A 548,389-nucleotide genomic window follows, 5' to 3' on the forward strand; every position below is an offset into this window, starting at 1 on the left:
GAACAGTGATCACAGACGATACTTGAAGGAAATCATTGTGTTTAACAGCATTGATGTCCAGACCATGTCTTAATTTCACAGCCCCCACTTGTTGGGAATTTTCAGATTTAATTACTTAATGCACTATGAGGTCTGAAGATGAAGTCAGAATTTCTAAGGGAGAGTGCAGTGTTGGAAGCACAGCACTTTTATTTAGCACTTGATTATTAAGCTGGGCACAGAGAAGCTTTTGAGATTGTTGCCATTAGAAACTGAGCCCTTGTCGCTTTGGTTGTGGTCAGGCTGCCATCTCCACCCCCACCTCCCTCCCCTGCCCTCCTCCTGTTCCACTAACTGACCTTGCCATGCTTGGCTGAGCTGAACCTTGAAGTGGTTTACGTTGTTGGGACACAACATTTAAGGTGCAAGCATACAAGGAGTGACGCCATCCTCAGGGACAGGAGTATTTTCCTTTGCTGGAAACCTGTCAGCCGTCACTTAAGATCACTGAATGTCATGTAACAAATATAAAAGCTACATGACAGTGAGAATGTCCCTTTTCCTACTGATCTAGGCTGGAGCACAGCAAAATTTCCCTTTACTTCTAGCTATTGTAAAAGAAAAGCTCTGTTGACCTATTTTGACATTCAGCCAGCGAGTTGACTACATCAGTCAGAATCTGACAATTTTGGTTTCCATACTTACCGAGCAGAATTTTAATACTACGATTTGTTTCAATCAGAAGGCTGTCATTTCCGTGCTTTTACTCACCATTGATCTCAGCATTATATATTTTACATGGTATTTTGGAGACATAACATTGGCCATCATTATAACATTCTCTGTCTAAAATTGTTGTTTGTGTAAGCCTGAAGAAAAATTCTGGTGAATTTTCACATTATGCAGTGGCACCGAATGATCTTTTGTGGAAATATGTCACAAGTTTGTTTGTTTATATCCTGTTCTTCCCAGAGTGAGTCTGATCCTTCACTGCACAGGGCATTTGAAGTACTGCAGGCCTTGATATCTCCCAATCTACCTGTCACTGAGCGTTTTCCAAGTTGGGAGCCAAGGGCATGCAGGAAACAGTAGGATCAGATCCAGAATCAATTTTCTTGGGAGTAATTGTTCCTCAAAATGATTTCCACAGGCACAGCTTCCAAAGGTGCCAAGTACTGGTGCACTGCAGCACAATAACAGCTTTGCAGACCAGCACAGGAGTGGTCGCTCTAAGCAACAAAGCATAGGAAAATGTTTTGTAGAGGGCAATGCATTAGCAGGACCTCATAGCTTTTAATCTGGATTGTCAATAGTTCAAACTGGATCATTGCTGGCACACTGAGAAGACTGCCCGAGTTTTCTATGGATCATTTCTACCAGACAGGATTCCTTCAGGTGGATGTAGCAGCCGTTTTGTTGTTGTTGGGAAACAAGAAATTTCAGCCAGGTTCTTGACAATATTGACAGCAGGGGATTGTTTTCCCAAAAGTTAGAACCATAATTTAGGCACTGAAGCTCCAGTCCCTATCAATCATTTGAAAATCTTCCTCTGCATGATGCTGCCTGGCCTCAGGGCTAGAGTAACAGTGGGGCATCGCCTTGTGCTTTGGTGGCACTGTGGTCTTAGTCCAGAAACCTCCACTGAGATTCTCTTCTCACTGAAGGAGCTCTTACACTTTCTGAGGACCATACCGTATTCAGTTTGAATCATAGAATCACCAGGTTGAATATGTAACTAAGCCTTAGATTAGAGGAGGGGCATAAACGTTGTGCCTAGATCCTTTTTTGAACACAAGTGAATGTCTCAACTTGCAATGGGGGAGCAGGACCTACAGTCTCTACCTACAGTACCTAGAAAAACACTGTTTGTGACTGATGCAGATGCGTGTTAAGAAATGAATGAAATATATATTTTAAGTTTAATCAGTTGTGGAGCAGTATGATATGAGAGTAACTATTTTTAGCATTACTAAAAGACCTAGATTTTAAAGAAAATGTAGCAGTTCAAATATATTTGACATTTCTGAAAGTCAAAAGAAATACTGCTGATTGACAAAACCGGAAGTTTTCCAAAATAATCTTCAAGCATAGTATCTAAAAAATTCTGTGATTATCTGAAATAAATCTAAGCAGAGAGATATAAAGACCGAAAAGAATTTTCATGGAGATGTGGTGAACATATCCACCGATGTAACTTCTGGTGAGATAAAAGATGATAAAAAGAATAAGAAAATGCTTACAATTTCAGTTGTCATTTTTCCTGTAGCAAACACACAATCTGTATATTGCCTTCTGCTTTCATGGTCAGAACTGGTATTTTTTCAAAAGAGCAAACACTATGTTTACATTAAATGTTTTCTACGCTATAATTGTAGCTGTTTGCAATGTGATTTCAAAGAAGTAAAACTTTTCCTGTGCTTTGATGTTTTGGCAGAGTGTGAAAGCCTGTGTGGTTAATTCCCTCCCCTTGTCTGAAGAAAACTGGGTTGGTAACAGACCAGCTGAAGCATAAGCAAAGCACACTAAAGTTCTGTCTGTCTTCTCCATAAGATTTGTCCTTGGCTATTTAGTAGACAATCTCTTGTATGTTGGAAATATCTCATACATATTAGGGAAAGCAACAGTATTATCAGAGTTGTGGTTCACAACAGTAGAAAAGCTTGGAACCCAATCTGTTAATTTTTTCAAAGAGAAGTGCATCATTACCACTTCAGATTGCTCTGTGATACTTTTAAGTGCAACCCTTTAAAAAAGAATCATACAATCATGGAATCATCAAGGTTAGAAAAGACCTCTAAAATCATCAAGTCCAACCATTGCCCAACAGCACTGTGCCTGTTAAACCATGTCTTGAAGTGCCACACCTACACATTTTTTGAGTACCTCCAGGGATGGTGACTCCAGCACTTCCCTGGACAGCCTCTTCCGGTGCTTCAGTGTTCTTTCAGTAAAGAAATCTAAACCTCCCCCAACACAACTTGAGTGTATTTCCCCAGGACTGACAGTTAAGCGTTTTAAGCTCCTAGGATGTCAATGCTTTTTTAATTCATACAGTAATGATCAACGTACCTCGTTTCAAGAGAATGTTTTCACTTAATGAACAAAAATTTGACTGGTGGAGAGAAATACAAATTTGTGTTTTCCTGGTAGCCTTATCTTTAGGACTTGTTAGGGCACTCAGACTGCTGGCAACTGGCACCTTTTTTGCCTTCACCATGAAACCAGGCGTTCTCACAGAATTAAACTCTCAGCTCTTCTTAGAGGCTTTGTCAGGCTGCTCACAGGGGCAACTGAACACCCTTCTGTCTTCAGGCTTATTTTCAATCTGCATTTGAGGAATCAGGCAACGAGAGACAGATTTGCGAGGTGCAAAATTGCTTGTTGAAAGCTACATTGTTGAGATACCTATTTAGATGTTTAACACAGAACTTTTCTTCCCTAGCTTACATATCTTCCAAACAGGATTTCTTGCTTAAAACCCTGTTGGAAGCCTTTCCAGAGCAGTGTACTTATGCACTATGACAAAAGCGGAAACAGGGAAGGCTAATGACCATACTTCTCCCTTTGAGTTGGCAGGGGTGGACAGCTACAAAAAGAGAGCTCCATCATCACAATTTTGTAGCATATATCAGCATGTGCCCACTCAATATTCAGGACAGCATTCTTCTTCAAGAGCTCCAGCTAGAATGACTCAATGCCCACTGCGATTTTGTGTCTCTCAAATGCAACTAACACTTCAGAAATCTGATTATGACAGTAACCAGGAAGTTGACAGGAAAGTAATGGAGCTTGCAAAGGTTAATTTGGATGAAAAAAGCTTTTCATGAATCCATGGAACAGAGCAATATTTTCTAATCTGTGAGACTCACTTATAGTGGGCGTGTGGTGGGAGGAAGGAGGCTAAGAAAGGATGTCTTTCAGGCTGACAGATTTGATCATGAGAAATCTTCAGCTCCAAGTTTGGGTTTTGTTTAAAATAAGTCTCGTTCTGGTGAGGCAGGTTTCACAAACGAGGGAGGGATTTTCAGACACCACACCAGTATAATTTTCTGACGGTAATGAATCTGCATCTCTAACGCATACACACTGCTCAAATTCTCCTTTACAGTATTCGAGATTAGGGCAAGCCCACTTAAATGAGCAGAATTTTTATGATTTCACTGGAATACGTGACAACAGAACTTGGCCAGCTTAGTTTCCTGTACCTGCATCTGTTAGTATATGCATAATATGTTTTCTGTCTCTGGAGAAAAGAACTGCTGTAACAGCCCCATACCTTGTGTTACAGAAGTTCTGAAAGTGCTTACGGGACATGATGGAAATTTCTTCATACAGTCCTAAGTTTCACATTATAGGAGCTTGTCTTTGATACCATCAGAAGGATGGACTAAAAGCCTGCAATAAATTATTAACCATGTTGATGAGTCAGGTTTTAGATAGCTTAGGTGGCATCACTGAAATAAACAGGGCTTCCTCTTCTGTAAGGGGAAACAGAGCTTTAAGTAAAGGTATCATAAGCAGTCCAAGGCTGTGTGATTTCTGGAGAGATATACTATAGAAAGCATCAGATATACTAGTGACACAAGATAAATCAATCAGGAGTCAAACTAGTTGGTTTTGTGCTGTTTTATTTTTTTTTTTAGTAGCAAGCAGTATTGAATATTAGTGTACACACTTACATAAACATTACATAATACAACAAACCATATAAAAAACCCTAAAGGTCTCCTGAAACTGAGATTTAGCTGAAGTGAAAGCTTCAGCTTCTGAAAACTATGGCAAGGTAACATTCGGGCCACTTAACTTACAACTGTGAGAGCTAGCTAGGCCCTTCCTAGGTATCAGTCACGTATCCTGTGCGATCAGCTTAGTGGCTTTCTATGATGGGGTAACTGCAGCAGTGGCCACGGGTAAACTGATGGATGTGATCTACCTAGACTTCTGTAAAGCCTTTGACATGATCCCCACAACATCCTTCTCTCTAAATTGGAGAGATATGGATTTGATTGGTGGACGGTACGGTGCATAAGAAATTGGTTGGATGGTCATATCCAAAGAGTAGTGGTCAATGGCTCAAAGTCCAGATGGAGATCTGTGACGAGTGATGTCCCCCAGGAGTCAAGCCATGTTTCTTTTGACGCAGGCCAGGAGACAGTTGGCCTTCTGGGCTGCATGCACACACTGCCGGCTCATGTCGAGCTTCTCATCAACCAGCACCCCCAAGTCCTTCTCTTCAGGGCTGCTCTCAATCACATCATCCCCCATTGTGTACTGAAACTGAGAATTGCCCCAACCCAGGTGTAGGACCTTGCACTTGGACTTGTAGAACCTCATGAGGTTTGCACAGGCCCACTTCTCCAGCTTTTCCAGGTCCTTCTGCATAAACGGAGGGTAGATTTCATGGGGATAGTGAAATATTCTTAGGGGAAAGTAGCTGGCTATCTTGTTGAAGCAAAAAGCAAGCAGAAGTACAGGCCAAGGAACTGGGCAGGTAACTGGAGGTTGACCAGATGTTGCAAGAGTTAAAGGGAGCCGAAAAAAGTAACTACAGACAAAGAAGGAAGTGAGAGACCAAAGCAGAGAGACAAGAAACACCAGCTTTTTTATGCCCTATGTCAGAATGAGATGTCTGAAGTAGAAGGAAAAACAAATACACTTAGATTTGGAGCAGAAAGTAAAAAACAATACGAGAAATTCATATCTGACCCATAAAATTTTGACTGACCCCTGAGAGAGAAAAAAAATGTGTTGTTTTTAGACTTGCACCACTTACCTGAAAGAAAAATATTTCTGAAAGATTAGTAAACAAATTATTGGAGTATGTAAGCAATCTTTGAAGAAGTCTTAAAAAATGTGTGTTCATTTCTCCTGCCACAGAGGCTATTACAGCATAGCAATACATATAGCGTTACAGAATCACACTATCACAGAAACACTAGGTTGGAAAAGACCCACTGGATCATCGAGTCTAACCATTCCTATCAAACACTAAACCATGCCCCTTAGCACCTTGTTCACCCATGCCTTAAACACCTCCAGGGAAGGTGACTCAACCACCTCCCTGGGAAGACTCTTCCAGTGCCCAATGACCCTTTCTGTGAAGAATTTTTTTCCTAATGTTCAGCCTGAACCTCCCCTGGTGGAGCTTGAGGCCATTCCCTCTCGTCCTGTCCCCTGTCACTTGGGAGAAGAGGCCAGCACCCTCCTCTCTACAACCTCCTTTCAGGTAGTTGTAGAGAGCAATAAGGTCTCCCCTCAGCCTCCTCTTCTCCAGGCTAAACAACGCCAGTTCCCTCAGCCACTCCTCATAAGACTTGTTCTCCAGGCCCTTCACCAGTTTTGTCACTCCTCTCTGGACTCGCTCCAGAGCCTCAACATCCTTCTTGTGGTGAGGGGCCCAGAACTGAACACAGTATTCGAGGAGCAGTCTCACCAGTGCCGAATACAGAGGGAGGATAACCTCCCTGGACCTGCTGGTCACACCGTTTCTGATACAAGCCAAGATGCCATTGGCCTTCTTGGCCACCTGGGCACACTGCTGGCTCATGTTCAGTCACTGTCAACCAACACCCCCAGGTCCTCCTCCTCCTTCCAGGCAGCTTTCTAGCCAGGCTTCTCCCAGTCTGTAGCACTGCATAGGGTTGTTGTGCCCCAACTGCAGGACCCAGCACTTGGCCTTGTTAAACCTCATGCCATTGGACTCTGCCCAGCGGTCCAGCCTGTCCAGATCCCTTTGCAGAGCCTCCCTACCCTCCAGCAGATCAACACTTCCACCCAGCTTAGTGTCTTCTGCAAACTTGCTAAGGGTGCACTCAATGCCTTCATCCAGGTCATTGATAAAGACATTGAACAGGGCTGGACCCAGCACTGAGCCCTGGGGAATCCCACTTGTAACTGGCCTCCAGCTGGATTTCACACCATTTCCCACCACTCTCTGGGCCCGGCCATCCAACCAGTTTTCCACCCAGGAGAGTGTGCGCCTGTCCAGGCCAGAGGCTGACAGTTTCTCAAGCAGAATGCTGTGAGAAACTGTGTCAAAGGCTTTACTGAACTCCAAGAAGACCACATCCACAGCCTTTCCCGCATCCAGTAGGTGGGTCACTTTGTCATAGAAGGCGGTGAGGTTAGTTTGGCAAGACCTGCCTTTCGTGAATCCATGTTGACTGAGCCTGATCACCCAGTTCTCTTGCATGTGCTGTATGTGTTGTATCCCTAGATATAGAGAAGAGAAACTTATATCCATATCCTTATTGCTAGTAAAAGCTTTTTTAGCCATTAGATTTTTAATCTCTCTGTAATGATCTATGTGTATCATCCTGTATCATCTTTAATGGCTCCAGTTATGTTGCTACAGCACTGTGTGTGAAATCAAACCAACTCTGATCTTGGGAGCCTTGGATGGACCTCGTCTCAGTACAAACTCTCCCCTTTGCAGAGTTTGTACCCATCTCTCAATGAACTTTCTTCCAGTAAGCCTCTCTGTAGCTGTTTCTTTAAGATTCTCAAACACTTACTGCTCTACAGTGAGCATTTCATTAGTTATCATCTTCCAGCTGTGGGGATATTTTCCTTTTCTCACTGGTGATAGTTAGACCATCTCCACAGCTGTATTTCAGCTTCCTTGTCTAGAAGTGAGGAGCACCAAGCTGCAGATAAGACTCTTGTTCATACCTTGAGATTAGACACCGGCTCCGAGTATATATCTACACACTGAAATGTAGATGTCATAATCCAGAGGTGAGTTCCAACAGTGCTAATTTCAATTTTACTCTATAGCCTCTGTTTTCCATTTCAATTGGTGCCTGCCAGCATTACTCAATTTTGAAGTGCTGATAATGCTAACAGCTCCTTAATGAAGTTCTTTGGCAAATGATGCTATGCTGATGCCCTATCATTTCCCCATGGTACCACAAAGGCTCAGATATCTGCTCACAGACCTGCTGAACTCAAGGTCTCAACAGCAATAGAGATCAGGGGATGGACGTGCTTAGGAAAAATTGTAGTAGTTTCCCTACAGGTGACATGAACAAGAGGAGGTAGATGAATTTTATTTTAGGCAGCTGGAGAAAGCCTCAAAGTCACAGACACTGGTGATCATAGGTTACTCTGACCACTCCAGAATCTGCTGGAAGGGCAATATGGCACAAACAATCCATGAGATTTCCAGGTTGTATAGAAAACTGTTTGTTTATGCAGGTGATGAATGAACCAATGAGCAGATGTTGGACCTGCTACTCAAAAAACAAGGAAGAACTGATTGAAGAGCTGAAGGTCGAGGCTACAGCAACTGTGAGTCTGTGGAGTTTAAGATCCAGAGAGAAGTAAGCAATGTAAACAGTAGAATTATAGTCCTAGAATTCAGAGGAGAAGATTTAGGTCTGTTCAGGAAAGGCTTTCATGGGAAACTACTGCAGGGCAAAAGGCCCCAGGAGAGCTGGCTGATCTTCAAGGACAGCCTCCTCAGAACACAAGAACAGAGCACAATGTTCAGAAAGTTGAGCAAGCGTGGCAGAAGGCCAGTATGGATGAACATGGAGCTCCTGCCTGATCTCAAAACACAAGATATGCACAGAAGGTGGATGCAGGGACAGACTACTTGGGAGGAATGAACTGATGTAGTTCAAGTGTGTAGGAATATGGTCAAGAAAAACAAAGTGCAGCTTGATTTGAAACAAGAAAGGGAGGCAAAGGGAAACAAGAAAGGTTTCTATAAGTACACCGGTAGCATAAACACTAATGAGAATGTGGGCTGGTTGCTTAGTGGAGCAGGGAATCTTGTGACAAGGGACGTGAAAAAGGCTCAGGGACACAATGTGGTTTTTTTCTTAGTTTCACTAGAAAAGTCTGCTCTCTGGCTTCCCGGGTCCCTGAGTTTCCTAGCAGTCTGCAGGTGTGGAGCAGTGCCCATGGAAGGGAAGATAGTATCAGGGAGTACTTAAGCCACTTAGACATCAACGTGAGACCAACTGGAATGCACCCGACGGTGCTGGAGGAGCTAGTGGATGTCATTATGACTCTGTTAACACTTTTGAAAGGTCATGGCAGTTTGAAAGCTGGGAGATTCCTGATGACCACAAAAAGGCAAGCATTGCACTCATCCTCATGAAGGGAAGAGGGAACATCTAGGTAACTGCAGGCTAGGTAGCCTTACACCAGTCCTTGAGACAGTTGTGGAGCAAGTCCTCCTGGAAGCCATTTCTAAACATATGAAGGACGAGAAGGTGATTGTGAGCAGCCAGTGTGGGTTTATCAAGGGCAAACTAAATTTTTTTATATTATGATATTGTGCACAAGGGGAGAGCAGTGTATGTTGTATACCTTGACTCTAATAAGCCTTTGACCCAATCTCCCATAATTTTCTTATCACCAAACTGGTGAGATATGGGCTAGATAAATGGACGATAAGGTGAGTGGAAAATTAACTGTGCTGTTGGGCTCAACCAGTTGTGATCAGTGATGCAGAATAAATTGTATGATGGCCAGTAATTAGTGGTGTCCCTTGGGGATCAGTTCTGGGATGAGCAGTGTTTAATCTGTTCTTTGATGACATGGCTGGTGGGACAGATTGCATTCTCAACAACTTTGCAGATAACACCAAACTGCAGGGGGAAAACAGTCGACACAACAGAGAGCAAGGCTCCTGTTCTGAAAGACTTTGATGGGCTGAAGAAATGGACTGTTGGGAATTTCATGAAGTTCAACAAAGGCAAATACAAAGTCTTGCATCTAGGACAGAATAAACTGATGCAACAATGCAGGCTGAGGGTCAGCTGTCAGGGGAACAACTTCTGAAAAGGGCCTGGCGATTCTGGAGAACAAGAAGTTGAACATGAGCCAGTAATGTGACCTTGTGGCTGGCAAAGCCAAAAACATCCCGGGCTATATTAGCAAAACTAGCCAGCACGTCTAGGAAGGTGATTGTCCTTCTCTGTTTAGCACTGCAAGGAATAGTGGGTCCAGTCTGGGTAGATGGAGGGCAGATGAAGATAGATGTACAACAGGAACATAAAATGACAGCATAGAAGTCAGCATAGATGGCTACACAGTATTATAAACAACAGTACTGTAGAAACAGATCCCAGGTAGTAGTAAAGGGAGTTCTCATAATGCCATGTAAATTTAACATTGTCCTGCAGTTCTCACAGTTGTGTCTATTCCCGGGATTGTTTTAGCAAACACCTGTGACCAATTACAGACCATATTTTTTTTCTGCGTAGCTGGAGGCTGAGATTCCAGTTTCAGCCTCTGAAATTTATTGGTACTGAACCAAAGAACAGGGATAGCCAACCTGTATGTGGCAAATATTCTTATTAATAATGGAACATGAAACTGAACTAAAATAATAACCATAACGATATGCTTGGTCAGTCAAGATATGCAGAATTTTTTGTGCCATCAGCAAGGTTTCAGCTGAAGTATGTAAAAGCAAAACAAAAAAGTGAAATGTATCATGAAACTGGGACATTCCTCACACAAGTATAACCCATCTGAAAAGAAATATCAACAATAAAATACTGGGAAAGGCGGAAAACTCATAACACTGTACACAGCGTATACGATGCATGCTAATTCAGTCGTCTGCGAACTGGCATTTCTAGCAAGGCTGTTCCAAAACATTATTAAGGGCACTGCAGCATATTGCAGAATGTGTTGGCAATGCCAAAAACAGAGGGAAATCAGGAACATGGCAAAAACATAAGACTGCTGTCAAACATTAATTTTCCTTTAAGGTGAGAAGCAAAGATACTGGTTTTTTTTAAAAGTGAGGAAAAATGTCTGAGTGTTTTTTGCATGTCTGTTCACAAGAGCTGAGGAGGCTAAACATAGTGGCTGAAATGGGTTTAGTGTATTCACGTTCAGTGCATAATTACACTTGGGGAAACACTTTTGACAGGAAACCAATAGCAATATATCAGTGCCTGTCTAGCAACATTTCAGTTGTTACCATGCAGAAGCTCACGAGTCATTGGATCTCCGGAGTGACTGTCAAGGGAACTTATACTTCTGTCCTGCAAAAGCACAAGTCCCTGCCTCCTGAAATAAATGAAAAAAAAAACCCACTATGAACTGCAAAATGTCAAAGGTAACTCAGAAAAATGGTAAGTCAAAGATTAGTTTCATTTTTACTATTGCATCATGATAGTTACCAAAAAAATTTTTCAGTGGATGCAGATGCTCTGAAGTGAAAAATGTGGGAACTGTATTTTAAAAGTTTCTTGATACATGATCCAGTTGGGTCACCAGTCACAGAGGATTATGGCAAGCACTGAATGGTTAAAACTCAGATGCTGAATGAAGGAGAACTCTGGCAAAGTATTTGGTACTGAGTAACCACTGAATCACACATGGTATCATCTAGAAAATGGACTAAAAAATCTCCAGAGGGAGAAAGGGACCAGCCATCAAAAAGTCCCACTGGAGTTAGAGCTCTGTGAATGTGGAATAAAGCTAGGAAAGATTTAAGTAGCTGTTCTCCACTGACAAGTAGTGTCTGAAAGAAAGAAGTGCCAGAAATTAACTTTACTTCTGACAGAATCATTCAGTGTTTTTAATTCATTCAATTAACATTAGCAGAGGAGGCTGACCATGAAAATACTGGAGAAATTTGAGGAAAATATTACTCCAAATAAAAATGAAACGTATTAGTGATATGTTTTTTAAACAGAGAATAAAGTCGAAAAATGAAGGTATAAGCACTCATGGCTGATTTAAGGGCTTCCATTCAGCTTCACCTAGCACACAGTTCAGGTGCTTTAAGAGGTTACTGCTTCCTAGCTGCTTGTTATGGTCACTTTGTAACAGGTTGTCACCCTTCAGCAGCATTGACAGGAGGAAATGTATGCCCCTGCACGATCTCCTTCAGCACAGGAATTTATCTTGCTCAAGCCCACCTTTGCTGGTGATTTAAGGCTGGCTGTCAGCCTTTGCATTAGCACAGCAGAGACAGGAGCACATATTCCCTTGTGCCAGTCCCACACTGGTGACAGTAATGAAGGCATAAGCAAACTTTCCAACAATTGCAGTAAGTTTTGCTGGATTTTATCCATCAAACTCTTAAACCCACCAAGACAGCCTGGCACTTTTAGAGGGTTTTTTTAATTTATTCATATGAGAAGGGAAGTTGAGGAGCTGTGCTACAGGGCTGAGGGGCTAATTGAAGGGGTAACTTAAATGAGCAACATGTAATTAGGATCATCATCCTAGAATCATCATAGAATGTTCTGTGTTGGAAGCAACCTACAAGGATCATCAAATCCAACTCCTGTACCTTCACAGGACAACCCCAACATTCACACTATGTGCATGAAGGCACTCCAGGACATGTTTGGCTTCTTGGTTTCCAGAGCACACTGTTGATTCATGTTCAACTTGCCACTGACCAGAACCCCCCGATACTTTTCCATAGGGCTGCTCTCCACCCTCTCGCTCCCAACTTCACATTCATACAGTGATGAGTTTGGAAAGAAAAGGACAAAACCATTGGAGTAAGTCTTCCAAGGACTTAGAAAATCTCAGTAGGTTTCAGGACACACATGAGAAACCCAGTGCCTTCCCTTAGCCGCTTTCCTATGCTCTCAGGTTGAAATTCCTGGGGGAACACATTTCATCCTGAAGCAGAAAGTGCTTTGCAACATAACGGTGTTACTGCTCTGCAGGAGGAAAGCAGGTGAAACATGGGTGCAACTTCCTGGCTAGAGAAGGAAGCACAGTGGAAAAAAGGGTGGAATTTTTCATTTCTCAATAGGTGCAAAAAAAATGAAACCTGTAAAGTGGCAGTATTTTCCACTACAGACTAAGGTATACATTTCTGTAGAGAAGAGTTGGAAATATTTTCTATACTTGATGTAAAAACTAGAATAGTAGTTTGACCATTTTGCTCCCTATTGGGAAACATTTCTGTTTGAGGATTACCGCGTGAGTTGCTTTTAAGAAAACTCTAACTCTACTCAGCGCTTGTTAGGCCACACCTGGAGTACTGTGTTGTTGGTCCCCACAATACAAAAAAGTTGCAGACAGACTGGAGGGGGTCCAGAGAAGGACCACCGAGATGATCAGAGGACTAGGAAACCTACTACACAAAGTAAGGCTGAAAGAACTGGGTTTGTTCAGTCATGAGAGGAGAAAGCTTAGGGGAGATCTTATTACCACGTACCAGTACAGAAAAGCTGTCTACAAAGAGGATGGAAATTCCCTTTTTACAAGGAGTTACATGGAAAAGACAAGGGCTAATGGATGTAAGTTGCTCCTGGGGAGATTCCGATTGGATTTTAGAAGAAAATTTTTCACCATGAGAACAGTTAAATATTGGAACAATCTCCCCAGGGAAGTGGTTAATTCTTCTGTGCTGGACACTTTTAAGGCTCAGCTCGTCACGGTGCTGGGCCATCTCGTTTAAACTATATATCACCTTAAAATGTTGGGCCAGGTGATCCTTGAGGCCCCTTCTAACCTGACATTCTATGATTCTATGGAATATTTCACATGAAAATACACCTTTCTGACAGCATAGATTTTGTTAGTATACATATATGAAATTTTGATGTGAGAAAAACAGTAGGTTGACGAGTGACTCCTGGCAGCTTTGAAGAGGTTTAGAATAAAGTAAACATAAACAAAAATGTAAAATTCATATGGTGGAAACAGTATACCTCATTTAAAAACTAACCCAACAATATATATAGGGAAATGCAACTGAGGCCATGACCTACCTGCATTAACAAGCCACAGAGTACTTCATGGGTTTTTTTCTAGTTTCCAATGACTGTGCTGTCAAAACTGGAGATGACTGCCTCAGAAAAGCTAACAAATGCACAATGGTGATGAAAACAAATAGAGAGACACTCTTTAGCTTTAGTAATTAGGTGTAGAAAGTTTTTGTCTTTATTATTGTGAACACTATTTACGAGGTGTGGATGGAAGCTAACCATAAACCACTTCTTGGCATTGCCAAAAGCACTTCCCAAACACCCTTTCTACATCTTGGAGAACAGATACTCCCTTTTTTTTCAGTTAAACATCTATGATTTCCGATTGAATTCACATCTGGGGAAAAATGTTTTGGTTGGTACATTCTCAATAGCAGGGCTCGGCAACTGGCAATTTAATCTGGCCCATTACTAAAATGCATTTACATGTTACCAGATATTTAGTCCTGTGAGCTGCTACCACATCCATAAGACACAGGAAAGTAAGTGTGAGAAAGAAAGCTATGGAGGTTTCCAGAGCATGTACCCCAAAACGACAGGCATGGAGGTTTGGCAAATGTACAACAGAGCAAAGTCTAAAGGCAGACTACATATCTGTTGACCTGATAAAGAAAAAATACTAATCTTCCTGATCTCAGATGCAATTTGGATTACTAGTGAGTGTGAGATACTCAGGAAAGAACTAGTAGTACTGCTGTTTTATGATATCTAAAATAGAAATAGAAAATAGTAATGATGTAATAATAGCATATTCCGTGCTGTTGCTGTGATCGATGCATGATCCTCACAATACTAGATAAGATTCTCTCTAAATATGCTAAAATAGCGTTTTCAGATGTTGCACAAAAACCATTTCAAAAGCTGCAAAAAGGGAACTTAGGTGTTGGAAATACAAGAAATGAAAAGGAAGTCTTTTTAAGTTTGTTGCTTGTGCCAATAATATGGGCCAAGTCAAATGAAAGAGCTCATATTGGCACCACAGAAGTTGTTGGAACCCTGGAGCAAAGTAGGCATAGGTTCGTTTATGCTGGCTGAAGAAGACTAATATTTGTCCTAGCTTGATATTTTCACTTTCTTATGATTGGTTTACTAGAAAATATTGAAACTAAGTAGGCAATTAGGGCAATTAGGCATAACAAAATATTTTCTGATGTAGAAAGAAAGAAATGCAAGCCACAAAAATTAGGAGATACAACTTAAAGATTTTTACGGGAGGTGGAATCATTTAACTGCCAGTCCTTGTTACCTCAAATCTAAAGTGTTGCTAGAGAACAGTAACAAAATAATAAAGCACTGGCAGAACTAGACTGATCTGTATTTAGATTAAATTACAGAAGGGCAGTGACTAAATTTAGGTGGTCATCCATTGACATTTTGCATGACAGGAGGCTGAAAACTACTAAAACCTGATGTCTACTCTATAAAAAAAGGAGTACAGCAAGATAAAAAGCTTGATGTGATCTCATCACCCAAGAGCTGCCATCACTTCATAAACTAATGCTATGCATAAGGGGATAATGGGATCAGAAGACAATGTCATGCTTGTATGAGAACATCACTCTTTATGTACACTGTGAAAAGATGAGCGAACTCTTTTCACAAATGGTAGTAAGAAATACAGATTAGCAATCTTGCCAGAAAATGCCGTTGTGCTGAGGACATTTTTCCTAAGGTCTCTGGCATAAACCAAAACAAATGTTAAATGCTGAGCCTTATGAAGCTGCCGTTCCGGCCTCAAAGGGCTTTATTGGCCTTGACCAGCTTTGCCTGGGGTCTCCCCCCAACCCTTGCCCATGGCCCAGGGTCCCCATTTCAGCTCAGTCCCATGTACTCAGCCTTGCCCTGAGAAACGCTGGAAGTGTCCCTCTCCCCAGATTGTTCCTTGAGTATTTTGGATTTCCTTGACACCTGGCCAGTGGCCTTGCATGTGCCTGATGGTTAGTGGACTGTCCTCTCAACCTAACACTGCTGATTAACATAAAGAAACCCTTCACGTTTCGGGTTCATTTCCCCACTGGAGACTGGCTGTACATGACAGGTATTTTTTAGTATTTTTATATTTCCAGGTCTCACTCTCATTCTGGTATCTTTGAATGGTTTGACTTCAAAAATTCCTATGAGTTAATGGATTTCAGCATCCAGCTGAGATACTCTAGCTGTGCCTCTGTAAGAAGTGTCCAAGTTGCCATATAACAGTCTGCTTATAAAGTTTTTCCCTTTCGCAGCTGAAAGAACTAAGGCCTTCTCACTATAGTCAGCTACCTCGTGCATGAAATTCATCAGTTATTAGAAGACACGGGAGCCTTTTCTTGAAGACCCCCAAACTGATGAAATTTCAGTCCTGTCACTTTTAATACTGACCATATCTCTGCCACTCCAGTGGAACAGAAAACCTTGCCCTTTTGAAATTAGTGAAAACAGCCCTTTTGAACCTTCAGAATGTCACACCTTTAGTTGTGTATTATATTGACTGGTCGCTTCCCTAATCCTTTAGTCTTCTACAGATTTAGGGGCAATATTTTTTTTTTCTTTAGGGGTCTGCGATAACAATTTCAATGGCATAGCAGCCAAAATAATCTAGGAATATACCTATTCAGTGAAGAATACTCTCTTACAGTTACTGTAAGCTGCCCAGGGAAGTGGTGTAGTCTCCACCCGTGGAAGCGTTCAAAAAGCAAGTAGACACGGCACTTCAGGATGTGGTTTAGTAGGCACAGTGGTGTTGGGCTGATGATTGGACTTGATAGTCTTAGAGGTGTTTTCCAACCTTAATGATTCTATGATTCTATTCTATTGGTCCCATGAAATAACCATGTTTCATATTGATTTTGAGTTGGGTTTGGTTCTCAGTCAGTGCTCTGTATTCCAGGTAATTACAATCCCAAAATGTTTTCAAATATAGTATTATACCAAAAAAATCTGCCACAAAATACAATAATTAAGCCCTCAGACAACAAAAATTAATTCACATGGTCAGAAATAATCCCAGTTTTACCAGTGAGAATTAAGTTTAATGGTAATGTTTTGCAGAGTCATGCAAGATTCTTTGAGCTGATTTTCAGTTCTTGTCTTTTGCTCATCCAGTTAGAAATAATAATAATAAAAAGACCACTGCATCATAATTTGCTCCCAAGGAAGAAATATTTCCTATTCTTCAGAGAATGTTTATTACAAACAGATAAACGTAGCACTGTTAGTCACCTGCCACTGCGCTGATGCAATACAGTCTGTTACCCATGGTGAAAGAAAAGGAGGGAAGACACAGAAAGAACTGGAAAGCACAGAGGAATGCATCTCACTTCAGCTCCTTAAAATCTTTTCATTGAAATGCATTATGCAGAATCAGTAAAATTAATTTAAATTTTGGTGAAAGAAAATGAGTTCTTTTTGTGCCTGTTTAGCATCAGCCATGAACATGGGCAGTTCCAGAAGAGCCAGCCACTGATCCAGAAGAAAAATCTTCAAAACAAGAGAATGATTAAACTCAACATGAGGAATCTCTCAATGATAGTGCTTTGATTTGAGAACCCTGTATTATAAGGTGCATCTGAGAAACATTTAGTGGCTTAGCTGGCCCTGGGGAAGCTGATAAATGAGTCACCAAATCTACAACATCTGTTATTTATGCTCTTAGTTCGTAGCCCAGCTGCAGGTAGAATAAAAAGGCTCAATTCCAGTTGCAAATGTGAAGTATTTAAACATCTACTTATATGTGTGTGAAATAGATCATATACAGTAATGAAACCTATTTATGTCTTTTTCAAAATATTTGGATACATTTAAAATTATAATTAATTCCTCTACATTATTGTCTCACTACATGACTTACAAACAAGTCTGAGTCAAGAAGTATTAACACTATAATGTTACTATATGCTGGAAAAGGATGATAGATTTTTATAAGTAATTAAAGTGAGAGAATCTATGGAATCTATGCTGGAAAAGTAGCATGGCAAGCTGTAGGCAGTCCGGGGCACTCCTGGAGAGCATTGAAAATAGTTTCTTAATCCAGCTAATAGAGACCCCCACCTGAGGGGTCCCCAGATGTAGGAAATCAGGCAGGAAAGGAAAGAGACCAGCGTGGCTGAGTCGAGACCTTCTGGTCAAACCCAAGAACAAGAGGGAACTGCACAAGCAGCGCAAGCAGGGACAGGGAACTCGAGATGTGTATAGGGATGCTACCTGTTTGTGTAGGGAGGGGTTCAGGATGGCCAAGGCACAGCTGGAGCTGAACTTGGCAAGGGAAGTGTAGAATAACAAGAAAGACTTCTACGGGTATGCCAATCAGAAAATGAAGGTTAAAGAGAACGTACCCCCACTGATGGTTGAAAACGGTGACCTCATATCAACAGATGAGAAGGCTGAGGTACTTAACAACTTTTTTTGCCTCAGCCTTCACTGACAACCTCTCTCCTTTCCCCTCCTGGGTCTTGGGACAACAAGATAGTGACTAGAGGGGTAAACTCCTTCCCACTGTAGAAGAGAATCAGGCTTGTGACCATCTGAGGAACCTGAACATTTATAAGTCTATGGGACCTGATGAGATGCATCCCAGAGTCCTGAGGGAATTAGCCGATGTGGTTGCAAAGACACTCTCCATGATATTTGAAAAGACATGGCAGTAAGGAGAAGTCCCTGGCCACTAGAAGGAGGGTAACATTTTTTTAAAAAAGATGACCCAGAGAACTACTGACCTGTCAGCTTCACCTCTGTGCCTGTGAAGATTGTGGAACAGACCCTCCTAGAAACTATGCTAAAGTACATGGAGGACATGGAGGTGATTAGTGGCAGCCAGCACGGCTTCACCAATGGAAAGTCCTGTGTGACCAGCCGAGTGGCTTTCTATCATGGGGTAACGGCAGCAGTGGACACAGGTAAACCAACGGATGTGATCTATCTAGACTTCTGTAAAGCCTTTGACACAGTCCCCTACAAAGTCCTTCTCGCTAAATTGAAGAGATATGGATTTGATTGGTGGCTCAAAGTCCAGATGGAGATCTGTGACTAGTAGTGTCCCTCAGGGGTCCGTACTGGGACCAGTGCTGTTTAATATCTTCATCAATGGTATTGACAGTGTGATTGAGTGCACCCTCAGCAAGTGGTGCAGTTGCCACACCAGAAGAATGGGATGCCATCCAGAGGGACCTGGACAAGCTGGAGAAGTGGGCCTGTGAAAAACTTATGAGGTTCAACAAGGCCAAGTGCAAGGTCCTACACCTGGGTCAGGGCAATCCCCAGTTTCAGTGCACGATAGGGGATGATGGGATTGAGAGCAGCCCTGCAACGAAGGACTTGGGGATGCTGGTCAATGAGAAGCTCAACATGAGCCGTCAAGGTGCGCTCGCAGCCCAGAAGGCCAACTGTGGCCATCAGGTCCAGGGATATGATTCTGCCCCTCTATTCCTCTCTTGCGAGACCTCATCTGGAGTATTGTATAGAGTTCTGGAATCCTGAACGTGTGAAGGATATGGAACTGTTGGAATGGGTCCAGAGGAGGGCTACAAAGACAATTAGAGGGCTGGAGCACCTCTGCTAGTAGGACAGGCTGAGAAAGTTGGGCTTGTTCAGCCCGGAGAAGAGGAGGTTCTGAGGAGACTTTATAGTGACCTGAAAGTGGCCTACAAGAAAGCTGTGGAGGGACTGTTCATAAAGGCTTGTAGTGAATGTATGAGGGGGAATGGGTATAAACTGGAGAGAGGCAGATTTAGACTAGATATAAGGAAGAATTTCTTCACCATCAGAGTGGTGAGGCACTGGCACAGGTTGCCAAGGGAAATTGTGGCTGCCCCATCTCTGGAGGTGTTCAAGGTCAGGTTGGATGTGGACTTGGGCAGCCTGATCTAGTAGGAGGTTTCCCTGCCCATGGCAGATATTTTTTAAGGTCCCTTCCAACCCAAACTATTCTATGATTCTACTGTTCTATGATTCTACGGTTCTATGATTCTATGGTTCTATGATTCTATGATAACATTTTAGATGTGTATAGAAGTTATTAAAATCCACGTGGCCATAGAGTTTGGAACTAGTTCATAGAATATAATAGAGAATTTTCTTTTTGGCAATGCTTGCTGCTTGGAGTAGAAACCATATACCTTTCTTTGTGTTGGCATTGCATCTATCATATTCTGGAATGTTAAAAGAAAATTAAAGAATGGTGCAACTGCCGTCTCCAGTAGTCAAAAAGGCTGTTTTCTCTGATGGCAAGAGGGTAAGATTTTCTGATCTGTTTCTCTATTTCTATAGAGGTGTTAAATGCTAAATGAGTTTTCCAGAAAGGCCTATTTTAATATCATAAAACCATGTCCAAAATTTTGCTGGCACATTTATTACAGAAATAAATATGGATAGGAGGCAGTTAAAACAATGGACAAGCCAACTCAGAAAAGCCTAAGCCATTGACTCCCTCTTAAAAATAACCTAAGTTTCAGATGCCTCTCACTTGTCCATCCCTTTCTATTTAACAAAAGGATAAATTTAAGCTACAGAGCTGGGCTGTATTCCATTTCTCCTCTATGGTTTTAAGTAAGATTCCCAAATTCTTTTCATTTGTCATGGAGCATTAAGGGCGTATTTTCATCGTGCATTATATGGTATCAATTGGTCATATGCCATGCCGTGAAGGAGCACAAAACATCATATAACCTGGAGCAAATTTCAGATGTATGGAAGAAGTTCTAGTTGAACAACAAACCATGAAAATCTCAGGGAAGTCAGGCCTCTTTGACTACAATTAAAGCATGCAGCAAATTTGTTCCACCAACAGGTTTTCCTGTGTTCTCTGATTGACAAGCTTTGTTCAGCTTCTGCAGCGCTGTGTGTACTGAAGTCTGTGCATGAAATTATTATCATGTATGGATCCTATGGATGTTCCACAAACTGAGAATACAAAAGCAATTAAGTAAATGAGGCAAAAGCCAAGGATATTGGCTACATCCCTTTATGTTTATACTTAGATTTGTCTCTTTAACAGGAGACAGTACTTTTTTTTAACCTCCAAATGAGTATTTTATTGAATGAATATAGTATTAGTGCCTATTTTAAGTCTGTGAGAAAAGTCTTGCTTTGACAATAGATGCACCGTCTTACACTGCCCCACAACCAGAAGCACTGCAGTATCCCTCACTTTTCCCTAGCTCAACACCAATATCGGTTTATTCTACTATGTTTTCAGTTCCTTCACCTTTTCTGAGGAACAAGAAAAGTCCCAAAGATGGCTGTGGTTTTATAATGAAGACTTTGATCCTTAAGGTTTTTGCTAAAACCACCAATTTACTTCAAATTGCCAATTAAATTAGATTCACTTTCTTGGTCAGATTGACTCAGGACAGACTCTCAATCAGCAGTCTCTGATGAAAGGTGAAATGTTATCACCAGCTCACTGGTAATCAGAACACCCAGGATACTGCTAAGTCACTTAACTCATGGTACTGTCTGTAATCATAGAATAACCAGGTTGGAAGAGACCCACGTAATGACACAAGAGTTTTAAAAACATGTATTGAAAGTAGTTGGTTTCTGAGTATTTTGTAGCAACCATCTTTTTCTCTCAGCAAGCTAAGTGCATCTAATACCCTAACAAAGCCATGTCTGGTGACTTTTACGCATCAATGCTGCAGTAGTTGGGATTGAGGGAACCGTAGGCCAGTTTCATGGCCAGATTAATTTTTATTGCAGCCTTGAATTTTTACTGGACTTTGATGATGGATGATCATAATAATCTGTCGCAAGTATCATCAGATGTCAGGATTGCTGTATGTAGAGCGTTTAATTGAATTTGTTATGGTGGCTGTTATTGTTACCATGAAACAAGCTTACTGCTTCATTATTAAGAAGCAAGAAAAGAGCAGCATGTGCCTAACCTTCGAATAGCATAAATGCTTTCAAAAGGCACATTCATTTCCAGATTTTCTTTAAGCTGGTCCCTTCATCCAGAGTACCTATTGGTAGTAATGGCTATTTTTAGACTTTGTTTTTTCGCCAAAAAGGATGAATACAGCATAAGCTACATACATAAAAAACTTGTAAGTTTTATTGGTAGCATGCAGCCAGCAGCACTGGTGCGGTGTGCCTGATGCCTATGCTCACAACATGCATCTTCTCCAAAAGTCCGAGACATTATGAACAATAACCACCATTCACTTCCTCACAGTACCCTGTCTGAGGCATTTTTGTAACAAGCTGTAAAATACCAGTAATGCACTAAGAGAATTAAGAGAATTCAGAGCCAAGTTTGCACAGTACTTTTAGTTTATCTGATATAATTCAGTTTTTTCAGACATCTTAGATATTTCCCTGCACTTCTCACTCCTGGCATCTCACATGCAGCTCCTCAGCAGACCAGCAGAATTCTTTTGAGATGCAGCTGCTGAGTGAGATATAGCAGGAGAAATTCAGTAACTGCAGCAGCTGTTTGAATAGTGATCTGGATAGGGCAATCTGAGCAAAGAAGGTGACTTAGTTAATGCATGAAAATCACCAGATTTTGTAATTATTTATCATCTAGAAACACTACAAGGTGTGACTGAGAAATGAATGACTAAAATTGTGGAATGAACATTGCAAAAAAGTGTTGTTTATGATAAGGATATGCCCTGACTTCTATTTTTGAGTCTATAAATGCCTTTTGAGTACTGCTATGGAGTTTTGTGAGCTTTAATGGGTTAGTGAGGTTATGTCACTAACATGAACACTCACTGCTCAGAGAAAGTAAGTAAAGCCTGTATCTTTAGAGAGACAGGACTGGAGAAAAAAATGTTATGTTTGGGATTTTTTTTTCCTTTGGTGTTTCCTGGGGGAGGTTTGGCAGATTAATACACTAGCAGTTATTCCCAAGGGGCAAGACTAGAGAAGAGCCTAGAGAAGAGAAGGCTGAGGGGAGGCTTTATTGCTCTCTACAACTACCTGAAAGGAGGTTGTAGAGAGAGGGGAGCTGGCCTCTTTTCCCAGTTGACAAGGGACAGGACAAGAGGGAATGGCCTCAAGCTCCACCAGGGGAGGTTCAGGCTGGACATCAGAAAGAAAATTTTCATGGAAAGGGTCATTGGGCACTGGAACAGGCTGCCCAGGGAGGTGTTGATTCACCATCCCTGGAGACGTTTAAAGGACGGGTGGATGAGGTGCTGAGGGGCATGGTTTAGTGTTTGATAGGAATGGTTGGACTCGATGATCCAGTGGGTCTTTTCCAAACTGGTGATTCTGTGTGATTCTGTGACTACAGCCTCATAAATCCCTATTCCAAATATCAGGATTACTGCTAGGAAAAAACTGTTTGCTATCCAAGCAATTACAGGGTGATTTTCTTATGACAAAAGAAAAGAAGAATGATGAGGTGCATCATGACAAAGTTGGCTCAGTAAAGAAAATACCACATTTTTTTTCTTTTGTGTGTTGAATGGCATGATTTATATATGAAGCAAAGAAGGAAAACTGACTACCAACATAAAGAGTGAGGTTAAACACTTGCTTTCGAACAGCCTGTCAAGCTGCTATACAGCTGAAAGCTTCTTTACAGTTTGTCACAATATAGCAATATGCCTTGAACACACTTCTCCCTCTATTTGACTAGCATGGGATTTGAATTGGTTCGCAAATGAATGTTCTGAATTCTGTAGGAGTTTGCTGGCTTGCTGTCTGATATTTCTGATTATTTAACATAGATGTATAAATCATTACTCTTTAAAGCCTCTTCTGAAATTTATTGAATTATAATTAAAAAGGATCAATTTATTAAAAGCAGGAACACTTTTAAAAACACATTAAACCTAACCAAAATTATTATGACATTTAAGAGCAAAGTGCAAGGTGCTTACTGTTCCAACATTAATCATGTGCCAGTATGGATGGGATTCATTTCACTTCACTACAGTCACATAAAAAAAATCATCACACCTCATCTACTCACCTAAATTCTTATTATATCAGTGGATAGAGACAGGAATCCCTGTGGGGCACACCAGCCCATCTCAGATAGGTGAGATAAACTGACACGTATTTCTTACCAGTAAATATAGAGGGAGCTAGATGATGTGAGATGGGAGCTTAATTTATTTGTCTACAGACAAGGATCTAGTGCTGCTGGAAATTATTTATGGCATCCAAGCTATCCATGTGGATGTGGCAGATGTGGCCCAGGACAGATCCACAGAAGACCCTGCCCCAGTGGCAGCTGGATGTTAGACAGGTAGGTAAAATTGTAGATAGCTTGCAGATAGTAAGGAAGGTTGTTCCCTGTGTGCACACACACAAGCCTATGGGGCCAGATGGGACCCACCCAAGAATATTGAAGGAGCTAGCAGACGTGCTTGCCAAAACCCCTTTCCATCATCTTCCAGCAGTCCTGACTGACTGGGGAAGTCCCACTGGACTGGAGGCTGGCTGATGTTGTGCCCATCTACAAGAAGGGTCGCAGGGAGGATCCAGGAAACTACAGGCCTGTCAGTCTGACCTCAGTGCCAGGGAAAGTCATGGAACAAATGATCTAGAGTGCTATCAAGAAGCACATGCAAGAGAAACGGGTGGTCAGGCCCAGTCAACACAGGTTCATGAAAAGCAGGTCTTGCCAAACTAACCTGATCACCTTCTATGACAAAGTGACCCACCTACTGGATGCGGGAAAGGCTGTGGATGTGGTCTTCCTGGACTTCAGCAAAGCCTTTGACACAGTTTCTCACAGCATTCTGCTTGAGAAACTGTCAGCCTCTGGCCTGGACAGGCGCACACTCTCCTGGGTGGAAAACTGGTTGGATGGCCGGGCCCAGAGAGTGGTGGGAAACGGAGTTAACTCCAGCTGGAGGCCAGTGACAAGTGGGGTTCCCCAGGGCTCAGTGCTGGGTCCAGCCCTGTTCAATGTCTTTATCAATGACCTGGATGAAGGCATTGAGTGCTCCCTTAGCAAGATTGCAGAAGACACTAAGCTGGGTGGAAGTGTTGATCTGCTGGAGGGTAGGGAGGCTCTGCAAAGGGATCTGAACAGGCTGGACCACTGGGCAGAGTCCAATGGCATGAGGTTTAACAAGGCCAAATGCCGGGTCCTGCAGTTGGGGCACAACAACCCTATGCAGTGCTACAGACTAGGAGAAGTCTGGCTAGAAAGCTGCCTGGAGGAGAGGGACCTGGGGGTGTTGGTTGGCAGTGACTGAACATAAGCCAGCAGTGTGCCCAGGTGGCCAAGAAGGCCAATGGCATCCTGGCTTGTATCAAAAATGGTGTGACCAGCAGGTCCAGGGAGGTTATTCTCCCTCTGTACTCGGCACTGGTGAGACTGCACCTTGAATCCTGTGTTCATTTCTGGGCCCCTCACCACAAGAAGGATGTTGAGGCTCTGGAGCGAGTCCAGAGAAGAGTGACAAAACTGGTGAAGGGGCTGGAGAACAAGTCTTATGAGGAGCAGATGAGGGAGCTGGCGTTGTTTCGCCTGGAGAAGAGAAGGCTGAGGGGAGACCTTATTGCTCTCTACAACTACCTGAAAGGAGGTTGTGGAGGGGAGGGAGCTGGCCTCTTCTCCCAAGTGACAGAGGAAAGGATAAGAGGGAATGGCCTCAAGCTCCACCTGGGGAGGTTCAGACTAGATATCATAAAGAAATTTTTCACAGAAAGGGTCATTGGGCACTGGAACAGGCTGCCCAGGGAGGTGGTTGAGTCACCATCCCTGGAGGTGTTTAAAAGACGGGTAGATGAGGTGCTGAGGGACATGGTTTAGGGGCAGATAGGAATGGTTGGACTTGATGATCCTGTGGGTCTTTTCCAACCTGGTGATTCCATGATTCTATGAAATTTCATTTTTACCCTCTGTATCATATTTTTCATATTTAGGTTGTCCACATCTGCCTTCCTTTCAGTTTCAGAATCTTTAAAGGCATATATGCATTAAATATGCCTTTATTTTTTGCTTTATCCTTACTAAAGCTATAAGTGGGAAAAAAAAGTTATTCTTGTTCATGTCCAAACCTCAAATATTGCTTATTAAACATATGCTGTGCCCCACTCTGGAGATAGTTGTGGTTCCCTCAGAGATTGAGTGACAGCTATTTGTACAATTGGGAGAACAAGTGCTGTACCTATGCTGTTCTGTTGTTATAAACTGTTAGCTTACGTGTGCTTTTTCTTTCATACTGTAGACTCATATATCAGTATTTGAAGTTGTAAAACAGTTCAGCATACATAAGAAGAAAAAAAATTGCCAGTATTACCTCCCCATCTGGTATTTGATTGTTGAAACAAAGAGGTGTAGTGGAATGTTTGGCTTTTAAAATTATGCTGTTATGTCCCACAGAAGCTTAGAGGTTGTGGCAGGGCAGTAATAGTATTTTGCCTGGGAGTTTTTTAAATTATCTGTGCACCAAAAAAAAAAAAAAGAAATTTTTTAAGTGGTGGATTCAGCTGGGGCTACACAGGTATGAGCAGTCTCTCTATGTTAGTGTTTATATCACAGCACTGCCGAGGGACATGGGCAGCAAGTAGGACCTGATTGTGCTTGGCACTGAACAAACAAGGTAGAGTTTGCCCCAAAGAGGTTATAACCTAAATACACGAGTACAGAGAAGCGAGGCGAGCAGCCCTGCATCCCACAGATTAGGCAAGAGTCACTTCTTCCAGAGCTGAACACCTCTAAACCAGACATCTTCTCTCCTGAAGCTCTTGCCTTCATGTCACAGGTGTCTGTCTAGCCAGCTAGGGTGGGTTTTGCTACAAAAACCTGTAATGTTCTGCCTGTGAGGCAGCCAATATTGATTTAAAAAAAACCCAAAAAAACAGAAAAAGAGCAAGAAGGGTCTGCTTAGCGCTGTCAAGGTTAAACTTTGAAATGATTAGTCACTTGCCATTGCAGTCAGTGCAAACTACCAGCATTTCTTAAACATTTCTTTAAGCAGTCACTTACTTGAATAATTAACTCGCTTGACCCTGCCTTGTCATTTACTGGTTAACATGGTCAAACACTATCATTAACTTTCAGCATTACATGTGCTTTCTCATTCTTTCCACCTGCTCATGCAAATGCTCAAGCTCAAAGCTCACATTTCTAAATGTAGAAGCGCAGCCTCCTCCTGCACAGGCAGTTGTCTCTAATGCTGTGTCTCCATGTTTTCCATGTCTTCTCAGGTCCCTTGTTTCTGGGCAGCCACAGAGGAAATGTGCTGGGAGAGAGCAGAGGTTTACCTCACGGTGGCCCTTTTTTATCAGCAAAGCCAGGAAGCTGCACAAATCCCTGGCACGCATCCACCTTCGGCTTTCTGAGAAGCAGATAGTGTGTTCCAGCTCATGCTTCATTTAAAGAGGCAGACCAGTTGGGTTGAATAGTTAAGAATATGGAGTGCTGGGGCATCATATCTGCATGGTTGGGGTTGGTTTTTTTTCCCCCATCCAGGGAAAAATGAGAACAAATCAATGGTGGTCCCCACCATTTGCAGCTGACTGTGGCTAGCAAAGTGGTAAGGGCTTCTCGGGGTGTTCCTGAGGACTTCCACTACTTAACGGGGGCCTACAGGAAAGCTGGAGAAGGGCTCTCTATCAAGAAGTGGACTGATATGATGGGGGGTAATGGTTTTAAGCTGAAAGAGGAGAGATTTAGATTAGATATTAGGAAGAAATTTTTTACTGTAAGGATGGTAAGGCACAGGAACACATTGCCTGGAGAAGTCATGGATGCCCCATCCCTGGAGGTGTTCAAGCCCAGGCTGGATGAAGCTTTGAGCAACCTGATCCAGTGGAAAATGTCCCCGCTCATGGCCAGGGGGCTTGAACTGGATGATCTTTAAAATCCCTTGCATCCCAAACCGTTCTATGGTTCTATGATTCTATTAACTTGATGGGAAATTTTGTCCTGGAGACAAATACAGGTTTTGATCCAAGTGTAAAGCTTTCATTTTGCACTCCTACTAGGAATAGGGTGGGAAATAGCAACACAGCAAGCTCCCTCCATCCTCTTGACGCACAGGTAAAATGTCATCAATCTCAAAGAAAGATTTATATTCTTGTCCTTTTAAATCCCTACCTTGCATCACACTGTTATCACAATACGTAAGGTAATAGCAAAAGTTGAACGAATCATGGGAGACTTTCACTTAGATTTAATCGAAACTTTAAAAGCTGCCTACTCTGCATTGCCACAATGTGGCATCTTTATAAACTCACAGAAATATGCTGCATCCAGCAACATCACATCATGAATTTTTGAATAATCTAGCCTGCAATCCCCAATGTCAGCACTGTAGGTGACAGGTAGGGTTAAAAACCAAAAACTCTGATTATTAATTTTGTCTGTCAGTAGCAAAGATAATTCTTTCATTATGGAGGTTATTATGGAGTTTGATTCAGGGACAAAAAAAAATTACTTTTAACTCATCGTAGTGGAAAATCTTTAACCTGCTCTTTGGTACGTTTAAGAATTCCTGTATTCCCTCTGGGAACAAAATCTAAAACAAAATCTAGCATGAAGGGAACAGGTTTGCTCTGATACCTGAAGTGCTCTAATTAATGTATCTGGTTTTCATGGTGATAAATGGGGTCTGTCAGAGGGTAATAATTAAATCTTCATAATGTGAACTTCTCAAGGTCATTTTGCCCTAAGGTTTTTAGTAGTTGTCCATAACCAAAACTGATACTGTAAATAAACAAATCTTGATTTGCTATCCATGTGGTAAAGTATGTGTTTGTATTAATGATCCTGGCTCCCCTCGGCAGCAGGCATTTCATTTTTGATGCTCTAGCCACCGCTTTCCCATCCTTCTTTTGTATTTACTTATCTGTCATGCAAATGGCCATGCTGGCTCATACTGTCACTGCAAAACTCCCCACCCTCTTCAGAGACAGGACTGATCCACAGTCTGGGTTTGATGACCCCAGCCATGGTGTGGGTGAAACGTGCCTGTTCTTCTGCTTTAATATTCTCATCTCTCTAAAATTAGGGTCTACTTTGTTGCTGGAAGGCCTGTGCCAGCAAAAAGGACTCAAAAGGTTAAAATGAGGGGGCCTTGTTTAAAAGCAATCCTAACAACAGGAATAAAAAAAGATTATTTTTTTTTTTTCCTAAAACACAATTTCGTTCTGCATCTCTCTACTCATTTATGCTCTCTAACACTGTTGGCTCCTCCATTCCCAACAGTTCTCTCTCAAGCACATGGAAAAACTGGGAAGGAAGAAGTCATTGAAAACATTCTTGGGGACTGAGGTTACCAAGGCTTGCTGCTGCACAATTACACAAGCAGATCCTTTTAAAAACAACTTTTAAGAAGGAAATAGGGAGCTTACAGTGAACAAGTGAGAACAGTGCTTATTGTAACCTTGTGCCTAGTGCTAACTTTCCAGCCTTACACTGTAGATTGGGCTGAGCTGAGGTGTGGCTGAAGGGCATGAAGTTGAAGAGAGAAAAAAAAAAAATCAGATAGCTATTTTTATGCTCATTTATCATTTTAGTCTTTTTTCTGTAATTTCAACTCTTAAGAAAGCAAGCACAGAATTCCATTAAATATGCCTTAATAGTAAAGAAAATGTAGCTATGTGACCATAGGTGGCAAATCCCAAACTTCCACTTGCTATTATGCAAGTCATTTTCCTGTAAACACTTTATGCTTTTTTGGTTTAGTTTTTGTTTTTAATACAGGTTTATTCTGAGGGTTATGGAATAGTGAACTCAAAGCTCAGCTAAGTAAACACAGTTATGGACCCTCAGTAATCTTTCATTGCCAATCAAAGTAATGACTTTCTTTCGCTTGCCCTTTTTCTTTCTCTCTCTCCCTTTGATTTATACCCTGGAGTTTTGCTCAGTGATTTTTCAGAAGCTTCAGAGAAGTTAAAATAAACATGCTTAGTGCTGAGCAAATTCATCTTCTCTTCGTGTTTTCCCTCCAGTCCTTTGCCATGTTCACAGAGCTGCCATGTGGAATCTCTACCTCTGGATGACAGCCCCTGCCATCCTCTGAAACCATGGCTGTCCCAAGCAGAGATGTCAGTGCAAGTTCCTCCTGTAGAAAGGAAGCAGTAATATGCCCTTAAAATTGTCTGCCCTCTGAAAATGGGTCTTATCTAGATCACTGGTCAAGTTATCGTATCTGTATGCGCAACCGTCTAGGCTTGTCTGAAAGTCTGCCAGGGCCAGCGGGAGGCTGGGCAGGGACAGAGTCCAGCTGCAAGGTCAGAGGCCGAGTTTGGGAAATGCCTCCGCTATTGACTCTGCACATCACAGATACACTTCAGGGGAAAAGGATATGAAATTGATAGTTTCTGGCTCTGCCATTTATTTATTAAATTCTCCTCTGCTATCCTTTCTGAAACTCCCTTTTTTTTGTTTCTTATTTAATCTGATCAACAAAAAATCACCAAGCTGGTTGAAAATAATAGTACACATGCTGGATCTTCAAATATATGTACAAGAGCACTGAAATTTTTAATTTAATAAGAACTATCTCATGTTTTCCACTAATTGCTACAAGTGCAACCCACCTTCTGTAATAAATAGATTTAAGTTAGGGGGATTACTGAGCATAAATGAGGGCAGAATTTTAAGATAAAAGCTTCAAATTATGACATATCTTTTTAAATGCTGTTATATTTGTTAAGTTATATTATGAAAATTTAAGGCTAATATTTAATAGAGGGTGCACACTGCAAGAGTGGAGCCATTATTATACTGTGTTTAGGCATTTCCCGGTAAATTGATTTTAGTTTAAGTTTATTTTTACAAAACCGCCACTACCGAAAACAGTACTTGAGGGGAATAAAAACCAAAACAAACAAACCAACGCAAACCCAAACCTCTCAGCCACTTGCAGTGGTACGGATGTCCCTAGCCAATGCTGCATTTACTCTAATGACTTTAGATACAACTACCTAGGAAACATACAATAACTGGGTAGCTGCCATGCACCCACTTCTGCGGATGACTCTTTCCTCATTTTGGTTTGTCTGGTTTACGTCTTCTCCGCATTGTTGCTCTTTGTCGTTAACAGACCAGTGGCACATTGCAGTCACACCTGGTACTATGCTTTCCTGTCTATATGCCTTCACATAAAAAAACCCTCTGAATCGATGCCTTGCCAACATGTCCAAAGGTTGAAAAATTAACTTAGAAAATGCTGACGTTATTTTTTTTCTCAAAACCAACCTTGTGCCTGTAATGTTAGAACCTCTAATTGCCTAAGAAATTTCTTCCTCTGACTGTGAAAGCTGACAATAAAAAGAAATCTTACAGGTAAGTCTTTTATTTTTTGCTTCTCACTAAATTATTTCACTATGGATCAATGTAATATCTAGAACTACAGAACAGCAAAGGGAGCTGAGGCTTTCATTCAGATCCTGTTTTGCCCTGAGACTACAGGACCTAGCCACCTCCCTGACATCTGGGATGTTCCCTTGGCTGCAGAGGCAGTGACAGCTCTGCCCTCAGCCAGGAGGAATCCCCAGGTTTGGCAAGGATAGGACACTGGCCTGACAAGGGTAGGATGGGAGAAGTTGTTGCAAGGGTAAGACAATGGTGCTGAGGTAAGAAGTGCCCAGAAGGCTTTGGAGAAGATGCCTCCTTCCTTTTCCACAGCAGATGTTGAGACTCGATGCCAAGAAATTATCGCTGCAATAGGAGAGCAGGGAGAAATAGAGACAACCTTTTGCCTCAAACACTATGTCACCTTGAATATGGGGTTCTGTTTTAGGCCCCTCAGTACAAGAAAGACATCAAGCTGCCAGAGTGTGTCCAGAGAAGGGCAACGAAGCTGCAGAAGGGCCTGGACTACAAATTTTATGAGGAGAGACTGAAGGAACTGGAGTTGTTTAGTCTGGAGAAGAGGAGGCTGAGGGGAGACCTTAACACTCTTTACAGCTCCCTAAAAAGACTGTAGCGATGGCGGTGTTGGTCTCTTCTCCCAAGTAACAAGTGACAAGACAAGAGGAAATGGCCTCAAGTTGTGTCAGGGAAGGCTTAGATTGTGTAGTAGGAAAAATTTACTTACTGAAAGAGTGGTGAACCACTAGAAGGGGCCGCCCAGGGAAGTGGCAGAGTCACTGTCTGTGGAAATGGTCAAAAGGTGTGTATATGTGGCACTTCGGGTCATGGTTTAGTAGGCACAGTGGTGTTGGGCTGACAGTTGGACCTGATGACCTTAGAGATCTTTTCCATCCTTAATGATTCTATGATTCTATGATTCATTTTAAAAAGGTAGTTAAAACCACCTTAACCTAATCCTCTTGCATCAATTAACCCTGCATTGCAATGAAATATATACAGGCTGTCCTAAGATAAAACAAACAAAAAAAACCAGTGAGTCTTAGAATGCTGTAACTTTTTGGATAGCGTCTGAGAAATATATATATTATGAAATGTATCCTGCAGTTTGAAAGCTGGGCACCAGGGCCCTTTCCCAGCAGCGTGGCTGTGCAGAAAGGGCCACACCACAGTAAGAGCCTGACTGTAAGGCATCTCTGGGCTTTGCGAGGAACAGAAGGGCCTGGCAGCAGAGGTATGGGCAGTGCTGCCACCCCAGCATTACCCCTGCCAGTGAACTGAACCCAGCATGGAAAATGTCCTAAATGCTCTGGGGGCTGGCACTATACAGTGTCCCTCTGTTCTGCAGGGCATTGCATCTGTACCAGCACTGGCTGGGCAGCTCAGGGCACCACAGAGAGCTGCCAGGTAGATCAGGGACTCAGCCTCAGTTGCTGGGTAATGATATCTCAGGGCAAAAAGTTATTGATATTTTATGTAAAGGTTACGTGACTTCTTGTGATTTTATCTGCACCTTTGCAGTGCAAGGTCTGGGGTGGAAGATGCTGTTATTGCTGGTACTTTTCCTTTAGGGACAAACATAAATCAAGGACTGAAAATTAGGAGGGAGACCCAAGGCTTCCTACTCACTTTGCAAAAATAGGGTGTAATGTGCTGAAGAGGGAGTGTCAGGCTTTGGCCTTCTTAAATTTCCTGGCTATTGTTGATTTATATCAGATCCTTAAAGCTATTTAAACACTGTTTTGCTGGTATTTCCTTATTATAAATGAGTGAAAGGCATGACATATTTCATGGAAGCTTATGTATGTGTTCTTCTCAGAAAGACCCGAAGGGTTCCTTTGGCTTTAGAACATCCATTAGGCAATTGTTGTTAAGATGCATAATACATACCAGGTAGACTTTGTGGCTCCTGGAGGTTTGTCATGCTGTCTTCCTTTAAACAAATGCCTATAGTATTTTGTGTATGGCATATCTACAAAATTATATGTATTTGTACTGCATACCAAACCACGCTCTAAAAAACTCTCCGCTCTCTCTTATAAAACACTTACTTAGAATTTGTGCCATATGTGGAAAAATTCAGTACCAAATTAGATTTTACAAGTTTTCATGCACGCTCATTTAGATGATTTATCAACTTCACTATCAGCATCTTTTAAGAAAAACAGATCTTTCAAAGCTACCAAAAGTAATCACATACCATATGATTACTACCAGTGCTTAGTTTTAATTAAAACTGCCCTGAAACAAAACAATAATAAAACATCTATGAAAATCAGTATCTTCACAGTTGTTACACTACTTATTGTATTTGTTTGTCCTTACTAGAGGCCAGTGACAATTCTGGGAGCAATTCGCAAGGACATGCCTTTTTATCAGTTCACACTTGGTCTCAACTAACAGTCTTCTATCTTTTTTTTCCCCAAAGTGGTGATAAAAATACCGAGAAGTGCAGGTGAGAGCTGAGTTCAAAGCTCTGCCTCACTTGCTGGATTCAGTAGAAGCCGGGCAGCAGCCCAGGCCCACGGGGTGTCCACTCTGCCACTGCCAGTGCCAGTGATGGTCCTCGTGCCACATCAGTTTGGCCAGGGCTCAGCCAGGAGCTTGGCCAGATAGCAGGAGCTCAAAAGCAGGGAGGGCAAATGATTGCTAGTGGCTTGGACAGACAGAAAATTCACCATAACAAGGCTTCCTTTGATCTCTGTCTCACTCACCTGCAAAACCGTCTTTTCCAGAAAATTCCCTGGGACTGCACCACATTGGCATCATTCTTTGAAGTCCTTGCTGGTCAATTCTCCCTTTGAAGAGCACTAGCTTTCAGCTTAGCTCTTCTTGATGTCCCCATCAAATTCCAAGCTCTTCTTGATGTCCCCGTCAAGTTCAAAGAAGCATTTACAAGGATGACAACGTGCAGATGTCATGCAGATTGTCCTCCCTGGCTGCCTCGAAGGATTGCAATGAAGACTGTAAATTCTGGGACTACTTCTGATTTCCAGACACACATCATGGCTTTATCATTTGCTGGTACCTTCATCAAGTCCCTAAACCCATGTTTTGCTGTATTTATTAAAACCGAGCCATGTGCAATCGCAAGTCAAAAAAATATTATTTGAATTATAGGAAAATATTGCTTTCATTTTAAAACACCTGCACAGACACACACACACACAAGTGGAGAGATAGGATTTTGTAAATGAGGAAGATTTGCCTTTTCCTACATTGAACAGTACAAATCCCCAATCATATGTCATAGCCTAAATCTCAAATAAAAATTGCATGGGTTAATGTGATAAGTTATTACATGTTAAATAACCAGAGAAGAATATTAGTCAAAAGCTTGCTCTGACCAAAGATTTGATATATAGTTTCTGAGAAAAGAAAAAAGAAACTGCTTAGTTCTAAAACAGGCCCTGGAGACATTCAGGTATTATTTCATAGGAATAGAGTTTTTCCGGGAACAGACCACAGTGCTGTGAGAGTGACTGAGCAGGATGAAAGACTCCAACAGCAGAAGCTCAAGGTGGTATCTATCACTCCAACCTTTTCATTTCCCAGCCAGACATATGGCTGAATCTTGTAATTTAAATGCAGATTATATGTCCCAGCAGGAGTGCCTGAACATCCTGGAACCAGTGTCATGTTTCAGTAAGGGTGTCAGTAACTGGTTGGTGTTGCATCGTTTCAATGTATTTTGTTCTCTGCTAAATTTAAATAATATTTTTCATGCTTTTAAAGGATGGATCTTCCTTCTACAGATGCTTTTTACTCTTTTATGGAGAAAAACATTTATTTCTGGTCTTCTGTTCTACCTGAAAGCTAGTTTGTCTCCTGTTTACACAGGAGGAATGAATCTCCCCATTTATGGTACCAGGGTGGCTGAACAGAGAGCTTGGCACCTCAGCCTGGGATGGAGCTGCAGCATACAATGCACAGTGGTGAGCTGTATGCCAAGGGCCTTTTGATGCACACATGTCATTTGGTTATGCCAATACAGGGGGTTCATTAAAAATTGGAGTCAGTAAGTATATGACTATAGGTATTAGAGGTATTAGCACACGCAATTTTTTTGCCAGATTATTTTGAGGAGGAACACATACACCTTTCAAAATTTTATTTGGACCTGGACAAAATCCATATGCCTAAATCCCAGGGATCAAGACTGCCTACTCTCCAGCACTATCTAACCCACTAGACATTTACCCTCCAGACACATCCTGGTCTGCTGTCAAATCCCTCAAAGAAATTTTTTGAGCTGTCTTATATGCAGCCTGGTGTTTTTAAACTAGGATCTGTTGTGCTCCGGACTGACCAGACAAGATGACTAACCTCTTCTGAAATTGCCAGGGGGAGCCTTAATGTGTTGGGCTCTGAGTTCAGCTTTCAGGATCTTTGGGGTCAGCCATTTCGTCTTGGAAACAGGACAGTTTTTGAACTGTCAGGGCTTTATGCTGCAGCTTCTGAACACAAGAAGAAAGCTTAAATTACAGTGCTGGGTATATTTGTAGAGGGAGTAAGCTCTGCTGCTGCTCAGATTAAGACACTGTGTAGGTGGCACAGGAAAGACCTGAAGGGCAGAAGGAGAGCAGGGAAGAGAAAGGCAGTCCACCACAGTAGCTGTAACAGAGTGGTGGAAGAGGGGAATGAGATGGACAATGTGGATGTGGGGCAGTGACTGCGCTCAGGGGTGGTATAGATGCTACAGGGAGCACAAAAGGCTGTGTTTATGCACTTGGATTTTGTTTGAGTCCAAATATAAAAGGCTTCTGATGTGGAGCTCACACAGAAAGACATGGGCATCCCGAAAGGCACAGTAATGGTATTGCCTGACAGGCACTTGTTCTCAACTCACATCCATGCCAGTAATTGGGCACAGATCCAAACACTAGGATGTGATTAGCCATGTAGCTAAATCATTAGTGTGGTCTTGGCAATTAAATCATTACTGTGGTCTTTTTGGCAACTGTCACCTGGGATAAGACCACATCAGGTCTGGGACTGATGTGAATAATACAGTTGCTGACATGTGAAGGACAACAAAGTCCCAGCTGCTAGGACTTATTTCCCAAATGAAGGAGAAAATACATTAAAAAACTAGTTTTCAAACTGGACATAGGCAGCAAATTACAATGCAGGACCCAGGAGAATTGCCTGGATATCACAGCAGAGTGACAGAACAAGATTCAACCTGAGCACTGTAGAGGAAGCCACACCACACACCCGACCTTATGAAATGGTGGACAGACAAGATAGATAGAAACACGCTCTGAGCTTATCTTCATAGAATACCATTACCTGGTATGTCTCGACAATGAAACTTCTGGTATAGCTCATGGACATTGAAATAATTAATTCAGATAGAACTGAATCAAATGAGACATAGCTCAGTATAAGAAATATTCAATCTCCATTAAATATATGTGCAGGGTAAAAGATATGATCCTCAGGAAGGTTTTTACTACATTTATAGATTAATATGTTTGGTGCTTGGGAGGGCTATTTTGAGTGTAAAGAATTTACATCCCTAAGAGGTACACAGAAATGACACACTGAGAAGACCATCAAAACTTATTCCAACCAGTTGTTGCAATGTCTGTGTTCTTACATTCTTCTTCTACTGCATGCTAGAAGAGCTAAATTTTTCCTAAAAACTTGCTTGCAGACTGATTAGTGTGCAAGACTGGAGACAAGGGCCAGAAAGGACAATGTAGGCTCTTCTTTTGTTTTGGCATTAGTGTTCTTCCCACTAAATCTCCACCTATCTCTTCAGTAAAATGTATTCGATAGATTAGGAATTGAGGACTGTTTCCACGTTTTCTGATGCTCATTAGCAATTGGTAGGAGGGAGAGTGAATTGACATTTCACAACCATAATCTTAAAATCTCTGTGTTTCAGAGAGAGATTTTGATGTCCTCATCCCCCAAACCCCTGGCTTTTAGGTTTGTCTTTGCATATTGCAGTTTAAAATCTCAACCAAGAAAATCACCAATTTCTGCGCCTTGTAGGCTTTGATCCTTTGAAAATCTGATTTAATTAAATCTGCCTTTGCCTCTCACCTAGATAAACAGTCTTTAAAAAAAAAATAATGCTGTCAACAACACTAACAAGTGTCCTGTTTCTGAGCACAACTAGTAAGAAAATAGCCTTAGTGGTGTTTAGCCTGCAGACACCCAGTGGAACTCCACAATCATAGATTCTAATTAAGGGATTGACTTTTCAGGAAAGATTAAAATAACAAAATGCATTTAGCTTTGCTAAACAATGACAGGGAGGGAATAGGAGAACTCTCAGCAACAATAAGAAGATTGTAAACACCAACAATGGACAAGAGCTGTCCAAAGGAAGAGAAAGAAGACTTTCTTAGGCACCAAGAATAATGAGTAATGGATGTGGAAAATAGAGTTAATAAATTCAATGTTGATTATTGGTATTTTTATTATATTTAACTTTTGAATGAACACAGGGTTGTTATTTGTCAAGGGTAGATTTATTCATGACTAAGGGAAATAGAAGGGCTCTGATTATCTTATTAGCACTGCAAGTAACATCTGCTTTCATGTGAGAGGCTGTACCACCGCATGTCTCCCTCATGATGAAAATGTTTGCATCAGGTCTGCTTTCTAGGAAGCTTTTGTGGTGATGTTCACCACAAATAACATTTAGAGAACTAAAAACACCCTTTACCTTTCAAAGGAGCAGTGGTGGAGCCACCACCTTTGCACTACAGAGAATGAGAAAGAGTGATTAGGAGTGCAGCAGGGGTCGTACAGCATGGTGTGCATATCATTTTGACACGGCATTCAGGAGCAAGAGGTGTTCTGTTCCTAGCAAGAAACTGAGCAGGTCCTTTGCTCCACTATAAGGATTGCTTTGTTAAATGTCTAACCAGCTTCATGGAGAAGCCTGAAATAAAAAGCTTGAGTCTTCACAGTGTGCTATGGCTATTCAACCTTACTGTAGAGATTTTTCCTACTTGCTTTGGAGAAAGACATATTTGGGGGTTAAAATAGCTCCAAGGCCTCTATAAAAGCATAGCTTTTAATTCACATTCAAAAGGACAAAATCAACATTGTAAAGAACTTTTAGGTTATCGAGATACTGACTCAGGCAGAAGCCTAGCTGCAGTAAATGCTAATGCTTGAAAACCCTCACTAAAGATGCTGTAGTGTAACCCTTTATGTTTTCTAGGTCTCAATAGAGGAAGTGTACGCTGAATTGCTGAGAGAAATAGGGTCTTTGAATTAACCTGGATTGTGTCCTTTAAAGCTCTTATAGAAAAGCACAACTTCCACTGAGGTCTCAGGATCCAGAGATGGATTTCAGAGACAATACAGTACTGCTCAGGCTGATGTGGATCCAGGAAGCCTCCAAGATTACTCTCTCCCTTGGTTACATGGAGACAGTTTCTGATGGCCCCTTGGAGTGATATTTTTCAAACAGCAAAATAATCACTTTTGCCCCTACTAACATTAAATGTCCTGCTCTTTCTCACTTTCCCACCATTCCAAAATGTGGACAGAGCTGGGGAAGTGTACTATTGTATATCACAGAATCAGAGAAACAGAAGGCTGAAAAAGACCCCCAGGATCATCAAGTCCAACCATTCCTATCTGCCACTGAATCATGTCCTAGAGCTCCTCATCCACTCATCTTTTAAACACCTCCACGGATGGTAACACAACCACCACCCTGGGCAGCTTGTTCCAGAGTCCAATGACCCTTTCTGTGAAAAATTTCTTTCTGATACCTAGTCTGAATCTCCCCTGGTGCAGCTTGAGGCCATTCCCTCTTATCCTTTCCCCTGTCACTTGGGAGAAGAGGCCAGCTCCCTCCTCTCCACAACCTCCTTTCAGCCAGTTGTAGAGAGCAATGAGATCTCCCCTCAGCCTCCTCTTCTCCAGGCTAAACAACGCCAGTTCCCTCAGCTGCTCCTCATAAGACTTGTTCTACAGCACCCTCACCAGTTTTGTGACTCTTCTCCGGACTCACTCCAGATCCTTCATATCCTTCTTGCCGTGAGAAGCCCAGAACTGAACACAGTATTCAAGGTGCAGCGGTCTCACCAGTGCCGAGTACAGAGGGAGAATAACCTCCCTGGACCTGCTGGTCACGCCGTTTCTGATACAAGCCAAGACGCTGTTGGCCTCCTTGGCCACCTGAGCACACTGCTGGCTCATGTTCAGTCGGCTGTCAACCAACACACCCAGGTCCCTCTCCTCCAGGCAGCTTTCTAGCCAGACTTCTCCTAGTCTGTAGCACTGCATAGGGTTGTTGTGCCCCAAGTGCAGGACCCGGCATTTGGCCTTGTTAAACCTCATGCCATTGGACTCTGTCCAGTGGTCCAGCCTGTTCAGATCCCTTTGCAGAGCCTCCCTACCCTCCAGCAGATCGACACTTCCACCCAGCTTAGTGTCATCTGCAAACTTGCTAAGGGTGCACTCGATGCCTTCATCCAGGCCATTGATAAAGACATTGAACAGGGCTGGACCCAGCACTGAGCCCTGGGGAACCCCACTTGTCACTGGCCTCCAGCTGGAGTTAACTCCATTTACCACCACTCTCTGGGCCCAGCCATCTGACTAGTTTTCCACCCAGGAGAGTGTCCGCCTGTCCAGGCCAGAGGCTGACAGTTTCTGAAGCAGAATGCTGTGAGAAACTGTGTCAAAGGCTTTACTGAAGACCAAGAAGACCACATCCACAGCCTTTCCCTCATCCAGTAAGTGGATCACCTTGTCCTAGAAGGCAATCAGGTTAGTTTTGGAGGACCTGCCTTTCATGAAATCATGTTGACTGAGCCTGATTCATTGTAACATAAGTTTTTTATCAATATTTGCCAGTAGCTATTCAAATAGAAAGGTATCTGGGGTTTTTTTTTTTTCCTTTCCACTGTAGAAGATGCACACAAGTGTAGCGTTACAGTGTCTACCATGCAATTGTGATGGCATGTGGTGGCAGTGCTTCCAAATAGTCTATCCCATGACAAAAGGTCAGCAAGTAACCACTCCGACATACACAATGACAGACTTCCTTTCTACCTGACATGCAATCTTCCCAGAAAATGAAGACAGAAATTACCGAGTACATTTGTAAAACATAGAATGAGAGGTGTGTGTACAAAACCAATTAAGGAAAAAATTGCTTTTTACTGCTTTTTTGCTGGTGCATTCTTTTGAAAATTTACCTCCATATATTGATTAACCTCTAGGTGACTTTACGTAAATTAGATTGCATTCTTTCCGGTATTGCTGTGGTAGTGTAAGTGATTTAAAGAGATACAAAGTGCTTTAAATGTAGCCAAAAAAAGTTTCCTTTTAATGTATTACACTTTAAAAATGTTGGAATGATCAGTCTGTCCTGGACGGAGAGACAGATGAGGAAAAGGAAGAGAAAAGGTGAAAAGTGATGTGAAAGATGCTGGGAAGATATACAGAATTCATGTGCCACATCCCCAGCCTCAAACATGCCCAGGACCACTAACACAATGCTCAAATTGACATCATCTCAGGATCTGGGCTCATACCTTGATAATAGGTATTAAAGATGTTAACTGGAGTCCTAGAGCCCTTGGCGGCCTTGGAGAAGTAATTGCAGTAGATAAGAGAGTATCACTTAGGAAGGCAGGTGACTGAGAGAAATATTAAAGGAAAATTTATATCACAAATTATATTATAATGGCATTAGACAACTTTGCATGATGTTGTTAGATGGAGGAGTGAGTTTTCAGTAAGATGGAGAGGCAGGCACAGTGACAGCCATGATGATGAAGGATTTCCTTCACAGGGCATCCTGATCATCAAAGTCTCCCCAGTTACTCCACTGAGAGAGCAACCTTCTTAACATCTCCCCTCCACTCACCCTTTTCCAAATAAATCTATTCCTGGGTGAAGTGGGGGCATAAAGTTCTGAAAGTCATCAAGGGAATTTCTAAAATGCTGTTTCCCTTTGCTACCTCCTTTTTGCCGAAAAGAAATGTTCAGTCTGCAGAACATTTGGCACAGCAGCACCGAAGCTGCCAGCAGGGCACTCGCCACAAGAGCCCCCCGCACCCCAATGCACTTACAAACCTTCACCCACTGCAGCTAGGATTTATTCATGTCTCGGTTGCAGAGGCAGGTTCCCCTCCTAGCTCCAGCATGTAAAATAGAGGAGTACAGGTCCCTGATGCTGGGACTGTGAGATGGTGATGACATGCAGTCAGCCCCAGCTCCTAACAGTTCTTTAAAAATGAAAAGAAAGCTTGTTCAGAGAAAAAAAAAATCCAGCAGACTTAAGGAAAAGGAGGGAACTGCCTTTTCTCTCTACCCCATGACTGGCCTCAAGCTCCGGTGTGTTTCCATGGAGGCTGTTGCTGTCACTGCATGGCTCACGCTAGAGTGTCACACTGGATGGGAGCCAGCTCAAAAAGAAAAAAAAAAAAGTGAGTTTTTAAGAGGTAATGTGGTAAATGTTCTTCTCAGTCTGGCTACCAATATGTGCTGTCTAGCCTGAGGCACACAGCACATATGGGTGAAGCTTCTGAAGTTTGGTACTTTTAACTTCTTGAGTCACTTTTTACAAAACCAAAGGAGACACATTAGACTAATTGAGGAGAAAAGAAAAATAGAAAAAAAAAAAAAGACAGGTAAGGAAAGGCAAGGCTGAGTGATCTGATTTCAGCAGACTGCCACCACCCACTTCTCAATTCTTATTCTGGGGTTTACAGACTTTTCTGCATACTGGGGGATTTTCACTGCTGACAGAGTGGGCAGCTGTTTGCAGCAGCAGACAGCTGGGGCAGCGCAGCACCCCAGCCATGCTGACAGTGCCCAGACAGGTGACAGTGTCCAGGGCAGCAGCAGATGCTGGCATTTGGACCACCTGCTTGGGGCAGCTGTAATGGTAGCTCTGCTTTCCCACCCTCCCAGCAGCTGCTGGAATAGGCATCCTGGCTTCAGCTCCTCCCTTCCTTCATGGAAAATTCAGTTTTACCACCACTTATCAGGCTTGAATGAGTGCTGGCTGCTCCACAGAGAATTTGGTCATCACATTTGGGGTTTTTTTTTAAATATAAGTGATGTCTGCTCTTTGGAAATCTGCTTCTCTCTCACTTACAGTCTTTCAAGATGCTTCAGCAGTCATTTTGCAGTGTGCCCCTGGGCTTCTGGGAGAGCATCAAAACCTCCTCCTCTTTTCCCCATCTGTCAGCTCAGTAGTGACAATAGGGCAGACTGGAGTTTCGTTCAAAAAATTCGATTTCTATGGTTAACATTTGCCAAGTGCTCAACCATTTGTAAAAATCATGTCATCGGTTGTCATTAGAAAGAGAATTGATAACTGGTATTTACTGAGCTATGCAGTCGCTCAAATGAACTAGTTCTCTTCAAAAAAACAAAAACCACAGAAACAAGCCCAGATATTAAGCAAGCAATTGCTACAATATGATGCTTAGGTTTTTTCAGCTATTAGATTGATACCCAGTGGCACAACTATGGCTAATAATCTGTGAAATTCCCCACTTTAAAAGCCTACAACTAATTAAAGAAAAAAATAATTTACTCATCTGAAATGCAATATGTACAACTGTGTCCAGATGAACCCTCTTAATGCTTGTGAACCATCATTCGATCCAGAAAACATGCAAGCCAGATGTCACCATGATCATGGATATATGCATGACAGGTGCAAGCTCAGGTATTTCAAGGCAACCTAATGAAATAACGGAAGTGTTGAAAATAAACATTTTCAATATGTCACATTTCCAGTCTGATTCTGAGTACTTTCCATTCTTAAGGCTGGATTCCTGAATCCAAGAGATTATGGTACCAGAAAAGCCAAGTTGTGTGGCCTTGAAATCAACCCAAAAATTATCAACATGATTGTCTTAATAATACAAGTAAGTATCTGGAAGATAGGGTAGAAGATAAGAGAGGAGGAATGTTCTCTGAGTAAAGAAAAAGCACAAAAGTGCTTATTTGCTTGGAGGTTTATTCTGTTGTAATTTATTTAACACTTCCATGGAGAACAAAGAACTTGGCTGAATTTAAAACAACTGGGAAGAAACAGAATTTCTTGAAAACACTTTTTATACCTAAGACCTGTTGAGAATATCATGAAAGACTGCTATGATAATAGTGCAAAGAAGACATTACCAGGTGTTTTGGCTACCTGCTACGTACAAAATCAGATCCATGCCCAGCTGTTTCTTTGTTAACCTTCCTGCAGGATACTTCTCTGTCCTACGCACAAAACCCAACCATTTCTGAAACTTTTCTTCTAGCTTTGAAACTGCTTCTCCAGGTCTTCTGTGTGCAGAACTTCTTTGGTAGTCTATGAAACCCATGCACAGGGAACAAACTAGATATCATCAATTTTAGAAAGACACTGTGGAGTGCCAAATAACCAGGAGCCGAACACAACATAGTGAGAGTCATAGAAAAAAATTGGAAAGATTGTCCCTCACTATGTCTCTATCTTACCAAAAGAGATGCATGTTCATATGAGAACACAGTACCCCTCTCTTCATAAAGCATTATTTAAGACATTCCTGGTTTTTGTCTCCTAAACAACCAAACACCACAGTATTCAATATGAGGAGCTAAGATAATGGAACATGGAACTTAAAATGATGTAAGAAATTTTCTTAGGGTGATGTTTAGGTCCATAAATTCAGCCACAAACTACAGAGTTTTGAAATGAAAGTCCAGAGCACACATTCCATTCCTGGACATCGAATTGACACAATGTCCAGAGCCAGGAAGTGCTTGTCTCCATTTTTTCATACAAAAGCATTAACCAAACATTGGAGAGATGCAAAACCCAAAACATCTTTCTTTCCCAGAGCATGTTCCTTGATGACTACCTACTCCTTATTAACTTTTACCAATGCTGGTTTATACTAAATAAGGAACTGTCCCCCCTGTTCTTCTGCCTTGCTAAATAAGACCGTAACCCTTCAAGGGCTCTTGCTATAAGAAGGAAAGTTTAAAAAACAGATTTAAAAAGTAGTTCACCATCTCAGTCCAAGGTAATAGAAAGGGCACAGAGCTTTCAGATCGAGGGAGTGACGTATAAGTACCGTGCAGCCCCACTTTCCTAGAATATGTGCCTTGGCAACATTGCTAGTCTAAATCTGGCAAATTGAATATTTTGATTTCTGTCCCTGGAGAAAAACATGCACCTATTATATTGGATTATAACTTTCCTCTTTTATGCAGTGTAACTGAATTATTCTTCATTATATATGTTATTATATCTGAGAGGCTACATTGTGTACACTAACACTGCCATTTATGTGCTGAGCTAGGTTGTTTTTGTTGTGGGTTTTTGTGGTGGTTTTTTTTTTAAAGGACAGTGAGCTGAAGGGAAGATTTTCTGATCATCTGTCTAAGAATGAAAAATTAGTTTATATAAAGGACAGAAAAAACCCCAAATGCGGTGTACAAAAGCCATAGTTTTCAAGCCCAAGGAGTATTACTGCTGATGCTTGAGTGAGTCACGTGAAATACAATAGCGCTAATTGTCCGTTGTACTTGCACGTTTCAGATTGACCATTTTGATTAATGGCCACATAGAAGTTGACTAAAAAGCCTAAAATTTGATGGTAAAGGGCTGTTGAAACACTTCATAAGTAGATTTAAAGACATAGAAGCTGACATCCTTGCCCCCTCAAAGTTTGCAGCCTCGTGGTTGACAGCAGCTGTATGCAAAGCTCACATATTCATGTTGAACTTAACACCAACTTGAGTGGAGAAGGAGCGAAGGAAGCACTTGGCAGATGATCAGAAGCTGGATTGAAAGACAACAATCATACCTGAAAGGCTGTATGTGCTGATATGGTCAATTCCTTGGCAAAAAAAAATTAAACCTTTTACATGCCTCTATCCAAAAGGAAGGCTTGTGAAAAGAATTAGTAACACAATCCCTCAACTGCAGGTATTTGAATTGATTATCTGTCAACCTAAAGGTTTCCCCAAGTTCAGCAAATGAACACAATCTGTCTTCTTAAATATATCATGTAATTTGTTAAAGCTTTTGTTTAACCATGCATCCCAAATAAAAACACATTTAGTTTTTGGGTTGGGTAGTAAGGGTTTTTTTTTTCCAGTTTATTTGAGTTGGAAAATTGAATACAAGCTGAAATGGAATAAACAATAGATAACTTAAGAGTGATTTTTTTTGTAACTGGTGTTAATTTAAATGACAAAATCTCTCAATATTCTGTATATTACTGATTTATTTCAGATGTATCTTTATGCATTTCAGGTTTGCATTGTTAAAATATGCCATTGATTTTCCGTTTTCTTTTGTTCTGAGGTTCCAACGAGCTCTCTGCTGGTGATGCTATTCCCCATTTTGAAAAATGATTGATTCCTTATGACTAAATTTAAAAAAATAACAACAAACAAGAGTTGAAATGTGTTTAAGTTAAAGGTAGTAGTCAATAAATTGCTTTCACAAGTTATTTATTTGCACATTTGCTGGATTAGGATCTAAGACAAAATGCAAATCAGGCAATAGATATTGGGGAAGAATGGTGAAGAAAATTCTGTTACCAGAGGAGGACAAACACAGGCGAGGTGAGAGGCTGAGAAACATTATATGGAGATTTTGTAGGACCTCCTTTTTAGCAAGTTTTAGGAAACTCCATTGTGAGAACAACAGCTACAGGAAGACAGGAAAGAGCCATCTGGGACTATAAACAATGGGACTTGATAAAAATGAATTGCTGGTACTGCTTTGTAGGCAAAATGGCAGAAGTGGAGGAGGATTATGGAAAAAGTCTAAAATATGCATGTAAACACACTTGTCGAGCTATGAAAAAGTTCTGTAGGGCAAATTTGTTCTCCTGGCTTCCAAAAGTATGGTTTCCTACTTTTTGAACTGGATATGCACTGTTGAGATTCCTGTTTCAAAACTTAACTGTTGGTTCTGAAAAAAATGGCACACCGAAAAGATTCATTGATTAATGGGAGATGTGATTAAAGTTCCTTCTTTCAAGAAAAAAAAAATGAAAAAAAGAGGGCTTTCTAAATCTTTAGAAATACTAAATATTTTTGAAGTAGCTCTGTGTTAAAATGTAAGCCAGAACATTTTCAAATAGACAGTGTATGCTCAGCTTTGTTAAGCAAGATGAGAATGGAAACAGAGGGGTCAGGTATATGGAGTGAGCCAAGACGATGATTTAGTAGGACAGTTTTTCCATAAAACTATGTGATTGAGAACTACATTTCTCTATAAATCTGTGTTATATATCAAATACTAATGCGTAATATCCCTACTTCTGTATCAATCTATTGATGTATAATCATGTAATATGTTTCTCCTGTGAATGCAGCTACATATTTTTTGCTTTAGATACTGCCCTGAAAATTCATGCATATGGGTAATAGTTCTCAGTAGCAGGCAATAGACCATGTAAACAGCCAACGTAGCACATAATGAAGCTCACAGAGAACAAATTTTATCACTAAATGTCAGTCTGCCAACCCCTCTTCTAGATGATTTCCTTAGATATATTAGATAAATGAATAAAATATTTCTAGGTATGATAAAAATAAATATTGAGGTTTTTAAATATTTTATCTGAAATTCAATGGAAATGAGTTTCATCTGCGTCTTGGTGCATGGCAACGTGTGTAACATGATGTTTCTCTGTTATGCACCTTATCACACTGTCTACATGCAGTCTTCTTCCCGCTATCACTATTCATTTTTCATGTGCCAAGTATTCATTAATCCTTTAACCTCAGTAGGTAGAAACCAGTTTCTCCCTGCAGAACACTCAGTGCTGGGAAACCGTTGCTCCATGTTCCAAATGGTTAAGAAAGATGAATATTAATACTTGTGTTTCTTATCGATGAATCTGAATATAAGCTACCAATCTACTCAGGGAATGTTTCCAGTGGTGTTCTATTGTAGCCAGCTTCCTAGGGCGATCACATATTTTATCTTTTGAAACAAGTGTTACAATGTTAACTTTTGACTTGGGTAAAATCTTCTGTAATCTAATGAATCACATATGTAATTTAGAGGGAGTTGTTGGAACTGGTTCTGGATCTAAAGTAATAATATAAGAAGTTATGTTGCCTGGATCATTGGACTATATTTTAACTCTATGCTTTCTTTTCTCCAAAGGAAATGATTACACTAGAGGCAAAATTATAATAGCAAAATCATGCCTAACCCCCTTTAGATCTTGTGGAGATACACAAATAGACTTCAAGGTAGACTTACATTTATATTAATTTTAACACTTCTTATTCTTATTTTGCCTTTTATTTATTTATTTATTTTTTTAAATCTTGTGGAGGTAAATGCAGGGACAAATAGTGAGGGGGTTATGTTACCTAAACCACTTATGTCAAAATGCAGCAGAGGACACATCACAGGGAGAACACACGAAAAGATGCATAGATCTATCTCAGGCGGTTGGCACGAAATCCTCTAAGGGAACAATCATTGGTTCTTGTCCATCTGGCTTCCCCAGTAAATATTGTGTAGAACAGTAAATATTAGTTTGTATTTACTGAAAGTAATAGCATTTTAGCAGTAATTATTTACCTGGGCTCAGCCTGGCTTTCTGTGTAAACACACCAGCTACAGAGGCTTTTACAAACACACTCACACAATGGGCCAACCTACTGAAGAGGGGATCCCTTTTTTTTTTTTTTCATTTTATTCACCAAATCATTGTTATGAGTAGGATTCTCTGGAGCTGTTGAGCTGAGCTTGAATTTGAGGAGGATGAGAGGTGGGGACTCAAAGAGCTTGCCATTTTCTACCTGTTCTGTCTACGGCTTTTGCCAGGGTCCAGCACGGCATCCTGGCTATTCACAGGGCCATTAGTCTTCCTTAAATTGAATCTTTCCCCCTCGAACATTGCCCAGAAATCACCACCTGAGCAGCCAGGGCTGGTCAAAGCTCACCTGCACTCTGGCCATGCCATGTTTACTTCAAGCAACAGGAACCATAGGGGAGGAGGCGGATAACGCCCACATCAGCTTTACTTTAACAAAAGGCTCTCCAAGGCAGGGGAATTTCTAGGTAACCTGTCAGGCCAGCTTAGTGGCTGTGACACTGGTCCAGCACGGGCTGGGGTCTTCCCACCAGAATATTTCGCTGTGGAAGCATGTATGTGTAAGAACGCTTTTGAAAAGGAATAGAAATTTGCTTCTTGAAGTTTAGCTCTCAGGATTTACATTTCCTAAGGTTTTAAAAGTTCTTCTTTTAAACCATCCATGTAATAAAAAGAGTTTATGTCATAAATGAACTTTAAGGTTGTGGAATCTTTTTTTTTTTTTCCTGTGTGTTGTTACTAAAGCCTTTACAACCCTTAGCTGCAGCCTTAAGGTGTGAAATACCTCCCCATAAAGCAAGTTCACACTTCGCAGATGCGAGACTCAGACTTACTCACCGACTTTCACGCAACACCCCCCCCCCACACACACCTTCCACGCTTCTCACAAGCGCAGAGTCTGTGTGGAAGAGAGAAAGAGAGATAGAGAGACAGGTTTAGAGACCCCGGTAGCTGCCAGGGACAGGCAGTGCAGGCACCTCAACACCCGGTCCTCCTCCCTCCCGGAGCGGCCCCGTGTCCGTCCCCAGTCAGTGCCACTTCCCCGGGGTCCCCTCAGCGTCCCCATCGCCTTGTCCCCACAAGGGATCCCCTCAGTGCCATCACCCCCCGAGCGCACCCATCACCTTGTCCCTTGTCCTCCCAGGGGATCTCCTTAGTGCCACCATCCCCGAGTGTCTCCATCGCCTTGTCCTTTGTCCCCCCAGGGATTCCCCTTAGTGCCACCACCCCCTGAAAGTCCCCATCGCCTTGTCTCCCCCCGGGGATCCCCTCTCAGCACCGCCAGCGCCCTGTGTCGTGCTCCCCACTGCGCCCCCATCGCCTTGTCCCCTCAGGGGCTCCCCTTAGTGCCACCACCCCCTGAGTGACCCCATCGCCTTGTCCCTTGTCCCCGCAGGGGCTTCCCTTAGTGCCACCACCCCCTCAGTGACCCCATTGCCTTCTCCCTTGTCCCCCCAGGTGACCCCCTTAGTGCCACCACCCCCCGGGTGTCCCCATCGCCTTGTCCCTTGTCCCCGCAGGGGGTCCCCTTAGTGCCACCACCCCCCGGGTGTCCCCATCGCCTTGTCCCCGCAGGGGATCCCCTTAGTGCCGCCATCCCCCAGGTGTCCCCATCGCCTTGTCCCTTGTCTTGCCCCCTGGGGATCCCCCCTCAGCACCGTAACCGCCCTGTGTCGTGCCCCACGCCCCCATCGCCTTGCCCCTTGTCCCCTCAGGGGCTCCCCTTACTGCCACCTCCTCCACCCCACCCCCCACGGCGTCATCGTCCCCGGGGCACCCCTCAGTACTGTCACCGCCCCCGTGTCGCTCTCCCCCCCGGGTCTCCCCTTAGTGCCTCCTCCCTCTGTGCGCGCGTCCCCCTCCCCACCCCGCCCCGTGTCCCCGCAGTGACCCCCCCCCCCGCCCCCCGCCATTCCCCGCCCCTCCCGGCCGGGCGCTCCCATCCCACCCCCGCGGGGCGGGGGCGCGGCACCCCCTCCTCCCCCCCCCCCCCCCCCATCCTCCGCCCGGTGTGGGCGGGGCCGCGCCGCGTGCCAGCGAGGCCACCGGCGCCCGCGGCGGCCGGAGCGAAGCGCGGGGGGCGGGGGGGGGGGGGGGGACGCGGGGACCGGGGTGAAGCGGGGCGGGGGGCGGCGGCGAGCGGCGGGGCCCGGACCCTTTGTGTGGGAGAGACCCCGGCGGGGCGGCGAGGCGGCGCCGGGAGCCTCCACCCCCGGCCCCATCATGTGATGCGGGTAAGTCGGCGGCGGAGCGGGTCCCCCGCGCTGCCCCCATTCATTGCGCGGCGGCCGGGGGCTCCGCCGTGAGTGTGAGTGTGAGTGAGGGAGTGCGAGGGAGTGTGAGTGACACTGCCCGGACAGACGGAGAGCGGGGACCCCGTGGCGGGGGGAGGAAACACTTTCTCCTGCTCTGCCGCTTCTGCTCAGGTCTGTGCCAATTCCCTTTCTTACCAGAATAAACGTCTATTTATTATTATTATAATAATTATCATTATTATTATTATTCCTTCTGCTGCTGTCCCAATCTCTTTAAAAAAAAAAAAACAACCCTCGCTCCAAATACTGAAGTTAAATAATTCCAAGGGGCAAGGCGCCCTCTCCCTTCCCCCAGCCTAAAGCCGGTGCCCCCCCCCCACCCCTTCCCCCCCGGCCCCGCTCTCCCTCCCGGTGCCCCGGCGTGTCCGTCTGTCTGTCTGTGCGTCCGTCTGTCTGTCTGTGCCGGGGGCCGCCCCCGCCGCCGGCTCCAACTTTTCCCTCAACTTTCCCGCAGAGGCTTTATTTGGGAAGGGGGGTGGTGGGGGTGGTGGGCATGGTGGAAAAAAAAAAAAGCGAAAAAAAAAGAAAAAAAAAAAAAGCGGAGGAGGGGGAATAAAAGATAAGGGAGGAGGGATGAGCAGGGAGCTCCCGGCCCTTTGTGCTGCCGTCCCCAGTGCCCCTGCGCCTTCGGGGGAGTGGGAAAAAAATTAATACCTCGAATGAATATAAAATAAATATAGCATACATAAAACCCTAGAGTGTAAAGCTATATGGGGAGGGGGAGCAGAGCGGAGTGTAATGCTATATAGGGGAAAAAACCAGAGTGCAATGCTATATTACCTTCTACAAAAATTAATTATCTTCTATAAAATAAATACTTGCTCTTCCAGAAGTCGTCCGGCGTTGCTTCAGAGGCAAAGCGCTGGTATTATGTTGGAAGCGTGTGGCTGTGGGAGATGCCCCATGGCATTGGCTTCATCACATGAAGCCCCCTGAAAGCAGACGGGTAAACACGCTGGTATGAAATTTGGGCTTCCATCCGACCATTAGGGTGGTGCGGGATTTTGGGGGAGGCGGATAGGAGCAGCCAGCTGGTTTTATTTTATGTTTCTGCCCCCCTCCGTGGTTTGCAGGGATGCGATGCTCCGCTCCAGTTTGGATCTTGGCGTGGCATTTGCTCCCGCAGAGGGGCTTGCACGGAAAATAGCTGTTCAGGCGCTTAGGGAGCAGGTACGAGCAGTTTGGTAGGAGGCACCAAAGAGAAGTTCACTTGCATCAGGGTTTATTTCAAGCTTGTAAAAATCATGCTAGCTTTTGGCAGTTCCCCTCCCCCTGAGTAAGTAAACCAATTTATTTTTTTTTAATTATCCACCATGAAATAATTTATATTCTTCTCCCCTGGTGTTTTTTTCTTTGCTTTTCCCTTTTTGTCTCGCCACGGCAGGTAGACGTTTGTAGCAACTTTGTGAGGCTGCTTTATATAGCGCTGGCATATGGGCTCCATTTTCTGCTTTCTGGTTGGTCTCCAAGTCTGAAATGTACAGGAACAGCAAAGTGGTCTTAGTGTGGGATTAGTAACTGTGCTGAATAGGTCACAGATGGGGCGATAGGAGCATTTTATTAATGACGTAAGGCTGCATAAACCCGGTCTGCTTCGTTTTTTTTTTTTTTTAATAATTATAAAATTTGTGCTGGGGGAGGGGGAGTATCTTTCTGATGGGACGTAATCAACTTCAAACCGCTGTCTGCGGGCTGGCATGTCACCTATCATCATCAACCGACCATGCATAGTGAAGGAAACATCGCATGCGGATTTTTTTCTATTTTTTTGAATGTTTTTTATTTTTTTTCTCCTCCTCATGCTGCCTGAAGCTTTGGCAGCCGCCGCGACACTGCTGCCGGCGGGTGCCCGAGCTAGAGCCTGGTGGGATGACATCACCCCCTCAGCACCCGGGGAACAGCACCCATGCGCACCCCTCCCCGCGCCAGCACCCCCACCTGCTTGCCCCTGACGCATCTGGAACAGCAGTGGTGGTATTTTCCTTCTTTTTTTCCCCCTTTTGTTATTTTTTTCCCTTTTTCTTTTCCTGTGACTGGTACCTGGAACAGTGCGGGAGGCAGCAGTCTGGGAAGTCCTTTTTTTTTTTTTTTTTTTTTGGCAAACCTTTTAATTAGGATTTACAGCTTTATGTGGTGACTTGGGATTTTTTTCCCCCTCTTTTTTTCTGAGTTATTTTCCAAATTTTTTCTGAGCAGTCAATAGCATTTAAAGAGAACTGAGAAATATCATATTTTCTATCATTCAGCTGTGGGGAAAAAGAGGCTTTTTGAGATGTGTTGCCATGGGGCACTGGATGAGTGATTGCATGTATGCAGGAGGGGCTTGAAGGAGTTTAGGATGTTGGAGATAACTGTTTGGTTTGTGCTTCTGATAGTGAGGGGATATCAAACATGAAGAAGTTGTGATGGGAAATAAGGTATTTTTCTTTTTTTTTTTTTTTTTTCCCCAGCAGTACTTGGTGGCAATATTTCTAGGCCCTCCTGCATTCTCTTGTAGAAAAACCTTTGCTGTTTTTTCCCCAAGAAAAGCCCAGGAAGACTCTGTATAACAACTTTAAAAATAAACTTTAAGATTCCGGGACAGGCTAGTCATGGAGTCCTCTGCCAGCTGTTTCTGTCGGGATGAGCCAGACCTGAACGTGAACAAGCAGAGTTTTACTTCAGACGAGAGGAGGGTGAAATAAGGTGGGGCTGAACCAGCTTATCTTCGCCCAGGAGGTGTGCGAGTGAGGTCAGCAAAGGTCTTGGGCTGAAGTGCCTTGTGGTAGTGACTGTTTTCCTCGTAAAATCGTAGAATGGTTTTGGTTGAAAGGGAAAGATCTCTCAGTTCCAACCCCCCTGCCATGGGCAGGGACACCTTCTACTAGATCAGGTTGCTTGTAGCTTCAAAGCTCTTCACCCAGACCAGAGTGATGCGTGATGGTACTTATCATAATTAAAAAGAAATGCAGACTGTATTTTTGAGGAAAGTGTGTGATGCCACTCCTGAGTGTTTGGGGGGGATCTCTGCCACACCACAGGGTCGTAGAAGGTGTGTCTGTAATTTGGTGCGGGCTTTGGCATTGAAAGGGTGTCCTGTTGTTAAGATTTTGAGTGGTTTATCAGATAAAGGGAAGGTGTATGCCTTTTATCATCCTTGTGTTTATAATGCCTGCTTATGCTAGACTTCCCAAAGTTGTGCGGTAGCCTCTGTCCTTCAGGCTGCTGGATCAACTCTGTGAGCCTTGTGTGGCTGCTGGCATCTCTTGTTGGGATGACCAACCTCCTTCCTTGTTCCTGCAGCAAGTGTCATTTGCGTTGTGTAACAGGTCTCATCAGTATGAGGTTGGCTTTGATGAGGTCTTTGTTTGAATCAATTAAAATATGAGACTGTGAATGAGGTGTTTGTTCATTGATAAAGCTGGGGAAATACTTTTATCAGTGTTTTGTTTATGGCTTTTGAAGAACTGTATCTTGATTTATTTTGTTGGAGGAGGATTGTAGTTTGCCTTTCCTTGATGTAACTACAAAACAAAACAAAAAATTAATTTATTGAAACGGAAATTTCATTTTTAGAAAAGCTGAAATGGATGCAGCACTGAGACTTTGACCTTCTCAGCTCTTGACTAGTGGTTGTTTACTACAGCTGCAGCTGTGTGTCTTTGAAAGAGGAGGAGTTGCAAACACAAGCATGCTCACTTTCCCCAGCAAGAGGAGAACAGATAACGAGCAGGCTGACTTGGAGTGAGATGTAAAGAGAGGTATTGAGCAGTCAGGTTGCAGCTTTTCCTTTCCTTTTGTGCAAGGTGCCCTGTGCTCTATCTGTAGTACAAGTTTTGAGTCCTGGAAGTAGAAGTACAAAAGCTTGAAATGACTACACTTGCTATGCAGTGATAAAGAAATTAATTATTATAAATTCATGCTTATGCCAGAACAGAGAAATGCTTTTGCACCATAGTATTAAGGACACATTGTTTGTCAGTGGAACAAGCTCCATGTAACCTCACCCTGTGTTCAACGTCTGAACTTTAGACCGACCTCTTGCTTCAATTGAATGATTTTTTTTTTAAAAGTTAGTTCCATATGCAAACAAACAAAAAAAAGAGCAACAAGAGGTTTCAATGTCAAAATTATTGTTTCAGTTTATAGCTGGGCATAGAGCTATGTTAACAAACTTGACTGGAGCCTTGACTAGACCTGATACATGTTTGTGCAAAAGTGGGTAAATCTGGACCAGTGTGAGGACAGTTGTGCAGTCTCTTTTGGTTTATATATCTAAGAAAAAAAAAACTTTGACACTGTGCTAGTGGTGCTGTGTTTGTGTTTGGAAGCTCTTTTCTGTGCAGAAGGTCTGCTTAGGCTTGGTGCCCTAAACACTGTGAACTTTCTCATACTTTTTTGTGACTGGTAGGTTTCAAGTTTATTTGAGTCTATGTTTGCTCCCAAACAATAACTGCAGTACAAAAAAGGTAGGGTATTCTTTATAACTTTATTTACCTTTTGTTGTCAGAGAATTCTTAAAGTAATACTGGGAGACAAAAGGAAGAGGAAAAGTGAAAACGGCCTTGCCAAGAAGTCGGTGTATCTACACTGTGTATAACACTGGGCTTGTGTGGACTTTGAGTTCAGCGTAAAATCTTGTGGTACTGATCAGAAAGCATCATCTAGTCTTTGGTCTAAACCAAAATCAAATTACAGTATACAAATATTTTATTTTTTTTTTTTGCATTTATGTCTACTGCAGAATGATGTGTTTTGGCGACGAGAACTTTAAATTGTGGTGTTCCTTGGTCCTATAACTCTTTCTGTCATTTCCTGCCTTTTGGGGAAGGGATGGTGGCATAAGCCACCGCAGTGTTTCTCAGCTGAAGTATATGGTAAAACTTGGGAATGAATATATGGAGTAATGTGAAATATGCTCAGGGATTGTATGCTTCATACTGACCTGCATTTCTTCCTGCACTCTCCATCTGTGCACATCAGCTCCTGTGTCAGAGGAGCCCCTTCAGGAGCAGGAACAAGGGTGGAATAGAATCATAGAATCCTTAAGGTTGGAAAAGACCTCGAAGGTCATCAAGTCCAAGCATCAGCTGAACACCCCTATGCCTACTAAACCATTTCATGATGTGCCACATCTACATGTTTTTATAACACCTCCTGGGATGTTGACTCCACTACTTCCCTGGGCAGCCTCTTCTAACGCATCACAACCCCTTTGCAGAAGAAATTTTTACTAGTATCCAATCTAAACCTCCCTTGGCGCAATTTGAGGCCGTTTCCTCTCATCCTACAACTCGTTACTTGGGAGATGAGACCAGCACCCACCTCACTACATCGTCCTTTCAGGCAGTTGTGAAGAGTGGTAAATTCTCCGCTCGGCCTGCTGTTCTTCAGGATAAACAGCCTCAGTTCCCTCAGCCGCTCCTAATAAGACTTGTTCTCCAGACCCTTCACCAGCTTAGTTGCCATTGTTTGGACATGCTCCAGCCCCTCAATGTCCTCCTTGTACTGAGGGGCCCAAAATGGAACACAGGACTTGAGGTGTGGCTTTAGGATAGACTTGTCTTCATGTTGGCTTGCTGATTATTCATTTTTAAAAATTTTTTTAAAGTTCATCACAAAGATGGAAAAGCTAAGATGTATCACAACTGAAGTTGTGTGGTAGGATCAGGGGAGATCCATGATTCAAGACTGTTAAACGTATATGTTCAGTGATACTGACAAGGTTTGCCAAGACTGATGCGCACTGGCATTTCCTACCCTCTGAATGTGAACCTAGACAGATCTGTATTTTTTTAATCTCCTGGTTTGTTTATTTGTTCATAGATTATTAGTATTTTTCTTGAAACAAATGTCCTCATGTGCAATGATGTTTATACTTTTGGGAGTCACTGGTAGTGCTAATGTAGACAGGCTTGAGAGTTGCAGCGCAGACCAGCACCGCTTTAGTTAAGGAATGTCTGGTTAGCAATAGCAAGCTTTTGTTCTCTCTGTGAACCAGCCTCCAGGATGGGCATGAAGCAAGTTTGCCCTTTGCTAATGGCTGGCACTGTTTGCTACATAGCAGAGTAATGGTGGGACTAGAAAGTCCCCAGCTTTGTTCCTGGCTGTAGGACGAGTGTGTTTCTATCATTTAAATGTGGAACAATCAAATGCGTGACCTTGGACATCAGTATCACAAAGTGGACAATTAATCAGATGATATATCATGTCGGGAGACCAGAGTTCCGGTCTTGGTTTTGTCAGTCATCACCTAGGACAACCACTTTGTTACCTTCACTGTAAGGTGGCAAGAAATGGCCCTCGTTCCTAATTAGTGTAGGCTGTTGTCCTATGGTCAGAGCTGTGAAGAGTTTGAGGTTGTGAATGCTGGCACTGATCCCCCTGCTGACTACTTAAGTAGTTTCCTTTTCTCTGTGTTGTCCAAAAACGGCTTTGCTGGTGGTGGTGTTGCATCTCTTTTCTGGAGAATCATAGCTCTCTGATTGGAATGTGGGAAGCACAGTGATGCTGGCTGGCCAGGTTGGTGCAAATGATGTGCAGAGCTCAGGCTGGCTGGAAATAAGTCCAGGCCCATTGGCAGAGATGCTACCAGCAAGCTCTGGAAACTTTCCTGAGCGTGGGTGAATTGTAATTCTTGGATATTTTGTTCAAGTTTCAACAGACCAGCATCACTGTGGGTAAAGGCAACTGTCTAATCCCAGCTATTTCTGTTGTCTTCTGGGGATCCCTGAGGGAGAATCTTTGCGAACAAAATATTATCATATATTTTTGTAGCTTCTTTTCCACTACCAAAATTGTCAGAAGTGACTGATGTGTTCTCAAAAACTTTAAAATCAGACTTTGCCGAAGGAGCCATTGAGCATTTCAGCTGAAGTGATTGAAGTTTGTTAAATGGAATAAAGCGATGTTAGGAATTTGTAACATGAATTTCGAAGAATAGCTGTGACTGTTGCCATTTACCATGGAGGTTACTCCTTTTTTTCCATGGCAATAGTGTTTTAAGATGGTCCACTAAAAATTGAGGACACCTTTTGTAGCAGATGTGGTAACACGTTGTTATCTGAAGTAGCCACTGAGATATGTAAGATTAATGGTATCAGTTGCCAGTTCTTCCGAGGGGAGGAAAAAAGAAAGATAGCAGCTCTGGGTGTTATGTAGTAATATGTGACGTGAATCTGGGCAGGACTTGACCTAAGATCAGAATAATATAGAATTTTTTTTTTTTTTTCTGATATCAGTCTTTATTTAGAGAGCACAATGCTGGAATAAAACATTTTTGAGTTAATCTGTGAATATGGGTTGGCCGTGCTGTAGAAGATCATGTAAAGAGCTGTGATTGATGACACTTTAAAATCTTTTTAAGTGTTGGACAGTAGTTGGAGATCTTCCAGCTCCTTTTTCAGAGAATCTTTCAGTTGCAAGAAAATTTGGGATTTGGGTTAAGTGGGAAATGAAAAGATTTCTCCTAAAAAATCCAAAAACAACAACAAAAAAAAAAGGTGGAGAAAATGTTCCTTTCCAGTTCTATAAATTGATGATAGTTAGAAGATGACTTAATTTTTCACTGGTTCCATCTAATCAAGGAAATGCTTTGTATAGACAGTGCCCTGCTGAATTTTGAAAGGAAAAAATGAGCAAAGAGGATTATTTTCCTGCTTTTGAAAGGGAGAACGTGCAAACTCAGTCTAGTTAGCAGGCAGATTTGGAGGCTGCTATTTCAGAAAGCATTGCCATTTCCACTTTTACTTTCTAGATCTGTATTCAGCTAAATCAACATTTTGGTAAAATGTCTTTGACATTTTTCTGAAGAGTGTGTATCAATAATTATGGACCTTCTAGTTTGAGAAGGGGACAGCTTTGTAAATTTTGATTTTGACTCTATTGCAATAAAGTTTTCAATAGTCACATTGAACAATTAAATAAAAACATAGCACAAACTGAAAAAATGTCATGAGACTTAGTGCACTTTTTCTTCTTTGCATCCCAGCCAGCATCCAAGATAGATTTATTTTGTGCTTGCTGGAGATGTGCTCTCCTTTAGGTTTGACATGTTGCTGGATTTAGGAAGACAGTATTTCTTTTTCATTGCAATGCTAAAGAAGCATGTGGACCAGGCAGGGATGGGAGGCTTGATTCAACACATGGCAATCACAGGCACTTGCCTAGGTCAGTTCTGGCAGACAGCTTGACTAAAACATGATCTTTTTCCAAAAAAGAGGTGCCTAGCTTATCCTTGTCTCAGAGGTATGTACTAAAAATCACAACACCAGAATCATTCTCATGGTCAAAATACCATTGGAAAACTCCTCTGTTGGCTGACAGCAGAGGAAGTCTCAGGTCTTTTGGCCCCCTTAGTAAAAGAAGGACATTGAGATGATGGAGCGTGTACAGAGAAGGTTAATGGAGCTGGAGCATGGGGTTTATGAGGAGTGGCTGAGGGATCTGGGGCGATTTAGCCTTGACAAGTGGAGACCTTATTGCCCTCTATGAGTACCTGAAGGGAGGTGGTTGTGAGGTGGGTGTTGGTCTCTTCTCCCAGGTAACAAGTGATAGGATGAGAGGAAATGGCCTCAAGTTGCACCAGGGGAAGTTTAGATTGGAAATGAGGGAAAAAGTCTTTACTGACAGGGTGGTGAAGTATTGGAAGAGGCTGCTTGGGGAAATGATGGAGTCTCCTTCCCTGAAGTGTTAAAAAAATGTGTAGATTTGGCACTTCATGATGTGGTTTATTAGGCACAGTGGTGTTGGGCTGATGGTTGGACTTGATAATCTTCAAGGTCTTCTCCAACCTTAATGATTCCATGGTTCTATGTTTAGCTCACACATAGATGCATGCACTGTATTTGTCTAAAGATAGGTGAGAAGAGGCCTCATCTGCTTAAATGCTTGAAGAAGCATTCCTGACCCTGCAGGATTTGTTGGTGAGGAGGAAGGAATAGTGGTTTCTGTTGACTGTTCTCATGACTTTTGTTATTTAGTGCTTAACTGATCCCATGTGTTGTGTGAGCATGCACTCCTGGCCAGGCTATGGTTTCTGTCAACTGGGACAGCACCAGGAGCTTAGCGGTTTGCTACCAGAATCCTCTTGTGGGCATACCCTGAAGTCCATCAGCAGAAATGAGAAATACTTGAACTTTCAGATCTCCCCTGAATACTACTGAAGTTCTGTTTATACATGTGGCTTTCATTGATGTGTCTTTCCCCTCTACTCAGAATAAAAGGAGCAGGGGCGTTGGGGTGGAGAAAAGTGCAGGGGAATTGGAAGGGGAAGAACAGGAAAGAAATAAAGGAAAGAAAATAAATTTAAAAAAAGAAGAATTAAAACTGATAGGGAAAAGTTTCTTTTAGTGATGATTTCTGACCGCAGTCAATGTACTGCACGCCCATCCATCAGTTCCCATCACTGTGTGTTTAGCTATGGCTCTGCCTTTTGCTTTTTACCAACGGTGCTGCCCTGCTTTTCTTCAGGTGGTGAGGAGTGCTCTTTGCTGACAACCCTTCCACTCATCGCCTGAGTGGAACAGTGTCTTGTCATTAAAAGGCTGCTTTGATTTTTATTGCCAGCCAGAGTTTCTGGATCCTGGATTATTTTAAATCCACCTTCATTTATGGAAGGTGTTACAACTTTAACTACTCTTTCCCCTCTGACCCCTCACTATGTGTTTTCTTAAGATTTTTTCTACTTGTACTGTTGTGCTTTCCACCTAAGAAGGCAGTGGTCCTCAATGCTACTTGTAGCATATATACATATGCTTAAAATTCCGGCTTGTTCTGCTTAAGAGATATTTTCTCAGTTGTTCAATGCCTAAGTTGCAAACCCTCTTTCTGTGGTGGGTTCTGCCCAGACAGGAAGTGGGGCAGGTGGGATAAGGATGCTCCCCTGTGTTTGGCTGTGGGTGTGAGAGCATCTTTTGCTGGTTCTAGAGCGAGCCGGAGTCAGTCCCACTTCCAGGCTGGCTCCTTGGATATTATTGTGATATAATAAATAGAGTGAGAGTAGCACGAAGTTGTCTTTTCATATAGATTAAACATTAGAAATAAGAAAATAGCGAGTGAATATGTTCTCCTTCTGTTATACAATGTTAAAACTAGTTCAGCAAACCTGAAAATAAAGTATCTGCATCAACGAATCTGCAATAGTAATTTTTACAGGAGAGAGCAGAAATGCGACACATGTTATGGCAATCATTTGATATGATCTAAAGCAGTAATTCCAGTCAAAGTTCATCAGACATTATAGTATTTTCAGTTTAGAAGTCGGAATGATTAGACCGCAGCTTTTGTGAAGCTTAAGGATGGGCAACTGTGTCAGGTGTGGGAATTGTGTCCTAAAAGCATCTTGCCAACACTGCAAATGCTGTAGCAATGAAGTCACATTTGACCAATGTGCTGAGCAAGTTTGAATTTAGCCTTAGCTACCAAATTCCATTTGTTCTCCCAGTTTTTAGTATGAACCCTGTTTTTGAAGACCCATCTAGTGCTGTATGTCTTGTAGGAGGCTTCTGACTTGGAACTGAACTCTTAGTTCTGGGTTTTAGGAGTACATCTAGGCTGCTTTGTTTTAAAACTACCTCCCTTGCTCTTGAAGCTGGCATGGGCTTTCCTAGCTCTCTGTACAGCGCATTACTACCTAAACACAAAGTCGTGCATTGACATGGCAGCTTAATTTCCTATCAAAGTTGCTCCTGTAAAGTAGCCTGGAAAATACATTGTAAGCCTGTAGTGACTTGGTGTAAAGACTTAGAAAAGTGTGTATTTGAGGTCTTAACTGAAGAGTAAAGCTGCATTTTGAGTTCGGTGTCATCCTGAAGGATGACTTTAGGTGCTGGCTGGATCTCTTCGAAGTCTTTAGTTGGTGGTGGACGTGTTGGCATTTAAGCAGATAGCAAAAGGAACTTACTGTAAAGTCAAATGAAGTTATACTCATTGGGAGCAGGACTTAGTGATGGGAAGAAATACAAGATCTCAACATGGATTTGAATTGTAGATTCATTGATTTGAAGATCAGAAAAGACTGTTATGATCATCTGCTTCAATTTAAATAATGCCATTATTACAGTATCACCTCGGCCTGCATGAAAGATGTGTGGTCTCCTGGAGCTGGAACATTTTGTGAATACATGGTTGGAAGGTGAAAAACCTTAATGTGATGGGGAATCAGCTGTTGTCTTCAGTATGCTGTTCCAGTGGTTATAACTACTCTAAGGTCTATGCATTATTTGTACCCTGAATTTATTCATATATCTGGCTTCCAACCACTTAACCTTGTTATACCTCTGTCTCTTAAGTGAGTGGTCAACCAATCTCCTGTCAATTCCTTCTCCATCTTCATTTTCAGAGTTTGCATAATTGAACAGTGTTTTAATTTGTGGCTGTTGGAGAGGGTGAATTGATTTAAATAATTTTGACTTTAAAGAAGTGGGCAGGAAAAATTGATTTAAACTATCAGTTTAAATCTTGCTTGGTTTCTGTAGTTCTTACTAATTTTCTGTTCCCTGTGACATCTGTCTGGGTAAGTGATGTTTAGTGTGCTGATTTGCAGCAGAAAAACTAATCTTCATGCAACGTGTACTTAGATTTTTAGCTGAGAGAATGCATTGTGTGCATACCTATATATTTAAAAAGTTTGTGGAGTGTATGTTCCTTTACTGAGTTCTGATGTTCAGTGTTAGAATATGACTAACGTGTTACTACATGGTTTAGTTTTACTATTGACTTTGTCACCTCTGCTTAAGAAATTGGAATTCATATAAACTGTAAAAAACATGGTTGAAATTATTTTCGTGGATATTGATTTATTTTTAATGTGCCAGTTTACTTTAAAAATCTTACTAAAAAGTGTATGTGTTTAACTTTTCTAGAATTCATAGAATAACCAGGTTGGAAGAGACCCACTGGATCATCGAGTCCAACCATAAACAAAGGGGTGGGTGTTTCCGCCCGGTTTCAAACCGGGGACCTTTCGCGTGTTAGGCGAATGTGATAACCACTACACTACGGAAACTGCCCTTAATATTAAATAAAGGAAAAATAATACTTGGCTATTAAGAGTAACTCATAATTTAAAATCTTGAGAGTTTTAGAGCTAGTAGGTATCACCCCTCAACATATTGTTTATATAAAAGACTGGAAGAGAGAACTGTGTTTACCTAGATTCTTTTGCTACTGGTAGATTTTTTTCAGCTTCTGAATGAGCTAGTTATTGGTCTGTGGTGGTTGAATAAGCTCTGAGAAGATATTCTACTATGCATCTGGTTATGGATTAATTTACTACATTTCTGTTCTGTTTAATCTATGGTATTTATCAGGTTAGTAGTTTCAAAGAAACTCTGACAGCACATGAATACTGCTTGAGCATTGATAAAAAAGGAATAAAAACCAGGTTCATAATTTCAAATGTAATTTTGTTGAATAATTTAAATGAGTCGGAATTTTTCATTAAAACATGTAAAGATGTTACAGAAAAAAATGCCATTTCATACCAGACAGGTTTTGAAGTATTGGTGCTTGACCTGCTTCTTGTAGGCATATTAAACGTTGTCAAAAGATAGGAGTAGCCATCACTTTTTATTTTGTGAAGATGCCTGTGGAAAGAACTTCCTCAAATATTTCAGTTAGTCTCAGCTGATGACACTGCCATGCCATTTCTCAGGTGGCTTTTTGGACATGTCTATTCAGTGTGTTCTATCTAAAGTATGGAATGGGATGCTCGTTGCCTAGAGGTACCAGCTGAGCAGGATCCCTCGGGCTCAGTGTTTGGTATGCTTACCTTGTGCTCCACTTCTCAGACTTTTCTGTTCACTTCTTGCTCACTCTGTTTTTTCTTCCTATGTTCTTTCAGAATGTTTTCAAATTTAATAATGCCATTACTCGGATATTCCTCTACTCCCCCACTCAGTAACTGCTGTTCACTAATCATACCAGTTTAAAAGACAGTAAGAACACCAGGTGGTTGAGCTCTGCTCTGCGTGGGGAAGTTGTGCTCTTTCACGGTGATGTTATTGTTGAGGTCCTACTGGTACCTGAACAAACTGGAGCTCTTTCCTGTAATTATTTCATTCTTTTTGGAGGCTTTCTTCCATTTTTGTTCAGGTGGCCAAGAAGTCCAACAGCATCCTGGCTTCTATAAGAAATGCTGTGGCCAGTAGGAGCAGGGAAGTGATCATCCCCCTGCACTCAGTACTGGTGAGGCTGCACCTTGAATACTGTGTTCAGTTTTGGGCCTCTCAGTACAAGGAGGACATTGAGATCATGGAGCATGTCCAGAGAAGGGCAATGAAGCTTGTGAAAGGTCTGGAAGTGTTACGATGAGCAGCTGAGGGAACTGAGTTGTCCAATCTGGAGAAGAGGAGCTTGAGGAGGACCTTATTGCCCTCCACAACTACCTGAAAGGAGGTTGTAGTGAGGTGGGTGCTGGTTTCCTCTCCCAAGGGATGAGAGGAAATGGCCTCAAGTTGCACCGGGGGAGGTTTGGATTGGAAATGAGGAAAAATTTCTTTACTGACAGAGTGGTGAAGCACTGGAAGACGCTGCACAGGAAAGTGATGGAGTCTCCTTCCGTGAAGCATTCAAAAACAGTGTAGATTTGGCACTTCATGACATGGTTTAGTAGGCATGGCAGTCTTGGGCTGACTTGGTGATCTTAGAGGCCTTTTCCAGCCTTAATGATTCTAGGATTTGTATCTACCACTCTTTTTTTTGAATCTTCTCAAGGAGATATAATTATGTAAATAAAGCTTAAATTCTACGTATATGGACTTATAAGCTGTGGTCACAGGTAACCTTATTTTATAGGAAACCAAACTAAAGGTGAGCCATTCTCCTGTTTTTTCTTTTTTTTTTTTCTCTGCCTTCTCCCTAACTTCTTGAAATAGAAACTAAAGGCCAAAGCAAGATTTATTTCCTTTTTGCTAGCTTTTTCTGCGCTGTTGTGTTCAGTGTGATAACTCCATTCCTGCTTGTATTTCTCATGGAGCCAGACAAAATGATGCAGGATGCAGAGTTATCAAACCCCAGTATGATTGGAAATGTATTTCCCTTCCTCCTTTTAACAGAGGGAAAAGGAAGTTTGTTGGCTGTCTCGCCTTCTTTTTGTGTGTTGTTGTAACCAGTGCAGATCCTGTGAGAAGGATCAGAGTTGGAACAAGGACCATTGTGCAGTGCAAGTACTGTACAGTGAGTCAGAAAACTGAGAAGTGGCAGTCAGAGGTAAGGTTTTATTAATGCCTCAAGCTGCCCGAGAGAAAAATGAAACCAGATAAAGAGCAGTAGAAATGTGTCCAAGCACGATGGGTACCCTCTGCAAAAGGAATATCACCTTATACTCTTGAGAGAAATCCAAATGGGTGTTTGTTTATCTGTATTTTAAAAAAGAAAAGTGAAATATAGTATAATTCTACACACATTTCCTACACTACTTCTGCAAAACTAATTGGACTGTAGGAAAACATCACCTTTCTAAAACCCAGCTGACCTCCTATTGCTTGTTACAGTCCCAGCATTTGCTCCAGTTCCTGCTCCTGACAAACTCTTACCCAGTGCACACTGCAGTGGTTTGGTTTAGACTTCCAGTGGGATGCTTGAAGTAGCTTTTTGCTTTCCTCCATTGGGCTTACTACTATTCATGATTTCTGTGTTCTTTATGAACCACCAGTTTATTAAGAAATAGCCCCTTACAGTCAAGTAGTGGCGTGTAGGCTTGTGAACGGCTCTCTGTGGAGCTTTTGAACTTTGTCTTCTGAGTACAGCTCTTCACATGGCAAAAAAGAAATGTGAGCCTAAAGCATTTGCAGTCATTAGCTTAAAATCCTTTCCCTGCAAAGGGTAATAAGGATTTCATTTTTTACTAAAGTGAAATTTTTCAATGTTTGTTGCTCTTCACCAGTAATGCTGTTCTTGTTCTCTTCCTGCAATATCTGCTAGAGTTTTTATCTTTTTTTTTTCCTAACTTTCAGGTTGTTTCTATTTTTTTTTTTTTAATGCAGAATTAGTTTCCATTGCACACAATTCTAAATGTGAAAACCAGCCATCCCTTAACTTATATTTTCATGTTACAGATGACATAGCGTCTTATAGGTCCCTGGAGCCCTGCATTCCTGATGAAGATTCATTGCAGCAGTTTCTGAACAGACTGTGGTGAAGCAGTAACCCCTTGATTTCTGGGTTGGTGCAGTGGGCAGCTGGAGCTGCACGTGGCATCTTGATACTTGTGTCTTATGTTACCTTTGGGAAACCTTGTGGCACCTCACAAGTTGCTAGGAGGGACAACTCCGTGTCTTTCTTTTAGGTCAGTCTGTCAGGCTCCTTTCGTCTTCTGCTCTTTTATATCTGGGACATTGGAGGTTCGAGATGACGATGACATCACTCGCAGCCTAGCAGAAGGGTCCCCTGGGCCTTTTCCTCTCCTTGCACTCTGGGTGAGGGCTGCATTTGGTATGTGTCCTCATATTTGTGCTCCAGGATCTTGGGAGAGTATTTCTGTTCTTTCCCATCTGTTTCCCAGTTGCGTTGTTGGACTCCATGTAAGTTACCCTTCTCTGGAATCACAGAATCACTTGGTTGAAAAAGACCTGAATGAAGGCAGATTGCAGGGGAGAGAAATACAGGGAGGATACAAATGGACTAAGAGTAGTAAATGTGCATGTTTTGTTGGTAAATGGTGGCAGAAAGATAGCCTGTTGTTGCTCAGTGTTGACTTAAGGTCTTTCAGAAGCTATTTGCAGGCATTTTGTTTTGAAGTTTTAATTGTTCACATTAATTTAAGTGGAATTCATAGATTTATTATTTCTACTTTATGTCAGGCTTTACTTTTTTCTCCTCTCCTGTTCAGATAGAGGTATCATGACATTGCTGCTTTGCTGATAATCTTGCTTTTTCCAAAGATCCCATCAGCAAAACAACTTCAAGTATACTTTGCGCTCCTCACCATTTGTTTTATGTCTGCAGGATGCAGTAAGTTATTCATGCCTTAAATCGATATAAATAGCTGTCAAATAAGAAAAATCATAGAAAAAAAATCAAGCAGCATTCCATTATAACATGCTACTATATCTCTAGATTTAGTCTCTTATCTTCATTAACATTTGAACTTTACCATAAGATGTTTAATACTTTTTTTAGTGAGGGTGGTGAGATATGTTCAGACCTCCACAGGTGGTGCACTCACAGATAATTTGGAAGTCATTTAAGAAGTATCTAATTTTTGCATGTGCAAAATTAATGTAGTGATGCTTACCCTGGATTCTTTAGATCTGCCATGGGGAAAATATGTAGAAGAGCTCAGTAGCCATAGAATTGTTTGGGTTGGAAGGAACCTAAAAGATCATCCAGTTCCAATCCCCCTGCAACAGACAGGGACACCTTCCACTAGATCAGGTTGCTCAAAGCCTCATCTAACCTGGCTTTGAACACCTGCAGAGATGGGGCATCCCATAACTTGCGTGGGCAGTCTGTGCCAGTGCCTCACCACCCTTGCAGTAAAAAGTTTCTTCCTAATATCTAACCTAAATCTCTCCTCTTTCAGCTTAAAACTGTTCCCCCTTGTCCCATCACTGCACTCCTTGATGAAAAGCCCCTCCTCAGCTTTCCTGTAGGCCTCCCTTAAGTACTGGAATGCTGATGTAGTGTGTCCCCAGAGCCTTCTCTTTTCAGTTGGGCTCGGTTGGGCTGACCTAGCCCAACTCTTTCAGCCTATGGGAAGTGCTCTGGCCCTGTGATCATCTTCATGGCCTCCTCTGGACCCACATTATCAGATCTCTGTACTTCCTATGCTGAGGATTCCCCAATACAAAGGTTATTATATGTGGGCTTCAGATCATAGAATCATAGAATAACCAGGTTGGAAGAGACCCACCGGATCATCGAGTCCAACCATTCCAATCAATCAAAAAACCATGCCCCTCAGCACCTCGTCCACCCGTGCCTCAAGCACCTCCAGGGAAGGTGACTCAACCACCTCCCTTGGCAGCCTGTTCCAGTGCCCGATGACCCTTTCTGTGAAGAATTTTTTCCTAATGTCCAGCCTAAACCTCCCCTGGCAGAGCTTGAGGCCATTCCCTCTTGTCCTGTCCCCTGTCACTTGGGAGAAGAGGCCAGCACCCTCCTCTCTACAACCTCCTTTCAGGTAGTTGTAGAGAGCAATGAGGTCTCCCCTCAGCCTCCTCTTCTCCAGGCTAAACAACCCCAGCTCTCTCAGTTGTTCCTCATAAGGCCTGTTCTCCAGCCCCTTCACCAGCTTTGTTGCTCTTCTCTGGACTCTCTCCAGAGCCTCAACATCCTTCTTGTGGTGAGGGGCCCAGAACTGAAAACAGTATTCAAGGAGTGGTGTGAAAATGATGACAAAGTCCACAGGGAATTCTGCAGATGCTTGCTACGTACGTTGCTTCAGTTGCTTCTGCAGGCTGATATATCTTTCAGAAGATGTAAGTGTAACTACTTTTTTCTTTTGTCAGACTGAGAATAACTTCTATGAGTCCTGTAGCCATGAGAAGTATATTGAAGGAGGCTGTTTGCAAGAGGTATTACCCACTTGGTTTCCTTGGAAACACGAAACATGATTTACAAATATTGACTTGAGAAAGCTGCAGCTTAGAGGAGATCCTACACTGTTGGTTCAGGCTTTTAAATTAATATCTCTGAAGAGTTTAGGCCTTATTGAAAGTTACTGCATGTCCATGAAATGATATTTATAATAACTTTAGTGTTTCTGTGTTCTCGGTGTAATATTTCATTCTGGATGCTGGAGGACTGATGAGAATCTGTGAGAATTTTACTGGATAAGGAGCACTGAACTGGGATCCTTGGCTCCAGTTTCACATGTGTTAACCCAGCTCTTGCTGGAATTAATAGATTAATTATCCTAAAAATCAGGCTGTTAGTGCCTTACTTGCCATTGATGGACTGCACCCTTGAATGTTTTCTTCTTGGTGGAGTAAGACACTGTAAATCATCATGTCTTCTAAATGTTTCTAAACTTCATGGAGAGTGGTTTGAATACTCTTTGTTTTGTTTATGCAGAGATTTTGTGATGAGACAACCTTAAAGATTCTGTGATTCTGCGTAAGAGGTGGGATGCAGGCGGGTGGCTGCATGGTTGCTTGTAGGGACCAGGTCCTAGATGTCCAGAGGCATTGATTGGGTAGGCAAGCAAGTATTGCTGAAACCTGTAGTTCAGTATGTCGTAGAAAAGACAGCTGTATCTTTTGGCTCTGTCTTGCCAGACTTAAGAGCAAATAGGAGACCACAAAAGCCTGCCATGCATGGGCTAAATGATGCTGCTTTTCTCGTCCAGCCAGTTTAACTGAGGAGAAAGACTTTGTTTAATGCTTCTGTAAATAATGATTAACATGCTGGATGTTGCAAGGATGTTTGTTTCTGTGGGTGCTAAGGGAGGATTCAGCTGTTTTGTTTTTCAGTCTCTGGTTCTAGCAGATGAAGGCAGCTTGCTCTTGACTTGCCACTTGCAACAGCTGTGGATTACAGTGGCAGAGGCTGTGAGATGGCAGAGATGTTAATGAATGGGAGGAGGGAATCGGGGACCTGTGGAAAGAGAGAAAGTGCATATGTAGAAAAGACATAGTGGAAAATGGCAGTGGTGCAGAATCCCATGGATGCTCCTGCTGTTGGCAACTTGTCTACAAGAAACATTAAGCTGGAAGGGAGGTGAGTAAATTAAAAGAAAAGATTTCTTGGTTGGTACCTGCACAAGGAAGACTGAGAAAGGGTGGGGTAGGTTTTTGTTTGCTTGCTTGTTTTAAAGTCTGCAGATAATGAAAGCAGAAGTTAGGGTTTTGTATGGCTGAAGGCAGAGCAGTAGCTATATGGAGTCAGTTGTTGAGGATCATGAATATGCATCAGAAAAAGCAAGTATGGCAGTTTAGGTTGCCAAACATAGATGCTAACAGAAAAGGAAGATAATTGTGTCAAATGAACTCTGGTACTTGATGTAGCCAAATAAACTGTATGATTTAGTGTAAAGTCTAGGTGAAAGCTGGAGAGAAGTCATTGTTCTTCACTTAAAGTTAGAAGGAAGAAGGGATGAAAATAAAAGATGGAAATGTATGAGATGAAAGTGTGATATTGCTTTTATTTGAAGAGAGGGGGATTATTTGGTATTCTTTGATTTCATAATTTGATGAATGTCTTCTGAATAGCACTCATTTCAAGTCATTGGAATAGCAGCCATGTAAGTAAGGTATGTAGCCTCTAGGGCAGCAATCTGGAAAAAATATACCCTTAGATCTATTCCTTTTTCCCAATTTCTTCTTATTTTCTAGAGTGTCACCAGTAAATTGGTAGTTGCAAAAAATCTGTCCAACAGAAACATCAGACGAACTCTAAATATTCAGTATTTTTTGGCAGAATATTGACATTTTCAGCTTTACACTCTGATTGTTTCTCACAGGTATAGGTAGATCTTAGAAATAGTTATGTGATATTTATTTACCTGTTGCTTGCGTGATACTGGAGGCTTAGAGCATCTCTCAGCTTTGTGGTGGCTCCAGAGCAGTTCCAATGGAACATCAGTGTGAATCCTCAGGTGTGTTGGCTCTTACCTTAGATTGTATTGACTTCTGGGAGTAAGGTGATGAAAGAAGTGAGAGATGACATTAGTAACAGGTAAAGAGAAATATCAATTCAAGTGGAAAGTAAATATCTCTCTTCTTACCTTCAGCCTGCAATGTATGTGAATCTCTGGCTATCAGCCAGTTCTTTGAGCAAGCAGGAGAGCTACAAGGTGTAAAAGCTTTCTGGACAGAGCACTTAAATTTTCTATAACCTGATGTGATGAAAAAAAGAACGAGCTATTTCAGCAACAGAAAAGATGGAGACTTCTGTTTTCAGCTGCAGGACAATACATTCATCACATTGATGCTGAAATCACCATTAGAAGTGTTCAAGGGTTTTGAGCAACCTAATTTAATGGAATATGTGCCTCCACAACAGGGGGTTGGACTCAATGATCTTCAAAGGTCCCTTCCAACCCAACACATTCTGTGATTCTAGATGAGATAAGTTAGCATGGAGGTAAGTTGGGTATGTTATCCCTTTGAATCACAGTCAGCTCTTTTATGTCTTGCAGTGTGTATCTGTTATGAACCTATCATTGCTGCAGGCGGCCTGGGAAGGTTAAGAGCCAGTGGGCAAACAACTTCCCCTAAGAAAAAGAGGAGAGGGGGATGAAGCCACGCTAATCAGAATTGAGCCTGGAAGTGGAACTCCAGTGCTGGAGAGATGGTGTGCTGGCAAGGACCACCAGAATATCACCACAGAGCGGGTAGGGGCGAGTACATCTGGTGATGGAAAGGGTGAAACTGGCACTGAGGGGTTAGATATTCCAAGGACCAGTCAATTGGGAATGAACACTTTCCTTTATGAGAGCCGAGGGTTCACCAGCCCAGCTGAAGTGCATTTACACCAATGCATGCAGCATGGGAAATAAGCAGGAAGAATTGAAAGTTATTGTAGGGCAAGGAGACTACAACATAGTTGCCATCACGGAAACGTGGTGGGACGACTCGTATAACTGGAGTGCAGCTATGAAGGGGTATAAACTCTTCAGGTAGGACAGGAAGGGTAGGAGAGGAGGCAGGGTAGCCCACTATGTTAGAGAGTGCTTTGATACCCTTGAGCTCGATTATGGTGATGATGGGATCGAGTGCCTGTGGGTTAAAATCAGAGGAGCCCACGAGAAGGTAGATATTGTGATGGAAGTCTGTAATAGACCACCCAGCCAGGAAGCAGCAGCTGATGAGCTCTTCTGTAAACAACTGGGAGTAGTCTCAAGATTGCTAGCTCTTGTCTTCATGGGAGACTTCAATCTTCCGGATGTCTGCTGGAAGTACAATACAGCAGAAAGGAAGCAGTCTGGGAGATTCCTGGAGTGCGTGAAAGACAACTTCCTCACACAGCTGGTGAGTGAACTGACAAGGGAACGTGCCCTCCTGGACCTGCTGTTTGTGAACAGAGAAGGCCTTGTGGGGGATGTGGTGGTTGGAGGACGCCTGAGACAAAGTGATCATGAGGTGGTAGAATTTTCAGTTCTAGGTGAGGTAAAGAGGAGAATTAGCAGAACAGTCACATTAAACTTCCAGAGGGCAGACTTTGGACTATTCAGAAGGCTAATTGGCGAAGTCCCATGGGAGATAGTCCGTAAGGGCAAGGGATCCCATGAGTGCTGGGAGCTCTTCAAAAAGGAAATCCTAGCAGCTCAGGAGGAAGCTGTCCCCATGTTCCGGAAAAGGAGCCAGTGGGGGAAAAAAAACAGCTTGGTTGAGCAGGGAGATGTGGACGGACATCAAAGAGAAGAGGAATGTCTATGAACTTTGGAAGAAGGGACAGGTGTCTTGGGTGGACTACAGGGAGGAAGTGAGATCGTGCAGGGAAAAAATCAGGAAGGCTAAAGCCCAACTAGAGCTGAGATTGGCCAAGTCTGTGAAAGGTAATAAAAATTCTTTCTATAAATACATTAACAATAAAAGGAGGACCAGGGAGAATATTCAGTCCCTATTGGATGCAAAGGGAACAATTGTGACAAAGGATGAGGACAAGGCTGAGGTACCTAATGCCTTCTTTGCCTCAGTCTGTAATAGTAAGGGAAGTTGTTCCCTCTGTGTACACACCCAGGAGTTAGAGGGGCAGAACAAGGCTTCCATGATCTAAGAGGAGGTGGTCAGAGACTTGCTTGCCCAGTTAGACACCCACAAGTCTATGGGGCCGGATGGGATCCACCCAAGAGTATTGAGAGAGCTGGTGGATGTGCTGGCCAAACCCCTTTCCATCATCTTCTAGTGGTCCTGGCTGACTGGGGGAGTTCCGCTTGATTCGAGGCTGGCTGATGTTGTGCCCATATACAAGAAGGGTCGCAGGGAGGACCCAGGAAACTACAGGCCTGTCAGTCTGACCTCATGGAAGGTCATGGAACAGGTGATCTTGAGTGCTATCAAGAAGCACATGCAAGAGAACCGGGTGATCAGGCCCAGTCAACATGGGTTCACAAAAGGCAGGTCTTGCCAGACTAACCTGATCGCCTTCTATGACAAAGCGACTCGGCTGCTGGAGAGGGAAAGGCTGTGGATGTGGTTTTCCTGGACTTCAGTAAAGCCTTTGACACAGTTTCTCACAGCATTCTGCTTGAGAAACTGTCAGCCTCTGGCCTGGACAGGCGCACACTCTCCTGGGTGGAAAACTGGTTGGATGGCCGGGCCCAGAGAGTGGTGGGAAATGGTGTGAAATCCAGCTGGAGGCCAGTGACAAGTGGGGTTCCCCAGGGCTCAGTGCTGGGTCCAGCCCTGTTCAATGTCTTTATCAATGACCTGGATGAAGGCATCGAGTGCACCCTTAGCAAGTTTGCAGACGACACTAAGCTGGGTGGAAGTGTGGATCTGCTGGAGGGTAGGGAGGCTCTGCAAAGGGATCTGGACAGGCTGGACCGCTGGGCAGAGTCCAATGGCATGAGGTTTAACAAGGCCAAATGCCGGGTCCTGCAGTTGGGGCACAACAACCCTATGCAGTGCTACAGACTAGGAGAAGTCTGTCTAGAAAGCTGCCTGGAGGAGAGGGACCTGGGTGTGTTGGTTGACAGCCAACTGAATATGAGCCAGCAGTGTGCCCAGGTGGCCAAGAAGACCAATGGCATCTTGGCTTGTATCAGAAACGGCGTGACCAGCAGGTCCAGGGAGGTTATTCTCCCTCTGTACTCGGCACTGGTGAGACCGCTCCTTGAATATGATGTTCGGTTCTGGGCCCCTCACCACAAGAAGGATGTTGGGGCTCTGGAGCATGTCCAGGGAAGGGCAACGAAGCTGGTGAAGGGGCCGGAGAACAAGTCTTATGAGGAATGGCTGAGAGAGCTGGGGTTGTTTAGCCTGGAGAAGAGGAGGCTGAGGGGAGACCTCATTGCTCTCTACAACTACCTGAAAGGAGGTTGTAGAGAGGAGGGAGCTGGCCTCTTCTCCCAAGTGACAGGGGACAGGACAAGAGAGAATGGCCTCAAGCTCTGCCAGGGGAGGTTTAGGCTGGACATCAGGAAAATAAATTCTTCACAGAAAGGGTCATTGGGCACTGGAAGAGGCTTCCCAGGGAGGTGGTTGAGTCACCATCTCCGGAGGTCTTTAAGGCACGGGTCGATGAGGTGCTGAGGGGCATGGTTTTTTGATTGATTGGAATGGTTGGACTTTATGATCCAGTGGGTCTTTTCCAACCTAGTGATTCTGTGGTGGGTGGAATTGGCAAGGCCCATGGGAGTCTTCCTCACTGACTGAAAGGAAGTAATTATTCTGGACTTGTGTGTCAGATTTACTTGTTCTGGATTCAAATGTGCAGCCTGTATGACTTGAAAATAAATTCAGTAAACAGCATTATAGTAGACTGGGCATACGTAAATGGTGAAGTTGCTGAGGGAATATGAAATACTAGGTTCAAGAGAAGAATGTTCATGTGGTAAGCAGAGTTATGTGGAAAAAGCCCTTTTTTAATGTACTGTAAAAAAATTAAATATCTGAGGTGCTTGCAGACATCCTCTTCAGTTAGTAAACTGCAGAATCACATCTGTGCAAAATGAGAAATGTGTTTGCTTGGCTAGGTTTTCTGAACTGAAACATTAAAGGTGTTGTGAAATACCGTAGAATGTACAAATGAACATGTTGTTAAGAAAATCACTTTGCAACACATGAGGGTTGTGTATAGAGTGGAGCTGGGTGGTCATATAAAAAGAAGAGTGAAGCTGATTTCCACGAAAGATGACTTTTCCTATATACATAAGACCTTACGTCATTCTCCAGGCTTGCTAGGGGCAGTTTATACACTGTGTCACACCTCACAGTCTTAGTGACAATCTCAAACATGTGAATGTTGAGATTTTGGGGAAAAGATTTACAAATGGGGTCAAGACTTAGGAATCTCGTCTGAATTGCATTATTATGAGTAGTTCTCTGTGTGTAGTGGGCTGAGATGGAGGTGGGAATGGAGAGGAGGGAGAGGGAGTATCTGCTTCTTACTGAGCTGAATTGTTTTGGTGTTTGTTTTATTCTGAACTGAAGAGCAAGTCCTTGGAAAGAGATTAGCAAGCAAGAAAGAAGAGCTGCAGGAACCAGTGAAGGACTAAAGGAATGGCTTTTGGTATGGGGCTAAATGGGATGTAGGGGTGGGCCATTATGTCTGGAGGCTTCCTAGTATGAGAACTGTTTGGGTTCCCACTTGCCAACAGGCTGTTCAGTAGAGCAAACAATAACAGAGAAGACTCAAGGACAGCAAGCACTCATTATAATACCAGGGAATGAGGGAATCAGGTTATTGCAAGTGCTGTGGTGACAGTGCCAGGGTCCCGCCTGCTTTCTATGCGCAGGGAACACTGAGAATATGCACCAATGGGTTTCGCAGTTCACAGCTGAAGAGCCTGTGCCTCTGCAGGGGGGTCCCTGTGCTGCTTGGGTTTAAGCACCAATTTGCCCATGCAGCATCTGGCCCTTCCTTCCTGGCTCCATCTCCCTTCCTGAAGAGTAGCAGAAGTAGTTCCATTCTTAGTGAGGTCTGGAGAGCATAACTCTATGAAACAGAGGTACTTGGATGTTGGAGTGCAGGTGCTGTACAAGTGGGCGAAAAAAAAATGTGCTGGCATTGAAAAAAATGCAAAACTAGTTCATTAATCTTTGATTTGCTGGAAGTTTAAACAGTGAAGCTCTCCCTGTTTACACAATAGATGGTGTTTCTTAAAGGAGATAAACTCCTGCATGTCAAAATCAAAAACAACCGCTGAGGGAGTGTTTTGAAACAACTGTGCTTTAAAAAAGTCAAGTTCTTTAATTTGCAAGCAACAGGGTCATTGAATAGTGGAGTTTTGCTCTCGATGGAAATGGATATCCACTTCTGTCACTGGGAGCTTTGTATGTGGAGGGTGTTCAGTCAGCATATCCTGAATGTCACTGTAGCTGAATTGAAGTTTTTTCTTCATAATTTCAACCTGTTGTTTGGATTCTTAATAGTTAAAAATCCTGTCCTGTAGGCTGTCTGAGGGCTGCCTTTTCTGACTTAGATACTTTAAAACTCCAAAGAAAAGTTACCTTTTAAAACATGGTGCTTATTAATCATAGAATGGTTTGGGTTGGAAGGGACCTTAATGGACATCCAGTTCCAATTCCCCCTTCCATGAGCAAGGACACCTTCCACTGGATCAAGTTGCTCAAAGCCTCATCCAACCTGGCCTTGAACACCTCCAGGAATGGGGGCATCTACAGCTTCTCTGGGCAACCTGTTCCAGTGCCTCACCACCTTCACAGTAAAAAATTTCTTCCTAATATTAATCTAAATCTCCCCTCTTTCGGTGTGAGACTGTTCCCCCTTGTCCTGCCCCTGCACTTCTTGATAAAAAGTGCCTCCCCAGCTTTCCTGTAGGTCCCTTTTAAGTAGTGGAAGGCTGCTATAAGGTCCCCTTGGAGCCTTCTCAGAGTAGGCTGAACAACCCCAGCTCTCAGCCTGTCCTCACAGGGGAGGTGCTCCGGCCCTGTGATCATCTTGACTCTGAGTGTGGTATAGATGGCTTAACATACACAAATTTCCATGATTTATCATTGTGTCTGGGCTTCAAGTTAAAACAAGTTGATTTTTTTTCTTTGCCGTATTTGAAAATTTTAGCTGAGACCACTTCCTCATTAACATGTGTAACTGTGTTGGCTTAAAAAATGCACATAATACCAAAGGAACAAAATAGACTGTGCTGCATTGTCTGCTTTCATTTCACTGTATAAAAGAATAGTTAACTTCAACAGGAAGGAAAAAAATCCTGTGAAACAGGGAATGTACAGGACCTCAATATTGTTTACTTGCCTGAGCATAATATGTAGAAGAAACTATTGATTCAAGCTTACACTTGAATGTTCATAACTTGTTGTTCATAAAGTTGCTTAGTTGCTTGTTGCGAGCTCCTCTTCCCTCTTAATTAGTCTCTGTGTGTAGAGAGTGTGGGTTTTTTTTAGCCTTGTTACACTGTCCTTACTTGTTTGGGGTTTGAAATGTGACCAGGGAATTGAGTAACAGCCTTCTCCAGCTTCACTTAACAGTAGCTGACTTCTCCTGTAGGCCCTCCTGCCCACTTCTGGTATCAATTAATGGTGCAGAGGAAGTTGAAGGCTGGGGAGAGTGGGAGTGTAGACAGGGGCTTTACCTTTCCATCCTGATGCAGGTTGTTTGAATTAATCTGGGAAATGTTCATTCAATCTGGGAAGTGTTCATTCTTCTCTTATTCAAATATTGATGATAATACTTCAGGGAGAAGAGTATTCCCTTAAAGGTTCTAAAACTGGAGGTTATATTGGATTAGCTTGAGAGATCTGGGTGTGGTCTGGAGGTGCAGAATTGTTTCACTGAATTACTGAAATAGTAGTGTTACCCTGTGGGTAAATTTTCAGGCTGAAGTTGGCTACTGAAAATGTGTGTCTGGTTTTGAAACAGTTCAGCTACTGTGTTAGTTTTGATGTCAAGACATTGAGAAATGGTGTGCATGTATTCTATATAACCATAGGAGAGTTATGAGAAACGTTCTTCATAGATGACTGCCCTTAACAGTTCTTGCATAAGTAATTGGAGACAATTATTACCCTTTCACTTCTGGGAGTGAACTGAGAGGAAATCAAAGAAATTATCAGCTTTCCATCCTTTGCCTTTTTGCTCATGGGTATAGAACTTGGTTTAATGTCATTGCCAAGAAGGCAGCAGTTATCCCTTTGCAAAAAGTGCTCCTGTTATCATCTGTAGAAACGGTGAGTGGTATGAGACATACCTCATGTCATGTCACTTTAAAGAATTAGGACTTTGATCTGGATAATGCTTTCAAACAGATGACAATGCGATTCAATTTTTAACTCTTGCAAATTGTAGCACTGCAGTGACAAGGAGCTGAAATCTCAGAGAGGCCAGCTTTGGGGAGTGTATGAATTCTGTCATTGACTCTACTAGAATGAAGGAAGGAAGACAATTTTGACTTTTCTCTCCAGATACCCAATATATGAACACTTACTGTATTTGTGCATCAGCACTCTTATTAAACTGAAATTAGACAAGTGAAGTTTTAAACTATTTTTTTTTCCTGTCTTTGTACTGAATTATGTCAGAGTTACAGTGCATCCAAATGGATTATTGTTGTTCAGTAGGTCATTCAGAAAGTGTATGAATACTGTCATCAACCTGTGTGGTGAGATCTTTTGGGCAAGTTTGTTATATTTAAATCAGTACCCAGAGCATACTTCAGTTTTGCTAACAGCAGTGCCTGGTCAGAAGGCCATGGAGAATAACACAGAGTACATGGGTGGTCCCTTCGAAGAGAAGCTGAGCTCCTCATTTGGGTCTTTCCAAAGACTCAGTGACTGTAAATTGTAAAATCTGTTTGAAGAGCACAAAAGCTATTCAATTATATTAATCAGTTATTCCCTATCATCACAGAGTTGAGCTGTGCTTTTCTTATTCTGTAGGAGAATTGTCCGTAAATACATCATAACTGTTTCATGCCCAAATAGTTTACTACTTTTACTTGTACAAGCCCTGGTCATATGTCAGGATCCTGTTAGGATAGGTGGTCCACAAACAAACTCCTAAGCGTGGTAAGAGAAAGACAGCTAGCAGTAGGTGGACTGAAGGAACACATGGGAGAGCAATAAAAGGGATACTTATCACAAAGAAAACAAAAAAACAAACGAAAGAAAAACTCTAAACAGATCAAAACAAGTGGAAAAATTACCCAGGTCTCAGCCCATCAACATTGTGGAAAAGAAAGTTTGAAGATGACCAGTCCCTCTCGGAAGTGACTGCAAAATACACCATATTGTGTGTGTGTGTAGAATTATCTATCTATTCTGTACAAGTTACACTTTTATATATATGTAAATACAGTCTTTTCTTTGTGCTTCCTCATCCTTCATTTGATTGTCTCTGTGTTGTACAGGAGAACTGCCTTGCTTTTCCCTGGGTGTTTGTCATGTTGGTACAACTGGTGCTTGCACAGCAAACGAGCCCATAGGAGTGATGGCTCACCGCCACTCAGAAAGCAACTCCTTGCATCAAATCTACCCGACATGCATCAATATTACTTTCCCATTACCTTGTAAAAACCATAAAGCCATAATGTTGGTATGTACCAGCCACCCTGTCTTGTCCTTGTGTTATGGCTATTCATTTTGCTCCTATTTCACCTTACTAGTTGGTATCCAGCCCAAAGGATATATGCATACATATCTGTCATCTTTGCTTAGACCTTTTGTTTTCATTGAGATAATTTTTTCGCTTATTGTGTGATATCTTCTGATCTCTTGTGTCTCTACTGTGCCTGTCTTTGTAGAGTTAGTCCTCCTGGTTAAGAATTTGATCTGGTGTCGGACTTAATGATGAGTGCTTGAAGAACAACCTCCCAGAAACTTGCTAACCACCCCATCAGTCAATGTTGGAAAATATTTAGGATTGCCAGAGGTTGGGTGAGGAGGAGAGGGATGAGAGGAGACATGAGGCACTGAGGTAAGGGCACTTGTCTCCCCATGTCCACTGAAAGTGGGAGAGGACATCAGCTATGCTGGTGGCAGGTGCTGTGCTTTTGCCATGTCTCATGCTGGGGCTGTAGCCTGCCCTGTAGACAGGGGGAATGCTTGGGGACAGGACTGGTCCTTCTGGGTTTGCAGCCCTGTGGGCAGGAGAGGAAGTGTGTGTGGGAAGTGTTTGGGGACGTGTGGCTGAAAGACTGGCAAGTGTGAAAGGACTTGGGGATGTCGGTTGGCAGCTGGCTGTATGTTAACCAGCAGTGTGCTTAGGTGGCCAAGAAGGCCAGCAGCATCCTGGCTTGGATCAGAAATGGTGTGGCCAGCAGGGAGGTGATTGCCCCCTGTACTCAGCACTGGTGAGGCTGCACTTTGAATCCAGTGATCAGTTTTGTGCTCCTCAGTACAAGAATGACATCGAGTTGTTGGAGTGTGTCCGGAGTATGTCAGGCAGAGCTGGTGAAGGGTCTGGAGCACAGGGGTTATGAGGAGCAGCTGAAGGAACTGGGATTGTTTATTCTTGTGAAGAGGAGGTTGAGGGGAGACCTTATCGCCCTCTACAGCTACCTGAAGAGAGGTTGTAGCGAGCTGAATGCTGGTTTCTTCTCCCAAGGGACAAGTGATATGATGAGAGGAAATAGCCTCAAGTTGCGCCAGGGGAGGTTTAGGCTGGATATTAGGAAAAATTCTTTACTGACAGAGTGGTGAAGCATTGGAAGAGACTGCCCAGGGAAGTGGTAGTCTCCCCTTCACTGGAGTTGTTTAAGAAGCATGTAGAAGTAGCACTTGGGAATGTGGTTTAGTAGGTATGGTGATGTGGGTCTAACAGTTGGACTAGATAATCTTTGTCTCTTCCAGCCTTTATGATTCTATGAGATGGAGGTTTTTGAGCAGCTGTGTCATGCGAAGGAGAAGGCTCCAGCACAGCAACAGCGAGAGTGGGAAAGGAGAAATGCCATGCTACCTGGCTGGCTACTGAGATTAACAAAAAATAAAAAAGGGAAAAAAAAAAAGAGAAAAGAGGTGAAGAAGCCAAGCCAGTATTAAGAGTTTAATGGAAGCTGGGAGGTTTTTGCAAAAGTCTGGGAAGTTTATGAGTTTATGATATTGTTAATACTTGCATGCAAATCCTCATGCTTCGGTAGACTATCAAGTGATTTTACTTACTGACACAGTGCTTAACTCTTAGACCGTAACACGTATAGCTGAACAACAAATATAAAAAGTAGACGTCTTTGATTCACATTTTTGGCTGAAAATGCCATCAGAGTTTAAATGCTTGGCTGTTTTTTTTTTTGTTTGGTTGGTTTTTTTGTCTACATTTCTGCATATGTTTGGATTTCTTCAGGCAAGATCAGCTTGCACAGGGCTGCTTCCATGTCTGAGGTGTTTTCTATGATGTGCTGTAATGATTTGGTCCCCGCAGTTCAGTGATGCTGGTTTTTTTGTGTGCTGAAGCTCCTGGTATCCTGCACGGCAGCCCCTCTATGGCCCTGCTTCAAAGCTTGCTCCTTCCCTTCTGATTCATGGAGCAGCTGGGGCACTGATATTGAATCCCACTAGATTGGAAGTTAAAAAGAAAGTTCAGTTGTGAGCTGTTTTTAGAGAAAACATCACAGACAAAGAATTTCCTCAAGGAGCCCTGAACAGGATTTTGTACTTCTGTGCATCTTTGAGGGACTGAGCGGGTGAAAGAGGGGAGGGAGCATCAGGAGTCGGAGGACCAGTATGTGTTTTGGGGATCACTTATATTTTTCACTGATGATAATGGATAGCTTTGTTTTTCAGTTGCATAATTTGAAAACAAGGCCAAGAAATTCCCCAAACTGCTCAGATAGTTTCAGAAGTGAAACCTGTTCTGGTGTAGGTGATAGCTTTGCATCTCTGACTTTCAACTGCATTTTTCTGTGCCATTCAGTTGTCTTGTGTGCATGTTACTTCAGTGGGAATTAGAAACCTGGAAAAGTTTAACTTTGAACTTTTTCAGAACATGAACTACACAGTCTCAGACACGAGCAGGCTCTGACTGATGGATGTCTTGGCAATTATATATGTTGAGTAGTAACAAACCTGTCAAGGTACTGAATAGATTTTAATGGTCACTTTGAATAAGTTGATAAAATGTGATGTAAAGAAGCCAGGGGAGCTTAATCAGGTGCAGCAAATCACTGTAATTTGAGTGTTGCTTATTAGCCTACTTCTCCTGTTTTCTACTCAAAAGTACCCCTGCCATGCTGCAGAAAAGTGTTAATACTTCGTGAGACCATTGGTATTTATTTCTTCTTTGCCTTCTTCTGTGCAGTCTCCAGCAATCCCCATGATCCTGTTACAATGAGTTTCTAGCAGCTGTCACTGAAGGCTTCGCATCTTCATTGGGCATCAGTCACAAACAAGTCCCCTGGTTCCTCTTGTGCAGACCACAGGAAGGTGCAGTGATGGTGGCAGGTGTCCCTCTGGGCAGGGAAACATCAGAAAACATGTTAAGTGCCAAGTGCGCTTCACCATGGAACCATCAAGCCTCTTTGGGAGTGGACCTTAGATGTAAATATTAAAGATCTTTCCACTGGAGGTCCTTGACCTATGTCTGCATCCCCCTTTTGGCACCTGAGGAATTCAAATGCTAAACGTTTTGTGCAAATTATTTTTCCTCTAGGTTGTTCTCTCCCAAGTGCCAAGTAGTTCTGTCATCTTTGGGGACTGCAAGGGTGAAAGTCATTTCCCCTGTGTTCAGTCCCTGCAGTCAGGGATCTGGTTTGCCAGGTTGCCTAGATGTCTTCTGTTGGCAGCGGTAGACAGAAACATCTCCAAAAGATGTTTCCTCCTGCCAATCACAGCAATAGATCTTAAAAGATGATAAATGGATGTCTGCAGTTTGTTGTCTTTCTCCTTGACTACAGAGGGAGCCTTGGACTGTTATGTTTAGTTAAAAGTGTTAAAATTAAATGTTAACGTATATTAAAAGTTAAACGTTTCATAGTTAATGTTAGCTAAGCTGGAACCTACCCTTAGTTTATAGCACAGATTGAGTAGTTGAGGTAGCCTTTTTTCTCCCTGCATTATCCTCCTCTTGGTTGTGGAGACAATGTAGAATTAAAAAAAAACAAAACTGAGAGTAGTATAGTTGTGGTCATAGGATCATAGAATGCTTTGGGTTGGAAAGGACCTTAAAGATCAACCAGTTCCAACCCCTCTGCCATGGGCAGGGACACCTTCCAGTAGATCAGGTTGCCCACAGCCTCATCCAACCTGGCCTTGAACACCTCCAAGAATGGGGCATCCATGACTTCTCTGGGCAACCTGTTCCAGTGCCTTGCCACCCTCACAGGAAAAAATTTCTTCCTAATGTCTTATCTAAATCTCCCCTTTCAGCTTAAAACTGTTCTCTCTCATCCTATCCCTGAACCTCCTGATAAAGAGCGCCTCCTCAGCTTTCCTATAGGCCCCCTTTAAGTACTAGAAGGCTGCTGTAATGTGTCCCTGGAGCCTTCTCTTGTCTAGGCTGAACGACCCCAGCTCTCTCAGCCTGTCCTGCAATGGGAGGTGATGTTTGATGTACTCTCACAATAAGGCCTGAGGAATGATACAGGTTTCTTGAAAACTCAATTCGCATACTACACAAGGGATGGTTATCAACTCATTCAGCCACTGAGGTAGTGGCATGTGAACATGCATGTGTAAATCTTTTTCGTCACCCTTTTCTTTCCTTTTGCTCTGATTTGTTGTCTTCCTGTTCCATGATTTAGTGGAGATATTCAGCAAAATACTTAATTGCTTTTTTCTTTCTTTTTCTCTGAATTTCTTCCCCACTATTTCTCATCCATCCCTTTCTAAATTAGGTTTGTTCCCGCATGTTTTCCGTTCACATCACCAATAAGTGTATTCAGTCTTGACTGGGAAACAGGCGTGAAATGGTCATCTTCCTCTCCTGCATCCAGAGGTTTATCTGGCAAATTCATGAATTTCTTTTATTCCCAAGAGCAGCTCATAAAGGATGGATTTCTTCTCCCATGTGCAGTGAATGTGAGGTGATTGCCAGAGCATTGTTCTTCTAAATAGCTTGTTTTTCTCTGTGGACTATTTTTAGAGCACTGATTAAGTGATAATTTGTGTTCAGAATTCCCTGAAGTAGCCAGTAAGGTAATCCAGTACCAATTGATTGGGTTTGGTATTGTGGGCAGAGCACCAACAAACTGAAGCACTGAAGCTCAGATGGAAAATGTAGCTTTTTTTTTTTTTCCTTAACCCTGGTACTGTTCTGAAAAGCCCTAGTCCATCCCTTCCTCCATGCAAAGTCACCAGTTTTCAGCTGGGCTGTTCTGTGTTGTGAGGAGATGGATCAGTATACATGGTTCACATGCAACTCCTGCGAGGCAGGTGCATTGTGTGTACAGAAGAAGCGCTGTGCTGGTACGGGGGGTTTGGGTGACTTGAGCACACACCCATAGGAGGCGACAAGCCCAACAGGCTCTGTCGAGTCTGCTCAGGGAAGTGGTTGCTGTCCCTGGAAGTGTTCAAAAACATGTAGAGGTAACGCGTTGTGACATGGATTAGTAGGCACAGTGACATTGGGCAGATGGTTGGACTGGATGATTTTCAAAGTCTTTCCCAACCTTAATGGTTCTATGAGAGATTATTTGGAAAATGACCTTTGTGGTACTGAGGTGGTAAATTTTAGTGCCTCACATTAATTCAGTTTAAACCTTTTTGCCTTATGAGACCACCTCTGGTATTGGCACCAATGACTGCTGCCAGAGCAGCTGTATCTGTGTCATGACCACACCTGGGCCATGGTTGAAATCTTAATCACATCTTCAGGAGTCTGATGACTTGGCTGGAGCCAAGTTTACCAAGTTTTCTCTTTTCCAGGTTTTCTTCATAACCTGTTGGATTTTTTTGTGTGCACCATAGCTCTTCTCATCTTTCTTGCTAGCCTGCCTCTCCAGAGTCTCCTTGCGTTACAGCGCAATAACAGCAGTGTGAAGTTTAGGCTTGTTTGTCAGATTTGGGGTTGTCCCCCAGGTTTTCTAGACAAGAATACGTTCGCTCTGAGGCAGTGTGGTGAGATACAACAGTGACACTAGGGTTTTTCTGTAGCTCATTGCCTCACTCAGCCTTCCTAACACAAGCAAGGTGATCTCTGCAGTCTTAACTTTTATATTTTCTGTTCTCTTATAGGGAAGAGCCTACAGGAAAACTGGGGAGGGACTCTTTATCTGGGAGTGCAGGGATAGAATCATAGAATAGTTAGAGTTGGAAGGGACCTTAAAGATCATCTAGTTCCAACCCCTGGCAGGGACACCCCACTAGATCAGGTTACCCAAGGACCCATCCAACCTGGCCTTAAACACCTCCAGGGATTGGGCAGCCACAACTTCCCTTGGCAACCTGTTCCAGTGTGTCACCACTCTCATGGTGAAGAAATTCTTCCTAATGTCTAGTCTAAATCTGCCCCTCTCCAGTTCCCCCTCGTCCTATCACCACAAGCTTTTATGAATAGTTCCTCTCCAGCTTTCTTGCAGGCTCCTTTCAGGTACTAGAAGGTCACTGTAAGATCTCCTCAGAGCCTTCTCTTCTCCAGGCTGAACAAACCCAACTCTCTCAGCCTGTCTTCATAGGGAAGGTGCTCCAGCCCTTGGGTCATCCTTGTAGCCCTCCTCTGGACCCGTTCCAACGGCTCCATATCCTTCTTACATTGAGGATTCCAGAACTGGACACAGTACTCCAGATGAGGTCTCACAAGAGAGGAACAGAGGGGCAGAATCACTTCCCTCTATAGGAAGAGGGGGAACATTTTTATGCTAAAAGAGGGTAAGTTTGGATTAGATATTAAGAAGAAATTTTTTACAGTGAGGATGGTGAGGCACTGGAGCAGGTTGCCCAGAGAAGTCATAGGTGGAGGTGTTCAAGGCCAGGCTGGATGAGTCTTCAGTCAACCTGATCAATCCAGTGGAAGGTGTCCCTGCCCATGGCAGGGGGCGTGGAACAGGTTGATCTTTAAGGTCCCTTCCTACCCAAACCATTCTATGATTCTGCAATTAGGTTCTGCAGAACCAGATGATGCTTGTGAAGGCTTCCTACTTGCTAGGCGTGGGAAGATGTTTAGAGTTTTAAGATTGTGTTCAAAAGAGACTTTTTTTCTATTTTTAACTGTAGTCAAAATGAAAGTGAACATTCAAACTTGAAGTGAGGAAATAATAAACCCACCCTTTTCTACCAGGGAGCAAACTGTTGCTTCTGCCAACTGGCTTCTTTGAGAGAGCTAGCAAAATTGTCAAGCCTGTCTATTTTCATCCACTGACACAGTGCACCAAGGCAGCTGGAGCTGCACAGCAAGTAAGTGAGAGAGGGAGAATTTTATTTTTCCTTCCTTTGCTCCCCCTGCAGCAGTAATCTTTTGGTGATTGACAGCATCACCATTTCAACTCTGAGATTTTTGTAGATGGAGTGATCTGAAGTGGCTGAAAACATCTCAGTCAGAAGTGTTAAAGGGGCACCTCAACATTTGTCATCTGAAGAAGCTGGTCTTCACGTGCATATGGTTTGGTGTCAAGGTGCTGTGATGCTACTATTGAACTGACCAGGTCACCATGGGTTGGAGAAATGGTGAACGTCACGGGCTGCAGGCAGGATCCTTGATTTAAACAATGAAATGGAACTTTTTTTGACCAAATAAAGGTCAGAAATGCCAAGGCTGTTATTAGCTGACTCAGTCTTGCAAGAAGTGATCAGAAAAGTGGTACTATCAAAGTAGGATATACAACATTTATAATTTATCAGTACATAGAAAAGCACATTTAATGTCTTGCTGTGCAATAAATGTATCCACTACAAGATCACCGAAGAGCGATAAGATGCTTTGCTTTTTTTTTAAATCATCTTTTTTCACCTAGGTAAAAAAAACAAATTGCTTTCTTCTTTACTATTCACTCAATCAAGAGCTTTATCTCCTGTGCTTGTATCTGCAGAGTTAAAAGTGTGAATGACACGTTGGAACCTGTCTTGAGGATTATATATTTGCCACCACAGCACATTTAAAGGTGCACTGTGAACTTCATATTGTGAGCAATTAATGAAAACTGTTATTTCTGAAACATGAAAATACTATTAACTCTGTGCAGCCTGAAGGAGTGTGCTGGCAGCTTCTCAGATGGATTAGGGAGGAGGCAGCCTGTTTTGGACGTAGGCACAGAAGCTCTGTCTCACTGTGACGTGTAGTTAATGGAACTAGACAGAGTTGTGGCATGACTGCGTTCAGGGGTCACGACGGTGAAGGATGCCATGATTCAACCTGATGTAGCAGGGGAGCCTTGGCAGGAAGCCCTCGTGTTTATAAGAAGCAGGGTAACCACAACTGCCAGCGGCTCTGAAAGATTCCACTGCGGCTTGCATTATGAATAGCAGGCATGGCTGCTGAAAACATGATTTAAAAAAAACTTAAGTAGCAGTAGGAGGCACCATGTGAAGGAGCCATGAGCTCTCTTTCCCAATAACAATAAAACAGTTCAGGTTGTGCATCTTTCATGGTTGTTGTAAAGCAGGAAAGGATCGAAGTTCAAATAATTCCAATTAATTTTTAATAATTAATATTTCTAATAACAATTTACATAATTTTTAATAATTCAAATTAATTTGGGAAAAGAAGGTGGCCACTGTTGTTTTGGTTTGTTTCAGCAGAAATGGACAGGATGGGCTTCTTGCAGCCTGCTGCTCTCTTTGTTGGGTTAAAAGACCTCCCTGATCAGTGGGTTTGTTCTTTTGCAGAAATCAACATAACAGGTTTTGTTTTAAAATGCTTTCTGAAAATGATAGGCTGCATTAGCCTGACTCTGTTGAAATAATGTCTCGTCTTAATAATTTGAATGCCATACAAATACATCTCACTTGCAGCCTGACCTGAAGTAGATGGAAACTGGTGAAGAAACTCCCAAGTTTTGAAGTAATTTTTATTTTGTACAAAGGATGCATTTTTCTAAGTGAAGGGAAATCCCTGGAATTTACACACTTCAGTCAAAGTTGGATCTATCCCAATGTGATGCTTGTGTAGTGTAGGTAGATTGTGTTTATGCGTAAAGCATCAGAAGTGAAATTCCCAGTCTTTGGCTATGATAACAAATGGGGCATATGAGCCAGGATTTTTGGCTGCCTTGTTATTATGAAACAGTGTCTGTCAGCTTGCCTTCTCAACATCATTTATGTGGAAATTGTTTAAATTGCTAAAGATAAATTAAGAATTTTTAGCCAGGCTTTTCTACTGCAAATCTGTTTGTGCCATGATGGAGGCATGGATCTTATATTTAACCTTCTACATAAGTGGTGTTATTAATCAGTTTTGAAAAGAAGGATTGTTTTCTTTGTTGGCTTTTTATTCTGCAGCCTATTAGTCTCTTTACTTTTTCTAGTTTGGGTATCCTTTTCTGGTGCATTACTATGATTGCTTAAAATGATGCCGAACCTTTGTTTTACCAAGCTCAGTCCTGCCTGTTGTTTTTCCATGTAATTACTGACATTTCTGAGATCTCTGCCATTTTGTAGCTCGGAGCTGGGCTTGCCTTGATCCTTGTAGGGCTGGGTACCTGCTGCCAAAACTCGGTGCCCTACCCTGCTGCTTCTTTGCCTGTAGCATTGCTCTTTGCTCTGCTCATCCCTCCCGGGGAGTTGGAAAGGGCAGCCTGTCCCTGCTGCCCTTTGCTAACCTGCCACAAGCTCAGCTGATGAATTGCATAAGCACCGTGTGTGAAATCAGTGCAGAAAGGAAGGCACAGGGGTGAGAGGGAGTGCAGGGGAGGGTGCCGCACGTTTATAGTTTGGTTCTTATGTGGTGCTTCTTGGCATCCTGTATTAGAGGAAAATTTAGCGGAACACAGCAGACAGTTAATTCTGAACTTGACTGATGTTATCTTCTTCCTCGGAGGTCAGGAAAGTGCAGACTTGAGCTCCTTTTGGTCACCGCTGGGATTGAATTACAAGTATGGCATGTGGGTTGGGAGGATGATAAACTCTCCAGCTGGGGAGGGAGGAACAAAGCTCCAGTCTGGCTGGTTTGCATTACCTTTTGTAACTGATGAGCTAGATCAGCTCAGTTTTGTATCGTACCTTGCTCTTGTGCAGCCTTTACATGTTGGGTGCAGTTACAGGTGGTCTAGATTCATATTGACTTAAATGTAGTGGTCACTTGATGGGTTATGGAGGTGATAACAGCAGACCCCTCTCCTGTGATGTCTGTGTAGAGAACATGGAATTCCTTTACATACATTTTTAATGTGGCTTTGTTTGGCATATCATATAATAAATCTCTTGGGGTAAATGTGCCTAAGAACCCCTTTCTCCTCCTCTTTGATACCTCTGCTGTTGTGATGAGAGATATTACTCCTGCTGAAGTCCTTGTTACATTTAAAGTCAGTTCTTAGCAACATGTTTTCACTAGGGAGCTTTGGATTTTGAACTTTGAATTTGCCCAGACTTCTGTTTACTGACAGGACAAGAGGGAATGGCCTCAAGCTCCGCTAGGGAAGATTCAGGCTGGACATAAGGAAAAAAATTTTCACAGAAAGAGTCATTGGACACTGGAACAGGCTGCCCAGGGAGGTGGTTGAGTCACCTTCCCTGGAGGTGTTTAAGGCACGGGTGGACGAGGTGCTGAGGGGCATGGTTTAGTGTTTGATAGGAATGGCTGGACTCGATGATCCGGTGGGTCTCTTCCAACCTGGTTATTCTATGATTCTATGACACAGCACCAACCTCGGCATGTCTGATGAACAGAGGGGATCACTGAGGGTAGTAATTTGTGTGCTATGAAATGAAGCTTGCAGCTGGATTGTTTTTTGTCTCAGTGTTCAGAGAACAGTTTCTGGCTGCCTTCTTGTGTTTGTAAATTTACCAGACGGGGGAAGTGCCTGAAACTGTGGGGTTTTTGTGTGTGGGTTTCCCCACGCCCCCACTGTGTTACAGACCTAAAGCTGCTGAGCTGGAAAACTTCGATATTGCAGAGCAATGCAAATCTGTTGGTGACTGTGATACCATTAAATCTGTTACAAAAATTTAGTCTTGTCATGTCTGTACAGGAGGATTGAAGTTCATACGGCCATTTTGCATTAGCACCCACACTTACTGAAAGCCGCAAGTCTTTTAGGTTTCTTGATTATGTGCTTCCCAGCTTTAAAGACAAGCTTTAAGACAGCAATAGCACATTTAAAAACTTGGCACTTTATGAGCTGGATGCTTCACTTCTGAGAAGCCCAACCTCCTCTGAAAACCCTGGCTGACAGTGCAGGTTTTGTTTTATTTTTCATGTGGTGTTTTTTTTGGGTTTTTTTTTTTTGTTTGTAGACTCTAGCAACTGACAAAGTTGAGTCCAGAGGATTTGTGGCAGCCCAAGAAAGCCCTGGGAGAGAGGCAGGGGTGCGCTGGGGATCGGACCCCCTTTCTTCTCCATTCCTATATCTCTTCCACCCCCAGCACCAGGGGTTTGATGGGAGCATTTTATGTGGGTGAAGCTTGTGTTGACTTTTTAGTTGCTGTGGCACGAGTCAGGCAACGCGTGGTTTAATCCAAAGACCTGGTGGCATTTGTTTGGATCGAGGAAGATAAGAAATCAGCAGGCCTTGGAGGATGGATCTGTTTGAGAGACAGGAGGTGTGGGAAACGTGGTGGGGAGGGACAGGCACACCATGTGGAGCGAGGGTCTTGCACCCTGTTACATTGCTAGATGTTCTCCAGTGGGAGGGAAGAGGTTTACAGTTCTCATGAGCTGCTGGTCCAATGGGAGCAGTCGATAGCTGCCTGTGAGAACCCAAGCCAATGTTTTTTGAAGTAGCAGACACCCATGAGAGGCTTTTCCTTCCTCCAAAGCAAAATATGTCAGATTCTCTGATACACTTCTCTTTTGACTTAGAGCTTCCTGTTTTGGTATTTGGCTTCAAAATGGTATTTGAGGGCAGTTTGGGCTTGGAGATCTACAACTTGAAAACAGACTGATTGACCAGAATAGGACTTGCTTTTTTTGAAAGGTCATAGTGACTTCTCCTACCTGCCCTAAAGTCTGAGGGCAGAAATATGCCACATATGAACAGAAAAGGTATAATCCATTTGCCAAATCAAAGACCAGGTGGCAGGAAGACAGACAAAAACAGAATCATAGAATCATTAAGCTTGGAAAAGACCTCTTTAACATCAAGTCCTACCATGTCCAACCAAGGTCTGGTAAGAAAAGATCTGGGATGTGAGCATAGTAATGAGAGAAGGTTTACTGGTGCAGATCACTATATTAAATGTGATTTTTAGAAGAAAAGCGATCTTTGAGAGTGTTGTGGTGACTGTCTGTGACAGTCATGATGGAGAAGAGGAATTCAGTTCTGGACATGGTTACCATTTTACTTCTTCCTTTGCTTCCAGAATGGGGAAAAGGCTGTAATTTTTGTCTTTTCAAACAAAATGTTGCTTTCCAGGCGCAGTTCAAGCATGGAAAATCTGATGCTGAACGATAGGAGCTTTGTCCTGGAAATTACTTTGACAGAGTTAGTGTGACAACGCTTGTGTGACCCTATTGTTAAGATTGTTTGGATCGACACCCTTTTGTGAGTTGTTTTTCCCTCTTTACTTTTTTTAGCGTCTCCTGTTCTGAAGATGGGGAGATTAAATTTAATATTACTTGGTGACCATAAATATCTCCTAAGTGTTTGGACCTGTAGTAGGATAGCCAGTCAATCATTGTGTTATTGTTAAATTACCTACTTTGCCTGGAAGACAAAAATGAAGCCTAAGTGATCTCCTTGGGAAGTGCTGGTGGTTGTTAGTAAATACGTTGAGGTTGTGTCTTCCTGTTCGGGACTGTTTCCTGTTTGAATGTGGTGGCATTGCAGCAAGAAACTTCTCCAACTTTTTCGTTGGTTCACAGATAGTGAAGAGTGAGTATTTTGGACTCTTTCAATAATGGCAAGAACATGGGAGGGAAGCAGAGCATTCTTTGTGCAGTACATGGAAAACAATTCAGAAGCTTTGAGCTGCATTTCCAGATACTCAGTTTGTGATTGCCTTAAAATACTGGTGAATAAAACAAGGGAAACTGCTTCTATGGCGAGAAATGCTTGAGATGAAAGGAGCATGGTCAGGAGACTGTACTTTGCCGACTTTAGAAACACTTGGATCTCCTTGTACACATTCCTTTTTCCTAGCCTTTTAGAATGTGCATGTGGTATGTGTTTAATTTTTATACAGCGAGACATCTTGAATAAGACGAGCTGTATTTTCTTTTCTCCTTCTTTTTTTTTACTTTCCTCTGTTTCTTAGAACCATAGAATGGTTTGAGTTGGAAGGGACCTTAAAGATCCTCCAGTTCCAACCCCCTCTGCCATGGGCAGGGACACTCCCAGTGGTTCAGGTTTCTCTAAGCCTCATACACCCTGGCCTTGAACACCTCCAGGGATAGGACATCCAAGACTTCTCTGGGCAACCTGTTCCAGTGTCCCACCACACTCACAGTAAAATTTTTTTTCTAATATCTAATCTACATCTCCCCTCTCTCAGCTGTAAACCATCCATTTCCTTAGTGATGCTCAGATTTTCTAAATCTTGCTGCTCCATCCCTCTTCCCCAAGGTCATTCTCTGATCATCTGTTTTCTCATGACTATGATTAAACAGATGTGCAGATGCATATGAGGAACAAAAAGCAGAATGAAATAACTCCAAATCCCCCAAACACTGTGGTGCACATGTGATTTCTCCTGGGAAAGGTTTGAGAGAGACTAAGCTTAAGATGACAGACGTTAGTTATGTTTCTTGTCGTCATTTTGGAAGTTGCTCAGATACTATGGAGCAAAGGACCTGAATTAATTTCATTTGTTTAAATATCCTCATACTTTTTACATTTTGCTTTCTTATGGTTGGCAGATTTGAGATTGTTTTATAACCGTATGATTGTTTATTCTGCCCAGGGCAAACGATTTAAATAAATTAATAATTCACATAATCCTTTTTGAGACTTACATGTTTTTTTTCTTGTCTAGAAAAAAAACATGCAAAAAAGGGCACTAGAATGTTATAAGAGGCTTTTCTTCTAGTACATTGATCTCTGCAGTTGTGAAAGAAACTCTTTACAAAATAATCACCTAAAATTTCTGTGACAAAGATTTCAGTTCTTGATGGCAAAGTATTTCCTCAATTTAGTTGTTAACTACTCTTTGTCAAGACAGTGGCATTTGTTTTGATTTCAAAGAAACTCAGTTTTCAGCTGTAAGAAGTCTGAAGTTGTATTTTTGATTCAGGACCAGAAGCTGGAAGGCTAGGGATGCTTTCTTCCTTCTGCAATAGGCTTTCTATAGGAAGCTACTGAACTGCTCAGCTCTTCTGCACCTCATTGTGTGCTTTAGTTATTAGAAATGTTAATGCTCTGGAAATTATTTCTTTGGAAATTTATTAGATTTGGAGATTATTCCATGAAGGCGGTTTTGTGCAGACTTCATATTTTTTTATATACACTTGTATAAAAACCCATATATTATTATGTAACAATGACATGGATATCAGACATAGATCTATTAGAACAAGCCCACAGGATGGCCATGAAGATGATCAGAGGACTGGAGCACCTCCCGTACAAGGACAGGCTGAGAGAGTTGGGCTTGTTCAGCCTGGAGAAAAGAAGGTTCCAGGGAGACCTTGTAGCAGCCCTCCAGTACTTAAAGGGGGCTAGTGCCAGTGCCTTGCCACACTCACAGTAAAAAGTTTCTTCCTAGTATCTTGTCTAAATCTCCCCTCTTTCATCTTAAAACCATTTGCACTTGTCCTGTCCCTGTACTCACTGATAAAGAACCCCTTCCTGGCTTCCCTGTGGGCCCTCTTTAAGTACTGGAAGGCTGCTCTAAGGTTGCCCCAGAGCCTTCTCTTCTCTAGGCTGAACAAGCCCAACTCTCTCAGCTTGTCTTATAGGCATTATAGACAACTTATAGGTTGTTGTCCTTTTAAGCAAGACAATTAAATCAATAAATCTATAGGAAACCAGTGCTTGTCAGTGTTGTAGCCATAAAGCAAATATTCTATTTAAGTATTAGTCCTGCAAGTGGGAAAAGTATCTCGCATAGTCTAATCCTGTACTCTTCATGGTGGTATTTGATGCCTGTACCAGGGCCACCTACCTGCGAAGAACTGACCTTAACTTTTCTTTTTGGAGCTAGTTCTTTTACCAAGCATGCTCAGAAAATTATTGTGAGATTTCTGCTCAGATCTAGAAGCCTCTCTTTTCCTGCTTTGAGTAAGGGGAGCCTTGAGTGATGGCTTCAGATGTGTTGCTGTCCAGGGGCAGCATGGATGAGATACCCGTGGTTTTGATCAGAGGATGTCCGAGGAGTCTAAGTGTCCTCCCAGGACATCTACCTTTACTTTCCATGGACAAAACTGCTGAATTCCTCAGCCTCACTACTTTAGCCTTTGGTTTCCTTTATAAGGATTTTGTAATTATTTGTAAACATACTTAAATGTTCTGCCCAGAGGGAAAATAGGGGGAGGTGGTTCAAAGAGACAGAAGGAGTCAAAAAGAGTATAAATATCCAAGAAATTCTCATTTGGTAATATTAGCAAAACATGTATTATGTCATTCAGTGGGAGTTAATAGAGGTAAGAAGGAGTTGCAGAATCTTAAAACTACCTGGTTCAGACTTGTTTCTCCTAACTATGTGCTGGAGGCCATGCCTACACGAGCAGGTCATCTGGAGCAGCAGAAGCAGGTAGAAACAATGAGAGCTGTTGTTATTGTGGACCCCTAGGACCCTGCTGGGGGTTGGAATGCCTTTGGTGTGCAGCTGGAGAAGGGGCTCTGGTTTAGCTTCCACCAAAAGTAACCTGGTTTGTGTGCACCGTGGCTGCCCTGGAACCACGGTAAGTTGATAGCCCAGCTAATATGCTGGTACAGAGGTGGCCTTCATGCTGTAGAGTCTGTCCAGAGAGGGACATATCTGCAGGAGCAGTTCAAGTCTTCTGTCTCTCTTAATTTGACTATATTTGAAGCTTAGGGTCACTGAACTCCTGATTAGTGTTACTTGGCATTTAGAGCTTATGTGGAATAAAGCTCAATTTAAAAGCTTTAGAAGTAGTAGAAGATGATTTCTTTTGTCACAGAGTTTGCGGTCCTGTTACAACTCTGTTCTCAGTTACTGCTTCAACCAGAGACTTGGTGCATGCTAAATTTTGTGACGTTTAGAGCAGACCCAAATTGACAGAAAAATGCATCTCCCCTTCTCAGAAAGGGAAGAGTTCTCATTTTATTTATTTGCTCTGCACTTGCTTTGTGGAGGGGTTGTGTAGCAATCTAGCATCCTCGTTTGGCCTGGCTATTCCTCAGGGCACAATGATGAATCATTCATCTCTGCACGGGGCAAGACTTCTTTTTTTAATGAATAATATTGTGGCAGAACTTGTGCTTTTTTGTTTTTTCCTTGGGAATAGCTGTTTCAGAGAAAATCAACCAAACAGGATATAGCTACCTACATGATGAAGTGCCCCTCGCTGTCTACTGGAGGATGTCACTGTGGGTGTTGCAGTGCAAGATGCCATGCAGATGCTGTTCATTTAGGATGGAACCATATAAAGGACCATTGTCCCAGGTCCCCCTGCTTGGGGCTTTGTCCCTTTGACACCTGGAAGGTTACTTAATTTCCTTCTTTAATTTTCCCATAGCCTGGAAGCAGGATGTGTTGCCTTCTAGTGAATCCCAAATAGATAAATAGGCTTTTAGATGTGTTTTATGATTTTTGTATCTGTTGATTGTGTCATGATCACTTAGTCTCCTTTCTTTTGCCAATCTGATAAATGAGCTATGGAATTCTGTAATTGTGGGCTTACACCATAATTTGTGTGTTATTTGTGACTCTGAACCAACGGGCTAGAGAAGGACAATTACAACAGTCATAGTATCATAGAATAGTTTGGACTGGAAGGGACGTTAAAGATAATCCAGTTTCGCCCCTCCTGCTAGGGGCATCTTCCACTGGATCAGGTTGCTCAAAGCCTCATCCACCCTGGCCTTGAACACCTCCAGGGATGGGACATTCACTACTTGTCTGGTCAGAGAGCTTGCAATAATTTAAGTCAAGCCCTAAAGAGATAATGCTCAAAGGGTACTAGAATAGGAATATTCTAGGTTTTTAAATGCATAAGCTTGCAACTTAGCTAGTTACCTGAAAATTTAGTTGCCTGTTACATGAATATTACTGGTTTTGCATGCTACGTGCCTTTTTTTTTTAGTGTGAAAGGGATTGTTTGCCAAAGTGGATTAATGCCTTTCACATCTGCAAGTCTTAGTTGAGATCGGAAGTGAAATAAGCCATGTGTGTTCAGAGCGAACATGTGCGTACATTATAAGTACTGTCACACAAGCTGGCCTGGCTTGCGAACCAAGAGCCCTTTTTCATAGGAGGGATTCCATGCTAAAATATTAGTTTTTCATAAGCACCACAGATTTAGCCTCTATTATTATTTTTTTAATTACTATTTCATTTAATCCCCAAATCATTCTCATTGGAAAAAATTCAAACTTATTTTTAAATGTATGTTACAATTTTAAAATTTTATAGCCATGGGATTTGAAGGACTGGAGTTGTTTGGCATTTTTCTGTCTACTACATCTGTCTTCAGAGGAACTGAGTAGATTGGTGAAGTCTGATGTGGGCTCCTTTTTTAAATCTATCTGTGAGAGAGCAGGGGAAATGGGCAGTAGCCATGGTGAAAGTTTTACTGTGTGAGTACTTTCTGCCTTCTCATCTCGAGCTCCCAAAATTCTCTCTTCTTGCAGGGTTTTCCATTTTTGTGCCAGGTTTCTGGAGAGCGTTCAGGTGCGGCAAGTCTGAGGTTGTTACTCTGCTGCTTACTTGGGAGCTGCTGGGGTAGCATGAGCTCCTGTTGCATCTTTCTCAGGTGTCAGTGCTGCTTGGAGATGGCCTTCTGCAAAAACGTGAGATACAGGCTTTGTTCTGAGGATCTCTGTCTACCAGAGGGGTCTTTGAGCATCTTCTGGGAAGGGAGGTGCAGCCTCCTCATCCTTTGGTCGTAAGGCAGGAGGGATGGTATTTCTGAGGCTTGATAAGAGCACTGGTGAGTGTGGGACAGGGGATTCCAGGTGCTTATTTGACATGGCTTACTTGTATGTATGGAGGAACAAATACAGAGATTCAGGTAAGCAGTGAGCTGCAGGTGTGGAACACAGGCAAGAAAAATCAATTTTTCACAAATGAAAGAGGAGGTAAAAATCAATAGAGAAAGGGCTGTTATTTTCAATTTAAAGCTGGAGGAGTTGTGGTTTGCTTTCTGAGTTCATACTTTCCTGTTCTCATTCACATGTTGCACGGCTCTGTTATTGGAGAACTGTAGACTGTGTCATATACAGATCATTATATATAAATGGCTGAAAGATTGTGAAATGCTCCCCATCCTTATTTATTTACTTGTCTTGCCTGCTTGCAGATACTTTTCCCTCTGTAGTTAGCTCCTGTGGATGCTAGTTCCCTGCATGGGAGTATTGGAGTGCATCAAGCTTTTGCTGTCAAGTCCACCAGCCTTTTCCTCCTGCATGTTTTGACAATATTTAAAGCACAGAAATCAGACTGTAGTTATTGATCTGTGTTTGTTTCTTTTCAACAGACTGTGATTCCATCTGGCTACCTGATGGTGAGAGTGGCCCACAAAAAGCACGACCAATATTTTAAGTAGAAATACAGAATTTGACTTTGCAGTACTATCTGCATGAGGTCTGGTAAATACAATGTGAACCAGGTGGGATGTGTAGGACCCTCTTGTCTCCTCAGTGCAGCCTGCTGTAAGGGCAGGACAGAGCGCTAGTATTTTTGGCCAATTCCTATTGCTAGATTCCATGTTGCCAAACATAAGTCTGTTAGTGTTAGCTGTGTGAGATCTTTGCTACCTTGCAAACCTGTTCATGGGGAGACTTAGCCTGGTAGGTAATAGGCAAAACTGTACCGATGCAAAGACTTTCTTTATTAAAGCTCCACATAAGTGGAGATTTGCCCACAAACAGGCACTTTCTAGGTCTTGGCTCTGTGGCATCTCAAGACAGCAAACAGATGTAATCAGTAGGAAGACACTGTCAAGAAGGAAAAAAAAAAAAAAATTTTCACAGAAAGGGTCATTGGGCACTGGAACAGGCTGCCCAGGGAGGTGGTTGAGTCACCTTCCCTGGAGGTGTTTAAGGCACGGGTGGACGAGGTGCTAAGGGGCATGGTTTAGTGTTTGATAGGAATGGTTGGACTCGATGATCCGGTGGGTCTCTTCCAACCTGGTTACTCTATGATTCTAAGTTCATGAACGATGTGCAAAACTACATGTCTTTATCATTCTTTTCAATCTATAGTAACTTCTCTTTCTAGTATATATTTTTTAACTTAATTGTGGATTAATTTCTCTGCTGTGTATGACTCTAGCTGTGCCAGTACAGAAGTGTGTTGGGAGATACACCCACACCCAGTAACAACTTAGGGGTTCTGTAAAGGTGGATGGGAGAAATAACAGTCTGTCCTGGCTTGGATCAGTTAATTTCTTTACAAGAGCAGCTTACTAAACAAGCCCAGCTGTCTCAGCCTGTCATCATATGGGAAGTGCTGCAGACCTCTGATCATCTTCATGGACTCCTCTGGACTTGCTGTAACATGTCCTTCCTGGGCTAAGGACTCCAGAACTGAATGCAGATCTCCAGGTGAGATCTCACAGGAGCAGACTAGAGGGGCAGAATCACCTCCCTTCACCTGATGGTCACACTTCTTTTGATGCAGCCCAGGGTGTGGTTGACTTTCTGGGTTGCATGTGCGCATTACTGGCTCATGTTGAGCTTCTCATCCACCAACACCCCCAAGTCTTTCTTGGCAGGGCTGCTCTCAATCCGTTCTTTGCCCAGCCTGTATTTGTGCTTGGAATTGCCCCAACCCAGGTGCAGGACCTTGTACTTGGCCTTGCTGAATCCTGTTAAAAATAAGTGCATCCTTATGTACTTCTGGAATTACTGCCTCAGCAGATGTTTTTGGTTCTCCAGAGAGTACTCCAGAGAAGGATTTGGTTTAATGGCAGAGAAAGGCAAGGCCATGTGATGTCTGCAAATGATGCTCACTTAAGGCTTGCATGGGGCTGGATCTGAATTAAGGGACTTCAGTGACTTTCTTCAGGGAGTATCCAAATGCATGAAACAGTTCTGGGAAGGTGCGAGCACCCTTGGTACAAGACTGGTCATGCCATCTCTTGCTTCTCACTGTGTTCTGGAGAGTAAACCTCTTGTTCATAGTTGGGAGAAGCTGAGCATGGATTTGGGTCCTGCTGATCCATGAAGAGAAGCTTAGTCCTCTCTGTGACTCTTGACCAGCGTGGAGAGTGGTGCTGACCCCCTATTGCTGCTGCTTCCTTATAGCCAAGAAGAGTGAAACATTGTTAGTTTTTCTCAAGCTGATTATGTTTCTTCTTCTCCAGATACAAAAGCTGCAGATCTGATACCTTATGCAGAGTGTCTGGGTTTAAGATCAGCCTTGTTTTGGTGCACTAGTGGTTTGCTAATTCTGGTCAGCTTTTAAAAGTGTGGGGGGAGGCTTTGATACCACTGTGAATTGCCTCTCTTTTCTCATGCACAGAGTCCCTGTCATGGGCTTCTGGGTACTGGAGCTTTAAGACCAGGTACCTCAAGCTTGGAGCTGCGGTGGGGTATGTGTGGAAACTGCCATGTACTGGATCTGATCTTCAGGTCTGTTTGTAGGTGCCAAATAACACTCAGCTTCCATAAACTAAGTACCTGTCCTTTTTAAACGTCAGTTTATGGTACCTTTTCTTTGTGGTTCTGATATGAGAAGGTAGTTGGGATTATGAATAGTTGGTGGTGACAAATCTTTAGGACAAAATCAAACAGTTTGTTCTGTAATTTGAAGGGTACTTTATTGCAAGATGTTTAGGGAAAGAAAGCACTTTTAAAATTAAAGCTCAGATAAGTACTATCAGTAAAAGGACCTTAAAAAGGTTGCTGCTGGCAGTCATAAAGATAGGACATGCATGGAAGTGATTGTAGATAATGTTCTACCTTGAACTGTCCATTTCTTTTTGTATTATTACAGTAAGGGTTTTTGATAATATTAATGGCTGAAAACCCATATTTCTTTTACCACCTTTAGTTTCACCTGGAAATCCATATCTTCAAGGGCTGCAAATTCTCAGCTGTAAAAATGTGTTCCGAGCAGAAACTTTGCATAGGATATCTCAACAAAAATAAAACCCAAGTCACTTCACGTATGAATTAGCTGCTGCCTATAGAAAACCAGTTAACAGGACGGCAGATGTTAGATTGTACTGTACTGTAGAGAATTCTGCAATACAATAGGAATGCCACATTGTCTAGAAAAGAAGGCTAATGTTCTGTGTATGACTAGAGTAAAGGTATTGCCCAGTAATAATAGTGGCTTTGAATTACCTGGGAGTGATCTGTTTTCTTAAATAAAGTCTTTAGAGACTGTGCTGAAGTATTCCTAGATGGGCATATGACTGTGTGCTCCATTGGCTTCGGAGCTGGGTCGGGGACTTTTCTCTTTTGCTGGACCTATGAGCAAATCTTGAAGGCTTTGTGGTTATTTTCTTTTGCCTCTATAAAACCATATGTATTTTAAATATGCCTTTTATACTGTCTACTGTAAGACACCGTGCAGGTAAAGTTTTGAACACGTTCACTCATATGGAAGCAAAGTACTGAAAGCCATTGCAGCGTATCCTACTTCTTGTCTTTGTTAAAGAGCCTATTGGCGTCATATCTGACAGTTAAAAAGCACTCATGGGTTAATTTAATTTTCTTTTGAAGTATGTCTGTAATGTTAAGAGAAGGAGCATTGAGAAATAAAAATACTCCTGTGGACTCTTCATCTCCTTTTTATAGAGAGTTTTCTTTATGTTTCGGGATTGCAGTTACGTTAAGGATTGATCCCAGTGAAGTTTAATGAGAAAATGTATAGCTCTGTCAACAGGAGACAAGTCCTGAGATGATTCCAGAATTACGGGAAAAATGAAATGATTAGAGTCACAGAACTTGATCCTACCAACTCTTGTGGATGAATTCCTGACATCTCTCTAGCTTGATACACCAAGCAGAAGTGTTGTTATGACTTAAAAATGCTCTGTAAAATTCATGCCATTACTGAAGAACGTAAAAATTCTAGAAAGTAGTTAGGTTCTGTAATAACAGCGGTTGGCATGTTGTCCCATTTGTCCTCCAGATACGGTTTTGATGAGACTGACTTTGCTCACCCTGCATCTCACTGTGCCAGAAGCAGTGGTCGCCATTTCCCCTTCTCCTTCTTTTTGTACTCTCTGCCATATGTTGCTCCCACTACTGATTTGGTGTCTGGGCAAGCAGATTCAGTTCACTAACGTGGCTGGAAATTAATTTTTTTTTAAAGGAATTTGTAGTTTTCACAGAATTGCAGAATCACTAGGTTGGAAAAGACCCACAGGATCATTGAATCAAACCGTTCCTATCAACCACTAAGCTGTGCCCCTCAGCACCTCATCCACCTGTCCCTTAAACACTTCCAGGAATGGTGACCCGACTACTTCCCTGGGCAGACTGTTTCAGTGCCCAATGACCCTTTCCTTGAAAATATTTTTTCTAATGTCCAGCCTAAACCTCCCCTGGTGGAGCCTGAGGCCATTCCATCTTGTCCTGTCCCCTGTCACTTGGGAGAAGAGGCCAGCTCCCTCCTCTCCACAACCTCCTTTCAGGTAGTTGTAGACAGCAATAAGGTCTCCCCTCAGCCTTCTCTTCTCCAGGCTAAACAACCCCAGCTCTCTCAGCCATTCCTCATAAGACCTGTTCTCCAGCCCCTTCACCAGCTTCGTTGCCCTTCCCTGGACTCGCTCCAGAGCCTCAACATCCTTCTTGTGGTGAGGGGCCCAGAACCGAACACAGTATTCAAGGAGCGGTCTCACCAGTGCTGAGTACAGAGGGAGAATAACCTCCCTGGACCTGCTGGTCACGCCGTTTCTGATCCAAGCCAAGATGCCATTGGCCTTCTTGGCCACCTGGGCACACTGCTGGCTCATGTTCAGTCGGCTGTCAACCAACACCCCCAGGTCCCTCTCCTCCAGGCAGCTTTCTAGCCAGACTTCTCCTAGTCTGTAGCACTGCACAGGGTTGTTGTGCCCCAAATGCAGGATGGGTCCCAGCATTTGGCCTTGTTAAACCTCATGCCATTGGTCTCAGCCCAGCGGTCCAGCCTGAGGACCTTAGTTCTCCAAAGAATTCAGGTGAACATCAGAGTTCGTGAACCTCTCAAACCAAGAGTCAGTGAGGTGAATTCACTCACCTCTGTGCCTAGGAAGATCATGGAACAGATCCTCCTAGAAGCTATGCTAAAGCACATGGAGGGTATGGAGGTGATTAATGGCAGCCAGCACAGCCTCAGCAGGGACAAATCCTGTTTGACCAACTTATTGGATTTCTATGATGGTGCAACCACAGCAACCGTCTCCTGGGCTGCATCAAAAGAAGCATGGCCAGCAAGGCAAGGGAGTTGATTCTGCCCCTCTGTTCCTCTCTTGTATGAGACGTCATCTGGAGTACTGTGTCCAGTTCTGGAAGCCTCAATGTATGAAGGATATGGAGCTGTTGGAACAGGTCCAGAGGAGGGTTACAAAGATGGTCCGAGGGCTGGAGCACCTTGCGTATGAGGACAGGCTGAGACTGTTGTGTTTGTTCAGCCTGGAGAAGAGAAGGCTCTGAGGAGACCTTATGGCAACCTTGCAGTACCTGAAAGGGGTCCGCAAGAAAGCTGGAGAAGGACTATTCATGAAAGCTTGTGATGATAGGACGAGGGGGAACAGATATAAACTGCAGAGGAGCAGATTTAGGTATGATATAAGGAAGAATTTCTTCACCATGAGAGTGGTGAGACACTGGAACAGGTTGCTCAAGGGAGTTTTGGATGTCCCCCATCTCTGGAGGTGTTTAAGGCCAGGTTGGATGGGGCCTTGGGCAGCTTGATCTAGTGGGATGTCCCTGCCTATGGCAGGGGGGTTGAGCTAGATGATTTTTAAGGTCCCTTCCAACTATTCTATGATTCTATGATTAAATGAGCAGAGGTGAGGTAGGAAAGAGCTGATGGCACCACAGTTTTAGGTGGATTTGTCTGTTTTGATTAACTATGCCTTCCACCAAGAAATGTGGTGATCTTCTGCTGGTAGAGTTGCTGTTCTGCTTTACAGCTGAGGAAGCCATGAATGGGGTGCACAAAGGGTTTCCTGGGTGGTAAAGGACAAAAATCAGGACTACAGTTGGGGTTGGCTTGTGCTGGGTCTGGATTATTCCTTGGTAGGACATGGCACTTCTGGCTGTGCTTTTGATTTTTAAATTGATAAAAAGAAATACGGTATTAAATTAAGCATGAAGTAAGCAATACAAGAGGCAAAATAAATAATTAAACCATAGATATTTTTCTGAAGTACAACTTTTATCTACTAAATATATCTCAGTCTATGTCAAGATCTAGAAAGTGTTACTACCACAGTCAAAACCTGTTTGGGTGTAAATTGAATGACAGCAATGATTTTAATAATTTTGATGCTTGGAGGCAGTGAGTAAACCTTTGTTGGGCTGTGAAACAACCCATGCTTCTTTCGTAAATGAATGTCCCTGGCATCTCACACAGTCTGTTCACATATTTGTGTACAGAAAAGGTAAACACTAGGTCTGTAGCATTCCTAATACATGGTCCTGAAGGATTTGCTGCAAATTTATGGTATTAAAAATTTGAGTTACACCAACATGGTGTTTTTTTCTTGCCTTCGAGCTAAATTTATACACTATAGTCATAATCAAAAGTGTCATAAATCTGTGGTTTTTCCTCTGATTTTCAGTGAAAGCTAATGTGTAAAACTGTGCTTGCCATACTTCTCTTAATACTTCTATGACTTGTCAATATAATAATTATATCCCCTATGTTTCCCCACTTCAAAATCCATGAGGTGAAACTGGCTCTGTGTTTTACCAATAACAGTGTGACAGTGAATCTGCATTGTTAAGCTTTCCTGGGCAACATGTATTTATCCTCCTTCCTTCCATCCCTACCCTGGAGAACATGGGTCAAAAAGTTAAAACAACCAGATCTTGTGACTATATTTTGAGAAAGAGGGTGCTTTGCTTTCATGGTTAGTGTTGGTTTGGGGTTTGTTTGTTTTGGCGTTTTTTTTTGGTTTTGTTTTTTTCCCCTCTGCAGCTGTATAGTGTGTGACTTGATAATTTAAAAGTCATAGAAACATACAACCATAGAACGGTTTGGGTTGGAAGGGACCTTGAAGATCATGCAGTTCCACCCACCCCAGCCATAAGCAGGGACACCTTCCAGTGGATCAAGTTGCCCAAAGCTTCATCTACCCTGGCCTTCAACACCTCCAGGGTTGGGTCATCCACGATTTCTCTGGGCAACCTGTGCCAGTGCTTCCCACCTTCACAGGAAAAAAAAAAATTCTTTCTAATATCTAATTTAAATCTGCCCTCTCTCAGCTTAAAACGGTTACCCCTTATCCTATTCCTGTGCTTCCTGATAAAAGACCCCCTCCCCAGTGTTCCTGTCGGCCCCCTTTAAGTAGTGGAAGGTCTCTATAAGGTCTCCCTGGAGCCTTCTCTTCTCCAGGCTGAACAACCCCAACTCTCAGCCTGTCCTGGCATGGGAGATGCTCCAGCCGTCTGATCATCTTTGTAGCTTACTCTGGACTCACTTAAACAATTGCGTGTCTTACGTGTGTTGTGAGCTCCAGAAGCGAACGCAGGGCTCCAGGTAATAATATGGTGCTTCTCTTTGAAATTACAGAAATTACAGTTGCATTGCAAAGATAGTTATGGGGCAGAGAGCTAGATATTTGGTTCGAACCGTTTGGTTTTGGTTTGTTTTTTTTTTTCTTACTATTCATTGAGTACTACTGCTAGTGGCTCGGTTGTTGCTTGCTTTCAGAAAAATGTGGAATGCTGTCTATCCTTAGTGTGATACAGCACAGGGAGGAAGGTCTGTTCACTTGCCCTTGGGCTTCTGCTGTGGATGCCTGATGGATGCAGTTCGTGGCATCCGTGGCTGAAGGCAGCGGAGGCTCTGGAGAGATGCCTGGAGCCATCGTGTGCATAGTGAGCCGGAGGAAGGCAGCGCTTTCTGCCCTCTTTCAGCTATTTCCCAAGGATAGATGTGTCCCATGGCCTGAAACCAAGCGTGACCTTCATGATTTATGGCTGAAATGCAGGCAGGATTTTCCACAGTCTGCTTTGTGTTCATTCTCTCTGCTTTTGTATTAAATCACTTACAGCATTGGGAAAAAAAGATTACAAATGTTGCTGAAAAACTCTGTTTCAGTGTGGCAACTGAGACATAACCTGGACAGTGTTATTTTTCTAAAAGGAAGGAACAATATTGTCTGAGGTTGCAACAGTTGAACTGAACATGTCCCCTGAGTCCTCAGTACTGAGAGCAGTCTAACTTTAGCATGAAAGTATAGTAATAATTGTGGATTCCATATGCAATGCTGCTGATGCAATCTGTGGAGTCCTGGGTGATTAATGTCATGTATGCATCCTGGTGCTTTGTTCACAGATGATAAGGAAATACAGAAATCTGTTCCTCCTTCTGTTTCATCATTGATTCATGTTCTTAGTTTGTACATAAAAATATGAAACTTGAAATTTCCTTTTGGAAGATATAAAATATCTCATATGGATTATAACGTGCTGACATAAACATATCGTGTGTGTGTAGAAGAAAAAAACCCAAACAGTTGGTGGAGTGTCACAGAATCGTAGAAAGGTTTGGATTGGTAGGGAGCTTAAAGATCATCCAGTTCCAGACCCCCTTCCATGGGCAGGGACACCTTTCACTAGATTAGGTTGCTCAAAGCCTCATCCAGCCTGGCCTTGAACTCCTCCAGTGACGGAGCATCCATGACTTCTCTGGGCAACCTGTTCCAGTGCCAGAGAAGAGCAGGCTCCGGGGAGACCTTACAGGAGCCTTCCAATACTTAAGGGGGACCTACAGGAAACCTGAGGAGGGGCTCTTTATCGGGAAGCGTAGGAGGAAGTGAAACAGGTTGCCCAGAGAAGTCATGGATGTCCCATCCCTGGAGGTGTTCAAGGCCAGGGTGGATGAGGCTTTGGGCAACCTGACCCGTGGAAGGTGTCCCTGCCCATGGCAGCGGTTTTGGAACTGCATGATTTTTAAGGTCCCTTCGAACCCAAACCATTCTGTGATTCTATGGTTTTATGACTCTAAGTAGGTGGCAAATATATTTTGAGGCCAGTGATCCTTCTGGCTTTTCACCTTCTCTGTAGTCCAGTAATTAGAGGTGAAGGACAATTTATCTGATGTACATAAGGAATCCTGTGAGTTTCATAGTAGTAATATTTCTTTTGTGGAAATCTTCCAGATATCTTTTTGGTATTGTTTGAGGAATGAGTTTATTCTGGCACCCTTTGGTTCCCTCTGTCTTTATGGGTTTTATTTCAATCATTCTGCTTCTGTCAATCATCTGCAAGGTACTCGTTCAGTTCATATTTTCATAGATCTATTTCCCCTGTATTTCACATGCAGAAACTTGCACGTGGGGTATTTATGAAAGGCAGTCCTGGCTGTTGAAGGTCATGTTTTTTTGCTTCCTTTTACTGATGCTTTGTCCTGTCCTTGCCTTGTTCCACCATATGTTGAGAGGTCTCCCTCTTTGCCATTGTCTCCTCTTTGTTTTACCCTAGATCACAGATTTAACCCTTTCTCTTTTAGACTGTATCTGTTATATGCTATTTTTGTTTTTCTCTTTAAATATGAACTAATACAAAAAATGTACATCTTCATCATGCTGCTACCTTTTACCTCTCCCTTGCACCATTTGTAGCTTTGGTGGCAGGACTTCCTGTCTGCATTTGAAAGAGAAGCTGACGCTTGAGCTTGTTCACACAGGAAGGAATTGCTAAAAATGGCAAAGCCAGGGCACTGGAGTGTGAGCAAGCAAGCAAAAATTCACAGATACACCTGCTTTAAAGTCAGTAGGAGGGCATGGTCATAAATTAGTGGTCAATTTCTGGACTTACCTGCTACTTCCCTGAAAAGAGTCTCATTAAAAAAAATTCAGACTTAGAGAAATGAATCTAGCCAAATAAATGGAAAGGATGCTTTTCCATTTGCTGTATTTTACAGAGTCGTTTAGTCTCTTTAAAGAGATACTGTGCGTAACCCCAGGTTTGCACTCTAGGGCTTGATAAGTTCTTTTGTGGTGGCAGTAAGCTAGACAGTCTTCACTATCATTAATGCTCTTCTGTTTCCATTTCTGAGAAGCAGAAAAAATGCAAATGCAGTAGCATGCATTGCAGTAAACCTGTATTCATTTCCCTTCTCTACTTTTCAGTGGCATTTGAGAGTTTTTCTTCTGGTTTCCTTCCTTCTGTTTCTTTTCCATTCCTGTTAGTTTGCCCTTGTCTTTAGCAATTTGAGTATTGATGTTTAACTGCTTTTATCAGCATTGTTTTCTTACGTGACTGTAGCATTAAGGGGAGAGTATATAAGTGTGTGTATTTAAATATATATAATGATCATGATCCTTATAGCTAAAACCATATTAATATTGTATGGTCAATTTATAATACTAAAAAAAGATTAGTTTGCGTGGTTTTGTATATTCAATAGAAAAAAATCCTGTTGTTATTTATGGTGGTTCTCTGGGTGTGACTAATCGGATGTAACCAAATCCCAAGAGATCAGAAGTACTTAGAAGGGTCTGTATAAAGTAATAACGCCTTCTGTACATGATTACCTTGAGGATATCTACATTTCCATGTATCCTTTTACTGTACTAAAAAGATTTTTATTTTAGTGGTGAGAACAGTGTTAGAATTCTGAGTGCATTCACTCCTGTTCTTTATTAACATATAGACCCTTTGCTGGTACAGATTTACACTTCATCTTTACGTAGCTTGAGTCAAGATGCATTGAAATAAAAAAAATAAAATATATGGACTAAGTACTTTATTTGTATTTCATTAGGGATCACAACCGATTAGATCATCATCTTCAAGGACTTTTTTAATGACCTAGATGTGCTGGTGTTACAGAGTTTAATGCTATTTGGACACTTCATCTGACTTGAGTAGCAACAGCCTTGCATCTTTCAGAAGATAAATGTAACCAGGGGAACACCAACATCTGCATGAAGGAACTGCCTTGTGCCACTCCCGTTATTGTTTCAGGGGGCACAGATCATAAAGCTTGTGTAGAAAATCAGGTTTTAAGAAATTGGAGGACTGATTGCTGTTGTGTGTCAATTGGGTTTTTTCCTGTTTGAGAGACTACTGTGTAGTTTCATATCAGACTGAGGAGTGAAAATGCCGTTTTCTTACATTCCCTCTTGCTCTTGACAGCTAAAACTTTGTGATAATAATTCATCTTGCTTTTCATCTTCAAAACATTTTGCAGGCATCATCTGTGATATTTGATCTGCAAAATATCCTTAGAAGGCACAGAGTTTATTAGAATTAGTCATATTTTGTGCGGAGGTTTAATCCTAATTTTCCATTGAAAAATGTTTACTTTATAGATGGCTATAGGAACAATTGAAGTAAATATCAGAGATCTTGGCAAGCTCCCAGCCTGCATACACAGACTATTTTTGTTCTGTTTGTGGTAAGTTGAAGCAGATGTTTTGTCTTCAAAGTGGATCAGGATGAATCTGGGTGCTACGGGCAGTTTTGCTTTGCAGGTTCAGTGATTCTATTCTTGAAGCTTGTCTATAATGGATGTAATGAAGATGTAATGATTTTTGAGGTAATCACAGTGGTGTGAATTGCTGTGGAGAGACTAGACGATCTCTTGAGGTTTCCTCTATCCTAGTTTTTACAATTTATGTGAATTCTCTGTTAACAGCTCTTTAGGTGGCAACAGTGAAAATGAAGCAGTGAAAGCAGAGGGAGGGCTTGATGATGAGGATGCTGATCTGGTACACCACTAACAGTAGTGGAGGAGGATTGTGGTTCTCCTGGCTACACTGCCTCCCTCTTGCTAAATTCCTTCAGTTAGAGAGCAGCTCAGAAGACATCAGTTGTGACTTATACAGAACGTCCTACTCTGCTGGACCTTGCCTTGGGGGTGGCTATGGCTTAAATTCCAGCTAATGTTCATTGGCTGCTTGAAGCTTAACTTAGTTTAATTTAGTGTTAATGCCTCTCACTTCTGTAGAGGAGATGTTTTTCTCAGTGTAGCTTGGAGGGCTGAAGGGAAAGCATGACTCTGTCAGGAAGCTGAGCCCCAGAGAGGCAGCGTGGCGCTACTCTCCCGCTGAGGTGCTTAGCAAACCTTCTCCAGCTCAGGGCACTATCCTGCTTTCCAAGGTGTGCAGGAGACTTTTATGATCCCTTTTTATGGAGGTTTATGTTGTCCCATCCTTCTTTCCACTTAATCACTCTAACTCAGTAACAGAACTTAACACAGCTACTTCTTATTTCTGTTGCGTCCTCAAGAGAGGGGAGGGCATTATGACTGCCTGTTCAGTCATTTCTGTTTAAAACTTTGTCTCTCCTGAACCCAGAACCTGTGCTCATATAAGTGTGCTGGATAGAAAGTGTGAAAAAGATGGGAAGACGCAGGTGGCACTGCTGTTACCATCGTAGGCATGCTAGTCTTCAGGAAACTGAAGGTACATTTAGATTAGATATTTGGAAGAATTTTTTTTACTGTGAGGATGATGAGGCATTAGAACAGGTTGTCCAGAGAAGTTGTGGATGCCCATTCGTGGAGGTGTTCCAGGCCAGAGTGGATAAGGCTTTGAGCAACCTGATCCAGTGGAAAGCGTCCCTGCCCACGACAGAGTGGTTGGAACTGGATGATCCTTAAGGCCCTTTTCAACCCAAGCCATTCTATGAAGCTTCAAAAGAGCAGCTTCTGCAAAACTTTTGCATCCGTGTTGTAGCCTAGAGACGTTTGTATTTTGCGGGCATTTACAGGATAGTAACAAGATGTTTGTGAGTGTCATCCCTGGATAGTAGTATAAACCTGCTTCTGAATTTAGATAACACACCCTTTCTGAATGTGTTCAATGTAAGGTTTCCTTGTGGACTTTTTTCAAACTGTGATAAGAAAAAAAATGCAAAACAAATGCAACATTATTTCTTTCAGAATATGTTTAAAAGAGTGTACATTGTATTTGCTGACAAACTGAGGGTTAAGATGTTTCCAGTTAAGCTTGTGGCTTTTTAGTGAATTTACTTGTTGGGAAGCCAGACCTTGTTGCTTTTTCTTTTTGAGATGATGCTGGCTTGTTCTAATCCTTCTCTGTGTGTCAAAGCCATTTAAAGCACTGGGCCTGGTCCATGAGGTTTTTCCATGCAAGAGGATGACTTGCCATATTTGATACCCTAAAGATTAGGGGCCTGTTGATATTTCCTGACTACTTGACGCTTGTATTTTAGCGTGACTGCTGTGAGTAGCGGGACGTGAAAATGGACAGGCAGATGAATCACCAGACCGATATCCTGTTACGGTCACTTGGCTTGTTGGTAAGGGAAAAAGACATGAGCAAAGTCTGCTTCAACTCTATGTTAGATTGGAAAATGCAGCTGGGAAAGCAGAATAATCTAATGAATTAGTGGGATTAAGAATGGAAGTGATGTAGCTAGTGAAAAAGGTCATCATTAGGATAATGATGTTGTTGCCTCTGGACTGCTTTCACTGCTTTGATTGTGTGTAGTGGTGTTATTTAATTGAAATTTGATCCTGTCATAATGCTTTTGTAATTGCTTCATCTTCAGTAACAAAACCTTTTCAACAGGAGAGCATCGTGTGAGACTGGTTCTGTTTTGGTGGCATCTTAGAGTAGGTAGCACCAGCAACCTATGCTGCTAGCAGTAAATTTAAAACATTGAAAAGCCAAAATATGGAGAACAGAGAATCATAGTTGCTCAGAGAAGTTGTGGATGCCCATTCTTGGAGGTGTTCCAGGCCAGGCTGGATGAGGCTTTGAGCAACATGATCCAGTGGAAGGTGTCTCTGCCCATGGCAGGGAGGTTGGAACTGGAAGGTCATTAATGTCCCTTCAAACCCGAACCATTTTATCATTCTATGATCTCCAGGCTGGGGCTTGGTGAAATGAGGTGTTGGCTTTTGCTGCCTGTGCCAGTGATGACGGACATCAACATAGTTTTTCTTCGTCATCAGAAGGTTGTTGTAAACTTACAGCTTCTTTAGCTTGTGGGAATAATTTTGTTTCCTCCTTTACAAGAAGATTAATGGGCACAACATATTCTGGTTTTGCTAATTCTTTAAGTGGCTTTGCTGGGAAAGTTGGCACATCATGCTTGACGCTGTGGTAAAGGGAAAGCCATGTGGTGTTTTGTCTGCTATGGGATGATGGTTAGTGCTATTCTCTAACTTCTTTACAACATCTTGCACAGCATAAGAACAGAAGACATGCCAGGGTTTATATAATCTACTAAATATAAACAGTGTTACATTTTTTCTTCATAGTCTGATTTTTCCATTGTCCTGGTGTTCCCTCTGAAAGCAACTCTGAGGAGCAGCATAAGGGTGGGTAGTATTTGCATCTGGGGCAGAATTAGTCTATTTGACGTTCGTGTGTTTCAGTCTTTCTTGCAGGCTAAATCTCTGGTACCTGTGCTCTGTTACCAAATCTGGGATGCTCACTGCAGCTGGGTTGACAGAAAGCGGATTTTGGCACGTGTCTGCAGTGAAGTTGTGCTCGTTCCTTAGGAGTTGTAGCATGGGGCCTTACATGTTCAGCTACCCTCCCTTAGATCAGGTAGTTGAGTGGTTGCTTACACCATGAGAAGTTTCATAGAATGGTTTGGATTGGAAGGGACCTAAATATCATAGAATCATAGAATAACCAGGTTGGAAGAGACCCACCGGATCATCGAGTCCAACCATTCCTATCAAACACTAAACCATGCCCCTTAGCACCTCGTCCACCCGTGCCTTAAACACCTCCAGGGAAGGTGACTCAACCACCTCCCTGGGCAGCCTGTTCCAGTGCCCAATGACCCTTTCTGTGAAGAATTTATTCCTAATGTCCAGCCTAAATCTCCCCTGGTGGAGCTTGAGGCCATTCCCTCTTGTCCTTGCACCCTTAGCAAGTTTGCGGACGACACTAAGCTGGGTGGAAGTGTCGATCTGCTGGAGGGTCGGGAGGCTCTGCAAAGGGATCTGAACAGGCTGGACCGCTGGGCAGAGTCCAATGGCATGAGGTTTAACAAGGCCAAATGCCGGGTCCTGCACTTGGGGCACAACAACCCTATGCAGTGCTACAGACTAGGAGAAGTCTGTCTAGAAAGCTGCCTGGAGGAGAGGGACCTGGGGGTGTTGGATGACAACTGACCGAACATGAGCCAGCAGTGTGCCCAGGTGGCCAAGAAGGCCAATGGCATCTTGGCTTGTATCAGAAACGGCGTGACCAGCAGGTCCAGGGAGGTTATCCTCCCTCTGTACTCGGCACTGGTGAGACCGCTCCTCGAATCCTGTGTTCCGTTCTGGGCCCCTCACCACAAGAAGGATGTTGAGGCTCTGGAGCGAGTCCAGAGAAGAGCAACAAAGCTGGTGAAAGGGCTGGAGAACAGGCCTTATGAGGAATGGCTGAGAGAGCTGGGGTTGTTTAGCCTGGAGAAGAGGAGGCTGAGGGGTGACCTCATTGCTCTCTACAACTGCCTGAAAGGACGTTGTAGAGAGGAGGGTGCTGGCCTCTTCTCCCAAGTGCAAGGGGACAGGACAAGAGGGAATGGCCTCAAGCTCTGCCAGGGGAGGTTTAGGCTAGACGTTAGGAAAAATTTCTTTACAGAAAGGGTCATTGGGCACTGGAACAGGCTGCACAGGGAGGTGGTTGAGTCACCTTCCCTGGAGGTGTTTAAGGCACGGGTGGACGAGGTGCTGAGGGATATGGTTTAGTGTTTGGTAGGAACGGTTGGACTCGGTGATCCGGTGGGTCTCTTCCAACCTGGTTATTCTGTGATTCTGTGATTCTGTCCTGTCCCCCATCACTTGGGAGAAGAAGCCAGCTCCCTCCTCTCTACAACCTCCTTTCAGGTAGTTGTAGAGAGCAATGAGGTCTCCCCTCAGCCTCCTCTTCTCTAGGCCAAACAACCCCAGCTCTCTCAGCCGCTCCTCATAAGGCCTGCTCTCCAGCCCCCTCACCAGCTTTGTTGCTCTTCTCTGGACTCGTTCCATATAATCCAGTTCCAACTCTCCTGCCACGAGCAGGGACACCTTCCAGTGGATCAGGTTGCTCAAAGCCTCATTCAGTCTGGCCTTGGACACCTCTAGGGATGGGGCATCCACAACTTCTCTGGGCAACCTGTTCCCATGCTTCACCATCCTGGCAGAAAAAATATTCTTGCTAATATCTAATCTAAATCTCCCGTCTTTCTGCTTAAACCATTCCCCCTCATCCCATCACTGCACCTGATAAAGAACGACTCATCTGATACATGGTCAGCATGGAACTGGTGCTCCACTGAATGTCTTAAGGAAACTGGAGACCTTGTCCTTTAGCTCTGGATGTTTCATTTATAACAGCATACTAGTGCAAGGATTGTTTGTTCTGCTGATGATCTCCTGGATTCAGCAGCCTCTTAACAGGAAATAAAGAAAACCCTTGCTTTATTTTTGAATGGGTTAGAATATAAATGGAGATGATCTTGCAACATTGAGAATAGAACCTAAGTACTGCTGCCTGTACTGCAAGTAGAGCTGGCTCTATTCTGAGCATTAACTTCTTCTGGGTAAAAGGATTAAATCAGAAGAGGGGGAGTGGATGATAGCATTGCATTTGATAATGCAAATCCTTATTAACAGGGCAAAAATAAGAATATGAAACCTATACAATTAAATCTTTTTCTGTACATCCTCTATGGTCTCTTGATGAAACATCTGCTGGAGAGGTTGGTGTTTATCCTTTCCCCGCACTGATGATATGGAAGAATCACTGGCAAGTCTCTTTCCTCTTATCCTAATTTAAACATGAGCAGTTTTCCTATGGGATAACTTCCTTTTGGATTTCACGCTTTGACTTAATATTTGGTACACTTAATCACATTTCTTTTGTCTGAAGTGCAAACAAAATGTAGAAACACAACATGCATGATTCCAACCTGAAATTAGGAATAACCGGTTTTTAAATATTGCTGGTCTATAGTTTCTTTCAGATGCTTATAAGCTTTTATAAGTAGAAATCTTACATCTTCATTATCTGGAGAGTAATATGTACGGTTTTGCTGAAGAAAGTCTGAAAATGAAGCTAGAAAGGAAGTTTGGAGATAAAGGGAAAGATAACTTTTTTCAAAATTCCATTTTTTTATGGATTCAGAAACATAGTTTCTTTCTACAGCTTGGCTGAAAATCCTGTGTTGTTTTGATGATAGATTAGAAAGTACACTTTTAGCAGATTCTGTAAGACAAAAAATTATTTACAAAGAATGTTTAATCGGTGCACCAAAAATTTATGACAATATGTGTACATGTTTTTTATTCATGTATATATGTATGTGTATGTATGTGTGTATTTGTGTGTGCAAATAAGTTGCACCAGGGCAGGTTGAGATTGGATATTAGAAAAAATACCTTTACTGAAAGAGTGGTGGGTACAGTGGTTTTAAACTGATGGTTGGACTTAAAGATCTTCGAGGTCTTTTCCAACATCAATGATCCTATGATTCTAAATATATATGTGTGTAAAGCTGTAATTCTTGTAATAAGAAAAGACTCACTAAGTCCTTTGAATTTGTGCACAGGCTGGTAAATAAAATTTTAACTCTCGTGTGGAGTTTGAACGGTGTGTGAGGGTAAGGTGGTGAACTAAGAGACCTTGTGCTAGGTGCGTGCACTGTAACATGAAAATTTCCTTGTGTCAGAGGAGCTGTCCCAAGTGATGTGGGACTGTGTTTATCAAAATCTTATTGTATTTAGATCTAACAAAACCCAATGTAATTCTGTTTAACCTAGAGTTGTGAAGGGAATATCAAGGTTTCAGAGCTATCCCTTCAAACAACTGAGAGTGTCAAAGATAACAGCTACTTTTAGAATAAAAATTCAAGGGGGATGTAGTATTTTGCTGCATTTTCCTCTGCTCCCTGCAATTTATTGCACTCTTCTAGACTGACCACTGATTATTACCTAAATCCAGGCATTTGAGGACTCTTCTCCAGATTTTAACTAACTCTTCTTTTACATTTACAACGTAACAGTGTGCACACACATTCTAATTACATTTTTGTACGTTGATACCATTGCAGGGTTTTTTAAATAGTACTCAAAGACATTGTCTTTCCCTGAGTAGTAATTCGCTGAAATTAAGAAATATAGCATATTTATATATAATTATTCTTCTCAAACCAGACCCTCAAGTTCAAGGGAGAAGGGAGAGTTCTTGAAATTAATCCATAAGTCCCAGAAAGTCTGGGACTTATCCTTGATGCTGTTCCATTCAAAATAATTCATTAATGTCATATAAAAGACCCTGTAAAGATTAATATTTACTTCACTAAGCCTCTACTGAAAGGCTGTGTAAGCACTCCTTGAAAGTTTAATCATTGAATAAACCTTGTAAAGGGAGGAGGTGGAGGAGCATCATGCGAAGGTTGTATGTTTGGGTAATGGATTGTTCATCCACATCTGGCTAGCTGCATGTTTTATTCTATGGAAACGTGTTCTTTGAATATAACTATTTGGGGAAAAACTCCAAGCAACAGAAAAATAACACAGGTGAGCGAAGGAGGCATTTTCTTGTTCTGTCAAGAGCCCAATGGCATTGAGATCATTCTGGTTTGGTGTAAAAGTGTTGGAGGCGTCACCCCATGAGACTCAGCTGAAATCAGGGTGGATGTTCAGGAGGAGCTGCATCATCACCACCCCCACCCCTCTATACCAGACTCCAGCCTCCTCGGCTTAGGAGCCCCAGGGACTGAGCTGGTGGCAGAGCTGCTGCTTCTTACTTTGCATCATGATGTACTTCAGTTAAGTGCGTGCCTCTGCTCTTTCTCTGTGCTAGATGTCATTCTTCGTGGGAGTCTGGATAAATATTTCAGTCTGTAGGAGTTCAGGAGAGCTAGGTATCGCCTAGCAACAAGCATCCCACTCTCTGCCTCCTGCATCTCTTTACTTTTATTAAAATACCAGTGAAAACCAGAAGTTGAAGCATTAAACTAATTTTCAGAAATATTTTGTGCGGCTTGAGATATTTTTGTTATGACACTGCGTCAGAGCAACAAAGATGTTGGCGGCGGGGGGCTCTCATCTTAAGGCAAGTAACCCTGTTTGAATAGAGATTGCAGTCAAAGACCATCAAAAACTTCAGCTATGTTCAAAATAAACTTTATGATCACAGTTGTTTAGTGAATTAGAAGAATGTATAGCAAGTGCTCCTTTGGTCCTATGAGGTCTGTAAAATATATAGCAGTTACCCTTAACCTAAACCAAATGTGTTTTAAGCTGCACTACACAGTTCAACTTGCTCTATCTGGTGTCTGCTGGAGGGACAGTGGCTTATGTTGGAATTTAAAGTTTTTTAACTTTTTTACAGGTAACTATCGAAGTATTTTGTCTCATTTCAGTTACAATGGTAAAGAACTTGGCTTACAAAGATCCTTGGGGCTAGACCCAAGGTAAGAAAACAGACTCTCAGAGTGCAGTTTAGGTAGAATTTTGGGTACACTGATTTAGTGCAGTGCTGCACTGAATTTCAGCCTCTCCTACCCTTTATTGATTCTAAACATTAAGGACTGTTGCAGACCTGTGGTGTGTGGTCAGTGTTGGTTTTTTATCTATAGCTTCTGCAGAATGTCAGCTTTATGGAGTTTCTGATTCTTGCAGGGAATATCATAAACATAGGAAAATGGGGCAAGTGTGTGGCTGCTCTTAATGAAAAGGTACCCATCCTCAACACTAGGTTAGCTCTTTCATGAGGAGGGCCTCTCTATGTGTTGTGGTAACACAAAATTAGCTGCGGCTGTGACACATTGGGTAGCAGCATGTTAGCAGTTTTGAAACATATACCCGTATTTGCCATTCTCGCAGTAACCTAACAGAACAGTGGTCATCCATAATTTGAAGCTAAGTTGTGTTGCAGGAGAAGAGTGAGTGTGCACCTGAGGAAGGAGTAATGGTGAGAAAACCTGGAGAACTGGAAACAGTTACAGGTCAAATTCTTGAATTCTCTGACAGAGGCCCATGAAGCTTGTGAATACGTTACATTTAATTTTAAAGAAATTGATGACTAAATTATTTCCTACTTGGGTTAAATAACCCTGTCTTCTAAGTCCAGGATATAAGAAAACTTGGTCCATTTGTCCCATTTTTGGACATTGGCACAGAGAAAGAGCAGCTAGAAACTTGAAGGTGTTTCTTCAAGTGGGCAATTAAAAAAAAAGGCTACTTCACGAAAAGGAAATTTTGAACCAATCCAGGTATTTCCAAGGTAGATTAAACAATGAAAAGGAAAGAGTCTACAAGGCGTATGAAAGATGGGGCAATTGGGAAAGGATGGGTCTGTAATAGTTAGCATGCTCTAAGCGCATGGTGTTTACTTACATTTACTTAGGTCAGTGTTTGTGATGATTTTGCAGCCTTTTATGATTCATATGAATATTTGGAATTTAATTGTATTTCTAAGAATATATTAAGGTTAATAAAACCAATTTAAGTTCATAGTGTTTAGCTTGTATAATAGTAGCACGTTATATGAATATTTACTGATTTTACATGCTGGGGGGAGCTTTTTGTCTTGTTTTCAGTGTAAAAGTTTGCTTACTGTTCGGAAACAGAATCACAGAATGACTTGAGTTGGAAGGGACCCATAAGGATCATCAAGTCCCTATCCCTGCACAGGACAACACCCAGATTTACATGCTAGCAATGCTGTCGTATATGCTGCAGTAAAGAAATACTGGGTTGTGGTTTAAAAAAAGGCAGGTGATGCTCCACTGGTTCTTGAAGTATGACCTTATTTTGAAAGATATGAAAATAATAGCAGATTGTTTATAACAACTCTGACAGCAGATTTAGATTCTTGACATCACACCATTTCCATTATTAACAGAGACATATGTAAGTAGCATTTGCTTCCAGATATATGCACATATTCTGGCAAGAGATTTAAGGCATACTGTCTGTTACATAAATTTTGGCCATCTGAAGCCTCCCTTCCTCAAAACTTTAAAAAAGTTTGACTACTGGTTTTATGTATTTTTCTTAAACCTGAAGGAGCCTCCAAAAAATCTAATATAGTATTTAAATCTTGTACATATATTTTTCTTGTATAGGTTCACATAGAAACATAACTAAAATAATCATTTATCCATAGGAAACCTTGCAAGAAATGCATATTCAAATTTTGTAATGGTCTTGCACAGTTATTTCCTATAGCTTGAATACTGACTGAGTTCACTAATAAATGTATTTTGGCTTTTAAATGCATTATAGTCCAAATCTCACATAGTATTTCTGGGAAACACATTTTGAAATACCAGTTAATAATATTTGCACTCAGTAACTGCTGGAAAGTTTACCTGTACACACGCAGAATACTGAAATATAATGGGCCCTGAAGACTAAAGCAGCTGGGATTTAGTGTGCTCAAATCACAACTCAGAAATTAAAGACATTGAGAGCATTGACTAAAATCATTAGTTCAGGGGGGACATAAGGCTTTCTCCAGTGTACTTTGTCGTATTTATCCAGTTTTAAGGTGCTTGTAAACTCGCTGTTCTTCTGACCTCCGTTTTACTTTGAAACACATGTTGGTTAGATATTTTATTTACATGTACAATAGCATTTGATAAATTAATGAACCTCTAAGAAAATACATCAATTAAATTATTTCATCTTTTCTTTTTCAGGATTGAAGTGGACCTAGGGATGAATGGATGACTGAATATTCATATGAAGAGGAAAGCCATAAAAGTTGGTGACATTTTTACAGCCATATGCATTATAGATATTACTGCTATTATGAAAAATTTATACTGTGTTACAAAGCAGAGTAGATTAAATAACTGGTCTGAGGTTCACATGCCGTATTGCCTTTCAGGCAGGAGAATACTATAGCTTAACACAGCTGTAGCTTGATGCAACAGCTTCTGACCAAACCTGAATGTTCAAAGAAAAGCCCACTAGTACATTAAAGAAGTAGGTAATTCCTTTGAAGCCAGGTTTCTGAATGGGCTGCTGCGTAGTGGTGTTCATTATTCTTATGTGCATGGATGAAGGGAGAGTGAAAGACACGTTATCTTCCATTACAGCTACTGGCTATGAAGCTTAATACATTGATGAGTGGCACTCAGAAGCCACATTGACAAATGCTGTTTAAGAAGACAAATTGGTTATGGTATCTTTGAAGGTATCCAGGTGCTTTGCCTTTTTGATATAGAGATGGCTGTCTGACAGCATGCGTTTTTGTGCTTATTAAAAAGGAAGAAGCTGTTAGTGGACCCCTGTGCTTTAGTGACTTTATTGTTATGCTCTGTAGGGTGATAAAATGCAGTGGGCCATGACATCTGTCAGTCTGACTTGTTGGTAACTGTGAACTATAGGCTTTAGCTGGGATGTTCCCCAGTTTTTGCCAAGGATGTTTAAACAAAGCTGACTGTGCCTGTGGGTTTGCACTGAAGCAAAAGAATTTTAATGACAGATGCAGTACATGGTACAGCAGGATGCAGGGTGTGGTCTGGTGGGATGCCGTGCAGTTAAATAAGGCATTCTGGGAACTCTGCTGGTCAAGAAGGGATTTCTTATGGTGGAAACCCTCTTTCCTAGAAAGCTTTCTTCATACCCTGAATCCCAGTTGGATGGGAACAATCAGTTCAATAGCAGAAATTTAAGTCAATAGTTCTATTAGCTTGAGCAAAGTCATGCAGGAGGGCAAAAATTCTTTTCTACCTCAGTGATAATTTTGTTTTATCCTAAAATCATAGATTGTTTTGGGTTGAAAAGGACCTTACAGATCACCTAGTTCCAAGTCCCCTGCATGGGCAGGGACACCTCCCACTGGTCAGGTTGCTCAAAGCCTCATCCAACCCAGCCTTGAATGCCTGAAGGGAGAGGGCATCCATGACTTCTCTGGGCAACATGTGCCAGTTCCTCCCCACCCTCATGGTAAAAAATTTCTTCCTAATATCTAATCTAAATCTGTCCATCAATATTTTAGTAGTTGAAATGTTTTACAATTTATCAACAGCTGTCTTAAATAGAGAAGAGTTTAATTCCTTCTTGGGTATGCTTTTTTGTGTTTATAAAAATAGTGGACATGCTGATCCTAGCTACCTCTGGATTCAAAAACAGTGTAAGACTTGAGGGAATTATCTCTCTCCATGAATCCAGTCTCCTGAAATACCAACCAGTGCAACAATCTTTAGCTCAGAAGCATGCATAGAATATCTGCTTCATATACCACAGGTCCCAGGAAACACCTCCGGCCTCCAGGAGACAAATTTAAACCCTAACAGGGACAGTCAGCGGTATTGGTAGCTCAGCAGTGATTGACACAATTTCTGTATGAGATCAGGGACCTGTGTGCTCAGATATGAACCAGCAGTTATTTTCTGCTAAAACCAGCACCCAAAGTCCTAAGGAATTTCTTCTTGGTTTGATTGTTGACTTGTTGGTGGCTGCTGTCCATACCAATAGCTGATGGACTAGCTCGGGATGGACTTCCATCATAGGAGAGCAAACACTTCCGCACTCAGACCTCCTAGCTATGAGTAACAGAGCAAAAAACTATCCAAAACCCTGCTTGCATCTTCAAGAGCTGCAGCAATACAGTCCTGCGCGTACAAACTCAGGGTGGCTCTATACTGGCAGAAAGCGTGAGAGGGTGCAAAGACCAAACTAATTATCTGTAAGTTATCTCTGGAGATCATCATGTTACAGGGGACTTGTGCTACCCAGAAGACTGTACAGCACAGTACTACCATAGCGTGGTAAAGCTTTGCATCCAATTGAAGAGAAACTCGGCCAGACTAGAGGAGCGTCTTAAGTAGTTGCCTTGTGACACATGCAAGGGCAGAAAGAGTTAAGGATTTGTCAGATCCTCGAAGGGCTGCCCCAACGACAGTCTGTGCAGAGCAGGAGGGATTCCAGATCAGGCAAACACAAAAGGCTCTTAGACTCACATGGCCTTTTCTCAAGTTTCTTGGGAAAGACTGTAATTTCATGAGAGATGTGGCACTGATAGTTCTGTGCTTCTGTTCCCCTCTCTCTGCTTTTACCTTTCTGGTTCAACGCAGTGTGGAGGCAGAAAGAAGGAAGAACAGGGGAACAGGGTGACCTTTTTCTTGTCAAACCATAGTTCCACTCTCCCATGCCCTTTGATGACATCCTGCAGTAACTGTGGGGAAGCCATGCAAAATATGTGCAGATAAGGAAGGGGATACAGGGTTATTTGTTTGCATGCTTTCTGTTTGACCGTCCATGGCTCTGAATCTAGCTATTAATCTTTTATACTGGGAAAATACCATGGTTAAATCATATAACTGGAGGAGAAAAAAAAAGTGCTTATATAGAGGAATTCAAAGTCTGAGGCTAAAAGTTCTTTTTCTGGGAAGACTGATTCTAGAAAACTTAAGCAGTAAAAATGGAGAGGGCTCCTCTATGGTATGGTGTGGTGAGTTGACCCTGACTGGATGCCACACGCTCACCAAGGCTGCTCTGTCCCTGCCCTTCCTCAGCTGGACAGGGGAGAGAAAATATAATGAAAGGCCCACGGGTCAAGATAAGGACAGGGTGAGATCACTCACCCATTACTGTCATGGCTAAAATGGGCTCGACTTGGGGAAAATTAGTTTAATTTATTACCAATCAAAATTGGATCAGGGTAATGAGAAATAAAACCAAATCTTAAAACACCTTCTCCACACCCCTCCCTTCCCTCCTGGCTCAGCTTTAATCCTGAATTCTCTGTGTCCTCCCCATGAGCAATGCAGGGCAACGGGTAATGGAGGTTGTGGTCAGTTCACCTCATGCTGTTTCTGCCACTGCTCCATCCTCAGGAAGAGGACTCCTCACTCTTTTCCCCTGCTCCAGCATGGGGTCCCTCCCATGGGAGACAGTCCTTCACAAACTTCTCCAATGTGAGTCCTTCCCATGAGCTGCAGTTCTTCACAAACCGCTCCAGTGTGGGTCCCTCACAGGGTAAGAAGACCTCCCAGCAAACCTGCTCCATTGTGGCTTCTTTCTTCATTGATCCACAGGTCCTGCCTGAAGCCTTCTCCAGTATGGGCTTCCCATAGGGTCACAGTCTCCTTCAGGCATCCACCTACTCCTGTGTAGGGTTCTCCACAGGCTGAAGGTGAATATCTCCTCCACCGTTAATCTCCATGGGCTGCAGGACATAGCCTGCCTTACATGGTCTGCACCATGGGCTGCAGGGGGCAAGCTTCTAGCACCTTCTCACAGAAACCACCCCTGTAGCTACCAATACAAAACGCAGCACTTTGAGGGCTGCTCTGGGGAAAACTAACTCCATCTCAGCCAGACCTGATGCGTGTGGTCATGATTAAGATAATTTGATAATGTTCTGGCTCGACTAGGAAGGAGATTGGATTTCACCCTGCACCCTGCCTCAGCCTTCCGCTTTATCGCTGTTTTTCTAACCAACTTTTGAAGGCTTGTCGTTGTGTCATTGGGGATGTAAACAACTTGGGTTTTATAATCTGTATGTTATATTGGTTTATTTTAGGTCTTTGTTGGTCTGCCTCAGACCATGTACCATTAAATATAAGTGTAACTTTATATAAGTAAGTAACATCTAAGTATATATGCAGCTAAGGAGGAGTATATGAACGTAAATTTTTCAGTTTCATAAAATGAAGTCAGATGAATCTTTCCCAGAAAAGTGAGAAATATGCAAAATAAACCTGATGATACTTATGTATATTGAATGCACGCAGTTTACAAGATTCAATTTTCTGTTGAATCGGACAGTTCAAGTTTACATTTTTCAGTCTACAGTGACTGAATGTGGCTGTATGGAGATGAGAGACCAGGGCAGAGAAGCTGGTAAGGAAGTGGGTAACCGACAGGGAGGAACTGTGGCTCAAAAAGTCCCAGGCAAAATAAAGATCAACACTTTAAACCAAAAACAAGTGGGGAGGACTGGCAAGCCCCTTGGTCATCTCCTCTGACTTTGGAGCTTCCCTGATTTTGGATGAAGTTAGGACTTATTGGACTTTCACTCTTTACTTTTTTTATGATCTTAAAGTTGGGTCATGATAAATTTTTTTTTTTAATGTATTTGAGGGCATTTCAAGGAAATGTTATGGTTTTATTTGCATAGTCATAATATTAGCAGCAATGTGGTAATATGTTTGGTTTTTGTTGTCAGCTGTCCCCTCCATATCTGTTACAAACAAGTACAGTTTTCCTAAAGAGAAAGTGACTGGTCTTAAGCAGTCTTTCACATCTAATGTAGTTCAGTGGATTCTTGGAGTATAATTATGACTAGAAACATCAACAGTGTACAATACATTAATATCAAGGGAATTATTTCACACTGTCCATCAATGTGTCCTTTCTGTCATGTGCTTTTCAGTTTAGATTACTCTCAGGCAAAGAGTCTATAGTTTGATGTTTTGTCTCAATTCATTATGATTATAAATATCTTGGATAAAACAATGTAACAAATGACCACTTAAAAATGACTGATGGCCCCTTTCAGCAAGGCAGAGGGAGACTGGGAAGTTCTTTTGATTTCATCTGTTGTCTTGCATTTATCAAAATGGGCCCCTCAACAGTTGGTTGGTAGTTGATATTTAATGACTATTTCACAGTATAAATAGATAGGAGGCAGTTTGTTGTCTGGAGCCTAGTCATATTCATAGGACAGAACTGCTTTTACTTACTGTCACTGAAAAATGGAAGTCCTTATGCTGAAACTGCAGGGTGGGAGGAAATCTTACCCTAAACCTTATATTTAGGAAAGGGAGGAGGAGCAGAGGTTTTCTTTCTTTGTGTGTTCCTTACATCGACTGTGACATATTGTGATGTCTCTTGCTCCTATCCTTTCCTGTTGGGCACCAGCGCAGCTAACAGGCTGCTGGAGAGCTGTGCGTGGGGAGTGGGGTAGCCCCCAGGTTTGCTTGCCACTGGCTGAGCCCTGCTGGGAATAGGGTGAGGTGGATTTGTAACTGATCTCTGTGGCTGAGAAATTGCCAGGGGCATTTCCAGCACTGATCTTTTCCAAGGAGAATAAAGCATTTATGAACCCCTTCAGCTTGATGTGTTTGTGCTCCATGTGAGCTTGTTCCTCTTCCTGTGCTTTTGTAAAATGAATGAATGATTTCTGGGAAGACCTTGACGTTCCTTGTAGCCTTTGCGAATGAACAGCAGTACAAAATTTGTTTTACACAATTTCTTTTTTCATTTCTGCTGGGCAGTTGCTTTCAGAGCCTAAATGGTTTCTTGTTTATGGGTCCCAGATCTTGGCTACCTTCCACTCATTTCTCAACTATTTTGGTGTGTTTACATAGTGTTCGTCAGCAGCTGGCTTGGGGCAGGTATCCAAAGCACACATGCACACACAAGATCAGCTCATCCAAGTTAGAGACAAACCTTATTTAGTGCTTGGCTTGTGATCTGACCTTGTTTAAATCAAGTTGGATTATTATTTTGAGGGTTTTGTCCTTTTATTTAATTCCTTCCAGTGTAGACCAGGAGGCAAACATCCTGGTTGTAACCATTGCTTTTAAGTTCATGGAATCATAGAATGGTTGGAAGGGACCTTAAAGATCATGCAGTTGCAATGCCCCTGCCATGGGAAGGGACACCTTCCACTAGACCAGGTTGCTCAAAGCCCTATCCAACCTGGCCTACAACACCACCAGGGAAGTTTAATATGTGAAAAATACAACATATTTTAGAAGTGTTATATCAGTGGGTGAAGACACCTGTGGTCTTTCTGCACCCTCAGACTTTGGAAGGGCAATGAAAGTAGCACGGGGGTGGGTTGGACTTCCCCTGTTAAAACCTGGTCTACTGCAAAAGCCTCAAGCTTTGCTTTAGAATCAATAAATAAAGAAATCTTTATATATAATAAATAAGGCTGCATTCTCAAGTTGTCAGCATAGAGCTGCCCAAGAAACTTTGCTGAGAATAATGAGAAACATCTCTGTCCCAGCAGCTGGGTTTGTTTGCAGGGTTTGCATCTTCCTGGCTGCACAGATTTCTGCTCTGCTTGGAGCCACTGTGGGATGTTTCAGGTTACAGTAGTTCTTGAATTAAAATTCTATTTATTCAACAGTTTTTTGAAACAGGAAGAATGGAGAATTGCATAAAAAAGGATGGCAGCAACCTTCATGTGAGGTGGTGTGTGGGGGAGTAAGGCAGCCCACACTGTAGTACAGCTCACAGTAATTAGTCTAGAATTGACAAAATGTGACAAAAATGTGGAGTATTTAAAGTACTAGAATTTTTGCCATGGTTCAGGTGATTAAAATTACTGAATATTTTTATAAAGCAAGGGTAGATCTTGCTGATGTTGCCTAGATAATTCATACCTACCTCCCTCTTCAAGGAGGATAACTTTGTGGCTAGTAAATTAGGGGTGTAGATGAAAGCTATGTTTAGACACCTGCTTCAGCACCTATTGACATAACTCAGTGCAGCAGAGTGCCTGTTAAATTACGAAGTTAATGGATTTCCTCTTACAATTTTAGTTAGTAAATCATAGAATCATTAAGGTTGGACAGACCTCTAAGATCATCCAGTCCAACACCACCATGCCTGCTAAATCATGTCTTGAAGTACCATGTCTACGTGGTGTTGGCATCTGTCATTTGTGTTACTGCTGTTGATTGTAAGGCTTGGTGCATGATTAATTAACTTTTTTTGATTGATTTAAGTCATACTGAGCTTCAACTCTTCTGGTGATTAGAGTCCTCCTGCAACTGTCACTTGTTTTTTTTTTAAATTTGGGAATTTTTGGGGCTTTGGAGTTTTTGTTGTTTTTTATTATTATTTAATTTTGGTAGTGAAAAGCAAAAAACTTCACCTTGAAAAGTTTTATCAAAGCTGAGAACAGAGATAGCAAAAACTAGCTTGTGAGCACAAAGTGACAAATTGCTTCATAATACAGGCACAAACACCCTTGGTTCCCATTTCTGGTATTTGGAATGCCTGATGTGTTGGTGTTTGTCTGCTGTGAGGGAGAGGAGATGTGCTAATGCAGAGTTCCTGCTTCTCAGGAGGAGCAGAAACAGATGCTGCTACCTCTTGTAATCTCCAAAATGCATGCTATAGGCTATATTCAATAAAATGATGGAAGCACTCCAAAGATCTGGGTGAGAAATGTTCACACGAGTGTTTCCTCATTTCTGCACTCAATATCTGAGGACTGCCAAGCTTGAACGTAGGACTTGCTGTATCTGCCTGGCCAAGTCCATCCACTTAAGGGAACAAACCATGGCTGTGGTACAGGTGATGCCAGGTTCCTGCATGCCCACTGGCCAGGGTTAGCTCCCTCCATGCTACACTTGCTGCAGATGTGCTACTGCCTTTTGGAGTCTGGATGTCCTCCCATAGCTTTGTGGTATTCTCATTGCTCCTTATTGTTGTTGGAGATAATTAGAGGCCTATCAATGTCATGTTCCCATGGCACAGAAATATCTGTTGTGTGTTGTGGGCTGTGGTGTGAAGCTAGGTGTAGAGGTCAAAGGGGGGAAACTTGGAGGGCTCAGTAGGACCAGTCAGATTGGAAGAGGTTTGTCCACACTGTTCCTCAAAAAAGCTTGGAAAGATCAGTCCTCCACACCACAGGCTGGTTTGGGTTTTGGAGGAAGCTGGCTGGAGTAGTCCAGACTAGAGCTGGGAAGTGAGCCAAATGTATAACTGGTTTAACTTAGATTGGGAAATGCTTCCATGCGTGTCCTGGCACGGTGTGCTTTGGTTCACCTTGTAGCATGGCCTTAGGCTGTGCAAGCTGGGTAGCTTTTGGAAGAAACCAAACCTGGACAGGGGTTGCTAAAAAGTTTACTTAAGATGCTGTGGTTTCTCATGGGCTGATGAAAGACACAGGCTGTAGATATCTTCAGCTAAAATGAGAATATCCCTTCCTCTTTCATCGGTGCTGCTTGTTGAAGGAGATGCAGGCTCACAGTTCTGCTAGATGAGTGATCAGGGTCCTCCCAGTTGAGATTGCGTTACCCCTCTTTGTTTAGTGATGCTTTCAAACCTATTTCTGTTTCAAACCAGCTTCTTCAGATCCTCTTTCAGACTTGACCCCTGGTGAAGACAAGTCTTAACTGAGAGAATATTACAGTCCACTGCTAAATCTCAAAAGCTTGGATCTGTTCCTCTCAACTGCAGTTATTTTGCTGAAGGCTCACCTCTTCCACTGCTCAGCATACAGCAGCAAGCATCTCCAGAGGGCAGTTCTTCCCATGAGATATCTGTGTCCTCCCTGGAAGAACAGACATGTCCTCTGCCTATAAGCCACGCTGGTGCAGACATGATGAGTACACCAGGATCCACTTAGCTAGACTCATCCTCCGGTCCTTGGGATTTCAAAGCATCTCTGAGGATCCCAGCTCTCGAAGCCCAGTTTCGCTGCTGTGGCAGGTTCTCATGGGAATGAAAGAGCAGTCACTGAGCTCATTTCACCTTTTATTCCTAGAACACCTAGAGAACAATTATACTAATTCTAATAATGACTAAATTTATATTACTCCAGAGAGGGGAGCACAAAGCATTTAGTTTCAGAAGTGTTTGACAAGACCATTTTGATGTGTATATTTTCAGAAGTATGACAGAAGTTTCCAGAGCACCTAATGGAAAGAAAAATGTTTAAATTCATACTTTCGTGTATATGGTTTCCAAGAAGTTGAATACTGGTCAGTTCTGCTGGACACGATCCATCAGACAAAACACGTTTAAACTAGAGATTTACAGGACTTACTAGTGCTGCATTTTCTTTAATGACCTGTTTCTGGGCATTAGTTATCAGTGTGTGTTTGCATATTAAAAAAGGATACTTTGATTGTGGGATGAATTCATAGAATCAGAGAATCACAGAATCATTAAGGTTAGCAAAGACCTTTAAAATCGTCAAGTCCAGCTGTCAGCCCAACACCACCACTGTGCCTACTAAACCATATCCTGAAGTACCATGTCTACACATTTTTGAACACCTCTATGGATGGAGACTCCGCCACTTTACTGGGCAGCCTGTTCCAATGCTTCACACTCGTTCAGTAAATAGATTTTCCCTAATATCCAATCTAAGCCTCCCCTGTTACAACTTGAGGCCATTTCCTCTTATTCTATCCCTTGTTACCTGGGAGAAGAGACCAGCACCCATGTCGCTAGAACCTCCTTTCAGGTAGTTGTAGAGGGCGATAAGGTCTCCCCTCAGCCTCCTCTTCTCCAGGCTCAGTTCATTAATCAATCTTTAGCATCATGAAGCAGCACAGTTAACTGCATTTTAGAGCTAATCTTTACTTCTCACCAAGAATGGAAACCTCCATGGTTCTTGGTCTGCACAGCAGTGCTGATTAAGAGTCATTGAACCAGAAACTGAAGTTCTAAACGTGCTTTGTTGTTTTCTTTTTCCTACATATCTGACAATAAACATTTAGTGCTAGAAATAAATGCATTTAGATTTTAGTATTTGTGACATGCTGTGGAGAGAATAATGTCAAACTATGGCAATTTGTCACTTCTTATATGAGGGTGTAGAAGAATGTGTTAGAATTCAGTAGCTAGCATGTAAGGAGAAGGCATTTATTTTAATACAGATATCCACTGCTAACAGACCTGAATAATGATTCCACTCAATACAATATTTCATATAGCCAAGGACATCTGTGTAAAAGAGAAGATAAGCTCCTAGTATTAAACTACAACTTGACCCCCTCTTGCACATTCCATGTGGTGTTTCCTTCTGATGATTCAGTAAGTTTCGGTGATGAGTCAGGAAAGGGCAAGTTTTCCTGCATTGAGGCTGTTGCCTTCTTTTGAACTTTGCCACTTACTGAGGTTTTTTTTGGTAGTTGTTTTGGTTCAGTCTGATAGCGGTCTGCTACAGTTGTGGTTACTGCCATCAGCTGCAAATGGACATGTGGGCATAGCTCAAGTGAGAACAGAAGCCTTGCCTTTCAAACAGTATAGGTAAACATGCACTGAGTTCCCACCATGACTTCTAAGTAATATAGAAGTGCTTCAGCATTTGTATTAGCAAACAAACTTCCCAAAATAAAAAAACAAACCAAAAAGATGGCCTTGAAATAGTGAGATTCAGAACATTATTTTTCCTTGGCTTTATTTTTCTTTATTTAGAGGAGACGACACCAAATCCTAAACATTTGGAATTAAGGCTGAGTTTCATTTAAATCTGTATGAGCTTGGGCTACGGTGGTTATGGAGAGAGATGACAGTGAGAATCTCTTGCAGATTAAGTAGTAAGGAGTTTCTGTTGGTCTTAGGAAGATGAAAATTCACTTAGATGTGCAGGCCGTCTTATTAAGTACAGTGGAACTGAGATGATACTTGCTGAACTACTCTTTGGAGATTTACATAATGGATGAGATACAGGAGCTTCCAAGCGGCATGACAGTGGAGTTTATTTTATTGCAGAATGTAAAACAAGTGAATTGCCTTAATAATCTCTGCAGAAAGTAAGGATAATCTCATTTTGTATGCAGAAGAGAGCCCAAGAGTTCATAGTACCCTGGCTATTCGTGTACAAGGAGCCAAACCTTTCTTATGAATAATCTGGATCCCTTTAACTCTCATACTGTCTTATTCTGGAATTTTAAAGCTCTCCAGGAATGACAAGCAACATGCATCTCTGAAAATATAGCTTTTATGCAGTAAAGATATACTATCTGCTCATAATTCATGGCTTGGTGAAAGAGGCTCTTAAGAGGCTGGGTAATTATCCTAACTGCTGCCTATTTAAATATATGGGAAGCATTTATAAACCAAGCTCACCTGCTATTTATTTCTATTGTGATAATAATAGTAATTTCAAAAGTTTTAGAACCTTCATAATTTGAAACTGGGTGTATGTTGGAAAGAAGTTTTTATATGAACATCAAGAGGTTTCAGGCTTTAATTTACTCAAACCAGTTCACCCACTTTGGTTGGTGTTAGTGTGGGTGTTTTTTCGACTTCAGCCGATGATGTCTCTCTGGCATGGAAAATGTAGAAAGAAACACTGGAAAAGTAGAATGGTTAAATGTAGACAGTAATAGAAAGTCCTGTTGTGTGTTTCTCAACCGTGTATTTGGCTTCAAGCAAGAGTTTGGTTATTACTTTACTCTGAATATAAATGTGCCATTACTCTTTGATCTGTAACAACAGTTTCTTATGATCAAGGCTACTTACCACTTCAGCCTGAAGGAAAAGATTTACTGTTGGGCATAGGAAGTTTCCAAAGAGTGAATGATGCCCTTAGTTTCTGGTTTCTATGAGCTATGTGCAGCTTAAGAATCCTTTTGTATTAACCTGATGTTAATTGCTACTTCTTTTAGAAATGGCTGGATAAGTAATTTATTGTACAGTATTGCATAGAAACACGGGTATTTATTTGCCTAATATGAAACCAGGATATTGTTAAAAAAAAGGATTATTTCATGAATGAACAAGGTTATTTTCTGCTTTTGTTCATGAAAAAGCTTAAAATATTTCCAATGATTTAAGTATTGATTGACAATACCTCATCGGTCTACGATATATGCTGTGTTCCGCTCTTAATTTCAAGATGCAAGCTGGGATTAGTTCTGTGAAATTTACTCAGGATACTGCGTAGTGATTATTATTTATCTGTTGATGTGCAAAGTCAATTTTTAATTTTTACTAGTTTCTTTTTCTGGCTGAGATTCTAGTAAACCAGTTATTTTTGTCTAGCCAGAAGTGTGTAACTGTTACAGTTCCTGCAGTATGCGAGGAAGGGCACCAAAGAAGTAACCTGTTTGCTTCTGTTTACTGCAGTCTGTCCATATCATGGCTTGGTAGGATGGTAACTGAAGAATGTTTTGTAAGGACAGAATTGTTTTCATCAGGAAGTGTTTTAAAACACTGAAATTCTTCCACTAGAGTGGCTCAGAACTTTCCCACATGGGGATCTTTAGAGTAAATAAATAAAAGATCACACCAGGCAAATGTGATTTAAAGTGTCTGTAACTGTTCCCCAAACAATGCTAAAAATCCTAAATAAGATATGAGCAAGGCAAGTGAAAGGAAAAGTTCATTTCAACCTCCAGACTTTCCAATGTGCTACGTAGCTACTTAGCTACCAGATTCTAAGGACACAGAAGAGGATCCTGAAGAGTCATGGTGTCCAAAGGAGCCCCATGGTTAGGACAGCTCCCTTGCATCTTGCTTTTCCACAGCTTGCCCTACTTCGGGATGCATGTACTTTTCATCTGGGAGAGAATCGTGTATCACAGAATCATAGAATGGTTTGGGTCAGAAGGGATCTTAAAGATCTTCCATTTTCACCCCCCCTGCCATGGGCAAGACACCTTCCACTGGATCAGGTTGCTCAAATCTTCAGTCTCTCATTTCTGATCCAAACATAAGTGACCTAAATGTATTTTTCTACATGCTTATCTAGTACATCAGGAAAAAAAGAAAAAAAACAACAATGTTTTTCCATGTGTGACTGAATTTACATTGCATTTGCAAAGGAACTTAAGTGCTAGCTAGCATGTCTGTGGTTGTTTTGTTAAACTGTTGTTCATTTAGTGCAAAATCTTGACGCTTTCAGTTGGAAAATTTTACAAGTTATAAAAATTTTGGGGGAGGAAAAGAGTAAATATCTACTGCTTCTTTTATTGTCATAGTGTAGATGTCTGCCACCCCCACTTCCTTCTGAGATGGCAGCTCAAGAATGCTTGTTACACTTAAACTTGCAAGTGAAGAGTGGAGGTGGGCATTTCCATCTGTTGGCTTGGACTGTTTCGAACCTTGGGGGATGTTCCAGGTAGCCAGTCAAGATTTTGCCTTGCAAGGTCACTTAACAACCTCTTGGTAGGCAATTCGACATGATGAGCAGAAATACTACTTAACTAGTATCCGCCTTGGAAAATTTCAACAAAAATAATCCAATCCAGGCATAAACCTTTACATCTCACCCTAAAGCAGTTGTATGGCAAAAATGCGAAGGATTATTGGGTAACCTATTTTGAAAGGCTTGCTTTGCCTGAGTAGGGTTCTGCAGGGCTTGATAATTAGGTAGAGTTGTAGCAGTAATAAGAGTGATCTCTTGAATTAGTTCAGTAGTTCCTCACAGTTGTTCAGTGGTATTACTTCTTTTTTAATTCTTCACGACTTTGATATATTCAAGTTAATACTTGATTTTTTGGTTTAGAATAATAAAAATAATCTATTGATCTTGTGGGCAAGTGTTCAAGGACAGGTTGGATGAGGCTTTGAGCAACCTGATCCAGTAGGAGGTGTCCCTGCCCATGGCAGGGGGGTTGCAACTGGATGATCTTTCAGGTCCCTTCCAACCCCAAATCATTCTATGATTCTTTGAAAATAAATTCAGAGCTCTGCTGTTATTCAGGCAAATGATCCCTCAGAGAGAGTTGTCATTACTTTAAAAAAACAAACAAACTGAAACTACCACCAGAAATCCCCCGTCAACTGAATGTTTTGGAGATGATTTTAAATGGTGGTGCACTTCCACAATTTCCACTTATGAGCTGATAATTTATTATTCCTGGCACCAAACAGCTGATAGAATTACTGTGCTTTTTTCTATAATTCTTAAAATGCAGAATTTATTAATGTCTTTAAACAGTATAAAGTATATTTCCACATAGAGAAGGCATACACATGCACACAAAAGTTGGATGGAGGCTATGTATTGTTTGCACTGAGCTGGTGAACGGACATCTGAAGAAAGAGCACAAACAATGACACGGATTTGATGCTTTTCATGAGCTGGATACCTGGCATTAATACTTTAATCCTGTGAGGAATGATTTTTAAGAAAAGATAGATTTTTCCATAAGAATTCTTAGAATTCTTTTTACTTTACATGTGAACTGCTGACTTGGCGTGAGCTTTCCATGTAAAAAGCATCTTCTGAATCATCTGTGTTCATCAGGGAATTACTCTCCAGATTTGTGCCAACATCATTCAGTGTCTGATAAACACTGCTCTTGAAACCACTGTGGCTTGTTATTTTAGTGGTTAGAATATTTTAGTAATGTTTATTGAATTTCAGCATCCAGAATGGTGATGGAGGCAGTTTGTCACGTTAATGTTAGTGGTCCATCTCTTCAGAAAGATACAGTACACATAACACTCCATGCCTGTGCAGAAATTGTTGCTTAAAAATACGATCAGCTTAACCCATCCAGTTCTTGTGGTGCAGAGTAAATCTAATAAAAGCATTTTATTCTATGTGAGACATAGCTACTGTGGACAGGAAATCGTTTTCATCATTTTACACAGTGTAACTAAGCCATGTGTTGGGAATAAATATGTGATTTATACAGGCACAATTTCTTATTATGTCCTAATGAGAAACGTTAAATATATTAGTATGACTCAGGACCTGACACACGCTATTAAAGCAATGTATGATGCCAAACAACCAATTATCTCAGTGCATTATTTCTTGAAAGCCTTGACATGGATAAGGTCGCTATACATTTTTAATGGGAGCGTGATGCTAGGTTATAAAAAGATAATACAAATAACAATACTTTGTTAGATCTTCCTGCTGTGCAGTGTATAATCAGGTGCACTGAGTTAAAGAACACTAATGAGGATTTAAAGACCCAGCAGGGGCACATTTAGCAGTCACACACAATTCTGTCAAACACTTTTGCTTAGGCACCTCTGATAAAAGGTAGAGTTCAATAGTAGGATTATGCAGTTTGATTGTATTGCTTGGTGTAATAATTCTATATATTTCAGTGAGAATAACAATAGCATGCAATGTTCTGGTGCTTTGTCAGGTATGATCGTTTGGCTGTGATTTGTACCATTCATGAAGTCAACCAGGAATGGTGGTTGTCTCACTTTACTCTGCGCAGGTGTGGTCCCCCCTTGACTATGGTGTGCAGTTTTGGGTGCCACAGTGTAAAAATGATATAAAGCTACTGGAGAGTGTCCAGAGGAGGGCCACAAAGCAGGTGAGGGCTTTAGAGGTGAAGCCGTATGAGGAGCAGCTCAAATGACTTGGTCAGCTTGGAGATGAGGGGTACACTGTGTGGAGACCATACCATGATCTACAGCTTCCTCACAAAGGAATGAGGAGGAGCAGATACTGATCTCTTCTCTCTGGTAACCAATGATAGATCCCAAGGGAATCGCAAGAGGATGTGCTGAGGGAGTTCAGATTGGGTATTAAGAAAAGGCTCTTCACCCAGAGGGTAGTGGAGCACTGGAACAGGCTCCCCAGGGAAGCAGTCATGGCGCCAAGCCTGACAATATTCAAGGAGCATTTGGACAACACCCTCAGACACATGGTGTGAATGTTGGGGTTGTCCTCTGCAGGGACAGATGTTGGACTAAATAATCCTTGTTAGTCCGTTCCAGCTCAGGACTTCCTATGATTCTGTGCATGGACAGACTGTATTGCTGTGGTTTTAGTGATTGAGTAGTGGCTGGGGGAAACAAAGGAAGAAGGCTCTGAAGGGGTCATTTGAAGCAGGTGCTGTGTGCTGACTGCCTTGTTTCCCTTTTGCAGGGAGTGAAATGCTGCAGAAGAATAGACAGTGGCCCACCTTGATTAATACCCCTTTTTGGCATTGATATGTACCAAGTACTTGGCAGAAGAATGTTAACTCATTGCTGAGTGTGAATCTTGAGACTGGAATCCTGTGTCTTAGAGTTGGTTTAGCTTTAATGTGCTGTACTTAAAGAAAAGACAACATATAAACGTAAAATAAATAAAACATAAATATAAACATGGACATTTTCTGTCACAGCAAAGGGCATCCATCTCTCGTTGATTGTTGTTAGAGGAAGGGAAAGGAGGTAGCCAGGCTGTGTGTAAACAATGGTATTGCCCCAGTACAGCTTCCAAGTTTGCAAATATCTAGGGGCACAAATACTTCCATAGCCAGAGATTGTATCTGTATTATTGTGCGTGATAACTTTTGGTAAACAAATTTGTAGAGAAGTCCATGGGACCCACCTGCTTGCCTGCATGGGCATTGAGATCCCTGGTTGATATCCTTGTGGCACCCTTCTCTAACATGCTTGAAAGGTGATGGAGACCATAGGATATCCCTGATAACTGGAAGAAAGTAAATAATCGAATCAGACTGGTTTGGGTTGGAAGGGACCTTAAAGATCATCTTGTTTCAACCCCCCTGCCATGGGGACGGACACCTTTCACTGGATCAGGCTGCTCAAAGCCTCATCCAATCTGATTTTGAATGCATCCCGGGATGAAACTTCCACAACTTCTCTGGGCAACCCCACCTTCACAGTAAAAAACTTCTTCCTAATATCTAACATGAATCTCCCTTCTTTCAGCTTAAAATTGTCCTATCACTGCACTCCCTGATAAAGAAACACTTTCCCATATTTCTTGTACGAGTAGTGCACTCCTGTTCATGTAAATCTGTTAAAGTAGTGCTATATGTGCTACTCACATATTTATTTTTCTGAAATTTTTATGGCTAGATCCATACTGAGAATCTGTGGGAAATGCATGTCGGCAACGTGAAATTAAAATTTTTGGGGTCTTGTTGATTAGAAATTGTTAGCGCTTAATTAGAATTGCCTTTAAAGTGGACCCTCATTCCATAGTAATTTAATGTTTGTGGAATCTAATTTGACAGTTTTGTACACACACATTTTGGTCATCGTGTCTTGGGTAAGGAAACACCTCATGTGAGCAGTCATGTATCTACTTCTGTCTAGCAGTTGATATGAGCAGTCTGAGAGCAAGACATTGTTTTAAACAATTTTGTTCACGTATTTGGTGGATAATTACAAATTCCATTAATTGAGGGGTTTTATAATTAATTCATTAAGTGAACAAAAGTCAGAATTTCCCTTTGTTTGAAATGGGCCGAGTGCTACTCAGCAGCTTTAATGTTCATATTTTCTCAGGAGTTTGCACTGAAGACTGTGGAGAGCAGGAAAGCCTCAAACTGATGTTCGGTATAACAGAGATTGGGTTGTGACAGGATGTTAAACATTTGTAGTTTTGGAGTTTCATCAGAGCATACAGCCTTTCTTTTGAAATGTCAGAATAAGCAGTTTGTTTGCTGCACAGCAAGAAGTGGATAAAGCAATTACTGTTCCTCCACGTGCGTGTAAAGTGCTGTGCAAAAGGTGCAAGGAAAGCTGATGGAGTGATGTGTAGCATGCAGTTTTTCAGCTATATTTAATTATTCCTTTGTTATTTGGGTATGTGCGTGAATCAAACACTTCTTACATGCAGTTTTGCAAATACTGACACTCTGGCAGTGCTTCTGCTCTGGTGGAGCTGCTGGGGTGAAGATTGTAGTTACAGCTCTTCCTAGCAGCTGGAATTAGGCCATTGGAAGAACATTTTTGGTTTCATCACTTATTGCCTATCTTTTAATAACTGAGGGAACAACCCACCTAATATTAGAGGTAAATTTTGAGTACTATATATTTTAACAAATTCAATCAATGTAATATTTATATGAAAACTCTTCTATATTTCCCATTGCCTTTTTTTTTTTTTTGAGGGTAGTGGTGATGTTTGTTTTTAATTTTAAGCCTTGTATTCTTAAAACTTTTCTCCAAACTCAAGGACAGTCACCATAAGATAGCAGAAAACTGCTTTGCAGATTGATTAGTAAGTTTTTAAAACAACTTGACATCTAACTGTCGTCAAGGAAAGGTGGCAAGCTAGGTCAATTACTAGTGGAGTTTTTTGTGAAAAAGCTGTGAATTTCCACTTGATAACAGTCTTCACTACTTGTCTGTGCTTAAAAAACCCAAAGGAAAGAGGTTTTTTTACTAATATGCATCATGAAGTGTTACGAAAAGGGCTTTCTAGAATTAGTTTTTGTGTACAGATAAACACAATGCGTGCTTTTTCCAGATTGACCCTTTCTTAAGTATATAGCTCTCCTAAGTGATGGCTCTTCTTTGTCTCTTTCTGTTGCTTGAGGGGGTGTATGTGTTTGGGTTTTTTTTGTTACACAGGACTTTTAAATGTAAGATAAAGAAAATCCACAAATACTTAATAAATCCATTGATGTTCACAGATATTTTATCAAATACTTTGTGATTGTTGTATTAGAAGGAAAACAACGAAGCCAATAATGTTGATAGAAGTTAAATATATGGTTCTGGTGTGATTACTGTTGTGAAATATTGTGTCTGAGTTACATACTACTGGAATGATTGGTAATTCTTCGTAGAGATAGCTAAAAGAGGCAGGAAAGCAGAGCTGACTTAAAGGAATTTTAAGCCATCTGAGCTGACAGGGTTGCCTGCTGAGTAAACCCATTGTCTTCAAAATTAGGTGTGGGAAACCTCGGCTGCTACGAGGGATCAGAATGCAAGCTTGACATTGGCCTTGAACAGATGCCCACTTATCCTTGATGAAGCTGGAAAGTGCTAAGAAGATCTAAGTAAACAAGATCAAGAAGCTGCCAGACCGCAGGTGGAATCATCCAATTATGAAGTTAGAACAGAGAAAGAGTCATCCAATTATGAACTGTTGGTCTTTGGCTAAACCAATCATATATGAACACACAGTCCCACAAAGGGTATAAAAAGTCTTGTAAAACCAATGAAGATGTCCTTTGCTTACAACTTCTATGTGTTGTTGGCCGCCCCAACTGTGACAATTAGGGTTGGTGGTTTTTTTTTTTTTTTTTTATTCTGAAGGAATCTTGGCACAGGAATAGGAATTGAAGAAGCTTGCATTTGTAGAATCGTAGAAGGTTGGGAAAGACCTCTAAGGTCATCCAGTCTACCTGTCAGGGCAGCATCACTGTGCCTACTAAACCATGTCACAAAGTGAATCATTTCATGTTGTATGTGTGTGTCTTTGTACTGGTAACAAGGGGATACAGGCGGACGTGGTCTGGTACATCCGATGAGGTTCTCAGAAGGGTAACATAAGCTGATGACTAGTCATTGCATGTGGTTCTCGGGCACTGGCAGCATTGAATCACAGCTGCTGTTGAAGTCTGGCAACTACATGGTTGTAGTAAGTCAACACACTCGGAGGCCTTCCAGGAAGACATGTTTACTAAGCCTAGAGTGATGATGACTCTGTGATCAGTGGAAGCCATCCAGGTGCATGTCTGAGATACCTATACCAGACTGCCTTCCTCCCGCAGTGTCCTGTGGCATGAGGTGATGTATGGGATTTCATACACTGTGTTTGCGTCTACCCTGAGCTCTGTTCGGGGCTAAGAGAAGACCAGAGGGATGTGTGTAGATCAGTGAAAAATAACCTTGCTATGAGCTTTAGTTAATTATTCTTCAGCAGATTTCCAGAAGTCCATTGGTGTGGTGTTTTTAAGATTTTGGTTTATAGATAAGACATAATCTGCAGCTTGTCCATTCACCCAGGCTTCTGCAAACTTTGTGTTATCCTCTCACTGAAGGAATTTCATTTTGAATTGGAACAAACTCACATCAGTCCCACCCAGTTTCACATTTATGTGAAGTTTAAGACTTCACTCTTTTTTTTTTTTCTTAAGAAATTGTTTTGGTTTTCCTTGAAGCATCAATAAACACAAATGATCCTTTTCTGGTAAATTTGACTGGAAAGTCAAGTTAAAAGTAAAATGCAGAACTACCAGTCTCTGCTTTCATTATGAACATTTCACACAGCTATAGACATAATTACATATGATGAAGATCTTATGGCAAGACATGGGCCGTTAACCTTGATTCCCTGGCAGAACTCCCAGTTGAGTGATTATTTTCTGGCCACATAAATTTCCTTTTATTTTCTATCCGATAGTTGTTTCCTTCTCTTTTAAAAATGAACTGCTCTTGCACATACTGTGGCAATGTTAACCGGTATCCTTAACCCTAGAGATAACTGTGTTTAAGTGACTAACAAATCTCATTGTATGGTATAAAAGGACATCCTTGGAGATGAAGGTTTTCGAGCGGTTGAGGTAGTAGAGAATTGTGTGATTCTATCCTGTGAGAATTTAGAAAGTCAAAATTCTCCTTGGCCTCTTCTTCCTATGGAGATAGTTATATTTGAGAAGAGATGGTAATCTTTCGTTCTTCTACTATCCCTTGAAACAAAGATAAAAAACAATTTCAAAGTTGGAAGTCTTATACAGTCATAAACTTAAAAAAGTCTGTTAGATCTTCAAAAGCTTTGCCTTGAGTGGATCACTTCAAAATTTTGCCTTGTGGTGTTATGCTTTCTGTTGCTTTTACTAGTGGATAACTTCACTACCGTAATGTAAGTTATGAGACTAATATAAATTAATGACCCTCCTGCGTCATGGGACGGCAAGATGGTGACCAGGGGGGTAAAGCGTCTCCCACTGTAGGGGGAGATCAGGTTCATGACCACCTGAGGAACCTGAACATTTATAAGTCTATGGGACCTGATGAGATGCATCCCAGAGTCCTGAGGGAATTGGCCAATGTGGTTGCAAAGCCACTCTCCATGATATTTGAAAAGTCATGGCGATCAGGAGAAGTCCCTGGTGACTGGAAGAAGGGTAACATTGTGCGTACTTTTAAAAATGGTAGAAAAGATGAACCTGGCAACTACCGACCTGTCAGCCTCACCTCTCTGCCTGCGAAGGTCATGAAACAGATCCTCCTAAAAGTTATGCTAAAGCACAGGGAGGACATGGAGGTGAATAATGGCAGCCAGCACAGCTTCACCAGGGGCAAATCCTGTATGACCAACTTAGTGGCTTTCTATGATGAGGTGACCACAGCAGTAGACATGGGCAAACCAATGGATGAGATCTATCTAGACTTCTGTAAAGCCTTTGACACAATCCTCTACAACATCCTTCTCTCTAAATTGGAGAGATATGGATTTGATGGGTGGACGGTACGATGGATAAGAAACTGGTTGGATGATTGTATTCGAAGAGTAGTGGTCAATGGCTCAAAGTCCAGATGGAGATCTGTGACAAGTGGTGTCCCCCGGGTGGGGGACAGTGCTGTTTACTATCTTCATCAATCATATTGACAGCGAGATTGAGTGTACCCTCAGGAAGTTGGCAGATGTCACCAAGCTATGTGGTGTCATTGGCACACTGGAAGACTGGGATGTCATCCAGAAGGACCTCGACAGGCTGGGGAAGTGGGCCTGTGAGAACTTCATGAGGTTTAATAAGGCCAAGTGCAAGGTCCTACACCTGGGTCGGGGCAATCTGCGATTTCAGTTCACGATGGAGGATGATGTGATTGAGAGCTGCCCTGCAGAGAAGGACTTGGGGGTGCTGGTTGATGAGAAGCATGACATGAGCTGGCAGTGTGCACTCGCAGCCCAGAAGGCCAACTGTATCCTGGGTTGTATCCAAAGAAGCGTGGTCATCAGGTTGAGGGAAGTGATTCTGCCCCTCTATTCCTCTCTCGTGAGACCTCATCTGGAGTATTGTGTCCAGTTCTGGAATCTTCAACATAAGAAGGATATGGAGCTGTTGGAATGGGTCCAGAGTTGGGCTACAGAAATGATATGAGGGTTGGAGCACCTTCCATATGAGGACAGGCTGAGAGAGTTGGGTTTGTTCAACCTGGAGAAGAGGAGCCTCTGAGGAGATCTTATAGTGACCTTCCAGTACCTGAAAGGGGCCTAGAAGAGGGGGGACCAGAAAGGGGCTGGAGAGGGACTATTCATAAAGGCTTGTGGTGATAGGATGAAGGGGAACAGGTATAAACTGGAGAGGGGCAGATTTAGGCTTGATATAAGGAAGAATTTTTTCACCATGAGAGTGGTGAGGCACCAGGGCAAGTTGCCTAGAGAAGTTGTGGCTGCCCCATCCTTGGAGGTGTTCAAGGCCAAGTTGGATGGGGCCTTGGGCAGCCTGATCTAGTGGGACGTGTTCCTCCCTGTGACAGGGGGGTTGGAACTAGATGGTTTTTAAGGTCCCTTCCAAGCCTAACTATTCTATGATTCTGAGGTATTCAACAAGATAATCTTACTGCTAGGGTAAATGAGTGACATAGGCTACTTTGCATTTCAGTAATATTTTTAAGATATCTGTATAAAAAAAGGAAAACAAAAAAATCTGTGTTTCTAAACTATCAAGAATGCTGATGGCAAAAATTATCAAAATTTAGAACCATAAAATGAGACTATAATGACTGCATGTGCAGAAAGTTATTTAAAATGGCTAGAGGATGAGGCAGGTCAAGTCAAAGCTTTACGACAGGATGACTGCGTAATGACTGTTCTCAGCTCTTAGCTATTCAAAAATACTACTCTCAAACCTGAAACTTTTTATGTAACTGTGATGTTGAATTTTAGACTGCTCTTCCCCTAACTGAGGCTTCATTCCTCAAAAATCTAAGTTTGTCTTTAGAAGTTAAATTTGTACAGAAAAGTAACGAAAGAGTTGGAATGAGGGAATAAAGTTGAATCTGGGAAGAAGGGAGGGGTGGAGGAGGTGTTTTAGTTTAATCTTTGTTTTTTACCATCCAACTTTATTTTAACTGGTAATAAATTAAATAATTGTGCCAACACTGAGTCTTTTATCAATGACATTACCTCATAAGTGCTGTCCCTATCTTTATCTCGACCCATGAGCTTCCTATCTTGTTTTCTTCCCTTTTCCTGTTGAGGAGGAGTAGTGTGAGAGTGTCTGGGTGGGCGTCTGCTGGCTCGCCAAGGTCAACTCACCGGAGTTAAAAGCATTGAATTTTCAGCTAAATATTTCTGGTGTCTCATGGAAAAGTTCCGAACCATCAGTAGCTTTGCCTGGTCAGTGTGCAGCTCTTCAGTGTGACTAAGTAGGCCAATTACCTTTGTTAATGACATCAGTAACTAGCATTGTCCACCTTGCTTCTGTATATCATCTCTTGCATTCATGTGATGAAACAAGAGGAGGAGACTGTCTTGTGCAGCAACATAAATGTTTGTTGTTCTGTGCAGGAAGTGCAAGAGCTGGGTTCTGGGTGCTTTGAGGCCTGAGTTCACTGGTTTATTCCTGAGATTGTGCAGAGTTGTGCCCATCACGATCTGGCTATGTCTGGGAGAGTATTTTTTTTGTTTCATATGCTTTACTGAGCCGCTAGACTTAAAAATCTTGGTCACTGGGAGAGATGACAGCTGTGGTATGGAGTGGGGATGGGCAGTTTCTGTCATCTTGTGCTTAGAAGAAATTATGGCAGAGGTTTAGGTGTGTCTTTGGTTGAGTCTCAGATAGGTTGGTTGTGGCACCAACTCATCTGTTGTTAAACAAGATTGCAGCATGATTCTCAAAGGTATGGCTTGGACAAAGTAAAACTTGGGCTACAAACCACAACCCTTCTCATGGAACGAGCCAAATTTCATTATAATTTAATTCATAACTCAATAAGCACTACAGGATGCCCTGAGGGGTTGTACCAGGATGAGATACGACATTTTGGTTTTGTTTTCCCTTCCTCTAAAGTAGCCAAAGATAATTTGATTAAAACTTGCAACAGAAGATCATCCTCATAAAGAAAACTTCAGTTTTAGTTGCAATGGTTCTGTACTGAAAATACAGACTCTTCTAGGAGGAGGAAGAGCCCAAAAACTTATCCATCTTCTGTAACAAGTGCTCTGATAGCTGTTGCCCATACGGACCTGCGTTTGATTTGTGGTTTATTTGGTCTTTCAAGGGAATAAATGGGCAGATAAGATTAGTGAAAGGCTCAAATGGATGGCTCTGAGAAATAGAGGTTAGTTCATTGATCCAAAAGAGCAGATGTTTTGATAAGGTCATGCAGAGTTACACTTGGCAATGTGCCCAGATTAGGATGTTCGTCTGCTATGCATTTTGCCTAGGTGGGTGATTGGAGTCCACAAGGTGGGTTGGAGTGAGAGGCAGGAGAATATAGAAGGGAGGGCTGTCACATGAGTTCAGATCACCTTTTCTACGTGGGCAGTCTTGGGAGCTGGAACTCAGCAGCCACAGTCAATGAAGAGAGTTGAGTGAGCCAGGAGGGGACTGCAGCATGAAAAATGCATCGACTCAAGACCTCATATGTACAGTCTTTGCTGGTGTGTCTTTTGGGTGTCAGCAGTTAATGTGGGGCACTGGAACAGCCCGGCCACCCTGGGGTGCAGATGCTCACTCTGCCTGGCCAACTGGAGAGGCTTCTGGGGGAACTCAGTTCTTGCTCCCGGCCCCCATGGGGGTGAGTCAAGCCTGTCTGCCTTAGATGACTGCCTACTGCATGTGAACCTCAGCAATTCCATCCTGTTAGCTGAATGACTTTGAACATATAGCCCAAACACTTGTTAGAGCATGAAAGTGCAGTTTGGAGAGATCAGCTCTCTGGATGGCTGTTGGTCTAAACATGTCATCCATATGTATAGCATACGGACTGGATCTACTCAGCTGTTACCAGGCAGAGCTTTCCCCTGTCCTGGATATGATGGGATACCCTATCCCTGGACATGTTCAAGGCCAAGCTGCGTGAGGCTATGAGCAACCTGACCCAGTGGAATGTGTACCTGCCCACAGCAGTGGGGTTGGAACTGGATGGTCATTGAGGTCCCTTCCAACCCAAACAATTCTGTGGTTCTATGATTATGTCACACAATGTCCTTTCAATTATGAATGCAGAGAGGGTCAAACAGTTTGGAAAGAATCCACTTCTGTGTTTATTGCTACTCTGAATTATAGATGGCCCAAAAGCCAGCTATTCACTGCATTCATTCTACAGACCAGCGCTCAAAAGGCAGAGTGCTGCTTTTAAGAAAGATGATTTTAGAGAACAAAAGGGGAAGTGAACACTATGAAAATTTAGTTAAATGTAAATGTGTTAAATGGTACATGAACTAGTCAGGTTTTCATGATTTATCAGTTTTAAACTTCAAAGGCTCTGGTTAGCTTGCATTTTTAAAACTAATGAGTTTATCACAGCCAGTGGGGAAAAATGGTTCAAGTATATCAGCTGTAAATTGGTACAAAGCACTAAAAGGGACATTAGCCTCTAATCAGATTCTAACAGTTCATTAAATCTCCCTTTCCTCGGTGGCACTTTGTCTTCCCCCCTCCTCCTGCTTGTGCCTCCTGCGCAAGCCAGCTTCATCCCTTCATTCAGGTGGGTAAGACCTCCTTAGGGACACCAAGCAATATCGGCTCATCCTTCTTTGTCTTCGAGCTAAACAGCCTAAGGGATGCTTGGTGATGTTCTGTTCCTGAGCTTGCTGTAAAACTCAACTGTGCTGCCTATAAATCAAGAAGGGAGAAGGACCTCTCTGCAGACCATGTGCTGAGGGAGCCAGGAATGCCAGTCTGACTCCTGCTCTTGCTCCAGCTCTAACCACATCCAAACTGCTGGAGCTCAGTGATACCCAAGAGCTGCTTCTGATAAGTAAGCAGTGCATTGCCCTTGCTGAGAAGAGGGACTTAACGCCTTGGAGCAATATCAGCCAGCTGTTTTGTGGCATCCGAGTTCCTCCTCTTTCCCCACATCATGCCATAAATGTTGAATCAAGGTGCATGAAATAAATCACTGAGTAGGCATAGGAAGAGTATTTTTTTCTCCCTTCTGTTATTTCAAGCCTGAAGTGCAGTAGATACACAGCAGTAGCATAGGATGGACTAGGGCATCTTAACATAACTCATCTTCATTCACATGTGTTTGAATATGGGGATGTTCTGCTGAAAACTACTAATTTGATCTGAAATTTTATAACAATATTTTAGAGCTTTTTATGAACTATCTAAGTCAACTTTTAAAGGAAAAAAATAGAGATTGCATTTGCTTGTCTGCTTCACTATCAAGTTCCTGCATGCCCTGTAGTATCAAACCACATGTGCTGCAACACATGATTTTCAAAGTGAGAGCGATGGGGATTTTAAGCAGGTCATTTGCCCTGCCTGTGGTACCGTGTTGGAGCATGGATGTATTGATTTCTCTACTTTTCAGTGTGTTATTTAAATTACAATAAAATAAAGGAGTATACAAAAAAAGCCCAGATGCTGCAATATTTATGTCCCTGAAAATGAAGATCCTGGGATGAGTGCATTAATTGGAAAAAAGAAAATGTTTAGAGTCCTTTATGTTTTTAAAATGTATTCTGGAAGTTCCATTAGGACAGACTATTTTTCTTAAAATTCCCTCAAAGCAGCCACGTAAGAAACAGATCTATGAACACATTCCTTATGAGTAACAGCACCAGGCAGCACTGAACAGATCGGCTGCGCATGAAATACAGGGAAAGTGTTTTCTCCATTGCAGTGTGGTTATTGAGGACTGTGAGGTAACAGTTATAGTGGAGGTGAGTTTCCTGTCATGAGTGTTGTTCCAGACAGGGCTGCAGATAAATAAATGGTTGTGAATGAATATCACTTATAAGTGATCTGTGCTCCAGTTTCACTATTTGAAAAGTAGCTGTGACGTCTTCGTATTTCTGTACTGCTGATGAAGGTGTCTGGATTTGTAAGGACTTTAGCTTGAGTGATAAAATGTCTTCTATCCTCTCTGTCTTGTCCAATCTAAATGGCAGCCGGAGGGGCTTTCAAACATCAGCCTTTAACCTTGACTGGAACAGAAATTGACTCAGGTTGAGGTAGTCGGGTTTGAATTGAAGGCACAAGAGGTTGTTTTGCACATCTCCATGAACTACTCCAGCAACAGAGGGATGAGACATTCCTAGCAGGGATGTTGATTCAGGGAAGCACAGTTCTGCAGATCTCACTTCAGACTGGAGCTCTCACCATATATTGCCTGTTACTACAAGGGCAATGCACGTTCTTAAGATGCTGATTTATTTCTTTTGTGTCAGAGTTGAGCATGTGAAAGTTCTTGTTGACAAATGGTGATAACTTCAGAAGACAATGAATGATGAAATCTGAGGGGTTGATGGGTGCTAATTTATGGGGTGTGCATGTACAGGACTTCAGTATAACTTCTGTGAATTCAAGTGTATGCTTTCTCTATATAACACAGAAGTACAAATGCTTTGATTGAAATCAAATATACTGAAGTATACTGCCAAACCCCTGAAGCTATTTGACATCACTGCTCTCCTTTCCAGTTCTAAAGCAAGGAATATATATATATGCACCTGCATGTTTAATTTCAAATCATAAAATAGTAATTGGAGATAATTTTCCCTTGTTGCTTATGAAGGCTTAGTTCTCTTTTAAGGATAATTGAAACTATAATTTACTATCTAACAGAGATATTGACTTAGTAGCTACTCCTTGAAATTAATATTATATTTTGTTAACTTCATTTGTGCTAAAATAAACTTGCTTAATTCCACAGTATCATAGAACTAAACCAGTGAGTTAAAGTGTTTTTTGTCATTTTTTTGATTAACCTTGTCCTTTTTTTGCCTTAGGACATCAGCGCCTTTGAGAACAGAATGTTAATGCTTGATGGGATGCCGGCAGTCAGAGTCAAAACAGAGCTGCTGGAATCCGAGCAAGGGGTAAGCAGAGGATTCTGTGCGACCTCACTCTGTAGCACACGAATGACCCTTCCCAAGCTTCTTTTTGGTCATCTGTCCCTCCCATTGTATTGTTGTTTTCCTTTCTACATTTTTCTTAATTTCTGCCATTTTTGAGCTAATTTTCTTGTGAGATGTACTAGTGAGCATCTGGTCTCCTCTGCTGGGATCATGGAACAAAAAATCTGTGGAAAACTTAATGCAGTTATCTGGGATAGCTGAGATGCTGTTGGTGTAATTTTACAATTATAAATAAAAATGCAGTTTAAAAAAAAAACAGGAAAGTATAATAGATTATGATAAAGAAGCCAAACTCGTGTCTAAGAAGTGCGAACATATCTTTGCTATTCTGCCTTCTTGGGATATTTGCCTTACTGTGGTTGTGTTGTTGTTTATATGTCCTGCTCAATTTTCAGTTTGTGCAAAAGTGCTCTCTTTTTGGTGGAATATGCTTGTTCTCCTTATGAGAAGAAAGCTAGAAGCTTTAGATGGTTAAAGCTGGTATCACAGAGATTACTGAATATAGGACAGAGATTTTGAATTTGGTGGCAAACCAGCGTTTGGCTTTGAAGTGGTAGATTTTAGGAGTGAAGACTCGGTTTTTGGACTTGTTAAGGGTATTTTCTTTACATATGTGGTAATAATTGCATCATAATTAATAATTAAATTGTGAATTTATTATGAGGGCATCTGTATTTAATGGACTTTGTGTTACTGTGAATCTTTATTTCTTTGTGTGGGTCTTAATATCCTAAACAATCCAACCCACCTCTCTGCTCTGAAGACAGATGCATCATAGAAGCAGCAATGGTATTTCCATGCAGGGATGGGCTTTTTCGTCTGCTAGTTGGCTTTTTTCCTTCCTGCTATTTTCTCAGTTATTTAATTGAGAATTTAAATGATAGTGGAAGAGAAGGAATTAACTTTCACAATGACTTAATTTGAAAGACTGAGAGATCAGTTATTCAGGATTTTTCTGATGCTTTAGATTTGAGAAAAAAAAAAAAAACTTGACAGTTATTAGACTTCTTGCCCATCTCTCTGCCTTCTTGAGAGCTGGTATCCTCAGAAAATTGTCCGATACAGTGCAGTTTGGTTGGACATAAAAGCCAGACTATTGTATGAGCCACAATGATGAAAAGGCAGATCCATTAGAGGTAATTTTTAATGCTTTCTGGTGGCTTTGCATTATGTCTTTGTAAGAACATAAACCTTTCTCTATATTGTTCAGAAGACAAATTTTTTTATTGGTATTTGCCTTTGTGTAGTTTAAAATAAATTCTATGCATGATGCATGTTGCTGGGTCCTTTATGAAGAATAATTCCTTTCGCAAAGTGTGATTTGATTCTGGAAGACCTATTTGGTGTCTTAGGGACTGGAAGGAAATGAACAGTTTATATAGTTTTTTAATTTCCTTGGTTTTTTAAATAAAATTTTATGGACTTATGTGTTAGCAGAAAATGATGTCACCTCTGTCTTTTCCAATGACTGAACCACTGGACAAAGAGCTCGTTTTGATTTGGGCTTTTATGCGCTTTGTTACTAATTAAGTAGTGTCTGGTCAAGAGTCTCTGGCACCTTTATGACTCTACATTAGGGAACAATCAATAAGTACAAAATGAATTCTCCAGTTCGCTAACAGAGGAGTGAGCCATTAGGATGGCAATTTTCCAACAAACAACTTAAACTCTAAAGAGAAAGGTGGTTGAAACAGATGTTTAGCATGTGCTTCAGAGACTGTTTTGAATATGTAGATGCTGGTAGACATAACAGGGACAAGTGTTTGAAGGGTGTGATTACTGAAGACAGCACATGGAGCTGTTTGGGAAGATGAATATCATAACTGGGAAGAACACAGTAGGAACTAAAGTGTGATCCAAGTAGTATGAATTTGAAATTGTGATGTTTATTTGTGTTATTATGATACCTAAAGCTCCTTCAGTTGCACCTCCAAGGCAGCATATGGGTATGCAGGGAGACATGTTTTTTACTTTGAAAATTCGCAGACTAAGTGGCATTTTGAGTCTTCTGAAGGCAGCAGCCAAAGCTTGATCACTTAGGATGCTGAACAACAGATAAGACTACACAAACTTTTCCAAACCCTATAGAAAGACATCTGGAGTTCTGCTGTTCCTGCTTGGTATGTGTTGTTGGTTCTAGGTTTGCTGCAAGAGCAAAGGTGAGATATGGCTTAAGGGTATTGAAAAGAAGATTTCGTCTCTGGTTAGAAAATGCTGAAGGCTGTGTTGGTTGTGGAAGAGTGAATCCAACAGAATCTGAGTCACCAGTGGCCCTCAAACAGGACAGTGAGTGCCAAGCAATCAAACCGGAGCGCTAAGCTGCCATTCCTTGTTAATGGAGCTTTGGAGGAGTTGGGAGAATACCCAGTCTTTTGTCTGAGAAGGGCTACAGGACCACTTTAAATTGTCTCTGGTTTAAGTTTGGGCCCACATTTCAAATGAAGATCTTGATTTTAAAACCGATTGCGGTGAAGAACTTCCCTCATCTTTACTGATAGTTACCCATTCTTCTTGTGAAAGCATGCACCTGATTTTTAATCTGAATTTATCTAGCATCAGCTTGCAGCCCTGTCCAATGGCAGCAGGCCCATGAGCAGAATTCCCTTGTGGTGCTGTGTGATGATCTCGCTTGGCCCTTTTGGAACTGGACTGTACAACGTGTGGTGAAGCAAGGAAGGTTGTTCCTCAGGTTGATTTTGTTGTGTTGGAGGCTGCCAGATGTAATAACTGAGGAGCCCAGTCTTGGTGGGTCCTCCGTGTTTTTGCTGTCTACAAGACAATTGGATGTCTACAACTGCAAAGCTTTATTGAAATTAATATTAAGTTAATTGAGAGTTCCAAGGATACTCCCTGTAGGGATACTGAACCCTTTCCCCCAGGACACCTGAATACATCAGCCAGAAGATGTGTTTTCCCAGTAGCTGTGCCTTGATTAGCTATCACTTGTGTTGTGTGACCACCAAGGTGAGATTCATAGAAAGGGCCTTGCTGGAGTAGTGTGGACGTTGTTTGGCCCCCCCACTGCCCAAACTCATTAAGTGTTGGCCTGATCAGAGACCGACCAGTAGAGGACAGTCTAATTCCTCTCTGGGCAGTTGTTGTGTGGAGGCAAGTGGCTCTTGGAAGGGCAGAAAACTGGCACTGGGTCAAATCCTGTTTAGGTGCCACCGTGCCTTGTTTCCGTTGTGTTCCCATGGCATCCTAAGTGTTATGTGATGTAGGTGAGGCTTTTCTCAGGAGTTGCTTGGGGGTAAGAAGGTACCCCTGTGATTCTGGGTTTGGCTCAAAGGCCCAGAAGAGCTGAGCAAAATGCTTATATCCTTGCTTCAAGTGGGAATTGTAATGTTATGTATACAGTATTGTTGCGGTGGATTACTTGAGCAGATGACATAACCACAGTGTCTGAATCCATCTTAATGGCAGGATTTTAATTTTGTTCATAATTTGATGTGTTTAATGATTAAACAATGTGTGTTTATCCTGGGACTTTATTAAAAGCCCTTCTTTTTTTTTCAATTTACTTGTCTCCTTATATCTGTGAACCAGTGACCCACCAATCTGTTGACTCAAACAGTAGAAAATACTGCTGCTTATCAATTGTGGTAGAATGAATGGAAACCACTGCAGTAACATGACAATATAAGCATAGAAAACTCAGAATGGAGTAACATTCCCTTTCCTTTTACAACTATTTCAGCAAAACAGAAACATAATAGGAGTTAAAAAACAAAACAAAAAAATACAAGGAGCATCAGCTCTTAACATGAAGTTGGTTCTTCATTTACCTTTTGTGTCTCTGGTGAAATAGGTACCATCTGGCTGTGTGCATTTCATTTATTTGAAATTATTCTTCTCCGTACTGCTCTGGGTAACCTGGTCTTCACCTGGTGCTATCTCTTAACTATATGCAGTGCTCAGGACAGAGCAAATGATTGAGTCAAGATGCTGTATTTGAATACCAAACCAGGCAATCAGTCCATTGTATTCCTGTGTGGCATTTGGTTTTCCCGTTATAGTCCTTGGGTTTTTTTGCAGGAGAAGCTTAGTATCACGTTCTTCTTTCCATCTGTGCATGACCTCCAAGATCTTGAACTTTTTTGTTAGATGTTTCATTTTTTTTCATGATTTTTCTGTCTGAAACCATGTTTGTGTGCTCTGTATCCAAATCTGGGCAGGTACCTCTGAAAGTGTTTAAGCATTCTTAAATAGCTTCTCAGACCTGACACTGTGTTACATATCTAGAGCAAGTGAAGGTAGATTTAAAATGCAATACAGCAGACAGAATAAGCAAACAAAGAACGTGTAGTCCAGATGAAATTTGAGGGTAGCCCTGGAGAATGAAACTGCGTGAGCTATTCCCACAACAAACCAGCCCAATCTCCAGCTGAGGCTGAAGGGGGATGGGAGCTGATACCTGTGTTTCAGCTGTGCCCCATTCACCAGTTCCTTCGAGCCTCTGACTAGAGGAGGGGTGGGCAGGACTCATGAGCTGCAACCTGTGTCAGTGCAGGGAAGACAAACTTTTACTAATGTGAGTTTAAAAGATGCTGAGTTTGAACTAGATGGTTGTGGGACAATGGGACTTAGTCAGCCAGTAAGGGGTAAATCCCGTATGAGATAGAGGTTACTGAACAAATTGGGAACAAAGAAATATTTACAAGGGAAATTAATTTTCTCTTTGCTTTGGAAAAAGTTAAATCAGTTCTGCCTTGTTTTATCGTCACCAATTTAGAATAGTTTAATGATTTTTAGAAGGCCATCAGCATTAGCAAGAACAGATGCTTTTTTTTCCAGTGAACTACTGTCCTTAATTTTGCATGGGAGACTTAATGCAGACTATTGTTTGAAGCTTCAATAAGATACAGTGCTGCTTTAATGACTTTATCACAAATGAAAAAGAGACATTACATAAAAGATATCGTATTGCCCTTTAACAAGGCTTCATTATTATCTCCCCTACTGTGGAACAGGAACTAGCATTGCTAATAAATGGTTAGAATTACTTTAGAAATGTGAGTTTGCTTATCATTTAGTTTCCTCTGGTGACCTACGGCTTTAGATTTTTGGGTCTGCAGTGCAACCTTTGTATGTCAGTAATCACCTTCAGAGAAGAACATGAAGGTGTTTCCTCCCCATGTAGATGAAGGTGGGGTGCTTCAGCAGGAAAAAAAAAAAAAAAATTCCATTCCTTGGTTGTGCCAAAAACTATTTTGGAAAGTGAACTAATGCTCCTTATTGTAAAAAAAGTGGGGAAGCTGCATTAATTCAAATGATAATACAGACTGGACAGTGAATTTATTAGCTGATGGCTACCATCAAGAAATTCAAATGGATAGCATTGGCTGGCTTCAGTGTGAAGTTAGAAAGTCTTGCTGGTCATTGCAAGATGAGGCCCAGTTTCTAAAGGCTGGTAAATGTGCTCGACTTGCTCAGTCACATAACCTTACACTTTCTCAACTATTTTCAGAGTCGTGCCTTAAGCTTTTGTTAAAAAGAAATATGAATGTGGGACTTAGGTTTCACAGTTGATGCTCAAATACAGAGAATAACGAACCTTTCATTCTCATCAGCCTTTTTGTTTCCAGATCTGCACTCTCATCCATTCCTGTGCCTGCATTTTGTCCCCTCAAATCATTATTTGAAGATTATATATCTTATTCTTAATTCACTTCCTAATTCTGCTTGATCCATCTCCATTCCTATGCCTTATCATGGCTGAATTATGAAAAGAATGACTAAAATGACAAAACCTTTTAACAATCCAGTGTTGTTACACAGATAAAGGACTTCTAGCTCAGCCTAGGTAATAGTGACAAAAATCTGTTTTATTTCCTAAGGTTTCCAGAAATACCTGTTGAAATTTAGTTGAGAATAGTCTCAATAGTAAAGCTTTCTCCTTGATTGTATGGGGAAATATTTTATGTTGACTTATTTGGCTTATGTACATTCTTTGTATTATTAGAAGAAAGCACAGTTCTAGTATTTTCTGTTGTAATTTGTGAATGAGGAGGCTGAGGGGAGACCTTGTCACTCTCTACAACTACCTGAAAGGAGGGTGTAGCGATGTGGGTGCCAGTCTCTTCGTAAGTAACAAGTGATAGGATGAGAAGAAATGGCCTCAAGTTGCACCAGGGGAGGTTTAGATTGGGTATTAGGAAAAACAAACTTTACTGAAAGAGTGGTGAAGCACTGGAAGAGGCTGCCCAGGAGAGTGGTGGAGTCCCCATCCTTGGATGTGTTCAGAAAATGTGTAGACGTGGCACTGTGGGATGTGGTTTAGTAGGCACAGTGGTGTTGGGCTGATGGTTGGACTTGATGATCTTGGAGGTCTTTTCCAACCTTAATGATTCTACGATTCTATGAATCTCTGCTTCATTCAGATATCTATTTTTCTTTCTTTCTGAAATGATCCTTCCTTTTTAGCCTGACTGTTTGGGGCAACAAATGGCATATGGACAGCATGTATGTTCCAGCCTCTTCTGCAACAAAACTAGCCATTCTTACTTTCTATTGTTTTTCTTTGTCTTGCAATAGATGATACTCGAGGAGTGTTACTGAAGTGTTAGAAACAGAGCCAATATGATTCATTAGTTGCTCTGTAGTGCCATAAATACATGACGTTCTTCAGAAAGTGACTGAGATGTGTTCCCAAAGATCTGTAAGGACATAGCTGCAGGGCCTCGTCAAAACCATTGAGACATACCTGAAGAAGTACAGGCATATCCTTCAGCAGTGCTTGGGGAATATGCTTGCAGCCCAGATGAGTGCAATATACGCCCTAGAAAGGTGCATCACGGCTACATAAATTGGATTAATTAAGCCAAATGAAGCATCACAAACCAATAAATTCTGGTAGTGCTATTTTGTGTTAAATGGAAGCTCATGTGAAGAATAAAAGGTAGCCTTCTCCTACATCTTTGCTCTTGACTTGGCATTCCTGCTGTGTCCATTGCCAGTGACTGGATGAAATGGAGAAGAGCTGAGTCAATCAATCATTGATCCAAAAAACCCCTACCTTACAGGAGAAAGGGAATGGCTGTATACCTCCTACAGTCATGCTGTGAGGAAATTATGGGTGTTTTATATCTTATGGAGAGAGAAGGGATGGGAAGAAAATTGTGGGTGCTGCTTTTGACGAAGACCTGTAGTTAGCACTGGTTAACTGTATCCAAAACTACATCCTGAGACAATGTTACTGCTTCTGGGCCCCAAACTAACTACTTTGGGACTTTCTCTGCACTGCTACTTTGCCAAATACTGAATATTTCCAGTGTTGCACAGGTTCCTTACTACTTTTGAAGTCAATTCTTGTATAGTATAAAGAGCTAAGGGGGTTTTGCACCATGGTTGTAGGTGTGATTTATTTATTTGGGATTTTTTCCCCAGGGATCAAGCAGAAAAGTGCAATAGAAAGGTAATAGATTTAAGACTAATAGGAAATGATAGCTTAACCAGCTCAGTCAGCACACTCACTTGTCACACTTGACAGGCAATCTTTTTGCCAAGTTCACTGAGTTTACAGATAGAAAATGCAGGTGGGGGTGTAAGATGTATGATACTGTCTGAAATTCTCACTAAGGGACGAATACCAGATCCTCTGAGACTTAATTTACTGACCATTGTCTGACATTGCTTCCCTTTCCTAGGCAGTTAAGTTGGCTGTTACAGAGCTCTTCAGGGAGTTTACTCCTTATTCTGTCTAGTATTGTTGTTGTATGTATGGTAGGAAGAGGGGGATTTTCTGTTGTGGGTGTGGACTTCACTGCACTAGGCATTATAGAAACAAAGGGCAATCCCTGGATATCCTGGGTTAATTGGTCAAAAAGCTGCGTTTAGACATCATTTTAATAGGCATCTTAAGGTAACAATGATCATGTGTATTGGGAAGGCAGTAGCATTACTAATTCCTTCTAAAAGAAGAGAGATCTCTGCTGCAAACAGCTCGTGTTTAGCCAACACTGCTATGCCGGGAGAATATTTCCAATATCTGTAATAGTACAGGGGCAGCAACACTATTTCACTTACTAAAAAATTAGATTTTATGAGAATGTATTTGTAGAGGAGAAGGCTAATATTTTATCTGCAGGACTGGAAAGAGTTTCAAAGAGAATGTGTGATATTACCCAGAAATTAACATAACTTAATTTTGTTAGTAAAATCATAGTTAAATACATGAATTGATAGGAGTTCTGTGTGCTTTTATGGACTGAAACAATAATAATGTTGGCTTTGGGAGAAGGAAAGTCAACTCTTCAATTTGAGCATAGTGCTGAAGTGCATTGTGAGATTATAGTTTGGTTGCCTTCTATCCCCAGTCAATTATTTTGTGAGCTCACCTTGAAGCCAGTCCACTTTTTTGATGATGTATGACCTCTCAGCTTGCTCTGCTACCAGGACTTATGATGGGAATCTCACAGAAGATTTACTGAGCTGAGAAATTTTAGCCATAAAGAAATACAAGCATGGTACCTGCAAGCTCAGTATCTATCAGTTACAGTGAATTTCTAAATGCACTTTTTGGGTTGAAAATTGTATGTTTTACAGAGATGTGAAAGGTCAACATTTCCTGTACTGCATTGAAAAATAGTTGAAAATGAAAAAGAGATGTGTAAACAGATTTTTCAGCCATCCAAATATCTACATTTTTGCCATTCTTGATAACCTCAATTCCAGTGACTGCTGTGTATGGTCCATATTATATTTCTTGTGGGAATCCAGTATCCACAACTTAACTATAATTTTGATTCAGTGCACAATCGTAATTGTGGAACCAGTGAGCTATGGATTTCTGCTCCTTGTACCCTGCCAGAAAGGTGTTAATGCTGTAGTCAAGGGAGTGCAGAGCATGCCATACCTGAGGTGGGGTACAGCACTCACATCAGTAAGAATCAGCAGCAGGGACCGTTAGGTCTGCAGCTGAGTGCTAGATCGAGGCAGACGGGTTGTTCCCTGAGTGAGGAAACCTCCAGAAGGGAGCAGAGGCAAGCTATGCTCCAGGCTAAAAACCCCAGTTCCCTCAGCTGCTCCACATAAGACTGGTTCTCCAGACCCTTCCCTCACTCCATTGCCCTCTTCTGGACATGCTCCAGCAACTCAACGTCTTTCCTGTAGTGAATGGGGCAAAACTTAACACAGTATTTGCTGTCCGGGCTCACTGGCGCTGAGTACGGGGGTACAGTCACTTCCCTACTCCTGCTGGCCATATCGTTTCTGATCCAAGCAAGGATGCTGTTGGCCTTCTTGGCCACCTGGACACACTGCTAGCTTATCTCAGCTGCTGTTGACCGATATTCCCAAGTCCTTTTCATTTTGCGTGAACCACAAAATATTTAAATCATTGCACCAGGAGAAAAGTTAATCATAGCGTTTCATCTTGTTCTGCTCACCGGTGAATTTGATGGATTATTTTTCTTTTTTATGCTCATTAGACTTGCCACTTCAATGGTCTGTATTTTGTTAACAGGGCATGTTCAGAGAAGTGGAAATGTCTAGACCCTCGTCCTTTCCCTTTGTTTTGGCTCAGGGTGAAGTGAAGTCTTTCCATATTCCTGGTTCTCACTTGGATAATTGCTATACTTTATTTCTTTAGGGTACTGACATACTTGAAGTGAGAAGTATTGTATAAGTATGTGTTGTTATTATATTTTTATTATATAATGTCTAGCTTAAGAAAAATAAGCATAAGCCAATATAACTCAATAAATTTCAGTATCACGGAACACTTCAGCAGCACTAGACAAATGCCACTATAATATGTTAGTACCAAAATTATTTTGATCTTTGTTGTTTGCAATGAGAAGGGTTTACTTCTAGTTCTTCACCTGTTTATTGAAGTTATCTAAACTCTTCTTTTCTTTTTGAGGTTGCCTTATAAAGTCTTTTAATGTATATTTTACTCCTGTTCTGAATCCTGCTGGGAAGTACTGAAAAACGTGTATATTTTCTAGCATTATTGGCTTTTTTTTTTTATTTCTCCCTATGGAGGTGAGCCCTTACATAAATTACTTTAAGGATTCTGTTTTCTGGATGTTTGGGTTTTTTTAATAATTCCCTTTCTTTACTCCCCCCGTTGCCTTGCTTTGTTTCATGCTGAGAGGGTATTTAATAAACTGATGATTTAATAAACTGATGAGTATTTAATAAACTGTTATTTAGGGGCATCTGCTTTCACATACATCCTTTTACAACTGTTATTGCTTTGTTGCATCACTTAAACACACCAGAAAATGGTAGGAACCCCAGGCAAAAAAGCCAACAGAAACAGAAGACGGCGTTTATCCTCCCCTGTCTGCACAGGTTGCCAGCTGTGCTTGCCCCTGCCCAAGGATGGAGTCCAGGCAGACAAGGATGGGAAGGCCCATGGCAGCTCCATGCAGGCCACCACTGCGCTGGAGCCTCAGCTCATTGGGCTGGGAGGGAGCGAGGGGCTGGCGAAGGAGGAGAGATGCTGCGGGTGCAATGGAGGGAGGCAGGCAGGTCTTGTTAAGAGAGGTTTGTTCAAGGAAAGGTATGTGTCAGATCAGCCTTCTCAGGCCTGTCTCCTCCAAATGCCTCTGCTTTCCTTGTTTGTTCGGGGGACAACCAGCCATGCGGGTATCACCTACATCCTGGCTCCTGAGGCTGCTTCAGTGACGTTTTTAGCCTGTTTCCTACTTTCATAATTTACACTACAGATCAGTATCGGTACTGAGGCGCTGACTTTGGCTTTGATCTTCATCTGTGTTGCTGTGTGTGGAGCTTATATCATTGCAGTAGGTGAGTTGCTGGAAATTCCTTAGTAGTCACATCACTTTGTCCTTGGAAGACAGCAGCATCACCCTCTCCTGTCTGGGTTACAGATATGCCCGGTTATGTTTTCAATACCGTAGGTGCCTTTCCACAACATTTACCACATTCTATGACAGCTTTATGCCAGCAGATGGTTTGGATAGAACTTGGTTATATTCTGTCCTGGTAGTTCTTAAGTACCAAGTGCCTCGTGGTTCCAAATGTTTTCTTATCCTCTTTGCTGTATTTCTCTGGTGGTTTTGCTCTTTTTACCTTTTTTTTTTTTGTGCACAGGGAGGTATAAACTGATAAAAGATCATTTATGGGCTTCTGTTTTGCACTGTGAAATGGAATTCATGTTGAGAAGGACAAATGTTGACTGAGGAAGGAAAGGTAGCATTGGGTACCATTAGGAATATCAAATGCTTCACCCTGGGTGGATCCATGCTGGCTGTTCCCAGACACCTTCTTCTCCTTTATGGTGCCCAAAAGTCTGTTCCCAGAGGACTCACTGTATGATTTTTCCATTGACCAAAGAGAGGTTGACTGGTTCACAGTGCTGCAGATTGCCCTTGAAGAGTACATGAAGAGTATTGCACCAGTCCTACAGGAAAGCTGGGGAGGGTCTTTTTACCAGGGAGTGCAGTGATAGGAAGAGAGGGAATGATTTTAAGGTGAAAGAGGGGAGATTCATATTAAATACTAGGAAGAAATTTTTTACTGTGAGGGTGGTGAGACACTGGAATGGGTTGCCCAGAGAAGTCATGGAAGCCCTATCCCGGGAGGTTTTCAAGGCCAGGTTGGATGAAGCTTTGAGCAACACGATCCAGTGGAAGGTGTCCCTGGCAATGGCATGGGGGGTGGAACAGGATGACCTTTAATGTCCCTTCCAATTCAAACCATTCTACAATTCTATGATTTGTTTTCTTCTAGTCATCAGAGATCTCTCCTAGTCTCCAGCACTTTTTAAGCACAGTAAAAAAGGGTGCTACAAGGACATTGGCCCACTGTTCCAACACCCTTGCATGCAGGCAGGTTGGTCCCGAGGGCTTCTTTGGTTGAGTACTCTCGGGTAATCGTTGAGACTTGGTTCTCATTCATGACTGGTGGTTCCTCACCTTGAATCCTGTTACCGAGTGCGAAGGCTGCGCTGGTGAAGGCTGGTGCAGAGAAGGCAATGAAGTACCTCAGTCATATCTTTGTTCACTGTCAATAGCTCGCTCACCTCATTCAGCCACCAATTCTTGTCCAGCCTTTTACTGCTGATGCAATGATAGAAGTTCTTGTTGTTGCCTCTGGTATTTCCTGTGAGTCTGAACTCCAGCTTTGGCTTTTCTGATGCCACCCTTGTATGCTTGTGTGTTATTTCTGTGTTTATCCTTTATAGCTCGTCCCTCCTTGTTCCTCCTGCTATACTGCCTTTTTGCATTGGAGCCCCATCATGTGCTCTACATTTGCCAAACTGGTCTCCTGATATTTGCTTTTCTGAGTATCACGATGCACTAATCTTGCACTTTGATGTTGTCTTTTAGGATCTTCCAGTTTTCCTGTACTCTTTGGCCCTTTCAAAGCTACCTCATATGGGATCTCACTTAGATCCCTGAAAAATTTTGCTTTCCTATGGTTGAGGATCTGGATTGATCTGGACTAGGTCTCTGTTACTGTCTTTTTCCTCACTCTCCTCAGAGTCTCAGACTGTTTCTTAAAGGTCGTTACACCAAAGCAACCGCTGACTACCACAGCTCCAAGCTGTTCTTCCTTCCATACAAACAGTTGTCATTTGGTTCTGTCCATGTGGAACTTTATGAAAGCATCAGAGGTGACCACAGTGAATCAGATGATCTTACCAATACAATGACAACTCATAGCACATGCCTACGAAACCGTGAGCACACAGCAAATACTGTCCTGGTATGCTCTCCAGTATCTGTCAGTGCACAGACTGGGGACCAGGTGAGCAGATACTGACCTTTCATATTGGAAGTTGTCACTGTTCTTTGACCTTCACAGAGATTTTCCTGATAATCCGAGGTTGTGGTGTTGGTTTTGACCTATAGAGCCTTGAACTATCTTGCACCTGCTTGCTGCCATCCTGAGAGTACGATAAAAGCTTAAGATTTAATAATACAGATGGCAGTGGCAAAGAGCATTTACTGTGATAGACTCTTATTTTCTCATTAGTTGTAGCAGAACAGAGTTGGGGATTTTTAGAGAGTTTGTGTGATGAGGTTTCTGGGCAGGGCAGAAGCTGTGGTATTGACAACATTGTGGCATGCAACAGATTTCTTTGTTCCTTTGGCTATTGAGTATTTTGGAAAAATCATAGAATCATAGAATGATTTGGGTTGGAAGGGACCTTAAAGGATAACGTCACGGGACTATAAACCTTATGTTTAATGAGGTACGTAAGGCTTGTATACTAATATGTTTTTATATTGTTGAATAAAAAGCATGTAAATACTAATGTCATGAATGTCTTTCAATACAAAAAAAACTCATCCTATGGAAGAAGCAGTGGTCTGGGCTGTGTTTTTTATGGCAGAACATTGGTTTGGGGTGCTCCTATCCGCTGTTAACTTTGCTGTGGTTGCGCCAGGTCATACAAGTGTAGGGATGTGCTTTGAACCAAAAAAAAAGAGGAAAAATACTATAACATCTTAAAGAATATTTCTTTCTACATTCAGGTTATTTCACAGATCCAGGTTAGGGTTTAGGTGTAAACCGATTAAATTGTTAGATCTGCAATGTCCACAGTTCTGTGTGTGCCACAAGTTCAAACATGCTGTGCCAACGTGACACAGAAAACATTACTGATTTTCATCATAGAGAACTTCAAAAATAGCAGGTAGAAACAGAATAGAAGCCAAAACTATTACAGCTGGCTTCTGAGTAGTATTCATCTTTACAGAATAAACTGAAAAAATACAGAGGGAAAGATAAGTCTTACTTACCTCTGCTCTTGGAAAACAGTTCATATGTTGGCTCATTGAAGCTCGAGTTTGTTTCAGTTGTTACTGTAGATGTTACTTTTCACTAATGAATTTAGGTAGAATGAGTTGTCTGCAACATGAAATAAACTTAACTTTGTTTTTTTCTCGAATAGCCACTTAGAGTATTGATTGGGGAAAGTGGCAATATAAGATAGTTGTTAGCATAAAATAAATGCATATGTTGCCAGTATAGGATACACAAGCATTTATTTTCCTGTTGTTTAAATTTCCATAGCCTGCCCAAGAGGAGTACTTGAGTTTCATTCCACTTTCACTGCCTGGATTGGGACATTACTGTTGTCAGGACAGGTTGAATATTTATCAAAGGCCTACAGCTGGCTGATTAGAAATTTGGTAGCTTTAAATGGGTTATGGAGAAACAATTACAGCTTCCTGTAAATTGATAGTTGCAAGTTCCTGTCTGCAAAACCCAAGTTAAAAAGAAAACAAGGTGCTAAAAATAAAATAAATCCAAGTTACCTATGCATTTAAGCGGATAAAAACCTTTAAAATAATTGGAAGAAATCGAATAGATTGAATTTCTTTGCTTTTAAGGCAGAGTAATGTCTTACATGTCAGGTGTGGTCCTTGTTCTTCATTTTGTTTAAACTCTACTGTTAGTACAGTTACTGTTTTAACTCTGCTTTTGGAGTTATAGGATGAGTTGTGATGGTTTTAAGCTTAAAGAGAGGAGTTTTAGGTATAGATATAAGGAAGAAATTTTTTCCTGTGGGGTGAGGAGGCAGTGGCACAAGTTGCCCTGGGAAATCATAGGTGCCCCATCCATGAAGGTGTTTAAGGCCGGGTTGGATGAGACTTTGAGCAATCTGATCCAGTGGAAGGTGACATGGCAGACAACATGACATGTGTTGGAGCTGAATGATCTTTAAGGTCCCTTCCAACCCAAAGTGATTCTGTGATTCTGTGACTTTCAATTAATCCAATTCCGATATATCCTGTGGCAAGAGATGCTTTTGTGAAGAAGTGAATTTTTAGTGTTCTTTATGGACTAGATCTGTTCATATTAAAAGGAGGGATGTGCAAAAAGGACATAGAGTGTGTCCAGGGGATGGCATTGAAGCTGGAGAAGGGTTGGGAGCACATGGGTTATGGGGAGCAACTGGGGCAACTGGGATTGTTTAACCTGCAGAAAGTGAGGCTGAAGGGAGAACTTATCGCCCTCTACAACTACCTGAAATTATGTCGTAGCAAGGTGGCTGCAGGTCTCTTCCCCAAATAACAAGTGATAGGATAAGAGGAAATGGCTTCAAATTGTGTCAGGTGAGGCTTAGATTGGATATTAGGAAAAATTTCTTTACTGACACAGTGATGAAGCATTGGAAGAGGCTGCACAGGGGAGCGGTGGACTCACCACCCCTGGAGGTGTTCAAAAAGTGTGTAGACTTGGCACTTTGGGACATGGTTTAGTAGACACAGTGGTGTTTGGGCTGAAGGTTTGACTTGAAGATCTTAGAGATCTTTTCCAACCTTAATGATTCTATGAGTATATGAAATGCCAAAGCAGACCTGAAGCAGAAGGAGTGTGCAAAGAACGGGAAGAGTGCCAATAAATGCTCAGATAGATGCTATCCTAATTCATGGGTCATGCTTTTAGTCATGTCATGTGGACGTTTAGGCTTCACCATCTCATTTGCAGGTGCCAAGTGACCGATCAAGACAGTCATCTTGACTTCAGCAAAGGACAGCTAGGTGATGTTGCGTGAAATAACAGCCGCATGACAGCACAGCCTGCCCTTGTTGGGATGATGTGGAGATTTCTCTGCACCTTGTTTGTCTGACAGAATCTGCTGCTGTTTTTTTGTTTTATTTTGTTTTTAAAGCTGGTTTTCTGAGCATGAGGGGTAATGGATGCAAAAGAGCAGCAATTTTGAAACACCGTGGAGAACTGTGTCTGAGGCTCATCCTGTTTAGTGCCTCTGTGTACCCTGTGCTGCTTCTGGTAATGGAATCCATCAGCCTTTTGAGCCACAGAAGGACTTGCAGGATCAAGGCCTTGATGAGGGCAATGTATCTGCATGCTGGATTTCTTGGGAGCAGGTCATGCAAGGGTGAGAGAGAAGTGCAGTGTCACAGATCTATTAAGATATATTGCATCATGTAAGGAACAGTAAGATCGTCCTGGCATGACTGAGCAAAAATAATGATGTGAGGGTATCATTACTTATTTTGACGCCCTGCTGATTACCCTGTAGGCATTTCCAGGAGCCAGGGCATCCTCAGCAATGAGGGCTATTGGTCTACATAATATTTCCTACTTCAGCGTATTCTGTAGATGGGATGTGTTTGTCCATGAGTTACTGACACACTGTAAGTGGGAACAGTTTCTCCTCCTGGCCGCTGTTTGCTCCTGTAAAACCTGACAGAAAAGCCCCTGAGCAGATGGTTTGCAAGTTTACACTGAAGAAACATAAGGTCTGATTCCTTTCATTACAGACCTGCAGGAAAACCATACTCCACATGGTATATTCCCTCTTTTTTGAGTATAACAAATGGGCAGTTACTGCTGTCTGCAGGAACAACAGGAGACTGAACAGTTCAAGGTCAATATACAACCCATTATGTAATTGTGTCTGTTCCACAGTCATGTGATTTTTTGGGGAAATCATCATTAATGAGTGCTAATGTAATCTGAATATGTACCTCAAGAAAGGAAGTTGAAATGAAAAAGCACTCCATTTTTGCATGAGCTGCTTCCTAAGCTAAAAGTGATGCACCAAACATGATACTGTGATTTTTAAGTTGGATTGAAACTGGTGCCAGTGGAGTGGCTTAAAATTGAGGCTCATCGGCTGATAGCAGGAGGTACTTGATCAGATCAGCTTTTAAAAATGAGTGATCAATATGGATAATACCATTATTGGTTGGAAACAATTACCGTTTCATATAACGTAAAGGTTTTAAAGCATTTGCTGCATACACAGTTTTCAGGATGAGCTTCTGTGTGCATAACTTTTCCTGTTAAGCATTCCTTGTTTTCAGTATTTTGTTTATCTGTAGAATGTTCTGGTGTTTTTCTATAGATGTTACTTAAAATTCACTTATCAATTTGCTCTAGGCAAAAAGTGTCTATCCTGAAGCTTTCAAAAAATGTCCTCTTTATATGAGATACAGATAAATGTGTTTATTATGGTCCAGCTTCAGTTAAAGGCTCAGTCTGGTTTTGATTTCAGAGCATGTCTCCTCCCCAGTAAACCATTTAGTTCGCTGCTACGCACCTCTTCAAGCCTGACCTTGAGGAAGTAAAAGAACTCATCATTCTCATAAGTTTAAAAGGGATAAAGAAAAAATAAAGTCTGGCTCTGCTAGGTCACAGAAAGCTCTCTTGTCACGAATGCCCTGAACTTCTTCATCTGGTCGGTTTTTAGCTGGAGAACCTTATCTGAGTTCAGTTGTCAGGGAAGAATGTATGGAGGAGAGTTTATCTGGGCTAACCAGCCTGTAAGTAAGTCAGTAAAGAATTCATAGATAGAAAAACAACTGCTTCCATAGCACTCTGATAAGAGCAAGAAGTCTGTGCCTTTTGCAAAATACAGGTATTTGTTTGTTGCTCTTTCTGGGGGTGAGTTGAGTACAGTACTAAATGGTGTTCAAATGAACTTTGTGTCTCTTAATAGGAAAAAACTAACTTCACATCTAATACATGCAGTCTCATCTTTAATGTGTGGTACTGACCCCTGTGTCATGTTTCTTAAGTCTAAAACTAAAAATGTATTCAAAATCTAACCTTCACCCCCGTGTATTTCACCGCAGTTCTTAAGTCCAAGTGCACCTCTTGTCTTAATACTTCAGCCCCAGGATAAATACTCAGTAGATCTGTTGATGCCTTGGGTAACTTCGCTAGCAGGGTGTTGGAAAGCCTCACTGGGAGGCAGTGGGACAAAATGGAGGGACTGAGGGAGTATCTTGGTCTCCAAAATTGCTGTTGTTGTGTGATAACTGCTGAATCCTCAGCCACTGAAAAAGCCTCACCTTCAGCCTGTGGCAGATGAGTGGTGTGAGCTTTGCCTTTGCAGTGCTGGAAGACTGGGAGAACAATTCAAACCAATTTTGAAGTAGGAAGCTGTTTCTTCACCTCATACTTCATTTATCATAGCTTTGTTGTTGGGAACATGATGGCATAGATGCTTCACAACCTGTTCATTGGGTTTGAATTCAAATGGCGTCTGACTGGGGACATGGCATGACAATTTAAGAGGTAATATCCACAAAGTAGATAAGCTGACATTTAACAAAAAAAAACCCCACAAAACAAAACAAATAAAAAAAACTTTTTTTCAGTGCTAACATATCTTTTTAAATAACAGATGCAGTATTCTTCTTCAGTAAGTTAGGTATTTAAATATTAAATAGCAGTGTCTGAGCTGATCATCCTTCATCTCTAGAACAGGCAAGATAAATTATGCTCTGGCGTTCTTATTATTCTCCGCTGGGTAGAATGGGTGCATGGATGACCAACACAGATTAAGGTGTCAAATGTGCATCTGAAGCTAGAGGAGGCGAGTCCCACGGGGGGAACCAGAGCTATGTGGTGCACGTTGGGTTTCTTCAGTTGTGTGGTGGTGTTTTCTGATTTACTCTCTCCCTGCATATTCATTACATGTGATAACATGCTCAAACATGATTGAGTTATTGTTCTCAGACAAGTGCTTGCAGTAGCTTCCAGGTCTCTTGAGACATTTGTTTGTAATTTGTTATAAATTCAAGATATGGATTTGCAATGAGTTTTCATATGTTAGGTTGTGGTTGACTTAAAACACAAATTTACCTAACCCCACCCCACCAGCCCCTGCCTGAAACACGTAGGTGATTTAACCGAAGTCCTCAATGTGAGTGAAATTAATTCTTGAAAGATAGGAGATCTTTACCTCTTTGCCCATGTCTATCTTCCAAACAGCATTTACGGAATGTGTAACACATCTTACTCCATAATCTGTTATCTTCTTTAAGGAAATGTCTTGTTTCCCATGAGAACAACTGTAATACAACCCATTACCGCTAGAACAGCTATATTTACATGTGCAGCTAGTTTACAGGTCATCATTGTGTATGCACGGTGAGGGTTAGTTTTCCCAGATGCATTCTATGTTATTGCCTTGCCACTCAGTATTGCAAGTTCATTCTGCAAATCTTTGTAGATGGAAATCTGATAAAATGACTATATGAAAAGTCTCTGAAATGTGACTTAAATATGGAATTACCATATGCTAAATGTTCTTTAAAGGCTCAAGAATACTGCGTGTTAAATAACATGATCTTCTGTGGCAATCTCTTGATTTAATTAGTGTCAGTCTTCTCACTTATGCAACTGTTGTATGTCAAGTGTTAAGTTCTTCCTCAGCACTGCGCTGCTGAGTGCGAAGCCCTCTTGCCTAGGAAACGATACTGTATTTGTGCACATCGTCCTTCAGCTGTTGCCCATTTACTCTTACCTCCCATATGAGGACAAGCTGAGAGACTTGGGATTGTTAAACCTAGAGAAGATAAGGCTACAGGGAGACCTTACATGAGCCTTTTAAAGGGGGCCTACAGGAAAGCTGAGGAGGGGCTCTTTATCAGGGAGTGCAGGGATAGGACAAGGGGTAAGATTTTTTAAGTGGAAAGAGGGGAGATTTTGATTAGATACAAGGAAGAAATTTTTTGCTGTGAGGCACTGGAATGGGCTGCCCAGAGAAGTTGTGGATGCCCCATCGCTGGAGGTGTTCAAGGCCAGGTTGGATGAGGCTTTGAGAAACCTGATCCAGTGGAAGGTGTGGCTGCCCAGGGCAGGGTGGTTGGAACTGGGTGATCTTTATGGTGTCCTCCAACCCAAACCATTCTATGCAACTGTGGTTCTGTGGTTTTTCATTTATTCAGGGTTTGATTAGATGGAGAGTATATTTTTTAAATAAATAATTTCTGTGGCTACTTTGACATGTAAAGCAAAACCTCAGGAATCACAGGATTATGTGTTTTATGTATTGAAAATGCTAGTGGGATTATTGGTTACTTCTTTAAATAGGAGCATTGTTCTTGGCAAATACATTGTTTACTAAGCCAGGAACACTACCAGAGATCATTTGCTGTACAACTAAACAATGCTAGATTGTTTGTTGTTATCTCATTGTTTTTAATTAGAATGGTATTGAACTTAGGATCTGCAGAGATCTTCATTTTTCTCTCTTAATTAAAAAATAATACTACTTTTTCTGATCTTATTTTGCCTGCTGTTCGTCAGGTATTGTCTGTATGTAATGCAGCTTAAATTAAGCCTTGTGATTGACTTTCTGCTATTATTCAGCTATTTGTCTTTAACTTCTTCGGCTTCTGATGTGTTGAGGGGAGGATGCTCAGTGCGTATCTGCATTGCCCTCCTTTTCTTCAATGGACAGTTTATCACTGGCTTTATCAGCCCATCTGCTTTGCAACCGTTTGGTTTGGTGAGTGTGTTTTTCTTGTCCATGGAGCCTCACCCTTGTGGCACTTCCACTTACGAGAGGACTTCTAGAGAGGAAGACTGGCAGCACAAATAGCACAGGTCTCCTGGACTCTGCCAAGAACAAAAGCGGAGCTCTTGAAGTCAGTCCTTCACGCTGCAGGGTCTCAGTTTCAAACAATGTGGAGGCCTGGCTGGTGGGTCTGTACAGCAGTGGGGAATTCAGTAAGTCTTGAACTCAGATTGTGTCTTCTAGGACACAAATGAGAAAGCTTTAATATTACTTAAAGTGGCCGAGTGGCATCTTCCAAATGAAACTAAGCATCAAGCACTCACTGGTAACAGCCCAATAACAAGTATGGTTTTGAGCAGAAAGGGGATATTTAGATTAGATATTAGGAAGAAAGTTTTTACTGTGAGAGTGGTGAAGCACTGGCACAGGTTGCCCAGAGAAGTCATGGATGCCCCATTCCTGGGGATGTTCAAGGCCAGGCTGGATGAGGCTTAAAGCAACGTGATCTAGTGGAAATTATTCCTGTCCATGGCAGAAGGATTGGATCTGGATGATCTTCCAACCCAAACCGTTCTATAATTTCTGTGGACTTTGTTCGAGTCAGCAATACAAAAATAGATCCTATATCATTGCTCATGTTTTGGACACAGTGATAAAAATATTTTTTTTCATTTTGCAATTGTAAGTTATTAGAAAGATATAGAATAAAAACTGCTATAGAAAACAATTTTGTCATGATTTACTTTATCTGAGCAACTCCACTAGCAGCCTTTTCGCTAGCAGATATAATTCATACTAGGTGAGCACCAGCAGCCTTAGCTTTGTGTTTCCTGGCATTCTCTTCGTGTCTGTTTTTTCTGGGTTTCAGCTTCTGTCATTGGATTCCTGCTTAAGTTGTTTGCTATGCTTCTTTAGACAGCGATCTTAATGATCATATTAAAAAGTCTATCATCAAATACTTGTTAAAAAATTTAGTGTCACAATTAAAGCCAGTAGGGAAAACTCTTCTGATTGATTTTCTGTTTAAAAGTCATTGACAATATGAAATATTGTCAGAGTAAGGAACACTTTCAATTATGTCCTATTTAATTTTAGAGAAGCAGTCAAAATGTCATAGTTAATTATGAACAATCTAATTTTCAAGCTTGGATCTCTCACTTTTCTCGAGACCAATGGTTCATATGTTACCAGAGGTTAATTTATTTTTTCATTTATAAGAAATAAGTAAATTGAATACCATAAACTTGACTATGTGGGTGTGTTTTGGATGAGATCTTAAAAACTGAGATCCTGTTTGTTCTATGTGATTGTTAAAGATCTCACTATTACACTATACACTGTTGGCAAGCCACTTAATACCATCTATCCTTTGATGTGACTACATTTCAGGAGCGTTGTGTGTACATAGTTGCATAAAAATGTTTTGATATCCTTCAAAGTGGAAGGTCCTGCATGTGAGCATGTCTGTTGTACACATTTATTGCACTTGTCACTATAGCATCCATGTCCGATTCCAATTTATTGTTGTTCCTAGAATCATCGTAGAATCATAGAACATTTTGTATGGGAGGGACCTTAACGATCATCCATGAGCAGGGGCACCTTCCCATGGCAGGTGGGAACATGGGCAGGGACACCTTCCACTAGAATTATTGTTTATTGTATTATTTATTATTGCCATATTAATGAGGTAGTCTAAAGAAGTAATTGCCTATTTAATATTTTCAGCTGGCATGACTTAAGTTTCATCCAAACTTCTACAACAGTGGAGAAAAACCCTAGTTGTGCAGTGCTCACTAGCCTTCAGAAAGTGCAGTGGTGGATGTGGGGCTCGGTTCCTTGCTGGGAGCCTTATCCCACCAGTTTCTGGTAGAAGCTGAAAATGTTCAGGACCTCATGGAATAAAATCCATGCAGCGTTAGACAAGTATTCAGTTTGTCTGGAAGTACAGGAATTTACCCTTTTCTGTAGCATTTGTGATTCCTTGTTCTTTGAAATCCCTCAAAGTAAATGTTATATTATTTATAATAATCCAATTGGGATGAGTTAGTCCATAATTTGTGCTAATACCCAAAGAAAAGCATAATAATAGGTTAATATGGAAGTAATGCATGGAGGTAAAGACAGTTTGGCCTGAAGATATTGCCATGGCAACAGAAGGGTCCCTACAGATGTCTTCCTTCTAAACTTGATGCTGTTTATTAAAGGCTGTCTGTAGTACAATCTGTAATTATCATTAGGTAGAGAAAGGTTGTGAATGTGGGTGGACTGCTTGGCTGATGCTCTCTGACTGATTGTTTAGCGCAGCTTTGAAATGCAGTTACAAAAGAATATTAAAAACCTGAGATCATTTAGCTGTTTCTTTCTGCAGGTAAGTTGAGACTTAATTTGAGATTGTTGGCTAGTAAGAGCAAAGTGTCTGAACAACAGTAAGCGGTGGTGTCACGGCCCACTTTAAAAAAGGGTGAGCTCTTTGTCCCAGCACGGCATCAGAGCGATCCAGAATCACTCAGGAGGAGGGTGTTAATGATACTTTTTACTAAACAAGGTGCATGCCCTTAAAACACTGGATTCAAACGATTAAACAACCTGTATGCAACAGAACACTGACAGAAAAACCGCAGAAGCCGAAGTTACCTGAACAGCCCATCACTCAGCTACGATTGGCAGCATTGTAGAAATCTGCTTAACTGAACCCTGGAAACAGCATGGAGAGCCCTAACGCTGCCTGGAGTCAAAACTGAAGTCAAAACAAAACTGCCTGCTACAGCTGCGTTTGTTGCAAGAGAAAAGGGAGAGAAAGAGAGAAAAGGGAGAAAGGAGAAAGGAGAAAAGGAAGAAAGGAGAAAAGAGAAGAAAGGAGAAAACAGGGAAATAGGAAAGATAAGAGATAGTCACCACCTTAGAGACTTCGCATGTAGCAAGATGTGTTTCTTTGTCTGGCAGGTCCAGAAGATGGTGAGTGTCCACACACAACACAACAAAACAGGACACTGACACAAGACACACAGTTGCAAGTTTTCACGGGGAATTTTAAGCTCTATGTCCCCGTCTCTTACTAGATCAGGTTGGGGACAGGTAACACGCTCTCATGCCCCCCACTATCCAGACATGCTCTCCAGCACTTCTGGTCTTGCCACTGGAGTTTGAGAGGCATCACCTGCTCTGAGCCATTAACCACACCATGCTGGGGGATAGGAAGAAATGTTTTTAAACTCTTTCAGGGCGGTGATTATTAAAGATAAAAGAACATGAAAAGGATGCTGGACAAATTAAAAAATGCTGAGCTACAGATAGTAAGGGAGGTAATATATAATAAAATAAAGTTTTGTAAATAACAAAAACCTTCTGTAAATAGAGGGATACAAAAGAAACTGCAAAACTGTTATCTAGAGGAGAAGATGAGAAAATAAGAAGTGACAGAAGAAGTTGGAATACAGATCAACGTTTCTTGCTTCTGTCTTTATGAAGAAGGTTAATTGGGATCAGCTGCTTAGCATGGTTGAAGCTAACAGAAAGGAACACAGGGCAGAAAAAGAGAAGAACAGGTTAAAGGACATTTTCATGAATTAGGTGTGTTCAAGTTTCTAGACATAGGATGGAATTTATTCTGGTCTACCCAAGCAACTAATTGATGCAGGTTCAAATATATGAGCAATTACCATGTAATATCGATAAAGGGCAGATGAGATCCCATAAGAGGGAACATAAAGAGGATGCTCTTAAAATAGAGAAAGAAGGAAGATTTTGGAATTGTGGACTGCTCAGCCAAATTTGGTACCATGAAAGATCTTCAAACACATAACTCATCAAAAGTAAATGACCATGAATAAGGGAAGACTGGAAGTTTTAAGATAATTTTGTAATAGAACACATATGTGATCCAGCACAAAAAAACCAAGATGAACCCTATAGGTCAGGAACCAAGTGTGGGAGGGGAGAAACGAAGAGATGGTTATAAGACATGTTTTAACCTGTCACAATGAGACAAGACTCAACTCAGTTGCTTCACTTAGTACAAGTGGATGCATGTACAAATATAGAAGTTTTCTTATGCTCGATTTGAAGATGTTGGTGTGTGCCAGCCCACAATGCTTTGTCTGTGAAGTAGTTTTTAGCTAATAACTACATCACTGTGCTTGACCACTCGCTCTGTTTGCCAGACCTGATTCCCTTTTCCCGAAGATCAAGTCAGTGCTCAAAGGAACCCATTTTTTGTTGGTATAAGATGTGAAAGCAAAAACAACAAAGATCCTCAATAGCCTTTTGGAAAATGATCTCCAGAATTGTTTGAATGTCGGCAGCACTGTATGCAGCTGTGTGTCATCTTAGAAGGGAACTATTTTGAAGGTGATTGTAGTTGATTTTCTTAGTTTGTTAAATAAAAAGAGTTACAAGCACTGTCTTGGGTTTTTTTTTGTGTTGGATCTTGTGCATTTCAAGTCTCCTAGTTATGGTACAGAGGGCAAAAGCAAGTGTAATGATGGAATATAGTGAGTTTATGAAGTGGATTTTATGAAATGATTGCTTCAGACAGTGACTTTGTGACCCTGAAGCTTAGCTGAAGTGGGGGATCTGTCTAAGTGTTCCTTCTTGACTTTAGGAAGGCTTTGGTTAAAGTCGTGTATGACATCTCAGTCATAATCGTACACACACTACATATCTCCAGATTGTTTCTATGTGGATGACTGCAAACATACGCAAGTGTGCTGTATGGATGACTGCAAACATAGAGAGTAATTGGTGATAGTATGCTGTCTGGCAGGAGTATATATCCAGCAGGGCTGTCCATTTGTGGATGGTAGGATGCACTTGAACAGAACCACAAGATCAGAGTGGCTGAACCAGGCAGGCACCTCTGGAGATCATCTGGGCCGGCCACTTGGTGAGGGAGGACCACTCAGAGTAGGTTGCACAAGGCTCTTTTGGGTCTATGTTTGTATATCTCTGGGGATGGAAGCTCCACAACCTCTCTGTGCAATTTGTTCCAGTGTTTGGTTCCAGTGTTTGAACATCCTCACAATACAGAAGTTTTTCTCTTATGTTTAAATGGAATTTTCTGTGTGTCAGTTTGTGCCATTACTTCTTATCTGCTCACTGGGCACCACTGAGAGGGGTCTGGCTCCACTTACTCTACTCCCCTCCTGTGAGATATTCATTATACACATTGATAAGATTCCCCCTGAGCACTCTCTACTTGTGGCTAAACAAAGCCTGTAAACTTTAAGATGGACAGGAAAGCTGGGGAGGGGCTCTTTATCAGGGAGTGCAGTCATTGGACAAGGGGTAATGGTTTTAAGCTGGAAGAGGGGAGATTTAGATTAGATATTAGAAAGACGCTTTTTCCATTTAGAACAGAAAATCAAGTTACTAAATGCATAGCGTGAAACAACAGAGTAGAAAAACCATTGATGGATTAACAGTTGTTTAGTCTAGAAAGGAGAAAACCTGATAATGTTCAGATTTTTTAAAAGATTCTTTATAGGCAGCACAATAAACATTTGTTCTTTATATTCTCTGGGGCTATGATGAGAAGGTTTAGTTTTCCAAGGGGAAAACATATACCTTTAATGATAGCTAAGCATTCTAACAGGCTGCCTCCTGAAGCTGTAAAACTCTAATTCTTAAAGCTTTAACTATAAATTGAACAAACATTTCTAAACCTATCTGGTTCAGTTTTTAGGTCGACAAAATTAATCTATTTCACCTTAATATCACGGTGCAACCTTACATTTCTGTGCTGATGTGGTCTTTTACAAAGGGATTTTTTGTTGTTGTGGGGGATGGAACATCCTTTGAATATGTTTTAGGATGCAGTCTGTCATCATTGCATCATTTAAGCTGAAAGAGGGGAGGTTTAGATTAGACATTAGGAAGAAATTTTTTCCTGTGGGGATGGTGAGGCACTGGAACGGGTTGTCCAGAGAAGTCATGGATGCCCCATCCCTGGAGATGTTCAAGGCCAGGTTGGATGATGCTTTGAGCAATCTGATCCAGTGGAAGGAGTCTTTGCCCATGGCAACACATTTGTGTTCTTTAAGGTCCCTTTTGACTCAAACCATTCTATGATTCTATGATCACTACCATAGAATATGTTTCTTCAATGTTTTGCCTGGTTTTCAGTTAAGTACAAATGTGAAAACCTGAATCAGCTGCTAGAATTAGGGTGATCCTGTAACTCCCTGTTGTGTGTGCACATCTGATTAGGGGCCAACTCTGTCATTACTAGAGGAAAAAAAATTAGCAGCAGTCCATTTTACACTGTTAATAAATTATGCCCTCATGAGTTTTGCTCACTTGTTTGCCTGGAGCTGACATTTTAAATTGTAGCTCAGTCAGAATATGTTAGTTGATATTCATGGTAAGGTTCAAGTCTGCATTTGAAATGTAGTGATTTCGGCAGCTAAGTAAACAGTGAGTAAGAGGGGAGGAGAAATGTAGCGAATAGATTTGTGAAATAATTTTTTGATAATATCTTTTATGAATAATATGGTACAGTGATTTTCTATTAATATTGGCAGTGAGGCATTTTGCATATTACTGTGTGGTACATGATCTCAGCTCAGACGGGAGCAAGAATACACCGGCTTAATAATAGAAAACTTGGTGAAAACAGAGGGAGGTCTCTGGGCACCTCAAGGCAAGAGCAAATCGACCTGTGATTTATTACTAGCCTGTCTCTGCAGAACCTTGCCAATACCTAATCAATGTCTGAAACTTGGCAGAAATTAGGGGAGGGGATTTTGCCTCTCTACTCTGCCCTAGTGAGACCTCATCTGGAGTTCTGCGTTCAGTTCTGGACTTCTCAACGCACAAAGGACATGGATCTGTTAGAGTGAGTCCACAGGAGGCCATGAAGATGATCCGAGGACTGGAGCACCTCCCGTATGAGGACAAGCTGAGATAGTTGATGTTGTTTAGCCTAGAGAAGAGGAGGCTCCAGGGAGACCTTCTAGCAGCCTTCCAGTACTTAAAGGAGACCTACAGGAAAGCTAGGGATGGGGTCTTTTATCAGGACAGGGGCTAATAGTTTTAAGCTGAAAGAGGGAAGATTTAGTTTATATATTAGGAAGAATTTTTTTCCTGTGAGCGTGGTGAGGTACTGGCATAGATTTCCCAGGGCACTTGTGGATGCCCTGTTCCTGGAGTTGTTCAAGGCCAGGTTGGATGAGGCTTTGAGCAAGATGATCTAGTAGAAGGGGTCCCTGCCCATGGCAGGGGGTTGGAATTGGATGATCTTTAATGTCCTTTCAAACTCAAACCATTCTGTAATTCTATAATTAAAAAGCAGTGTTTACTACTTCTACAGCATTTTAACTAAACCAAAGAGACACAGAAGACAGAAAGAAGCTTCATACAACTGAGCAATCTCCAGGAGCTAGTATCTCCTGAAGAAGAACTTTTTATTGTTTATAAAGTTAATCGCTAATTATATCTGTGCTAACGTCTGTGGTGAGAAGAGAATGGCAGTGGTCTTGCAAACAGGGCTGTTCCTTGAGCCATGTGAACTAGAGCATTATCTTTCACTTATTTGTCAGTAACTTACAACTATTCTGTAATTAACTGCAGCTTGCCATAACTGCAGGAAGGTTCCTGGGGGTGGCCTGTTTTATTTGAATTAGACAATGATAGTTGCTCAGTTCTTAGAAGTGAGAAAAGAGGGATCCTGAGGTACTTGTTCGAGGCTAGTAAGTCTTGGAGTTGAATGATAAGCTGAGGAACTTACATTTTGAGTATTTCATGCTGAATACACTTTGCTTTTATATATATGCAAAACTTTTCTTTATAAACTAGACAGAGAAGGAAGGAGGCACCTGCCTTAGCCTCTATGCTTTATGTAAGCGTTGAGTAGGTGACTGATGCTGCTGCAACCTCTGACATCTCTAGATGAGGTGAGTAATGTTGTGCAACCATATAGTCCTTCCTCCCTTAGCTGTGTTTACGATGAGAGTTTAGGTTTGTATTGTATTGGGATCTAGAAAATCCTGTCTCTGGACAGGAGCCTCTTCTTCTAGGAGCTGGTCCCTATTTCCAGCCAACATTACCCCATGGAAAAAAAAATGACTCAGTCATTTCTCCTTTAGATTAGTTGGTGCAAGAAAGAAGTATTTGTGTTTCAGAACACGGGATTTTAGTTTATCTTCCAAGTGTTCTTCTGCAAAAGAATGTCTGAATTTATATTTATTTAAACTCTTCATACCCTCTCCGCCACCATTGGGCAGAGAAGAGTTCATTAGAGCTTTGAAAGCTTTCCTGAAGGATTTTGATGTCTAGCAGTTGTGCATGACCAAAGCCACATGTGAAATAATGCCACATGTTGCATTGCTTACTCATTTGTACTCAGGTGCTAGAGAAATACACTTGTTTCTCATGTTCTGTGGATACATCTCAGTCATAATTATAATCAGAAAAAGAAGCACTGATATATTTGTTATGCTTGTTAATGTCTGTGCAGTCTGCATTTTCAGCTCTCTACGAGTTATGGATGTGTAGTGGTGTTACTGTTAGTCTTTTCTTAAATAGTCTTTGCAAACAAAAGTCTTGTGACAGGCTTCCTGTTTCACCGAACTTATCTGCTAATGGCTTTTAGATGCTTAAAGCGTTGTGATCACTGCTTGCAGCTCGAAAAGAACACATTTTTCTTTCAAGTGGTGTGTCTTGCCCTTGCTGTTTTGTGTTCTCTCTGCGCTGGCTGTGCATGCCCAGTTCAGAGAGATTTGGCTTGGCATTTTCCTCTTCACTGGGTCAGCTAAGGTAACTGCTCTGCTTCAAGTGTTACAAAGAAAATGAGCTTCATACTCACATTTAAAAGCTTATATAGTTTCAAAGCCTGTAGGAGACTAGCCTGATTTTAAGCAATCTTCCTGTAGCAGTCATTGTAATATGTTTCTGAACATGGTGTCAAGCTGCAGGACAGCTTTTACCTGAAAGAACTGTTTATTGTTGCTGGAAAGTAGTAGTGAAAAGAAGTTTAAAAGGAAAATACAGGCTTAGTCTGCAAAGGATCAGAATTGAATGTGTATGAACAGTGATTGATGCTCTGGAAAAATGGAATTTTTAAAGAGATACAAGGAGATAACACATCAGTGGGCTTTTCTGGAAAAATGCCTTTATTGAAAGAGTGGTGAAGCATTGGAGGAGGCTGTCCAGGGAACTGAGAGGTGATAAAATCACACACAGACATGGCACTTCAGGACATGGTTTAGTAGGCACAGTGTTGTTGGGCTAATGGTTGGACTTGATGATCCTAGAGTTCTTTTCCAACCTTAGTGATTCTATGATTCTATGGCAGTCTGAGTTCATAATCTAGTTTTTTGCAAGGATGCCAACCTTATGAAGAATGGGTTCCAAGTGTCAAAACTCAGATATATCTGTTTACAGGGTTGTAGCTGTACTATGATAAAAATTTAGCTTAACAGTAGTTTAAAAAAAAAAAGCCTAATGGAAGGTGTTAGGAAAATACTGAAGCGGTAGGTTTTGCTTGCAAAGACCCTCTATAAGTGTGCTGTGCTGTGTCAGGGAGGAAAAAAAAAGGGGGAAGCACTAGAAGAAGGAATCTGAGGAGCACATGTCGTAACACTGCTTTCTTTTTGAATGAAACTCTTTGTTACTACATACAGAGAATATGTCTGGGTTGTTGGGTTTGGTTTTTTTTTTTTCATTTGCTTACTTGCTTGTTTTTTTTCAAACTTTTATACATTCTTGAACATACTGTTACTGGAACACGTTCTCCCCTTTTTCTTTGCAGCACTTTTGACACGGGAAAGTTGTGAGAAACTAAAAAAGCATAATCCATGGAAGTTTTGGGGGGTTGGATTGTCTCTACAGACCAGCTTTTGGATTCTTGGTGCATAGATTTGGTTGGGTCCACTTACCACGACTCAGAGCGTATCTAAAGATATTTGCTATCGAATCTTCATTGCTTACATTGTTTACATTGTTTACATTGTTTACATTGTTTACATTTCTGACTTAAATATGGAAATTCATAATCCTCACCACCTGACCGTGACTGCAGATAGAACATTTGATTATGCATGAAAAACATCCGTCAAGAATGTCCTCTAGTTTTTGTAAAGTTTTCAGTTTCAAATAATAGTTCTTTTTCCTAGCTGTGACTGTAACCAAAATCAGAATAAACCCCTGTTGCCCACGGAGTGTTGGTAGTGATTAAAAACTGCTCCTAATTTAAAAAAATGGCTTCTCCTTGGCAGGGACATTCTGGTATCAAATTTAATCTCCCTCCAGTGGTTGGACTAGCATGTCTGGGAAGAAAGTCAAAGTAAGTCTTGGAAGACATTGCATAACAGCATAAACGAGTAATTCTGAAAGAGAAGGTAGTTTTAGTGGCAGCGAGTGTGGAACTGTCAAGAAGATGCTTTTATTATGGTTTGCTTAAGTATGGAATGCAAAGTAGACCATGGAAAGGTTGTGCCCCATGATCTCTGTGGGTGGCAGAAGATAATGTTTAGTGTGTGGGAATGGCCTTTAGGGACACCGTCTTTGTAATGCTATCTGATTTAACACTAAAAATAAAACTAAATGCAGCCCTTTAAGATATCTTGCAATACTGTGCCCTCAAGTCTACTGTAAGATCCACACGATGATGTCAGATAGAACAGGATTTAGCTGCTGTTGTAACTGCTAATGCCCTATCTGTTACTTATCTTAGGTTATCTTTCTTCTTTGACCTTTGTGTCCTCAAATGTCTCTCCTGTGCTATAAGTGCAGCTCCTGCCCCTCTGTTACTGCAGACCAGAAGGCAATGGCTGTTGTTCTCAGTGCTTCTTCCTGCTTATGGTGGGAAGATAGCGTGATAGTGTTCTCTCCAGAAACTTTGTTACATTTCCACAAAAAAATTAAATAGTTCAGTTACTTCTGGAACTTTTTCACTTGGCTTTTAATACCAAGTCCAGTAGCGGAGATGAAATATAAAGTCAGTAAAAACAGGCTGTCGCAGGAAAGGAGATACTTAAAACTAGTGAAGTTATATATGAAGAATGAAAGTAAAGACCAAGCTTCTTTCAGAATGACCTCGAGATGATTACATTGAAGTGACTGACAGTTCACTGGAGAACTAACGGTGGTCCCAGTGCTCCTCAGGCCTTTGCCAAGGGATATATCCTGTTGGACAAAAACTTGTACATGGGCTAACTCCTAGGAAAAAACATATGAACCTGAACTAATTACTGATACATTCTCTTTGAAGAATACTGAAATACCCAAAGGAGCAAACTGATGTAAAATGCATGCTGGAGTTTTCTTTAAATGGATCCTTTCGTAATAAGGATGTAAATTCAGTGACTTATGAATGTTCTGCATGGGGGAGGTGGCAATGTGGATACAGCCAAGATGAGGGCTAGTCCATGTCTCTTACAAGCCTCTTTGGCCAGTAACATCAAGGGGGCAGCACAGGAATAGTTAAGTCATGTTTGAGATTTTCGTAAGACCTCTGTATTTGTTAGTTTGATTATTTTTAGGAATGGTTTGGATTTATTGTCTTGAACTTGCACATTATGGAAAGAATGATTAATGAAATTTGCAAGTATAAAAAGCTTTTACAAACCAAAATGGTTTATTTCCAAGAGCTCTTTAGCTGCACTGATTTCAATATCTATATGAAGATTAAACTTATTTACTTTCTCTAGGGGATCAATCAATGACAGGATCAAAACACTGAAAACGGGATCAGGAACTGTTTGACCTGTCTTGAAGACTGAGACTAAACAAAGTTCTTAGATTTCTTTTGTTTGCATACATTTTCTCTATTTCTTTTTGGTGTACCCTTTAATTCTGATTTATCACCCTCTTAGCAGAAATTCTTATATTTTGAGTACCAACTTGCTCTAGAGGTTGGGAACTCAGACGTGTCCCATAAACCTAAGAATTTTCCCTGGGAATGGAAGCAATGGGTAGCCTTGGAAGATTTGTCTGGGGTGGACCTCATTTCAACACAGAAGCTTTGCAAAAATACATTGTGTTTTGTTTTCAGGTATTTCAAGCCTTTGAAGAGTCTTGGCAGTTCTGTGCCTCTGAGGTTAGCTGGGTCTGAGATGAGCTCATATTTGAGGAAATATGAAGAATGAAAAATGGGTTTGATGTGAGGGACAGACTGTTTCAGCCGACTATGATTTTCCTGAATTTTAAACAAACACTGAATTCACTGTGGATTGTAACCGTAGGTTCTGGCAAAGGCCGTTTTGCCCAAGTCAGTTCATTCACTCCCAGTGCAAAACACATGCAAAACATTTTCTGGGAAGTATGTGCCTCTGACTCTTTCCCCCCTCCAGTAATTTATGCTGCAGCAGTTGGGAGACTGGAACAGAATAACCTTCCCTGGTTAACTGACAGAGAAGAAAGAAATGGAAGGAGCCATTATTTTCCTGTCAAGATTTCCCTGAAACAAAGAGGTGCAGAATTATGCATGCTGAGGGGTGTCTTTGGTGCTTTGATTAACAGCGGAGGCCCAATTTCGCCTTCAAAAGCGTTCTTAATTATAAGCCATGCTGAAAAGACTGCCTTGAACGCTGTAGAAGTGATATTACAGGAGCTTGTCTGTCTTTGCTTCGTTGATCTGCAGGCATTTTGTGGGATTGTGTTATTAATATCATTGGAAATACATGGAGAATCCAAGAGGAATGAGAAATACCTGTTACTTGTTTCAGTTTAATCGTGGCAGAAGGCATTGCATGAGTGAGGAACTCAAATAGCTGGTCATGGCTTGTGGGTGAGAAAGCTTCCCGCTTTGCTACCTTAGCAAAGCCCGTGCAGCTGGTGACATAATGCGTATCACAAGTTCTTCCTCAAATAAAAGACATCCCTCTTGGTTATTTTACGAGTCTGCTGATTAAAGCGATTTTATTGTAATTACAATGACTAAAAGACTACAGCAGAAGATGGAAATGTTAATTTACAATCTGCTTGCTGACCAGGTGTCATGTGGTAACGGATTGGGACAGACTGGTTTGCAAATGGACCTGAATTTTTGGAGCCACTAATTTGAAGTGGCAGTTAAAAGTTACCAACATGTATGCTTCAAAAGGGATGCATTTCATTAACCAGCTACAGTGCAGCAGTGGTTGCTTGACAGATTGGTTCAGAAATGGTCACCTTTGGCTTTACACTGGTGGCAGTAATGTACAAGGAGGAGAGGGAAGTAGCAGAAAGACAGATGGACGGAGCTGGGAAGTAGATTTTTGCTTTGTAGTAAGCAGACTGTGCTGCAGACCCACCACGGGACTTATTTCCAGTTAAACAAAGGGGGGTTTATGTACCTAATTAGATATGTAGATCATGTCTTTAATTCTATCAGTCTCTTAAAGATGTGTGTACAGTCACAGATGCAGCTAATTTGTTTTTTCAAAAAGAAGTATTTTTTCAATAGTAGCACTGCCCCTGCTCTGTTTGCAGAGGCTCTAGAGCTCAGGATGCAAGTTGTCAGGAATCTTCACTCTGCTATGGTGCAAATGGATTTGAAGGAGCTTCATACATGTGAGCTCAGGTGTTTCAGACAACACTAGTGATGGGAGCCTGATAACATTTCAAAAGGGTTTTAAGGTTTCTATGGAAATTTTGAATTAGACTACTGTACAGCAGAGGGATAATCCTTTCTGACATCCCCCGTCCTACTAAAAAGATGATCCTAATCTGTAAACTCACAAAACAATTTCTGTGAGTTTTGGTTCTTGATGTATGCCACAGAAATCCTGTAGAGGTAAATTTATATACAGCACTGCTGAATCTTGTTGTGGGCTCATAGTAAATAACTGTGCTGTGTTGAACTAACAATAAAAAAAGAGAATATTTATTATTGACATTCTTTTTTTGGAAGGTGATGTTACTGAAAGAATCACAGATTCACATAATCACTAGGTTGGAAAAGACTCACTGGATCGTCGATCAATTCCTATCAATCACTAAACCATGCCCCTCAGCATCTCATCTGCCCATCTTTTAAACACCTCCAGGGAAGGTGACTCAACCACCTCCCTGGGAAGCCTGTTCCAGTGCCCAATGACCCTTTCTCTGAAAATTTTTTTTCCTGATGTCAAGCCTGAACCTCCCCTGGTGGAGCTTGAGGCCATTCCCTCTTGTCCTGTCCCCAAAAGACAGAAAGAGTAGTTTGCAGTGTGGAACAGCTGACTGCATTTGTGATGTGGCTTTGAAGTAAAGATTTTGTATTAGTGACTCTAAAAACATCGATGTATTCTTTAGCATCATAGGACTGCAGAATCACAGAACTGTTAGAGTTGGAAGGGACCCTAAAGATCATCCAGTTCTAACACCCCTGCCACGGGCAGGGACACCTTCCACTATATCAGGCTTCTCAAAGCTTCATCTGACCCAACCTTGAACACCTCCAGGGTTGGGGCATCCACATCTTCTCTGAACAACCTGTGGCAGTGCTTCACCACTTTCACAGTAAAAAATTTCTTCCTAATATCTCATTTAAATCTCCTCTCTTCCACTTTAAACCCATTCCACCTTGTCCTATCCCTGCACTCCCTTATAAAGAGCCTCTGCTCAGCTCTGCTGTAGGCCTCCTTTAGGTTCTGGAAGGCTGCTATTTGTTTGTTTTTTTAAAAAATAGTACTCTCATGTATGATAATTGAAAAGTAAGAATAGAGCTTAAATGCAGATTTGTTACAATGAGCAGATTTCTGGGTAGACATCATTGCTGCACAGAGTAGTGTATGACACATTGCTGTGATATCCTTTAAATTATACCTGAATTGCAAACAGCTGATAACAATTCCAGAGGTTACAGTGGAAATGAGGAACAGAAATAGCCTTTTGGCTTTAGGTCTGTTTTGTACACTGAAGGATTGCAGGTTGGAAGCAACAAGTGTATGTGCAGTGTATATTAAGCATCTGTTTCTGGGCAGGAGTCACCACATTGTATTGTATATAGACAACAAACCCATTCATTGCTAAATGTCGTGAGTGGGTGCTGAATTTCTGAAGAAGATATGAAAAATGAGAACCTAGAGCCATAAGAGGCATATTAGTGATTGGCCCCCAGTCAGCAGATTCATAAACACTGCTTTAAATCTAATGGAATTAGAGCTGATATTATTTGAATTCTTCTTTGATCTTTGAAGGGATGCTATGAGGGCTGTGCTGGTGTAAAACCGACTGTCAAAAGCAGAAATTAATTGGAAATTGTCAAACTAAAATGTTCATTACAATATTGAGGGAAACCTTAATAAAAAATAACTGGTTAATAAGGAAGAACTGGTGTTTTCCTTTTTTTTCCTAGTGGGCTTACAAAGGGGAAAAAGCAATGAGAAGAGATACTCTAGTGAAGTCAATGTCTTATACTGATTTTTCAGCTGTTCTGCAGGTCAGTGAGTAGAAGCTCAATGGTGAAAAAAATAGCCCTGGTCTGAAAAAAACATGTCTTCATAATGTATGTCTTTATAGTTATGTCTTTACATGTATAGGTAAATTAATTACTATATAATATGAATAAATACATAAACATATACTATCTAGACATGTAATTATCTATTTAAATACATAGTATATACACACATACATATAGCAAATATTTATTATCTATTTTATAGAATCATAGAACGATTTGTATTGGAAGACACCTTAAAGATCATCTGATTCCAATCCCCCTGACATGCGCAGGGACACCTTCTGCTGCATCAGGTTGCTCAGAGCCTCATCCAATCTGGCCTTGAATGCTTCCAGGGATGGGGCATCCACCACTTCTCTGGGCAACCTGTGCCAGTGCCTCACCACCCTTACAGGAAAAAGTTTCTTCCTCATATCTAATCTAAATCTCCCCTCTTTCAGCTTAAAGCCATTACCTGTCGTCCTCTCTTATAAAGAGCCCCTCCCCAGCTTTCCTGCAGGCCTCCTTTAAGTAGGAAGGCTGCTATGAGTATTTTATATATTTTTGTGTGTGTATCTATAACTAAATAATTATTAATATTACACTGTACTTAATGAATCCCAAAATGAATGGATGTGGGGTGGATATTGATATAATCAGATGCACTGTCTAGCTTGGGCTTATATAAGAAGCCTTGGCACTTGATGTAAATTAAAAGGCAGGATGATAAGGATGGGATAACTAGGTACTGCTGGCAAGGTGTTAGAATTATGTGATGCATGTTTTAGGGTGGCAAAAGGAAATCTTCTGCTGGATTTGTTGGGTATTCTGGATTCCAGCAAAATGAGTAGTAAAGGAAAAGAATTGGTCGGACCTGTTCACTGCCCTGAAGTGTGTTTGATGCATTCATTGACTTTGTCACATCTCCTAATACTGAGACAAAACTTCAGTGACTCTGTTACTGTTTAATTGGGATGTCATTAGCGACAGACCTGATATGCCATAGAAAGCAGTTACTGACCTGTATGTAACTATACTGCAACTCTGAGAGCTGCTGTGGTGGTAATTTGTGTTCAAGGGACCATGGAGGACGTACCAAAAGCTGGGTCAGACCTTGAACTAGTCCCAAACTTTACATGAGAGGCAATGGGAGGAGGACAAGTAAATCTTCACAACCTACAGCTGCTTCACCTCACTGTCATCTTTGTGGGCTTTGAAGGTAGCTGGAGTAAAATTTCTAGCCCATGATGACATCATGTAAGTCTCCTGGTCCTGGTCCCAGGCAGCCTATGGTGAGGTTGCCAAGGGCTTTGTGGAGAGTATATTTCAGAGAAATAGCTTAGCTGAGTGTATCAAAATGTTGTTTAGTCAGGTTTTTTTTTCCCAACTCTTACGAGTTAATTCAAGATTTTGACACAACTTGAAAGTATTATTGTTGTAGTGTGACATCATTTCAATGCAAGTGGACTACAGGGGACTGGATCCAGTTTTCACCTTTGGCACTGTTGATAATGCCTTGCCTGAATTCATTGAATCCTCACTCTTGTTTTCACTGTCTCTGAGAGAAAAGATGATCCCTACTGATCATAACAAACTCTGTGAGATCTCCAGACAAGGAGTCCTGCTTTCCCAGACCTCAGTGTGTGGCTGGCAAATGATCACAAAATAATGGAATCATAGAATGGTTTGGGTTGGAAGGGACCTTAAAGATCATCCAAGCCGTCTGCCATGGGCAGGGCCACCTTTCCACTGGATCACTTTGCTCAAAGCCTTATCCACTCTGGCCCTGAAAAACTCCAGGGATGGGGCATCCACGACTTCTCTGGTCAACATGTGCTGGTGCCTCCCTGCCCTCAGAGGGAAAAATTCCCCTCCCCAGCTTTCCTGTAGGCCCTCTTTAAGAACTGAAAGGCCGCTGTAAGGTCTCCCTGGAGCTTGCTCTTCTCTAGGCTGAGCAGCCCTAACTCGCTTAGCCTGTCCTCACAGGGGAGGTACTCCTGCTCTCTGGTCACCTTTGTGAATGATAGTGTGCAGATTTCACATAGGACCTTCAACCATTAGGTTTTCTGGTTTGTCCCAGTCTCTTGCCGTGGCTGTAGCCAAAAGCAGCGCTTGTTGCCCTGCCACCAGCTCCTCCAGAAACAAGGATCTTTTGCACAGTGAATTTACCGTCACCATGTGGCTGGTTTAAAAATAGTGATTCATCACCCAGAAATAAGTGCTGTGCTGATTGTAGCTGCCAAATACTCGCTCATCAGTTTCCTTCTTGTTAAGCATTTACCACCTTTTGGACTGTGGTGTAAGCAGATGTCGGGCAGAGGAAGAGTTAACCATTGATGAAGTTAGTCATTGCTGGAGCACAGTGGTGGTCTTGTCACTGCCCAAGGCATTAGGGACGTGTAAGGCCAGATCTGCAGTCCTTACAATAATGTCCATTCTTATATTGGTAGTAATATTGGTAGAATAAGTAAGCAAAAAGCTATAGCTTGTAGTCCTTGGAGATCGGTGGAATTTAGTCTCTACTACTAGAAAGTAAAATGTGGGTGTCCTGCTTGCAGTTGCCTTTATCAGAAGTTTTTACTCGGTAAGGTGAACCGTTTCTGTACATCAATCTCAGCTACAAACTGAACTTGGTCACAGGCACTTGCACCACTTAGTAACCACACAGGAGTTGTGTTTATATCTTTTCATTTGTATTATATGTGTGGTAATAGTAAATAAGTCACAAGTTTTATCAGGTAATACTGTGAATTCTGTAATACAGGCTTAGATTAAGTATCTTAATTTTCAATAGTTTTATGATACACTGTAAAACAGAAAAGACAGCAATTCACCTGTGCCATATTCATTCTAATCGCCACTGTATTGTTAATTTTCGTGTTCAAAAATGTCTCTGCCATGAATGCAAACAATGTATTTTGCTCCATTTTATCAAAGTCATTCATTACTATATAGATATTTTCATTGTGTTGGTCACTTCAGAGTTTTCTGTTGAGAATAAATTGAACCACTTAACTGTTTGCTAGTAATAAATGTCCCTAATACCTGTGGTTCCCTTGCTTGCCCTGAAAGCATTTATAACCTTCCTGGGGACCAGGCTGAAGTTGAATATGCAGTATTGTGGATGTTCTCTAAGTCTAGTGCTTTCTCAAAGCCTATAAATGGTGCCTCATTTAAAGAAGAAGGAGAAAAAAGTCTTTCTGGAGCATCTCATAGCCAGTTCTGGTTTAGTTTGGTGGAGTAATATCGTGCCTTTCCTGTTTCCTGCTATCCTCTCCATATTTTCACTTCAGCCACATTCTGACTGTGCCTACCTTTGGCTGAAGGTGCATTGGGACAAATCAAAGGGGATATTGGCAGATCAAGGAAATCAGAATTTCTCAACAATACTAGCCCTTTTATTGAGGCATCATGCTTCCCTTTTTCATTACTTACCCATTTTGCAGCTTGGGATCTACAGTTAGGAAACAGAAAGGGCTGGGTATACAGCTCTCCATCAGAACTCTTGATTATGCCTTTGTATGTTGTAATTATGGCAAGAGTGGCCTTTTTTCCATTATATGGGTAGAACAGCAGAAAAATGTGAGTGCTTTGTTTTCTTACCTTAGCTTTAGCCCATTTTGGTACACGTGTATCTAGGCTGGCGGTTAATAAGAGGAAGCTTTCTCACTGGAAGCCCAGAGCCTGGAGGGTTGATCTCATCCTTGGGGAGACAGCAGCTCCACTCAGCCCAGGAGCTCTCTGGCTTCTTTTGGCTATACTGACTATAACCAAGATTGAATTGCTATAGCTTATGTGCCAATATTTAGAATCATAGACTGTTGCAAGGAGAAACAGCCGTAGTCAAGAGACACACCCAATATGAGTTTAGAATCTTGCTCAGTTTATTACGAACCCTCCACCAACTTTTATACACCGTGTTACAGTCTACGCGTAAAGTGCTTATTGGTTAGTGTCCACTACTCACGCACTAATTGGTTAGCAGTTACTATGCACTAGGTGCCCATTGGTAGCAGATGCCAAGCATGCTCTGTTCTTGTTCCGCCTTGCATTCAGCTGTACTACTTACTACATTACCCACTTCGCCTTGCTACAAGCCAACTTCCTCTAAATGTCAAGGTTATTCTGAGATTGAGGTGCTGCCAAAATATCAAGCCTTAAAGAGCCAGCGTCCTGATGCCCTTTGCTTCTTAACCAATCCTCTACAATAGACATCCAAATACAGGTGTGGGGAATACTGTCCCTACCTGCAACCTGCCTCTGGCACGTCTTTATGACAGCCAGTGTCAGGGCTTTTTTAAAATAATCAAAGTACACTCTCTTCAAATATTCATAAAAGCTACTTAAGCCTAATGTACATTTTGTTTTATTGTCATAATAAAAGCAGTTTGATCTGTTTCTTTCACCATCATTACTTTTTCTGGATTTTATTCTGTGTAATGTATGTTGGTTCATTTCAGCTGTAGTGTTTTATCAAGTTTATTTGGTGGTTAAGTTGACCGAAAGTGAACTAAAAAGCAGCTCTCAAAACTGATACCAAGATTTCAAGAGGCATGTGGACCCATGAATAACATAAGCAGAATAATATTTGATAAAATGAGCCTCTCAAATTTCATAAGCTACTGATCTCTTAAGGAAGGGGGTTTGTATGGAGTATTTCATCAGTAGCAATAACGTATCAGAAGTATACTACATTGTGACATTTCAAACAGATGATGTATTCTGGGCTTTAAGCCGTTGTGTTCTAGTTTGGGAGAATTTGTGTTGCCTTATGTGCTTTTGTTTGTGGAAAGAAAGTTCAGTGCTAGGTTTTGAGACTATCTCACCCAGCAACGTTCTTCTTCTATTTATCTATATGCACGCATGCAGACTTCGGAAATTTATAGCAGAGGACTCACTTTTCCTAATTTTCTTTCTTAGATCCTCTAGTTATAATTAGATGCACTAAATGGGTTAATTTATTAACATTTCTATCAGTTTTGTGTCATTTTTGGTCGTTTTCTCTTTTTCCTTAATTTTTACAATGTTCTGTGTCATTACCAAAAATGTACATGGAGGGAAAATGAATGATGTATTTCTTACTATTTATATACCACAGATTTGGCCTTTCTGCCAGATCTGAAACACTGAAGGCAAGACACAAAGACATCTGTTCCCCAGGAGTGTTTGACTGCTTATTTGAGAAAAGCTGTACTAGTTCTTTTGCTGCATGAAGCTAATCTGTGAGGGGAATACACATTATTCACAACCTCTCAAGCAGGAGAGACTTATTGAACTCAATATGAACTTAACAATGCCTTTCCAAGAACCACCAGTTACTGTATTTGCCCTCTTCATTTTACACAATTGCTATTGCAAGTGTTGCATTACTGTTGTAACAGTTATTTCTGTATCTTGAAAGAGTTACGCAGTAAACTAATTTCCTACAGATAACTGGCTTAGGCTCACAATCATAAACATTCCTCTGTGAAAGTATTCTTTTACTTCAGGACATAAGGCAAGCATCATTTGAAATGTCATGATTACAGTGTGTAATCAATATTTCCAAGATCAACTGCATCATGTGCATTAATATTGTTCTGTATATACAGGTCTTTTTGAGGCAGGTAGGATGAAGGAAAAGCACGAATTAGTTTTCACTTGCCAAATTTCTCCTTTTTTCTACATTTATATCTTATATATATCTTATATAAATGAGGGGGCCTACAGGAAAGCTGGGGAGGGGCTCTCTATCAGTGAATGAAGTGATAGGACAAGGGGGAACAGTTTTAAGCTGAAAGAGGGGAGATTTAGATTAGCTGTTAGGAAGAAATTCTTTACTGTGAGAGTGGTTGGACACTGGAATGAGTTGCCCAGAGAAGTCGTGGATGGCCCATCCCTGCAGGTGTTCAAGGCAAGGCTGGATGAAGCTTTGAGCAACGTGATCCAGTGGAAGGTGTCCGTGTCCATGGCAGGGGGGTTGGAAGTGTATGATCTTTAAGGTCCCTTCCAGCCCAAACCACTCTAGGATTCTATGATTATATAACACTAAAAAAAGTTTGGGTCTTTTGTCTTTTTAGAGTTCCTTATTTTTTTCACAATTAGGTAGAGTCATAGAATCATAGAATAGTTAGGATTGGAAAGGATCACAGAATCACAGAATCACAGAATAACCAGGTTGGAAGAGACCCACCGGATCACCGAGTCCAACCGTTCCTACCAAACACTAAACCATGTCCCTCAGCACCTCGTCCACCCGTGCCTTAAACACCTCCAGGGAAGGTGACTCAACCACCTCCCTGGGCAGCCTGTTCCAGTGCCCAATGACCCTTTCTGTAAAGAATTTTTTCCTAACGTCTAGCCTAAACCTCCCCTGGCGGAGCTTGAGGCCATTCCCTCTTGTCCTGTCCCCTGTCACTTGGGAGAAGAGGCCAGCACCCTCCTCTCTACAACGTCCTTTCAGGTAGTTGTAGAGAGCAATGAGGTCACCCCTCAGCCTCCTCTTCAAAATCTTAAAGATCTTAAAGATCATCTAGTTCCAACCCCCCTGCCATGGGCAGGGACTTCTCACTAGGTCAGGCTGCCCAAGGGCCCATTCAGCATGGCTTTAAACATCTCCAGGGAGAGGACATTCACAACTTCCTCTGGCAAAATATTCCAGTGCCATGGTGTTTCATGCCATGTTTCATGGTGAAGAAATTCTTCCTAATGCCTAGTCTAAATCTGCCCTTCTCCAGTTTATACGCATTCCCCCTAGTCCTATCACCACAAGCCTTTATGAATAGTCCCTCTCCAGCTTTCCCATAGACCTATTTCAGGTACTGGAAGGTCACTATATGATCTCCTCGGAGCCTTCTCATATCCAGGCTGAATAAGCCCAACTCTCTCAGCCTATCATCCCCTAGTACATTAAGACCAGCATTTTGAAACAGCATCAGTGTCTGGAGCAGGGCACAGTCTGCGAATTCTGGCCTAAACAAATGATCTTTCTCTTTTAAGGTGCTATGTATGAATAAATAACCTGATATTTCCTTAAGTGGATTCGCACATTCAGTCATTTTTTGACAGCCAGCCATTCTTACTCTTTTAACTGTCAGCCCTGTTGGGATATATTTTAAATAATTGGAGTAGATCAGTTGATGAGCTGGCTCTCTTGCCCGTTTGGAAAACTGTTCCCTCAGAATAGGCATCATTGGTCAGCAGCAGCCCTGGTCATTCTGTGAAATGCCTGCATCCCACAGGAGTGGTGTGTGGGCTGATCCACTGTTAATGTTATGCTGAACATATAATACATCATAAAAGGAAATAAGCAGATTTTAGAGGCTGGTACATTCACAGGTGAAACAAAATTAGAATTTGGCAAGCAAATCTACTTCCTTTAATCTATGAGTCTGTTGGTGTATTTCTCCACATTGTACAGCGGCTGTATTTGGTCTTTGGGCTAGTACGGCTGCCTATGTAGAGTCTAAGTGATGACCTTCAAGTATGATTGTTAACTTACTTTAAATTTCATAAAATAGCAGTATCTGTGACAGACAGTAAAATATAGCTGTTATTTTCCTTCCATATAAGAACTCACTTTTTAAAAGGGAGAGAAGGAATAAAAAAAAGCTTGTCATTACATTCTAGGATAATAAAGCAATAAAGCCATCAGTTTTATCCTGTTCAGGTGCGAGATTAGTTAGTTGGTGAATATAAATTGCTGTCTAAGCTGCAGAGATGCTCAGTTTGAAATTAAACAGATTCCTCAGAAATGCTTAATGCACTTGAGAAATAGGTCCTTGTATATCAAAGTTCTTGCTAGCATGTAATATGATGAAGTACCTCATCTGTCTGTGAAGACCACCTGGGTTTATATTAGCTGTGAGTCATTCTATTAAAGTCTTGTAATAGGATTATAAACAGTCTTTTCACAGCACTGTTGTCATGTTAAATGATGTCCATGCCAGCTAGTCACTTGGACACCTTAGACATATGCAAGTGTGAATCTGACTTTCCTTTTCTCCTGAACCTCTACAAATTTAGCCTGATCTATTCTGATGTGGAACATCAATAGCAGTTTTCATGCCAAAACTCAGACCTGAAATCTTTATATCTTTAAATCAATGTAGTGATACGATGAGAGGTGACAGTTCTAAGCTGAAAGAGGGGATATTTAGAATAGATAAGGAGGACATTTTTTACTGTGAGAGTGATAAGGCACTGGAACAGGTTGCCCAAAGATGTGGATGTCCATCCCTGGACATGTTCAAGGTCAGATTGAATGAGGTTTTGAGCAACCTGATCCAGTGGAAGGTGTCCTTGCCCATGGCAGGTGTGTTGGAACTGGATCATCTTTAAGGTCCCTTTCAATCCAAACCATTCTGTGATACTGTTTGACCACAAAAATTTGGAGGAATGTAAATTTTTAAAAACAATATTGCATTACATTTCATAGGGCCTAAAATCCTGTTTATGTTTATGTGGTTCTTTTAAAAGGCAGAGCAGCTCAGTGATGGGTACCACCTAGTCAGGATTAGGAAGAGAAGCCATGCGTGGATCCCCTGTGGATGCTATCTGAACCGGTGGTTGAGGTGTTAAAACTTGTACTGGTCTGGCTCAGATTCTGCTTTAGATGCCCTAAACCCTTGTATTTTAAAATACAGAAATAGCAAGTAAAGTTTTTGCCCTTCTTTACCTAGAGGCATGGGTTGATTAACTGTTAATGATATGGGAGACCTGGGTTCAGTTTGCACCATTGTCTGGAGACATTCAAATCCATCTCCTTCCTTTGTAAGGACAGCTCTGTTTATGAGGGTTTTTATAGTTTACGAGGTGTCGTTATGAGGCTGCTCTGAGATGGGACCCTTCTGATGCATCCTTCCCAAACTAGTCTGCTTTACAGGTTTTAAGATTTACAGGATAGGAGAGAGAGAGAGTATATATTTTGATTCTAGTTTACTTGCTAGGCAAATTTTCAACAGTGTTGATTTCTACAGGATTTTTCTCTTAACTGGATATGTATTACCAAGCATGTAATTCATGACATCACGATTCTGTGAGAGGCAGATGATTTTAGCATCTAATTCGTGCTGTGTGCAAGTCACAATCAACCCACGTGCCAGCTTTTGGATGCAAGCCAGAGGATGCTGACAGTTGTGCTAGAGGAAGGTGGGCTCACACTATCTCACATGTTGCTTGCAAAATACCCTTCATTGATTTAATCAGTAATTGTCTAAAATAACATGGACCAGAACTCAAGACTCCCTCCTCAATGTCTCTCATTGAGAAATAGCCGTCATTTTCCTATAAAATGTGAAGTAAAAGGCTGTGTGGGACTTGAGTTTCCCAGCGGCACCTTCCTTGTTTTCAGGAGGGACTTGGGCCTGTAGAAGAGGACTCTGGTGGCAGGTAGTGACAATGCTGGGTGGCTTAGCCTAGCACGAGCAGGGCAGGCAGTGGGAGGTTTAGACTGGATATTAGGAAAAATTCTTTACTGAAAGAGGAGTCAGCTATTGGAACAGACTGCCCAGGGAAGCGGTGGGGTCACCATCCCTGGAGGTGTTCAAAAAACATGTAGATGGGGCGCTTAGGGACATGGTTTAGTAGACATGATGGTGTTGGGCTGGCTGTTGGACTTAAAGTCCTTTTCTTAGAGTTCTGCTTCTCCAAGAGACCACTTCCCTGCTTACTAAGTTAGGTGTGTTTCTATTTAATATGATAGGGTTTATTTGTTAGGGGCGGGCATTTTTTGTTTGTTTGGGTTTTGTTTTTTTTTTTTAATAAAGTTAGTCCAAAGTGCTTAAATCTTTCTAGTCTGTAGCTGTTGAGAACATGAGAGGCCTTCTTTGCATAAGAATTTTCCATACCTACGCATTTTCATAGCTATTTCAAACACTCTTTGGAAAACTGACCTGTTCACAGTGGTCAACACGTTGTTTCTTAGGAAGTACACATAAGCTCTTTTCCATGGCCAACGTATCTGTAAAGATGAATAGTATCTGGCAAACTTGCCCCTCCATAATGAGTTACAAATCATGGACTAGGCATGTGTTGAAGCGGCAAGGAGAGTCTTACAAAAGTGTGCTATATTTGCAATCAAAGAATGATATCATTTGGTGGGTGAGGGAGATACTGGTTCTATGCCAAACCAAGAAGAATAAGCTCAGTTGTGGAATAGAGAGGACATAAGATATTAGGAGGAATTTCTTTTTCACTATAATGGTGGTGAGGCACTGGAAGAGGCTGCCCAGAGAAGTTGTGGATGCCCCATCCCTGCAGATATTCAAGTTCATGAGGCTTTGAGCAATGTGATCCAGTGGGAGATGTCCCTGTCTATGGCAAGGGGGTTGAAACTAGATAATCCTTAAGGTCGCTTTCAACCCATTCTATGCTTCCATGACATTTAGAATAGGTCCAGAGGAGGGCTACAAAAATGATCAGTGGGCTGGAACATCTCTCCCATGAAGACAGGCTGAGAGAGTTGGGATTGTTCAGCCTGGTGAAGCAAAAGTGCCAGGAACACCATACTGTGGCCTTTCAGTATTTAAAGGTGGCTTATAAGAAACACGGAGAGAGACTTTTCACCTGTCACTGGAGTGACAGGACATGGGGCAACAGTTTTAAACTGAAAGAGAGTAGGTTTAGTTTGGACTTAAGGAAGGAATCCTTAATGATGAGGGTGGTGAGGCACTGGAACAGATTGTCAAGAGAAGTTGTGGATGTCCCACCCCTGGAGGTGTTCAAGGTCAGGTTGAATGGGGCTTTGAGCAGCCTTATCTAGTGGAAGGTGTAGCTGCCCATAGTAGGGGGGTTGGAACTAGATGATCTTTAATGTCCCTTCCAACCCCAACCATTCTGTGATACATCGATGTGTAGGCGTGAAGGATATTAGAGGTGAAACGGCAACAATGGTGGGTGTACAAGCATTTGGAAGGGGGTAGCCAAGCTAATTAGACCAATTACACCATGACTGTGCCCCAGTTCGCCTCACAGAGGAACACTGATCTGATCTGCTTGGGTGTTTTTCTGTAGCAGAAATTCTCTGCTATATTGCTTGAGTGTGAAAGCCTTGAATTATTGAAGCGAACTTGTGAAACACCAAGCCCTTTATAAAGCATCTTCACTATACAGCTTTTAGTTTTCTTGTGTTAGTTTTTCATGTCTGTAACATGCAATTATGTATAGATTAAAGCTAGAGATACTCTTTTTAATTCAGTAAGGGAAAAAAACCCTAAGCCTAAGTGAGAATTCCCCTATTTAATTTGTAATATATTAAGAGTTGTCAGTACTAATTAGTGCTGTAAAATATCTTAAACGTAAGACCCAAGTGTCAACAAGACAAGTAGTGTCTGTGTCTCCAGAGAAGCAGAAACTTGAGTATGTCTATGCAGAGGTGTATTTGGTGTGCTCGTCTTCATTTGGTTATGCACAGGAACAGTGGTTAGTGGGAAAACAGAACTATCCGATTTCTACCTCATGCACTGCTCACAAAGTAAATTCACACATAGATTTTGCATGTTACTGGAATCCTTCTGAGTCAGAGCAGCAAAGCAGCACACATGCAAGGATAAACTCTTACTGTGTCTTCTGGAAATGCTTATTAGCTTTGAATCCTTCGTGTAAGATTTGGTTCTTAAGTAGGGTAAATCCATGTTTCTCTGTGTGCATGTAAAATGCAACTATAAATTCTCAGTTGATGGAAATATGGAGTTGAAGATCCTCTTTCTTTGACCATAACAGTAACTTCCATTCAAATGTGGGGAGTGATTTCAATGATGCAACAAAATTCCAGCTCCATAGCCAGTACTGGGTGTTGTGTCGTATTATATGTAACATAGGGATGTGTGACCAGTGCCTACTCTGACATCACTGTTGTGATGTTAAGCAACATTACACACAAGGCAGTGATAAAGCATTACAGAACCTTTTTACCAATGTGAAGCAAAGCATGAACTTTTTCTACCTCCTGTGCTTGCAGGAGGTGCACGTGTGTGTCTTTTACCAGGGTTTGCGTAGGTAGCAAATCGCTTGTCTGCCAGCATCATCAGCTTGTGCCCTCCAAGGTGTTACTGTTGTACTCCAGCCACTGCCAGCACCTCTCCATGAGGGTCCCAAAGCCTATCCCGAAGCCTCATAGAATCATAGAATCATTAAGGTTGGAAAAGACCTCGAAGACCATGAAGTCCAGCCATCAGCCCATCACCACTGCGCCTACTAATCCATGTCCCAAAGTGCCACAGCTGCGACTCCACCACTTCCCTGGACAACCTCCTCCAATGCCTGACTACTCTTCTGATAAAGAATTATTTTCTAACATCCAGTCTAAACCTCCCCTGGTGCAACTTGAGGCCATCACACCTGGAGGTCTCGTAAACCTGGTCATTTGGCTTAGTGAAAGACCCAAGGGTAAACTTGTTACAAAATTTTGTTTCATTAACAAAGGAAAGAGGTGGTGAGGAGGCAGGGAAAGGGGGTTTAGGTCAACCAGAACCTTTCAGGAATTTATTTCAAATTCACTAGCTTGTTCTAACCAGTAAACAATAAAAAATCAGACAATAACTGATGTGTATTCTTTGCCTAAATAGTAAATGGGTCAATGTGCATCATTAATGATGGTTCATTTTAACACAACATTATCCCCTCTTTTTTTTAAAAAAACAGAAGCTTCTAAAGAGCTTGGAAATAAAATGAAACTTTTCCTTTTGTTGAAAAATGATTTATGAACCAAAATAAAGGGATTCTCTTTTACTTTTCCATTTCTTCCACTTTTTCTCTGGAAAAGCAGGAGAAATAGTTTTGTGTCTTCTTGCCCCTGCCACCATGGGGAGCATATAAGAAGTTTTGATTAAATTAAAATATGTATCTTTTAAGGGGACTCAAGAGAATTGTTTTACCTACAGTTTAGCTTCAGGTGTCTAATCTGGTATTTTGTATGTATTACTTGTTGTCAACACCCATTAGTTTAGTCTCTAACAAAGTTTAATTTTAGGGACTGTCATATATTCTAAAGCTGATATAAGTGTAGGAAATGAAAAGTTACTAAGCTGCGATAATGAACACCTTCTTTGAAAACTGATGTTTCCTCTGTTTGAAAATAATTAGACCTCTGGAACTGGATGTCATCCATAACTAATAACATGATGATCGTATTAGTTTTGTATTACTCTGTTCTGAGAAAAACAAGTAAACACCCAGTTTCTTCTGCTATATAATAAAAATCACTGTGCTATTGTTAACTGTTAAAAAATAATCAGTTTGAGTTCATTTTAGTTCAATTGTTATGTGATTTTTTTAATACTAAAGGTATAAAGAAGTAAGAATATGAGTGTGTATGATTGTCACAGATTTCAGATGTGGTATTTTCAAATAATGAGAGTTGTTATAGATACACACTGCAGGCTTTGCTTTAGAGCATGGAAATTACTGAGAATAATGATAGATTTTGTTCAGTGCTATTTATATTCAGTACCCTTAAAAAGCAGAAAGGCTAAAATAATATAAATAGGGCTTCATGGTTAGAATGTGGGGTTTTTTTATTCTTATAATATTTTAGTTCTAATGTTGTAAGTCTACACTTTGATATTGAAGTACTGGAAAAATTGAGATTGGAGTCCTCAGCACAGAAAGGACATGGATCTTTAAGAGTGAGTCCAGAGGAGGGCTATGAAGATGAGCAGGGGGTTGGAGAACCTCCCATGGGAAGGCAGGCTGAGGGTGTTGAGTCCCTTACAGCACCAACCATTCTGTGATTCTCCCCTTATATTTTCCCTTCTGTAAATTGGAAGTAGTCTCTATTATCCCCATCTAAAGGAGATTTCTGAGGACTAATCCTTTTGGAATTATCAGTAACTGGCTATTATTGCCTTAGGGTAAGAACTGAAACAAGAAAGTCTTCACAGTCAGCTCTGGATTGTTGCATTAAATGGTCTGTACCTGAATGTTTGTCTGCCGGTCCACGTATAGGGTGTCCACCCCATAATCCATATGCTATCTTATTTAGCCTTTAACTGTAATTTTTATAATATATATAAAGACTCAGAAAAAGTGCACAGAGAGGGCTAGGTTTTAATTCATGGTCATTTCTTCTGTAAGTACTGTCACATTCCAGGTCAGTTACTTGAACCAAAATCCATTCTAGAGGCATTAAAAACTAGTTTTCCAAATATATGTAGTCATAGTTTCTATGAGAATACATTCACTTTTGGGGAAAAATTCAGAAATAGCCTTCCCAAATCCTCCCTTCCCAAAAGCTGTGCAAGCAGAACATGAATAAGCCTGAAAGATGAAGCAATCTGCCTTTGGTCGGTGTTAGGAAGAGGACTGTGATAACTTTGATCAGACCCTGTAATGAGCAATTACTGCAATATGCACTTACTGTTTATTGTGGATGGCTGTTGCGGAGGGACGGGATGTTCCACCAGTGGGTTTAAGTCATATCTGCTGAGAGCAGAGGAGTGGTGAACCTCAGCAGCTTCCAGTCCTGTGCCAGACAGTGTCAGGGTGTTTTGCTTTACTTGGCGTAAACCCTTTTGTCTGGTCACTCCAAACTTATCTTATCTCCTCTGGGATGGGACATACTTCCTTGCATCCAGCTAAGCCCCTTGGCCTTCCCTGCCAGCCCCATGATGCAGAGTCATAGGCAACAATTCCTTCCCACCCTCATCTTCATCTCAGAGTCCTCCTAGTTACCTCTGAGGTGACATTAGGTGACCTAATGGCTTGCTTAGGATATAAAATGTTTAATTTCCTTAACTTGCAGGCTCACCTTTCATGACCCCTTGGCAGCCCAGTCTCTTTGCTGACTGTATCCCAGCCTTCCTAGCCAGAACTCACCATCAGTTTACTCTCTCAGACAGCACCAGACTCTATCTCTGCATTTTGTCTGCCTCTGTAGGGCTTTTTTTTCACAGCCAGTGTTGTTCTTCTTCCAAATTTGAGTCTTTTTCCTTCTTCAGGGTCAGCTGATGTCTTCCCCAGTGCTGCCTGGTCCCAGAGGAAATGGGGCAATTGGGAAGCATGAGGGAGGTCTTCATGGGGATTTAGGTGAACTCGTTCTGTCTAATGAGCCTGGAGTAGAGCCACCTGCACTCCAGAGGATGAGAGGTTTTGGCTGAACAAATTCAGGCTGTAGACCCTCAGTGCCAACAAATCCTACCAGAACATATTTGTTTAAGGAACAGACATTGAAAAGTGCCATTTTTAATAAAGTGAACTTTTCTTTTCTACCCCTCCCCCCCCCCCCCCAACCCCCCCCCCCCACCCACTCAATTTTAGTCAGACCTAACTATCACGGAGACATAAAATTATAGAATGGTTTGGGTTGGAAGGGACCTTAAAGATCATCCAGGTTGCTCAAAGCATCATCCAACCTGACCTTGAACACCTCCAGGGATGGGGCGTCCACAGCATCTCTGGGCAACCCGTTCCAGTGCCTCTTCACCCTCACAGTAAAAGATTCCTTTCTAATATCTAAATTAAATCTCCTCTCTTTTAGCTTAAAACCATTTGCCCATGTTGTATCCCTGCACTCCCTATAAAGAGCCCCTCCCCAGCTTTCACATGGGCCCTCTTTAAATACTTGGAAGGCTGCTTTAAGGTCTCCCTGGAGCCTTCTTTTCTCTATGCTGAACAACCCCAGCTCTCTCAACCTGTTCTCCTGAGGTGCTCCAGCCTTCTGATCAACTTTGTGGCCTCCTCTGGACTCATTTTAACAGATCCACATCTTTCCTGTGCTGAGGACTCCAGAACTGAATGCAGGACTCCAGGTGAGATCTTGCAACAGCAGAGTAGAGGGGCAGAATCTCCTCCCTCAACCTACTGGTCCCACTTCTTTTGATGCAGCCCAGGATACGGCTGGCTTTCTGGAATGGAAGTGCACATTGCTGGCTCACGTTTTGCTTCTCATCTACCAGCATCTCCAAGTTGTATTTGCATTCCTTGTTAAAATAATTGTTTAAAACCTGATGCTGTTTGCATAGGGATTTCCTCTCATTTTCAGACACATTTCCTCAGTCCCAGTTCGAGCTGCTACTAAATGTTGCAGCACATGGTACTTTCTTAAGTAGTTGTGGCATAACGTCGTAGTGTGACTATTCAGGAAAAGTTAAAAGATTATTTTACAGACTTGGAGCTTGAATTTTGTTTGTCTGTGTTTCAATAGTTTGTTTGAATTTGGTCTCTCCAGCTCTTAGTTGATTCTTATTTATTTTGAGGCATCTTCTGTAAGTTCTACGCATGTAGCAACACTGCTAACAAAGGCCACCTGCACCTCATACCATGTGCTGAGTTTCTTTTGCTTCTTCAGACTCACAAAGACAATAGAGATTTTATTTTTAGGCCTTGTGGGTTGGAAACATCCACTCTGAAATCAAACATCCGAGTGTTGTGCAGAGATAATGATACATTAAGTGAATCACAAGTACTTTAGAGTGGGTATCTCTCTGTCTCTCCTGTTGAATCAATTCCAATGTATTTTAATGCATTTTCATTGAACCTCTTTTTATTTTAATAATTTCTGGACTCTGTCCTCTGTCTTTCTTGGTATTGACTGGTGCTTTTTAGAAAAGTTTCAATGGGAGTTGTGATAAGAGAGTCTTACTCGACCTTTCTTGGGGATGCTGTCTATTGAGGAGGATCTCTATTCTTCGTTGGAACACAAATTTAACCTTGACCTTGAGTAACCATTGCCTGTAAAGTAATAGTAAGCCATTTCCTTAAATTTATGCTTCCAGAAAAAAAAAAAGGAGAAAGACCCAACTGCCTTGCACTTTTCTTTCTTCTTCAGTGTGACCTCCTGCATTTTCCAGTGAATCTGAGCTGAGCAGTGCTGTCAGCCTGGGAAAGCCTGCAGCAGCAGCCTCGAGCAAAAAGGCACAAATGCCTGTTCACATGGTGCTTTTGCATTCAGGAACAAGTTCTTAACTATTTTGTGCAGTTTTCTCAACTATCTACGTGTTTGCCCTTGTGATTTTATACAGCTGCCTGTCACCGCCACACTGGTGTACCCCAGTGTACAGATTAATAACAATAGCCACATCTCACAGTCAGCATAGGTGAGTCTTGGATGTATCTTCTTTTCAGGAAGATAGCAGAGTGTTTCACCTAGAGGTTGTTTAGTTGTTTTTTTTCCAGATTGTATTAGTTTTCCTTTTCCTTAAAATATTTTAGGCTATTTGTCAGGCATAGGATGATGGGGAATGGTTTTAAGCTGAAAGAGGGGAGATTTAGATTAGATTAGCTATTGGGAAGAAATTTTTGACTGTGAGGGTAGTGAGGCACTGGCACAGATTGCCCAGAAAAGACGTGGATACCCATCCCTGGAGGTGTTCAAGGCAAGATTGGATGAGGCGTTGAGCAGCCTGATCCAGTGGAAGGTGTCCCTGCCCATGGCAAGGAGGCTGAACTGGATATTTTTTAAGGTCCCTTCCAACCCAAACCATTCTGTGATTCTGTGACTGTATGATTTTGTTGCTTTGGTTGAAGTGGTGATTTCAGGCAGAAGCATGTGAGTGTCGTGACTGTAATTTCTCGTGATGGGAAGGTGTTTTCAAAAACATCTCTTCCCATAATTTTAAAGACAGTTCACTCCTAGATTAGGAAGATAAACCAAAAAAACACTGTGATTAAATTCCTGGGTACCTGAGTCATAACTTACAGGGCTCTCTGAAGTGCCCAACCTGCTACCTAGCCAAGTTAGCCACGTGCCAACCTTTCGTGCTCTGCAAGTGCCTCGCAGGGGCATGACAGGACAAAACAGGCGTATCTGATCATATCTGATATAGGCAGATATGCTTCATGGCAAGCACCTGCAGAACTGCAATTACGAGTGGTTGAGCTTTCTAATCTTATTTAAAGGACAGATTAGGAAAATGTTCCATTTTAATTATTAAAACCAAATTGCATACCAAAGATGAGCACACCACATCCTAAACCCAATCCACCTGCACGCCTGTCTAATGGCATTAGAGTTGTGAGCACATCTGTGTGCTACATAGAAGCAAAATTACTTCTGCTAGAGCAAGCACTCTTTGTAATGTGGAACTTTAGCATGTGTTTCTTTTACTGTGAAGTGTTAGAAAGTCTGTAACCTGCAGAAGATTCCTGGTTATTTAGATTTCACCCTCCAAGCGTGATGTTTGGAGCTGAAAGCTGCTTGAGCTAGATGCAGTTTTGCACCGCCTGTCGAGAAGTCTGCATGCCTGCACCACCATGCCTTGACATTGTTGTACAGCAGTGGCAGTGACATGGTTAAAATTGTGGGTAGCTTTTCAAAAGGAGTATGAATTTTTTTCATCTCTTTTTCCTTTAGCCCTGACAAAACAAAATCATCCCTGCCTGAAATCTCTCCTGCCAGACCACAATGAGGTAGGGCAGCGTGATGACAACCAAGAAGGAGGTTTATGGGATTTGACTGAAGAGTTAAATATTCAGCAGTTCATTTTTTTAACTTCCTGTCCTCAAAGCCAGCTTATTTTGTAAATGCTAAATTTAGTCTGTTCAGTTTTCATAATCAAGGACAGCTTTTTTAGTATGCTTTCTTACAAATTATTTGACCTTGGGAGATTGCTGCCAGAAAGGAAGAACTCTTATAAAGCTGACAACTGATTGTTGGAGGTTTGTAAACTCTGTTGTGTGGGAGCAATAAAACTCCAGAAGGGCATAAAAATTCACTGAAGCTCAATACCCTGTGAAGCTGATGAACTGCAAGGCATCAGGATGAGTTTCTGCAAAGAAAATGATCTTTACTTTTTCACTGGGTTTAACCTCAGCTGTGTGGAAACAGTGAGCCCTTGATGGCTTGGTTATGGGTGGGAGAAAAAAAGAGTGGAAAGGGGCTGTTGCAAATTTTATCCTGAAGTAAGTTAAGAGGAGGTGGATTTCAGGGGGCTGGAAGGAAGACAAGGTACAACTGTGCAAGAAGGGGTGGCAATTCAGCAGATAATACATTATCAGCCATAACTTCAGCATGCTTCACTCAGGGTCCTGTGGCTAGTTGTGTGGCTCGCTGGTTGTTTTTCTATAATGGTTGTGGAAACAGGCAGTAAGAGATGCTTTTCTAAACAGCCAAAAAAGACTTTGTGAATAGGGAAATCACGTGTTATGTTCCTGGTGGTGTCTATTAATGGCAAGCTAATGAAACAGAGCACAGCAGAGAATACTGGTTTACAGCTTTAAAGGGCAGGCACAAAACATATAAGCCAAGAGCACTGACTAGTAGACACTGCAGCTTTATTAAAAAGCCTTTTCTAGCAGGGAGCCCTCCTAACTTGCCGTCCAGTTCTGTTTCAGACTGTATTTGACTGGATGGGGAATGACATAAGGATGTGTTGGCAGTGTTGCGGACAGAGATGTTGCTGAGATTTGCTTGAGTCCCAGCTCGAGTTTGTGCTGAAGCTGTTGCTCTCCTTTGTACCAGTGGGCAGGAGCTGTGGGATAAGGCAAGCTGCGTGGAGCTGTACCCCTTCATGTTGTGTTTCCATGGACTAGGCTGACATCCAAGGCAGCCCACTGGGTTACAGGGACCTCAGGCTGAACTTTTTCTAACCCACTAAATGCTCTGGAGACTGCCAAACTCTCAACAACAGTTTAGAATCCTAAAACCAAAATTAAGTTTGTAAACCCACACAGACACTTTTGAGAGCCAGATGGCAAAAACCTGTTACAGATGCTCAAACTAACAATCAGCTGAGCCCGCGCTACCAAAAGAAGCCCAGTTCACTAGATGAGGGTAGAAAGGCAGGAAGAGAGACAGAATTAAAAACCCCACACAACTAGGTTTTTTTTTTGATACAGATGACTTTATGAGCTGACAGAATGGCCTCTGAATATCCCAGCTGTAGTGTTATGATCTTCTCAATTAGAAAAGATGTGGTTCCATTAAATAAAACTTAACAGCAACACTCATCGTTTTGGGAAGTAAACAATTCTCAATTAATAACATTCTGGGGGGATGCTAAGGAGAGAATTCAGCCATCCCTTTTGACTTCATTGCTTCTCTTCCTCATGCAGTTTCTAAATCTGGAATAGTCATTGTTGTTGGGACAGGTTTGCTTTCATCATGATAAATTAATGTTCAAAGTCTTGATTCAAATACAATTTAAATAGAGTTTTGGCAACTTAGATAAAATGTGAGATTTTGGAGAAACATCTGTATCACTTGTAGATCATTGTAAAGGGAATTTGTGTTGTTGTGGTAGGTCTCTTTGTTTGTCATCACTGGAACAAAATATAACACTGGTTTACAGTTTTAATCTTAAGTACAGAATATACAGACCAGTTTTGATAAAAGCTATTCCCCCTCGTCCTATCGCTACATGCCCTTGTAAAAAGTCCCTTCTCAGCTTTCTTGTAAGCCCCCTTCAGATTGCTAAGGCTTCTTTTAAAGGTGACTTATGATAGAAAGAAGAAGCAAGGTCTACCTTGCCCAGCAGAAGGTAGACAAGTAGGAGGAAATTCAGATCTTCAAGCCCGCAGAATGTTTGAAAAATGATGATGATCAGTTTTTATTCTTTTCCATTGGAGATGACACGAGAGTATTGCTATAGCTTAAAGTTAGGTGTTGGGAAGGAATGTCCTGTTGATATAAATAGTGGTTACCCATGGAGATACTAAAAGTTTTGGCACTGATGACTTTGTGTAGTGTGAGGAAACAGTGATTTTGTGCAGTTAATCCTTCCACCCTCTAAGAAAAGGGAGTAGAACTTTTTTTTAGTACTCTGTTCCAACTGAACACGTCGGTGCTTTCTAGCATGATTTGTCCTTTAAATATGAGCTGACACAAGAAAAGGAAAAAAATCGTGTGGCTTTCTTGACCAAGTTGTGTGATGTGTGTTAGCAATTGGGTATGCAAGTCATCTTTAGCCACATATGTAACTGTGTCCCTTTGTCCTTCCTCAGCAGTCTCCAAACGTCCACAACTACCCAGATATGGAAGCTGTACCCTTGTTACTAAACAACATGAAGGCAGATCCTGTGGAGGATTCATTATCTACAGACGATTTTCAAACACAGACTGAACCAGTGGACTTGTCAATAAACAAAGCCAGGTCATCCCCTACAGCAGCTTCATCTTCACCAGTTTCCGTGACAGCGTCTGCCTCCTCCCCTTCTTCTACTTCTACTTCTTCTTCTTCTAGTCGGCCAGCTTCATCACCCACGGTAATAACGTCGGTATCCTCAGCAGCATCTGTACCATCAGTATTAACTCCAGGTCCTCTTGTGGCCTCTGCATCTGGTGTTGGAGGCCAGCAGTTTTTGCACATTATCCATCCCGTACCACCTTCAAGCCCTATGAACTTGCAGTCCAACAAAATGAGTCACGTGCATCGTATCCCTGTGGTGGTACAGTCAGTACCTGTTGTCTATACAGCTGTGAGATCACCTGGGAATATGAACAACACTATAGTAGTACCACTGTTGGAGGATGGGAGAAGCCATGTCAAAGGTAAGGTGGAACCAGTTTTGTGCATCTATGGCCTCTCTAAAACTGCTCTTGTAGGAGGAAAATGTAACAACGTTATGAAGCTGTTAGTTTCCAAAAGAACTGTGTCATTTGCTGAAAAGACTTATACTATTGGGAGGAACTTTTTTTAAGAAGTTTTATGCCAGATGTTCTTTAAAATAAATATTTTTATAAAGATTGAGGTCAGCAGTGGTGTAAGATGCTCAGACAACTCACAGCAGATTTTGTCCTTAGAGGAATAAATCCTTCCCAGAAGGTGAAGAAATAGGAAAATGGAATAATGAGAATATATAAAACGTCATAGAGGAGCATGGAAAACTCACCAGGTGATACAGATTTGGCAAGGGAAGGAATGTCAGGTAGATTTTTGTTTCCATACAAAGAGGAAGTAATCATTGGGCTGTAGGAATGTGACAACAGCAGACATTTGAACCAAAGAGCTGTATCTGATACAGAGAGGTAGGTTTTATTAAACTCAAGGAGTGGCAGTGTTAATATTTTGAATGAGGATTCTTCATCCAGACTAAACAGCAGAAAGGAAGGAAACCACAGAGCGTGTGTGTTGGGAATGAGTTTTGCAGGCCCAGGATCTGAGAGGCGCATGGAGGTGTGAAGGGAGGAAGAAAGCACGTGCCAGAAGGACAGATACACTCCTGAAGAGGTGTCCAAAGAACACAGAAAGGGGAGCTGGAGAGCAAGAATAAATGAGAACATAACAATTTTGGAGGGAGCAAAAACTTGTTAGAGAGGTGACATCATGGATGGATGAACAAAAGAGGAAACAGATGTGCCCAGGTACTTTGAAAAGCATTGCTTTATAAAGAAGGCATTAGTGACAGAGATAGGAACATAAGGAAAAGAAGGAGAGAGACTCATTTCAAGGTTCATCGCATGTGAGTGAATAAAATATGGCTAATTCTCCCCTGAAATGAGATATTGCCTGAGGCGGAAAGGGAGGGTACTAACGGGTAGCCTTGCTTTAGGGTTTATGAAACTACAGGGCATTCAGTAATATATCTTACAACATCTCTTGCGTACATAATTGCATAATGAATGGGTCTCTACAACTAAAAGACCTGTTTTCAAGTCTCATGTCTGGTTTTGGTGTACTAGCAACTGTGTATTATTGTACCAGACTACAGTGATGGGTCACTGATGTTTAGTAGCATCCACTTGTCCAAAAATCTTTGTTTCTCCTCCTGTTCCCTCAGTGCCCAAGTGTGGACTACGTCCTCTGAAGAGGCTTGGGCATAGGAAATGAGCTCACAGCTGCTCCAGGTTTTGTTTTAAGTCTCAAAATGATGTTTTAAGAAGTTTTATTGCATTTCATACTGTGACATAATTTTAGGACTTCATGCCATTATGTCAAGAAGTGATGAAAGAAAACAGAACTTTTCACCATGTTTTCTGGGGGAAAAAAAAAAAGAAAAAAAAAAAGGAAAGTTTTAGTTTGTGTTTTGATTTTGGAGCTGACCCTGAGCTTATCCACAGTTTTCCCATTCATTTTCTTTTCAAAGATGCTAGTTGGCTCTGGTAGTAATTTCCTCTATGGAAAGCACCTCTTGATCTTGCAAAATTGGAATTTCGCTACCCCAGTTTTGTCTACGGAATTCCAGAACTTAATGTGCTGTAGGGATTTCAGCCCACAAGCTCTAGGCCTCCTGAGCTGCCCTGACAATATCACCTTTATGCTATAATTGGCAGAGAACATTAACCAACCCTGCAGCACCTATTAAGGTAGAGCTAAAGAAAAAGAAGGGATTAAGTGTTCTTTAATTTATTTTTTTTTCATATCAATTGTACCCATTTTTCTATCACCAATTCTTTTGATATACATGGCAGGGGGGTTGTAACTAGGTGGTCTTTAAGGTCCCTTCCAAACCATTCTATGATTCTGTGATTCATGTTCTGTTTGAATTCTCTCTTCCTTCCCGCAGAAGAAATCACTAACTCCTCTTCTGTTTGCCCTTCCCTTTCTGTTTTCCCATTTTTTCTAGTCCTTCCCATCTTGCTGACTGTTCTTTGAGTGCTGGTTTCAGAAGCTCTGCTTCATCTCTCCCTCCTTATTTGTTAATATTTCTAACCCTTACTGTCATCTCCTCCTCTGTTGCTGCACATCCTTCTCCGTGGCATCATTCATCCTGACATTCTCTGTCACACCTTCCTTCAGAAGAGTCTCAGATCTCCTTTTGTGCCTCCCAATGTGCTGCTTGTTTCTGCTCTCTGTCCTGCCTCCTGTCTTCTATTTTTCACTTGCAAGATTTCCTGTTAAATCAAACCCTTTCTGCAGCATTGAAAACCAGGCAGGCTTGCAGAGAATTAGCCCTTGTATATATAAGCTGCCAGCAGCATCCTGCCAGGTCCTGTGCCACGTGGTGCACCCCAAAGCAGGCAATGGGAGCAAGAGGTATCCTGCTACAAGAGCATCCCTTTGTCAGATCAATGCTTTTTGCCTGATAAAAATCTCTGTTCATCTAGTGTAAATCAATATCAGGATTGAGGCATTTTTAGGAATTTATTAACAAGAAGGTAATCAATGGATGGTATGTTCAGTTTTGGTAATACAACATGAGGCACTTACAAAATCTTACTAAATTCTTACAAATTTCTACAACACTTACAAAATCCCACAGCACTTGCATACGTGCACACACTCACAGTTGCTTGCGGACTCCCCTGCCGACTGTGGACCTTCCCCTCCTAATGTCCCCCTGATGTAGCTGCTGGAGAGGAGCCACCCCAGGGGGACCCCCAAAGAGGGAGGTCTCTGCTTGCTGCCCCCTACACTGCCAGCCCGTCTGTGCAAATTGTCCCCTACAACCTAATCCTTGCATTATTTAGTATGTACAAAGTGTTGTAGTGTGCTAGGGCTGTCGGGCTATGGAGCAGACAGGAACCAGCCACCACAGGTCTGACCTGCAGCCTCTACCACCTCTACAAGATGGCAAAAAGACAAATTCATTTCCTTTAGTGTTTCACGTGGTGAACATGTTCAATCATCCATATCCACCTCTCCTTCTCTCTCCTTTCCCGCCCTTCCATCCTCCTCTCTCCCCACTACCCAGCCCCTTCCAACCTTCTCCTTGCCTTTTCCCAGCCACAATTTTCTTTTGCTTTACCCTAAACTCATTTTTTTTCCGTATTTCCTAACTTGGCTTAGTTTCTGCAAGCACTTACAAAGACAAAAAAAAGGACCGTTACCTTGTCATCCAAAACCTTGAAAAGCACTTGGAGATTTTTTCTTGACATCTGAAATCATCAAGTCCAGCCATCAACCTAACACCATAATGCCTAATAAACCATGTCCTGAAGTGCCATGTCTACATATTTTTTGAACGCCTCCGGGGATGGAGACTCCACCACTTCCCTGGTCAGCCAAGTACCACCACCCACCTTGCTAAAGCTTCCTTTCAGGTGGTTGTAGAGAATGATAAGGTTTCCTCTCGGACTTCTCTTCTTTTGGCTAAACCACCTCACTTCACTTTGATGCTCATCCTAAGACTTGTGCTCCAGACAAAGGCACTTGGCCTTTTAAAACCTCATACAATTTACCTGGGCCCATTGATGTAGCCTGTCCAGATCCCTCTGCAGAGCCTTCCTACCCTCAAGCGATCAACACTCCAACCCATTTTGGTGTTGTCACACTTTATTATACATTAAAACATTTCAGAGTATTAAAATCCCATGAAAAACTCTTTCCTCATCTTTTTTTCCTACTTGTTCAGCAATGGTGAAGTTTGTTAAAAGGTGTAATGAGTGGTGTGACAGGTAACAGCACCTACAGGTAAGGTTGCCAAATGAATTTTGTTAAAACCTTGTCTTCAGTTCTGCTAAGTCAGTCTATATGTTAACCACTTAGGCTAACATTTTCCATGCCGCATGTCTGCCTCAGGCTGTTTCTTCTTTCTTTTTGAGGAAAATTTCAAGAAAAAAACTATTACACTCTTCCTGAGACTGAGAGTAAAGAAATGAATGTAGCATTTTCCATGTAGATTTTTTTTTCCCCAGCTTTTTTTGTTGAAAAACTCTAGAACCTCTGTGGTTTTCTGCCATGAACCTCAAGTTTGATTTAGACCAATGTCCTCTTTTTTTTTTGTCTTTGTAAGCATTTGCAGAAACCAAGCCAGGTTAGGAAATCTGGAAAACAATATGAGTTAAGGGTAAAGCAAAAAAAAGTTGTGGCTGGGAAAAGGCAAGGAGGAGGCTGGAAGGGGCTAGGTAGTGGGGAGAGAGGACGATGGAAGGGCAGGAGGGGTGTGAGAAGGAGAGGTGGTGAGGTGGCTATGGATATGTGAACATGTTCAGAAAGACGAATGGGAAAGGGATGGAGACAGAGGAAGGGGGAAGAAGCAAAAGGAGGGTAGAAAAGAGATCTAGGTAGGGTGAAAGGTGGAACAGGGAGAGGCTTGGACAGACAGGAGTGAAAGGGTCTGCTGTGGCAGCATTGCATTCCCCTGCAAACTCTGATCCCACTGAGTCTCTCCACTGCTTTGCTTTCAGAAGCATGAATACTACTGGCAAATCATATCCCTCTGGCAGCAGGCTTTGCCAAAAATAATATCCTTAAAAAATAGTTTTCTGTAGTTCAGAAGACATCTTTCATTGAAGGGCCTTTTAGAAGCTCCTTCCTGATGATGGTGCTACAAAGACTTGTGCAACTTTGATGTTTCTGGGGTTTTGGGTTCAAGTTTTGGGGTTCTCATGGGTTTTAAATTTTCGGAAGCCACAACCACTAGCAAAATCCAATGGTCAGAACATTATAAATTTAAATTTGCCAGCTGAACTTCATCCAGTTCCCGTGTATGTAAACATCCATAGTGACATTTACAGGGAGTATGTTTATATTACTGTGGCTGTGTGTAGACCTAGCAGAAATGCACAGATTGCCTCTTTTCATAGTTTACCCATGCCACATTCCTCACAGTGGAGACATTAATAAGTAGTAAATGCAGTACCTCTTGCTACAGATTTTTCATAAAATCGTAGAGTGATTTGGGTCAGAAAGGACCTTAAAGGCCATCCAGTTCCAAACCCCCTGCCATGAGAAGGGACACTTTCCACTGGATTAGTTTGCACAAAGCCTCATCCAGCCTGGCCTTGAACACCTTCAGGGATGGGGCAGCCACGACTTCCCTGGGCAACCTGTGCCAGTGTCTCACCACCCTCACAGTCAAATATTTCTTCCTAGTAGCCAATCTATATCTCCCTTTTAATGGTAATACCACTTTATTACATTATCTACTGCCCTTTTTTTTTTTTTAAGTACAGCCTGTTATTACTGCCTACTGTAAAGTTTATTTCACAAAAGTAAACACAATTTGTTATACTGAGTTAGAAATTTAGAGATCCGTTTTGTATGTTTAAAGGTCAGATTATATGGTCTGTTTGGATAAATTAAGCTATGGGAGAGATTTAACTAAAACTGGTAGTGTTGCCTTTTTTCTTTCATGTGAAGTGATTATTCTTTCTGCATTTTAGTAGGTGGTTATTTTGGATTTGAGTTGCATTGAGGAGAAGGGTTTCTACTTTTTGTTGTTACACACAGGATTCTTTTATGGCTGCGTATAGTCCAACCTGTCCACCTCCACCCTCCTGCCCCCTAGAACGTTAGATCTCTCTCCTCCTGTATGCGAAGTTCATCTAGAAGAAGTTTTAGAGGTTCTTGGAAAGGAGAAGCAGGTTGGCAATGGCTAGCCAGGAAGAGAAGCAGGCAGAGGAGAGGCTTGTGTTCAGGGTGGAACCTGTGTTACTGGAGATGGTGCATATATTTAAGAACTAGAGTAAATAGTAATTCTTGTCAGAATGGAGAGTTAAAACACAGGTTACAAGATATGCTGTGGTATTTGAAAATGAGAAGGAGTTTTTTTGAGGACAAAGTAACTTGGATTGACTATGGGGAGTCCCCATAAACATCAATCTCCAGAAAAGTCGTATTTCTTATGACTCAGCTTTTCCTCTAAAGAAGCACATGCTCTTCTGAGATATATCAGCAGTAGGTTAAACATCATGTATGTTTTTAACTAGGAGCAGTTTTTGGGAAGAGAATGAGGTAGATGTATATTCCAAGTTTATTTGTGAAGCCCACCATAAGAATCATAGAATCATTAAAGTTGAAAAAGACTTCTGAGGTCATCAAGTCCAACCATCAGCCCAGCACTGTAATGCCTATTAAACCATGTCCCAAAGTGCCACGTGTACACCCTTTTTGAACACCTCTAGGGATGGAGACTCCATCACTTCCCCTGGCAGCCTGTTCCAATGTTCGATAACTCTTACAGAATCATAAGGAAGTCTATCTCAAAATATCCCAAGTCCCTGCACCTTTTAGAAGCTGTTAATTCCTTGTCTTCCATGCCAAGAATGCCTCTGGTTCTTCAGCTCTGTACTTTTACCAGGGCTGAGCTTTGAGCTAGTTGCTTTTATCCCACAAATTTGGATCCAGCAGAAACACATGTATAAAACTTCTCATTCATTTTATCCCTGCATTGGCTTTTGTTCTTCCTTGAACCAACCTGCTAGAAACTTTCTGGTGTCTGAAATCTCTCTAGACTGGTCCAGTGTGTAAGGTGCAATCTGCTACCACTTTGTAGTGGCTTTGCAATATTTTATTGAATATTGAATATATTCTGTGCTTATTTTTTAAATTGTTTGCTTTTGGTGATAGAGTATTGGTGTGTTTGATGCTCAGTGAGATATAAATCTCAGTAGTCTCAGTCATTTGTTTTTTGTGTAGACGAGGTCTCATGGCATTCAAATAGCTTAGAAGGAGAAAATTCCTTTGCTTAAAAAAATGGTGTTGTATGTTTATGTATATAACCCAATGACAAAGATGCTTAAATATGTGCATACATTACATCCACGCAATCACTCTCACCTCTGTATTTCTCCACATAGCTATTCATTTACAGGCTTATGGCAAATTATTTGACTGGTGAAATGATTTTAAATATTGCCTTTGATTGGATCATAGCAATTAATATTCTCTGGTAGATTAGTTACACTGTGCATTCAGTGCCAATTCCCATTCTCCGTGAACCATAGCTACGCTGGGTGCAGTTAACTGCTTCAGCCATATAGTCCCATAAAATCTCAATAAAATCTGAAAACTGTGGAGTATGGGTAATCTTGCTATAAATTGTAATAAAAATTACTCCTGTAGACTCTATATTCTAACCATTATGTTCGTGGATACTGCTGCTTTGTACATAAAGTTTTACGAAATAAATCGACCAATTCTGCCACCCCTACCAGACTCCAAGCTGATTTGATTGAAAATCTGATAGGTGCACTTAGAGCATTTTCCAATGCGTGAAATGCTTATAATTAACTTTAAATAGGAAGAAAAATACTATATATGTGCTTCATACAGTATGGACCAGCCTAGGAGGACAAAATAATTAATTCCATCATTATCCTTCATTTGTTAGGTCCATAAAGCCAGAATTCATTTTCTTAAAACATGTTAAGTAAACCTGAGCCTAACACTTAATCTCTGGAGGCATCATCTCAAATAACTCCTGTACCTGTGCATCTGGAAGTGTCGCTTCCACTTTCAAAAACACCCAACGGTGTCAGTGACATTCTCCTTTGATGTTCATCTGCTGGAGAAATCCATGCTGGGTTCCTGTTCTCTAAAGAAAAGGCCAAGAAGGGGTTCGTTCAGTTGTTTCAGACATTAAGCTACTGTGTGAGGCTGGGTTTGCATAGTTGTAAAACCTATTTTCCAAGAGTGAGGGAGGATGGAAATGAGTTGGTTCCTCTGCACTATTACTTGGCATTTGATCTACCTAGATGCATTTTTTCTTTTATCAGAGGTACTTGAAACAGTGACAGTTTAAGAAAGAACGTAAGAAATCACTGTTAGTCAGCAGTTTCCTTCTTGCAGTGTTTCAGGTACCAAACTATGCCAAATGTAGAGACCAAATTTATGGTTTAGACACTACAGTATTCCTAACTCTTGGCAGATTATTGGTTTTAATGATAATTACCATGTCCCCCCTGTAAGTTACTTACCTTCCAGATTTGTCAACTAGGGCCCTGATGTCAAAGATCATTTTCTTCAGTGTCGCTGCTGGAGACTGAGGCACTTCTTTGGCATTCATCAAACAGTGGCAGGCGGGGAGAGAGTAGAAAAAAGTGAGTTCACACAATGATGTTGCTGTTGTCCCATCTTGAGGAACTTACTGAAATTTCCCAGGCACTTTTGCTCCTTTCCTAGAAAACCAAGGCATGACAGATTCACATGGCAATGGCTACTTTTCTCCTCTTCCTGGTGAGAAGGTCCATAGTGCAAGGGGGCACCAAGCCACTTTCCTTTGCCAGGGCTGGTGCCCCAGCATCCAGCGAGAGAAGGGCTCACAGTGCTGAGTTCCCCATACAGTCTGCCAAGGCAGGTAAGCTCAGCACCCCCAAAGGCACCATCTTCCCTCTCTGGCTGTATGGCAGAGTTGGGCTGGTTGTCTTTGCAATGCAGGTGCCTGAAGAAAGGAGGCTGTAGCCTCCCAGTGACATCTAGCTCCTGAGGTGCAGGGCTCTGAGAGAGGATGGAGGCTGATAGAAACATCCTGTTATTTACTATTGGGTCCTGGGGTCATTTTGAGTGGCAGATCATTATTATAATTATTAGGTTCAAACTATTTCTTTTGCAGTGTTTCTGATGCTGGCTGATTAATAGTGCATTGTGGTAATTCACGAGTACCATATAATTGTCTTAACTGATTTTCCAGTACCATCCTTCTAGGAGTTTGGCAGCAAAAGTCACTTTGTTATTTCAGTCCTTCCTGCTCAGCAGACACACAGACACGTATGTGTATAATAGCAGTACTGTGGAGTTTCTTGTTGATTTTGGGGTCTGGGGTAGTATTTGGTTTTCCATTCCTAATGAGAGTAAGTGCAAAACAACTGTTGCTTACAGCTGAATATAATCTTTTACCTGCTGTATGCCAGCATGCACTCAAAGCAACTGGAGAGGAGTTTTTAAGAAAGCATTCGGCAACAACACACATAAGTCTTTCTGGCTTATTGAGTTACCTCAGGTTTCTGCATAATTTAAACTTCCATTGCAATAAAAACCTGTGACTATGTTTGTGAGAGCGATCATGTCACTCAGACATGGATCAGAGCTAGCAAGATCCAGAGGGACTTCCCCGCCATAGAATCATAAAATCGCTTGGGTCAGAAGGGACCTTAAAGGTCATCCAGTTCCAGCACAAGTGCTGTGGGCAGAGACACCTTCCACTGGATCAGGTTACTCAAAGCCCCATCCAACCTGGCCTTGAACACCTCCAGGGATGCCCCATGGATGGGGCATCCATGACTTCTCTGGGCAACCTGTTCCAATGCCTCATTGCCCTGAAAGGAAAAAATTTCTTCCTACTATCTAATCTACGTCTCCCCTCTTTCTGTCCAGGCTGGCATCTCGTCTAGCACAGGTCTTGGCATTACTCTCCCACTGCAGACCTGTGTAAGCCTGCTTGTGACTGGCAAATCCAGTGCGTGGATGTCAGGGCCACTTGTAAATCCCATAATAAGCAATCACATTCATTAGTGAGTTGAATATTGGGCAACCTTCAGAGAAAGCAGGATGGGGAATTTAGTATGTGAAACAAAAGCAAATGGTCTCTGAATTTGGAAATCCTTTCAAAATGCAGAAATAGATTTTTAATTATTTTTAGAGAGAAACTAAGTATAATTCATTTTTCTATTATGTTGTGGTGTATCAGCAGGCCTACTTGCATGAATGTTTGCAAAGTTATTAGCAGTGAAGTTAATTTAATGCTGAAAACTGAGGTATTAAGATAAAATGAACCAGAGGTTTCAATATTTCAGGAGGCTGCATTTTTTCTGTTTGCATTCACATCAGCAAGGAATATCTCATAATGAGTCATTTTGGCATTAGTTAATACTACGTGGCTTAGTTATAAAGAGAGGCGAAACTCCTCATGATTGCTTAGTTTTCTCCCACACTTAAATGTTTAATACATCTTTAACCCTAGGAGTTCAGATTTGCCTTTAAATCACAGATAGTGTGTAGACATAATATTACTTCTAGTGGGTCTTCGTGAGCCTACTGATCGGATGAGCGTTCATCCCTTTTGTTCACAGTAATTTTGATTGGAGAGAAAAACCAGATTGTAACATGTTGTGACAGCAGTGTATGGCCCTTTTCACGCCTAAGAGGATCCAGGTTCAGGCTGCCTTCTACAGTCATCCAGCTGTAGGATTTTTGATGGCACTTGGTCTTTCCCAACCACGTCAGAGCACTTAAGCCGTGTATCCCTAAGTAATCACTGAAAAGAAGTAAAGCGATTAGGACATATTCTGGTGGAGTCCAAATGTGACAGGGGATAGCACTTACCCAGCACCCAGTAACACCAGCAGTTTTGTGAGAAGTGAGGGGTAGTGTGCTTGCTTTTCATTGCTCTGGAGAGGATTAAATCATAGAATCATTAACACTGGAAAAGACCTCTAAGATCATCCAGCTGAGCCATCATCGCAACACTACCATGCTTACTAAACCATGTCCTTAAGTGCCACATCTACACAATTTTTAATACGTCTGGGGATGGTGACTCCACCACCTCGCTGGGCAGTCTATTCCAATACTCATTCAGTACTCATTCAGTAAAGAAATTTTTCATAATACCCAATCTAGACACCCCCCCAGCACAATTTGAGGCCTTTCCCTCACGTCCTATTGCTTGCTAGTTGGGAGAAATTTGCAGTCTCTCCCTTTCCAAGAGGTGCCCCAATGCAGACAGGAGCACAAGTTCAGAGAGCGGAGAAGGAGAAAATGCCCTGATGGTATGACACTGTGCTCAGGCTATTCCTCTGGAAAGGTGGAGGGTGCGTTTCATCCTGAGGGATTTCTCTGCCCTTACCAGGTGGCAGGCTGGATCCTTCCTGGATCAGAAGAAGTGTGTGCAGTGAGTCAAGGGAGGTGATTCTGCCCCTCTACTCTGCTCTCATGAGACCTCACCTGGAGCCCTGTGTTCAGTTTGGGAGTCCTCAGCACAAGAAAGACATGAATCTGTTAGAATGAGTCCAGAGGAGGCCATGAAGATGATCAGAGTGCTCGAGCACCTCAAGAGAACAGGCTGAGAGAGTTGGGGTTGTTCAGCCTGGAGAAGAGAAGGCTCTGTGGGGACCTTAGAGCAGCTTTCAGTTCTTAAAGGGAGCCTACAGGAAAGCTGGGGAGGGGCTCTTTATCAAAGAGTGCAGTGATAGGACAAAGGGGAACAGTTCTAAGCGGAAATAGGGGAGATTTAGATTAGATATTAGGAAGAAATTTTTTCCTGTGAAGGTGGTGAGGCACTGGAACGGGTTGTCCAGAGAAGCTGCGGCTGCCTGATCCCTGGGTGTGTTCAAGGCCAGGTTGGATGAGGCTTTGAGCAAGTGCATTCAGTGTAAGGTGTCCCTGTCTGTCACAGGTGTGTTGGAACTGAATGATCTTTAAGGTCCCCTCTGACTCAAACCATTATGGGTCTCTATAATGATTTTACTTCTGTCACACGTCTAATCCTGTACCATGTCAAAAATGACATAGCTGTGTGCTGGAAAGCACGAATTCAGTCGGTGCCCATTAGAAAGTTGCTGTGCAAGTTTAAATCTATTCCCGCATTGCAGAAGGGGTAGTTCTGTCCTAACAGACAGGATCAGGTATTGTCTGGCTTTCACAGCCAGCGTAAATTGTAAAGCCAAGAAATTGTTTAGTGTGGTAGAAATAGGAACAAACTTGTATCTGATCCACATCAGATTTTTTCCTGCTCGCAACTGACAGTTGGCAGATACAATATGAACGATGATAGACCAAGTTCTGGAGTGTTTACAGGGTGGTATGTGTCTTACGTGAGAATCATTTGCACATCTTATCTTAAAACAAGTGCAGAAAGTGAATTTGCACATACTGCCCAAAGGGAAATTCTTTCTTTGATGCTGTTTGGCAAACGGGGCATTGAGAAGTGATTGTGTATGTGTACATGCATCAAGAGCAATTCTCTGTATTTTTTTTTAGCAAAAAGGAGCACTATTTTTTGAGGCTCACAAGGATGGAAAGTGATGTGGCTGCTTGCAGCCTTCAACACTTGCAGACATTCTTAAATAACTCCCCTGGCTAACGGCTTGCTTCAGTGACTCCTCTGCAGTCTTTCAATGACACCTTTGCCCCACGAAAGCAGTCTCTGTCTTGTTACTTTTTGCTTGTCTTGCCTTTGCCTCATTCACATTTCACAAACCCACCTGATAGCTCTGTTGGACAAATCTTGCCTTTCAAGTGGAGTAGCAAAGGCAAGAAAACCAGCTCTTTTTAAAGGCCTGAGCTTTATTAATTAAATGTGTCTGCCTGTGATAGGGAGGACTTGATTCATTGACCCAGCTGGGTCTCTTCTGGTCTTAAATTCAAAAAAAAACCTTGGTCATCAGAGCAAGGTACAATACTGACGTTAAAAGGCGCTGGTGTGTTCTGTGAGCTCTCCTCCTCCTTGTTTGCCAATTCCATTGGGTTACTCACTTGTCCTCCACCTTTTTCATCTCATTTGCTAAATTATCTCTTGCCTGCATTTCTTCATTCTTTCCAGCTTGATGTTCCTTAGGCTGATAATTACTCTTAATTCAGCGGTTATGAACTGCTGCTGGTATTTATAAATGTCGGTGCCAGCAGTTCGACAGTTGTTCTTAGATGTCCAAAAGAAAGTCAAATCTGTTGACGTAAATAGGAGTCATGAACTCTGGATGTATAAAAAACCCATTCTGCCATTTGCACACTATAGAGAGTGGTGAGGAGGAGATATCTGTTAGGCTTTTGGCCAACTGGTTAGTCACATGGCTTATTTGGGGCAGGAGAAGAGTTTGAAAGGCTATTTTTCCTCACAGCAGCTGCAGCCATGCTGATGAGAAAATAGGGCAGTTTACCCCAGCTGGCAACAGCAAAAGTTCAGCCTCCTGGTTAGTCACCTCGACTCCCCAGCGCCTCGGCCACCCAAGTCTGCAAGCTGAGAGGAGGTCACAACTGGAGGGCAAGACAAAAAAACTGTGTATATGTGAGCTGACATTAAAATATAATGGAAAAATCCCTAGATCATTCTCTAATTTAATTATCATGTTTAGTTAGGTTCATCCTTCAATTGCCCACCTTTGAATTTGCCCACTGATGCGTTTCTGTTCCTCGCCTTTTGTTCTCACCATGCTTATGTGTCACAGCACCTTGTGATCATAGGATCATAGAATTATTTTGGTCAGAAGGGACCTGAAAGATCATCCAGTTCCAACCCTCCTGCTGAGGGCAGGGACATTTTCCACTGGATCAGGTTGATCTAATGATGTGCACAATGTTGGCTTCTGATGGGGCAAACTGTGCCCAGTGGGCCAAATTGCACTGAGGTGCAAAAGCAAAAGCCCATTAGCAACTTCGTGGCTGTGTTAGTAGTACACAGAATGGAATTTATCTTGCCAAGCAGAAATTAAAAAAAAGGTAGCCTTTTAATGTAATTGAGAGTTTTCATCCTAGCACATTCGTCTGGTAATCTAAAACCACCAACAAGTATCATAGAAGTCTCAATAACATCTTAAGAGCTGGCATTCTGCAATGATAGTGAAAAATACAGAAGACTTTTCACATACATTTATACTCTCTTATATGTCAGTGTATTCCCACTTACATTATCAAAATTTATGTATAACAACTGTATTACAGACTAAATTATGTAACAACTTTTGTGATTTCAAGTTAGCCTTAGGTTTAAACTTTAAGAAGGTTTCTGAGCTATCCACTAACAACTTTTGCTGTAGTGGAAGTCAGATTAAGCCATCATTAAAACAAAGTATTGCCTGTGTAGCCTTTTGTTACAATTTTAGTTTTACCTACAAACACTGCCTTTCACAAAAACACCACCTATAGCAGCATTTAAGTATCAGGCAGACACAAACATAAAACTTTTTGTAACAAGATTCACTTTAAGAAGAAATGAAGATGTAATGAAATTAATAATAATCTCAAAGCTGCTTTCAAGAAGGAGGGTTAGGGAACAAGATGTTCTCAGAAATAGCACTTCTTCCAGTTTTGGGATGAGGGATAATGGTTTTAAGCTGAAAGAGGGGAGATTTAGGTTAGATATTAGGAAGACATTTTTCACTGTGAGGATGGTAAGGCACTGAAACAGGTTGCCTAGAGAAATCGTGGATGGCCCATCCCTAGAGGTGTTCACGGTCAGGTTGGATGAGGCTTTGAGCAACCTGATCCAGTGGAATGTGTCCCTGCCCATGGCAGGGGGTTTGAAACTGGAAGGGCTTCAAGGGCCCTTCCAACCCAAACCATTCTATAATTCTATGATTTTCTTGGGCTAGGTCAGCTGAGTAGATAGTTCAGTCGCTCTTTAATCTAGTACTAGCCTGTCCCTAATGCTCAGGTAAGCATTGAATACCATTATGTGTAAGTTGTGATTTTAAGAAGCCCAGTCGGAATGATGGTCATTCTGCCTAAAACAATATAAAGTTCTGAACCATTTCTAAGTTGCTGTACATTTGCCTCATGAAGGTCATAGTTGATTGTCAACAGTCTTTGCTTTGATAAGCAAAAGATATTTTCTTTACCATACATGAAGACATAATGGGAAGTCCAAAGGTAGCCAGGATTACTGAAGCACCTAAACCGTGTTAGTAGAAAATGAATAGAAGTCACACTGTGCATCTACAAGAGCACTGTGCTTCCAGAAGAGGTTGTTGCATCAGTTTACTGACTATTTTAATAGCATTCCCTTTATGAAGTTCTTTAACATAAGAAAAATGCAGCCAGAGGGTAATTAGAATCACTCACTGTTCTTTTACTCAAAGGTGGTTCATAGTTAAGACATATTAAAATGTAAGACTAACTTTCCCTCAAGTCATTTGGGGGAAGCTTTCTTTTCAAGAGCCTGGCTATCCATCAGTGCTACATTTATGGCTGCACAGCTCCTGGAGTACCTACAGCCCTCCCATTTTTCAGTGTTACTCAGTCCCTTTTCCAGCATCCGTGAACATGGTAACTTAAGAAACATGGCAATGAGGGAAATATAACTGTCGCTTTTGTAGCTGCACAGTCTAGCCATAGGCCCGTGGCACTGTCTGTGATCTCAAAAGGGAGCCTGTGATACCTGTTGTCCAGGGCTGTGGTTAGCTGGAGCTGAGCTAGCTGCCTTTCTTGAAAAGCACAAGCAAGACCCAGAAAATGTCCTGCCTCTGACACTGCAATACAGGAGAGCACAAGGTCACAAACTCAGCAGTTCGCTTTTCAAATAAATAATCTTGGATTGCTGTATTTCACCTGGATAAACAAAACAAATACAGATATAAACAAATGTCTTTGCCCATCATCCCCTTTTCGCTCCTCCCTTGCACAGTCAGGCATCTGTCCAGTTTTGCTCTCTGCTCTAGCTGCTTTCAGTGTCTGTCAGCACTTTCTAATCCTGCATGGTATGTCATGGGTGAGGAAGAATGTCTCTTTCTTTACATCACCTCCAAAGTTTGTCTCTGGGTCTGTCCCCTGACACGAGCAGCCTCCGGTTTCTCTCAGGACTATCCCAGGTCATGCTTATACACCACAGTTCCCCTCACGCTCATCTCTGTTCCTCCCCTTGCCCATATGCAAGTTGTGCTTGCTTCCCTCTGGAGGGCGGCAGCCAGGATAAGGATAAGCCAGGTAGCCTACCTTTCTGCTCTCCTTCTCTTTTTGGCACAAATGTAACTTGGGAGGGCTGGTCCTGTCTGGCTGCCAGATGCTCACCCAGCCACTGTCACATTCTTGCCTCAACAGGACAGGGGGAGAAAAGAAGTTGGAAGAGCTCATGTGTTGAGATAAAGACAGGGAGATCACTCACCAGTTACCGTCATAGGCAGAACAGATTTGACTGTTTAAAATTAAATGAATTTAATTTATTGCCAATTAAAAGTAGATTAGGATGAACCAACCCCTCACTCCTTTTTTACCAGGCTCAGCTTCACTCCTTCATTCAGGGGAACGAGGAACGGAACCTGTGGGCAATCCATAACAGCTCCTCTCTGCTATTCCTTCCTCCTCATGCTATTCCTGTGCTCCACCATGAGCTCTTCAGGTGAAGGGGAATCTGTTCCGCCATGGAGCATCACATCCTCCTCTCTTTCTTCTCTCACCTTGGTGTCTGCAGGGCTGTTATTTACACTTTCTTTTTCCTTGCACTGCATGTGTGGCATTTTTTTTACCCTTTCTTAAATATGCTTTCCAGAGGCACCATCACCTGGGGCACCTGCACCCAGTGCTTTGCCCGATTGTCCTAGTAGCATGAGCTGTGGATGGACAAAACAATCCTGGAATTCCTTGCAGCAGCTTTGCCACCTGTAATGTGGAGAGAGGGCTCCTTAAAATGTTGATGCTGGTGTTGAATTGAGTCAGAAATCAGTACAATTTTGACACCTATATTTTAGTTAACTGATGTGACAGGGATCCTAGGCTGGCATATCACGACAGTTTAAATTAAAGATTGCTCTTGAAATTTTGCTGTAAAATTCACTCTCGAGTGTGCTGTGTTGTGCAAAGCAGATGTAGCCCTTACTCTTTGCTTTCTGAAGACATCTAGAATAAGAAACTTGAGGGTAAATTGAGTTTTTGATAAGTATTATACATGCAGTTTTATTTCAGGTCTACCGAATGCATTGGTGTAGCCTTTGTGTATGCATATGCCTGCGTGCTGCTGGAAATGCCTGTCCCTGGCTGCAGCATCGCTAGGTACCTTTGTGAATCCATCACCTGATTTGGGAAGCTCAGAGCAAGCAGTGGCCATCCAGCCCGAGCAAGCGGATGTGTTGTGCACCCTGATGTTGTTCTGGGACAAGATTAATTTCAGCACACTCATATTAATCCATTATATGTCTCTTTCCAGCACAAATGGACCCCCGAGGCCTATCTCCCAGACAAATTAAAAGTGACAGTGATGATGACGACCTGCCAAATGTGACCTTAGATAGCGTTAATGAAACTGGATCTACAGCGCTCTCCATAGCCAGAGCAGTACAAGAGTAAGTATCATATTCCCAGAGGGAGATGGAGGCACCGGCCCTTGGCGGCACCGCAGGGGTGTCCCCTCAGCTGCAGTCCAGCCTACCTGCCAGCATTTCGTGTGTGCAGCTTTGTTCCCTTTAGGAAGATGTCTGTATCTCTTGTCTCTCTCTGTTTCTCTTTTCCTTTCTTGCTCTCTGCCCTTGTTATTAGGTACTAAGTTTCAAACTGAAATTGTTTTTTCCCCTTTATTTACTTGCAAAGCTTGCAGTGGCTTTATATCCTCTTCAGTGGGAGACCAAATTAGACTTTCATTCAACAAACATGGAATTTTTTCTTGACTGAAAGTGGCATCAAGAAGTTTCTTCTAGTTACTGTCAAATAGGAACCACCTACATTTCTTCTGAAGGACAGTGCCATTGAAAGGAAATTAGTGAGAGTCTTTGAACAGTTTTTCCATTGCTATTATTTTTCTGTGTACTTTTACTCACTGGATGGACAAATAATTTCTTAGTATAATGTCTGCATTGCTTCTTTAAAAAAAAAAAGAAAAGGTTTATTGTGAGCATTAGCAATTCTGTACATGCATGAGCTTGCTCAGCCACTGTAGCAGCTGGAAGGGAACCAACTGTGAGGTAAATAATTTTATAGGTGAGGAAAATGAGGTTGTGTGTAAAGGTCACTCAGTAGGTCTGAAGCAGAGCTGGAAGTAGAACTAGAGCCTCCAGGCACTGAAGCCTGTGCTAGACCCAAAACCACATTATGTTATCTTAGAGGTTCAAAATACAGGCGTTTTGGATGTTATTAAATAGGAAGGGATATAATAAAGTCCATTAGCCATTGTTACTATATAATTTATTATAGATGCAGTTTAAACATCTTATCTAAAAGTACTTAGTTTTGCTTTGTTTTCCTGGCCATCAGTAGCCAAAAGTGTTGCCATTTCCAAAGAAATGCCCTATTCGCTTAGCAGAAACTAAGCCCTGTTTGAGGGCTCCTTTTTTGGAGGTTTCACCAGTCATCCACTAATTCATTTTCTAGTAAAGATGATTAACCTCAAACCTATATTCCCCTTAAGCACAGAACAAGTTCTCTGCAGGCAAAACAATGCATCGGAATCTCACTGTGCATCTCATGGTGTATCTCACTGTAATTTGCAGGCTCCCCATCTGAGGGTGATAAAGGAAGGAAAAGTTTCTTCACCATTGATACTATTGCTTGATAGATCAGGCCTCACACATATTGTGAATTCACTACTTAACAACGCCAGGCCTGAAGTGCTAACTACTTTTTTCTCAGCTTGTAGCACACATAATAAGCCAGAAAAATAAAGCAACCTGTCACGATTTTGCACTAAATGGTTCTGTCTAATTAGTGAAAAGAGGAAACGTGGTGTGCCAGCAAATACTTCTAACGTATGACTGGCAGGCACATACTATTCTCTGTGACTGATATTGCTGGAACACTTAGAGAATTGGTCAAACCATGAAAAACTTTTTTAGCTTTTCAACACTGCATTTCACATTTTGGGAAGGAAAATGTATTGAATATTACTTGGCTGACTCTGGAGCTTAAGAATTAAATTAAACAGTTTAATAATGTAACATAAACTCATCCTTATTACAGGTTTTATTTAAACAGTAATCTGTTAGTTTATTTCAAAAGCCCCATTAGGAAAATCTAATTTGACTGTGATCTGCAATTTGTCTGCTTTTTTTACTTCATTCTCAGTCACAGGCATCACACAGACAGCTGCTGAGCTGAAAAGAAACGTTAGCACATTATACAGACTCTACTCATTTCATTTCTTTCTTGGTCTATAATACAGCACCTTACAGGTGGGCTTCGTTCTTATTTTAGGCAGCTAGCATGTACCTTAACATGAGAGGTTTAACAAAGCAGTCCACTGATAATAAAAGCCCGTGTTTCACATACCCCTGTTGCAGAGAGGAAAGTGACTTTGAAGCCTTCCAAAGGGAGATCCTGTGTGCTCAATTTCAGCATCTAAACTTAGCAGACAGGAATTTCCTCTGAGGATGTAGAAAGGCATCTACTGTTCTGCTGAACAACTGCGCAGCATAGAAACATGTATAGAAAGGCTGCTTCAGTATGCACTAAAGCATGTCCAAGCTAAGTATGTAAGTGAGGCAGGCTGGACCTTGGAGCCTAGAAGACTGTCCCATAGAGTGTGTTCTTTCTGTAGTGAACTTATAAGCTCTTTCCTGTGAGTAGTTACACAGTTAACAAAAAAATAACTTCTTGCATATACTGGCTGAGAAGTACAGCGAGGCACCTCCAAAGGGGTGGCAGCATCTCCTTCCTTCAGTACTTGGTTGCTGTTGTGGAATCTTGCCCTTGTTAAACAAAATCGCAAGCCTAGTTCATAGATGCTGGTTGCAGATGCAAGACAACAGTTGACCTTTTCCTGGTTGGTTTTCAGACATGTTTTAAATTACAGAATCATAGAATCACTGAGGTTGGAAAAGACCTCTAAGATTGTCTAGTCCAAGTGTCAGCCCAACACTACCATGCCTACTAAACCATGTTCCACAGTGCCACATCTAATGCATTTTGAACACCTCCAGGGAAGGAGACTCCACTACTTCCCTGGGCAGTCTCCTCCAATGCTTCACCACTGTTATGGTGAAGAATTTTTTTCTAATATCCAGTCTAAACCTCCCCTAGTGCGATTTGAGGCCATTTCCTCTCATCCTGTCACTTGTTACTTGGGAGAAGAGACCAACACCCATCTCACTACAACCTCCTTTCAGGTAGTTGTAGAGAGTGATAAGGTCAGCCTCCTCTTCTCCAGGCTAAACAACCCCCAGCTGCTTCTCATAAGACTTGTACTCCAGATGCTTCACCAACTTTGTTGCCCTCTTTATCCCGCATAAGGATTTTAAATATATATACGTTATGTATATATTTGCCTATCGCCACCTATTCTGGTGGAGCAGCAGGATTGCACATACCCTGTGGTGGGTAATTCATTTCTGCTTGGTCCTGTGCAGTCCCTCATGCAATGTGTGGGGCTGTGGGGGGTCCCCTTCATGAGGCTTCTGACTTTCCCTGTGGGCAATCTGTGGAGCTCAGGATTCTTCTTGCATAGTTAGACATCTGCAACATAGATATCTGCATCCCAGCTAGTTACCTCATCTTCCTATGTACAGACCGGATAGCAGTTGGCATGTCCAGGCGGTAATCCTTTTGACCTATTCTAGCTGTCTAATTTAAGGAGGGGGAGAGACAGAGAGAGAGATGCAAGCCCAAGAGTGCCTGTTCCTCTCCATTGACTGCCGGCAGTGCAGACAGCTGCCGGGGACACACATGTCAGCACTGCAGATCTCTGGTGTGAGGTGAGGGTAAAGCAATCCACGGCGCCTGAGTGGAGAGGCAGTGTGCCAGAAGCTGGGAGTGACAGGACATACTGAGTGCTCCAGCATATTCCCTTGGATTGATCTAAGTCTGCCAGGTGGGGTTATCAATGCTGAGGCTTCAGCCACGAGCTAAGGAAATCATCTAGTCGGTGTTTGGAGAGGAAATGTTGTTTTAATACAGCCAGTGTTAAGCTTGTTGTCTGGGAAATCACCCTTATGTCACAGAACAGTTTGGAATACCTATATGAAATCTTTCCAGTTCATGTCCTCTAAAACTGGAAGGCATCCACCTGTATGACTGCTCTGCTTCAGGTCCACTATAGCCTTAAAAGATTAAAAATTGTGACAGTTGGGCACTAAGAGCCATGTGTTTGGCTTTAGTTCTTATTTACTTAGACAGAATGTAATTTGCTCGCATATTTGTAAAATAACCAAGTATGACATTTTTTTTTTTTTTCCCAGGGCAATCTTGCTGCTAGTTTTATATTGGCTGGGCTTCCAGATTTCTCAGTAGTTCTTTTGGAATGACATCATAGTCCTTCAGTTCAGCAAAACCAATCAATAATGTAAAGTTATAGATAAACAAAGTCATTACTTCAAGCAGGGTACTTTGGTGAAATTTCTTTATGTGACAGTGCTGCTACATGGCACTTGCTATGCCTTACCATAATATGGACTAAGAATAATTTATTAATCCCAGATAATATACTCTGGCTGATACTAAATCTTGCAGCAATATGTAGATTTTGGTGGGCTTTGCACTGTAAGCAGCATTTAATCTTTTTTTTGTGGTGTGTTTTACAAGCTCATTTTGACGTGTAGCTCTCTAACAAACAGCAGATTTGCCTCTATACGTCTGACACTGCTGGTGCTTATTACGCAGCAAGAATAGCATCATATATTCAGGGTCAAATCCCAGAAACGCTCTAGAAATCTTTATGAAGCCAAGGGAAGAGAAGGCATTTGTCAAGCCCTAGAAGACCAATAAAACTTGTTAAGGTCCCTGCTCGGCAGCCGTGTACTGTTCCCTCAGCCTGGCAGCCCTTCCATCCCTAGGTAGCCCTGATGCTGCAGGGCTAGGAGCCGTTTCCATGGCATATAGTAAGGCAAGCCCTGAAGAGGCATTCATTTCCTTCTTTCCCTGCACACCTGCACAGTAAAATATGTTATTTTATAGCATACAGCTCTCTCTCCCTGAACACATGCAACATAAAATCTCTACAGAGGCTGAGGGCAGAAGTGGGAGATGCAGAGGGTGATTTTTAGCACAAACTTTTAATCAGTGTATCAGTAAAAATTCAGAGATCTGGAAAGTCCTCTTTCTTCCACTAGTCTTTTTTCTCCTAAAGGGTGAAAGTGGAGGGAATTCCTTAGAACTACTTTTTTCTATCAAATAGTGACAGACTGTGCATATAAACTGATGATGTTTATTGCAGCTTTTTGTTTTTCTGGGGTGATGGAGAGACAGAAAATTCACAGAGGAAATCTGGAATACTTGTAGTTATAGCCGCAGATAATCCCTAGAAATGTGATTTGTCATTTAGATGTGACTATGGTGACCTTTAGCGCGAAGTCTTCTTTGCAGTGAGCTGGGTGCCACTGAGTGCTTGTATGAAAATCAGATTAGAAGAGATTGACCCTGCCCCTTGTTCTCTTTGGCTATGTTATGTGATTGATACGTTGATACTAATGTGATCATCTTACTTTATTTTTAAATTCTGCTGACTTTTTATTTCAATACAGTGGGAGATAGTTTTGGGCACTGCACTAGCAAAAAAGAATTTCCCCAGCAAATAGACAGCATAGCCACACTACAAATGCACTCTCATAAACTGGAATGCTTTTTTCAAGCCTGGTTTTTTCACATTAGATCTCTTCTTTTTCTCCCTCCTCTTCTTCAGTGTAAATCAGCTTCTGATCTCTTTTGAGGTTTATAGCTGTGTTGCCATCAGCTATTCATTTTCTACACTGATATTGTCTGTTTACCTGTATCAGGTGCAGTCATTACTACCATTGTGCTATTCATTATAAGGAATTTCCACCTCAGTTTTTCCTTCTAGTTACAGACAAAATACTTTGTCCCCAGTTTCCAAAAAAGCATAAGCGAGGGTGTTTTAGCATTGCTTGTGTGAACTTTGCTTCTCTCTCCTCTGGTCCATCTGCCCTCCATAAACAAATGCTTATTTTAAAACCAGCACACAATTGGATGGTGATTTTACAGATCAAGAACTGACTAGTGCTGGTCCAGAATTTCTCAATAAAGCTTTTTTTTTTCACTGAAGAATGCTAATTTGTCTAAAGTGAAATTGTGGCAATACATCAGTTTCAATTTTACTTTTCTTTTGAAGATTTCCAAAATCTACGATGTGTTTTTCCATTGCAGTTAGGCTACAGAGCAGAAGATTGCACGGTTGCTGTAGTGCTCATGGAGGGGCAATTGGACTCCAAACACAAAAAGCAGAACTGCCAGTGGGCCTCCTACCTCCCCACAGGCTGTTATGCTGTGGGGCTTCTCCTCAGCCTCTTCGAGAGTCATTTTACGAAGTGAACTGACTTATTAAACATTAATAAAGAAAGAAATGTGTATGTAGATATGTAAGTGAAAGGCACTGGTGATGCAGAACCCTGTAAGGCAGGCAATCACCTGTATTATGGTTGGTGCCCCCACTCTGTCATTATTTCAGGGATGTTTCTGTCCTAATTTTGTTTTATTTTTTTGTCAGCAGTCTCAGATATTTATCCTCCAACAGGAAAGAAAAGATCTCTGCGGTGAAAATTATTGCTAGGTCAGAAGTTAGCTAGTGACCCAAGGGCACATTGAGCTGGCAGAGTCGTGCTGTGTCTCAGCTGGCTTAGGGAACATCTGGGCACTACTGGACTGCCCATTTGGGATATATCCTTGGAGCAAGGTTTATCTCTTACAGTCTAAACTATCTACAAGTTAAGTACAAGTATTTTAGATCTCCTCAGTGGAGAATTGTGCATACTTCTAGGTCCAATCATCTTATCAGTTGTATCTGCCTTTTGGATGTGCCCGTCTTCCCCAGTGTTTATAAAGCTGGACAAATGGCTTAGGAAAAGTGGTAAACTTTAACACTGCTGAAGTTATATATGAGGAATCCCCCTCTATGTGAATTTTCTAAGGCCATGCTGGAATAGTCTGTGATGCAAGAAGAAGCTAAACCAGTACGTGTAAACTTTAGGCCTATGCAACTACTATAGATGTGATTTCTCCTACCTGTGTGCAGTTCAGGTAACTCACTAAAGGCATACTGACTTTTTATACAGTGTATTTATATTACATTTTACAAACTTTCTTCTAGCAGCATTTCAGTTCTCAGAATGCTCTAATTGTGTATAAAAATGAATGCGCCTAAAGCTGTTTTGAGGACTTGTACTACATGGGTTTAAGAGCCCTATACCTTTAGGAATTGCTTTTTAGGCACTATGAGGCTTTGATTTTCTTTTCTTTTTCTTTTTTTTTCATATGCAATATTTTACCCCCAAAAAGAATTCAATAACTTGTCAGTTGGGCAGTAAAATCAAAAGAATGCCATTCTATGTATGCATGGACATTCTAGGATTCTTGGTGTGGAAATTTGCTGATACATGTCCCAGAGCCTTTTGCCAGGATAACAGATTTCCCATCAGCAATCATTATGAACAAGTGCCTGGTGGATGGCAACTGTAAATCTAACGCAGCTTCTACAAAGAAATTGGCATCACCACCTGCTTTGAAAGGATGGTATTGCTTAAATGACAGTGTATTTGGAAATAGGGACATTGTCAAATTGTTTCCTGAAGAAAGTTAATTTGAAAATAAAAGTGTTTTTAGCTTGATCTACACAAAATTATGTTTTCCTATCTCCGCTATAGCAGTAAGTTACCGTGACTGTAGAGCAGATGAATCTAGAGCAAGGGCACATTGATATTAGGATGTCTGTTCTCTTCTTTTGAATCGCTTTGAAGTGCTAGGCTAGACATTGCTCTTCAATACGTATTTTATCACACCAGTGCTAGAATTAGTGTTTTCCTTTTAAGATAAGTATCTAAATTAAGTGCCTAAGAAGCTGGAAGAACCAAGGAATCCTGGCTCTGATAAAGTCCAAAGAAGTTTTACCATTTACTTCATGGGCTCTAATGATTAATCTTAAAACTGTGACAGAAGTCTGAATGCTACAAAAAAAAAAAAGTAACACATTACTTCGGCTATTTTGAGGACCAGCATGGTGCAGCAAGAGGTATTTGTAACATGTATGTGTTCATAGATATCTTTCTGTATGTCCCTTTCATTGCCTTTATGCATTACAGGCAAACTTTCAAGTATCTTGTTTCCCAGATTCAGTTCATTGCCTATATTGAATTGTCTCGTATAATCATCTTCTTAAAAATAGGCTAAACTTGTTAATTAATTTAAATTTTAGTCCAAGAAGTGCCAGTCATTTCAAGACAGTTATCAAGCTTTGCCATTATTGGGATTTTACATTACTAAACAAGTTTACCCAAATGTGCTTCGGAATAAAATGCCCCAAAACAATATAGTATGATTATAATTCGTATAGCACTTTTCATCTTTGGAGAGCTTTGCAAACACTATCTAATTAAATTGTACAGGTCCCTGGTGTGTTCAAATATTATAATTATCCACAGGTTAGTGAGTTGCTCAAGGCCATGCAGCAAAGCAGAAGATGAGCTGGGATCAGGAACGTCTGCCTTATAGTCCCAGGCTTAATCCTGTACAATGTGTTGCTCCAGAGTGAAGCTGGAGTCATTAGTGGTTAGATATGTGAAATGCGTTTTATTAATAGGGAGGCAGGCATTGTGTAATTTCTTGAAGAGCATGACACCAAAGAATGAATTATAAATAACATTCTGCATTACTGCTACCCAGTCAGCAGTTTGTACACCTATTTGACATCTGTTTCCCCAGTGATTCATTATTCAGCTTTCTCTGTTTTTTCTTTCTAACTCAGCATAGAAAGCAGAGGTAGAGCTGTGTGCATTAAGAAATTCAGAGCTGCAGCAAATACTCATCAGTGCAGATTAGATAGCAGAACATTGCCAGAAAAAGCCACAATAAAACTACCTCAGTGAACTGCTACTTTGACTTACTGATAAGAAAAAGCATTGTCCTCTGCTGTCACTTGATCCAAAATTACATATTTTTTCATTATCTACATCAGACAATATTTTATCTTCCCTTTTTCATAAGGCAGTTCCTGTGATTTTGTGACAGACAAACATGCAGCACAATTAAATCTTAATAGCAGTGCTTATACTGATTTATGGGAAAAGGTTTCCTGCATGTTTAGATCAATGCATGCAAAACCACAAAAAAAAGTTGTGTAGGTCCCGGGTATGTAAACTGCACGCAAAGGAAGGCACTGTTAAGAGAGGAACACTGTTTAGCAAGGCATAATTGAATGAGAATGTGAATACAGGGATCCAAAAAAAGAAAAAACCTGCATTTATTCTGCCATTTTCCTTTTCCTACGCAATGGAAAAAGATTGTGCTAGGTTTTTGCTTTTGTTAATTCAATCCTTTTTCACTAGTAGTGACTCCACTGCAATCTCATTTCTCACAGCAAGTTCTTTAAGGCTGGAGATAAAGAGGAGTTAAAGGAAGTTCCGGGATGATGGATATGGGAGAAGTTTTTCTGCTGAGCCTGTGTGCCAAAGAGGTGTCGTTCTCCATGTGCGTGTCACTAAGGAAACAATTGATACTGATTTGGATGCAGCACGAAAAGGATAATTGGAGCTTAAAATCAGCACACATATGAAGTTACTCGAGCCAAAATGAAAGGAATTAAAGGCTGAAACAAGGTGTAAAGCGACAAAATGGCTGAGACAATAGCATCTAATCCTGCAGCGTGTCAGAAGTGGTAATAGGCACTGGTTTCAGAGTCAAGCCAAGCACTTTCAGCATTACAGCTGTGAGAAACAAAAGGTGCCAATAACAAAGTTTTGGGTCACGTTTTTTTATTTACCCTTCTAGGATATACTGACTTGCCACAGTATATGACAGTGCCAGGAAAGAGGAAAACTGATGCAAGCAGACAATAAGGAAGAGACCAGGATGAATCAGAGAAGGCAGCAATGGCCAAAACACTCTTAGCTAGAATGTATCACTGAGCTCAGGTGCTGCAGAGCAGGTTGGCAAGTATTGAGGTCGGAGGCTGTCCTAAAAAATACTCATTCCAAGACTTATCTATAGCATCTGCTCCTGGTAGAAATCTCCAGCATTGCAAGCAGAGCCTGAAAAATGAAATAAACTGGAAATGACCAGAAGCTGCCAGCAGGCACAAAAAAGAAATACTTGCATTCGTGTACTTGTTAAAACGCAGCAGGAGTCTCAGTCTTGTCAAAATATCTCCTGCAATTATTTGCATTAAAAATATAATACTTCGCATAGGGCTGGGATACTGCTTGATAATTCAGGGACACAGAATGCTGTCATATAGACAGATCGCTTCGTGTAGAAGTCACCATGATGTTTCTCTTAAGGACTAATGGCTGTTGCTACTTCTGTGATCAGTTGCTTATTGGGGCCGAAGAGTCAAGCCATTTATAAATGAGTTCACAGGAGGAACTGGGATAATGATGGAAATCTCAGTCATAAAAGTTTCTAAAGCAGAGTAATGGGGTAAAGTTGTATAATAAATTATCTGCTGAAAATTTTTTACTCAGCTTAACAGGTTGATTCCCTTTGCACTCGATATTTCCTCTTCCAAACTACTTGCTGTCTGCATCACTGCATCATTTCTGCAATTCTTAGTCACTACTAAGGCATAGTCAAAATAAAATGTGTTTTTCCTCTTGCTTGAAAGGATCTACCAAGTAGGTATGCAGGTCTGTAACAGGTACATCCTTGTCAATATATTGCATGGCGTAGAGGTATTGCTGTCCCTGTATGCTCGCAACTTGCGTGAAATACTGCAGGTACCCAAAACCAAGATGAACCATAAGAGCTAGGGACTTGAGATAAGGTCCAGATTGCCTGCTGTGAGGGGGTCTAGTGGAGGCTTTATGAGGTTATAAAATAGGTGATTGACTCCAGCAGTGTTTCAGAGCACCTACGCAAGTCATCAGCGCTCACACAATATAGTCAACACGAAGTTAAATGCTTTGAAATTCAGAGCAACCAGCTTCCTTGAGCCACTTTGGTTACCTGCTAGGTACTTGGATATGAGTCATTTCCGCTGTCTTTGGAGCTTGGGCTTTTGATCTGTAGTTCATTAAAATGCAATCTGGGGGAAAAACAAACCAAAACAACCAGATTATGTTCCCAGCTTCCTATTGCAGAAAATAAGAGGTCGGGTACTTTGTTCTAAGCTTACCTATTTCCACCTGTCTTAAAACCCAGAGCATGCTGTCCTCTTCCTACCAGCCTTCACTCTGTATAAAAATGATGGCCAGCAGTGCCAGTGGTGCAGCCAACCATGTCTGGCATAAAAACTAGTGGTTAAAGCACTGATTCAGGAAGCCGGTTTACTACACTTGCCAATTCTGGAATGCAAGGCTAGGTTACAAAGCATACCCAGGAGTGGTCCTACTATATCTGTTCCTCTTCCTTTTCCTCCTATGCTTGTATTTTGGATTAGGAAGTGACTATTGCAGATCCCTTTTATGCTGAATCCATGTTGCCATTTTCATAGCACAGCTAAAGTTCAAGCCCTAGAAGCAAGCACTGGGCATTTCTCCCAGTGGTTTCTGCATCCAAGCAGAGGTGGGGTGGGAGGTCCCAGCCATTTGGTTTGTAGGCCAGACAGACGGGTACATGAGTTTTGTGAACACATAGTGTCTGTGAGGTTGGTTGAAGGCTGTCTGGGATGTCTTTCATTTCAGTGCCTGGATACTGTAGGTTCTAACTGGAGTTTTAGTTGTCTGCTAAATGTCCTGCTGACTAAAATACAGTACACAAATACTTATCATCCTCACCAGCTGTATTATTGCCAGCCATATTGCCTAGTTGTTAAAAAGGGACCTTTCTGAGGTGTACAAAGTTTATTTGTGACTTCTGGGTAATGTATTGCTGTCTGTTACAGTTGTAGGAATGAGTATTTTTCCAATAAGACACAGACATGATTGTAATTTCATCGACGTGATAGAACTATCAATGTTATGGTTTCCAGCTGCCATTTTTCTAGTGCATATTGATTTCTGTGAGGGCCAATGGGGTAGAGAAGATTTTGTCCTAGTGTCCTTTGATTAGGTACTGAGCAATTGTGAAATAAAATCTGTACTTACTCATACTGTGAAACGCGTGCCTGGTATGTGTTTCTGAAGAAGAAAGCAACTCTACATGGAGAATGGAAAAAGAGGGTAGAAAACTACAGTTTAAGGCTATGACAGAGCTAATAACTTAGCCTTTGAAAATTCTTTATATCACGTTGATAGCAGATTTCTGTCATTATCAGAAATTTAAAAATTAACAAATGGCAAAATCAGGCCAACAGTGAACAAGTCCAATACTTACTGTGTATTTGAAGCGTGGAAATGTGAAAGGTTTGAAAGATATTGTACAAAATCTCAGGAGAAAATAGATTATTTGTAGGTTCCCGAGCGTGAATGAAAGTGCAGTTATAGAAATCAAGAGAAGTTGCTTTGAAAATTTCCTTCTCACTTTCAAGAATTACTCTGGCAACCTGGCCATTTTAAGTGAGTGCTATAAAGGATCCAAAATGTTTCTAGTTCAAATACATTCAACTGCCGGTATGCTCGAATGTTTTTGTGATTCATGTTGTTATCCTAATATTTTTGCTAGTTTCTTGGGCGTTGGCCTCAGATTGATTTCATGGTACATTTGAGGTCTAAACCACAGAGAGAAGAACTGAAGGGGGTTATTCATGGACTTGGCTTTCTACAGGTTTTTCTTTTTTTTTTTCCCTAACGTGGTGGAACTGTTTCCAAAAGCCAGCTGTGTGGTGCTTCTTGTTTGAATATATGCAGTAGATCAGAATTTGTCAGTGAAAGGAAATATTCCACGTAGTCTGAATTCCAACATAGGAGTTTACACTGCTATGATATCATATATTTGTGTTATTCAATATTCCAAATAATATTCCAGAAGATTATCTGTTTCCCTGGAGTCTCAGCTTTAAGTAAAAAGCATTACAGGTTAGGTTTTTCAGTGATATGTTGGGAATAATATTACTTAAGCAGCAGAATTCTGGGAGTGTGTGTTTGCGCCAGGCTCTGTTTTCTCTTCAAACAATGTATGCATGCTCTAGATTCTCATTAATGTTTTTCTCTTGGTCACTGATTATGTTTTAATAAGAAAATAGGATCCACCCTGATCCAGAATTACCCACAAGTGACACCTGGGCCTTTGTCTCTGCACCCATGCAAATTAAGAGCAGAGCTCCTAATGACTTGCTTAGTATTAGTTGGGACCTCTAGAGAGCAATTTCACTTTAAGGAGGAGTTTTAAGTGAATGGGAAAATCCTGAAGTCCCTTCCACACTGAGGCTACATGCTTACTTTGCAGTGAGTGTTCCTCAAGCTTGTCTAAGTCCCCTGCAATTGTTTGGGGTAACTTAAAATTCCTAATTGTCTGTGTTCAATTTCCAGAGAGAGCATGTGGGGCTGTGCCAGGTCAGCTGTTAACCCTTTTCGTTTTTTCAACTCCAGGTATGAAGCATTTTATTGTGTATTATATACTGTTCTGTTTTATTACCAAAGTTTAGTAGCAGTGCTTTTCAGCATTCTTTCCCTCTTTGTGTCATGGCTTAGGGATATGCGGGGCTGGGCAAGGTCCAAAGTTGATTTTTGCTCTTGTTTTTTTCTATTTTGGGGCTGGGAGGGTGGTGGTATGCTTCATGGGAAAGCTGTGGATTTTTTTTTCCCCCAAATCCCAATGATTGGAAAATTAGAATTGAAAAAAAAGTCCTGTCTGATGTTTGATAATGCAGTTTAAAATGTTCAAAATAGTTTACTGAAATTGAGTAGCAAAGTTAATATGAATCAACATAGCTCATTCTATAATAGGTCATTGCCAGTTACCATGGAATGGTTGACAAGCAAAACTGAAAAATGTAGGAAGAGGTCTTTGTAGATATCTCCTTTCCTTGTTTTTGAAGGAAGCCAAGATTTTAAAACCTTACTGTGTAATACTCCTAGTAGATGTCCTGCTTTAGAGTACAATACAGATCGAGTGGGGCTGTGACTAGGAGGTTTCAGCAAGCATTGTGATGCCATCAGCTGCCTCAGGTTCATCTCACTTGCTTAGGTAGAAAGGATGTCATATGACAAAATGGATGTACCAACGCTGGCAGGATTCCTGGTTTTGTTGGCTTCATTGCTATTGTTTTATTGGTTTTAAAGTAGCGTGCAATGAAATGGTCATACTTGGTGTGTTTGTTCGCTTGTTTGTCCTCCCCCTTCCGCTGTTTGTTTTATTGTCCCCTAGAAAAATTCCTTTGGAGTCATGTTCATTGTATGACAAGTCTAAACCAATCAACTCACTACTTTATCTACTCATAGTAATTTGTTGGTCCTCTATCTGTGGAGTGTAGAAGGAAAAGAACTTTGCACATTCAGTATAAGTAAATAAGTTGCAGAATAAATCTAATTTTCACATTTATAAGTAGAGCTAAGCTTCATAATAAAATTAAGAAGATGGCAAGGTTAAGAGCAATTACACATTCAAATTGCGAACAAGTAGTCACAGGAATCGTTCCTCAGATCTACTCCTATCTCCAATTTGTAGTTAATTGCATTACAACTGGTATATTGATATTAGGATTTTTCAGGATCTTATTAGTCTCTTTTGCTGAGGGACATGGTTTAGTCATGAACTTGGCAATGTTATGTTGGGGGTTGGACGTGATGATATTAAAGCTCTTTTCCAACCTAAATGATTCTGTAATTCTATGATTTTACTCAAACATTTTCAAAGTAGCAGCAGCAGCATCTTCTCTGTTAAAGGCAATACACAGCTTTTAAGGGTTCCTTGTGTATGAAATTGAGACAATATGTTTAATTTTTAAAAATCTCTAACATTTTCTTTGATCTGATTGAAATTATCAGTGCATCTTCAGAAATTATTCTGAAGAGCCTTCTAGTCTCCCACAATGTTGTGTTTCTAAAATAAATCTTTATTTCAGATACAATTTTGAATGCAGGTTCATTTACCCAAAATTAGAAATAATATCTTCTGTAATCAACAATTATATTAGCTTCTATTCTACGGAAAGCATTTTCAAGAATAAGTCTTACGTTGTAACTTTTTTTCTCTTCATGTTGTCAATATTTTGCTCAAATAGTTTCTCATTAATTTACACATAGAGTTTGCGCATACCTTAACAACGAATATGAGATCCCAGAGAAGTCGTGGATGCCCCATCTGTGGAGGTGTTCAAGGCCAGGTTCGATGAGGCTTTGAGCAACCTGATCCAGTGGAAGGTGTCCCTGTCCATGGCAGGGGAGTTGCAACTGAATGATCTTTAAGGTCCTTCCCAACCCAAACCGTTCTGTGATTCTGATGGAGATATAGGATCTTCTATGTCATTTCAAAATAAAAGGTCACATTGTTCAAGAAAGCTACAGGTATCAAGCCTTGTTCAAGCCTTGTGAACCTGTCTACAGAATGAAAGGTAAAAATGAGGCCAATGAGACAAATGTTTAATTTAGTGTACCATTTGAAACTATGCATTCTTATGGTGCACTTAAAACTGTTCACCCTGCTAGGAGTATTTGTCACAGCTGGTCTTGCACCTTGGGAGTACAGCTCTGCAGCAGTTTAGTAATAAGTAACTGCTTGTCAGAAATTAATTCTGCTACAATTTTATACAGCTATGTGAGGGTGTGTATTTCATTTTAATGAAATTTCATGCTTTTCCAGTTTGGGGGCAAGGGGTTCAATTTTGTATTACTGAAGTTATGTTTTTCCACTAAATTTCAAGGAAGTTATTCTTCCATAAAATTACACTCAAAATTATAGTAGTCTAATTATAAAAGTACAAAAACATTCTGAGGTATTTGATTCTCTTTGTGGTGGAAGAGCAACAGAGTGGATCACAAAGTATTGAAGAAACATCTTTTGTAGGCTCCTTTCCCCCCCTTTTTTTACTGGGCTCGTGAAATCTACTGAAATCTCTAAGCTTTACTCAAAACTGATCTCACACAGATGTTCTGTATCTGCTGATCTCTGTGGATGGCCACAGGCTGGGACTGTTGTGCCAGTTCATACATGTCTAACTGTTCTTTTCCTGTAAAACATCAAGCACTTTGTCCACACTGCCTCCCCTGATCCAGAAATGCCCTGATTTCACTGGTGACAAAGTGATACACGTGAGTTTCGGATGCTGGTAGGTACAACATACCTCTTCGTCCTTGGTGTCTTGCAGATGGTACTTGCTCTTGTATAATTTACCCCTGATCTTCTTTTCAACTCCTCATTCCACAGGCTTAGCCAGATGGGAGATGTTTGGCAGCTGCAGAACCCAGATGCCAAATCCTGGAATACAGCCTTCCTGCATTGGCATGTGGGTTTGTGGCTGGCTTCTTGGCTTCCATCTCTGCTAGCTTCTTGGCTAGTTGTCTAGCTGGCAGCTGTAGCACTTCCTCTGGAGCTACGTTAGGGTCAAGCAGCTATGGAGTTGGATGACTTTCCTGATCTGAATTAACCTGCCAGATACCATTTTCACTTTAGTTTGCTTTGACCTTCACTATTCAAAGACAAATGTCTGCACTTTTCTGTTTCATTGTTGCCATTTGTAAGACTAAGTCGAAGCAGTAGGTGTCATTTGTCACCAGTTCAAAAAGAAAATAAGCGTTGCAGAGTACACTGTTTCACTTGTTAGTGTTCCTAGTCAGCTAGTAGGGATGTAAGGCCCAAGTCTGTACTTGCAATTTGTCTCTGAGACCAAATTGTTACTACAGAGCACAGGCTTTGAAAAAAAACATTTCTTATGTCTAGTCTTTGATTACTTTCAATCTGTTTATCCTAGGCTCTGTCAAACAGGAAAAAAAACATATTTGAGGAGACAATCTGGATGATTTTCAAAGAAAAAGGATGAAATCGTAAAATGGTTTGTGTTGGAAGGGACCTTAAAGATCATACACTTCCAAGCACCCTACCACAGGCAGGAACACTTTGCACAGGAACAGGCTGCTCAAAGCCTCATTCAGGTCTGGTCTTGAACACCTCCAGGGATGGGGCATCCACAACTTCTCTGGGTAGCCTGTTCCAGTGCCTCACCACACTCATAGGCAAAAATTTATTCCTAATATCTAATCTAAATCTCCCCTCTTTCAGCTTAAAACCATTCCCTCTTGATCTATCAATAGATAAAGAATAATGCTGATGATAATAAATAGGACGTTGCTAATAACAATTAGGAGCACTGCCAGAAGAAAATGTTTGATCTTCTTTTAGCTTGATTTGAAATGTACTCATTACATGCTTAAGTCTTACCTAACATTTTTGGGTTTGGTTGTTTTCCTTTTTTTTTTTATTTTTGTAAATGAAGTAATGAAAAATTAATGCATCTAGGATAGCCAAAACATTTGAAGTAATTCCCTAGTCTATGTTTTCTTCTCCATGCAGCTCAGTGCATAAACATTACTTTCAGAGGGAAAAACTGCAAAATCAAGAGGTTGTTAAGACTCTGGATACTTACAGTAAATGACAGATTAGTCATACCTGCTAGGCAGTGGTATTTCTACTACACACTCAGGAAACTTTTTTAAAACTTGAGCAAATAGCACTTGAGCTGCACTTGGACACAAACTTCCACCTGTATGTTAAGATAACTAAGATTACTAAGATTAAGATTAAGAGTAATTAAGATTACTAACCTGATCTCCTTCTATGACAAAGTGACTCAGGTGCTGGATGAGGGAAAGGCTGTGGATGTGGTCTTCCTGGACTTCAGTAAAGCCTTTGACACAGTTTCTCACAGCGTTCTGCTTGGGAAACTGTCAGCCTCTGGCCTGGACAGGCGCACACTCTCCTGGGTGGAAAACTGGTTGGATGGCCGGGCCCAGAGAGTGGTGGGAAATGGTGCGAAATCCAGCTGAAGGCCAGTGACAAGTGGGGTTCCCCAGGGCTCAGTGCTGGGTCCAGCCCTGTTCAATGTCTTTATCAATGACCTGGATGAAGGCATCGAGTGCACCCTTAGCAAGATTGCAGAAGACACTAAGCTGGGTGGAAGTGTGGATCTGCTGGAGGGTAGGGAGGCTCTGCAAAGGGATCTGGACAGGCTGGACCGCTGGGCTGAGTCCAATGGCATGAGGTTTAACAAGTCCAAATGCCGGGTCCTGCAGTTGGGGCACAACAACCCTGTGCAGTGCTACAGACTAGGAGAAGTCTGTCTAGAAAGCTGCCTGGAGGAGAGGGACCTGGGGGTGTTGGTTGACAGCAACTGAACATGAGCCAGCAGTGTGCCCAGGTGGCCAAGAAGGCCAATGGCATCTTGGCTTGTGTCAGAAATGGTGTGACCAGCAGGTCCAGGGAGGTTATTCTGCCTCTGTACTCGGCACTGGTGAGACCGCTCCTCGAATCCTGTGTTCAGTTCTGGGCCCCTCACCACAAGAAGGATGTTGAGGCTCTGGAGTGTGTCCAGAGAAGAGTAACGAAGCTGGTGAGGGTACTGGAGAACAGGCCTTATGAGGAGCGGCTGAGAGAGCTGGGGTTGTTTAGCCTGGAGAAGAGGAGGCTGAGGGGAGACCTCATTGCTCTCTACAACTACCTGAAAGGAGGTTGTAGAGAGGAGGGAGCTGGCCTCTTCTCCCAAGTGACAGGGGACAGGACAAGAGGGAATGGCCTCAGGCTCTGCCAGGGGAGGTTTAGGCTGGACATTAGGAAAAAATTCTTCACAGGAAGGGTCATTGGGCACTGGAACAGGCTGCTCAGGGAGGTGGTTGAGTCACCTTCCCTGGAGTTGTTTAAGGCACGGGTGGACAAGGTGCTAAGGGGCATGGTTTAGTGTTTGATAGGAATGGTTGGACTCGATGATCCGGTGGGTCTCTTCCAACCTGGTTATTCTATGATTCTATAAGCTTTGCAGGGTGATCTGACCTCCAAGGAAAAGCACCTGAATTCCCCATTACAATCCCTGGAGACAGCTGTATGTCTCAGAAGCAGCCTAGAAGGACTCCCTACCCATCTGGTTTAAGTGTATGTAAGGGAATGTAATTGCTTAGAATCATAGAATCATTAGAGTTGGAAAAGACCTCTGAGATCATCTAGTCCAACTGTCAGCCCAGCACTACTGTGTCTACTAAACCGTGTCCTACAGTGCCACATCTATATGGTTTTTTAACACCTCCAGGAAAAGAGACTCTGCCACTTCCTTGGGCAGCCTTTTCCAATGCTTCACCACCCTTTCAGTGAAGAAATTTTTCCTAATGTCCAATCTAAACCTTCCCTGCCGCAACTTAAGGCTATTTCCTCTCATCTTATCAACTGTTACTTGGGAGAAGAGACCAGCACCCATCTTACTACAACTTCCTTTCAAGTAGTTGTAAAGGGCGATAAGGTGACCTTTCAGCCTTCTCTTCTTCATATTCCGTAAGAAAACAGATGAGTTACATTGCATCGTTTGTTATGGACTATATAGGCAACCAAAAGGAAATAAAAGCATCTGTTTCACTCAAAGGTAGTCTGAATAGCCCTTTCTGGATGATATTGGAGCAAAGATGATTCTTTTGAACAGCAAGCTGGCAGCAGTATTCCCACTTTTGGAGGACAGCTTCGTTAACTAGCTTGCCAGCAAAGTGTGAGACCTGGGGTTTAGTTTCTCAGCATTGGGATCGCATCATTGGGATCCTTGGCACAGGCCTAATCAGATCATGTACTTGGGGAGCAGTGGAGTCTCTCATCTCCCTTCTTGCTGAATATGTGCAATTTTATAGCCAGGAGCACAGGAGCTGTAAGAGAGGAAGGAGCAGATAAGAAGAACTTAAATGCTATCTGACTATGAACAGGACTGGGACTGTAGGCAACATTAGGCCAGAAACAGCTGCAGATGCTGAAATAGAGCTTTCAGCATTCCCTTCTTGGAGCCAAATGTCCAGATTTCTAGTATGGAGCCATGATACCCCTGTTCTGTCCAAACTTTTAGCTTCGTGGTTCTTGCATTTTCAGTTGCAGTTCCTTGGACATTGATGCAGAAGACCCTGAGTCCCTATAGCAGAGTTATTCCTGGGGCAATTGAGGTGCTGAATCACCCTTCTGTCTGAGAAGAACTTACAACCAAAATCTCTCCTTCCATGGGTCAATTACCTGACTGTAAGGCTGCAGTACAGCATTCAAAGATTGCCTGCCTTTTGGGGCTTCTTCATAAGACATAGGAAAAGTCCAGGACATTACCCTGCCTGGAGGTGGGAAATGGACACCTGCCAGGATGAATATGTGTGAACGTGTGTTTTGTGGTTGGTACCCGAAGAAGGTCCAGCTGAACAGTGAAGGACTGCATAAGTTTAGGGACATGCTGGGTAGGATTGTTAATTGGATACTAAGTGGGAATGCAGTCATAGGCATTGGAAGGCTTTTGGGTGCCTGCCTCCCAGATCAGGGTTTCAGTATGCCAGTTTCCATACTTTTCCATGTATCCCACTTTCCAAACTATATTTTTTCCTTTCAGAGAAGCAAGCTCTTCATGCTTTTTAATGTAGTAGAATTAAAGATGCCATTGAATTATCTAGAGTATTCGTTTTCCCTTTTGCCTATCAAAAGATGGGTCTGGCTGTCCTTAATTTTTACATCTCAGCCACAATTTCTGCCCCATTAAAGAGATTTAAAAGCAACTATGACTGTTGTTCTGTATGCACTCTTTTCAAGCAGAGAAACAATGTGTGCTGTTAAAAAAGGAAAGTAAACAACTGCAAAGATGTTTTTCCTTTCCCTTGCACTTCCAGTACATTCTGTAACCCCATTACTGTCGTTGTTTTTAAACTTTTTTAAATATGCATAGTGTCAAGAGGTTGCAGTAAAACAAGTGTTTCTCATATAGCCAATATGACCACAAAGGATGAAAAAAGATGACAGGGCAAACAGAAAATCCCGTGTTTTGTTTAGCAACATACTTGGAGAGAGAATATGTTTACTTCAGTGGAAGACTGGCTTAGGGTTTGCTGATTCTCTAGGCAAAACGAGGCATAGTTTCCAACTTGCAACCTATTCATTGTGTGTGATGAGATGAAGTCATTTGTGGATTTGTATGTTGCATTTTGAAGTGATCAAATATTTTAAGTCTATTGATTTCATGCTGGGGATTAATGCTGCTGAATGAAAGAGCATCAAAGAATAAAACATGTTTACATGCCTGATTAAAATACCTTAAAAAAAGAGCCAGAGCCCCTATTATTGGATAGGAATGAGATAAGAGCAGCATAGGACAATCATGCATTCTGCATTGAAAAGAAAATTAATTAACTTATTTAGGCATAAAAAGCAGAAAAGTGAAAATTTGATAAGGATTTATTGTACTTTTTTGAATGCTTAATACTTGTGTTTGACTCGTTATTTTGGAAGAACAGTTTAAAGAAGGCTTATTATCAGTTAAAACCGATCTATTTTGGTGAATCAATCAAAGCCTGATGCCTAACTGCTTGGGATTAAAAAGATGATCTTTTAACTGGATAACTTGTTGGTAACAGCATGTTCATGAAGGACAAGACACGAAGATCTTCAGTGCAACTGTGGACGTGAGATTCTACATGGATGGTGTTTACTGTTTTGAATTTGCATAATACCATTAGATCTGTTTGCCTTAGCATATTAACTCAAAAACATATCCGTATCTTAAAATGTTCATAGTGCTGATCAGTTTGTATCTGCTCCCTATAAATGTTCCTGATGGCTGGCTGGATTCATGGGTCATATCTGGATTTGCAGTTAGGTGTCATGTTCTGTTTTCCAAGATAACAGTAGATGAAGATTGAGAAGAGCTATTTGCTTGTTAAATCCATCCTGTTGAAAGGACAATATAGGCTCTTCCAATAGTATTAAACTGTAAGTATCCCTGATGTTAGCCAGAATGCCAGAGAGAGGATTTATTTGTGCTGTATCTGTGAAGAAGGATGGCTTAATCATCAAGTTAGCATGTGAAATACTCGATGCACGTAAAATACTCCCTACTGAGCCAGGGAGAAGTGTAAATGTGCAGTCTAATATAGCTGGGTAAATACCTGATGAGACCAGCTCGTGCACACATTCTGTTTTTCTCTGCTGAGGCTCTGATCCAGGTTAGCATATATGAGATGAATTCAGCAGTCTGATACACACTACTATTCAATTGTCTCAAAAGGATTTGAATGGTTATCCAGGGTCTGGGGCAGCAGAAAGGGGGGTTGACAATGTAAAGTTATTCCCTTCCTCCCCTCGGCTGCTTAATACAAGACCTGAAGCCCTTAGTTACAGAACCAAGTGTCTGAGCAGTAACTGAGCTTGTGCAAACCCAAGAGAAGAGTAATGACTGTTCCTCGCAAGCTTCCTGCCTCAGTGCAGGTGCAGGAATCAGGAGGGCCTGAATAATTCATAAGGTGCAAATTAGCCTCAGCTTGCTCCCACAGCTCAAATCTTGCTTCTGCTTACCTACCTAGTTGCTAGAAAGAAGAGAAATAAAGGAAGCTTGGGAGTGGAAGACAAGAAGTGTTCTGTTTTAAAGGCCAGAGTCACAGAGACTGCTGAATACTGGGTGTGTTTGAAGGCATGGTGGTTATTGAGGAATTGGCCTGTGTGTTGGTTATTCATGAAGTGTTTTCTCAGGAAGAAGTAAGCTCTGGGGACCCATTCCATTGCTCCCAGAGAGGGAAAAAACTTCCTTTTAAGAACGAGGCTTTTCCCACTTTTATTGTTATTGTTTCTAAAAATTATGGGTTAAAAAAACCCTCTTAAAAGCTCATTTAAAGCCAGTTAAGCTGTTTCAGAGAATATGCATTTATTGTGTCACTGAACTCAACAGCCCAGAGAAGGGAGATGAGAAATTTTCGATGTTAGGATAGTTACTGCTTCGCGTAAATGTGGATTCCAAGAGCTTGTGAGAAATTAGTTATATCTGGAAACATAATGTGCAATTACCTTGCATTTTTATCATTCAAAAGGGAGCATTCCTCTATTTTAAATACTGTTAGTGATGGCTACCTTTTGCTTTGGGTGACTTAGCTGCTTTTCTGCCCAGAAGAATGAAATGAGAAGTGAGTGGTGCTTATTCATTCTGCTTCACATTATTCCAGCTCACCCAAATATGAAATAAAAGGTTTTGCTGAGCACTGTTGTTATGGGACAAGGGAATTCCCGACACAGATCATTGAACCAGTCACGTGTCACCCCACGATACAGAGAGGAGCCTCTGAAAAAGGTGGATTGTTTCTGTGTGTACCTGAATGTTCCTTTGCCATCTCTCACATGGGAGGTGGAAACATCTGACATCCACAGCAGGAGCCGGAACAGGGTAGTTATTTCTTCCCATCAGCAGGTGCTTTCACGGAGAAAAACGCTCCTAATGTTTTTGCTGTGCTGAATGTGAAAAGAGAAGAAGCACAGAAAAAAAAGAGCTTCTTTTTAGTAGTTTGGGGGTTGATTTTCATTTGGCTTTCGAGGTATACCCCTTCTTCCTCCACTCCCTTCCACCCCACCCCCTCCTGGCTCTCGTGTCCAGCAGCTAGGTCATGTTGCCATCATCTGTTTTTGTATTTCCTTCATTTGGGTGGCTGGAATAGGAGCTGGCTCTCATTTCTAGCTGATTCTGTCATTTCCGTTAGGCCCCAGTTTGGGTGAGTGCCAAGACCAACAGGTGATCCTTGTAGCTGAAAAACAGCAGGAAGGAGGCTGTACATGTAGAAGACGGCACACCAGAGGGGCTGCCTGGCCCCGCTCCATCTTTCTGTGTCATTAACGCCCTCCCTCCCCAGCCCCCCATACCGAGCAGAAAATCTGTGCAGAACAGTTAGTTCAGCTGTGGGAGCCTTCGCAGGCAAAATGGGAATATAGAGTCCTGGAAGAATATCAGCTGTGAGAGCGCAGAGGTGTGCTCTCTCTTAGAGAGAAACCATGGCTGGACTTTTATAGGAACAGGGGCAGGGGCACCTAACACTGCATCAGGCAGCTCAAAGCCTCATCCAGCCTGGCCTTGAACACCGCCAGGGATGGGGAATCTGCGACTTGTCTGGGCAACCTGTGCCAGTGCCTCACCACCCTCACAGGAAAAAAATTCTTCCTAATATCTAATCTAAATCTCCCCTCTTTCAACTTAAAAGCATTCCCCCTCATCCTATCGCTGCATTACCTGGTAAAGAGCCCGTCCCCAGCTTTCCTGTAGGCCCACTTTAAGTACCATAGGCTGCTGCAAGGTCTCCCTGGACCCTTTTCTAGGATGAACAACCCCAATTCTCCCAGCCAGTCCTTGTACGAGAGGTGCTCCAGCCCTCTGATCATCTTCGTGACCTTCCTCTGGACTTCCTCCAACAGATCCATGTCAATTCAGTTAAGCTTTTCTCTGAAAGAAAGAGCTTGCAGAGTCACATGGAAATTATTTGGGTAGAAAGCTATCTCTGGTCAGGAAGGGCCAGCTTGAACTGTAGAGCTCGGGGCAGCCGGTGCAGGAACCACACAGTCTCTGTGTGTCTCTTCCATGGAGGCATGACTGTGCAAGGCTTCACAGAGGTAATTTTAGAACACATGAAAAACTTCCAGGAATCCCCAAGACAACCTCAAAGAATTATTTTTTTTCAAAGGAAACTCCTAAATGTTTTTTTCTTTTTTTTTTTTTTAAATGAAAACAAAGTTATATTTAGGAGATGACAAGTATTTGACAAAACCGTTTTCAAAATGTATCTCCAAGGCTTAGGTTAACCCTTTGGCATGTACCATAATGTGAGGTAATGTGTCCCTGGCAGCCCTCACAGTACATTTGTATTTGTGAGGCAGGCTGAATTTTAAAATAGACACTTGATCCTCTGCAAAATAGATTGTATCTCAAATTCTTCCTGTTTGGTACACATGGAAGCGAAATTGTCCCAACCTGTGGAGTCAGTGCTTGTGTTTTGAAAGCTGAAGTCTGTATATAGAGAAGTTATAATTTTTCTGTATGCAATTCTGTAGGGAGCTGGACTCTCTCAATGCACCTCAGCACATCTCCACGTTAAAGGTAGGCTAATGGGAGAAATGAAGCGGAAGCTTCAATCAGCTCCATCAGTGAAAATGAGATATGGCAGCAGAGGTGCAACAGTGAGCATTTGCCCTGCCTGACCATTCCTGTTATACCCAAACCAGAAACACAAGGAGTAATGAGAGTAAACTTGTCTATGGAATGTCAACATATATAGTAATGTTTCTAGCAGCTAGTTTTCTGCAATCCTTTTAAATAAGCTAACAATATCGGATTTTTTTCGCAGTGCATTGTTCTGCAATTTGTCAGCCTTCTGAAGGGGGGGGAATTGCCCTTGCAGGGGTACATGCATCTCAGGGGTACGTCACTTGTGTGGAAACTTCAAGGTGACATGGACTGCAGCAGATTGTTGTGAATACACTTATTACTTCCCTTGGACATGTTACCCCCTGCTAAATAGTGCACTGATGGACACTAGCATCTCAAATTTTTTCCCCCCTTGTACCCTTTCCTTTCTCAGTGCTGGTTTACTGCCGTTGCCACCATCCAAAACCTCTGGTATATGAATTTATTAGCTGGGGCTGATGTATTCCCATCAAAAGATTCTGAAATGTTCTCTTCTATCCTCTATATTTTGTGGGACTATACTAATTCTCACATTTGCAGTGAATCCTGGACAAACCTGAGTAGTCCCTCTGGGCAGGTTCTGCTGTCCCTCTTGCTTCCCCTTGGATTAAGGGGCAAGTGGGAATTATTTCTTTCTCGGATGCTCACCACTGGCTCCAGTGACTTCCATAAACCCCTCGGGCATGGCAGGATGAAACGTAAACTTTTGAGTGTAAGGTGTTCAGGGTGAGCCCAGTGATTCCGTTTGATCAGGAGACAGAAGTACCAGTTGGGGAGGCTGGAAAACAAGCAAGAATACTTCTGCCTGCGTTAACTCAGAGCAGCCTAGTCCAGGCAAAAACCCTCCAAAGAGTATTGCAGGCAGGAGAAAAGCATCCTTTGGTGGCCTCCAGAAAGTCAAGTTTTCCGTTGCATTTGGCAGGCGGCCTGGAGCAGATCCATTCCTTATGCCAGCCCTGTGGAGCACTACCCATTGCAGTTCTCCCTCCTGCTGCAGCACATACCTTACTATTATTAATAGTCTGGAGGCGCCAGCAGCGTGCTTTGTTCTGGATAGTACGTGGCTGCTTAAAGAGTAGGAAACTGTGTTGCAATTGGTTTTGTACTGGTAGATGGATTTAGTAGCGTGTGCTTTTGTTTTTCCTTGTCTGTTTTTTTCTATTGTAGAATGGTTTAGGTTTGAAGGGACCTTAAAGATCATCCAGTTTCAGCCCCCTTGCCATCCACAGGGACACCTTCCACTGGATTTGGTTGCTCAAAGCTCCATCCAACCTGGCCTTGAACACCTCCAGGGATGCAGCATCCACACCTTCTCTGGGCAAACTGTGCCAATGCCTCACCACCCTCACAGTGTGTAGAATGTATTCCTTACATCTAATCTAAATCTACCCTCTTTCATTTTAAAGCCATTCTCCTTTGTCCTGTCACTGCATGCCCATGCGAAAAGTTCCTGCCCAGCTTTCTTGTAGGCTTCTTTAAGTACTGGAAGGCTGCTGTAAGGTTTCCCTGAAACTGTCTCTTCTCCAGGCTGATCAACTCCAACTCTCTCAGCCTTTCATCATAGGAGAGGTGCTCCAGCCCTTTGATCATATTTGTGGCCCTCCTCTGGACTCGCTTCATGTAATTCTTAAGTTGTAGGCCCACAGTTGAATGTCATACTCCAGGTGAGTTCTCATGAGACTAGAGTCGAGGGGGAGAATCACCTCCCTTGACCTGCTGATCACGCTTCTCTTGATGTAGTTCAGGATATGGTTGGCTTTCTGGTCTGCAAGCGCACATTGCCAGCTCATGTTGAGCTTCTCATCCGCCAGTACCCCTAAGTCCTTCTCAGCAGGGCTGCTTTCAATCCATTCTCTGCCCAGCCTATATTTGTGCTTGGGATTGCCCTAGCCCAGGTGCAGGACCTTGCACTTGGCCTTGTTTAACCTTATGAGGTTCACACCATCCCATCTCAAGTCTGTCAAGGTCCCTCTGGATGGCATCCCTTCCCTGCATCTTGTTGATTATGCCCCACAGCTTGGTGTCATCAGCAAACTTGCTGTGAGTTCCCTCAATCCCACTGTCCACATCTGCAGCAAAGATGTTAAACAACACTAGTTCCAATCCTGACCCCTTGGAACACCACTCATCAGCGAGATCCACTGAGTGATCTGTTCGTCAAATCCTTGTCTCTCCAATTTAGAGACAAGGATGTCATGTGGGACATTGTCAAATGCTTTACACAAGTCCAAGTAGATGACATCAGTTGCTTTTCCCTTACGCACCAAAGCTGTAGCCCCATCATAGAAGGTCACCTAATCTGTCAGGCACCATTTGCCCTTATTGAAGCTATGCAGGCTGCCACCAATCACCTTCGTATTTTCTGTGTGCCTTAGCATATAGAGTCCAGGAGAATCTGCTCCATGATCTTGCTGAGCATAGAGGTGAGGCTGACCAGCCTGTAGTTCCCAAAGTCTTCCTTATTTCCCCTTTTAAAAGTGGGTGTTATGTTTGTCCTCTTCTAGTGAGTGGGAACTTCACTGAACTGCCACGATATCTCAAATACGATGAATAGTGGCTTAGCAACTTTATCTGCCAATTCTCTCAGGACTCGTGGCTGCATCTCATCATTTCTCTGTATTCTTCCCAATCTACCTGTTCTTACTTCCACCCTCTGTAGGCTCCTTTTTTTGGTTTTTTTTGTGTTTGAGTTGGTCCAGGATCTTCTTGTTCATCCCTGCAGGTCTCCTGACATTTTTGCCTGACATCTTCTTTGTTGGGATGCAAGTTGCTCCCAAGTTTGGAGGAGGAGATCCTTTAATATTAGCCAGCTTTCTCAGGCCCCCTCTTCCTTCCAGGGCACTATCCCATGATACTCTATCAAGCAGATCCTTAAAGAGGCCGAAGTCTGCTCTCCTGAAGTTCAGAGTAGTGAGCTTGCTGTATGCCCTCCATGTTGCCCTATGGATCTCAAACTCAAATTTCATGGTCTCTGCAGCCAAGGTTTCTCTTGAGCTTCACATTCCCCACCAGGCCTTCCTTGTTAGCGAGAACAAGCGTAACATCTCTCTTCATTGGTTCTCCTATCCCTTGGAGAAGGAAGTTACCATCACTGCAGCCCAGGAACCTCCTGGATTGCTTGTGTCCTGATGGATGGTCCATCCAACACATATCAGGGTGGTTGAAGTCTCCTACAAGGACCAAGGCTTGTGAACACTAGGCTGCGCCTATCTGTCTCCAGAGGGCCTCATCTGCTCTGTCTAAAAATCAAATGAAGAGTGAGCAAGGGAAACACATTGGTGGCAAGTTCTTCTAGCTTGTCCTGTGGGTGTGTGGAGTCCCACAGTATGATCTGTTGGTGCATTGTGTGACGTGTGGAGGGTAGGGAGGCTCTGCAAAGGGATCTGAACAGGCTGGACTGCTGGGCTGAGTCCAATGGCATGAGGTTTAACAAGGCCAAATGCCGGGTCCTGCACTTGGGGCACAACAACCCTGTGCAGTGCTACAGACTAGGAGAAGTCTGTCTAGAAAGCTGCCTGGAGGAGAGGGACCTGGGGGTGTTGGTTGACAGCCAACTGAATATGAGCCAGCAGGGTGCCCAGGTGGCCAAGAAGGCCAATGGCATCTTGGCTTGTATCAGAAACGGCGTGACCAGCAGGTTCAGGGAGATTATTCTCCCTCTGTACTCGGAACTGGTGAAACCGCTCCTCGAATCCTGTGTTCAGTTCTGGGCCCCCTACCACAAGAGGGATGTTGAGGCTCTAGAGCAAGTCCAGAGAAAAGCAACAAAGCTGGTGAGGGGGCTGGAGAACAGGTCTTATGAGGAGCGGCTGAGAGAGCTGGGGTTGTTTAGCCTGGAGAAGAGGAGGCTGAGGGGAGACCTCATTGCTCTCTACAACTACCTGAAAGGACGTTGTAGAGAGGAGGGTGCTGGCCTCTTCTCCCAAGTGACAGGGGACAGGACAAGAGGGAATGGCCTCAAGCTCCGCCAGGGGAGGTTTAGGCTGGACATTAGGAAAAAATTCTTCACAGGAAGGGTCATTGGGAACTGGAACAGGCTGCCCAGGGAGGTGGTTGATTCACCTTCCCTGGAGGTGTTTAAGGCACGGGTGGACGAGGTGCTAAGGGGCATGGTTTAGTGTTTGATAGGAATGGTTGGACTTGATGATCCGGTGGGTCTGTTCCAACCTGGTTATTCTATGATTCTATGATTCTATGTGTAGGGAAGCAAGCTGCTCCTGTGTTTGACCTGGTGCATCTTGGTCCAAAGTCATAGAATCAGAATCATAGAATGCTTTGGCTTGGAAGGGACTTTAAAGTTCATCTAGTTCCAACACCCTCACAAGAGCAGTGATATCTCTAACCACATCAGGTTGCTCAGAGCCTCATAAAGTCTCAGTCTTTATCATGCCATCACTGTGAAATCACTGAAATTTTCAGAATCAGTGGCTGCTGTTTGTTGAACTGTAAGTCCTTAATAGTCATATTTACTTTGGAACTGGCAAAGCTTTCAAATATAATTGCTTTCAGCCTGCAATCCTAAGTGAAAAAAAAAATGCAGGTTAGCAAATTTTATAGAATACATAGAATTTCATTCGTTCTATGAAACTGTGTTTTTGGAAAAAAACAGAGGATTTAGAAAGCACGCTAACAAAATGTCCAGTCATGGGGATTCCTCTGAACCCAGTGTGCAATAAGAAGAATAGGCAGCATGCACTGAACTTTGTGTCCCCCAGATTAGTAACTGTTTAATGCTCTTCCTGTAACCCGTATACTTCCTCTTGTCACACCACCGTCTCCAGTTTTTCCACCCTGTGCGGTTCTATGATTTCACCAAGTATTAGCTCACTGCAGCACACAGTTTGTCTTTTTAACTACTTTATGAAGCACTTTGTGGTCTTTTGGGTGCCATAGAAATAATAATGATAATAATTTGCCAGGTGTACTCTGTTAAGTTCTTGTATTGTTTGTTGTGCAGACCCTAGGTAAGGGTGACTGCTGAATGCTGATAACTCAGCTGTAAGGTAAACCTCTAACACGGGAAGGGAAATGGTCTGGATTATTTATGAATGCACTCAGAAATAATGCCTGCCTTCCAGTATACCCATGCTTTTCTAGGATAGCACATTTTACTTGGAGGTGGTATCACCGAAGGTCAATAATAATCAGGGCTAAATTGCTTACAATGCAAAGGTAATGAAAGTTCTCATTACACCAGTCATCATTTTCATTGTTAATTCAATGTTGTTTAACTTTTTGCTGGTTTCTTCATTATGAATGTGGCAGTAAGCAGCCAGACTGAGCCATCTGCTGCTGGGGCTTGAAAGGTACAAAAAGGCACTGCAAAGAAAATTGATTGACTGCAGTTGTACGTGTTAGGGAGAGACCTTAGTTGAACCAGCAGGAACTTGAGGGAAGTGTAAACTGGCTTTAATTCTCTAGCAGACCTCTGAATATTAAGGCTGTGTGCAGCAGTTGCAAGAGCACATTCAGAGTCCGGTCATGTTTGGGATCACATCCCCTTGGCTTTCTCGTTGTGGTTGTTTGCAGCAGAGGGGAATTATCTTGCTTTTCAACTTAATGTTAGATATGTAATTGGGTGGAGAATTAACGTAAACTTAAAATAATTCAGTTTCACAGTCATTATACTCCTTAGCTTTAAATTATTTAGCTTTCTGTCTCCAGTATCTCCCAAAAGCCCTGCCATTACCAGTCGTCTGACTCTTTTTTATTAGCTTATATTTTTCCCTAAAAGCAAGGCCTCATATGCAGTGTAATTATCCAGCAGTGCCGATTAACCACATAATTCTCTTTTCTGTAAAACTACTGTGTAAATCACTTTTCATTTTACAAAAATGACTCGTCAAGCAATTTTATGGAGGTTTTTCTGTTGGAGGTTTTTTTAGGTTCCTCTTTCCCAGCCACCTTCTCCACCACTGTGTCACGGTAATACCATTAAACACTGTTGTGTACAATCTTTGTGCAAGCTTTAAGACGTGAAATTATTTCAGTGGAGAATATAAAAGTGATTTCCATGGTATTGTTACTTTTACCACTAGGCCTGATGAGGAAAAGTTGCTATGATATGCTGCTCTTAAATTAAGGTTGTTTTTTGAAAAAATTGTCTTAACAAGAAGATTGAGGAGACTTGACTGGCTGCGTTAGCTGTTAAAGTCTCCCTCACTTCTCAACCTTTCAGACTGCCTGTTGCATCTTCCAGTATGTTTCAGCCTACATGCCCCATTCTTTTTTGCTGTCGTGCCTTCCCCATTTGCCTTGGCAAAGACTCCTCACTCTTCCTCCAGCCTCTTGCACTGAAACCAAGAAGCCCACCCACCACCTTTCATGCCCTTAGATATTTCTTCATGCTACCTACACCTGATTCCTGGGCTAGATGATACTGAGAAGATGACATGTCCTTGTGGGACTATAAAATACCCTTGAATAGGAAATAATAGAATCATTAAGGTTGGAGAAGATGTCTTAATACCATCCAGTCTAACTGTCTGCCAAACACCACCATGCCTACAAAACTGTGTCCCCAAGTGTCATGTCTACACATTTTTTGTACACCTCCAGGGGTGATGACTCCACCACTTCTCTGGGCAGCCTCTTCCAATGCTTCACCGCTCTTTCAGTAAAGATTTTTTTCTTGACATCCAGTCTAAACCTCCCTTGACACCATTTGAGGCCATTTCCTCTCATCCTACGAGTTGTTATTTGGGAAAAGAGACCAGCACCCACCTCGCTACAACCTCTTTTCAGGTAGTTGTAGAAGGCAATAAGGTCGGTCCCTCCTTAGCTTCCTCCAGACTAAATGATACTATGCTCATCAACTTGTCATTTGGATTCAGCCTGAACAAAACCATGCACAATGTATAGCAAAGAGCACTGCCTTGTTGGACTTGTGAATAGCCTGGATGTTGCAAATCGAACCTTTTCCTTTCTGATGAGCATGATTCCTTGGGTCTGCCATTTTTAAAGTTGTCATTTGTTACATGTGCTATGTATTTGTTAATGCCCCAAGCAATCTGGAGTTTGGCCATCATCCTAGTCCTGCTGGCATAAGAACCAGCCTATCTACTCCTCTGATATGGGAGTCCTTCACTAAAGGTGACATTTGGTTTCAAAAGGGCATGTTTTGCTAATGTGTGTGTAGAAATAACGGACCAAAGTCTAAAATCCTTCCTACTGAGTCAGTCCAAGCAGACCCAGTAACCTGGCTATTGTTCACCAAAAGAGCAGAATCTCAGGGTTGGTACAGAGTTATTCTTCCTCTGGAATGTCTATGTCTGCACCCTCTATCCATCTTCTGCTTTATGGCTAAAAAAATCCCAGTAGTTGGTGCCCCTTCAGCCTCTGTGACTGTTTCTTGACACTAATGTTTAATATCTATATATGGCCCTGCCATTTGTGATCTTTTCTAATCCTTGTTTGAGCCCATTTATTCTCTTGGCCTCTGCAGTATGCAGTGGCAATGAGTTTTAAGTATGTGTTGCATGAAAAAAAAAAAAGTTCTTCCCTCTGTTCAGTTTAAGCCTCCAGTTCCTAGAAAAAATAGTGAATAATCACTTCCTATCGTTACATTCTTTGCTGTGCAGAGCTCTGCTATCTCTCCTTGGTTATCTCACAAATTTGGCATTCCTAAGGTGATGTGGTTGTGGGCCAGCTGTCAAAGATGTGACTGAAGTAATTTTCATGGGGAGACTTTCTACCCTATACTCTTTTCTTGAGACCAAATTACTCCTAGACCTGCCATCATTTGAACCAGCTACTAGGAATAGGATTAATTAAAGAAACATTCTTCCCACAGACTGGTCTATCACTCTTTACAGTCAGAACGTCACTACAAATCATTTCTTGTGGCACAAATAATTGCAAAGCATAAAACTGCTGAAATGCTAGCATTCAGCTGCTCTCACCATTTGCTTCAAATGAGTCAGTAGCTTGTTCGACCCTCTGGTTTTTAAGTATGACAGAATGATGCTTGTTGCTGTTTCGCTGCTTGAGCTATTGGCATACCCGTGTAGAGCTCCTCACTTCTGCAGTGCCAGGAAGAACTAGGATTGCTGTACCAATTGTTCTAATTATTTCCAAATTTCTCTCTATAGCTGGTATTTCTGAGGTTATATTTTGTCTGTTTACATTGGTTTATGTCTGGTTTTTTTTCATTTAATCCCATGCACCTGTGCCTTTAGACTGCCTGTCCTTTCACTAATGTTTGTGTGCTTCTGTGAGTTATGACAATGAGCAGATGGAGTCAGATGTTAAAGTATCTTTTACCACTAAAAAAAAGTTGATTTAATGTGTCTAGAAATGCAAATGTATATTTTGTATTACATATTTTCCTGAGTTTTAGACTTTAACCACTTGTATTGGAAATGATACAGTTATTTCCCAGGTTCTAGTCTCAGTGACCTTCACAACCCTTTTTTTTATTGACACATGGCTTGGCAAATAAAGGCTGAAACAGCAAATGGACTGTCCTCTGATGTGTTTCATAACTGCTTTCCATCAAGCATTTGCAATACCAGTTTTAAATGTTTCATTATACTCCAAGTCGTTAGAAATCTATTACATATGTTTGACTTTGAAGGGAGAGAAGTAACCACTTCAATACATTCCTTTCCCCACCCCCAACTGCACTGCAACGTTGTGACTGATAATATTTACATCCTATTAATTAGTTTTATTATCACAGCATAGAGATCACAGTCTTCAGATCTCCATAGGCCTTTGACTAGAGTAGCTATCGATACTGAAGACAGATTTTTGTGGGATGTTAGGGAATATTACTATTCAGAGCACCATAAACCCTGTGTTTTCCCCTACCATGTTCCAGTAAAACCCTGTACTGAAGAAGGGTACATAAGTATGGGTAATAAAAAGTTGTTCTACATTCACAGTCCCTTCTTTGTAATTGGGAAAAAAAAGATAGAAACATGTTGCTTTGCAGCAAGGATCTGCGTAATTGTGGCAGAGGTAGGGCTGTAAACCATGCTAAGTCATAAAGGTCACAGCTTCTGTGAAAAGTTTCTCTATTAATAGTCCATAAGTATTTTGTTTCTGCCAAGATAGTGCTTAGAACCAAATTAGTCCCTCATTACGAGTCTGATACAGTAAAGTCAAGGGTGCATCAACATGCCATGTGTTGCCTCCAGACACCCTCTGTGGCCCTTATTCAGACTGTTTTCATAAATGTACATATTTGGCAAATATGAGAAGACAAATGACTTGACAATTTGTTGGGCAATCAAGCAACTTGTAAAACAAATGATTCTTTCCTTTTTCTCTGCTTTTAAATATATTTCTCAAACCACCACCTTTTTATATCAACCTTTGTTTCTCAGTGTCACCTCTTGCCTTCAGTGTAATGGCTAAAGATATTACCATGAATAAATAAATATTATGTTTCTCTTAGTTTGCTTCTTTTACTAGTAAAGTAGGTAGAGTTCATTCTGCCTGTAATGGAGACAGGTGGACATGCCCATCCCATTTTAAAACATATATGTATAAGATACATATATGACTAAGATGTTTTCAAAACATGTATGTCTAAGATAGGTGACCAGGGATAGGACCCAAGGGAATGGCAGGAGGATGTGCCAGGGCAGGCTTAGGTTGGATAATAGGAAAGGGTTCTTCATTCAGAGGGTGGTGGGGCACTGGAACAGGCTCCCCAGGGAAGTAGCCATGGTGCCAAGCCTGACAATATCCAAGAAGCATTTGGACAACACCCTGAGACATATAGTGTGAATGTTGGGGTCGTCCTATGCAGGGACAGTAGTTGGACTCAATAGTCGTTGTGGGTCCCTTCCAACTCAGGACATTCTATGATTCTATACATGACATGAATTATCCCAAGAACTGCCAATTTCTCCCTATGTCTTTCTGTCCTTTGACTATCAAAGGTGTCTAAGCAAACCACTTAACTTCAGGTAGAACAGAGAATGAGTTTTGGAGAGGACGGAACAAATGTAGAAAAAATGTTTGGACAATGAGATACCTGGAGTCCCATAGGCAGTAGGTATGTTAGGACTGGGAGTTGGTAGTTTTTATCTACCATGTAACACCCCTGTTACTTTAGATTCCTTAAGCCCTAAATTTTAAGGATGCTTCAATCACCCATATTTTCGGTTTTAGATAACACCCAATGTAAAAAACAGGAAAAAACCCAAGACTTAGGCAGTTAATTACTCTGTACGTCATTCCTGTGTCTGAAAAATGGTATCCATCAGCCTTGCTTGAGTATTGAGAGAATAAATTCAGAAATCTGAACTCTGTTCAGATACTATGTTGATTTTCATAGTAAAACCTATGAATATTAACCTGATAATAATTGAGAAGGAAGGGAAGAGGAAGGTTTACTGCTTTTTTTTCTTTTTTTTTTTGCTCCCTCTACTGGCACAAAAATGAATCACTCATTACTGCAGTCCTAAGGTTGAGACCACTGGTGACTTCTGATCCTCTCATAAATTGTGTTGGTCCCTTGAGATACAGTTTTAAAGTGACTTTAGTTCACATATCATTTGTGAATTTTAATTGTGTTGGACTCAGGAGTAAAGATTTTGATCCCAGTAGTGCAAATACACTCATGCAAGCAACCCTTTGCACCTTCAGGGTATGTCTTTAACTTCTGTGGGTTCCACATGAGCATAGGTTCAGCCATCTGGATTCAAATGAGGGATTTAACATTTAGATCCATCAGTGTCAGGTTTTTATCCACACCCACACCCCCAGAACTATGTATGTCAGTATTGGGAGGTTGGGGTTTTCTCCTTGAAAAGCATTGGGATGGTATCAGTGTGGTCTTCTAGAACATGCTTTATGTCTGGGATACCTCAGTTGTGATAGAATCGTAGAATGGTTTGAATCAGAAGGGACTTAAAGGTCATCCAATTCCAAGCTCCCTACCATGGATGGGGACACCTTCCACTGGATCAGGTTGCTCAAAGCCTCATCCAGCCTGGCCTTGAACACCTGCCGGGATGGGGCATCCACAACTTCTCTGGGCAACCTGTGCCAGTTCCTCACCACCCTTATAGTAAAAAATTACTTCCTAATATCTAATCTAAATCTCCCTTCTTTCAGCTTAAAGCTATTCCCCTCATCCTATCACTGTACTCCGTAATAAAAAGCCTAATGTGACAAGGAGGTTAGTTTTGAGATTGTAAGTGGGAGGAAGTCTTCATTTGTTTATTTAGTGTTTGAGTTCTCATGATGTGACTTGGTCATAATTAGTTGCTTTTCTGAAAGTAGCGGGGATAGCTTGTTTGCATAGATGTATGGACATATCTGATGAGCAGATTTCAGTCCCTGCTCCTAGCTGTGGGTATTGGTCACTTCTCTTTTGCGGGTACCGATGTTCAGCTGAGTGCCAGTAAATGATACTGAGGAGGACAGTGGCACATTAGCTCTCTAAATGGCTTCTCCATAGCATTATAGGCATCTATGGCTTGGGATAGAGGAGGAAGAAAGCAAAACTGCTACCTGTGTTAGACACCTGTGGCTACATCTTTTCAGGTGTATGGTAGAACTGCACTGTGAGAAATGTCATGTAATGGCCATGTAATTAGTAGTGGTGGTCAAGTGTAGTCTAGTACCAGGCCTGCTCTGTATTCAGGCTTCTGAAAATAGTCTCCTCTTGCTGTAGACTAAGTACGAAGTGAATTCAGAAGTTAAACTTCATATTTTCTGTTTCTTACTTGTTTGTATGTTTCTTATGGTACTTTATGTCAGTCTGCTGGTCTTAAATCCTGGATCCTCAGAATGCTTCTCTCTCTTGTTTCTCTGCTTCTCATAGAAAAGCACCTTTCCTGACTGTAACCAGGGAAAGGTGGGGATTAAGATATCTATTGGAGTTTTCTCTGTTTTTATATTTATCATTCCACAAGACCATGTCTCTGCCTCACAGCAAGGCAGCTACGTTCTCACTTCTTAACTTAGCTTCACCAGCCCTAGGATATTTGGGACCTTAGAAAGTCATGCAGGACACTGAACTGTGTGGTTTTCATGCAGAAAAACAAATCCATCGGTTGTGAAAATAACACAGATATAACCCTAGGATACAATGCTATCATGGTGATGTGCTGGAGCACTGCATTAAGTACCCCTCAGCAGTAACTATTCAAAAAAGCAGTTTCCTGAGTAGTCTCAAATGTCCCTGTGTGCCCCTACCAGCAGAAATAAGATCATGACAACATGTGTCTGTGGGAATCCTCAAAATGCTTACAGTAAATGTGAACTTGAAGTCTAATAGGTTGATTTTGAAAACACATCTATGGGAAGGTGTTCAGAGGGGAATGATCCAGCTGAACTGGAATTATTTCATAGAATCATAGCCCAAATAAAATTGCTTGTGTGCTTGAGAGCTCACAGAATCAGCCTCTAATTGCAACAGTTTACAAATGCTGAGGAATTATGCATGCAGGCACTTTTAGAGATCTCTGTTTAAGGTATTTCTGTATTTCCATTTGATTCATGTGAATGTCGGAGATGTGATCACGTCAAAGAATGTGTGAGCATTTCTGGAACTGGAGGAGGTACAGTACTCTGCCTAATAGCATTATGAGCAAAGACACCATCAAGAGGGTGAAGGAAGGACACACATAGGAAAATACTGAGACTCGCCAAGCCTTGTGGCTGCCTGGCAAAACTAAATGCAACTATCAGGAGAAGGTAAAAAGGAAAGTAGCTCAGACAAGGTCTTTTAGCTTCAGCTATAGCTTTTCTTCTGTGTTAAGTTTTACAACACATAAAGTAGCCTCAGCTCATGTAATAAACTCGACCAACACAGTGTCAGTACACTGTGCCCAAAGTGGGAGATTGGTAAAATTGTTCAGTGCTTTAAAGCCATATTCTTTAGGTAGTCTTTTTTCCCTGTTCAAAGGGATGATGAAATGACACCTTTTTGTTCTGTTCCTTCTTTGTCTCTTTCTTTTCTCTGTCCTTTGCCCCCTCCCTTTCTATCTGAGGGGCTGTCCTTAGATGAAAAAGCACTCTTTTTCTAACATTTCTCCAGGTGAATGATAGGGGGAAGGGGAGGAGGAAAATCTTCCTTTCTTTTTTCCCCACTTCAGGTCTCAATTATTCTGCATGCTTTGAAGAACCATGTAGCTTAACTGCAGGAATGGCCTGATTTCTTCTAGTGAAAATACCTTCCAGTCATCTTCCCCAAACTGCATCTTGGAGCAATTAAGTCTTTATTTTGGAGAACAAGAAGGAAGTATGGAATTATTTGGAGGGTTAAGGAACAAAGGCCTAGAAACTAAGGAAGGAGAAAACTAAAAAGTAAAGGAGGCTGCTGCCATCTAGAGTCAAAACTTAACATTGATTTTTTTGTTCCAAGAGTGGCATTCGATTCGTGTACGTGTGAAGGCAAGAGTAGAAGAAAACTCCTTAGAGCAATAGAATGGCTTACTTTTTGTTTCATTTCAGTAGACATAACAAGAACTTACAAAAAAAAATTTGGATTTTTAGTAAGTGGGTTTTTGTGTACAGGTAGTCTAGGTATATTAAAATCATAGAATCATAGAACCATAGATTAGTTTGGGTTGGAAAATACCTTAAAGATCATCCAGTTCCAACTCCCCTGCCATGGGCAGGGACACCTTCCACTGGGTCAGGTTGCTCAAAGCCTCATCCAGCCTGGCCTTGAACACCTCCAGGGATGAGGCATCCATTACTTCTCTGGGCAACCTGTTCCAGTGCCTCATCACCCTCTCAGTAAAAACATTTCTTCCTAATATCTAATCTAAATCTCCCCCTTTTCAGCTTAAAACTGTCATCCTTCATCCTATCCCTGCACTCCCTGATAAAGAGCCAATCCCCAGCTTTCCCACAGGGCCCCTTTAAGTACTGGATGGCTTCTATAAGGTCTCAGTGGAGCCTTTTCTTCTCTAGGAAGAACAGCCCCAACTCTTTCAGCTTGTTCTTGTATGGGAGGTGCTCCATCCCTCTGATCATCTTAGTGTCCCTCCTCTGGACTCACTTTCTGTGTCCTTCCTGTGCTAGTTTATTAATTCTGTTTAAATTCTGATTAAAATTTTTTTTTTATTAAAATTTTCAAATCACATTATAAAAATTGAGAAATAAACTAGACAGTTCTAGAAGGAGGACAATAATTCACAAATAAGTACACATTTTGAGGAGGCAGCAAAAAGTTGCAACCAAGCTGGATACAGATATCTGAGGCTTTAAAGATTTCTGTCAATGTCGTGTGCAATACAATGCAATTTTAATTGATATCCATGATATCCTCATAATTCCTGTAATATTAAGCAGCAAGACATAAGTTTCACTTTTTTGATAATTTTTTTTTTATAATATAGTGTTGTTAAATCTCAAACTTCACCTGACAGTCAAAAAGAGGCATTTTGAGCTTTCTATAAAATTTTAATTTGAAGCAGGAACTGTTTAACATGAAGATCAATGTGAAAAATTACATGTGTACACGCTAACCAAGCTGGTTAGAAGCTAAGCTTTCTCTCCAGAGAAAAAACAGTTTGCATGAGTTCAAACCCTGAAGAGATTTAGAACAATAAAAACTACTAATTGAATAAAAATATGTTGCATTTTTGAAGTTCTCTGTTTTTATAGCATAAAAGGGTATCTTTGTAAGATAGCTTCCAAACAGAACAAGTCTCTCTGGCATCCTGCTTTAGTTTTAGACTTTAAGAAGTAATTACAATTTTTGAGTGACATGGCCTCTCCTTAACTTTCTGACCAACTTAAAATCTGACCTGAATTTTAAACCGTTCTATGCCATTTCCTGGCTGTATTCCTACAAGTTGGACTGAAAGCAAATTGGATTTAGAAGAGTACATGTACTTGTTAGCTGACAAGCATCTTTATGTTTATTTTTTGCTTGATTTAAGAAATGTGTCCGCTATTTTTGAAGTTGATTGCATTCTCTTTTGCAGAGTATCCTCTAGACATAAGGAAGAATTTCTTCACCATGAGAATGATGAGGCACTGAAACAGGTTGCCCAGGGAAGCTGTGGATGCCCCATTCCTGGAGGTGTTCAAGGCCATTCTGATTCATTGATTGATAAGACCAAGTACCTCTGATCTCCTGCCCTGGTGCAAGCAGAAGCTCCCACTCTTGTGTTTTTGTTAGGCTGCCTCACAGCTCAGCCTCTGCATAGAGTAGCATGTCTCATATAGTTCCTGAAAGCATTAGGAATCCTGTTGCACGCTTGAAGGAGCAGAAGTACAGCATTTGAGGCAGAAAGAGTAATAGACTGTCCCAACTTGAATCTGTGCGAATGTCCGATCCCTAGTGTATGGCTTGCAGGATGGTGGAATGGCCTCACTCTGGTCAGTGGATTGAAGATGGGGGCAGGAGAAGGAGGACAACCATCAGGTGGAGCAGAGCAGGACTGGGCTCAGCATGGCATGCACAACCTCAAAATATTGTGCCGTAATATTTGACACTGGTTATGCTTTCAGAATAGGTACCTACATCCTTATGTCTTTTCATCACTGGTGCATCCTACTTACAGAGCCCTAATGTAACTGTTAATTAGCAAAAACGTTTTGAGAAAGTTTACGTATTTCCATTCTCTGTATAAAAGACTCCTTTTTACTTGTGTCATTTGATACTACTTTAATTTTCAGTTATTCAGATTTTGATCTCTTGGATTTAGTCAATTAAATGTGTAAGCACACTTTGTGCTTGGGAGCCACCTTTTATTGTAGCTACATATAGAGAGACGTTTGTGTCTATACATGCAGCACTCCCTAATTCAAAATTGGAACTTGCCCTTTGTCCTTTTCTTTGGCTCTGACAGCATTTCTCTGACCTCCAAACAGAAAGGAATATGATTCTGTTTTCATGGAAGTTCAGCTTAAGATCAAGCATTTCACACACTTTGATAAATCAGCTCAGCCACTCTTTAAAAAGAAGGCTGTCAAAAAGCACTTTATAGTTTTAGTCTTCCTTTTTGTTCTCAGTTCTTTGTATTATCCTATTCCGAGTCTTGAAAGTAACTTCACATTCGTAAGTCATTTTGTCTTTTTCCATTTTCCCCAGTATGCTCATCTTGTTATTGTGGCCTGGACTCAACTATTAAGAAGTTAAATTCATGATGTATGTGATTTTTGTTTTCCTTCATCTCCTTTAAACTACTTGATCTCTGTATTTAAATCTGAAGTTTGAAATGAAAACCTGGCCCCATGTCTTTCTACCTTGCTCAGTTCTCCACAGCTTTGGAAGGAGAATAAGACTTATGACAGATTACTCATACTACTTTTTTTTTTTTTTTTGTAGTTAGTGCAATTAAAAAGATGCACCAAAAAGTTTTTAAGAGTTTTGGGAAGGTTTAATATTCCCTGCTTGCTTGTCTCACATGATTCCCTCCAATTTCATCTTCCTTCTCCTGGTTTAATAGATTTTTAAACTAACACAAATTTCCTTTTACTTTCTTAATTGGGCATATCTCGGAACTTATGAACAGGATCTGAGTTTTAAAAAAGGTAGATTAGTTTGGTTGTATTTTCTGTCAGATTGGTCATTCAGTCATTTATAAATTCATCACATTCTTCAAAGCAGAGTTTTACATGGAAGAAAATTGGAGGGGAAGAATATTGCTCACAAGAGATATTTACCTGGATTTTAGATTTTCTGCATGCCTGCTTTGTCCTTTATACTGACAGTTCCACCCACCCTCGTTTACAATGGCTTTTCAGATACAGCATCCACATAGAGTATCATCATTAGATTATACATATGGTCTCATGCTGCAATTTTCACTGTTCTTCACTGAGAACTTAGTGTTATTTCAGGGCATTGTACTGCATTCAGTACATTTACAAATCTGAACAAGACGTGAGAGGAGCAGCAAACTGCTTAGGTTGCTGTAAGGGATAGCTAAGAGGGCAGAGCAGACTAAAATGGGTTGGCTAAACAGCATTTCAGGGGAGTGTAGTGTCCTGTTGAAGAGAGAATGTGGAACAAGAAAGAATCAGTTAATGATCAGTTAAAGAATCAGTATATGAAGGTATCAGGTAAAAGCAGCAGCAGCTGCAGATAAATTTAATCTATTTAACCCCCCATTTAAAAACGTTCTGCCAGGACCTTTCCTTTGCACCACAACGTATGGTGGAATAAGCCCTTTCAAATACTTAATGGAAGCAAAAAAAACCCAAGGATCCTTTGTGGGTGAGAACTAGGAAAAAGTATGACAACTGGCTCTCAGTTTTTGGGGTATTAAATTTAGGTGAATCTCCTAGCCCTGTGTGAGGAGTAGTTTGCATAATGTCTGCTTCTTTGGATGGTTTATACCACCTCTCCCTTTCTCCTGGTAACGCATTCTGTAGGAACTTTGTTATTCCTGTTGATGTCGCTATGCAGTTGCCTCCAGGAGAGAGGATCAGGTATCAGGTGAAGTATATGTAATTCAAAATTCTGCTACATTGCAATTAGTCTTTCCTGTGCAGGGAAAAAGAGCATGCCTTTCAGTACTCCCATCCTGTTAATCCACATTTCTGTATTAGTTGTCATGCTGATAGGCTTGGCGGTGTTAGATGTAAGCCTAAGCCCAGGCAGAGCTGCAAAGGGTGAGGGAAAGATGAGTGAAATTAGGGCTCCATGGAAATCAGTAGGAGGTTGCTAACCAGTGTGACCAGAATTTCCCCCCAAGACAATGGTGTGTTAGTAGAGTCATTTTCTTGTAAACTGGCTCTTTTGCATTTAGTAATTTGAACCACTAGAGATTTTACTTTTTTTAAAGAACTAATTTTTTTTAAAAGAATATTTACTGAAGAACCCCTCACCAAAATGACCTGTTAGGTTTCAGTTAGCTCAAGTAAAAAAATATTTATATTACCATGTCTCCATTTAAATAGGCACTACTGTCCTTGAAATATCAAATATAATATGACATGTCAATTATTGTATGTCAAGCACATGATGTAGTTTCAGCCTTTCTTGATTTAGATGGGTTTTGACGTGTGCTTGACATATTCTAATGGTGCTTCTTCAGTTCAGTGAATGTCTTGAAAACAACATTGAATGGCACGTAAATCACAGCACCACCTTTTCCAGGGACGTTTGCCAGAACATGAAGTAGTGGCTTTGCGTTCCTGCAAGCATTTGGCCAATAATGCCTCTCTTGTCCCAGAGCTGGGAACCTGCAGTCCCTGGCAGGTTTGCCAGCATGGCATAAGCAGTCTGATACAAACCTGTTTTACTCAAAGATTTTTAATCACTACTTCAAAAAACAAAACCTGACATTTTCTTAAGAGAGCTTTTATAAATCTCATACTGGTATTTGGCTCACATTGTATTTGGCAATGTGTGTGTGATATGGAAATATGTAATAAGACCACAGGCATGATCACCACATAGCATTAGTAAAGATTTCTTCCTAACTAAATTAATCTAAAATACACACCTAGCATAAGAATGAAACACTCCGTGGACGTTTTTGCAGACACTAAGTGGCATTAACTGACTGCTAGCAGAGTGAGAAATGAAGAGAAATTACGTTTTAGTCATTTATGCTGTATACTTTCAGAATTTTTTAGTTCTGTTTAATACTAACCTTTACTCTTCTGTCTGAAAGACATGAGTGGAATTGAAGCTCCCTTGCTGCTATGTTCATGCAAGCGTGCAATTCAGTTACTTGCTGAAAAGGTAATACACCTAAGCTGATAGGAGGAAGGGAGAATGAAGGAGGTAGGGTATTATCCCCATGCTTTTCAAATCAAGAACTAAACCACAAAAATAATAAAAGACAGGACTAAGGATGCTCTGGAAAAAAATTTCTTTGCTGAAAGAGTGATGAGGCACTGGAACAGGCTGCCAGGGAAGCGATGAGGTCTCTTTCCCTAGAGGTGTTCAAAAGAAGTGTAGACATGGCAGTTTGGGCCGTGGTTTAGTAGGCATAGTGATGTTGGGCTGACAGCTGGACTGGATGATCTTAGAGGTCTTTTCCAACCTTAATGATTCTATAAATCAGTTGCAGCACTCTGGAACCCCAGTCTCCTTTCCTGATCTTCACTGCTGTTTGAATGTAACATATTGCTTTAATGAAAAGCTGTATGTATAATTTATGTATACTTTTAAATGGCATGATGGCCTCTGAAATAGAGTGAGACTTCATGACAGTGTTGCCCTTCAAAGTGACTTATAAATCCAGTGCTTTCACATGGGTAGAGTTAGACTGCAGCCCTTCAGAAAGAAAAGCTCACCCATGATACATCAATGTAAATCACATCTCTGTGCTTTGAATTCCTGAGGCTGAAATGAAAGCAGCCTGTCACCAAAACTGATGAGTATGGGCCAGTTTTTTATGGTTGCTCAGGTTTTTGTCACAGGAGTAAGATAGTAGGACTTACCATCCTGGTGTGAAATAGAGAGCAGTGCAGTATGTACTACCAGTTTGCCTGATATTCTGTAATTTTACATACCGTCTCCCTGCATGCCTTGACTTTTCCAGAAAAGGCTTCTCAGACTTTTAGTATGAAAAAATGCAAGAAGTCTGTCTGCTAGGCCACTGGCCACTGAAAAGATTAAAGATGTTTTGAAAACTACTATAATTTACTGAACACAAAACACATTGAAATTTTGACATCTCATTTTTTTTAGAAAAGACCATGACAAGAGCAAGAAATAACTGGCCAAGGGATGCAACCTTTTAACACTGCCTCAAACAAAAACATTGGTGGAAGTGCTACAGCTTTGTTCTGTGCCTGCTGTGGGGTGGGCAGTGGAGTGGGTATCACTGTCCACATCCTCTACCTACTGCCTATATGGCAGGAGTGGGATTTTGTCATGCCACAAGATACTTCTGCATCACTTGTAATTAGCATTTTTAATAATAAAAAAGTTATATCAATATTCAAGCATTCTCTACCTCTGAGTGGCCCAATATGAGATTCAAATGAGAAATACACTTTGTAGCTGCTGTTGCAGCTAATATGATACTCAGAACAGACTTCCAGTTATCCAGGACAAGGGGGAAGAAGTAGGCCTGCAAATCAGAGTTTCCAAAGAGGATTCAAGGGCGTAACTCAAGTGAATGACTTCTTTACAGCAGTAATTTCTTTTTTTTTAAAAAAAGAAAGGATATGGGCACATCAGGTTAGGTTTTGTGTGTATAACTTGTGTCAAACTCGATTTCAGTCTGCAGTGACGGTCTCCCTCCCTTTGTCCCTCCCATACAGGGTGAGGCACTGGCACAGGTTGCCCAGAGACGTCATGGATGCCCTATCCCTGGGGTTGCTCAAGGCCAGGTTAGATGGGTCTTTGAGCAGCCGGATCCAGTGGAAGGTGTCCCTGCCCATGGTATGGGAGTTAGAACTGGATGTCCTTTAAGGATCCTTCCAACCCAAACAATTCTGTGATTCTATGATAAGCTGAGCAAAGAAATGAGAACTGCAGCAGAAGGGAAGAGCCCTGCTCTCTCTTCCAACCCACTAGATTTGGTTCCTCACCTGTGGGTGTGTGTCAGGAGATGCCTTGAGCAACCTCCGGCATCTCCCAAGCTGTGTTAGTCATCAGGTACACCTACCCAAAGCAGTGGGCAGCTGTGCAGTGTGTGTGGGACTCCATCTCCAGAGTGAGATGTCTACCTTGTCTTACTCAGGCAGTCACTTGCAATGTTAACAATTATCTCATCTGGCCTTGTGTCAAATGCTACTCTGATGTCTCCTTTTACCTGTCTAACACTTTTCCTTGTTGACTAAAGTTATAGCTATATCATTCCATTGTGCTGGGAGTTTTTGATTTGGATTTGCTTTGCCTCTTCCAAATGAACAATTGTGATGGCTAAATGCTTTGATAATTATCCCTTTTTACTGTATGCAAAGGCTCCAAATGTTTTAGGAAATCATTGGGTTTTTTGATCTTAAAAGTTCTGGTATGTTCCATCCCATTTAACAAAACAAACCAAAACAACATATGTGCGGGGTTCAGTTTTGCTAGATTTTAAGACTCTGATTCGTCCAGTAAAGGCTTAAGCGTAAACATGCTGGTTGTTCTTTATATTGGCAGTACATGTTGGTGCTTTATTTGGTGACTGATACTGTTTGTAAGATCTCAGATAGTGAACAAGGAGAGATGTTGGTAGATTAAAGGGAAAAATATCCAGAAGTGGATGTGGGGGATTTTTCAATTAATTTTTTTTTCTTCCAAAATGGAAATTTTTAAAGTGCAACTGAAGAAGTTCTGATATGCATTTAAGCTATCAAGCCAAACATCTTGTTGGTGAAGATTTAGGAGACTGGTGGTTTATAGAATCGTAGACTCATTAAGGTTGTAGAAGACCTCTAAGATTATCAAGTCCAACCATCAGCGCAACAACACCATGTCTACTAAATCACACGCCAAAGTGGCTCATCTACATGTGTTTAAACACCTTCAGAGAAGGTGACTCCACCACTTCCCTGGGCAGCCTCTTCCAATGCTTCACCACTCTTTCAGTAAAGAAATTTTTCCTAATATCCAATCAAACCTCCCCTGCTGCAACTTGAAGCTATTGCATTCAGGGAAGCTATAGAAATTCCAGAGAGGAATGAACTAGATCCCAGGTCAGCACAACTGGCTTTAGGCTAATATATGCAGGAAACCTCTGGTAAAGCAAGGGACCACTGGGTCCTAGATTGATGATCTTAACTGCACATTTAAGATGCTTGAAATTCAGATCACACTCTTCTAACCACTCAGATCTGTTGACCTACCTTTGGGACTTAAAAACTACGCTTGGCAGAGCACTAATGACCAACGTGCATAAATTAGCAAGGTGAATGGAGTGGCCCATTATTACTGTTACTTGATTCTCAGTTTTAGGAGGTGCAGTCAGGAGGGATGGACCAGCTTCAGAGTGAGCAGCAAGGCAGATCTAGATCTGCTTTGCTTGCTTTCCTTTGTGAAGTGAGTGTGCTTCCAAGTGTGAAAATAGATTATAGTGACAGTAGTGTGAAAAATAAATATGATAAGTAATAGCAAAGCTGTAGAAATATTCTTTAGAACTAAATAACAATATTTTGCCCACAGGAGAGGTGGAGAAGGGGCTCTTTATCAGGGAACGTTCTCAGGCAGAAGCTTATAGAGGACTGTGGGATGTACTAAATTGGAGATTTGAGACGATGTTCTGTTTGTTGTGACAGTTTGTCTTTACGTATATGTAAGCACCAAAGTGAACACTTCAATGGAGTCAGCTATTTCGTAGTTACCAAAATCAGCTTGGTGTCACAGAATATGAAGATAAGCACCCATAACTGCATTATACATAGGTATCCATGGTAATCAAACATTTAACTTATCAATAATAAGCCTTCTGAACAAGAAGGAAGAAAAGGTCACTCACATGAGCCTCGGTCCCTGTGCATGCAGTATACACATTTAACGTCACTGAGCTGGCAAGACGTCATGCAACGATTTTGTCAGCAGAGGACAGCCAAGTTTTTAATCACCACCATGGTGATCGCTTCCACACTTCTTAGTCTGACCAACAAGAAGATGTGGATGCACTGGCAGGAGTTATTGTACAGGCACTGGGACTGGCTTACATGCTGCACAGGATTGAGAAATCAAAATTAGAGATACAAGAAGAAAGTGAAATCTGGAGAACAAGGTACAACATGCAGGGAGCCCTGCACTTAAAAGTGGAGTATCTGTTTCTACAAGTAACCAGAACAAAGGTTAAAGATGTGATTATGTATATACTCATATGATTTCTGTGCTGGAAATTTCAGCTCAGCCAATGTCTCCAACAGAGTAGTCTCTGTTTCCCTTTTTTAGTTTTCCTCTGCTGAGAATACAAATATTGCCATAGTTTGTTTGCTTATGTGTTACCAGAAAAATGTGAAGGAAAAGAATGAATCAGAAAGGAACAGGAAAGGTAGAAAGCAGGGCACCATGTCCTCAAAGCTGAGTTGGAGGTGCTCAGTTACCAGTTTTCTGCTCTGTTTAAAAGGGGACAAAAAAGAAAGAACAGATTCAGCATTGCTGCAGCCTCCGTCTGGAAGGAGTGAAGCTGGCTGGTGCATTAGAGATTCTATGAATGGTCACTGCTGTTCTGCCAGCCCTGAAAGGAGGGTACGAAATGAGATGTTCTTTCTCCGCCAGACCAGGTTCAGCTCCCAGGCTTGAACCAGCGTGCATCAAACATGATTTGCATACAGGATTTCTATTTCTGTTTTCAAGAAGACATACAATGCTTTGTCTTCAGATCCAAGGAACAGACATTTGGTCATGCACTTTATTTTACCTGCAAGTTCATTGTGAAGATACATCTTCCCCACTGATTGAGGTTTCTTTTATTTTCATGGATTTCTACTTCAGCTTGAAAGTACATTGGACTAAAGCAAAGTAAGCTATATTTTAAAAAAAAAGAAAGAAATTCAGGCTTGCATTAGCTCATGGTCACTCGGTTATTGTTCATTATAATGTGTAGATACGTGTATTTATAAATATAAACATTTATGTAGGAACTGTTCAGAAAAAATAAGCATTCATTAGAATCTCCCTTTAGAATATGAGTGAGGCTAAGCACTGGAACATGTTGCCCAGAAAGATGTGGGATTTTTTCTGTCTTTGAACATTTTCAGACGTCAACAGAACAAGGCCATGAGCAATCTGATCTAGCTCTGAAGTTAACCCTGCTGAGCAGAAAGTTGATAGGACCCTCCCCAGATGAGTTTTTCTATCACTTTTTATTCCATGGTAATTCAGCGTGTTACAAAAAGAGGTATTAACGTGAGCTTTAGCATCCGGAGCAGTCTTTGCACTGTGTTCAGCTGTCCTGAGGAACTGGAATTGTTGATGATGCAGCTGTGCATCTTCTGTGTCTTGCACACGTCAGGAAAAAAAAAAAAAATCCATGGCAAAATCTGAGGACAAGTGTCTCACTTGAGTCCGTCTATCTAAACCAAGGAGAAGACAGAGAGCAATGAAGTAAAATTATGCTTAAAATTCCTGTAAGTATTTTGTCTATTTGTAAAACCTAATGGCTTTACTGTCTAGTGATCCCACCTCAAGTACTGCATTGAGCTCTGGAGTCCCCAGAACAGGAAAGGCATGGATCTGTTAGATTGAGTCCAGAGGAGGTCCACAAAGATGATCAGAGGGTTGTGGTGCTTTCCGTACAAGGACTGGCTGAGAGAGTTGGGGTTGCTCAGCCTAGAGAAGAGAAGGCTCCAGGGAAACCTTACAGCAGCCCTCCAGTACTTAAAGGGGACCTATAGAAAAGCTGGGGAGGGGCTCTTTATGAGGGAGTGTAGAGATAAAATAAGGGGTAATGGCTTTAACCTGAAAGAAATGAGGTGTAGATTAGATATTAGGAAGAAATTTTTTCCTGTGAGGGTGGTGAGGTATTGGCACAGGTTACCCAGAGAAGTCATGGAGGTGTTCAAGGCCAAGTTGGACGAGGCTTTGAGCAACCTGATCCAGTGGAAGGTGTCCCTGCCCGTGGCAGGGGCTTTGGAACTGAAGGATCTTTAAGGTCCCTTCTAACCCAAACCATTCTATGATTCTGTGATTCTATGATTCTGTATTTCTAAAACTTACATAGGTAGAAGCAAGCTCTGTATGTCCTGCCATATAGGACAAACATGAAAATAATCTTTGTTAAGCAGCAGCCCAGTAGTTCAGGAGGGGCGTAATTTGTCCGAGAGCTGCTATGGCTAGATGTAGTTGTGCAGGAATAAGTTTGTGTCTGCTTAGAGGCTGGCTGAGGTTCTGGTTCTTACAGCAGGATCTGCAGATGTTGCAAGTTGTCATACAGCTGTGAACTTCCCAAACCCAGGAATAAACATTTTAATTATACAGGCAATGTTTACATGCAAGATAGTTAACATGTAATTCCTTTGCTTTTTTACATAATAACTTTCTAGGGTAAAATTTTCTTAGTTAATGATAAGGGTAAAATAGGTGGAGAATTTTGAGTTGGATTTTCTTTAGTGGCATTTCAGAGTTCATCATAGGCTTGATTTATAGGCTTTCTCTAAAAGAAGTGTGCTTTGCAGAGCCAATCCTCCAGCCAGCAGATCTGGTGGACATGCTGGATTATATAATAGATACTTTCTGGTCCAGCTTCCTTTCCTGAGAAACTTAACACAGAGGAGCAGCATGGAAGAGGAGAATGTGGTGTGTACTCAGGTCTTAGCCCAGAGTGTATCTGGGGTACAACCAAAGGCAGCACTGCACTCTGAGCTAGAGCGTTCCTGTCTTCCACAGTACAAAGACAGCTCAGGGTGATCAGGCAACTTTCTCATTCTCTTGTCTCAGTTTAACACAGCTGATAACAGAGGTAATGGATAATGTTGGTAGTGCCTGCCATGGTTCATATTAGTGCTTGTCCTAGTAGACCCCAAGGCTCTTTCCCTCTGCTGGAAGTTTCTTTAGGCACTTTCTGAACCACATGGATTCAACTCTTATGTGATTTTCGTATTCAGTATCTGTACTGTTTGTTTATGCTGCCAAATTCCTCCTTTCTTTCTTGACAAAATCACCTTAAAGTATGCTGATTGAAGTAACTACTGCTAATAAGAAAGTAGTACATATTTTCCTTTTTATGATTGCTGTAAGTACTGCTTGATATGTTTTAATGTCTAACATTCCTAAGGCAGATGAAGCCTTTCATGAAACATGATTTAGAATCTAAGAATCAAAGAGGAGAACAAAAAAAACATATGCATGTACATCTGTTTGTCTGTGAAATGAAGGCAGTAGAAACTTTGGATTTAAAAAAGAGCAATAAGTTTGAGGGAAAGACTTTACCAGGAGATTACACTGATCTTTATTAAGCATATTAAAGCAACAAAACAGCTATGGTTTTGTATAATATGATTTTGGCATTCAACTGCTGGAGCAGATGAAAATTTATAAACTGTAGTGAAAACCAATCTGCATCTTATTTCTTCACAGTTAAATATGTTGTGTTTGTAAAGATACTTCCATCAATATCCTGAGTCATGAGGTAACATTACACGAGCTATCAGAAAACAAAATTAACATTATGTGAAAAGAAAGTACCTGAGAGCTGGAAACTGGGAAATGCAATTCAAATCCTCTATTCAAAAACACACGGAGTACCCATATCTTGGCTGTTTGCATTTCATAACAAAAAGAGGATATTTTCTCTTAAGTGAGATTAGATCCCTGAATGAGCATTGTGCTGTTTTGCAAGCATTCACTTAACTCAGAAATGTGCCAGAGGAGCCAAGGAAAGGTGTTGGGACTGCAGTTGTTGATTTTTCTGACTGGTGTTGTTGGGGAGCCGCTCTGTGAGCCTTGAGCGGTGCTCCTGCCCTGCCTCAGCAGAAGGTGGACTAGCAGCTGCTGGAGGTTTGTGTGAGTGTGCTGCTCAGTGTGCTTAGGGGTTTGCTGCCTCACCGCAGGTTCTAAAGGTCAGGATTTTCCAAAATAATGCAGAAAGCTCAACTTGTTGCCCATAGTCATTCACATAAGAGCTCTGGTTTCTATGAATGCTATGTGGCCAAAACCAACATTTCTGTAGCCTAGGTTCCCTTTGAGTGTCAAGCAGATGCTAGAAGTGCAAGGATTTTCTTCAGCTGCTTGTTGCCATCTGAATCCAGGAGTGTTCCATTCTAGTTTTGTGCTTTTATTTAATTTGCCTGCACTTTTACTTACTACAACTGAAAGATTGGCCCAGAACCTTTGCATGTCTCATAAAGTAATGACTCATACTTCTAAATTTATATACTGTTTATATAATTGAATATTGTGTGTTTATATATTTTTTCTCTTTGAGAAAAAAAAAAAGAAAAAATGTAAATATATGACTGTACAAAATTGGCCTGAGGATGAAAGATGAATGTTTGCCTGTTGATTCTACCCTGTATTATCAAGGAGCCTCCTTAAGTGTTCATAGAATCATAGAATTCATAGAATGGTATGGATCAGAAGGGACCTTAAAGATCATCCAGTTTCAACCCCCCTGCCATGGGCAAGGACACCTAACACTGAATCAGGTTGCTTAAAGCCTCAGCCATCCTGGTCTTGAACGCCTGCAGAGAAGGTTTCATTGTGAAGCAAAAGGTAGATTTTTCCACTTGTTCCTTGTATTGACTGCTGAAGTCCATGTTCTAGATTTCTTCATACGAATTCTGAAGTCATGACATTGGTGGTAATCACTGCTAGTTGTCACTGAAAGGGGTGATGGCACTTCTCTAACCCTTGGCCACAGGTTTTCATCCTCTCTCATGTGTCAGTGCAGGCACTTGCAGACTCTGCTATTTCAGAAGCTAAACCAGCAAAAGCAAGCAAGCTATTCAAGTGAGGGTCTTTTTGCAGAATTCATTTTTTTGTCATTGTGGGTCCCTGAACTGGCACGTGGCAGAATCAGACAAGTGCCAGTGCTCACAGAAGGGAAAGCAACTGGAGTACAATGGTCCTGGTCAGCTTAGCCAAATCACATCCTTCGTCAACCCAAAGCCTGAGGAATACCAGAAGACCACAACTTGTGTTATGCCCACCTTGTGGAGCACACTCTGGAATGCCAAACCCCTCATCTGGACTGAGGAGATGCTACACAGGGCTGAGCCCAGTCTAGTTCTCCTTGTTATGGTAGCTAGAGTAGAAGGGACACAGCTGATGGATGTCTGGGTCTCATCCCAAAGTGAAGATAGCATCTGGTTTTAGCAGCTATGGACTACGAAATTGCAGCCATAAGTCTCTCATTTCACTGCAGGGTCAGGTAGGGGGGAAGGTAATACAGTCTGCTGTAAAGGAGAGATGTATGGTAAGGAAAGTGTAGACATGTCACTTCAGGACGTGTTTAGTTGTCATGGTGGTGTTGAGCTGACAGTTGGACTTCATGATCTTGGAGGCCTTTTCTAACCTTAATGATTCTATAATATGGGGGGACTTTGGACAGAAGCTGGTCTATGCTTTTTTGCCTGGGTTGGTGTGTTTTCTGTGAGGTCTTTTGCAAGGTAAGTAGGAGACAGAGCCAAAGAGCCTGAGTTCGTAGCAGAGAAGCTGAGGAAAAGTAAAGATGGCAATCACAAGGATGAAAACACAGCACTAGGACACTGTTTGGGTTTGTACAGTGAAAAGCAAAGTGGCAGCTCACTGCACAGCACTGGCTCAGTGCTCGCTGTGTCAGCCTGCTCTTGCCTGGCTTCCTGGGATGCTGGCAGCACCGGAAAGCTTGTACTTCGTTGACCAAAGGTAACGCTACACGTCTGCCACAGTGTTAGAGCACGTGAACAGGCTGCTTGTTGGGAACAGCCAGTATGCAACACTTGTCACCACATGGCATGTTGGTGTGAACACAGTTCAAGGCTTTAATAAACATATTGCTATCCCCGGGCAGCTTTGCCCTGCGCATCGCTCAAAACCACATTATCTGTAGTGATAGAACACAGGCTAATGGTTTTGACCTGAAAGAGGGGATATTTAGATTAGGTATTAGGAATGAACATTTTTACTGAGAGATTGGAGAGGCACTGGCACAGGTTGCCCAAAGAATTCATGAATGCCCCATTCCTGAAGGTGTTAAAGGCTTTGAGCCACCTGATCCAGTGGAAGATGCCTCAGCCTATGGCAGAGAGGTTGGAACTGAATGATCCTTATAGTCTGTTCCAACGCAAACCATGCCATGATTCTGTTGATATGAAAAGAGCTGCTATATGTGTTTTTAACTGTGTTACTGTATATGCTAAGGACCTTTCCCAATCTGTATGTAGAGTGGAGGCAAAACACCTATGAGGTCATGGACAGCATTTGCAGGAAGGAAAAACAATCCTCCCTTACGAGGGTTGTTATCATCCTTGTTGCACGTAGTGCAGATTGCATTCTGTAGACCTTGATGGCCATCTACTGGTGAAGTCCCAGCCTTTGTTTTACTTTGCAGACTTTTTTGCATCAGAGACAAGCATTTGGCTATGTGTGAGTTGCAGAGATGTGTGTTTTCATTTCAGTTGGAAATAGCAGCTAAAGTTGTGTAAATCATCCTGAATGCTCACATTGGTGTTGTTCATTTTACCCTACCAGCAGTACTGGCCACAGCTGTTGCAGCTGCTTGTGGGGGCAACCAGCAGTCTCACAGGATTTCTGTTAGTATAGTGGTTTCTACAGTGCTATAGAAATTACACTGGAAATAAAACTGCAAGTAAATAAATGTCCAGCTGGCAGGTCAGAACCCAGTTTTCTTCTTTGTTCATTTATCTTTTGAACTTAATGTGTTAGCAGTGATTTGATACATCCGGCAGTTTGCTTGAGGTGTTACATATGGTATCAGTCCTGTTGCCAAACCCTCCCTTGAGCCTTAAAGGCTGCCTGACATCTTAGTCATTAACAGGAGAGCTGGGACACGTCTGCTGCTGATGTGTTTCCGGGTCTTCACTCTGGGCAGTCTGTGAGGGACACTTACAGTCAAGAGAGAATATGGTTAACTTCCTGAATTTTGGGGTTTTTTTTTTTTAAAATTATTTTACTACATTGTAAACAGAAAAAAAATCAGTAAAAAAAATAAATACCTGTGACTTCCCCGTTATGTCCATTCTCAAAGTCTTTGTCCATCGTGGTACCATCATACAGCAGTTTCTGGATCCCTGTGCTGGCCAGAACCATCTGGGAGGACCCCTGTGGGCTTTGAAAGGTACAAAACACTGTTTTGAGGACTTCGTGTATGTCTCTGTGCGGTTGGTGAGGGTATTTTGTAGAAATTGCTTGAGAAGAGGACGGTGTCCCTTTATTGCTGTTTGGCCAAGGGAGAGGATATCAGGAAATCTACTGTGAGAGGGATAAAACTCAGGAAGCTCAATAAAATCACCTTGTACAATGTTCAGATCTTCCTGTGGTGTCTCCATTTGAAAAAAAAAAATAAATTGCTCAGCCTTTGTAAGGCTAGAACAAGGCTGGTGGTATCAGGTAGGATCTGGCTCCTTTTCTACCAGTGAGCGTTTCTGCTCTGTGGGGTCCCTGCATCATGAGGATAAGAGTGGCAGAGGAGGATGACATTGTAGGTGTGCTCTCCCTTGCCGTCTGAGTACCTTCTGCTGGCAAGTTTGTCATTTAGCCTGCAGTACTGCCAAGGTAAGGCATGAGGTTACATTTGCTGGTTCCAGCTGACCGTAACTTTTCTCCTCAGTACACTAAGTGATGGCTGTGCGGCTTGCGGACAACGGTGGCAAGGCACAGCACCTTCTGTGGCTTATTCCATTATTTTCCCTGGCATGGAAGAGGGGGAATGCTTCGCCTTGTAGAAAGAGGGGAGCAATCCAGTTCAGAAGCAGCAGCATTGATCACATACCACCTTTGCAGCACTGCTTTATGCCACCATCTCCTGCATAAATACCTGGGAAAGCGCAGAGCAGTTCCCAGCAGTGAGGTCACTTTCTCATACACAACAAATAACTTATTATGAGGAGCTGACTCTGCTCAAGGTTCATTTGGTCTCGGGGCTGGAAACTGAAGCAGCATTATTAACTTGATCCTCCTCCCACTTAAATGAGGTGTACTATCCAGGATCTGAACACCTTGTTACAAAACAGGCTTTTAAGACTGCTCTTAAATCATTTGCAGTAAAAATGATGTACAAATATTTATTTTTAAAGATAAAGATTTTCTTATCTTGGGCAGTGGATTTTGTATCTTCAATATTTTGTATCTCAGGCAGGAAAGGGAAGAGACCAGCGTGGCTGAGTCAAGACCTGTTGGTTAAACTAAAGAAGAAGAGGGAACTGCGCAGGCAGTGCAAGCAGGGACAGGGAACCTGGGATGTGTATAGGGACGCTGCATGATTGTGTAGGGATGAGGTCAGGAAGGCCAAGGCGCAGCTGGAGCTGAACTTGGCAAAGGAAGTAAAGACTAACAAGAAGGGCTTCTACAGGTACGTCGATCAGGAGAGGAAGGTTAAAGAGTACGTACCCCCCACTGATGGTTGGGAATGGTGACCTCATATCAACAGATGAGGAGAAGGCTTAAGTATTTAACAATATTTTTGCCTCAGTCTTCACTGATAACCACTCTCCTCACACCTCCTGGGTCATGGGACAGCAAGATAGTGATCAGGGAGGTAAACCCCCTCCCACTGTAGAGGAGGATCAGGTTCATGACCATCTGAGGAACCTGAGCATTTATGAGTCTGTGGGACCTGATGAGAGGCATCCCAGAGTCCTGAGGGAATTGGCCAATGTGGTTGCCAAGCCACTCTCCATGATACTTGAAAAGTCATGGCGATCAGGAGAAGCCCCTGGTGACTGGAAGGACAACAATGTCCCCATTTTTAAAAAGGGTAGAAAAGCTGGCAACTACCGACCTATCAGCCTTACCTCTGTGCCTGGGAAGATCATGGAACAGATCCTCCTAGAAGCTATGCTAAAGCACATGGAGGACATGGATGTGATTAATGGCAGCCAGCATGGCTTCACCAGGGGAAAGTCCTGTATGATCAACTTAGTAGCTTTCTATGATGGGGTGACCGCAGCAGTGGACACGGGTGAACCAATGGATGTGATCTATCTAGACTTCTGAAGCCTTTGACACAGTCCCCCACAACATCCTTCTCTCTGAATTGGAGAGCTAGGGATTTGATGGGTGGACTATTTGGTGGATAAGAAACAGGTTGGATGGTCGTATTCAAAGAGTAGTGGTCAATGGCTTAAAGTCCAGATGGAGATTCGTGACAAGTGGTGTCCCTTAGGGATCCGTACTGGGACCAGTGCTATTTAATAACTTCATCAATGATATTGACAGTGAGATGGAGTGCACCCTCAGCAAGTCTGCAGATGACACCAAGCTGAGTGGTGTAGTTGCCACACCAGAAGGATGGGATGTCATCCAGAGGGACCTGGATAGGCTGAAGAATTAGGCCTGTGAGAACTTCATGAGGTTCAACAAGGCCAAGTGCAAGATCCAACACCTGGGCTAGGGCAATCTGCGATTTCAGTACATGATGAGGGATGATGTGATTGAGAACAGCCCTGCAGAAAAGGACTTGGGGGTTCCTGGTCGATGAGAAGCTCTATATGAGCTGGCAGTGTGTACTTGCAGCCCAGAAGGCCAACCGTATCCTGGGCTGCATTAATAGAAGTGTGGCCAGCAGGTAGAGGGAGGTGATTCTGCCCCTCTATTCCTCTGTTCTGAGACCTCATCTGGAGGTTTGTGTCCAGTTCTGGAATCCTCAACATAAGAAGGATATGGAACTGTTGAAATGGGTCCAGAGGAGGGCTACAAAGATGATCCAAGGGCTGGAGCACCTTCCATACAAGGACAGGCTGAGAGGGTTGGACTTGCTCAGTCTGGAGAAGAGAAGACTCCGAGGAGACCTTATGGGGACCTGAAAGGGGCCTACAAGAAAGCTGGGGAGGGGCTGTTCACAAAGGCTTGTGTTGATAGGATGAGGGGGAACGGGTATAAACTGGAGAGGGGCCGATTTAGGCTTGGTATAGGGAAGAATTTCTTCACCATGAGTGTGATGAGGCACTGGCACAGGTTGCCCAGGGAAGTTGTGGATGCCCAATCCTTGGAGGTGTTCAAGGACAGGTTGGATGGGGCCTTGGGCAGCCTGATCTAGTAGGATGTCCCTGCCCATGGCAGGGCGATTGAAACTAGATGTTTTAAGGTCCTTTCCAGCCCTAACTATTCTATAATTCTAATATTGAATTTTAAGATTTGATTTACATCTTTGCCTTTTATTTTAGCTGGTGGGATGTTTAAATAAAACAATGGAGTGGCAAGACTGTTCTGAGGGAGTCATCTGACCCAAGACTTTTATTTGCCTTGAGATACAGATGCTTAAATGCAATTCCAAAGCTATTTCTGCAACATCTAAACATATCTGTATTCCTGTCACCTAGGTAAAGTGCTGATGTCTCATTCTCTTGGGGACTACTTTTTGCTAGTTAATGTTGATATTACGGCCCTCTGTCCATTTCTTACTCTTGTTTCAGAAACTCCCTGCACATCCATTTACACATCATATTATAGGCAAGAGTAATTAACCTGGAAAATCTCTTTGCCTGAAGGTGAAATATGAATATATATCATGTATGAAGAGATAGATTTCTGTCTGGAATAGAGTATTCTTTTTTAAAAAATAGTGGTTTAGATTAGAGTTGTACTGTAAAAATGTTTTTTAAAAAGGAAAAATGCGTAATTTGAACAATCATGAATTCAAGGCTGAAAGATTTGTAATGCAGCAAGTTGGAACATCAGTGAATCACATGCTAATGGTACAACATGCATTATGCAAAGTTTTAACCCAATATAATTAGTCCTCAGCAAATTTTGGAAATCTCTGAAAGTGAAGTTTATGCTAGAACAGTGATAGCTGTAGCAGCAGTGGCTTTATTAGCTGAAGGTTGAAGATTAGTGTTGACCACAGGGCTTTCTCATCAGATGCATCAATATCAGTGATTCTTTCAAGTGCCTTTCTTAATATTTAGGTTCCCCAAAGATTCATACTTCTTTTAGTGATCAGATTCAGTTTCGTTTCCTCCGATTTATTCTCATTTGACAGTCAAAAATTCTTTCAGGAGAATGGGAACTTGGATCTTAAGAGTTTAAAAGAGCTGACTAATGAATCTCTAGATCTTTGCCTTCAATGTCAATAAACCCAGGAACATGATGGAAGTCCCAGAAAACGAAGGCCAGCGTTGTTCAGGCTAGTGTAACTGTAGATGAACATGATTACAGTGTACTGTAACCATAAGGGGGTTGATAAGGCAATCAATTCATAAGGATTTAGAACCATAGACTCCTCGAGTGGTTTGGGTTGGAAGGGACCTTAAAGATCATCCAGTTCCAAGCCTCCTGAACGGCCGGAGACACTTTCCACTGGATCAGGTTACTCAAAACCTCATCCAGCGTGGTCTTGAACACCTCCAGGGATGGGGCAACCACAACTTCTCCGGGCAACCTGTGCCAGTGCCTCACCACCCTCACAGTAAAAGATTTCTTCCTAAAAAAAAAAAACCTCTGCTCTCTTTCAGCTTAAAAGTGTTCCCCCTTGTCCTGTCCCTGCCTTATAGCTGCATAATATAATTCATGGAAATGGATGAGGGTTTGGATTTTGGTGTACCAAATTGATAATAGTTTATGACGCAAGGTCGCCTAACTAAGACAAGTGCATTTTTGTAGCAGGCTTTCTTCAAGTATTACACTTGTAACAGACTGTATTTATAAAATAAAGCAACGGGACTTTAACACTCCATTTTATTTACTTAAAATTGGGATAACTGATAGGCTTTAGGATGTTGCTCTAAATGGAAAAATATTCACTGTGCATAGGTGTTTCTGTGGGGATTGTTTGCTGGTCCTGTGCTAATAAACTTTTTATTCATCAGTGGTCTGACAGGAAATAAAATTCATTGACTTTCAGGTGATAGATTGAGAACCATTAAATAAGTAAATGGAAAAATCGCTGCTGCAGGGTGATATGGATCTCTGTGTGCAAGTAAACAGCTGGTGTTTGACTAAACACAAGGATCCATACTCCAGACCTAGGTACTGGAAACACTTTTTCATAAAAGGTTTTGGGATTTTTATCTATTTAAACTTGTCAAAGAGAAATTATGGAGGCTATATAAAAAGTTGCTTAGAAAGTAGGGTTCAGTGAGCTTGGATCTGGACACATTTACAATAGATATAAAGCTCAGATAAAGTCGGTGTACTTCATTATTGGAGCACTATTTCAAGGATTGTGGTGTTTTCTTTGGCAATAAGCGCTTCTAAATCAAGACTTGAATTATTACATACTGCCAAATATGCTTAGCTCAAACAGGTTGTTTCAAATACGTGATGTGGGTGACATAGTAGAAAAGGAACTATTTAATTCATTGTTAAGGTCATTTCTGGCACAGTGATATTTTACAGCTGATCTTCTGGGGCTCAGGATGTACACCATACTCTTGCTTCATTATTTTGTCTTCTTTTTCTCTGCTTTTCAGTTCAATTTCACCGTTCAGTATTGAGAGCACAAGGCGTCAGAGGAGGTCTGAGTCTCCAGACTCCAGGAAGCGGCGCATCCATCGGTGTGACTTTGAGGGATGTAACAAAGTATACACAAAAAGTTCCCATCTGAAGGCTCACCGGAGAACGCACACAGGTAAGACTGTTCTGGCTCTATGTAACATGGTTAGGACAAGCAGGTTCTTTTCTGTCTAGTTTTGGACGTAATGAACTTGTCATCCTACCCTAAGAGCCAAAGGCCTGTGCCTAAATAGCAGAGATGTCTACGAGTGCTTCAGCATTGACATTCCAGTGCAGATTAAGAGCGTGTTTCTGAATTGAACTTTCCTGTCATCCCTGCTTTGTAGCACAAGAGCAATCTCAGCACAAACTGGACTCCTTTCAGATGAAACTAAACAGAAAAGTGGCCTCCTGGGACGTACCTACTGTGCTTCAGAGAACAATGGGTGATCATTGCTTGGGACCAACCAGAGCTATCCCAAAGAAAACCCTCAAGAGCATATAGTGTGGACATGGATCTTGGGCACCATTTTTTTTCACTCTACAGACCTGCTCCTATTGAACTACTATGTGGTTTTACAGATGCAGCCTTGGAATACTAGGTGCCACTAAATGCCTTTAGTTTGATTCAAATGTAAACTCAGAAGCTCAGTATTTCTTTCTGGAGGCTTGCAGAGGCACCTACCACATACTGCAGAGGGAAGTCAGTCATCTGGTGAGAACAGCTTGCAGCAGGTCCCTACAACAGAGATTCAGGAGACGTGCCTAGATGAGCTAGGTCCTGTTCAGTGATGATAAGACTTAATCAATAGCTGGTATCCTCATTAACTTTATGGGCTGTTACTAGTCTACATGACAGGCATGTAAGGGTAGCTGAAGCAGTAATGTGTAATTGTTGTAATTTTATTGTGGATGAACTCAGGAGCAGCAATTTGAAGTCATCAAGAACAACAGAAAAGGGAATCACTTGGATGGCTAGAAAGGTGGTGAACAGAATGCTCTGAGTTTCAGTGTTCTTACTCTCCTGCTGATTTGCTTAAATTGAATTTATTGATCTCTCTGTCCTTAATGTACTTTGGTGTTCTTGTAACTCCTTGGAGAAAACATGATGTTTATCTAGCATAAAGCACAATGTTGTTCTCTGCTGAGAATCTGCTGGTGCTTTCTATGGCGTGATATACTGTAAAGACTATGAGATATTATTTTTAAAAATAAGTGATGGCTTCTCCATTTCAAATGAGGCCACGACTCCATCACTCTTTCCAATGTCTTTTGGTTGGTAGGACTTTTGTTGAGAGGAATACTGAACAAGGCTACATCCTAATATCCCCTACTAAACCAATTTCTGTAAGGTAAGAGTCCCTTCCTTAAACAGTGGAAATGTTCTGGTGATCTGAAAATTTCATTACATTTCCCTCCAGGTCAATTATTCTAGTTCCTTGAAATCTTCCCATTAATGCTTCTGACTTTTCCACTCTCAGTTTATTATGTCTTGTCTTAATTTTTTTTTCCTCTTCCCTGTTCTTTCCCATCTTCAATGTGGTGTTTCATCCTTACCCTTCTGATATATTTTATGTACCCTTACCCTTTCACCTTGTTCTCTGTCACTCTTGTTTTACTTCTTTTATCCCAATATAACCCTACTCCATCCCTTTGCTTCTCCCTGCCCAAATTTCTATGTTGTTTCTCTATTCTTACCTGTATCAGCCTTTGAGCATTTTATGGCTGTAGCACGTTGGAAGGCAGAGCGCCCAGAAGTGGCATGAAACCTACTGTAGACTTTCTGGGTTGAAGAAAAAAAAATACCACTTATGTGCTTATACCACAGGGACGTCCTTTTTTTTTTCTAGCCTGCAAGATTGGCAACCAGTCCAGGGGTATAAACAAATGCTGTGTATGGAGCTGAGTTACAAAACTAGATGTGAACAACCTCAGAAACATCACACCTAAGCTAACCCAGAAATACAGAAAACTCTTCTCGGTCGTGTCATTTTAAGTCACTGAGCATCACATTCATTAGTGATCTCATGGCAGACCTGTGCTTGTGGGTGACACACCCAAATCAGTGTTAGATAATCTGCACCACTGAATCTCAGGCTGTGCATTTAGGATGCTCAAAACTAGGCAGGGAAGGCTTGAAATGTTGTTAGTAATTGCAGCTTTTGCAGCTGTAACTCTGCAGCAACATGAAGGGAGTCTCTGTACCTGTTGTAATCATAGGATCCATCTCCTCAGCCTTGATTCCCTGGCAGCTGGGTGTCTAGGCTCTGCTATCTGTCTGGGATCTCTGGGAAGCCAGGGAAGAGGGATTGGCACCTCTGGGGCACATTATTCTCTCTTTGGGTAGGTCCAGGAACTGGCTTGAGATGGTGTTTCTCTTATACTGATGAATACATTGGAAGCACAGATGCCACCCTGTTTGGGGTGAATCCCCACCCCAAAAGGCAGCTGCCTGAAGTATTTTGCAGTCATGTTGGATGTTGGTTTATTCCTTCAGGGAGAAAAGAAAAGTAACATCAAATCCAACACCCTCATTAAGTGGTCAGCTCCTAACTGTTCTACATTATCATGTACCCACTACAATGTAAGAAGTAAAGTTTAGTCTAGAAGGTGAGCACTGCATCTAGCCAATGGATCCAGTGAGAAAATCTGTATTGTGCTGTTAAAATTAAAGTGTTTTACTGAACACTTCTCAGGTCTTGGCAAGATGTTGGTATATTCAGGCTTTGTGTACCATTGGCCATGAGCATACTCTATGTATTAATCTCGTATTACATTTTTTATCTAGGCCTTTGCTTTTGCTTCAGGCAAAAGAAGTTAATTATTCACATATGACCCAGAGTAATTAGTGTGCAGTTTTGGATAAGTATAAATGAAGTATGACAGCTATGCACGCAAGGGTGAGCAAGTTTCAGTAGGAAACTTTCTGAGGAAGGATCACTGAAACTCAGCATTGCATAATCTGGACTTTTTTTATTTAGACAGGCTGACAGTCATTTACCTAAGCAGGATGTAATTCAGAACTATATATATAAATTTTTTTTTTTCATTTACTACGTATGCTTAGCCACTAAATAATTTGCAGTCATGTGGCCACTGGAAGAAAAACAATGCAGTATTTTGACAGGATGAACAACTTTGTTGGTTGGAAGTTATACTTCTTTTAATTGTAATTAAAAACAGAAGCAAAATATTATAGACAGTAACAGTTGCATTTAATTCTCTTTGAGTCACTCCTAGTTTAAGAATTATATCAGCTAGCTCCCGGATACTTAATCACTAGTGTCCTCAGAACAGAGTGTACTGGTGTGAGCATGGAGTCCACTGGGGGGCGAGCTTGAATTGCACATTGTCTCTCCAACTAAAGAACTGCAAGTGAAACCTGTAATACATAGAGCATTTCATAAATCACAAGCCCTGGTATTAAATTTCTCTTTCTAGTATCAGCTTGTTGTTGTTGTTTTGCCAGACTGTCAGATAAAGTTATCAGGAGGTTTCGGGTGTGATGGAGACCCTTCGGGGCTAGCAGGCAATCTCACAGTTCAGGTTTATCAACTCTTTCTGCAAGGAGAAACTATGAGAAATTGGCATGCTGGAGTTCTGTTGAATGAGTTTCTGCTTCAGTGAACTTAAAGAAGATTACTAAAGTTGGACTCTGCAAATGAGTAATCTTCAAAATTGGGAAAACCAGTAGCTCTGTGTTGCGTTCCCAGTCTTCCTGTGTCTGCACAATGCTTGGCGTAGGTGCTGATGTCAGCCCAGCAGTGTGGAGAGCTGTTTCTCCTGTTCCTTGTGAGGTTTGTGCTCATGCAACCCCAGTGGGACTCACCTTCTTCAGTTTGTTGCTTTTGTTTTGGAGATGGAGAGGGAAACAACCATAGTGTGATTTTATGATATGTGATGGCTATTTCAGACCTTTTAGGCAGTATTAAAGTTACCACTGACACTTCAAGTAGGACAGCTGAGCATTGTATAAGCAATACTGGCTGCTTCCACTGTGGCTTTTTTCCCCCCATCAAAATTCCATTCTAAAAATGTTTACATTTATCATAATGCATTGCCATTTCCTTTTCTACTGGTCCTGGTTTGTGAAAGATCTACAGCTCTGTTCACTCCGAAGACAGAGGACAAAAATTTGATATGTTCTATGTAAATCAAAGAGTTAAATTATGCATCTGTTGAGAGACTTATATGGGTTACAAAAAATGGACTTTAATAACTGATCTGCGAAGTTGGTGAAACTGGAAATCCTGTGTCTGTGAAAACTGTAAAAAGCACGAAATAATTTCATTAGTTTGGCAAAAAGCAGGCAGGTATTTTCATTCTATAAAATTGAGGACGTGCATCTTTACGTCCTCTCTAGTTGGCTGGATATTTCTGAAATGTCAATGGAAAGCTGCGAAGAGGTCAAAAATGTTTACAAATTTCCCTGCAAAATTTCACCTGACTTGTCATGTGAAGGTAGGTTTCTTTTAGATTTTATTTATTTTTTTTTAGCTTTTTTTTTTTTAGCATTTATTTATTTTAGATTTTTTTTCACTTGTCATGTGAGTGTAGATTTAGATTAGATATTGGGAAGAAATTTTTAAGTGTGAAGGTGGTGAGACACTGGAACAGGTTGCCCAGAGAAGTTGTGGATGCTCCATCCTTGGAGGTGTTCAAGGCCAGGCTGGATGATGAGGCTTTGAGCAACCTGATCCAGTGGGAGGTGTCTCTTCCCATGGCAGGGTGTTTGGAACAGGATGATCTTTAAGGTTCCTTCCGACCCAAACCATTTTATGATTCTGTGATTCTATGAAACGGTCCAGTTTCTACTAAAGCTAACTTTTACATATCATGATCCAGTTTTCATAGACATCATCTGTCTCCTCTTAAATAGGCAGGACATGTAAATTTGAAACATATTATGTAAATTGAAGAGGCAAATTACGCTCTCCGTTAGGGATCCTGATAACAAACACAGAGTCTTGAAAGATGTACTATATATGGGACAAGTGCAGGAGATTTAAAGCTCTTTCCCTTTTCCTAAGTATGCAGATACCCTTGGTAGTGTTGAATGTGTCTGGAAGCGGTGCCTAGCATGGGGCCTGTGAAATCTAGCCAATTACATAGGCATTAAAAGGGAAATTTGATTTGTCTTGAATTTTGCATCTAAAGCTGCTCACAGCTAAATCCAGTTGTAGCTCATTGTGGCTACCCTCTTACTATATGAAGAAGCCTAAGAGTTTAAAATATAGTGTGAAAAACCCTGAGGAAGTTAGTAAATAAGAAAGAAGTTGCCTGCTTTAAGATTATGCAGGACATAATTTTATGATTTTTGATGTCTGTGGCCTACAGGAGGGCTCGGGAGGCGCACTTTAATAGGGAGTGTAGTGATAGGGATAGAACGAAAGGGAAGGGTTTTAAGCTGAAAGAGGGGAGATTTAGATTAGATGTTAGGAAGACATTTTTTTGAGGGTGGTGAGGCACTGGAACAGGTTCTCCGGAGAGAAATGGTGGATGCCCCATCCCTGAAGGTGTTCAAGGACAGGTCGGGTGAGGTTGAGCAGCTTGATCCAGTGAAAGGAGTCCCTACCCATGGCAGGGGGGCTGGAATTGGATGGTCTTTAAGGTCCCAATACAGAAGAAATTGCTCCTTGTCTTTCAGCTCCATATGATTTTCTTTTATTTTAGGAGTAATCAGCATTCTGTATTTCTGTGCAACCTGATTACAGTCCCTAGTTACAAATTTCTGGAGGAACGTGGCAGAGTGATTCTCTAGAGTCAATGGCAGCAAAAGCCTGGGACTTTCCAGTTGGCATGAAGTGGGAATGGCTTTTGTGATGGGCATTGTATAGCCACAGCTGTGGCTTTGCTCCTGCCTCAGAGGGGTGGAGGAGGACAAGAGCTGTAACCAGAGCACCGTGTATGGGGCTCACATACTGTGTAGGTTTTCATCCATAATTCCTAGGCAGCACTGGGTCCCAATCACCCTTCTCTGTGCTAGTTCTGCAGAAGACGTTGCTGCTTTGTTAGGCCCTTAGAGAGGCAGGCTGAATACAGCCCCCGGGCCAAATGAATTTTTTAGTGTTTGGTGCTTTGTCCTTGATCAAGCCTGTATCATTCCAGAGAGACGAGAGCAAATGCCTTTGCCACAGATGTAATGAAGCCTATTTGTCAGTGTCAGGGGGTCTTCAGCAGCATTACATGGAGACAGTAAACATCTCAGAAATGCGTTTTTGTACCTGAGAAAATGACAGCATTTCCTCCCCAAAATGTTCCTTTATAGCTGTAGAGTCATTACCCTAGAAGAGAGAGGGCTAGTGAGTACATGGGTGTTTTATTTAGTCTGTGCTTTTTCAAACATTGCATTCCTCTCACTCACTGTTGCTCCATATATTATTTTCATATGAAAGAGCCTCTGTCATTACTCTTTGTTCACATTTTCCTTTGAGCAGTTTTAGAACAGACTTAAGAATTTGGAGGCACCAAAAAAGTTATTTTTGCTCTGTACGTTTTGAAACTCCATTCATTACCTGTTGTTTTCTTAAGGTCTGTTTAATGCCTTTTGCTAGCTATAAGTTCCAAAGAGATATTTACAGGTTTGTAATCCCTTCTTTAGGCAAATATTGGGAGGAAGGAATATTTTTAAAACAACCCTTCTGAGTCTGACTTGAACTGTGTAGCTTTTTGGTCTTCTTTAAAATTAACAAGTCTTTGTCACCTGCCCTCCAGGCTCTCTCTTCAAAAGCCCAGCTTTTCTTTCTCATGTCCTGTGTGATCCTTAGGCCCTTATCCCAGAGCTCTCCCTTCTCCAGGTAAATCTGTTGGGTGAAAAAAACTGCAACAGCAGGTTCACATGCTGTTGCAGAAACTGGTAATTGAAGTAAACAAATACAGTTTAAAAATTAATTTGCTTTAAGTAAAAACAGGAGGTTCTATTTGTATTGGGTAATGCTTTTATTTTTTAAGAAATAGTTCCTTTTAGTGTTTGAAATTTACTGCCATTTGCAATAAACAGTAGAGTTTTCCAATGTGGAAACCAGTATATTTCATGGAAGTTTTCACTTTTAGGTTTTCTGCTCTTTATTCATGCAGGTTTCTGTTCAGAAGATAAACAAGATTATTTAATAACTGAGGCTGCTGAAGTCTCAGCCTCTTCCCATCTGTCTTTCTCAGGACAAAAATATATATAAAAGCACATGTACCAGGGTATAAAGGCAGGCTCACCAGTGCCACCACAGCTTAGAAAGGGGACGTTCAGAAGTGGGAACCTCAGGATTTAGTTGGATAATCTGAGTCCAACACTTACGGGCAGGTGTCCATACCACAAGGAGCTTGTACATCCAGTTCTCTTGCAATAGCCACTCTGTGGAAAGTTAAATGATTTCATTTCTGGCGCATTTTGTGAGCTTTGAATTCACCTTACACACAGGGAGTAATTCCTCTGCATTGTAGGTCTGATGCTGTGCCGATATGGAAGAGCGCCCACATGGTTATTCCAAGGCACTTTGATGAGAAAGAGAGTCTAATTGTGCCTGTGATTGCTTTCAGTCTCTAGGTTATGAAAAATATTTGCAACAGTGCCCCTTGACTTTGTAAATATGGGGTGCATATGTGTTTTGTCTGTGTGTGGCACGAGGGAATAATGATGATTTCATTATGCAGAATAGAATTTTCTCTAAGTAGACCATTTAGTACTTAATATTCTACCTCCAAAGAACTGCAGTTCATCTAAGGTCTCAGCATGATTGTGGTCTACCATGTGTAGCCCTGCAGTGGCATGAAGGCGAGAAAGACCTCTCTACTCCCATTCCCTCCAAAATGCTTTCCCAGATGTTGTGCTAAGACCTGGAGGAGTAAATACACAGTACAGGCTTTCCGAGGACATTAACTCTTGGAGCCCATTAGGTCTGTGACACAGGGAACAGGATAGCAACTTGCTACTGAAAATGCCCATTACTGGTGCTACCCTGTGTCTTTTGGCAAGTGTGTCTAGAGTTGCTCGTGCCTGCTCTGTCCCTTTAGGGCAGCCGTTGCTCAGAGCATGCTCTAAACTGCAAGTAAGCTTTACAAAAGTTAAAGTTTTATCCAGGTTTTCTTTTACTTTTTTTCTTTTTTCCATGGCGAAAAGGAAACAAGGTAGAACCTGAAAACTAATGTTTTCAATCTTCCCTTTTTAGAAATAAGTAGACAGTAAACTGGGGAAACTACAAAAACTTAGTGTTCCCTGGGAAAGGAAAAAAATCAAATGACACCTGTGTGGGATGAGGGATTATTTTCTGTACTTCAGTGTTTTCTCCACATAGGATATGAAACTTAGTGGTATCCAGGTCACATTAACTGTAATGATATTTTACCTTTTCATATGTATTTTTGCCAGTTAATATTTTTCTTTAGTATCATATGTATTTCTTCTGCTTTTTTCTGGTGCTAAAACTTGTTGTCTCTTCATTTGGGAAATATAATTCCATTCACAACTCATTTACTTAAATAGGTGGTAGTTTTTTTAATGGTCGTTTTCTGCAGGCAGCCCAGCACACCAGGGTCCCAGCCTCTGCTTGAGTCTGGCTTCTAGCACAGTGAAAACAACAATCAATCAATTGTGCAAAACAGAGCGAGACAAAGCTCATCCCTTAGAGCCTTTTTGTTGGTTTTATTTGCGGGTTTATTTCTTGAGGGGTGGAGGGGTGGGCTTGTTTGTTGTTCTGCATTTTGCAGGTAGTGGAAGGTTAAACTTTTATCCTGAGAAACATCAGTATCGCTCTTGATGAATGTAGTGGAGCAATCCCTGGAGCATCCAGGAGGAGTGATGGTAGCAGAGTTGGAGGCAAATGGAAAGGGAAGTGTCACTTGTTTGGCATCTCCCTTGCACTTATGGAGCAAAGTGAAGGAAAGGTGTTTTCTTTTGGGAGACCCAACTAAAACCCAGGCCTGCCGCACCCCAGTTGAACAAAGTTAGTGTGCAGATCTACTGGCACCCTCTGTGCGGTTGGCTGCTGATGAAGTACAGATCTGTTGCATTACCTTTTCCAAATACCTCTGTGAGTGAAGGCTGCTGTAAAAGGAAAAATCTCAGCCTTCCCTACAGCACTGGAAATTTCATGGTCCCATATATTAGCTGTAGTTGGAGGGGAGGAGAAAACTTCATGCTGTTTTCCAATCTATATATATATATACACACATATTTCTATATATGTAAATGTGCATGCACAAGCTTAACATGTACTTAAATATTTATGTATGTACCATATCATGCAAGAAAGAATTATTAGGAAGGGTAATAAAATGCTATTTGTTGTCTACTATTGAGATTTGGTTTGGCTCCTGGATTCAGGTGCACAGGAAGAGGCCTTTCACGTTTCCAAATATTTTATTTTTTTCTGTTTTTACAGGAGTTAAAATTTATCATTTTATATCATCAATGTCCTTGGCATTGTACGTAACTAACCCTTGTCCCAGAGCATTAATTCATTTATATCTCACGTAGTACTTGGCATGTCCCACAAAGTCTCTGTGCAGAAGCCCAGAAAGAGGAAATGTGGAGGGGAGGTTTCTTAGATTCCTCCTCTTCATTTCTCTCCTGTGCATGTGGTAGCATAACAGGGCTGAGTGTGAGGTAATCAATTTGCCTTCTTACATTAGGGAGAATTCAGTTTTGTGAGCCTGGTCACAAAGATAATTTTTTGCTGGGGTTTGTATTAGAATGACGGCCAACTGAGGCATCTGCGTACCTCAGGGCATGTGGGATAACAGAGAAGGAAAGAGATAAGATTGCTGAACTAGTACTGGTCTTACAGAGGGAGTGAGAAGATGTGCCAGGATGGCAAACAGGACCCAAGCTTGGCAGTGTAGTGAAATGAAAAGATAGTAGTGTGTTGTGAAGAGGACTTGCATCTGAATTACCAGAAGTCGAGCTTTTAAATAGTTGGTTCAAGAGCTGCCAAAAGCGTGATAAAGTTCTGTCTCTTGTTTTAGAGTGGAGTTTGTCACTGCATTTTTGACTTGAAGAAATCATTTTGTTTCTAGTTTTCACATGAAGAAAGCATGTCCCTGTGCTTTGCCTAAGTCACACAGAGAACAAGCAATAAAAAACCTGATTTTCAAGACATGTCACAGGCAGCACAGTATGTTCCTGTTCTGCTCGTAGAAATTGTTTTCCCAGGCTTGCTCAACTGATACGAAACTTTAATGTCTTCCCGGAAAGATCTTTTAATTTCATATTTTGACAATACTGAAACACAAAAGTCAAATTTGCTGTGTTCACCAAAGAAATATAGTGGATCGGTAACTTGGAAACAGAGGTGCCAAATGACCTTTAGAAAAAGATCTAAATAATTGAGTGGGATTTTTGCATCAAAATGATTGAAAATACTTCAAATTTTTAAAAGGATGAAACTGAGATCTAGCAGTTTTATTACAGAAAGTAAGGCGTTCTTAATATGTGAGTCAGAGCATTGCTGTTTGCATTCTGTGCAGTTTTGGGAAGGTTACTGATGCTCGCTGAGTTGATTTTCCTACCTGCAGAGCGGGCACAATATATGTTACCCTGCACTACTAAGACAGATTTTTATGAAGGTTAATTTTTTTTTTAAAAAAAAAAAAAAGCTTTATAAGACGCTTGTGAAAATGCTCTGGTGTTTTTTCCTTAAATAATTATACTAATAAAAATATCACACAAAACATAAGGGTTGCCATTTTTCCCTTTCCCCTGTGTCTAAAACCTGAGCTGCCCTGTTCCTCTGGGAATGCCTGAGGCTGCTCGTTATTGGATAGTGTTTTTGCTGTAAAAAGATTCTTTTTCTGCCCAAATTTGTTTATCTTTAGTAGAAAGGCAAAATCTAACTAGCCATCATTTGTGGTTTTCAGTTTATGATTTCCCCTTCCAGAATCCTATCAGTATGGGTACAGTGTGACTGTGCCATATGTTTCAGAATGATTCTGGTATTTACATGGGAGCTGAAACCAGCCGATGTAAATGCTACACCTTATACATATATGTCACAAAATCCTGTAGCAGAAACCAAACCAAGAATCACCAGGAGATGTCCTCAACCTTGCAAAGTTGTGTATCTGTTGGCTCAGGCTAGAAAATTTAACATCATCAAACACAGGCAGAGGCATGCGTGCAGCGTTATTTTTGTGTGTGTGTGTGTTATGGGCAAAGTCCTTAGGAACTCAGTCTGATTTTATGTGAGGAATACTCCTACAAGAGTAATGGCAGTAGAAACTGAGTGTATAAAATCATGACTGTAGATAGCAAGGCTGGGCAGGTGCTACCTATTAAACTGCTGTTTGAATCAAAACCATTGTATTTCGTGAAAGGAGTGAGGGACAGCATCTCCCCTATGCTCCCACCCTCCCAGTTTGGAAGCTATAAAACAAGCTTTGATTCCAAGTGCTTTTCTAACTTTGTCCTTCTCAAAAGCGGAATTACAGCTCGTGATGCTTTTACAGGTTGATAAAAACTTAAATGCAGAAAAAAATGACTAGGCAGCTAAGCCTAGTGCCCCTGAGCAGTCCCTAATATTTATTTTCTAGCTGACTCTTATTTGAAATTAGTTCAAAATGCTGAGCACTGTTGCAGGAAGGGACTACAGAGAAATGACGAAGTAACCTGAAGTCGTGGTGAGGATTACATGTGCAGAAAAATTGGATAAACAGGAATGCCTGAAGAGGACACAAGTAAGAAGGCACATAGCATTCACCAGTAATACCAGAGAGAAATGCAGGTTTATGCCAGAGAAAGAAATTGGTTTAGAACTTGATTGCTGGAATGCTTTCTGTCCTGGTAGTAGACAGTGTTACCTCACCGTTACTTAATAAGCCTGCTAAACTGGTAAATAAATAAAGCTTAAATAATATACAAATGAAAGGAGCTGCAAGTGTGCAGGGAGTACACAGGGTATCTGCTATTACAGTAAATAAAGTTCCTTGTCTAGGGAATGTAACCCCGGCTCTGCTTCCTGAAGCTCCAGAGCAGTTCCCCCACTGGCAGAATAACCCATAACTATTTACATGGTGGTTTTATGGTGTCTGTCTCAAGCATCTGACATCAAATACCATAATACCAGCTAGCTGATGGGCAGACGGTAACTGCCAAGGAACATACCACATTGGAAATTCTGCCTGAGGTAGAACAGACCCTGGTGCCTTCATCTGTTACGTGGCATGGTCTGCTGGTACCCACATAGGGTGTTTTTTAAGGAATATGTGAATGTCATCAGATTGTAAAGTAAAAATTTGAGAGAGATTTATTTCTGTGGCTGAAAAATCTTCCAACTGTTAGAGTACATGAATAAGGATCGGGGAAGACAGATGTTGGATTGTGGGCAGGGTGGGAAATTTTGGAAGGATTGGCTGAATAGTGGTCATTGTTCAGCATTATTAATTCATTATTTGCTTGAATTTAGGGAGATTTAATGAGTAACCATTGTAACTATGTTCTTAAGTGCTTAAGTGAGAGGAGTCATAGTAGGGTAGGAAAAATAATATGGTAAAGCAATTAAACTAATTTGGATTATGGCATCTGGACTACAAAAAGGCAAGGGTTTGGAGGGCTCTTAGATGTTTTGTTAACAGAAGATTAAAAAATGACTAGTTCCTGGCATCATACCATTAAATCTTCAAAATTAATTTTTCCAGGCAATAAAAATACTCACTTTCTACAGAGAATTGTCTAGAAGAACTTTTTCATGCTCCAGGATCTCTCTTGATCCATGTAAGTGCCTGTCATGGCATACCGTTCACTGTCCATGTATTCCAAGACAAAGCTGTGGAATAGCATCAGAATACAATTTTGCTGTCTTGGGGATCTTTTTGTCAGGTGCAAAAGTAGAAGGTCAGCTCCTGTAAAAATGTTCACAGCTTCAAGGTTTTATTTTTCAGTGGTAGCTTCTCTAAGTCCAAAACCCTACAGATTCAGAAAAATGAACTAACTAACAGGACTTGGGCTTTTCCACTTCTCTTTTTCTCGTCATGTTAATTGCTGCAGGATCTCAATCTCTTTCTTACTACCATTTTATGAAAACTGCCTGCTGTTTTGTCTTCTTCATTTCCATGTTTTCAATACCCTGGGCAAGACTCATAGAATCATTAAGGTAGGAAAAGACCTCTAAGGTCATTAAGTCCGACCATCAGCCCAACACCTCCATGCCTACTAAGCCACGTCCCACAGTGCCATGTCTACGTGCTTTTTAAACACCTCCAGAGATGGAGACTCCACCACACCTTCCTGGGCAGCCTTTTCCAATGTTTCACCAATCTTTCAGTAGATAAATATTTCCTAATATCCAATCTAAACCTCCCCCGGTGCAACTTGAAGCCATTTCCTCTCATTCTATCACATGCTACTTAGGAGAAGAGACCAGCACCCACCTCACTAAAACTTTCTTTCGGGTAGTTGTAGAGAGCAATAAGCTGCCTCTTCTCCAAGCTAAACATCTCCAGTACCCTCAGTCACTTATAAGACTTGTGCTCCAGACCTTTCTCCAGCTTTGTTGTCCTCTTCTGCACACACTCCAGCAGCTCAATATCCTTCTTGTACTGAGGGGCCCAAAACTGAACACAGTATTTGAGGTGCAACCTCACCAGTGCCAAGTACTCACACCACCTGCTCTTGGTCCTTAGAGCTGGATGAGAACTTGAGTGCCTTAGTGCATGACAGTAAATCTCAGGGGTGTGCTCCAGCAGCTGCCAAGCCATCGAAGGAGCCGAAACATGCCCACACTTTGAACCCGAGAGTTTCTTATACACTCAAGCTCAAGTGCTTACAGAGAGGCAGAAGTATCGGAGTCAAAATGGTTGAGTATTTGACTTAAACTCCACTCAAATCTCCTTTTGAAATAGCAATATATATAAGCACTGGGGCTAGTTTCTTCCAATTAATGAACTTGTTCTGACCACCTCATCACTCACAGCTTTCTGGGTTGTCCTGCTGATTGTTCTGAGAATTTCAGCTGTGAGTGCCCAAGCTCATCAGCCAAAGCTGGTGTGTGATATCTGACACTGGCTTCCCATCCTCTGGCAATTCTGTTCTTATTGGTCCTTTCTCTATGCTTTGAACTCCTGGATCTTCCATTTTTTACTGTGGTTCTTAGGGACTCAGTGGTCACTCTTCATGTCTGGGGTGTTACCAAACAAAAGTATAGAATTGCATCTGTCTATCCACAGATCATGCGGGTGTTTAACAGAAAAGTGATATTATTCTTACCCTAAATATTAGATTTGTGTAAAATGGTTTTGATTGATCTTAATGAAAAATCATATATTTCACATTTTTCTTTACAATGGCATTTTTAAAGTGCATGTGAGTGAATATCTTCAGAGTAATGCTACTTTGCCTGGTTTTTTTTTCCTTCTTATGCTATATGCATATATTTATAGAAAATAATGAAGGTCATCTTAGGTTGAACTTGAAAGAGCGATTTTCCTTTAGTGTTGTAATAACTTGAGAGGAATGTGGTCAGTCCTGTCTCTTTCACTAGCTTTATAGGGGCTGGGTGAGCAGGACTCATTCAGGAGAGAGGTTGTAAGCAACACCTGGGAACTCCAGCCGAGTGACGCGCGCTGACATCCTTCCATCAGTTGACTTTCATTTCTTACCCAAAATGATACTGTTTTAATGGATGAACAAACTATTTCTGGTATTTCTCTTTCACCAACCATGCCTCACTGCATTGGGTTCCTCATTTTTCTTCTGCCAAGGAAAAGAAGAGCAGGGATTTGTGTACCAAAGACCCCATTGCAGGGGAAGGATCTCAGGGCAGGGAGAGACTTAGAATTGCAGATGCTTTTAAATAAGGAATCAAAGCTTGGAAATGCCTCCTTGTTTTTCTCTGGAAGACTCTATGGTCAATGAAACCAACTGGGGTAGTATCTGGAGTCTAAACAAAAAGAGAGTTTTAAAGTGCGTTGGGTATGGACAGGACAAGTTCTTCACTTGAAGATGTTGTGATGTAACCAGGCGGTTAGGATAGACCTGTCAAGTCAAATGGGGAGACTGTTATATTTGTCCAGTGGTCCGCACCAACTGTTTGTGGCAAGGCTATGTAAGACAGTTTGGTGGTTAATCTGTACACGTTTTGTAGCACTTTGTCATCAGCAATAGCGTGCAAACCACCATCTGCTGTGTAGCTTGTGGCCATCCAGCTCACAGCAGCTGCCTGTGCTGTGGCAGCCTATGGGCAATGAAAGCTATTTGGCACTTTGTGCTAGACTGAGGGCTGCAAAATTATCTAGGCTGAGTTGCTGTTTGTGCAGCTATGGACTGTGTTCACCTCAGAGCCTGGATTGCTGGGTTCTCCTTGCAGCAACTGTTTCCCACCCTCATCCGACATCAAAACTGCAGCACAGGACAGATGGTGCACAGAAGGTACCAGCCCAAGGAGCTCAAATGTTGCTGACAACCCTGCTGACATGCCTGTACAGCATCCAATTTCCTTACAGAGGCACTCATAGCCATTTCAGCTGGACTTCTCAGGGCTGTTTGAACTTTGTGATGATATTTGTACTTGGGAATTTTCCTGTGAAACCAAGGGCTCTCAGCAAAGCATTTATTGACTTTTGAAGAAACGCACAGAGGGAGGTGCTGCATACGACAAAGCAAGTGTTGCGTCACTGGTTCATGTAATTGAAATAGTTTCTTGCAAGCTGCTCATGATTCATAAGAGATAATAAATAACTGAGGAATGATTGTGCCTGACAAAGGAAACAGTTCTTGCAGACGTACTCTTCTGTTGTCCTGGTTGTGATTAGCTGGTTTCAGGAGGGAAGGTAAAAAATCACTTTTGACACACCAAAAGAAGATGCAGGTGGACTTCACACAGTTTTTCTTCCTCAGTTTTGATGCATGGTTGACTGTGGGATCAAGGTAACTGCCAAAAGCATTGAACTTGTAGACAGTGAGAGCTAGTGGGAGAAATCACAAGTACAGCCTACAAACAAGGTAGAAATGGGATTTTGTAACAGTTTGCTTTACAAAAGCACACAATCCAAATTTATTGTATTAATCTACTCCTTTGACATGATACAATACAAAATGTGGGGCATGCATCATGCTTACCTTGAAATAAAAAGCAGCAGGTGGGATTTTCCAAAAATCTACACTTAGCCCAAGTCTGCTCTCATTGAAGTAAACGACTGTTTATCAATATCATTGTGCAAGTCCATGACTGAGTACATCTAAAGATTGTACACCTCTCCTGCTAACATCTTGCACGGAAAAATAATTTTACTGAAAGTAAGTACAATAAATAAAGAGAACATTTTGATATTTTATGTTTAATTTATAAATCACAGTTCATTTTTACTGGCTTGCTAAGAAGGGTCCCACAGTGTTGTTTACACAAATGATCTGAAACTTTCAAAACTTTGTGAAAATAATGGGAAGTCTGCAACAACCTGTGATAAAGTGCTGAAATATCGGATAATCCAACCATTTTGGGAGAAGGTGTAGCCTGACAAGACAAGGGTAGCAAATGCTTATAGTAATCATAAGAATAATTACACAGTCCTTTGTCCTGATGTTAATCCCCACATCACCCCTGCAAGGTAGGATCTATATTGTTGCCTTAATCCTGTTGATTTTCTTAGTCTTGTGAATGCCACAGGGATGATAACTCTCAAGGCCCTTTCCTTATATTCAGCAGATTTGGCACCTCGCAATTGTGTAATTTGGCCTGAAGCAACCCCTCAGGAGCGGCTGTTCATGGGAAGTGTGCAGAGGAGGTTGTGGGGATTAAGAGCAACAAGGGAAAAGTCACCATCTGTTTTTTCCCCCCTCCCCTCTTTCTTTTGTCTCTCCCAGGAGAAAAACCCTACAAATGTACCTGGGAAGGCTGCACCTGGAAGTTTGCTCGCTCCGACGAACTGACGAGGCATTACCGCAAGCACACAGGAGTGAAGCCATTCAAGTGTGCAGACTGTGACCGCAGCTTTTCCCGCTCAGATCACTTGGCGCTCCATCGCCGCAGGCACATGCTGGTTTGAGAAACATTACCTGTTCCAGCTGAGTTTAAGAGCTGGGTCTCTTAACTACCCGGAGTGAATTCAGCAGGGCTGAATCCCTCTACAGTGTTAACAGGCAGGGCTTTCCCTAATGTCTGTAAGAAAAAATAATAACAGAAATTAAAAATAAAGCAGGAAAAGAAGTGCCACTCTTCTCCTCACCATCCGAAGTTAGCCCCATCTGCCCCTCAGCATGGCTACCCCCTGAAAATCATTTGGGAAATAGCAGCTGAAATGCTACAGGAATGGGCATTATTTTACATGCTGTGTCCTTTGACAAAAAAAATATTTATAGCTTGTATGTTTTCTCAGCTGTCGGACATTTTGTTCCTGAAAAATCACTGCTGATTGGAGGATTAGATACGACAAACCGATGATGATGATGAGAGCAAGACCGCTAGGCCTTTAGTATCCCATCTTTTCCTCTTATTTTGAAGACCATCTGGCCAGTGTCAGCATTACACCCAAGCTGTGCTACAGACAAGCTGCATGTGAGTAGGCAAGAAGATTCCGCTGGAGAGGTCCCACTATCGGAGCTGGAGGGTTGCTGGAGCAGACTTTCGCAATAACAGTGGTGGCATTTTAATACTGTACCACAATTTGTCATTATGCCCTAAAGGACACCAGCCATTTTCATTTATCTTGTTTTTTCTCCTTTATTTTCTTTTTGTTGTTGCTGTTTTTGAAGTCTGTAAAATAAACAAGGGGCAGCAGCATTTCTGCTGAAAGTACAATATTAAGTATCTGCATTTTACCATGGACTTATTTAGAACTGTTTTCTGATTTGTATAGAAAGACACCACCTAAAAACTACTACCCCATTCTCAATATGAAGTTTTCTTTTCTGCAGGTATCCTCTTGCCCTCGACCATTATTTGAACACAAGGAAATAGTCTGATCTTGTACTTGCTGGTACCAAGGTTAGTGGTGTAGCCATTCTTGAAATGGAATTGAATGTAACAACAAAACAGAAGAAACAGCTACATCTCTTGCAGAGAAAAAGCAATAATGAGTAAAATGGCTCTCGAGACGATAATTCACTCCACACCAACAGATGAGGGGGTATGCAGAAATAGCACGTAAGATCATTTAAGTTAATCTTTCTGATGGTTTCACTGACCTGCTAGGTACAACAGCTAAGTACTTTTCCTTCCTTCAACATAAAACTTGTTTCTGGAAAGGAAGAAAGATAAAGGAAGGAGCTGATTGTTGAGGAGTCAGTGGGTGAACTGTACGTAGGAAGGAGAAATGGTTCTGCAGTGGTGCTCTGCAAAACATTAGGTTTCTCCCAGGGAGTTAGGGAATAACAAGATTTTGCCAGCTGTCTAGTATGATATAAATGGTCCATTATATGGGTACCAGTGGCTGCCTCTGCTGGGATTTTAAATCCAAGCCTTTTCAGATTAAATAAAAGGAAGCTCTTGATCGTTCCCATACAGCCCTATAATTGTGAACCAATTTGTATTAATTGAATTATGCAGGAAAGAGAGAAACTCTTAGTCATCAGTTGTTCATGCAAATGGAATAGTGTTTTTCTGTTTTCTTTCTTCACAAGGATCTGCCTATTCAGCTAAATTTGATAAAGAGGAGACTTGGCAAGATTTTTTAAGTGTTGAGATTTTTATAGCTTAGAGATGAAAGATATATACATAAAGGTCTTTTGCAATCATTTAATTATGAATATTTGGTTCCAGGAATTGCACTGATTAAACTTGTGATGCCACTTGTTCATTTTTAGATGTTTGACCAGTCTGAATTAATTTCTGATTCCTGAAGTAATCATAGTAATTTTGGTGGGATTCTGAAATCAAGGTAATCTTTTAGAAAAAACAGCACAGAGTATCCATACAAATGCTGAAAAGAACTGCTGTTAATTGAGGAATAATATGACTGGGATAGTACTTTATAACAGCATTCACAGGCCCCTGAGTCTGACTGTTCTTTAAATACATTCTTAATGTTCCCCGATACCAGATAGATCATCAGCTCTCTGGAAGAAGAACTTCAGTAGTTAGAGCTCTGGCTTTCCTCTGCCAAGTGGTCAGCAGAGAAACTCAAGGGAAATTATTCACAGACGTTGTGGGAAAACCTCCTCTATCAATTCCAATTGACCACATTGGTAATCAACTTCCATCAAATTTGGCAATGTTTTAGTATCTGGCTCCAAATCAAGAATGAAGCAGAGGCACTAAGCACCCGGCTGTGATGAATCAGGGCTCCTGGACAGGCCATGAGGCATTGTGGGGCAGCTGGACTGGGTCTTCACCAGCAGCGTTACTGCTGTTGTTTTTCAGAAAAATGGTTGTCAGTGTTGTGTGTGAGATGGTTCATAGATTACGTCTGAGGGCTGGGTTTTTTGTACTCCAATTTCATCCCCTAAAATGGATATGTCATTCTCAGCATCTAAGGAAAGAAATCAGAGCAGATAGAAGTCAATTGATAAAAGTATTTTCCTACCCAAGAACATTTTACAGACTAATTATTTGAATAGCAGTAATTCAGTGGAAGAACCAATGGCATACAGAATTCCTTTCAGAATCTGTGAATAGAAAATTAAGTTTATTTGACCAGAAACGTAAGGTCATTCTGTTAGTGTCCAAGAGGAGCAGTGAGAGAGTGTCTCTAATGTTATACACAAAGGCACAGTATAACCAGGAGAAACCTGTGTCCTCTTTACCCTTCCCTGTAGTTGATGGACAGAGGAAAACTCCTCCAAGAGCAATTGAGAGGCCTTATATTTCAGCATTCAGCTCTGCCCTGTCGCAGGGGAAAGGATATTTATCACAGAGCATGGGGAAGCTCTTCTACTGAGGCCAAGGTTGGTCTGTGTGAATCTTGTCTTTCATCTGGTTGCCCATTACTTTATGCGTAGGAAACACTGAAACAGAAAGAAGATCTGATTTTACTCAAGGAGCCCCAGAGTGAGACAGGGTTAAAGCAGCGCTCACAGCAAGGGATGCAGGCACAAAGCATGTCAGTGGTAACAGAATGAAACCAAAAGGTAAAGGAGTGTATGCTAAATTCCATTTCACAGGCAGGAAATATATCCTTAACCTTTCTAGCACACCTAAGGGCTTTTCGTACTGCTGTTACGTCTGGACAGCTTACACAACCAGCAGTATTCCACCGCTGGGTTTCAAGTACCCAGTATGGTTCTTGGCAAGTTTCTCATTCGTATCAGTACCCACAGGCTTTGACCCCAGATACTTTTGTGAGGCTGTTTTCTGCTTTGTTTTCCTCTTCAGAATCATTGTAAGAGAAGTTACTTTTTGGGAGAAGGGTGTTTGGATGTGGAGCTGACATCCCCCAGATTCTCAGGGTTTCCTTCCATCAGTGGCTGCAGTTCAGGCCCACTGAACTTCTGTGCTTGTGCAGAGACTGAAGACAATTGCTCCAGGGTAGCGTCCTCAAAAATCCTGGTATCCCACTGTAGGTTCATGCTATTGTGTAACCATGGTGAAGACTTACATCATATGTAGCATGCAGAAGTATCAGATCTTGACACAACACAGCAGGTCCATTTTAATTGAGCATTTGGGAGAGCCAAATATTTGGTGTCCCATTCCTCCAGGCAGACAGAGATTTATGCTTTGAAGTATGAGTAAAAGTAGGGTAATATCCACCTTGCCCACAACAGCTTACAAGGGAAACTGTGGCACAAGGTGTCAGATTTCAGATGTTTTCAAAAGGATTCAATGGATTTGTCAGGAAATCTTAGTAGCCAGTACTATAGGAAAATGTAATGAGCGAGTAGCTTTGATACAGAACTTTTTAAATTTAAAATTGTCATTATTTTTCAAGCACCTGTTTTATTCAGCACTGTAAAATTGACTCATTGCAACAGCAGTTTATACTTGGGTATGAAGATGCAGTATTCCTTATTCTTTATCATGCTTACACAATTAATTAAATAGTTTTAGACTGACTTGTATATATGATTATTTGCTGGAGTAATGTATAACAAAATTAACATTGTTTAAAATGGTATCAGTGATGTTGATGTTTGGGGTAAATTCACAGTGCAGAGCATGGACAAATAGCTGGACAACTTTTCTCCCCTTAATAATGGGAATAACAGTGATCATGAGTCTCGTTTTCCATTAGCCACATTGAAAATGTATTCTAGCTGCCATTTATAAATATATCTTCTGATAATAAATGCTGTTTAATGGAAAAAACCTCTTTCTTCTTTATTGAAGGTGGGTACCTCAAAGTTGGAGTAAGTTTAACCATTAGTGTCCCACTTATTTTTTAGTTTGAACTTTGGTTTGGAAAGGTCAGTGTGTGAAACTGCATCTTCCGCAGCAGATAAGTCTGAAGATCATTCAATAAATCCACCCTACTCCCGCATGTTTGTCCATATGCCCATGATTATAAACTCCATATGCCTCCACCCATCTGCAGGTGGTAAAGAAGTTTATTTTTAAAAAAATAATCAGAGAACAAAGAGTTGGAAATAAACACTTTAAAAGAAATTACCTTCTTAAGAAAGCAGCTCATAGAATTGTACTATGCCTTTGCCTGTGAGGGTGGTGAAGTGCTAGAACAGGTTGCCCAGAGAAGTTGTGGTTGCCCATCCCTAGAGGTGTTGAAGGCCAGGTTGGATGAGGCTATGAGCTACCTGGTCTTCCGAAGGGTGTCCTGCCCGTGGAAGAGGGGTTGGAACTGGACGATCACCCTTCCAACCCAAATCATTCTATGATTCTATATTTTATAACTGGAGAAGTCCACAAAGAAAATTAAAGATTGTTATATTTTCACAGTTGTGTTAGACCATAACAATTGCTGTGTGTTGTATGCTTATGAAGTCAGTCTCATTGGTACCTTAAAAATGCTTAAATTCTGATCAGTTTCCATGGGAAATAAGGTTTTCGTACACAAATGTAACTATAAGGATACTGCATCTTTAGAAATCAAAATACCTTGAAAGTATTTTACTATACTTGTAACAGTTTAAATAGTCTGCAATATATGTGAGAGCAGAAAAGTATTTTCAAACTCGCAATTTTACATGGGGGTAAATAGGTTAAATGAAGTGCATTTTTTTAAAATCCTTTTGTTTCATTAGGAAGACTGGTAATGCCTTGCAAACCTTAAACACAAAGTATAAGAAGTAAATTATTCTGTTTTGTCTGTGTTTTCTCTGTAAAATGGAGTGGCCACTTCTTTGCTGTTTCACAGCTGGTGTGCGATATAGCAAAGTCGTACTGAGTCCTTCAATGTCAAGTGAGTCAACACTCAATGTCTTTGACCGAATAAAGGAAAAAACACTTAGTCAAAATGGAAACCATATGAAAGATTTGGAGGGGGGGGGGGAGTGTGGTTTTTTGTTTCCTTCTGGCATTTTATAGTGAACTGCAGACGCAGTAATGGCAAACTCTCATTTGATTTTATTCCTTCTTGTATTTCCCTGACTACAATGCATCTGGAATAAAGGTTGCAGAGCTGAAACCGGCAGCTGCTCTTCACGCATTCTGGGTCTTCTAGGTGCAGTAGCATGTCAACAAAATCAATTGTAGCAGGACAGTTGTGACATTTAAAATGCACGTAGACTTCAGCAAGGTAGCCTAAAATCTATTTTAAAAGGTGAAACAGAAACTGAAAGTGCCTGTTGTTAGAACTGATGGGATGTTCCTATACTTTTACACAGCAATAACTTACGGGATTCTGTTAACAATAAGGTGAAAATGAAGTTTTACGCTGAGAACAATAATGCAGCACAGAAACAAACACAAAGTGCCATTTGTATTGTCACGTGTTGAGATATTGTGTTAGAGGTTTTAGTTGTTTTCTCAGATGACATTTGTCTTCTATTTGTAAGAAGAAAATGACTCTTTAGTTTACAAATCACTCATATCCATATCAGTTCTCGGTAGATGTGAATAGAAGTCACTGTCAAGCAGTGTTTTAGGCTATTTCTTCCTAATTTATGTCTGATGTGTCCATGTATCCAGGGTATTCTCTACTAAAATAATCCAAAAACCAGCAATAAGCCCAATGGAGCTTTCTTGTGGTATATAGTAGAATGAGGATTCTCTTGAAAAATCCTCTGCATCAAACTCTGGAAACACAGAGTTTACCTTGTGTCTCCTTTCTGTTTGTCACGTAATGCTTGTAGTATTTAGTATCATCTGAGAATTTATTGACTTGAGGTGTGGGCAAAATATATCACTTACTTTTCTTTCTTTTGAGGACAAATGAAAAGTTGGGGACTATCTGTCTAGAGACTATTTGAATAGCAAATAAGAAGTTGATATTCCTAAAATGGAGAAAGGAGATTTTTATATTGAGTGCCCTAAACATTTTGCATCAATAGATTAATTAATCTGACAAGAAAATTGCCAGCTGTGACTCTTCTATTCTTTTCTTCCAATTATTTTTTTGTTTAACCTGGTATATTTCTGTAAAGAAAGAATATATTAACTGCTGCTAATGGATTCTTGTAGTAGCAGTGTAATGCCATCCCTCTTGCTTCTGTTTCTATAAATGAATTTAGTGGAGATCAAAATTGAACTGGTTGTCCTAACACCATTGTCAAGCAAAATTGCTTTGCATTGTCTAAATTTGTACCTGTCATTTCCCCAGGCAGATTTTTGCATTTGAAAAATTCCACATTTTGCCTAAACTTTTGGTTTTTTAGGTGGATCGCTGCTGGAGAGGGAGGGTTCGGTTTATTTGCTGAGGCAGGATTGGTTGTGCACGAAGATGCTCATACTCATGCATAGAAAAAAAGTGCACGTGCAAAAAAAAACCAAACACCATCACATGTAAAAACTAGACAACTCTGCACGCCATTTCATCATGTTAAAAGACCACTAGTTTGGTAACAATATCTTATTGTTATCCACTGGTGGAAAGAATCCCATCAGAATGTGCATATACTTATTCTGTCACCTTGAACTTACTCTCCAAATGTTAAGCCCATATAAGAACTCAGTTCATGCTGGGGATTTTAGGAGGGCACCAAGGAATGTGTCATCAGAAGGACAAGGGAAACACTGATTTCTTACCTTGTACTTGAGCCGTTGTTGGAGAGGTTCCAAACCAGAGGTTTCGTTCTTTGTTCTGGAGCAGCAACACTACAAGGAGGCACCCTTAGAAACCCGCAGTGTTGGGAGGTTTGGCTGACTCTAGTCCTGTGTGTTCTTGTGTAGGAAAGGATACCTGGTCTTCACCATCCCAAAATGAGCCAGACTTTTTTTCCTTCATTCTGAAAAACAAATACAGAGTTGGAGGTTTTTTTCAGTTTTATTGATTTGCCAGGATGCATCTATAGCAGCTTTTACTTACTGACTTTATATTGTGAAATAAACTGAGCTGCCCTTTCAATAATTCAGCACACAGTTGTGCAGTTGTCCAGACAAGCAGAACTGTGAATGCGAAGTTTAGCTATTATGAAAATAGGAATGAAAAAAATTATTTGAGCTCCTTTTGTCCATATCCGTGACACAAAACATTTTCCCCAGATTGATCTCAAAAGTTTCAGTGAGCCAAGATGCTCTGAATTATAAGAGGTGAATGGTGACTCCCCATGCTGTGACCTCTGCATTCAGAAAAAAAAATAGCCCAGTGTCTGGTAGGGAACCACGGGTGATGGTTTTGGTGGATTGTCAAAAGCATGAAAACATGAACTACAGAAATAGGTTCAGATGCTGCTTTTCTCCTAGATGTAGAGAGCTTCTTTGGAAAGACAGTTTGAGCCATAATCTTCACATCCAAGCTAATCTTTTTCACAATTCAAAGCTCATGTTGTCATTTCAAACTATTTTTTCACTGCTACTTTTGCATCTTATTTTTCATTAAAAAAATCACTCACACTATTTCTGTCATTATTGTCCTATACATTGCTTCCTCAGTAATGCAAGTTCTCTACCAAACACCTACAAGTACGCTCTCTTGACCTGCTCTCCATCCCCAAGAAGTTATATGTCTCATTTGCACTTGCAATAGAATGTACACAGATAGTAATGAATTATGTATAAACTTTCATGTTCCATCAGCCTTAAGACTGTCAACCCACACACATAGACACACACATTCATAGACTTCAAGTGAAGGAGAGATTTGGACACTGCTATCAACATGTGGGGTCAAAAATACATTACATTTGAAAAGTTCTTTCAGCTGTGTTTAGGAAGGAACAACAATAATGAAAAACAGCATTCTTGGCCAAGTCACTTATGGATGAAACAAATTCCCCTATGGCATTAGTTGAATGAAATCCCAAGGATGGGGATGCATTTGGCCCCAGAGTTGTTCCTTCTAATCGGGTCATTATCGTTGGATGTACCAATAAGTGTTGATTTGGTCCTGTGTAAAATTACAAAAACATCCCTTAGTTTACAAAGTGATTAATTTGAAGTTTCACAGCAATGGAAGTAGTACATGTGGCACCTCAACCTTTTTACTAGATAAGATGCAAAAGGGAGGGTCATTTTGGTAATCAGATAGAGATAATAGTGTCAATAGAGGTCCTACACTTAAAAGGAATAAAAATACCAGTGCTAACAAGCAAACATTAGTTTCTTAAGTCTTTTCTTTTGCTGCCTTTTCAAAAGCTTTTACATGCAAAAATTACTTTTCTTCAAAAATAAAAGTAATCATCTGAAGATCTAATTTCCCAATAGTTTCCTCTGCATTTATATACTATGTAGTGTTTAGGCAACACCTATGTTATAAGTTTATTAATATTATGTAAGTGTTGTTCTTGTATTTATGTATAGTGTATGTATTGTAAATATACTCAGAGCTTTTTTTCCTCTTACTGTAAAATGGTGATTTTTGCCCTATGATAATGTAAAGGGAGTCCCCTAATGAAATTCTGTCAGATGATTATTCCAGTCTATTCTCAAAGATTTAAATGAACAAGTGTTATCGTTTTTAATGGTGTCTCAGACATATTTTGTTGGTGCATTGCTTTTCTGTATTCAACTTTCCTATGAATTGAGCTGTGAATTGAAATAGAGTTTAAACCTTTAAATGTATGCATTTGTATAATTATCTGAATGGAGGCATGAAGGTTAAATAAAGCATTTTGTATGGAACAAAACCCCTAATTATTACTGTGGATGACTCAGACCTTCTGGAATACCTGGTTATTAACTTTTTTTAAATTAAACCTTTGTTAAAAAATCTTTTCTATAAACATATAGTGATTTTTTAAAATGGAATGTTTGCTTAAGAATGGATTCTACTTGCTTTTCTGATTTTTTAAAATCCATCATATAGAGTAGACATTCTTTTATATATCATGGTGTTTGTGCATCTGTGGCAAAGCTGGAACAAATGAAATAGCACTCAGAGGTATAAACACAAATGTCCTGGCATGATACAAAAATACTTTGCATTACTATGCAGTCTGAGTTCCTTAAGTACTTTAAAATGGAGGTTTGTGTCTGTCAGTCTTTGATTCTTTCGCTTTCCTTTCTCTGTGTGTAGGGAAGCTGGGACAGTTAACGTGCATCATGCTGCCTAAGGTATCCGAGCAGCTGAGAGGGAGTTCACACAGTCTGCCTGTAAATAAAAGAACATCTACTGAAGGAGGGCAAGGGCACACTGAAAATGTCGACTTCATATTTTGTTGATGAGAGATGGTGTTTGTGATTGCTCCTAGGGATATTTTGAGGCCCACAGGCTTCTCCCTCCTATCTGACCATTACACAAGGAAGCTTCCTTTACGTTTGAGCCAGCCTGTAGGACCACTGTGGATATCAAATCAGAGGCTTGGAGCAGCTTCCCTTATTGGTGAAATTTTTCCTTAAATGCGAATTTTCCCTTTCCCTTGCATTTCCATCCACTTGCTTTTAACTGATACGACCATTTCTCTAATAAAAACTGTAGTGTTATGTGGTTACAGGCAGAGAAACAAATAAAGTATTCTGATTTGGAGACCTCTGAGCCTTATCAAGAGGTTTATCTAACCCAAAGCTGTGCAAGGGCAGATCTTGAATCTCTCAAACTGCTGATGAATTTAAAAACTCAGCTAGTCCTACTTGGCCCTTCCATAGCACTTTTGCTTTCCACACAATAAGTTGTTTGTTCTTCCTCAATGCCTTGCGAGTGTTTAATATCAATTTTTCTCCCAACAGTGCCATAAATATAAAATACATCGCTGCCTGTTTAGTCTGACTTCTCCTGTGAACACCCACACCCACATCATCCCCTGCCCTGACCTACGGTCTGTTCCTGAAAAGTTATTTCTTCCACTTGAACAAACAACAGCTCAATTGTCTTCTAATTCCTCCCTCCCTTTTTTCCCCTTTGTCACTGAACAGTCCATTTGGAGTGAAAAGTCTGCGCATGGTGTTTTGTACACTGCACATGGCACGTCTGGCTCTCTGCAAGCGTGACAAGCAGCTACTCGTAACCACCTTCAACTTTGCACATTGACTTGCTGGATCAGATAAGTGTGATTCCCTCTCTACGTGCAGGAACAATCACATCCGCATCATCCTTGAACCTGAGGAGGCTGCCCACCACCTGTATGGAGCCCTGGCAGCACAGACTTTCACCCCGTGGTTTACAATACTATTCTTCCTCCCCAGCCTGCAAAAGGGAAGCACACAAACACAGGGGTTGACTGAAAGAGTTGCTTGCTGTACACCAGCGTGCTGCACTGTGACCCAGAGGTGTGAAGTTTGAGAGTCGAATGGGTGAGGCTACGGGAAGCCAAATTTTGGTGGTTGCTGAATATCTCCTTTCCAAAGAGGAGCCAGCCTGGTGGGGCAGACTGCTCCTGGACATAATCAGGATATCCAGGGCTTCAGCAATGCCTGTGGTGCATACTGTGGAAACACATCCCTTACCAACCCTCCCACCTCCGCAAATCGTGCAAAGTTATACCCTCCAGATATAAGAAGATCCAAAGGTGATCAGCTGAAGTTGGAATGACTCAGTAGTTGAGCAAGAAATGACAGAGTCACAGAATAGCTGATGTCAGAGGGGACCTCTGGAGGTCATCTAGACCAAGCCCCCTGCTCAAACAAGGACACCTATGGCCAGTTGCCACGACCAAGTCCAGATAACTCCTGAATGTCTCCAAGGATGGAAAATGCAGCCTGTGCCAGAGCTTGGTCACCCTCACAGTAAAAGTTTCCTGATGTTCAGAATACCCACCCAATCATTTCAGATCCCTACTCTCTCTCTTTAGCCATAAGGCAGAACGATGTCCCTCATTAACGTTTTGACCCAGTCTGTAATTAGCCACGGGTGTTTTCCCCATTTTTAATCCCTCTTTTTTTATCCCTGAGAGGCCCTGAATAGCAGCAGCAGCCACTACCCTTCCTGTTGAAGCATACTAACGAAGGCATTTACTGCCTCACATATTTGTCTTAGCAAAAATATATAGCCCATAATAACTACGGTTGCCACTTACAGAGGAATAAATAACCAGATTTAGCCAGTAAGCTCAGATATGTCAATATATTTCATCTTTCATGTTTTTGTTTATATCTTTGCATAACCTCACCCACAGGTGTACTGTGCCCTTTCCTGGTTATCTTTCTTGTTCACTGAGGACATCGATCTATAAAATCTCCTCATAAAATACTTCAAATAATGTATTTTAGGGTTTTTTTACTGAGATGACTTCTCTACACCTGTATTTTTGTGCCTGTACAGAACATTAACACACAGAAACTAACAATGAAGTCCAGAAAGGACCACAAAAGCAAACAGTGAAACTAAGACACTTGCAAAACTCTATAAATCTCTGTGGAGCTTGGGTTGTTGTTTAATCTTTATATACAGGTACGTCTCAAGGTTATCTGCTCCTGAGCGGTTCACTGAAGGCTTTTGTGATTTGTCACCTGTGCAGCTCCTTATCAGTCAGAGATATTTCCCCTTGTAACATTTATTATGGACTCTGTGTTTCTTACTAAACGTGATGCTGTGAAGAGGCTCAGGTATGCAGTTTGTAATGACTTATTAAATTTTTTTCTCCTGTGATCAACGGGATCATAAATGTGACATACGTCGTACAATGTGTGCAGCACTGCTGCTGGCAGAACACCAGCGCTGGGTACTGAATGAAAACAAGGAAGCCTGCAGCTGGGAAGTAGTATTCTGTCTCCATACAGCAGTCTCTAACTGAAAAAGAAGCATAGTTAAATACATTCATTAAATATGTCACCTGTGTAGAAAAGAAATGACTGCAAATAGCATAAATAAAATAACCGTCATAGCACCTTTGCTAACACACCAGGTCTGATTTCTAGGTGGAAAAAAATCTCAACCCTTTCCACCAGCATGAGTGTTGCCATCCTGTCCTGCCATTTAGTTTCAGCAGAGGCAAATCCAGCCCTGGCTGATGCAACCACACATCAGCATGTCAAGGAACCAGCAGACTTGGGAGAGGAGCATGCTGCAATTGCTTCATTGCTGGGATGGTATGGAGTTCATCTTCATGCAGGTGAGGCCAAGACAACAGGGGATTTCCTGGGAAACAACTTCCTCTGTTGCCTCCACAGCCTGGTGGAAATGTGTTGGAGACTCTGAAAGAGAGAGCTGGCTGCTGTGGGAAATAGAATGCAACTGTTCCTCAGATATTGCTTTATCCAGCAGATAAAGCTGCTTTAATTCTTCATTTGTTCTTTACTACCAGCAATGTCTACGCTGACATCAGAGGTCTGACTGGTAGCATGTATAGGCATGCAAGTACATATACATATATTTATATGTACAGTGTGCATGCACTGGATGGATGGATGGATGGATGGATGGATGGATGGATGGATGGATGGATGGATATTCTGACTAGCTCCTTCTAAAAGTAGTTGGGGTACCTCTCCAAATTCATGCCAGTGGGCTCCAGGAGCATTACTAGAAGCCAGGGGTCCATGTAACTATTCAAAAGTTGGGTAGTGTTTTTGAAGATCTTTATTTTAAGATGTGAGAACCAAAAGGCCAAGGGGAGAAATTGAATGCTCGGACTCCTTCTGTGCCTGTTGCCACTGCCTGAGTTGGTGCTTCAAGGAATGCCCCAAAGCCCTGGGTGACCCCCAGACCTGACTTGTTCTCTTCTGCCCCACAGGCAGCATGGGTTCAGGCCAAGCCTGGTCAGCAGAAAACATCTGGCAGGGGGGCAGTGTGGTGCCCCCAAAGAGGGCCTCAAAGTCACCTGGACAGTCCGGGGTCTGGCAAAGAGCACTGCTGCCACAGCACCTACGTACGGATGGAGGCAAATGAGAAGGAACCAGGGGACAGCAGGAACATAAAGCAGGGGTTTTAGCCTCGGTTGTACTAGGGAGCTCATCTTGCATTAAGACTGGTGGATGGGTTTGCAGGTAAGTGATATAATTGAGAAAATGAGGGCAGCTTATTGAGTGGGAGCCTGGCAGCTTTGCCTCTTCTCTCCTCCAGCAGGCAAAGGTTTAGTATAACCTTCCTTCCAAGAGGGGTCACAGTGTGGGGAAAGGAGTTACATGGTACTCAAAACCCTGGGCTGAAATGAAATTGATCTCTGTGTGCACAAATCAGTAACAGGGCTGTTTCCGTCACCTAGTGAAGTATGTGATCTGTTTCTGAGACACTTTATAAAAAAATTTTAAAAGGCTGGTAGAGGATTTCTGCAGAGCTTTTTGGTTCTGATTATTCATTAATTTAGAAATGATCATTTATACCATCTGGGGATTTTCAGTGTAACTGGGAGTAAACTCTGAGCTTCCCAGGACTCTGTGAATGTGCCAAGAAGGGAAGACTGCAAAAGCTTTTAGAGCAAATAAAACAAAGCCAGAAAAGCAGCCCATTGTGAGGAGGTGGGGGGGGGGGGGACGAAAATGTGGGGATGGGCCCTTTTCCTTCCTCAGCCTTGCTTTGTTTCCCATTTTGTTTGACATTTGTAATCAAAGCCTCTGCACCTTTGCTTTAGTTACAATAACTTTGCTGTAGCTATTACATGAGCCTCCACAGATGTACATACAACCCAAGTTTCTAGCCTTAGGCGCTGACCGCTCCCTAGACAAGATGCTTGTTCCTCTACCACGGTACGTGTAATTCTGCAAGTTTCATTTATCACAAAGCAGCAGTACAGACACAAGAAAAGTACAGCACAAGCCAGGGGCTCAAGGCAAAGTTTGGCACACAGCACATCAACAGCAGTAAAGGCTTATTCCTTGAGCTTTCATCACTAACAACATCTGGGAAGATAAATGTAACTCAGTCACGGTTACTGCAAATTAAAATAAATTAATAACCTGCCAAGTGTGGGACAGCAGTCCTATGTTCATGGTTTTTTTGCAGGAAAACTAATGTGATCCTTTGGGACTGTAAGCTTTAGTCTGATTCACATTGATGGCTGGGTACCCATAAACTTTAAGGAGATTTCAGGGCTCAAAATACTTTCCTTGACTATCCTAGCAGAAAGGAGGTTGGTAGGAAATATGGATGGCATTGCCAGCAATTTCAAGCTTGAATTCAGCTCAGAGCAGTAGTGACTAAAAGTCAGTCCACTGTCCACAACTGGCAGGAGCAGTGGTGATACCCAGTAGATAGATCATCATCTGTCAAAGACACAGTGGAAGTTCACAGAATCACTAGGTTGGAAAAGACCCCCAGGATCATCGAGTCCAACCATTCCTATCAGCCACTAAACCATGCCTCTCAGCACCTCATCCACTCATCTTTTAAACACCTCCAGGGATGGTGACTCTACCACCTCCCTGGGCAGCCTGTTCCAGTGCCCAATGACCCTTTCCGTAAAAAAAATATTTCTGATGTCCAGCCTGAACCTCCCCTGGTGGAGCTTGAGGCCATTCCCTCTTGTCCTGTCCCCTGTCACTTGGGAGAAGAGGCCAGCTCCCTCCTCTCTACAACCTCCTTTCAGGCAGTTATAGAGAGCAATAAGGTTGATGTCTTGCTCTAGGAGGCAAGAAGGGCTTAATCAATACATGAAATCAGTTTTGGTTTTTGTCTTTGTTATTTCTTTTCTGGGTTGCTGCTGGCAGACTGAAAGAAAAGTCTCCACAGCTCAGCACAGCAGGGCTGGGCTGCATCTCTGTGGTCACGAAGGCATGGAGTGAAGACTGGCCTATGTTCACACTACTTGGTGCCAGCCACTGCTAAAGGCTGGCCATATCCATGCTGCATAACACATGGAGTTCATCTGTGCCCTCTGTGGGCCTACCCCTGTGGCACAGATTATTTTCCATGTATTTTCCTGCATTCAGAGGGTCTAGGACAGAGGCCATGCTCTGCTGCAGGCCACTGCAGTCCTGGGTTTATAGGTGCAAGAGGAGGAAGGCAGTGTATGCTCCAAGGTGCAGCAGCAGGGCATGGAGCCTGTGGGGATGGCATGGAAGGGCCAAGGAGGCAGCCTGATTCAGTGCTTTGTGATGCCTTCTCCACTGCATGAGCAGCATTTGGTAGGAAAGCTCCTCAGAGCCCACGATGACCCTTTTCCTGGAGGAGTAGAGACTTCAGAGTCCCTCACACGCTCCCGCTAGAGAGGATAGCAAGGTTACCCACCCGGGCTGGAAATGAAGGATTGATCATATAACCTGTTTAGTGGCAATAAAGGTGAGGCATTGGAACAGGTTGCCCAGAGAAGTCATGGATGCCCCAGCCCTGGAGGTGTTGGAGATCAGGTTGGATGAGGCTTTGAGTGACCTGATCTGGTAGAAGGTGTCCCTGCCAGTTAGAACTAGATGATCTTTAGGGTCCCTTCAGACCAGTACCAGACCATTCTATGATTCTATGAATAATGAGCATGAGTGGCCAGAGATGGCACAGACAGAAACCACAGCATTGTGGTGTGCTCTCAAGGTGAATCCCCCCAAAAAGGTGAATCACTCATTCTTAGTCACTCATTCCCGTTCCTAGGCATCTCCAGGGACTCCCTTGTTACTTCTGATGGTACACTTACCTTTGTCTCAAATCTGCCTTGGAATCTGTTGTTTTTCTTCCAGAGTCAATTGATGTAAAGTAGTAGATTTGGAACCATTTGGCTTACTTCATGCCAAAGCCAAAGACCATAAAATGCATCTTGTTCCCCATGCATAATGTCTAATACATCTTATCTTTGAAGTACACACACTTTGCTGACTGCAGTAGCATCTGCATGGGACACTAAAATCTTAATTAAAGTTCATAAAGGGGCTGAACAGGAAGTATTTAATAACTATCATGTAATGTATTTAGTTTTGATGATAATAATATCTGGAGTATAATAACAGCTGGAGTCTGAGCTGGTGCTTTTATATATGGGAGGAGCACAGGATACAGAATTCAGGGTTTCTCAGCATACTTTTGCAAACGGTTACATTATTCACAACCACAAAAGCACCACCAGATAATACAAGTCACTGGTTCCCACTGGGGGAGGCAAGTCTCCCACCAGTTGTTAACCCAAGTCAAAATTTTTTCCGGTCTTTGTGTAGGCCTGGTGTGACAGACATTTACCTGGGTCTGTTCGAGACTGTTGTCTTCAATTCCTGCCTAGCAGAGGGTAGTGGGACTGAGGGGAGAAGAAAGAGAGAATGGCAGTAAGAAGAGACGGTATGGAACCTGTAGCATGAACCAAGGTGTAAGCCAGGAGTAGGATATGAAATCAGGAAAAGGGATGAAAGGACACAGGGCAGTATCAAGACAAAGAAGTGTACATAGCATGAGTTTATTCTCTGTTTCTATGAAAAGGTACAGTTTCATATTTTAAACATGCAGAAACCACAATGCTTTCAACAAAAAGAGGAGTGGTGACTCCAGTGCTTGACTCTAGCATGAGCTTGAACTCTGGTGGATTTACCATGTATTCTTAACAACACCAGTGACATGTCAGCAGTTTATAAACTGGAAAACAAAGCTATTAACTTCTTTTGGCATTGTGTTTCTCACAACAAAAGAAGGTCTGAAGAAAGGGAGTTACAAAAATGCGTTTTACACTGGAGGCCCATTAGCTCTATTGGTCAGAGAAACTGCTTTGCAGCCTCCACCTGCAGTATTGTGTGTAACGGATTTATTTTATGTTCTGTTCATCACAACAAACAGACCTCCCGAGTAGCAATGTGTGTTCTTATATGAAAGAGAATCTGGGGGCTCTGAAGACTTGAAACTTGATTTTGGCCATAATCATTAGAAGGTCACCTAGGAATTCTGGAGCAGTTTGTTTATCCTGATTCCAACCTGCTAGGTCCAAGAAAATACGCTTAATTCAATCCAGGTGACTCTTCATTAAATATAATCTTGTCTTAATTGGTACCACCTTGACCTCTACTTGTGAAGTCTATTTTGTGGTACACAAGTCTATCTTTAAGTGCTGAAACACACATTTTTCCATCTGATTCCCCACGATTTCATTATGACAATACACTTCATACCAGGCACTCCACATGTGTGTGAAATACAGGGAAGGTTTAGTAAAGAGACTGTGTTTGAGTGGGCTAGCAGTTGATTCATCAGGCTGCCAGCCACGATGGGCTCTATTATTTGTGCCCAGCTTAGTTATCACAGCCTTTAAAATGTCCAAGATCAAGAGATCAGTGAGTGAGTGATTCAGAGGCACTGCTGTCTGCAGCTGCCAAATCCTGGCTGCTTCTACAGCCTGTGGAGAGTAATGCCAATGTTAATTAGCCTGGTTAGTCTGATGTCTGCCTGTAGTGTAACTACTAAACCACATTGAAAAGTCCAGGTCTGGTGGGTAGCAGGAACAGAAGTGACCTGAGAGCCACTCACAGAGAAGTCACAATAACCAATCATTGTGACCACCGAATGGTCCACATGCATCCCATGAGTTTCAGTCTACGTCCCCACTGGTGCGCTTTCCTTACTGAGGTGACACTCATAGCCTGGCAGTCCTACAGCAGGTCTCATTTCTCCCTAGTGGGATTGTTTCCAGACGACCTCAGCCTATGTTAATGATCTGACATTTTAACACTGCTCTAAAGAGGGGAGTAACAGGAAAGTTGAGGTGCACCTACAAAGCAGTGGACTGAAGAGTGTGAAGAACTGCAGTTCAAAGCAGTGCCTCAGATGCCCTCCTCTTGGCATCAGGGCTTTTAATCAGATCTGGCATTTCAAGCTGATGAAAAGATTGCGTTGAATTTCCATTTCTGACAGTGGCAGAGAAACAGAAGCGCCTTTATTTTTCCAAAAGCCGCAGTTTCCATTCTGGGAAGAAATACAGGAGTTAAGTAGCCTGTATCATGGGCAATAGCCAAAAGGGACCTTGTCATGTTTGATCAATTGCTGATGGTAGGAGATTTTCTGTGAAATGCGGTAAAAAATAAATGGACTCAACCACTGACATAAATTAATACACTAATGATATTAAACCTTGGCTCCAATGCTGGCTGCTGCTTCAGAGGGCTTGAAATCTGAAGTTCTGAATTATGTACCAAACCCAGGCCACTGATTCATCTGGCAACATTTACAAATGTCATATCAATGCTTTGCCAGCAAAGAACAAAGTAGGAACACTGACAGGTCCCAGCAAGCTTGCAATAGATAGAAATTGGATAGAAATTCACGTGGAGTGCTTGAAACAGGTACAATCTGGATTGAGCTCTAAGTCAGCATCTCAGGTACTTCACACAAGCAAGGGGTTTGAAAGCTTTCAGGTAAATTAGATGAAAATCAGTACTATTAATAAAACTGCACCATATGGCATAAGGAAGCCAAGTACTGCTTGGTACAATGCACAAACATATTCATTGTCAAGATAACCTAAAGTGGATTTCATACATGACATTTGAGTAGCATCCACGTTTTGCACAGCAGAAGGCAAATATTTTGGCTTTGTTTCAAAGGCACAGCTTCTGGATTCACATGGCATCACGAGATGCATCTCCCATTTGAATTGGGGGCTGGAAATGGTCATCCTCAAGGCTTCAGAGAAAATTTTAAAATTGAAATTGTCCAAGAACAGAGAAGGCAAAGAGAAGAAGCAGATTTCTGCATTTTTGTTTTTAAGGCCAAGTTTGAACTCTAACATGGAGGTCTTTTTAATGACACTAATAATCATAGAATCATAAAATGCTTTAGTTTGGAAGGGATCTTTACAGGTCATCTTGTCCAACCCCTCTGCAGGAGCACAAACATCTTTAACTAGATCATGTTGCTTAGAGTCTCATCCAGCCTGGCCTTGAATGTTTCCAGGGAAGGGTCCTCTGCTACCTCCCTGGGCAACCTGTTCCAGTGTTTCACCACCCTTATTGTAAAAAATATCTTCCTTATATTCAGTCTAAATCTACCCTGCTTTAGATTAAAACCATTACTCCTTGTCCAGTTACAACAGGCCTTGCTAAAAAGTCTGTCCCCATCTTTCCTATGGGCCCCCTTTAAGTACCGGAAGGCTGCTCTAAGGTCTCCCCAGAACCTTCTCTCCTCCAGGCTGAAAAATCCCAACTCTCTCAACTTGTGGTAACAATGCTAATAGCATTGCTACCCGATGGCTCGTACTAAACTGAGTAATTAATAACCTGATGTACTTTACTACAGGAAAGATTTTCATATTGCTGCTCAGAAGCCATATGCAGTTCCTGAAGCAAAATCTGGGATCTTTAGCTTCCCAGTAGTGTTGTGGGTTTCAGCATGCGCCACCTTAGGATATGGGGGTGGGGTCTTATTAAAGAAGAAGAAGGAGTGTCAGTGATGGATGGGGAGAAATACGAATCCTGCTAAATCTGCCTTTAAAAGAGATTAAATGAGGTTGCAGTGTCCTAGAACAAAGGTCTCCTGAGCAACAATGTTGAGGGAGGCAGCACAGGGGACCTTGTTGTTCAGGGTACATTTAAAGAAGTCAGTTTAGACGCCAAACAGTGTTTTATGAAAGTGTGCTATGATTTAAATTTCTTTTTGGAAAGCTTAGGCAAGATGAAGAGGTGATGGCTAGAGTGAAGGGATGGATCAGCATTGCCGTGCATCATGTTCACAAGGCATGGCCAAACCTTCTCTGTGGTCTGCAGATCGTGCCAGTCTCGTATTTTGGTGTATTACACAAAAAAGTTACCCAGAAACTCATCTGTGACAATAGATCTCACTACAAACCAGGCTTCAGTCCTGCTGTGACTGTTTCTGTTGGTTTAGGAGGAGTGGTCACCATTTCACCTGGGAGTGCCCCCAAAGTTTGCCCCCAAAGCCCTTGTGGACACGCTGACCTCAATTGGTTGCAGCAATGGAGTGTGGCAGCTGTACTAAATCAGAATGTGGGGCCAAAGGAGGCCAGACATAACTCCTCACTGGAGATAGCATAGAAAGGAGGCTCATAGAGAAAACTAGTTCAACAAGGTCCTGTTTCCTGCTGGGTCCAATCCAGATACATGCTTAAGCCATAGTGACCCCCAAGCTACTCCAGAATTGCTAAGCTGAAATAATTAACAAGCTGTCAGATCCCCCAGATATATATTTTTTCTTCTTTATACTCAACTAACCATGGTTTTCAAAGCACGTTGTGAGCGCAGAAAAGCATTGTTCATTATGCAGTTGTGCTGTTCGCTGTTTGGAGTTGAAATTCACCTGGCTGATGTTTTCTTTCACAGTAGCTTTGGCTTCCATTGTACTATGCCAAGAAAGATAACTTTACTTGTGCCTTTAACTATCAGCGGTGTCAGCAAATTACTGGCAACAGCCCATATTAGTGTCTTCATCAGAGTGAGGATTTATGATGTCATCACTAAATCCATCAGGGACATTACATCCTTATAATTCATAGCTGACTCTTGAGTACATAAAAGGAACAGCAATGTGCCAGCTAACAAAGAATAATTGTATTACTTACTTCAGCCATGCTAATTTGCTTAAATAATAAAAATACGCTGGTGCAACAAGATAAAAATAATGTCCTGATAGACACAAAGGAGTAAAACAGGGAAGTACTGAGTGGGATATTAAATACTCATCTTTTTGGCAGTGTCCTTTTTGATTTCTGGTATTTAAAGCTGATGGAAACTTTGATCAATATTTACCTTCATTCAGTCAAGAGGAACATGGCAGCATTACCTAAATTTAATTTTATTACCAAAAGGATGGCAGTACTGTATAAAAAATTGTATGGGCAGCAAGATACAGACTTTCCATATTAATGCAACATTGATTGACTGTGCCTGAGAAAGGATATTCAGTAGGTATTCCAGAAACCTAATTTTGTCTGGGAGGGAAGCTGAGCTCACTCATGAAAGGAATTGCTAAAAAACAGGCTCCCAGTGTAGATTTCTGTGTTCTTCAGTGCTCATGTCAGGATGACCGTTTCTTTGAACGGTCATCTCAATGAGAAAATATTTACAGAGATGGGAATAGTAGAGCTAATCAGGATTTCTTTTCTGATGAAAATATTATTATTATTACCATTATTATTATTATTATCGTCGTTGCTGTTATAAGGACCATCAAAAAACCAGAGTTTTGTTTCAAAACTGCAGAATGTGGTCTGGAATGCACCATCTTCTATATGGTCAAAGTGTCAAGGTTCCTTATAGAGACTGTAAGCTGAGTGTTTCTATGAGCTGAACACTGTGGAGAGCATCACTTGTGCAGCACTCTTTCTTTCTAAACTGCCTCATGGTTCTCCTAGTTATTGTCAATGATGAGAAACTCGGAGTGGAGAATTGAAGCATAAACACATTTCTGTGGAATACTGAAGCAGTCATCTTGGGATCTGCACACTGAGGATTTTTAATTTGGAAGCCATCTATTATTAAATGAATATACCTTTGCTTTTTTTGCAAAGCCTTTTCTCCTCTTTCTCTACTCTCCACCCTGAAAACTCTCATAAAAAAAACCCTTTTCATCAAAAGTCAGCCTCAATGGAATGCTTTCAGTCAGTTCAAATGAACGGATTTTTGGTAAAGCAGACATTGGTAAAGCAAATTGAAAAGGAAGAGCATATACTGAAGACATTTGCCATATAAACCCATGCCTAATTTATTAAATGCTAGAAAGGACTATGTAGTCAAATAGTTTTGCTTTTCAAAACATTACATTAAACTCAGAGGAATGGGGGGGGGAGAAAGGAAGGGGGAACTTCATGTAAGAAATCATCTATACAAGCCACAAAGGCTGCCAGACAAAATATTAGTCTTCTGTTAAATTATACAGTGTGATATGGAAACACTTGCATACCTCTTCAGTTTATGAAATGAAGGGAAAGACAAAAACAGTGACAAAGAAACTGAGCCACAAAAGCCAATGTCAGGTATTGTCCATTCCATGGCAATCCCCAGTTTACACCAGCTCTCAGTTTGGTCCCGTTGCCCATGGATGGTAAGCTCCAGTGATTTCACCACCAGTATCCAGCAGTCTATGAATCAGAGACATTATATCACTGCCAGGAAAAAGGAACCTGGTGAAAGAGATGTGCTCTGTAACCATGGCAGTCATCAAGAGGGTTACAAATTTTAACCACATTAGTGAGTAAAGTAAAGCAAAGCAAGCTGTCAGCATAAGCATGTAAAGGAAGAAAATCCAGAGGGAGGCAAACTACTGCAGTGATGATATTTCCATGATTATGTGAGACTGGAAAACAGTGTATACCTTGTTGTACAACTTCTGAAAGCAATTATAATTTGTGCTCCCTTACATTCTGAGAGATGTTTACAGGCATAGATCATGTCATCAATGGTAAGAAAAGTTGTCGGTACTTATTGCCACTTAGGTTAATGAGCAGCCAGCCCAGACGTTTCTAGTTTCTTATTCAAACCTTGCAAAGAGCAGTTTCTCCTGTGAGTTCTATTAGCCAGACAGAAATATTAGTATAACTATTCTACGATATGTCATGGGTACCTGGAATACCTGAGTCACTTTGTGTTCTACATACCTCTAGTTCTTTTAGTGTTCAGTCTGAATGTTATCATGTTAAGATCAGATTTATTACTATAGATGTTTTTCTTATGACTCTTTCCTAGTGCTTGTTTGACAGTGATAAAAAGCAAACTGACATATGTCCATTGTGTGGTTATGTGCTTAATCCATACCTTGTCTCTCAGGTCTTATAATCTGTAAGCTGTATTGCATAAAGGAATGGCTTTCACAGTACTTCAGTATTTATAAAGCAAACATCTGTGGATTAAGCGTGCATTTCCCTCCTGATACATGCTGGCACACCTACTTCTAATTTCCATTGTATAAGCCAAGAGAGAATTCTGCTTGGTAAGAACACGTAGGTGTATTGATGCAGGTGCACTGCATCTCAAGGGTTACCTGAGGCCACCTGAAAGCCAAATGTGGTCTTGACCGTCTGGGAGGCCACAAGGCTGGTGCAATGGGAGACTTCTCTTCGGAGCATTTTAGTGCTTTTTGTGTTTAGGCATGTCCACGATGTTCGAAAGCTGTTATCATGCCATGAGAAGGTTACTGAGATCAGGCCAAGCAGACCTGGACAGACTTTTTGCATGTTTTATTTCAGGACTTTGGGTGGACAGGAGGTGAGATAGTGTATTCACTTCTATGGATGCAGCTGTAACATGTCTTTGTCAAAAAATGCTCAGCAGAAGTACCTATAGCTAAGTGGGGTAGGAAAAGCAAAATCTATTGCACCTTTATTTAAATAAAAATGATCTGTGGAATTGAACTAAATAACACCTTACTCCACCAGTATGAACCTACAGACTCAGAACACATTCATTCAAGCCGTTGAAGAAAATACTGTACCAAGGAATCAACTCCATTGCAGGCCAGTGCTTTGGAGTGCTGAGGTACAGCATATTACTCATTTTACCTGCTGTGTCAAAATATGTGTGTTTATGAAAAACCCTCCAGAAGAACATGGCTTGTATCAACCAACCTTCAGACAGTATTGGATTCAGAACTGTCATGTTCCTGTTTTTTTTAATTTGATTTAGATGTGGTCAGAAATATAAGTGAATGTTTTCTGTATTTGGAAGTAAAATTTCTAAAGGTCCATGTATCAACACTGCTGCATGCACCTGAACCCCCTCTATTTGGGTGTGCATTTTGAACCCTGAAACAAACACAGTCTATACCATCTCCCATTTCTCAAAGGTAACAGGTTCTTACCCAAAGCACTCTTTTGTTGTAAGACTTGCAAGAAGCCCCAGAATTTATGTATCACATAAAATGCATTTATGGCCTTAACAGGACACCTTAAGCAACAAATAAAAAATGCAGCAACTTCCTCATAAGCCACTGTGAGTAAAGAAGGTGGAGTCCATTTATAAGGTGGAGGTACTTTTGAGACACTTTCAGCAATCTATTCAGGAATCATCCAGAGGCAAGATCAAACCTGTTGATTTACAGGCCAAACAGTTCATACCTGTGACACATGCTGCAAGTGGGAGATTATTGCAGCAGAATAGCTATGATCTCATGATCACTGACTACACGTAGATCTCATTGCTGTCATCCTAGTCCTGTATGGACTAGATGGGCTGAACACTTTTTATGGGGCTGTGAGTCAAAGGGACTAGGAGACTTGAGTAAAATAGGATTATGAGGGAATTCCACACTTTATCTCTAGATGAAGTATTGTATGGTGATCGTCTCATGAGCCAGAGACATGGTGATGAGGACCGTCTCCTCTGCGTCACCAAGGCTCTTTCAGCAAGCTGCAATGACCGTGATAGAAGGAAGTCTGGGTGTGGTTTCGCAGAGGACAGATAATCGCTACTTTAGCAGTTCTTCCTGCTCTTAGAAACAGATCTAAACCTGAGCTTCCCAATGTTCAATAAGGGACTCAAAAGACCCACTTCTCCATTCAGGCTTTTAGCCAAGTTCTTTCTCTGATGAAAATAACTAATAGTGAATGCAGAGTTCTTGGCAGTTTTGCAGCAAACCGGCAAAAGTTTCTACTTGTTTTTCTTTCAAAGCTAAAGCGCTTCGGGAGTTCATAAGTTGTTTGTTTCTCAAATCAGGCGATGGCACTTCTTTTTAACTGAAAGTTTATGAGAACCTCAGATATTTGGAATAAATAAACAAATAAAAGAAGAAAGAGTAATGTCACTCTGTGTCGAGGAATGTTGTTGATGCCCTAGACTGCTTTCACCATGGTGATGTCTGTTGCCTGTTGCTATACCCCTTCAGCATGGCTATCCTGCATGCTGATCCTGCACTAAGACTGCTGCTCTGAGAACTTTCCCAGAGAGTCTGAAGAGCCTCCATATCAACATGGTACAGGTCTTTGTTCTTAAATACAGATAAATTAGTTGTGCTTTACCAGAACTTGATTATAATTCAAAATGGTGACATCCATGTCTGCCCAGGACTAACGCAGTAAGAACTGTTATGTGGAGGGAGGGGAGAGGAAGAAACACATTTTTGAGTTTTCTTCATTTTAATGAAACAATAGACTCTGGAGAAAGTTTTATATGCATGTTCCCACACCTCCACACATGTTCGGTTTAAGTAGACAACATGTTGTACTCAGCATCTCTTCTACTCCCCCTACCCCATTCTTTCTCTGCAAGGTGACCAGAGGTATATCTGCATTTCTAACTCTTGAGTATCTGGTTTCATTCATAAAAATATCTCTTCTTTCATGCAGGGAGGCTGATGTGGAGATACTTATGCAGCCTGTTTGCATTGGGCCAAATGTTCAGCACACTGTTCATTTTAAGTTTGGCAATAGAATCCTACTTTGGATAAGGAGTTGCAGCTCACAATGACCAGAACTGCAGTTGCGCCTCCTTGTTTAAAGGCTGTTCTTGCTTGGTCACCTTCTCATAACTGGAAATTTAGTATATTTTTCTCTATAAAAGTGGCTCTATATTGCATGAAAGTAATCTCCTTGAGATCTTTTCCAATATCTGCTTGATTGTAATGTTCTATTTAAACAAACCAGCAAGAGTGTCAGAAATGGTACTTATTGCAGGGCAAGAGGCTTTTGACCTTCTATGTAATTATTCCCAGCTCACCATTGGAAGTCTGCATTACTCTGAGCTGAATTTGTGGCATTGTGTGGTGCGAAAAAGAACTGAATTGTATCCATTAGTAAATTTGAACTAGAACACACAGTAAATGTCAAGATTCTTAATTGCGCTTTCTGTAATGGCTTCCAAGGTTTCTAAAGAAAAGTCAAAAGTTCTTAGTTATGGCTAGGTAAACATTTTAAGGATATTTTTTTGCCAGAAGACTCTTTACCTCTATTTGATGAGTCTCTGTACATGAGTTAATGTAAAGTTATGAAAGAGTAGATGTGTTTGTGATAAAAGTATTGCAAGGATTTTTTATGAGAACCTTTTATGAGGCCTTAATACTCACGGTTTCAATGTTTCAACTGTAAAGTGTTCTGCATTGGTCTATATTACACCAAAGTCTTTCTTTTTTTTACGCTAAAGCACTTCAGATGCATTCTTACTTATCAGTCTACCTTCTGTGCTGGACTTTCACCTGTTAGGTGTTATCTGTTCCCTGCTCAACAGTATGAAGTTGACCATGGAAGTAATCTTTTTTGTGAAATCAGGGGTAGACATTCTGCTAGGTTTTTTTGTTTGGGGTTTTTTTTGGTTTTTTTTTTTGTGGTTTTTTTTTTTAGAGTTATATGTTTTTCCAAAGCTACACAGCAGTCTTGCAAAAGATCTGGTTAGGAAAAACATACTGAATAGGCACAAAGCAAAGACTGTAGCTGCTTGCAACAGCTCCTCAAAAGCCATTGTTATCTGACTGCCAGTAACACATCATTATCCAAGTCTAAGAATCTGTTCAAAGGCAAAGATAAGGAGTTGGCTGCTGCAGTTAGATTGGTTAAGATACAATGCTTCTGTAGCCAGCAGCACAAAAGGGAACAATGTGTTTAGTATCAGATCTAGGTCAGATCTCAGCTCGCATAAACACATATGCATTTAAGTTGTGAAGAGTGGAAGCAGCTTTCAACAGGAAAAAGACTTGAAGTAAGGCTAGAGGAAGACTTGAAATCTCACCAGTAAAGCCCTAGTTCTGCCACCATCACTCAGAATCTCACTTGGATACTCAGAAAAAGTGCACATGCGGCTATGTCCATGGCACTTCAAGTAACTTCTGAACTCTGACATACAGCAATAAGAAAAAAATCAAACAAAAAAAAAGACAACCAAAAAACCCAATCAGACTCTGAAGTAACCAAATCATGAGGCTCTGGTAAGCAACTTAGTAAGTTGCTTGCAGACAAGTAGCTAGATAACATTGGCACTGCTACATATGGACACCACGGTCAGACAATGAAAACTTGATATGTAGTCCCTGTGCACAATATGTTCTGCATCTCTGGAGATACAGGGAAAACCAAAGGAGATACAAGGTATAGGGAAGTACCATTTAGACTTCCTTAATACAACTCAAGTGATCAAAGTCCGCCATCCTAAGAATCTCTTAATTCACTGTTCTTAAGAACAGCTCCCTTTTATTAACCATGAAATGGATTTTCACTGATTAACCTTTATTAAAATATGCAGATCTTAGTGGGATAAGTGTAAAATCATTAACACATAGTTGCTTGCAACTGGCTCCTTAGTAACCTAAAGGGAAACATCTGTTAAAGCTATATAGTTCATCTATGCAGGGACTGCAAAATTAGAGACTTTGTTGGGGACAACAACTGTGTGTGAGAACAAGGATGCTCTTAAGAATGCTGTGAAAGAGAAATTAGAAACTTTCTGGGAATAAATCCAGAAAATAAGTTTTTCACAATCAGTTTTCAAAAAGATTATCCAACCTAAAATGTCAAAAGCAGCTGACCGTCCACAAGAAAATTGTTTTTCGTATCTTGATCTTTATATCTCAAATAACAGTGACATAAAGACTGGAACATGTGCTCAAGAGGAATTCATTACAAAAAATATTGGTAAAAAAGATGTTACCAGTGCTCATTTCTGTATAGTTTCTTCCAAAAATTAATTCAGGTTGTGGATTTATAGGCATGAAGAGGTAGACTTCAAGTAGGGAGGAGGAAGGATAAAAGATAACCACAGTAAAGGAGAAGGGATAACTACCTTTAAGCCACTAGAAAAGTGAGAAGACAGAGATAAACATAAGCAGTGTGAGATGATACCGGTGATGACCTATTTCTTTTTCCAAAGAGTAACGTTGCCCTATTAACTCTTCTGTCAGTGCCCTATCTACATGTAATCAAATTGTCTCAGTGCTATGCAGCATAGCTTGCTTATCTCTTTTGAGGAGGTACTGCATTAGAGTGGGATTCACCTGCCCTATCTCTGGTACCTGAGCTGCTTCAGGCAACCAAATGTTTGTCATTGGGTCCTCTCATCCCCACACTACCACCACTTTCTTGACTTTACATCCAGTAAGTGACTGAATTCAGGTGTTCAAAAATCCTCCCCCATCCACCACAGTGTTTGCAACACACTAATCCTTCACAATTTATGTCCCTAAGCCATGATAAAACCTATTACTAACTGGAAACCATTGTACCATTGATGGGCAAATGCAGTCAACTGGGCAGGCTGAAAACAAAGCAGCAGGACCATGTGAAAACCATCAAGCCGAACAGGGGCTCCCTGATATTTAGGCAGCTGGGGAGGAGTGAGACAAGAGATCTATTGAGAGCAGGGTCTTTTGTCAGTCCTTGAGACTTCAAGAGCACTGACTAGTCAGAAAGGTCTAGTGTGTAATGCGGGTGGTTTTAGCTTCACATCAGTGTCTGGTCTAACACAGGTCTCATTGACATAGGCAGAATGAATGAGATGAGAGACACAGAGCTTTTTGGTAAGTTGGTAAGTTGGTAAGCACTGGGACCCTACTGTTCCTTGGGTATCTGTTTCACCTGATGCTTGGCTTGATCTCAACTACTTCCATGTACGTTGAACGATACCACAAAACTATTGTTTGTGTTGGGGTTTTGTAGTTTCTCAGTAGAAGGCAATGCCTGTCTTCCTTGTCCCTCACACCAGACCTTCTTAAAGAACACTTAAACCCTTTTTGAGGAAAAATGTGATTGTTCTGATGGTAATAGTCTTGGCTTTTGCAAACACCTGATGATGAGATTAAGTCATCAACTTAGGACTGGGAGTGCACTTCTGTACACTTGGGAGAGAGGTGAAATAATGGATGGCTTGCTCCTATACCTTTAGTGGCTATGGCAAACAGCAGTCAGAGAGGGTAAGGAAAAGCATAATGGAGGCATGAGTGACCTAAGAAAGAAGTTACAATAATTCCAGGAGCTTGAAAAGAAAATAGGAACACTGCAGCTCCCAGTGCCTGAAGAGTCCCTGATTATTCTGAGTGTGGCAAACAGCTACATCTTTAACTAGCCATGGTTGATTCAAAAATGCAGGTCATGTGCCCATACACAGACTGTGTTGTATTTATGAAAACTCCCAGTATTTATTAAGATAGGAGATGTAGAAAATGCAACACCAGGATGGAGTGAATACATATTAAAAAACTGGACTTTTGCTGCCTAATATGAGTCCACTGACACACACTGAGGAGTGCACAGCTTTGAGTATAGCTTCCCATCTGCTCAGGACTATCATTTGGTTCAGGACACTGTTCCTCCTTAGCAGCAGGCAAGGGACTGATCACTTCTCCATGGAAGACAGCAAATACCTCCCTCCCTAGTGAACCCTTGGTGTTTAGGAGGACTGCTGAAGGCTGTTTAGTACCACATCTATGCTTTCTTTTTGGTCAAGACAGCTCACCACTGCACAACTTGACCTCCAGTGTTGTGGCCAGGCATTGCAGCAGTTCATCTGCATTTCTTGGGTGGCTGCTAATTTCCACTGGGCCTACAGACCCAGACTTATCACCTATCACACCCACAACCTTGCCTGAGGCTGTTGGGTATGTTGAACTCACACTGCTTATAGAGAGTGTCAGTTGCTGGGTGGCCTCCCTCATCCATACATGGTCTATCATGAGCTGACTCCGTTAGGGGACCTGAGGTCTACAAGAACCCAAGGAATCACATGCCCTGCTGTATTCACAAGGCATGAGTACAGCTTGCAAAACCAAAGAAAAACCAGATTGGAAATCAAGTCTGCAAGGAATTTGTGTTTTATTTACTGAATGTGTCTTCCTTGCAAAGGAAAGAATCTACACCAAAAACCTGAGCACTGGACAGGGCTGGGTGCTTTAGCTACAGTTGCACCTGTAAATTAATCAGTATGGGGAGCATTCTCAAGTACTGCAACATGTACTGCTCTGTTGTTGGAGTGGCCTGTGGCCTGAGCTAGCATTCTTCCAAACAGTCAAACATCCTTAACCAGTATGGCCCAGGCATCCTTTGCAACAGGCAGACGGCTGCTGATATCCTATTTTGGAGAACTGAGTTGAACAGTATAGACAAAAAGTGTCCCATGCCAGCTGCCATCAGTACCACAAAATGGTTTTAGGGGATTTTCTTAATGTAGTAATATGGCATTAAGTAGTAGAACTCAAAAGTTGACAGACTAAACAGTCCTCGTGACCATCTGCTCTCCTCCTTCCCAGTGGAAGTGTAGGAGGCTAAATCAGGAAGACAGTGATGCTTCCTTCAAAGCTTAAAAGAACGGACTAAAGCTTCTCACTGTTTTCACTACACTAGTATCTAAAATTATTTTAGGAGACACTCAGAAAGTCCATACTTCATTTCAAGAACACAGACTTTTCAGGCCAGCAGTGGTTTGGTGGCAAGGAACAGCATTCTGCTTGAGAAACTGTCAGCCTCTGGCCTGGACAGGCGCACACTCTCCTGGGTGGAAAACTGGTTGGATGGCCGGGCCCAGAGAGTGGTGGGAAATGGTGTGAAATCCAGCTGGAGGCCAGTGACAAGTGGGGTTCCCCAGGGCTCAGTGCTGGGTCCAGCCCTGTTCAGTGTCTTTATCAATGACCTGGATGAAGGCATTGAGTGCACCCTTAGCAAGTTTGCGGACGACACTAAGCTGGGTGGAAGTGTGGATCTGCTGGAGGGTAGGGAGGCTCTGCAAAGGGATCTGGACAGGCTGGACCGCTGGGCAGAGTCCAATGGCATGAGGTTTAACAAGGCCAAATGCCGGGTCCTGCAGTTGGGGCACAACAACCCTGTGCAGTGCTACAGACTAGGAGAAGTCTGTCTAGAAAGCTGCCTGGAGGAGAGGGACCTGGGGGTGTTGGTTGGCAGTGACTGAACATGAGCCAGCAGTGTGCCCAGGTGGCCAAGAAGGCCAATGGCATCTTGGCTTGTATCAGAAACGGCGTGACCAGCAGGTCCAGGGAAGTTATTCTCCCTCTGTACTCAGCACTGGTGAGACCGCTCCTTGAATCCTGTGTTCAGTTCTGGGCCCCTCACCACAAGAAGGATGTTGAGGCTCTGGAACGAGGCCAGAGAAGAACAACAAAGCTGGTGAAGGGGCTGGAGAACAGGCCTTATGAGGAATGGCTGAGAGAGCTGGGGTTGTTCAGCCTGGAGAAGAGGAGGCTGGGGGGAGACCTCATTGCTCTCTACAACTACCTGAAAGGAGGTTGTAGAGAGGAGGGTGCTGGCCTCTTCTCCCAAGTGACAGGGGACAGGACAAGAGGGAATGGCCTCAAGCTCTGCCAGGGGAGATTTAGGCTGGACATTAGGAAAAAATTCTTCACAGAAAGGGTCATTGGGCACTGGAACAGGCTGCCCAGGGAGGTGGTTGATTCACCTTCCCTGGAGGTGTTTAAGGCACGGGTGGACGAGGTGCTGGGGGGCATGGTTTAGTGTTTGATAGGAACGGTTGGACTTGATGATCCGGTGGGTCTCTTCCAACCTGGTTATTCTATGATTCTATAATTCTATGAACCACAGTGGTGCTTGAGGCAAGGATTTCCTGGGGTGGAGTGCCTGAGCATCCAGAGTTAGTGAAAAGTCACGGGGAAATTGCTGCAGGCCCTGTGGCAGGTTTCTGCTAGCAGCTGTGGAAGTTATGAATGCTTCAGGAGGGGAAACCTTTCCTCTGATAAAAACTGCCACTCTGACAATTAAAGGTGGCATTTCCAGAAGTTCTTACCAGAGCTCAAGCCGCTTTCATTAGAGCCAGCTGAAGTTTCACCACTGACATCTGCAAGAGGAGTGTCAGTTCAGCTCTTTCTAAATCAAATTTAAGGAACTATGTACTATTGTATAGCAAACAGAGAATGTCTTCAAATATATCTCTTTTCTTTTTTTCCTGTAAATAGTTGGAATACAAAGTGATTGATAATTAGTTGAGCACTGTCGTTGGTTTTGAATTCACTCTACTGCCTGAGTGAGCTTATAAATAAAAGAAGAACCAATATCCAAAAAAAAAAAGGTCTGCTCATGTACATGAGATAATCCAAGAGGATACTGCAAAATGAAACAGAGAGCTAAATAATTTTAAAAGCTGAATGTTCTTTATTTGGGCATAGCAGGATAAGCAAGGTGGAGAATGTATTGTGCTGGTACTCCAAATTGCATCATGGGAGCAATAATCAGCCTTTTAATTACTTTCCTCTGTAGTCAGCTTAGATCAATATCAATTTCTTTGTTTGTTTTATTTGAATCTTACCTTTTTTCTTTTTTTTTTTTCCTTGAGGACATTGCATGATTGTGCAGATACTGGAACAGAGAAAAGATCTTAGGGTTTGGCAGGTGAAAGCTGAATGCTTGTTGGAAGTGACACCCATGCACCTCCTCCCCTCAGTGTTTCTGAAATAAAGAAGAGATTTGTGGTGTATATATTTTTGACAGGATGACAAAATAACACTTGAATAAATGAATCTGTGACTTGTTTCCACCTGCAAAGAGGGCCTCGCTACACTGAACAAAATGGAAGTGACTCATAATCATAATCAAGGAATAAAAGGTTCTCATAAGAATTGCCTATCAGGGATTTGAACTTGACATCCTAGGCCTGCACTCCTAAAATAGGTTTCGTAAGCCAATACCCTGAATGTAAAAACAGGAAAAAGAGAACCACCTAAAGATATTTTAGTGTAGCCTCCTCTTTGTTCCCATTAGCTAGTTACATCTTCCAATCCAGTAGCAGAATGCAATATACCAGAAATTTTCGCTGTATGTCTCATTTTCCGCAGTACTGAGGCAATTTAACTGGAAGACTAGTTTCTCTTCCCAGGGACATGCTTAGCATCCCATTCATGTAAGTAACTTCGACTGAGCTCCACAAATTAAAAACAAAACTGCAGAGAATAAGACAGGAAAGGAATGAACTTGAGGTGCATCTAATCCAAAAGCCAAACAAACAAAAACCTCACACTTGCTCAGCCTGACCTTGCAGAGCTCACTCGACTTGCTGAACGGATTTGCTGTTTGACCCGGGAGTACCTTGATGCCTGCGTGCCCAAGCATGCCCTGAAACAGTGGTTTCAGTAGTTTCGGAGCTTAGCTCCCATCTACAACGTGCTGAGATTCAGAGTTTGACAGAGCAGAATGGATTGATCCTGAGGTTTCAAAGGGCACTGCCACATACAAACATAAGTTGTATGTTGCATATAGAAGGCACTCATTTTCACACGGTGTAGTTAAGCATTTACAAGTCTGGTAGAACAAATTCTGGTGCCTACAACTGAAGCATTCGAGAAGTACGCTTGGAAGTGTTATATAAGACCTCAGCAGGATCTGTCTCGTTGTACCGCTATAAATTAATTATTTTATTTAAAATAGGAATATCCAGGTAGAAATTATAAATTTTAAGCAGCTGGGACATACTGACAATTTATTCACACAGCTGCAAGCATATAAAAAAAAAGGTCAAGACTTACTTTTTCCCCTATTAAAATTAGTTAGCTGAACTGCATGGAGATGTCCCATTTTGCAACACTTCATGCAAAATGCTCTTTCTTATGCAGGACTTCTAGATGGAAAACAAATGCAACAGGAAAACCAGCAATGTAAACAATTCCACTTAACTACATTTACCTGGGCAAATGCACACTTAAGTCTAGACAAGCTTTGGCTCTTGGAGAGATTCTCAAGCTGAGGGCCAGAGCATCAAGATTTCATTACTCTCATGCTGAAAGACTTGTTGCTATGCTGAAAAGAGTTGGACACCTGCATCCAAATATTGAAGATGACTTTGTACTTGATACTGTAGTCCTCCATTGGCAAAGAGAGAATGAACTGAGTGATGTAATAGCTGTTTTCCATCTCAAACTTCTATTAGGCTGTATATTTTCTTTGATAATTATTGTGATTTCTTTTAAGGACTTGAAGAGTGCCTCAAGCTTTGACAGAGGTGTCTTTTGTTAGTAGCAGTATTATTAACTATAGTAATTGCATATTTCAATAAATGCTTTTTGTTATGGTACATTTTGCTGTTCCTCCATGACATTTCTAGCAGTTCCTTTTTTAAGCTTGATGAGCAATTGCTCAAGACTGTGTCTTTTCCTAGAATTCCATGAAGACTTGAATGGGCAGCTGCACACAAAATGGAAGACAAATTTTGGTTAAAAACTTGACATCTTCTCAAAATGCAGGATGCCTGTTACTCAGGAAGATCATTTTTTTGTTTTTTTTCACAATAGTTCTGAATCAGATCTAATATCAATATCAGGTTTTTGGAAATTTCTTGCAAACTGTAAATTCCAGGAAAATAATGAAATAAATAACTAATTAAATTAATAAATTAGCTTGTAAGATGTTTGAGATTTTGCTTGCTGTACTTTTTCTTCCTCATGAGACCAGGTGTGGACAAATGCAGAACTGTTGTTGTAATCTCCTCAGATAGGTTAGATTCAGCTTTAATGACTCAGTTTTGTTATACTGAGCTAAAGGATGAAAGGATTCCAAGCATGAAAACAGCCAAATGAACATAAGTATCTGCAATGACAATTAGGCAAGAGAGCATAAATCTGTCATAAATCTCATCTTATGGTTTATTACTCTCTTTCCAAGTAGGATGAGAGTAAATGTCCTCAAGTTGCTCCAAGGCCAGTTTAGATTGGATATTAGAAAAAATTCTTTACTGAAAGAGTGGTGAAGCCTTGGAACAGGCTGCCCAGGGAAGTGGTGGAGTCTCTTTCCCTGCAGGTGTTCAAAAAAGCATGTAGGCATGGCACTTCGTGACATGGTTTAGGAGGTATGGAGATATTGGGCTGGCAGTTGCACAGCGTGATCTTACAAGTCTTTCCCAATCTTAATGATTCTATGATTCAATGAAATACTGTAGTAGATAAGGGATGCTCCACGAAAGCATCCAAAGTCTAGTGACAGTGGAACATTTTTTGCAGAGGTCTGGTAGTATCATTTAGAGATTTTGACTACAGATAGATATTTTCCATGCAATTAAACATGAATTGCAAATTTAATAACTCCCTTCTTCTGTTTTGTCATGTCAAATGGAGAAGCAGACACTGTGCCACGATGCTGTATTCTGCTTGTGGGTAAATGTAAGAAACTCAAGTCAACTGATCAACAATAATTTGGTTTCACTGCTGAATTGTAATACAGAATTTAATGGAACTTTTGCCTTTTATGCCTGTTATTGAGAGATTTGTAACACAACTCAGAAAACCCATATTAAAATATCACTCTAAGGGTGAAGTATTCTGATCTGAGAGAGTAAGTTCAAAGACTAAATGCTTGTGAAAAAAAGAATTCCTATGTCTGATATGATACCTATATGCAGATAACAAAGATGTGAGTCATGGATTGAAGAGGCTGAATGTGCTTAACAGCTGTTTTTAGCTCTGTGTTTGAAAAGAGTCTGGAAGCTGTGTCCGTTAAACACAATGTTATGGATGGGATAGAGGAGTTCGCACCTGTAACCACAGAGGAAGGAAAACAACATCTGCTAACGAGCTTGCACCTAAAAGTCATAAGGAAATTAGCCAAGATCTTTGAAGGCCCATGGTAAATTTTTAGTAACTCTTGGAAAACTGAAGGAATTCCTAAGGATTTAAAAACTCTTGGTACTGATCCGGTGTTTGAAAATGATGAAAGGAATTACACAGGTACCTATCAGATAATTATCCTGAAAATGTTGGTTAGAAAATACAAGGCCACGGGTTTTGGACTGCAGAACAAAGAGTTAGAAGCTGTAAGTATTTTGGTTGGAAGGTAGGTTTTGTTTGTTGCTTTTTCTTCTACAGCTGGCAGACAACGGTAACTATAGTGCTGCCACATACTAGGATTTCTCCAAGGCATTTGACTTTCTGTCAATTATGTTCTGACTAAGAAACACAAATTATATAAAATTAATGCAGTATAACACATATCAAGTATGTCATAAAGTGGGTCCTGGAGACATCTCAAGCAGTTGCTATAACGCAAGAGAAAAGACCTGTTTCCAGCACAGACTCCTAAGCTGGCACTGTTTTGTCTTTTCATTAAATTCATAACCATTCATTAAATTCATAACCATACAAAGAATTTTCAAGAAATGTTCTTAGGCAACACAAAGTCTGTTGGATTAAAAAAATATAGAACGGAACACAATACAGGCATCATCAACATAATTGCTTAAACAGTATTAAGAAACAATTCCTTCCATAGGATGGTGGGCTTTGATATTTTGACAGAGATTTGTAATGTACCTCATATATCACATCTTCAGTAGGTTGCTGGGGAGGAATTCCCACTCTTCCTTTCTATACAATATCCAGATATACTTGTATGCTTAGGTACTTTTCCCTCCCTCTGAATCACTGCACATTTGTCCCAGTTGGAGGAAAGGCTGCACATCACTGTTCTCAGAGGGAGCAGATACAAGCTTAATCTCTCCTGCTTGCTTGCTTAGGAGTGAACTGATCACTAGATTTGAGTCAGTGCAGGCATCAGCAGAGCTTTTCTGTTCTCTAACTATGGCATTTATAACTCTGCTTGACTCAACCCCAACACAATCAAAATATTTCTTTTTTTACATTTTGTCCTTCATTTGGGACAAGAGGTGAGGACTACGGTTGTTAATAAATACAATTTAAACAGAATTGCTAACAAATTAATAGCATCACTCTGTAATCATCTACCATGTTGTCTACCAGCAGATTCCAATTAAAAATATTTCATAGTCAACAAATTACGATGAACTCCAGTCACAGCTGCTGTCTGACTTTAACATAGGCCTGTCTTGCTGTGTAGTTTCAGCCATGCAAACCTGAGTAAAGAACAGACCCACAAACAGTTGTGGAAATAAGTGAATACATGTTGTAATTTAGATGGCAAAAATCTTCAATGTTCTAGTGCTGGAGTCCTCTGAATGTCACTTTAGTAAACATACACTGTCATCATGAGTGATTTTTGTCTCGCTAGTGTTTGTGAGTTAATGGTTTGTGTAATGGTTACATATGAGAAATCATGATAAAGGAAAACACTTATTATGTCATCTGACATTGCCCACAATCTATGGCTGAGCATTAGCTCATCTCATCCAACCTGTTGCACTTGGGGCTCTGAATTATTATTGGAATGAGTGTTTTGCAAGACCCAAAAGATCTTGTCTCCAAACTCATACGGTATTCTGAATTTTCTCTTCCTGGGCATCCATTGCATTGTCATAGAATCACAGAGTCACAGAATGGTGTGAGTTGGAAGTGACTTTAAAGATCATACACTTCCAACCCTCCTACCATGGGAAGGGACCCCTAACACTGGATCAGGTTTCTCAAATCCTCATCCAACCTGGCCTTGAACTCTTCCAGGGATGGGGCATCCATGGCTTCTCTAGGCAAACTATTCCAGTGCCTCCCATACCTGATACACTTTTAATTGTTATTAGCAAGGAGAGCAAACCTCAAATTGAGAAGAGTGTTTGCACAGACTGGAGAACAAGAGGTTTAATACAGGTGTCTCCTGGCTATCACAAAATATTTTCTTCTCTTTAGGTAATACTGGGCAAGAAGATGGCAGCAGTGAAAAGGTCAGCAAGGCCAGCTTCACATGACAAATTTATGTATTTTAAACCTAGGCTTGAGATGTGAAAGAGCATCACTCTGCTGGGACCAGCCAAGCTCCTACAAGCTGTGTCAGCAGACAAGCTAGTCAAAGGACAATAGAGACAGTCCTTCTGAGAGCCACCAGCTCAGGTAACAAGTCCCTCTGCTGCGAGATAACAGTAAAGCAGGAAAGGCTCTGTGTTAAAGCTGGCATGTTCCATAAAGTGTGGAACGTTTTTCTGTAATGGTAGCTCGTTGAGATTTATTTTTCATAAACTAAATCAAGTCATTTAAATTGCATAATTTTTCTTTAATTATTTATTAATTGACTCATGTCAACCTTCTGGACTATTTTGCCTGGTTTTGACATCAGAATAACACATTTATAATTGCCCAAGCCACTCCATTTACCCCTTTGAAGTGTTGGCAGAATGCTTGGGTGGATAGGGGAGAGTGTTATTAGATCTGTTGCTGTTAAAGTGTGGCAGATGGTTCAGATTGCTCCTCAAATTTTTGTTTTATTGCTCTGTTGTTCAAGAGGTCTAAGTCTGTAAATTAAGAAATACCATTTGTTAGGTTTCTTAATTACTGATATAGCAGAGAGCATTTCATCTTCAGAGGGTGGTATGGTGATATGATGGAAGAAGAGGATTTAATGACTTATTCTGTTTTCTCATGCATTATAAATAAGTTGAAGTATGTTGTTCTGACTCTTCTATAAGGTATAGTTGATCCAAATCTACTGGAAAGCCAGAAGTCTTAAAAATTTACTTCCCCTCTATTTTCTATTCTCCATGGTTATCCAAGGTGTGAGGCCATTAGCAGTCCAAAAGATAACATGTCAGGATTAGATGTTGAGTGAGGATATACAAGGAATACTCTGGAGTGACGGTAGATCATCTCAGGGCAGTTTTAGAAAGTGTTAAAATTAATTTGTATTGCAACTTTGGTCTTCCAAAATGGTTCTGTTATAGTTACAATACTTAACATCTCTTATGTATCATTACCAGTCATTAGCAAATGTCACTTGTCATGTTTTCCAGTTCACTCATTACAATGTGCATTTCTGCTTCTCAAAGACTCTGAATTGCCCCTGTTCAATCCCGAACTGTTGAGACAGCTGGCGGGAACATCCAAGATGTCAATTATCTCGTACGTTTGGCAGATGGACAAGACTTTTTCCAGAAGACTTTTCTGACAAACTCTTACTGAAGCTGTCATATCCCCCACCTGACCTTCATCCCTACTACATTTGCTTGTCAGAGGACTTTGCTATGTATTTTCATAATTACTTTCCACAGCTTATCATATAACTCATATTCTTAGCAATGAACTGTGAAATGTAACAGATGGGATTGCAAACCCCCAAAATACCAGGAAGTAGACATTTTCCATGGTTGCTATATAATTGCGCAGGGATGTTACTGACATGTGAAATTGCTTGAGACTCGCAAATCTTTCAAGAACACCTGCAAAAAGGGTGCTCATTTTTTGTTTAAAAAGTAACATGAATCTCTACAACTGTTACCCATATTGGGCTGTAAATTCAACCCTTTGATTTTGAAAAATGACCTTAGGGAGAACGGAACAGCAGAAAACTTCTGAGCCATGTAAAGTACAACCTCGAAACAAAAAAAAGGTCTAAAATAAAAGTCAGGGATGGTTCTGCATTGGTTTTAAAACCCAGTGGGAAGAAACAATCAAGCGCTACCACTGTTGGTTCTTTTACTTGTGCTTGCAGATGTGCCAGTGTTGTATCTTTCCTTTGGTCATGTCCCAGTAGTGAGTGTGATGAACAGTACAGAAATTCTGCCTTTTTGGAAAGTCTTGAGGTCACCCCAAGCTTTGCTTTGCACCAAATATTATTGGTGTGCACAACATCTATCCTGTACTTAACTATATGTGAAATATTTTAGGCATCTAGAAGGAGTACATACATTTAAGGCTATTTTTAAAAACCCATTAGAATAATATCCAATTCCTATTTATAAAAGGAATGTTTACTTGAGGCTCCTGGCCAAATTCCAATCCCACTAATTATGTTTTACTGAAATAAATTATCACCTGCAATTTTGCTTGGACAGAGTAGAGTTTTTTTGGTTCTTACTCCATTTAGGTAAGCCGTGTTGCTTCAAGGTTTTAGCCCTTGCTATATTTCACATATAGTAATAAACCAAAGATGATTTTTGCAGGCAAATACAGAGTAGGATGCTTCAGATCTTGATAACATCTGAATGAGATATTCAGGTTGTTTTGCAGGTGAGCAGGCGGATCAGATCCTCTGAGGACTGACTGGCCACAGTGACTAGTGTGTTCAGCAGGTTAAGACCCCAGGCCCAAATCATGTTCTGTTCTACATTTCTGCTTAGGATCTGATCCTGATGATAGATATGTGTGGAATCAATTTTATCTACATACTTTCTCCTGTTAACTAAATGGAATTAATCCCATGAATGAAATTTGAAGTATGGACTTCTATGTTTCTAAAGTGACTTGGGATGCATTTTTTGTGCTCCTGTTTTTTAGCCTAAGTAGTGTAAAAATCATGCTTCTTCAGAAATATTTTAATACCTCTTAGAAGTAGTCGGTCCTGATATTTTCCAATGTGAAAAACAGTTTTTATTATGATTTCTGAAGACCAAACCTAAACATATATTTAATTTCACTTGCAAGTTCCCAAACACTATAAAACTGTAGAAAATTCACTGTGAAAATATTTATATTCATATGCTGGCTGTATAACACAAATATTTTGTCACCATTAACATTCCATGGCTGCTTAAAAATGAAAATGTATACAATATATTTATTTCCAAAGTGCTCGATTTATTCCTTTTCAAAATATTTTCAAAGACATTATAATTATTAGGATGAATCACAGAATTTCTTTGACTTTTGGGTTAGCCAGAGCCACTATATTTGTTCACTCTTGCTTATACCAGTAATCAAATTTTTGGCTGTTCTCCAGAGAAGTTCACTAGCCTGAAGAGAGAGCAGTGAACAGGACAACAGAAAACTGGCATCTTTGACTATTTCTGCTTGAAGGGTTTTTAAACACCATCACTCAGCTTATGGCCAGATACGACTGTAAGCCAGCCCAGAAGTTCTGCAGGCCTCTCAGCATGGCTGTAGGCATCACCTAATACAGCCTGGACTAACGATGACCCAGTGTTGTGCTAATATGAGTCCTATAATACGTGAGGTTGGAGGCTCTTTCTCACCAGCACAGAGCTAAGTGCAGCCATTCTTTCTGCTCCCACCTGGAAAGAAACCCCTCCAGACCTCCCACCACTAAAAGGGAGCTTGCAGTCATTTCTCCTAAAGGATCTCCTCTGCCATAACTTTCAAACGCAATGATAATATACAAATGCCTGCACCAAAGCAGTTGTAAGCTAAAGTTTGGCACATGGATTAGGTGTCAGGACTTGTGGACTTTGCTGCTGCCCTCCTGATGGTCCCAGGCAAGCTGTGCCTTGTTTTGTGCCTTGGTTTCTTTGGCTTTGCATGGAGGCTAATTACACTTCAGGTTTGTTCTCATCTCTGAGATGTGGTCTTCTTCTGATGATTCCTATAGTGTAGTGGAGAGTGTGAGGAAGTCCTTGAACTGCCAGCCTTGTGACACCTTCCTCTCCTGTGCCTCTGCCTGTAAAGGATATCCTTTCTATGCTACAGCCTTCTCTTTGTTCCCCACAATGAGCTGAGCCCACAATAAAGTCCAAACTGCCTGCTGAGGACCAGTTATGTTCCATAAGCTGCAGCCCAATATTCAGGATTTAGTTACAGTTAGGGGTAGGATAAAAGCAGTCTAAATTCTGTTTAGGTTAGATCATTACTGCCCAAACCTTGGTTTGATCTAAGATGAAAATTCAGCTTGTCTGCTTTCCACAGCTGCCTAATACTGTATGTGCTTAAGTTTGCTAGATACCTCCCTAATTAATATAAAACATCTCCAAGTGCTTAGATTTAGCCACCCACATGCAGTCAGGAGTATCTGTTCCCAGTGAATTACTTCTAACTATAGGTAAATAGACACCTGAATGCTATTGGTGTTCCCTGAACAATTCTCTAGGCTCATTTGTGGGAAAAACTGTAGTCAGTTTCATTAGTAAGGGTCATTCTTGCTGTTTTGTATAAAAGTCAGGTAGTTTCACCTCTTTTGAAGACTTCTTCCTCCTCTTTACAAGCAGGAGGAGATTTCAGTTTTGAGTATTAAAGAAGATTTAAGCTTACTTAAGATTTAAGTTCCCTAAGCTTGCAGACAGCATACTTGCTGAGCCCAGCATCTGGTTTTCCACTTCTGCATTGACTCCAGGTCACTGCAAAATCAGGCATCCAAGATCCTTGGAGCTGTGAAAGCAGTTATGTCAGAACCCACTTCTAGTCTAGAAACTCAGCCGAAGCTGCTAGAAATTTGTTCTTGATTTTTTAGGAGTTACTGTTGCTTCCCAAGCAAGACTTTGTTCTTCATCCAATGTCTTATGACAAACACACACATCCAAGGGACTTGGAGTGGAGCTCCAGCTCTGCAGCACATGTTGCTCACAGACATATAGAGAGCCATTCTTACCAAAAGCATCTGCACAAGCACTTTGAACGGGGATATCAGGTTTTGTTATAGGTGATGTTATCACCGCGCTGCTGCTGCTGCTGCTGCTGCTAGTGTTGTCCTCTTCCTGGAGATTTAGGAAAAAAATCACTGCATCAAGAAACTGTTGCAATAAATAAAGAAGGCAGAGAAGCTCTGAAGGATACAGGAGTAATAAATATCAGGCAATTGTCAGTTATTTTGCACGTGTTGTATGCAGACTGAGGATTATGAGGATCAGAAGCATAGGGTCATATGAGCTGATTCAAGGTCGAGTCTGCTTTAGTAGCTCAGTGTCAGCAATACCTGAACACAAATATGTTGCTTCTAAGGGACAGCTCATATTCAGAAGCAGCATGGTCACTTCAGCGTGTCCTACAGTTCGGACTAACACAACCTGCTGAATGTATACTAATTTGGGGTAGAACCAGTTCAGCTGCCCCTGCTTCATATCCTTGGCATCCAAACAAGTACAAAACACTATGCATGCTACACAACCAGCTCAGACCTAGCAGGGTTTATTAGCCTTGCATGACCTGAGTTACCTCTATATGCTCACATTATTCTATAGCCAGTTTAAGAACCTCTTCTGATCCTCAGGGTGCTATAAAACATGGTTACAGAGGCGCCAGAGGTGTTCCCCAGCAGTTCTGTTGGGTTGTGCTAGTGCTCACATATCCTGATGAACACAAGCCAATTGAGTTTGGCTGGACGTTATCACCACGTATTCAATAACTCAGGCACTGGATTATTCAAGTTCTTCTTTCATTCTTAGTAGCCTGGATAATGAGGAGCTGCTGCTGTAATTCTTACAAAACCATGTTTGAGATAATCTTCAGATTGATGTTCCTACGGCTGTTATACATCATGTTACATAACTTAAAAAAGCAGCAGTTCCCAGGACAGGCTGAGACTTGCAGCTTTACACCAGAGGGAGACATTTGTGGAGGGTCTTTGTTTGGAGTGTGCCCCAGCTCTGGATTTCTGACAACAAGAAAGCATACAGGATCCTCAAAGCCATTTAAAAGCAGACTGAAAAAAAAAAAAATTCTTAATTTACTCAGTCTCCCAGTGGGAAAGCCCTCAGCTGACTTCTTCAGGGTAATTTTCTTCCTTTCTCTTTTTTTTTTTCATGTACACTTCTTTGAAGTGTTTTGCATGAAAGTGTTATTGCATATTTTGGGAACTGTTATTGTCCCTGTGTGTTTTCTTCCAATGTAACTATAAATTTCTATTCAAACATGCTCAGAAGCTGTTCACTGTCAGAACATGAAATCAGCTGGTAGATAAGCACACATAAAGGTGATTATTTCCATAGGTACAAAACAAATTAACAACATTCTTTGAGTTATAAACACAGGCAGCTATATGGGTGGCAGAATAGGTGGTTTGGCTTTTAAAACTATATCTCTTTAAGTATCATCTTGAGTCCCCAACATGAATTTGCATCTGCCTATTGATGTTCTTATCTTTTTTTTTGTTACAGTTCACTCATGAAACTCCATCTCACATCTCAAACTGTGATAGACCATTAATTTCAACTGCCTTAAAGTTAGACAAGTAATATAAAGTAGGCCATTCACCTGCCTTGATAGCCCATGGAGGAAAAGAATCAGCTCCCAAAGGTCATCATCCCATACCTTAAATATGGATAGCCCATATTCTGGTTTATTTGCCTTTGGAAGGAATCTAGTTTACCTTCCTCCAAAATTTCCTTGCAACTGAACCAATACATGGGATGCTTGGGGAACTGGGCTACCGCTTCATTGAATTACATAAATCAAATACTGAGAAGCTGGTGGAGAAGAATTTGCCTCCTGCCAGCAGCCAAAGATTTCATGTGGGAAAAGCTCAGAGTGGCACTGTAGAAGCAAGACCACTATATAAAGGAAAGTTGATAGAAAATTTTATTATGGCAAATTTGCTAGTGGTTTGGAACTGACTACGCTGGTAGAATAATTGGGGATTGCACATTGAACAACAGTCAATGAGCTTTTGGCTCAACTTCTGGTTTTCAAACTATTCCTGAGCTATTAAAACTTAAAAGATTCATGATTTAATCTAAAGTATTTCATGCATGAGAAGATAATAGTGAGATGTGGGGAAACGCTGACCCATGCTAGCTACAGGCAAAGCTGGTGAGATCTCTGAAAGTTTTCTAAACAAGGTGTATGTACCTCTTCACACATTATGTGTATAAAAAATACCATTGCCTAGTTCCCTTAGTGATACAGGCAGAATATATTTCTGGCTATTGATTCTGTAGTCATAAAAGTTTTCCACAGTTAATCTTGGATTTCAAAACACATCTTTGATTTGAACTAAAAAAGTCCAGTTTCAGTGGCTGTCCTACACTGCATTTTTGTCATGGGCAAGTGGAACACTTAGAATGTTTACATTTTGTTTTGCATGCTGGTGGGCAGTTTTTACAAAATATTCATAAGGCTGAATACCTACTTATTAAATTATTAAAGAATAATATATAAAGTCAGACAGAATATCAGTACATAATTAAACTGCTGTCAGTATTTTGGATCACGTTCTCAGCTGCTCTAAGACATGTGGGATACACAAGCGTATCTCTGTTCACATCACTGAGCCTGGACCTTTGTATTCTTTAGCAGTTCTGAGTCATCAGGCACAAACCCCTCTTCTTCTCTCTGCAGAACTTTGCTCCAGACTATCAGATGTGTCTGGGGCATTGAAATACGTGAAATAAGTGAAAGTTCTGTTCGGTGAGTGGTCCGATAACAGCAAGGAATGTTTTAAGAAGAAAAAGCTCATAGCTGGAATTGCAATCATTGCAGTTACTGTGAGCTGGTCTTAAAGCAGATAGATTGAACCTTAATCAATCAGTATGCTTTTCCAGATGGCCATAAGTATGTGTTTTATAGTCTGCATTTTGAGAAGGGTGTGCTTTTTAACTCCTGAGGTAAGAGTAAATGAAGACATAACCCTGAAATCAGTTTAAAGAATACCACAAAGTCTATTTTTCTTTCTGATATATAAATAAGATAGCACTGAGAGACAGTGATAGCCTGCTTTTCGCTGTTTCTTTCACAGAGACATGTACTGGTGCCTGTGTATACCAGTGTTGCCAGCACCTTCATTACTTATTCATAAGCATAAAAGCAACTCAACTCTCAAGTCTAGAGTTAATCATCATTGCTCCAAACTTTTGCCTCTGTATGCTGGATGTTAGACAAGAAAACTAACAAATATCAGAACACTGGTAGAGGTCTTGGACTCCACGGATCTCTACTGGCCCACTCTCTACCACAAACCCAACTTTTGGTAAATCCTGTCTGTGCCATGGGTGAATTTATCTGACCTTTATTTCTCCCTTGATCAACCTAGAGTGACCCTTGAGATTCTGTGAAATCTATCCCTTCAGGAGGAAGCTTCTCTAGAGGCCAGCTAAGCACCTAGCTTTGTTTTCCACCAGGGCAGAGTGCTGCCACATAGTGCCTTGGCCTCTAAATCTTTGCTGATGCCGGGTTGGCCACAGAGCATCTCTGGTAGCTCAGGCTGCCTTCTTATTCTCTACACAGCAGATTGGTTCAGAGGGTGGATCTCAGCTGCAAACTTCAGGATCAGGCCACAGCAGCTGAAGTTGGCAGGTGACAGACTAGACCCTGCAAAATGCATGTTCCTCCAAGCAACTTCTGTCATTGGAAAAAGCAGGTCTGGAGGGAGCCTCAATTGTATAAAGCTAGTACTAGCAGCAGAAATGCCCTGATTCTTAGAGCAATTTGGGATTGTGTAACACAGGGAATGAGCTTTGCTTTCACACGTGCTTTAGGGCAGGAAAGAGGCCTTTGGGGGAATGGGATGAAATACATTGTGACTTGGATGGAGACAGTGGATTAAGTGGGATTTTAAAACAACAGAAGCATTAGTTGCAGTGGCAGCAGAGCGTACCAGAAGGTACTGCCTCTCCATATCTGCGGGAAAAACGAACAGAGCAAAAATCTACCACAAAGTTGCAGGATAGCAGGAGGATTCAGAGCACGAAGAACATGGCATTTGAGCATTTAAAAGCCTGCAAACTCTCATTTTACAAGGTGAAGCACTTCAATATAGCTACCATGAAATGCCTTATTGCTGTCGGCTCCCCCACAAAATTAGTGTACTGGTTAACATTTTGATATTCAGTATTTTGCTAAGTGGAGCTGTTTCCTTTATGCCCCACTTGCTGTGAGAAGCAACAGACTCAAAAGTAGGGGAGCAAGGAAAATATACAAAGTAAAGCTTAAAAAAATGGCTTTTTTTTCCAGCATTAATTTAGAACATCTAGCAGGATGCCTATCAAAAACCTTGTAAGTTGAAGGAACTGATAGTAGAAGGAAAAAAATACAAACTAGCTTATCTTCACTGTCCCAGGAGCTCTTCTAGGAATATTTTAAGTGAGATATGCCCCTGCTGGACAAGATTCAGACCTTAGTTTGAATCATCTTTGGGAATCATCTCCCTCCCCGCTGGCTGTACAGAGAGAGTAAGATAGGTCTGCTTCTAACACAAGCTCTTGTTTAGGGACCTTGAACAAGGTGGGATGGATGTGCAGCTGGAAGATTTTGTGTTTGCCCGGGTGAACCCTATGTAATTTGCCTCTGAAGACTAGACAACAAAAATCAGCAGAGCAGGTCAAGACAGAGCTGCAACTGTAGCTGCAACTCTCCAGAGAGCTCTTTATGTTTCTCCTATTTGGCAACAAGTGTGTGGGAACAACTTGCTTCCCTTCTCCTGCTAAAAAAGTTCCACCTTTTGATATTGTTTTCTTCAAAGCGCAGTCAAAAGATGTTCCTTCAGGACAGATCTGCACCGCAAGCACCACTAGGGCTGAAAAAAATAAGGTCTACATGAAAATCTGATTTGAAAACAACCTACCAGACAAAGAATTCAAACTCAGCTCAATGGATTCTTGCAAAACACATCCTGGGAATTTCAATGTATACACTGAAAAGCTCAGTGATGTTTTGTTTTTTTAAGATACCTAAGAAAAGTATAAAACATTCGCTTATGCACTGGGCTGCCAATACACAACATCTGCATGTACAGTAATTAGGATGGAAACATCCATGTAACTTTCATGCTGTATGGCTGTTATTGTTTCCTCTCTCTAAGTAATTATGGAAAATCTTTGGGAGTGAGCAAATTTTTCCTCAGACCACCACATCCTGAAAACAAATATTGAAGAAATTCAAAGGCTGTGAATGGAAACAAGATTTGTTTGCTGTACTTAATAATGTCCTGCATCATGTCGCCACTCACATGCATTTGTGGAAGAATATTTGTATGTATAGAAATAGCACCACAAGGAATCTTGGCTGTGCTCTTGAAGGTTTTTGAAACATATATATACATATTCATATATTTGTTTCTTCCTTCTTTAAATTCCTACCAAGATGAACTAGGAATGACTTGTCCACTTTCTTCTTCTCAACTCTTTCTGAGTATATTATTACCTCATCATTGTACCTTGTGTTCTTTTTCTTCTTCATTACAGTTCTGTAAAAAGCTTTTGGGCTTATTGTTAATTTTTTCTCTCTTGTTTTCTTTTTCCCTCAGTCTTAATTGTATATCTCTGAAAATGTGTTTCTGAGGTTTTTACTTTGGCTGAGAGCAGAGTAGTTATATTTATAGGTCTACCATCAGTTTGCTACAGTTCAAGCGATTTTCTGCTTTTTGCTTGTTATGTTTTTGCCTGGACTTGATATATTTTATGAGGTTTTCTGCAATATTGGCTTGTATATCTGGCATAGATAATATTTTGCCTTTCTGCTAATATCCTATCAGAGACCCAAAGAGTAATAATTTTTCTTCCTGTGTAATGTTGGGAGATTATGTTTTTTTTAAAAAATGAGCTGGAAAGCTTTATTAGTTTACCAGAAATGAAAGCTTGTAATGAATCCACATGGAATTCTTTAATCATATCTTTGCTATTTTATAACTGTACCTTCAAGTGGAATGTGTTTATATTTGCTGAGGAAAAAAAAAGTTCTCTTGTTTAGCATTTTGGCATTATGCAGGAATTTTCAGTGCATGGAGTTGCTCATCATTTTTTTCAGGAGTACAAAAAGTACTCCGAAGGGGGAGAGGAGAAAGGTGAGAGGTGCTTTTTCAGCATGAGAAAGGTGAAACAGCCTCTTTTCTTTGCCATCAGGGATTAAACTTCTGGCAAGCTGTCTCAAGTGCTGTTGTGTAGGTTGGGGTACCACGAATGACAGTAGTTGCTTATCTTTGGCAAATAGTTCTGTTTTACTAAACTTTATCTTTGTGATAACATTCCAAGAAGACTTTTAGGCTAAGAAAGTTTTTGCCTCCAAAAATTAATAATACCCACACTTTTAGGTGGTGTTTTGATATGCACAGCATTTCAAACAAATGAACATGATAGAAAAGCAAACATCCATATTTGTTTGCACCTGAGACGCTTCTCATGGAGATTTTAATAAGTCGAATGTGAACTGAGTCCAGACACACTTAGAACAGCAGACCAAGCCACAACCTCAGACTCATCTAACCATAGCCCGGGTTGTTCTGGGTGGTGTGTACAACCCCAGAAGATCTGCTGGGTGTATCTGTTCTCTATAGGCTTCCCCCACCACTCCCAGGTAGAGCATAGGCACTCTCAGGGTAAGATTTTCATCATATACTGCTGTGCTTCTTCTACATGCCTTCCACTGAAGCTTACTGACTTCATAGCCTTCACCAGAGGCAGGTGGTTTTGAAGACTATGCAGATCCCTACCGTGGTATGAAGGAAGGAATGTCTTCTAGATTTTGTAGCAAAATCAGCTTAAAATGGCACAGTAAAACGGTGAGAAGATAGGTCTTCTGAGGAGCCCAGGGAATTTCAGATTTAAATGTTACACATAATTTTTTAAATGCTGGATCCCAACTGATAGCAGATCCTGGTTACAGGAAGGTGAGCAATAGGCCTGGTGTTTTTCAGCTGATAGCTGCCTTTCATAACAAAGCATTAAAGACTTAGCAAAAGATCTAGGGTATGTCTGGTTAAAAAATCTAGGATAAACAATGTATATTCTGCCACTTTCTGACGTGCAGAAGAGGTTCCCATTCTCATATGTTACTTTCAGCTGTCCTTGCAATTGCTTAACACAGGGAGTAGTATTACAGCATCATATTATTATGAATTTCTTGCTTACTGTCACAAATAAGTTACATTTATTTTTGAAAGCCTCCTAAGACCTTCTTTTGCAAGTCCTACATTGCCTAGATTGCTTTCTTAGATTATGCAGAAATTAATCTCTCTGGGATCTGTCCCCCTTTATTATGTCAGCTGTCTTTTCCCAACTGTTATATAGCACTCTCACGATTGCCTTTCAGTTGTTCTGAATTATTTTCTTCCTTCCAAATGCAGTCACATCTGCATCTCTTCTTTTTACAGTTTAAATGGGAAGCTTTTGCTGTCATTCTTTTTGTTTCTAAAACATCTCTAGAAAATCGTAAGTCAAGTTAAAAAAAAAAAAAGACTGTTAAGACTACACCAGGATCAAATCAGAAGAGAAAAGAAGTGGCAGGTCCCAGAATACTTTTATGTATTCCTCTGTTTACTCACTTTTCAGGCATCTTGCCAGGATGGCTCAATGTAGAGGGTGTGCAAGTGGTAGTAAGGGAAAGAGAGGGTGGTGTTACACCAAAACAACGGATACACTGTGGAGAGCAAGCCAAGTGCCAAGGGCAGCCTTGCACCTGAATGGTGGCCAGAAGATGATGCTTGCAGTTCACAGAGGTTTAGGCATTCTGTGGTTTGCTTCTGGTAGAGAACATAAATGAGAGCTCTGCTTTTGTTGGGGTTTTTTTGTGTGTGGGAGGAAACAAACAATAAACAAAACCATCTAAAAGCGCCTGAAGCACGAGTAAGGGCATCTTATGTCAAAGTTGTGAGGCTCTGCTCTTCTCCAAGTAGAGTGAAGACTTTAAGGCTGGATACCTACAGCCCAGCTGAGTGCCACAAGCTTTTACAGTTACTGTCTTACTCCTTAAGCTCTGAGTAAATTCACCTCTCCCTACAAGCTATACGGCAATAGCAGGAGGCAATGGCCATAAGGTGTTCTAATGGGGATGTGACTGGTACAGATTTAAGCTTTCTTCTCTCTGAAAAAGGTACAGAAAGTCTTTCATTTGGGTTCTGTCATGTTTCCACATCACTAGGTCAGGGAGGATCTCTCCTGTGTCTGTCTGAAGCCTGAGTAATGGTGCTGAATATAGTGTTTGACAGAGGGAAAACGTTTCAGCCAGCTCAACTGAACTACTAATTTGGTCTAATACATACCCTGGGGTCTATTCTGCATGTGTTAAATGCATATGTAAATGGTTTTGCATTTTTCTGACTTACATGTCACATTGCACAAGCTGTCTTGAGAAAAAAATGAGAGGTGCAAGTGTTTAGTAGGAGCTGCTGACATGCTTCAGAATTCCAAATAAAGTGTTTCTTCAGAGAAGTGTGACAAGTGCAACTTCTGCCCTCCACAGTGCCTCAGCGCTCGGTCAGAGACAATTTTAAAGGACCTTGATTTTCAGGAAATGCTTTTAGCACCAAGATCTTTTATGATAGCAACTTAAGCAACTCGAAGCAGTTAAAATCTCTAAATGTATTTGAAAATTTAAATCAGAATTATTTTTTTTTATGTCTCTTTAGAGTCAAAATGAGTTCTTTTTTTCAAATCTCCTTACAAGAGATTGATGGTACATTAGCATAACATCTAAATTTTGCACAGATTTATACAGCCTTCCCCATAGACATAATTTTTTACTCATACTGAAAGATTTCATTTTTCACAGCTTTTGAAATGCCAAGATCTTTGCTTCACTCTAGTCAGAGAGAATTGGGTGTCTTAGTACAAACAACACACTGTATCTAACGTTTTCCATCTGAAAAGAAAAAAAAGTGGAATAAAATGAAGCTTCACTCTTCAGAGGAAATTTAAAAAATGCTATAACTTTTAAAAGGAATATCTTCTAGTGCTTTTGCCACATACTGAAAGGAGAAGAGACACAGGTCAAGTTATAATGTTGTGTGAGAAAGAGAAGGAATTCTCTGATCACATTTGAAAGTTCACTCAGACCACACTAAGAATTTGATCCCTGGGGTCTCAGCCATTTCCTTATATATTTTCATACTTGATTAAAAATGAAAGAATGAACATGTGCCAGAGGGATGCAAACACTAGGCTATGAAAATGAGGGGAATCCAAGATGAGACTAACAGATGGCCAGGCACGAGGTTCCAGTTTAATACATATATCCTTATGTTAAGCTACTGTCCTTCTGGAAATGTAAATGAACTCAGAGAAAGAATAATGCTCCCCTGTTAATTTTTCTTCAGTCTTTACAGGCAAAGCCTTTTTATTTCCATTCCCACTTCTTGTTTATTTCCATTTTAAAATAGGTATAGAATATAGTTGTATGAACTGTCTTCTGGATATGCTGATGTATTTCTGTCATTTCTGTCAACCCGTATGGACTAGAAAAATCCTGAAAACTCACTTCTCTGTGTGTCAACATGACAGAGAAGAAGAGAAAAGGGAGAGAAGGGTTGTGGCCTCAATTTCCTACCAAAGCTAGGTGTTAAATGACTTTCACACCTCAGTTTTCCGTCTTCCAGAGCATTCCTGGCTGTATGGGTTCCTTCTCAGTTGTCCTGTCCGTGTGGTCCTAAACTTTTCCCAAAACTTTCTCTCTTGCTTTTAATTTTCATTTTTCTCTTCCCACAGCCCCACTTCACCTCTGTTTTGTGCTCACTGAACTCTAATTTCCCACCTTACCTCTCCTCCAGAACCAGTACTTTTCTTATATTTTTCTAAGATTCCCCTTGATCTGAACAAAAACCCTATCTTGCTCCCTCCCCTCCATAAGGCAGTACTTATGTTCTGCTCAAAGATAAGGAAGGGCAGGAAGGACTGTGAAACAATCCTAGGAAGAACCTCCTGACTGCCCACAGTCCTTCAGATGTCTCCTACTTATCTGCTGATCTTTCTTTTTCTACCTGTCTCAATTCCCCACCTTCCTCCAGCATAGGAGGGAGTAATGCCACACTTTGGGAGCTATAGTCTCAAACTGATCTCTTCTGTCCTCTACTCACTTTCCCTTTCTCTTGCTATCAGAGGAAGTAAATAGGTGGAGGCTGATAGCCTTTAAAAAACAATCAGAAAGCCAGAAATAAATCTGTTTCTTTTGTCTGCAGCCTTGTCTTAGATGGCACCCAAAAGAGAGAAGTAGTGTCCAAACGTTTTACTTGGTCCTTTAAAAGCGTTTTCCTCCGGGTGGGGTGGGAAGTATTTCTGTACATTAATTTGCTATAATAAGCAGTCAAGACAGTAACATTCACTCTAAGTGTGCAGTTTCTCATGTGCCACAGCTTGATTCTTCTCTGCACTGCTTAGTGTTAGTTCCCAGGAGCAAATTGTCTTGGGAGGAGCTAGCTGAATCAAAACCACGGAATAAGCTACTCTTGTAAGGGCGGTGGATCATCAGGAGACCAGTGCTAGAGCTCAGTCTCTGCCTTCTTGTTTACAGCAGGCTCTACATGCCATAAAATTTCAGTCCTGTGCAGTCTTATTTTTGCAAGAGCCATTTATCCCAGAAGAGATCACAAGGCAGTGTATTCTAGTCAGCCTAGTGCACCATGGTCCCAACACCACCCCCCTGCGATGGGGACTCTGCAGAATCAAATCCCCCACTGCTGTACAATTCTGCAAATATTTTAAGTCTGGTAATCAACATTTTTTTTCACAGATCTTTTCAAATGCATGTCTAATGGTTCTGCACATATTTGTTTCTTCATAATTGTGGGGTTTTAAAGCTTAATGTCCCCTCTCTAATTTTTCATCTGAAATATGTGAAGAAGAACTGACATGGGTAGGGCTGGTAATTTTATAAACTCAGCCTCTAATTTCCACAGAGGAATTTGTGAGGTAAGCAGTGTCTTTTAAAAAAAAACCCAAACAACTGAGCCTCTACTATTCCTTTAAAAATTGTTCTGTATCTTTGTAGCTATCATACCACCATCACAAAATCCTCTTTTTTTGCAGTGGTTTAGACTGATTTTGATGTTTTTTACATGGCCAAAGAAGGTGATTTATAATTAATAAGTGTAAAAGAGAGAAAAGGTTCATAGATATTCAAATAGAATTTGATCTTGGAGGTAACTGCACAGTTTTTCCAAAGTTTACAATAGGTTGGATGATTCATGAATTTGTTTGGCTTTTTACTTTACCTGTGAAGTACTGGTGAAATGTTTACTGCTAATAATAACTAGGTAGTCAGCCAAAAAGAGATGTTCCTTGGACAGAAATTCTTTATGCAATGAAAGAAGATAAATTTGCAATCTGTAAAACAATTTTCTTCCTTACTTATGATTTTTCTTATTTTTCTCAAAATTTCCTTTTATTAGATACCTTAAGACATACGTTTCCTAATCATAATTATAAATACTGATTTTCAGTTGTATTTTTTCTTAAAGGTACATTTTGATGTAGTATTATTCTGATGTGTGTAAATATCAATAAACTCTAAAAGGGTGCTGAGTCATTAGATATTTACGAGGAAATCTAAAAATAGTTAAAGTAGAGACTGCATTTAAGAACATGAACATATTAAAGAAGTGATATAGTACAGGCACCTCAGGGATTTAGGAAGACCAGAACAATTGAGTCATAGAATCATTGAGGTTGGAAAAGACCTCTAAGACCATCTAAGAGTGCTAAGATTCAGTATTTGAAACATAGAATCATAGAATAACCAGGTTGGAAGAGACCCACCAGATCATCGAGTCCAACCATTAACATCCTCCCATTCAGCAAGTACAGAAAAATAAGTGCAAATTCTAGAGAAAACTACGGGGTTTACAAGGTAGGTGTCAGAAATTCTGAAATATAAATAATATGGTATGCTGAAGGAAGAAGTAATAAAAAGGCTGACACAAGACTACAACACTATTTTCAGTAATATAAAAGGTGCAATACTGATGAAGATGTGATCACTTCTGTTAGACCCCTAGGCAGACAAATAGATGCTCTCTAAAAAGGAATTCTTCAGTGCTACCAATGGCAAGAGGTGGAGCAAACCAAAACTCTTCTTCGTACTAAAAAACAGCTGAAGTGGCACTATTTTTACAGAAAAAGAGACCTGGGAAAATGAGACTGTGGTGGGAATGACTGCTGTCATCTGCTTTCTGCTTAATGGGTATGGTGAGAAGGGAGGGAGGAGGGTAAAGTTTAACAGTGCTTTTATCCAAACCCACAGGTTAAGCCTAATGCAGAGTATAATGAAACTTTAATACCACAGGACACCTGTCCAGCCAGTGAAATCTGGGAACTATAAGTATAGTTTCTCATCCCATCAAAACTGAACAGGTATTTTTCTAGGTATAACATAGCATCGAAATTCAAGGTAACCTGGTAAATTGTAAAATTTACTAGAGATCCATACAGATTTCTCACACAGCTCATGCAGTGCCCTTAAAAGCATTTCAGGTACAGATTCTGAACTATGTAAAAGAATATAAATAGTCCATGTTTAGAAGACCTATTTCTGAATAACCAGTCCTCCACTCCCTCTACTGTCTTACTGCTGAAAAAGGACATCTCATACTGCAAACCCATTATAATTTTAAGCTACCAACCACATATTTTAGTAAACATTCTATGAAGTAAGGAAAAATAAGCAGTTCTAAATGAATTTTATTTTCAGCATGGGAATTAGGAAAAACTCTCCTGAAAATAGGGTATGATTATCTGTCCTGTTTCACAAACTATAAGTAAATATTAAGCAATCAGTATCTCCTTTTTGTTTCTATAAGCCTTGCATTGAGTAATGTTTAGCACTCTATTGGATCACATCGGCAGACATGACATGATGTACTGTACATATCAGATGTATTTAATTTTGCCACGCATTCTGTGGGTGGTTGAGGAACAAGTACATTCCAGGACCCTGAAAGTCCTGTTGTTCTGCAGAAAGGGAAGGTATTTTTTTTTTTTTTGCAAAAACTTTTTTTCTAGTTATCTTATAGTATTCACCCTAAAGGACAAGAAGAATTTTAAAGAAACCACACAGTAAATCAACCAAATGGAAGGAAAGAGGGCAAGAAAATATACCAGCTCCACCAGTTACTTGAATGATAAACTCACCTCATGAGTTATATAGAACAGGTTAAAGTCTTTTTTTTTTAAGGTAATTGCACTGGCACAGTGGAGAGGCACATGCGTGTTCTAGTCATTACACTTTTACTAGCAAAATACTGTATAATTCCATAGCTGAGGCTTCACATTCGGCTTAATCTGCAATACCTTTTTTTAGCTACAGAATCAGCTGTCTTGGTCACACAAGGTCAGGACTATAAGTAGTTCCAATGAACTCTGGAATGTATTTTCCAGTAACAACATCTGGCTATTGAAAACTCCACTGACAGCTGCATTGGTGGCTGTAAGAGGCTACCTTCAGGTCAAACTGCTGTAGGGCTGGCTGAGCCCTCCTTTTCACCAATGAGATTTACCTTTTCCATCCCTTCCCTTTTGAATCTGGATGATATCAAAATTTCAGCTTTTCCTTGGACTTTCATAAAACACACTCGTCATATTAAGCTATGAATATAGTTGAATATAGTTGAACAATAATATAGTTGAGCTTGAACACTAGTTGAGCTTACAAAAAACTGTTTTTTTCAAGTTTTCCTTTGCAAAAAGTAAGTACAATAGCCAGATATGTATTATCCTTTGAATCAGGCAAAGCAACTTGCCCTGATATCCCACCGATAGATCCTGTAATAACATCGTCTCCCCTGAAAATTACACCTCTTCCCTTGCTTTTCCCTCTTCCAGAAAGGAAATACGGCATCTCAGTACTTGTGAAGTGAGGTTCGGCCTTAGTATGTATGTTGCCAGAGCACAGGGAGGGGCTAAAACACATCTTCTCTGAGCTTCCCACCTTCTTCCTCTTGCCCAGTACAATTTACTTGTGATAAGATACTTTGTGCAAGGACAAGTTGCTCTTGCTCTTCTCCCCCCACAGTCAGAGCAGAAGAGAACCAGAATGGAGGAGTCAGGCCAGCCTCACTCCACCACACAGCTGAAGACAAGATATGGAGTCTTTAGCACAGGAAGGACGTGGATCTGTCAGAGTTAGTGTAGAGGAGGACCACAAAGATAATCAGAGGGCTAGAGTACAGGCTGAAAGAGTTGAGGTTTTTCAGCCTGGAGAAGAGAAGACCTTATAGCTTATAGACATAGACCTGAGGAGGCTTTATCACAGCCTTTCAGCGCCTAAAGGGGGCCTACAGGAAAGAAAGTGAGGGGCTCTATATCAGGGAGTGCAGGAATGGGATGAGGGGGAATTGTTTTAAACTGAAAGAGAGGAGTTTTAGATTGGATATTAGGAAGAATTTTTTTTACTGTGAGGGTGGAGAGGCACTGGAGCAAGTTACCCAGAGAAGTTATGAATGCCCTTCCTGGAGGTGTTCAAATGTCTTTGAGCAACCTGATCTAGTGAAAGGTGTCCATGCCCATGGCAGGAGGGTTGGAACTGGGTGATCTTTAAGGTCTTTTCCAACACAAACCATTCCATGATTCTATGATAGGACAATGAAATCTCTCAAGTACCATCAAAGAAACTGCTTAATGGTTGATTTGTTTGGTTGTTTGGTTTTTTTCCCATGAGTCCTGTTGAATTTTACTGATTTCTACTGTTTGTTATTTCAAGAGCTTCAGTTCATTTCTGCCTAGGCTGGCAGAAACCACCTAGTTTTACTAAGCCCAAGCCACAAGCAATAAAGCTAATGTGAAAGGTGAGATGCTGCACGTAAGGGTATGCAGGCATATCAAGCCTCTACACTCCAGCTAGTTTTTCCAAAGCAGACATGCTCCTGTGACACCAGCTGACATGTATGGAGACTAGAACTAAATCTGAAACAATTATTTCTCTAAATTGTTTACAATGATAATCCTGCTCATTGGCTGGAAAGATGTCAGTCCTTTTCTAAGAAATTAATTTGCCTTGATCTTAGAAATGTCTTTCTGTTTATTTCTAAATTTCTGTTTAAATAATCTGAAGCAATCATCCTATTGGAGATGATTTCCACAGAATGCAAACTGAACTGCTAAGTGCCGCAATAAAAGCTCTTTCCAACAAGAATTAGGAAAGATCATCGGAACTACTAGTGATTGCATTTCTAGTAGAGACTGAAAACTTAGACAACTCTTTGCCAGTTGGGTTTAAGGTATGATTAAGTTGTTTTGCATAGTTGAGAACTGCAGGAAGACTGCTGCTTTTGAATACTTCACTAGGAAATTGTTTTAGCTAGAACACTGTTTTTGAAAATGTCGTTTGCCATTAATTATGGAAATGCTCACACCCAGCCCTCAGAGGGTTTTTAGCATTTGCAAAAGGCTCAATCAAACTCCTACTGAAATTAATGGAAAAATCTGAGTAGTGGAAAACTCTCTAAATATAATCAAGTGTATCCTTCTCTGCTTGCTCAGAGGACTGAACTGCCATGATTCTTAAATGAACCACAAACAATAAATGCAACAGATACAAACCTATACCATCCAAAATCAATGACAACAGGCTGTCAGCTAAAAGGCAAAACCAACACTGACAATGTAGATTTTACTTGCTTCCCTGTATTCTTCTCTGCTTGTGTCATCCTTCCCAAAACTAATGTGTATTGCAAATTAGATTTTAATTCTGGATTATAAATCAGCATCGGGAAGGTCTAATTAGAATTTTACTTTGTATTTACCATTGATTTTGTGTAATCTTGATATGCAGAGAGATAAAGATTGGATCATTTCAACCCAGTTACATATTGTACTGCTGAAATAAGTGGGAGTAGGAGTTGGCCTTAACCCAAAACCTATTGAAGGAAACTAGGATCTTTCCATTTGCTTGGATGATTTTCATTTCAGATTCTTGTTGAGGAAGAAAGGGAAACTTGCTGAAGTACAAACACACACACACCCTGCCCCCCCCATTTAATGTTAAAACCCTATCTGAGTAAAGACTTGCTTTTTCTTTCCTTTAACTCAACAAAGCCTTTTAAAAATAGAGTTGCAGTTCAATATTTCCAATGATAATCTTTTTCATACAAATAAAAATAGTTTTGTTATATAAATGACCTTGGGTTATTACGGAAAGATGACTGCAAATGGAAAAAAAATTCTATTTGCAATACTAAACGTAGGCAGCATTTATATCTGGCAAAAACATTTTGTATGCTACTATATTGGCTTTGAACTTATTTCCCATGGGAGTAGATGTTGCTCAAGAAAACAGGTGTTTCAGTATAATACCTGGAGGGCATTATTTAAGTAAGTTTAATATTATTTGTTTAAGGAATCCACTCAAGGTGTTTTGCACTTTGTTTTGACACAGTTCAGAAGAACATATTTATTAGGATTTTAAAAGACCATGATTCCTAATTATAAATGCCCAAGACTGCTACATAAAGCTGTTTAGACCTGTTAACAATAGAAAACCATACCAGGACATTACGTTATCCAGGCTCGAGGTTTTGTATTCCCCATGTCTCAAAACTCTGAAAACAAAGGCATTAACCTTTTGGTTGGTCTTGTCTAGAACATCAAACCAAGGTATCTGCAGTCACATTGGCTGGTGGCTGGTTCCCAAGAGCTGTGCCTTCTCAATGTAAGGTGCTCACAATCTCTCCCTTGGGGTCTCAGATTCCTCTAACCTAACTTGAACATCTCAAAGTTAGACAGAAATCTAAAGTAATTACTACACTTTCCTTGGAGAATAGAAAAGGAGGATATTTTCAAAGGGAGATTCATCTCCCTATCTTCTGGTGCAACAAATTGTTGCTTGAGCTGCTTACCTTTTCTATGGCCGACAGAGAGAGTCTCTACTCCTAGCAGGTTTTCTGCCACCAGCTTTTACATGGGTAGTTAGGGTTGTTAATCCCATAGTCTTGATTAATGATTTATGGAGCATGCCTGTACAGGTGGTTACAGACAGACAGCCCTGAGTTCATCCTGTCCACACTCCTGTTCAGTCAGCGAGCTCTGAGGAAAGGCAAAATGAGCTCAGGTCTGCCTGCAGCTGTCTGGGTAAAACATGCCCTTGGAAGAAGAGGTGTAAGTGGCCAGTTGCTTATTTCAGCTGCACCCATGCAGACCTGCTGAGAAAGTTATCAGAAGATAACTGAATGATATAAAAAAAATACCCTCTTTCTGGCACTGATTGAGAAAAGAAGAAATGGAGGAGAGCTTTGTCCCAGGAGATACAGTTAATAAATATATGAGACTAGGATTTATTTTTAAAGGCCATTAGGCTCTAATTGCTTTGAAAAAAAACAGGTTCCATAAAATCAGCTTCTATACACCAGCAGGTGCTTTCCTCCTCATGCACAGGCCATTCTGCTGTGAGTGTAGAGCAGGTTCAGAGATGTCTAAGGCATGAGTTAATATACTTATGTTTGAAACTCTTCATCTTCTCTGAGTGCTGGAAGTTCTATTTTTGTAGTGACAGTAAGCACAGTAATGTACAAGTGCTACTTTTTAAATGGCATGCTTGATGCATATTGACAGTGTCTGGTACTGAAATTTGCAAGGAAACATCCAGAAAATATTATTTGTTTGTGCGTAATAATGTGGCTTTAAAGCTGGCGCATGTGCATTTTAAAAAATATTATGTTTTGCTCCTGAGTATAAATCTTTTTGTTTTTTCCATTGGCGATTAGATGAAAATTATTTCATTTGGGAGGTAGATCTCTTATAATTATGATGTCTAGCATTAGACTTTTCAATGTCCTAACAGAGAAAATAATTCACTAGGTTAGTAAATCTTGATAATGCTATGCGGCTTTTCAAATTTCCCACTTACTTCTTTCAATGTTGTCAATTAATTGGATGGATAACACTAACGAGGTCTCAGATGCGTGGGCTATCTGTTCAGTCATCTATTGTAAAACTATTTAGGAATATAAAAGTTGTTTCTAAATTATCTGCCAATGAATACGACTTTATATTTTTACTCCAAATATGCACTCTGAAAGCAATGGATTGTTGACATAAAGATGTCAGTCAAGAACAACAGTGCTGTGTGATACCTCCAATGGGGACTGTGACAAGGAGTGAAGTTTCTCTGAGAGAAATGTCCTAGCGTGTAGCAGTCACATACTGCTTGTTTTACAAGAGCTCTCAACTGAAGCAGAAACCTCGTTTTATGCGTACAGGTAGTAAGTCATAATCACAACAATCTGTGTGACTTGAGAAAGAAGGTGGTAGACATAGAAACATTGGCACAGAAGCATGGAGGAAGCAGTCCAAATACAGAACCTCTCTCACATATTTCCAATACTCCAGACTAACACCTAGGACTCACTGCATTGCTTTTCAGACTGCTATCAGAATTAGGATCATTGGTACCTATGCTGTTATGAGGCATCAGCTAGTTTGGAATTGTTACTTTATTCAGCTAAAGAAGCTGTTCTGAGATCTTATTGGTTTCCTGGAAAATAATGACTATTGCTATTATTTTACTTATGCACATTTAGACTGGTAAAACAGCAAGACAGGGTCTCAATAAAAAATAACTTCTTAATGAAAAATTACTTTTTTAAAAAAAATTGATTTTATTTTGAACTTTTCACCTTGTTCTTTACCTATACAGTTTTAAAGTGTTTGGAGCTTGGTATCACATCTACCTTTCCCTCTCTTTTTTTTGTATATCTGCAGATGTTCCTGTGCCTAGGATGGAGCTCACTGTAGTATGAAGACAGAAATTAATACATGATTAATCTTTTCCGAGATGAGTTCTCTTCATCAGTCTTCTTGTGCCATTATCAGACAGACATGTCAGTGTAAAAGGTGATGTCTAGCTTACACATATAACTTTCTTCTAGTTTTAGGTTCCTAGTGAACTCACTCTACACAAATAAGAGTTTATAAAGTCAAAGGAAAAATGTAGATGCTTTCAAAGTCATCCAAAGAGGAATTAATACACGTTAAGTTTTGGGTATCTAGGTGAGGTGCCTACTTTTCTTCATTTACTATGCAGAGAAATTTTGTGCTTCCTGTAATGTTTCCTTATATCCCTAAAAATTGGGTGCCTAAGATAATTAGAGAGAATCCCTATCAGTGGAATTCGTGTGACCTGTACTTTAATACCTGCAACACAAATATCTGCATTTGAGCTAGTTATGTTCTTAAACATCTGATCTTTTCCGGAAATCTTCCTCATGAAACTGGGAATTGCATGATATGAGTGTCTATTTCTTTTCACTGGTTAAAACAAAGGATGATTATCTGAGGGTGCAGGCATTGAAATCTGGAAAGATTAATCCCACTGTTTGTAACTATTGTCTCTATGGGAAAGATTTCAGAAAAAGTTGGACTGCCCATTAAATTAGGAATCATCACCGATTCACACTGAATGCAATTTCTTGTCAGAGAACATTATGTGACAAAGAAAAAAAAAAACTTAAAAGGCACAAAACTATTTGGAATATACCTGCCAAATCCAGCAAACTTAAGCCAAAAACTGCTGCAGGATTCATCGTGATTTCCTTTTGCATTCATATCCTTGCTAGTTACAGCTGTCTTGTTAGATTTTCTTATTTTTCTTATTCCCTGCATCTTTATCTTGCTGTTACCTGAGAGGACTTAGTTTTGTAAAGGAAGAAAAACATCTGAAGAACTGTTGAATATGTGGGTAGGGACACCTTCCACTAGACCAGATTGCTCAAAGACACATCCCGCCTGGCCTTGAACACTTCATGAAATGGACATTTGTTTCTTAGAATTCTTCTTTTATTTTCTATCCTGAACTGTGTTTGTTATTAATTTTTAACTACCTGCGCCATTGCAACACAATATCTTAGCTTAAAAATAGTTATTTTACCTCCATATTTTTATCCCATGAGTATAAAGAGAGACCAGCCATTTCTCCTCTCAGCTTCCAGTTTGCTTGATTAAGGAACCAAAGACCAGTTCCATGCTGGGGAACTTAGCATAGTAAGACCACACAAATATTTGGTCTTTGGATGCAAAAGTGGAAATCACAATACTAGGTAATACATTTCAATTCTGTTCCTAAGTATTTGGTGAAGCCTGTTGCTTATGAATGGAATTTACTCACAAGAGCCAACATGCCAACACCTAAACTAACCCCATAGGAAATGCCAGATAGAGGAATGTGTCTGAGATTCTCAGCATGGCCTCTGCTATGATGTTTATATTTCTGTTTCTTTTATTCTTTAATTACCTGGTCTGATGCATCCCAAGAATAAAGAAGCTGATCAACAGGCCTCTGGAGATCTGAGTTCCTAGTTTACTGCAGAATCCAGCCAGGCTATACTGGGGCACTTATACACTTAGCAGGAGTTCAGACTTGAAATAGCAAATATGAACTTATGTGACTGGTAGAGCTATCCCTAAAATTGTTGACAACGGATGTGGATTATTGTGAGATATGCTGGGATTTTGTTATGATCTAATATCTATAACTTTAAAGCCAACAAAACAAAACATGAAAATATTGAGCGTGTCAACACCATCTATAAGCCATTAGTTTAATGATATTGTGATATTACATTTAGTTGATTAGTAAAAAGGATTTACAATGTCTTTATTTAAAAGGTAAAAGTAGGGAGAATTAGCATCTGCATAAGTTTTATGTCACAGAAACATCAGAGCGCATTAAGTGTACAAAAATGAAGCAGACCAAAAGCAACATAAAATAAGTGATAATTAGACATTCTGTTGTTAAAAAGCTCAGTGTCATACAGCAAGGTGTTAGGTGTTCTCAAAAAAAGTTCATTTGTGTTCTACTACAACGGTAAATCTTTCAGCTTCTCTTAAAGCTTTCTTTCAGTCTTTCTCAGTCACATTCCTATAGGCTATAAGAGAATATACCTAGCTTTTGCACAAAATGTGAAGGCTGTTGTAATCACAGTTTTGAAACTCCATGAAATCGTAATTGCAATCATAAGAGCAAATATAACCTTATTATTAAGTAAATAACTAGTTAAAGCCTCCCTGAAATCTTCTCCACCCATAGGTGTAGAATACAACAAGTTTTTCAGATTCTTTGTCAGATTTATTTTGTTGTCATTTCAGTTACTGATGCAATTAAAAGGCTCTATGTAAATATTATATCTATGACAGAAAAAAACCTCTATTTGTGGACTTCACTCATTCATCACTCTTTCAAAGACACTTTTTGGAGTTTAGTTACATAGCAACATTCCATTCAGACAACCCCATCGGCAAATTTGCCGTAGTTGCCAGAAATGTATCACTCAGCAGATGATAGTGGCAGTTAGATTGGGTATTCCAGTGAAATAATTCTATTTCAGTGAGCTAAACATTCTTGCACATAGGAATACAAAATTTAGGACCTTAAATTACTGGCAAATCAGTATAACATGCAATTATCAGTATGCATATTAAAAAATTGTTTCATTAAAAAGAAAACATCTTTTCTTCATCACAAAGATCCATTTTGTATCTATGAACATACAAGTAAAATTTTTATGGATCTGTGAATAATGCATTTATTTGGCTTAAAATACTGCATAGTAATGTTGTAAACAGAATGAGTTAGTCAAGATAGTTTTATTTATTTTTTTTTTATACCCATATACAAGGAGGGTCAATTTGTCTCACCTGTCTTCAGTATATGAGTCTAGTGACATCTTAGATTGTGTAGGTCCACCATGCTTTCAGCTAACTCCCCAGAAGAGTGCAAATTGTTTGGATGCTGTCTAACGTCAGGTCAACATAGATTTTTTTAGACCATCAGTAGTATTATGAGTGATGCTGGATGCCTATGTTTAGGCAACTGACTTGAGGCTCCAGATGCTGAAATTGTCTTTTGGGGTGAGATTTATGTATCATCAGGGAGGTGTCTACACATGAGCAAAGTGTCTGACCTGTGAAAATAATTTGATCTCTAGTCAATACAGTGAATGGAGTATGGAGTATTCGGCTAACCAAATGTAGACATCTACTGTACAAAGAACTGAATAGCCCTCCAGATATTATTGTCTCTACTAAGAGTCAGATCAGCTGTGTAAATGTAGAAATTCAGTTTCATATAAGCTGTTCTAGGATACTCTGACTGTCTTCCAGATACAAATCTAGAAGTATTTGGGTTTCTGATACACATGTCTGCCAACCCCACAAAATGTCACGGGTACCTACATCTCCTCATCACCCCTGTGAAGACACAGAAATCAATTCCTGACTCATCATTTAGTATAACGAGGAAGTGCAAGTCTATCACACTTGTGACACATCTACAACTTGGACTGATTCCTGACGTAAATGACCAAGCCTAACCTTGTTGTCTAGTGTGTCTCTAGAACCAGCAACAGCAATAGGCACCTCCAATGGGAAATTCAGGCCTTTCTAAGATCAGAGATAGTGAGAATGAGATACCTGTTTCTCCCCCTGGACAGCCCTTCACAGTTAATGAGGGTAATTGAAAATCCATGTTAGTTTATGTATGCTATGGGCACTGCAGGTGAACAAAGAAGATACTGAGGGAAGGATTTGTGTAAGGTCTACAGGCAGCAGAACTTGCCCAGAATTTTCCTCAAGGGTCTGGGAAGAAACAAGAAAAATCACGTGCCACTAATGGTGACAAGAACTTAAAAATCAGGATTCAGATGGAAGTCACAAAAAAGTCATTATTTTGGGGTCAAACTCATGAGGCTTTGTACCTCAGATATTATAAGTATCGATGGGCAGTGCATCGGTTTCAGATTTTATGCCTGTGCCATAATTTAGAAGATGTATGAAGCTTTTTTCCGCTGTCTTATTTATTTTGTTTGCAGATAGTCAGTGAATTAATAAGGCACACTTTAAAAAGGATCCATAATCCTGGCATAGGACTGTCTTTTAGTGCATGTTTTACAAAGAAGAAAGGCAGACACTGGAAATTCACAGTTTGAGAGCTTCTTTCTGTGTGGGCTGAACACTACAAAACAGATAGTTTCCTTTAATTACTGCGTGGGGCTGTCATTTAAGGCACAATATGAATGGGTATGGAACAGCTGTTCTTTAGTTCTCCAGAGTTTAGCTTAAATACAGTGAATCAAGAGCTCCAGTTCAGCTAGGAACAGGCTTCTGTGCTGTGCTTGCCACTTTTACTACATTTAGAAGTTCATTATACAGTATTATACAACTGCCCAGTCTATAAGGAGACATGGAGACAAAGCCCTGATTTAAGATGATGGTTTCATGGGTTTTGGCCTGTATTTCTTAAAAAGATTAGAAGTTTTTTCACCATTAGCTTTAATCTTGTCATAATCAATCTAAGGTTATCAACATAGTACAATTTAAATAGGTTCTTATCTTCTATTATCAAAAATAGAGAAAGAATAGTAATACATAACTATTCTGCTGGCCGTCAGCTGTCATTTTGGATTTTAGAGATAGTGGGCACTGGGACAGGACAGGAAATAAATGCTATAGAATTAGTGAATATCCAGGATCTACACACTCTTCCTTCCTCTAGTAGCAGATGCAATATTTGGGTGTAAGGGGAAATCACAGGTTGGACTGCAAAAACCAAAAGATTCTTGGACTGCTCTAATTCATCTATATATACCAGTGGATGAGCAGAAAGGGAACTTAAGAACTCAAAATGTCACCCTTTGGATTAAGTGAAAGTTAACTGGTCTTAAATTCTATGCATAACCTGCTGAAAGCATAAAAATGGGCTTATTTCTGGCTATATTCACATTGGCACACAAGCATATCTGGACAGGCTTTTTAATTAATAGCTATTTAATTTGCAAAGAATGTTACCATATTAAAGACACGTTAATACCAATGGATAAGCTAGCTAATCTCCTTTTATAAACTGCCAACATGTAGTGACATTTTCAAGTGGGGTTTTTTTATGAGTTTCATCACAGTAAAGTGCTGGTTCTGCTATATAATTCAATCCATTTTACTGACTCACAAAGGGTGGAGTAAAATGACAAAGTCTTTTGGTCCTTCAGTTAGAACTTTTCATAATACTAAATGATTATATATTTATCTGCTTATTAACATCAAGTATAGCTCCATGTGAACTCTTGATCCATAATTACCACTTAAAAACTAACTTGAAAGCATAACAGAACCACCCTTACATGTCCAGAGAGAGAAATATTCTGGATCTGAGGATATGCAAATAAAACTCTAGCCTGTCATCAAGAAGAATGTGTGTGGGGAACCTCAACCATGGTATTGTGAAGACTGGAATCTCAGCCAGAGGCCAAGCGTTTTGTGTAGCAGGTAGCACAAAGAAGTGAATGATGCATTGAATAAAGTTTGTCTGCCATATTACAGGAGTATCCATATTACACATTTTGAGGCAGAGAGGAATGGAATCACCTGTGCTTTCTCCAATGATCATTCGTAGAAGTGAAAAACTGAAGTAAAAACTGTAAAACTCAGTTAGTTGTATTAGTAATCCACCTTTCTTTGTTTGCTGGTAAAAAAAAATACAGAATCATAAAATCACTAGGTTAGAAAAAGTCTTTGAGATCATCAAACCCGACTGTACCTGTCCACTACTAAATCATATCCCTAAGCACTTCATCTACCCATCTTTTAAATACCTTCGGGGATGATGAGTCAACCACCTCTCTGGCAGCCTGTTCCAGTGCCTAATAACCCTTTTGATGAAGAATTTTTTTCTTAATGTCCAATCTGAACCTCCCCTGGCACAACTTGAGGCCATTCCCTCTCATCTCATCTCCCATCTCATGTGAGAAGAGACCAACGCTTACCTCACTACAACTTCCTTTCAGGTAGTCAACAGTGGTAAGGTCTCCCCTCAGCCTCCTTTTCTAAACTACCCAAGCTTCCTTAGCCTCTTCTCGTAAGACTTGTTCTCCTGCCCCTTCATCAGCTTCATTCCTCTTCTCTGGATGCACTCCAGGACCTCAATGTCTTTCTTGTAATGAGGAGCCTGAAACTAAACACAATGTTCAAGGCACGGTCTCACCAGTGCTGAGTACAGGGGCGGAATTACTTCCCTGGACCTGCTGGTCACACTGTTTCTGATACGAGCCAAGTTGCTATTGGCCTTCTTGTCCACCTGAGCACACTGCTGGCTTATGTTCAGTCGGCTGTCAACCAACACCCCCAGGTCCTTTTCCGCCAGAGAGCTTTCTAGCCACTCTTACCCAAGCCTGTAGCACTACACAAGGTTCTTCTGTCCCAAGTGCAGGACTCTACACTTGGCCTTATTAAATCTTATCCCTTTGGTCTCAGCCCATCAATCCAGACTGTTCAGATCCCTTTGTAAAGCCTCTCTACCCTCAAGCAGATCGACACTTCCTCCCAGCTTAGTGTAATCTGTGAATTTACTAAGGGTACATTCAATCCCTTCATGCAGGTCATTGATAAAGGTTTTGAACAGGGCTGGACCCAGAACTGAGCCTTGGGGAACCCCGCTTCTAACCAGCCTCCAACTGGATTATTTCCATTTACCACAACTCTTTGGGTCCATCCAGACAGCTTTTTTACCCAGCAGAGCGTACGCCTGTCCAGGCCAGTGGCAGCCAGTTTCTCAAGTAGAATACTATGAGAAACAGTGTCAAAGGCTTTATTGAAGTCCAAGTACACTATATTTGCAGCCTTTCCCTCATCCATTAAACTAGTCACCTAATCATAGAAGGAGATGGGGTTAGTTTGGCAGGACCTGCCTTTGCAGGGTGGGCCTGATAACCCGTTTGTCCTGTGTATGCTGTGAGGTGGCACCCAAGACGACCTACTCCATGACCTTCCCTGGAACTGAGGTTAGACTGACAGGCCTGCAGTTCCCTAGATCCCCACTTCAGCCTCTCTTATAAATGGGTGTAACATTTGCCAGCCTCCAGTCAAGTGGAACTTGCCCAGTCAGCCAGCACTATCGGTAGATGATAGAAAGGGGTGGGCAAGCTCCTCAGCCCATGCCTTAATACCCTTAGGTGGATCCCATCCAGCCCCATAGATTTATGAATGTCTAATTGGTTGAGCAGCTCTCTAAACATTTCCTCTTGGATCATGAGAGGTTTGTTCAAGTTTCCATGATGGCAATTATATCATAATTTTCTAGCCTTACAATAAATTCTAGTTCCTCCTGTTTGTTGCCCATGCTGCATGCATCGGTGTAGATGCACTTCAGTTGGCCTATTGATACCACTATGTTCCTGAAGGGAATAGTCTTAATTCCTAAGTGACTACTCACTGAATTTTCTAACCCATCTATAATCTTTACATCTTCACTGCCATTTGTGCTATCCCTCATTTCCTCTGAGATGGCAGACCAAAAGGCCTTGCTAGCACACCATTCCTCAGACACCAGAGTGCCATTCCCAGGTGTTTTTTTTTATTATCAGGCCTGGTTTTGTCCCCCTCCCCCTTCACATCTACTTTAAAGCTCTATTAATGAGCTTTCCTATCTTCTTGATAAGTATCCTTTTGCCCCTTGGGAACAAGTGAGCCCCATCCTTAGACAGCAAGACTGGTGATGTGCAGGCCAACCCATGGTCAAAGAACCCAAAATTTTGCTCCTCACACCAGGTTCAGAGCCAGGTATTTATTTCATGTCTCTTCCTTACTCCTTCCCTCATCATTCCCTGTAGTAGGAATGACAGAGGAGAATATTACCTGTGCCCCTGTGCACCCTATCCCTTCATCATTAATTCCCAGTGTGTTTCATGTGGTTTTGACACTCATGTCATGTAGGGAGCAGTCAGAGGTTTTGTGAAAGAACTGATCGGGGGATTTTGTGCTATGTGGCTAAGCCCTGAGGATGACAAAAAGACCCCTAAGTTCTTCGACACAACTTTTCTCAGATTTAAGGAGTTGTTCTTATTTTGTGTGGGACTGAAAGAGAAGAATTTCACAGTTAACAAATGAAAAATGAGAAAGCCCTGCTTCCAAAAAGGTTGTTTGTTACATCATTTAGCTTTGGATTAGTCTCCTATTCCTGCAATTTTATGTTTCTGGTCAGCATGCTTACCACCCAGATACTACTCAGTATTTTATGAAGAACCTTCTCTATCAATCCTTATGCAACTGTTAGTAGTAAACCTATATTAGAACCTCAATATTAATTGGAGAAGAGACCTTAATGAGGGACTTACTTACTCATGTGAGGTAACTTTATTACGAATTGGACGAAAACTACTGCAATACTATTGTATTTGATTTTTCTCACTGGAACAAAGCAGATTAATCTCAGTTATGGCAGTTAAGGGATGGAAAGAAGAGAATAAGGAAGAACAAAACAGAAATCAGACTTTTTCCTGTTATATTCCAGTTCTTGGTAAGGAAAAACTCATAAAAAATTTTAAGTGTTGTAGGAACCCCAGTCTTACATTTAAAAGAGGCAGTTTTTTGAAGCCAGAAAGGCAACCAAAGATTTAGAGTTATCAAGGAACTTTTCTTTTTTTGAAGCATTGAGCAGCTAAGAGAATATAATAATCAAAATTAATATAAGTTTATTCTGGAAATAATGTGTTTTTAGAAATCAGCCGGGGTTGAAGTGTCTAAGTTCACAGGTTTTTTATTGTGTGTGTTCTGACTGACCAGCATGACATAGGAGCAAACTCCTATGACTTGTGCCCAACCATTTTCATGGTGCAATCTTCATGCCTAGAATTATTGTTTTCCTATATCTCGTTTTTTAATTATTCCAGAAAAACTGAAACATCCTAAATAGGAAGTAACGAAAGACCTGTTCTGCCAGAATAGTTGTTGGCTTGGCACTAAGATGCTGATTTGGGAGGTTTACAGTGAATTAAACACCAGTGGTGAGACCCAAATCCAAATCTTACAAAGTGATCAGATAATTCAACCACTATGCTATGGACTGAAACTGCAAAATCTTTCTGGCTCTTCTCAGATTTAGTCTTCTTTTTTCATTATGCGTGGGGCCTGTTTTTTTGAAAAGGCCCTGTGGACTGAAGCCCCCAGGTGTGGTAAGTGGGGAAAGATTTTGGTCATCCTAGCTTTTGTTGCCTAATGAGTCTAGGTGTAAGCTAGTATCTAAATTTCTAGCAGAGAACAATTTAGTGGAGTTTTGGAAACAATTCAGCTGACCAGATGCAGATAACTTCTTGAGAGTGACCTGGACTGACTAGATCTCAGATGACTTGAGCAAGACCGAAAGATCTCACTCATGTCAGTTCCTAAACTGTACATGACCTATTTTAGGCCATAGGTTTTGATAACATCAGTAGTGTTTTGTTTCAAATAAATACGCAAACACTCTACAATCAGCAAATCTAGGTGTTTCTGAGTGTGTAACACTTTGAAAACTGAGGCCTGCCCTCAGCAAAAAGAGACAAACACCATCAGAAGACAACTTAATTCTGAATTGAGCCAAATCACTTTCCAGAGATATGCATCTCCTCTGACAAGGAGGAAGGTTATGGTGAATATGCACCTAATTTAAGCAATATGAATCCAGACTTTCTAGTCTGGAGCTTCTGTGCAGTTGCATGCGTTTGACAAAAGCTTCTTAAGGGTTACCTTTGGCTCAAGCGATGTGTGTTTATGTTTCTGTGTTGCTGTGTATACGCAGTGCGTATGCATGTATGTGCAGGTATAAAATACAAATGTGATGTTGATGGATCTACTGGCTTCAGAAAGCTTAACCATCAAGAAGAAAAAGAAACTCATAATGGGAACTACATAGTTTTTTTAAAAAAGTGGGACTGAAGTGGCAATTCTAGCTATTCTCCTTAGCGACTATGAAAGCCTGAGTTTACTGGCGTGATATGCCAGCTGTTAAAGGGACATAATCTGTGATTTGGAAGAGGGTGTATCCTGTGGTCACAATTGTTTACATGAATAGACACCAACTCCAACACCTGTTTTATTTCTAATTGCTCTGTTATCCAGACTTACAAAGCAAACTTTGTAGGCCATCTAGGCCAAGGCCTTAGGCCAGCAAGCAAACCCAAGAACTTCATATAGTCACCACAGAAACAGAGGTAAGCAGTCTAAATTCTTCAATACTATAAGAATACAGAATGAAACCTTTAAATGAGGAGGTAAAAACTCAAAGAGGACACTGTGGGTAAACCTACATAGTATTTAAGGGCAGTCATGAAACACCAGGATCTGGGATCCTTCCATTTACATTATTCCCTCAAGGACTTACTGAACTGGCCCTGCCTGAATTCCTAATGTGGAGGAACCTGGGTGAGAGGAGAGAGAAGTCAGCATGCTGGTCATGGGGAGGCATGCTTGCCCTAGCAGATCTGGGAGCTCACAGTTTGGGTTTGCTCAAGCCTCAGGCTACTACCACATGCCTGCAAAATGGACAGAAGATGAGTCTGGTTTTCAGGGTGACTGTGTGGAGACAGACACCTTGCTGTAAACAAATTTAAAGTCCCTTGGAAGATCTTAAAACTAGGGTTGAGACCTAATATTAGGATCACAGCATTGCTATCTCCCATGACAAGTCCCACATTATTTGATGTTTCATTGAACTCCAAGTTCCTAAGACAAAGTTATCTAAAGATCTCGGATTCTCTCTTTTTTTTTTTTTTTTAATTGAGAGTTTAAGTCTGTGTGAGGCATTTAGCCTCTCTCTATACAGCAGATGTAGAGAAAGAGACACCTCCAGAACGTGATTAGATGATTCACCTCATCCTAAGATAGGTATCTAAGATAGGTCATAAAAATTGTGTCTGGTGGCATTTATTTTCTCCTACACTAACTATAAAAGAAGCCTTCGCTGACTAGCTTACACTTAGATGTCCAATTTTCAGACATCTGGAAGCTATCTGAAGGCAGTGTTTTAAAATCCCAGTAATAAAGCCAGTTAGCCTGGGCTTTGCTTTGTGTTAATGGGATGCGCATGGCTTTGGGCTTTCTTAGAGATGGGGCAGAGCTCACCCAATGCCTGTAAAAGACAGTATCAACGCACACTGTTAGTGGTTTTCTGAGGGAATTCCCTGATGAGATATTTAGATGTTTTTTTATCCTACCTCTGCAAACCTTGAGCAATAGTGGCAAAAATGCTGTAAAACACCAGGGAGATACAGTGAATACATGAAGAAAACTAGAAAGACAGTTCCCAAGGAACAGGAACGGAATTTCTTTATCTGTGTTCACCTCAGCATAGAGAATAGCCACAGGCAATAGGAATTCCTCCATAGATCTACCATCCCCAAAAATGTGAAACCAATGACAATGAAATATTTGCAATTTCCAGGCACTTTCGGCCTAGGGGTTCAAGTGGTCACAGCAGGTTTCCTTCATCATGTCAGTTTTTACAACATGCGTAACAGACCTTTATTCTTCCACTTCAGTTTGTGGTTGCTTGTACATGACAATGGATACTAATTGTTAGCCATTTTTATGACAGCAGTGTCCCCAGCAATTCAAAAGATGAATGGACTGTTATCTCGGACTTCACGAGACACTTCTCTGTTTCTTGATTTTTGCTGCTAAGACATATGACTTTCAGGACTAACTGGAAGATGCACCTGCTTTCCCAGGCTTTGACTGAGCAAAGAAAGAGTGGATGGACTGAATGAATGATGGTTTTTGGGCAAACTCATAAGGAGACCTTAAAAGATTCTCTAGTGGAGGCTGTGCAGCATAACTGGATAGTTCAGTGCTATGCTGAAAGAGTTGCTCTAGATGATCCAATACACTTTAATTCACTGTCTTCATATTTCAGTCTTTCAGTCAATAAACTCTTCAATATGTGCAGACTAAGAGATAACCAAATTAAAAAACAACTAGACAAATAATAATGTGAAATAAACTTGTAATCATCAGTCTGGAAAAGATGAGCTTCCTCAACTGGTCAAACATGAATGGGATAAATTTTTTGCTGCACATTTTGGAGCTTGAAACCTGACTTGATAATGCTGTCATATGTAATAATATAATAATTGCTGGAAAGACACACACCATGTAACTACCGAAACTATTGAACTTGGGTGCAGCAGAAGACAATGGATGCCTCATACATGTTCCTCATGCGCAAGGAGAGCATGTACTGCTCTGTGTATAATCATTCAGCACAGTTTTATTCAGTCATTCATTTAATGCTGGTCAGAAATGCTAGATTCTGAATAAATCATGTGCACCATGCATGGTCAGTCTGGTAGGTCTTATAGATCGCATTTGTTGTTTCATAGACAACATGCATGCTTAGTGCTCACACGTCCAAAATCCTTGAGTCCTACCTAATCTTAACTGGACATACTGTGAGGTTTTCTTCACAATGTTCTTTGACTAAATGTAGCACAAATTAACCCTGAGTAATTTTAAAGGTATCTGAGACAGCTGCACTATATGTCTAGGTGACCTAAATGCTGAATCACCTTCCAGATGTGTCCGTCTTTCTCTATTGACTCCCAAGGGCCTGAAGCAATAAAGCTTCTGGCTTGCATGCTTTGCTAGAGGTGTTTGGGGAAAGAATTCAGGCCTACATGATGCCTGGCAGAAGAGCACAGAACAGGTCAGACTGCATTCCCTCGAGCAGCTTTTTCATGGAGCCCCACAGGGACCTGGCTACATGGTCTTTACCAACAAATAGAAGAGGTTTGGGACTGGTCCCAAGGCAAGTGGTGTTAATTGCCTCACACCCGTGCTGCTTCAGGCTTGCTGCCTCTACAGTAAATTTCCTCTGTGCAGAAGCAACTGGAGCAGCCCAAGCAGAGACCAGTAGCAATTAAACTGTGTAAACCACCACTGTTCAAGCTTGCTCTATGGGCCTAGCTGACATTTCCAGTCTTAGTATTGCCTTGTACACTAGTATTTAGACTTCTGAGAAGTATCAAAAATAGCAATCCATTACATATGCAGTCTCTACCAATATTGGTCAAAGATGGATTTGCACCAACAAGGATTTATGCTTCAGGTTTTTTAGCAAAATACCTGTCAAGCCTCCCCATCCACTTCTCAGTTTTTAGGTGCAGATAACTAGTCTGATTTGAAAAAATGATTGGATATTTGGACAACAAGCTTTTACATGCTGCTGGACATCTTAACCCTTCTAATGTGAGAAGCTACTTAACTCCCCTTCTGACTGTTTTTGTCTGTTTCAGTTAGTATTTGGGCAGTATACCTCTCTGTATTAACAGTAATTTTTACATTATTTTTAGAATTTTTTGCAAAAATTCACATTTGGCATAAAAAAGTGACAAAAGACCATTTAAAGGAGTAGTGCACTTCTGCTCTAGACCAGCATTACTCATTCTGCAGTCACTGGCAGATGGTTCATGAAATGTTTATTGAGAAATTGAAAACAACAACAACATTGACAACAACAGCTTAAATATATACATTTTCCCATGAGCTATTGAATGAAAACCACTGTGAGGACAGTCAGAGAGGATTCAGGCAGTCCATAGAACTATTGCAGTGTGTGCTTTCAGAGGGTTTTCATAGAATCATAGAATCACCAGGTTGGAAGAGGCCCACCGGATCATCAAGTCCAACCATTCCTATCAAACACTAAACCATATCCCTCAGTGCCTCATCCACCTGTGCCTTAAACACCTCCAGGGATGGTGAATCAACCACCTCCCTGGGCAGCCTGTTCCAGTGCCCAGTGACTCTTTCTGTGAAAATTTTTTTCCTGATGTCCAGCCTGAACCTCCCCTAGCAGAGCTTGAGGCCATTCCCTCTTGTCCTACCCCCTGTCACTTGGGAGACAAGGCCAGCACCCTCCTCTCCACAACTTCCTTTCAGGTAGCTGTAGAGAGCAATGAGGTCTCCCCTCAGCCTCCTCTTCTCCAGGCTAAACAACCCCAGCTCTCTCAGCTGTTCCTCATAAGGCCTTTGAGATCTAACTGACCACAGGCCTGAGCAATCTGGTTTGATTGCAGAGCTGCCTCTGCTTTGAGCAGGAGGTTGGGCTAGAGGGGTCTTCCAGTCGTATGATCCTATGATTCTACGAAAGTGCTGTAAGCAAGAATAAAAAATGAAGAATATATCTCCTGACATTTAGTACAACATTGTAAATAGGCTGTAAATGAAAATTGCTGGAGTAACACAGCAGAAGATGATTCTTGGATTTAACTCAAGAGATGAGGTAGTTATTGAAAGAAAAAGGGTTTTGTAGAAAATCTCAATTTAGTAGTTAAACCTACTGAATTTTTTTTCAGTCTAACTCATAACTTTGCATATTTTGAGTGCTGTTTGTGGACTGGTAAGAGTTCTCATCAAAATCTTCCAAAAAAGTAAAACATTTTCATCTAGATGTGTAGGTTTGTTATGGGTTTCAGTAGCTCCATTGGAGTAAGCTTCAGCCAACTCCATTTTATATCCACATCAGATGTGTTACCCATATTCCTTTATTTTCAACACAAGAGGGTGGCCTTTATCCCATAACTGCTTGGGGTTTACTGTTTACTTATAAACTTGTTGCATTGAAGTGGTTCTGTGTTTTCTTCTGTGTTTCAGTGTTGAGTCATTAGAAATGGTCCTTCTGTTTCAGACTTTTTAGCCGACTCTTTAACTGGAAAGAACTCTTTGACAGCTTTTCCCATAGTTTTTCTGAAATGGAAAATATTGAAAAGGGAATAATTGCAGGACTGCTGCGTACTCATATGCTTAGCCTCTACACATAGATAAGAATCACACATTCAAATGCTACAAATAGTGAACATGCCTGTGTTTTGAGATCAAAGGTTAAGTATATATGTCACCTGGAAGAGACTGTTCTATAATTGTGTGGACTCTTGAAAGAATTCCCGATTATACAGGTATACTATTATTAATCTCTTTTATTGTAAATGAGTCCTGTGGGGACAGGCAAATTACCCAGCAACATATGGGAAGAAATATGCCTCCTTTATCTCTTTGTCTTTATCTCTCACTTGTGCAACTGATAAAAATTAATCCCTGATCTGTGGAGCCTGGTGAATCAAGCCATCTACAACAAGAGCAGAGTCAGATCTGCTCAGTCCTCAGAGCATAGCATACAGAGATATTCCAAATGCCAGGATTTTGTAAACAGCAGGAAAAACTAAAAGTTGTGCAATCACATGCTGAACACCTGTATTCACTAATGTCACTGACAGAAATCTCTACCCTTTCTCTTTCTGTCCTGAACTGCTACTTGGCGCTGCTATACACACACCAAAAGTTTTTCAACCTAGACATATTTCCAGATGGTTTCACAGCAGAAGCAGAAATCCTGAAATTTACACAGCTCTTTGTGACCATTGTGTTCAGCAGCAAATCTGTATTAACGGGGATACTATCAATCCTCTTACCATACTGGCATCAAACTCACAGAAGCTGAGGGCACAGCAGGAACTCTCAGTATGCTACTCTACCTGTAAAATACCTCACATCAGGACCCTGATCTTTAGTGGCCATTCAGTGTACTGCCTATGCAGGATTAGGAGGATTACTGTACCAGGAAATCATACCAGAAAGTCATACCATAGTAGTTTAGATGTTTCCATATCATTTCAAGTATTTTCCACATCGGATTGGATTCGGAGAAACCTGGAATTAAGACTTACGCTGGCATCAAAGAGGCAGTTAGCATTTTTCTACAGACTCCTCAATTCAATAAAAATCATCCTGATTCAGTCTGAGTGAAGAAGTCCCGAGTCATCTCCTGCAGTGTTAGCTGTCAAATCATCAATGAAATATTTCAATCTGTGCCTCTGGTGCTTAACTGCTTATGAGCTGACAGTTCCAGTAATACTTCTTTCTTTTTCATAGGCCAACTGTCCTCATCCCTTACCTATGGTCTAACTGGAAAAAGTTAGTGAAAAGGAGTTTGAACTTGTGAAATTAAGCTAGTTTTGCATTATGAGTAGGCCTAAGTGATTTGTAACACTGAAAAGTGTAATAAATTATCACCTTGCTGGTGTGCAATTCAAAAATGACTTAGCAAATACTTTTCTAAACTCTTCTAAAACTAAGCAACAAACTTGCCAAAATTAAGAAAAAATATTTACTCATTTCTGTTTCTAAAACAAAGAGGCAGGAACGTAACAAGTGCTGAACAGAAAACAACTCGTATCACAGGAGTTTTATTGTGACCTCAAAGTGGGGTTCTCTGAAAAACGGTTCTCTAAAGTTTCTCCAGCTCCCATCCTGCACTCCAAGCCCTGCCCTTCACTTTGCTTATCACCCCCAGTTTTAAAGATTGTGTGAGCAAAGTTAAAAAATTAAAGGTATTTTTCTAAAATTGGAATCTTTTTCCTGACCATAGTCCAAAACATCTATAGGCATCCACAGTCAGTTTCCCAGCTCCAGAGATATCTTTGCCAAATTGCAATTTATTTAATTTGCACTTCAAAATGTGGGCACATAACCTCAATGCTCTCAGAGTTGTGGGAATAAACAGAATTTCTCCACAAATCTTTTAATCTAAAGTCTGCCTGGGGCTGGATGTTATCACACAACATGAAGAAGCAAGATTGTGGTAGATCTACTCCCAGAAATGTTTAATCAAATCTGTTCAGTCACAGTACTGTGCCCTTGAGTCACTGATGGGCACAGATGATGCAGGAGTGATGCAAGAAAGTCCTTAAAGAAGCCCGGCACTGTCCTGTCCCTCGCATTGAACTTGGACATAGAGCACTAAGCCCCACTTGCTTCTTGGGTGATGGCTGATGTGCTCTGACTCCCCCTTTTTAGTACTACTATAAATACAGTGGAGTGAATTCAATATCCTCTAAAATCACACGCATTTGTACACACCTCTGGAAAGAGTTTTCAAAACTCAGTAACCCACAAATGAAAAATAAAAATATTTATCACCATCAAAAGAATAATGCATATGAAAAATCAAGCAGAAATAAGACACTGACAGCACAATTTATTTATTTATTTATTTGTGTGTAAATGTAGAACTGCATATGGATTCAATATTTTGAGTATTAACTAATCATTTATTAATACTACAAAGATCTAATTTTTATCTCAGTAATTCTGGTGTTATTCTGAAATACCTCCACAAAATTAACACTTTTGAATCCAGCAATCCATTAACACCTTCAGTCTGGAATTTTCGCAAGTTTACACCACTGTTTTTATCTGACACTGTGGAATGAAGACTCATGTCTGGAAGAGAGGCTAAAACAACCATTAGCAGTTTGCTTAGGATGCCAAGGCATCAGAAAGAGATTGTCAGTGAAAAGTGTCTTGAGGGCTTCCTGTTCAGAGCAAAGTCAGCGGGGCAGCTTACCTGTGGTATGAAAAACAGAGATGTATTTTTTCTCAGGTATCTATGTTCAGCAGATAGAAATGCAGGGGAATTTTATACAAGATGCTAAGTCACAGAGTGAGGCCCAAAATCTCCATCACTGGCTTCACCAGGAGCTGGATTCACGCTGTGTAGCAGAACTCACAATACTGGTCAACACTCTGCTCTTGTTCAGCAGGGCTAAATGGCTCTAAACTTAAAAGGAAGTTCATTTTCATCACCTGGTTGTAAAATTCATTAAGTGCACGGGTTGAGCAATGATTGGAACAATATTTATTTTAACATTTTCTACTATTTCTTAAACCAAAACATCTTCTGCTTAAAATCCATGAGACATTGAACTTTTAATAAATATGACTGTGTTGGAACGTGGTTACACTACTTCATGAGTATAAGGTAAGGGATTATTTTTAAGAAGTAAGAGGACTCAGGGAATTTCAAATGATTTCTCAGTTGAGTAAAAGAAAACATAACTTTTAGGAAAATGATTCTGAGTAACTCAGGTTTGGTTTTCCTCCTACAGGAAGAGTACAGGGTAAGTAGGGATAGAGCTGAGTAGGAATTTTCAACAATTCAGACTTTCGGCTGAAAATAATGATTCAGTCAAGGGAAACCTTTGCTTGGAGAAGCTTTAGTTTTCACAGTTTTTTTTCTACCCACATGTTTTTAGGATTTTTTTTTTTCAAAATTTGTTCTTCTGTTGCTAATAATATTGGAATCAGCAGTAAAGAAAGATTTATTTTTATAAGAAGAAAAAGATGAATTCACAAGAATATTTGGAAGACAGATGCTCTATAGGAAAGTTGCTAATAATTGAGTATGTTCTTCTTATCAACCCTATATGTATTTCTTTAATTTGTTATTCAGATGCAGTCAAACATTTTTAGAGAACCCTTTGGAACACCAGGAGTGTCAGTATGGTCCACACTGCCCCACTAGCACAAAAAGCCCCACTAACAGTAGGAAGCACTTGACAGAGGAAAACCACCCCTATCATAAGCCACATAGTGTAACCATGAGTTGTTCCCATTTGTTTTTTGCCTTTACCTCTCAGTGCTCATGCACTGAAACCCTGCAGAGCCTGGGAGAAGGCATAGGGGAGGTAGTTTCACCTGCAGCATTTAGAATTACTTGGAAAGGGATAGATTTACAGTACCCCTTCAGGCCAGTGTAAAGGAGACGTACAATCCTGGAACCAGAGACTAGAGATGTTTTACAAATTGTAAAGATGTAGTAAGAAAGGCACAGAGCAAACTCAGGAGTGAAATCTAGCCCATCTTGCAAACCGCTTGATTATGGAGGCTCTTAGTAGGATCTGAGACTTTGTCCCCACAGTGAGCAACCTTTCAACTAATATTATGATAAATTTCGGATTGCATTGATGACCGTGTTCCTAAGGGTTACAGGTTCCATCAACGGACCAAGAGTGCACATGAAAGCACAACAATCACAGAGAATAGGAATCAAGGGAGAAGCATTGACTTGCTGTGTGAATGTGAAACAGATCTTGTATCTTTTATAAATATTTACAAAGTAATTAGAAAAAAGGAAAGAAAACACACATCAACAAATAAGACACATCAAAACACTATCACTAAAGATTGCATTTCAAAAAATGTTAAGAGGAAGAGAAGGGCAGCTGTAGTCTATAGAAAACTTCATTAATGCTTTCAAAGCACTCACAGGATTTAGGTGCTGAAAGGCATGCTAAATTGGGATTTATACATAATCAGATCATTGAAAAACATACAAATGGCTGCCAGAGTAAAGTGCAATGTTCACTTTTGAAATTACAAAAAATCCTTTGTTTCAGAGAGTGAATTGACTAAAGTTTAGTTCCAGTGAAGCATGTTTTTGCTTTGGGTGTCATTATTTAGCTTGGCCTCCTTGCCAGAGAAACCTTTTTACTGACTGCAGTTCCTTCAACTGTTGTTTTTATTCTCCAGCAACAAAAAAAAAAAAAAGAAAGAAAAAAAAAAAGAAAAATCAAGGCTGTATCAGATGCTTCATATTTAAATGAGAACTGCTCAGTGTTTACCTTTAATTTTGAGATGGCAGTGGGGGAGAATTGCAGGGGGCTTGATTGCTTGCCAGGATTTCTCAAACAGATGGATTTGAGCCTTCTCACTTAAATAATCTGGAAAATCAAGTTGGGCTGGTTGAATCAAATTACTGGTGAGTGTAAAGTAAACATTCATCTGTCCATCCATCTATCCATCCATCTATCTAGGAACCTATATCACTCCCACTGCCATGGTATCTGTGCCCCTTAAACAATGATGTCATGATGTAGCCTCAGATTCCACACACCACCAAGCATGCCCTTGGCGAAAAACCAGCAGCTTTGCCAGAGATAAATGATTATGTATGTTATGCTTGCGCATTCTGAAGAAAAGATTTTTTGCACTTTAACAGCCATTTCTGAGGTTTCTATGGCTAAGACAGTCAAGCACACACATAAGCACACGTCTCCTAAATCTTAGGACTCAGTGGTGATGAATACCTCAGAGTCTACTCTTACTGCAAATTCATTCAAACCTTCTAATTAAAGGAGGAATAAAACATGTATTTCCTTTTATACTTCTATGGAGGTAAGAGGTTGTGTTTTCAAATGGTTACTAGGCAAACTCATTTGTCATCATTTTGTTTTCTTTTTTTTTCTTCTCTCTCTCTCTTTTTTTTTCTCATGTGAGAACTGCCTGTCTCAACACCTGTACAGACAAGAATTATTTAGATAGGAATTCATTTGGAGGAGGGGGGAAGGAAGTGGGGGCAGAGCTGAACTGTTTGTTTGGACATCCACCCTTGCTAAAGGTGGTTCCCATGGATACAATAGAAAAATACATTTATCTGCAAAGGAAGAATGAAGCTCCAATACGTAAGGGGCATAAAGTGTCCTGTACAGAGAGAACAAACTCTGATCCTCCTGAGCTGCACAGTCCATAAAGAATATTTGAGAACAATGCAGAGGGTAACTGCAACTTGTATCCAGAACTAGCATGATGTGAAAAAGCCTGAATAAGGAACCTGAACCTTTTCTCCCCCTCCCCAGCCTATACTTGGCAGATTGCATTGGCATCTAACTAGTTTACAGGTATAGAAACAAGCAGATGAATTAAACGGGCTGCATACTTCATGGGATTATGCATTGCATGTACTTTATAATGATTTAAGAATCAATTTATTGCCAAGAGTCAGAGTAGGAAAAAAAGAACATGTATTAAGCTTCTCTGCATTGTGTGTCTGTACACAGTCTGAAGGGATAGTCCTTTGCATCTATGCACTGCTTTCTGAGCAACCACTGTTTATATCACAGTTCCCACCTTCTTTCAGTTTTCTATGAGGTCAAGAGATTCCCTGCTCATTCTTCCCATTAAACTGTCCTGTACAGTTAGGCTGTGGGAGTCCTTCCCATAAGATGATGCAGATGTGGGTTCTTAAATTTGTTCACACAAAATTGATTGAACACTTGATATACAAACATTCTGAAGTCCATTGAACACGAAGCCAACACTTCTGGCTTAAGAAACACCTCCTGCCTGCAGGAGGTGGGCAGGAGCAGTCCTTGCTGGCCACTGATGGAGGAACGATAGGAGGCAAAGGACTTTGGTCTGACCACTACAGAAGTTCTTACCCTCTGCTGTGTTTCATGTCTTCTCAGAGCCTTAAATAGACAACAGCTTCCTAAATGTAATCACTTAACTGAGATTCTTGAGTTAGGAAACAAGATGCACCTAGGTTCCCTTATAGTCCCTGGAGAAGAGATGAGAGGGAGGCAGCCACTGCACTCACCTGCACCTGAATTGCCCTCTAGAGATACCACTTCATTGCCTGGATGCTATTAAGCAGCCAGTATTCTCAATTTCCTCAATGCTTAGTGGCTTAAATTTAGGTAGGATAGATCTAGGTCTATGCTTTTATATAAGCATTTAGACAGGGAATACACACCACATAATTTTTGAGAATTGATATCTAGCAATTGTCTAGAAAAATAAAAGTAAATATGTACTGTAGAGAAACCAGGTTCATTCCAAACTGTAGAATCCAGCCCACAAATCTAGCTGGAAAACTGTGATTTCTGAGTATTCTGGTCTGATGTTTTTGATACCTTTTTCATTTCATTTGCTTGTTTCTTCAAGGAAATCTGAAGCTGAAATGTGTTTTTTTTAAAAGCATTTCAAGAGAAAAAAATAACTTGTTTTCTTTTCAAAGTCCCTGAAGGTCACTAGAGAAAAGCTTTAGTGTGCAGATTTCCCGTTAAAAAGAAAAAAAAAAAGAATAGAATACGTCAGACAGAACAGACTGTCTAAAAATTGTTATTGTGGTCAAAAGCCACTTTTCAATTAGAAAATGCCACTGACACAATGTCTCCAAGTTCTAATCTTCAGTTTAGAAGTACTTACTGATATAAGTGGCATCACTGACTTCATTAAAAATACTTAGAAATAAACCAGATGTTTTTAAAACCATGCATAATATGTCCTAAAATTATGGATTTGAAAACAATACCATGTATTTCATTCAAGTTGATGCAATTTGAAGTCTCTCGGCATATTACAAGCAGCGATGTTTTATGCGCAGTTGTTATACCGTTATTGTTTTACATTTAAATAACAGCTAGACCCCAAGCCTAGACAGAACATTACTGTAATGCGTACAGGTACATGAAAAAGATAGTTTGTAAAAGGTTTTAGAAAAATCACCATAACGTGCTGCAGCACAAACATAAAAAGCTTTCAGTTTGGCTGAGTATAAACGCAATTATGTGGCCAAGATTAGGGCAGAGGAACTTCATGCACAGTTATTTAATTTGGGCTGGATTTTGTTAGCTTTATTTATACAGAATAGCAGTGGAACCCCTGTATGAATCAAGGAAATATGAGAAAGAGGCTGACATGACCATGACTAAGGACAAGTTTACAACCAGAATTAAAGGTGATGCAAAGAGACCGAAGCCAGTTCTCAGGCTGGCATTATCTGTGGAAAAAAGTACAATAAAGTCAGACAAGTGTGACACTGTGACAACAGCAGCGTAGTATAGCAGAACTGGTGATTGGAGACCCCTGACCCTGAAAAATGCAGAGTGTTTGCCCCAGGTAGAACAGCCAGAGCCCACAATATGTAGTGCATGACTCCAGCTCTCTTCTAAGCTTCCCCTATGGTTCTAACATAGAACTGTTCATTTCTGTGTGGTTTTTTCTTGGCTGCACAGTATATTTTGAGGGCTTTGTCATAGTCCATCAAAGGAGGCTTCCTATACCACTGTACAATGATATTTAAAGGTGACCTACAGGAAAGATGGAGAGGGGTTCTTTTTCAAGGAAATGAAGGGATAGGACAAGGGGGAACAGTTTTAAGCTGAAAGAGGGGAGATTTAAATTAGATATTAGCAAGAAATTTTCCTGTGGGGGTGGTGAGGCCCTGGAGCAGGTTGCCCAAAGAAGTTGTGGATGCCCCATCCCTGGAGGTGTTTAATGCCAGGTTGAATGAGGCTTTGAGCAACCTGATCCAGTGGAAATTGTCCATGTTCCTGGTAGGGGGATTTGAACTGGATGATTTTCACAGTCCTTTCTAACCAAAACGATTCTATAATTCTATGATGTCACAGAGGTAAGAGTGCACATCTCGCGCTCCTTGGTATGGGGTGACTGGAGGTAGGTTGTGTTTAAGGATACAGAGGACAGTGGAGGCAGCCAAGCTTGGTGCCATTTGTGCTGCTTCTGGAGCAAATTATCCCAGAGCAGTGCCTAGGCTCTCCTTCAGTGTACAACCAGGACCAATGCCCAGGAGTGCCCTGGAGACCTACACTACTACACTCTTTGGTAGTGTAGCTATAGCCACTGCTGATGCCTGTTCCTCACCAGACAAAAAAAGAGTGTCTGGGAGAATCCACTGCCTGCCTCCAGCCTCATCTTCCACCTGGCAAGCCCTTAAAAACAACTAACATGAGGCAATAGCCAACCATCAGGCTGATAAGGACACAAAGCTCAGTGTGCTGCCCTCCACTGCAGTGGAGCTGTGGAAGAGCCTCAACTCACACACGAATGTATAAATGATTAACTCAAAGCCAAAAGTGTTTTCTTATTATGTCTGCATTTTTTCTTGTAAGAGGTGTATGTTTTTAATGCATAAAAGTATGTATTTGCACCACACCTCTTCAAAATATACAATAGGCAACCTAACAAAAAAAAATCTGTAAAGCAAAATATTCAGATTCTAAGGTATTACAGCTTGAGTACTATTGTTTCAGCAAAGTTAACAGCCCCATAAAGGTAAGGAAGATGATTTTATCCAATGCCAGATGCAGTTCAGTCACAGGAAGATTCCTTATGCATAATACAGCAGGATAAGTAATGGGCAGGATGTCATTCATCTCGCCCTGGTGTATATGTAAAGGAAGCAGATGAACAGGCTCTCTCCAAGTGTTTCTTTCTCTACTCTGACAATAAAGGGAGTATAGAGCAATGCAGATGTCTGCATTATAGATGTTTGAAGTTAGGTGTAAACAAAATATTTACTTCTGAACTAGGATGTCTTGGTGCCACAAATACTCAAATCTCTTCTTTCATACCTGCTAATAATTATGAACTTGGCCTTAATATCAAAGATATTTAGAGATGAAACGTATTTCAGACTTTTATTCTAATTTGCCTTCTATGTTGTGGGGGGAGGCTCAGCCTTCAAGGCACATTTCGGTCATGCATTTGAGCTCTCCCTTGTAATGAAGGCTACAGCTGAAGTCTAAAAGTCTCATGTGATTAAATGACTGTGGAAAGTGGGGTTTCAATTCATCTTACCTTTGCTAAGACTTAGTTATAGTAACTGGGTTTATAATGTAAGAATTTGAAAGATGTTTTCTAGGAAAATGTAAGCGGCTTTTCTTAAAACATTACAAATCATGTCTCTCTCATGAATAACTTCAGGGAAAAAGAGAGTGTGTGCACAGCTACAAATACTTATACAACATAATGCCTTTGAATAACACGTAGTCATCATGGGTCTTGTGTGAAGAAAAGGTTGCTAGGTGGTTGATAAACAAAAACAAAGTGGATTGGATGTGTAGCTGAGTCTGAACATGAATTTTCAGAACTAGCAAATGAATATGACATGAACAAAGGAGTCAGCAAGGAAACAAGAAAGAGTTTCAAAGTAATAGTGGGGTTGCTTTCCAGAGGTAATTAGGCACAGTCAGGTGCAGCAGACACCACTGTTATGCGGCTGCAAAAATTAGGGCAATAAAGACAAAAGCAAGTTAATTTTAAGGTGGAACTATGGCAGCTTTTTAACACAGCCAGTGCAAATGGTGACCTCTGAACAGGAAGAAGAGTTAGCTTAGGGAAGGGATGAAACAAGGTACAAACCAAACGCACTACCCTGTAAGGAGCAATATTTGAAATTATTCATTCTGAGAATGTTTAAGTGCTGTCTAATACAATAAAGCTATGAGAAAAATATATTATAGAGATATAATCTTAAAGTGGTAAACTGCAAAATTCTGTGAATTTGGGAAGTCTTACAGATGTAAAACTTGATCTTTCAAGCTAGCAAACTAAGATAGATTTTGATTTCTTCCATGGAAAATAATTAAAAGTTGGTAAGCATCACCTCAAGGTTATTATTTTGTTACTCTAACCACAAGTCCATATTATTATCCGGTAACCTACTAAAAATGGGACTAGGTCATGTCTTCAATATCATGATTATAATTTGTTTGCATTGAGAAGTTTCCAATTTTTTTTTACCATAGTTTAGTACAATATAACTTGACCTCAAGACTGAAGCATGGGCAGGTTTTTCCCTCTCAAAATGGCAAATGTAACTTCCTGACTTTTGAATTTCACTAATCTAAGAGCACAGCAGTATCCACTTTAAAGAAAGTGAAAAACATCTTTTTCTTTCCCTTGAAATTGGAATTTCCCCTCAAAGTGATGGCAGAGAAAAAGGGTGATTTAGAATAGGTGATATTCAGCCATATGGAGGGGTGCATTTAAAAGGCACCTTATGCAAAACATATGTTCAATAACTATTTTTCACAAAATATTCAGCCCTGCAGAGCTAGAAATGAACTTCATACTATTGCTTCTAGCTGAAAAGGTCCCACAATAAGTATTGGTCCTCAGAATTGTGACATTTTTATGATTTGGGGCAGAATTTTTTAAGATTTTTATAGTACTCCTTGACTCGTGAAAGACAGGATTCATGGTAAGTGGGGCATGTGGCTTTTCAAGGCTATATAGCATAATCTCAGTAAAAACAGGCAAAACTCCCTCACTGCTCTGATGGTTACAAACCTCCTAATTTCCAGCATCAATTTATTCATGGTAAATTTATACCATTTGTTCTCCTGCCAACCTTATGCTTTATTTTTAATAGCTTTTCAACCTCCCTGAATTTACATCCCTAATGTATTTATAGAGAACAATCACATGTATCCTCAGATCTTTGCTAACATTTTCAGTGTCCTCTGGTAAAATATATTCAAAAGATTCTGCTCTAACAAACACAGTACATGCAGAATACATGTTATGCTATATTTTTTCTGTAATTTTTTCTACCTCTTAGACAGAATGATCTCCACAGTTTCTGCACAGCTTTCCACTGCTTGAATACAGCAGTCATCCCAACCTTGGTTCTATATATCCTTCTTAACATAGCCTCCTTTACATACATATACATGTATAATTTGTATCATATTCTTGAAGAAATTACATTTTTCTCAGGCTGTAGGTGGATGAATATATGAATATATTATTTTTGATTAATTGTCTATGCTGATGTTGAATGGAAAGCAACACGTATTTCAAGTGCTCAGCAAAGTAAACTGATGTAATACAGAGTCAACTCATGAAAACAGGTAGCACATTGATGAGACAGTATAAGCATTCATACATCACAAGCCAGAAACACAAATTAGGGAGACAACCATAAAAGCCAAGAAATTAGAAATATTTCTTGAGGTTTTCATGTAGCTTTTGACTTTTTAAATTTCCGTGGCTCAGACATTTCTCTGCAACTGTAAGGATTATGTATCAACGTCATAAAAAATGAGAGGGATTTTCTTGTAATTAGCTGACTTCAGTGGAGGATTAGAAAAAAAACCAAAACAAGAGAATATTATGGGACTTATGATAAAATCTTAAGAGTCAGCAGTGCTAAGTTAGAGAAACACAAAGCTGTAAGTGGTAGGAGTCAAGGGAACAAAACAAGCATCATTTGTCTGTTGATGGATTACCTGGAGGTCCTGAGAAGAAGGTGATGTTAGAAAAAGCAAGGAATTTAGAAGGAAAAGTTGGAAGTCTTAAGTGTTCATGTTACAGTTTTGAGAATTTCTGTGAACGGCATCCCTTCTTATGAAAAATTGCTTCACACAGCATCTATCATAGTTCTGCATCATGAAAGGCTTTTGGCTTCTTAACATGCCATCTTCTGCCTACTTAGAAGTCCTGCAACTGCTTGAAAGTGTGCTGGATAGTAGTGTTTCTCAAATGGGAATTGCAGAGCAGGGATTACTAGAAAACAGCTTGGTCTGGTCATAACCCCTCCAGCTGTTGTCAGCTGCCTGCTTCAGCCAATTTTCCATCCTCTTTGTGTAGCCAGGAGTGAAAGTAGCCCAACATGTACGAGGTACTATAGGTTGGAGCAAATGCCTGAAAAGTCCGTAAAAACAAGGGAGCTATTCTGAACTAGATCTTGAAATCAAAAAGAAACTGTTACAGTTGCTTCAATGCAGGGGTGATGTGTCTGCACTTCTTTGTACTTGTGAAAAGGTGCCAGCAGCACTCTACACCAGTTCTAGTCTGGAGGTCTGGGACTTCTGGAGGCCAAAGAGAAAGAATTACATTTATGCCAATAAAAAGTATATGGTATGCTGAATTTTAGTTCAAAAGCAACATGACTAGCACACTTTCCAAGGGAGCAAATAACCACAAAAAAGAAAATCAAACCATGGAAATTGTTTAAAGAAGAAAACTCACATATAATTGAGAATTGCTTCATGTGAGGCAAAGGAGCCAAACCCACTGAGTGTTTCAGCTATGCTTGATTTATTGAGCACAGTGGGCTTGTCTCTATCACCTGACATAGTAATTTTAAACTATCTTTGAATTATCTTTTTTAATTAAATTTCTAAGGGATGATTGGATTTTCTGTTTGAGTGATTATTTGTTTGCTTAGAAAACACACTAGACGTCTTGCTGTTTGACCTTTCTTTTACTTCAGATGAGGGCTTAGAAACACTTAATAGCTGTCCACTTTGCTAACAGTCAGTCAGGTGTAGCTCCAAAGCTAGTATGTCATTCCCTAGCAGGAGTCCTTCCGCCACACAATTATCTGGTAACATAGACCTCAGGTAACAGCCTCATGTTTCCCACCAGATTTTGCTGGTGCTTTATTGTATTTCATGTCCGTTTGTTCCCTATCAGCCATACTGAACACTCCTGCAGTCTTTTTTGCAGCTACAGCTTGGCCTCAGCTGAGAATACCAGGGAAAGTGCTGAAGAAAACTTAGTGTGTTAGATGTACATGTGAGAGGTTCAGAAAAGGAGAAGACAGGTGGCAGGGAATGAGGCTGTAGATGAAGCTCAGCCTTAATCAGTATTTTGTATCAATGCATAAGTAATAATTTTTATACCTAGAAATAAACAAGAGAGGTTAAGTTTCTACAAACAAAAGAAGAGTATGGGCAGAAATGGGCATTTCACCGTAATGGTAGTAGAGTAAAGCAAAGTTGAATGCTTATGACTTATCATCCCATATCTCATATCACAGCATCAGAGGCATGATATCACCTGTGGTTTTCGGTTGGTAAAAACTGGAGAGAGGATTAAGCTACTTGCTACATTAACACTAGAAAAGCTTGTCCTAATAGAGACTGAACAGGCACTAGTCATTCTAATGTGAATGCTGGAATTAGCCCAGAAGCAAATTTTAAAAGAATGACTTTTTCAACCCTTCATAGCCACACTTAACTCTGGGATTTAGGCAGAGCTCAGATTAACACTGATCTATGGAGTCCTTAGATTTTATCCCGAAGAATGCACGAATTACCATACCAGTGGCTAATACACTGCTGTTTTTTTTTCTTTTCTTCCTTTGAGGGAAAGATAAATGTTGCTGCTATTAGGAATTTTAATGAAAATTATTAGAGGCAGACCTGGCTTCTCTGACAATTTGCCATATGCAGCTCTCTCTTCCGTTAGAAGCTCCTAAGCAAGTTTCATAGAATTGTCTGGGGATCTAGTGAGCAGTTCGTGGAAGGAATCTTCTCACCTAATTTTGCATTCATACCAGGTAGACATCTACATCTGATCTAGTCATGCTAGTTATCGTTGATGAAAGGAACAAGCACACACAACACATTTCATCTGAGCTGACTTAGATGTTTCTGTTATGATAGTGGTGCATCACCCAGTACAAGCACCTTTTCTTTCCAATGACTATTAAGGAGGACCACACTGATTAACCTAGATGTAGACAACTATTCTAAAACTATTAGCAGACATCTACATATAGTTGATATACTTTACCGTTTCTTACTCTTATGACATAATATTACACATAATACTAACTTTTTCTGGTTTGCCTGCTTACTTTTTGTTTATTCATAATGCATAGAATATTTGTGCATTATCACCTTTGCACATATCGTAACATTTTCATACAGACATACAAAATTTCTGCCCACATCAGGTCTGAGCCATTCATTTCGCACGTACAAACGTATTGCTCATGCCCAAGTAGAAAGCATGTTTGATCTCATAATACCAACAAAAAATAGCGATTGTTCTGTGCCACATGACCTCAGTCATGACCTGCACACTATCTGTGGATGATCTGTCCTCTGTGACTCCCTGACTCTTTCTCAGGCTGTTCTGCTTCACAGTTATGACTGACTGTGAAGAACTGAGCCAAATGACTCACTCTCAGTATCTCTGATTAAAATATTATGCTTTCAAAACTAGTTAAATAGTTCTAATTTAATTCCAAAATTGGGTTTTATTTCTGATGGAAAAAAAGATCTAATTTTTCTTTATTTAGAATTTTCCATGTTTCTGTCTCTCTCTGTTATTTTGGGGTGGGATTTTTGTGCTTTTCTTTCACTGGAAAAATCTTCTGTGATTTTTTTTTTAATGATTGGGAAACCTATTTCTCAACTTAGAATCCTTTTAAATTTTATATTACAATAAAGTCTTGGTGCAAGAACAATATTTGTTCTATTTAGTCTCTTTCCCCTTGCATTCTCCATGTTTTCAGTAGGACAAAATAAAGGGAAAGTGGAAAAGACAATGGGTGAAAGCTGATTTGAAGGAACAAGGTCATATATTTTGTTTGACATCATTTGAAAAATTAAACATTTGACCAAATGAATTTTTTTTCACAACTTTTTGTGTCAATTCATTTTTTTATATAAACACAACATTTCCTCAAGAAAAATGACAGTAACTGAGTCTTTTTAAGAAAGACTTATATTTTCTTATAGTGTCTAGGACAAATAGTCCACATCATCTTTGCTTTAAAAATGGCTTATTTTTTAGCATCATTAGCTAGCCTACACAGACATCTTATCCAGCTCTCATGTTTACTTTTCATTTTCAAGGAAGCTAAATTTGCATCCACAGTATAAAAGTTTTTGCCCATTAATCCTGTCCCCGTGAGGGGTGATTTTCAACTATTACACCAAAACAGCCGGACAATACAATTTCAGAAGGATGGAAAGAAAAAGTCTCTGCTGGTATTTATACTCCATCAGACTTCGTAAGCACTTCATGCATGAAGCTTTAACTAGATTTGTATGGAAAGTACCCTTTCCTCCTCTGAAACATTACCTTACACATAGCATTACATCTGAGATCACTGAGGACACAGAGACAAAAGAACCCATGTAGGCTTCTGGAAAGTTTCTGAAAGTTTCAGCCAGCTCCTGACTTCCCCATTCATCCCCAACAGATTTACAGGCTGGCGTAATGAGAGTAAATGATGAGCTGCTCTTTGTCATGAGCCATCACATGGGTCCGTCTGCAGAGAGAGAATTTAGAAGCTGATAACCTTTGCATTGTCAGTTCTGCTCCCAACAGGCTGATGAGAAGAAAATAGCTCTCGGTAGATGTAAAGCTAAAGACAGTCAAATAGAAGAGAAAGTAGAGCCCTGGAAAATCTCTGCAAGTGTAGTGGGGAGATCAGGACATTTGAGCAGTGAGGAAAAGCATATAGTGTTGGTGAATAATTTGTCTACATGATTTGACTTTTGAGACTGACTTTCGTGTGAGTATAACATGATCTTAATTTCATCCTTCTCAGCATTCTTGTTCTCCCCTGTTGTGACGTACACAATAGGACACTAACAAAAATAAATAAATAGCCCAGTAATGTCAACTCAAGCACTGAACCCCCAATTATTAGCAAGCTACAAGCTTTAACATGTGTACACAAGCTGTGATACATACACAATATTTCAGAGTTCAGACTGAGACACAGCCTAAGTAGAGTGAAGACAATAGACATGGGAGAACAAAGAGTCAATTTTTTTTCCAACATTCACTGAATAAAAGTAAAACATTCACTTTGATCCATGTTTTTAAATATTTCTCGCAGACATGAAAACAAGCAATTGTTTTCTCTTAACTCTTACTCTGAAGTGTCAAAGTAGTATTAATTTGCTGTTATTTGGCATAAGAAGAGTATTGCTGAGAAACAAAAGTCTCAAGCCAATGTGTAAATATGACCTAGTTTTTTAAAGGTGTTAAAAGGTATGAATTAATGGATTTCTTCATAGGTAAGTTTTTAAGTGCTTACTGATTTAAGTGCTTGCCTGTCTTTAATCCTGCTAAAGAGTTAGCTGTGTTTAACACTTTTTATACAATGCTTTAAAAATTTTTAAAGAAATGGTTTTGGACAGTCATCTTAAAATCACTTGTCTGCCTCGTGTTTTATAAAAATGTCAGTTATTCTACGAAGTAACAGTTAGTCACGTACCACACAATTGGTCAAACACCTTAAACAGCAGTAGCTTGACATGTGCACATTTAAGTAGTTTGTGGATAACCTTTAACTGAATTGACTCACATGGAAGCTTTCTCAGAAATAATTTAGAGAGAGAAAAAGACTTTTTTTGGATTATTCTCTAGGAGTTGTTCTCCCAGCTCTAAAAAACATCAGAGGGTTTTAGTTTTAGGTTCGTTGGGGTTTATTTTAAACACAAACTATGTTTTCCCCTCTCCAAGGTTACCTTCTGTTTTGCAAAAATAAAGCATGTAAATGCCTACTTTAGAAACTGGAACAGGGAATTAAAATTATATTCAAAAGGAGCTGAATTCATCTAAAACTAAAGTACATTGTCAACCACCTCCACTTGCTTCAGGCACTGATGCCATGATTAGCTATGCAAGAAGCTACCTGCTGGTTTAGAATTATATGAAGTCACCTCAGGGTATCTACAAGCTTCTCACGCACAAGATACTGACAGTTTTTTTACTTGGCTTGAAACACAGTTGTTGCTACATCTAAGTACAATATCATAGATTGTTATTTCACAAGCTGTCATTAAGGTAGCTTGCCTTATTCTCACCAAACAATTAGCCTTCAAACAGTAATGGTTTGTTCCAAATACCCTCAAAGACTACAACACCTTTAGCATTTTTCAGGTAGCAACTTCTCAGTTGACGTATGAACGTGCGCTCTTTTTAATAACAGGGAATTAGAGGGGGAAAAAAAACATTATAGTCTACCTTCACAAAGCAACTTAAACTGGGGAGTGGTCGCAGGAAAGAGGAGACTTATCATGGTACAAAGATGCCTTGTAATAAAGATACCTGGCAATAAAGATACCTGGTAATAAAGATACTGTGAATTTAAATGGTAATACATACATGTAGGAGTTTGGAGCTGAAAGTGTTTTTCCCTGAACTGGCCAACTTTCTTTGGCGAACCAGTATTTTAGTTTGTTTATTGTCAGTTACTGTGTACATGAAAAACAAATCCTGGCAGCACCGTGGATCAGATATAAGACCACATATCGTTAAGCTTTCCCAAGATGAGCAGCATAAATGTTGTTTATTCTGTTTAAAGTCAGATAGAATACTTCAGTCAGAAAGCCTTGACCTATATTCAGTGGGTTTTTTGCACACTTTGCCTAATGATTCTTGCTTATCACCAGCTCACACCAGACAAGGAAAGAATGAACAGATCTGATTAGATTAGATGTTTTGTACCCATCCTTATATAAATGCATCAATAAAACTTGATGTGGACAATCAGCTCTTTACCTTCTGTGTTAAGGTTTCTCTCAGGCTGAAGTCAACAAACCCTAATGTACTTTGCAGCTCTTCTCTGACATGAACAAACGTTTCCTTAAAAAGGTGTTTCAGTAATTCCGTATTTCATTATTCAAGATTTACTTTGGACCAACTGACTCATTTTGACTCGTAGTCTAACCAGATCTTCATTGCCATAAAAATCAAGCCTATCAGTCTTCACTCTGATCTTCCCAGCTTCTGTGCTTACTTACTCATTCCCCCTGATGTGCGTCCATACAACCTTCCTCATCCTGGTCCTTTTACGTTTGCAGATGGCACTTAAGATATTTACATGTGTTTGCATGTCAGGAATCCCTGCTTGGCACAGAGAGGTATGAAGGTGCCTGCTAATAATTCTGCCAGAGAAGATGGAAATAGATGCTGTCAGCACCAGTTCAGAGTAAACTGCACCTTTGAAAATGACACTGTTTATATTTAGATACATAAATATAGACTGAAGAATCTAAATTTAATTCTTAGATTGAAAATGTTGACCTCAATGAACGGAGCCCTCTGGCAAGAACTGCAGAGGAATGGCATTATTAAACAGTTGAAGGGGATGACCTGAACTCTTCACTGCATTCATCTCATGGTATGAATCGGCAGCCCTTAAGCAAACACTTCTTTGAAAACTACCTTGAACTTAGCTAGCACACAGGATTCACATTTTAACGTAACTATCGTTAAACTAAAATACAGCCCCTGAGCAATAAAAAAAGCTATTTTTATAACTGAGGAACTACAAGATATGCTGTCACCACGACCATATAACTGTGCTTTGGGAAATTCATGCACAGGAGTGTGCAAAGGGCTCAGAACAGATGAGATGTCACGTACAGAAACACAGGCAGATAAATACATAGATATATATGCATAAGTAGACAGTCTTCCAGTCTCAAAGAGCTTATACTGTAATCACAGACAAGACATAACATCAGAAAACCACAAAAATAGGAAGTAGAAGGAAGAAGGAAGAATGGAAAATAGTCACCCTAATGCTAACGCCTTTACTCCTTCAGCTGAGATTTCACACTATATGTTATTCAAAAACATACTAATTAGTGACTTCAAAGCACACGGAAGTCAACATAAAGGCTCCTTTTTGTCTGCCACAGATGTTGATGAAGGCCTTTTCAAAACACATGGCTACCTGCTTTCTGTCAGATGGTGTTAACCAACACAGAATGTCACTCACCGAAACAAACAATCTGCATGAATAGATTTTATGTTTCCTCCATATTTTGCTGTCAGCTTGTCACACATGAATTGCTTCACAACTATAAACAGACCATGGCAGGTTTGATTAATATCAGTTTTTATTACAGCAGTTGCAACCATTAATTATCTGGCTGACTATGATGAGATGTAATGTGGTTCTTATCTAATAGCCAAGGAAATAAAGTTCATTAAAGTTCATCAAATATGAAACTAACAAAAAATGGATGCTGCAACTTTTCTAGAAGTCTCATAAGAGCAAAATACTCAAGCATGTGCATTCACATTATTTTCTTCCTGTCACGGCATAAAACTCAAGCTGTGTTAAAAAAAAAGAGCAAATGAAAATTTGTTGGAAGATTATTTCAAGTTTCTCCCATCTTAAAGTTATTTATTCTTCCCAAAAAAATATTTAGCAGCTTCCTTAGTGGGTGTTTTCTGTTATGATTTAAAATTATATCTCATAAATCCCTTGAAGAATTATCCTAAAAATACAGGGTGAAACGCAGGCCTATTGAAGTCAATGCCAAAACTCCCATGGACTGCTGCAGAGCCAGGATTCCACCCACATTAAGTTTCAAAACAAGAAATTAGAAAATGTCCTTTTTTGTAAATGTTTAATACCATTATTCAGTGCCTAGTTCTTCAATAGTTTTAGTCTTCATTTTGACCTTGTCTTTGAACAAGGTTTTAAATCCTAACTCAGCTTACAAATTACCTTTGAGGATGCTTTTCATGCATTTATGCTTGTGTTTATAAAAATGTTCACCATCTACTCACACAATATCTAGAAAGAAACGCATCATGTGCACTTATTTCCTGCTTTTATGTATCCAAACACTCTGGTGCTACAATTTGCATGTATATTAAAAAGCTTGATTAAGTTAACTGAAAAGATCTACTTGTAAATGACTTCAGCGATAACTGTTTGCCTTAGAGAAAAAATCATGATTTCTGTAACACAAGATAAGAGTCTTTCTTAAACGCAGCACATCTTGAATTTAAAGTGTTTGGCATCCAGATGACATTTTGAGAATGTAATGCTAATATCCAGGAAATAATAAAGTTACTATAATTAATACACAGATATCTTGCTTGTGAAGCTCCTGGGGCTGCTACATATGCAGCTTATCCAAATCAAGACTAAAAAGCAAGGAAACCATGAAAGCATGCAGAGTCTACTTTTCATTTCAAAATTTGCTTATTACTGTCAGAACATCAGACACTACACTCCTCATTAAGAGCAACAAACTCGTGGTGCTCCCACCCATTTAACCAGTTTTCCCAAACAGTCATTTAAACAAACTTTGCTCCCAAAATGTAGAAGCCATGGGATGAATGTAGGAGTCATTCACTCTGAGAGACAGTCACCTGGCAAACACAGAGCCTGACCAGAAGAAGAAACCTCGCATAAACACAGTGGATGCATGGTCGTGGCAGGATAGGCACATCCATCTCTGGCACTGCCCCACGCAGAGCAGACCAGGTAGCCTGAGCCAGTCAGTCCCTCTAACCAGTGAGGTTCAGATTTGAAGTTCTGGTCTCCATTAATGAGAAAAAAATAACCGAGGTCGCTATGTAATTCAGTCTTGTCTACAAAAGTTTTAATGAGATTAAGAATTGCATTGAACACATATAATTAATTCACTATTTTCATTCTAGCTTTGTATTTGCTTGCCAGATGAAAATGATAATAGGATGATATGGTCTCTCAAGCAAGAACCTAACTGCTGCTAGCTTCGGGGTATTAGATGACTTGTTCTCACAAAAGAAGGTATTAATAGTCCTCATTAGCAACGGTTTGACTCTCCATCAGCTTATAATAACTCAGAAAGGCAAAAGTCTATTTTAATGGGGCCTGGGCAGTGCTTATTCAGCAGGCTCAGGACTTGAGTAGGTGAGTCTGAGTTTCTCAGGCAGAAAAAGGAACCTTTTACCCTGAAGAACTCAGATGCCATCCTGGGTGGCTGGGAAAGCATGACAGACAAATGAAGCAGCTCGTCAGCATCTTCAGCGAGATGCTCATCAGAGTGAAAATGACTTGATGACACCCAGAAGTATATAGCTTTCCAGTGGTCTAAACTGTGCGAGAAACAAAGGCATAACTGCTCTCAGTTCTAGGTGGAATAGTTTTGGCTTAACATGAGGTCTGAATTCTGAATCTGTCCAACCTTCAGTCTTGCAGACATAGTGAAGAAAATAGTGACTTTCTAGAAATCTGTCAAAGCTCTCTACCCTTTACAGCTGTCTCACCCACAATGCCCCATATTGCCTTTCTCTGTTCAATAATGAGAATTGCCTTGAGGATGCTTTGTATCCTCAAGGTGAGAAAGAGGCAGAAGCACATTCCTTGCAGAAGCCTCACAGAACTAGAAATAACTTGCTCCTGTGACCTCTCAGAGCCAAGCCTGCTGATTTTTCGAAGGTGGAGCAGACTCCTTATTAATTCTGGCATTTCCTCCATGTAGACCTGTAATCACAACTTCCTTGTTTCAGACTAACAGTGTTCTTTCTGACCTATAAACTCCTGAAAGGCTTGACAAGTGTTTACTTCAAGGATTACCTCTTTCCCAGCTCTGTGCTGCTGCAGCTTGACAAAAGGCAGCTGAAATAATACTCCCAGAAGACAAGAAGCTGTTGGAGTACCATGGAGATGAAACAAATTTGACTGGACATCTGGAGTATAAAGTTTATGGCTTTGTTGTTAATGTGAACTGGACTGTACTTTTAAGGATCTATACAAGCTATCTGAATCCCATTACAATTCAGTGATACATTTATCACACAACTGTTAGTCTCATTAACTCCAATGCAATGCAGCATGAGAAGCACGGAAAATGAGCAGAAAAATGGTATGGACTCCATGCACTGCTAACTCCTCAGGAGAATACTACAGAGCCTTTCAGCAAGATTCATGCAACACTTGGTCCCTGTTGCTGCTCTTTCCCAAGAGCAAAGTATCATACATTTCTATGCAACCAGGCATTTTTAACTCCACACCTACAGGCTGCGAGTCACTGAAAGTTTTTTGCTGGTCCAGAAATATTTTTGAGGGCCTTTCACACCTTCAGAACCTGGGAAACCTCAGGTCAATAGTGCCCAGAAGAAAGTGTGCCCAAAACTGCCTCAGCCTCTTCTTTCATCCTTGTGTGCTTCCCTTTTCTTCTCTGGATATCTGGACATCATGGGAGCAGCTACAGGAACAGGGATATGGACACAAATCCAGGTTTATACTTTTAGCCTCTTTCTCTGTAGCAGACATTTAACTCACTGCTTTCCACTGCGGGTAGCCTAGATCCTTTCCCCAGGAATATTTTAAACAGGTGTCATGGAGATGGCACTGGTGTTTCCAGAAGTGTATGGAGAATCTCACAGATATTTCAAGCATCTTTACACTCTCTACTCTTTAGGCATGTAAGATCCAACTGGCCCTATCATGGTGAGATAGCACCTTCTCTCAAATTTAGGTACAGGATATCCATAGCTCTGCTTATGTTGCCATTTGAAATTGTTTAAAGGATTGATTGATAAGAATGGTTGGACTCGGTAATGCAGTGGGTCTTTCCCAACCTGGTGATTCTGTGATTCTGTGAATATGCTTTCATGTGAAAGCTGTGATTGCTCCTTCTCAGCACATGTAAAGAGGCTGTCAAGAGAAACATGGTGTAATAAAGGACTGTTCCTCTTAAACCTATGAGGACCAGCTAGTATCTAGTGATGAGACTACTGCACAGAGATATCAAAGCAGTACACATATAGACAAACTTTAGTCTAATGAGGTTCACCACTCCTCTGGGACTGATTCAGAGCACATTTTGCTAAGCTTCTTCTCTATCAATTAAGGCCGACAGCTGAAGCTGTCCTCCCCATCCTGAAGTTCACCTTTGGAGGCACAAACCAGAAACCAGTTTGGTCCAGAGTGACTTTAAAGAGACAGTACTTACAGCTATGATAGTCCCACCACCAGTGGACAGAAAAGACTATTCTCTTCCGTCTACTACTATGTAGCTGAGCTGTGCTTTGCCAAGGTCTCTGCACAACATACATAAAGTGAGGAAAGGACACACAGAGGATAACTTTCAGGCGCTAAAGCTCAGGTAAACATACCAGAGCTGCTCATTATCTCAGGCAAAGCTAGCAATGTAGCTGTAGGAGCAGACAGCCTGGGGCAAGGTGCAAAGGCTGATCAAAAAGCCGACAAAATACTTGGGTAGTTAGCTCATGCCATGTTATATGCTAAAAGGGTATGGCTGCTGTCAGTACCTGTGGAAGGAGGCACAGATTGAAGCTGACAGAGACACATCTGCACAAGCTGAAGTCATTGCATGAAGCCGTGCAAGGCCACGAGCTCCAAAACAGAGATGTGTGGTGGGGGCGGTGCAGCTCATTTACCAGAAGATGCTACTTTTACATTATACACTGTACACACAGAAGTCATCTGTACTCAGCAGAAGAATCTAAGAGATAGTAATATTTTCCAAGTGCTTGCATGTTAAACCTCTTTGTGTCCTTCTAGCAGGGACTTTGCTCCAGTAGACTTTTCCTATTGGTTTTCTGGAAGATCAGAAAAGGCAGGCATACCTCTCAGTCCTTATTTTGTCTGCCAATATTACCCACAGGGGGTCAGAACCCCCCTTATGTCATCTTTAACGCTTGTTGCCTTCAGAGGAATGCTCCTGTGTCTAAGGGGAGCTCAGCTGTGTAGACCATGACCAGACTGATTGTGTTTCACAACACAGAGTTCAAGTTGGAGGGGAAACAAAGCAAAGTCATGTGCTCCCATCCTACCCACTGCCTCTGACAGAGATGGTATTTTAGAAATTGTGTAAAAATACCAATATTTTCAAACAGTAGTAAATGCAGTTGGACCTTAAACCTGTATTCTGGTATCCACAGTGCATAATTAGCTTTAATATCAGAGCTGGTAAGGAGTCACAGCCCCTGTTAAGAGACAGGCACTAGACTATTAAGGGATCTGGGGCTATCTATAAATCAAGACAGTGGCCTCAGTCCCACCTTTGGAACAAAAAAGCTCCATTTTTAGAGCACTAAAGCCTCTATCCTCAAAGACATTCAGATGCTAAATTCCCATTGACCTCTATTTGAGGTTTCAGGCTCCAGATTTCAGCATTTTGGAACCAAGTACATAAACATGTTCCTCAGGTCTCTAAAATCAACATTAACCTCACATTTGTTTCCAGCATATAATCTATATCAAACAGTGATGACAAAATTCAAGAGAGAGTATTTGAAATGTAATAAAAACATCACATCCACTTTGTGTTTCTGAGTGAAAATCCAACAAGAAGAACTAACATCAAATTCCTTTGCTGTTTTGTAGTCTTTTATCATAGTACTGTGACTACTGGAACAAATTGCACCTGTAAATGCTAAAGCCATAAGCAGATTGCATGAAACAAGTAAATTTAAATTGGAATTGCATTTACAGGAATGCATTGATAGAAAAATGGATATTGGAGCTACAGATTGAAGAAAGCATTCAACTCTATCTGCTTTCCTAAGTCCTTTCTAATTTGAATAAGATTTTATCTGTCCTTGTTTTCCTCAATATGTTGGATCCAGGATGTGCTATATATTGCATTCCCATAAGATGGAAATGTTGAAAAGTCCAAAAAGCTTAAAAAATAATTTGTTTTGATAATTTGCAAAAATTTGCAATAAACATACATTAAAACAAAATTTAAAAATTACCTCCATGTGTTATGATGCTTTGAACAATAAGTTGTCTATATTTAATGTTGTAAATAATTTATTATTTATTTTTTAAAGGGATTTCAAAATGACTGGGGATATTTAATTTTAAAAGTTTGTAGAGATATAATGCTCAGAACTTAAAATGTGTTGTTATGCTGATCTTACTAGCCCATATACACTGATCATGTGGATGGGTATAATATTACGTGTAATAGAGAATGAGAAATATGCTGAAATCCATGCTTGAGGAGGGAGGGAATACCAATTTTCAAGAAGCACCTGCTGAATTCTGAATACAAATACCTGAAAAAGTATTTTAAAAGGAAGAAATACTATGAAATTTAAAAAGAAAAAAACCCCAAAACTTGATTCCTTACTAAATCAAAACTATGATCTTTAAATGGAAGATAAATCAAAAATCTTTGCTTGCCCACTGGCCAATAAGTTGTCGATGAATATTTTTGGCACTAAGTAGTTTAAATTAAAACCACAGTGCTCTGTTTCATCATGATTTTTTTGATACCCAATGCCAGACACCATAAGGTTTGAATGACAGAGCCACATAGCTGTTTTTAATTCCAAGCGTAACCTGCAGAGAGAAGTGAGTGCATGAGCAAGAGCATTCCAACTGTGTCTAGAGTATCGGGATTGCCAGACTTCAAATCTCCAGTAAACAGCCTGTTGCAATCCTAAAAATAGCTGGACATGTGCAGGACCTGATGCAGCAGCTTTTAGAAGGAAGATTCTCAAGCAGGGGGACAAACAGAAGTCTTTAGCAGCTGAATGAGTTGTTATAGCTGATTTTCATTTCAGTTTTTCTTCACTGATATCTACACAGTTATCACATCAGAAATACTACTCTGAGTAAGGGCATCTATTAGATAGTTTTTTCAGTCTTTTCCAGACATACAGTAAAATTTTATTTTAATTGGGTTCTTTCCACCTAAGTATTAGCAAAACTGTCATTATAGAGAAGACCTACCTGTCTGGTCCTTACTCTTTGGTGGCCAAACTCCAGTTACTTCAGAAACAGAAGGATTTAGTCTTTTCCCTCTCAGCCTTGTAAGCTGGCATGTAAGAATACCTGAGTTTCAGGGTCTCCAGAAGTTCTTTCATGAATGTCCAAGAATTCTCTTGGCATATATGGAATTAATTTGTGCTGTTCACATGTTTCGGGTTGCATGAAAGTCTTTCAGAAGAAAAGCAAAGTGCCACAGGCCATTTTAAGTACTTTCTTGCAACTATATGGCCTAGCAGTATGGTATATGTGGCTTCCATCAGATACGGACAAGGGAAAAATGTGTATTCTTAATTATGATGTAGCATACAAGGCAAATGTTGAGAGCACTGCTAGGAGTACATGCAAAGGGTGTACACCTTTAAGCACTCCTCAAGAAATGCTTTTCCATAGCACTACACTTCCTAGGTAAAGGTCTCAGTATCAGTATGTCTTTCCCCTCAGTGCTGCAACACAATGTGATAATTAGCCCAAAGTGATAAAAGGTGGGATAGCAAAATACTTGCTTATTGGCCTGGGAGGCAAGTGTAAATACTTGAAGCCCTGTGAAATTTGCAAGCATGTGAGGCTTATCAAATAAGTGCATTTGAAATATTATTTATGTATAAAGTCCATAGTCTTCTTTTCTGACTATTTGCTGGAACTACAGTGTAAACATGCTATATAAAATGTTTTGAAGTCTTAAAATAAAAAAGGCCTGGCACTGGTTATGTATGCTGAGGATTTATATTGCAAATATACATGTGTGCTGAAATAGTTATATTTCAGCATCTTATAGTGCCTTACAGATGTAGTTCATCCTTTCCAAAGAATTTCATTGCACGGATGTTTTGAGCACTGCTCTATTTATAACCATCCTGCAGCAAAGTACATTCATGACTTCAGTTCCTATTTTGAAAGAACTCTGTTCTGGTGCATTTATGTCTTACATACATCTTTAAATCCAACATAATGACTGTGGGTAGTTACCATAAGGGCGTGTATACCAGAGACATTATGCATAATGTAGCCAGACTACATCAGTCATTTCTCCTCACACAGAGCCAGAGGAGATTTACTATTACTGTATGATACAGATGCTCTTAAAGGATCATCTGTTGGTATATGTTATAGAAATCTTAGTAAATTCAGATGTGAATAACTAGCAAAAAACCTTTACACTGAATTTTCAAGCATGCAAAAGCTCAAACCAAAGCAGAAGCAATATTCTTTTGGTTTACTTCTTGAAGGAGAAAGTAAACTTGCAGTTCCTCTTTGTGTTGAAGGAAATTGGGGTGCAACAAACAGGAGAAGCTACATTTTCACAGAGGCTCATGCCTACATGAGAATCCATTTTTTATATATGTGAATATTTTTTTCTTTTTAAGTTCATGTAACTGTAAAGACAATGAACAAATTTCAGTACCCTTTGATGCAATCACTTCCTTGAAGTCGCAAGTACTCTGTTTTTCTATGTTGAATTGAAATGTGGCCTGAAGCCTGAAAAAATTATCACTACACCGGATGGGTCAAACCCAAAGATTCAAACCTGGGTTCATTTAAAATCTGCAGGAACTTCAGTGGATTCTAAAGCCAAACTGAAGCTGAAAGTGAAGCTCCCTTTCAGACTGATATGAAAAGTCATTAGAACTATGAATATCTCTGTACCTGGAGTGTCACTATAACTGAGTTAAGACCCTAATCTGTCCCATACAGATTTGATAATAATGTGGGCTGATTGGTTTTGGTTTTTTCACCATTCATCTACTTTATTGAGGGAAAGTACAGGAAAGAAGCAGACTATGAAATTAATGCATGGTAAAGCTTAGTATGTGATCCAAGGGATTTATCATGAAAGTAAATCCAAGGAAGTTGTGAAGTATCACACAGAACTGCGCTATTAATTACCAAAAAGCACTTTCTTCAGCAACTAAAAAAACGAGCAAATGGAATGTCTGCTCCCTTTTTCTTTCCCGTATACATCTCTGCCTTCTAGCAGAATGCCATCTGACATTCAAACCATGCTACGCCTGGAATTACATAGTGCCCATACTGAACATATATTCCATGCACTGACAGACACAAGTGACACAGGAGCCACAGCACACAGAAGGGCAGGGGGACTCCTCCTGCAGGAGGGGAAAACAGACCTTCTCTCGAGTAACTCTGAAACAGACTGAAAAACACGCAGCTATAGGCATTTGCTTAGGAGCTATTTAACCAGGATTTTGAATACTGCCTGGGCACCTGGGGCCCAGCACAAGCTTTTCTCTGAGCCCCACTCCCATCTGAGGCACCAACATACTCCAGAGGCTTTCTGCCAGGAACAGCATCGCTGAACGGTGTCGGACCCAGGTCTTGCAAAGGCTTTGGCTAGCACCCTAACCACCAGAAAATCCTTCCTCTTGTTGTTCTTTATCATTCAAATGCCAAAGAATGGTCTTGTGGTTTAGTCCCAATCAGGATCAGAAAACATGGAGCCAAGCACCCCAGGCGTAGGCAGGTGCAGCACAAATTGTAATCAGTTGGAGGCACACCCACCTTAAATCAAAGGTACATTTGCTTCCTGGCTCCTGTTCTTGGCTTGGACCCTGTGCAAGTCACTGAAATAGTTGCTGCTTCTGTTTCCTCACCTGTAATTTTAGGATAACAAAACTGGTCTGCCTCCCAAGGCTACTGTGAGGTTCCACCAAAAGAGACTTGTAAAAGACAGGGAGACTGTTGGCTGGGAAGTTGTATGTAAATGCACCATACAGTTATAGTTAATTTTACTTGCAGAAGACTCAGATATGTAAATACACACACAATCATTTCATTTTATTGGTTCCTTATGTGCCAATGTACTAATTGCAGTTTACTGTGTTGTTAGTCTTAAATAATACTTTTTCCAGAGTTACTGGATTGCTCAGTCAAACATCAAAGCCTGTCTGGATATCCCTAAATAGTTTGGGTCATTTTTCTCCTTCATATTAATCAGTGGCCATGGCTTTACAGAGCTAAGAGTCCATTTCCTGAATTTTTGTTAGGTAAAGCTTCAATCATTGTCATCAGCCAGTACAAAATCTTCTAAGCCAGTTGAAAAATTCATAAAAATTAATAACCTGGACTGTTAGGCATATCCCTTCTTCCATTCCAGATCTGACCACGTGGCATTCCTAGAGGGAGGCTGGGCCACGGGAAGGGTAAGCACAGTGTGGCTAATTGGTAGGGCTGCAGCCTGGCTCCCCTCCCACTGGCAACTCTTGGGCATTGCCAGTACAGCCCCAGCTGCTGCTGCATCACTGGAGGCATCAGCCCAGCTTTAGATGGGATTGTGTAGGTTGTTGTTGTTTTGCCATGCAGCAAACGTATTCCTGAGGAGCTCGATCAAGAGGAAAGCAGGAAATGTTAGTAGCGTACAAGTCAGCCAGTTCTCCAGAAAAGTAATTTCTTTCCTTTGCCAAAAGTCAAAGTCTACTATATACAAAGGAGGCATTATAGCTTGTCATAAAAAGGTCACAAGAATCTTTTGTAACTGGAAGTGGTGTACAGTCTAAATATAGGATCTCTCCCAGAATTCCTACAGCGTGTAGATTAAATTCTGTTTATTAGTAATGTGCCATTCAAAACTCGGCAGTTGAAGGAGAAGAAACAATCTATTTTGTGTGTAACTGTGTAACTGGAAGGAGATGTCTTACACATATTTTAAAGCAGAGGAATTCTAATTCATCTGCAGAATTTTCCAAGATGAGTCACTGACTTTTCAGCTTCTTACGGAAAATGTGTGTGTTTTGTTTGTCTTCCTTCGTCAAAAGTGTAACCTGCAGCATGGGCATTTGTGCAAGAGGAAATAATTTTATGTGAGCTATTGAAATATACCATAAAAATCCATATTGTGAGGAGTTCCTGCACAACACATGTCATTGTGTAAAAATTCCTGAGTATAGAATTACATCACAAGCCATTACTGTGTCAAAATATGTAAAGATTAGTTCTTAATGGCCTCTGGACCAATAATGAGCATTTGAAATGTCCCTGAATACATATTCACAAGATACAGTCTTGCAGACTCAACAGAGTTCTTACCAAAGGTGATGGAAGCTGATTAATTATAATTAACTATGATCCTGTTTAGAAAGCAGCAGTCATTCAGTAATACATCATGTGCTGGCCAGGGAAATAGGAGTGGGGATTTCTCTCCAGTGTAACTTTTGCTGTAATGTTCCTGAAAGCTTCTCAAATCCCAATACTATGTGGTTGCCACTAAGAAAACCTCATGCCAGAAAAGTACCCTCAAGTCAATTTATCCACTTAGCCAATGGTTTAAGCAAAAAAAAGGATTTGAAGAAAATGATGGAATTACCAAACCTTATCTTGGCCCTGTTTACTCTAAAAACCTGCTTAGCCTTTCAGGCATTGCTGAAAACCTGGCAGGCATCACAAGGAGCAAAGCAATACATATTAGCTGTGCTTTTAGACATTCACTTCTAGGAAGCTCTGTCCTTTTGACATTACAGATCTTGAAATAAGGAATTACTGGCAATTTTAACATCAGAAAACTAAGCCAGCATTTTCCATGGAATAGCTTTTCCTTTTTCTGGCTATACTTCTAACTACTCAGAAGCAAAACCATTCTTGCCTATCAGCATATTTTCTATTCCTTTTGCAATCGCTATTCCAGCAATGCTACAAAGCGTACAGACTATTATTCATAAACATCATTGGAAGAAAAGTAGCTTTTGCTGTCTATATTGGTTTGGGTTTTTTTGGTTTCTTTTCTTTTTTTTTTTTTGTGGCAAAGAAGCATTCATCAACCTTTATAGTTTCAGCTCATGTTACTGCTTGCATGAGATGGGGCAGCAGTCACTCCTGCTGTGAAATGGCAAAACATAGGTGAAAGGCATTCATTCACATATCATTTATTCTTTTATATATATATTTATGCGCACGTATATGTATGCGCATGCACATTGGAGTTGGATCAGATCTGCAAGGGAAAGACTGAACAAAACCAACAAAAATCAAAGTAGATTTTCAAAGCATATTTATAAATGGCTTTACTAGTCTTGCTAAACAGAAGATAATGGAAAAGTCATACTAAAAATATATTAACATGAAGACCTTTTTCTGGATGCCAGGCATGAAATCCCACTGATCCTGCATTGCTGAAGCAGTGCACAATTTAGATAACAGTGCTTCTGATGCTGTCTGTCTTACATCAGGAAAAGAAACAAATAATATCATTGTCAAGAGAAGTGACATTTTTTAGAAAAGATATGGTTGCTGGACACCATGATTCTGGTGGAGTGAGATTCCTCTCCTTTTTTTCCTGATCTAAAAGTGAAACATCTTATCTAAGCTTGTCACCTCAATTCCCCTTAGGAAGGTCAATGAGGAAGTGGCAATTCATCTTATTTTACAATTGTCTAAGCTAAGTAGATGAGCTGCCCTTTGTAGGCATCCCATTCTTTCCACTGACTAGAGAGTTCCCAGATAAATTATTTAGATTTGGTCTTTAATTTTCAGGTGATTAATGGTCAGTGAGACAAATACCACCTGGCTTCCTTGGAAGAAGAGATAAATCTCTCACAGCGAGGGCAGGAGAAGGAACAAGAAAACAAGAACTTGAAGACTGCAGTCCAAAGTATAGTTTCCTTGCACCAAATCATCAAGCCTGGAGGGAAGGAAATCTGCAAAATACAGAACGCACCTCTTTTCAATTAGAAGAAAAATATGGATTTCCCATAGCATCACTGCCTTTGAATCCCTCTCTGTTTTTCATGAGGAAGGCTGACTCTTGAAGAAGGATTAGGCTTTCCTTTTTTATAGGTTTAACAGTTGGTCTGATGGTGCTACTAAGTCATAGGCACTGTTTCCAAAATCACCTTCTACAACAGACACCTGTCTTCTGGAGAGTAGGTCACGTGGAGGGGAGATATCCACTAAAGATCAATAATTTATTGACTATTTAGCCCACCTATGCAGAGTGTGGTTTTGGATGTGTGCCCTTTAAACTGCCAGTTGATGCTGACCAAGAGCAACTTGTGTGGAGGTGAGTGAGCACTCGGTAGACATATCTGACCTTTACAGAGGTAGAGAAAAAGTGGGAGATCGCTTGCTCTTTCCAACTACTCCATCACACCTCAGGAAATGGATTCAACATGATCACATGGAGGTCTGAAGAGGCTCTGGCGTCACTTGTAACCCCAGCAAGCAAAACCAAGTTGCTCTTGCTACCTAGATGGGCTTCCAGATGAAGCTTATCCAATTCCGTAAGACTTTCCTACGACACTACCAGACCATTGTCTGGAGATAAGTATGGCATCACAGACTGCACACAGACCTGAAGGAGGAATGCATGCGTGCTAATTAGTATTACAGTAAGATTAATTAACAGAGCAGCAACAGTGTGCAGGGCTGAGCACTAATCTCATCAGTTTGGTGTTTGTGTTTTATTCTACCATTTCCGTTAAATTAATTCCCTCTAAAACCAGGGCCAGAATGAAGAACTGAAAGGGGTAACTCCATTGCGATGGTTAGCTAAAAGATTTAAATAATGTGAGTAATCCAGTCACAAGTAATTGGTTATATTTTCTTTGGCAAAATTCTGAAAAGTACAACTAGCAGGAAGCTGCTTAAGCTAAACTAATACACTGGTTTCTTTTTGTGGCACCCTCCCAACTTCATTCCAAAATGCTAAACCTGTTGATGAGATAGTTCTGGAAATTTTGCCACTTTGTTGTGTTTGATGAAGAATTGATGATGTACACAACCATCTTTTTTACACATTCTTTTTTTATAGAAACATGGAATGGTTTGAGTTGGAAAGGACCTTAAAGATCATCCAGGTCCAACCTTCCTGCCATGGGCTGGGACATCTTCCACTGGATCAGGTTGCTCAAAGCCCCATCCAACCTGGCCTTGAACACCTCCAGGGATGGGGCATCCACAACTTCTCTGGGCAACCTGTGCCAGTGCCTCACCACCCTCACAGTAACAATTTTCCTCCTAATTTCTAATCTAAATCTCCCGTCTTTCAGTTTAAAACCATTACCACTCATCCTTCCAGTGCCCTCCCTGATAAAGAGTGCACGGCAAATACTCAGGCTGCTGTTTGCTACACCCAGGAGGACTCGGACAAGAGAAAGCAGTTCTGCACTGTGCCTTGAGCCTCTTTTGCCACTCATCTCCCAGCGCTGCTTCTGGTAGCTTTTCTGTTTTTCTGTATCTCCTGTCTCTCCATGGTATTTCTCACACTCTTATGCACAGAGGCAGTAAGCTAATCCCTTTGCCTCAAGGCATGTCTTCATGATACAAGACAGTAAAAGCCAGCCATATCCATACTTGCTCTGAGCAACAGGGAGCAGCAGAAGGATGTTAGTGTAGCTGCACTGCTTAAAACCTGGGTAAGTATCTGCATCATGCAGTAAGTTGTGCACTCCAGACATCGTCAACTAAGCTCTCCATTATGCATTAGAGGCTTGGTAATCAGCTATCTCATCCATAAAGAAGCTCAACAACATCTTAAAATTATCCTGGGTCAAAGAGAACTGTGATACTAAATAATGTCAGCCAGGGTTAGCATACTAAATAAAAATTTATTGTAGTGCATTGTTAGAGTCCCTGACCCAACTGAGGTATCTCTTATAAATCTCTAGTCTTCAAAGCAATTAAAAAATGAATACTGTAAAACTCTGTTGTAATCTACTCTAATTTGTACTAAATTCTTGACTATCTTTGTTTATGCAAAAAGTAGAAAGAATTGTTTTTGGTATCTTAATCTCTGTTTTATATCAGCTTTCTCTTTCTGGAATGTAAAACAAAGATATTTAGTATCCCATAAATTTATAATCAAGCTACTGGGAAAGAATCCATGAAAAGCAAATTCTGTAAGAAATACAAAGCTGTTTTCTCTGTCTAGTTAAGAAATTTCTCATCACATCAAAATAGTTCATCTTAAACAAAGTTGTACTAGTTTACCATTAATCAATTGTACACGAAAGAAGTTTAGATTTATGCTTCTGAAACACGTACACTTGTGGCATGCAAAGCTGCTTTCATTGGTTTTCCTTTTGAACAAGACACTTGTTCCACAGGCTAAGTAAAACATGTTTTTCTTAAACATATAACAATAAGTTTTTCAAATAATAAATAAGGCAAAATATAATTTAAAAAAAAAACTAAGAAAGATCACATACTCCAATCACTCTTGATTGGTTTTGAAAGACTATGGCCCAGTGAATCGCATTGACTTTAGTAGTAACTGATTTCAGTTCTTGAAGAGGGTATGTGTGCATGCAGAGATATTGAAATGATACAACTTATAAATCCAAAGATTAAAAATAAATCAATAGGAAAAAACTCCTTAAATTGTATTTTCCACATTGTCTCCCTTTGCTTGAAGAAGGAAAAGCTTGAGCATTATGCAGTGGTACAGAACACTGCACAGTGACTGAGAAAGAGCTCAAGTGAGGGGAACAATTTCCAGAACATAAGTGGGACTTGCCAGAGCAATCTATACTCAGATTTGGGGTTGCCTTGTTAGGACAAAGGTAGTCTTTCCCTATTGCACTAACTAGAATGAAGAAAATATTCTTTCATTACACATTCTGTTCTGTTTATCTTCTTCCCCAACAGATTTCACAATACCTGTACTTACTGAATAAAAAAAACCCATGGTACTTTCCAGCAGTATCCAAAGGACTTCTGTCCTGTCTGTCAATATGGTTGGTTACTCTGATCTTTACAGTTTTCTTCCAGAATTTATCACCACTGTCTGTAATAGGATACTCTGCTAGAAGGATCTATGATCATATTCTGTGGCTGTTGTTATGCTATGCTGTTACGTGAGATGCACAGACCTTTCATGCATCTTGTTCAAGTGAATAAGGCTGTATCCCACAAGTATGGAGACGACAAACTGAAAGTGTCTTAATCCATGCCATTAAAACTGTTAGGTTTGGTGTTTTTTTAATTTAAGTGCGTGGTGGCCAATTTATAATGCTGAGCTTTCAATATAAAATTCATTGTAGCCACTACTATAAATAAGGTAACTGTGTTTGCAGACTATTGGCAAACATGTTTTGGAGCTCAGAATAGAACAAAACCAATCAGAAATTGGTAGCAATTTCGTTTGAGCAAGATAAATGACGATGAAAATTGTATATTCATTGCTTGAGAGAAACTGAAGTAATGAAAATTCTAAGTAATATAAAGGATTGTAAGTTCCTCTTTTTAGCTTTTAATTGATAATGACACAAAGATGGAAATACACATGTTAAGATAATATTGAGTAAAAGCTGATACTGAATACAGGGAAGGAATATTCCAAGCAAAGAATGACCTGCTAAGCAGAATGCAGAAGGTAGTCCTCAACTGAATGAGGCCCTGAGATTTGTAACTTCAGAACTGGTCCTGCTTTGAGCACCCGATTGGTCTGGTGGGCTTCCAGTAATCAAGTCTCACCAAAATTATCCTGTAATTTTATGTTCCCATGTCTGTCTCTCCTAAAAATAGGAAGAGGCAAGGAACAGTGAGTAAGAAAAGAGGAATTGTTGTCTTCTCCACTGAGGACTGAGAAGAAAGCAACAGCCCATATAGTATCCATAAGGGGACATGATGCTACCAAACACACCTGAGGATGTGTTTTGCTTGAGCTTTGACTGTGGCCTGGGCAAAAGAGTGAACAACAAACAGCTAACAGCTCTACCCCATCAAGTCTGAGGTATTTTATGTGTTTGTGCATAGCTGCAGAACTTTACAGTAAGCAGAATTAGGAAGGTCCTGATGAAAAGGATCTGTGAAGATTTGGCATACCTATGAATGGGAAAATGAGTGTGGGCTTTTAAGATGGTGGCTTTTTGGATTAAAATACAAGGATCACACTTTCTTTTGAAACATGGCAGCAACTGGTGGTAATGTTGATGTTGGTGATGCAATTACTTTTTTTTTTTTGTAGGAATATGATTATCATAGCTCCCACACAAGTTCTAGGAAAACTGCTCAAACACCTGAGCTATAGCATAAGAGAAATCATGGTACATAAATACCAGTTTGGTATTCTCAGGACTTAGATGGTAAAGGGTTTGTTCAGTGGCTGAAGTTAGATGTTATGAGAACAGACTTTGTTTTCTCCTGCCTCAGGAATTCAGAAGGAGCTATAAACCAATAAATGACCCAGGATGATCCAATAAATAAGGCCACAGTTGCAACAACTTCTTCACAGAGCACATAAGATGCTCAGTGTTAGGATCTATTTGACAGTAACATCTCTGTTTCTGATAAATGAGGAAAAGGAGGACAAGAGAACATAATTAAACAGGACAACATTTCAGAGTAGTAGAATGGAGAGCTGTGGATATTAGGTTTGGGGGGATTTTTTAGTTTGTGTCTTTTTGCACAGCCTAAATAAAACCTAAGTAACTTTGAAATTTATTCTATAGAAAATCTTGTTGCTTTTTCTTTTAAAACATAATGTCAATACAATTTCTGGGCAGAAATGGTGTTTACTGGCGGCAGCAACATCTGTAATGAACTATGAAAATCAGACAAATACCATGAACTTCATCTCGCTAATTTTTTTCTTCTAACGGAAAATTCTGATTATGTTTCCTCTGCTCCAAGATACATAACTGAAGAGCAGCGGGGTGTTTTTTCAAGAACATTTTCCCTTCCTATCCCTTATATAAACTCTTTCTGGATCAAAACAATAGCTTTTCATTCCTGAAGTCAAGTGTATTTGGAATCTTCAAATCACTCCTCAAGCATTTAGGAGAAAAAAACCAAAAAAAGGAAAACAAATACAATTTTTCCCCTTGGTGGAAATGTCCTTGATAAATCAGGTCAAATAAAATAAATATGAGACAAATGCGGTAGGCTGAAAAATACACCACCTTGGTTTTCAGCCTTTTATAGAACAACAGCATCACTTTGTGATTTGAATGAGTAATGAAGACAATCACTGTATGGAGCCCCCAGTAAGGAATTTCTGGAACCCTTGAAGGCAATAAAGCAATTGCAAACACTCATGTCTGATAAACAAAAGACTTCAGGGAACTTCAACTCTTTGCCTCCTAAGTTACAATAAACTATCTACAGGCTGTGCAATGTTACATTAAGTATGAGGAATGCATCTCTAATAAGACCAGAAGTTAAGTATCTGAAGGAATTTCTACCAGATAATTTTTTAGAAAGTAAGAATATAATCCTACATGTGGAATTTCACTTTATTATCCAAATAAGTTTGTTTTCTACAGGAAAAGCTTCTTTACACTGTGTGGAAAGTGTGAAAGTCAGGCAAGCTACTGGAAGACCACATTCTGCAGATGGGTTTTGCAGTAAAGCTTTGGGTAATGTGTAGATCTGCATTGCCCACCACAATACGGAAAACAGCACCAACAAACACATATTCCCAACGACTTAGTGGAGCACTCAGAGGCAGTAACAAGTCAGCACCAGAAAACAGTACAGCTCTGTCAGCACAGTATGGTAAAGAAGATTTGTCTTTTAACGCTTGACAGGCTTGCTCATTTTATTAATATAAGTGAAAGCAAAATTATTTTAATGGAAGTTACATCGGAAGAATTGAGAATCTCAGACTTTCAGATTTAAATATTTGTGTTAATATGTGGAGAAACAATTTTCAAGAGATCGTAAACAATAAAAATAGTTTGCTTCTTGTGAAAGAAAGCAAGCAAGAAAGGCAGCCTTTTATGCTTCATGTAGCTTGCTTGTTTTCTGCCTGGGATTTTCTTAAACTCCCGAAGGTATTTGGAGCCCCCTTGCCTTGTTATAACTACAACAAAATCAACCTACACATCTCAGTCTTTCTCCAAAGGCACTTCTTTCCTCTGTGTCAGGAAGGAGTGGGAAGAAGGGAGTTAACCAGATTAATGTTTGTCTAGCTAGCAGAATGCTCATCATCGTTGATCAGGACTGTAATTTATGTGACCACATGAGAGATAGAGACTCTCAGTCAGCAACTATCTTGCTCAGTACTGAAGGGACGCTTTGGACAAAATTCAAACCTATTATTTATTTTTGAAAATACAAATACAAGTTCCACTGGGATTTCCCTGACAAATAATAGTGTAGCCAGAGAGGGAGGTAATACCAAATAATATAGCTAGAAAACCTCATGCAGATTTACTATAATCGGTGAAATATCCAATGAAAACTCATAATGTAAAACAAAAAAATCAATTATTTCTTGTTAATTATGATTTAATATTATGGAACTTTAACATTTTATAATATCAAGTGAAGAAAGAAGTTTTCTTTGAACTGAAGGTGGGTTAAGAAGAGGATCTTGCCTCAGAAAGCAAGCATAAAAATTGAAATTACGTTTGATACCGCTTCTAAAATCCTGGATGATAATAGACAAAGAAGGACAGATAATGGAGTCATTAGGTGTTCGGGGAAAAGAACAGTTGCAAGTCTTGAGGGGTATCTTCCCAGGTGGGAAGAATTAAAACGAAAGCTGGTGACTGGTGACCTGTTTTCACAGGAGAGAGCTGGACAATGGTAGCAAGCTCTGTGAAGCATCTGGGTGGAAATAGAGTGAGAATAACTGTTCAAGGAGCAGTTGTGCCAGAAGATACAAAACATGCAGAATGAGTTTCATCTCACTTCATTTTAAGAATCACTTTAAAAATCATTGAGTTAGTCATTCAGATTCCCTTTACAGCCAATAAGTGCTTCCAGAGGGTGAGTCACCTGACCTAATTTAGACATCTATCTTGAGATGGGATGAATCACACAGTCAGAGTGTCTATTGATATCTATTGACTATAAAAGGAACCAGAACTTGCTTAGATGCAGACATCTATATTGCAGATGAATCCCGTCCTTAGGACTTTTTCAGAGCAACTTGATAAACCGCTTTATTGAGTTGAGAAGGCAGCCACAGCAAGGTGGTGTTGGTCCACAGAAAACTGCTGTTAATGACAATAATTAGGCTGATTCAGAGGCTCTGCTTAAAAGACACAAATAAGATATGCCTTGGGTGGAGGAGAGAAGGAGCAAGTAGCCTCTCTTCACTTTGGAATGTGGGATGCTGCATCTAATCAGAGAGTGATATCAAAGTGTTAAAACTTTATTAAAAGCAGAATCTAAACAAATGCCTTTCTCCCCTGCTCACCCTCCCAAATTCCTTAATGGAGAGTTTAAATGAAAATAAAAGTTCAAAATAAGTTCAGTCACTCTTGAGAAGCTCTTATATCTGAACATTCTGCACTGGGAGTAATTTGTTATTTATTAACTGGAATCCTTAAGAAGCCAAATTTTAGAAAGGTGTAGCTCGTACTAGCAAAAATTGCCACATATTGCTCATATCCCATACTTTTAAATATCATGACACAATTACAACCATGGACTAAGGAATATAACCTGAGTTTCTAAATCTTTGAATGTTCTCTGCTCTATGTTCTTACCTATAAACAGGATCATCACTTGGCTGAAGTGGATCAAAATTTTGCCATTGACTTTTTGGGGGCAGGATTTCACCCACTATGTGTGCAATGACAAATCTGTTGTATCTACAAGCACAAGACTTCCATCAGACACCAGACTTCATCAATATTTTTCTCTTTGTGCAAAACATCAAGAACAGGTGTTGATTTTGGCTGCGCTGTTTGGGGACTGACATGTTTAGGAGTCCCGTTGGAACCTCAGGGGCTTCTATATAGTTCAAGGGTGGAAATAGTTAAAAATTCCATTTTTACTTTTTGTTCAGCCTTTTCTCATGCAGTTACTTCCTATTGATACACAGCTTCCCTACTTTACAATTGGGCTGTTGCAGTATGACCTGCCTGATATCACCATTTTCTTTGTGAAGGTAGCTGTGATTTCATGAAGTGTTCATCACATTGTTTGTGGGGTTTATTGACTGTAAGAATCAGTTTGTTAATCTATGTACAGTAGACAGAGAATCAATGCATCTGTTGAAGGTATCCACGATACAAGTTAAAACATATTTAAGTCGAATACTGTTATTAAGCAGTTGTCACACTTATAAAAAATACATTTTGTCTACAACAAAAGAAGGTTACATGACTGATGGCAGTAGCTATGTTTTCCCTAATACTGTATAGGAATTTTTTGAACTGGATTGTGACTACATAATTGATGCATCATCAGTACAAACCCAGCCAATATGAGGTGTATGGTAAAATGAGGTTAAATGAGGTGTATGGTAAAAATCATCCTTTAGAACTCCAAGACTCCAGGGAGGTTAAACCATGGAAAGCTCTACATAAAACTTGCTTGCATAATTCATGGCAAGGTTTACTATTATCTTCATTAGAGCCAATATAAGGAATACAGAGGCAATTTTAAAACAATCAGTGAAACATTTAAATGCGCTCTGCATTCAGACTTAGTGTGGAGATTCCAGTGAATGTGAGAGTGCATTTCTTAGTTTAACATTTGTTTTGCTAATTCCTCCATGTCTCCATGGATTGTATTTACTGTTCTGTTGCTAATGCATTTTAAAGCTTTAAAGCTTTTAACCTTTAATCTCCACTTATTCAAGTGAGGTTAAGTGATCTTTTTCCTTACCTTGTGTCCAAAAACAGGTCTTCAATCAAACATTCTTCTGAAAAGACCACACTCACACTTACCTATATGCTCATAAGCTTCCCTTTTAAATGTGGAATCCTTTCTTAATGGCAAATCATAAGAAACATATTAAACAGCTAGTGCAGGCTTCAAGAGCAAAATAAACACTGATTTCTTCCCGTCTTTTCACATTTGAAGAGGGAGATACAAAGCATACTTGATGGAGACACGTGAACAGGGTGCTTCACAGCAAAAATGATATTACATTTATTTGAAGCAGTGTGCAATACTGCTACTGTACTATAATACAGGGATTTTACTGAGGCAAAAGCTTCAGGGGAAAAAAAGAAAATTGGACACCCTGTATCTAGGCAGATACATTTTTAAATAAATCAACTTCAGAATTGGTTTTGTCAGTGTAGGAACTGAGTTAAAATTAACAAAGATTTCAGGAAATAGCACTGTTTTTAAACATTCAGTCTGTTTTTCCTTTGGCATTTCTCCCTGACTCAACCCCCAACACACTAGATGTACCTTCTGTCCAGGTCAGAACAAATATTGCCTTTAGACAAAGAAAGCTAGCCACCTCACACAACAAGGAGAGGCACACAAGGACTTGAAATATCTGGGTCTAATATGTCTGTGTCTCAAAAAAAAAGGCAGTTCTGCACCCTTGCTCTTGCTGTACATGAGTTAAATAGGAATCTGATAACAGCACAAGCAATAGGCCTGTAGGACAGGAAACATGAAGGCAGGCGGCTATAAAGCTCCTCTGATGAGGCTTTTGGCAAAACCAAAAAATAGCTTGTAGACATGAGGAGGGCAGTGGAGCTAAATCAAATTCTCATTTACTCTTTGTCCTCTAGGTTGAAATTCCCAAGCAAGTCCCTAGTTAGCAATCCTCAACTTTGCTAATGGGATCTAATAACTTGATTTGCTCATGAAAACACTTTTCTAAAATTTTCCATATTCTCCACTGTTTTATATTGAAAACATGACACAGAATTATCAGTTAGGAGAGATTGTGACATACTGGTTCATCCTTTGTGGATTACCAAACACAGACAGTGTCAGTCCTAAAATGAGGGCAAATAAATGAGAAATTCAGATATAAGAGGCTATGAAAACTGGGACTTTGAATCATCAGAAACAGATCCAAAGCTATTTCTTGTCAGTCAGAATTGTTGTGTTTACCCTGCATGTCTTCAGTGAGTTTCCACACAGATCAAACAGCAAAGTGTCCTTTTGGTATCAAAAGCTCAAAGTTGTTGCATGAATATTTTGTTTGCATGACAAAAACTTAGGGAAAATTTGAAACTGAACTTCAGCTCAGTAACTTGTGGAAAGTAGAAATGCAATTGACTCAGATGATGTAACAATATAAATATCATGCTTGGTGTCATTGCATACCAGCAAATACCATTTTTCAGTGTCCAACAGTACAAAAAAAGACCTTTAAAGGGTGCTTGTGGTAAGTTTGTTCAACGATAGCATTCTGCGGTGTTTGGGTTTTTTTCATTTTGGTTTTAATTATAGCAATTGCTGTAATAAAAGGTTCTGAGGTAAGGATTCGTGCATTCCATTCACTCACTGCTGTGTTTAATTCCTATCACTGTTCAATCACTTGTTACTTTATTTTTAGGGGCAAATTTATAGCAAGCTACTGGATCACATGTACCGAAGTATTTGAAGTATCTGCAGCTGCTTACATTGCAGGAGATCCAAGCTACATTCCTGTCATGAATCATAGATTTGTGAGGGCAGAGCCACAAATATATATTAAAAAAATGCAGCTTACACAGCTCACAATCAAATTTTAAATGACTTTCCTAAAGGATTCACAGTGCTGGAAGATCTGAGGCACTAATTCACTCAGGTTATGATCTCTTTCCTGGTACCGGGCATCTTTAGGCACTCATTGAGAGCTTCTGCTGGGATGTTTACTTGAGACAAACAATAGTCACAATGTGACTCTAAGTAGAAAGGCTAATTAAAATGTAATTAAAAGAAAATCATTCAGAATCAACTTGCGGGGGTGGGGGAGTTCCCTTTGCAAAAGCAGAGACACAATGGATTTTGCATCGTCATAGAGGTAAATTCTTTCCTGCAGGATTTGCTTGTACAAACAGGACTTGTACTTGTAACCTGCGTCACTTTGCTGTATATGAGAACGTCATTAAATTGCTCTTGAAAGTTGCTGGTGGTGAAATAAGTGAGACAGGAAAGCTATCATTTGAAAAGTCGGTCTGTGGCAAAGAAATCCATCTAATGGTGAATATCTGTATGTGTGGATGAACGTGGTTAGCGAACACAGACAGTTTAGTTCATTCTCAGTCCCATTCTCTGCTCTGAGAAAGCAGACAGTTGCCAGGTCACTCCGAAAATGTTTGGGAATAAAAAGTTTCTCAACTGCTATTGTGACTAGATAATAAAAATCAGAGTGATTGCTGTTAGTCACTAGCAATTCTTTTGTGACTGAGTTTTAGCTTACATTCAAGAAGGAAAAAGATTATCATGTGACACAGATATCAACCCAACCAATACAAATAGAGTTAAACAAACAGTTCATGAACAACATGTAGTCTGAAATTAAAGTTTTCCACCACTCCCTTTTTTTTTCTTTCATTTGCAGATTGGAATAATTCTGATGGGAAACAGTATAAGTTCATACACGAGTCACGAACCAGAGAGGCCTAAACTGCCTGCATAGTTTGAAAAGTTCTCTGTATAGTAAGATTAAAATAACAATATAAGCATGTTCATTCAAAAATAATAATTGTAATAATTATAATATGAAAATGACAACTGGTTAAAATCCCTTGTGCTTTATAAAATAATCTGTAGTTTTATTACATAAAACAAGAAGTCTCAAGTACTGCACGGGCAAGGCAGACGAGACTGTTAGATTGTAGAACGTTCCAAGTTAAGCAATAGCCATGCTTGCAAATCATTCAGACCTCAAGATGAATATATTTTATCCTTCAAAATGACCACAAAAATATTTGTCTTCAATTTGTTTCACATTTCCATGTCTTTCTGCTTTTCTTTCCTAAACTACAATGCCAGTTCAACAATTCAAACTTAATCTTCCTTCCAGGTCTTTTTTAAACAAAGAGTGAAAGTTCAGTCCCGTGTTAGTTTATAAGCAAACTGTGGTCATCAGACTAGGAAACAGTAAAGAGGATTTCCACAAAGCAGTGTCTTGGGAAGTTGAAAGTAATGCTTTTTTTTTTACTATTTAAAGTTCTGATGTGCTCGTCTGTGTTCAGCGCTGAAAATAGATCACATTTGACATGTATGCATTTAATGAAATGAATGTGTGTCAGTGTTTTTCTAGTACCATGCGTTTGAGCAAATAGTGGCCAGATAGACACAACAGTAGTAAACCTGATATCAGGAGCACAGTACATGATCGCACTGAGCAAGGAGCCCCTGAGAGTAGCAGTGGACTGTGAAGGGACCTATGTCTTTATTTTCCCTTTTGTTTTTCTGTGGATGTCTTGTCTACGTTACAGAAGGGTGGATAGATATGAGTTCAGGTAAATACCATTTCTGAGCTCCTTCATTCAACTTGTCATCTGAGTTTAACTTCCTTCTAAATCAGCTATTTATGTGATCTCTTAATGTTGGGTTTAGAGATAAGAGTAAAATGTAGAGTGACTTTTGTTTAAGTATGCCTGTCTTTTTTGTTTCTGAATATTATTAAAATGTTTTATTCCAGGTTTTAAAGGCACAGGCATCTGTTCAATGTCCAGAAGATGCTATCAAATTATATTGACACACTATTTATTGGTATTGTAAAAGTGCTATCTGTAAAAAGGTTTTCTGAGAGCAACAATATATTATTGTCCAATCCACACTGACCAGCACTTCTTCTCAGACAATGTCCTACATTGGGTATGTGCATGTGTATTTATGTGGACACACACAAAAGTCCTGAGATTCTTTGCTGATATGAAGAGCAAGCTGAGTGCAAGCCAGCTCTGTACGGAAGTTTTATGCCCTTATTAGCATGGATCGCTCCTTCCTTGTGAAACACTCTTTGCCATGGAGATAAGCTCTGTTGTTAAAGAACAATATAAGATCCTACAGATTTTCCTAAGGTTTTTGTTATAGATTGATGACAGTGCCTAAAGAAACATATGATATCATTTCCTTCAAATTCCTTAAAAAAGTTTGTTCAAATATTTGTTAAAGAATTGCAGGGCAAGAATTTTCACAGCTAATTTGAAATCTCTTTGATTTCTCTTCAAAATGTCGCAGTTAATCAAACAGCAGAAACAACACCATATGTTCAATTTCAATAAAATATAGAGAATAATTTTGTAGGAACAAAGAGACCAAAGATGTAGTCATTGCAACTATCCTGATTTAGACTGCAGTATTACCAGGACAAAAGCCTCTTTTCCAAGAAGTCAGTAATGTACCTATGACACTTCTTCCCTCAGCCTGGCTTAGGCTTCTGGCTGCTACTACAATAGAGGCTATTTTTGTTAGGAACCCCCCTCCCCAAATTCGAAGCACGTCTCTGGCTAATTCCTTAACAAAAATATTAATTAAACTAGTTTCTTACTACTACTGTTTTGAAATAGCTGCAAAAATATAATGAAGGAATTAATTAAATTACTTAATTTTGAGACAATTAAATTTGTCTCAAAAGATTATTTTGCTATATATGACATTTAGTCAAACTAAATATCCATGCATTTGCGTATCCTTGTTTCAGTCTTTGTGTTTAAAGTAAATGATCAATCAGTGCAGAAGAGACTAAAAATCAATAAAGCAAATACATTTTCCTTGTGACTTGTCCAAAGGTTATGATTTAGTTATAGTGCAACTGAAGTTGTTGGTTCAGTTAGAGCATGTACAGCAGTATAACACCTTTTTATTATGAACTGTGTGGCTCAAAGAACAAAGGCAAGGAGTTTTAGAAATTTCAAGTTCAAAAACCAATTCTGTGTTAATGGGCTTTCGTACACCCATTTCCCAATCCTGCATCTTGATCCAGACCCTACAGGAGTAAATAACCGCCTTCCTTTGCATTAACTTCAGTGAATATTAAAACAAGGTTTTGAAAACTTATTTAATATAAAAACAGGAATAAAACCTACTTTTGAGAAACATTCATTTGTCAGATGCATAGCTCCTATGGTGCTTCTGTTGTTGACAATGTACTGGATAGAGTAGAAAAAACTCACAATGAAGAGGTAAAATCTGCATTTTCAGCAAAATACTTGTAAAGCAGACTTACTGCTTCAGTTGTTAAAAGTCGCCTTTTCATGGAAGACGTTCTTGTCCAGCCCCTAAATGGAAGGCTTTGAAGACCAAATCCACAAAGGTAATAGCTACTGTGCTCTACATAGATTTATGTATGTGTAAACTCAAGTGTATATACTCCAAATGGACAAGACTCCCTTCTAAAATGAGTTGTAATTCCTGGCCTGGGAAGGCTGGCTAAGAGCAAAGGGAGAGGGAGAGAGATTTTGTTACCAGAAGCATAAAAAAATTCTGGCACCAGTGCTTGCAGCCGCAGAAGAGAACACAGTAATGATAGTTTACATTTTTAAAATTTCCAGGAGGACATACTTAGCATCTTATGGGCCTATCACTTAAAAATATATGCCACCCATTCCTTGACTAAAATTCCTACTTTTAATAACTTCTTCTGTGACCTTTCAGAACAGACAATGCCATCATCAATTATCCTCATAGCCTTCCTTAAGTTTTCCTTAAAACGTTGCCTACTCCAGTGAGAAAAAAAGAGGATCAGGATTTTGAAAAAGACCCAAGTGAAACAGTAAGTGACTGGTGTCCATTAAAATCAGAATGTCTTAGACATGAATTTCCATGCCCCTTCACTAATGTCTGTCTCTACCAGTGGGAACATTGAGTATCTTTCACTATGCCTTCACTATAGCTTGAAGTGCCCCAGAAGGTCCAACAAAACAATTCTGAGGAAAGGGAGAGGTGTTTGTGCTCCTGGGATCTGGTTTTGTCCTGTATTTCCTTAATATAGAATAAGTTTCAAGTAATTATCCCATCAATTATTCCATCAAGACAGTGAGCTGCTGGAAATTGTTTGAATTTGGATTCACTTACTGCCTGCTTAAGTACAAAAAGAAACTGATTTTCTAAGTAACTGGCAAAAGCATTCACATTTAGGGATAGAACATCCAGGTATAAATCCTCACTTCAGAATACTTTCATACCAAGTAAAACAGTTTGGCAAGAGGAGCCGAAACTAAAGAACTCAGCAGAAATGGGCTTTTTGCTAGGCACACAGGTGGCCTGGATCCAGTCTCTGCCCTCTGTCGAGAAAGTCTCTGTTGTGCTCATCCAGCAGAATAGCTTAATTATTAGTGTGCAGTACAAAAACATACCCTGGCTGTATGTTTTGCTATACTTTGACCATGTTTGCAGCATCAGGCCCCTGATGCCCCTAATTTGAGAATCTTGCTTTGGCTTTAACTTAAACAGCTTCTGTGCCTGTGGAGATTTGGATTTTAAATAGTTTTTCAAGCCAATACTAGTAAATATTTTGTAGGAGTATTTATTATTTTTTTTTTCCGTAATACATAGTTCTTATAGTGTTCATTCTTGTCATTAAGGTGCTGATACCTCATCATGGAGACCTGATCACTAGTATAAGGTCGGGTAAAGAGAATAGAGTACAGGTGCCAAGATAAGTGAGGCAGCTAAATATGGATCTTGTTATATCTTTTCTTTTCCCTCTTTCTCTGTTTCTTTTTCTTTCTTTCTTTCTTTCTTTCTTTCTTTCTTTCTTTCTTTCTTTCTTTCTTTCTTTCTTTCTTTCTTTCTTTCTTTCTTTCTTTCTTTCTTTCTTTCTTTCTTTCTTTCTTTCTTTCTTTCTTTCTTTCTTTCTTTCTTTCTTTCTTTCTTTCTTTCTTTCTTTCTTTCTTTCCTTCCTTCCTTCCTTCCTTCCTTCCTTCCTTCCTTCCTTTCCTTCCTTTCCTTCCTTTCCTTCCTTCTTTTCTTTCCTTCCTTCCTTCCTTCCTTCCTTTCCTTCCTTCTTTTCTTTCCTTCCTTCTCTTCCTTCCTTCCTTTCCTTCCTTCCTTCCTTTCCTTCCTTCCTTCCTTCCTTTCCTTCCTTCTTTTCTTTCCTTCCTTCTCTTCCTTCCTTCCTTTCCTTCCTTCCTTCTTTTCTTTCCTTCCTTTCTTTCTTTCCTTCCTTCGTTCTTTTCTTTCCTTCTTTTCCTTCCTTCCTTCCTTCCTTTTTTCCTTCCTTCCTTCCTTCCTTTCTTTCCTTCCTTTCTTTCCATCCTTTCTTTCCTTCCTTCCTTTCTTTCCTTCCTTCCTTCCTTCCCTTCCTTCCTTTCCTTCCCTTCCTTTCTTTCCTTCCTTTCTTCTTTCCTTCTTTCCTTCTTATTTGCAGCCTGTAAAAAAACTGTAACTCATTTTTGTTCACAGCTGTTTACTGTACCATAGTGCAGCTCTGAATTTGGAACAGTGCAAGGAAGATTTTTAAATTACATGTACCACAGATTCTGCAATGAAAAGACTTGTCATTCCTGGGAGATCATCTGCCAACTCAATTAATGACACTTTGGGTGTGGAGGTTGAGCCACTGATGGCATTTCTTCCCAGAAGATGGTATGTAAGAGACATTTAGCATCTTTGCTGCAAACTTTCTGCTCCACTCTGCCTGGAGCAGAGAGAGAACTGGAAAGGGTGTGTCCTGTATATTTGAAGTGTGCAGTAAGAAGCTTCTGAAAAGATACTGGGAAAAAAAAAGCCAAATTTAGGAAACTTTAACAACAAATAAAGACAAAGTAAAAGAATATGACTTGTGACTTGTATGAACTTGGCAGAGGTAAGAGAGAATGGTTATCTGCTGAGGAGTGAAAACTTAAGAAGATAAAAGACTTTGAAAATACATCTTTGGTTTGTTTGGCTGCTTGGTATCATAGTTTTTTGTCACATTAGTTTTTTTAGTACAAATAAATTTTGTGAAGGGATCTATTGCATTAAAAAGCTTTGATCATGAACTGACCTGGTAGAACAGTACAAATCTGCACCCTTTCACATTACTCTGAACTGAATAAATAGCAATTATTTATTTTTCTTTGAAAAATAACTATGATTCTTTTGTTTCAACAGTCCCCTCACTGTCCTGTACTGTAAGTAATTTTTAGTTATTCTGATGAGTCACAGAGTTGTGCTGCCAGGAGGTTCTGTTGTATAGCCAATGTATTATTCTGCAACATCTCACTTAATTTTCTTTTTGCTAGAACTTTGCCCACAATAACTTTGGCCCACTTAGTTCTAGATTTGTCCCATTAAGATTTCAAGCACATAACTGACATGGGAGGTTAACAGCTGCCTGAATATGCAGCAGGCACCTTCAAAAGTTAAATTTAGCTTCATTCACCCCAATGTTGCCTCTTCTCATTTCACTCAATATTCAGAAATTCTCAAGTGACTGCTAATATAGGCACCTCAGTTCAGAGGCATTAATTCGGGTGCTGAGATCTTTAAATCAGTACTAAACACCTACTTTTAAATATGCATTGTCTTTCACACAGATACCATGGCTGTGGTATAAAATTTACTGGTGAAACTGTTAGGCATTGGGCAGACTTGGCATTCATAATGGCATCTATGACCTTTAAATCTACCCATCCAGAGGTCATGGCATAAGGTATAAGACTGATGGAAAGTGTCTACAGTTAACCTGGGTACAAAGATTCTTACTAGGTGGAAAGTATAAGAAATGTACATGACTGGGATATGCAGCCCTGCAGTCACCAAATCATATAAGGATATAAACTCATGGGCTGCAAAATAAAGCAAATAAACAAGCAATTTCAGTTTGCAGTGTTCTTTATGCAGCATCATTTGGAAAAAGATATGCCAACGTCTTTGTTTATCTTGAGATAAAATTGGGTTACAAAGATTTGCTTTCTTTCCCTGTATAACTGCATTTCTCGTAGCTACGGAGGATCGTTTCTTGACAAACGTGACAGCTGATGTTCAGCTTATAGCAGCACTCTTACTGTGTAAATGAGCTCACTATATTAAAGTTCCTGAGATTGTTGCAAAAACTCTTGGTTTCTTCATCAAAGTGGTTTTTTACATGCAAAATCAATGAGGACATTTTTTGAACCTTCAGTGCTTCCCTAGTCCCTCCTTTTGTGCTTGTTTGTTCTTAGTCCATTTTGCCATTGTTCTTGGCCAATTGTAATGGACTGATTCCTAACATGTGTTGTCAATTGATTGTTTGATGGTGTATCTGACAACATCACCACCTACTCTAGTCTCTTATAAATTCTGGTGTTTTTATACTGTGGAAATTCAATAAACAGATTTGTAATTTAGAAAAAGATATGTCAGCAGGATGTGTGGGGTAGGACAAGGCCTACTCTATATCCCATATTCTTCAAAGGCAATTGTTTCTTTTCAAAGCAGCACAGCTGTTCAGCAATCAAGGACTATCTGTATCCCATATGCTGAAGCTAGATGTCAATATCCCCATGTGTGAATTTGCAGTGCACTGTTCAGAACAGTCAGACCATATTTCAGGGGAGGACATTGTCCAGGGAACCGAAGCAGGAAGAGTTTCCAGCACAGCTCCCTGCCAAAGTAGTAATAAATCCTTTCTTTAGGGATTAGGCAAAAGCTTTGCATTATGTGGAAAAGTAACTCTTCTTTCTTAACCAATAAAGCTGCAAAAACACAAACTATTATTTTTTTAAAAGACTCAGCTCTCTCCACTGCCTGTGAAAGGCACAGAGTGAGAGTGGTTCAGATGAAAACATCTACTTTTTGTCAAACGAATCCCACTCTGACTGTCTAGTCAAATGTGATTACGAAAGCACAGATTTACTATCTTCCTCTCCTACAGCGCATGCTGTATCTTCCCACTCATTCCACCACCCTCCATGCGATATGTTCATCATATGTGTCTCCCCCTCTGATCCCTTTAAACACTTCAGCTCAGCCAGTACTGCTGAGGTAGGTGGAAACCTACCACCGCTCCAGTGGCGGCAGCTGCACTGAGGCAGCATTGCTTTCTTAGCCACTTACTTTCCAGTCTTCTAGTTGGGGCTCAGTTTCCTTCTTGCTCCCTGTCTGAGCACTAGAACTACAAGCCACTTAGCCAAGTGGATTCAGGAGGTCATTGACAAGTCCTCTGTCCCTCAGAGCACAACATCTAAGTCAGTGTTGGACAGGCTAGAGTTTTGAGCAGAGTCCTCTCACACACTAGGATGACTCTAAAGATGATATTTTAAAAATGGACATTATAGTGAAGACACTCATAGATATCTACGGTGTGATGATGTAAAACAAATGCTTTCTAGGGTAAACCAAATGTTGGTAATAAGGCATAGAATTTTCAGACAAAGCTAATGACAAATGAAAAGGAGCGATGTGGTATTCAGCTTTCTGAAAGGCAATTCTTAGGCAAAAAGAAGTGGTGGAGGAACTTAGAAAACATGCAGGATAAAAAAAAAATACATTATTGAGTTTCCTTCTTTTACTGACTGAAACTCTAAGGTCCCATTACATACTGAATTCTCTACAGTTTTTTATAAATCCGATCCATTCTCCGTACACACTGCACCTATTCATCATCAATGAACTACTATCCTTACACCATTAATTTTTTTACATTTGCATCTGGGACTATTGCTGGCATGGAAGCCACAAGACCCCCCAAGATGTGCTACAAGTTTCAGTAGAAAATCGTACACTGAATCGTGTACACTAGAAGTTGCACAAACACAAGTGAACAACTGCACATTTCAAATAGTTTTATCCAGGATGTTCTTTTTAGTGAGACTGCAGGTTTGCATATATACATGTAAATCAGTGGAGTACACAAAAATGAATTGTATGTAAGAATAATTCAAAGAGAATTTTTACTATGTGCATGCCTTTAACAGTTAAGAAACACAAAGCTTTCACCAAAGTTTAAATGAGTCTGTTCTTTATTTTTGTGAACATAGCTCCTTTTTTTTTCCCCTATGCCATGCAAAGGACAGATGTAGTTTACATTTTTCCTTTCCTGGAAGATACCAGATGGTTAACAGCACGCTGCAGGAGCTGAATTCAGAGGAGAAGAGATGGATCCTATTTACAGGAACCATGTAAGATTTTGAATTTCTGTTTGAAGCTTCTATTCCCAACAGTTTATTGTGTCCTCATTAAAGCAGTTTTGGGATACTGATCTCATTAGGATAACTGTGTCCTGAAATGTGTTACAACTACTCCAAACTTTTGCCATCAGACTGAAAAAGTTAACTTCTCAGTTGTTATCTTTAGCTTTATTAGCCAAAGGACAAAGTAGAGCACATACTTGGTGGCACCCAGAGGAGCGTCATCAAAATAGCCTGCAAAGAGGAAAGTCGATCTCCTCTTACTGCACATTATGTCACACTTGAATCTTTAAGGGACTGTATCTAAACAAAAAATGTTCTAAAGCATCTGAGTAGTTTAATAGCCTAGGTACCAATTTTAAGGAAATATTTTCATACATCCTGAAAATCTCATCATCTTCTAGAACCTTAGTACCTCAATAGTTTGTGCCTCCATGAATGGAAACTGAGCCTCGTAGGTATTTGGACACAGTCCGTATAAGAAAATAACTATTCCCAAGGGATTTAGAGAAGCTTGCTTGACTTCCGAGTTGATTAATGCAAATGTGATGCTTGCACTGAATAAATTAGACTTCCTTCTGACAAGAAAATGGTTGGGATCCAGGCAGCTGAAGTCAGCATTGACCTGTCCCTTCTCCAGGGCTTAGGCATCTAACCAAAGATTTGGGGAGAGGGGCTCCTAATTACACAGGTTTCAGGCTGCTATACCAAATCAGAGATTAAGCATTCACAAAGGCAGAGCTTGCTTTTCCAAACACAGCCTGCCCTCTGCCTAAGAGTTTACTGATTTAAGCACTCATGAAGGATGCAGGAAATTTGGATGCCTGAAGCTTTTTAGCTTGAGGGTAGTCAACCATATTGCTCCTTTCCAGAGCTGTGCCCTGTACCTCGTGCTGTAGAATAGATTCAGCAAGTCATTCTACTTCCCTCATGCTAAAGCTTTGGTTTTTAAGTGATATCCAGATTAAGATGGATCATCTCCTGCTTGAAGGAGAACAACAAACAAGTCAGGATCCTCTTGATTAGGTCACTCAGCTGGGAAGGGAGACCTAGTTCAGGTCCTGACCCTAGAGGCTCTTCTTTTTACTAAATTCCATGTCTATCTCATGCAGACTGCATAAACAGCTCTGGGAGGGTAACCAGGCATCGCCCTGCTCCCTGCAAGATGCCCTAACTGTAAGGCCTCAGAGCTCCAGGCAAGTTATTTCTCAGTGTGTGGGAAACTGAATCACCCTTTCAAGATGCCTAACTTTCTTACTTGTCTGACTAAGTTGCCTAAACGCTTAAATTAAGTACTTTGACTTATTCCCTTAGCACTGGGCAGAAGCTCTGTAGACAAGGCAAAGATAATGTTCAAAACAGGCATTATGCAACTAAGTCTAAATCACTTTTCAAAGGTCTTGCAGAAGTCTTAAGTCCACTAAATGCACATGAAAAAAAAAATCACTCTGAGTAGTCTCTGGTTTTACATGTTTGTTTTGCATCATTCTTCCATATGCTTAATTGCTGACATACTTTGCACTAGTGCAATCATTTCCTAACTGAGTATGCTCTCTCCAATTGCAGACACTTATGTTTTCCAGGCATCTAGGACAAGACATTATCATCAGTGCCATGAAGTGAGCAGAAGAAGTGGCAAGGCAGTAAATGATTTGACCATCTGTATGGTAGCATACCTGGCAAGAGTTGCCAATTCTCAACCACAAAGTTTGCCCTCAGATTCTCCTAGGGAAAAATAAAAGAAATCAAAACACTCCTGGGGACACAGTGTTGAAGAGGACAAAAAGCAAGCCTAAAGAGAATAGCAGAGCATATTTTAGCACTGCAAAGAATACAGTATTCATTCTCTGCTTTTGCCTTCCAGTGATTATGCTGCCTTTCCATCTGTACTTTACATTCTTTAGCTATTAAAAGAATTAAAAATTCAATAATTCACATTAAAAACTGCTTCTTTGACCTGAAGGAATGGAAATAACTGTTGAAGCTCTCTAAACTTTCTCAGGGAAAGCACACAAAAACATTTATAATCCTGCAATTCATCAAAAAGCAGCAAATTGTTTCCTATATATCTTCATTCTAAGCATCTCCAAGGCTTGTGCTAGTTTTATGCAGAAGGTCAAATTAATTCCACATGTAATTCAACATAGCAAGTGAAGCTGCATTTTGGCTTCGTGTGGCCATATAGATTATCTTGACTATTATTTAAAAACAACAAATTACTCTAGTTTAGAAGTATTTGTAATAAAACAAATAAGCATTTCATCATGTTCCTTCCTGTGGTACATTAAACTGTAGCTGTCGGTCTTTTACTACTGTGCCTTAAATCCGTGACAGGGTAATGGAAGTGTTTTGTGGCCTGTGGTTTGAGGGGGTGTTTGGAGTAGATGTTCTGAGTCCTTCAGGACTATCCTATCTTTTGCATGAAATTGGAAAGGACTAGGCTTGTTAATCTAGGTGGTCCCTTCTGTCCTATGCTCTTATCCTTCGGCTGTTCAAACTCTTCACCATATACTACACAATACCTGTCTTTTAGACTCTTGGACTAGATTACTGCTTTAAAACCACTGATGGAGAAAACGTAACTGTTTATTACAGAAAAAAAATTGCCTGAAGGGTCAGGGACTTGGACAGTATTCACTTCTAACAGTGGGGTATTAATCAGAAAAAAAACATGTCTCACCATAGGTTAAAGAAACATCTTTCTCAGTTCTGCGACTTTAGCTGTGTTTTGTTTCTACTGAAACAAAGGTATTTTTCCATGTAAGGCAAATGATTACTACTGTATCTACCATCTACTCTAAACTTTATCAGGCCATCCTGATTTATCTTTGTCAAATAGTAAGTCCTTTGGCTACAACCTTATTTTCCCCACAGGTGTGAAAAATGCAAAATCATAATTTATAAAACAGAAGATGACAGAATCCCATTTGTACAGCATATCTAGATGCCAAAAGGTAATCTTATTACAAATAACACAATCTTCTCACAGCACTTGCTCTATTATTTTCCGGGTGGTCTAAAAAGTTGATTCAGAGAATAATGCCACAACAGCAACTTGTAGTTCCTAAGGCCAAATAGCCAGATGTGTCAATAATCAGTGTAAACGGGAAACAGATGTAGGTCCTTGTTGAATAATAAATGTAATGCAAATACTTCCTTAGCTCTCTCATGCTTTCACACACACAAGAATTTATGTCTTCCATATTTTTTAAATTTAATTTATTTGCTGCTCAGTTTCAATGGTACAAGGATCTCTTTCAAAATCTTAGTCACTCCACAATGAACTAATAAAGATTAGTGTATCTACAGCAATTGCTTAATATCTGGTCAATTTGATTCTACCTGATCATTTTATGAGGAAAACTCCTTATCTTTGAGATAAGATGAAAACTGTTGAAGGCAGATGTGAAGGCCAAATCCGTGTAGTTTCCCGTACCTGCATAGTTGCTGCATGTGTATGAAAGCAGACAGTCTATAGAGTTGATAAAATGGTTCAGACCACTGACAAAATCCCTGACATGAATAAATATACTTAAGTATGGGTGAAAGTCAAAACAGTCTTTCAGAAATACTTCAGTCTCCCAGGATCTTTGTGAGACCTTGTATAAAGCCACATGTCCAAACTTGATCTGTAACTTCAATCCTTGTTTGCAAGTGATGACAACTCAGTTATGTGAAAAGCTACTTAAAACCAGAATATCATCTGGAAAATTAAAAAATAATACTTTGCAAGCTAAGTACTCAGGTATTATTTGATTAGCTTGTGATGTTCAGTACCAATAAAGAGATAAAAATCTCAAACCATCACAACTTCATAAAACGGGCAAAGTCACATTTTTTCTTACCTAAAGGGGTTTTAAGGTTTTTGAACAATATTGAATCCCAGCTTAAGACAGCTGTTTTCACTATACAGAAAATAGAACATTAATGTCAGAACAATAAAGCCTTTACAAAAAGCTTATATTATGCCTTTAGAGACTAACTGGAACTATCACTTTACAAAATTGAGCAGGAAACTGGGAGAAAAAAATTATCATCTGCCTTGTTCCCCACATGCCAGCATGCACATTGATCTGCATTACAGCTTTACCAGTAAAAGCAGGACAAAGAGCAGTGAGGAAACTCAGTTTTGTGAGTCATTGCCACAAACTGAACCAGAGAAAACACTTCACATGCAAAACCCTCGGAAGGTGTTAGAGCACCCATCACTTTTCCTAAGAATGAGCAGAGGAGGATAAGCAATGCAGCAGAAAAAAAAAAAAAAAAAGGCTTGCAAACTGGTTACTCTACTGTTTTCCAAGGTGCTTTCATCCTTGAATCTCTGGCTGTAGTCCGTAAGCGGACAGACTCAGTGGCAGTGCCAGTTTCAAGAATTCCCACCCCACCCAGCTCCAGCTATTTACTCCTCCTCTCTCTCCTCCTCTCTCCTCCCAGTGCTGCAGTGCCAGGTCCTCTCTGCTTTGCCAGCAAAATTGTTAGAAAGGCTGGGCTCTGAACCCCATTTTATCAGAGGTTTTCCTTAACCCAAAACATTTCAGCAATCCATGCTGTAGCTCTAAGAGCATTTGTGTCAGCGTAAGTGATGGAATCTCTGCTCTGGGATGAGAGCAGTGCAGGAATGTAGCGAACAGAAGAGCCAAGTTTTTTAACTTGGCATTGCCCCATGGCTACTGTATCCTCAAACTACAGCTTCAATAACAGTGTTTTGCCCTTCCGAGTATGTTGTTGATGAAATCCCAAGTGGGTCAGGTAAACTGTGTGAAGGGTGCACTAATATTTATACATACACAGGTTTATTACCTTGCCTTAGGAATGTGACTTATAAGCAACAGACTTACATAGACTCCCATGTATCTCCTTGGATGTTGATATTACAATAGAGAAAGAGAAGGTGGGCACATTTAGGTAAACGGGAACAAAACTGAGCTCTGATTCTTGTGTTAAATTTACAGTCATTAAGTAACTGTATCCGTGGGCAATTAGGCATGTGCCTAAGTTAAAATATACACCTTGCCTTGGTTTCAAAATCTTTGAACTCAAGTGCAACAGAGGGCTAGATTTGATCTAACAACATTAATTGTCATACAACCATAGGGAAGTTGAAAAAAGAAAAAAAAAGCAAAAAACATCTGGCACCTTTACTAGGTGACTGCAATCCAGACAGCAGTGACACTGACAGGAACACAGAGGTCAATGTCCGGAACCACCTAAATATGGTTCCTAATACATGTTGTTGCAAAAGCAAATTAAGACATTACTCAGGTACACAAGCAGATTTTTTTTAAGCTGGAGTTGGCCGGTTGCATTGTTGCTGTTTGTGACATTGGAAAGTCATGTTTCCAATATCTAGTCTTGTTGCCCTCACTGAAGTGCATGTTGAAAATCTGGTGAGGATTCATGCTAGAGTGATCTATGGTTTAGAAAATATGCCATATAAAATCAGACTAAAGCCATGCCCACAACCTCAAAGCACTGCTCAGTCTTTGCTGCACAAGCATCAGGGCTGCTCCATAGCACAGCAATACTCAACCACCTGACGTTGGCTTCCAATAGGTCTCTAAACAATCCCCTGGAGCTCGTTATGAGCTATTGTAGAAGAGGCTGATTTGAAATTTAGGTGCCCTTCAGAGGCAATCAGGATGCAGGGTTGCTTAGGCCTTGTAGTGTGCAGCTCCCAGCTCCTCTCCGAATCTCAGAGTTCCCAGATCAGGAATGACTAGCAAGGAAGAGACATCAGCTTCACTCTCCCACAAGCTGGGTGCACCATCATATTTGGGGGATGCTTTCTGAGAAACTTCCACATGCCTGTTAACTTGGCCAAGAACCTCTGCTCCTGCATCAGCTTGGAGTACAGACACATCCCTTGTCAGGGAAACATTGAGCCATTGAATTTGAGCAAAACCTAAATACACCTTAAAGACAAGCCACAGCTGTTTGTTGGCGCAATACCTCTATGTTGCATAAGGTTCTTAATGAGGATTAACGCCTCAAAAGTTGTCAGACGTAAACATAGGACCACATAGGTACTTTCTAGAAGCAGGGAGGTAATAGCAGTCACATGACAGAGAAATTAAGGTAAGAAGATCCTGAAGCTCAAAGAGACACCAACAGCTAGTGTGGCCTTCTTCATTGCATAAGCCTGGAAACACAATGGAATTTTTTTAGCACATATCACATAACATGTAACATAAAGTAGAGACATCCTTCAGAAAGACTTCTCACCACTTGGGGATCTGGGGAATTTGTCCTATGCATATATAGAATCATAAAATCATAGAAGGATTTGGGCTCAAATGGACCATAAAGATCATCCAGTTCCAGCCCTCATGGACAGGGACAGTTTCCACTGGATCAGGTTGCTCAAAGCCTCATCCAACCTGGCCTGGAACACCTCCAGGGACGGGGCATCCACACTTCTCTGGGCAACCTGTGCCACTGCCTCACCACTCTCACAGGAAAAAATTTCCTCCTAATATCTAATCTATATATATAAATTTGTTACTAACAAGAGTTAATTAGCCTAGTGAAAAACTTCTGATTTTCTGCTTAAACAGTTCTGTCTTAACTTAGAGCTATTAGTTCATGTAACAGCTTTGACAGATTACAAAATCATTGCAACACTGACTGGAGCAATGCCTGAATACCTTTGAAAAACAGGCCTAAGCTATGTGCCCAGGAAGCCCTGTTGGAAAAGGAACCTTGACTTCTCAAAGTCCTAGACTGGCAATGAAATGATTTGCCTTTTTTTCTACCAGCCCTATGAATGCAGAACACTTACCTGCCTTTTGGTATGTACAAATAAATAGCTAGTATTCAAAATAACAAACGTAATAAAAAATACAGTATTTCTGTGTGCAAAAGTGAACTAAAATTGTTGCTCATCAACCCTTAGTAACCTGAAAGCCCTTTGAACACAGGAGTTCCTTTCACTGTTATCTTGTGATAAATGACGGAGAAGAGGAAGCGTTTTCAAGAGAAGATGACTCATAGAGAAGAGTTTTAGATATTCACTGCATTCAATACAGCTGGCACAGAATAAAAAAGCTCTTTTTATATTTTTTTTTTCAGATCTTCCTTATTCCAAGTCACAAAGCACATCACATTAGTCTGTTATTTCCACAACAACCTTCAGCACTTTAAATTATTGTTTTTAGCAGGCCATGCTGATTAGGAAGTTCACATTCTTCATGTTAGCAATACAAGATCTGATTTCATGGAATAAATTAATTTGCTCTGGATTCCATTTTACAGTAGCTGCACTACTTCTAGAATTTAAGATAGCTCAGATGTACATTACAGTGTAGATGTATCACATAGGATTGATACCAATTAACTTGTGACGTTTCTATCTGAGTTGGTCATCCTCATCTTCTCATGATATCAACTAAGAAAAATAAAGAAATATAAGTAAAATATTAATCTCATAATTTTGTGGATATGCGAAAAAGACCAAAAGCATCTTGTTCCTTAGAAGTTCTTCTTTGTCTCCACTGACTGTAAAGTGGTGACTAGCTCAGATATTGCTGTAACCTTCATTGTTTAAGGACAAAGGTGAAGCAAAGTTTGTAGGCAGAGGTAATACCTTCTATGTGAACAATTAGTAGTGTTGGTAAAAGTAGAAAAACTTCTGGACTTTTCAATCTTTCTGATTTGAAAAAGACATTGTAGGTCCAAAGTCTTCTTTTCCCGGCTACAACAACTGATCTAATAAAATTTCAGCCTCTAGCAGATGGAAACATCTACATCAGAAACATCACTGTTTGGTCAAATTAATCCACGCTGACACAGATGAATGTGTTTGTCAAGCTGAACCTTTCTTCAGTAAAAAGATGAGCAATGATTAGTATTTTAATTGCAAATTAGGCCTTGAATTAAATGCAGTCCACTGGGAACACTCATTCTCAAAGTTTTTGTTTACACTTCTGTTACAGTTCTGTACTTTGCTCACCCAGTTTTACTACCTAATAAATATCTTACTCCCATAAATGTTAGATATCCAGCACTGGCACAACACATACAGGTAGGGGAGCATTATCCAAACAACAACAACAACAACAAAAAAAACCACCCCCAAACCAAAAAACAACAAACAAACAAAAAGAAAGAAAAAATAAAAAGGAAAAGGAGAACAGTGCCAGGAAAGGTGGATTGACTCATTGCTTCTGAAAGTATTATCTTCAGAGACAAATTATTCAATTCAGAGACACACGGGATCACCAGTGTGTACTCCGGGCAAGCTATCAAAATGCAACCCTTCCTACGCGTAGGCAATTATTCCTAAATCAGTAGGTGTAATGATGTCTACGGGCACAACTTTCATCTACATTTTTCACTCTTAGTACATAATGTTCTCAAATTTGGTTTTTTTTCCTGCATGTGAACCTGGCAGTTAATTTTTTTTTCCCCAAATATAAAGCTTTTCACTTTGTCTATGATTATAGGAATATTAGTGAAATAGTTTTGCTCTGGAAAATTTGAAACACTCTTCAGTAACTGCTATGTCCCTTATTAATTAGTGGACTTCTTATGGTAAGGTGTACAGTCCTCATTTGTATCTCCCATTTTGCTTTGCTAGCCGTTTTAAGGAAAATCTTGCAGTGGAGGTGATAGCTGGGATATCTGATGGGAAGAAAAATAGAGAGAAGTAAGAAAACTTGATCTTCCCTCTCCCATTTTTCCTACTTTTCAGAATGAAAAGGTAGATCATTTTTACTAAAAAGCTAAGCTAAGGAACAATTAACCTCTCTAACTCCCCATTCTTCTGTCAAAACAGGAGGTTTTAAGAGTCAGCTGAGGTATTTCTGCAAAGTGCTGTGTCGTGTGACGCAGGCATATTCACTATGTGATGCAGAATGATTGCATCTGCACTTCTCAAGTGTAACTCCTTTTAGAGAAAGCTCAGCACTTCTGATGTAGTATACAGCTGTCTCTGAGTACTCTCATAGCCCTTAAACACAGTTACATATATAAAGAGTGAGAGAGAAAGGGAAAAAATACATAAAAGTAGCCAATATGATTTGAGATCTGCTTCATAATCTCCTGGGGTTTTGTTCTTTTATCATGAGATGTTGTTTGTCAAAGGCTGTGGCATGATGGCACAGCGAGGTGTTTGAGACTGCAAAGCCTGCAAGGATGTTGTTGGAGGAGGCAGAGGGAGACAGACCTAATATAGTCTCATCTTTATCACACCATAGTGGGGTTTTGTTTCACAAGAACCACTTGCTTCACTACAGAGAATGGCCTGGCAGCAAATGAAGATTTATGCAACATGGACTGTGAGGGAATATGGACCCAGGAATGAATTGAGGACTAAGTTATTTGATAGTGTAAATGTATACAGAGACCTGAGACACAGCCAATACACGTTTGATAAATAAGAGTGTATGACCTTATTTAGCAAGCATCTTATTTGTCTGTATATCCTGATTTTGAAAATAATGCATGTAAAAACCACAGTATTGTCAGCATAGGAACGCCAGAGCTAGATTTCAAATATTGCTTCAGTCTCAGTCTTCATCTAAGCCAAGTACGTTATTGCAACTGATAATGCTATTTGTTCTAGCATTTTTTGCACTGTTGAGAAATGGATTTGAATGGAACCATGAAATACAAACTTTTACACACATAAATTATACTAAAGGTTTTCAGAGTACTTCTCATTTACTGTACCAGCTTCACTCTTTTTAGCTAAAGCAAAGATTGGAGTTAACACCATAAATATATGGTCTTGTTGTCCTAGTTGAGAAAATTTCAGGCACTGTTTTTCCTCATTTCAAAATTTCTCAGCACTCTCAGATGAATAATTAGCCTCATTTTTTGTGATTACTTGATAGCAAGTCTGTTCCTGCATACATTGTCTCAAACATTCTAGCATTCACATAAAGTCTGCTAACTCTTCTTTTCAGGACTCAAGTTGTAGCAGTCTTGTTCCCCATTCCTATCAGGTTACTACAGTGTCAACATTACAACTAGTCAGAAGATTAAAGTATCTCTCCTTGCTTTTTCATGTTGTAGAGTACAAGGCTAGGTTGTAACAACTTCCTGAATATAGCATAGATATCTCTTAAAAGACCTGACCCAGTGGATTCCCTGGATTTATCAGGTTTTATATCATACAAAGAGATGTTTGTAGGCCTGATTTTAAAAGTTGTAAGTTGACTTCGGCAATAAACATAAATACTTCCTTTCCTTTTTTCATGTATTTCCCTGTACCCATCATCATTAGATATCTGTTAAATAATAGGTTTTGAAAATGCCCTAGAAAATGGCAAATGCCCATTCCTAAACTGGATATAAAGTGCAGTTGCATGACATTAGCCCACATTATGAAATTGTTCGCAAAATAACTCCTCTGTGTTGTTCATGTCCTACAGATAATTGGTCTCCATACCACTTGAATAGATTTCAATGAATATACAAATAGAATACCATACCAAATTCAAACCTTTGCATGATCTTATTGTGCAGTAAGTAATTGTCTAGAGTAAATTAGAGAATTGCCAAGTAATGTGACTAAAGTTCTACTTCTCTTTTTGTATATGAGACTGAATATCCTATTGTTTCTGGTAAGTCACGGGCCAAGAGTGTATGTGTAGCACGTCAATGAGGTTCATCCAATGAAATATAAGTTGATCATCTGTCTGAACATTTTATATCCTCCTAAGTTTGAATTTGAAATACTGTACAGAACAAAAATGCATACCTCTAGGCCTACCCAAAATAAGATCAGTGCATCTTAGTGTGCATGATTATATCTAACTCAAAGGTTTGTCTCTAGGAGTTAAAACACTATGGAAGATATTTCTGATTATTGCAATTCCTTCTCAGTTCCACCAGACTTTTCTCCCCTTTTGTTTCTTTTTTTGTCTTTTTGAAGTCCACAAATGACCATTATGTTCATGCAAATTAAGACTTGTTGCAAAAATATCTGTGTTTAAGAATAACTGTCATTCCTCTAGTTGTTTCAGATTGAACTTCTATCGCTCAAGACAACGTCTCATTTCAGTTTAATGAGATATAGCCTAAAACTGTTTGTTGATGCATTTCTATAAAGAATAGGGATTCTTGTACAGCAACAGAGCATTCCTCAGTAATCACTTTATCAGCGTTCTGTTGAGGTATTTCAGACAACATTTAGTCTGTAATGCAGTGAGAAGACTGGAAGGTCTGTCCATCAGAATGACACTTTACAGCTGAATGTTAAGACTCATTAGCAAACAGGCAGAGAGAGCTGACAGATTCAAGATATCAATGCTTCTTTCCCCTAGTGACAGTAAATATGTTAGCTGGAGGGGCTTTGCAGGGCCGGAGAGAGGCAAATAGATTAGTTTTATTTTTACTTCATTTTTCTTTAAGCACAACAAGCAACGGGTACTGTTGAGAAAGCTCTGACTCATTTCAGTGCGCTGAACTCAGTACAAAGGAAATTGCTGCTGGTATTACCAGTAGGTAGGAATTCGTTCCACAGTCATTCTACTGCTAAAGGCCTGAACCCAAGCAGAGTTCTTCACAAGCAAGTTGCTTAGAATCATAGAATTGTAGAATCACCAGGTTGGAAAAGACCTCTTGGATCATCAAGTTCAACCATTCCTATCTGCCACTAAACCATGCCCCTGAGCACCTCGTCCACCAGTCTTTTAAAAACCTCCACGGATGGTGACTCTACCACCTCCCTGGGCAGCTTGTTCCAGTGCCCAATAAACCTTTCTGTGAAAATATTTTTCCTGATACCCAGTGTGAACCTTCCCCGGCGCAGCTTGAGGCCATTCCCTCTTGTCCTGTCCCCTGCCACTTGGGAGAAGAGGCCAGGTCTCTCCTCTCTACAACCTCCTTTCAGGAAGTTGTAGAGAGCAGTAAGGTTTCCCCTCAGCCTCCTCTTCCCAAGGCTAAACAACCCCAGTTCCCTCAGCCGCTCCTCGTAAGACTTGCTCTCCAGCCCCTTCACCAGCTTCGTTGCTCTTCTCTGGACTCGTTCCAGAGCCTCAACATCCTTCTTGTGGTGAGGGGCCCAGAACTGAACACAGGATTCGAGGAGTGGTCTCACCAGTGCCGAGTACAGAGGGAGAATAACCTCCCTGGACCTGCTGGTCACGCCGTTTCTGATACAAGCCAAGATGCCATTGGCCTTCTTGGCCACCTGGGCACACTGCTGGCTCATGTTCAGTCGGCTGCCAACCAACACCCCCAGGTCCCTCTCCTCCAGGCAGCTTTCTAGTCAGACTGCTCCTAGTCTGTAGCACTGCATAGGGTTGTTGTGCCCCAAGTGCAGGACCCGGCACTTGGCCTTGTTAAACCTCATGCCATTGGACTCAGCCAAGTGGTCCAGCCTGTTCAGATCCCTTTGCAGAGCCTCCCTACCCTCCAGCAGATCCACGCTTCCACCCAGCTTAGTATCGTCCCCAAACTTGCTAAGGGTGCACTCAATGCCTTCATCCAGGCCATTGATGAAGATAGCAAGCACCGAGCCCTGGGGATCACCGCTTGTGACCGGCCTCCAGCTGGAGTTAACTCCAGCTTCATCCATTGAAATTTTCTTCATCCTTAAAAAAATGCCATTGGGTATGAGGATGAAAACTTCAAATTTCACACAATTTTTGAAAGAAAACAAAGGAACAATTAGCTCAGATACTTTGATGGTTTTAGTTTGATAATAAGGAAATGTTTGCTTTAAAAACCTATGTAAGCAGTATTACTTTTATTGTAGTCAATATTTCTAATAAAACATGAAGATAAGTGGAAAAGTAGAGCTTTTTTTTGTAAATTTCAGCAATTCCACTCTTTTCTCTACAAATTATTTTGAAGACTCTGAATACATCAAACCCAGCTATTCCTCAAGAAAAGATTTGGCTTGGCTTTGAAGAATGGCCACTTTTTTGTTTTCAGTTAAAAGCATTTTATCATAATTTAGTTCTATCCTAAAATCCATTGAAGTCATTACAAACTTCCTTTGATTTCAGTTTTTGGCTCAGGTCCACAGATGGGATTTATGTGAACAGGGTAGAAGAAAAAACCACAACCATTACACTGATCCAGATTTTAAGCTCAGATCTACACATACAATTTCCCTTGACTTCAGAGACAAATACACGTAAAGGCAACATTTGGCCCTGAGATGCATTTTCAAAAGTAAATTAGATAGAACCTGAGAGTTACAGCTGAGAAAACAGCTGATTTACTTTTTATTGTTATTATTTATGACTTAAACATTAATGACTGCCTATGTTATTACATGAAAAGAGGTAAACAGTCTATAGTACAGATAGTATTTTTTTATCGAAGTACAGATTTAAATCTAAATGATCAATTAATTTATTTTTCTTAACAGCAGCTGATTTGTCACAACACAGTTTCTTCATAAAATAAACATGATAGAAAGGAATGTTTTAAATCCACAAGATTTGGGCACATATTCCAAATAAATTAGTCTATGACTAGCACACTCTTATTTTACTTGTATTTTTCCTGCATTGATGAAGCTCAACCCTCAGCTGTTTTCAATTTGTCCAGTGTGATGTCATCACTGTGTCAGTCCAGGAACAGGACAGTCCTAAAAGTGGTTAATCTCACTCTGAACACCTGGGCTGCTTTTAAGCTTGCACCTTGCTGAGGTTTGGTGGCATGTTCCGTGGCAACATAATGGAGAAGCGTGTGATCTTTCCAGTTTTCTTGTAAACACCATTGGCAAAATGAATAGAAAGGGGTTTAGAGCTGATTACAATGTCTTTCACCATCTTAGATCAAGATATCCTCAGCAAAAACGTCAAGGCTGTTTTCTGGTTGCAAATTAGCATGAGCAAGTAATGAAGGATGGGCCAATTCATACAGGTCTGACGTACTAGCAATTATATTGCATATAGGCGTATGGAACACTCAACCATAGATATGCACAAGTGTATGTCTATCTATTCATCTACTATGTCATATGGGTAATATGTGAAACAAAACTTAATTCAGAACTACTATTACATATTCTGTAGTATGAGTATGTACATGTATGTAATTATATAAAAAGGAGAGATTTTGAGAGGACTGCTTGTAATCACAGAATCACAGAATAACCAGGTTGGAAGAGACCCACCGGATCACCGAGTCCAACCGTTAAATGTTACAGCATACCATTAAACAACACCAAATGTGTACTTGAACTTTAGATTTACACCATCACAAGACTGATAGGTTTCTGTGTTTCCGTTTTGACTCTTTTACATGTGCTCATATATATATATATATACACATATACACACACAAATCTAAAGGCATGCCTGAAAGTTTGTCACCTTTATGCAGCTACAACAGCTAGTTACCTCCACTAAAACACCTTAATTTTCTTCTGTACATGAACACATGCACTGGTACACCGAAAAGGCCTTTTAAAATTTTTAATAGAAAGGTATATTGCGCAAATATGTGATCAAAACTCAACATAAAAGCCATTTTAACTTGCACATGAATTTTATTTCTCCTAATAAAACTTGTTCCACTCTATGATCCATGGTCAAATAGTTCACACGTAAGCACTTAGACATTGATTAATATCATTTAACATTAAGCCTCTAAAAGTTCAGAAGTTAGCTGTTCAGGCCCTGTCTTCTGTGAATGGTGGGAGACAAGCAAATCATCCCTGTGTAAGACAGGACTCTAAGACAGGTAGATGAATCAGCAGCTAAACATGCCTATTTCTCTCCACTAAAGGACAAAAAAAGTAGATTACATTTAGACAATTAAATATTAGACATCTAAACTCAGCAAAACTGAATCACACACCAGGAGGTATGCATGGAGAAGCAAAGGAAGGGAGATCAGTACCTGAAATTAAATGGCATTAGCATGCTGTTCTCCTTGCATGCATCAGCATTTTGGACATCATCTAATCTTTCAGTTATGGGTGGTGGAGGAAGTGATGTCCACAAGATTTCAAGTATGGCTAGCGTGTTTATTCAGATGACCTACATGTTAACTCTGGCTTTCAGTAAAACAGAGTATGTATGGGACATGATACTACCAGACAACAGCGAAGACCTGCTCCAAGGGCTAAGCTGTGATTTGCCGCAGGCTCCATGCACGGAGCAAGGCTTAGCTGAGCAGCCTCAGGCACACACCATGGAGCTGCTTGGTCAAAACATGTTTCTCTTCAATACCCTTGTCGCTGATGAGGAGGAGGTTGATTAACCTCGCAGTGACCCTGTACCCAGTGCAATATTTATTTCCTAGCTGGAGGCTCTGTCTCCTTTTCTTTCCCACTCACTCCTCGCTTGCAGGAAGAAAAAGGAGTAGTATTTCTGCGTCTTTTGGCCTATCATGCTGTCTTTAAAAACACTTTTGATGCTAACCCCTAGGTTTCTCCAATGAAAAGCATACCAGAATAATGATATTCACGAGCATGGCACTCTTTTTTTCTTTCCACAAAGAATTCCAGATGATATAGAGGTGAGAAAGAAACATAAAAATAGACTGAAAGACTAAAACCATGACACAAAGTATATGAAGCCACCCTCCTTATGATGTCCCACGTCATGATGATGCTGTCTGTCCTAATAATTCAATGGTCAAGCACCTGACACCACACTTCCAGGTTACCACATCAGATACCCTTCTCCTTCTGCTTTTACCTGTCTGGAGTGATGCATCTCAGCTTCAAAGATAAGTAAGTGCAGCTGCAATGGGACATTATTTACCACTCGGTAAACAGAAATAGATGCTATATAGCTTCATATTACTGAATTTTAGTAAATAAAACATGTAACAAGAATATGCTTTCTCCTCCATAACTACATAGAAAGAGAGAAAGAAGATTTTCTTTGGGTAATTAATCCGTGTAATTGCTTTTAGTAAAGGCCTCTCAATCCTGGTGACCAGTCCTTTGTGAATCAAGCCCAAATATAACTCACACAACTGAACTTTCCAGCAGCTTTGCCACCCTTTTTGGGTAGAAATGGTATCATTCAGGTGTTTTGGCAATAGGCTGGGGAAGAACCAGCTTGGGTGAGCCAAGTGGGAGGCTGCTGCTGAGCCCTTTGGTATCCAAAAGGGTCTGTTGCCTGATTTTCTTTTTGAGGGAGTAGAAAATCATGGCTTGCTCTGTTTAGCCAAATGTTTATATGTTTCCAGTCAGTTGTAGGTAGGCAGGATAGCTCTGCTGGCTGCGAGTTGCCTCCATCCCAGACTGTGCCAAGAGGCACCAGGAGACTAAGTTGCTTTTGACCTCAACCTCTACTTCTCTCACATACGGTTGGGCATCTCCTGGCCATAATAAAGATTTCAGCTAATTTGTCTTTGAAGTGGGAAGTTGAGTCACGTCATCTGTGAAATCCTCATTTTTCATCGTTGTGAAAGCGCATCCCAGTGCCAGGGCATCCCGTTGTTTATTCACTGTTCTGGCATTGCCACGCAGGGGGGTGGACACCAATCACAACACAATCTGCAAGAGGCAGACAAACACAGTAGGCGAGACTGGTTAGAAGGTATAGACTAGCCACCTCCTTCAAAAACAGCCAGTGTGCTGCCAGCATGACCAGGAGCTGTTGGAGGCTTCAGAAATGTGCCCTTCAGTATCTTGGCATATGAATTAGTTATAGGGAAAACAATACAGTGTTTTACTATGCCCAGCAACACAGCCTCCGCCTCAAGCAGAATTAGATGTGCTTGCTTTTAGAAAATAACGAAGGGAAACACTTTGATCTAAGAGATTGATTTAAGCATTTGCAGTTATAGAAAATGCTTGTTTTTACCGGAGTATCTCATTATGCAGCCACTGCTTTGGCATGCCAATGTGATGGGCATGCCAGTTAACCAAATGATTACCAAGCAGATGGAAGTAGGACTGTCTTTTGTACCTTTTCCCTCTTTTAGACTACCAAATAAAATGCCACCTCCACTGTAGTGTATGTTACTTTTGGAATTAAATCAGGATTTCTTCCCCAACTTCTTACAGCTACTGTCAGTGAATACTCTTAAATTATTTCTTTTGCTGGCAAGAAGTCATTGTATGTGTCAATTAGTACTAATTCTCTGTCTGAAATTAAGATTTCATGCAAATGCCTCCATCAAGTTATTACCGTGTCAAAATCTTACACTGAAATATTCTTCCTTTTTCTCTATGAGAACTGCACAAGCCTGTTGAAAAAGTGCTGAGACACCTTAATCGTGGTGAAGGTACCCATTTACCTAGATTAGCCACATTTGAGTTACAGAATTCACCTTTTCAAGTATTTTTGCAACCCTACTTAATTTGAAAGAAGAGACGAGATTCTTCTACAAATACAATACTTTAGGGAGGTGACATTTGAAGAAAAACATTAAATATTATGAGGGTTCATAATAAAATCTTGAGATATGGCAACACTTCACTTAGGTAGCTATTAGGTACATATTCTCAAAATCTCCAGACATGACATTTGGTGGCAACTGCATCTCTCAAGTGCAGTCATTGAGCATTAAAGATACACCTGAAAAGTAACTACAGCAGATTCTAGATTAACTTGCAATACTAGATTTTATATGTATAGAATAAAAAATACATAAACGCATGATGATATAGGGACTAGAAACACATAAACTGTATTATTTATAAAAAGCTATCATTAAGGGCTATGTGATGCTCAGTTGTGGTTTTTTCGGTGTTACGGAAATAAACATAGCTATATTTATGTAGCAATTTTTCCATGCATATATAAAGCAATGAGTTTTCCTATAGCTTTTGAACAGTGAAAATGTCAGATTTGAGACTGAAATACATTAGACACAAATGCCTTGAGGTTTAAAGTCGGAATAAATTTTGCACTTTTCTCAGAGGGATAGGAAAATTGCATTTGCCTAAAACAACATACTTGTTATATCCCAGAGGTTCAAAAGTGGTCCAAGTATGGGTTCCATCACAGTCCTGGCAGCATTCATGTTGTTTTATATTTTAATATATACCTTAGTCTGGTTTTGGTCTAGGCTAGTAACCTGCCAGAAGGAGCCTGGACATGGTTTAGAGGATAGCGTGGGCCAAGGATTTCTCCCTTAAGGAACCTGAGGGTGCAATTACACTGGTTTGGGATGAAGGAGCTTAAGCTACGTGCTTGTAAATCGCATCTTGCCACTTGCCCTTAGGACCAGAGAACAGTCCTGTACTCCTGCCAGTACACAGACATAGCCATTGGGTCTCTAACCATATAAGATGCCCTAGAATGTTCCAGATATCTGCACATGAATACAAATGCCCCACGTGCAAGCAGTCAGATTGAGCAACCTTGACTATAATGGGAATTTAACCACTAGGCCTCCACGTAAACATCTGCGTGAAGACATCTGCCTTCAGTAATCTGAGTCTGTGACTAGAATCCTGACCACTGGACTCAAATTAACTGCTTAAACGTTGATATTCAGCACTGTTCAGGTACAATAGCTTACCCTGCCTGATCAACAGTTGCTGTTGCCAAACAGTACAAATATCCCCATATGTATTAGTGCATATCCAGATGCCCTAGGTATCTGAGTCCTACGCACGCTGTGCAGCTATGTTGAAGCAAATACATCCTTTATGGAGGGATCAGATTTTAAGTCAATTTCTAAAAGAAATCACCTTCATATGATGGTTGGCTCAAGGTGCTAGATAAAAAAATCTTGGCTACAGATCTGCAGAGACTTAATTAAGATACAAAGAGTTCTTTGCATCAAGAGTACATGGACTTCCGAGACAGCAGAGCTTTATACTATAAAGGAGACTGCTATCTACCCACAGAATGATGGCTGCATGGGGGTTGAAGAAAGACCTTCCATTGTTTCCACCAAGTGATAAAACCCATATTGACTATGGTTTAAAAGAACTAAAAGGCCCAGTCACAGTTTACCCTCTGTGTGGCTTTAACTGTTTAAATATGATCACAGTACTGATATTGCTTTAACCTCTGTTATGCCTTTCTCTGCCATCTGCAGAGCTGGGAGAACAGGTTTTCTTTATACTCACCATGACGGACTGTGTGATAGATTGAAGAAAATCATGTTTACATAAATACATAGTGTGTATACAAGACATATGAAATAACTTGAACAACTTGTCTGAACACCAAGTATTCAGGAAAGGACAGTAAGTCGCCTCTGTTATCAAAATGCAAACAAAATTTTCTCCAACCAGAACCTTTCTGAAACTGGTGACATGCAGTAGTATGTTTGAAGGTTACATGTTTATATCAAAATTAGCTACAGCAACTGGTAAGACTAGAAAAGTCTATGTAATCTATTTAATCTAAAAATCCAAATAACAATGTTGAACTTTGTTATTGTTACAGTAAGAAATTATCAAGAAAAGGAGAAATATTAATTTTATGAAAGGTGCTGAAATAGAAAAATAATATTGTCTCTGTGTTACCATAACATGTGTGTTTATGTGTAGAATGTTTATGAACTAGTTCATACATTCACTTCAGCAACTGTCAAGCATATAAAGACATAGTGAGATGTAAATTAATCAGAGCATGTCCAACACTGGAAAGTATGTCTCAGAGAGAGATGCTGAGAGAAGATAATAATTGTCTGAACACAATCCGCAAAATGAGAGTTCATGAGAACCACAACTCTGAAAAACACTGTGAGATTGACTGTTCACCCAAAAGTGGTAATTCAACAGCAAAGGCATCCTCAGGAGTCTGCCAAGCATCAGCCTGGTTCTGACTCAGAAGGAAAAATACCATCTAGTGAGTCATCAGCATCCCTTCCTTCTGCACAGTTAATTTCCTGAAGAGTTTCCCATCTTCTCTTGCTTTCCTGTAAGATCTAGCAATGGCATGGCTGAAGATCAACAGATGAAATTTCACACTGACAGAATAGTAAGAGGAAGAACAGTTTGTCTCAGAGCATGTACGTTGCATTCTATTTACCTGTGTTTTATGGGAGTGGCAGCAGAAAAGGGAAGTCAATTTATAAATTAAGCTTGTTTTCCCAGTTTTGTTTTTCAAGTGAATCATCACATTGCATTTTGTAACTTAAAAAGTTTAAACATGCAGAAAAATGTACTTTTTCTCTCTTTAGCTTATCATGTACATCATCAGCACACTACCACCCTCTTCCACTAAAAATATTCTCCATCATGCCAATTATGAACATGCCTCAGGCTTGTATCTTAAGAAACATTAAACATTACCTCATACAGTGCATTGAAAATGTGTCCAATAACAACACAACATCTAAGAAAAACGCAGAAACCATTATTTGCTGTCAGTGAGGTTCGCAACGGATTTTCACCTTAGTCTGGAAGAAAAAAGGGGTGGTTTTCACTTTATTTCTTGATTTCCTGATGCAGATTGCACCATTTAAACTTCATATTCCTTTCAGCAGGCCTACAAGTGAGATCAGACTGGTCAACTTGGTTGATTTTACTACATTTCATTGTCAACACCTGGATTTCAAATTCTTATGGCAAACAACAGATAACAAAATCAAAGGTTCACCACTCAATTATTATTCATTAGAGCTGTCACAGCTGTCATTAAGTCAAGAAATGATGGAGACTATGGAAAATTTCAGTGACTAGGATTTCCCTTTGGCAAAGCAAAGTCATTACTTACCCTACTTATCTCTTTCAGATGCGTCGTCCATTTGCACTTCACTCTTTGCATGCCTGAATTTCAGATATTTATGCTTGCATTAGTTTGGCCAGTCACATCGCCTGCACCTGCACCCTGAAGCTTCTCCACCCATTGCACCAAGACAGAATCTTTTTTTTAACATTGCAGAATTCAGGCATTATAAAACCCCACAGCAGTGAGAAGGAGAGCTGGTTGGGCAACATCTCAGAGAATCCTCACAGTTACTGTAGCCATTTTATTCTGCCAGAGGGAAACCCTAGTAATGGAAATTTCTGTAACTAACTTCCTTTCTTGATATCCTTAAACTTTCTGCTGCCATGACTCACAAGCAGTGACCTGTGTCGGAGATGAAAGTACTTGGAGAGTACCTTAATAATGGCTATGGGACAGGTCTGTGAACACAAGCTTCAGGTTTTAATTTTTCGACCAAAGAATAATGCTGTGCAAATCTATGGCCTGATCCCCAGTCTCCTCCAGATTTCAGAGATCAGCACACTTCTCAAGGAAGCCACAGAGGCTGTCAGCACTCTGGTGGTAGCATGATCTCTAGCCTGAATTGGTAGATGCAATCTAGTTAACTCATAACAAACTCAATGCAATTAGACACCCACTTAAATAGCCTCTGGCTAACTGTCTGACTTTCCATCCTGTCTGTGAAACTGGCAAACAACACTGGGGAAACTGAAAACTTCGGTCCTATCCTGATTTTAAAAAGAGCTCTGACATCTGGCTTTATTGTGTCAGAGTCAGGTTTTGAAAATAAGAGTAATCAAATAAGTAATCTGGTGAAATAGTAAGGATGAGACCATACATAAAAGCTCCAACATGAGACATAAATATGACTCTGTTCTTATGGAATTCAGTGGCCTTACGGCACCAGCACTTCCCTATTTCATGGGCAGAGGAAAAGATAAAAACACACACATTTCATAACAGTTTCTTAACAGTATCTGGTTTAGAGGTTACTATCACATTACCGACACAGGTTTCTCACAGGCTTCAGTAATCATTTGTTAACCATATTATCCAGGTGGACTAGCTCTAGTACGTGACAATACCCAAGGGCACGTGAGACAGGGTTCTGTCTGAGTCATCTGTAGAAATTCCTCAGTATTTCCACCTGAAAAATACAATCCTGAGACATTTGCTACTTGTCTTGTCAAAATGAGGATTTTGGGATTCCTAACTTCTTTTGAGGCTAACAAAGGGATGGTTTAGGGGTTCATAGGAGATATCTGCCAAAGGCATTCTTTCAAAAGAGATCTGTGGCTTGCTGGAACAGATGCTACAGGGTCCTTTGTCGGCTTGTACCTCTTTTGTGTCAAATGGGAACACCATAGCTCCCTTGGAGGTCTAAGGCATACTAATAATTTCTGTGTGCATTTATTCTTTCCAGTTCAGCATCTGATAGGAGCAATGTATCGCAGCCAGTGCAGCAGGGCTTTGTTAGAGAGATTATGAGGTGCATGTGCTACGTGCCTTGCAATATGGCTCATATTCATTTGGCGATGCTTGGGGCATAGTTTTGGAGAACTGTGGAGGACAAAGAGAAACTAATTTGGTGAAGACACCTCCATATTGACATCAGTCCCTGAAGTGAGCTATCCCCAAGATTGCTTATCATCTCAGAGGAAATTACTTGGTTCAGTTTAGTAGAGATATTGAAAATTAATTGAGCAGTACAAAACGTGACCAACCTGGAGAAAAAAAAAGGAAGGTAAATAATTTGACAGTGCAGGCATACTGACAGGGCCATCATTCTGCAGATGCTCCTTGCCATTCTTTTCTTCACTGAAGTGCCTGCTCACCATGAGAGAGCTTCCATTCTAAATTTCATGAGCACCTCAGTGCTGATGGCCTAATTCTGAAGTTTTTATTACAAGTGGTTTAGGAGGAAAGGGCTATGGGTACACTTTGTATTTTTCTGGGGTCTACAAGTATTTCCATTAAAAGCAGTAATGAGTTGACTGAGCTGGGGATATTTCACTGGTATGTTTAGCAGATGATAAGTATTTCTGTCACAGAGGATATAAGCTCAGTATGCTGAATTAGGTGCTCCTTTTAACACTGAGAAAAGGTTCATTACTGTAGCCGCATGTGATAGAAGAAGCAAGTGCAGCTCAACAAGTACATATCTATGACCCAGCACTGTAGAGGATGCAGGTGGGAAATACTGCTTGGGGTTCAAACTCTTCTATTAACAGTCCTAAATGATGTGTTATCAGTGCTCCGCTACCAAAAAAACCTGTTCTGGGAAAGGCTAGCACCACTGCTGTGACTATTTTTGCCTACAGTTGTCCTTCCAAGTATGAGCCATGAGCTACCTTTTGAGAATTACATGAAGCCTCTCCCTTCCAGGGGCCAAGGAATGCAATCCACCCTTTCAGTCTCTAGAGAAGAAATGCTTTTTCCAGCCATGGCCAGGACATTATGTGAAGGAGGTCTTGGCTGTTTTTCTGATGCCCTGAAACCTTCTTAATAGAAGGCACTTTGGTCTGAGCCAAAGCTCACATCAGGACTCGGTAAAAAAGGACTGGGTCTGTGGCAAACTTTGGAGTGGAACATGGACTCCAGCATGTCTAAAATGAAGGGAAATGTTTGCACTGTTCTTCAGCTTCCTATGACCTTTCGGGGAAGGAATGGGAGGTGGAACATTCTTCTGGAACATGCCTCTCCTGAAGGCCAAAAAGTGCTTCTGTGGACCATTGTTTTAGCAACACTGAAGGGTGAGAAAGGCAGTTCTTGAAATCAGAATACTTTGTTTAGTTATAGAACAATCCTCAGGACTGGGAAAAAAAAACCAAAACATTTCCCTGACCTAACATCACAAAAAATGGTTTTGCTGTTTTTGAAGTGATGAAGAGGTTGCTATGTGCAATCTCTAACTAGCAAACACATAACTAAATATTTACTAAAAATATTGATTTCTTCCTGCTCAGAGAAGAGAATTCTGCCAAGATCTTCTATCTGGCAATCACAGAGTCATAGACAAGACTTAAGGGATTATGTCGTTCCTGCTCCATCACTCATAACCTTCAAGAGACTATAAGGGTAGTCAGAATGCAAATGTAGTTTCAAAGGTCAGTAATGACAATGGAAGACCAAGCTCACTCTTTCTGGGGACAGGCCCACCAGAATTAGAACATATATGGATCAGTGGAGATCTTCTCTATTAACAAGGTTCTCAGAATGTTTATAATGTTGGGGATTTTTTTAAAGTATATAAAATAGTTTTATCACTGGAAAATAAATATCCCAGGAATATAAATGCAGTTAAATACACAACTTTAACTTTACAATGAATTGACTCGTTATGAGAGACTTCATATTGGAGTACTAACACTACTTTTTAAATAAAATTGCACAAAAAAATTGGAAAAAAACTTGATGTTCAGGTGATCTAAATTAATAATTTAATATTTCTGGTTCTTGGAGCAGAAGTTATAAAGTTCTGTGTTTCTTACATGATGTGTGCAGAGTTAAGCACCTAGTAATTGCATATGCAGCAGCCACCAGTATGGCAAACAATCATACATTAAATAAAGGACCAAAACGTGACTAACCTAAGATGGGTGTTCCTTTGAAATTCTTCCACAGACACTGATGCCATAGGCATCAGACTGCACAAAAAAATTAACCTTTTGCTTTGGATTTAGGTCCAGTGTTAGGGTTTAGGTGAACAGAACCACAACACAGAAACCCTGCATAGCCCTCTGATGCTATGAAAAAATAGAGCAAGAAAAAAATAAGGCTAACACATCTGAGTTATCTATTTGGAACTAAAGAATTAGCTATTTTTTTAAAAAAATATATGAATAATAGTAGCAATACACACATTTACAGCACTCGTCATACTTCCAGTTCTTTCATCTGTTTTTACTATATATTCTTCTTCATGTTCCTTACCTCTTACTCTAACTACAGAAGAAAGGATTTTTCCCACTGAAGAACAGTTATCAAAGAAGAAAAATTTTATATATCTCAATAACTGTAAGTTAAGGAAGCACTATTCCCACAAAACTCACAAAATGGAGGCTATCTAATTAAGCTACTAGTAGATGGGACATAGAACTTTTTCATAAAATGCCTAACTACATATTCCATCTATATAATGCTGAGAGACAAAAGCATGAAGCATGGGTTCGAAGAAGAATTAGACAAATACAGCAGAATAGTTAATCAGTGGCTGTTACGTACAATTACTTGGATGCAACTCCAAAATTCTGATGGTAAAAATCCAGAAAACTATGTTAAGAATAGATACCCTATTCATTTATAGAAACTTATTCTAAGCAACTCTTCCTGGGTGGTATCAATGACAGAGCTGTGGGGATATTTGTCTTATTTGGCCAGCATTTCTTATGCTTTTAGCCCTCTAAGGCTACCAACAAAGGTGTATGCAGAAGGAAAATGTATATAACATAGTCATACCACTGTATAAACAAATCATCTAGTAAGGCTCCTTGCATTACGCATTCTCTACACTCTTTTAACAGCTTCCTGCACCCTACCCACCTTCCTTCCTGATAGCCTGAAGAACCTTGAACTACTGAATGCTTCTGACTGAGACTGGTCTTTTTTAGCAGCTTTTTCTAGATGTCACACTTGGCCACAGCCAGGGAAATTAGTCTACCTTCTCATTCCTGGGCTGCTATCATGTCAGGGTTATGTATACACTATCACAGTCACCTTCCCATAGAAGTTGTCTGCTGTCCCCATTTTGGTTGTTTCTACAGCTATGTCTACTAGTTGGTGTTTCTGATTGATATGTTTCTGTTGTTTCCCAGCAAGTTTCCTACCAAGGAACCTAAACTAAATTAAAGCGTTACAGCATCAGCTTAGGAAACAGAAAATCTTCAAGAATAAAGGTGTATCCAAGACATCTCTTAGCAAAACTTTGGATTCTAGCTCTAGGCCCCTTCCGTGAGAATAATCAATGATAATATTTGATGTAGTTCATTCAGACATAGACAACTGCAAACTATTGCTCTCACTGTTCATCTGCTTGCTGTTTCTGGATTCTGGGAGGGATATGAAAAGCTGAACCTCGCTTTTTATCTTTGAGTAGGACAGGGAAAATCAAGCTTTGAGAGAAACTGTGTGGGGGCTTTTGAGAAGGATTGCTTTTTAATGAACATGTAAAACCTCATCTACTGCCAAATATGCTACAAACACAGAGGAGCAAATTAAAATTTCTGAACGAAAGCAGTATGAAATCTCTAACAAGTACAAATAAAATGAACAGAAAATCTTGTGGGTATTTCCTGAGGGAACATGGAGACATTGCTTCTGCAGAAGAAATGTTGCCCACAGTTAATGATGATGGAAGCGGTTGATTACAGTAATAGACTGGAGCTACACGTATATTTACTGCTTGGCTAACTACAGACAGTATGCTCTATATATCTATATGCTTTCTTCTCTTCATTCACTGATCTTGTATTGATTGAATACAGCTGACAAAAATGTTGCTTAGTAGGAATACTGTGATCATTTTTTCTCTCTAGCCTTTGTATTTCTTATACACTTTCTTTTTAGTATTATTTGAATCTAAATTTTTAAAATGTATTTCCTTTTCTTATAAAAACTCTTGATGGGAAACATGCTTCTCCTAGCTTTATATGAAATGAGAAAAAAATGAGGTTCTACTATATATTATACTGAACAGATATATATATAAGCTCTGCAAAGCTTAAAACTGTCATTTACAGCAAATACCATCCGTAACCTAATCCAGTCATATGTTTTAAAGTGAGGTCATGTTTATGGAATTGTCAAGCTACTAATGGATAAGGGAACAGAGTGTATGCTCAGCAAGTTTGCTGATGACACAAAACTGAGAGGAGTGGCTGATTCAGGAGAAGATTGGGCTGCCATTCAGTGAGACCTGAACAGGCTGGAAATTTGGGCAGAGAGGTACCTAATGAAGTTCAGTAACGGCAATTGTAGGGTTCTGTGCCTTAGGATAACCCCTTGTAACAGTAAAGGTTAAGGGTTAACCTGCTGGAAAGGAGCTCTGTGGAGAAGAACCTGGGAGTCCTGGGAGGCAACAAGTTGATGATGGCCCAGCAATGTGCCCTTGTGGCCAAGAAGCCCAGCCATAAGCCAGGATGCATCAAGAAGGGTGTAGCAAGCAGGTCGAGGGAGGTTATTGTCCCCCTCTACTCTGCCTTCGAGAGGCCTCATTTGGAGTACTGGGACCATTTCTGGACTCCTCGGTTTAAGAAAGTCAAGAAACCACCAGAGAGTCCAGTGGAAGACCACAGAGATGATTAGAGTACTGGAGCATCTCTCTTATGAGGAGAGGCTGAGTGATCTTGACCTGTTTAGCCTGGTGAAGAGAAGACTAAGAGGGGACCTTGTAAATGGTTATGAATACCTAAGGTGCGGGGGTCAAGAGAATGGGGCCGGACTCTTTTCAGTGGTGCACAGCAGAAGGACAAGGGAAAACAGATACAAACTGGAACATAGGTTTCCACTTTAACATCAGGAAAGGCTTCTTTTCTGTGACGATGACTGAGCACTGGAACAGGCTGCTCAGGGAGGTTGTGGAATCTCCTCTGGAGATCTTCAGACCCATCTAGAGACTTTCCTGTGCAACCTGCTCTAGGTGAATCTGCTTCAGCAGAGGGGTTGGACTGGATGATCTCCAGAGGTCCCTTCCAACACTGACCATTCTGTGAGTCTGTGAATCATAAATAATAATTAGTAAAATAAATTAAAATATTTAAGTGGATGCATAGGCACAAATGCATCAGAGCTGAGTAGGGCTTGCTGTACTTCAGTTGTAGAGATGGGAATGGAGATCAAGAGTGTTCTTCAATTTTCCCTGCCCCTTCACAACTCTTCATTCAGTCATTTAGAGGCAGCACATGGAGACTTCATCTGGAATGAATTTCTCTGATGTTAACAAAAATCTCGGTGTTCTGTGAATAATACCTTATCTGTGTTACTAATTGAGGGCCAAATTGAGACCCGAGAGATAACAAGTAGATTGGGAAATAAGGGACTGTTTGATGACAGTGACAGTAGCAGAATTTGGACCTTGGGGCAACATTCTTCAAGTGAAGACCTGGAGGCCAAATGCAGCTCATGATGCCCAACCAAAGCTCCTGACAAATGAGCCTGCCTGGGGAGTGGCCTCGAATCCAAACAGGGTGAGTGATAAAAGCCCTGGGATCTCATGCATATGCATGACACAGGGAGAAGTAGCTGCAAGTAGTAGCTACAAGGGCACAAGCATATCCCAATCCTCCCATTCACACGTGCTTCCGAGCATACTCCTACTTGGGCTTTGGTTATCTGTTCTACTCTGTTATTCCTTTGTCTTCTTTCTTAAAGGAGTGTACATTTCTTCTTTTTTTTTGTTCCAAACTATTCTGTTCTCAGTGGAATGTTAAAAGCCAAGTCTTTTAAGACAATTCAATAGTCCTTCACCTAAGTTTTTTAAAAAAGAAATCATAATTTGGGCCCTGAAGTACACCAGTGAGGTTAATTCTCCACCCACATAGTATTTCTGCTTCCTCTTTTCTCAAGTTGGTCCATTCAAAGTGCTTTGGTTTGAATTCTAGAAATATAATAAAATTTTGCACATAAACAAATGCTTTGGGCACATTTCTATGTTTGTCCATTGGTGAATATATTTTAATGATTGTTATAAAAAGTCAAAACACGGGACTAGAACAGTCAATGAGGTAAGCGTATATGGTTCATTTACATAACGCAACTTTTAATAACTAGAATAGGTTTATCTGAAATGTCTGTTTACATATGATAAGTCACAATTGGTACATTTACACAGACAATCTACTAGTGAACTTATTCACCAGGCTCTTGACAGTCACACTGCTTGAATCTTATCTCTCTCTTTGGCCCAGTCTGTAAGATTATCCCTCTATGAAGTCTCTAGGATAAGTCTGATGTAAAAAGGATCTGGCACTATGCAGCGCTGGTGCAAGCCAACCAGTGTCACTTGGCTTCCAGGTGTGGCGATAGTCCCTGTCTTTCTTTTAGGCAGCATTGTTTCATATACACGCACAGATGCTTATGCACAAGATTAACACAGTCTAATTTTAGCTGGCATTACACACATCTTTGTTTCAACCGGGCAATTATGGCATTAGGTTGATAGGAAGACAGATGGGGTGTCAGCATAGCAATTAAATTTTTTGTGCCTTTCACTGAAGTTGACCTGTAAGTGCTGAGACACAAGAAGCATAAAGGCTACTGAAACCTGACCATCTGCCAGCCCCTGCTGGGTTAATCTGTGGGGCATAAGTTTTACATTTTTATGATTAATATAGAATGCACAGTGAAAGAAATTAAGTTATTTTACTTAATATGCTTCTCTAATACGTCCCTTAGAACTTATACGCAGAGGAAATCCTGTCCCTTTTGAGTTTCCCTGGAAAACATCTTGGATGATGGGACTGCTAACTCTAACATCTCATCCCAGGTGCTAAACTTCTGAATGAAGGCCAAAGCCCTACTGCTGTCCTTGCAACCAAAGCTTGTCGTGCATAATGTACTATCCAGTATTACTCCAGCAATATATTTATGTTGCATATACTTGTAAGAGCCACAGCTTTATTATTCCAGCTTTCAACTTTTTAAAAAAACACAGATCTCCTAGTATATTTTTTACGCTACAGTTTCATGATTCATTCCAGTTTGGCTTCAACACAACATTTTTCCACCCACATGGGAAACCATGCCAGGCCTCTGAGGTTTTGCAATATTCTTTTGTAGTATTACTTTTATCAGGCAATCAAGTAAATATTAATATAACTTCTTTTGTTTTTAAGGAAAAGTAATTTTTGCTGCCAACTGCACAACCTTGTGTGATAATATGAACTATCAACATGTATCTTCTTTGAAAAATTCAATTCTATTTTCCAAAACATTTGTTGCTTTAAACTGCTCATGGGTATGAATTTAATATCACAGGTATTTTTTCCATATAGATTGTTCATGTTGATCAAGACTCAAAATCTGTTCATTTTATTCATGTAAGCATTTCCATTTGACTCACAGTAGGTAAAACCCAGAAGCTTTATGAGCGCATTTTAGTGCTCTGGTGCAAACACAGTTATGCTGGCATGTAAGTTTTAATGTTATTATAGCTTATTCTAGACCTTGAACAGCCATAACCTGAAGCAATTTTAGTACTTACAAAACTGTGATAGCATGTTTAGACTGACATATTTTAGCAGTTTAACAATATAATTAAACCAGACAAATGTTCAGGTCTAAATCTGATGTCAGAGTATAAGAATCTGCCTCATATACCCTTTTAAATGATGGGGGTTGGATGATTATTTTGGAGACGGGATGAATACATAGATACATAAGAGAGACTGCCCAGTTTCACAATCTTTTTGCATGACAAATCCCTTTTGCTCATTCACATAGGTGAGTAAGTACTGTGGCACTTCAAGTAAATGCAATCCAAGGTAAGAGCTGTAGAGTAGAACCTGTAAAATATGTAATATAGCAAATAAACTTTCCAGTCATGCTGTGAAATAAAATTGTTTATTATTTCCTGTCATATCGTTGCATGGTAATTTTCAGTTCATGATCCAGTGGTTCCTGCCCAGCATCCTTTCTACGCTTTTTAATCCACAGCTGCAGGAATATAGCTACCATGCTTAACCCATGGCTGTAGGCTACATAGAAATCTAGTTCCTGGTCGTTAAGAAACCACAAGACACATGTTCCTTACATTAGTTAATGCACACATGCACACACACACAAATCTATTTCAGGTTAACTGAAAGGGATATATTGTATAACTTCCAGTTCAACCACTAAACCCCAAAATCCATTATTTGCACATTTCTATTTCCAGCACATGTAAATATGCCATTCCTGTTCATTAACAGTCCCACAACGTACCTGTGTCCTTTCTTCCATGTGAATAGGGCTATTATTCACACTGCCAGCACTTGTTTACCACTTCCATTGCATTCGTTATGAGATATTGGGTAGAATTAACTTGCCTGAATTTAAACTCTGCAACACAGGTGTCTATATCTGAGCTTGTCAAGTTCCAACTGGAGTCAAGGGAAAACTCAAGTCCAATTCGGTTTCCTAAACATATATGACTTATTGATGTGTTAGATGCTGTGTGTTGTCACTGTTTGACCGTAGTGGAATATTTACCTGCCCATGGCAGGGAGGTTGGAACTAGATGATCTTTAAGGTCCCAACCCAAACTATTTTATAATTCTATGATTCTATGTTCCAGAAAAGCATGTGTCACCCCTAGGACTTGTGTCTTATCAGCAGGTTTCATGCAGATATTTCATATTCCTGGTGGCATGTCAAACAACACTAGAATAATCTGCTTAGGCAGTCTTCAAACTTTCCTTTAGCTTTAATAGGAGCTTACACCTAACTGAGATGCAACTGCCTACACTGCAGACACTGTAAATTAGGCTGGCCTGAGTCCTGGCACACTCAGACTTGAGGGGGACAGACACTTGTCTGGTTTGAGCCTTGTGGAGATTTCTCTGACTAACCTAACCTGACTTATTTAGGACTATTCTGAATCCCGACATACTTGTCATGAGATGCTTTTTCCTTTGCAACTGTGCTTAATATCCTTAGACACATATTGAAGAATCCCCCACCATTTGTAGACAGAAAATGAAAGTAATTACATCTTTTTTTTTTACAGTCATTCACATCAATATAATCTGTTACTATCTGGTATAAAAGCACAAACAACAAAGTACAAAGTCAAGAGAATTATCTGCAGTGCTAATTATCACACATTACTAACTCTGCCCCAAGGAAATCAACCAATACTCAAATGTCCATAGGAACTCTCTCTAAAGGGAAACATATTTTTTTCAGGTCCCTTCAATATTCTTACTGTATTTTTAATTCTGACCACCAGCAAGAACAAAATAAACCAAGACAAAAAAAAGAAAGGAAATTAGAAGCTATGGAGAAAACCACAATTAGTACCATCTGTAGCCTAATTATGTTCAACAGCACATAAGAGAATACTCACTCACAAGTGACCAAAATAAATGGACATTCCTAAAGGCTCTCAAGGCTCTAACAACAAAACATCTTTCTAAGACAGTGGACTGAATTTTAAAGAGCACTATCCCACTCAGACTGCAGACAAATGGAATAGCTACAAAATTCAAGGTGGTAGTTCTGGACCCTTTATTGACTCCTCTTAGAGCTTTGCCATGAGTGTCTCAAAAAAGGTGTCTAAGGGTACCTCTGTGTTAGCAAATACACAGTGATGGAAATAGATGCTGAGGAACGATGTGTATGCTGCACACATTTCAGGGAGTTGATGTCAGACTAGTTCTAGTTTGGTCCTGTTGACTGAATTTTCATTAACAATTTGAGGATGTTAGGTAGTCTTCTGGAGCACTTTTTCTGGTTAGCGTCATCCAAAAGCAATCCAACTTGCATATTTTCAAAGGCTCCACAATGTTAACCAAAGCTTTGCTGGCCAGCTGGTTGAGGAAAGTGATTCTGCCTCTCTATTCTGCTCTTGTGAAACCCCCAGCTATAGTACTGCATTCAGCTGTGGAGCCCTCAGCACTAGAAAGACATGGACCTCTTGGAGGAGGGCCACAAAAATGCTCAGATATATAGAACACCCCTCCTATAAAGAAAGGTTGAGAGAGTTGGGGTTGTTCGGACTGGGGATGAAAAGTCTCTGGGGACACCTTATTGTGGCCTTTCAATACTTAAAGGGGGCTTATGGGAAATCTGGACACTGTTTTTAATAGGGCCTATAGTGATAAAACAAGGGGTAGTTGTTTTAAACTAAAGGAGGGTAGATTCAGACTAGATATAAGGAAGATATTTTTTATGATGAGGGTGGTAGAACACTGAGACAGGTTGTCCAGAGAGGTGATAAATACGCCATCCTCAGAAACATTCAAGGTCAGGGGCTCTAAGCAACCTGATCTAGCTGAAGACATTTCTGCCCAAACTAAAACACTAATAAAGACCTCTCCTTAAACAACTCCTTCTCCTATCTCCTGATTTTGACAATATGTTCTGCTTGTGGTTCCTGGGACACCTTTGTGCACTGTATACATCCATCAATCTCCAGAGGTATTTCTGTCCTCTGACAGGAGTATTCATTGAGATAGAAAAAAATTAAAGATGTGAACAGATGCAGATATCAGCATCTTTATGTGATGTGACTATGGTTGCCCAAGTCCATTTCCCCAATTACAGATGTAGTCATCAAAGAAATTAATAATTAACATTCTACATGTTAATTCAGTACAGCCTTCAGAAAATGAATCTTCAGCCATGGGATACACTAACCAATCAGAGTTATTCCAAGAATTTTGCACTGCAGTTGTTCTACAACTGTACTACTACCTTCTCATGCCAGGTTTGGTTATCTGCCACCTTTTGCAATTTATTTGTATAAAGGGGTGTATATGAATTTTACCAGTTTCACAGTCACTGGCTTCTTGGCACCCTTCATAGGGTCTTTGCGTCTTTACTTTTGGTGATGTTGTTAATGGAGCACAAAAGGTTAACCAGTTTCTGAAGGGTGCTGTTTAACAATGGTTGGCCTTCTGAATCATGGATTAGCAAATAATCGTTTGTTCTGATGATGTAATTTTTGTAACTTAACAGTGATGTTACTAAAGGGAGGAGTTCTGTGAAAACTGGTGTGAACTGGTCTCTCTGGTTTGTGATCCTTCCTGTTCCCCTGCTCATGCACTGACTTAGTCTTACTCAGTAAACACATTTGATTCCTAATTCTCCTTCAGACCCTAACTGGCAAACAGCTCAGAGGAATCCTGCTTTCAACTCCAAAGGGATTGAGCAAAAAAGAAATTGCCTTAGTACTGAAAAGTAAAAAAAGTATCTTAGCACTGGAAAATTATTTACTTATGGTCATTGTATTCTAACTCAGCATAAGATTAATTCTCTTAGGACTGCTAATAAATACATTTGTCTTTCTAAGCTTTCAGTTGGCTAAGAATCTTGAATATATCAAGGGTTCCTTTTTACAGAAGCTCCTACAAGACAATAATAATGTCACTTATTATTAGTAAAGTTAAATAAATAAATAACATTGTATTAATATATTTGCTACTGGAAGTGTGTAGTGTTTAAAGCACTTTTAGACTTCCAAGTAATTTTGTTTCTGTAGGTGCTAAAAATTGCTATTTCACCAGGGATGCAGACTTTTTCAGGAATACTTTGGATACTGATTGATAAATCTTGAAATAAAATTCTTCTTTTTTCACCATATCCATCCCTATTCTACCACAGACAAGTGAGTAGGAGTAAGGATTCTCTCACTGCCTTGTACTCATTCACCCCAACAGTGACTATTGTTGAAAAACCTACAGTCGTCATCTGTTCTCACACAACAACATAGACCATAACATGCTAAATAGATGGTTACTTTCATGTATCAAATGCCAATACAGGGAGTATTTCTTTCAATGTAGACTAATAAATATTTACTTGCTGATGATGCCATAGTGGGGATCTGATTGTGCACAATAAAATAAAACATATGTGAAAGACTGGATGCATTCATGGTGGAAAGTCATGCTTAGGCTGTGGAGTGAACAGGAAGGATGAAGCCATTATTCTGCATGACAGATTATGAGTGTGGATTTGACACTTGCAGAATAGAGATGCCTGACGAACACCAAGCCATCTCCTCTGCATGCAGCTGTAATATTTCTCAACTTACAAGCCACCTCGGTTACATAGTCCTGAACATAGTCCACTGCTGACTCGAATCTTTTATCTCTAAGAGAACCACAACATCTCTTCTCAACATCGCGTTAGAGATTTCTTGCTGCTCAAATAAAGTGGATTTTCACGAGAAATTCAGTGATATCAGTACCAGCTCCTGGCCAAGGAGAAACAGCAGAGCCAATTTTTTACTGAGAATCACTGTTTATAAATTATTGACATTGACGATTGTGTGTTTGATAGGAATGGTTGGACTCAATTATCCAATGGGTCTTTTCCAACCTGGTGATTCTATGATTCTACTACTCAAAAGAAGGGCAAAGTACATGAAAAAAAAAGCAAATGCAGCAAGTATCCATACAGGATTATGTGAGAATGTTCCAAACTGTGACATAAATAAATCAAATAGATCAGCATGCACTGATGCATAAATCAATTCAGTCACAGCATGTTTTTGTTTAGTTTAATAGTAGATACTCTGCAAACAATCAGAACATTTTAGTTGCACACTGCATGGTCAAACAATATTGTAAATGTATTTTGTGTGTGTTTTTCAGCTCATATTCTTGTCAAACTAGTGTAAGGTTTTTTTGGTTTGATTTTTTTAAGGTTGAAGAAGTTTCTGGTGACTTTCTTACTGCTGTTAGGAAATAGTAATAAACAGCCACAGTTCTTATCCATTTAGAATATATTGACCTAGAACTTTTCTGAAGAGCATTCATCATATCCTTAAATACTTAGATTGCTTTTGCATCTTAAAGCCAAATGATGTGAGTAGTACAAAGCAGTTTAGTGGTAACACAGTCCATTGACCCACTACCAACAAAGACCATTGGAATTTCTCATTGCTTTCCAACTTTTCAATCAGTCTTAAAGATGGGAATTGATAGGTGAACCGTCCTTTTTTTGCTGGGTTTGAAAGACTGGTTAAAACTCTGAATACCATTCACGTTGATTATAATTTCAAAATTGGTTTTGATGCAGAGTCACAACCAAACCAAACATTTTAAAAATTCCCACAGAATAAAATGTTTTACATTTTTATATTAAAAATAAACCTGGAGGCAAATTCTGGGTTTGATTCGACAAAAAATTTCTCATTGTTGATCATTTATACAGCTACAATTACAAATACTTACTTAATTTGTGGAAGTCCATAGTAAAGCATGGGACATAACATATTAGTTAAAACAAGATTGCATGATAATGGAAATATATAGTAAACTTCTGGCTTCTCTAATTAGTATGTTGAATGTTTATGTGCTGCTGTTGTTGAGTACCAAACTGTTTCATCAGAACTAAAACATGAGTTACTTTGATCTGGAAAATAAGGCAAGGTGTTTCAATGAAATACTGCAGTGACAATTCATCCTACCTAACTTTAATCACCTATGTAAGGCATGTAAATTAGGGGGTTAGTCACCTCAGACTCCCTCTCATGTCACAGGAGGAAGACAGGCACTTTCTCAGGGAGGCAGAAAGACTTGGTGGCTCCACAAGGGCAGACAGAGCCGTGGTGGCTGAGCTATAATGCTGATGCCTGAACAGTTCGTCTGAAGCTGGAAGGATCAAGTGCAGTTTCAGGCACTACCTCATATCTCCTGATTTCCAAAACAAATCAATTAAATTGTGTCATTGTTCCTACTTTTTCATTCGGTTTGTAGAGAGGTTTTTTTTTTCTGGTCAGAAACATAAGAATAATCTTTCAAAACCTTGAATGTCATGGAAGTGCATTTGGTCTGAATCAGCTTCAGCTCTAAGTACTGCAAAAGAGCTGTGTTGCCAATTCATGCAGGAAAAGGTGTGCTTTTATTCTTCAGCAAACAACATTTATTGCTTCAGAAATGGCCTTTAACAGGATCTGGAAAGAAGTCAAGTCACTTGCCCTTTGACCTAAAGCAAGTCAAGCAGAAATGATAATTTTGAGGGACAAAATGGGGAAATAAGAAGAACATCTGAACTGCAAGATGAATCCAGCAACAGGCACACTTGGTGGATCACTCATGTAGTTTCTTTGTAGTCTCTGAATTATATTGTTTTCATTGCAGAAATGTGAACTCAGAATACATTATTGCAAGCCTATGGGAAAATCATCATTATGGGATAATACAGTATTTATCATCTTAGGCAAAAATAAAGGTAAATGGAATAAGATGTAAGGAGTCAAAAGTGGGAAAGAGGCTTTCAGGGTTGTGAGGCACTGCAACAGGTTGCCCAGAGAAGCTGTGGATGTCCCATTCCTGGAGGTGTTCAAGGCCAGGTTGGATGAGGCTTGAGCAACCTTACCCAGTGGAAGGTGTCCCTGCTCATTGCAGGAGGGGTTGTAACTGGATGATCCCTTCCAACTCAAACCATTCTATGATTCTGATATTCCATGTTCTACAGCAATCTCTGGCTCAAAGTGGAACTATCGTAAATAGACGATCAGCTCAGCTGGGGCCTTTTCCAGCTGAGCATTAGAGTTGTCCAGGGATAGACATGCCACAACTGGTCTGGCTTTTGTACAGGAACAAGTCATCCAGAAACATAAAATTTTACTCACAAGATCACTTCCTTTAAACAGCTCCGTTCTTTCACAATCAAAGACTGATGCAGGATGGAGGAAGAGGCTGTTGTCCCTTGCATGCATCACTGCTCCCATGCAGGAATTTTGAGGACAATGGAGGTGGAAGCAGTAAGGAGAGGAAGATGAGAGATTACCTCCCTTCCCCTGCTTTCTCTCAGCCTGATCTCAGAGCCTCTTCTCCTCCAAAGTATTTGGCTCCTGTCCACTGTATTTTGTCAAAAGTCTTCACCAGTTCCCAATATATCTGCAGCCCTTTTCCTGGATGGAAATTTCTTCCTAGGGGACAATTCCCAGATCTTACATTTTGCTCTCTTAAGTGTCAACTATGTCCTGACTTCTTTTAACACTACCTCTACTCTTCTGATAAAAAAATCCCTCCCACTTGAACTTCCTTCTTTTTGTTATCCTTCCAGTCTAACCCCTAAATTCCAAGAGAAAAAGCTTGTTTTTCCTGTCTGTCCAACTTGACCTCTCATGTGTTGTCCCTCACCTGAACTCCTTTGCTAAAAGCTCCCTGGCTCCCTCCAGTCCTTCCTTTCCCCACACAGACACGATGTCCCTGTGCTGTTGCCATCTTCTGCTCCCACCATTACTTGAGACAGAGCTGAATATCAAAATCCAGGGCCCTGCCTGCCTAACCCTGTTTTTTTTCTAGGGAAATCCCTAGCATTTCCTCTCCTTTGACTGGGATCTAAAGACCTCACACTCTCCATCAAGAATCCACTTTGAAGTTTGCTTAGTTGTCAAGGGTAAAACATGCATCCATGAAAAAGAGAAAAGACAGAAGCCATAGATATGGTAGTATACAGCCTTTTTGCCGTTGTGAGTGATTTGAAATCCTTGTCTAGAAAACGGACCAAATATAATTAGATTAAGTGAGAAATATAGGGGTCCAGAAAGACAAGTGGACCTAGAAACAGCATAACTATATCACTAAATGGAAAAACTGCTGGGCTGTTAGTTAAGGCAGAAAGGATCTCAAATTGTCATCATTAAGTTTTATTAAGGATAATGAAAAGCAAGCACAGTTATGTACAGTCGGTGTGGCTGGCCATTGAAGTGGAAACCATATCCTATTTATGAGGCTTTACATACACAACATAGGGAAGGTCAAGTGCCCCAAGACAGGATTCAAGTCTTCATTTTCACCATATTCATCATTCAGACACTTTCAGTTACTTCACAGAAAACACAAAGATCAAGACATGTCTTTTACTTTGCATCTACAGAGCAGAATCTGTAAGTAGGTGCCTTCATCTTCTCTTTCCAAAAGCATACTGCTGAAAATGAGCTGTTGGTGGAATGTTGCTGCCTATTCAGTACAATTAAAGCTGCAGAGGACAAAGTTGTAGATGGGGATTTAATTTCTTCCAGTCTTTGATGTGTCAAATCTCCTACTTGTCCAAATTGAATCTAAAGGTTGTTGACCAGCAATTGTATAAACAGGCCTTGAAGGAGGGAGCTCTGCCCAAACCTACTTTTGGGTTATGACATTTTCCTTGGAGTGATGCTGGTTTCAACACCTTCAGTCAGAGCAAAGTGTTGAATCCAATTCTAACTTCCCCCAAAAACAGCTTAACACAAAGTATTGTATGAAAGGTGGGTGGCAGATCCTCCTCTACTGTCTGTTCTAAAAAAGTACTCACAAAACATTTTCCAGGAAGCCTTCTGGGTGTGCAGTTGGTGTTTTTGAGAATGTCTGCAGGTTTGAGCCCCTCAGGAGACTTCAGCAGAGGAATGCCTGAATTCTTAGGTGGGAGATAGCTATCAGGCTGCTTAAACTGTTCTGGGCATATGCCAAAGCAGAGCTCTGGACACCCAGAAGAGCTGGAGCTCAGACAGGCAGGTGCCTTCAGTAAGATTCAAATAAAGCACCCAAGCACTTATGGTGCAATACAGAATAATTTAATCAAAGAAAGAGAAAAGTGATTTTCCCAATAACATTTGACCCACTCAAGTGCTCAAAGTCTCCATTAAAAAAATTACTTTGATTCTTAAAATTACACCAGCACCTTGACTGAACTAAATATGTAGACTACCATTTCCCTGAGTGCATTTGGGATTTACAAAGTAGGTATTCCATTGCCTAAGGCCCTCAAGGATCCAAGTCTTCTAGGCATGCTCAGATCATGTCTAATGCATACCTTCAGCACTGGGTTCAGCACAGGGCAGGGCTGCCACAGTCACTTTAATTCAAAAAAGGTGGTGTAGGAGAAGTAGCAGTGGTGGTGTTATCCACTTTTTTGCATACTAGCCTACAGGATCAACAGCCTACACAACCACAGATGACCCAGGTTCATTGAATTCTGGCATCAGACTGCAAGCATGAGAGCAGATAAATCCTTTCTGGTGAAGCTGCGGTGTTATCTGGCAATACTTTTGTAAGATTTTTTTATTGTTTTTTTCCATGGTATTCATATCAATGCATATTTTGAAGAACTTACGGAAATTTTCCTGCCCCAGTTGATGTCCTCCATGGACTAGTTTGGTCCTCAGTTAGGTTAATTAACCTTTTGTGTTCAACAAACTTCCCTGATCGGTAAAATAACTCAATCTAATGCGTCATATTCCGAATGGATGGGGACTGAACCACAGCCACCCACTGCCGTATGCGACTAGGATGAATTTAGCCCACTTCCACTGAAAAGGCAAACAGTTACAGCAGCTGTCTGTTGGGACAAGATGATAACAAAGTGTGAATAACAAGACTTCCTTTCATGCAGATATTATGCAGATTATTCTTATTTGGTAACACCCGGAGTTACTCAGAAAATGAAACACATTCTGTTTGGTCAAGTAAATGATTAACGAATATGGGAACCCAAAGGCACCACAGGAAAAAAAAAAATCCCAACCTCATTGCCAGGTTGGATTCAAAATTCTGCAAAGCTGGTGAACGTAGGCTGGAGAAAACAAAAGAGGGCAATGCTATCTATGACACAAGAAGAAAAATAGGAAACTCAGCACAGAGTTTAAAGACGTCTGTGGAGGTGGGTGAGTCACTGTTGCTCACACTTTGAAGTGAGTGAGACAAGCCTGTGCATCATATATTGTTTCCTCTTAATCTGCAGAGAACAGGCCATCCCAAACCATTGATGGAAGCCAAACACTTGGAGCACAAACGAAACGTGACTGGACATGGGTTTCTCTTAGTCAAGCATCCTTGGAGCCTAGAACCACAAGTCAGACTCTGTCAGCAGTTGAAATACTTTGGTTTACAGGTTAATAACCTGGAGATAAAAATGAACTGTGGCTGAAACTAAGCCTACGTGGGCCTAATGTAATTATGAGCCAAGTTTCATACCGCTATAGGGCTGATACTACACCCACTGAAGTCAATGATAATCTTCCCATGAATAACTGAGGCAGGTCCTTTCATCTCTCAGTGCCTGTGCTCATAAAATGGGGATAACGGTGCTTTCTTTCTCCTGCATTTGCAGCCTCAAAAACATTTTGTGGCAAAGACTGCCTCTTTCTAGGCATTCTATGTGACATTTAACATCTGCCTTGTTTAAAATTCTGTCTTGTTTGGAATTTGAAGCTAGAAAAGACATTAGAACTGGCATGACATTTCCCGCAGACATGATGTTCATTGTATACAGAGTACCCCAGACTTGTGTAGATCTGAAGATGTAAGTCTGTGGCTATCACTAAAAACTGTGTGCGCTGCTGGCAGCTTTTGAAACCCCTGTCTAAAAATTCAGGAGGGGGAGAGAGGAGGGGGTATTTTTTATTCTTTGAACTACTAACCTTGTGAAGGCTGTTGCATATCCAAGAATTTTGTAGTTTAGAGGTGCAAGGCTGGCTCCATATATATGTAACTGCTAAGCTGAAAATGTTGGATGTTTACGTACCATTCATTCATATAATTCTGTTTAAATGTGTAGTTCAACATTCTACATTAAGAAGTCTCTACCACGTACAGGACACACAGCAAAAGAAAGCTTTACATGATCTATTTTGTACTGATCTCTATTGATAATTGAGATGGACCCTTCATTTCATCTTTAATTTTCTTAAATTAATGTATGCCTGGTTTGGTGTGTGTTTTTTTCCCTTTTTTCCAACTATACCCTGCATAGACTGTAATTATTCAACATTTTGGAAGAGATGATGACAGCCTTGTTAGTTCACATCCTCTTGGGTCTTTTTTATTATTTTTTTCTCCCTTTTCAAATAAATATGTTTACTTGAACATGACATGCTGGAAAAGCATTTTATTACAGTTTTGCACCAAAGCCTTACACCATCAAATACCATCCAAACATATATACTACATTAAAAGATATAATCTCCATTTAGGCTCAAGTAGAAAGGCATGCCATTTCTAGGCTCCAAGCAACTTATTAATGACTATGATCAAGTAAAATGGTATTAACACTCAAGAGAAATCCTTCTTCAGAGTCCTTAAGTGTCCTCAGTTAGACCTCCAGATCCGGTCAAACTGCTGCCTTGTAGCAGCATATCTGAAAGGTCACAATTAAGGAAAAGAGTCAAAGCTAACAGCCTGCCACTCCTCCATAGTTTCCAGACCACCTTCCATCTTGAAAACCTGGCATCTGTTCTAGAGGATCTGCCCATTTTAAGGCTAGAAAAATCTCTCAAAATGTTTGAGTCTTTCAAAACGTTTTAAAGCCAAATATTTTGTTGTTGCTCTTGGAAGACAACAAATCCTTGGGCAACTGAGCATAGAAAAGAGGGCCGAACAACCTGTTTAGAAAACCCAGCCTGCCTAAACACAGCAAGTTTCAGCTTGACGAAGACTAATTGTGTCGAGGATGGCCTGAAGCCCACATCATGCAGCTAACTTCCGTGTCAGTTAGTTAAGAGCTTCAATGAGCTGAGAGAGAGACTTTCATTTAAATAGAAGGTTTCACTCAGATACTGGAATTGGATTTAGTTTTTCTTATAAAATGTAAACAAGAGAAAGAAAAAAAATGTATTGAAATAACCTGGGCGGCATTTTTTCAGAATTATAGTCACCATAATCCCTGAGATGATTGTCGGGGTTTTATGGATTCCATTATGTTCCACTGCTTTCTCAGAAAGCACCCAGATGTTGAAAATTTCCTTAAATCTCTCGTGGTGCTGCTGGGAAATATGTAGAAGAGAGGAGCAAATTCACTACAGTCTTTTATTCCAAAATGACGCATGGATGTAATACTGCTAGGATCGATTGAGTCATACGGACAAAAAATTTGGTCAAAGATGTAGTGGATTTAGCTTAAAACGTCTATAAATGTTTTGAGGAAGGGGACGATGACTCCTACTTCTTCAAAATAGCACAAAATGGATTTTATGTAAAACAGTAGTGGCTGCCAATAATTCACCAGGCTACTTGAAAACATCTTCACATGACTTCAGGTAACCATATGTTAGAAACTAGCTGAGACCTGGGAAAACACTCTAGGCAGTGGTAGACAGACAGGTAAACTTAGCCGCATGCTTTGCTTTTAGAAGTTCCAGTACGTACTGCCACAACCAGTTTTTGTTTTGTTTTGTTTTTTCCCAGAGAGCCAGTCTGTAACCACAGACAAATGTTTTTCTCTGTTGAAACTCATCCTTATGGCATGACAGCCTGGGTAATTCTTGGTTATACTGTGTATGTAATAAGAATGCTTGAACATAAAAGGGATGAAAGACCAAAGTGAGAGAAATTTTCCCTCAGTTTTATTTTCCAGAAAAGCAGAACCTGGCATACCCAGATCTTTTTGCTGGTTCCTAATGCTCAAACAGTGAAAGCGAGCAGTGGCCACTGATGCCAGTTAGGTTTTTAAACTTATTCAGGAAAACACCCTCTTAGGCTTCCCTTTTGTCACTTTTTCCTTATATGTTCTTTCTCTTACACTCCAGATTACACTAATTCTGTTCAATAGTCCATGGTGTGCAGACTTTGTCTTCTAGTTTCTGATGTCTAGAATCTGTCATCTAGTTTCTCTTTTGTTAATCTTTTATGACTAACCTTATAAATCATCCCTTATCTCACTTGTGTAATCATGCCAATAAAAATTTCAATAAAATGGCGTTAAGAGACCTTCTGTTCATGTCCTATGACTGCGTCGAAATGCTCTAGTTAGCAGTTTAAGGTGAAAAATGTGTTGTTCTTTGTTGCTTGCCCTAAAAATTCATCCTTGACACCTGAAAATCAAACAGTTATTTCTCCATACATTGAAATGCAATGGGAATTCAGCTATAGAAATCTGGGCCCTAGTTCAGCAAAATACCACTATTTGCTTAATAACAGATGAGGCAAGGCTAATTCAGCTTAATTCCACGTATGGACTGTGTAATGCCAGTCAGAACTAGGGAAAGAAGGAAAGTATTTTCATAAGCAGCACAGGTGGGCACAACTGAAGTAAAACATATTCATTTCATATTTATGCATATTTGTGCTCCCACTTTCCAGTCGATCAGGGATCCTCTGCCTTACACAGATGTTCGCCGTGCCCCAGAGAGGGCTTGGAGCTGCCATTATGAGCTGAGCTGGATACAGTCAACAGGATGACGCTCACACAAAGCTGTTGTTCAGCTACACGGCTACACTGAAGGAGCTAATACTCTCTTGTGTAGTCGTTCTCCAACTATCCTTACTCACAGTGTGCAATTCTTTTGAAGTCAGTGTGTCTACGCAAGTGAGTAATGGCCTTAGGATCCGGCGCTTCAACAGTGTATGACGTGCTATGTTTCAAATGCTTCTGCACTGTTGTTTTTAATATTGCTTTGCAATTTACCTACTGGAATTATCTTCTGAATAGCTTCTTTCCATGGATTCCATTATGTATATTCTTTTATTTATTGCATTTTTACTTTGATCTGCATGCCAATCAAGATAAGCTCAATAAAGATAGAATTTTAATGAACATAAGGAACTATGTGTAGCTGCAACAGCCAGTTTTACTAGTTTTATGGGTGTGTGCATTTATTTTTGCTTGTGTAATATCCATATTGTATGGTTGTAGCGTGCTAAGTTCTTCATATTCATTTGATTGTTATAAAGAATGAGAAATCTCTATTATTTTCAAGACTATAAGTACCTAATGTTATGCTTAATATTTTGTGTTTGATTATAGCAAATTAAAGAAGATTGTTAAGAAAAAGAAATACTAAACAGAATCATGACAAAAAATAATGTCTTCCAGAGACAAGACCTTTAAGAACAGAGACCACTAACAGTGAAATGTCTACCATCTGGCTACAAACAGGTTATAGATGGATGTTTCCAAAGTCAGGATCAATGAAACTTGAACCTGTGAAAATTCTTTGTCTCAAGAAGAAAAGGTGGGAAACAAGTAGAAGTTGCTGGATATCTGTTTTTTCTAATAGGAAAGGGGTGGGATAGGAGTAAGTGGAAAATATGGAAAATACAGTAAGGCTTAGATGGAGACATGTAAGTCTTTCACAGAATCACAGAATAATCAGTTTGGAAGAGACCCACCGGATCATCGAGTCCAACCATTCCTATCAAACACTAAACCATGCCCCTTAGCACCTCGTCCACCTGTGCCTTAAACAACTCCAGGGAAGGTGAATCCACCACCTCCCTGGGCAGCCTGTTCCAGTGCCCAATGACCCTTTCTGTGAAGAATTTTTTCCTAATGTCCAGAATGTCTTTTGAAATCTTTCTTTACTCTTAAATGTATTTTGATAAGTAACACATGGGTTACCCAGATAAGACAACCAACACACGAGAGGTGTTTCTGTGCATGTGTCGAACCAAGTTAGGTTATAATCAGGAGACAGTGATAGCCTTTCCCAGACAAAAGTCCAGTGATAGAGTTGTTACGGTGAACGGTTTCTATTCACAATAGACAGAGGCCAAGAAAAAGAGAGCAGGTAAAGAAGAGAGAAGGTAAAGAAGAGAGGTCTTGAGTAGGAAAGGTCTTACAAGAGGATCTGATGCATAGTTTTTCCTGCAACAACAGAATGTGGATTAAAAAACAAGGACCAGTGCAGTTTAGGTACTCAAAATTAGTCAAAAAGTAAAGGTTAGATTTCCTTGTATGTAATGGAATAACATTAATAAAAATTATTATTGCCTCATAATGAAAGCAGTTGTTACCGAACAATTTGTATGTTGACTGCAGTCAAGCATGCACTTTGTGTTCCTTTTCATTTTTTTGACAAAATCGAACTACCCCATTTTTCTGACAACATCGTATTACCCAACCGTTGAAGTCACCTGTGAGTGTTTGGAGTGTGGCACACCACAGACAGGATACTGGACCACAAAGTGATTTCCAGTGAGTGCATCAATAGCAGCTACTGCTGAAGCCCCAGAAAAAGCAGCAGCCCGAGCTTCATTACAGTGCTTCAGTGCAATTGAAGTTGTGCTGCAATTCATTATAGTAGGGTTATAGGGTTGTGGATGTATTCCACAACAAGTGGATTTTGGCAATGAATTTGATACTAGTTACCCATCCATGACACACATTTCAATGCAAAGTATATTTCTGGACAGTCTGACAGAAGGTTGAGGGAAGTAATTCTCTCACTCTAACTCTGTTCTCATGAGACCTTACCTGGACTACTGTGTTCAGTTCTGGAGTCTTAAGCACAAGAAGGGCATGAATCTGTTTGGAGAGAGTCCAGAAGAGGGCCACAAAGGTGATCAGAGGGCTGGAGCACCTCCCATATGAGGACAGGCTGAGAGAGTTGGGGTTGTTGAGCCTGGAGAAGACAAGGCTCTGGGGAGACCTTATAGCAGCCTCACAGTACTTAAAGGGGGTCTACAGGAAAGCTGGAGAAGGGCTCTTTTCAGGGAGTATAGTGATAGGACAATGGGTAATGATTTTAAGCTGAAATAGGGGAGAATTAGATTAGGTATAAGGAAGAAATTTTTTCCTGTAAGGCTTGTGAAGCCTTGGAACAGGTTGCCCAGAGAAGTCATGATTGCCCCTTCCCTGGAGGTTTTCAAGACCCAAGTGGATGAGGCTTGAGCAACCAGCGGAAGGTGTCCCTCAACTTGTCCTTAGTGTAACATTGGACTTACCTTGACAAACAGAGCTTGGTCTGTGCTGTGCATTTCAGATGAGACAGCTCTGTGACTGCATGTAGGATTTCCAGGTTTTGAAAAATATGGAAATACCTGTAGAAGGCCTATTTGTACTGGCCATAGCCCAGGAAGAACACCACTCTTGCATGAGCTAAATGTTCCAGCGCAAACAGCTTCAAGCACAGATCTCTGTGCTTTGGTCAGATGTTCCCATGGTCTTCTGCCTCGTTTCAGAGGAAGTCTTATTTTGATTTGAAGGCAGAATCACAGAATCATGGAATGGCTTGGGTTGGAAGGGACCTTAAAGATAATCCAGTTTCAACCAATAGTAGGGACAATTTCCACTGGATCAGGCTGCTCAAAGCCCCATCCAACACAGCCTTGAGCACCTCCAGAGACACGGAATCCACACCTTCTCTGGGCAAACTTTTCCAGGGCCTCATGACCCTCACAGGAAAAAATTTCTTTCTTTAACCTAATCTAAATCTCCCCTTTTTCATCTTAAAACTGTTACCCCCCCCCATCATATCCCTCCACTCCCTGATAAAAAGCCCCTCCCCAGTTTTACTGTAGGCCCCTCTAAGTACTGGAAGGCCACTAAAAGTTCTCCCTGGAGGTTTCTCTTGTCTAGGCTGAATAACCCAAACAGTCTCAGGGAGTGGAAGAACCTCTGTTAATTTTCAGCCTGAAATGAGAAGGTACGAATAATTCCTTTACCTTTTCTCAGGTCTGTGGTATAGCAAGGTTTGATATTAAAACATTATCAGACATCTATTGCTAAAATTTTGGGATGAAAAATTCATAAAAATTCATACAATTAAAAAAAAAATGTCTTGCTGTCTTCAGAAGTGAGTTAATGGCTAACTTGGTCTTGATGCATCCTTTGGTATAATCTGCATAGTTAAGACATGACGCAGTATAAATATGGGTTGAAACTCAACCTCTGCACTTTAAAGAGCCAGTCCTGCTTCATTGGTTTCAAAGAAATCTAAAGAATGAAAACTGAATACAGTGCCCTACAGGAAAACTGTGCAGCACTGCATATTCCATCAAAGAAAGCCAACAGCAAGAAAAAGGTGTTCACCCATTACCATGAAGAAAATGAATGGTGTACACCAGGAAAACAATTTCACCTCCCTCACCTTAAAGGGAAAATAACCACAGGAGGTGTATCCTTGTTGTACGCACATCCTCCCAGGCAAGAGGGCTGGAATAACAAGAAACTCTCCTGAGGTGTGTGAAACTGCACGTGAACTCTTCCCAATAAACAGCCAAGTCTGGGCTGGTGGGAAGGGAATTTAAGTGGAATCCCTGGTAAAATTTCACTGGACAGAGGAAGCATTGCATGCAGGCTTGCTGACATCATGAAGCAGAAAGGTGAGGGAGTGCACATCCATAATCTATCAGTCTCTTTGACATGTGTGATATGGCTTCACTAAGGCGACTTCATCCCTCAGAGATCTGCTGAGCTGTGCTGCCAGACAGCCTACCTTGCTCATTCCCCGAGGCTGCAACATTTCCTCTGTTGCCACATCCCTCCAGGAGTGGGTTTCACTCTTTGGTTGGGCTAGTAATTCATGGCCTGTGGCCCAGAATGGGTCTAGATCTCCATTCCAGAGGACCTGTAGCTACCCCAGTGGAAGGAAGGTGGACACAGGCATCTTGCTAATGTATGGAAGTTGAGTGCTAACTGTACTTCTAGATATCATAGGAAAAGCTTCTTGTGTGTGTCAATGTGCAGCCCATAAAGAATACACTAAAATCTCATCTAAACCCTGCGTTAAAAGAAAAAAGGCCCGTCCTGTGACTGCAGAACCACCTCTGTCCATGAATCTGTAGCAAATGATACAACAGAGTTGCATCAAGTGCAGCAATATCTAATCGTTCACGTGTCATAAAGCAGATAGTTTATCACCTAACTCTCCACACAACAGAACCTGTATTGTTCTTATTATGAGCATAACTTTGTACTCTGCCAGGGATCAATTCATGTGTGTCTCTTTTGCTCACAAATGTATTTTGTAGTGAGGAGTAGTGAGGAGACACACCTATTTTTGCTGAAATAAACGTGGATTTAGGTCAAACCTTTTTAAAACTACTGTCAAATTCACAACATTTTCTAGAGCAAAACTGTCTCTCCATTTCCTTCACTGCAGAAATAAATGAAGCATTTTTGTTTTCTTTTAAGTGGAATGCTAAATTCAATTTGAAAGCTGCACAGCACATTTTCTTTTCGACAGATTCAAGATGATTTATTGAAGGACAAAAAAAACCAAACAAGAAAGTCAGTTATTCTCATAATCTTGTCTCATTGAATATACTGAGGGCAGCATCCTACTACTTGCAAGTAAGTATATTTTTAAAGGGCAAGTTCTCTGAAACAAAATATGTTACAAAGTGATGCAAATTAAGCAAATGTAATGCAAATTAACATTCCTAGTGCCAGTAAAAAAGTATTTTGAGATACAACTTGGAAACTGAAGAAACTGGATAAATAAAATGTATTCAGAATCATGTATTTTAGAACTAAATATCATAGAATCATAGAATGGCTTGTGTTGGAAGGGACCTTAAAGATCATTCAGTTCCACACCCTCTGTCATGGGCAGGGACACCTTCCACTGGATCAGGTTGTTCAAAGCCCCTTCCAATGTGCTGTTAAACACTCCCAGGGATGGAGCATCCACAACTTCTCTGGACAAGCTTTTCCAGGGCCTCACCATCCTCACAGGAAAAATTTTCTTTTGTACACCTAATCTAAATCTCCCCTCTTTCAGCATAAAACTGTTAGCCTTCATTCTATCACTGCACTCCCTGATAAAGAGCCCTTTCCCGGCTTTCCTAATGGTCCCCAACAAGTACTGGAAGGATGCTAAAAGTTCTTCCTGGAGCCTTTTCTTCTCCAGACTCAACAAACCCAACTCACCCAGCCTGTCCTCATTGGAGAAGTGCTCCAGGCCTCTGACCATCTTCATAGCCCTCCTCTGGACTCGCTTTAACAGATCCATGTCATTCCTGTGCCGAGGCCTCCAGAACTGAACATAGTACTCCAGGTGAGGTCTCATGAGAGCAGAGTAGAGGGGAAGAATCACCTCCCGTAGCAGTATGTATATTAAATAAAAGTAACACAACTTTTCTAAAAGAGAGATTAAAACTTTATCCTCTGTGATTATCTGTGAACAGATTAAAGTTGTATTTTTAATCTAACAAACAGTTATAACATTATATCAAAACCCTTTGAAACATAATTCTGGTTTAGAAAAGGCCTCATAAAGCTTGAATGTGAATATTCATTGAAATGATCAAATGCTAGGAAAACACTGACATCAGAACTACAAAATTAACTGCCTGTGGAAAAACTAGTAGGGTGCCATGCTGAATAAATAGTACCCACAATAATCCCTGATAATCTATTTAAAAAATAGATGTTTGATTTTAGATGCAGTTCTATGGAATGAGTGAATGAATAAAAGTAATAAAGGCTGGAAATGACCTTAGGAGGTTGCTGTGTTCCCAGATCATCCCTATAGGCATTTTTCTAACCCATTCTTAAAAGCCACCAAAACAGAAGATTTTCATTTCCTTCAAGTGAATTTATCTTTTTATAGTTGTCTTCTTAATGTAGTAGACCTTTACACTCCCTCCTTAGCCTTCCTTTTTTAGATGAAGCAGTTCTTTTTCTATAGTTCTGCTGTTGTATGTCATGTTTTCTAAACCTCTTAACCTGCTTGTAGCCTTCACCTGGAGTTTATCTACATCCTTGTTCAAGTGTAGATCCCAAAATTGGGCAGTGTCTTCCAGCTGAGATTTCAACAACGCCAGAGAGCTCCTGTCTCTTACAGATGATATTCTTGACCACATCATTCTGAATTTGTCTAGTTCGAAACCACCTCAGATTGCTGACTTGTTTTGTGCTTCACAGTAATCTCCAAATCCTTTCCTGTTGTGCTGCAATCATTATTCTCCATTTTATTTGTGTGTTTGATTTTTTGACTTTTCCTACTGAACTGCAGTTCTCTGCACTTCCCCCTGCTTAGTTTCATTCTGAGGATTTCAGGCCATTGCTCCACTTTGGCCATTTGATTTATGAACCTCTCCTCCAAAGTACTTGGAGCATCACGGCATCAGTGCCATCTCTAAATTAACTGTGTGTGCATGTTCCTAGCCTGTTGTTTAGACCCTTAATGAAAACTCAGATTAGGGCTAGGACTAGGATGAAAAGCTGCAAGGACCCCACTTGGAAGGACCTCATAATTTTGCAGTGAATCTCATGTTTTCTCTTTAAGAAAGACATCTCATGCTGTCATGCTTCCCAATTATCTCCTATAGACTGTGTTTCCTCACCTTTCTCATGGTTTCATGAGAGACAGTGTCAGAAAAGTCTTACCAAAATCTCTATCTACTCTTCCCCACCCTTCAGCAGGTTACTTATCCATTCAAAGAAGGAAAAGAGTACTTTAGAGCAATATTTTCTCAATGAATCACGCAACAATCCTTATGTTCTAAACAAAATTCTCATGTAAATTGATTTCTCAAATAAATGTCTGAACTTTCCTAATGTATGAATAAACTTCCCATGTTTAAAAAAAGAAAAAAAAACATAAAGACAATCATCCTACAGGTATGTTTAAGTATTTCTATCAGACAGCAAATGAATAAAACTTACGCTTCACTTACAAACTGTTTGATTTGCCATTTGCCATAAAATGTGTCTGTACAAAGAGAAGTATAGTCATGCAACATAATGGTTTTCCCATCTTTTCTTGTCACACTTACTTGAAAGTGCAGTTTCTTTCTTCACTCCCTGCATGTAACCTCAAAATAGTATCTCATGGTCACAAAACTCTTATGTTGTGTAAATATCTTTTAGAGCATTTGATCTTTTTCCCCCTTCTTCCCTCCTCTTCCATTAGCAGTTTTTATTGCAACTGTTTGAATACAAGTTAATGAAAGCTCATGTTTCTGTTTACACTAGGTCAGTATTGGTACGCAGAAAAAGAGGGGAAACAAAAAGTCTAGGCATCATTATAGAGATTGTCATCAAACAACCACTATTTTCTAGTTTGTACTTGAATCAGTGTCTGGAATGACAATTCAGGACCTGGCAGTTAATGCATTAAAAGGACTTCTTCAAGGATTTTTTGTAAAATACTATTTTACTTCTGTGTGCAGTGAAAGGCAGCATATTTTAACCTGGTAAATAATTTAAATTAGATAATAACTTACACTTGTCAATGAATGATTTGTGATTGTGGAATGATTTCAAAGAAGGTATGCAGCTCTGCTCAGCGCTACATGGGGATGGCAGGTGAATCAAGACTGCACTAGGAGTCCTTTGGACTTTTCCAGGAGAGCAATGGAAAGTCTCCAACAGTGGGAATGGTGCTGTTATATCACGCAAGGGACAAGGATGATAAGAAAAGCCAGGTAGAAAGTGCGTCCTTCCTGCGGCTGCAAGGAGCTTCATCTTTCTACTTTTCTGTATTAGGGCACACAAGAAGAGAAGAAAACAGCCCAACAACAGCTCTTCCATAAGCCCTTCATTTTTCGTTGAGTTCCTTCTGCGTGGTACAGAAGGTATTAAAGTCCAGTGGCTATTTTATCCACTCGTCCTGTAAGGTCTGCGGGCAGCTTTACTGTCATACTGTATACTAGAGAAGATTTTCTCTTCTTCTCCACTTCATCTGATCCATTAAACCAATTCCTATTTTCCTGTGCAGGGAATGATCTAGAGGATATAGGGGATCTTGGAGATTTGGATCTAAAATATATTTTCCCCAGTTTTTGTTATTGCTTATATTCAACACACTCAGGCTCATTTGAAAACAAGTCAGTCATCTTGTGTCACTGATCCTTTGAACTAGTGTATTTGCAGCAGAAACATCATCATCTTTTGTTGCACTTATTGTAATCAACACTATTAATACCAACATTTCTAGAAAACAGAAATCCAAATTCTAAAAAGAGTTTTTTAATCATCCAAGCTAGTCAGAGACAGCCCCTCAATTCTGGGCTAGCGGTTGCTTACCAAACTAGCTCTCCTTGCTTATCAGTTAACCTCCAGCCTACTGACAGCTTTTTCATAGGGGACAGTCAATACGATGACAGCTTTTTCAGGCAGGACAGAACTAACTGTAAAGTACCCAGATCAAGCACAAGCAGCATCAGTATGAAGTTTAGTATAGGTATGTATCTCAACCAGGTAGATATTTGTGTTGTCGACCCCATCAGAGCTCTATACTGCTGCAGTTACACTACCAGACAATTTGAACTGGTGTGGTAATATTAATGCTTGCTACAGTGACACTCTCGATTGAACTATGCCGACAACCTAAAAAGGAAGAGATTTACTTGGCTCATTTTCTAATAATTTTCAATAATAGCCAGCAAAGACTGTTGATCCTTATTTATTCTTCTAACTCTGTGTATTTTGTAGTGTTTAGTAAAAAAATAGCACACACTCCAGCAGCAACATCTAAATGTCTTCAAATGTCTACACAAGAATGAATTGGTATCATTCAAAACAATTGAAAAAACACACTAAAATCTGAATACAGTAAAAATACGCAGGAATTCAGAAAAATGGAAAGCAAAGAAAAAGAACCATACTGAATTGCAGTTTCAGATGTGTCAAACTTGAAGAATCGAACTATTAGTGTGTTATTGATATACAAATTGATCAATGATAGAAGTATGTAGAACGAAAATTTTATTGAGAATACCAGTAATATGCATTAAGAGTTGAATACAGCAATGTTAAGATACATAGATAGATAGATCGTTAGATAGATAGATAGATAGATAGATAGATAGATAGATAGATAGATAGATAGATAAACAGACAGACAGAGAGACAGACCTGGAATGAGGAACTGTCTACATTGTACAAAGATAAGTAGTAGGGGAAATGTTCTATTTGTATTCGATTAGTACATAAATATTACAGTTCCCATGGTGTTGGTATTTGTCAAACTACTTTCTAAAGAGAAGTTCAAATACCGAATAGTTAAATGACTAAGAATGTCATTTAAATGTTAGTTACTTCAAAAACTTAGTATGTAACCATATCCACCCAAAGCATTTACAAATTCCAAACCACCACAATTATTTTTGAAATTATAACCCCTCCCATGAAATATGTATAAACAGAACTCTCCCTAGTGAGTCCTTGAAAATCTGGCCCTTTGGCTCCAATCTATGGTTCCTTGGTTAGTTAATTAATAGGCTTTTCCCAGAAAATAAATGTCATACAAATTTGAACAATGGACAAATTCATGGAAAACGTGAACAGCTCATATGCAGATCAGGAACAGAAGAAACAGAGTTCTTCAAACAACTTGAGACATCAAAAAGTCTCTTATTTTGGTTAGCACCAGAAAGAGTAGGGTCCTAGCACGTCTGAGAGGCAGTGCGGTAATAAACCATTAGAGGTCATGTAATTCTGGAATGGAAATGCCCATGAAGGCTTGTAATGATTTAGTCTCTCTCTGTTCCTGGCATTCCTGTTAAATTTAACCTGGGTTTCCCAATTTCCCATGCTACAGAAACTGCAGTAGGTTTGGCAACGACTGTTCTCCAAATACTACATGGAGGACTAAAGAAATCATTACAGAAGGGGTGAGGAACACATGTAAGCATCTTTAAAAAACACAATCCATTGCATGTGTACTTTTGGACAACTACATCTATAGAAAGCTGTCTTTTTGCACATCCATAATTTCAAGCTTGCTGATAGCTTGTCATAGTCAGAGGATACACTCACATCTTGATGTTATACATGTTTCTGAGTGCTTTGCAGACTAAGGTTCTACTTCACCTGTTACATAGAAGTATAAACAGCAGGCAGCTCTTTATTAAGCCGATGGAAGGGAGGGAAATCAAATGAGAATTTAATACATCATAAAAGTTTTCCAATGATTGGTTTTGCATGAAAAACTCAAGCAAACTCTAAACATTTCTGGATGGAGGTCTCAAAGGCACATCAATATATTCTTAGTAATAAAAACCCACCCTTGTGTTGCTTACATATTTCATTTACCCACTCGCTGTCTTCATCCTGCACATCTGAATAAGACAAAGTCTCATTAAAACTAATGGCAGTTTTGCCTGAACATGCACCTGCAGGATCAGGCTTCAATTGCTGAAACTCACATTTACTCCCTGAAACTACCAGCAGATCAGCATGTTGATAAGCACTGAATACATTACTGCTGGAGAACATACAAAGCTGCGTTTGAACAGGTGACATTTCCTTTTCAAGGCAGACCTGTTCAAAAGTTTAGCATTAATCATTTCCAAGCAGGCATAACAGAATTATCTACTATATCTGTCAACTTTCTGCTTTTTATAAAGGTAAACTTCTTCAACCTCTAAAAAGCAATGTCAAAAACAATAAAATAGAGCCACTGATTAACTACTCGGTGCAATTTAACATCAGCATTAGACATCAACAGTTGCTACATGTCTGCAATATTGATGTCTGTATACATATACATATTTATATACTGCTTGAAGTGAGAGATAATATTTAGTTTGATTACCTCAGACTCTGTTCTGCTGAGCACTACAGTAACAATAGACTTTTCACAGATGAATAAACGCACTGAACACACTGGACTGGACTAGCAATTAATATCCATGTATGCTACAAGAAGGTAGAACAGATGCACTTGTATCCTATTTGAAGGGTCTCCATGGGCTTTAAGTGCTTGAACTGCTACAACCCATTTTGAAAAGAAAAGCACTAGCACACTTCTAACAGTACCTGTAGCACTCCAGAAGCTTCTACTAGCACCCGTGAGGTTTCCTATGCAAGTGGGAAAGAGGATTGTCCCTACTTGCCCCACTTCTAGTTTGCTGGTGGGCGACCTGGTACCTAGCAGGATTGTGAACTGAGAAGGAGTCCCCTGGACTCTGCAAAGTGGGTTTCAGACATAGCCAGGGCTGCACTTGCAGATTTTACAATTCATGCATCCCAGCTACGTTACACTAACAAACGGCCCTTGCATGGAACCATCACACAACGGAGCTGGGGAAAGATCTGGAGCACAAGTCTTATGAAGAGCAGCTGAGGGAACTGGGGTTGCTTAGCATGGAGAAGAGGGGGTTGAGGGGAGACCCTATCACTCTTTGCAACTACCTGTCTCTCCTCCCAAGTAATAAATGATAGGACGAGAGGAAATAGCCTCAAGTTGCACTACGGGAGATTTAAACTGTATATTAAGAAAAAATTCTTCAACAAAACGGCTGTCAAGGGCTGACAAGCACTGGAACAGACTGCTTATGGAAGTGGTTAAGTCACCATCCCTGAAGATATTTAAATAACATGCATATGTAGCACTTAGGGACTCATGTGGAGGACTAGGCATAGTTAGGTTTACAATCGGACAAGATCATCTTAAAGGTCTTTTCCAACCTAAATGATTTTGCGATTCTGTGATTCTCCAGCATCAAAACTGGCCACCTCACAGTGTATCATGCCATTTTTATTAAACCCTCTTACTCCACAAAACAGGCTGAATACACACACGCAATGCCACCTGGAAACAGTCCCTTGAGTCTGTTGAATACCTAGTCATGCCAGGGAATTGTTTCTGTGAGAGCTTGATGGTCCAGGCCAAAAGCATATCAGTAACCAGTCTGATGACTTCAGTTCCAGTGCCCAAGCACTGTGTAATTTACCAGTGGAAAGATGGACTCACTACATGTGGTCTTAGGAACAGCCTCAGGGAGTGTCTCAGAGTGAATGTATAGAAATATCCCCTGAGGCTACTGATGGGACAGGTAATTTCTTGATCTGAGCAAGATTGTCAACATCTGGCCTATAATTAACACCATTGTCCAAGTTGGTAATAAACTGGTAAAATAATACTTAGCATTGTTGCTCTGTTTTGATTAATGAGTGTGTATTTAACTAAACAGTACACATTAACTTTTATTAACAGAACGTTAATTGTTAACTACACATTACCTAGACATTCAGTTGGATAATTTCTTCTCTGTTAATATGCTAATCAATATGCCTTTGGATGAAATTATGTGAAAAACCTCATCCTGATATCAGAAACATATTTCTGAAATTATTTTTCTTTACAGATAGTGATTAAAGAATTCTGAGTATTTTAATTCCTTTCCTACTGGGATATTTTTTAGTAATCAGGCTGCAGAAATACCACTCTGCTTGTATGATCACCAAACAGCCATCACATTTCTATAACCTCAGATCTTGTCATCTCAACAAATTTTGCAATTATCAAAGTTTACTCATTAAGAAGCTCCCATTCTGCAATAAAAATGAATTTCAGTGCCAGAGTAATACCTGAATAAGGCTTCCTGATAACCCTGAATCCTAGAGATTTTATTTGGAATTATACTTGTAGGTTTCCATTGCTCTTTTTCTTCAATAGGAGGTTAGGCAAAACTGCATATGTATCTAGATTCTAGTGCCATAGACACTAATTTGAGAGACTGAGCTAGACCATGCATGGAGAAGGCTTTGTGTTTGTTGGTTGAAGTGACAGGGCCTGATTGGCAGGCTTAAAACTATATAGGTTACTCATGGATGATTCGTATTTAGATCAATTACACGATTGTTAGATCACATTTAGATTATTCAGGACATGAATCCTCCATGGGTCAGAGGACCGACAGGCCTAAAACTATATGAGTGACCCATGGATGATTTGTATTGCATTGCTATGTGTACTGTTCAATCTGTAACTTTTCAGATTCCTGTTATCAGTAGAATTTTGCTATGCTATTCTTAATATATAGAGTGTGATAGTGTTTCATTATCGGCAGAGTTGTGCTGTGTGAGAAAGTTTCATGGTTGGCATTATCAGTAGAATTGGGTTCTGCCACCTTAATTGTAGCTCTCAAGTATACAAGATGAGAAAAGAAAACTAACAGCACCCTGGCTGACTGATCAGCACGAGCATGGATGCTGTGTGAAAAGAGAGGAGCAGCACAGGGATGTTGCATCTCTATGGTCCCTTACCTTAAAGACAAGAGATATCCAGCTGCTTCCTCCTCTCCACTTCTGGGACCTTGGCCACGTTCCAGGAGGAGGTAAGGTCAGTAAGCAGCTGGGGCCGTACTCTGCTTTTTGGGGAGATGCAAGTTATTTGTTCAATGGTATAGAAGCTAAGCCCTCACAGCAATGGTTGGGAGACCTCACGCATGACTGAACGCACTATGTCAATTCTTCCCAATTGTCCAAGGACAGGGTCTCCAAATTCCCACTACGAAAGAAAGGGGCTCCGTGGTGACTGTGGTTCTGTCTGATGATAAGAAGATTAGTGATGTGTGTTTCTTAATTACTATACTTATTCTCTTGTAGTAATGATTAGATGCATTAGAAAGCTGTTACTGTTACCTTGTTGATCACTACTAATCATTTGTTACCTTTCTTGCTGTGATAAGTTGAGTAAAACTTGATTTCACAGAGTATTTGAGAGTTTGGGATGATGTTTTGTAAGTTATAAAGAACTTCAGATTTACTTTGTGAAATAGCGATGGCTCAATAACCAGTCCTACAAGAGGAATGAAACCAGCATATTAAGTATTGTCCTTTAAAGATACCGTATGTACTGTTAACGTGTTCCTTGTTTTGGTGGGAATGGTTGGACTCTATGATCCGGTGGGTCTCTTCCAACCTGGTGATTCTATGATTCTATGATTCTATGCTAACTGTGCTTTGTGCTCAGCACCTTGTGGTAGAACATTGGTGCAGTGCTGAATGTGCTGAACTCTCTGTGATGATGAGTAACTTGGGCCAGGACTAAGAGAAACTTGCAACATGGGGCTTAACAAGCATGTGAGCAGCTACATTCAAGTTTTCTTTCCTACAGCTTCCCAGTACCACTGTAGGCACCTCACTTCCACAAATTCTTGCCTTTTTGACTCAGGAAGTTGTACACAAACCTAGAATCATGCCCCAAGCATATTTCCCCTGTGACAGAACTGAGAAGCTTGGCCCCTGCTCAAGCCTCAGCCTTGCTAGGATCCACAATCTGAGGAACTTTGGGCTACTGGTCTTTCCTAAGGCATCACACACACTATCTGGATCCATCTATCTCCATACAACAGGGTGGCTTATACCACTTTTTGTAAAACATAGCCAAAGGAAGAGCTGCCAGCAACCGCTTTGTGTACAACAATTTAGCAGCTAGAGCATTCATGAAGGGTGGGTGATATGAAGTTTATGGTAGTTTCCCATCTGGAGAGGTTCAGCTACCCATCTTACAAGTCCCCAGGGAGTGCTATAGCCGCTGCTGTGTTGAAGTTGCCAGGCTGTACAAAATCAAACACAGAGAGCTAGGGAGAGAAAGCAATAAAATGCATGACTCTGCATCCACCAACAAGGAGAAGAGTCCTAGGTGTTGGTCCTTGTTCCAAGAGTTGTTTGTGTATTTTATCTAACAATTATTTCATGTAAACAGTCTTCATATGAGGGATGGGAATCCCTGGGGCCAATCCAAAGCCCATTGAATTAAATAGAAATCAAAGCCAACTGAAGTCAATAGAAAGTTTTCCACAGATTTCAGTAGGCTTTGGATCGCGTCAGGAATACTTCTTGGGTGGTAAAGGCTCCATGCCAATGCACCAAAGGCATGTACCAAATGCATATTAACACACACGTTGTGGCTTCCAACGTACTGAAGGCATGTACCGGTTGCAAACTAACACACACGTTGTTGTGGCTTATTGTTATATAGGAACCAGCCTTGAAAACTATTTTAATATCCTGAAGCAAACTTAAGAGTCAATGATTCAAAATGTGGGTCTTGAATGTTTAAAGGCCCAGTCATGGAGTCCTTAGGCTAAGTTCCCACTGTCTGCAATGAGAACTCTCTCTGAGGAGAACGGGCAGAGTCAAGATCTTAAGACTCACATTTGAAGGGTATTTTGATGCCCCTGGCACAGCCATGACTGCAGTGTAGTGCAGAGATAGTCAACCTGATTTGAAACTATGCAATGTGGGTAGCGAACACAATTCAGTCATATTAGCATAGCCCTTCATATGGGTTAATTAATCCTGCCAAGAGGCAGCTTGAGGAGAAAGCTGCATAAAGATGGATGACTTCCGACTAATCTCAAGGTAGCTTTGCAAAGTACTGCTTTGTGCCATGTAGACTTGTTAACTATCCTCCTATTCCAAACATTACACAACTTCTGAACCTGTGACAGCTATTGCAATTGTGTAGTAACTGTGGACCCTTCTGTCCACTCCATGGTAGAATCTGTCATGCAGATTGATATTTCAGTTACCAGAGCTCACACACTGAGGCTTCCCTCTTACAGGGCAAACCACCCCAGGTTAAAGTTTGGCATGCAAAATTCTAGCAAAGAGATTTTCCATGTTTTCTTTTTCCAAGAAAAAAAACACAATCAGTTCTCTTAGTGATTTCAGCACCACAAAGCTTATACTCCTGGAAACAATTCCCAGCACAAGCCAGCAGGATCTCATCACCAAGCTTTGACCATGTTCCTCATTCCAGTCTATAGTGACTATTTCTCTAAGGTTTCCTGGGTAGCCTTTTCACATCCAAGGATTCCAGTTCAGATTCCTTTTTCTGAAGACATACCTTCTAATAAAACTGTCTTCCTGGCAACTCTGCAAGTCTAATTTGCCCAATGGAATTTTAAGCTTTGTTTATTAATTTGAATGGGGTTCCAGTTAACATACAAGCCATTTCAGTATCCTGACTGTAATAACACCTAAATCTCAACTCCAGGAACAAATTCAGATACAGTGGATGCTTCTGCAATCCACTCTAGGTAGCATTTACACTTTGGTGTCTTGACAAATATCAGGCTGGATCTATGTCCTTGCTTAGCATCTCCTCATGGCAAGGGTTATGGTCTCAGTCCCAGAAGTGTATTTTGTGAGAGACCTAAACAAGACCCAAACAAGTTGCTCAACTGAGAATCCCACAGGATTTTACTCATAACTGGAGATAAGATCTTTGCCCCACAGATCTAAAGAGACAAATTAAACAGTAGTAGACAGACAAACCAGTCACCTGTCATGTTTCTCAAGTGATTTGCCACATTGTGGGCATTCATATTACCAGCTGGTGAGGTGCAAGAGAAGGGAGGAGCAGGTTTGATTTGGCAAGATCCACCTTGGTTCTAGGAGCACCTCTATAGCAATCAATTTCATACTAATTGCCCATCCTAGGCACGTGACACCACACATCTGTACCCAGTAGGCAATGTAAAGCATATTTCTGTACGGCCACCCTAGACTGCTTTGAGATTGCCAGCAAAATCATGCGTTTGTGAAGAGTGAAGACTGCTGGAGGACATAAGGAAGATATGATTTCTCCCTTTTGGAGGTACCTTGTATCCCCACTGCCAGTGGGGTGCCCTCAGCTGTGTGCTGCATGACTCCAGTTATAGACAAAAGGCAGATTTGTTCCTCAACAATAACTTCTCCAGAGCAGTAAGTAGCTAAAGAAGATAGACCCACAGAGTGAAACAAACCCCTCCTTACATAGATCATCAGAAGCTACCAAGGAGACAAGTGCAAAGAGGCACTAAGCCTTTTGCACATTATGGCTGTAAATTTGCTTTCATGTAACTGTAATGAAAGAGGCAAGTGCTATGGTGAGATCCCAACGCAAAGTCAGTTCTTAACCGCTAATGTTGAAATTTATGTTTCAAAATTCACTCAGCCAGTTGCACTTAGTAATGAAAAGACTTCTCAAAACAACAGTGATGTTCAGACTTAGAGAGGGTGTAAAGGATGGAGATGTCCCAGTGATGTAGCTCTGTATTCAGGATGGAATAGTGTGTTACTTTTTGTGAAAAATCAGGATGTTTAGAAAAGTGAAGGCAAACAAAGGATTCAACCAGCATCTACAGCACTTGGAATTTGTATCATTTAAAACATTACAAGAGTCCTCAATGGATGAACATACTATGTGCATGTTGCACATTCATACCCTCAACAGGCTGAATAACTTCAAAGAAACTTACTCTGCGGATTACCAAAAAAGCCTTTTTAACATTATATGCCTTCAGAAATGTTTTGGTACCTGGTGCCAAGAGTCTGTATTTTTAAAATTCCCTACTTCAGCCTGAGTTCTGAACCCATTAAAATCAGTAAGACTTTTGACATTGACTTAAAAGAGTGAAAGATCAAACAACTATCTGACAGTCTGTTACAAGAGTCAGAAATAATTAGGGAGTTTTGAAGCCTGTCCATAAAGGGGATTTTTCTTTGCTTTTAAATAAGAAATGTATTCACAAATGTGTTTTGGAAATACTAGTTTAAACTTAGAAGAAGGAAGATTTAGCATGAAGGCAGATGTTTGACTCAAGTTTTTGGTCTTGTTTCATAAATTTGCACATTTTTGTCATCTCTTCTTATCTCAATAAGAAAGAGGAAGCCAGGATGATATTTACATTGGAACTAATGGAACAGTTTATGTTTTGTTTAGTCAGGGATGGCATCTCACGTAGAATCATATAATGGTTTGGGTTTAAAGAGACTTCAAAGCTTACCCAGGTCCACCTCCCCATCATGGACAGGGATACCTTTCACAGGATCAGGTTGCTTAAAGCCTCATCCAAACCGGCCTTGAACACACCCAGGGAATCCACAACTTCTCTGTACAATTATGTACAAAGTACATACAAAGAACATAGAACAATTTCACTGTCTTTTTCAAATCCTTTCTTATTGCCCTCAAAATTTATCCTGATTCACAGAAGACATCATGAAAACATGCTTTCACTGCACTGTCTGGGCTGCAGTGAGACTTTTGGTATCTCTGCATTTACAGCTTGAGGGCCAACCATCACAAATTATTTCCAGAACTGAATTTATCAAATGAAAAATGCGTAGATACATACACAGGTCTCAAGTAATTGATTTCTGGTGACACTTAGTTTCAAAACATGGTGTTTATTAACAATGTAACCTGCATTTGTTTACAACAAAGCAAACATATTTATAATTCTCCGGCCATCAGAAAACTTGTGGAAAAGAACAGCCACAACCTGGCCCAAACCATCACTCTAGGAAAGGCCAATTTGTTATTAGATTCAACTGCTGCTGAGCCTCCCATGCTCCCATCAGTCTTCTCAGGGCGTGCAGTTGCTGGTCCCAGTTGTGGATATGTCTATGTCACAACTTCCTGAGCAACCAGATCCCTAGACATGGTCTTTTCCAGACCATGCAGATGTGGGAGATTGTTTCTGTTCCTTAGAAACAATATGACCCAGAAGAATAGAAACACATGTGTTAGTGAAAGAACCCTGTACCTACATGTATACACACATGCACAATTTACTCTTAAATGAGAAGTTGTTAGCATCTCTCTAAGAAAATAAAGAAACTCTTGGGTACTTCTTGAGCACCTCCTGTATTCACCGTGGGCTAAAATATTTAAAATTGTCAGTTGCTCTCCCAGCAACACAGACTGCCTAAGCATTTCTAAAACTGGGTGTTATTCTTGTCAAAGCTACATATATCTTTTTTTTCTATTTAATTTGTTTAGTACCTAGATAACAACATAATCCCTTTTCCAACCACCATGTGCAGCCACAAAACCTATAATAAATGAGATAGTAGGAAAATGTTGGATTGTGTTTCATGGTTTGTAAAAGACAAGCGAACATGTCATACTGTTGTAACAGGATAACTGAATATATATTTTGTAGATATTTTCAGAGCCCATCAACATAGTACCACATTGCTGTATAAAAGTATCTACTCCTAGTCCTTAAAAATGAGATTTAAACATGGAATTGGTCACATACTTATTTCTGGAAAAGGTTCAGATGCATCTGCATCAAGCGTGTAGTTATAAAAGACTACACATATCAGTCTTCCAACATTTTAAGTCATCGGAAAACTTAGTGTTCAAGAAGGCGCCAAAATTTGTGCCCTGTGGATGTACTGTTGAGAACAATCATTTAAACAAATTGTGTTTTATCTTTTGATATATTCACTGACCATTTTTTTCCCAGTTTTGACTGGGAATCACAGTCTGATGGCTAACCTTGACACCTCTGCCACGACTGTCTACACATACCCAATAGAAGGACCCCAGCAAACCTGACCCTATGGAAAGATGAAACTGGAAGCATTTTGGAAATCTGGATGACAGAGACACAGCTCAAGCATTCATGGATAAGCCCACAAGAAATTAATGATCTGAAAGGAGCAATTTGGTTTCTTTTTTCATTACTAAGTTGGCAATGTAAGAATCATCATAAAATCGTGGGATCGTACAATCATGGAATAGTTTAGGTTGGAGCAGGCCTTAAAGATCACTAGGTTCCAGTCCCCTGCAATGAGCAGGGACAATTTCCACTGGGTCAGGTTGCCCAAAGCCTCATTCAATCTGGTCTTGAACACCTCCAGGGATGGGGAATCCACAACTTCTCTGAACAACTTATTCTAGTGCCTCACCACCCTCAAAGGAAAAAAATTCTTCCTACTATCTAATCTAAATCTGCCCTCTTAAAACCATTACCCTCACCCTGTCCCTGCAATCTCTGATAAAGACCCCCTCCTCAGCTTTCCTGTAGCGCCCCTTTATCTCAGTTCCTTGCTTAGAAAATTGTAGATAATTCCTAGCTTTTTTTTTTTTTGCAATATTCAGTGTAACCCCAGGCACTTCATTCAGAGAATCATAGAATCATTAAGGTTGGAAAAGGCTCTAAGATCATCAAGTCCGACCATCAGCCAAAAACCACTGTGCCTAATAAACCATATGCTCAAGTGACATACCTATGCATTTTTTTAACACCTCCAGGGATGGTGACTCCACTACTTCCTTGAGCAGCCTATTCCAATGCTTCACAACTCTTTTCAGTAAAGAATTTTTTCCTATTACCCAATCTAAACCTCCTCTGGCACAACATGAGGCCATTTCGTCTTGTCTTATCATTTGTTACTTGGGAGAAGAGACCAGCACATACCGCCCTACAACCTTCTTCCAAGTAGTTGTAGAGAGCGAAAAAATCAAAACTCCATATAAGCACTCATCTATTAAAACTTGGAATATACAGTCAGATCAGTGGCATCCACAAAGCTACTCAGCTTGTGGCAAGAAAAACCTGTATACCATGTAGAAAGACCTACCACATAGCTCTCAGGATCCCCCTAACTGTGTTGGCTAAAACTCCACTGACCCTGCTAGTTTCTCAGATACTTGGCTCCCATGTTGTGCCTTCAAACTGTCATTTAGAGCTCAGTTCAGTTATTTGTACCCTAGTCTCCAGAGATTCACAAGATGCAGTGAGATATCTCATATAGTCTCCAAAACATTCCAGCAGTCTTGTGCCCTATCAGCCAGTCTCATGCAATTGTCCTGGCTGCGCTGAAGTCTCCAGAGGTACCACACATCTCGTGTTCATCAAATGGCACTAGACAACTAAGCTTAGGCACCTGACTTGGCCCATTAGTTTGAATAGCCACAGCCTGCATCAACTAGGCCCTCATCTTAGCTGGAGGGGCTGTTTGAAAGGGAAAATATCCAGCCAGATTGCATAGTCTCACTCGTTCATTGATATTCAGTCAGAGTTTTGGTCCTTTTGTCAGATAATGATTTCAAGACCACACATTTTTTTCCATAAAAGTCCTTCCCCAAAAAAAGGTATTTAAACTGTAGTTTGACTTCTACAATTTTTCACTTAGTGGTGTACAAAACTGCTCCATGCATGTTGTGATTTAAGGCCAGCTGGCAACTGAGTACTGTACAGCCATTTGCTCACCTCCCCTAGCCCCAGTGGGAGGAGGGGCAAAGTGAAAAAAAATAAAACTCATGGGCTGAGATAAAGACAATTGAATAGAACAACAAAAGGGAGAGATAATAACAACATTAGTAACGCTAATAATACAATATACAATACAATTACTCATCACCCAATGACTGATACCCAGTCTGTTCCTGAGCAGTGATTGCCCCCGTGGACAACTGTTCCCCAGATTATATACTGAGCATGGCATCATATGGCATGGAATATCCCTTCGTCTATTTGGGTCACTTGTCCTGGCTATGTTCCCTCCCAGCTTCTTGTTCACTTGCTTGCCAGTAGAGCGTGGGAAGCTGAAAAGTCATTGACTTAATATAAGCACTACTTAGCAACAACTAAGAACACTGGTATGTTATCAACATAATTCTCATACTAAGTTCTAACCACAGCACTGTACCGGCTCCTCAGGAGAAAAATAACCCCATCTCAGCTGAAAACAGGAAAACACACCAGCCATGCACCTCCTCAATAGCATAGGTCTGAGCTCCACAGAGTATCTGTCCAGGCTCCCACACTCAGGTCTCTGGCAGGGAAATCACCAGCTTGGGTGGAAATTGTAAGAAGGAGATTCTTTTCTCTTTCTTACTCCATGCCCTCTTAGATTGAATTGCAGCCTGATGGAACCAATGAGGTGAGAGGGAGCAGATGATATTCAACACACAGTTTACATACTGTAGTTCCCTGTCTTAAGTCACAGGGGTTTGTTTTCCCTGATTTGTTGGTGGCCTTTTAAGTAACCCAATCTGTTCTCACTGCTGTTGAGATGGCTACTTTAAAACAAAAGGCTTTGTAAGGCATAATGCTTCCAGTCTAAAATTGAGGCATGTTCACCAAGTTCAATATTTTGGTCTTTTAACCCACTTCCTTATGATCATCACTTATGGCAAAGCTTTCAACTTTTAAACATACAGCTCTATACTATTTCAAACATCACAGATGCTGGGCTGTTCAACTGACATAAGAACTGTTACTTTGCAGTTCTTGCTGGCATGGCAAACCACCCCTTACTGCAAAGAAATTATTAAGTCAGAATAATGCAATATTTTGCATTATGCCCTTCACACTCTTACAAGTAGTTAAGGACTTGAAGGGAAGATATTTTTTTAGAATTTTATTACTGGGCATCTGAATGGCTTTATATGAATACTGATAAGTTTACTCAGCATGTTTTCCAAAGGTCTTCTTATTTAAAGCCAATGGTTTGTACTTATGAGTGTCCTCAGTGATGCATTCATAATTTCCCACTTAATTTACTTATGCTTCAAATTAATTTTATGAAATCAAAACCAAATGTACAGTAACAGACTTGGTTTTTAATTAAATGCACATACAAACACCCCTACAAATGAAATCTAAGCAATAACTTGGAAAACGAATCTAAAAATCTGGTTTGATCCCTTTGAGTGAACCTATTTGCACTAACTGCTGTGTTCAGAGAATAGATACACTTTTTTTTTTCACCTATCAGAGTAGTAAATGAGTGGAACAATCAGCTAAGGGATCAAGAGGATTCTTCACCTGAGAGCCCTGAACAAAAACTGCATAGATCTTTGAAAGCACATGTCCCAGATAAACTGCCTGCGATGTTGGAGATTTGCTCATCTCTTTGTTGTGTTCTGTTTTCTTCAATCAACTCCTGAGGAACCTACTCTTGCTGTATGCCTATTTGTGTTCAAATTAAAAGGGATGAGTCAAAACAGATCAAAGTGACTGATAGATAAGTAGTTGCAGCATCTCTTTTAGAACATCTCTTTTCTTTAAATAAAATTGATTCGCATCTTGTGTGGTAAATAAAGTGAATTCCATACAATCTGCTGTTCTGGAAAGGGTTGGGTTTTTTTAAGACGACTCCATGGTATTTGAGATCACTCCATGCCTGCTTCTCCTAGACATCAGTGAATCTCATCCTTTCTGTGGCCTTTAAGTAAATTGTCATCTAGAATGCTCCTTGTTAGTTCCTCCTCTCCTGACTGTTTCGTTTTTATTTTCAGTACTGAAATACCAAACAGCCAATCCTCTCACTGTATTTAAGAGAGGGCTGGCAGTTGGGATGTGTTAGACATAGTGAAGTTGTGAGTGCTTATTGCTTTGCAGAATCAGGCCAAATTTTGTGTAGTACTTCGTAATGAACTGAGCACTTTCCTCTTCAGGGAGGAAAGGCTGACGTGAAATAACCATGTAAGATCCCAGAGAGTTGTCAAGTGCTATAACTCCTTTTATGAGTGAATGAACAAGGTTAGAAGAAGTAACCAACTGATAGAGCAAATATGTTGAGGTTTCTTTGCAGCACAGGGATTTCTGTCAGCAATTTAATTCCACCTGGAGCACTTGTCCTGTTGGAAGAAGATGAAGGAGTGGAGCTTGTTCAGCCTGGAAAAGAGATATCTGGCTGTCAGGGCACCCAGCAGAATACCCTTTGTATCTACAGGGAGGCCAACAAAGAGATGCAGCCAGGACACTCACAGTAGTGCATGCCAGGAAAACAAGAGGTGGAGGCCTTAAACTAAAGAAAAGGAAAAAAAAATCACTGTGAAGATAATCACCATGTGGAATTTTACAAGACCAAATCAAATAAAGCCCTGAACAACCTAGTCTGAGTTTAAGTCTCACCCAGCCTTGGGCAGGAGGTAGAACAAGAGACTTCCCAAGGTATCTTCCCTCCTGAGTGATTCTGTATCTCTTAAGAGCACATGTTTTCAGACTGTATGCATTTATGAGAACAGTTTCCGAACTACGGACATATTTACCTATGTCTGAAATCACGGTACAGATTATCACAGGGCATAGAGGAAGACCTTGTATTTCTGTACAGGCAACATTTGAGGACAGAAGAAAGCTATATTCACATCATCTGCGCTTGCTATTTTAGATGTGGAGCACAGGTGCAATTTAAAATACATAATGTGGGGTCTAGTGATCTTTATATAATCTTGGCAAAGATAGGCACCTCCAGAAGGTGATCAGAGTATCTATTTTGGATTCATAAATCTAGACTCAATGTCTCCTCAGACTTCAGGTTGTAGATACCATTGATTAGACATATATACAGATATAGTTGTATTTCTCTTATTCCTTTCACACTATACAGTTATTTTGATCAGCAACTGGTGCTGAGATGTAATGTGTTCCTGTTGACTGTTATATTTTCAGCTGTACTGGAGAGATGTGAGTAATATGTTTATTTTGTGTGTCAGTAACTTGTAGTTTACGTTCCACAGTACTTTCTGCACGTTATTACGTTTCCTTTTTTTTAGCTAGGATGCTTTGTAGAGTGGTCTGTTGAGGATTTAACTTCAGGATGAAGAAACTTTTAAAAATAAAACACCCTTTACATGCACAGATAGTTTTAGAAAGTAACTAGTATGTGCATGCGTTTGTTTAACCCCCTAATGTAAATACATACATTCTGAAATGTATTTTAGTCCTCTAAGCAGCTAAGAGCAGCTCTCAAGATCACATGACAAGGAAAACATTTGTTAATCAGAAAAATTACAGCCTATTCATGCTTACTGTTTGATTATTTCCACTCTGACCTCAAAGATCCCATTGTTGATTGAACTAGTTATAGTAACTTCTATTTATTTTTACAACTAGCTATTATGAGGGCAAACTATGCTTATCTCCAAGTGATTGATAGGCACATTAAGAAGCTGTTTAACAGGTTGCTAGGTTTGAAGAAATGCTTAAATCATGATTAGTTATTTCTTATCAGCCAAGAGTGGGAGCTAAGCTCAGATAAATACATGGTGACGAAAATTAAATTTTCAACGTCAAGTGCTCTCTTACTCTTTTCTGTTTGCTGTCATTAAGCAGAGGTTCTACAGCTTCCTTTCAGTTTTATTTAAGGAGTATTGGGCTTTCCTGGCAAACTCAGTTGTCATGTTAGTGTGCTTAGGAGATCTAAAAATCTTGTTCAATGATAACTTTCATCAAGGCCTCTATGTAGCTTTAGTGAGTGGAGAGCTGTGAGTTACACAAAAACATATTCATAGTTTCTTCTATTAAAGTTGGAAATAACTTTCATGAGTGAACATTTTTAATTGTGGAGATGTCACACATTCATATGGGGATTTACAGCTTCGTTTGTGCTATTTAGATGAGCAATTCTATTGGCTCAGGACAGCTGTGCAGTCTGAGGACAGAAAAACGGATGGGTAGTTATAGAAGGTAGAGCTCCCTGAAGTTTTACCAATAAAGTGAAGTCTGCTTATATTAATAGTCTGCAAATAACTCACACATTTAGGCTGTTTCTACCTTAATTCTCCAACCCTAGTTACTCTGGCTAATATACAGCGTGATTTGATACAATATCTGAAGTCAAAGAATCACAAAGGCATAGAATGGTTTAAGTTGGAAGGGACAATAAAGATCATGAAGTTCCAAGCTCCCTTCTATGGGCAGAGACACCTTCCACTGAATCAGGCTGCTCAAAGCTTCATCTAGTCTGGTCTTGAACACCTCCAGGGATGGGGCATCCATAACTCTAGACAACATGTTCCAGTGCCTCACCACCTTCGCACCAAAAAATATCTTCCTAATATCTAATGTAAATGTACCCTCTTTCAACTTAAAATCATTAACCTTCTTCTATCACTGTACTCCCTGATAAAAAGCCCTTTCCCAGCTTTCCTGTAGGGCCCCATTATGTACTGGAAGGTCACTATAAGGTCGCCCTGTATCCTTCTTTTCTCCAGGCTGAACAAGCCCAGCTGTCTCAGCCTTTCCTCATAGGGGAGTTGCTCCAACCCTCTAATCATCTCTGCGGCCCTTCTCTGAGGCCAGTATATGTCTGTATAGCCAGTACAAGGGAAGAAGCGCAACTTAAATGATCAGAAAATAAAAAAGAACCCAGCTCATTAAGTCCTGTTTGGAAAAAGGGGCTGGAAAATCCCATGTCAGCTGTCTCGAAAAAGGACTGTTTTAACATATTTGTCAAAATGCTCTCCACTCAGTTTCTACTACTTGAACTATATTTGTAAATAATGTCACAAAGCATGAACTGACAACCACGTTGCAGGAGACTTTCTGTATGCAAGGCCTGCCAAAGCAGAATATTTCCTTCTCCAGTTTTAAACCACAATTACTCCAAACAAACCTTTCACACAATTAAAGAGCAGTTGAGAGCAGGGACGAAGAGCTAAAGTGAAGATATCAATCTAGAAGCTAAAAATGTTTCTGTTATTTCTATTAACATCTGACAAAAGGTGAAAGGGCTGAGCTTTCTCTACAGTTTACACTCAGAGTATGTGAAAGGGGGAAGGGAAAGATGATTCTCAGGTAGCTCTGAAGTTATGAGATGCTCCATCAAGCCCTCAAATATTTTCCATTAAAACAAAACCAACAACAACAACAAAAAAGTTTTAGAAATGACAAAACATGAAGGTAACATGTTTGCATTCAAGGTGATGAGGACCTTGGGTGGGACTATGTGAAGCTTTCATGGGACACACACATATACATATACACACACTAGCCATGCCTCTCCGCTTTACCTGATGGCCTCAGGGAAGGCAAAGGAGGTAAGACAACTAACACCAAGCCCAGCTGAGAGAGGACATTGTAGCAAATTCTTCTGGACTCAGCATCTCACAGTTAAAGCACTCGTCCAAGATTTGAGAGACTACTTCTACACCTTCACATGCCTTAGGAAGTAGAGGGAGGATACACACCTCACATCTCCTTCTGGACATCCCTGCAATCAGCCAGGGATACCCAACAAATGCAGAAGGGCTGTCTGAACCTTCCCTCAGAAAATCCCATGTTGAATAGAATTAATAAATATTCATTAAGCCAGGGAGAGAAAGATAAACAAAAACAAAAGAAAACACAGTGCTGCTGCAAGCAAGATCTGCTGTAAGCAAGGGCTGCAGGGCAGGTGAGAGACATGTGAATGCCCCAAAAGGTCCTGCATCAGCAAATCTCTCATAAAGAAAGCAGTGACAAACTCATTATGACCACCTCCTCCAGTTATCACAGAACCAGAGTTTCCAGGGTTCTCAGATTCCCTCATGAAGACATACTGCAGCGCTACACAGAAACCCTTGCTGTGAGTCAAGCGTTGTTCATTAAGTCACCTGAGGCATGGCGCAATGCAAAACTAACATTTACACCAAGGTTAGAGATGTCTCCATGTGTGGCTGGAGGTGGTGCTGGTACTTTGGTAGGCAGCTCCCCATCTCCAACTTTCCAGCTCAGATGGCTGGGTGTCCCTATGCAGGTGGCCAGTCCTGAGTGGCTCTCAACTGTAGTCTGCACCTAGACTTGCATTCACGTCTTTGGCCCCTCCTTAAGATGCCTCAACCATTCTGCCATTTAACAAGTAAAAAAAAAATAACAAACTTCCAGGTTATCATCTCCTCAGTGTTGTGTGTTTCTTGTGCCTCTCCTTGTTTACAGACACCAAATCAAGCACATGTGGGATTGCAGGATCAAGGCAGTGCTGGATCCTTCCTCTGGGACTTCAATTTGCAATCGCTTCCAGTGTTAGCACAGTGTGAATTAAACCTCTTTGTCACACAGTCTGTGCACTTTCCATCCCCCCGTGTGGCAGAAGAAAAACATTTTGATGACTGGATCATAAAAGTTTTCTCTATGTTGTCAGTCTGCCCGTGTTAGAGATGTACCACCTTAAAGGACGGAAGATTCACAGGGAAATCACGGATGCAAAATCTGCCTTAAGGAAATAAGTGGGTGGCAGCATGTAATTAGCAGAAGAAACCCTCCAGAAAATACTTGCTACAGACAGAACCAGTCTTTGCAGGAGACAGCCGTGACAAAATCCAAACCATAATCTAATTTTTGTGGTATGTGCATTTGAAAATAAATAAACAAAAGTAGTCTTGAGAACACCTCTCCCATTCAAGCCAGACTAGAACCTGATACAGCCATGGAACAAAGAGACTGCCAATTGCTTGGTTTTGGTATGACAGATCTAGCTGAAAGTCCCAACTATTCTTGGCTGTATTAGTCAAAGGGATATGAAGGATTTGGCATTGTTAGATTTAGGCTGACTTGGATGTGGTTTGTGACCTGGGCTGTTTCATGGTATTTAGTGTCAGTCAGTGGGTAGATTTCAACAGCTCCATCAACTTTCATTCACACATCAAAGTATCCAAGGAACCACCAAGAGAATATGAAGTGTAAGAAGCCTGAATGCAAGGAGGGAGGGGAGAGATGCACTGGGAAAAGAGAAAATACAAAGCTGGGAATGACAGCAGTTCACAAAGTGAATGGAACGGCAGTTGAACCTCAGCAAACATCAGCTCTTTGGCAGGTCTCTGAGAAGGGTGTATGTGTGGAGCCCCTCTGAGCTCCTGGGTCTAGGTGCACTCTCCAGTGACATCCTGACTCCACAAAGAGGTAAAACACAGGTGCGCACTGGCTCCCAGCTGCTCAGAGAGCCCCAGTGGCACCCCAGCAGAGCTCAGAATGAGTCTGTAGTCCAGTACTGTAACTGCCCCCTCAGCAGGCAAAGTTGAAGTGCTGAAGATCTGACCTTACTGAATTGCACAGCTAGTAATTCTGAGGTCTCTGCCCTCGAGCTGTCCCTTAAAGGCCATAACCAGGTGAGATAAACATTTGAAGAACTCTTTTAAATATGTCCTAGAGATACGGGAAGCTGAGTGCTTCTCATGAGCAACCTGACCCACAGAGTGATCCTACGCTGAGAGGAAAAGCCCTTGGGCCCTAGGTTCAAGAAAATACACAGCAACAGTCATGTCTGCGACTGCAGCCTGAATCTAGCTAGTGACAATATAAGCAGAGGTGCTTGGTTTAATAGCAGCCATGGTGCAGACACAGATCCAGTTAGAAGCTCAGAAATAAGCCCGTCTGAAACAGATCCTGGTGATGAGGAAACACAGGCTGCTTTCTGCTTCTTCTTCCAGAACACGGTCTAAAGCTGGTGAGTGAAGGTGGCTGGTGCTTGGGTGTAAAGAGTAAAGTAAAAGATCAGAATGCAGAAGGGTTTGTCTTCTGTCTTCTTCTTCCACCCATTTAGAGTCCTTCAGAGCACAAATGTAGGTTTTTTGCAGCTGAGATAGGATTGCTTATAATCTAGCAAAATGGAACCATGTGGCCTGAAATTTTGCAAGTCTATCTCCTGCAGAGTCTCCTTTTTATTCTCCCACTATTGAAATTATTTTTGACCATTTTGGCATGTAAAGCAATTCTTGACCTTTTCTGTTAAGCAGCCCTGAGTTCCTGTGCTTTCTAGCCAGCAATGATGGCCAATGTGGGTCCTGTGCCTTTCCCTGCTCTTGTGAAAATTTATCCCAATTCAATAAACTGAAAAACGAAAATCTGATGTCTGCAACTGCTCAGAGATTTGTCTGAGCAGGTGTTTTATCCTGCTCAGTCTAAAATCCTCCAGAGCCACTGAACATGCGTGAGTTTCTCACAAGTTCCTACACGTGACCATGAAACATGGTCTCATGCATGGCCTGCAAGTCTGGGCAGGTACCTTCTAGATCACCTGTGTGGGACTCTAATCTCACTCATGTATAAACTCGAGTTCTCTGCTCACACTCTGGTCAACACTATGTCCAAGGCATTTGGCATCAGACTTTTAATGACCAGGTTATAGGATCCCTTTTCATATCAGAGATGGAAACATGGACCCTGTAGACCAAAGCAGTGAGTGTCCCCACAAAGCAAGTGAGTGAAAGGAAAGCAGAATTTCCTCATGACTTAGTGGCTGGTAGCAATGGTTAGGAGTGAAAAGGGATGATATATAGCAGCCTTACAATACTTAAAGGGGGCCTGCCGGAAATATGGGGATGGTTTTTTTATGAGGGAATGCCATGATAGGAAGAGGGGTAATGGATTTAAGATGAAAGAGGGGAAATTTAGATTAGATATTAGGAAGAATTTTTTTCCTGTGAGGGTGGTGAGGCACTGGAACAGGCTGTACAGAGAGGTTGTGGATGCTCTATCCCTGGAAGTGTTCAAGGCCAGGTTGGATGAGGCTTTGAGCAACCTGATCTAGTGGAAGGTGTTGGGGGGAGTTGGAACTGGATGACCTTTAAGGTCCCTTCCAACCCAAACGATTCTATGATTCTATGATTCTATGATTCTATGATTCTATGATTCTATGATTCTATGATTCTATGATTCTATGATTCTATGTATAAGAACCAAGAGCAAGAAAGTTGCTCTCCTGCACTCTCTGGCAAATTGCTGCTGAAACCAAGGCAGCAGTAAGGGGAACCAGAGATGTGGTTAAAAAGTTGAGATGATGAATGTCAGATCAGAGGGTTAGAATGGGATCCACTGGGAGAAGAAGGTTTGTGAGATGGTCCCACAGCAAGGAACAGAAACATAAGCTGGCTGGGCGTGGAGATGGGGAGTGATGACTGAGTGTGGAAAATTGGACTGGACCTGGTACTAGAGAGCCAGCTAGCTGAGAAACAACAGCTGAATCTGTATTTACTTGCTCTGCAGCATATCTCAGGGCCCATATTTTCTGGTCATCCGAATTGTCAGGCTTGTTGGGACATGCTGTGGCTCCCTTCCAGCACACATGTCCAGATTTCCATCCCAGCACAATGATGGGATGACTAAGCACACATCCAGACATGGGAATTGGGAAGCGCTCTTTACACCAGTGGTGTAAACATAGACAGCAAGTCTAGATAAGGAGCTTGAGAAAGAGGAAGACAATGACTACCTGACCATAGTTTGCTAATATATATGAGCAGTTAGGGCAGGAGGTAAGACCAGGCAGGATACAAAGAGACAATGAGATGAAGTGCTGGAGATGGAGAACTTTTGAAGCAAAACTTTGGGAATGGGAAGCAGGTCTAGAGGGAGGATGTGGATGGAGTGAACATAGTGTAGCTGCAATGGGAAGGCCATGGTCTGGGCACTGGGACAGAAAGCCTGACAAGGCCAAGAGGCTGGAGCAGCGCGACCAGGCTGGGTTGTAGCAAGTCCTGACAGAGGGCTGGGACCTGCTATGCAGGGAATCTGACATCAGACAAGAGGCTGGATGTGACTGGTGTCTACTTCCGACGCTATCCACTGCCTGTTTAATCCTATTGTTTAAGTCTTGTGTGACTTGTGCCACAAAATTGGACATTACTATGTACCCCATCCAGTAAAATATAGTTGGCATGCGTAATGACTCACCTGATTGTAGTAGTTGCAAGTGGAACATTCTCACTAAATTAATGTATGCTTTTGCACCCATCTTAATCAAGATTATTTGGGTCAGGGATCTTTTTTTATTTCTAGTCCTAACCTCAAATACTGAATATGGATTCTCTTAACTTCTTTGTTACATATCAAAAACACAGGTCAAGCCTTTACAGATGTCTTGGTTCACCTGAATCCATTCTTTGGCACCTTTCTTAGATTGCTTTCCTGCCACTCACATTATTCTTTAAAACATTTACCTTTAAAATAACATTTTAAAGCCCCAAATCCTACTAATCCTAAGAGATTCTTTTAACACTGATAATAGAAACTGGAAACAGACTTTCCCAGAGACATTATGCTGAAAGCCTCAGCTCCTTTTTGTGGGATCACATCCTCATATACAGCAGTCACTCTGCATTTTTTTGTCTCAGACAGGCTTTTCAATAAAAGTGTAATGGAAACAACCTACCTCTGGATGTTATTCTTACTACATTTTATCCCAGGTGCCCCTAGAGGCTCCATCTGTTCCACAAGCCTTACTCAGGCCAGCACCTAGTTTGCAATTCTTACAATTGTAACTGAGAAAATTTTTTTCCCAGCAAGGTGCTCATCAGGCCCCTTTTCACAGTGGCAATAAGTAGTTTATGATCAGTTTAAATTAGCAAAGATGCCAATAAAGCTTTTTTACGCTTCGTGGCCTGAGACCAAGTCTTCCTTCTCTATTTGAGTGCTGTGACATTTCATTTCTATAAGTACGCACGACACATGATCCACTGTATTGCTATTTGGCTCATCTCCAACCAGCCAGGCCAGTTTTGCTGTAGCTTGTTAGCCTGCTGGTGGAACAATTCAATCGTGAATTTTCCTTATGTGAGGTAACTGGGGTACCAGTGTGGTAGGAGAGAGAAGAGAGAACGCAACAGTTTTGATGTGGAGAAGAAAAAGAGCCTGATTCTCTTTCTCACTGTGTTTGAGGAGGAAACTACCTCCCTGGCAGCAGGGTGTTGAGATGACCTTAGTTAGAGTGGGTATCCCACCACATCACCAACTGAATCATACGTAGGGCTGCCATGACCACAGGTCTGACTGAGAGGAGAAAGGAAGGAGGAAAAGGCAGGCCAGGAATAATTGGGACAATATGGTGCTAGAAGTGGGAGGCAACAGGGAATATTGGGGGAAAGAGGGTGATTCAGAGCAAGGGAGATGAGACGATGGGGTTTTAGGTCACTGTGGAGGTGAAGAGCGATTCACCATGACTAGATTAAGACATCTCGGTCAAAGGCCCAGGACATCTGCATTTCTCGGTCTCTGCAGTGCTGGAGAGTGAATGGCTCTTAGACAGTTCAGCTTTCATCTAGGAAAGCAAGCTTGAATTTCTAGATTGCTAATTTCTCTTTTGGATTGGGTTTCATGGTTTGGGTTTTTTCATTTCAAAGATTGTAACTTTATCTGCAAATTTAATCATACTCTTGGAAGAGATCTGAGCCAGTCCTGTCACAGAGATGTCTGTAGACAGTTGACTATTAAAATCATATCTAGATTTTGTATGTCTGCTTTATTTCTATGCACCATAACAGTCACTGGCTTCCAAATTAGTCTTTGTTCCCTTCCTTGTATACCTGGGTAAGGCTACTGAGGATGCCATGCTGGTGTTGACCTCAACAGTGAGCTAATGTAAAATATCTTGTGGACCTCTGAAGTAGTCCTCCCACAAGCTTTTTATGCAAAAGCTAGCTACCACCTTCATTATTGCTAATATGCAAAAGGACCACTGATTTTAAGTTGATCATAAAGTTACCTTTAGAAGTAGGGTAGTACTAGCAAGCTGGCCATCTTGACGGTTGTCCAATATTAGGCACCTAAAGTCCATTGCAATCCCAATTTTAAATCTTAATTTAGATCTAGGAGATTATTTACAAATAATCAGAAGGGTTAGTATTTGCCTCAGAATCCAGACCCACGGGTTCTGCTTTCAACCGGGCCACAGCCTTACTATGTCTTTCAGTTGAGGTAGCTCTTAATTTCCTCAGCTAGGATATTGTAGAAGTTACTTCACTAACTTTGGAATGTGGAGATTAATAGTTTTACAGGAGATGTCACTTAAGTACTGTTAAAATATTGTTACCGCGTTCTCGTGAAACAATAAGCATCTCCATCTAATGCAAATATTAGTGAAATTATTCTGATAATTTACAAGTACAGTTGCAGGCAAGCATATTCACACAGGTGCCTGCTAAGATGCAATGTAAGCATTCTGGGACGCCAAGGCATTGTTTGTGTGACAATTGTTTGTTTAGACAGGCTGCTACAAGTGCTTCTTTTGGGCAGGCAGACAGGCAGAGGAATAGAAGAAAAGACTGGAAAGGAAGGTGGGAAGCCACAAGCAGAGCTGTCTTTTGGGAAAAAGTTTCAAAGGAGGGAAAGAAGAAGGCTGAAAATGAGACGGTACCAAGGCAGTAGAAAGGGTGAAAGATTTTGCAGCCCCATCAAGAACAATGAGAGGAGGCTGCCTATGCCTTTGAGATGATGAGGTGTTGAATGGTTCTGCCTCAAGCTCAGCCAGTCAGTAGATTTATACCTAGATTAGATATTGGGAAGAATTTTTCTTACTGTGAGGGTGGTGAGGTACTGGCGCAGGTTGCCCACAGAAGTCATGGAAGCCCCATCCCTGGAGGAGTTTGGGGCTAGGCTGCATGAGGCTTTGAGCAACTTGATCCAGTGGAAGGTGCCCTTGCCCATGGCAAGGGATTGGAACTTGATGATCTTTAAGATCCTTTCCAACCCAAACCATTCTATGGTTCTGTAATTTATGATGAAGGACAAAGGTTGAGGAAAAACATGGATGTTGCTGGGAAAAATATGGCTTTATCACAGTGCCTTTTTGACTATTAAGTCTGTGCCTCCTTTGGGGTATTCCTATTTCAAAGTTTGCCAGTAAATGGTGAGCTGCACGGCCTGATGGGGCTCCTAAGGGACTACAATCCCCAGCATCCTCTGAGGGATGTGTGCTGTCAAAGTCAGCCTGGTCAAGTGCTATTAAATGGAAAGGTACCACTATAGCTACACTCAGGTATTAGAAATATGCTCTCATTCCTGAAGAAGCCAGGTTGTTTTTTTTCAGTTCTCACCTGTCCAATGTTTTACGGATTCCCAAGGTCAGGAGCAATAAAATATTAACATCTAATCTGTCATACCCCCAATGAAAACTATAATCTGGCCCATGACCTCATGTGAGTACCAGGTTGTTAACTAAAGAAAGGAATCAAGTCTTCCTATAATAAATATTCCAGACTGGGACAGGTAAAATTCAGGTCACATGTCTCCTTTGAAGTTTTAATGGCCACTCCAATTTTATGATAAAGCCACTCACCTTATGTTTGTAGTAATTTTGCAAAGCCTGAAGCGGCTCTAGTCATCTTTGGTGCACACTTCCCAAGGACAAAGCTCTCATAAAACTGCAAGCTTCAAAGCAATCAGACCTCTTCTTTTCTCTCCTTCTCTCTCTCTCTCTCTTTTAAAAGGCACATTTCTGAACGTTTCCTTCCCTGTTTTTCACATAGCTCCCTGAGCAGCCTCCCTGTTGAGCCCCCCAACTAGACTTCTCCTTCAAGCTCTGTCACCCACTAAAATAAAATAAAATAACATTTAAAAAGAAGACATTTCCTTTTCCCTTAATAATACAGCAATTTTCTGGGTCATTTCTGCTTTTTGTCTTTATTCCATTGTAAATGCAGAGTAATTTGAAGCAAATCAATAGGGCCTGTGTGTTTGCATATTTCTCAGGCTCTAAGGAGGACCACATGCAACAGAACTGCTCTCCTGAATGCCATTTTTTTTTTTATAATTTGTTTGTTTCCCTCCTTTTAAAGTCAGGGGGAAGCAGAGCTGAATTGTCAAAGCTTGAACTCCAAAGCTAATGTCCATCTTAGTAAATGAAATAGTGCTGGGAAACTTTCCCAGGGACTGGAAGGCAATTGTCTCTGATGTTTAATCGTTAGCACAGTGCCTGGCACAGAGGAACTGGGGCCAAATTTCCCAAACAATTCTCAAGTGCTGGCCAACAGCTGGCATGGGTCAGGGCCACACTCAACAGGCAGTTGCAGGCCACAGATGGGAGCAGAAGGCAGTGATTATGGATGTGGCTGTTTCCACGTCCACCAGCACCAGGGAATGGCCCGATCATGCTTAATTTACCTGTACAGACACAGCTGTGGTTGCTTGAACTTAACGCTTGTACAACTACACTGTAGAAGAACGTTGGTTATCCAACTTCCCGGCACAAGCAAATATATTTGCTTGCAGAATAATTTTATGCATTGCCTGGGCTGTAAGACTGGTTTGTTCCCATTGCTAAAGGTGGGGGTTTTTCAGATGTTTACGCTTAAATACCAAGGATGAGATACTTGGTGGCGGAAAAAAACGTTTGTCCATTTTTTACTAATTCCCCAGTGGCATTAAGAAGCCTGAGAGGGAGCAGGTGGGGATTTTCTGCACTTACTCTGAGTCCTGGAAAATGATTCAAACCAGGCATATGTCCAGCTGTGGGCCAAACCAGCCTGAACCACAGTTGTGGAAATAGCATATAGTTCACTCTTATTCAGTTTTATCAGCAAATGAGCCAGCCCCAGGTTTTTCTCCAGGTATGGTAAGGTGCATTGACCCATGCGCATTATGGCAGTGGTGGCTGGTGGTATTTGTACAAAACCAATACTTGCCTGGAAACAAGTTGAAGCCTGGTCCAGATGGTCACTGTCCTTTCAGCCACCAGAGCTCAGCTAACACCCTCTCCCCCACTGCAGAGACAAAGTAAGAGACACTGAGAAGAAACAGCAGGAGGTGCCTCTAATGGACTTACAAAACAGCAATGCCAGCCACAAGCAAATGAAGGAATATCTACCAGCCACAATATGCAAGCCAAATAACGTAAATACACAAAATAATCTCACAACGATTATAAAAGAGGAACATGTGAGTCCCCTGAGCCTAATTTTTCTGCAGATGGTACATGTCAGAAATAGCTGGTATTCAGAACTGTCTTTTCAGGGCATGCTTCCTTAAGGTTACTGAAAAGTTCCTTTATTCAAGAAATTAGCTTAAATGTCCTAAGGCACAGTATGTACTCTGAAAATACTCACATTTCATTTGATTGCTGTTGTTAATGTTTCAGAAATGAAGTAAGTTTTCCCCTGGGGACATTTAGCCTGGCTTACCCATTTGTCTGAGCTTCTTCAAAGAAGGAATGATTCTTAGTTCTAGCCTGATAATAGTGCAGGAGAAAAAACAAATGCAGTGTTAGGAAAACAGCGATTTATTAATTTTTGGGGTGGAGGGAAAGCCACAGGTAAATTTAGTAATTGCATACAAATATTTGTATAAGAAAACTGCTGCTATTTCATTATTTAGCTGAGAACACCGAGAACAAGAAACGAAGCCAAACCAATTTCAACTTCAAGCATATCTGAACACATTGCTATTGTTTTTCTTACCAACACTTAGTGAATTTGAGTGTTCATATAAGGGACTCATTAAAGATGGGCTGAGAAAGGTTTGGGCCATGTAAGGTTCTTAATGAAAATGGGCAACTGAGGCAACGGTGTTAATCTGGCAAGAATTCTGCCATCTTCCACAGCAGAAATCTTACAAATTTTGCTCTCAAGAGATCATTATAATCAAACAAAACTGGAAAATAAACCTCTTTTCAAGGATCAAATCTGAACCTGGGCCCAGGAGAGACTGCAGATTAAAAGATTGGGCTCCAGAAATTTGTTCTGAAAACTCCCCAAGAGCAATATACTCAAACTTTAGGACTTCTTCTGTGTCATACTTAAATATAGTAGTTTTTCAAATTAAACCCTATTTAGCTATATCATTTCAATCAGCAATGGAGGTTTCTAGTTCAGTTTGAAGTGCACAAGGTGCTCAGAGTCACCTGTGAGGTGGTGGCAGTGCTCACCTGGTGCCAGCTCTGCACCATCACTACCAAGGCTGAAGGCTGCTCCTACAGACCCAGTCCTCAAGTACAGCTCTGGTGCCAATGTAGCCCACAGAAACAAATTTCTCAAGCCTTCTCTAGTCGTGTGAGTTACTGAAGCCACAGATTGCTTCTTCTCCCTGAAGCAAAACATCAGGTCTGACCCATGTAAGGGGATTTAGCACCTAAGGTGGGGTATAACGTAAGCACATAATCCAGAAATCTCTGCTCTGCTAATGTTTAACCCTACAGGTTAAACTCTGTATGCTGATAAATTTATGAGTTCAGAATTCCTTGTGGTCTTACAGCTGTGCTTGTGCAGATACACAGCAGAGCCTCAGGCTTCATGCTGTTAGGGACTCCGGTCACGTTTGTCCCTGGTCAGGATCCAGAAATGAGGTATTGCCCTGCCTAAACCCTCTGGGTGGATCTTAATGTCAAAGGTACTCCTCTGGTTCATAGGTACAGGTGTAGGTTTCTCACAAGCTGCTGTCACTATTCTTTGCAAAGCCGCTGCCTTGAAGGAATTTGGTGATGGTGCCCATGGTTTAGTATTTGATAGGAATGGTTGGACTCAATGATCCAATGGATCTTTTCCAACCTGGTGATTCTACGATTCTATTCTATGACGGACAATTCTCCAGTGGCTAGGAGATGCAGCACCCACTCCTTCTGGGCCTGAGAAAGCTGAAAGCCAGCATCCTTGACTTCCCAGGAGACCCACCAGGACATGGGCTATTCTGAGGTACGGAGAACAGCAGCATGGTCGCTATTCTGAGGTAGAAAGGGCTCAGCATGTCCGCTTCTGTCCTCCTCGAGGCCAGGCCAGCAAGCAGCAAAGGATGCTGGATTCATGGGACTGGAAAAAGAAAGCCACGCGTCCACAACCTCGCAGCATGGGTACTGACCTGGGAGACTGTGACGCTGGTCCCTCTGAGGGTGCCTACGTCCTTTTTTTGGTCCAGTGATCCACTCCAATGGGTTGGAAATAATGACAAACCACAATAACAATAGCCAGCTAAACAAAACATGTATAAACAGAAACAACAACTGAGGCTGGGAAGAGAAATGGCCTTTAGGGATATTATTTAGAAGAGACTACAGACACTGATTTCCCAGGCAGAGAAGACAGCAAATCAGCCAATGTGACTCCTTGGTTCTTGAGAAAGAGGTAAACCACATTTTCCTAAAGCTTCCTGTAGTCGAAGCTGTTGAACTGATTCTACTACAATAAAAAAATAGTAACACAGGAAAATGAGGCGGTCAGCACAAAAAGGAAGGCTGGAAACCCCATGACTCTACATTGAACAGCTGAGCATTTTTCAATCATTGCCCCAGAAGTACAAGAATCCCTCTCCCCTTCACATGGCTTTGCTCAATCCCACAAGAATAAGAATGCGCAAATCATCTCCTCAAGCCCTGCATGGAAAACAATCACACTGGGTGCAAAAGTTGTCATGCATGTAGTAATAGCGTGTTCTAGAGATTGACACAAGCATAGTACATAAATAAAAAAAAAAAAAAAGAAGAAAAGGAAGTTTGCTCCGGTTATACAATAAAACACGGGGAGACTGGCAGAAAGTAAACAACCAGTCTTGTTGTTCTTTATGCCACGAATTAAAACCTGAGTTAGGTGAGATCCATGCCCCATCTGGGAACACTGCAGCAGCTGGGAACACTGCAGCAGCTTGGCACATGCAGGCAGCAGCAGGGGCTGCACTGGCTTAAGCCCCACACTGGCAGTTGTCCGGCAGGGGTGGGACGGAGCCACTGCAGTAGCTGGAGCTGTGGAAGCAGTAGGAAATAGGAATTAAGCCTAAGACTGATGGACAGAGCCTTGGGTGGGGGGTAAGTGGAGCTAAGGAAGGAAGAAGTCCACTTTGAGAAATTACATCTGAGACCTCAATTCAGGATGCTGCCTAGTGCTGCCTGCATAGGTTCTCCTGCAGAAAAGACCCACATTTTCAGCTTGTCCAGCTGAAGAGTTGCTCTCTTTTTCAGTGTGAATTCACTTTGTTTCTGCAATATAACTGCCCTTCCCTCTTCCCTCAGCTCTCTGATTCTCTCTCAAATTTAGAAGGCTTCAAAGGCTTCTCTGGACTTGTTCCAGCGAGTCCAGAGAAGAGCAACAAAGCTGGTGAAGGGGCTGGAGAACAAGTCTTACAAGGAGCGGCTGAGAGAGCTGGGGTTGTTTAGCCTGGAGAAGAGGAGGCTGAGGGGAGACCTCATTGCTCTCTACAACTAACTGAAAGGAGGTTGTAGAGAGGAGGGTGCTGGCCTCTTCTCCCAAGTGACAGGGGACAGGACAAGAGGGAATGGCCTCAAGCTCCGCCAGGGGAGATTTAGGCTGGACATTAGGAAAAAATTATTCACAGAAAGGATCATTGGGCACTGGAACAGGCTGCCCAGGGAGGTGGTTGATTCACCTTCCCTGGAGGTGTTTAAGGCACGGGTGGACGAGGTGCTAAGGGGCATGGTTTAGTGTTTGATAGGAATGGTTGGACTCGATGATCCGGTGGGTCTCTTCCAACCTGGTTATTCTATGTTTCTATGATTCTATGAAAATAAAAAAATAAACTACTCATTAGAAACACAAACTCACTGTTTTATTTCTTCCTCGCTATAGTAAACACAGAGGGGAACACAGATCTTCAAATTTCCCCAACAGTTTAGAAAGTTGGTGCAGAAGCATAAGAGCACCCATTTTCTCCGCCCCCACCCACTCCTTAGCTAACCTTGGAAACTTAGCTCCTTAGCTCACTGCTGTGACACATCATCAAAAGCAAGTATTTGCCAAGATTCAGAATTGAACTGAATATGCAAACGATGACACGTGCACATACACACATGCCGATACTTATTTGCATATGTATTTATGTATAAACAGTAACTATTTTTAAAAAGCATAATAACAACATCAAAGAAATCTCTGGAACCGCAGCACTCTTTGTTCTCCGTAGATAGAGTGGACTCTGCCTGGTCTGCCGTAGGCTTCTCCAGTGGCTTGTGTCAGACCAAATCCCAAATCCCAAACAAGCAGCGTTGCTGAGGGTGCTAGAAACATAGGGGATGGCAACAACAACCAGTTGTTGATGGGGAAGGAGAAGAGGCGTAAGTAAACACAAGCAAAGTATGTGAATTGCTTTATTAAAAGCATACCCATTGGGCTGCTTCTGCTACCTACAGCGGCCAATAAATACCCTCTGTCCTAACGCAGCTGAAGTGCCAGAATGCATAATTCAGTATATGAGTAATTCACCACATTCCTTTGGGTGCTATTCAGTTGTTGAGCCGGACTTTCTTTCACGAAGGTCAACACCAACACCACAATTGTGTTTGCAGAGCACGGCAGAGCCTCATGGCACTACACCGACTGGATTAAAACAAGGATCCATGCAAGTATCCCATGTAATGAATGCCACAAGTTTCCCATGTGGGCATAGAGGTACCTCTGTGGAGGATCAGGCCCTAAACTCACACTGAAAACTACAGGAAGGAACTTGGCACCTGTTCAGAAAGAGGACTAGGTGTTCACGTGGCCACCAGAAAAGCCAGTTGGCCAACTGAAGTTTCCCTCTTTGCATGGAATGATAATTCAGGTGCTGAACAACAACTGGAGAGCTGAATTTGACGGTGGCCTCAGTACCCTGGGGGTCTCCATGCCAACTGCTTTCAGCAAACCTTGCAGGGGCTATGACGACACCACTTTGTTTTCGCAGGTTTCAGGATCGGCTGTGCTGTTGAACCACTGTATTAATGTCTTGTGTTGTGGATGTATTGCTTGCCAGTGAAGAAAGCTCCTCTACCTTTGTTTTTGTAGCGTATTGTGGTGCACGGGTCTGCTGTGCCCATCTCTGTTTGCATTAGGTTAAATGTTGCTGAAGTAGATGGGCCTAATTATGGTCTTTCATTCAAGATTAATATGAAGCCATTAAGCCGGTTTATGCAACCAGCTAGCTGAGAAATAGAAACATCTAAAACAAGTATGAGGAAATGTTGGAGGCTGAAACTATGCAATCAGCAGGGTTTCGTTGTGAAAAGGCATGGGAAATGCAGCTGCAAGTGCTGTCTTCATCAACAGACTTCAGACAAAACATAGGGCAAGAGGATTTTTGCTGCAAAAGGCTACAAAGAGCTACCAAACCCACCACTGGTCCAGCCCCAAACTGGCCGCGTGTTACACAGCTTGAGTGAAATGGGGAGGCTTGTGGCTCTGAATGCCCCGCACCACTGCTGTTGTTCACTTCACCCTGCATTCAGGTAAATAAGCTCTGGTAGCGCTCTTTCGCAGTGATGGCGCATGAATGATTACCCAATTCACTGCCTGCCTCTCCGCTGAGCAGAAACACTCCGAAGAAACTCAGCTGATTTTCTAATAGCTGGTTCATAAACAGGGTAATGCCACAGCAATGCTTTTGGGAGTGATCACTCCCTGTTCTCTAAAACATTGCTCTTACGTTTGCAGTTGTGCAGAGTTACTAAGACACAGGCAGGTTTTCTTGGTAATTAACCAGGGGTTCATTGACTTTGTTAATGCTGTTCTAGGTATTTTTAAAAGGAGGGATTAGTTGACATGACTAAGAGAGTAAATCAATTAAAGGAAAATCAAAGTTAGGTTACAAGGAGAGACTAGAGAAATTCAAGAAAGGATTTAGGAGGCAGGGTTTACAAGACAATTTATTTTTTAATAAATTGGTAGTTGATTTAATTGGATGCTTATAATCTGGGATAGTAAATGAAATTTAAATGGAATCTTCTTTTTCAGTTTAAGATTTATTTATTTCAAAAAGGTCATTGTACCCATTTTCTTTGCAATCAAAGGAATGGACAAGAAGACAGATGTAGCCCAGATCTGAACGTACGCATCAATTGCAGTTTCTTCCAAGGGAGAAATACTGAACAGAAGACATTGTGTGGGGCACTGTAAAGTGCTGCTATGAGACCTTCCCATCTTCCTAGGGCACAAAAGCATGTTTTAGAGGAGAAAGTTCTTTGGGGCAACACTGTAGAGGAGTGTGAATAGGTTTTAGTTTTACACATTTTTGAAAGTGGGAGAGAATTTGTACTTCTGTGCACCCAGTGTGTGCCTTTAATTTACAATCATGCTGCTACGGAAAGACTTCTGCAACCATTTTCAGGCTACTGTGCACTCCCTTTAAAGTTCTGATGGCAGAAAAGCACCATGAAGCACTTATCCCTCCACATTTATTATCTTCATCAGGGCAGGATGCATAAGTGCCAGGTACTTTCCAGAGACGATCCCTGCTATGCAGCACAGACATCCTTAACTTAATATTGCTATGATTTCCAGCTCCCAATGCAAAAATACAGAACTTTCACTGTCAAGAGCTACAGAGAGCATGTGCACGCATACACACATATTAGGCACTTTGTTTTATTTTGCAAAAAAAAAAAAGTCTTTATATATATAAACCATTTCATTCTCTCTCAAAACATTCTACAACTATACAGCTGTTTGCTCCGTCACTTGCATAGGAAATACCACAATACAAAAATAAGGTTGGGGGGAGGCAAAAGAAGCGAAACAGCAACCGATTTATGCATGTGTTTCCACGTATAAACATTCGAAGCCTTACAAAATTATTTACATCATTTGTCAACTATTTACATTAAGAGCAACATTTCTAACTATAACAAACAAAACTATAATTTATCAAGTGTATGTAAAATTGTCTTAAAAAAAAAAAGAGTCTATTGTATACCACAAATAAATAAAGACAAACAACAGTTTTAACAAAGCTAGGTTTTCCTGCAAGACCCTTTTTTGGTATTTTGATTGTCTACTCTAGCCTTTGGTTGACAGCTTAATATTACGGCTTGTGAAGTCCAGACACTTACTGGGTTTGTTTGGTTTTCTCCTGTTGTCTGGCCAAATCCTACACAGTCTAACCTCATCTTTGGCCCTTCATCTACTATTTCAAGGCTGAACACTGTGGATCAAAGTCATTGTTAGCATAAAAAGGGCACCACTCCATTGACTTCAGTGGAGTTTCAGCTACTTTTGTCAGCAGTAAATTTTTCCCCTGCGTGTGTCAATCTGAACAGTGGATTAACTAAACTGCACTGTAATTTTAAATAAAATTACTGCATCTTCTACCTTCTAGTAAATCACAAGCAATATCCACACGAAACCAGATCATGCTGGTACTGAACCAGCTTAACATGTCTGTATATGAAAATTGCATCCTAAATCCTTCTTTTTAAAGTGATACTGAGTTTAGCTTATAGTAAGAGGTTTAACATTCTGTGTTCACTGTAACTGTCCCCATTATTTAAGCTTCCAACATTGACTTGATAGTTCATTCTAAATGTTTTGCCCTTTTAAGTGATTTGAAAATAAAATCCTGCTTGGAATATTCAGTGCACACCGTTTGAGTTAACAGGTACAAAACATCTGAATGCTTAGCTCATTTCTCTTAAGAAAAATAAAGCTAAGTTGGTAGTTTTTGAGAGGTATTTAAATAACTTTTTGTACATGTGCCAATATAAAATGTAAAACAACTGCTTTTTTCCAGAGGACTCTTAAAAAACTTTTGTATTAAACCTAAAAAGCTGATTTGCATATTTACAAAATCTTTGTCGTAGCAAACATGCAACATACAAAACAAAATGTTTTGTTCTATGGCTGCTTTATGAATTTTTCTATGTACTTTATCTCCACAAAACAACTTAACATGAAAAAAAGAAAACCATAAGAAGTACTAAATATGCCCAGTAAAAACCTGACAGAATACAATTCCTGGCTTCTCCACTGCACTAATTCGTCTGCAGCTTCTCATTATTTTGTTTACTAAACATTGTCACGATAATGACAGTGCTTTGGTCAAAACACCTCAAGAGAAAAAAAAACAATATATGAAGCTGCAATGTGTCAAGACATAATACTTGTAAAGAGATGAAACCTGCTGACTAAAGCCATATATATCATGACAGCAAACAAATGACCGAACACTCTGGTATTGTGATACAGTGTCTTCCCTTTTTTCTGCATAAATATACAAAATATACATTTCCAGTTTTTTTTGAGATTTATTTTAAACAGATAACCCATACTCAAAAATTAAATTTTAGTTGTTTGTCGAAAGTCAATAGGAAATTGCATAGATACAAAACAGCCTCAATGACAAGTCCAGCTTTTAATTCTGATGCCTCTTCATGTGGAGAGCCAGGTGATCAGAGCGGGAGAAACTGCGGTTGCAGACAGCGCACTGGAAGGGCTTTGCCCCCGTGTGCTTCCTGTAGTGGCGTGTTAATTCGTCTGAGCGAGCGAATCTCCAGTCACAGCCTTCCCACGTGCACTTGTACGGTTTCTCACCTGAAACAGAGCACAGAAAAAAGAGACTGTCAGTTGTCACTCTTTGGGAGAAAACTGATGTGGTATCACACTAAATGGCACTGCTGTTCAATTTAAAGAAGAAATAAATGACAATAAACAAGAGCCGATGTTTCCCAGTACTTCACAGCTCTATTCAATGGGCTCCAAACTAACAGCCCCTTTGGTTTTTCAGCAGATCTTGCTCTTCAATCTGTGATTCAATACCTTAGCAAAACCTAAGAAACCTTCAAATATACAAACATTGGAGACAGCTACGGCACAGAAATGCACAGAGGCAAAAAAACTGCATAACGCTGAAATACGCTGCCATACACTCATCTCAATATGAGAGGGAGGAGGAAAATAAAAGATTATCATATGACAATCCTAGTTTGTAACTCACGCGCCTTTGAAAAACAGCTAAATGAAGTTACATAGAGCTTTTTTAAAGACATCTGAACTGGGAAGGAAGATTTCTATAAAGATTCTTTGTAGAATCTGTTCAAGAGTTTCTGATGTGTAAAGAAAGGGGCACAGTGTGTTCCGAACACAAGGGGGATAGTATTTTCTAAAACCTCAAGGTAATAAAAACTTGTGGTATCCTGGTTTGGACTAGCTATAAATAAGGGAAAATACCCAGAAGATTAAAGCACCCATTTTCAGAATTGAATGTCTACAATGAAGTGCTTAAGGAACTATATGTCAGAGGTGGTAAGTGCTTGTTGTCCCCATCAGTCCATACTGATGTAGGAGGAGCACAGCACCTCTGAAAACTTGCTGTGCTGCAGCAGCTCTGAAAACAACTTCAAAATACCCATCTAGCCCTGAATACACCAGCCCAAGCACCCAAAATACTTGCGTTCATCTATTTTAGAACTATAAATGGGGTATTTTAAATATGATGCTAATTCATAGATTTATTGGTTGAAATGGGAGAAACATTGCCACAAAGCCAAAATGACTTCTGTGCAAAATCAGAACTTTAAGCATGTACATACACCTACTCAGGAGCTGGTATAGACGTGATGTCACCATACAAGGAAGTTTCCTATAAATAAGGAGGCTAAGATTTCCTATTTATAGGCTGTTGGTTGACATTGGTTGACAAAACCACCTTTTATTTGGGACAGTTGATTGCTATCTATATTCTTTACATTAACTTGATCCATCTACAAGATGGAAAGAGATGGAAAGATGATCCATCAAACGAGAAAGAAAACCCAGTTTATCAAAGCACGAGCAGCAGCTTCATCTGGAGCGGAATCACACCAAGGCTGAGGTTTCCAACACATTACAGATTTTCTTCCACTCCATTGGTCTGAGACCTTTACCATTACAGTCTCAATCCTATAGCACCGTGCAATGACTCCTGCTTTTCCCTGTTTTACCATCACATGAGCACACGGAAGAAGGACCAAAGCCAGTGTCCTGCAATCAGACTGTTTCCTCTTCAGCAGTTATGCAGAGAACACCACTTGGGAAAATATTACTTCAGAGACGCTAATTTATCATTCAAATGAAATTAGGAAACTGGCTTTGTCTGGGAGCTCTAATGCTTCTTCTGATCACCTAACTAGTAACTTTCCGTCTGCTACTAAGAGCAGAATCAGCTCTTTGCTCAGAATGAGGATGTGACTTCATGTTATCAGCACAGTCACAACCAGAACTAGACCTCTACAAGAAAAACTAATGACCCAGCCAAACAACCACCTCCTTACATAAACGGTGACTGGGATTTATTGAAATCACAGTGGAAACATATCATCCCTTAAGAAAAACAAACTCAGAGCCTGGCATCACCTCTCACAGAGTTTAAAATTCTTTAGTGGATGGCAAATCAGAACACTGATTATTATAAACTCCTATCACAGCTGAATTCTGACCTGCCTGATTCTGACTGAAGACTGGAATGATCTACTATACGACTCCTTTTTGGTTCATGCAACATATATGATAGGTTAAAAACCAGACTTCATTCCAATCCAGTATGTAAAGCTTTTCTAACATTTGAGAAGCCAAGGATCTTTTGCAGTATATACATCATTTTTAATATATTTGAAAATGAATGCAGTCTCTAACAGCCTGCATTGCTGATCCATAGGCATAGCACTAGGGAGATCTTTCACGAGCACTTTGTGTTATATCACGTGTTCATACACCGAGGTTGCATAAAAACATTACACCTGCATTCAAAGCGCTTCAATGTAAAGCCAGTGAATTTCTTTTTCTCCTTTCTTTCTCCTCTTCCCACATATTAGCTTCAAACTCAGAAGGAGCATATATATGGTCGGGTCTCCGTATGCTTCAAACACTTCCTTATCCATTTTGCAGAAGCACACAGGGAATGAGAAACAGTAAAGAGGTCAGGGAAATAATACTTGTTGAACAAAAACCTAGGAGTATCCAGACTGAACCAGACTGGAATGGGGACCAGAACATTAAAATCACAGTTTCCAAACTTGGTGTTGAGGAGGTACTGAAGTACGTGAAACTTCACTGTGTGTCACACTACAGCATACTGGGAAAACAGTCTCAAAGCTGTCCTGTGTAGGTGGTACCTGACCCCATTTGAATGCAAACAAAACTGCCTCCCCCCATTAAAACCTTTTTTAACCTGTGAGCAGCATCAGCAGGTAATATGACGGCTCCTGGCATATGAAGCACCAGCACCTGGGGCAGTAGTGAACCCTGTGCCTTGCTGGGCACCACTGCTTCCAAGCCAACACTCAACCTCACAGCAAGATCTCCATCAAACTCCAAGGGACTCAGCTTCCCAGAGACATTATCTAGAAACTTACCTCCCTGTCATGGTCACTTCACCGTAAACTCCCCCAGGCAATGACATTGCTCAGGGGAAAAGCCAGGTAGTGCCATGCAGGACAGCACTGCTCCTGCTTGCCAGCCAACTTCTGTAGAGCTGCACTAAGGGGAGCAGTGAGGAAGGTGAACAAGCTGGTGCTTTACACAGATTGTTTTAACAGTGTCACTTTCATGTACTGGAAATTAAAGCCAGAACGCTGCTTTTAACCCCTGCTTTGGCCAACAGCGAGAACTGGAAAATGCATTTTTAGCACCAGCGTAGAGGCTTGGATTATTTTGAATAAATCCTAGGGGTAAAATACTGAATATCTATGTTTGTAATGCTAGTTTCCGTTGGAAAGTTCTATTTAAGAACTGAATCAATTTCAAATGTTTTTCTTTTGGGCAAGGAGGAAGGGGGGCAAGAAAAAGAAGGTGGAGATTATTTTCACTCCTTTAAAGAAAGCAGAAGAACAACTAGCTGGTAGTATTTTCTCCCTCTTGACCTATACACACGCTTTTTGTCATTTCACAGAAGTAAGAATTTAGTTTAACTTCCTGCAGCAAGGGAAAAAGAGCTTCACATTACATATTTTCTGAAGTAATCCTACTTCTTTGATATGCTGACTTTAAAGCGCTGAGAAATCCGGGGTTGAAGATTTATTTTTTTAAAAAAGCAGGTATACACAACAAGGGACACTGAACCCTTTATCCACTGCTTTCATTGGCCATATAGTAATGTAAGATTTGTTTACTTTAATGATTGTGTGAAATACAGTAGCTGTAAAGTTTCAAAAATATTTGGTTTTCCTCCAGCAATTTTGGGCTTCTATAGGGTGTTAAACCAAGAATGCCACTGGTCATCAAATATGAAGGCAGCACAGCTCGATTACTGGAACACGATCGTGGTATCAAACAGGTATTCCACTGTAAAAGCAAGAAAACAGCTAACTCCTCCACTTCAGGGGAGCTTCCACAGGATTTGTTAGAATGTCAACACTGTTCAACTAAAACACCATGGAGGAAGCTGGTACCGATTTCCAGCCAAATAGCACACTCCAACCCTTTCTTCCCAAGCCAGAAATATTATACACAGCACTTCTGGGAAACAGACCTGCTTTCCTTTAAATTATACTTCAACAGGATAGGGATTTCATAAGTTTAATTGGTTTTCTGCACAACCTCCTTCGTATCACTGATTTAAAATACTTTGCTAGGCTTATACATCACAAAATATACTTTATGTTCTTGAGCTGTTACTATGCATCCATTCTCCAGTTTAAAAAAAAAATACATTTGTGGAGCTTGAGAAACAGACTTGTACAGAAATTCTAAGCTCTAATGTTTAGTTTGGAAGGTCTTCTACGTAAAAGGCACCAAGCAAGAGATAAGGGAGTTTGACTTGAAAGGACACTATTTTGCTTGCAATATGCCTGTCTGTTCAAAAAACCCCAAACTTTTTATAATACTGTGAGATTGCAAGGATGTCAAAAAGATATCTGGATAACCACATAACACGCTAACCTAACAAGCCACTTCAACAGATAAACTACCCCAAGGCAGATCCCAAGGTTCAGGATCCTTGCTGATATTGCAGGAGAGCAGTACCAGTAAGGCACACTGTGTTGGCTCTTTTCTGTTTAATTTTTCTTCTTGGGATTGAGTAGTTTCGAAATAAGCTGACTGCTTTCCCAGCATCGATTTTAGCCACTGGCAGTGACTGCTGTGGCCATGCTTATTCGGGACTGTGCCACTAGCTGGGGGAGGTGACACTCGTTTCGAAGACAACCTCTATCTTCAACATGTAGCCTCTGCTCAAGACAACGCTTCTCTTTAAAATTCTATTTGGAAAAACAGTCACTGAAAAATTCCATTAGTGATAAGTTTCCCCAGTGAAAACAAAATAAGCTTCCTCACTTCACCAGAGAGTGGTGTGACTGTTTCTGCATTTCACTCCTAGGATGGCTTTCTTTAAATATAAAGCTGTGAACAGCAAAGCCTGCATTTTCAAACCTAAGGTTAGGTAACTCCACTGGTATGCAGAAAACCAAATACAGGTATTACACCAGCCAACACCTGCAACTTCTCTTATTTCCTATCAGGAACTTCTGTCAGAGCAGCGACTTTGCAGCTTCCCTGACAAAGAATAAGGAGCACACTTTTCAAAGACTCCAAAAAGACAACATCTGATTACTGCTCTTAAGGGTACAAGAGTATAAAGACACCCACCCCTCATTTTAATATTACTTGTGTTTCTTATGGAATTACTACCAGTGGCGATTGTCCAGCCTTAAAAATATTCAGCTAGGTGCGATAAAAAGGTGGTAGGCAAAGCAGAAGTTTCTGCACCACAATTGCACCAGTTATGTACATAACCTTTATTACATTTAGTTTTACAACACGTTTTTTAAAACATCTGCGTTGTCTCAGTTTTCTGGTGCACTTGTTTTTGAAATTTTTCACATCTTAACATCAATTACCTCAGTTCCTTGACATGCCAGAGCCTCAGACTTTCAGAAAAAAATAACAACAAATGAAACTGTTTTCCTCTGTTTTAGTTTGCCTGAAACAACTTTCCACTTGTTCACAGCATCGTGGTTTTAAACTCTGGTCTCTTCCAGGCTCATTACAACCAAAACTAGTTGCATCGGTGTACGTCTGCGCTTGTTCAAAAGAAGTTTTTAGCTCTCAGCATTTACCCAAAACTAGACATTCCTTCTGCCACTGACTAAGCACTGTAGCTGTTGTTGAAAGCAGCTTGTTGTTTGGGGTTTTGCTCTTAATACAGGGTTTTTTTTACAGAAAGAGTAGAAACCTGACATTTCAAATCAGCAAAACGTCTCGAGTGTTTAGAAGCTCTTCAGTGCACTTAAATTCTCGGCTGTCTGAACGGAGATGGATCAGAGGGCTGAACACATACAAGGTGCGTCCAGTTTATTTTGTGAGTGACAAAATAAATTTAGTTGGAAACATCCAGCCCACTAGTGATATGAACACATAACATAATGCCGCACGTTTTTAAACGGGATAAAGCCCCTGACTAGCCAAGCCATAGCTAGAGGGTGGCCACGAAGTACTATTTCACAAAGGAACAGCATTGCTAAGGAATCCATTGTGCTTCGTTAGTCCAATCACTGATAAATCAAGCAGTATTTGATTTCTTTCTAGCAACAGCACAAATGGGAAAAAAGATAACTGGCTGGTAAGTAAAGAGGATGATCAAGAGAGTTATGCATCATTTACCTTCTGACTACAGAGGTGCAGAAGGTGTTATCTTCTCAGAGCTCCCACCAGTGCTTGAAGCATTCTTATTTTGCTAAGTGTTGTCTCACACAGTTGAAGGATTACTGGGGAATCCTGACTGGCCTGTGCAATGGTTTATTTTCTTTCTGGATAACATTCTGTCTTACGAGGGGTCTCTCTTCAAGGACATATGCAAACAGAAAGGAAAGGAATTCTTTTTTTTAAGGTAGTTTTATAAGAAATCCATGCCATCTGGGGCACACGTCCTGTACGGAAGAACGCATTTCCTCATCTATGCCTGTGGCACAAGAACAGCTTTTTAGCTCTCACACCAATAACACTGGCTCTTGTGCAGTCAGATAAGAGGTGTTCTTAAAATGGAATTAAACATCAACTGTAGACTTCCAGATTTCCATCTACTGTATGCACACAAAATAAATTGAAAGCAGTGTACATTAAAGCTATTTTAACTCAGAGCAAAGCGCTGTACGCTTGCCAAAATCAAAGGTTTTAATATGTCCTTAATCAGAGTTGTTAGAGATCGCTGAATATAAATAATGTAGCTTGACAGGACAGGAATGCTGCTACCAAGATACTCAGACTAAACTAGGACATTACTTAAATGTTTCTAATCTTTCACCAATGGGAGGTGCAGGTCATCTAACAAACAACACTCGAACCCTGGAACCACAAGTCAATCGTCCCAGTCAAGCTCAAAAATTAATTACATGTCTAATCAAATAATGGAAAGTTTTAATCACCAGCAATTGCTGTGAATCTTGGGACTATATTAGCCTATGTAGGACGGTCTTAAAATGAACTATATTTAAAGCTAGTCTCTTAGGTCAACAGTTTCCTTATCAGGAATCAAATATCCTGGAACTGAAGTTTAATCCTCTCAGGGAGCAATTGACAGAAACAACAGTTTTTTTAAGCTTTCATGCTTAGAGGGACTTTCTAGGCTTTTAATCAAAAAGAAAATATTAGGCTTTCTTTTCAGTATCTAGAAACTAACAGGAGTACCCCTCACCTGACACCTTGGAATTTAATTCCTGCTTCATAAATACTGTGTGCTGGACACTGATGTGAATGAGCAGTAATAATTAAATTAAAATTTCGGTTTATGTTGCTAAGATTTCATCCTCCTTTGAACAAAACATTCAAACAAGTCTCACTTAGGTTATAACTACAGAAAAAGAACCAGTTCAATTAATCCCAAGGTCTGCGATCATTCACAAAGTGTTTGGAAAAAAAAAAAGCATTGTTTTCCCTTAAACTGTGGTTTGCACAGGAAAATAATGTACTTCCATTTCTCACACGGGCAACTAATGGATTTAGCAGAATTCATACATAAAAGATACCAACATATTCTCCAGTAGTGTCTAGCAACACAGCACTTTAATGCACTTTGTCAATAGTTTTATTTAACTGTCCTCCATTTTTCCTTATTGTCTCTATCAGCGATGGCCCTTACTGATACCTCCTTAAAGTACACTCTGTGACTCATCTAACAGATGAATAATCTGCACAGAAATATTACTTAATAGCTATTTTCATGATGCAAAAATTTTTCCAGGATGAGATTTGCTGCATGCACAGAACGCTGCAACCATGAGCAAGGCAGAGTTTCTCGGGGCCTCTGTTCCCCCCTTGTACACCATGAGTGAAATCCCCCACCTACGTTTCAGGATAACTGGAGTCAATGCGTATTTTCATAAGGTGCTTCTTTTTTTTTTTTTCCCAGCAGGAGTTCACCTACTACTCATCTTCCCTTCTGAAGCAAGAGGCAACTCTGCGTGTTATCACCTTTAACAGGGACATCAGTTTACAGCTATGGCAAAAACGGAACTCCAAGTCCTATGGACTAACGACGTCTAATGCACACAACTGCTTCTAATTCTGATGTACCATCAGTGCCTAATTCTAGATTTATTGAGGCAGAGATCTAAAATAAAATAAAATGTTTAACACCTCGACGAATCACACAAGTCAGCAGCTGTCCCATGCCTACATAAACGTTTGAAATAACTAGGGATGGTGGAAGTATTTTGAGTGAACCTCATTTAGAGAAATGCCATTTCTCTTGAGTTATCTCCGCTTCCACTTCCCATCACCAAATACAAACTAGATCTATAGATAGAGATGAAATAGTTCTGCAGTTAATGCTAGAAACTATTAATGGCAAGCCCACCATGTGACCACGGAACATGCCCGTACAAAGACTCTGTATACGGAAAACTAAGATGCAGCTGGAAAATGTCCTCAATGTGTTCAAAACAGTGACAGATTTTCCTCTTAAAACCATACACAATCCTGAAGTGTGCAGCTGTTCACAGAAATCGTTAAAAAAAAAAAAAGGGAAAAAAAAACCCCTCAGCCTGGAGCCAGCAGCTCTTCTGCAGCGTTACAGGTAGGGTACAGGTAGGGCGTTCCAGCTGCCCATATATCAAAGGCTGTACTTCCACAGTCCAGATTTTAAATGTATAAAGAAATCTAACTGGATATGGGACCACTGCGTCTAAAGGATCACTTGAGTCAGAGGTATGTGCTCGGATGTCAGATAAGGAACTGAAGGAGTTTTATCTACAACACAAAAGTAACTGCTTTTCACTGACATTTGGCACGTTTGTCAAGTTGCACACGCTGCTGTTCTGCCAGAGCCCGAAGGTGGTTTTACTGCTGGACAGCCCGCAATAAATGCATAACCCTCTCCTCCATTATATACCATAGTTGCACAACGCCGGTTATGAAACGAAACTTGTTCCATGACTAACAGGTGAAATTGTTTTAAAAGACAGTCCCTGCTTCAAAAGCTCAAACAACCCAACCGGTTTTGAGAGATGTTCCAACAAGCACTTTAGCATACTGAGCACCTTTTTTACCTGTTTCAGGAATAACTAGTATCGAGTTAAGATACCATACTGAAGAAGATATTGAAGCCTCCTAAATGTCTGCTCCAGAGCTGCATGGAGATGGATATAAAATGTCCTGTATCTTTGCAGCATTCAAATCGTTGTTCACCTTCAATTTTGAAGCTACCATTTTACCAACAACTAAGATTTACTTCATAATTTACAAATGCTGAAGCACTACGTAGAGAAAGGAAACTGAGTCCCTGCTTCAACGAATGGTATAAACACACTAATCTCGGTTATCTCTTTTTATGTGAATACTGAATTCCTAACCAACAGCAGAAGTCCAGTGTAATGACATTAAATCAGAATAACTACGCCAGCTTGGTGTAAGGTAAACACCTTGGGAACACCTAGGAAGAAAAATGTAAGAGATTTTCCTCTTGCCTATTTCCTTTAGTTTTATTTAAATGTAATTTATAAAGTCTGACAGTGTATTCATACCTGAATTAGAAAAATTACTACAGCCTACATTCCACCTATCAGAAAACCCCCAACATTTCTCTTAGGTTTGTTTTCAAAAAACTTCTACCAAGCCCAGTGAAAACCTTTCAGAAGAGAAAGGCAGCTAAATAAACACTGTGAAAAGTCTGAGATTTTCCAATACAAAAGGAAAACCATAAGGTCTCTCTTGACTTTTAATGGCAGACAAACTTTGCTGCAGGCTCTTTTATTTTAAGATGACAGATTGCTGAGAAGGGCGGGACTGGTTGGGATGAGAGCAAGACTGCAGCCAATTTTAAAAGGTATTGTTAAGAAACTAAGAATAAGGAGAAAACAACTTCAGTGGTCCATGATTACTAAAGAACAGGTTTAGCCAGATAAACAGGCCTGCTGTCCCTGAAGGGATTTGAAAGAATATCACACACAACTTTATTAAAATGGATTACGTGACACTTGCTTTAGACTTTCAAGGTAAAAGCTTCACAAAAGTCCTTTAAAAAAAAATAAATCAAAGCTTAACAGCACTATATGAATTCATCGTTCTGGGGGATGGGATGTACAGAAGCACACACCCAAATGTAGCCCTCAGCATCGAGCCCTTCTCTTTGGAGATCAATAGCGAGATTTCCCTGTGCTCCTGGGGGAGCCGCACAACTTCACAGGTTTCCCGAGTTTGCGCTCATTTACTTTAACTTCTTTTAACTGATTTACAGTACTGGGTAAGTCAGATATCTTGCTTGTAATACATATTTCAACCATGTCTTAAGGCAGAGATCAGAATTGGTACTGGAAATCTTCAGGTATTAAGCAAATATTCCAGAAAGTTGAACTAAAGCAAATTCTGAAATAATGCAGGTAATAGGATACTGACTCACATTCTTGCATTTAATGCCCGCTTTAGACAGTTTATCCCTTCATTCACCTCCCCAGAAGTCCCTTTGTGTTACAGACCTGCTTAAATTCACTAGATTTTTATCTAAAACAACATTCTTGTTTCCATGAATACATCAGCTCCTCTGACCTTTGCACATTTATCCGCATTTCTAAGGTCAAACATCTACAGGTAAAAAAGTGAAGGCAACAATAAACGTTAGTGACCCTAAGCAATATATATTTGCAACATGGTATGTGTTTCTATGCACAGAAGTATTGACTTTATAAACTCTAAAGTCATTACTACTCAAGATACAAAAAAATATATAAATTTATTTAAAAAAACCCAAAAAGATTACACTGCAGATGCTGGCTGTATAATGTTCATTTTTCAGTCTAAAGCTTCACTTTTATCTCTCTTCCTACTTACTGTATAATAGCAAGTGAGATTTTTAAAACTGGTATTTACGTGCTCGCTAAAGTGCGTAAGTGGAAATAATCACACACTCTTAAACTTAAGAGATTATTACAGAACAATGGGATTATACTCAGACATTATTCAGGTTTACAGCCTCACGAAAATACTCCTTTATTACTAAGCTTACTGCTAGTAAGTGATTACATATATCAAAAGTATTTATAACAGTGTTCTTGTTTAGTCCGATACTAATGCAAAGCAATAATCTTTGTACATTTGCTTGTAATTTTTTACTGCGACTGCAACACAGATAGCTCTTTCATTTATGAAAACAAAATTTCCATAGTAACATTTGGCCTGGAGATACTCAATTTCTTTACAATAATCCAACAATCCATTCAAAATAGCTGCTGAATAGAAGGCCTTGTTTCCATAGAGATAGTGAAACATTTTGTTTCATCTCGAGCAAAGTTTTGTTTTGACTTTTGGTATAAACATAGGTGAAACCCCACTACGTGAACGGCACAGCCACAGCACCGACAGCCTGTTTCAACGGGCGAGCTGCTCGCAGTGACTCTTCTTTTGCTTTGAATCCATGAAAGAGCTAGGGTTCATAATCAGTTTTAAAAACAGAAGTCATGGCCCTCTCATTTGATTTCTTTACAAAATCAGTCATGTGCTTTTCACTGATTTAGCATCAGCAGTTCTGTACTAAGACCCCAGTAAAGAACTGCCCTAAATAGTTTCAGGCATGCTGTTGGTGAGCTACGTTTTCCTCCTTGTCTCCCTCTCTCCACCTTCCCCCTGCCACAGCAGGTGAATGCTTTGGGAGAGAACACCTAGGGCGGTTCCACCGCGCAACCACTGTCCTCTGCACACACGGCTCCTGCGCCCACACACATCAACACCATCCCCAGCTCCGCTCCACATACTCCAGCTCCACACAGCCCAGGAATGGATGCTGCCTCTGTAACTGAAAGCAGTTTGATCAAGGTACAAAAGCCAAGTGTGACACACTGGCACTTTTAATTTCCTCCATCTTAATGTCCTTGACTGACAAAAAAAAAGAAATTGTGTCTTTTAAAAAAAAAAAAATTATATAAACACTTGTCTTAAAAAAAAAAGTACATTTAATGCAAAGGATGAAGCAAATGGAGATACCTTGGGAGTTTTTATAACTTTTCCAAAAACTTCTAAGATTAAATAATTCTAACAGGCCAAAAAGAAAGCCCAAACCAAATTCCATCCCTTTAGATAAGTCCTGAAAACTATAACATGTTTACTATGCTTAATCCATTATTCAAGGAGAAAAAAAAGTCCTTTTTTTTTTTTTTAACACTTAGAGGCATTTTGGATTGAAAACGAAAGTTTCCATCTGTTTTATTCTTAGCTGTTTTGAGTTCTGTATTACAAAAGTTTTAACAGAACTACATTAAGAAAAAAGTAATTCTTCTCTTTGACCAAACTTTATATTTTTCTTAACTGAACTGCTGGCCTGACCCCACAGCATTCCACAGAAAACAAGAAAGTGGCAGATTAAACACACTTGCTTTCTCAGAAAACGTGTAAATCGTGAATGGGCAAGAGAGAGTAAGAGCAAGTACATACCAGTGTGAGTTCTCAGGTGCGCTTTTAAGTGAGAAGACTTTGTATAAACTTTTGTGCAGCCTAAAACAAAAGAAAACAAAACAAAAAAAAAGAGAGACGTTTCAGTAAGGAGAAGAACACTCACGTTATGTTTAAACTTCCTTACTTGGTGCTGGGGTACAATCTGAAATCACTTAAGTATCCTGTGTCCTGGCACTATCATTTAGAAGTAAAATTTGATACAGCAAGCTCCTGGATATGTCACTTCACACAGAAAAGAGAAAAACGTGTACATTTCTGGGAAATTTACTGCCTCGAAATGTAGTATGGACCAATAACTGCTACAGTAACACCTGCAAAATAAGCTAACAGCTCATAAGGGGATTTTATTTTTTAAAGATTTCCTAGAGGATTGATCAAGCCAGACCTGGGTGTCATTGTTACCCAGCGCTCAGCCCAGCTCTTCTACTGAAGATCTATCATACAGCACAGCAAAGGGGTGATGCACGGCTGAGGGTTATGCTGGTAAAAGGGGAGATCAACCACAAGCAGCAGTTTCTCTCTCTGCTCAGATGGGTGCAAGCGCCTTGTATCTGGGATCACGTACTGCATGGAGGCACAGTTTATAGTCAGGTCCCGCTTCCCCTTCAGCATAGGAGGAAGAAAGGCTGGAAAGGAATCCATCTATGGACAATTTTCAGAGGTAGCTTTAATGGATTTATGCGGGCAGCCAAATCCTCTGTTTGTAATGAGGAAGACAGGGCTGTGGCCTTGGCCATCAGGAGCTGAAATGATTCTTTCAGCGCGAGTGGATTCAAAGTGAGCTGCACTGCATTGGACAAACTCCTCCATTATGGGCATTGGAAAAATGAAAGCAGGAATTGCACAGAGAAGGCCATCATTATTTTTTTTTTTTCCTATGAAGTACAAGTTTTGTAACAAGGTTAAATGAGCTCAGGTGTTTAAAAGAATTACAAACAACATGAAGAAAAGGGCACATATTATTTAAAGAATGTGGAAGTGTTCCACGCAAAATAAAACAATGAAAAAGATAAATTCTACTCTGACAAGAAATAATTTGGTTCTCCCTAGTTGTAGACTATGGCTAAAGATACCTCATTCGTGATTATCCACGCTTTGTTTTTATTGCAAGAGTTGGGATTTTCTGGCACAGCTCGCTTACCGGGATAGTCACAGTAGTGGATACGTCTTTTCTCCAGATCTGGGTTACTTCTCCTGTTGTATCTGACTGGTTGGATGTTCTGGGGGGTTATGGGCAGAGTCGCTGGTAAATTCGGGTTGTGAATTGCCAGCTTGGAAGCTATAGTTGCAGCGTACGATGGAGGAGGGGTTAAATTCTGCAGCATCTCTGCTTGTCTGTCTGGACTGCCAGGCTCTGAGCTTGGAGGCGAAGGAGGGAAGTAAGTGGCCTGCTGCTGCTGCAGAAACTGGTTTGGCATGGTGTAGGTGCATGGGGGGATGCCCTGGAACTGTTTCATTGCAGTCTGTGGAACAGCCGAGGAGAGCGTGTTAAGGCCCGTCATGGCTGAGGGCATGGAGACATTGTTAAGAGAGTCCATCACGGCTGCCTGAGTAGTAGTGTTGGGCATATCTAGATCCGGTGAGCTCAAGAGCTGATACAACTGGCCTTGCTGGGGCGTGACAGAAAGATGAACATCTGGAGTAGGAAGCTCCTGCTTGATGAAAATGTTGTTCACATCAGGAGTTTGGTGGGAGCTGAAGATGCTGGTAAATTCGGGGAGGGCCTGAGTGGGGGCAGGGGCAGTAGTTTCGCTCTGGTGACTGAAGATGGTGACCGGCTCTGTCTTGATGTGGGTTACGCAGGGTCGCTGAGATTTGTACAGGCCAGTTCTCAGGTGGCTAATGTCAGGGAGGAAGACGTTCATGTTGATGCTGTAAGGCAACCCTTCGCTGTCAGTGAAAAACTGGTCTACGACCGAGGCACTGTCTCTTCTGTACTTCTTGTGCTCGGGGATGACGGAAACGGGTGGGAGCTGAGGTGTCAGGTATTTCTCCATTTCACATCTTGTCTATAAAAACAAAACAGACCATAATCCACACGATTTGTTACAGACTAAAAAAAGATGGTGGCACGCAAGTTGCGCGAAGCCGGGCAAATAAAAGGCAACACTGTTCATCCAGCCGCGAGCTACCTACGGAGGAAGTTATAAACATCCACGCTAATGAAAACCTGCCTTTTATAATCAGCGTCCTAATCAACATCATCAAGGGGATAGTCATGGCATAAGTCGTTCACGCAGAGAAAGCAATAAGATTGACCAGATGTTTAACGTACGACAAGCTTTCCATCTCTTATGCCTACAAGACAGCGCAAGGCGCAGAAGTGACAGGCGCTGCGCCTAATCTGCAGATCTCCGGCTCTGGAATTCCGTGCTGGAGAAGGGTGAGTGCCCGTCTGTTTCACCCGCTTCTCTTTGAAATGCTGACTTTAAAAGCCGCATCCTCAGCTGACTTTTTGAATGATAATACTTCAAATAATGTTTATATATAAATTCTATACTTTTAGGATTTTTTTTTCAGCCTTAAAAGAAAGGTATGTGATTAGAAATACGACACCAAAACATGAAGATATAAATAATACTGAATAAAAAGAAGCTGGATCGCCCGCATCAGGGTGCTCTTTGTGTAAAGCGTCTCCGGGACTACACTCAGAAGCAAAAATTATTATCTGTGCAGCGTATAATTGACTCATAGCGTGATAAACACATCCCTATCCGTGCCTCGGTCCTAGGAGAGCTCTTTAATTACTGGGAAACCATTCTCTTCGCGTAGTGGTGCGAGGGAATCCGTGGGTGGCTGGAGCCCGATCCATGACTGGTACAGTCATCGCCAAAACATTTCTCACGCACTCTCCAGTGGGCAAATGCCACATTCCCCCCTGCCCCGTCAGGGGAGCGCTCATACCAGACCCCGCAAGAGAAAGCAGCTGACAGACAGCGCCTCTGCCCCGAAGCGCATTTTAGGACCTTTCTTCAAAGACCCCCCAGTAAACAACCCAAACAAACAGAGCCGCCCTCCCGCTCCTTTGATCTGGATCTGCCCCGACACGCCAGGCCGCCCTTTCCAGCTCTTGTTTACGAGCCGAGGGCAGCTCGGCTTTGATGCCTCGGGATTCGTTTATTCCCCGGGGGAGCGGCGGCCGGAGCGCTCGCTGCCCGGCACCGGCGGCTCCCGGAGCCCCGACCCCGCGCACCCCCCGGAGGGGCCGGGGATCCACTCCGAACAGCCTCTCGGGACAGGCAGAAAGTCCCGGTAAGTCCCGTCTCCCCCCTCCTTCGCCCGGTGTGGCGTGTGTGTCCCCCCCCCGCCCCTCCGAACCTGACTCTGCGTGGGCGAGCGGGACAGGCTCGAATTCCCCCGCCGGGCAAGGGCGAAGGCAGCAGCTGGAGCTCCCAACGCGCCCGCCAGGGCAGCTCCGCTTCCCCTCTTCCCCGCACCGCCCCGGCACCGCCCCGGGACGCGCTCCCACCAAGCGGGGATCCCGGCACCGCCCCGGGACGCGCTCCCACCAAGCGGGGATCCCGGCACCGCGCAGGCGATGCGCCCCCGGCCAGCGGGGACCCCGGGATGCGGCCGCTGCTCACCTGCACCATCTCCTCGGCGGGCAGGGAGGCTCCGCCGCCCCCTCCGCCGCCCCCCGGGTGCTGCTGCTGCTGCTGCGGCGGCTGCTGCTGCTGTTTCAGGTCCTCGCCGGGGAAAATCGCCGCGTCCCTCGCCCCCAGCACGGGCTTGAGCTGCGCGAACACGGGCTCGTCGTGCTGCTGCACGGGACCCAGGCGGGCGCTCATGGTGAGCACCCTGGTGGCCATGGGGCAGGGCTGGGCGGCGGCGGCGCTGCGGCTCCTGCTCCTCGCTGCCCGGCAGCCCCGCGCGCATCCAGCCGGTGCCCGGGCGCGGCGTCTGCCCGCCGGCCCCCGCCCGCCTCTATTTCAGGGCGCTCCGCCCCCCGCGCCCCACCCAGCCGGGCCGGGGCGGGACAGGGCGGCACAGGGCGGCTCCGCGGGGCGACCGGCCCTCGGCGGCCGGCGGGGCTCCGGGACCGGCACCGGGCGGGGGGTGGCGGGTGAGGGGTTGGGGGGGCGAGAAGGGGCTCGGCCTGCGGGCAGGGACTGGGTGCGGGCAGCGGCTCGGTGCTGGCCGGGCCGGGGGTGCAGGCGTGAGCTCCGTGCTGGCAGAGCAGGGTGCAGGCAGGGTTGAGCGTGCAGGTAAGGGCTCTGGGGGTGCTGGCAGAGCTGGGGGTGCCGGCGGGGCTGGGGGTGCGAGAAGGGGCTCTGCATGCGGGCAGGGACTGCGGGCAGGCCCGGGCTCTGTGCAGGCACAGCTGGGTGTGAGCAGGCAGGAGCTGTGTGTGCAGGCAAGGGCTCTAGGGGTGCAGGCAGAGCAGGGTGTGCAAGAAGGGGCTCTGTGCGGGTAGGGACTGGGTGCAGCCAGGGGCTCTGTGCAGGCAAGGGCTGGGTGTGAGCAGGCAGAGCTGGGAGTGCAGGCAGGTCTGGGTGTGCAAGAAGGGGCTCTGCATGTGGGCAGGGACTGGGTGCAGGCAGTGGCTCTGTGCAGGCAGAGCTGTGTGTGCAGGCAAGGGCTCTAGGGGTGCAGGCAGAGCTCTGGGGGTGCTGGCAGGGTTGTGCGTGTGCAGGCAGAGCTGTGTGTGCAGGCAGGGCTCTGGGAGTGCAGGCAGGAGCTGTGTGTGCAGGCAGAGCAGGGTGCAGGCAGGGCTGGGTGTGCAAGAAGGGGTTCTGCATGTGGGCAGGGACTGGGTGCAGGCAGTGGCTCTGTACTGGCAGGGTTGAGTGTGCAGGCAGAGCTGTGTGTGCAGGCAACGGCTCTAGGGGTGCAGGCAGAGCTTTGGGGGTGCTGGCAGAGCAGGGTGCTGGCAGGAGCTGGGTGTATAGGCAGAGCTGAGTGTGCAGGCAGAGCCGGGTGCAAGCAGAGCTCTGGGGGTGCTGGCAGGGTTGTGTGTGTGCAGACAGAGCTGTGCGTGCAGGCAGGGCTCTGGGAGTGCAGGCAGGAGCTCTGTGTGCAGGCAAGAGCAGGGTGTAGGCAGGGCTGTATGTGTGTGCTGGCAGAGCTGGGTGTGCAGGCAGGGTTGAGTGTGTGCAGAGGGTCTGTGTGTGCAGGCAGGGCTCTGTGTCCGGGCAGGGATGCCCAGCACGGTGCTCGTAGTGAATTGGAAGAAGGTTTTACAACAAGTGTGGCGGTCTGCGGAGGCCCCTCTCGTGCTTTAGTATTATTTATAGTCTTTTAAAGAAGCGCTGCTAATGTAGGCATTTTAAAATAACTGTCTCGCCTACCTTTCATCTTCAAAAGGGTTTTAAAGGCAGTCATTCAAATTTATTATTTTTTGTCCCGAAGGCAACTCGTACTCAAAACCTGCTGCTAATAAATTTTGCCACTGCAATATACATCACCATACACTGCGAAAATGCTGTTACAGAAAGACCTCAGAGAAGAAGGAAGAAGGGGAGAGATAGTGACAATTGCCTCTTCTCGTTTTTTCCCCTTCTCAGATGAGGCAAGTTTCTATTTACTTGTTTTTGAGGTGTGGTTTCAACACAAAGCGTATTTCCCTGAAGACATAGGATGGCGAGCTAAGCTCCCGCATGTTGCACTGAAGGAGGCGAAAAACAAGGGATGCCGTCCTGTGCAACCGTGTCAGGCTCGCTCACATTGTGTGGGAGAAGTACAGCATGCATTGGAGCCTTGGAGAAAAAACAAACTTTCCACCTTTCTCCTGGCCTTGCCAGCCCTGTGCTCCCAGTTTGCAGGGAGAGAGCTGTGAATCTGTGGAAATGTTGACAATTCCCCCTCCACTCATTTATCCCCTATTATTTACAGGCAAGACTCTTAGACAAGGCTCTTTTTTTTGAAAAGTAAAAAAAGCACTTTTCTCATCGTCCCTGCTGTTCCTCCCCTTTGCTTCCCTATCCACCGCGAGTAGGATGTTTCAGAGCCTGCATGTAGAAGGCTAATTACAGAACCAAGAATGAGTCCAGCATAACATTTCTTTACACAAACTGTCTCTTTAGCAATATGTAGCCGCTTATGCTTGTTATTACTGACACAGATCCGGCTGCTCCCGTCACTGTAGCATTTAAAGTCATGCAGGCTAATTTCCATCCAACACCAACACGTATTCATATTCATACAATGCGCAACTTCAATGTCCTTTTCCAAAGACTCATCACTGGTGTTTCTGTCCCTGTTCTAGTCTTCAAAAAGGTGTTTTAATCAACAGATTTTAAAAACTATGCTCTGGTTTTGTGTGAATGCCCTTCACACAACCCCAGTTTAATGTTAGGCTTCAAACTGTGCTTTTTGCATGCCCTACATGTGCTCTATTTCAACCCATTTAGGCTTTGAACTACATTTTTTGACCCTCTGAAATGACAAGTTTAGTATAAACTGCTCTGTTAGAGCTTTAAAAACGTAAAACTAGTAATACTGTACTATGCTGTCTGGAACTTACTTTGACTGTAATTCTCCTATAGGGCTAGGCAGCTTGTGATGTAGCGCATTGACAGGTAACTTTCAGACATTTATGTAAATTGTATGGCTGTAGTAACTGAAATGTTTCTGAGACTTGCATACTTTAATTTTATGTTTTACCTCTGTCTGATTAAATGAATGATAAACAGATAATTTCAAAATTGTTTTTTTGTTTTGCTATGTTTTATATATGTACATTTATAAAGGGCCTGCTCTGGCAAACACTTTGGCAGGTTAATTAGAGCCCTATCTCTGAGTAAAGCTCTGTGTATACTTAAACATTTTCAGAAGCAGCTCTGAGTGTGTTTTAATTTTTTTGAAAAGAATATAATTAGGTCTGAACTGTAGGTAAACAAATCCAGTCCCATTGCCATGTTTTTGTGCTAATGATGGGCCCCGGTCCTATGGTCTTTTGTCAGGCAACAGCCAGTGGAAGATTTTACTGAAGAGTATATAACTTTTAAAGGGCGATTTTCTTTATTTTAGCATTTCTACTGTCACTAACAATTAAACAGGTAAGTCAGATCGACTCTTATTCCTGCTCAGGCTTGCTGCTAATCTGACGTACACACGGCTGCACTATTTAGCTTACAGTGTAAATGTATGTTTATATCCAGTTGAAAAAATGATTTGATAGCCTCTTTTAAGAATTTCCATTGTTATTTGATTTTATACTTCTTTGAACAAATTCTTTTTATTTACAGATTTGAAGTCAGTAATGAGCTGCCAACTAACGTCATCTCCTAAATCAAACTGAAACAAGAGTTTGTTCAGAATTAATCATCAGAAAAAAACCCTCTGAGTTTACAGTTAAAATAATTTTTGAACATTTCTGTATTTTCACTGATTTTGCAGACAGAGTTAGAAGTGAAGTTACACCTTTAACAGACAAAAGAGAAAAAGGTTAAGCTCTTTTAAGCCTCACACCGTTCTCTTTGTTTAAGTAAGGCAGACGTTCGGCAGAAGCGGTCAGGAGTTACGGTGAGTGATCGTTCTTCTGCAACACAGTTCCCTCAGCAACTATGAAAGTGACGATGAATGGTCTTAAGTTACTGTCCCACAGAGCAAAAAGGAGGAAGAAAACAGTGAGTGGCAAGCACCAAAAGCTGGATACGTGAAGGACACCTTCCAGTGTCTTTGGTTTCTGGTAACAGAAGCTCAATGCTCTGTTCTCAAAAGAGCATTACCGTGTTCAGTGAAAAGGGGTTAAACTTTCTGGAACTATGTAAATGCTGCAGGTTCTGAGCGGGCAAGGATCCAGGCTTTCTGAATGAATGTACACTCAATTACTTTGAACTCTCTTGTTCTGTGCATTCCTCTTTGCTTAGTAGTGCTATACCCATTAGGGGAGACAGGAGAAAACAAGAACAAATGTCAAGTCCCAGGCGGTGGTGGGGAGCTTGGCAGTGGTGGAGCACGGCACTGCCTGGTGGGAGAGGGGTTGGGAGCAAAGGAGTTCAGAATGGGTGGGAGAAGGGGTGAGGAGGATGGAGATGGGCCCCCTGCTTTCCTAACTTATCTGCTCAGACAGATGCACCTTTAGGGAAGGTTCTGCTATCCTGAAGGGGACAAGGAACAGAGTTTACAGGGACTGACACGTGTTGTTTGGAAGGGGTTGAAAGACCCCAGTAAGTTGTTTCATAATGATGAGGTGAGGGAAACCCAAGGACCTCAGCTGAACTAAGCCAGAATTGAAGGCATAGGAAGATGTCTGATAATAATTTCAGGAGCTTTTAGCACATTCAGAGGCCTGTGCTAAGTTGGCAAATACCCACCTCATTTTTTTTGTATAAACTTACTCGAGAAAAGGAAATAAATTTTCTTCTTGCAAAATCAGTAGCTGCCTGTATGTTTGGCCACCCACAAAACTCCAGCCCCCCAAGGAAAGAAATGGTTTCTCTTTTTACTTTTGGCTTTCAGAAGAAAGCCAGTATGATCCTTTTACCTCAAGAAAGTAATTATTTTTTTCTTGTTCTAACTTTCTACTGCAAACAGGATTACACTAGCCACAAGGTACCATCTTAACTCATGACAGGCTCTGCAAATGCCACTCATGCTATATAACACAGCACCACCACAACAAGGAATGTAGAAGGGTGACTTTCTGCTAAAGCAAATGTGGAAAATCATGAAACCACGGTCTATTGCTGTGTACCTTTAGCTGTTGCCATTTCAAGATAAGCTTACAGAGGTGTTCTCTTTGCTTATGCGAAGGCAAATCTGGTTCCCAGTTTTCATATCACTTTCCCCAAAATCCAGTGATAAGAGAAAAGGATATTCTCGCTGAAATAACAAATGCCAGTGCCTAATAAGTTCAGCCTGGTGTTTTGAGTAAAAATATACTTAATCTTGAGGTTTTTCCCCTCTTAACATTTCACTAGTCATCCAGTTCCACTTTTCTGTTCTGGTTTGCAAAGTCTTAGAATCAGGAAAATACCCCTAGTTTCTCTTGGACAAGGCTTTGTTGTGAAGCACGTACAGAAAGTGAGTTTTGGTTTTGACTGCTCCCCTACATATCCCAGGACAGTTGTGTAAAAACTTCTGATTCCCATTGGAGTCCCTCTGGATTTCTTTGCTGCACTGCCAGGAGTGACAAGTGTACCTGCCTGAACCAGTGTGGCATTTCTTATCATTGGAATTGAATTGGCACACTATGTCAGGTAGAAACGTCCTCAAGAGAGTGACTTCAGCATGCAAGAACTGGCTTTGGCAGGTTTTCTAGGAAATAAAGGTATAAAACCTGCAAAACAACCAATTCCTCTATTCTACAGGCCCAGGGAGAGTCACCATCGCAAAGTTTGGTACAGGCTTTATATTTATAAAATGAGTAGTGTATGCGGGCTTCTCTTTTGAACAGTCAAAAATGAGGCAAAACTTTCAAAGTTACGTTTTAAGGTTGCTGACATTATTAAAAGCACCGAGATGCAGTTGTACGTGTGGTTTGTTTCTATCCTTTAGCTAAACAGATTTTTCTTCCACTGAGAGATGAGTAAGTTAGTTAGAATAGCAGTGAAGGTTTGTGACGGCTAAATGGAGGTATGTAAACTTACCCACTAATAACCTTTGAAAACATTTTTTGCAGCAACAGGTAAAGATCCTACCATGTCTGCATTTTCTGTGCTTTGACCTGAGTGAGTCACTCAGCACTGTATAAAGCCTCATTACGGATTAATTATATAAAACTGCCTATGCAGAGCTCTGTTGTATTTTCCCTCCAGTTTAACTTGAGCATGTGTGTATGCACTTGCATGCATCAGTCTGATTTGCTATTTATCAAGGCCAGTGCTGACTTGGCGGAACAGATGCTTCAAGATGGAAATTTCAACTGCTCATTACTTGAATTCTTGGATTAAGAATCATCAACCTGTCTGGAGGAAACAAGACATCTTACTCAGTAGCTGAATCTAATCTTTACTTGGATTTTAAGGAGTCTGAGTAACTTTAGGTAACAGCCTTATATTTCTCGGTTTTGGGTCCATTCCAAGTATTTTCAGACCATCTGAGAAGAGGAAGGACAGAAAAATCTTTTATTGTTTCCAGTCCCATTTTTTGACTCGTGTAGGTTTAACGTATATCTGAACTGGAGGCTGTTTATTACAACAGGCCTTTTTGAGAACAGCAGGACACTGACTCAGCTTTAGGAGATGAGTGTTTCCTGTATTTTCATCCACTGTCATACCGCTGCTTGGCTCTGACTTGTTGCACAGTAGGGCCAGAAACTACAACAGTGTGCTCCTTTAGCATGTCATTTAATTATTTATGTTCCATTAGCGCAGATGGAAATCTGTACGTAGGGGTAATTACAGAAGATTAATTAAAATACATACTTAGGAAATAACATTCACGATTTTTGGAAAGGTGGCTTGCCTGTCTTGGAAGTTCGTTGGGAGCCACCACCACTGTTTTCTTCTGCCTCACCTGTACGATGCTGAGGATGCCCAGTTTACAGAAGTAAATGTCGGCAAAAATCATTGGCAATGAGTGGTCCTACGCCAATGTTTAACTGCTTGAACATGAGACAAACCCTCATTCTTTAGTACTAAAAACCCCAATTTTGGCACCCGAGAGTTTATGCTGAAAATTTGTTATGAAATGCTAACTGTAAAACTGCCATACTTGCGTATTTTGGCTGAAGTCTCCTGATTAGAGAAATAACATAGAGTGGTTTGGGTTTTGAGGAATACTGCTCTGCCAGCTGGGAGGTGGAGCCTTTACAGGCTTGGACGTGGCAGAGGGGATGCTCTGGCTGGACAAGCTAGGAGAGCATTACAGTAATGACACGCTACTTCTTTAGCAATCCTTAGGACCATAATGAGGTAGGGCAGCGAAAACTCATTTGGAACTAAATCCTGATGTTAAGAGCAAAAATAATTAAGGGATGTGGTTAGAAAAAAATTCCTTCACCTCTTATGCTGTGTTCTTTCAAGCAGGGGAAGAAAGGATAAGTTCCTTAATCAAGCGCCTGTAATGTGCAGAAAGAAGATCCTGGGGACTTTAGAGCCTAATAACTGCAGAGAACAGCGTGCTGCTTACTGCAGTACTGGGAGCACGGCAGCGATCCTGACAGACCACGTTGGCTGTCTAGAGAAGCTAATGACCCTGCGTGGCTGTGTTCCTTGTGGTATCTGAACTGTTATTCAAAGCAAGGGTAGGAAGCTACATTTTGGCGTGTCATGTACCCTTAATGGAAGCAGGAGATCTCATGCTTCTGGCGCTGATGGCTTCACAGTTTCTAAAATTAAGTAGTAATCTCTGCACTCAAACAGTCTTGCCTCCAGCATAGGAGAGTTCTGCACTGGACCAGTTTATAATCATCAGATCTGAACAAAAAAATGAAAACTTCTGGTGTTCCAAAATTATTGTTTAATCATACGTCTGAATTGCGCAGAAAGGACTAGAACAAAAAGATATTGACATGGTCATTTAAAAGGGTTAATTTGACAAATCTTTAATAAATAGTAGGCTTACGTAGCGACCAGTGAATAATTAGGCAGAGTCTGAGTGAAGTAAGTCTAGAATCCCACAGAAGGGACTCAAAACAAAATACTCCTTCCTCAAAAGAATGGCCTCTTTCCTTCTGCCTCCTAGGAGGGCATTTTGTAAAGCAGTTATAATTATAGATACTCAACAGCTGGGAAAAGAACGGCAAATATAACACTGATGGCAGCGATTATGGAAAAATAATATGGAGGAAGAAAGATGCCTAAGAAGTCAATGACCCGCATTGAAACGAACATCTAAAAAAAGTCTGTGAAATGGCTTAAGAACTCTAACAATTGTCTGGTTTTAGATAAAAGATGTAGAACTGTTGATAAGCAAGCAGAAAAAAACATGCTAATTATTGCTACACTGTATCTGGGCAAAGAGTAAGTAATGTATTTGTATTGTATGATAATGACAAAATATTTTCCATTTCAACAGTAATTCAGGAGCATAATAAAACAGCTACTATTAATGAGCTTAGATGAGTATGTCTGGATAACTTCACACCAAGGATTTTAAAAGAGTTGGTTGGTGAGCTTTCAGGATTAATATTCAGTAATTGTTAGAATATTAGACATGTTCCAGATGACTGCTTAGAAAGCTAGAGTTATAACCAATGCTTAAAAGAAAATATAAATTAAATGATGCAGGTAATTATAAATTTGCGTTGTGACATCAATTTGAGCAGGTTAATGTTAATAGTCAATGTGGGGGTTTATTATAATAGAAAGATAATACGATTTATGCCACACGATATATGCTTATAAGAAACAAGGCCTCATTGAACTACCTGTGAATAAAGTTGGTCACAAAAGATAAGAGTTTATGCAAAACAAATTTTTGTGAAGTTTATCACTTGATTCAGCTCAATATTTTTGAATAATATTCCCAGCTGGCAAGTCTTAACTTTTTTCAAATGGAATATTGCAGGGTTGGTGTGTAAGGTCTTCTAGGGACTGATTTTTCACAGCAAGCTTTTAAAGTTTTTTAAAGAAAACATAATAATGGATCGATTTTACTGAGGAGATTAAGTGTGGAGGAGAAATAAATAATGAAGGCATGAAATCTGCCTACTGAAACAACAAACAAAGCCCTAGATTCTTTGGTACATTTGATACTTCTAAACTAAACATCTTCTAATACAGAGATATATGAAGACATGGACAGGTTCTGGGTTTAATAATGGCTGGTTAGCTCAAAATTCCTCAAGTAGCCAAGAAGGATGTAAATCCTAGGTTCATAAACAGGTGAACCTCATGTAACTGGCACCAGTGAGGGTGTTTTACCAAAATGCTCAATGTTTTCAGCATCCATAGTTCCAGAGGAGGTTGAACCCACTCTCACACTCAGTTGTTGAGCCTGCAACCATCTGTAGTGTCTACTGAAACAGTCCGTGTGTAGCCAGTGGAAAGGAGGAGGCCTCCAGGGGGCAGCCAGACGTTCCTTCCCTTTGAAGGCCTTAGTTCTGTATTGACCATGCAGTCAACGGAGGTGCTCATTTTAAGAATACAGTTTTCAGTCTTTCCTAGTAACGCTTCCCCCACCTTTTTTAATTGCTAAAAATAACAAAAGCTTGTATAATGAATTTAAATGCATTGCCAGTAGTCTTGCTTTTCCTAGTTACCTCCTAAGAAGCCCCAGTAGTTCACGAGCACAAGCTCACAGACGATAGCTGTTTAGAAGGACCTTTACGATACACTCTTAAAACTTCTCACAGAATCACAGAATCACTAGGTTGGAAAAGACCCATTGGATCATTGAGTTCAACCATTCCTATGAGTCACTAAACTATGCCCCTCAGCACCTTGTCCACCCGTCCCTTAAACACCTCCAGGGAAGGTGATTCAACCACCTCCCTGGGCAGCCTGTTCCAGTGCCCAATGATCCTTTCCATAAATATTTTTTTTCCTGATACCACAGAATCACACAGAATCACAGAATAACCAGGTTGGAAGAGACCCACCGGATCATCGAGTCCAACCGTTCCTATCAAACACTAAACCATATCCCTCAGCACCTCATCCACCCGTGCCTTAAACACCTCCAGGGAAGGTGAATCAACCACCTCCCTGGGCAGCCTGTTCCAGTGCCCAATGACCCTTTCTGTAAAGAATTTTTTCCTAACGTCTAGCCTAAACCTCCCCTGGCGGAGCTTGAGGCCATTCCCTCTTGTCCTGTCCCCTGTCACTTGGGAGAAGAGGCCAGCACCCTCCTCTCTACAACGTCCTTTCAGGTAGTTGTAGAGAGCAATGAGGTCACCCCTCAGCCTCCTCTTCTCCAGGCTAAACAACCTCAGCTCTCTCAGCCGTTCCTCATAAGGCCTGTTCTCCAGCCCCTTCACCAGCTTTGTTGCTCTTCTCTGGACTCTCTCCAGAGCCTCAACATCCTTCTTGTGGTGAGGGGCCCAGGACTGAACACAGGATTCGAGAAGCGGTCTCACCAGTGCCAAGTAGAGGGAGGATAACCTCCCTGGACCTGCTGGTCACGCCGTTTCTGATACAAGCCAAGATGCCATTGGCCTTCTTGGCCACCTGGGCACACTGCTGGCTCATGTTCAGTCGGTTGTCAACCAACACCCCCAGGTCCCTCTCCTCCAGGCAGCTTTCTAGACAGACTTCTCCCAGTCTGTAGCACTGCACAGGGTTGTTGTGCCCCAAGTGCAGGACCCGGCATTTGGCCTTGTTAAGCCTCATGCCATTGGACTCAGCCCAGCAGTCCAGCCTGTTCAGATCCCTTATTATGTGGAATATAGATACCTAAACAGAGGAAAAACTGTAAGAATGGATTCTTTCAGCTATCAGATAAAGCGCTACCAAGGCTGGACGTTGAATGGCTATGGTTAAACACAGACAATTTCAATCTCGATCAGTTTCCCAAAGTAGGGTTGCTTGAGGATCATTGTGTTCCAATGGATCTGTTTTGTAAGCGGCACATAGAGCACTAATGACATGCGCATTGTAGCTCAGGAATTCCCGATTTAAGTAAACTGATAATGTGGTTTTGTTAATTCATTTTTGCTGTTGCACACGCCAGTTCCATGATCTGTTCATAGAAGCTACCTCAGCTCAAAGGAGCATAAAGAATTAGTTAGTATCTTCTGTCCATCTAAACAGTGAGCCCCTGGGAGAAAAAAAAACCCAAACCAGCAGGAAGGAACCAGCCCTTCTGCTCTCAGAAATGGCTGCAGCAGCAGTGAAAGCAGGATTTTCAGTCAGAGGATATTAGAATTACAACAGTGTTCTCTCTTGCTTAACGATAAGGGTAATAACTCAGATGACCATTATATTTTTCAACATATCCTGGTAGTTTGATTGACAGCTTTGAAAAAAAAAAAAGAAAAGAGGAAGTTGAAGAATGAGCAAGTAATTTTAAAAAATCTCAATGGCAAGTACTGATTTTCCATGCATCTGCCTCAAGACTAACTGAGGTCTGACCTGTACTACAGAAACATCTTTCAATAGTGAACTGAATAACTAGATGTCACTTGTCAGGAATGATAACAGCAAAGTGGAGATTACAAAAACCTACCTCAGGCTGCAGTAGAAGGGTGAGTCAGGAATTTGAAAGGTACTTCCTATGAAAGCTTCTGGAGATGTACTTGATTTTTCATCCCAATCACACCATAGAAGAGGAATGTAATTTTGTGGTGAGAATGTCTGAAATCCTGATCTCAGTCAAAACTCCAGAAGTCAGAGAATGTAGTTGCACTCACCAGTGAAGCTAAAACCTCAGCAGAGTATCTACTGCATTTAGTGGCCACCACAAGTTGACTGATAAGAAAGTTGAATGAGAGAAACGCTTCCAATCTCAGGGACTCCAGTCCTCCACTATGAGGAAGGTGATTAGTCTTGATAAAATGCAGCTGCACACGAGTCCTATCTACTGTTCACTTGGGGGCTCTCTAAGAGTTGGTGACAGCATTCATTTTGCTGGATGGGGAAATTTCTGTATTTCTAGTCGTGTACAGTAATGAAAAGGCACATCTGCCTCTCCCTTTGTGGTTTCTGTTTGCCTCCTGATGAACTCCTCCCATCAAGGAAGCAATTGCCTCCATGCAGTTTGTCTAGTTTCCTTTACTTAGGTAAGGCACAGCCAGAAAATTACCTATTTGCCAACACCGGAACAATCTAGAAAGAAGGTAATAGGGGAAAAATGACAGTGGTTATCAGTGATGACTCAAATATCTATTCCCAATAGGGCTTTAGAAGTGACAGACATTTATCAAATTGCATGCATGCAGGAACATCCCTCTTCTCAAATAAGTAACATACTAGTAAGATGTCAAAAAATCCAAATGTTACAGAAGGTGAAATGTCTAATGACACAGTATTACAGATCTCACCTTAGTTTCGCTGTGTTGTTCCCATGAGCTGCAGATGCATTAGATTTCAAAGTACCTTAGAATGTTTTTAATTTCAGATCTCAGACATACATTAAGTAGTAATTATGTTAAATAATAAACAACATCGTGAAAGAGTTCATTAACACAATGTTGCTTTTCTCCATTATTTTCTGAAAATATTTAATCTGATCTACAGAAGTAAATATTTTGTCAGTGAGAAAAACACATAACACTGTTAACATATTGACACTTGCAGCTTCAAGTGTTACTCACATTATTTTCTACCAGACATGCTGGAAAACCATGCAACACAATTTTCAGTACAATGTTCAACACAGCTTTATTCCATACATATTTTAAGGATATTCACTTATTCAGGTAATTAAGGATACCAGTTTCCGAAAAGAGAGATTTAAATTGCAATCATCTGTTACAACCAGCTTAGCTCGTTTCCACTTGTTGATATCTTCTGAAAGATCATCTTTTTCATAATTTCATTTCAAAAATGCTTCTTGAAATATTAAAAAGAAAATAAATCAAAAGAAATGTTTTAGTTTCTGAACAAGAGACCAGCATAAAACTTTGTCCTTTTAATAATATTTTTGTCAATTTTTTTTTTTTTTTACAAGAGCAGTTCTAGATAGAAATATTTTTATATTAGAATGTTCACACTTAACCCATGCCTGTTCTCATTGCTGGGTGACTTAATGAAAGCTTGGTCTATATCTGTTGTGTTATGGTATGGGAAACGGCAGTTCATGAATGAACAGTCCATTTCAAAAGTGTTTACCTGACGTAACATGCTTGGTTCAGATAAGGAGCCCGTTTACGCACGAACTCGTAACTGAAGTGGCACGTTGGATGAGGCAAGACTTTACAACATGTCTTAATCCCTGTGCTGCTTGAAAGATATAAATAAGATAATAGAGAGGAAAAGTTGATTCAATCTTTTAACAAAACAAGGCTTTTTTTTTCTCTGCATATTGATAACTTTGTAGAGTAACAAAATAAAAAGCTTTCTTTAGTGATTAGAAAATCTTGGTTCTGTGTAATTCAAGAATAAGACCTAATGATTCATAAATCAGGCATACAGTATTGGGTAAAAATTGCCATAAGCTACTACATAGATGCATGTAACGTGGAAAAATTTCTGTATTTGATTGCACCAGAGAAACAAACTAATACTGAAACATAATTTGGTGGGACCAGGATAAATATCATATCTTGTTCTATGTTTTGAAGTGTTTTACCATGCAGCACTACGGTTTTTCTAATTTTAAGTTTTGTGTTGAGATATGACTTCACTGCAAATGGAAAGAAGTGGAAGGGACAATAAAGATGTTAACTCTATTCCCTTTCCTTCTTGTTAGCATTGCCTGAGCATGTGAACAGAGTAGGTCACAACTGCACAAACTGTCTTTTATCAATATGGTATCTGCATTCATCTCTGTTATTTTAAATATTGTATTAAAATAGTTATTTGAACACAGTGAAATTCATCTATGAGAGAATTTTTAATCACAGTATGTTAGACCAGCTTGGTCCACTGTGTTCTGTCAGCAAAAGCATTTTGCAATGATCCATTGCAGCACTTGCAATCCAGGTGATGCTATTTATAGTATGAAGCAGTGGCAATAAGCCTTCCTGGTATCTCGTTTAAGAAGAACAAAGAAAGCTCTGTGTTCTTTATCCCAAGGACATTGTGTACCACTAAACTAGTCTCATGTCTGTGTTTTTTTCAAAAATATCACTCTGAGAGACCGTGTGATGCAACGCCTGCTTCCTTGTGCTCTGAATGTAGGAGTGAAAACAGTGCTCATGGAAAGCTATGTAACAGCCAACCAGCCAAAGAAATTGCCTGTTTACACTGAATTATGCAAAAGAAATTCCTCCTCTAAGAACACTTTGTGAAACATTAATGCATTATATCTCTAAATATCCACCATCCATCAAATGCTATGGCCCCATAATTTGCTTTATTGGATTAAATCTACTCTTACTGGCAACCTAAAACTGAAAAGTAAGTGCTAACCTTTGCATAGTTGAGTGTTAAAGTGGTCATGGTATCCATAATCTCTTAAGATTTGTCCAAGGTTCCTTATTATTTCATGAAGGTAGGTGCTTAAGAATGGAATTAACAGAAACTAGAAAACTAGTGTGTTTAAATGGGAAATGGTTGGACTTCATGATCCAATGGGTCTTTTCCAACCTGGTGATTCTATGATTCTAAAGTAGACATAGGAAACAAAGAAGGAAGAGGCATGTATTTATTCAGTACCCTCTTAGTGCTTAGGAGCTTTATGCAATCTGTAGGAGATGCTTCGAGCTGGAAGCTCTGATTTTTGTCTTGGCCGTTTCTTTCCAAAGCTGAAGGTCACTCACAGAATCACAGAATCACAGAATAACCAGGTTGGAAGAGACCCACCGGATCACCGAGTCCAACCTTTCTTCAGAAATGCTCCCATCATTATCTTTCCCAAAGTTAACTTCTGTGAACACTTAATGGGGATGATTAGATTCAATCCTATCCACCACTTGAGCAAAACGGTGACGTACCCAGTTTCCTATAGAAGCAGTATAACGACTCTAGAGCACTGTGAAGCCAACAGCCTTGCCTGTTCTGTTCAGATTGGATTCCAGTTTCTGGTCCAATAACTACATTTTCAGCATCCCACTTGTTCTTACTAGAAAACCCAGTGATCTGTATTTCATACAGAATGAAGCACTGTTAGTACCATCCTCTATGTAGCAAAAGGACTTGGCACTGTCATGACTAGGACAAGTCAAGGTGGTCACTGAGAATACAGGCATCTCTCTCCTTTTGGTACCTCCATGGCTGAGTAGCGTCCAAAGCAGAGTTTTAAGAACTTTACACCTAGATCTTTATGTTTTCAGAAATTACACAGGAGTCAGAAGAAGAAAGAACACACAAAAATATCTCACATGAAAGAATAACAAAAAACATAGGTGAGGAGGTGGATCAGGTATTCCCATTTCTAACATCCAGTGAACCTGAAAGCTTGCATATGAAAAATAGTGTATATTTTAATGAAAATTTGGGCTATTATTCAAATCAGGAAATGTGGTGCTGTCCACTGTTGGGAGATGGCATTTCCTGTCATGAACCTGACAAGTCCTGGAGACAGTAGAAGAGACAAGCCCCTGAAGATGATGCAGTACAGTAACATTTACATTTTTAAATAAAATTAATTTCAAGATACTTTAGTGACATTTCACTCATAACCAAAAGCAACTTAAACATGTAAGTTCACAGAAAAATATCTTGCTTTTTATTAAAAATAATTAGACTCAAATAATTTAATTTATATTTATGTTAAAAAGGTATATGTATTTATATATATATTTCAGTTCACAACTACTCATTCACTATGATGAACCGGATCAGAGATTCCGCTGCAGCCCATGGTGAGATAGGCTGTCCCTCTGTAGCCCACGGAGGTTAATGATGGAGCAGGTGTCCACCTGCAGCCTGTGGAGGATCCCACACCAGAATAGGTGCAGGCTGAAGGAGGCTGTGATCCTGTGGAGAGCCCACGCTGGAAAAGTCTGTTCCTGAAGGTCTGCACCTCGTGGAAAGGGTCCACATGAGCGCAGTTCTTGAAGAACTACAGCCCATGGAAAGGACTCACATTGCAGAAGTTTGTGGAGGACTGTCTCCTGTGGAAGGGACCACACTCTGGAGCAGGGGGAGAGTTTTAAGAGTCCTCTCCCTGAGGAGGAAGGAGTGGCAGAGACAACATATGATGAACAGACTGCAGCCTGCACTGCTGGGGTGAGGAGGGGGTGGGGGTAGAGAAATCAGGAATAAAGTTGAGCCTGGGAAGAAGGGAGGGATAGGGAGAAAGTGTTTTCAAGACTTCGTTTTATTTCCTAGCTGTACTACTCTGATTTGAATGGTAACAAATTAAACTAATTTCTCAAGTCAAATCTTTTGCCTGTTGTGATGACTGCTGAATGATCTCTCTGTGTCCTTATCTCAACCCACGAGCCTTTTGTTCTATTTTCTCTCTCACATCCTGCTGAGGAGAGGGGGTTATAGGGCACCTTTGGTGGGCACCTGGCATCCAGTCAAGGTCAACCCGCCACACTTACCATGGTGTAAAACTGTTTGACACAGGTTTCAGCCTGTAGAGGTTTGAAATGGCACATCGGAATGAAAACCCACTACATTGAGTATTTGGTTTTCATTGACAACAGATCTAATCAGCTGCCTTAGGATTCCCTTAGGGAGGTTTCAGACAGTCTCCATGTGTGGGAGGGCATCCTAGCTGTGCACTGAGATTAGCCTGCAGAGATTTTACAGGGTTGAGAAAGAAAGGTAAACTCCCTCCTGCTGCTAGTAAATACTGTTATTGTTCTCCATTCCCTACTGAATGGAACAAATGCAATTCCGCAAAGTTAATTACTGCAATAATGGAAGAAACGACACAAAATGATGAGGAATGTGCTAATTCAGTAAGACTCAAGTCATTGACATAGTAGTCCATTTACTGCTTGTTGTTACTTTCAGGCACGTACTCCTCTACTCATAAATACTGAGTGGATTTGAAGGACTTAGTATTTAAGTAACAAGTTAATAAAATAAAGATTAATGTGTAAGAAGTGGTGCCTAATGATCTCTTAGGAGTTGCCTGATCAGTACCCAAGATCTGAACACAGAAGGTCTCTGATGAAGTATCTGAAAAGACAGACTTAGCCATCCTTGCAGCATGTTTCCTTTCCAGTGGCCAAGAATGAAGACTCACTAGTATTTATTTATATGCTAAAACGATTTAACCCCTGAGAAGGAAAAGGTGGCAAGTGAATTTGCTGCACAAAAATGCTGTACTTTTTCCTTGCTTACACTTTCCACAGTACCACAGAAGACATGAGTGATATTCATTTTTGTGTGAACTTCTTATACGTAGCTCTGGCTGACAACTTGTGAATCTCTATTTACACGGCTCCCCTGGCACTGGGAGCTGTGTGCTTGGAAACTACAGCCTGTGAAATGCAAAGTGACAAGTGTCCTATAGTGCATGACACTATACCAGTGGTGCGGAGCACATGAAAGTCTGGGCACAGAAATTACCCTTTCTTAAGGTCTCAGAGAGAACTCCATAGGGAGTGCCACTGCACTTAGGTAAAAATCCTGTTTAAAATGCACATGTAAATTCTAGATGACAACTCCCTTGTAAAAGTCAAGCACTCAGGATCTACTGTATAATAATACAGAAAGAAAGAAATTCTTCTAAATAACTGTATAAGAAAGCAAAAGAGAAAGTCTTGCATGCTGCGATATGCATCTCTGAAATCATGATAAAAAGGAGCACTGGGAACTGCTAACAATTTCAGCTGCAACACTGAATAATTAAATATTCCTTCTTGTATTTAACGAAAAGACTTTCACTGAAATACAGTCATAAATTCCATCCATAAGACTTTTCCTGCAATTTAGTTACATTTACTGATCCACTACTCCTTAAAAGAAGCATTAACACAAAGACTTCCATTATTCGTGGCCAAACAAAGTTGATTCTATTGCTTCAATCAAAGTGGCATTCTCTTTTACAGTGGCTATTTCTGTAATATCTTCAAAAAGGGCACACACTCTATGAAAACATGGATGTTTCTGAGTAAAAGCTACTTCCATGATCAATTCTAACTTTTTTTGCATGTAATACTTCTGCCATTTCCTGCTTTCATGGTGATGAAATTTGCTGGGACTTTTTTGTCCTGTTCATTCCTTAATGGGTAATAAAATCCACCATTTATTGAATCCAGTTCAAATGCCTGAGAAAAAGGAGTCTCCCTCTCTGAAAAGGAAGGGAAGGAGAATATGAATATTAACTGTTATGGAAAACTTATCAGTGAGCAAAGAAACACAGGGAATCCTGCAAAATTAACTTTGTGGAATAAGTTGGTGCTGTCAGTAGAGGGCTTAAAGTGCTGCGGAGGCTCTAAGTGCTGTGGAGCGGTACCTACTTTTCCTACTGCTATAAGCCTCTGCAATACCCACCACTCACTATTCAATAATTCCCAACTGTTGTCTATTTCTGCCAGCGATGCCGTCCCCGATGATGGGGATTGCAGCCCAGCTTCAGGCTGAAATACCCTAAGTGTAACTGCCTTAATTAAGCTACGAAAGTATGTGTTTTAAAGGTCAAGAGTTCCCTATCAATCCTAGGAATTTAAGAAGGGGATAATATTGCCCAAAGACACTTAGCAAAACTTGATCTTCTAGAGATACTTGTTTCATTCTTAAAGGTCGAGAATGAATACAGATTCTCGATATTCTTTGGTAAAACAAAATACCAGGGATGCATTTCTTTGAGTCATTAAAATGCCTGCCATGTGTTGTATTAAATGTAACGTTAAAAGGGAGAAAAATTCTTTCCTCAGTAGACTTCCCTAATGAGAACAACCCTGAAAGATGACAGGCTGTAATAGACTCAAAGCGTTGTGTATAAATCTGTTTTCATGTAAACGTGGAACAGACTGACAACTGATCAGGGCATGTGCAGAATAATATAAACATCTTTTCAAGAAGTAATCATTTTTTTTCTAGGAAGTCATGCTCTCTGAGTCATGTCTTCCAAAGACATGGAAGTTGATGAATGCACACCAGGAGCAAAAGAATTCTACCTGACCATCTTGCAGATGTCGGAGGTTCAGGAGAGTAAGTGCTCCTGTTTTGCTGGACAAGGTATCATACAAAAGGGTAACTGAAATGGAAAACAACAACTCAAGTGTAAGAGGTAGCAAATTGTTTCCCAGAGATACTGACAAATATTTAGACAGCCAATATTTGAATTTGCAATTGTTCCTCTTTTACAAGGTTTCATCACTCTTTTATGAAGAAAGTCTTAAAGGGGAGGAAGACTACAAATCCCAGTGATATATTGTTTCGTTGTACAGAAAATATTTAGAAACTACAATGCCAGTGAAGTATGACTGCAGGAGTCAGCAACAAGCCTTAAAAGTTTAGGCCCTTGTTAAAAAAAAAGGCCTTTCATATTTTCTTTTTTTTTTTCCTCAAGCTTTCTTTTTTTCCTTGATGCTTCAGAGCTTCTTTGCTTCTAGCAAGGGATAGAAAGGTGAGAAAGCAATTATACTCTATTAAAAAAAAATCCTAACTTGTTCTGAACCAACTGTCCCTCCTTCTTTCCTTTTCAGCCCATATACTTACGAAACATATCACTTAAGTAATACCAACTTAATGTACCGAGAAATGCAATAGTGGATAGAGATTTTTCTCACTTTGCTCCCTTTGGTTTGAAAAAGAGGAACTGAGGATGATTATGTGGGTTGGGCACTTCAGTCACAAGTTGCTTACATGCATGACTACCCTTAGAATTTTCTCCTTACTTCACTTTTGACTCACAGATCTTTGACATAAGGCCTCTGACAATGGGAATATGCAAAGACCATTTCACAAAGAATAATTTTGGAATAATTCATTTGACAGCTATGTTTGTGGGAAATAATATCAATAAAAATGCTGTACAGGTAATGCAACCAAACCTTTTAATCACTTAAAGAGCAAAAAGGTTCATTAACTTTTGCTGTAGGGCATTTAACATTTGAATAGTTATATTTAAGTGACATTCGACCTTTCACATGAAAATCTTACAAGGTCTCCTCCTAGATAATCAATTATAGCCTTGGAGTCTAGTGATAAGACATAGGAAACACAGGAAAAAGCCTTCAACTGGGAAAAAGAATTACATACTGAGGAGATTTACACAGGGACTACATAGATTACAAGAATATACCAACGCCATTATGTTATTGGTATATGCTAACAAATTACTTTTATTTTTGCAAATGTAAAAATGGGCCTTGCTAGTAATTTTCTAAAACATCCCTTTGCCAGAATATGTGACTTTGTCATCTGAAAGGCTGTTTATAAATGTCAATAAAACTTCACCATAAATAAACCTAATTTTCTGTCAGCCTTCTTACAAAATCAGGCTGCCTGAAGGATACAGGAAATTACAACACAATTCATTCTGGAAGCATCCAAATGTTCTTCAGTATTGTATTTCCACAGAAGAATTAAACACTTTGTGTCTTTCAGATGGTAAGAAATAAATTAATGTCACTATCTTATATTAGCATATTTAGAAATATTACTGTAATTGAGATTGGACAGGAATTATGAAAAACAGTGATTTAGTCCATCATAGTCGGGTCCAATTATACCAGGCTGCTCAGGACTTTGTTCAGTTGAGTTCTGAGTATCTCCAAGGATGAAGACACTACCACCCCGCGGGGCTATCTGTTTGACCACCTTCACAGTAAAAACAGTTCTGAGTTTTCTGGTGCTCCAATTTGTGTCCAGCGCCTCTTACTCTAGCATTGTGTGCCTCTGAAAGGAGTCTGGCTCTGTTGCCTCTGTACTATCCCATTAGGTAGTTGGGAGACTGTAACAAGTTCCACTCTAAGCCCTCTATTCTTAAGGCTGAACAAGTCCAGTTCTTTCGACCTCCCCTTCTACATCAGGTGCTCCAGCCCTGATAAACTTGGCGCATCTCTCACAGGGTCACTTCAATATGTCAATGTCTGTCTTGAACAAGCCTCAGACGGCAACACTCCAGATGTGGCCTCTCATCTGCAGAACAGAATGGAAGGAACACTTCCCTCCATCTGCTGGCTATCCTGTTATTAATACCACCCAGGATGTGGCTGGCTGGCACATTGATGACTTGTATTCAATTTGCTGCCCACTAGGACCTTGAGGTCTGTTTCTGCCAAGCTGCTTTCCAGTCAGTACTGGCATATGGAATTTTTCCATCCTAAATGTGATGCTGCAATTGCTATTTTTCAACTTTATAAGGTTCTTGTTGACTCAATTTCCAGCTCGTAGAGGTCCCTCTGAGACCTGCCCTCTTGTGTATAGACTACTCCTCCAAATTTGGCGTTGCCTCTGAACTTGCCGAGGGATGCTACTATTCACCAATTGCCAGTTGGACTTTGCGTAGCTGATCACATTTCTATGAGCTTGGTGTGTCAGCCAGTTTTCCGCCTACTTTATAGTTCATATCTCACTAATTTGTCTGTAAGAATACTATAGGAGAACAGATTGCAAATACTTAAGTTCCCAATTAGTATCTTGCTTAAAATAGCTCACAATCCTTCCAGGTAATACAATTTATTAATTATTGTGTGATAACAGACAAACAGGATAGTCTGGGAAGTTAATCTAAGGACGGTGAATCATACAAAGTATCTATTATGAACTACAAAATTAGCATCTCAATATGGGAGCTGTTTCGTATGAAAGACAAGTTAATGATCATCTTCATGTAAAAACACAAGTTAGATAAAACCCCAAACTTCAAGAAACCAAAGCTTATTCGGGAATATCTGTACAGATAGGTTTGTGAGCCCAAAGGCTTGTGTATCTTTTTCCCAGTGAACACCAGTTACTCTAACAAAAAATATTACCTCTGTCTACACACTTGGCCTCCTTCACACAGAATGATAATTTTAATTCTGTCATGTGCAACTGTGAGTGTCTTTAACTCACTTTCTCAGAATTATAAAAAAAAAAAACCAATAATGAAACTGAAGCTTATGTGGAGCAGAGGAAGTATTACTGTGTTTCAAATTGCTGTTTGGAAAATGAAGAAAAATCTATCTAGGAATCATCAGTTTGATGTAGCTCAGTATTTATCATATAGTAGATAATCACTGTTCATAGCCAGGCTTGAACAATGAATCAGTTAAAGAGACATTGTCAAGGAA

General features: G+C 40.8%; 2 protein-coding genes and 1 non-coding gene across 8 annotated transcripts; 1 reads left to right on the forward strand and 2 right to left on the reverse strand.

The window, feature by feature from the left end:
* The first annotated feature begins 49,567 nt into the window (after nt 1-49,567).
* Nucleotides 49,568-300,631, forward strand: KLF12 (KLF transcription factor 12). Of its 6 annotated transcripts, none has more exons than XM_069880335.1 (8): nt 49,568-49,684; nt 117,132-117,195; nt 144,668-144,757; nt 201,202-201,748; nt 218,653-218,788; nt 231,716-231,775; nt 278,173-278,330; nt 294,981-300,631. In XM_069880335.1, exons 2-8 carry the CDS (start codon nt 117,175-117,177, stop codon nt 295,160-295,162), a joined length of 1,194 nt encoding a protein of 397 aa, XP_069736436.1. In that variant the 5' UTR covers nt 49,568-49,684; nt 117,132-117,174; the 3' UTR covers nt 295,163-300,631. The 6 variants fall into 6 exon arrangements, with proteins under 6 accessions (XP_069736436.1, XP_069736454.1, XP_069736461.1 ...); XM_069880353.1 differs by having other exon boundaries at nt 201,205-201,748; XM_069880360.1 differs by lacking the exon at nt 294,981-300,631 and adding an exon at nt 278,542-279,208.
* Nucleotides 61,679-61,751, reverse strand: TRNAV-AAC (transfer RNA valine (anticodon AAC)). Its single transcript has one exon. It is a non-coding gene; the product is annotated as a tRNA-Val (tRNA).
* Nucleotides 300,632-508,554: 207,923 nt separating the features above from the next.
* Nucleotides 508,555-526,707, reverse strand: KLF5 (KLF transcription factor 5). Its single transcript, XM_069880295.1, has 4 exons — nt 526,416-526,707; nt 523,973-524,840; nt 522,811-522,870; nt 508,555-510,513 (listed from the first exon to the last, which is right to left on the reverse strand). The coding sequence occupies exons 1-4, from the start codon at nt 526,638-526,640 to the stop codon at nt 510,335-510,337; spliced, it is 1,332 nt and encodes a 443-aa protein (XP_069736396.1). The 5' UTR covers nt 526,641-526,707; the 3' UTR covers nt 508,555-510,334.
* Between the last annotated feature and the right edge of the window lie 21,682 nt (nt 526,708-548,389).

The sequence above is a fragment of the Phaenicophaeus curvirostris genome, chromosome 1 (assembly GCF_032191515.1).
Source record: "Phaenicophaeus curvirostris isolate KB17595 chromosome 1, BPBGC_Pcur_1.0, whole genome shotgun sequence".
Taxonomy (NCBI): Eukaryota; Metazoa; Chordata; class Aves; order Cuculiformes; family Cuculidae; genus Phaenicophaeus; species Phaenicophaeus curvirostris.

What these genes read in the sequence shown, in the direction of transcription:
- KLF12 (XM_069880335.1), top strand. Translation starts at nt 117,175, where the DNA reads ATGAAGAGGAAAGCCATAAAA. An exon ending in TGCTGGAATCCGAGCAAGGG is followed by an intron (nt 144,758 to 201,201) that starts GTAAGCAGAGGA and finishes GTCCTTCCTCAG; the next exon opens with CAGTCTCCAAACGTCCACAA. An exon ending in TGGGAGAAGCCATGTCAAAG is followed by an intron (nt 201,749 to 218,652) that starts GTAAGGTGGAAC and finishes GTCTCTTTCCAG; the next exon opens with CACAAATGGACCCCCGAGGC.
- KLF5 (XM_069880295.1), bottom strand. Translation starts at nt 526,640, where the DNA reads ATGGCCACCAGGGTGCTCACCATGAGCGCCCGCCTGGGTCCCGTGCAG. An exon ending in CCGCCGAGGAGATGGTGCAG is followed by an intron (nt 524,841 to 526,415) that starts GTGAGCAGCGGC and finishes TTGTTTTTATAG; the next exon opens with ACAAGATGTGAAATGGAGAA. An exon ending in CCACTACTGTGACTATCCCG is followed by an intron (nt 522,871 to 523,972) that starts GTAAGCGAGCTG and finishes CTTTTGTTTTAG; the next exon opens with GCTGCACAAAAGTTTATACA.